A 576,716-nucleotide genomic window follows, 5' to 3' on the forward strand; every position below is an offset into this window, starting at 1 on the left:
AACTTGAGGGAACCAGTCTTGTTAGCTTGTCTGGCATGGGAGAATCGTTAGTGGTGACGTCTCTCTCTCATCAGCCTAGCTAGTTTACCTTACCCGTTTGTCTCGGGTTCAACACTCATACACTATTCATTGACATATCACATCACTCCAGCCCAACTTCTGCCTGGAACAAACCTTACTGTTTTTTAGTGCAACTTTTCTTTGTGGCCTTTCTGTTTCTGCAATGTAAATGGCTAAATAGGCTATGTAGGATCACTATATTGAAGAACAATTCAAACCCTCACAGTTTGGTTTGTCTTTTCATCAGGAACCATTGGGAGGTGGTTTGAGGACAAGGAAAGCGTGTCATTATCTTGTATGGTATGTGTAAACCTTATCTATTGCATTTTTTTAAAATCAGATTTCTGAAGAGTTGTGCATCTCCTGTGTATAACCTAGTCTCGGTTTAGTCTACAAGCATTCGTTGTTTTTGGTTTGAATTGTAAATGATGGCCAACAGATCTAAATTGGCTTTTACTGCAGTTGTAATTCCTATGGTCAAATGTGTTCTGTTAAAATATTTAGGTAGTTTAAAAATTATATTTTGTTATATTATTGAGAATGTTTTTCAAATAATTAATGTTATAAAATTGCAGTTGTTTTCAGCCACTGGATAATCAAGCTTAACCAACTCCATGTGACCCAAAAACCCAACGTATTTCAACATAAACGATCACATACAGAACAATGTGAAAGGAATTATTTCATGGTTAATTTCATAATAGGTTTCTGTTCAGTTATCTTTGAGAAAACCTCTTCAGATCATTTACATTAATTTACAGAGCCCAGCAAGAGTTACAGAGTTTGTTAGTTGTATAGTCTCAGCAGAGTTGTGGTCAGTTGCTTTATTCAGAATGACTTGTGTTGCGCAGTATGACTTTAATTGCGTACCAGTTAGAATACAGGAATTATTTTTTTAAATGGTGAGGTATGCCTTATCTTGTTTTTACTGGGCTCTTTGCTGCCATATGCTGCCTCATTCAGTTTTGTTTCAAATGTTTTGTTTTTGAAAATTACTTTTTCTTTTGAGCAAAGCCAAGGTGAATAAAAGTGGAATGATAGAAAACATCTCGACTTGTGATTAGATTATATGTTGTGTGTTTTTCTGTTCTAATATGCACGTTTAATTATTGTGAGTGTTTTGTGCACAAGGTGTGTGAAATGTATCCGTAGTTAATTGAGGATTAAGGTCTTACCAAGTAAATTATTAATTTCCTTACAATTAAGTCAAATAAGGGTGTGGTGGAAGAGATGAAAACAGTCTTTAATGAAACACTGTTTGCTCATAAGGGTCCCTGTCCACCCTCACATTTGACTTTGACTTGGGCCCACACAGAGCTCTGGTCAAAAGCAGTGGACTGTTTAGGGTTAGGCTTTAATCTTAAATCTTAAAAAAAAAAAGAAAAAAGAAAAAAATTATACTACACAATCAATAACCTCCCAAAATGTAACCTTACATTTCTTTATTCACAGAGCAAGAAAAAGGACAGTTCAGCAGCATGAAGAAGTCACGTGGACATAAGTCGGATCATGGAAAAGGAGGAGGTAGAGTATAGTACAACACACACAGTACTGCAACCACCTCAATTGTTCTGTTAAAACACCGGACGGAAATGTAATTTTATACAACCTTTTCCTAATCTCTCTTGGACTAAATAACTGTGTTCATTTATTTTTTACATTGTTTCAATAATTTGTGAACAGTAACGTACATAACCAATGAGATATTTAAAAGGGGACACAAACAACCTAAAAGGGCTGTGGTTGTCGAGCTTAGCTATCATCATCCTGTCAGGCTGTTCTGACAGGTGTGGCCTACTTGACTGTGATTGTCCAGGCGACGAAGCAGCCATCTTGGAGACAGAGGACCTGGACTTCACGGGAGGTATGGGAGGAAAGGGGGTCCCGGACCCCGATACCATCTCCCTGGCCTCAGTCACAGCCGTCACCACTAATGTGTCCAACAAGAGGTGAGCACAGGGCGCAGTTCCTTGGCCATTCGGTGTACACTTAATGTATAGCCCTAGTTAGATTACATAGAAGCAAACTGTGTTGGATTGAAGGCTGGTGTTTTAATGACACAGTTTACAATGTAGTATCCTGTGGTTCATATAATTCTGAAATGTAAGTCTGCATTGATTTAATCGGACTGAAACATCTTCCTAATGTGTGTCTAACACCAGATCTAAACCAGACATAAAAATGGAACCTAGCGCCGGTCGACCAATGGATTACCAAGTAAATGACAATATATGTTCATAATGTCAAGCAGTTAACAGCATATGTTGGAATGTATTGTAATCCCGAGAGTTTTATACGATTGTACTGTTTCACCAGGTTAGTGTTACCGTCATAGAGGCACGGCAGCTGGTAGGGCTCAACATGGATCCAGTGGTCTGTGTGGAGATTGGAGACGATAAGAAATACACTCAGATGAAGGAGTCCACAAACTGCCCTTACTACAATGAGGTAACCAACTCGCTCTGGACGATGATATCAGCGTTTACAGAATTGTAATTTACTGTGTCAACAACACAACACAACTACTGTGTAGTTTCAGTGAAAGGCTGTGTAGTTTGCAACTTCATTACCCTCATGCATTTCTTTGAAGTCTCACATCTCTTTCAGTACTTTGTCTTCGACTTCCACGTCCCGCCCGATGTTTTGTTTGACAAGATCCTGAAGGTGTCGGTGAGTAGCCTTAGTAGGATATATATAATATCACAGACATTATTCACGTCCCTACCTAAAGTACATTAATGGATGTGCCCAATATTTACAAAATGTTTCCTGTAATTCAACTCAGATCATGTATTATCAACGCATTCTTCACTCTGGTCCTCCACCCATCAGGTAATCCACTCCAAGAACCTGCTGCGTAGTGGAACCCTGGTTGGCTCTTTCAAACTGGATGTAGGCACTGTCTACTCACAACCAGGTTAGAGAGAACTGGAGAGAAAACTCAGTAGCTACTAATGACCTACTGTATATCAATACTCTTATCTACGGGTACTGACCCACATATGTATGAATAATCCAAAATAAATGTTTTCCGACAGAACACCAGTTTTTCCACAAATGGGCCCTTCTGTCTGACCCTGATGACATCACGGCCGGGTGCAAAGGTTATGTTAAATGTGACATTGCTGTTGTGGGGAAAGGGGACAACATCAAGACTCCACACAAGTCTACCGAAACAGATGAAGACGATATAGAAGGGTAAACAATGATGACTGTGTAAAGCAGTAACTGTAGTCGTTTTGGATAGTAGTTAAAGCTGCACTAATCTAAGATCTAATGTGTCCTACGAAGGCCCTCCCGTCCCACACGGTTAGGGTTGGTCTTGTAGTTAAAGGCTGCTGGTTCAAGGTGTGCATTCATGGGGGGGGGGAATGCATTGCTTCCTCTGTTTAACAGGCTATTTAAGATAGATGATCATGTGACCAGAGTTCACCTTTAACCCTACTTGTTCCTGGATGTCACTTTGGATAGAGAGGTTTATTAAATGCTAAAAGATGAATGTGTTCTCTTTCATTGTGTGCTTCCAGTAATCTGCTGATACCTGAGGGGGTTCCCGCGGAACGCCAGTGGGCTCGCTACTACGTGAAAGTTTACAAAGCCGAGGGCCTTCCCAAGATGAACACCAGCATCATGGCTAACGTCAAGAAGGCTTTCATAGGCGAGAACAAGGACCTTGTGGACCCTTATGTACAAGTTCTGTTCGCTGGCCAGAAAGTAAGTAATAATATTGTTGTATTACGTTATGCTAATCTATCCTCTGCTACTCTGTCAGGCCTACTCCATGGTATATCCAATGGGCACAAGTTGTTTCATTGTACTGTCTACCTGGACTGCCTTGTGATCCCAGGGAAAAACATCTATCCAGAAGAGCAGCTATGAACCGATCTGGAATGAGCAGATCATCTTCACTGAGATGTTTCCACCGCTATGTAAACGCATGAAGGTCCAGATCCGAGACTCGGACAAAGTGAACGACGTGGCCCTCGGGACGCACTTCATTGACCTGAGAAAGATTGCCAATGATGGAGACAAAGGTGCTTCTGTGCAAAAATGTCCAAAATTGTCTGTGCTAGCACAGTTCATATTAGATTGCCATTCACCTAACACTCTCTTCCCTGCCAGGCTTCCTTCCCACGCTGGGTCCTGCTTGGGTGAACATGTATGGCTCGACGCGTAGCTACACCATCATGGACGAGCACCAGGATCTGAACGAGGGTCTGGGAGAGGGGGTGTCCTTCAGGGCCCGTCTGCTAATTAGCCTGGGGGTGGAGATCTTAGACACCTCCTCTCCTGAGATCATGAGCTCCACAGAGGTCCAGGTGGAGGGCGTGCCCAAGATCTCAGAGGTGGGTCTCACACATGCACGTTATGTAAATATGCACTTCCACTTGCATTTTAACACACATTTAATGTCATACATAATGTCATAATGTCATACCCTTGTGGGCAACCCATTCATTCATTACCTTGTAACCGAACCTAGCTATATCCCTAAACATAACCTCTCAACCTAACCATGAAGTCTCTCTCTCTCTGTTTCTTTCTCTCTCTCAGGTGAGTGCTCTAGCAGACACATTGTCCTATTGTCACAGTTAAATTATAGATCAACTTTGTATGGCTGTTCGCTGGTGCTACATTATTAACTGTTTCCACTGATAGTGGTCTTCTCATGTGTTCAGACAATGGAGTTCACTGAGCTTTTGTTTATAAAAAGACTGATATCCAGATAGATCATGTCTGAACTTTTTCTGTAACTAAATATACTAAAGTGGAAAACAAATGGATAATTTTTCTGATATATCTTTTTTTTTAACTGTCTACACCTTCATAATGGGGGAAACTGTAATTGGATTTAACCAATCCTATTCCAAATAATTTACAATGGTAATTCGCATTTTAACTGAAGTGATTTTGATTAGCGCTAAATAAAAGTAGTTATTTCTAAAATATTTCCTTGAAGCTTTCTTAAGAACTTGCAAATCAGGATGCCCTTCCTAAATGTATGACCCTGGAATGAGAAAGCTGTCAATCATGGTGGTGGCAGCATCGTGATATAGGTCTGCTTCTCTTTAGTGGAGACAGAAGCTCTGGTAAGGATAGAGGGGACAGTGAATCATGTGATATTTTATCACAAACCCTGCTGCTCTCTGACAGAAAGCTGAAAGCTTAAGAAGAATTTCACCTTACACTGGCAAATTGCAGGAATGGCTTGCAATAAGAAAGATTAATGTCCTGGAATGGCTCATTTGGAGCCCATACCTCAAGCCTAGAAAATCTTTATACTGACATAAAAAGGGCTATGTTTGGGATATCCACACACAACTTGACTGAGATTGAAGTGTCCTTCAAAGAAGATTGGGATGAAATTGCAAAATATAAATAGGCTTCCAAATAGATTCCAAATAGGCTTACTGCTAAAATCCAAGCAAAACGTTTTACCAGAAAGCACAATATTAGTTTTTTTGTGTGTGAAATATTATCAATTTGTTTTTCACTTTGATACTGTTGGCTACAATATTTAATTGAAGTTGAAAAAGGACTGAAATAATTTGTTTCGTTTTTTGCCTTTAGGTGAGCTGCATTTAAATAAGGTGTACACTTTTGTTATTCACTGAATCTGCCCTTAAAGTCAAATTAAAATGAAAGCCATTATATAAGTGGAGTCCAGAACCTTTTTGCAAATTTAAGTTATATCTGTTTAATGTGTCTCTTTCTTGCCACGCAGAGTGCCACAGGAAAAGTAGAAGAGTTTTTCCTCTTCGGGGCATTCCTGGAAGCCACTATGATTGACAGGAAGATCGGGGACAAACCAATCAACTTTGAGGTTACAATAGGTATCTGGCTTGAACACTCATCATGATTTATGCAAAGATAAGCCATGCATTTTAAATCAGAATTCAGATCTTAATCAAAATCTGGCCAATCGCGTCAAATTTGAATACATGTTATACCATAGCAGCTGGAAAGCATGTATGATGTGGAAGGCAGGTTTCTTGGGTAAGGAAGTAAATCATGGGTTTCTTTTTCTGAAGTTATCTGGATGGCCCCTTTTTTTAACCTTGGATTTTGTCTAATCTGGCTCCAGGCAACCAATCCTTGAGGATCTATCATCATATGTTATGGTATTTTTATGTTATTATATTATTTAACCAGGTAACTATGGCAGCGAGATTGACAATGTGGGAAAGCCCTCGCCAAGTGGAGGGAAGAAGAGTGGTGGAGACGGAGATGAGGAGGAGTCGGAGCTAATCCATGGCTCTAGTGATGAAGAGGCTGGAGATGATGATAATGACCTGGTCTCAGTGTCGGCCACCCCGCCCATGAAACCGGTCATTACAGACAGGTCAGATCCCGACGGACTCTTTAGCTGAGTACTACAGCGGTGAAAGCTGGTTGAAATAACAAACAGGCTCACGGATATAAAATGTGTATGTAAAAAAATAAGATGAAATAAGATTTTCCTGTGAAAATGTAAGGGTGGTGAATATACTAATAATAAAGATATTTTAAAGGGCTATTTTTATTTTTATTTTTATTTATTGTAGTTCTCACGGGGTTTAATTGTCAGTCTTGTCATGCTTTTCAGAAACTACTTTCACCTCCCTTACTTTGAGAGGAAGCCATGTATTTACATTAAAAGTCGGTGGCAGGACCAGAGAAGAAGACTGTACAATGCCAACATTATGGACAACATCGCTGATAAACTGGTGGGTCGACGAATCCCTCCTGAATACATAGAACAGTTAAAAAAACGACTGCAACATTATAATGGATATCAACAACCTTATTGAAGCGGTGTGGCAACATTTCTGTAATGACGTGTCAACAGGAGGAGGGTCTAAACGATGTACAGGAGATCATAAAGACAGAGAAGACCTATCCTGAACGGCGACTTAGAGGTGTCCTGGAGGATCTCAGCAACGGATGCAGGTCTTTGAACACAATTCAGCCGAAACCCTGACAAGCTGGCTGTCTACTTCAACTATGATTAGGGTGCTAATCGTAGTTGACAAAATATATATTAATTTATATATTTTTTTCCCCCCAGTCAATTTCTGACTCTTGCTAACAAGGACCAGAACCAGCCTGGGAGGACCAAATTGGACAAAGAGAGACTCAAGTCATGCATGAGGGAATTGGTACAGGACCCATAAAGGATAGTGATATTCGGTGCATAATGAGTAGCATTTGTCTTGTGTTTGTGGACCAAAAGCTGTTATTGTCTCATTGCGCGTGCCTACAGGAGAGTATGGGTCAGCAGGCTAAGACCATCAGAACGCAGGTGAAGAAGAATACAGTGAGGGATAAGATCAAGCTGGTCCAGAACTTCCTCCAGAAGCTCAGATTCCTAGCTGACGACGTAAGTCCCAAAAGGGGCCACACGAGGCCATACATTCAGGAGTTACTCAGTCACTGTTGATTCCATTCTGGATTTCTTTGATTGTCTTTTCTTGTATCATTGCTATCAATTTGTTTTTTTATTGTATATATTTGTGCAGAATACATTTGCAGATTGAACCCTAAATGTTTGTGTATGTACGTATGTACAGTACAAATTGTATATACAAAACTCAGCTACACTCAGCTTTGTCATATTGATTGCTTAGTTCAACAATTTTTCCAATTGGAACAAACACATTTGTTGTTTAAATTGAATCCTGTCTAATTGCAGCCGCAGCACAGCGTCCCAGACATCTACATCTGGATGATGAGCAACAACAAACGCATTGCCTATGCCCGTGTCCCCTCAAAAGACATCCTGTACTCCGGGGTGGAAGAGGAGACTGGGAAGGACTGTGGCAAAGTCAAAACCATCTTCTTCAAGGTCTGCATAGTTCCTCTACCTCAAGAAAACTGAAGGATGAATATTGCTTCTCCCAGTGTTTCTTTTTTTTCTTCTTGAGATTCAGTACTTGTTATTTGTTTTCTACCCTGCCATCCTCCTATTCAGTTTTCACTTGTTCTGGACCACCACCGGTGTCACACGGTCGTCTAATTTTGTTTTCACGTCTTTGCCTCGTCCCAGCTGCCTGGTAAGAAGGGCTTTGGGGCAGCCGGCTGGACTGTACAGGCTAAGACTGAGATATACCTGTGGCTGGGTCTGAACCGTCAGAGGAAGGACTTCCTGTCAGGCCTGCCCAATGGCTTCGAAGAGAACAAGATGCTCAAAGGACCTGGCTCGCAATCTGCTCCACCCATCAGCCTCACATACATGAGTAAGTGAGACATGTGGTGTCCAATCCAGCACACACTGAATATGACATCAATACACAGACACCACAATAATCTCCCTGTATATTAATGATATAGGGAGGTCCCATACATGTCCAGTTCAGACATACAGCACCCATAAACATAATCAGATTGGAATGGATACGTTCCTTGGACTGGTCATCCCTTGTTTTGTGCTTATACAATCAACTCCTCATTGGTTGTTGCCATTCCAGAAATGGTTTTCTGTGAACACCAGGTTATTTTAGCCCACCAGGAACCATTCACTTAAAAGTAGTTTTTCTAGGCATTTTAATTCTGTGCACATGGTGTATCACTATGCATATAGGGAAATCAAGATGCTTTTTTTTCTTTACCCCTCCACAGTGAAGCAGATTTTCCAGCTGAGGGGTCCATTTGTACCAGGCTCGCAGCCTGTTGCAGCCGACCGCAGCGGCCTCTCGGACCCCTTTGCCAGGGTCTTCTTCTCCTCACACAGCCAGGTCACAGAGGTCAGCCCATTGTTTTTCCGTTTTTTCATGAAGAAAATAATATAGTATTGAAATATCTGTCATCTTTGAACAGCAGTGAAGTTTGGTCCCGTGATTGAAAATGGTGTGTAAGAGTAACTTGGTACAGAATGGTGAATGAGAGTAACAAAATGGTGGACAGTGAAACAGTTAATAAGTCTATAACTGTCACTCTCCGCCTAGGTGCTGAATGAGACACTGTGTCCCACCTGGGACCAGCTGATGGTTTTCGACAATGTTGAACTGTTTGGAGAGGTCGGAGAACTGAGGGACGACCCTCCAATCATTGTCATAGAAATATACGACCAGGACACGGTGGTGAGCATGATGCCTGGTTGAAACCCACCTCACAACAGATCAATCCTAACAGATTATATGAGAATCTTTGTCCATTGATCATCTTGCTATATATACAGTTGTGTAGATATCCAGACCACTCCTTCCTTGTTGCTCAAGTCCTTTACGTACCATAAGTAACAAGTCATTCAAATACAAATGCAACAGTACTCTGTGCTTTGTTAGCATCATGGTAAAAGAATGTGGTACCTTATGTGGATTTGACATAATCTATATGAATAATATTTGAAAGAATGCACATATATGTTGACTGATTATCATGTGTCTATTCCTGAACATAAACACCATTTGTTTGGATGAACTTCGCTCGGGATAAGTAGAGTTTGAATTAAATTCTGACTGAAGGCTTGAAACGGTTGACCAGTCTACATGTGTCAAACTCAATCCACAGAGGGCAGGGTGTCTGTGGGTTTTGCTCCTTGATCACTGATTGGCTAGGAACTCTCCTCACCTGGTTGTCTAGGTCTTGATTGGAAACATTAAAAGTCTGTGTGTGCAATTCAACCCTACTCTTTTAGTGCCCACTTTGGTCATGTCTGTAAAATTTAATTGTTTCACCTTAATAACATCTCTCGCTTCAGCTCGCCTAAGAACATCTCTCACCTTTCGTGATGCAGAATAACTTATCCCTTAATTAATTTAAATGTAGTTTATTATGGGAATACGATACATAGGGGGCCTGCCAGCCAAGTCATTCATAAAGCTAATTCAAAACAGTGCTGCAAGGATCCTGGATATGTCTGCCCACGTCACCCATCTCCTTGCTTACCTCCATTGGCTTCCTGTCCCTCAAGTAATTCACTATAATATGATTCTCTACAAAGCCCACAAGGGCATCAGACCTGCTTACCTATCAGATCCTACAGTACGAATCTCTACCCACACCAACTTACCCCAACCCACCCCTCCCCCCACCGCGGTCCAACCATGCCAAAATGCTATATGTATTTTATTTTTATTATTTTTATTGTAATTATTTATTACATTTGTATGTACTTTGAGATTTACAAAAGCGCTTTAAAAATGCAAAAAACTATTAACATTACAAAGGAGAAATCAACAGACACCCAACCCTCCATGGAATGAGTTTGATACCCCTGGATAATCTGCCATACACATCGCCCTACGGCAGCGCTTTCCAACCCTGATCCTGGAAAGTTACCCTCCTGTAGGTTTTTGCTCCAACCCCACTTGTAACTAACCTGATTCGTCAACTAGTTAATTACTACAATCAGGTGTGCTAGACCAGAGTTAGCGTGAACACTTGCAGGATGGTATCTATCCACGAACTGGGCTAGCCCAAGGCATACAAGAGGTATATCAATCAGCTGGAATGACTTGTCCACTGGAAAACAGCCTGATCCCTCTTGCATTCCTTCAATGGAAGCTTTTTGTTTATGTGGTACGGTGGTAACATTTTGGTGTTTTGTTTTAGCCTGGTCCCAGACCTGTTTGTGTGCATAGTTCACCCCTATGGTCGAGTTGGGACAAAAGAGCCAACAGATCTGCAACCAGGCTATTTGTTTTTTGTTGTTCCGTTGTTTTCTGAAGCTTTGAAGCATGTGCATTGATGAGCCATGCTTCAGTGTTGGGTACAGCTCAAGCCACATTTAACATAACATATTGATGAAAGATGTTCCATGAAGATTCCCAATTGCAATTCTTAGAATACAGTTTTTTTTAAATACAAAATGTTTCAACTGAAATGTGAACAACAGCACAATATCCTCAGTTTTGAATGGTACAGTATCCCAAAGTTACCATTCTTTCAAATATTTAAACCGTAATTCATATTGGTGGACGTGATATGGAACTTCCGCTACCACAGAAGGTTCTGGACTGCAATGTAATTATCTGCCATTCCTCCCTGGGATGCTACCATGTGACTCCAGGGCAAGGCAGAGTTCATGGGCAGGACCTTTGCCAAGCCCATAACCAAGATGGCTGACGAACACTATGGACCTCCACGATTCCCTCCCCAACTAGAGTACTACCAAATCTACAGGGGGAACTGTGCTGCCGGAGAGCTGCTGGCAGCCTTTGAATTGCTGCAGGTGAGCCTGGCCAATAAATCAACCTCCGACACTATTTGTCCCAGAGTAGAGGGAAATTGGTTGTGGGGAAAAATTGCTGTAGAAGTTGAAACCTGACATTCTAGTGAAGCTTTGAAGGTGGTGTATTCTGAGATTTCCGTTGTTTTACATGCGGACAAATCCAGATTTCTGCCGGTGTTTCATCAACTGGAGTCAAAGGACCCTGCACTGTGTATGTCCGTAACATGTGCTGGTGTTTCAGATTGGCCCTAATGGCAAAGCTGACCTGCCACCCATCGAAGGTCCTACAGACATTGACCGTGGTCCCATCCTACCCGTCCCTCTGGGCATCAGACCAGTCCTCAGCAAATACAGGATTGAGGTGGGACTCCTTTTGGCCTTATAAATGTGTACTGCTTATGCATGTGGTATGTGTGGATTATCATGTGTTATGATGTTCTTATGTAGGTATCCTTTAAATAAAGTGTTACTTTAAATTGTTCCTTTACTCAGGTGCTGTTCTGGGGTCTACGGGACCTAAAGAGGGTCAACCTGGCTGCAGTGGACAGGCCTCGTGTAGATATAGAATGTGCCGGCAAAGGGGTCCAGTCTTCCCTCATCCAAAATTACAAGAAAAATCCCAATTTCAGCACCCTGGTAAAGATGTTTGAGGTGGTAAGTTCTCTTTAAAATTGCATTAAATACCGAAATAACTGAATTACGGCACTTTTCCACGACGTCGTGTGTGACGTCATCATGAATACGAAGTCCTTACGACAGAGAACGATACAGCCGAGGACATGTTACAAATGCTGTGTGCCACAATGACTGTGTTCTCCAGGATCTGCCGGAAAACGAGCTGCTCCACCCTCCCCTGAACATCAGGGTGGTGGACTGCAGAGCGTTCGGACGCTACACCCTGGTGGGGAACCATGCTGTCACTTCCTTGCGCAAGTTCATCTACCGAGCAGCTGACAAGAACGGCAACGACTGGAACGTTCATGGTAGACACACACACACACACACACACGGGTTGCTTCGCCATGATGCTTTGCAAAGGTCGGAAGGAATCCCCGTTTTTTAGAAATGGTACTAATGCAGTCTTCTTGCCTCGCAGAGGAGATCATTGTCAACATGGAGCCAGAGCCTACCGTCAAAAAAATGGAGACCATGGTCAAGCTGGAGTCTGTAAGATTTCAAACTTATAAATTAACATTCACTTTTTAAATGAACTCCTGAGTTCAAATCTGCTTGATGAAAATTTGATGTGTTTTCTTTCCCAGGGGTCCGATGCAGTGGTCAAAATTGAGGTATGTGTTATAGTGTAGATCTAGAAAGGCCTCCAGTTCTCACCGTAGAAAGCATGTTTGAAGTATTTACAAGTGACTGTTTATTTGCTGAACTTGCACAATACAGTGAATGTGTTGAAAGTGCTAGGACAACCTGCCCGCTAGCATTTAACCGTTGATTTTGTAGGAGGATGAGAAGGGGGGGAAGAAGAAGAAGAGGAAGAAGGGAGGAGAGGAGGTGGAAGAGGAGGAGCTGGATGAAAGCATGTTGGATTGGTGGTCCAAATACTTTGCCTCCATTGAAACTCTGATGGAGGTGAGCCCATCCACCTGAATTGACTTACTATTTGCTGATGTAAAGAATTTTAAACGTTGTTAACATCTGATGGCCACATTTCCAATCTAAAATTCACTCGGTGTAATATTTCTTTAAATCTAGATTCTCAAGGCTCAGGAGGCAGCTATGGCTGACGCGGAGGAGAAAGAGGAGCACGATAATGCTGCTGACGGAGGTAACCAAGAGTCCTAAACACCTTCAAAACGTCCTGCACTGCAGGAGAGTTCTCCTGGTTATGACAACATTACATCTAACTCCTCTCATAACCTCTGACTTTTGTCTCATAGTTCTCATTGCATTATTTTACATCAACATGAATCCAGATCTCTCCTGCTCTCAAATGAATGCCAATTAGAAAAATAGGAACAATATTAGGAGTTACACATAGTGTTATTTTTTTTTAAATAACATGGTATTTAATTACAAATAAATAAATGTATTTTATAACAAATGCACTTTTATGCAGAGATTGTGTGCATGTTGATGTGTGTAGATGTGATGTCTGTTTCTCCGGTATTCATGGTATAAACTAAATACTAAAACTGACTGGTTTGACAAGTTTCATGTGGAGTTCATAGCCTGAGCGCCGTGCTGTGCACCACCTATCCCTCCTGACCCCTCACCCCCCTCATCCCTCATCCCTCATCCCAAACCTACACGCAGAGATCAAACCTGACGAATCTACTGTCAAAGGAAAGAGAGGGAAGGCAAAGAAGGACAAGAAAAAGGCAGGACTTGGAGATATGCCAGAGAAGAAAAAAAAGAAGATTGACGAGTTGAAGGTATGTGACCATTCAACAACGCCTAAGCAAGCCAAACTGGTTGAATGTATGTCAAAAGCAACCCGAATCGTAATTGCAATAAAAGTTATCATAACACGCACGTGTACATCAGGGGTCCCTAGTAGAAAGTGTTGCAAACACCTGTTTTACTGTATGATTTTTTACATTTATTTCCTCATTAGGTGTACCCAAAAGAGCTGGAGAATGAGTTTGATTACTTTGAAGACTGGCTTCACTCCTTCAACCTGTTTAGAGGGAAGGCTGGTGATGACGAAGACCAGAATGTGGCTGATGAAGACAGAATTATTGGCAAATTCAAAGTAAATGTTTTGCCAACATCAGTGAGAAAGAAGTAGTCTTCTCACGCTGTATATGTAGATAGCAGACTGATTCCACCATTTTCATTACTATAAACCCAATCCCAAACCTAAAATATTGTATAATCCCAAACTTAACACTATGTGTATTTTAGGGTTATTTCATATCAGTTTCAGATGAGATACTGTTAACTCTGTGTGTATGTGTGTCCAGGGCTCTCTGTGCATGTATAAAGTCCCGGTAGCAGACGAGATACAGAGGGAGATGGGCTTCGATTCTAACATGGGCATGTTCCAAAACATTCCAACGAATGATCCAATCAACATCCTCGTCCGAGTCTATATCATCAGGGTTTGTATACTGCTCTCAGTTGTGTACTGTATTTCCTTTTGGCTACCGACACAACGCTGTACTGTACACAGTATGCCAAAGGCCTGGATTAAACCCAAAGCGGGTTAAAGGCACTGAGGCTTATACAGACAATGTTCACAGAGATTAGCATCCACAGTAAATGCTCCAGATGTCGACTTAGTTGGACCGTGCTTTTAAAAGCCGCAATTCCTGTAACCCACTTTCGGGTTTAAACCTGGCCTTAAAGGCCTAGAAATCTGAATGAATCCCAAACTGCCCTGTGTTTATGAACGTTTAATATCTTGATAAAAAAAATGTATAACAGAATCTCTCTTTGTGATATTTTCCTGCAGGCTACTGACCTTCATCCAGCAGATATCAATGGAAAAGCAGATCCTTACATCGCTATTAAACTGGGCAAGTCAGATATCAAAGACAAAGAAAACTATATTTCCAAACAACTCAACCCTATCTTTGGCAAGTGAGTGGAAAAGCTCTAAAACAGCACTTTGTCCATCCCCAATAATAAAAGTTATAATAAAGGGATTTATTCTTAAAACAGTCTTATTTAGAATACCAATAGTGTAGAAGCTAGCCAAGTAACTTACTTTTTATGACTTGCATTGGTGAAGTTATGACTTGGGCATTAAATAGGCTTTTGAGATGTAAAATAAGTTTGAACATGTTAATAATAATCTTATCAGATCCTTTGACATCGAGGCCACATTTCCCATGGACTCCACGCTGACAGTGTCAATCTACGACTGGGACTTAGTGGGCACAGACGACCTCATTGGAGAGACCAAACTGGATCTGGAAAACCGCTACTACACCAAGCACAGAGCAACATGTGGCATTCCGTCTAAATATTCCATGTAAGTGGCTGGCCTAGCTCCCTATAGCCTTATGCATTTCCAGTACATATCATTAATACTGGTATATCGGTAGTATCATACCTTTTCTTATTAAAATGTATTATACCAAGGTCTCACATGAAAAAAATTATATTAATATCTCATTCGGACTCTCATCTATGAACTACCCTAAATCAATACCCATTTGTATTTTTTTACTGTTATTTTACCAGGTAAGAATAATTTCCTTATAAAAAGACCAATCTAAGGCAATGAAAAAAAGGAGTATGGGAGGGGTTTCAAAGCCATTTCCAAGCAATTTAAAGTATTCCACAGTGTGACAAATAACTGGCAATCTACTGTAAAAATGTCAGGTTGTCCCACCAAATTCAATCTAAGAGCTAACCGGAAGATGCTTCTAGAAGTTCCTAAGATCCCCAGGGCGACATCAGGGGTCCTTTAGGTCTCTCTTTCCACAATCAATGTTAAAGTGCATGAGTCAGTTGTCAGAAAGATAATATACAAACTCGGCCTACATTGAAGGTTAGGTAAGAAGAAGCTTCTTAGCTGCAGTGCCTGTAAACAGAAAAACCTGTCAACAGTAAAGCATGGAGGTGGTGGCATCATGGTTTGGGGCTTCTTTGCTGCCACAGAGCCTGGCCAAATTGCCATAATTTGGCCAGGCTCTGTGGTCAACCATGAATTCCATTCTTATTGTCCCAGAGAATTCTTGAGAAGAATGTAAAGTTATCTGTCAAAAATCTGAAGCTAAAATGAACTTCGATCTTGCAACAAGACAATAATCCAAACCACTCAAGCAAAGTTACAACAGAATGTCTCAAAAAGAAGATAAGGAGGGTTATGGAATTGTCAAGTCAAAGCCCAGATCTCAAACCTATCAAAATACTGAGGAGGGACTTGAATCGGCATGCAGGAAATCCCTTGAACATGACACAGTTATTGGAGTACTGTAAAGTAGGGGTGGGATTCCTTCCAATCGATGTAAGAGACTAATAGACAGTTACAAGAAACAGCTATATGAATCCACAAAAGTAATTTTGGCTATTATACACCAGATATTATATTAAAGCTAGGGATGTACTTATTTTTTACGCATTATGAAAATGCATTTCAGTTGATTTTTGATCGATAAATGATTGCCAACTGTGATATTTCAGTGTCATTTTTCCAATTAGTTTACCTTTATCTGTCAGTCGCGTTGAATTAAAGATTACATATCCATATTTCGACAAAAGACAACTTTCCCTGGGGGTGTACACGTTTTCACAACTCTATTGTTTCACATGAACTTTGCGGGATTTGTTTTTTCCTGTAGCCACGGCTACAATGTGTGGCGGGACCCCCTGAAACCGACCCAGGTCCTGGCGAAGCTGTGCAAGGATGGCAAGCTGGACGGGCCACACTATGGTCCCGGAGGGCGGGTCAAGGTGGCCAACCATGTCTTCTTTGGCCCAACCGAGATCGAAGATGAAAATGGTACGTTGTAGAGCACAACAACAGAACCAACAGAAATGCTTCTTTAGGTTGCTATGTTGGTTACTCCCAACCCAGTCAATCTGCCTGAAATTCCCTCTCATGTACACTTCATCATTTGTTCATTGGATCTTTCGGAGGTAGGTCAACCAGGTGTTACTCAGTTTACTAAATTAGGTTTACAACTTCTGTAGAACCGAATGTCTGTTTGGGTTGGTCAGGTGTCATTGGTCTTGTCCGGGTCAGTTGTTAGAGCAAGGCACTTTAAACGCATTTATTATGGTTTTGATTCCCTGTTTGACCCATAAATAAAATGTAGGCATGTATGAATGTAAGTCCCTTTGGTGGAAAGTGCCTGCTAAACAGCATATATAAATCATGTTTAGGTCTGAAGAAGCAGACGGATGAGCACCTGGCCCTGACAGTACTGAATCACTGGGAGGACATTCCCAGGGTGGGCTGTAAACTCATTCCAGAACATGTGGAGACCAGGCCACTCCTAAACCCAGACAAGCCAGGGATCGAACAGGTGAGACAAGGTTGCCTTTGAGGCTGTATTTCCTACTGGCTTGACTGCTGGATTCAAAGTTTTCTAACATGACATCAGAAAATAAATAACAGGAACAATGCATACTTCTGATCCTTATTTCTGTAAAAAGCTGAAGGATGATTCTGGAAAATGTAACCACACTGAAATTCATAGATAAAATGATGGACCATCCATCCCTTTTAGACAGTGGAGTTGAGTTGAGTGTCAACCCATGTTGCTCTGTGTGTTTCTCTATAGGGAAGGATTGAGATGTGGGTGGACATGTTCCCCAAAGACATGCCTGCACCTGGACCGGCCATTGATATTTCACCCAGGAAACCGAAGAAGTATGTTTAGAGTAGTTTATCGCAATGTGCTTTTTAAAATAGTTAGTTAAAACAATGGTGCAATTGTTACTGTAGGCTGGGGCTTCATTCTTGATTCACGTTACATTCTTGATTCACGTTACATTCTTGATTCACGTTACCCGGTTTATAAGTAAGCAATAAGGCACGAGGGGGGTGTATATGGCCAGGATTCAAACCACCTGGTTAATAAGACTGAATATATCACATAATAATATCACTTACAATGTTATTTCAGAAATAGACATATCACAAAAATACTGATGTTACACTGCGTTGTTTGGTTGGTGGCAGGTTTGAATTGAGGGTAATTATCTGGAGCACAGATGAAGTCATTCTAGAGGATGATGACATCTTCACTGGAGAAAAGTCCAGTGATATCTTCGTGCGGGGGTAAATAATGTTTCTTTTGAAGCAATATATGTTTGTATATGTATAAGTCGTCTTGTACTAAATATTTGAAACATTTCTGCTCCTTTCTTTCTCCTCCTTCAACAACCATTCAAAAGCTGGCTGAAGGGCCAGCAAGAGGACAAGCAGGACACGGATGTCCACTACCACTCCCTGACAGGCGAGGGCCTCTTCAACTGGCGCTTCATCTACCCCTTTGACTACCTACAGGCAGAGGAGAAGATCGTCCTCTCTAAGAAGGAGTCTATGTTTGCCTGGGATGAGACTGAATATAAGATCCCTGCTCGTCTCAACCTACAAGTCTGGGATGCCGATCACTTCTCTGCAGACGACTTCTTAGGTGGAGTGATTTAATTTACCCATTCTGAACATTTCCCATGATGATCTTCTGTGCCATAGATGCTGGTCTTTTCGTGAATATAAGGTTTCAGACAAGGGTTATATAACCATGTAATATTTCAAATGAAATAGTTGACTTTTTTTCTATTCGACTGGAACAAGGGAACCACAGTCGTGTCATAATGACAGCAACAGAGAATCTTAATTCAAATCAAGTAAATATGGTGGTTATTTGCTCCTTTTCCTAGGGGCCATTGAGCTGGACTTGAACCGTTTCCCCCGAGGAGCGAAGACAGCCAAACAGTGCTCCATCAACATGATACTGAACGAACAGGACGTCCCAATGGTGTCCATCTTCAAACAAAGGCGGATCAAGGGCTGGTGGCCCTTCCTGGCCAGAGATGAGAACGACGAGTTGGAACTCACGGTACAAACAGTAGAATGGACTGGACTACGGGGTTACAGTGCCAAAAAACTGGCTGATGTAAATATTCTGTGTGAGCTGTACATACCCTAATGTTTTGGCTGTGACTTTGTTCGTCTCTTTGAAGGGGAAAGTGGAAGCGGAGCTACAGCTGGTGACTGCAGAAGAGGCTGAGAAGAGTCCAGTTGGTGAAGGACGCAATGAACCTGAGCCTCTGGAGAAACCAAAGTAAGAACATCGTTTACCCTTTGCCATGATCAACTTTTACCAATCACCAACCATTTAAACCTTTTAATGGGGATTTTGCAGTGGAGCAGGGAAGTGGCAGGCACGTTAGGTTAAGCTAAAACAACGCTCATTGCTGACACGCGCCATAACAAAGCTGTGCCTTTAAATAAAACACATACAATTAATGGCATAAAGAAAGGGTTTTTTTATTAAATTAATTTGACCAAGTACCGGATTTGACCAGGTGTCGACTCATCATACTTTACAAGGTAAGCTATTAAAATACCCTTTCTTTATCCTAGGTTTGTGTACATTTGTTCACATATTAACAGGAAACAAGCCTTATATCATATATTAATTTACTAAACCTCCCTGTCTCTGTTTGATTGCCTTTATTGTAGTCCAACCAGCCAACCTTCTTTCTCTCTCCCCAGCCGTCCAGACACTGCCTTCCTTTGGTTCCTCATGCCTTTCAAGGCCATCAAAAACCTTGTATGCAACCAGTATTTCTGGCTCACCATCAAGTTAGTGGTGGCCCTGCTGTTGGTCCTCATACTGGGTCTCTTCATCTACAGCATGCCTGGCTACATGGTCAAGAAACTACTGGGCGCCTGACAAGTGGAAAATCCTAAAAGCAATATTTTGGCAATTTAACCTTTTTTTGATATTTGTTTCCTTCCCACAAAGGTCAGTGGTTTTGTTAAATTAGCCACTACAAATCATCTGAACTGTCCCTTAAAAACAATTATACTCAACACTGTATTCAAAACCTTCAGTAACAAGCATCTCCTATTTTTATGGACTTCTATTTTTATGGACTGTATGTTTTTACTATTTCACACTTGTCAAAATGGTAGCAAAATTGGGATCAATTATTAATAAACATTAACAAAAATATGATTTACTAAATAAACATTAACAAGATATATGATTTACTATGTACCATATTTACATCCTTTTCAAGGACTGAAGACATACAGTAGATAACATTTTAAAGTGATGGTGTTGCAGAAAACCTGAATCTATGTAGAAACATTTTGGGGGTTTTCGCGATTGTGTTTTTGTTCTTGCTTGAAGTCATATGTTTCAGCTTTGTTTGCCCGGACTAAGTTTTCTGTGACTGTTTACATGAAAGTGTATTTGTGTTGTATCAGTGTGCTGCATGTAGTTCAGAATGTATCTGGTTTTTGTGAATAAACTGACAAGAAAACACACTGATACGTTTTCGTCTTTAGTACTCCATACATTTTAATCTCAATACAATGGTATCCTATAAAATCTTAATGTTTTTAGAATGTATGTTAAGGAAGTATGAAGTATTTTTATTTCACAGTTGGCAAGTTTGGCAAGAAAATAAATTCTTATTACGCTAATATTATGGTTCAACTCATTTCAACTCACTTAAAATGTTTTATGTTTAATCTGCATCATTAGATAATAGGTAAGACATTATTAGGGTGCCATACATTCTTATGACAGGCCATACAATACATTATATCTTAATGTACTGAAAACCGCTCTACTAATCGCTGCAGTCTAACCAGCCAACCTTCTTTCTCTCTCCCCAGCCGTCCAGACACTACCTTCCTTTGGTTCCTCATGCCTTTCAAGGCCATCAAAAACCTTGTATGCAACCAGTACTTCTGGCTCACCATCAAGTTAGTGGTGGCCCTGCTGTTGGTCCTCATACTGGGTCTCTTCATCTACAGCATGCCTGGCTACATGGTCAAGAAACTACTGGGCGTCTGAAAGAGAGAGTTATTTCCTTCATTCAAAACATATAGGCAAATACTTGTTGTCGCTGTAGTGCCTTTGTCTTCATTGGAGTGCCTTGTTTGGTGAAAAGTGTTGTACAGTGTAATGCAGTGACACTCAATTTGAACAACTTGAACATTATGTTTTAGCGAGTGTTGTGCGAAAATGTTTTATATGATAGGTCGTTTGGTTAAAATCCTACACATCAGACCTGGGTTAAAATACTATTTTAAATAATGTAATAATGAATACTTAATCTTGATAAGGCGTGCCTGGCATCAAAATAATATTCCAACTGTATAACTGATAAGGCGTGCCTGGCATCAAAATAGTGTTCCAACTGTAAACCCAATCTATATGGTGCTTAAGGCAGGCTAGTAGCTCATATAGTATTTAATAGATTTCATAGTATTTTGAACACAAATCCGCTGTACTGAGTATGCACTAGCGTATTATAGTCTTTTTATTGGGGTATTATTGGTGCGCTTTCGTGGGCAAACCAAGTGGTGCGGTGGATACTGATAAATTGCATGACGTCCCACACAGTACGCTTCTATTCATCCAGCCAATTATATCGGTTTCATATTGGTCTACTTCTAACGGTTAGATGTGATAATTTAACTTTTTAAACAACTTCGCTATATGCAGGACTATGTTAGTTTCACTTTCAAGCCTTTTTTAAACAGAATTATGTGAATTGATATTACTGCATTCCTTCATAGAGACTTTTCTCTTTTTCTAATGTTTGATTTAAGTGTATTATATCTATTATGTACGGATATTTTAATTGTATCCCACTTCACCACTAAAGTAATTCACCTCTAATTGTGATTGTCATCGTCTGTGCCAAAGTCTCTTTATAACAGGTAATATTCAATTGATTGTGTAAACGTGTTATTGTGATATAGAACCTTGTATGTAACGAATATGACGTTGTAGTATATTTTTGGCGACTCATAATAATCGCTGATATTACGAATGTTTTCTTTGCCGATGTGTAATTTCTAAAGGAATAAGTAATATCGTATTTACTAAACACCCGCTTTACACCCACTTCCATTTCAAGAAAATGATTGGAGGATGCGGGCATCGATCCCGCTACCTCTCGCATGCTAAGCGAGCGCTCTACCATTTGAGCTAATCCCCCGGTTGAGCAGTAGCGATTGTGTAATGGTATAAAATCGTTTTATATATACCTTGGGAGGCGGTGGAGGTGGTTAATATTTGTATTGCATTAAGGAATACGATGATTCGAGATTCATATTCAAAATATGGATATTATTACTACAAGCATTCTCTAAATTAATGTCGACGATACTTGAAGGAAATAAATAGAAGACCAAAGTTGGTTTTTCACTGATGCAGCGCTACTGCCCTCTAGAGTCGCTAAATTGAAACGTCCTGTCGCTTGTGGATTATTTACTTTGGCCCAAACAGGCAGGCCAGGGGACTATCACACCATTGTCCATTGAATTGTAACCAAACATTATGATTAACCACGGTGTCAATGTTTATTTCACAATCGTTTATTGACTTAATAAAACTCATAGAGATGAGAGTTATGCAAACACTGGTACACAGTCAACGCGCTAGAGAGAATGTAGGTCAAATTCCATTGCAGGTGGCTGTTTGCATTGCAAAGGCAGTACAGGGGGTACGGACGTTTTATCCCTTATGATGCTCATGACGACCAGCATCATTTTGAACTGGTCATAGACCCCTAACTAACTTAGTGTCCAAAATTACACCCCATTACATATATAGTGCAATCATTTCGAAACATAGTCCACTATATAGGCAAATGGGTTGCTGTTTGGTATGCATACTCTGATTTCACTGTTCTCTGAACTCAACTTGCAACTCGAGACCACAGCTGAGCAATATATTATAGCAAACCAAAAGTATAAACACAGCAAAATTAGCAGCAGAAATATACAGTATATGATCAAATCAAAGTAAATCGTTGTTTCTGAGGCTCGTTTAAAGCTGAGATCCACATGGGGAAACTGGCTGCAAGTAGTTTTTTTGTATGATGAAACCAAGGACAGCAACATCTCAAAAGAAGTTTCATCATATTGGTAGAGAAATATGCAGTACATACTCTGCCATTTTAATGTGCAATGATGTCAGATGTAGAAAAAAAACAGTGTCTGTTATTTAAAGTACTTGTGTCTTGTGTTATCACAGTTTAACTTTATTTCACCATTGTGGATTCAGCTTTAAATAACAAATGTTTATAGTAAAATGAAAATACACATGGCTGCCATTATGTCAGCCTACATGGTAGCCCAGGTATTGTTAATACCAAATTAAGTTCAGACTCATTAAACAATATAAATAGCATGGCATATGACCAGACACTTCTGACTGAAGACAAAATCTCCACATAAAATAGTTGACAAATACATTGCCCATTCACTGTCAATTTGTAACATTCTAATGCTCTGATACAGCTAATAAAGAATGAGTACAGTCAAAGAGCATCATTCGTGTTCTACAGTATGCCCTAAATTATAATTTTTATACCACTTTTGTTGTGTTCTATCTTCTGCTACATGCCATCCACTAAAATAAAACCCTTTTTAAGCCTTTTCACCGCCATCAGCACAAAGTACATATCTGTGTAATTTACATACATTTTGCACCAATTTTAAAAGTTAAAATTAATAAATAAGAAGCACAGAGAAACTGAATATTATTGTTGCCAGAAGCCATTTTGTTAGACAGTCTACCGTGTGACTCTGGTGGCAACAAGTAACCTGTTATTCCGTAACATGCAAAAGGTGCTTTCTATAGTCTGCAATAGAACCAAACGAGGTTTAGAAAAAAGCATGAGTCAAACCAAAAGACAAACAAACAATTGCTTTAGGACAACCACCTTATTTCAAAACCGTTCCTTTTTTTGTAATATACACTGTAATAATTGTGGACGCCTAACACCCCCAGTTATATCGCCTAGGTTTGGGTCGTTCTCTTATGTTATACTATGTACCATGCTGGAACGACTAGGATATGTTCTGTTATCATTGATGCTACTGTGTCATTGCGGAGGGGACTGGGATGGGTAGCTTATGACACTGGGGTTTTGTGGTGTATGTACAGTAGATAGCCAGGAGAGGCGGAAGAGACAGACATATATACATATGAAGAGAGAGGAAAGTTTGAAAAGAGAAATAGAAAGACGACAGAGGAGTATCTCAGGCGTGCAGAGAAAAGTAAATGAAGAGGGAGAAATAAGCGCGAAAGAGTGAGTGTGGATGGACAGAATGGGTTTAGAGGAAGGAGAGGGTAAGTACAGACAGAATGTGAAGGAGTCTCAATATTCATCCTGGTCTAAGTGGGCTTGTTCGTCAATCTCATCGTCATCTGGTGCAGCAAAGCCATCCTGAAACACAGAACACAGATCAGCTTGTCAGTTTTAGAATGTTATGGAGACCATCGCCCACAGACTTACATTATAATGAGTTCATATTTAACAGGTAGAAAAGTAAAGTAATCTTTATTCAGTTTCAGAATTTCGGGCCAATCGTGCATATGAACACGTTTAATTAGTGAATATACTATATGGGTGTGTGACAAGTACCTCAGTTGCGTAGAGAATGTCCATGATTCTGGATAGGTGCGGATTGGAGTCGCTCTCATGTTCCTGGCAGATAAGCTCAATGTCTCTCAGCTTACTGAAGTAGAAATCTCTCTCCTTCTCTAGTCCGTCCACCGTCAACTTCAGCTCCATCAACTGCACCAAGAGAAGAAAGAGTGGTTTCAAGCAATGAATATGTCAGTGCAGTACTACTACACACATAATTGTATATAGTACAATAATATACATAATATACTTCAATTATACTTACATCTTGCCATTTCAATGTGCACCAAATATCAGAATAGACTATATACAGCTCCGGAAAAAATTAAGAGACCACTTCACCTTTTTCTTTCCTTTCCAAAAAAGACAAAAAGGAAGGTTTTGAGCAAGGAACAGGAGGGTTAAAATTAAGAGACCACTGCAAATTGAACACTTCTGTTCCTCACTCAAAACTTTCCTTTTCAACTTTTTTGTAAAGGAAAGAAAAAGGTACAGTTGCTTCTTAATTTTACCGGAGCTGTATATATGTGTATATATAGTACAATAATATACTTATTATACTTCAAGTATACTTACATTTTGCCTTTTCAATATGCACCAAATATCACTTTAAAATCCTCCTCTTAATTGGTTATGTCACAACTGAGTCAGAAATTTAGAGACAAACTCTTGTGAACTTACAGATAAACACAGACACAATGTAACATACCCTCACACACTTTAACACACACACAGATTCTACAAAATGTAGTTAGTTGTAGTGTAGTATTACAAACCACTGAGACCTTTTGAGATAACTTGATTTGTACATACGTCGATTTGTATTGAACCCTGTCAACACAACAGTAGTAAGGCCTTTGGGTTTACAGCTCCTTACCCTCCCTGGGACTCTACCTGTTGATTGAGCTCCATGAGCTCTGCGTCGCTGCCCCCGTTCCGTGCCAAGGCCGGGCCCTTTCTCACATTCACCGTGTTGTTCAGCACTCTCTGAGGCGTGGGCATGATCTTGGGCACCGTGGGCGACATCCTCTGTGGGCCTGGAATGGTCAAGTTGCGTCAGCACGCCTTATAAAGTGGGATGTCTGTTATGAGCCGGGATTCAATCAAAGACTCACTATAGAGCAGCGCATACTTTTCAAGATACTTAAGTACTTCATAGTAAATAAAATCACTGCAGAACCATAATCCACAAACACTCACTGTTTGTCGCTGCATGCGATCAAAGCCATGGATAGTTGGATACTACTTGAGATTTATTCCTCATGTTGTTAGCATAGCAGAATGGTGTGGCCTTTGTGTAACACACACTTATGCTTACATTTTAAGCTTAATGCCAAGAGACAGCTGCACAGAAATGCTGCTTTTACAAGTCATAAAACATACATGGTTAATACAAGTGTCCTGAATGATGGGATATCAATCACTCATTGTAGTATAACTGGAAACATTGTATTTATAGATAGAAAATAATGTACTTGTATTCAAGTCTGCTGAAGGCACTGTGGAGATGAAAAGAATCCCAACAGTGACTTGCAGATCTACTTGTGATTGACTGTTTCTAGAATGCAAGCCTTTGTTATGACCATTGAAGAGCTGTCATCCAGCAGATTGTGCCCACACACACACACACACAAACAAACACACACACACACACACACTGATTGCTTGCAGAGCGCAGTGCGTATTTTGAGCCATCCAAAGCTCAGTCAGCGAGACAAACCCATTCAGAAGACACAGAATTGTTCCGTTGGGTTACCTGGAGGGCCATGAGTTTTCTTTGGTCTGTGGTAAAAGTGATCACCTGGATTCGGGGCAGGAGCCATGTCTTGCCCCTGTCTGGCTTGCAGAGGATCATACTCCTTCCCGTCATAATTGGCGTCGAAGAACTTCTTGAACCACTGAACAAACTCAAAGTTGTCCTGAAACTTTCCTTTCACCAGCTTTTCCACCGGTATTATCTGAAGAAATAAGAATACACGCTTTTTGATAAATATCTCATAAAAAAAAGATCTTTCCAGGGAATAAACATAAGGGCAAATATGAAAGATAAAATAGACTTCTTTGTTGACAATAAACAGATAATAGTCTGACTTTGTCCACTCCCATCCTTTTGAAGGCCGCTTGGAGAACCTTGAAGTTGTGTATGTACTCATGTTCCAGCTTGGCTTGGAACTTAACCTTCTTTAGCAGGACACAGCCTGGGAACAGCATGTCCATGAACTGACAGTACGCAGCACCTAGAAGGTAGGAAGAGAAGTTGCACGCGGTTGCATAAGAAAACACCTTTAAAACGTAACCTTTAATCATCTGAATGCATTTGTGAAGTTCATTCCATTTAGTCTTTGGTCTTTATAACCAAATTACAACCAGCATGACATTATCACCGGGGTGAGTAAATGACTCATGGATTATGTTAATTGGGCGACAAATTGAAAAATCATGGGCTAGGTGAACTAAGCAGACTACTTTGGATGAGGGAAAATACACGGACCAGTGATGAAACATACCTGAGCATAGCTGTTCAATCTTGGTGTAGTTGAGATGCAGAGAATCATTGAGCCACGCCAACATGTCATGTCGGCTCAGGGTGTCACAAGAGACAGATGTGGCATGCACATTCACTGCCATCCTCTCCACCTGAAGAAAACCCCACAGCATTTCAGCAAAAACCATTGCTGTTTTTCAGTATTGCAAAACACTGAGGTCATTTTTTTTTTTTAAATAGACATGAAATTAAAGAATATTTTTTTAATTCAAGGAATTCCCATGCCATTACAGAGATGAGGACGGTTCCATACAGGGTCACAGATAACAGGGCATCATAACAGGGCTTTGGTCCAAAGCTTGCTTTGAGAGGGTATAAAGCTACCCGGCCAACAGGTATTTGGGTGCACCATTCTATCACTTATAATACAGGAAGGTAAATATTACATCACGTATGTCTACGGTTCACATGAATATCATGCTTTCTGATCAAGGTACATGTTGATGAGTCATTGTATTTTTAACTTGCCATCTTTTGTCGTAGCAACAATCTTCTCAGATTAAATAGAATATCCTGATGCTTGAAACCGCACAGACAGAAAGGACACCGACATTCTACCATTTTAGGAGTATACTGTATGGCATTTAAACTTAGGCTATGTTATTTCTAGCAACATATTAAATGCTGAAACAATATCACTTATTAATAATCAAATCAAACTTCATGAAAAGAGCATATTTCTCATATTAAAATATATTCCAATTTGATTAAAAGTAAAAAGTGTAACAACAGTAGGCTAAATCAACAATAAAGGACATATATTTAAACTTTATTCAAACTTCAGCATAAACAAATGCAATAAAATAGTTAAAAATAATGAAATGGACAAGCATGGTTTAAACAAGCAAAAAGCACTCTTTAAAAGGAACGGCACTGATAATACCAATTAGAAGTGAAAACAATTTTGACCCAGGATATGCGGCTAGCGCAGTGGAATATGTACTTTCCTGATTAAAGAAATATATGTCTTAGCGAGGCTATTGTCACCTTTCCAGAAATAAGAGCCTAATCATCGAGTTGGGTGAATACAGGTAATATTTGGCATATTTCAATTTCATTTAAATAGTTTAGTGCAAATGAAAAATATGTCTGTTTGCTAACGGCTCTAGATCTTTCCTATCCCTGATCTTGCTTTCAGCCTCAACATTGCATCGTGATATAAAACCACCACTACCTGTAAAAATCCCACGGGGCGCACTGTTATATAGCCTATAATTGTAGCCGATAACGGACAGTTGGCCTACTCCACCTGCTTGATTCTTTTTATGTGAAGGCTGGAGCATTCATAAAAGGGTTAGGCTTATAATCAGGTTTATCAATACAAAGGTCATTACTGTACTTTAAAAAAAGCCCAGTTACATTGCAGCCATAAACACCTCCAGCCCTATCGTTCAATGGACTACATTTTATTCTCGACTCTATGCTATTCTATTCTAGGCCTAGCAGAACGGTGACGATCAGATATTATAATACTGTTCACAAGAAAATATTAACGTATTTGCTATTCACAAGTAGTTACATCGTAAATTGACAACAATAAATGCGTCCTTTTTACATTTGGTTTAAAGAAACCAAAACCCTGCAATGTTAGTTGCTATCCAAGCGGCCGGGCCCCCTCTGCAGGCCTCTCGGAACAGAACAGACACACGGAATGGGAGCACTGTCACTGTAAGCTAAATATCTTTACTGAATGGACAAGAGACCACAGATTTTCTCCTGTATATGCTAAATACACACATTAAATGTCTAATGTCCCATGGGAAATGCAGCTATACATGTATTACTCACAGTATTCCGATAGCTTTCTTTTCCTGTTGTTATTTCGCTGGCAGTATTCCTATGCTTCACAATCCTCCGTTGTCGTTGTTGCCAGAGCTCCTGCGCGGTGCAGTGGTTAGTAACGGGCCGCCCCCACCACTACCGACGCTCCGTCTGCAACAATCCATGAGGTAATGCGCAAGCGCCCGACTCCATGCTGTTAGAGACGCGTCTGACTATAGTAATATAAATAGGACTTGCCCTATTACAGGGAGTAGACTCGCTAGCCTACATGTGCTTAGGCCGCCATACGGCTTTCCTAAAGACTGGGGTTATTGAGTTCGTTTTATTTTCCAGAGATAAACCCTATAATATTTTGTTAATACAATCTTTTTTTAACATTTGTTACCAGAGAAGTACGCTAAGAATAGATTCTTATTTACAGCAACAACCTGCCAGGAATTGTGGTTAACTGTCTCATGGACAGAAGAGCAGGATTGTTCACCTTGTTGGATTGGGGATTAGAAACAACAACATTTGGCCCCTGTTCTTGACCACTAGGCAACCCTGCTGCCCCCAAAACTGTTTACAAAAGGGTTTCTCATTTTTAGATTTCGTTCCAGATAGAACCCTTTTTGGACTTCCATATAGAACCGCAAATAGGGTTCCACCTGGAAACAGTAAAGTTTTACTGGAGCCAGACATTTTTTTTGAAACCTTTTTTTTTTTTAAATACGCAAGCAGTTGTACATGAATGGCTATTTATTATATTGAATTTGTCAAATTCAGTATAGGCTACATGGCTATTATTTGCGTTATTTTTAATGAAACACAATTTAGACAACATGACATTTCAGTGTGGTTTATTTGCACTCAATCATGTGATAAAGAGCTGCAAGAACATAGGATAAAACCAAACCTCAGTGAAAACACAGTAGGCTATTCAGCACCAGTAAGGACCTCTTACATTGCAGTTTAGTATTGTGTGGTTCGAACTATGGTATAACAAAAAAAATATTCAAAGTATACTCTTAACAAATAAAAATCCATTTATACGTTCTCTGTAGCTTACAATGGACATTTTGAAACAGAAAAATCATCAGTGCATTTTTATACACTCTTGAATAAGCCTACTATCCAGTAATATAATGGCAGTGCACTGAATGACATTAGGACATAAAAACACTGACATTTTCATTATGATACCCAAGATTCAGTCAAATTATAGAACATATATCTTATCCAACAGTGTGTCATTTATCAATATAGAGCCCTACTTTAAATCTAAAATTCCAATCTGGGAAACCCAAAAGGTATGAAAACCTGTCAAAAATGTTTCAGTGCCAGATGTAAATACCAGAATTCATCATTGTTGTAACAAAAAAAGGAAAATGAAAAAAAAGTGGTATGTGCTCAGTAGTTAGCTTCAATATCCTATGAGGAATCAACATAATGCAAGCGTTAAGATTATGATCCCCAGTGGCTGTTGATATGGTAAATGTGAGACTTCTCTGGTGAGAACAAGGCATTTCAGAGTAGAGCTAGCTCGTTGCTAACCGAGAAAAGTAAAGTAATATCATATCGCCACATGAACAAGGAATGCTGCTAAATATTAGTAATATCAGTGCTTCAGATATAAAGGTTCTATACCACAACATACAAACAGTAAACACAGCATTAGTCTATTCACATTGATGGGAGATGAGATGAGCAGGAAGAAAGATAGTTACACTACACTAAAATGGAAACAGGAATATAGATATAAACTCAGCAATTACGTAGCCTACGCATTTAGGTATTCATGACTCATGATTCTACTTTTGACAGTGCTCTAAAATGGAATTACATCTTTTTGAATAACATTGTAACATAACATGTTTAACAAACAATAAATCACATTTAAAGTACCAGCTTGAGTTTGACTTGAGTTTTCATCAAAAACAGTCAGACGAATACAAAATGTAGAGGAAAACCTAACAGAAAATAGGTGATTCAGCCCCAAATCACAAGATATCCACCTTATTTCATGTTAAGTGCATGAAGATACTGTGTAGTAAATAACTAATCACATGAATTAATGACTGTTCACTATCAGTAGAAAAAGTTGTTTTGTCACACATAAAATCATGTAAGGAAAAGGCAGCTGAGTAGTACATGATACAAGTGCAATATTGTAGTTAAACAGTGAGGTAAACCAATCATTATTTCAACACCCCCATCCTAAGACTATTAGTGTATAATGACATACAGCACTTTTCCTAACATACATCCATTTATCCAAAACAGTAAACTAGCAACTTGGTAGCCACTGTGCAAATTTAGTCAACACTTTTTTTTTTTATTGTTAAATGCTTAACTTAAGTAATGCCTAATATTGTTCAAGTTTCGACCATACAGGCATATTACCAGACATTTAAAAATGACATCAATGTCACTAAATGTAAATGTTACTCAGACCCTGTCATCATATATACACTAAATTTGTGTGTCGGTTTCTCAAATAAAATGTGAGGTTTTCTTTCCTGTCTATGTTTTCTGGGTGAACGGAACAAGCAGTTGTCTTGGTTGGCTTTGAACTTCCCTTCAGGAATGAGAAGTTCGGTGACTGTTCCAGAAATCACTAGTCTTCCCCACAGTTACCAGATGCCACTTGATCGACCACCTGGTGGTGCCAGAATCCTTGCGGAGGATCTCTTTGGGATTTTGTCATCCACCTGGGCACCTAAAGAGATTTATATTAAAAAGATAGGACATGAATTACATAAAGCATAACACAAAGTGCACAAATAAATCAGTCCAATTTACTTAATGTATATATCAAGCTGTAGATGCAGAAATGCATTACAATTAATTCATAATGATAATGATTATTATATAATCCCAAATGGTTAGGCAATGCAAATTATGCCCTGTGCATATCGGACTCTGTAATGTAGGATATTAGACATTTTGAACATTGACACTGAGTTGACATAGGCATGTAGTGGCATATTGGGTGTCTGAATGGTACCAGAGAGACTGAAGCTGGATTCATGTAGATCTCTTTGTCCTCCATGTCGGGTGTTCGGCCGTGTTGGAGTGTCCCCGTCACTTGGACCATTGTCCTTTTTCCCAGAATGCATCACTGCTATGTCTCCTTCGTAGGGCTCACGCTCCACAGCCTTTAAGGCCTGGCACTGAGGAGTTACACCCACACCCAGATAAGTACACCGTTGAAATGAAAAAAAATAATACTAACTATTGAATTCAATAAACATTATAATAATAAATATATATATATATATTTTATAACTAACCAACTGTCAGTTAAGCTGTCAAGGCTTTGGACAATACCTTCTCCCTCTGTACCATCTTCTTGTAGAGGTAATCAGGGAAGGTTCTGAGAGGATAGAACTTCCCGGAACCTTCGGAACATGTAAACACTCCATTTTCATACACCAAACGACCACGGCTGATGGTAACCAGGGGTACCCCATGGCAACGGAGACCCTCATACAGGTTGTAGTCTCCGCCCTGTACCTGGGTATCCACGGAGATCGTCCTAGACACAGAGGAACACTATTGTTATGGGTTTTCGTTTGGTTCAGTAACAGCTCTGGATAGTCCTTAAATGCCCTTTCTTCAGGAGGTTCAAGAAGATCTTGTAAATATCAGTGTAAATGGCCTAAGCAGCTTTAGATAAAAGTATTTGCTAGGTGGAATATATTTAGGTGTATTATAACTGCTTTATCAAGGGTAAACTGTGTCATCCCCTTCAGGGCGAGGGGTCAATGTTTTAGCAGGGCGTCTGAGTAGATGGTGTGAGTAGTAGGTGGCCTTCCATACTTGGTCCCTTCTGGGTCCCAGACCACAAGGTCAGCGTCTGCACCCGGGATGATCCTCCCCTTCCTCGGGTACAGGTTGTAGATCTTAGCCGCGTTGGAGCTGGTCACTGCAACAAAGCGGTTCTCGTCCATTTTGCCTCCGACCTAACAGCAAGTGATCGAAAGGTTCCACGACAGATGCAGAGACAGAGGCAGCAATTCTGTGATCAATATGTTGAGAACCCGGATCTAACAGCATGCTGCGTCTACACTTCCAGGGAACGTGCAAAATCAATGTTGTGACAGACGTATGACTATGCATCATGGTGCCATGGTAACAGAAAAGGTTACAGAATTCACACCAGCAGATTGACTCCATCTTTATGTCTATGTCTGGCATGTTTGCTTTGCTTCTAGTCAGCCTTGCCTATAAAGAGTTTCTGATTTATTTCTGAGTTTCTACGTTTGCTTACCACTCCTCGCTCCCAGATGACACTCATGCGGTCCTGGATGCCCGGGACTCCGTGGGGGATCTTTGTGAAGTCGTCCTTGCCCATTGCCCTCTGTTTCGTGGTGAAGGGACGATGATCAGACACGACTACATTTAAGGTGTCACTGATCAAGGCAGAAGAGAGAGGAGGAGTGGTCAGAAGAAATATTAAAACAATGCAAATATGTAGTGCTTATGTCAATGTTACAGTTTAAGGCCAGAAAGAAAAAAAGGAAGGGTTGGGGGCACATTTAGTTGAAATGTCATAATGAAATTAAATGTCAACCTCTGAATTAAAATATCAATGAGAGAGATCTTTGGGTGTGGAGGGGATGTCTTGGATGACACGCCTCTTCAATATTGCGTGGAAGTCGGGGAAAGTGCCTAAGGAGTGGTGGACCGGGGTGGTGGTTCCCCTGTTCAAAAAGGGGGACCAGAGGGTGTGTGCCAATTACAGGGGTATCACACTTCTCAGCCTCCCTGGGAAAGTCTACTCAAAGGTACTGGAAAGGACGGTTCGGCAGATAGTCGAACCTCAGATTGAAGAGGAACAATGCGGATTCCGTCCTGGTCGCGGAACAACCGACCAGCTCTTCACTCTTGCAAGGATCCTGGAGGGGGCCTGGGAATATGCCCATCCTGTCTACATGTGTTTTGTGGATCTGGAGAAGGCGTATGACTGGGTCCCCCGGGAGATACTGTGGGAGGTGCTGCGGGAGTATGGGGTGAGGAGGTCCCTTTTGAGGGCTATCCAATCCCTGTACGTCCAAAGTGAGAGCTGTGTTTGGGTTCTCGGTAGTAAGTTGGACTCGTTCCAGGTGGGGGTTGGCCTCCGCCAGGGCTGCGCTTTGTCACCAATCCTGTTTGTAACTTTTATGGACAGGATATCGAGGCATAGTCAGGGTGGGGAGGGGTTGCAGTTTGGTGGGCTGGGGATCTCATCGCTGCTTTTTGCGGATGATGTGGTCCTGATAGCATCAACTGTCTGTGACCTTCAGCACTCACTGGACCGGTTCGCAGCCGAGTGCGAAGCAGTTGGGATGAGGATTAGCACCTCTAAATCTGAGGCCATGGTTCTCAGCAGGAAACCGATGGAGTGCCTTCTCCGGGTAGGGAATGAGGTGTTACCCCAAGTTAAGGAGTTCAAGTATCTCGGGGTCTTGTTCGCGAGTGAGGGGACAATGGAGCGGGAGATTCGGAGCAGCGGGGGTGGTATTGCATTCACTTTACCGCACCGTTGTGACGAAAAGAGAGCTGAGCCGGAAGGCAAAGCTCTCGATATACCGGTCAACTTTCCTTCCTACCCTCACCTATGGTCATGAAGGCTGGGTCATGACCAAAAGAACAAGAACGCGAGTACAAGCGGCTGAAATGGGTTTTCTCAGAAGGGTGGCTGGCTTCTCCCTTAGGGATAGGGTGAGAAGCTCAGCCATCCGTGAGGAACTCGGAGTAGAGCCGCTGCTCCTTTGCGTCGAAAGGAGCCAGTTGAGGTGGTTCGGGCATCTGGTAAGGATGCCCCCAGGATGTCTCCCAAGGGAGGTGTTCCAGGCACGCCCAGCTGGGAGGAGACCTCGGGGTAGGCCCAGGACCAGGTGGAGAGATTATATTTCGACACTGGCCTGGGAACGCCTCGGGATCCCCCAGTCAGAGCTGGCAAATGTGGCTCGGGAAAGGGAAGTTCGGGGTCCTCTGCTGGAGCTGCTGCCCCCGCGACCCGATACGGATCAGCGGATGAAGATGAGATGATGATGAGATGAGATGAGAGAGATCTGTTAAGACTCGGCCTGAACCCAAAACAAATGCTGATTTCAGATCTGAGCACAGTGACAGAATTCAACAAGCAACTTCCCAGACATTCAGAGGAAAACGGGTTCCCTGTAAAGACCACAGACGTTTCATTAGCTGAACTAAAACGGTGACTTTTCCAGTGCTTATGTTCAGGCGTAACCTCTGCGTGGCACCGCGCGTGTGTTCTCTTACTTCCCCAGCAGGCTCATCAGGTAGTTGGGGGTGTTGGGGTCCAAGCGTAGAGGGGGCACTGTGACGTAAGCCGCAGCGTGGGCCCAGTCCTGGTGGTAATACTGCAGACCGTTGAGGACCGCGTGCGCCGTGGTGGTCTCGCCCTGCACCACCTTACCTGCAGACACACCGTACACACGAGACCATACAAAGACAAGAACGTGTCGGGTTGGAAAGTTACCGCATTCCAACAGACAGACAAACAGACAGAGAGACAGACAGACAGGCAGACAGGCAGAGAGACAGGGGTGGGGTTCCAAAATCATTTGTATAGAAGGTTGTAAATCAGGGTTTTTGCTTGAACCTTACCCTGCATTTTGGCTGTAGCTAGCACATCTCCTGCCGACATGCTGGACACGTTGACCAGGTAGATAGGACAGTGGGCCTGATGTGGAACAACACATTTCAAATGAGTTTCATTGCCTTTCGCGGCCTGTGCCCAATCCATTTTAAACTGGAAAGTATTTGCTTGGTAATAAAAGCGTAATGAAATGTTTAGTCATAAAATGCAACTCACTCTATTGGCAATGGTGATAGCCCGATGAGTGGCCTCTGCTTCCAGCTGCGAGAAAGAAAGAACAAGTGAATATTGTGGGAAGTAAAGGGCTCCTAAATGTAAGAGGAATTTGGTTAGGAATTTGCCAGGTATCGGACAAGACTTCTTATCGGTGCATCCCTAGAAATTAAGTCAGGTTTTTTTTGTTGAAAGTTGAATGTGGAAGGGCTGATATAAAGTACATTAAGCAGCATCTAAAATGCTTCGCTGAATAACGCTAATTCTAAAAATCAGTAGGTGTACTACAACTCATTAACGTATTCCATCAATAGCTGTGTCTATGGAGCCACTTCAGAGTGATAACAAAGAGGTCGCTGATTACAGGTGTAGAGAGCTGTTCTTACCTCTTCTGGTCTGCTGATCTCAATGCCCTCTGGGCCGCTGATGCCTAAGTCCAATGCCTCTTTGGCACCCTAGAAAACACAAAGAAGGTTGACTCCGGTTCCATTTGGTGTTTCACTCACATAAAGATTTTGCACAATTAATTAGTCCGCTAATTCATTTGTCGCAACGACAACGTCCTTTCTAGTAATTCTAACTCTAACCCTCACCAAAACGTCTAGCAATGTGAACAAGAGTTTATATTAGGAAAATGTACGTAAATCACTCCTCGATTAATTACATATGCTAACGTTTGGTTGTCTTTGGTGCTAGTGAATACAAACAGTTCCCACCACAAAACAGCCCTTGCAACTTTGGTATAAATTAATCTGCCTGATGTGGTGTCAGACAGTCCTTTGACCAGTGCCAGTCACACTGTTTGCAAACTGTTAGTGTTGGCGACATTCTAACAGCTGGTTGGATACGTACAGATTCTCAAAGGAGTCAAGGAAATAAGGCTGAATGTTTTTTTTCTCTGATGAAATACATGATGGAAGGAAGGTCATTGGTATACATGTACATAATGAACCAGAGTCTCACCTCTGCCACCAGTTCTCCATTCTCAGCGTGGACACGGGCCACAGCCCCGATGTCTTTGCAGTTCTGCAGCGCCTGGAACAGCTCAGAGTCCCTCAGCATGAACAAGTCCTTATAGGCCATGAACATCTGGAATGAGTTGATCCCTTTGTCTCTCACCAGGCTCTCCATCTCAGCGCGTACCTACAGGTGGCAGGTCTGAGGTTAGAGTTCACTTAAACAACATGAACTGGGACTGAGTCATACATTTTTCCACAAATTGAACCAAATTGTTCTTGGATGCATTGTAGTATTTATCAACATACAATATATACATATACATAAACAGATTTATTTTTAACAGTTTTAGCAACTAAGGTACATGTTTAACCAGGCTACTGCAGAACAGAGTGGCTCTACTTGATTTATAAGGCTAGCTAAAGTATGAAGGTATAACACTGTTGTTAAACGGTTCATGTTGCAAGGTGTTTTGCAGCGGGTTACATTTTCTGCAACAGAATCCGACTAATGGATGCATCCCAGATATGAAGGGGTGGTGGCAGTACCTTGGGCCCCCACCAGGTGACCCCCATATGCAGGGCATAATCACAGCAGGCTTTACTGTCAGCCAGGGAGCGAGTCTTCTCATAGGCCTCCAGCAGAGACTCGTTCTTCTCTGGTAACACATGCCCTATGACCATGGTAGTACCTCCTGCCAGGGCCGCCTGTAGACACATAAAAACAGAAGTAGGTCGGAGCCCCGTGGTGCGGTGGCCCAAACATACAGAACCAGGGTTCAATTCCCATCTCCACCCTTCACATTTTCCCCTTCATAATCTGTTTCCCCACTGATTCAAATGTGTCTAAATAAAAGCAAAGAATGTGCCAACAAATAAATATCGAAATATGAGGATAAGAATTATACACAGATCAACATGGTGGTTGCCCAGTGGCTTGCTTTAGACAAACAAATTAATATGTATGCACTACAGTTAAAATGTCACAATATACACAGTATATATCATATATATGATATACTATATAGTATTAAAAAGTAAATGAGATCAGGGAAGACAAACATTCAAGCTACAGTAATCTCAAAAACCTGCTTCAACTTTTAGTACCAATTTAAATTAAAGGAAGGGTAAGGGTACCACATTAAATTAAAGGAATTATTCTTGAAAGAATTAGAAAATAGTTAATAAGTAGGAACACAATGGAGACAAGTCAGGAGCAGAACATTAAAAAGCCAACATAACTTTGGTTTAAAACCAACAATAAACACTGTCCATTATCTTTAATGTTTATTTAATGTGTGTTTATACTGTGGGATGCTGAAGACATAAATCTATCAGTAGCTATATTAGAAAATAGGACAGGGAGTGGGAGGTTAGCCATTTTTTAATAAAGCAGGTATATAATAAAGAGATATTACAGCCATAATGATGGTCAGCCTGCGAATGTATACAAAGCAGTCAGTACTTTCAAATAAGAACCATCAATCAGCTGTCCAGGACTCCACGTCGAAAGCAGAGGCAGACATAGATGGGAAAGACTGAATTGCAGGGCTATCATAACAATGAAACACGTGACATATTGTTCCAGAGAATGTAGCTCTACAATCATTTCCCATACCCATCAATGTATCAGTTATTACATCAAGGTTGATGGCGACGTTAAAACCAATACTTTTTCAGTATTTTAAGAATATATTAAATATTCAAAAAATACCAACAGTGTTAATCTGTTAGGGTGTAGACTAGTGCACGCTCCAAATAGCATACTTTAGTCAGCTGACCCTGGAGACAGTGTTGTAGTCTGGTAGCTGTAGGATTGTGGGCGTGTCCAGCATGTTTGAGAACGATTGTCTTGGCACACAATGGCCTGAGTGAAAAGGGTTTGCAGCAGCCGACGGTAGCCATGGAAACAGAAACCGATCTGCATTTGTCTCAGTACTCTAGTCGGACAGCATGTCGGGAGGAGGGGAGGGCAGAGAATAGTGCCTGTGTCACCAGGACCTGCCATCCCCAGTTCAGCAGAAAGACAACATCCCCAGGGCTAGCGTGTCCTCTGTAGCTAAAACACCGCTACGCTCGGGGGTTAGAAAATAAAGATTGATGAGTCACGTCGGCCCTGAGGTGATCTGGGATAGCCCCAGTCCAAGTCTGCTGTCTGCCCCAACAATCTCTCCACCTCTCTCTCTTTGTCTCTACCCCTCCACCATTTCCTCACTCTCCTTCTATCTTGCAGTTTACATTAAAAATTTTAAGAATGTATTAGCACTGGAAACATTTTTTATTTTATTGCTCAAATCAAGCTGAACATAAGCTAATAATTAGGTTTGTTGTTATAATCTGCAAATATAAATATAGTATGAATGGGAAATTAAATAAACAAATATTGGCATTTGCTCACCCCTCCCCCTCTCCAGTCTGTACAGTGTCCTCCTAAATATACCACTATTGAATACTAGTGTAGAAAATTGGATAGAAAGTAACACAATTCTCTGTTCCGGTTTGTTCAATGCCCTGCTATCAGCCTGAACGATGAGGGAGCAGGCTGCCACAGCTTCATCAGCTTGCTGAAACATTATAGGAATCATTCATGGGGGCCATGTGCAATAAAATAAAGATTACTCAGAATGAAGGTAAATAACACTGAATACATAACAGTTAGCATCCTGATATTTCTACTGTCTTTGTCTAAATGAGAGCAGTATCTCTGAATCTGAACCGCGCCCAGTTTAAAAGCAGTTCATAGAAAATGTCCTCTACCAACCTGAATCTCTAATCAACCCTTTAGCTCTTAGTTCCTTTTGTAGATCAAGGAGAATTTCTAATTAACTGGCAGTATGGTAATAAACTTGTCTTTTTGGCCTTAGGCCCTTGTGCTAGACCTGTCCAAATCTATCCAAACAGGATGTGGGGCTAGGGGCTAGGGGTCGATTCGGGATTCAGGGTCTGTCTCCTCCTTACGTCTGAAGTTACTTTTTCACACTGCAAGCAAGCCTGGGAGAATAGGTTTGTTTAGTTGCATTGTAACATGAAGATTCATTGGGTTATAGGGAGAAGGAAAAGGGTCCATACTGCATCAGTTGATACATAGCAATAATGAATCCATCTTTAATCACTGAAGAAGACCGTACTGTCTCTACCTATTGCTGCTTATTATAATTTAGTTAATCTTTCAGTTCAGGTCCTTGTAGCAGTGAACTAGGACTCAAAGCAATCACACTCATATTGCAGTTTTCACACTGTAACACTTTTTATACCATGGTCAAATTAGCTCACAAACTGCACTTGAATATGGTATTAAAAGCTACAACTACTACCAGGGCAACCCCACAGTCAGGTACACCGAGGCTGATACCTTAAATGAAGAGAATGTGTAGCCACTGCTATGGCAGGTTTGAACAAAACCCTGTACTAGCCTAGCAGAAGTGTAAGTGATTTCCAAATGTCAATACAATACTGTAACACATTTACATGCACGTTCTTCAGCAGAGTTATCCATAGCAACTTATATTTGTGAGTGAAAACCTATTTCGCAGTGTCTCCCTGTAGGAAACAAACCCAAAACCTGGTGTTGCATCAGCCATGTTCTCACCAAGTCAACTACACAGGGGGGCATAATGACATCATTGCAACCAGTCTTTCCTAGTGGGAATGTCAGTGTTGTAACAGTACTTGGTTATCCATGTGTAGTCTTGCTGCCAGTGTCAACCAAAACATACATCTAAGCACAGCTGTGCCAGAGTCCTTAAGCAGAAGACCCTTTTCTCAATGACTCACTGAGTAATACAGCCCTCTTAGCAACTTGTCACAAGTGTTCAGTGGTCAGAACCCCCCCCCCTAAATACCTAAGAGCAAGTAGCAGCTAAGTGTCAAATCTCCAATGGTTACTGAGGGTTTTGCCCACATCACTAGTTTCACCGAACCTCTTAAACTGCTGAAAGCCAGTCACACACCTTAGTGCCGCTGTAGTAGTCGTCCGCGGTGGTGGCGTTCATGAAACTCTGATGCAGGTGCACGCTGGTATCGATCCCACCAGGGATGACCAGTTTCCCTGACGCATCGATCACCTTGGCTCCCCCTGGGATCATCAGGCCCTCCCCGACCTGTTGGATGACGCCGTTCTCTATGAAAACGTCTGCCTCCTGAGTGACATCATCGTTCACCACCTAAATGAAACGAATATGGACCCATCAGTCGCTGGACAGATTCATGTTTCCAGGCCAAAAAGAAGTGCACACGTTTTAACTGGCAGTATTTGCATTTCACGATACCAGACAAGTTTTGTCCGCCACCAACTCCAACTCCAACAACAGCAACATCCAACAGGTCAACGGACCTACCTTGCCACCTTTGATCAAGATCCTTGTTGTCGCTGAAGTGGAAGACATGATGGCTCTGGAAAAGAGGTAGAGATGTGAAAGATTAACAAGACCGTAATGCATTTCTTGCTTGCGGTTCTTTAAGACACAGCCTCAAAATTAATATTGCAAAAAAATGTCACCTCTGCATTTTTTCTCTGGGCAAAAGGCACGCAGTCGAGTAATCACTTTTCACTCTCATGGAGAATGGTATAAGTTCCTGAGCAGCAACACCACAAAACTAAACATACAGCTATGTTACAGAACTGATAGCTGTCGCTGTCATTACATTCAGATATAAGGAGGGAGGGACACAGCGAAGAACACAGATGAATCGCTGTGTCCTGAAACAATATAACACAATAAATATTGTCCTCAGTTTGGCATCGTCAGGCTCCGGTGACATCATCAAAATGTTCCAAAGCTGTGTCTGTCACTGGGTATGACCCACCATCCCTTAGCTCAGCTCTCTGCCCATACAGCTGTCACACACGTTTTTCCCCCTGCTTTTTGTCCATCACAGAATTGTTGTTCTTTATTTTCAAAACCAAATATAACACCAAAACTGAACCTCCAACAGTGAACATAAATATTGAGGAGGTGCACTATGGTACAATTCAGAGGGATCTCTTATTTTAATCAGAACATGAAAAATATTGCACAGCAAACTGTCCCTCTTTGTGTGCGTGTGTGTGTGTGTGTGTGTGTGTGTGTGTATGGTGTCTGACACTGTGGGTGTGTCTTCTATGTTCAGAGGGGGTCCAAGCAGCCTGTGCACCATGCCTACGTCGACGTGTGTGGGTGTGTGGGTGCGGCACCCAGCAAGTTTACCGCATGCTCCCTACTCTCATGGCTCGAGATTTGGAGCTGAGATCTTTATAAAACCATAGCTGGGTGGTATCTTGCATATGCATGCTCAGATAAAAATCCATTGCAATTATAGAGACAGTCCGCTGTCTAAAATATAACATTTTGTTCATATTTTTACGATGGGGGAGGGAGGGCCATTTGCACCGACCATTTTCTCCATGACTTCTTTTGACCCACATCTGACTGTGGTGGCCTTTACTGGATATACTAGAAAAAAATAACGCTAAAGGCTTACTTAACAAAATGAGTAATGTCATGGTGCGTCACGGATAGGCTAGTGCGGGAATTCTAAGCAATAGACAGCCTTGTGTTCTCTAGCCTAAGCGCCGGACAAACCCAAATCGAGTTTCATAAACCTCGAAATTAGAATAGCTAATTATACAGGATAGGTCTGTAGTCAGTACATTTCGAAAATGTGTCATGTAGTTTGAAACATTCTGAAAAGATGCGCCCATAAATAATAGCCATTCATATGTGTACATGTGTTATAACGTCTCCAATTACAGACGTACAAATAAATACAAAATATACAACAAATTTACCACATATAGGCCTAATACCAAGTAAATAGAAGATCAAAATGATAAATTGCACATCCTATTGTTCCAGTTGACACAAAGAAACAGCATCTTTCATCCCTGAAAATTAATAAAGAATTGTCTCCTGGTCTGGAAAAAGGTTTCCAAAAACCCTCCCATAACAACGGAACAAGGCATAATAGACTCTCCTCCATCCCAATGCCGAAAGATAATGTTGCACATGCAATCTAGAAATCGATTGGCCGAATTCATAACCCAGTGTAAGTGGATAGCTATAGCACTTAGCACTTGTGTTGTGTGCCATATGCCGAACCGGTACACTATATAATCTAATTTCAACTACCCAATAAGCCATTGACATAAAAATTATCAGTAGGCTATGACATAATCAGAAATGTTAAACTATTTCTATGGTCGGTGTGTATGACAAAGAAAGTATCCACATAAAGCAAGCATCACGTTTAGGTAAGAACGATTCAAAGGCTACATCCGCAGAGCTGGTGCCCCGTATCAAATCCTGTCTCTAAAATAAATATGCTAAGGCTGCATATCGCTTCACATACCTCTCCTACAGGCCTACGGCTCCAATACGCTTTTTGGTTAATTTCTGATACGCTTAAACCGCACACCAATCCGTTGAATGAGACGAACGATTGCGATAGACGAACAGATGCTTACTACGAATTCAGCCTGCTCAAGCTCGGGTCGCAGCATCCAAGCCCAAGAGACGTGCAGACGCTTCCAATCACGGTTCGGGATGGCACAGTCGATCACCAAAGGAACCAATTACTTTCCACTTGGAGGGGGCTGTACCATTAAAGCAGGAAGTGGGTGTGTGAACTGTGATTATTGGGGAAAGAAAGGTAATACTACGGTAGGGAGGGCCGTTAGGCAATTAGGCACTGCCTGTAAACAACACAGTATTTCTAAATCCTGGATCAAGTGTACTGTTTAGATTGATGTTTTATGCAATCCATACGCAAACACGTTGATTATAATGTACAATTCAAACACCAAGACTGTTATAAAAAGTAGCGGTCAAGCAAATGCAGCGTGGAGTGAGCAAAAGCAGAGCTAAACTATTACGTTTGCTATTAAATTAAGTCCTGAGATTTTCTAGTAATTTTACAACTTTTTAAAGCATTTTGAAGTAAAGCAATACGTTAGTATAGATGTGCAACTGTGATTCCTCTACTACATTGTGTTCAATAAGGAACCCATAGATATGATACGATTTTGTATGGTTTAACTTGGGACGTACAAGTGAAAAATAACAGGAGCTATCATATTTTTGCACAAAAACAATACATTTATTCAAGTGTTCTCCAGCACAAGTACATAAGGAGCCATTTTCTTCTTTCCGGCCACTAAACATAAGTATTGGGTTAATGGGGGAGAATGACTGCTACATTTGCTGTACGCACTGATCATATTAAAGAAGGCCATAAAAAACAATTAATATGACACAAAAAAAGTCACAAAGACTGAGCGCCAATTTACAGTATCACTGGATTATAGAAGTGACCTGTCTGAAACAGTGAAATGGTGAAACGTCATGGGAAACATCCCAATTGGTACCGTATATATTGCACTAATCTGGACCAGTCTTATGGGTCCTGGTCAAAAGCAGTGCACTATGAAAGGTATAGGGTGCCATTTGGAACACATCATTTGCCAATAATAACAAAAGAATCCATCAAAACGTCAATTGAAAAACATACTACGGCATGGAATGTAGGGTTAAGAAGCAATGTGAATACCAGGTTTTAAGCATACATTAAGCATTATGCTACAGTAAAAGTTATTACCGAAATGTTTTTTCTTTTATAGTTATTTCCCATTATGGAGTACATGTTTTCCCACAGATAAGCACCAATCAACTACAGCAATGTCTAATCTAAAACAATATAGGAAACTCAGCATTATTTATTATTCATTATTTTTTCAAGTACAAAGTTAAAATGCCTTTGTTATATGCAACATATGAGAGAGTGAAATTATGGTACTCTTCCATCATTACTACAAGGAACTTAAAAACAGTCATTGTCAAGACAAGTTTTATTTCTCTTCCAAACAAATATATTTTTCTTGATTAGATAAAATGTTTAGCACCGTCAGAAACACCTACAATCTGTCTTTATAGTTCTTATAAAAAGCAAAAAACAAAAGCAAAAAACAAACAAACGAAAACAACCAACAACAACAACCAACGCTACGTAGGGCTGTGCAGTGAAGTAGAGACCATTTCATCTTAAAGCTGTCATTATTAGGCCACTGTTCACATGACACATTTCAACTGGATTCACTCAGGACTCACTCAGAACATCGAAAAACAAAACAAAAATTAAAAAAATTAACAGTACTAAAAGGCAAGACTTGGAGTCTACCCACCTCTAATGCTTCATAGCTTATTTTGATTCAATTTTGACAGTTTTACTTGATTTCATTTTTTATTTTTTTACCTAAGTATTTTTTCTAATTCCATGATATATATTAGCAAAGAATTATATTTGTACATCTCATAGGTAATTAAAAAGATGAAAACAAACCCAAAACAGCAACAGGAAAACTCTATGTACAAAATGTACAAGGGGCATGGTAATTTACTATAGGGAAGTGGAATAAACAAGCGTCAACATAATGCAAAGGATTCCTGTGAACACATTTTGTGAAGTTCAAATAAAAGGGTCGCAAGGATACAATAAGGTCACTTAAGAACTGAATCATATATGAAACTACATTTGAAGAAGTTTAAAAATTAACTTGTATTGATTACTTAGAGGACATTGGTAAATCCTAATCTATGCTATTTTTAGTTGAGTTCTGACAAAGTCATTTCAGAATCACCACATTCAAGGTCACAATGATTCAGAGAATCAGAGATTTCAGATTCGGAATGTAATCCAGGTTTGGGTAATAAATGTTTTAATATTTATTTATTTATTTCTGTCTGTCTCGTTCTAACTATTTGGGGTCAACAAGGGTACACAGCAGAGGACATTGCGCACATATGGTATAACAACATAGTTCCTTAACTTTTTTTAAATCCTACAATCCTAATAGAAATAGACACATTATTTTTTATCCAGAGGATGACGTACTGAATCACTGTTTTAAACAGAAGACAATATAGGTATGGGGTACATTAATCATTTTCAATGAATCTACTGTACATTGAGTAGGATCAATAAATCATTTCCATGGATACATGGCTTGAACATCATTCTAAGAATCCATTCTTTCACTTCTATTGGCACAGCCCTACTGTATAGAAAATGTATTGTATTACACCATGGTAGAAGAGTTCACATCATAAGAACAAAACATTTCACGAGAAAAAAAATCCAAAACATTTTGAAATACTAAAGAAAAAAAAAAGAAAGTATACATATAAAAAGTGCTTTATAATGTTGGTAAAACAGCACAAAATTGCTATAAAAAGGTAGAAGAACGTTGTGAAGCCGCACCATGTTTTTGAAGATTTTCACCTGACAGTATCTAGTTTGCAGGGGTGAGAAGGGAAGGAGAGAGTCTTGCTTGTGGAAACACCAGCCCAGCCTCCCCCTCGCCCCTCGTCCCACCCACCATGCTCACTAACAGTTGTACAGTAATATGACATTGGTCAGGATGAAACTAGAAAAAAATAGTTCACCACAGACTTTGATCTCAAGGTATTATTATGTTTGTAACGACAGAAAACATCACTGCCCATGTAGCTAGCTTTATTTTCTGTTTGTGCAGAGTCCAACACAGGCAGGCATGGTGGCCTGACATTATATATCATGGCTTGAAAAATGACTGAAAAAGCACCAGTAGAATTGTTATTTATAAAATCTGTAAAACATAGAAAAGAGGAGGACGTGGCATATTATTCTGCAGTTGTATGTCCACACAACCTCTTTTTTTGTTAACTTGACGTCATTTAGAGCATGTAACTTTAAAATGCAAAAACATCACACTGAAACAAGCACTTTCCAGGCAATGGTTTTATGGGATTCCCATTCTGTCTAAAGTGTTGTGCCCCTGCCACATGGACTGTGATGTTTCCTATGGTCTCGAAGCACCATGGTAATGTAACCATTTTACAGTAGTACCTTTACCTTCAGTTAACTCTGTATAGAAACTGTAAACAAAGAGGTATATGTGATCTGGTGTTTTGGATTCATTAAGACACAGCTTTCTGTGACACAAAAGAAAATGACCCTTATTCACTTTAGCTCTGTGAGGCTCAGTAGCTGGAGGAATCAAAACAAAACATGGCTGTACTATCAGTGGATTACTTTACCCACTTCTGATATTGGCCAGTATAAAAATCATGCCTACACTGCCAACATCATTCACATGTACTGTACATACAGTATCACAAACTTCCTATTGTTCAGATATTTTCCAATCAACAAATCCTTGTCTTTTTTTCTAAAAGTCGCACAGATCATAGTTTAGTCTTTCTCAGTGCCTTAGGAAGAAAGCCTTGTCTCAAGTATAGCTTGCACAAATAAATCAATAAAAACTAAAAACAGGGTAACACTGCTAAGGGGTAAAATAACATATACAAATTAAATAGAATAAGAAGTACATTTCAAAATACAAGAAATAATGTGAAATATCTAATTGGATGATGTTTTAGCTTGCCTGAGAAACTATACCAGGAAGCAGTATAACTTCAACACTTGTTTCTAGTCACAACATCAGTTATACGTTTGTGTTTTGTTGAGCCAAGTCTTGCCACTGTTAAACGCAGGCAAAGTATTCTTTGAGTGGTGCAAACAAGTGCCGGATGACAGGTACACTCCACGACCTTCCTAGAAGCCTTTGCCTGGCCAGCCGACTCATGTTGGAAACGTCTGTGTAATGGACAGGAAAGCCAAACACGCTGGGGGAGGAGACAGACACCAGCCAGCCAGCCACAAAAGGGACAGACACAGAAAGGCAGAGGAAGAAAGCCTTGAAAATGAGTACAATCAAAACAGGCCCTATATATAAGAGATCGACGTTTACACTTCATGACACACTTTGTAAGATTATATTTTGGGAGTAATTTAAATAATAATGAGGTATCAGATTAAGGAAACATTTCTATAAAAATCTTTAAATTACATATGCTGGTGTGATCAAATAATTTCAATCAATTTCAATTCAATCAGCTGATACAACCAATTCATTAAAATACATTTTAATCCAATCTACTGGTAAGATCATTTTATTTGAAAGGTAATCAGTTCTTACCGCTCCATCTCAGTGCACCAGAGAATGTCCTCCTTCTCGTTCATGAAGACGGGGAAGTGCTGATCTTTACCCTGCTTAATGGAATTAGAGCGAGTAGTGATGGTCCTCACTTTGCCAAACTGAGGGAAAACCAGACAGTTCACACACTAAGTGCTGTGTATGCAGGTATTCTGCGCGGCCTGAATCATCCACATGACCAAACATTTCATTTGAGTTCAGAGGGTACTCACACTTTCCTCACATGGTTTGACTGGGAGTACTTTAAACGTAAGTTCATTCAAATTCAATCACATATGCCAACTCCACGTTCAGCTATATGGATAATGATAACGTTTCTGTTGTTTCATTCGACAATATAAATAGTATTCGCAATTATTGCCGTCATTGAGCCAATTTGCACTGCCCTCTGAAGGACTCCCGGGGACGGTCGGTATGCCGCGAGCAAGACTCCTTAGCCCCTACTGGGATAACTTGATCAATGCCATAACAGCCAAACTTGAGCTGCTGTAAGAAATCCGACAAGTAGAACTGACCTTGGCTGTTCGACCATGCTCCAGACACTCCTGGAGGTCCAGTTTGTCAGTGCACATGGCTGTCAATGGTCTGCAGAGGAAAATGGAGGGAACGTTTAGGGACGTGTGAAAATAAGAGTCAGACCAACAGACAGAGGTAGAGTGAGGTGGAGTGAGCGAGGAAGAAAGTGAGCATAAGAGTGAGACAAAGAGAGAGTGAGCAAGAAAGGAAATAAAGCTTCTTTGGTTTCGGGCGTTTGACTGGTTCAGGAACTAGCTCAGATGTGCGTTGCTTTGGGCGATACGCTGGCTGTTGCGTCCCTCACCGTTCTCTCACCAACCTGTTCATGCCAGGCAGGTTGCCCCAGAAGTAGCGGGCGCGGTGGGCAGCAGACACCTCCTTGGCATCGATCATCACCGGGTTGCACTGGTAAGGGAGGAACAGGAGGAGTGTTAAAACCTATTCACTCCTCCAATCCTGACCTGACCGGGGAGGATCGTATAAGGAGAGTGTAATACCACACTCAGTTAATGTCTTAAACAGTTTCAATTGTTCCTTGGTAACCTAACCATTATACTGACAGCATGCACTGTGAATTATCTCCACAAGGTGGCATACCATATAACAGTTTCACACAATTGCAAACACAGTAAGACTGGTTCTATGAACAAAACACACAAAACCCTTTTTCTAAATTCCAGAACGGAAACCATTTATCCAACCCATAAGTACTATTCACCAGTTTTGACACGTCTGTTTCATTCAAGCTTTTTTCAAAACCCGACACAGTACTCTCTTTGTAAGGCACAATTTACACTAATTTTTATGTAGAAAACACAAGCGTTCAATATTCCAAATTCAAATCCATTTTTAACACTGTCATTTTAACACTCTCTGTACCCAGATGTGGAGGTACAAACACTAACGAGCATAATGGTTTAACACGCAATCAGGATGTTGACATGAATAAAAAGGGTCACTGTTAAACTCATCTGTGTTTTGGAACAATGGATGACCACATCAGAGGGGAAAGGTAGAGGAAGAGGAAGAATGAAAGAGTTAGATGAGAGGAAGAACCAGAACAATGATCTATAAAGACATTTGTGATTTGACCATGTTCTTGTACATGGTATGACAATAATGGAAACTGGACAAAGAGTAAAGCCAAACTTGAGCTGTTAAATGTGTACATATTAGCAGACATTAGTACACTTCAGCATTTTATCTTGATATACTGTTATTCACAGTCTGTAATATCATGCAAAGCGCACAATTTATAGGGGAAATTCTGGAATACCTTATGGTTATGGATTGTACCTGTTTGTAATAGTGTTTTAAATTCCTCTGTGCAATGTTCAATGGGTATTTAGTACTGTCATTGTATTTATGCTTTTGTGTTGCATCTCAGATCAACATTTTGTTCATATTGTATACTACAAGCAAAAACCAAACAAAAACAAGTTAATGTCTACACATTCAGAAAGTTACCTACTGTAACAAGGATTGAAATATTTATTCCAGTTGGTTCATCAATACTAAGCTAAGGAGTGAGGATTACTAAGGAGTGAATGTTACAGTATTGTCCCACAGTTTAAACATTTTTTTTGTTTTTATAACTCCCATAAGTTAGAATCTCTACACTTTTGGACATTTGTGTGACCAGACCTTTGTAATTCTGGAAATTTGTCATCCAGTAATATTACCTGAGCCACCCCTGTATCATCCAGTAATATTACATGAGCACCCCTGTATCATCCAGTAATATTACATGAGCCACACCTGTATCATCCACTAATATTACATGAGCCACCCCTGTATCTTCCAGTAATATTACATGAGCCACCCCTGTATCATCCAGCAATATTACATGAGCCACCCCTGTATCATCCAATAATATTACATGAGCCACCCCTGTATCATCCAGTAATATTACATGAGCCAGCCCTGTATCATCCAGTAATATTACATGAGCCAGCCCTGTATGAACTTTGTAAATAAACAAACCTCAAGAAAGCGAGAGATGTCTCTCTTGTCACTGACGCCCATGGCCACCACGTTCTCAAAGAGCCAGAAGAACGGCCGGTTGTCGCCATCTTTGGGCCGGGCCTCGTGCAGCAGGCGGTAGAATTCAAAGAAAAGCCGACCAGTGCCCTCTACAGGGAGACAGGCAGAGAAGGATGGCAATTAAAATTTCAGCTACGGGACATGCAGTAGATCTTCCCCATTGTTAACTGTTGTTGCCTACCATAAAGACCTTTCCTAGCGGGGTTGACAATAGAGAGGTCGTTGCATGGGCTTCCACCAATCACCAAGTCAAAGGGGCCCCACTCCTGTAACTGTGCCAAGGGACAAAGATAACAGGAAACACAATGAGAGCCAAAAGAACCATGGGGTATAATAAACACACAGACAACAATTGGGGTTTTTGGGGTTTCAACCAGCGTTCCATGTTTTACCATTGAAGTGTTTTCATAAGTTCACCTTACAATCCTTCTGAACGGGGATGTCCTCACTGAGACGGTGGTTGAGGCACAGGTGTGGAGCTGGGCTTTTAGGGTGACTCAGTGCTCACACAGGGAGGGTACTCACGTGTTTGCGTGTGACGTTCCTCACATCGCCCACATACATGATGCGTCCCTGGTGCCTGACAATGCCCACTGTGATGGAGTCCTCGCACACCTCCGACGCCACGTAGCGCTCCACCTGGATACCCAGTTCCTTCAGCACCAGCAGACCTAAAGGCCAGAGGTCAAAGGGGCACAATGTCAAACGGTAGCAAGTTTTTTACTCAATAACCGGCTGCCAGTCTTTCTTTCAGTCTAACCAACAGTCAGTCTGGTAAATGCAGTCAGGAGTTATGAGGGCCAGTCCCAGTGAAACCTGAGACTGACAGTGTTTTTTACAGACTGAGACAGAGGAGTTCAGAGTGCTTTGGAGTGCTTTGTATCAAGGGGGGAACAAGAGGGGAAAAGGTAAAAAGGTAAAAAGGGGGAGGAGAGGAGGGGAAGAAGAAAAGGAGAGGAGAAAAAAAATGAAAGGAGGGAGATTCCAGTCCAACCTGTGGCTATGCCGTCGAACAGTGACAGGACGCGAATGGGTTGTCTCTTCTCTGCCATCACAGGAGGGTAAAGCTTTGGTGGTTCCTATGAAAATCACAGACAGAGAGAGAAGAGAGAGGGACAGAAGGGAGAAAGAGCGCAGTGAGAGAGAAAACAGAGGGAGAGAAACCGTGGTTCAGTATTTACCCCGAGTGAGCCTGGAATGAATTCAGCTGGCCGGGATCCTTTGGCTCTTGCAGGGGAACCCATGAACTGTGTCAGAATGAAATACAGACTCATCGTGGCTCTAAACATCTCAGCCAGCTTAACACATAGTATGGAAATACGACTCACAAAATCTTGGTCGTGATTGTTAGCGAAGAAGTGCTGCAGACGGCAGGGCCAGTCAGTGCGGCGCTCCAGCAGGCCAAACACCCCCTTCTGGCCCTTCTCGCACATGTAGCAACTCCACGGGTCCTCCTTTATAGCTATCTGCGCCGCGCCTGGGCCCACCAGCAGGTCCACACACTCCACACAGAAACACCTGAAGGAGGGCCAGGGGTGCTGTTTACCGGCAATGTCAACCACACGCGCCTAAATCGCTCCGGTCGCCATGCGCCGGCGTGCCTGGCGGGTCGGGCGTCGACGCGCGTCAGTTACGGGGAACACGCGCATGGACTCACCTGCAGCAGTTGTTGTTCCCGCACATGAGCACCTCTCGGCCCCCGCAGCAGATGGTGCAGTAGGACTGGTAGCCGTCGTCGTCGTACTGATACGCACATTCTAGAAAGCAGTTCTGGCACACAACAGCCAAAGAGAAATTACATGATGTTTTGGCCGTGATAAGGACTTTCGCCCTGCACGTTGACTCTTTCGGTGTCAACGCCACTAGATACGAGAAAGAAGAAACCTCACTCGATAGATTCATGTTTCAGTTTGACTGGCTCGCACGAAACGCTGGCTGTGCTTGTTGGGCTTGTAAAGGCCTCATCGCTGGCACAAGTGTCCTTTGTCGAAGTGATTCTTTAAGCCTTTCCTGTAATCTGTGTTTGTGTTTTGGTAACAAAATGATTTAAAACATTAAGCAGGGCTTTAAGCAGAGCTGGAGCTTAGAGAGGAGCTAGACCTGTATGTATTTAGAGTATCGGAGTAGGGGTACTTATCTAGATTTAAGTTCTCTTGACCATGTAATCTTTCTGCCTGGTTGACCCTGTCCTTGGTTATCTTCGTACGGGCCACAGTGTCATTTTTCTGGTGTCCTGTTGAATCTTAGAAGAACCTGAGCTCTTTGGCCAAACCCCAGGACTACCTGGCCTGACTACTTCTAGCTGTCCCTGTCCAAAGTCCTCCTGGTTGTGTTGCAGTTCTAGCTGCTGCCTGATGATTCCTCCTGACACAGCCCACCTGGTTATCTCTGTCCTTGTCCACTTGGTTGTGCCACTGATCTGGATTCTGCCTTCAAGTCTCTGGAAACTGTCCACCTGTATTAACTGACCCGCTGGTCATCAAAACATGCTAAATAGTCTTGCAGCCCAGAAAAGTCATGTTCACCCAGCCCAACCAGAACAGTACTGGCCACCCCTTAGAGTATGGATGCTCTCAAGGTTTCTTCCTAGGTTCCAACTCCAATAGGGAGCTTTTCTTGCCACTGTGAATCAAGTCTTGTTGTTACTTGCTCTTTGGGGTTAATAGTGATTTAAAAGACCAAACAGCAGCTTGAGACTCTCTACAGTAGCGAATGCATACTTTTTCCAAATAGCCCCCCCAGCTAGCCCTGGCTCCGACACTAAGCCCCGAATCCTTAAGTTATCACTAAATCCTACAGCCCCTGACTCCATGGTCAACAGTTAGCCCTGACTCCATGGTCAACAGTTAGCCCTGACTCCATGGTCAACAGTTAGCCCTGACTCCATGGTCAACAGTTAGCCCTGACTCCACGGTCAACAGTTAGCCCTGACTCCACGGTCAACAGTTAGCCCTGACTCCATGGTCAACAGTTAGCCCTGACTCCACGGTCAACAGTTAGCCCTGACTCCATGGTCAAAGCTAGCCCTCACTCTGACAAGCTATCCCTGACTATTTTGCACCAATGGCCTCTTCATCCCTCCTTACCTTACAGCTTTGGCACATTCCTCCGGCGAAGAGTGGGTGTTCACGAGAAACATTCAAACTTCCACAGGATATGCAGATGTCTGTGGAGAAAGACATCATTTAATACAGTGTTTATAAACATTTGCCCTTCACTAAATCACTGGTACTAGGCGAGCCCAACGCACACACCCATAGAGGCCAGCTACTGGAGGTCTAAAGAAACCCACTGCCATGCATCCAGCCTGGGATTCAATAGGCATATTTGAACAGCTGTGAAAGGAATGCACATTTCATAAGGAAAGCCAATATGCTTTGAGGAATCATATAAAAGAGTCACTTTCTTCTATTCAGGTCTAACTACACGACCCGGGCTGAATGAACAGAAAAACCACTTACCTTCTATGCTTCTGCACTTCTGTCTAACTTCATACACAAGTCTTTCTGAAAATAGAATGGAAAAACAAAACAGGGTTTTATAATTATTTAATTATTATAAAAAGCAATGACTAAAATGGCAGACTAATATGACAGGCATTTATTTTCCTTTTTAATAATCCCTATTTAGACTACCTCTTCAATCATGTGAAGCCTTGTCCAATTACAGTAGACCTGTTGTCCAAAGAAGACTAAAATAGCCGCAAAAATGAACACTGCTGCAAACAGATAATATTTGCATATTACATTTTCAAGATACATAGCATATATATATATATATATACATTATTTAAAAAACTGATCTGCAGACATACGCCCGCCAATCCTTCCCTCAACATACGCTTTTAAGGTGGGACTTCCTCCAAAATACTGTATTATTACTAGAGGAAGACTGAAAATGCATTTATAACACCTCCGGTTCAGCAACGAAAGCAAGTTCTACAAAACATTTACCAGCCACATAACATCTAACACCTTCACCCATTAACAGAACTCAACATGTTAACTCTTAAGTACTAAGCACCTGTCTACCCTGTGTCTCTCTCACACAGACACACAAACAGCCTCAACCGATACTCCCTGAGGGGGAGGGACACATAGGTCATGACCCCAATTAAACCTAATAAAAAGAGACTCTTTACCTCTCGTCCCCTCGTCAATCATCTCCTTGACCTTGGGTTTCTCCGCTGCTGTGCTTTTGCGAGGCTTTTTGGCTGGAGGGGGAGTGTATGCTGCAGCCTCTGGCTCCACCCACACATCAGGGTACACCTCCTTATATGGGTTACGTTCCTCTGGTGGGCGGGGCATAACAGTAAAACAATGCACACCTCAAAAACCTGACTAAACATGATTGATGTTGAAGGGCTGCCGTGTTCACATCTTAAAAACATTCCACTACTGTTGTGCCCTTGAGCAAGGCCCTTGACCCCACAGCATGGCCATGTACTTGTCTAAACTGTGAGCTGCCTTTCAGATGTTTGCTGCACTATAACAATGTACTGTATGAGCCTACACATTGTATAATTAGAAAGATTATACTATGTTGTTAGTTCCTCTAGCCCCCGTCTTAAAGCTCAGGGGATTTCCAGTGTTGTCATTACAAATAACTGGTAAAAAAAAACTGAAATTACCTTCTGGTGGCTCAAGGCCCTTAGGCCCTGTAGGCTGGAAGCCCGTCATGGCCCACTCTATCATCTGTTTGTTCTGCAGATCCACAGACTTTGACGTTTCTGTCTCATCACTCTCTAGACAGGCTGTGAAGGCTCTGCCTGCTCGAGCGCTGGCCATCTGCAGAGGCACAATACCTGTCAGCATCACTTCATCTGTAGAGTTTAGGTCAACCCGCCTTTCGTTCCAGACCCAAATTAAACCAGGTTTTCTCAATCAAGACCCCAATATTTGGTATTATGTTAAACAAGGGACACAAAAAACAACAACAAAAAACAAGGGAAACACATTCACTCCTTTTCGCTGTCAATATTTTAGGGCTTACCCAATTTAGTTGCCTGGAGGCGCTTGGTTGACCACAATGTTTGTTGGCGACCAGTTGAAACTATCATTGTCCTTCCAAGACACCGGTCTTATTTGCACTTCTGTCTGTCAGTGGACTAATTAATCATTGAGTAGGCCACAGGTCAGTCAAAGTCTAGCACTCTAGGCCATCCGTTTGTTGTGAGTGTAATACTGAATTTAAAAAATAATTGAATAGGCTTTCCACCAAAAATATATTTTCTATGTGCTGTTCAAAACCAACAAGATGTGTGCCATGACCATTGGTGTGGATATAAAGATTTGTGACCAGAAAGCACTTGTTGCAGTTTGGGCTGACAAAACCAGATTAGACCTGTTTATAACGTACATATAGAACGGTTTATCAATCTACTATACATGCACCTGTGCCAGAACAACAACTGTCTATTCGAGTTCATGGACCCTTTTCATAGTCGCTAATTCTATGAAGAATCTTCCCTTCTAGATAAGCTATGGGGAAATAATACTGTGAAGAAAGGAGGCTTACTCAATGTGTTTTTTTCACCTGAAACTTCAATGTATAATTCTGCTGGTTTTTGACAGATATGGTATCTGTAGGTAATATTAGTTGATTAGCATGACTGAGTTCACCAAAAAACGTGGATTCAAAACATAATCGATGTTTCTGGCAGCCTATTCACAGATTACATCTGAACAGCCATGATGTCTGTTAGCACGTGACATAAACAGAAACTCCAAAGCGTAACAACACTACAATAATTCCATATTACTCATTGCCTTGAGGAAGACTTGGCAAGCTCACTTATAGATCCCATAAAATATCTGAATAATTGTGACCCATCAGTTGAGAACAACTGGTATATACTATGTATAGATATTGATAAAGAAATAGATACTGTGTCTAGAATTGCTAGAAACAATACCTTGAGTTATTTTGGAGTATTTCGTGCCACTTTTAAGAGACAGAGTGGTGAGTGTGAGCTATAAAATTGCTTGAAGTTTATTACAGTCAAATTAAAACCAGATTTCAATTTAGTTGCAGTTGTGAACTCGTATTACACAACACAGTAGCTGTGTTTTTACTGTGATGTGACATGAGTGAATGAATACTGAGAATGAAACATAATGAAAGCTAGCCCATCACTGACCTGAAGCACTTCGTAGATGGCTTTCTTATACATAGGCTGCTTGTTGTAGGTGGGTTGATGGAAGGCGTTAGAAAAAGAACTCAAAGGCAAAAGTTTCTCTACACACACCTGGAGGAACACAGTAAGACGGATGAGCAACTGAACATATCCCTTTCCTTTTTTAAAAAGCAGTTTAAATAGGTTGTGTTCAGTAAGCACAGTGTATCAAAACAGGAATCCAAAAATGTTTGGGAAAATTACATTCAATCATTTGAATCTCTTATTCAGACTTTGTGTTAGTCTGTTCATCTTAAGATAGCTAGCTGAGACTAGAAAATATCACAATCATATCAACTACATTTTCCCTTACCAAAGGATTTGTTAGTAAAGCCAGTGCTAGTAGGAAAAGACAAGTGCCTTTAGAGTTATTAAAGATACTCTTCAAAGAGATACGGTTTAAGGTAACTTGGAGTACACACATTTCCTCATCTGTGTGGCGCCAACAGAATATGTCGTCTTCCCCTTTTTTTTTTACTCACCACAGAGAACTTTCCATCACCAAACCACATGACCCATCGTGTGCCTTCAGCAGCTCGGCTGCGTCCAGTTATCCACCAGGAGACGATACGACCAGGCCACCAGGAGAACCCCCTCAGTTTCCCCCACACCAGTTCTCCGATGCCGAAACCGCGTCCGTCCTACAGGACAGCGTAATCAGAAACCAGGAAATAACAACACAGAGAAAACTCTGTCGGAACATACGTACACAGTGCATTCTAACAAATATATGTTTATGAAGTTAGTGTCTGGACGAATAAGCATTTGGTCCGGCTGAGCATTTGGTCAGTCTTTACCTCGTACTCTGGCTCAGAATCTGCAGTCTTGGGGGAAGTCTTGTCCCCTCCTGCCATGTCGACAGGTTCGGGTGTGGTGGCCACTGTCGGGGATGCTGGGTCTGTGGGCTGCTGCTGTTGCTGTGGAAGCTGTTGTGGTGGTTGATGTTGTTGATGTTGTTGTGGTTGATGTTGTTGTGGTTGTTGGGGTTGTTGTTGTGGTTGGGGTTGTTGTTGTTGGGGTGGTTGTTGTTGCTTCTGCTGCTGTTGCTGGTTGTGTGTGATGACAGACACCTCTTCCTTGTGTTGTGGTCCAGGCTCCATCTCCTCATGGTCTTCCATTGCATTCAGATCGGACACCAGTTGGGCTTTCTTCTCTGCCTGAAATACCAGAGAACGTAGACAAACGAGAGGTCAGTCCTCTCTGCCTGAAATACCAGAGAACGTAGACAAGGAGAGGTCAGTCCTCTCTGCCTGAAATACCAGAGAACGTAGACAAGGAGAGGTCAGTCCTCTCTGCCTGAAATACCAGAGAACGTAGACAAGGAGAGGTCAGTCCTCTCTGCCTGAAATACCAGAGAACGTAGACAAAGAGAGGTCAGTCCTCTCTGCCTGAAACGCCACCGACCACTAACAAGTAAATCAAATATCATTCAATTTAGAAGAGTTAGGATGGTTCACTATGTGTGCACGGATAATCATATATATACAGTAATTAGATATATCTATTAACTAAAATCTAGAGTTTTATAGTTTAGCTAGCGGGGTGTCTGCATACCTTTTTGTATACATGGAAAAGTGAGAATCAAATCCAGAACTCTGACATTGTAAATGTACACATACTAATCTACCTGAGCAGGTCGCCACATCAAAAAATAAATATGAATTCCAAATGCCTGTTTTGTGAAGAGTTGTCAAGTTCATTAGTCATCATCGCCCAATAACCCATGTAATGAAATACATTTCTTGATGTGTTTTACATCCCATTGTAGTAAACAAACAAAAGCTAAGTCACATTTTCCCACAGGACTAAACACAGGGATGTCAACCAGCAGTAGGATAAGCGTGTTTGACACATTTTAGAAGTGAGTTGGGCTCAATGGGAGTAGGGTTTCAATGTCAACATGAGTCAAGAAAAAGTAGCCTAAATTAGGCCTACCTCATATTTACACAAGTATAGTCTAGAGAATAAATATAGCAAGTAATTACAGCCATGAACTACTAGATAAATAAGAACAGAGCTCTCTTAAAATAAAGACCCTTTGACCTCGATGGGACAACAAAGATTCAACGAAGACAAGTAAATAAAAATCTCTATAAAACCAGTGTAAACATAATTTTCTCCATAAAAGTCTACTCTGTTTAAAGCAAACAAAAACAGGTTTCCTTTGATAGAAGCAGACTTCACCTCAAAAATGCACGCTAGCCTGCGTAAAAGAATAGATCTCACTTTAGTGTCCAGCACTGGTGGCTGTTAACACAATAGAAAAAACAGGCCATTTCCTGTGGTGTCGAGTCACTGTTATCAATTCACCCGGACCAAACTCAAACTCATCTCTCAGCGACAGAGTTTCTGTGGGTTCTGGTGGCTCCAACCGGCAGCAGTTCACAGGGTTTGTGGTACCTGACACTGAACTATTAGGTCAATCAAACGGAGGACAGGCGAGCCAGGCCTAGCTAGGACTTAAGCCTCTCACAGTAAATCCCTGACAGCTGCACTCTGCCTCTCGCTCTGCCTCTATCGGGTTCGATCTCTGCCGGTTTCTCCCTTTCCATCTACCTTTCTCGCTCTATCTCCCTCTCTCTTTCTCTATATCCCCCTTTCTCTCTAAGGCTGTCTATCGCTTTCTCACTCCCTCTTACTGTTTCTGTCTCTCTTTTTGCCGCTCTCATTCACACATAATTTCTCTCTCTCTCTTACACACACTAACTACAGCCAGCCCTGGGACGCTGATTCGTGTGAGAGAAACCTGAGAAAGACGTTGGACCCGAGCGATGGAATGAGTGCAGCTGTGAATGGGCTTCACGTATGTGTGTTTCTGTGCGTGAGTGCTAGTGTTTGTGTGTGCGCGTGTGTGCATGTAGAAATCCTAAGCCCCAGTCTCCGCGGCCCTCCCTCCCTTCATACAGTAGGCCCTAGGGGGGAGAGCTGGTGCTAGAGCAGAAACATGTGCTGCTCAATCAAAGAGGCTACGCTCCAGTTTATAAATATGAATCTGCTGTGAGGGCAGGCGTAGTGGACGACGGCATGGTTCAAAGCCCTCCTTCACCATGTGTGATACTCCGTTTATATTCTACATGTTAGTTCTGAGCTGTTGTTTCGAATCAAGAGTTTGAATATTTGTTATATTTTATCAATTTCATTTGGTCCGGTCAGTTTCATGTTACCAAATGTGTAAAGTCCTGAACAAAACCATGTGTTCACGCAAGTCATTTATGTTAACCTAACATAGCTGGCGTAAAAGAAACTTAATGAACCACATCTGCCACATGCTGGTGTTGATAAGAAGCCGACAAAATCTGACAGGGGAGATTCTCTTCTGCCCTGTTCAACCAATCAGGTAAAGAGATGAGATGGAGTGTTACCTTGTTAATGTCCAAAAGCAGTGATTTCTGTCAGAGGCTCTCTATTTCCAATTCCCCACAAAAACGTGAAATTCTGTTTGTTGGGCACCTCGCAAACAGTCAATTCAGATATGAACATCAAGGAGCAGAACCTTTGTCACAAACTTATTATTTTTGTTCATGTCTACCAATAGCATGCAGGAAAAAAACACACAATAGCTACTCTGCTGTACTGTGAGTAGCATATATTCAGTACTAGCCCCAGTCTCCTTTATATGCATTCACTGGTAGACACAGAATATTTTAGAGATTTGACGTTTCATCAAATACTTGCAGTTAAACAATCAACAATAATAATACGCACCTCAGGGTCTCAACCGCAGTGGACCGTGACCACTGGTTTTCGAGCGACAAATTGATCCACACCTCTCTATGATCTTCTTACAGTAATAGTTTGACTACGTTTTATAGCGCTGTCTAAGAACAGAGGAAGTGCCAAGAGTGTTGATGCCAAAAAAAGCCAAATCTGTTAAGTGCAAGTGTTGATTGTGTATTGTGTACAGTGTGCCTCAACCAAGGAAACTCCTAATCCCTGACTGGAAAAAGAAAAGAATCTAAACCTAACAGAGTTCGATGGGTTCAGACTTGTTAGTGTAACAGTCCGTCTGTTAGGACTACAATCCAGCAGGAGACCATAGAGCCTAAGGACGTCTACGGGACCATGACACAACCTCTGGATGTACGGAGGTCCAAACGACTCATGTTTGTTAGCAAGGCCCGGCGTGGTAAAAATTCTACATGTTAGTTCTGAGCTGTTGTTTCGAATCAGAGTTCGTTTTTTGTATTTCCACACTATAAATTCCCCCTTTCCGTGTAAGAGCTAGTTTAAAAGAATGCATGGAATCTCAGCCTGTTCAGGTGGAATGGAACTTATCTCTTACTGTGTGATGTCACAAAGCTGATTTGACTATTACAGCTGTGCACGAACATATCATCACATTTAATTCCTAATGCCCACGTGATGAGACCTTTAACAGCCAAAAGAGGCTCAGGTGAATAGGGAGGCTTTTTTCTCATTAAATACACACTAAATACGCAAAAACACATACTTATTGGATATTGATTTTAACATTTAATTACAAAGACTGCATGGGAACTTAACGTATAGATTCTACAAAAGTTAGGAAAATCTTGTAGCTGTAAAGTTACTACTGTACAATAGTGGACATTTTGGTAAGTTTGGGGGAGTAACTGCTGTCTCCGGGGTGCAGCTAGTCTATTGGGTTACTTATCTTCAGAATCAATGGAAAACTGACTCTACAAAATGCTGGTGAGGGAGGAGTAGAGTACAGTGGCTACAAGAACCAGATATTTGTCTCTGGCCTTTTTCCCAGTTGTAAATGCCCCCCTTTTGGGGGCCTCTCTCTCGTGTGAGTGCAGCTACACCAGGACGGCAGCCTGCAAGACAGGCTCTTTAGATCCACAGGAGGAAAAAAAAGAAAAAGCAAAGGAGGTAGCTTAGAGAGGGAGAGACAATGCAGTCTTTATGGTTTACACATGCTGCCTTCCACTGACAACTTCAGAAAAACCAGCTAGCAGCACTTCTAGGCTATGTCAGAGATAATCACAGAAAATTACACCATGCACGGATACTAAAAATAAAACCACTATAAAGAGGGCGAGTTGCTACGTTCTGTACAAAGTAGTAAAATATTGATTACTATGTACAGCTTTGTAAGTCTAAAAATAGCCAACAACCTAGGTTTGAAATAGGTCTATTTGCATGTTTTTGAGAGGAGCTGGCTAGTAGTATCTGGCAACCTCCAGTAACTGGACGCTAAGCTAACAACAGACAACCTTCAACTTCCTCCAAACTGCACACAGAGACATTTGAATATTATCCATAAGATTGTGTGACTGGGTAAGTAGGAAGAAATGATTCATTCCCTAAATCCTGAAGCATTCTATAGCGATGGAAAAGCCCTCCTTTCCTCTGACTGACTTCCTGACTGTAGCAAAGTGTTGAGAAGTACACAATAGAAGGGAGAAGTGTCCCGTGTTTGTAGTTCAGTATACCCCAGGGTGAATAAGGGCAGATGGTGTACAGAGTCTGGTGAAAACAACTGCTTCTAATGGTCGCCCACAAGGGGTCTCCATGCTTATGGTCTTGTTTAAGCCACAAACAACATCACAGACACCACTGGCCTGGTTTGACAGAATTTGAGCAAATGATTTGTCTTGTCATAGGGATCCAGTATTTACAGTAATTACACTGAAAAGGCATTTAAGGCTACGCCCCTCACCCCATTTGACCTTAACTCATGACAAGTGGTTCATTGGTCCCGCTTTTCACAAGAAACAAATTAGCATTGTGAAAGCATTAGGTGGATTTTTGTTACTGTGTTAAAAACTCTTAAAATACTTCTACTATTGAACCGAATGAATGATCTGCAAGACACGTGATATGTTGCATAGATGGAAATTGCAATATTCTTTGAATTCGTACAAATAAGTATTCTTGTGGTTGTCATCGAGCAAATTTGGCACACATGGTCAGGGATTTGAGTTTTGCTAACCCACGCAATCTCAGACACAACTGTCACAATATTGAACAAACCTTGGTGAATGATGCGCCCCTTGAGTGGTGCATCATGTGTGTGGGGCAACATCTCTAATGTTGCCTTGTTCATAGACCGGGTCTAATAGAGTTTCAACTCATACCAATAGTTGTGTTTTTCTTACTTATGCAAAGGACTATGATATGACTGTTGTATTTGAACTGTCATTATACAGGTATACATTTAGATTCATTTCTGCTATCACAGAATAAATAATACTCATCGGTTATACAGCACAGAATAAATTCTTATGTCTAGTGTCACCACATTAAATAACAATTATAGTGTTATAAGGTAAGATAAAAGGACTGACCAACTCTCTCACATAAAGTCATTTAACATCACGGCACCACAGGGACATTTTCATGTGGAATTATACTGTGAGTTAGAGCAGAACATGGTTTCCCAACACCCTCAGATGTTTCAACTACTTGCTATCACATTAAAGCACATTACATTGTATTTGTCAAATGCTTTGTAAACCACAGTTATAGACTTTCATTGAAATTCTTCAAATTTGCAGGAATGCATATGGAAGTTATTAAACATTTTAAGATAGAACATAGAAACACATGGAAAGAAATAAAAGTTTGCACGACAAACAAGATCTTGGCTATTTCTAGGAAGTAACAGCACAAAATCAATGGGCCAGTGAAAAAAGTAATGCAGGTTAACGTATACATAGGCAGGGCAGTGTAGGGCTAGTGGGTAGATTATTAACAGAAGCAGCAGTGGTGTATGTGTTAAGTGTATGTTTGCGTATGTGTGGTGCCAGTAAAAATGTGTTCATGTATGAACATGTTTAATACCTAACTTTAAAAACGGCTTAATCATAAACCGGCACACCTGATTTAATTAGTCAACTAATCATCAAAGCCTCAACAAAAAAAAGAAGGTATGCCAGCTTAGGGTTAAAACCAACATGTGTCTGTTGACTGGAGGGTGGGGAAAGCCTGGTCTACATAATAACCAACTATCACAACAACCCAGCTCCCCACAGGAAGAAATCAATGGAGATTCCCAGAGATATGTGCGGTTATACTAGTGTTAACAGTATCACCACTCAACAAATGGGATCCAGAAAGCTCCTTTCAGGCAGGATATTAAGTCTAAAATGCCTTAACACACAGATCAACACGCCGTGTGTACTGCAGCAATGTGGCAATGGCATTCATTAGCCCTAATCTTCGCCATAATGCCAGACACACACAGGGGGTCACACAGAAAGACGCCATCTGGTCCCTATTGTGTTTGGTCCTTTTTGGAGACAATTAGGAATATTACAGGGTCAGTCATGAATACCGAAACATAGTTCTCTACGAATCCACAAGTGGCATTGTTAAATCAGCCTCCCGAGGAGCTCACTGAATGACTTTCAAAATGACTTGAAAAGCTTTTAATCATCTTAGAAGGAGTTTCCGGTAAGTCATTGATACCTGTTAATATGAAGTATTAATGACTTGATATATGTACCAAAATGAACGTTCACATACAAGTCAAGCGGTCTACTGAATACCATGGTTTACAACAAAGGTGATAAGAAATGTTGAAAGGTAACATAACCACTGATAACACATGCAAAGGCCTAGTAGTGAACTGTCTCCAAGTTCAACCAGTTCAGTTACTCAATCTGTACAATCCAAACTTCCCAGCAGCAAACTATTTATCAAGATAACGTATGAATATGCATAACTACTCAAATCGGTTGCAGATGTGTGGTTATGTACAGAAAATGGAATGTACTGATTGTGTAAGCATGTATCTAAATATGAAAATAAAAAACAAAATAAAAAAGGTTTTTACTAACACTATTCCTCTAATATGTACAGTAAGAACTCTTAGATTTTGCCAACACTGTTAAACAGGAAACACTTTCTGCACAATCATCCCTTGGGATAGCCTTCTTCACGTCTCCAAAAACTTTTTTCAGGCATGAGCACTTTCTCAGCACTGCTCTCACTTTCCTTTTTTAAAGAGACGGTTTCCCTTTAAGCTGCACAGAGACAGCAGATGGTCTGTAGCAACTCTAGTGGAAATACCTGAAGTCAGCATATTCCCCTCGCTGTACGAGGGCTAATCTCTCATGCACACTATCCACCACTGTGTTAGCAAACAAATAATGCAATGCACATACCCATACACGCCAACGCAAGACCCTTTTAATCCAAAGTGGGGCTACAATTTTTTACCCCCCACTCCTGGGGTAGAGGAGATCGTTCCCAAAAAAAAGAGAAAGAAGCATGAACATTTCTTTGTCTGGGAATTCAGGGTCAGGTGACTGCCGACAGGAATTCTGGTTGGCTAGAGAGGACTTGCAAAATGTTGGCAGAGAGCCAAGAGGCTGTCTTGCAAGCAGAGCTGGATATTTGCTGCAAACCTCATCTTCACCCATATATCCATAGCACAGAGTTCATTTCCATAGCTGGGGCTGGGGGAGGGGTTGGAAGACGAATGGGAGGGGCTAAGAGGAAGGAGAGAAATGTCCACTGTAAGACAAGGCACATAAAAACAGAGATCTCTCTTTTCTCTCTCACTCTCACTGAGGAAGCGGAAGAAAACAGCAGAAAGGGATTCTTCCCCTTTAAGCTAACCCTTTCAGTTCAGAAAGCTCCTCTCCTCCGCCTCCTCCTCCGTCAGCTCTAGCGACACGGTGAACCTGATGCCCTGGCCCCAGCAGAACAACACAGTCTCACCAGCCAGCTTATTTACCTTCTCTGTTCAGTCCAAAGCCTAGGGCAGCAAAGCCATCAAAACAAATCCATCTTAGGCAAATTAGATTGCAAACAAAGCAAATAAAACGTCCTCAATAACAAAACACTACGTCTTCTTACGCATGTTTATTTATGTGCAACGTCCTCTTGCGTCATCCTGCGTTGTTTTGTTTTTTTAAACTCTAGTAGAAAATCTGCTTCTCACTATTTGGGAAATGTGAGCTTGCCTAGCCTCCGGTGGCTGCTTCTCTGGTTCTTTACGACATTTCACTCGCGAGACCCCAGCATGTCCTGCTAATTTGGCAATATTTCCCCCTACCAGACACTTTTATGGGTTCTCACCAAGCCTGCTCCAATGGCAGGGTTGAGGACTGGAAGGGGGATGGAATGGTAGGCCCCATCCTGTTGCCATGGACACAGCCACTTATTATGTAACAGTCAAAGTCTCACTAGACGTGGACATTCTGACCTTACTATCAGGAGTAGTGCTAATAGATGTTAATAAGGAGGGCGACAGAGAGGGAGGGAGGAAGGAAGAAGCGGAGAGAGGAAGGGAGATAGGGAGGGGGAGAGAAATGGAGGGGGAGAGAGGAAGGGAGATAGGGAGGGGGAGAGAAATGGAGGGGGAGAGAGGAAGGGAGATAGGGAGGGGGAGAGAAATGGAGGGGGAGAGGGGAAGGGAGATAGGGAGGGGGAGAGAAATGGAGGGGGAGAGAGGAAGGGAGATAGGGAGGGGGAGATAAATGGAGGGGGAGAGGGGAAGGGAGGTAAGCATTTAACATGATTTATGACTTTGTTTTGGAGGGCGAAAAAATATCAATTATCAAAACTAAAATCACACAATTTAAATAACAAGCAGTGTACATTATGTCAGAGTGAATAAGTAGGAGTTGGTAGGTGTCCAATTTAGGAGGCATCCTGTTTTCATGAGCTACCAATGAAGAAACATGCATGGGTGTACAATTGGCAGGCAACATAAACTATAATGGCTTCCACAACAGGCAAACATTAGTCTAAGTAATTACTGCTCTCCTTAGATTGGACTCCAACATGTGAGTAAGATTTTCAGAGTAAGTGTGTTAAATAGCAAATAAGTTGAACTGAAGTTTGGTTTCATGTGGAGGCTAGCTCAGTCTGACTGGTGTAAGTCCATGACTAGAACGTGACTTTGGTCTGGATAGTGGGAACTAATCCAAAGACACAAAGAAGCAGAGTGAACAAGAAGAATCAGTGGTAATTTATCACTCAACAACAATAGTGCTCTGAAGTAAGCCCTACAAAGACACAAAGACAGGAAGGAAACTAACTCAAGAGGAGACTCCAACCCCCTACAAACCCCAATGAAAGAAATGGTACCTCTATGAAAATATCAAATGACCCATCAAATACACTTGGTTGTGAAAGAACCCAACAAATCCTGGTCCACTTGGCTGTGAATGCCCTTGTCTATTGACAGAGCGACCTCTCTGGACTTTCTCTGAGCAAGTTTGAATAACTGGACGGCTGGGAACAAATCAGGGACAGAAACTAATGATTCAAATATAGCGAGGGAGCCCTTAAGCCCAGAAATAACCCCACACTGGTCTCACCTGAGACACAAATCAGGCTCCCGAGAGTCTGACCCTGCCTGAGACAGTGGCGAGCCAGCAAGCCGGTGGTGGTAAAGTACTCACCTCCATCTTCCACTTGGCCAGCCACTCCTCCCTGGTCCTCTTGCTAATGTAATAAGGGTCACCGGCTTGGAAGGTAACCCTGGGCATCGGCCTCTGACGCAGACTGACGGAGCCGCGCAGCCTGCCAGTCCCTGGGCCTCGGACTCCCTGTTTAAAGGGATACAAAGAAGAATTGAAGGAATTACCCTAATGCACTGGTTTTGTTGCTCTGCTAAAGCTTTGCAGTTGGTTGTTGAGGGAGGAAGATGACACAAGCAAGCAGTTTGATGGTTTCACCGCTGGCTAGTGCTTGTCGCTGGCTAGTCAGAGAAGCAATATTTGCCCTTTTGGGTTGTGGGGTTTGAGGGGCGGCGTGCGGTGTCTGCTCCGGAAAGAGATGATGACTCATTCACAAAACTGCAGCTCAATGCAGGCTACGTGTGATTGGTCAAACAGAACGGAGCGCTATCTGTCTCTCCTACAGTAGAGCCCTGGCAACCCGCTACTGTCTCAACCAATCACAGCCCGGCCTGACAAGCCTGCTGATCCCATTTGTCTAACGCAAAGTCCTTCCGTGTCAGATTGGACACCAAGTGTATTTGATATTTCAGATCCATCCTTTGTTAGGTACCACTTCTTTCACAAGTCCAAGGGTTCATGATATTCACAGTTACCCAACACATGGGCCAACCAAAAGGTGCCCAGACATGTAAACCGTGTAAACAAAGGTTTAATGTTACCATTGGCTGGAGGGAGTGTCTTTCCACCACTGATAAATCCATGCACACAGGTCAGGAGAAGTGTGGGGAGTAGGCAAACAGAAAAAAGGCTGAACCATTGACTTGACTGATGAATTCACACAGCACAGCAGAATGAACGCAGTGGAAGACTTACCTCATTCTTGATCGCATCGCCTCCATCCTCCTCCTTCAGCTCCACATCTAGAAGGAAATACAGCGAGTCAAAAAGGAGAAATCATTCAGTAGGACACTGCTTCTCAACTGGTTTACCTTGCTTAACTGAACCCAAACCGAACCAGAAATGCAAGGGTATATTGAGAGCGAATCCACTTTTTTAATGTCAATAATTCTATATTGCTCATATTCTTGAGTTGAAGTATATGCTCTCCCTCGTTTCAGATCACAAAATCTGCTCAACAGCATTGCGAGTACATGTAGCTATACTGAAAATATGGAGATTAAAGAGGAAAAAAATATCAGATAATGTTTATCAAATTGTATGTTCTTGATCAAGTCTGAAAACTTTCCATATGATATATGTTTAAGTTAAGACACTTTTTAGAAAACTACACTGTAGCTTCAAAACCTCCTGTGACCAAATTTGGGTCATGAAAAAACCACCAGCTGAATCGCATTTAATGCAACTATGAGAAAAAAACTTCAAAGGGGGAAAATATGTCAGCTACATAGGACCAATCGCCTAAATCATTCAAAAGAGTCAACCTGTTGGCTAGCCACAACTGAAAGAAAGCCTGCTACCATAGTCTTCATCGACTTGGCTTAGCATCTAGAGATAAACACAGGGATAACTAATGCAAGAGCAATGATCACCTTAAACATTCATAAGAATTCGATCTTACCTCCAACAAGTCACCTGAAGGATTTATACTCACAACACTCAGACACCTTAGCCCTCTAGTATCAATGCCTGCCAGCTTGCTTCGAAGGCTATTGACCTCATGGCCCCAATGTTTTAGAGAAATTAAACAGAATTTTAGTTGTTTTAAGTCAATATCCATGACCTCTATGGATTACTTTCATTCTTTTGGATTCAGACACCTAGACCAAACAGTAATCTGTTAGTTGCAAGGTAGAAAACAAGGATATAATAAACCTGTCATTCCCCACAAATTATACACCATCCCCTTAGGCCAATCTGTTATATATATGTACATTCTGGATCTCTACAACAAGACGCATCATATTGCGTGGCTTGAGACTGATATCCCTGAGTGTGTGTACCAAATGTCATCACTCATGGTCAAACTTTGGCTTCAATTATGTTGAGCTTGGGGCTCTGAGTTGGTCAATCTTATACTGCGAATGTTCCATCTGCAGACTTCCAGTCCAAGTAAGTCTTAATCATCTTTGCAGTGTTTGGAGTCAGGATTGGGCTGAAAGCCAATCATGAAAAGATAGCCATATCTTGAAAGACTTGTAGATGACTCTGTCAGCACTTCACTTGCTCAGCATCAACAGCTTTTTAGGCCTTACACTGCATTTTCTCTCTTCAACTTCCCAATTTTCTTCTAATTTCTTCATGTCATTCTCACAAAACAAAAAAACTATTTGTACTTTTTTTTACATTGTATTATATGTTTATTTGTATTTATTAAACTGAAAAACATGGCACTTGGCCATCTTTGCCCTAAGAGTTTTGTGCTCATTTGGCATCAGATAAGTTCTGTTTCAAGTGTTTGATGCCTTTGATTAAATTTAACATGTCAGACCCTGTCATTTTCACATGCAAATATGTGAGATAATGGATCTATATAACACATTACATTACTTTAGGTCAAACAAGCTGAGGGACTGGACTTGTTATAGCGCCACCATCAGGTGAATCAGTGAAATTAAAACTTGATGCATTCAAGGTTGTGTAAACAGCAACTCTACCTACATGCATTGGGAAAGTGCAACAGGAGTAGGTACTGTTTATGCATTAGGTTAATTTGAATATGGAGTAGATATCTCCATGTTGGAGAGATTTAAAGCAGATGTGACTAGAAGGATTTCCAATCCTTGATAACAACTATTGAGCTCTTACATAATCTTTAATTGAAATAGTCACTAGTAACTAAAGAACAAGTCCTGGTAGCTTGAATATAATGACTAATAAGTTAAAAGGAATAAATGTTTAAATGGCTTGCCATAGAAGATAGTTAAAACCCCACACAGTGCCAAAATGACGGAGAACAGACCTACAGACCTACCCCTGTGCAGGTGCTGCAGTCAGGTAGAAAGATGAAGGCTAGAAGAAGTTGAGCCAACAAAGTGGTTTTGTTAGGTGGCGAAAGGCTGCCACAGGCATGACGTGGTGCTGAGAGGCCAGGTTTGCTTTGGCAAACACCTAACACACTGTGACTTTACATCCTCCAGATGAAGAGGAAAGGAGTAGGGGTCGATCCACAGCTGGCTGCTATTACCATAGCTCCTCCCAACCTCTGGTCACTGAGCAGAAAAAAACACAATAGCCAAGTCACTGCTTCTCTTGTGTGACTTTAAGCCCACATAGAATCTCTGCCCTGCGATTTCCACACACTTGACAGAATCGAGCTTGCGTGGAAATGTGCTTACACCAATTGCTGTGCGATGATCCGTGCCCTTTCCGTTATGTGTACTCTACCCCCATTGCAATTGTGCACAGCTTTCTGCAACACTGTTTCCGATTACGTTTATGTAATCTAGTAATAGTAATAGTGGATGGCTGTCTTCCTCTGCCTCTCAGCAGTTTCATTCACTGCAACATCGTTCAAACACTGCATACAAATGTCTGTAACATTAACGTTCCTGTCTGACGGAATGTGTTTCCTATTGACACCTCACCCCAAAGCAATATGTATTGTATTTCCGGACTGAGCTTAAAAATAGCTCTGCTTGTGTGCTTGCTTCTGTGAACGTGCACATTAGGGCCAGAAAACCCTACCCATCCATACACCTGGTCTTGAAGTACAAAACCACAATGTCGTTGGTGGTGTGAGAAAACTGTACATGAAACAAACGGGCATGCTTCCTGTAGGCTAAAATGTTCAACAAAACAACTTATTTCCACCAGCCTCCAGTACAAAATCTTAAACTCCCCTTTTCCACAAATGGAATAATATCTAACTTCTGAAAGCAGATATATCAAATGACGCTCCATTCTCATGAAGTCTACTAGTTCTACTCAGAGCCATCTGGACCCTGGTAATAAGTAGTGAAGGTGCAGGGAGTAGACCGTCGCTTGGGACACAGTCTTTGGAGTTTTCCCACGTTGCTGCCGTTCAATGAGTTCCTGATTCTTTCCTGGGTTCAGACACTATTCAAAAACGTCCTGATATGCTCAGCGTTTCCTCCAGCCTGTCCACCTGGGAGGGGCTAGAACTTCTAAGAATGTTATATGGGTTCCATTAGACCAGGCAAACTCAATGAAGCCCAGATTAAGTGTTTGGTTGGATAACGGATAGTTTTTGAACCCAGGTCTGCTGTAAGTACAAAGGCGTTTTAGCCATTCCTGAGAAGCATTGTTTTCCTGCCCAGCGGAGCAGAGTAGGGGTTAGCCAAGGAGCATGGATGCTACCCAACTGAAACACTAGAAGACTCAGTAGGCCACCATGGTTCACGATTCAATAGAGTTTGGAACTACAATAGCAAGAAGCTGAGGCAGGGGGAAGGTCTGAACCAAAGTCCAAGCCAAAGACAACGCTAACCAAACAATGACATGTCTTTAAAGCCACGATCCCTCTGGGTGCATTTCTGGAACAGGGCTGACATGGTACACCTCAAACAACAACACTTGTTTTCCTATCAGCCCTCAGTGTCCACTGAAGATGTAAACCAGTACAGCATGTCACCGCTAACAGAACGACACAGCATTGATAAGCACAGAAGGGCTCCATATTATTAGAGTAGTCTGAAAGAACATGGCATCCCAGTCTAAGCCGGCACATTACAGACATAGGAGCTGTATCATCCACACCCATTACAACACATGAATTTAGAGAGGACCAGGGTAGCGTTCTGATATGTGGGTCCCAAATGGCACCTATTCCCAAATGGGGACCTATGGGCCCTGTCAATTGTAGTGCACTATTTAGGAAATAGAGTGAGGTTTGTAAAGCGGTCAGTGTTTTCTGCTTTAACTGACCCGGGGCTGAAGTGCCCTACACTCCCACTACACCCTACACACAATGGGGCACAGAGACCTCTTCAGCATGGTCTCATTGGAACTCTGTCTGTACCGTACCTCCCCCTTTCTCTCACTCCTTTTTTCTGTCTGTCTCTCTCTATGTCACAATCTCTACGTAATTCCCTCTCTTTCTTCCCTGTCCACCCTCTCTCTGTTTTCTCAGTGTCACTATCACTCTTTCTTGTCTCTCTTTCCTTTTCCCCTCTCTGTCTATACAAGTATACTAGGGTGGAATATTTTCCCGAAAATATACTAATCATGCTTCCTGAGGAATATGGAAGAAATTGCCTTCAAATCGGAAGTGCCATTTAAAACTGTAATACCACCCAAAATAAATCAGACATCCTATTATTGAACATATGGATCTAAACTTGTATAAGTTACATGCAATTAAGTCAAGGATCTGTCAGTGTCGCTACAGTATTTTGGATATCTAGAGTAACTCAGAGCCTCTTATGATATTCATCTAACTATTAAAATATAATAAGGTTATATGCAACATGTATCTATTTTTAATAGATAACATTAGTTTTAGCCTACCTTTGGCTGACAGATGCAGCTTTGACCTTTTCTCTTTTACAATTGTTTCTGTCAATACGATTACCCACTTATTGTGAGGATTTGAGGGAATTTTCTGATTCCACTATTCACTCATTTTGGGGAGAATCAATATCATAGTGTTGCATTTTAGCAATCTAAATTTGCATGGTTGCTAAATATTTATTAATGTTGCGAAATGTGAGCCTTCTGGTTACACAAATAGAAGCTATAGGGCTGAATAAAATGTAATAAATAGCCATGAACAGTTCCATCATTGCTTTATGGATTAGGGTTTACTGTATCATTGATTTACTGTAGGTTTAGGGTTAGGGCCAAAACTGGAATTCATAAAATCAGCTAGCTCAACCAGTAGCTTAAAAGTTGGATCCAACTTCAGTTGTGAATTTTAATGAGTGTAGTTCCAGTATAAAAAATGTGGGTGCTTTGAATTGATGGCGACTTGGTATAAGTATCTGGTCACTGCACACAGCATTGAACATGATTAACAATCATGCAAACAGAGAAGCGATATTTAGGATATAGGACTAGCATATATAACAGTTCCATTTTACATAATGCTGTTCATAAAAATAATTTATTATAATTTACAGATTTACCAACAGTCTCTGAAAAGGGGGAAAGGGGGTGAGTTTAGGGGGAAATCCCGGTAATTCTCGGCATAACCCTGCACTATACCTCTCTTTTCCATGTCTCTTTCCCTCCCTGTCTCTCTCTACGTCTCACTGCTTCCTCAATGGCAGTAGGTGACACCCAGCCAGTGAAGGAGGCAGCAGCCGGGCAGAGTGGAGGTTGCTTTACATTGTGACGGCTACCAAGGTCAGGGAGTTTGTGTTGAGAAGAGAGAGGAGAGTTGGCTGGGGTCTGGGGTCCTAACTGACACCTTCGTATACAGTGTGTCTGAGGTCCTAACTCACACCTTTGTATACAGTGTGTCTGGGGTCCTAACTGACACATTTGTATACAGTGTGTCTGGGGTCCTAACTGACACATTCATATACAGTGTGTCTGGGGTCCTAACTCAAACCTTCGTATACAGTGTGTCTGGGGTCCTAACTGACACCTTCGTATACAGTGTGTCTGGGGTCCTAACTCAAACCTTCGTATACAGTGTGTCTGGGGTCCTAACTGACCTTTGTATACAGTGTGTCTGGGGTTCTAACTGACACCTTTGTATACAGTGTGTTTGAGGTCCTAACTCACACCTTCATATACAGTGTGTCTGGGGTCCTAACTCACACCTTCGTATACAGTGTGTCTGAGGTCCTAACTCACACCTTCCTATACAGTGTGTCTGTGGTCCTAACTCACACCTTCGTATGCAGTGTGTCTGGGGTCCTAACTCACACCTTCGTATACAGTGTGTCTGGGGTCCTAACTCACACCTTCGTATACAGTGTGTCTGGGGTCCTAACTCACACCTTCGTATACAGTGTGTCTGGGAGTGATGGGCATTTTGTCTCTTTTCACTGAGCCGGCTCGTTCAGCTCAGCTCACCAAAAAGAGTTGGCTCTTTTGGCTCCCAAATGGCTCTTTTAAAAACATTTCAAGTCACACAGTTTTTGATAGTTAGATTATGATTGGTGTTAAAACAATTCTAATTAAATTATTAAATGAAATCATAAACTACCTTAACCACAATGTATTTAAAATGCATTGGTTTGTCATGAAAAATTATGATATTAAACATTTGCATTTAAAGTATAATATTTTTATGTATATAAACAAAGTGCATATAAATCTAACCATTCAAAACGAATACAATCAGAACAGCATAATTCCAATGCTTTTGGACCTGTGATTTGTGTGACCGGGTGTCCCATAGAACTTGGACTTTGGGGAGCAGTTTTGCACTGTATGGTCATTTTAAGCTGATTTGATGATATTCTACTGTATGCACAAAACACACTCATTCAGGTCTATTCATCTAATAGACCGCTGATTCATAACAAACCCATCAGTGAAAATGAGTGTCGGTGAGTGAACTTTCCTCCATGATTTTCTACGGTGTGTAATTGGTTATGGAAGCATTTTGCCCAGCTGCTTAATTTAGATAAGTGTCTAACAGCCTGTACAAATTCTGTCCGTGATTGTAGGTGTTATTTACGAAAACAAATTAATTGAAACATTATTGAAGACTGATATCAGCCTGCATGTTCGGGCCTTAGTACTTTTAAACTACAACAACTTTGCCTATTTTGTGCCAAATATCACTTTTGTTTTGCTGTTTTGAACATCCCTTGATTACCTACTAAATATTAGCATGTAATTTGATGCATTTCTTTATTATTTAAGTTTAAACAAATGACTAATGACAATTAAACCAAGGATCTCTGTCCGAGATGCTAAAACATGCGTCAAAATAGATACGATGAAAGGTGTGCATTGGTGTGGTTTACACACGGTGTGGCTATAAACGTGGAATTACTGGAGTGTGAGCAGACAGAACGAATGTGTGTGCTTGAGCATTTAGCCCTATATTATTATTATTTAGTTCTTTGAATTAGTTAACTCTATTCATTTAAATCGTTTGATTATTCGTATCTTAACTTAAAAAATATTTGTATTCATAGATTTGGCTCTTCTGATATGCGAGCCGGCTCCCAGGGTTCACCAACAAGAGCCGGCTCTTAGAGCCGACCAGTTTGCGAACGACCCATCACAAGTGTCTGGGGTCCTAACTCACAACTTTGTATTCAGTATATCTGGGGTCCTAACTCACACCTTTGTATTCAGTATATCTGGGGTCCTAACTCACACCTTTGTATTCAGTATATCTGGGGTCCTAACTCACACCTTCGTATACAGTGTGTCTGGGGTTCTAACTCACACCTTTGTATTCAGTATATCTGGGGTCCTAACTCACACCTTTGTATTCAGTATATCTGGGGTCCTAACTCACACCTTTGTATTCAGTATATCTGGGGTCCTAACTCACACCTTCGTATACAGTGTGTCTGGGGTTCTAACTCACACCTTTGTATTCAGTATATCTGGGGTCCTAACTCACACCTTTGTATTCAGTATATCTGGGGTCCTAACTCACACCTTTGTATTCAGTATATCTGGGGTCCTAACTCACACCTTCGTATACAGTGTGTCTGGGGTTCTAACTCACATCTTCGTATTCAGTGTGTCTGAGTTCCTAACTCACATATTCTAGCTCTCATATTCCTAGAGCTCAGGCTTCCTCCTCTTATTTCTACCTCTTCTTCTTCATCATCTTACTCCTTCCCCCTCTTCCACCCTCCCTCATTTCTCCTCCTGCTTTCCTTTTTCCTCTGCCTCCTCTCTGCAGTCCTTCCTGTGCTGTGTCCTCCAGATGGATGGCAGAATGCCAGAACCCCTCCCTCCATTCACGCTGCTATCCATCCATCCTTCCTTCCATCCTTCCTTTCCTCCTTCTATCCACCCACCGATCCATCCATCAATCCATTCACCATACTAACAAAAGTAAAATACTTTTACCTCATCGTCCTCTGTTGACTGTGTGAATTAATTCACGACTGTCACTGTATAATTACATGTGTTCATTTAAAGTGGAATCTTATTTGAGTGAATTAGCTCCAGCAGTGTTTTCCAATCTAGTTCAACATGCAATCCCTCCACCAAACATCCAGATCAGGTGGAGTTTTAGGGAACAGTTTGGGGTTAATTTAAAAAGGCAGGGCTGTGTGTTTGTGTGGTTCGAATCTGGACCAGAAGTCCTCAGGAAAGTTATGCATGAAACATGTACCATTATTTGGACATTTTGCTGGTCCCCACAAGGACAAAGTCAATATATGGTTCAGGGGTTAGGTTTAGGGTCAAATTTACAATCAGGGGTTATTTTTAGAATAGAGGTTATCTTTGTGTTCAGGAATTATGGGTTTAGGGTTAGGCTTTAGCACCAGGTTAATCTTAGGCATAAAAGTTAGGTAATTGAGGTTAAGGATAGGAAACATAGATTGTTTTCAAGTCCCCACAAGGACAAAAATACAAGGCTACGTGTGTGTGTGTGAGGTTTGTAGAGATTGCAGTGTGTAAGTGGCTCTGCTCTGGGCTCCGTGCCATCCACCTGGCGTGTCCCCGACAGACACACACAGACACACACCCACAGAGCATTAGGAGCAGCAGCAACAACACAGCAGAAATACACCAGACCTACTGTCTCCCTGGTCCCGGCCTGAGCACTGCTCAAAGCTACTCTACCGATCACCACACACTCATACAACAGGGCAGGCGTTGGGAGAAGAAGGCAGTCTGCTCACTCTTTGTCGCAAAATTCAATTCACGTGTAGTATTTCCTTTAAATGTTTGAAACTTTTTTCATTATGCGTTTAGTCTTTCTACCCCCCCCCCTCCCCACCTTGCTCGCTCTCTCACTCCATCTCTATTTATATACAACATATCCTGTGGGCTACATCAAAGCCTCAGTTACTGCCCTGCTCATCAAGGTCACAGGACAGCAGCATCTCACCGAGAGAGGGGAGCGGGGACGAGGAGGGGCGGGAGAGTTTTAAAGGGACGCGGCTGTCATAGACAGGCTACACCTCTGAGGGGGGAGGAATTGAGAAGGGGAGGCAGGAGAAGAGGAGTAGCCATGGAGGTGATCAGGATCTTCATTAGAACCCAAGGTGAGAAAACCAGGAGAAACCAGGAAGCTACTAGCCCGGTTTTGCTAAGTGTGCCTCAAGTAACACGACTAGCAGGCAGCTAACTGATGAGCCTGTGTTTCCACATCAAGACGCCCAGTCAGCCGGACTTCTCTCCCTCTCTTTAGATGTATTACAACATATTAAATGTTCTGAAATATTCATACACACTGAACTCATCCGAACAATGGTTCAAAATGGCTACAGAAACATCTCACATCCGCGGTTCATTTTCCTTCCCTTGGCATCGCTCGTCAGTTGGGCCAGTGCAGAGCTGGCTGTGCCAAGAAAGTAGTGAGATCTAAGATATTAATGGAAGCAAGCAGGAGACGGGACTCACATTTCGTTGGGCGCTCCAGTTTCCGCCGGCCTCGTTTCTTGCGCGGCAGACTTGGCAGACTCTCCTCTTTGTCTTTCTCCGAGTCGTCCTGCTCGTCCCGGCTCGGCTCCCTGCTCAGTAGAAACCCGTTCTCCGGGGGGCTCAGGCTCGGACCCAAGAGGGTCGGGGGTCCGGGGGGCCCGTCCTCAACCTGGCTGAAAGGGGCGCTGGGGGCACCAGGGGTGCCTAGTAACCCGTTCTTCTCTGGAGCTTTCCGGTCCTGCTTGGGGCAGCTGCGGGGGTCTGCCTGGGTCCTGTCTCTGTCTGCGTGCCCGCCGCTCACCAGGCCGTTGTGCAGCACAGACGCAGGCTGCTTCTCTCTGGCCGCCGGCACCCCTGGGCGACTGGTGCCTCCACCTCCTCCCACACTCTCCTTCACAGAAACACTGCCCTCCACCTGCAGGGAAAGGAAACACATTCAGAGCATTTGGAAGACTACTGGGTCAATGTTAACATTGCCAATCCCTTCAATTTCTACAAATTCCCGCTGGTAGTAATACATTATTTAGGACTGTGTTCTGTGCTATTCTTTCTAATAAATGATATTCCGGTCCTGTTAGCCTTGCTCCTATTGTCATTGTAGATCACCTGAGTTAATACAGACACATTGACCTAATAACCTTTTGTTGGTTACTGAATTATCCAGTGGGGAAAGGGTTACAGTCAGAAGCCCTGTAAACTCAACTGGCTGTGAATTCGTTGAGCGCTGTAAGTCATTTGAAGAGTTTTTCCGCTGCATTACAGCAGCAGGGAAATATGAGAGGAATGTTGGCTTTTTGTCAAAGGAAGGAAATCTTTCATTTTGATTGGATACTTCATTGACGTGGGTCTAGCCCCTGGAAACGTGTTTACCACCCTCTTCCAACAGCAGAACAGAGACTCCCAAACCCAGTGACCCCTTAGAAGAGCCAAACCAGATAATCTAGCTGGGATTATCTGGGTCAGATTTCACTACATAAATCTATGTATCTATTATATCTGTAGAGGCAAGCCTTTTTTAAAATACAAATAAATGTAGATACAACACCAGTCAAAAGTTTGGACACACCAAGTGAGTGGGTAAATGTGTCCAAACTTTTGACTGCTACGGTGTGTGTATATATATATATATAAACAAAAATTAATCTTGTTTCCAAATGTAGAAGTATAGGAGATTTGAGATAGCAGGGGGAGAGATGGTCTTTCCAACAGATAACTGCCTAAAAGGTGCATCAAAATGTGTTTTTAAGATCATTTCATTACTTGATCCGAGCAGAAGAATGAAGACTATGTCTAGTCTGATGAGGCTGCCTATTTACCAATACTGACTATATCATTCTGAATTACTTGTCACCTCAGAGAGACAGTGTGAGAGAAAGAGAAAAGTGAGACAAAGTGGGAGAGAAAGAGAGAAGAGACAGTGTGAGAAAAAGAAACCATGCAAGCCTAGTTCTGCCGGCCCACAACAGATATAGTTGCCATCTCGAGATTCGAACACCGTTCGCCCATGTGAAAGATTGTGTCGTCAACCACTACACCACGGGGCTGTTCTTGTCTATACTGAAACCCAGCATCTGTATATCCTGAACAAATCCTATTTTTGCCACTGGCCGTTTTAATATTTAATTGGCCATTCGTAAATGACACTGATACAGTTAAAGTGACTAACGTTTCTTACTAAGTTTACCTCCACCACAAATAGCGCCTATGTATGCTGTTTGCCACTGGCGAGTCTGCCAAAGCTATTTCATTACATGGCATAAGGACTTCTTTTTCGCTTTCATGGCAAAACAACATACTTTTTCCTTTCATTCGTGAATGACATTTATACAGTAACTATCAATAAAGGCAACGATAACTAACTTTTTCATCAAGTGAAAAGACGAGAGAATCGTGGAATCAACCAGAAATAATTAATACATGTTGTTGCTCTTAATAGATCAGGTCTTGCACATGAGAGACACTGTCTTTAACCACTACGCCACGGCATTACACGTTTCAGCAGTCGCTAGACTCCATTGAGGATTGTGTTAAACTGACTAACGTGTCTTATTAAGTTTACCTCCACCATAGTGTCTATGAACTGTATTGCTTTTACCACTGTCCGTTTTAACAGCTTATTAGCCAGTAATAGGCTTAATCATAAGAATTTAGCACTTGCTAGCGAGACTGAAGATTAATTATTCCATACCAGAAACAGTCGCAATATAACCGTGTACAGTTTCAATTAAGGCTTACTATAATGTAGATATTAACGGTTTTAGCCAGCAAAGTTTTCGTCTATATGTAATAATTCATCCTGCGTACATTGCTTCGCCTGCGAGGAGATACAAACTCGGGACCTATAGTTCACAAGACCGATTCTCTAACCACTACGCTATTTAACAAGGGGTAGTCACTCAGTCAGTCAGTCAGAAAGAGACATTCGCTCTTTTTAGCCGACTCCGCTTAGGTGGTCCGGCAAAAAATGGGAGAAATACAGTTTGAGAGAAAAAGAAAGGGAGGGAGGAATAGAGAAAGACAGTGTTAGAGACAGACAGAAGACAGAGAGAGAAAGAGAGAGAGAGCGAGAGTAAGACAGTGTGAGAGACAGAGAGAGAAAGAGAGAGAAAGGGGGAGAGTAAGACAGTGTGAGAGACAGACAGATGACAGAGAGAGAGAAAGAGAGAGTAAGACAGTGTGAGAGACAGACAGATGACAGAGAGAGAGAGAGAGTAAGACAGTGTGAGAGACAGACAGATGACAGAGAGAGAGAAAAAGAGAGAGAGAGAAAGACAGTGGGACAATATTACATATTCTGTCAGCACCAGGGTGTTATGAAACATCACCCAGTGACCTTTGCCCCAGTGACCAACAACTGGCCCCTGCCAAAGGTCACATAGGGCATGGACGACAGCCAGTGAACGAAGACAGACATGGAATGTCAGTAAGGTCAGCCAGTTGATGGTGTTAACTATCACAACACCAAGATCAACACCATCCTATTAGAGACAACACAGGGAAGTGTGCAGAATGAAGTATGTGTCACCGTCAGTCTTTACATTAACAATAAATTACAGAGGATGTTGGGTAATGTTGCCAACTGTATGTTTTTACTTTGAATCAGCCAATTCATTAACAAGCCATACATATTTCCTAAGTCTCCAGATTTGGTCAAACGCTCGTAGATGTCACTTTGTATTTGTTGTCAGTTCAAGTGAGGTACACTCTGACTAGAGACTAATTGACTCAAGGCTTAAGGTCCCGTCAACAGTGATGCAAGGGAAAACATTCCCAATTATAGCTTTGTGATTCAGCCTTCTTTCGGCACAGCTGTGAGAACACTCACTGAGGCACAATGACATGCTGGGCGATGGAGATCCCGTTGCATTGACTGCTCAAAACCTCCAACCTCATTTCAAATGCCAGGCTAGTGTATCATGTTTCTAAAACGAGCGAGCAACGAAAAATTGGATCCCATTGCACGGGGGGCGCTTTGTATGAAAAGCCCAAGATGGAGCCAACATTCAGTGTTGTTGTCCTTATAAAAACTGCATGCGGTTTTACAGCAGCAAGTGCAATAGAATACCACAGCAACCGTTAATTGAAACAGCATGAAACAAATGAAAGCTGCTACATCTCTCAGAAAACCTGATCAGAAGTGAAACAAATGAATAGGAAAAATACTTGTATGATCGTTAGTGGGGGGTGAATAGGAACGACAGAATACTTAATTTAGCGACAAAAAGACTGTTCAAGAACATGTCTGGGATCATTTTAAAAACCAGAGCTTCACCTGCTACGACCCCCTTTTCCAAAAAAGTAGTGACGCTGAGTAAAATGCTAATAAAAACAGAATGCAATGATGTGCACATTATTTATCCCTATATTCAATAGAAAATAGTACAAATACAACATATCAAATGTTGAAACTGAGACATTTTATTGTTTTTGGAAAAATACATGCCCATTTTGAATTTGATGCCAGCAACACATTTCAAAAAAGTTGGGACAGGGGCAAATTTACCACTGTGTTGCATCACCTATTCTTTTAATAATTCTCTGAAAGCTGCTCAACAGTTGGGGGTCTCCTTTGTCATATTTGTCATTTCATAAAGCGCCAAATGTTTACAATGGGTGACAGCACCCAGACTCTTTTACTACGGAGCCAAGCTGTTGTAATAAGAGCTGAATGTGGTTTGACACTGTCTTGCTAAAATAAGCAGGGCCTTCCCTGAAAAAGACGTAATCTGGATTACAGCATATGTTGCTCCAAAACCTGTATATATTGTTCAGCATTAATGCTGCCTTCACAGATGTGCAGGTCACCCATGCCAAGTGCACTAATGCACCCCCATACCATCACGTACGCTGGCTTTTGAACTGTGGGCTGATAACAAGCCGGATGGTCTCCCTTCTCTTTAGCCCGCAGGACACGGTATCCATGATTCCCCCAAAAAAATCACATTTTGATTTGTCAGACCAAAGGACAGTTTTCCACTTCACCTTAGTCTATCTTAAATGGGCTTGGGCTCAGAGAAGGCGGAAGCATTTCTAGATCTTGTTTATATATGGTTTCTTCTTTGCATGGTAGAGTTTTAACTTGCATTTGTGGATGCAGCGATGTACTGTATTCACAGACAATGGTTTTCGGAAGTGTTCCTGAGCCCATGCAGTGATGTCCACTACAGAATCGTTTTTAATGCAGTGCCGCCTGAGGGCCTGAAGATCACAGCCATCTAATATTGTTTTTTGGCCTTGTCCTTTGCATACAGAGATTTCTCTGTATTCTCTGAATCATTTAATTATATTATGTACCGTAGATGATGAGATGCCCAAATTCTTTGACATTTTAGGTTGCGTTATTCTTAAATTGTTGCACTATTTGCATACACAGTCTTTACTTCTGAAAGACTCCTCCTCTCTGGGATTGCAAGACCTATTGCCAATTAACCTAATTAGTTGTGAGATGTTCCACCAGTTTATTTTAGCATTACATAATCTTCCAAGTCTTTTGTTGCCCCTGTCCTAGCTTTTCTGAAAAGTGTTGCTGGCATCAAATACAAAGTGGGCATATATTTTTCATAAACAATAACATTTCTCAGTTTCAACATGTGACATGCTGTCTTTGTACTATTTTCTATTGAATATAGGGTTTAAATGATTTGCAAATCATTGCATTCTGTTTTTCTTTACATTTCAGTGTCCCAACCTTTTTGGAAACGGTGTTGTACAATAAATGCGCACTCATAATGTGCCTGGTCTTTGACACTGTTTGCTGGTGGGTGGATGGTAGTGACAACCCAATAGTGATATTAGAATTAGAAATGATCTGTTGTGGTCCAGGGTGGCCCAATTGTCAGATAAGCAGCTATCTGTCTACATAAACTGCTGCAGCATGGGTTCAAATCTGACCAGCTGTCTGTCCAAATACACTGCTGCAACATGGGTTCAAATCTGACCAGCTGTTCTGCAAAAACTCTCTCCTCCATACTTCACCACTTTCCTGTCAAAACAAGCATACGAATGCCTGGAAAAATCTAAATAAGAGAATAAAATGATATGATATACTTACAGGAACTGGCTTGCGTTTTCTTCCGGCAGGCCGGCCGACTTTGCAGGTGGTGTTGCTTTTAGCTGGCTTTTCCTCTGGTATCAGCTCCTTGTTGAGTATTGTGCTGTCACTCTGTCAAACAAGCACACATGTACAACATTATCAATTTATCTCCGTCAAACAAGCCTTCTGTCAAGCAACCGCACAATGTACACCGTGAATCAGGTAAAATCAAAGTAGAGTCAGATAAAGTAGAGTTGCAGAAGACTCAGATAAACTTACAATCACACATATTCAATGTAAGATTCAGCTAGAATAAAGATAGGACATGGTTGAATGACAGTAGAATCATAAACCAACCTTATTCAAAATGTCACAACTTTCACCTAGCTGTGAACTGTTAACATTCACGAAGCGAATTACAAGAAAACGCATTGTACAAATTGCCCAAAGGATTAGACAGCTGTTAAGGTGTGTAATGTGATTTGACAACAGCGTAACTTTCTACTGTATACAGTACGCATTTAATTTGTTGAACTGTTAAGGGATTTCCCATTGGTCTCCATTCTGTGCCTCTCTGGGATGGAGAGAGACAAAGGGACAGATGGGATTTGAATGACATGTCTCTTTGAGTGTGTCTGAAGTGAGAACTCTAGCTTCAGCTACTAGCACTTATGCTGACCTCATGGGTACACACTCCCCAATGACACGTTACAAAGACACTGAGCGTGCGTGTGTTTGAGCGTGTGTGTCTTGTGTACATGAGTGCATGCATAGCCCCCTCCAGCAAATTCCCTTATTAATAAAACCAAATCTTCCCTCTGCGACACAGCCCTCAATCCATTTGGACCCAGCATCCCTGAGGTTAACTGGAACAATGATGACACTGATGTAATTGCTCTGGGCTTCTCAGGATGCTGAACCGTTTCTGTCTTTCAGATCATAACAAATAAGGTGATGTTGACCAGGCGGATCTGATCCTGGATCAGCATTCTGACTCAGACCTTTCGTGAATACAGGCCATGGGTTTAAAAAATTGACTGAATGTGTGCGGATTTAATGTCATACTGACTGTCGTTTTTGGGATATGAAGGGAGACCAGCTCGAACAATTAATTGAAGCGGACCAAATTCTGCTTAGCAACCAGCTAATGGCATCACGAGGTGGAAATGTAATCAGCTCCTGAAAGCTGCTGATTACATACCCTGGGCTTTGGGGATGGATGGAAAACAGTCCATCTAGACACACTACTTCTAGTAACTGGAAGAGCTAGTGCTTGAAAAGCCATTGACCTGACAACCTTGTTTTAGTAAATGAGTTAGAGGACACCTGGGTTTATTTTGAATTTGAATCACAAAGGGAACAGGGAGTCATTTGGGGTTCCCCATCACATAAGGAACTGCATGGGCTTTCCCATTGCTGATGTTTAAAAGGACAAAGCTATCCCAAACCCTCTTTGTTATCAATTCACAAAAAACACCAAAAGCTGAATGAAGGTAATCGCACGGTGGAATTCTGGAATGAAGAATGTCTTTCTGTAGCCCTAAGTGATGTTTGGTAGCCTTCTGCTTTATTATCGAGATACCCAAAATATTTCAGGAAACAGAGCGTACCGCTATAAAACGTCACTGAAAGAAGTGAAAAACAGCAAATCCACTAATCAATAATGATATAAAATACAATGACTACTCGTCACCACCTTGCGTGCACCCCATGACACCCTTTTGCATACCACCGCCACTGTTTATGTCGGCTGTCGGTTATTTAAAGCGATGGCTGTTGCTTAGCAACAGGACACCGTTGGGCAGCGATAGCAGAGCAGCAAGGAGAGAGGAAGAGGGAAGGGAGAGGAATACTGGAGGATAAATGTCCCAGTGCACAGACACGTTGAGCGGTTTTCGGCAGCGCCCGCCCGGCTGACTGGCAGGCTGGCTCAGCATACATCAGCCAACGCCCCTACGTCACGCTAACAAAAACCAGCGGGCACCATTCTAACAGGCACAATCTGCACATGATAGAGACGGAGACATCACGCACAGTCATGCCACTGTCTCTCGAAATAGACATGAATTGTGAATACCCGCAATTGTTGTATTTTCTTAATTCTGTGTCACCAGGCATCATGTAGTGTTTCCTCGTTGTTTGTGAATCGGTCACCCACATACCTGTACACTGGATGACACTGGAACATCCATATCTCTACGGCAACATCTCAATACGAGTCACCACACGCATTGTCCATGTTGACAAATAAGCATCCAGAATACAGGGGTGCCTGTACATTCATTTTTCAATAAGTTGGTTAACCAAAAAGAGATGACAAAGCTACATAGACATTAGTTAGACAGATGACCAATAGACACGGGTCACAAATGAATCATGTTTCTCTGTGCTAAAGAGGTGATCGGTGATATTGCGGGTATATTTAATCAATAGAGCATGACCTCCACTGCTGGATAGAGTTGGGGGGCAAAAAGATCAATGAAATGTATTTATAAAGCCCCATTTGCATCAGCAATTATCACTGTTGCTTATTTGGGAAATAGGTGGCTATACTTGTACAACACCGAACTTAAAATCTTGTATATTTTGGTCATTCTGTCCATGACAGATCCATAGTGGGTAATGTACAGTTATCCAGGCAATACATTTCATGATCTGTGGTATAACCCTGTGGCATATATATTAACTCTACCATATGAAACCTTACCTACACTGGCAACATCTGATGGATGTATTCTGCATACATAGAAATTATGTAGAAATGAATATGGAAATGGTGCATTTCATCTGGGACTAAAGTGAAAATATGTGGAGTCACTTGAATGCAAAATACACAGGAACGTGTCTTCCCAATCACTCCATCAACCAATCAAATCAATTACAATGCGATTTAGGTTAATAATGCAAAAGAGACCTCAATACTACAATCCCTGTTTAACAGGGGTACATTATTATAAAATGGTAATGAACAGTTAATAGTTAGTAATAAATAGTAATAAAATGTTAGTGCTTTACGACAGGAGTTATAATCTACAGTTTGTCTCTTACCATCCTGTTTCCAGGTGCACCACAGGTGTAGTCTGAGCTTTTGAATGCAGCTGTGTTTTGGGCAGAAACAGTGTTGGACGGCATCGCCAAGAGTGCAAATCGTACAGATGATATTTTCAATGGAAATCAGAAGCTTCAAAATATAAGAAATAAAATCAAAGGAACAAAAAAGGTGATCCTTCGGTGATCCTTCCCTGCAAAATTAAGAACAAATTGATTCTTAGATCCGTAATGAAATGGAAAATACAAAATACAGATTGGATATGTCAAGGATATTGTATTACACATTTGGTTTTGCATTAAGTTGAACATAATTCTAGTCTGCAATATTGAATTTAATAAATCACTGTCTAGCTACTATTACTGCAGTGATCTGACAGAAAGGACTATCAGTGACAAATTGTCAAAATAATCTCCTAGGCATTGTCTTTACTTATACATTTTAAGCATGCTGAGTTGGCTTCACTTTTCTCTAGTCTGTCCAGCTTCTGTCACACACAATATAACGTGTATAGGACTATACACCTTCAATAAACTATTATGAATATGCATATAATAGTATACATGTGGATTAGATTTCATTAAAGCCTTCTTTTCAAACCAGATTTTTCAGCTTTGCGCAGACTGATGGCTATATGGAAGGCCTAGCCTAAACCCACTAATATCTTTGTACACAAGTGAGATCCATATGTACAGCTTCATACACTATTGGTGTTGAAGGTCAATGTTATATTTTACCGAGGTCTACACAAATACTCTTGTTTTAAGTTAAAGTTCTTTCGTGATTTGGTCATTGCCCACGTTTTAACTTGCTAGTAACATACTAAGCTACACTACGGATTACTGCCGGGGGTAAAGTGCTCGAGCCACACTTTCACCCACGCGCATAGACAGACACTTTCTGACACTGTTTTGCATTAACACAAAATTAATAAATTAACAACTTAAAATAGCTAATATCATTTTAAACACATTGTGTATATGACACAATTATTACATGTGTTATTGCATGTTTCAATTTGTTCGTGGGAAAACAAATGCTGCGGAAGATGATCATGTAGCTACATAACGTGTTACTTATAAAATACAAAAAAAATGTGTGGGCTTACAATGTTACGGCCGACTGTTCCATTGTCAGCACAAATCAGAAATATGATACATTATAACATTTTAATGTAATAAATAACTAAATCAATTCACATTTGAGATGCCGGTCACTTGCATTTGTCATTTAAAGGCTTAAAATGACAACGTTTAACACGTATTTGCAGGGGAAATCAGCATATGTAACCCGTTGGGACTGTATCCCGTTTAGGCCACAACCATAAGAAGAATAAAAAACCCGTTATTTTCAGACAGGCGGGTATTCAACAATCGACGTGTCTACAAATACGCGGTCACCAAGTTCAAGTGCATATCGCAACGTCTAATCACGTCTAAGTCAGTTACCACATCTGCAAAAGCACAAAAATGCTGGCTGTTTTCCCTCACCACCACCATCGAGTGCAGCCAGCCTACTCTCATGACTGTCTGTTCCGATAAAGGTTACCCTATACAGAGGGTTTGGATGATAACGGGCAATGGTTTTAAACGAGTGAATCACGGTGTTCATTACCCGTTTTGCCAAGTCCCAGGCCTGACCCTTTTTGTTTTCGCTTGCTCCCGGATCCTCCTTCTTCTTCTCTCCCCGTCCTCCACCTCCCCAACCGGCCAGCACTCCGCCAGATGCTCCGCTAACACTGCAGGGGCCAGCGGACTGATCGTGTCTCCACTAGGTCCTAAAGGAAGTGGAGTAACGACTACTGCTTTACTATCAATTAGGTCTATTTTTTTTAAACAAAATTATTAACAATACATCGTTTTCACCCCAAATGCAGTTCAATATAATGTTTGTGTATCAAATACTCAATTAGGCCTAGTTCAGTTTTTTTTTTTTTTAAATGCATGCATCAGATCCGTCCACAATGCTGGCAATATACGTAAAGACACCAGACAGGCCTCAGGCATTTAGGCTACACGCCTATTTATTTTAAACTGGTGACTTTAGGACTAAATGTTTACTCCTGGTCACTGGACAAGACGTGAACATGAACAAAAACAAATCTAAATCTAATAACATGACCAATATCACAGTATAACAAACAATAATTATTTTGTCAATAATGACTTAACACCAATACCGTGCTTAGTGGGTTGACAATAAATATAGATGCAGTAATTACAATTCTTCATGCTTATGTGCGTATAATGTACACTCACCAGCCACTTCAATTGGTAGGCCTAACCTGCTCATTAACGCAAATAGCCAAACGGCGGTTAGCATGCAGACGTGGTCAAGAGGTTTAGTTGTTGTTTGAACAAACTTTAGAATGAAGAAAAAACAAGACATAAGCGACTATGACCGTAGAATGATTCTGAGTACGAGACATGGTGATTCCAGCATTTCAGAAACAGCCGACGTCCTGGGATTTTCAGTTACTATGGTCCCTAAAGTGTACAGAAAATGGTGCATTGAACAAAAAACATCCAGTGTGTGGAAGCTCTGAGGGCGAAAACACCTTGTTAATGCGAGAGGTTAAAGGACAAAATAGTCATAAAATAACCGCGCTTTATTCCAGTGGTATGCAGAACTGCGTCTTTGAACGCACAGCGTATCGAACTTGAAGTGGATGGAGACGAAAGGGTTTCCTACTGTACCCGGATACGAGGTGCACTTAAATAGCCGGTGAGTGTGTCATAACATATTATTTCAATACATGCCCACTCCACTAAACAGAGACACACGTTCTGTCTGTTGGTTGAGGAGCATGTCAGTAAGTCAGTGTGGGGCTGTCAGATGTAGTACTCTTGATAGCAGAAGATCTTTAGGTGGGACGAGAGAGGAAGGGGAGGCAGGGACGAAAGAAGCGGAAAGGAAGGGGGGGGTGTTGTTGTTACGTTCTTACAACATTGTACATAATACAGTCAAATTATACATTTCTAGTGCCTTCGGAAACATCTGTGTGAATTATGTTTATTGGAATTATTTAAAATTCTCCCACTTTTGTTCTGTTTCCATTACCTCGTATTTTCCACTTGCTTTGACACCATAAACAAACGTTTGCCACTCCAATAAAGGCCCAATAAATTGAACACTGAAATTAAAAAAGGGGTGCACAGAAGAGATGTAGATAATGAGGCAAGAGGGGGGCAGCTTGTGAATGTTGCTGAATGAGCTGAAAGCATGGCTGAAGCCAGTAGCTTGTGACATTACACCTTTGTAAACTGTTTTAGTGATCTGGTTCAATCAAGGACACCGGCATGATGACACAGCCCTCCAAGAAAAGAGAGAACAAGAGCCAGTTCCATTCTCAGTGACCCCCTTGCAGAAGGTCAACACACACCTTACCTGGAAAAGAATCCTTGTCTACAGACACCCAAGTCCTTTTCTGACCTTTGTCTTGTCTTCTCTCTTGGAGTGGTCGGGTCTGGAGAAGGTCAATGATGTCTTCTTTGTTATCAATACAGCTCTTCACTTTGAAGCATCACGCTCCAAGGAGTAAGTGAAGATGAGCGAGTGAGATATTTTTGGTGATTGGACGTCCTAGAGGATTTTACTTCCGAGGGAGAGTGGTAATCTTTTCAGATTGGAGGGAGCTGTTTCCCAGGAAGAATATTTGACATTTCAACCACTCAATTACTTGAACAACAACAAACTACAGACTATATATATAAAAAAATATATGACAATTAATTTTTTTCCCAGGCCACCCTCACTGCACAGTACAAACAATAACATCCAGTAAATAATTATTGAAAAAGGCATCACTTCAAAACATATCAAGCTTTTCAATCTTTTAATATAGTTCACTATTTCTTCATTTTATTTACAAAAGACAGTGGTCATGTGACATAAAACCATGTTTTTTAAATTAACACGAGAAACAAATGTTTTCCAGAAGCGTAACAGTACCTGACACAGAAATAGATAAATAACATTAAAAGAATGTTTGGGGTTTGTCATCTTGCACGTTTTCTTTCGGCAAAAAATAAAATGATCAAAAAGTGCTGTATATACCTTTCTATCACCTGTGTTAGCTAGAAGCAAATCATTCTAGAACAGTTGGTATGTCTAGAACAGTTGATAGCTCTAGAACTATTAATAGCTATAAAACAATTGGTAGCTCTAGAGAGGTGTGCAATTCTAGAATTGTTGGAATCTCCACAATGGTGGATAGCTCTAGAACAGTTGGTGGTTCTATAACTGTTGATACTGTTGCTCCAGAATGTGTGAGGATTTAACATTTTAAGGAAGACCATGTAGATGTGGATGGTCTTGATTATATCATGATAAAACATGAACATCAACAACAACAATAACATATAGAATGTTGGTATACCTTTATGATGACACACAAAGTCTGCAAACATTTTGGCACAAATGTAAACGCTGAACAAAAGTCTACTTTCCTCCTCAACAACACCAAATAAATACTTATTTCCACAAGTTCACAGACTGAGACTAAAACTCCTACTTAAAAGGCTGATTGATATTCATATATCTGCATGAATGAGTTTTTACTTTATACAGCACTTTATACAGAACATCTAGGCACAAACTCAAATTATAACATTGCATTCCTATCCGTGGATTGAAGAGGGAATACAATTACTCACTTTTCAAAAGGTTCTATATCAGCACTTCAATTTCCTTTAGATCATTGTTATATGGAAGAAATAGTGTTAAACCTTCAGTATATAAGACTGAATTGGTATTTGTAACTTATTGGTTCTTGTTTTACAATATGGTGCTGTACTTTATCTTGGTCACTCTTTTATATATTATAGTCTTATTCTTTATTTAGGCAACTAAATGATAATGTGCAAGGCAGGTGCTCACTTGAATGAGATTTATTTACTTGATTTAATCATAATCAATGATTAAATTCCACTAGCAAACTAAAAGAAAACCCAGAAGTATGACGTTGTGTGAAATAATTAACCAAATAAAACGTCACAGAACATCGAATACAAAGGAGACACATTTTACTTGTTCTATTTCTTGACACAGTGTAATAGGCTAATAAGACCTTAGCTTGTAGGATAGGTTGTCTTAACCTCGTCTATCCACTTTTTGTACAGATTCCGTACAGTTCATTGCTTAACCTTTGTTTGATGCCATTTTGTATAAGTATTATCATTCAAAAGTTATTGGTATGTCATTGTCATGACGTGAACCAAACCAAATCTTACTCTTTACTGTCTGGCAATTTTTTGTGTCTAAGCCATTTTTTTTAATCTTGTTATTCTTTTTCAGTGCTTGGTTTCAAAGATAAACAGAAACCCTGAACAACAACCAGTTCCATCTATCAAAATACGTGATTGCTTTATTGGACTTGATATCCTTCTGGTTCAAGTAAGTATAGTTTCCACTTCAGCTCGTTTTCTAAGCCTGTAGCTACTGTATAGTGTCTCCTATCAGAAATAAGACACTAACTCAGTAAAACATCAAAAACAACATGTTCAGTCAAACAAAGTACTTAGCAACTGCATCATATTTCTCTCACTGAAGACATTCAACATTCTTCCCCAGCACCAGACTTACTGTCTGCTTATCCCCACTTGCCTTGTGTCCTAATTATCTGTACTTTCTACAGAACTTTGCACTTCTTCACTTGATACATTTCAGTGATGGGAAAGGTATAAGAAATAGGGTGGTCTAGCAAAGGCTCAAATCAATCCAATGCCTCTAAATGCCAGAGTGCGCACTCCTTCAGGCAAAAACCCGCAAACAATCTGAAGCAGATTATTGAGACGGCTTCCTCCAGACTCTTTTATGATCACAGCCTCTGACCTACGACCCATAAAGAAGCAGGTCTGGAGCCCATTAGGGCCTATGCTACAGACTTGTTTAACTACAAGGAGGATGCTTCCAGACAGGCCAAAGGGTGCTGAGCCATTACATTCTGTCTACTTGGATGGTCCCTGAGCACCTATTTGTTAACACGCCCATGAATGTGTTCCAGTCCTCGTTTTCCTCTGACCAAATAAAGCTATCAAAACAACTGTTACCTGTCTACAATTTGTTTTCTGTACCTCGTCACCTACTTTCAGTTGGATATATGGATATGATGTGATCAAACATGAAAATAATTTAACAAAATGGCACAACTGAATAATATTCATTTCAAATAACAAACTGAGGTGTGCTTCCTCTCTTCGCACGGACAATAAATTCTGTTCCCACTGAGTAACTACTTCATAGATTTGGCAGGAGGCACCATGCAGTTTTAAATGCTCTTTAAGATGCATTTACTAGCTTCTCTCGTTTAGTAAATTTTTTATTAGAAACAAAACAATGATTTCATTTCTTTCAAACAAAGGGGCATATCCCTGACCCAAAGAAACATTGAAAACAATAGCCTTCATAGGCTCCCTTTAACCGAACAAACAAACAGCCCTTGTATTTTTGCAAGGGTGTCTCACAGCACAGTGAGTAAATAGTAGCAGCAGTATTTGAATGATCGTATCTCAAATGGAACCCTCCTGTCCTAGATGCGATCAATGTGAATTATGAGAGATGACAACTTGCATGTCTACAGATCCCAGCAGTCTACATAACCAAGTGTTTCTCAATTTTGTACCAGTGACCAAACAAGGACCATCTACGGTCTTTCCACCAACAAAGATTGCTTTGATTAAAACAAGCACTCTGAGAACCAACATATTCTGTCAGCTCACTATCCGAGGGATGGAAACAGCAACATCCCCAGGGAAAAGTATTAGCTAGCGGACCGTGGTTTGGGAAACATGGATTAACCCACTAAGAGCTGTCATAACTTGATAACTGCCTACCTATCGTACACACAGTCCAACTCAGGACGCTGCAACTTCATGCAAGACCTCGAATGAAAACATACTAGCTAGAGTTCTCTAATCATACAAAAGCAATGACGGCCAGGGAACATCTCATCATCATGAAAGTAAGCTGCTTTAGGGTTGATGTCAGTGCTGTGTTCCCAAAGTCGCGTATAGTGTTTACAGTATAATACAGACAGTGTACGTTTTCCAAATGGTATCCTATTCCCTATGCAGTGCACAGCCTTTAGCACGCTACTATTAACCAGGCCTATAGGGACTAGGGTTCCATTTTGGAGGCACCCAGAACAATCTGTTATTAAGATCAGTCGACAGAAAGCCCAGCAAGGTCGACCATTAGACCTTTGCCCATCACAGTCATGATGAGAGGAATTGATAATTACATCATTATTACAGCTTTACATTTTTTTATACAGAACGACATAAATAGACACCTCTTGCTTTCCCCCCCACAATGAGGTGTAAAGAAACATGTTTAATAATTCACATAGTGAAATCCTGTTTGATAACAGCATGCATTACTCTACGTGCTAATGCCTGATTGAAGGGTTTGGTTGGTGTGGCTGATTCTCATTCTGATTCATCTTCTCCAGTTGTGTCCAGTCTGACCTACAGTATAGATGAGGTGGGGTTTGGAGTGGTACTTGCTCCCTCAGTGATGCTTTAGCACTCCCACAGTGCCTGAACACAGACAGACGGATAACAAGGACGCATTTGACATTTTATTCATGTGATTGTGATGATATCATGCAGACAGTATCCCGACTACAGGAATATTCATACATACTTTTTCCACTCTTTTCATTCTGCCTCAGCTAGAAAGCAAAGTGAGAAATGATCAGTTATTTGCAGTAACATAAAAATAGAATATACAATGACATATTCTCCTTTGGAATGGAGATTTACAAGAATCTTTCCCTTCTAATTTCATTAAGTCCCATTTGCATTTATGGCCTCCAACAATTCCACAGCAACTCCTAGCCACAAGGACACAGCTGGACTGCAAGACACTGACATTAACCACTGCGCCACTCGGAGTACCCAATATTATTACAATTTTGGGGTGAGGGTTTCAAAGAAATGCTTAATGGTAAAGGCAAGTGTAATGAGAAAATATAAATCCCATTTTTACTCACCCCTATCGCCATGGCCTCCGTTTCTCATGTTGTTGTCCTCTTTCTCGGCAGCATCATCTACTTTATGACGGAGACCCAAAGAATATTACATATTATAATATTTGTCCTAGAGATACCCACCAATCACAAGCAGCCACGAAGTCAAGTGCCATTCAACTAACCTGAGTGGAGTTCTTTGACCAGTGATGACATGGTGTTTGTGATTGAATCAGCGGCGACCAGCAAGTCGTTACGAAGGTTTCTAGGTACACCTAAAAGACAGAAGATGCCTTAAAGATGGAGTCTGGGATTTCTGGCAACTGGGTGTAAAAGTAGAATCGTCTAGCCATAAAAGGTCCCTGAAAACGGTGGACTACGTTACATGTGTGACCATTTGTGCCCCATGTCATCAAAATTAAACTTGTAATTTCATGACTAATTGAGTTAGAATACTGGTTCTACCAATAGATGATGCACATATTAACAACATGGAACATATGGGGCATTTTGACCTTTTTTTTTATTTAGTCACGGACCATTTCTTAAAAATGATTAACAACCGACATGAGACTCTATGGGTATGATACCTGTTCATGGGTACCATGGGTACGATACCTGTTCTAATTGCGCTGGAAACTGGTTTATAATAGATATAATGCACCTCTGAAGTTTGTGGAATATCGCCAATTTACCACAGCTAAGGGTTTCATCCACACACTTTTCAATGTGTCGTGTCTAAAAACAACTCTTAGCTGTGTAGTATTGGACATACCCCAGCAAGTGAAACAGGTTGAAATTAAAGTATATCATGACACTTTTCAAACCAAACCAGACATAATTTTAAGGCAGATATCCAGGATGTACCCTGAGCGAAAGCCTCCAGCACGTCGCCCCCAACCCCAGCCAGGCAGTCCTGGGGTGTGTGGGTGGGGGTGGACCCAGCTGAGGTGGAGCGTATGGGCATGGGCATGGAGCAGCCAGCCCCGTGGCTGGGGGAGGAGTGGGGCGAACCACCAGTTTGAGCCTGACAAACAAGAAAGGAGAAGCATTACCATCAGTGAAAATGTGTATATCTTGGCATTTATTTACTTCTATATTTTTACCAGTGTACTCGAGGTGCTCTGTTTGAACAACAAATGTGTTGTACTTGTCCCACTTAGTTATCTTAGGAGAAACGTTGCTGTGGATAAAAGTGTCTGCTAAATGTCTAACCGAGCATCTGGCAGACTGACAGATTTAATATGTGTGATGTGAATGTGTATGTAATCCCTTTCACACTCAGCATCTAGATTATTAGGTACTGGTACCGGGTCTGACCCCCCTCTGTTTCCAGAACAGTCAGAATTCTTTGGGGCATGGATTCTACAAGGTGTGGGAAACGTTCCACAGGGATGTGGGTCCATGCTGATGTAATGGCATTGAGCAGGACACTCAAGTAAACTAAACTCCCGGTCCTGTTCCTGGATTCAATCGGAGACAATACATGACACGTGAAAATCATCCATTCCTCTGCTGGAAGTATCCGTGCGACAAAGGGTAGCCGCCAAGGAATGCACCTCGTCAGCAACAAGGTTTAGATACGTGGTGGCGTTCATATGTTGCTGAAATAGTATCGAGGGTCCTAACGTGGGCCAGGACGTGGGCCAGGTAGTGTGCCAGGACGTGTGCCAGGTCATGGGCCAGGTAGTGTGTTGCTCTGGATGTGTGTTAGGACGTGGGCCAGGTAGTGTGTTGCTCTGGATGTGTGTTAGGACGTGGGCCAGGTAGTGTGTTGCTCTGGATGTGTGTTAGGACGTGGGCCAGGTAGTGTGTTGCTCTGGATGTGTGTTAGGACGTGGGCCAGGTAGTGTGTTGCTCTGGATGTTTGTTAGGACGTGGGCCAGGTAGTGTGTTGCTCTGGATGTGTGTTAGGACGTGGGCCAGGTAGTGTGTTGCTCTGGATGTGTGTTAGGACGTGGGCCAGGTTGTGTGTTGCTCTGGATGTGTGTTAGGACGTGGGCCAGGTAGTGTGTTGCTCTGGATGTGTGTCATTTTGTGGGCCAGGTAGTGTGTTGCTCTGGATGTGTGTTAGGACGTGGGCCAGGTAGTGTGTTGCTCTGGATGTGTGTTAGGACGTGGGCCAGGTAGTGTGTTGCTCTGGATGTGTGTTAGGACGTGGGCCAGGTAGTGTGTTGCTCTGGATGTGTGTTAGGACGTGGGCCAGGTAGTGTGTTGCTCTGGATGTGTGTTAGGACGTGGGCCAGGTAGTGTGTTGCTCTGGATGTGTGTTAGGACGTGGGCCAGGTAGTGTGTTGCTCTGGATGTGTGTTAGGACGTGGGCCAGGTAGTGTGTTGCTCTGGATGTGTGTCATTTTGTGGGCCAGGTAGTGTGTTGCTCTGGATGTGTGTTAGGACGTGGGCCAGGTAGTGTGTTGCTCTGGATGTGTGTTAGGACGTGGGCCAGGTAGTGTGTTGCTCTGGATGTGTGTTAGGACGTGGGCCAGGTAGTGTGTTGCTCTGGATGTGTGTTAGGACGTGGGCCAGGTTGTGTGTTGCTCTGGATGTGTGTTAGGACGTGGGCCAGGTAGTGTGTTGCTCTGGATGTGTGTCATTTTGTGGGCCAGGTAGTGTGTTGCTCTGGATGTGTGTTAGGACGTGGGCCAGGTAGTGTGTTGCTCTGGATGTGTGTTAGGACGTGGGCCAGGTAGTGTGTTGCTCTGGATGTGTGTTAGGACGTGGGCCAGGTAGTGTGTTGCTCTGGATGTGTGTCATTTTGTGGGCCAGGTAGTGTGTTGCTCTGGATGTGTGTTAGGACGTGGGCCAGGTAGTGTGTTGCTCTGGATGTGTGTTAGGACGTGGGCCAGGTAGTGTGGCAGGATGTGTGCCAGGACGTGGGCCAGTGTTGGTGATCATGGCCCCACCAAGGCCACTTTGAGCTGACACGAGGTGTTGCTCTGCTGCAGTGGCCCAACCTTGACAAGACCTGAAGACTTGTGCTCTTCTGGATACTGTTCTGTACTCCCTCACGGTGCTACACCACTCTCCTTATCACTGTGCCTATTGGTGGTCCACCTGCCTGCTTCCACAATACCAGACATTCTCCTTCAACTCACAACTCACGAAGTCCGACCGCTGAAGATGGCCACACACATTTCAGACTACAGTATATCCCCCAGCACTGGAGCACCGCAAGGACGCATGCTCTTACCCCTCTTCTAATGTAGGCCCCTTGAGTTGCCCATTCAAATGTTCCATGGAACGGTAGCTGAATGGCGCACACCTGACACGCCTGATGAACGTGTTACTGAGTGTACGTGGCCAAAGGAAAATGTCCATCCAGGATAGACAGTACATTCTATTCTAGGAACCTCGCAGTGTCGAAGCATATCGTCACACTTTTAAGTTTGTTTAACCAGTAACAGAGGCTTAGACCATCACCTGTTATATTTAGCGTCGCTAAGACAAAACACACACTCACACACAGACACACATATGCACCTACACACCCTGTCTATTACAGCACCTCTACTGCTCTGAAAGCTAATGAGAACCATGTGTGAGCCGGTCTGCCTGTCTGTCTGCCCGCCTGTCTGCCTGTCTGTCTGTCTGTCTGCCTGTCTGTCTGCCTGCGGGACTAAAGAGGGGACTGTGCTGTGCTGCCTGGGTACTATGATGCCTGGAGAAAGGGGCACTGTGTCTCTCCCGGGGTGGGAGGTAGGAAGAGGATAGGAGGGGTTGGTACAAAGCCCAGGGCCAGACCTGGGTTCAAGCACTACTCCAGTCCTTTCGGAAATGTTGTCTGTGCTTGATTGAGCCTGCCTAGCAGAAAGGAACCAGACAGACTGTGCCTGGAAACAGTGCCTCAACTGGCACTCCGTGCGCCACACTGAAGCTATCTAAAAGATTCTTAGCAGGGTTTCCTTTGAACCCAGGCTTGCCTTGGTCCGGGGCTGTATGGCTCCTTGCCAGGCTGGAGATGGTTAGCCAGACGGCACTCACATTAGAGGGAAGGTTGTTAGCTTTGATTAAAGGAACGGGTCTCAGACGTTTGTTTGGCTAAGAAAGATGGTGGAGTTCTCGTTTTTCATGGAACCTAATAACCTAGCAAACTATATAGGATTTTACCTCTTATAAAGTGACACATAATCGTAGCCGGCTAGGATTTTTCCTTACTGGATGCTCAACCTCCATTAATAAAAGGATTTGAGCTAGTTGCATAGCATGTTCTTCTTTAATAGAGTAACAAGTTATCTGTTATTGAAATCTGTATTTATTTACTTAGGTAATGTGTCAAATGTCTGTAGGAAAAGTGTGCTGCTTCACGCCCATGTAGAGACAATGTGTGGCGGAAATCCACAGTCGGTGCAATTGCGCAACACAGAAAAGGACGATACTTGAAGTTCTTTGAAACAGTATCTGAGATGTATCAACACACCCATTCAGGCAGGGATTGCAACTATAGTGAGTGACTGAGTGAGTGGGTCTGGTCGGGTGTACAGCTCAGACTGCTGCTGTATCGTAATTTGATCATCTTGCGGTTGCATACACTTTCCTGCACGGCAGAGGGAATGCAGAAGTCTAGTGTGCAGAAGGGTTCAAAGGCTTCTAAAGTTAGCAATTTCCCCCATCAATACGTCCTAGTTTGGCCGGATAGAAGATGCAACAACCCACGCAAAAATATTTCCATGAATTATGATCAACATAACGATGCACGTTTCTTGCTGCTGCAGGATTATATTCCTGCTACTGAAACAAATGAAGGTGTGGCGTCTGTGTGCATTCATGTATAATTAATTGAACGGAGAAACACTAACCTGTTTCTGCTCTTCGTCCTATCAGCCAGCCAATGGTGAACAGTGATAGAAGGCATTAGCAGTGAGGGTAGAGGAAAGGAGTGACCGAGGAGGATGAAAAGAAAGGACAGAGTCAGGAGCTTCAGAATCGGGACAGAACGACAAGCTTATTCGTTTAAAAGTAAACAGTGGATCTTGAGGGACACGGGTGATTAGCACACAGTCCTCTAAAATACTCATGGCCGGCGTCAAACCAGCACTTGGTGAAATAAATATCAATAAGGATACTGTACAGCTGTGATGCAAAACCCCAGCAGCAGCCTCTAAAAGACAGCAAAGCAACCCAACTCTGATGCATTGTGTCGGCTGACGGACAACCCCCAGCGTGTTGGACTGTCGGAGTACCTTGAGTAACCTCATCAGGCCCTCTAGCTGGACCATTAGTTCCCGTCTGCTCTCCTGCAGGGCCGACATGCGCCTCTCCAGCTCGTCTTTGCGGTGCCTGTTGTCCCACAATCACACACAAACACCTGGCTGTCACCTCCTCCTGCCTCCCAAAAGACTTGCAGCGTCACGCAGTCTCCTCTCAGGTGCCGACTGAGCGGCGCTGAAGTGAGACGTTGCGTTTTTTTTAACAAGTGCGTTATCGGCGACGTTTTTAAGGAGATTAGTAAGAAGGACTAGGTCGTATGAGGGCCAAAATAGGTTCCTAATGGAATCCTTTCCCAGGAATAATCACAGTCCTTCACTTTGAGCCTGGTCAGCCTCCGGGTAGCAGCTAGAGACAACTGAACCAGAGACAGAAGAGGGAAGCATAAGACATTCCACTCCCTCATCTTTTCTAGTTGAATGGAAGTCATTAAACTAAGCAGACCAGACCCAGCTGCTATCGCAATAGTGTCCAAAGGACAGCAACGTTGTTACGATTGGACCGAAAACAGAATGTTTTTTTTATGGTAAACGTGGTGAATGAATATCTTAATTGAATACAAATCTCTGATTGAACACCCCACTAACTCAATGTTATGACCATTGAACCATTGGTGCCTGAACTCCCCCTGGTGGTCAAGTAGGGTGTTATTTATAACAACATTTCCAACCTGACATAGTAATTCAAAGATCGCCCATTAAATGGGCTTGACGAGAAGGTCGACAACTATTTCTGTCAGGTTCTCTTTTGTGCTGGTTAGCCAATCTAGGATGGGAGGAGATGGAGTTTTGCCTTGTTAACACGCAAAAGCGGAAGTCTCTCTGTAACAGGCTGTCTCTTACCATTACCCCTAAAACACAGAACTTCCTGTGGCAGGCGTGTTGCGGAAGGTGATGACATCCAAAGGTTATTTTGGACTGAAAACACTGTCTTGTCCATCTGCCCACCCACACATTCAAATCACACAAACATAGGTAACGATATGTACATATAGGATAAGCCTGTTGAACACCCCTGTACTATAGTATATAGTAGATATAGGAGTACCTCAGGAGCCTTAGTTCGGCCAGTAGTGTTGGGTTCTGCTGGGCTTTCTCTGGCGTGGGCTGGGAGGCCTGCTCATGCTCCAGACGCAGCCTCTGGATCTCCTGAAGGATCTCTCTGAGGGACCAAAAGACACAACAAAATGGAGATTTAAAATCTGCATTTTTCAAAGCATGCCCTGGAGACTCAGACTTCAGCGGATTTACCTTTTTATCCCCACAACATTCCGATATAAACGTGCAACACTTTAAATGACCTGATGAACTAAACGTTAAGTAATGAGTTGTATTATGTATTCACTGAGTGACAATCAAATACATTCCCACCTGTTTTTGTTCTCTAGCTCTGCAATTAGCTGCCTCTGTTGTTTGTTGGCATCGAAGTTGAAACTCAGATCTGTTGGAGGACATTGCTGAAAGACAAAATGACTATTAAAAACAGACTGAACAAAGTCGAGAGAATGAAAGAGAGTAATACATCAAACCTGATTTACTGGCCACAATCCAAAGTAATAGGCATGGGGGCTGTTTTTTTTTTTTGCCAAACTGAGATGTAATTTATAATAATCTTTCAGTCTGATGAATGTACTATACGGGGGATAATTGTTATCTTAGTCTCTGGTGACCAACTTCATGATATTATTTGATATGATTTAGAATCTGTCTTCATGGACATTCTGCTCTTACACAAAGTGTTACATCATAAGAAGAGGCTAAATACAGGCTGAAAGGATGCTACCCTTGGGTGACCTACAAGTCACACAGACACAGACACACACACACACACACACACACGCAGTCTGGCCTAGCTACTCACTGTGGAGTTGCCAGCCTCGGCTGCCAGCCGGGCTGCATAGCGGGCAATGAGACGATGCTCTTCGTCAAGCCTGCTGGGACTCTCTAAGACACTGGAGGGAAGGATGAAGCAATACATTATCATTTCCATACAACATTTTCATATGGAATAATAATGGCACGGATGGAATAGCTTATGAAGTCACTGCGTGATCATTCTCAGAAGTGGACAAGGTCATCATAATTCTTCAGGGGCCACAGTGGGGATGCCAATAAAGCTACTTGACACTGTACTTTATGTCAGATTCCATCGCTGCTGCTCATTCCAAAATCATTTCCCCGAAAATGTCTTTGGTTGTCATCGCGACACGTGGTCAGAACAAATGACTGGATGTAGGCTGTCTCCTTTCTGAGTGGCCTGCGATGAGGAGTAAAGGATAGACCTCCCCCCTCCCCGTCTTTCACTCCAAGTCTCACTCTTTTTCTTTCTCTCCCTTTCTCCCCGTTTCTGTCACTCTGTTTGACTGACAGGGAGATTAGTAGTGACTATGACACTCCAATCTAGATGGAAATGAATTCAGACCCTACAGCAGCATCTGTCAAACCTCAGCTATACTGTAGCTTTATATCCAGTCTCCAAACGTCTCCAGATTGGGTTTCCAAGAGGTCGGTCCCAATTGAGACCAAACTCTGACTTCAACTGCATGGTTTCTACAGTGCCCTGATACAGACCGCTGTGTCAAGGAATGGCATGTTTGAAAATTACTGAAATAGATAGAAGGCCGTTCTATCATTTTAGCTTTGCATCAATGGAGTTTTTGAGTCTGGCAAAACAGCCTTAGAAGTTTAAATTTAGTCGGAGAGGTCAGTTCTGTTAGAAACCAGCTCAGTCCTAGCAGCTGCCTCTGGTGCACATGTACTGCTGCAGTTTGTGTTCGAATCGAGACATGCTGAACTTCTAGCAAAAACCCTCTCCTCCACCTTTCCAAAGAATGCATAAAAAATACACAAAAAAAGAAACCAGATGATGACTTCATATCCTGCATCTGAAATGTAGATTGAGTCCTTTGAGGTCCTGGGATCCAAGGACTACATCTGTGTACATCAGTGGAAAGAAGAACAAAGATGACCCATGTGTGTCAATTGGAGCTCAGGTGTCAGCAGTTTTGTCCCGGTACCAGACGACACTGACCAGACAATATAGACAATATATAGACTACAGCCTGGTCCCAGATTGCTTTGTTTTGGTTTTCGTCAGCCAAGTTAAAATCAGCTTCTGCCAAGCATATGGCATACAGAATAAGCCCAACACATTGGATATTGTTGGGGTCCTGCTCTGTGACAAACTCTGCGCTGCTTTGAGCTCTCAGAAGACTAATAGTTTTCCATTCACGTTGGACAATCAAATACAATAGCAATTTGTAAAATACAATTTGTAGAATGTGGTATGTTACACAGTCCCATGGCTAATCACAGGGTTAAACCAATATAACTTTCACTTCCACACTAAAATGTGTTTCAATCCTAAACTTACGACTGTATCCAGTTGACAACTCTTTCTATTAACTTTACTCTGCATACAAGTTCTGATTATGTAATCAATCAATGTCATTGTCAATAATCAGTTAAACCAAATGTAAATCCATCTTCAGCAACTACAATGTCGGCCATGCTGAAATCAGTGAGCTGACTACGTATCGTCTCCGTCTGTTTGTTGGTATGTATGGCACACGCTATAAATAAGACACAGCTGCATGGATCCTAAACATTAGTGTATGGTGCATTGGTCTTTTTCTACCCTTCCAGTTCCGTGATGTCAAGTTCAAGTACAGCCTTTCCTCTTGGGAGAGTGGAAGATCAAGAAATGCCCTCTGTTGCGCATCACACATTTATCCCGTTTCTTATCTGGTATCTTATCACACTGCTTGCAGTGGCAGAATTTTGTTTTGTGGAGTTTTGTGCATGGAGAAAAGCACATTCTTTGAGTTTGTAGACCCCCAGCTTGCCACAAAAAGTCACTAAGAGCACACCAGGCTACACTGTCCCAAATCCTACCAATACACCTGGGTCCTATCCCAAAAGCCAATTTGATTCACCCTCTGTAAACTGTACAATGACTGGCATTCAGGAACTCCATGTGAGTACAGCATCTTGCCATACATTTCTGAAATGTACAAAATGACACTGATTGGTCAGATGATGGCACTATAACAAGCAATTTAAAAAGAAAACTTGTCATCCGTCATAGAATGACACCGAATGCCATTTCAGAATTCAATAACATCGAATGACCAATCTGCCTGAATAGAGATAAAGTATATGTAGATACATGTTGTATCCACAGACAAATGTCGCTCTGTGTGATATTTTCAGTTCAGTCCCTAAAGCTAAATGGACGCTATTGACAAATATACTGTACTTTAATGTGGGTATGGTCTGGCACATAAATGCATATAAATCTGTCAAGGATATTCTTACAATAACAGCAATTGGGACACTCTGCAAACACTGTCAAAACACAACATATCCAAGAACATTCATTTCAAAAACACGTTGCATTATTTGATTTTCCTTCTCTTTGGTTCTGCATAAGTATTAGGTTATAAATAGTGAAGTGACGTTTGGACAGTCGCTGGATTGATCCTCAGAAGAGCAGTGCGGAGCGATGTGTCTGTGCAAATCAGACGGTGGGAGAAGATGTCAGCCCAGCAAATACACAGAAAGGAACGATTTGGGTGCAGTTGGGCCACCACATAGAGAATCTCCAATAAACAGAAATCAGCATTCAAAATATCAGATCTCTAAAAGGCAAGAAAGAGTTGTCCATTGGAATCTTTAATGATATCTTAAAAGGTGCAATAATGTTTCATTTGGAAATAAAACTGGTATTGTAGGTATTGTAGAACGGTAGAACTATTGTTAATCTGAGATATCTCGGTTTCTTGTGTTTCCATAAGACAAATGGTGAATATACTTAAAGCCTAAACGTTTCTGTAGCTAAGCGAAAGTGAGCTAAAGCAGAGCCCCAATATTCAGCTGAAGTGACATCTCTGACTCCCAGGCCCTTCAGATGAGAGGAAGCCAATTAAGCTGAACAAAGCTATAATTACATGGTTTAATATTTACAAACCAAATGTGACAGTGTGTCACCTTACACAGTTAGACGCTAGGCTAGGAGGCCCTGAGAGGAAACAGGCTGGCATGCTGCTTAGCAAACTCACGCAAAAATGCAAACACACACACCCACACACACCATCCCTCTGCCTGGTTGGGATTAGATAATGAGGGAGAAAACCCCACCTTATCCCCTTCATCCACGATGACAATGAATCTACAGCCTAAATGCCTGGTTCAAATTTAAATTTAGCCTAAACTTCAGAATAGATTTCTCTGTTCCGTTCATTGCCCTCAGCGATGTAAGAGCCTAACATCAAACCGAACGATCTATGATTCACAGACTAAAAGGTCAAGACAAAGGTGTTCAGGGTTCCTTTGAAACTTGTCAAAGTGAAATCACTGGATCATTGCTTTTCTCAGACCGAACTGCTCTGCAGACAGTGCTTGCTCTCTCTCTCTCTTTCACACACACACACACACACGCACATAGTCCACCATCCATCTCCTATTGACCTCTCTCGTCTAAATGCACACAGCGTCATCTAGCTAGCGACTAGCAACTGCCTCGGGTGACCATAGCCCAGCAAGTCAGCTTCCCTTAGTCTGCCTGCAGAAACAAATCTAGACATTGTGTGAGTGCGTGTGGGTTCATGTGTGTGCGCGTGCGTGCGAATGTGCAATCTCCTAGAGGAGAATGTGTTCTGAATCTTGCCTCTCAAACGCCCGGAGCAGCTGCCAATGCCTGACCACATTACAGTACGGACACACACACATGATCAAACTCCTGTAATCTGTCCTACCGGAATGACAGCGCCAACGCAATCCAACCGCTGTATACACGTCACTTCAATCAACTGATAAGGGGTTTATCACCAGGGCTGGTAAAGTGCTAAACAAATGAGTTGTCTAAGGAGCGATTCCAGGGACAGACAGGGACTGGTGGAGCAGTTTGTCAACAACCGCGGTTAAGCAGGGTAAATATTTCTGCAAGGACTTCAGGAAATGTGTTAGGTATGAAAAATATGGGGGCATACAAGAAAAGCTTTTTCTGAGGCACTTACCTTTTATTAGGAGTGGGTGCCCCAGAGGACATGAGCATTGTGTTGTTCATGTTGTTGGCCACTGGCTTCGGCTGACTACAGTAAAACACAAGATTACACCACTTCAATGCTACACTGTGGAATGGATGAACACACGGACTATGGGGTGGCAGAGAGGACATGTGTATTACATTACTGTAGGAATCATGAATCTGCAATATAAGCGTTATCACACAAAGCAACTGTATAGAACGATTGCTAGTGTAAAATATAATGTTACAGGATTTAATTATTTCACCGAAGGAGGCGCATATATATATATATATATATGTACGCTGCTTACTGGGAAGAGCCTTGGGTTCCGGCACCACATGGTGTGAAAGAGGACATTTGCATGAAAATGTAAATTACTTTAAGGCTCATGAATAATTGATCTGGTCTGAAGGCTAGAATCAGATGCCTTTTTTTTAATTATCAATATCATATAGGTGTTTTATGCACACGATTGCTACCACTTGGGCTGTACATGAGTCAATTAATTGTGGTCTATAAAATAGAATAATAAACTTGGCATTTTGATACGAATACTATTAGCTTCAAGCTAATTACAAATGCATTAAAAGCAATAAGAAGCAATATGTTGTTGGTCAGGAACAGGGGAAAAAAGATGACATTGCAATAGAGAAGATAATTTGGAAGTGTAAACAAAAGACTACAAAGTCCATCAGGTATTCATACTGTATACAGCCTGTGGACCTGTGGTGGATGGCTGGCTGGCTGGCTGGATGGCTGTTGCGTTTGAAATGACATCCTAATCGGTATGTAGTCCCCTCTTTTTAATCTGAAATAGAATACTATTATATAGGGAATAGTATGTAGTTAATAATAAATATTCCACTGCTTGGAGCAAAGAACTAATGCAACAATGAATCGAACACTGAAACATCTGCGTATTTCCAGTCTTTCATTTTCACCATTTAAGCATATGAAAAAAAAACAGTTGCAAAGTCAATTCTTCAATTTCTCACCATGTCTTAATCTAGATAGCCATTCCACTTGGGTCAACTCGGGTATTACAGCAGTTGTTTTCATACTCCCGATATGTATCTCTATATCTCTCTTCATATCTCTTTCTCTCTCATCCATTAGCTATCAGTACAACATCCGTCTTTGTTGCTTTAATCAGCTACAAGCTTTAAATGATTTAAACAAGCTTAAGAACTGACATCCAAGTAGCATTTTGCATACTGTTTGTTTCCCTGAATATGTACACAAAAAGTCCAAACTATGTTAATGAGCTATTTGTATGAAAAGTATTTGATATTCTATATTTATATTTACAAGGATTTCTTCCTAAACTTAGCATTACTATGCGTATGCACAACCCAATATTCATTCCACAATCAATTACTATCAGCTCTATGAACACTAGGGAATAACCATTACAGCACTGCATTAGTATTCATCATAGTACACATTATTCACTCAAAGTACTACTCGTGAGTAAGTAAGCACTCAGGGGGTCAGCACCAAATTAGCATAATTATGAAAATTCAATATGAGATCCCACCTGGAGTCAAGCTTTTACTTTGTAAACACACTATGGAATACAATTAGTTTCAAACCTCCACATGCAAATCCAAATCCCAAAAATGAAATGCTGATTCTGTTCAGGTAAGGAAAAGCAGAGAGGACACTGATGTGCTTGAAAGTGAAAGATTAATGTACTACAGTGTGTACCTCGCCAAATTTAAAATATATAAAATCTATTAACAAATATTAAATAATATGTATTTTAAATATAAAGCATATTTCTAGTCTTGTCATAGGCTGACAAACAACTAAAATCTCCATTCAAATCTTTCTGAGTAACTCCACCAGTGCAAAACAGCAGCATGCATGTTCAGCCTAGAGATAATTCTATATAATCACTTATTGAAAACCAAGATCAGAGGTTCTGAGTTGTCACTCACCTCCAGAGGCTAGACTGAACCTGTCCAGCTAGTGGCCAAATGCATCCAACTATCCAAGCACTGCTGTCGCCAGCTGCCTATCCTGGTTTGCTCTGCTCTGAACTGAGCCAGCAGCATCTCAATGCACTACACTGCTGCTGTCTCCAAGGAGACCCAGCAGTCACATGACTGTATGACGATGTAGTCAGACTCTCTCTCACACACACACACACACAGAGACACACAAGGTCCAACTAGATTTGGCCTCTGTTTTTAAACCAACCTCTTCATGGTGGAGAGGTGCGTGAGCTGTCATGATGGGTGCTCAGGTAACAACTAGGGTATATATCCTCACACAGGGACAGAATTACTGATTTGTCACCTTCCCAGTAATTCCCTGGAATACAATCCAACAACGTTTTAGTTACAAATCCGAAGCTCTAACCACCAGTCTACCAGACAGACAGACATATAATGTTTAATGGACTTTTCAGGATCCTTGTTGTATTTAGAAACATCCTGTATTTTCTCAAACCGAAAACCTAACAGTCAACAACACTAACATTAACTCCTAAACCTAACCTTGACTCAAAACACATAAGGCTACAACATTCTGAAGAATTTTCATTTGCTTTTCACAAATGAGTACACACAGTCATGAATAGGGAAACACATTTTGCTTTTCATCCTAACCTCTTGATTATTTTCTACTGTATTTTCACTGTTTCCCTCTGCGATAGAAGTGCAGGAGTGCATTCTAAAATAAATATATTTACATATCTGTGCATCTCCTTGGCCCTGCCACCACAAACACAGGGCTTGTTATGTAACAGGGAATTATACATACAGTATTGTAGCATCCTTTGAGAAATAAACATAAAAGTTTTCTGTAGTCTCCATACATAAATTACTTATATTTTGGGAAAAATGCTGTGGTATTAACAGAAGCGTTTGAGAAAACAATTGTATTGAACTGACCTGCTTTCATTCCTTTTTTTTACTTTTTATTCACTATCTACAACCCTCTCTCATCGCAACAACTTTCAACAGATTCAGGAAAATTGAAGATCATGCAATGTCTTCCTCCGAGTCCACAGGGCCAAACTTTTCTCCTTCTCATTTAACCACACGACAATTGGGAGCATACTCACCTGATGACCTCAGTTAGCGTTGAGCCTGAGGAAGTCGCCAGAGCATAATGAGACCAGGAAATGCCAAACCCACACAATTTGCATCCCACATGGGGCTTCCAAGTAGCACGTCAACCAGCGTCACACAAAGAAGACTCAACCCTAGTGATGGTCAGCTCGGTGCTATAAAAGAGCTCCTTCAGCCACTCGGCCACCTGGGAAGCCCGGAAGGATGTTTTTCCACAGTGTTTGAGGTCAGCAGTTCTTTGTGCTGTGTAAGTGTGTTTCACTAACGCAATTAAATGCCTTAACTCACTAACATTAATGTGACCGACCACCGGCCCCTGGCCTTCAGGGTGATAAGTTGAACTTCCCACCAGAGCTGTCTCTCGTCCTCTCTTTCTCCATCTCTCACTGTCTCCTTCTGTCTCTGTCAATATCTCTCTCTATTTCAATCTCCCTCGCTCTCTCTATCTCCGTCTCTCTTACTCTGGTCTTTCACTCTGTCTCACCACACAGATGTCATGATGTCATCAAAGACCTTCGGCGTTGGTCACGTTCTGAAATGGCACCCCGCCCGCACCCCCACCCCCACCCCCACCCCCACCCCCACCACACCAGAGCCGCAGTAGCACACGTGTTCCAAATGCCTCTTCTCTAGATAGTGCACTTCTTTCGACCAGGGTCCATGTAATGTGGAGCACTGGTTTCATTTCCTGCATTCATTATGAGTGGGCACGGGTTCTCAATGTCTCACAACAAATTCAGATTAAACTAACTCTGGTTATGAGTGCCTGCTAAATTAGTCAACATTAAATGTAAAATTAGGAATATATAAACTGTATATCTAGGCATTCAAAGATCTAGGTTCTGTAATGTGCTAGCCTTGCCACAACTAGTGTGTCTAAATCTAATTACTATGGAAGACATCAACACCATGTGATTTTTTTGTGTTTGGCCTCTGGCATCAAAGACAGGGTAGATTAGAATGTTCTTTCATCGTGTCCCTAGCATTCATATCAGTTTTGCTTCTATTTCTGCCTGGTGAGATCTCTATTTCATTCTAAAGCCGAATTCTGTAAGAAGGAAATGCTTCGGGGTATAATATATTTAACCTGCCGGCCGCTACTTCCCGGCAATGCACTCGTTTTCTCCATCTGTCAATATTCCTGTGATAAAATCCCATTGATCACATCACGCTAACAGCAAAATGAATTACTGAGCTATTTCCTATATCACAATGTCAGTGATAGGATTTGTATCGACTACGAGAACGGGCAGAGGAACCACAGGAGACATTCTGACATTCCACAGTCGATCCTTTAAAGCTGAGTCATGGTTGGATGGTGGAAATATTCACAACTACGGTGAGAATGGTCTGGTCACTAATAAGTCACATTTTAGTGCAGCGCAGTGATAAAAAATGCTTACCTACGTTGGCTGATGACGCAAACACGAAGAATAGTGATTTTCAATTCACAAATCCACTGTGGCAGACAGTCCATCACGAAATCATAACTCAGCTTCCCTTCATGTATAAATCCAATGTAAACTCCCTGTCACTCTGAGAGAATCCTAAACTCACAGTTTATATAGCCAGCTAAGGGGCTATCACGCCATGCCAAGTATCTCACACACACTATCTGTCCCACAAGGGTCTCACTGCCCCTGTGGCATTAAGCCCTTATCACTGACATTAGCCTACACTTCAGTCACCTATTTATGCTTCACATACCCCCATTATGTCTGTCAATGTCTGTTGAGGTCAATTCAAACACCATCATCCTAATTTCACTGTTTCATTTCTGTTGGGGCCAATTCCGACCCTGCATCCCCTCTCAGAATAAATGTGCCCACGACCTTAATGGCAACTCTCGATTTCTTCATAGGGAACTACCTTAGTTAATTGCCCATAGGAATCTCTGTAGTCAATGCAATGCACTTCAATATGGTGCCATTTAGAACACACTTAGGTCTTTGTGTAAGGCCGCAGCAAAAGAGGCTGCATTTCTCTCCTGTGTTCCAAATGTATTCCAGACGGATTACCGGAAATATTGCTGGAAGGAAAAGCATGTTTTAATGGCATCAGATTTCAAATTGGAACATGAAAATTTAGGAAGCTGAAGCCATGTGCAAAACAAACAGACAGGTTTATCCTCGGTTCAGAGCAGATACATGTATGGTTATGTGAGGAAAAATAATTGTACGAAAGTCAGATTTTATAATTCTGTGCTTTATTATGACCCCCTGCTGATTTCAGGGTGCTTGTTTTGGAGGAACCCAGATTCATTCCAGGAAGGGGTGGGGATGGGGAGGGGACAGGCAGGGATGGATGGAGGGAGGTAGAAGAAAGGTGGAGCTCTGTGAAAAATATTTCAGCTGGACTTTGACTCCACAGCAGCAACAAAGTGGCCCACTTCCAGTCGCCTGGTCCCAGATCTGTTGGTGCTGTCATGCCAAACAGGTCATGTCTCAGGAGTAAGCAGTAGCCTCCATTACCTTGCCTTATAACCTCCTCTGAGCTAATAACCATTAAATGGCATCCAAGAGAAAGCATGAGAAGGCACTTTGTCCATTAACCATTCAGAATGCCCATTGGCGCTTTGCTCCATATAGAGATCTACTAAAGAAACATACATAAGCTAGGACCCAGCCTGTTCAACCAAACAGTGCTAGTAAGGGCAAATTCACAGAGGGCTTAAAGACAAATGTAGGTACTCTTCCTTTCACTACACTTTGCTGAATCTTGTCTAGATGTTTGTTATTAACCAGCTTTATTAGACATGGTTGAATAAGGAGCTCAACCCTCCATGGTGACTGGAGATTGAACTGTCGTCATGACAGGACACTGAATGTGCCACCTTTCATTGGAAAGCTCTTAGATGGAAATGGGGTCTTATCATTGAACATACATCTTTCTGAGAGTGTTGATATGCACTCATCATCATGAGCCACAAACCCTCATGGCAAAACAAACTGCTTAATATAAATACAATGGGGAGAACAAGTATTTGATACGCTGCCGGTTTTCCCACTTACAAAGCATGTAGAAGTTGGTCATTTTTATCATAGGTACTCTTCAACTGTGAGTGACGGAATCAAAAAATCCAGAAAATCACATTGAATGATATTTAAGTAATTAATTTGCATTTTATTGCATGACATAAGTATTTGATACATCAGAAAAGCAGAACTTAATATTTGGTACAGAAACCTTTGTTTGCAATTACAGAGATCATACGTTTCCTGTAGTTCTTGACCAGGTTTGCACACACTGCAGCAGGGATTTTGGCCCACTCCTCCATACAGACCTTCTCCAGATCCTTCAGTTTTTGGGCTGTCGCTGGGCAATACGGACTTTCAGCTCCCTCCAAAGATTTTCTATTGGGTTCAAGTCTGGAGTCTGGAGACTGGCTAGGCCACTCCAGGACCTTGAGATGCTTCTTAAGGAGCCACCCCTGGCTGTGTGTTTCGGTCATTGTCATGCTGGAAGACCCAGCCATGACCCATCTTCAATGCTTTTACTGAGGGAAGGAGGTTGTTGGCCAAGATCTCGCAATACATGGCCCCATCCATCCTCTCCTCAATATGGTGCAGTCGTCCTGTCCCCTTTGCAGAAAAGCATCCCCAAAGAATGATGTTTCCACCTCCATGCTTCACGTTTGGGATGGTGTTCTTGGGGTTGTACTAATCCTTCTTCTTCCTCCAAACACGGCGAGTGGAGTTTAGACCAAAAAGCTCTATTTCTGTCTCATCAGACCACATGACCTTCACCCATTCCTCCTCTGGATCATCCAGATGGTCATTGGCAAACTTCAGACGGGCCTGGACATGCGCTGGCTTGAGCAGGGGGACCTTGCATGCGCTGCAGGACTTTAATCCATGACGGCATAGTGTGTTACTAATGGTTTACTTTGAGATTGTGGTCCCAGCTCTCTTCAGGTCATTGACCAGGTCCTGCCGTGTAGTTCTAGGTTGATCCCTTACCTTTCTCATGATCATTGATGCCCCAAGAGGTGAGATCTTGCATGGAGCCCCAGACCGAGGGAGATTGACCGCCATCTTAAAACTTCTTCCATTTTCTAATATTTGCGCCAACAGTTGTTGCCTTCTCACCAAGCATCTTGCCCATTGTCCTGTAGCCCATCCCAGCCTTGTGCCTGCCTAAAATGTTATCCCTGATGTCCTTACACAGCTCCCTGGCCTTGGCCATTGTGGAGAGGTTGGAGTCTGTTTGATTGAGTGTGTGGACAGATGTATTTTATACAGGTAACGAGTTCAAACAGGTGCAGTTAATACAGGTAATGAGTGGAGAACAAGAGGGCTTCTTGAAGAAAAACTAACAGGTCTGTGAGAGATGGAATTCTTACTGGTTGGTAGGTGATCAAATACTTATGTCATGCAAATTCTACATGCTTTGTAAGTGGGAAAACCTGCAAAATCTGCAGTGTATCGAATACTTGTTCTCCCCACTGTATACAGGTGCTGGTCATATAATTACATTATTTCAGTAATTCCATTCAAAAAGTGAAACTTGTATAATGTAAACATTCATTCCACACAGACTGATATATTTCAAGTGTTTATTCCTTTTAATTTTGATGATTATAACTGAAAACGAATGAAAACCCCAAATTCAGCATCTCAGAAAATGTGAACATTGTGAAAAGGTTCAATATTGAAGACACCTGGCACCACACTCTAATTAACTCAAAACACCTGCAAAGGCCTTTAAATGGTCTCTCAGTCTAGTTCTGTAGGCTACACAATCATGGGGAAGACTGCTGACTTGACAGCTGTCCAAAAGACGACCATTGACACCTTGCACAAGGAGGGCAAGACACAAAAGGTCATTGCTAAAGAGGCTGGCTGTTCACAGAGCTCTGTGTCCAAGCACATTAATAGAGAGGCGAAGGGAAGGAAAAGATGTGGTAGAAAAAAGTGTACCAGCAATAGTGATAACCGCACCCTGGAGAGGATTGTGAAAGATTCACAAAGAGTGGACTGCAGCTGGAGTCAGTGCTTCAAGAACCACCATGCACAGACGTATGAGAGACATGGGTTTCAGCTGTCGCATTCTTTGTGTCAAGCCACTCCTGAACAAGACACAGCGTCAAAAGCGTCTCGCCTGGGCTAAAGACAAAAAGGACTGGACTGCTGCTGAGTGGTCCAAAGTTATGTTCTCTGATGAAAGTAAATGTTGCATTTCCTTTGGAAATCAAGGTCCCAGAGTCTGGAGGAAGAGAGAAGAGGCACAGAATCCATGTTGCTTGAAGTCCAGTGTAAAGTTTCCACAGTCAGTGATGGTTTGGGGTGCCATGTCATCTGCTGGTGTTGGTCCACTGTGTTTTCTGAGGTCCAAGGTCAACGCAGCTGTCTACCAGGAAGTTTTAGAGCACTTCATGCTTCCTGCTGCTGACCAACTTTATGTAGATGCAGATTTCATTTTCCAAAAGGGCTTGGCACCTGCACACAGTGCCAAAGCTACCAGTACCTGGTTTAAGGACCATGGTATCCTTGTTCTTAATTGGCCGGCAAACTTGCCTGACCTTAACCCTATAGAAAATCTTTGGGGTATTGTGAAGAGGAAGATGCAATACGCCAGACCCAACAATGCAGAAGAGCTGAAGGCCAATATCAGAGCAACCTGGGCTCTCATAACACCTGAGCAGTGCCACAGACTGATCGACTTCATGCCACGCCACATTGCTGCAGTAATTCAGGCAAAAGGAGCCCCAACTAAGTATTGAGTGCTGTACATGCTCATACTTTTCATGCTCATACTTTTCAGTTGGCCAACATTTCTAAAAATATTTTTTTTTGTATTGGTCTTAAGTAATATTCTAATACTGAATTTGGGATTTTCATTAGTTGTCAGTTATAATCATCACAATTAAAATAAATAAACATTTAAAATATATCGGTCTGTGTATAATGAATGAATATAAAAAAGTACTTTTTTAATGGAATTACTGAAATAAATCAACTTTTTGATGATATTCTAATCATATGACCAGCTCCTGTATGTATATATACACAGACGGGTGACAGATTAAAGGAAAAACCAACATAACGTGTCTCACTAAGGTGTTGGGCCACCACAAGCCACCAGAACAGCTTCAATGTGCACTGGCATCAATTCTACGAGTCTGGAACTCTAATGGTGGGACGTAACACCATTCTTCCTAAAGACAATCAGTTGTTTTGATAATGGTGATAAAGAGCGCTGTCTAAACTCGTCGGCCAAACATCTCCCATAGGCGTTCATCTGAGCAGTGATCTGGTGTCTTTGAAGGCCATAGCGTAGGACTCATTTTCATACTCATCCAAGCATTCAGTGAATACAGATGTAACTTTACTCACTTTTCCTATTGCAACACTAGCCAGTGGAGCAGTCTCTGTGACTGAAGCTCCTGCCATCCGTGCCACAATAATGAACCCTCTTTCCAAGTCACTTAGATCCTTTCTTCTTGCATTTTTCCCCCTCTAAAATCGAGGTCAACTGAACCTGCTCAGCATTTTTCTACCTGCCACAGACCATGCTCAGTTGTATCATGTCATTTAGTATCATTCTGTACACCTGAATTGAAGCAATGTTATATTCCTCCCCTCATCTACTCAGGTTTCCCCTTTAATATGTCACCCGTCTGTGTATATATACAGTATATAAAGTATATATTGTTGTGCCTTATGTTTCGCACCAACGGCACCAAAGAAGAAGGCTGCCCCGCCCCGGCCAAGCTTTAAACCATTGTGACCTCATCAGGTCCCATAAAGAGGCTCCCATAGAGCAAGCCAGGGAATAGTCGGAATAGAAGCCATGGGAGATGCAGTGGGAGAGGAGGAAGAGGAGGTTGGAGATGCAAGAAGGGGGGACTCCATGCCAAGCTGCCCTCACATTGGCATGGCCACAATGGCGTGCAAACCAGGGAGGGCAAGAAATAAACAAGCAATAGATACATTTTGTTTGCATTCATTTTCAATTAAATAAAGTACACATTTCTTTTGTTCGTTTGTTAAAATTTACAATCCCCCCAAATACTTTTCTGGACAAAATGGTGATATACCCCTGATATAGCCTTTAATACGCAGGCACTCGGTTGTTAAGGATTTAATTTATTAAATGAATAATTTTCTTAAGCCTTTAAACCATTAGTCACTGACCCCCAGTTGAGTTAGAGGGAGGCCTGCAGTACTTTCAGCTCCTTGCTCATGGATCAGTTTTCATAAAGCATCTTAGTCGGACTGCTTATCTAGGATCATAGTAAATACGAGGGTATCCCAAATCAGTATACACTGTAAGAGCTGGAAATACGTTGTAAATATGGACCCGGGAACATTTGGAGTCCAGAGAAATGTATTAGGCAGTAAAAGCAAGAAATCAACCCGGGACACATGCAGCATGTTTCTTCTTCACATTTTTCTGATGACTACTTTTTACTATCAACAATAACTGACATTCAGGCTTGGTCTTAAAATCATGATAACAACAGACTGATAAAATAGATTAATCTAACTTTAAGCAGGGTTTTTCCTGGCTCAACATTTTGCAACCGGACGCCCCTCTGTGATATCTGGATACACACTTGACAGCTATTATAGTGTTAAATCTGCCCTGTTGTCCATGTCCACTTGATCAGCTTATGCACACTACAATGTCCTCCCTAACAGCAACCAATATATAAGCAATATTTTTAGTCTTTAAATATTAACATGTTACATATTTTACATGTAGGTTTTTACCCTGATGTGTTTATTTGTTCTCCTCTGCCTGTCGATGACTTGTAGACATTTTATTGGATTTAAGTGCATTCAGCCTATAGTTTCTGCTTGGCTGTTTGCCTACAGTAAGCCCCCAAACACATTGGTTCCACAATGCTTCTAGCATACAGAGCATATCATTCCCTCTTCATTATGTCTGGGCCATCCAAAAATATTTTGCCATTGAGCATCAAAACTATGTTTATTAGAAGATTTAGGAAACACATAAAACAGGAAACCAGACAAGCCTAGTTCAGCCGGCCCGCAATAGAAAGTGTTGCCATCTCAAGGTTCGAACCATGGTCACCCACATGAAAGGCTGTGTAGTTAACCACTACACCACGGAGCCGTACATACACTCAATAGTTAATTAGCAATTTGTGAATGACATTGATATAGTTAACCTGACTAATGTTACTTACTGAGTTTACCTCCACCACAAATAGCGGCTATGTATTGCGTTTGCCACTGGCCGTTTTAACAGCATATTAGCCAGTAATAACCTTTACCGGTATCTACTAACTTACTGGAATAGTCATAAGAATTGAGCAATTGCTAGCAAGTCTGCCAAAGCTATTTCATTTCATGACATAAGAACATATTTCTTTCTTTCATGGGAAAACAACATACTTTTTTCTTTCATTTATGAATGACATTTACACAATAACTATCAATAAAGGCTACGATAACTAACCTTTTCATCAAGTGAAAAGACGAGAGAAACGTGGGATCTACCAGAAATAATGAATACATGTTGTTGCTCTTAATAGATTCACACTCAGGTCTTCCACATGAGAGACACTGTCTTTAACCACTACGCCACGGCATTACACGTTTCAGGAGTCACTAGACTCCATTGAGGATTGTGTTAAACTGACTAACGTGTCTTATTAAGTTTACCTCCACCATAGTGTCTATGAACTGTATTGCTTTTGCCACTGGCCGTTTTAACAGCTGATTAGCCAGTAATAGGCTTGCTAGTATCTACTAACTTCCTAGGAATAATCATAAGAATTGAGCAATCGCTAGCGAGACTGAAGATGAACTATTCCATACCAGAAACAGTCGCAATATAACCGTGTACATGGAATTCGAGAGTGTTTGTCTATCCTGACCCAAAATGCATGCACGGATGAGTACTTCGAAAATCCACACAATATAACTGTAAACTGTTTGATTTCAGGCTTACTATAATGTAGATACTAACAGTTTTAGCAAGCAAAGTTTTCGCCAATATAGAATAATTCTTAATGCGTACTTCGCTTCGCCTTTAAAGAGATACAAACTCGTGACTTATAGTTCACAAGACCGCTTCTCTAACCACTACGCTATTTAACAAGGGTCAGTCAGACAGTCACTCAGTCAGAGACATTCGCTCTTCTTAGCCGGCTCCACTTATGCGGTCCGGCAAAGATATGAAATCACTCATCAAGCTTAATACTTAATTACAATAAATATTATTGTTGTCTATACAATGTTCTTGTTATTTTGACATGCATTAAAAATGCCTTGTCCCGTTGATTTTCTCCATCCTTGCCTTTCTCTCGATTTCCTTCAGCTGTACTTAGCTGGCTATGCTGCTGGTTCTGATCCAGCGTCTTGACGTTTATACATTTATATTGCGACTGACTTAAATATGTTAATTGTATATTTTTAGATGCTATATTGCATATATAATGTCAATGGGAGTCATTGTTCCGGGAAGGCAGGAAACTAAGTGCAAAGCGAGTAATTATTTTAGCATGGGTGCACAGGGTAACACCCTCTTATTATAACAATAAACGAAAACAACAAAAGGAGAGGCAAACCGCAAACTGAGTATTTAACTACAACACAAATAGCAAACTCCAAACAATGATGCACAAACTGATGGTCTAAAAGGGCCAATTAAACAGGGTCCCCAATTAGAGGCAATGTGGAGCAGCTACTACTAACTGGGGCCAACCAAGACAGCGGCACAAAGAGGCCTAGAGGCACCTCTGCAGTGGCCCCCAGGCACAGAGGGATGCCTAGAGGCCCCCAGCCAGGACCTGATATTGGGGACAGTAGCCTACATACTCTAATCTAGTCGTCTTTTCACCAGTAGGACACAGAAGCGAGCAGCAATGATTGGGGCTGATCCCTCTCTCCCCTCTGGTTTATCAGGACCAAAACAAGAACAGTTTATTTCCTACAGCAGTAGGCCTCCTGAACATGCCCCCGGAACCAGATTGAATATTGCCCGCACCCCACATACACACACAACCCTTAACTGGACAAACTTATAACCCCTTGCACCTTACATATATTCTTTAGTTATTTTGTACTAATTAATAATGCACAGTCTACTATTCTTGTGCTCAGTCCACTGTTCTTATTTATTCCTTTTGTATAAATTATTGCACCCACAGGCAGAACATATTCCTTGTTTATTTTTTAAACTTACTTGTCTCTTTCTGATTCTGATCTTCGTCTGTCTTGCGAACTCTAGGCTACTGAAAAAAAAACGTGATTCTGCTAGAAGTCATCTGAAATGTTATACGGATTAGATCTAGTTTAGGCATTATTGAGTTTTATTGAAATATGTTGACATGCTTGGGTGTAAAAGAAAACTAGGATCCACTTGTTTTTATGTCATTACTCCTCTCCGCGATGTCAGGAAATGTTAGGTCCCATATGCAAGGACGCCAGATCTTTGACAGTAAACCAAGATATCTGCTACTCCACTCATATGCTATTTTCTCTATACATCCTTATCTGTAAATCGACCCGAGCCCAACTGTTTGGGAACCCTACCCATCTGGCAACACTGCCAATATGAAAAAGGTTTCCTCTTAGTCACATTCACTGTAGTATTTCGCTGGTAGGCTATTTAGCGAATTAGTTCAAAATGATGTTTTACCATGCCGACACACAGGCAGTGCGAGATACTGGGAAGACGGTTGCCTTTGAGATCTATATGCATCAAAATCCCTGCTGTATGGTAATGCAGTACATTAGTGTCAAATAATAAGAGATATAATTTACAAATAACAATCAATCAATCAAATGTATTTAGAAAGCCCTTTTTACATCAGCAGATGCCACAAAGTGCTTTTACAGAAACACCCGGCCTTAAACCCCAAGGAGCAAACAACAGTAGTGTTGAATTTCAGTGACTAGGAAAAACTACCTAAGAAGGCCAACATTTTGGAAGAAACCTATAGAGGACCCAGGCTCAGAGGGGTGACCAGTCCTCTTCTGGCTGTGCCGGGTGAGATATTAAGAGTCCAATTGTAATAATTAATAAATGCATGTGGGCTAAATCCAGAGTCTATTTAAATTTAGACTAGGTCAGAAGCATGACCAAGGATGAACAATAAAAAAAGGCTTTTGGTTTCTACTGAAATCTCATTCACAGCTTATATAACTTGTGAGATCAGCTCAATGGACAACAACATCTACAGTAGAACTGTCTTAATCCCAGATTATATTAAAGTACTTCAAGGAACTCTGGTCTCATGTCTCTGAAATTCATTATGGAACATGTTATCTCTGGGGCCAGAAGGTGGTCTAGTGGTCAAGAGCGTTGGGCCAGTAAACGAATGGTCGCTGGTATACATGTTGATACGACTCCGTGAAAAAGTCATTCTGTCCCTGAGAAAGACAGTTAACCCTAACTACAGTTCACTTTAGATTACTATGAGAAATATATAATATTACTGATTTAGAAAACAAACTAAAGCAACATATTTTGTGTTTAGGTTTTTTAAGTGAATGTTATAAGAATGGCATGGCGCGCTGACAGCAACCTGGCCCTCAACACAAAGAAATCCAAGGAGCTCATTGTGGATTACAGGAAGTCTAAAGGCTGCAGTCAAACCCCAGGTCTCATCGATGGCACTGAGGTGGAGCGTGTGACCAGCTTCAAAGTCCTGGGTGTCCACATCTCTGTGGACCTCTCCTGGACCCTCAACAACTCAACCATGGTCAAAAAGGCACAGCAGTCCCTGTACTTTTTGAGAAGGATCTTTTTGAGAAGCCTTTAGACCATTAATAAGTTACTGATCCCCAGTTGAGTTAGAGGGAGGCCTTCCAAGATCCTTGCGAACTTCTACCGCTGCACAATCGAGAGCATTCTGACTAACCTCACAGTGTAGTTTGGAAGATTCTCAGTCGCTGACCAATAGGCCCTGCAACAGGTGATTGAAAACCACCCAGCGCATCACTGGTGCCCAGCTCCCAACCACCATAGACCTCCAGCGCAACTGGTGTCTGCACAGGGCACGTGGAATCATCAGGGACCCCTCACATCCAGGCCACAAAATGTTTGTCCTGCTACCATCAGGCAGGCGGTACAGGTCTCTTCATTCCTGCACCATCAGGCTCAGGAACAGTTTCTTTCCATCTACTGTAACCCTGCTGAACTCTGCACCCAACACTAACCATACCCACCCGCCCACCACTTAGTACTGACTCTCGGGGACCTTGTTGCACTACTCTCTTTGACGTTTTCAGTTGTTACATGCACATGTCTACCTCGGGAACCCCATTGCACATTTAGTATTGCCATTTGTACATGCATGTGACTTCACTGCACATCTATACATCCCACTTGTAACATAAATTATACTTAATACCTGTAAATGTCCTCTGACTCTGACACTGCTTTGCACAGGCTGATAATGACGTTTTCAGTTGCTACATGTTCTTGTCTACCTCGGGAACATCACTGCTGCTATCCCTGCATTTCAGTTGCACATGCATGCACCTTCAATTTGCCTTTATTGCACATTTAGAATTGCCATTTGTACTTTTAAAAACATCTGCTTTCATTGCAAATTAATACATCCCACCTGTAACATACATTATACTTAATACTTGTAAATGTTTTGCCCTCCTCTATTTGCACTTCTGGTTAGATGCTAACTGCATTAAATTGTACTGTACTTGTATTGTTCAATGACAATAAAGTTGAATCTAATCTAATCTAAATAATATAATCAGGATGATTGTAACAGTAAGAAGAATTTGGGGTGGAAATGTGGTAAAAAAAAAGATTTGCAAAACCATAATAACCAAAAAAACTAGGTATTACAGACTTCAGAATGATAGTTGATTTTTTTGCAAATGAATCATGTTTTTATAACTACTAATGCTAATTTCCTACAGACATGTTAGAACTGATTTAGTAAGAATCATACACCTACACACCAGCTTTCTCACTAATGGACATAGCCATGTAATCCAATTGAGAGACTCAAAATGCACCATGAAATTAAATCAGGGTTGAGCTCAAAAATCAAACTAAAGGTTCTAAAATCAGAAAATTAACATACTGTCACAAATGTGAAAAAAGCTGACATGGACAGCATCTCTGTTTCAGTTCATTGGGAAATACAAACATTGATGACCCATTTTTAATTGAACTGGAATTTGTTTTGGACTCTGTGAAGGGACTACCTTCAATTCAAATAGAGCATAACCATAATAGTGAGGGATTAATAGTGAGCTTTACATTGTCTGCTGTGCACTTGCAGAGCTAAGTATATACCAGGAACAGATGGATTCTCTTTAGTAAGGCCAATTTTATGGATTTTCTTAAGGCGAATATGCACCATCTCTGTCCAGAGGTGGGAACAGTATCTAGCGTACTTACACAGTGTGGGCCATGCTGTCCTGGGCTTTCTCTGACTGCTCAGGGAACACGGGGTGAGGTGGTTCGCCAATAGGGACACAGCCCAGAGATTTACTGATGGCGTGGCTCAGCTTTTTAGCCGGAGACTTCTGTGAGAAAGGCACCAATAAGACAGTTGACATTATATTCTGCAGAAATTAAATTAATTCAATTTAATTTGTTAAAATAAGTTTCAAAAAAACATTAAATCTCTTTCACAATATCTAAAGAGTTCTGTTCATTTGAAAACAAGCCCTATCTCCTGGTAATGCATGCAGGTACCTATAGGATTGTCCACACACAAAGAAATTATCAATCATGGTATATGGTGAGATTAAACTATTATAACTTCTCTTTGGTATGTATGAGTGTGACTGTGACAAATAGGCACTTCCTCAACTGTCTGAAAAATCTGTCTTCCCCTTGCCTCCTCCAATTTATCAAACAGACCGGATGAAAGTCGGCCTCATGAGATTCCCCCATGCTGGTCTTCACCTGGCAAGTCTTTTTTTCCAGTCAGTGCAGATAAACGGAAAGGAATGAGTAGAGGGTAGATTTAAAAAATAGTTTGAGATGGAGCCTTTGTGGTTGCCATGCCTACCCAAGAGGAGTGCTCCTTCATTTGATGCTGGTTGCTATGTGGACCGTTGGCATGGCCACGCCAGAAGCAGCTCTGACAGAGTTGGTAACCATGGCACTGTTGGCACCGGTAACGGAACCCCATCATACTTTCACTCCGGCAATAGGAACATTCCACAGGATGGAAGACTAGAGGTTTATGTGTGGATAGAGAGACAAAGCATATTAAATGACGTATTGTAATGACTTATTTGGGCGGCTGAAACTTTGAATTCTGAAAGCTGTGGTAAATGACACCATATACAGGTGCATCTCAATAAATTAGAATATTGTGGAAAAGTTCATGTTTTACCATAATTCAAATAAAGAAGTGGCACCATCATATATTTAATAGTCATTACACATAAAGTGAAACATTTCAAGCCTTTTTTGTTTCAATCTTGATGATTACGGCTTATAGCTCATGGAAATCAAAGATCCAGAATCTCGAAATATTAGAATAAATAATTTACAATACATAAATGTCGACCTGACAAGAGCTGTAATCAGCTAATTAACTCCCTGAGCCTTCAAGACACACAACCACAATCATGGGGAAGAATGCTGACTTGACCAAATTTTTTTTACTTTTCCAAGTTTTTGTAATTTCTTTTAGATGCACCTATACCTAGAGAATGACAACACATTGGTCCTTTTTTTTTTTGCATTATCAATGGGTATTATAATAGCATTAGGGCCACTCTGCAGATGGGTAGTAAATTGCCAGTAAAGGCTGCATCCATGCGATCTGAGTTCCCTTAGCCATAGAATATGGGCTATATACCACACCCCCTCATGCTTATCTACTTAATAATACTAGAGACTATTACAGCACTCATATGCTTATAACAGCATTATACCCACAGGGTTATGTTTTACCAAATTTCTCTATTAGAATGACTATTACTGGTGAGTGGTCGTTTTACAACATCTCTCAATCAAAATGCTTTGATAAGAATGACTATTACTGGTGAGTGGTCGTTTTACAACATCTCTCAATCAAAATGCTTTGATAAGAATGACTATTACTGGTGAGTGGTCGTTTTACAACATCTCTCAATCAAAATGCTTTGATAAGAATGACTATTACTGGTGAGTGGTCGTTTTACAACATCTCTCAATCAAAATGCTTTGATAAGAATGACTATTACTGGTGAGTGGTCGTTTTACAACATCTCTCAATCAAAATGCTTTGATAAGAATGACTATTACTGGTGAGTGGTCGTTTTACAACATCTCTCAATCAAAATGCTTTGATAAGAATGACTATTACTGGTGAGTGGTCGTTTTACAACATCTCTCAATCAAAGCCAAAAAGAAAAGTAATATTGAGAAACTGTTACCATTTTCAACATTAGCAAGTCGGTGCATGAGAGGTAGCCAGACCAGGCACTGAGGGGGAGGATCTGCCATTAAAATGTCCAAAAACGTGTTCAGCAAGATCTTCTTCTAGATACAAACCAAGATGCATTCAGTTATAAAGACAGGATGTTCAAGATACAAACACAACAAGATGGATTCAGACAGAATCTTGACAAACCAACTTTCATTCAGTTAAACAGAGACACCACAACAAAATGCATTAATTTAAAAGAACAGAGTGGGACAATAAACATAATTCTCAACTAAGTGGGTATGGTTAATTAGCCTAAACACCTTGTCAAACAGAATGCAAGAAGTAATTATTCTGGTAGTTAGAATGGGACCCTATTCCTTAAGTGGTACCCTACAATTGACCAGGGCCAACCGAGCACTATAAAGGCAGTAGAGTGCCATTTGAAATACATGACATAGTGAATGAAATAGAAAGTACTGAAAAAACCTGAACTGCCAGTTGTTCCAACCTACCTGCTGAGGGAAGCATGTCCGGACAGAGTGTTCCGTGTATCCAAACGATGGGCCCTCGAACACCGCTGTGGGCAGCTTCAGAACCTCCCTCAAAAACTGGTCAAACTTAGGAAAGGCCATTACACCATTGGAGTCAGAGATTTGAGAGAAGATATCTGGGAGAAAGAGAGAATGTGGATGGAAAGGGGTGAATACATCAGAGGGGTGAGAACATCTCTACATGCGTACCAATGCCATGTGGATTTTCTAGAATGTATTCATAAAGCTATGGGTGATATAAATTCTCGACACTTTCATCACATTTTTTGGTTTTAATCCAAATGCAGCCATGACATGACAGTTTTTCTCAATCGTTTTGGCTCATTTCTCAATTGAGTATACTTTTTTTCAAAACAATAAGTTTAAATCTCTGAACAATTAGTTTCTTGCTCACACTAGATTAGAATTTCTCATTCATTCAAGCAAATTGCACGTGTTTTGGCACGTGTGCGAAAGAGTAAGTACAATTGTCTACAATAGGCACATACTTACATGCACATGGCTTGCTGATGAAAACAGATGAGTTGATTCTCAGTGAAATTGTCATACTCTTCACAACTTCTAAACTTTCTTTCATTGTGTGAGCCATCACATGCAAAATGATCCATTCAATTATCAACATTTGTCAGACATACAGGTATGTTCCATAAATACTTTTGACATTAAATGTTTGTGATATCTGCTATATTTGCAAAAGACCTGCCAGGTGACATAGTGGTGACATAGTGGTGACTTAGTAATGAAATTGGAATCGCCAGGAGACTTTTCCCCCGGTGCATCGCAAGGGAAAACATCAGATGTGATGTGGATGAAAATCTCTTGCCAGACCAACAAGAAGATGGGAACTTGTGGTTTTACACACCGTGAGGATTCATTGGACTTTTCATTGATGCAGTTTTTTTGTTGTTATGGATGTCATTTTCTGGCAAATTTTCTGCTTACTATATATGACTTTATATGACAGAAATATGTAAAAATGTACATGCAAAAGTGAATTTTCTGTTTACATGTAACACATCACCAAATTTACAGTAGAGTAAACACACAAATGTGCATATCCTTTTTCTGTGTACTCCAGAATTGTACAGTATTCACGTTTACCAGTAAACCTTTACCACTGTTGAAACAGGTATCTAAAAAGCTCAGTGTGATACACACCAGCATTCAGCTAGACAAAAAAGTAGAACAAAACTGAACTCTACATATAAGAAAATGTTTCCAGGGTTGACTGCCATGGTGAAAAAACATCTAAGCATTTTGACCAGTATGGCTCACACAATGAGTTATTACTGACACAATAACTAGGTTTTGAAGCATGAATTAAATGTTTTGGGTGAGTTACTACATTTTGCAGACATGCAATAGAGTTGTGATGTCCCATAAAACAGTTGTGACTTACAATTGTACTTACAGTTTAGAGAATGTTAAGACTGTTTAAAAGAATTTGCCAAAGCGATTGAGAAAAACAGTAAAACCATAATATGACTCAACAGCACCTCTGTGTGTACCATTTATGCAACTGCAGCTAGGGTCAAATAGGAGATTATTGAATTTAAGGTCTTTCCTTATTTCTGATGAAAAGGTTGAACTATTATAGAAAATAATACACTATCCTTCTATCTGTAAATTATGCCATTTAGCTAAGTACAAGGAGACAGACTTACAACGTAGTTTATCCACTATTTTCCCTCCACACATGGTTGCCAACATGGACTTCATCGAGAAAACGGTCAGTTTCCCATGGCCTTCACTAAAAACACAAAAAAAAAACATAATTCAGGAACATTTTTAACAAATAGCAACAAATTCTCAATTGAAAAACTCATTGTTGTTATTCTGATGAGGCTGAAGCATAATCCCTTACAACAAACCAAATACTTTTTTTCTATTATCGGCTTTAGCTTGCTGGTCACAATATGGCACACATACATCTTGACCTTGAACATGTTCTCTGAAGGCCCAAAATCCTTTGAAAGGGAGAGCTCTGAGTATAGTCCAGCCTATTGATTTGTTAAGTCCAGGTGAACACAAAGGAACATTCAACTGACTCAATTACAATATTACAGATGTGGGCCAAAATGCAAAACATAATTGGATAGTACAACATATTAAAATATATTTTTTTTAAATCTATTGCATACAAGGGTCCATGTACTATACAAATACATGTGTCACTGATCAATCCCATGATGCACAGCTGGTAGATCATAGTTCTTCCAAAATCAGGATTGTGGGCTTGATTCCTAAGGAGGGCCAGTAAGACAAAGTATTTTTTTTAACAAATAAGTCTGACTACAGAAAATATTCAATGTAAAAATGCAAAGGTACATAAATGTAAGTTCTTGTCTATACTGTATGCGGAATCCTATTGTCTGCATGTATCTTACGTCTGATGTATTGTACCTATCGTACGTAGCCACCATGAAGTTGAGAAGCAGGCCAATGGACTGCTCTACATTGATTTGGTGTGTGGTGGGCAGCCGCTTGTTAAGCTGGTAATAGATGGAGGACAGGATGGTCTCCAGTCTAGACACATTAATCTCCGCGTTGTGGTCCAGCGTGTTCAGACCACTGTCACGGAACGCCTCGATCATGTTCCACACATCCACCAGGTGAACTAAGACAAGGGGACATCAGCAGGGGAGGAGGAACGAGACATTTATATTAGGACTGTAGCTTCAACAACAACTCATGAAATCAGGTGCGTAAGGATTCCAGTCCAGTGTGATAAAAACCATGACGGCATCAAATACGCTTCAGACGACACATACTGCATCTTTTTAACAACTTTCCCCATTCCGCTGGGGCCTTATTCAGAAATTGGATATCACAAAATTAGGGTGAAAAATGGGGTAAGTTAATACACTGAACAAAATTATAAATGCAACACTTTTGTTTTTGCCCCCATTTATCATGAGCTGAACTCAAAGATCTAAGACTTTCTCTATGTACACAAAAGGCCTATTTCTCTCAAATATTGTTCACAAATCAGTCTAAATCTGTGTTAGTGAGCACTTCTCCTTGGCAGATTAGGCAGATTAGACAGCATGATTATTGCACAGGTGTGCCTTAGGCTGGCCACAATAAAAGGCCATTCTAAAATGTGCAGTTTTACTGTATTGGGCGGGGGGGGTCCGAAAACCAGTCAGTATCTGGTGTGACCACCATTTGCCTCACCCAGTGCAACACATCTCTTTCGCATAGAGTTGATCAGGTTGTTGATTGTGGCCTGTGGAATGTTGGTCCACTCCTCTTCAATGGCAGGACCTGGAACACGCTATCGTATACGCCGATCCAGAGCATCCAAAACATGCTCAATGGGTGACATGTCCTGTGAGTATGCTGGCCACGCAAGAACTGAGATGTCAGTTTCCAGGAATTGTGTACAGATCCTTGCAACATGGGGCCATGCATTATCATGCTGTAACATGAGGTGATGGTCGTGGATGAATGGCACAACAATGGGCCTCAGGATCTCCCCAGGGTATCTCTGTGCATTAAAAATGCCATCAATAAAATGCACCTGTGTTTGTTGCCCATAACACACGCCTGCCCATTCCATAACCCCACCGCCACCTTGGACCACTCAATCCACAACGTTGACATCAGCAAACCGCTCACACACCGGAATTCATCCGTGAAGCGAACACCTCTCCAAAGTGCGAGATGCCATCGAATGTGAGCATTTGCCCACTCAAGTCGGTTACGACGACGAGACCCCGATGAGGACGACGAGCATGCAGATGAGCTTCCCTGGGAAAGTCTTTGGTTATGCAAACCGATTGTTGCAGAAGCTGTCCAGGTGGCTGGTCTCAGATGATCTTGGAGGTGAAGTGGCTGGATGTGGTTACACGTGGTCTGCGGTTGTGAGGCTGATTGGATGTACTGCCAAATTCTTGGAAACACCTTTGGAGACGGCTTGTGGTAGAGAAATTAACATTAAATTCATGGGCAACAGCTCTGGTGGACATTCCTGCAGTCAGTATGCCAATTGCACACTCCCTCAAAACCTGCAACATCTGTGGCATTGGGCTGTGTGATGAAACTGCACATTTTAGAGTGGCCTTTTATTGTGGCCACCCTAAGGCATACCTGTGCAATAATCATGCTGTCTAATCAGCATCTTGATATGCCACACCTGTGAGGTGAATGGATTATCTCAGCAAAGGAGAAGTGCTCACTAACACAGATCTTAAACAGATTTGTGAACAATATTTGAGAGAAATAGGCCTTTTGTGTACATAGAGAAAGTCTTAGATATTTGAGTTCAGCTCATGATAAATGGGGGCAAAAACAAAAGTGTTGCGTTTATAATTTTGTTCAGTGTATATACGGCTCCGGAAAGAATTAAGAGACCACTGCACCTTTATATTTCCTTTCCAAAAAAGTTGAAAAGGAAGGTTTTGAGTGATATATATATATATAAACTTAACACGCCAGAGTACTTTTACTTTGTACTTTTTATACCTCTGATATATACACACTATATAAGAGGTGTAAAAAGTAAAAGGAAAGTAAAAGTACTCAGCTGTGTTTACCGGTTATGGGAAGTTTGGAAGAGTTAATGACCAGGTGAACAGAGTTCATATCTAACCAGTGACCTTAATTGATAATTTACACACATCCTCTGTATTTCATTGATCATTGATTGTTAGTTTTGAACTGCCTTTACCAGGTTTCCCTAAAGTGGTGAACACAATGATTCCAACTTTCCAATGATTCGGCATCCATAATAGCATAACTGCAAGTAAAGTCATAGGCTCAGACAATCAAAGAAATTTGATTGAGAACTTAAAATGCAGAAGAGATCAGCACTGTAAGTGTCTTATGCTCTTCCGATGCCTATCTTAGATCCCAATCATTTTCTTTTTTAAAAGGAGAGTGGAAAGTCACTCTCCTTCCTATTGTTATTTTTTAAAAGACATTTACTGTCAGTAGCAATCAGGCGAAATGGAGACACGGAGCTGAAGAGTGGAGGTGGGTATTGAACCCTGGTCTCCGGCACCGCATAGATCCCAATCATTTTCCTGACATCGCATCCCCAGGAATTGTGGGTCCTTGTGTAACAAAGGTGGTGCTACGACGACGCACGCCGCTTTTATTCTGTTGCTAGGCTACAGCTGGAGCAGGACGGCAAAAACTTCTGCTAACTTCCTGTAAAGGGCTTGCTCAAGGTAGGTCACAATGGCCCTCATTTATCATTATTGCGTAGAAACGGGCGTATATGTTGGCGTAAGATTTTGCTTACACTCCTCTCATCGCCTGATTTATGAAACTGTGCGTACCTTTAAAATCCAGGTGTACGCAATACCTTCCCTTGATAAATGCCGCGGCTGAAAACGATCGTCATTAGAATAACACGCCCCTATATATTCAAGTCTCCGCTTCCCCCACGCCCTCATTTTACGCCATGGACACACGGAAGACGGCAAAAAAGAGAAACTTCTCTGACGTGGAGATTGAGACAATCACCAGGGAGGTAGAAAGAAATAAAATTGTTTCATTTGGCAGTTTAAAAAGCGGAATAAAAGATGATGATGTGATGTGGAGTACCATTCATTCACATTAATAACTGCATGACAATTTGTAATATTCGTCTTATTATTTTATGATATTCATCAATGACGTTTATTGTTATTTAGAAGAAGAATGTCGTCTCCACTCCACTCCATCTTCTACCGCTTATCCGGGGCCGGGTCGCGGGGGCAGCAGTCTAAGCAGGGATGCCCAGACTTCCCTCTCCCCAGACACTTCCTCTAGCTCTTCCGGGGGGACACCGAGGCGTTCCCAGGCCAGCCGGGAGACATAGTCCCTCCAGCGTGTCCTAGGTCTTCCCCGGGGTCTCCTCCCGGTGGGATGGGACCGGAACACCTTCCCAGGAAGGCGTTCCGGAGGCATCCGAAAAAGATGCCCAAGCCACCTCAGCTGACCCCTCTCGATGTGGAGGAGCAACGGCTCTACTCTGAGCTCCTCCCGGGTGACCGAGCTTCTCACCCTATCTCTAAGGGATCGCCCAGCCACCCTGCGGAGAAAACTCATTTCGGCCGCCTGTATCCGGGATCTTGTCCTTTCGGTCATGACCCAAAGCTCATGACCATAGGTGAGAGTAGGAACGTAGATTGACTGGTAAATCGAGAGCTTCGCCTTGCGGCTCAGCTCTTTCTTCACCACGACAGACCGATACATCGACTGCATTACTGCAGAAGCTGCACCGATCCGTCTGTCAATCTCCCGTTCCATCCTTCCCTCACTCGTGAACAAGACCCCTAGATACTTAAACTCCTCCACTTGAGGCAGGCACTCTCCACCAACCTGAAGTGGGCAAGCCACCCTTTTCCGACTGAGGACCATGGCCTCGGATTTGGAGGTACTGATTTTCATCCCCACCGCTTCACACTCGGCTGCAAACCGTCCCAGTGCATGCTGAAGGTCCTGGTTAGAAGGGGCCAACACGACAACATCATCTGCAAAGAGCAGAGACGAAATCGTGTGGTCCCCAAACCTGACACCCTCCGGCCCCTGGCTGCGCCTAGAAATTCTGTCCATAAAAATTACAAACAGAACCGGTGACAAAGGGCAGCCCTGCCGGAGTCCAACATGCACTGGGAACAAGTCTGACTTACTGCCGGCAATGCGGACCAAGCTCCTGCTTCGGTTGTATAGGGACCTGACAGCCCTTAGCAAAGGACCCAGGACCCCATATTCCCCAAGCACCCTCCACAAGATGCCGCGAGGGACACAGTCGAATGCCTTCTCCAAATCCACAAAACACATGTGGATTGGTTGGGCAAACTCCCATGAACCCTCCAACACCCCGTAGAGGGTATAGAGCTGGTCCAGTGTTCCACGGCCCGGACGAAAACCACACTGTTCCTCCTGAATCCGAGGTTCTACTATCGGCCGTATTCTCCTCTCCAGAACCCTGGCATAGACTTTCCCGGGGAGGCTGAGAAGTGTGATCCCCCTATAGTTGGAACACACCCTCCGGTCCCCCTTCTTAAAAAGAGGGACCACCACCCCGGTCTGCCATCCCAGAGGCACTGTCCCCGACCGCCACGCGATGTTGCACAGGCGTGTCAACCAAGACAGCCCCACAACATCCAGAGACTTGAGGTACTCAGGGCGGATCTCATCCACCCCCGGTGCCTTGCCACCGAGGAGTTTCTTGACCACCTCTGTGACTTCAGCCCGGGTGATGGACGAGTCCACCACTGAGCCCTCATCCTCTGCTTCCTCAATGGAAGACATGTCAGCGGGATTGAGGAGATCCTCGAAGTACTCCTTCCACCGCCCGACGACATCCTCAGTTGAGGTCAACAGCTGCCCACCTCTACTGTAAACAGCGTTGGTAGGGCACTGTTTCCCTCTCCTGAGGCGCCGGATGGTTTGCCAGAATCTCTTCGAGGCCAGCCGATAGTCCTTCTCCATGGCCTCACCGAACTCCTCCCAGGCCCGAGTTTTTGCCTCCACAACCACCCGGGCTGCAGCCCGCTTGGCCTGTCGGTACCCGTCAGCTGCCTCAGGAGTCCCACAAGCCAACCAGGCCTGATAGGACTCCTTCTTCAGCTTGACGGCATCCCTTACTTCCGGTGTCCACCACCGGGTTCGGGGATTGCCGCCTCGACAGGCACCGGAGACCTTACGGCCACAGCTCCGAGCGGCCGCTTCGACAATGGCGGTGGAGAACATGGTCCACTCGGACTCAATATCTCCAACCTCCCTCGGGATCCAGTCGAAGCTCTGCCGGAGGTGGGAGTTAAAGATCTCTCTGACAGGAGACTCGGCCAGACGTTCCCAGCAGACCCTTACAGTACGCTTGGGCCTGCCGAGTCTGTCCAGCTTCCTCCCCCACCATCGGATCCAACTCACCACCAGGTGGTGATCAGTTGACAGCTCCGCCCCTCTCTTCACCCGAGTGTCCAAGACATACGGCCGCAGGTCAGATGAGACGACAACAAAGTCGATCATCGACCTGCGGCCTAGGGTGTCCTGGTGCCACGTGCACTGATGGACACCCTTATGCTTGAACATGGTGTTCGTTATGGACAAACTGTGACTAGCACAGAAGTCCAATAACTGAACACCACTCGGGTTCAGATCAGGGGGGCCGTTCCTCCCAATCACGCCCCTCCAGGTGTCACTGTCGTTGCCCACGTGGGCGTTGAAGTCCCCCAGTAGAACAATAGAGTCCCCAGTCGGAGCACTTTCCAGCACCCCTCCCAGAGACTCCAAGAAGGTCGGGTACTCTGCACTGCGGTTCGGCCCGTAGGCACAAACAACAGTGAGAGACCTATCCCCGACCCGTAGGCGCAGGGAAACGACCCTCTCGTTCACCGGGGTAAACTCCAACACATGGCGGCAGAGCTGGGGAGCTATGAGCAAACCCACACCAGCCCGCCGCCTCTCACCATGGGCAACTCCAGAGTGGTGAAGAGTCCATCCTCTCTCAAGGAGTGTGGTTCCAGAGCCCAAGCCGTGCGTAGAGGTGATCCCGACTACCTCTAATCGGAACCTCTCAACCTCACGCACTAACTCAGGCTCCTTCCCCGCCAGCGAGGTGACATTCCACGTCCCTAGAGCCAGTTTCTGTGTCCAGAGATCGGGTTGTCTAGGCCCCTGCCTTCGACTGCCGCCCGATCCTCTTCGCACCGGCCCCTTATGGTCCCTCCTGTGGGTGGTGAGCCCACGGGAGGGCGGCCCCACGTCACCCGTTCGGGCTGAGCCCGGCCGGGCCCCATGGGGGAAGGCCCGGCCACCAGGCGCTCGCATTCGAGCCCCAACCCCGGGCCTGGCTCCGGGGTGGGGCCCCGGCTGCGCCATACCGGGCGACGTCACGGTACTCAAAATTTTATTCTTCATTAAGGGGTTTTGAACCGCTCTTAGTCTGACCCGTCGCCTAAGACCTGTTTGCCTTGGGAGACCCTACCAGGGGCATATAGCCCCAGACAACATAGCTCCTAGGGTCACTCGGGTACTCAAACCCCTCCACCACGTTAAGGTGGCAGTTCTTGGAGGGGTAAGAATGTCGTTATTATTATTATTTCTATTATTGTCTAAAAGAAGAAGAATGTCATTTTTATTATTTTGTCAGTCTGAATTATATTTTGGTAATTCAAAGCCTTTTATTACTGAACCCAGTCCATGCGCAACTGCCGGGCCTAACCCTGAAACGTCATGTAAAGCGCACAGGCTCGCATCTGAAGGAATACATATAAGTCAAATCCTTTGGTAAAGTCACACAAATGAAACCTTGAAGTCCATGTTGCACAAAAATAAACACTGAAGTTTGTAATTATGTTGTTGTTGTTTTTTTACAGTAGGTCATAATATATCACATCTTTTAGTTTGTCAGTGCGTTAGGATTTTCTTTTCTGCGCTATTAAGGTTTCATTTCTCTCCGCCATGTCCATGTGCAATATGTTGTTGTCATCCATCCACCAAAGATCACTCCAAATATAACTATTAATACCGTTTTATTTTCAGTTTACATCTCAATGCACTGGCATAACATCAGTGCACGAGGGAACAGCAGCAGGGTCTGAGTATACGGCTACACATTTTTTACTTGAGACAGGTCAAAATAAAAGTCCCGTCTCTTCACACATGCGCACAATTAACTCTTGCACAATTTTGGGCAACAGTCAGTATCATAATTAAACAACATAATATAACATAAATGATGAGAACATATAACTCAACATGCGCATTTCCGCACTAACTCAAAACGTGCGTACACCACCTCCTGAGCTGGCGTAGGATTTGAGAGTGCCGTACGCCAACGTCCATATTGATAAATCTCAAAGTCACCGTGGTTTTGGGTGTACGCCAGGTGTACGCTGGAAATTTGGTGTACGTACTTTTGATAAATGAGGGCCAATGTGACCAAAAATGTGTAATGTGAGAAGACCAGTGGCAGACTTCAGGATGACAACATCATGCACACAATTTGCATCACCTAATGCATTCCAAGCCTCAGTGGACAAAAGCTAATTATTCTCAGTAGAAATAACATTCTGTGTCAGGCAGTACATACGGTTGCATCTCTTCTGCACAAATCTCAGCTTGCAGGCCGTCCTGTAGGTCGAAAGTCTGATGACGTCAAAGTTTTGTGCCCCTGGTAAAGGAAAAAATTTAAATGTATTAACAAACTTTAACCTGATACAAGACCAATGGGGAGAAGGGCATCAGATACTATGAAGTGGCTGTCTGTGAATGGCTTTGCTAAGACCTTGAGTATGAATGAATAGTAATGGCTTGGCTCTGGAGGTATTCACTTAAGTCAGTTCATTTAGAGGAGAAGGGGGTGGGACACATGGTTTACTGTGTAGAGTGAGTGGTTTGGCACAGACAGAGTGAACAGCGGAGTGTGAATGAATAGTAATGGTTTGGCTCTAGAGATGTCTCTCTGTCAGTCACTCACTCATCTCCATGAAGAGCTGCCTCTTCTCCACCATGGCCTTGCCTCGTTTACTGCCCTCCTCGATCATTCTGAGGAAAACAATACCACAGGCACACATTGTCTCCTCCAATATGTCACCACATCATCATTGCATACAATAGGTTATCAGCCTTTACGGTCCTTCTTCATAATTCCCGGCAAAAGATGTTGCAAGCAATAGGTCTAAGTCACTAAATGATTTTATGTATTATCAGGCTCATGTAAAACATTGTAACGGATTCAATTATGTACACCCAGCAAGCACATGATGTCCTAAGAACCCTGTGTTTCTTAGAGCTTGGTGTGAACATGATTAAAATCCATAAAACCTTCTCATAATATTCTGGTTAGTTCTGTGGATTTGGAACTTTCTCAGCAAATTTAAGAAACATGCTGAATAAAAAGCTATATTGTTGGTATTTTATTAAATTACCCGAAAGTAAACTAAATGTTTAAAAATGGTTAACACATAATTATATTTTTGGTAATGTTCTAGGAACATTGTCCCACTGGTATTTCATTAGGAAGGTTTTTTAATATTTCAAAAATGTACTGTTATATTCAGAACTAAACAGGTTTATTACAGGTTTCTTCATAGTGCCAATGAAAGTCATGTTCTCAAATACTCATGTTCATAAAATGTTAAGAAACAACTTTCTGTAAGAGATTATTTCAGATGAAAGATACAAATACTAAAGGTCTTCACCTGTTGCTGGCTGAATATTAAATACAGTGAATCATTAGCCGCTGCCTGGCCTGTGAAGAGAGGAAACATCAGTCTATTAGCCAGTTGGTTGGCTCTTTCATTTCCTGTGTCTCTGCTATGCCTTAGAAGTAGTTGAAAATAAGACATCCTTCCAGAGCAAATGGGTTTGAATTTTCAATTAGTCATTAAGGACTTGATGAACTCTACAAAAAATTCTTACATTCAATAAAACGATGTGTACTTTCCCTGTCTGGCACAAGGGAACACTTGAGTGCTTGTGCTCTGCCTCTTTGAATGGGTCCCAAAGGGCACTCTGTTCCCTTAAGTCAGGGCTCCAGTCAAAAGAATTGCAGTACATAGGGAATAGGGTGCCATTTGGGAAACACCCTGTCTGAACACTACAAATGATAATTCTCCATGACATCGGCACTCAGCTAAGACTGCATCCTGTGGACTAATGACACCCATGGCCAGCCAGGGGATGCAGACAGAGACACCTAATGATGATGGACACAGAACACATTATAGCTGTTCAAGGGCTGGTTCCCCAAACTCGGTTGAACACTGGGAATGGCAAGATAGGCTTGGATGCTCCTGGACCTGGGTTCAAATACTATTTCAAATAGTAAGAATTTTCACAGAGTCTCTAACTGGCCTGGGGTGTCAGGTGAAGGGGTCTTGCACTGTTGGAACGTTTCCATTGGTTCCATTAAGCTAGACAAGCTCAATCAGCAGTGAAAGTATTTGAAGGTATTTAGAACAGTTTTGACCAAGGTCTGCTTGGCTGGCCATGGTTCTATTTAAGCAATAAGGCATGGGGGGGGGGTGTTAAATGGCCAATATACCACGCCTAAGAGCTGTTTTCATTCACAACACATTGCTGAGTGCCTGGATAAAGCACTTAGCCATTGTATATTGCCAATATATCAACAATCCCTGAGAGGTCTAATTGCCATTAGGAACAAGTTACCAGCGTAATTATTACAGTAAAACGTGATGTGATATCATACTCGTAGTACACGGTCTCAAACACTGCAGCTTTCAGCCAATTGCCTTTCTGGGTTAAAACAAACTGGTTCTTAATGAAACTGTATCCTGTCACATTGTTGTCCACTGTGGCCACATGGTGACTGACCAGTGACTGGATCAGTTAACCAGCTATGCATAAACAGTCACTGTCTGCTTTCCCAATGGCACCTCATTCCCTTGACAGTGCACTTCTTTTGACCAGTCCTTGGAACTTATAGGAGGCAGTAGTGTGCCATTTGTTATGTAGACATTGAAGCCACCCAAGCCAAGGTTGAATCATCAGGAACTCAAGTTGACATGGCCATGTTATGGCCTCCATCTTCCATCTTTTTATTTCTCTCTCTTTACTGGTGTGGATGAAAAGTGAGGACAAACCCAGGATATGGGTCTGATGGTTTCCTTACTAATAACTTTCTAAGACACTGAGGTATTTATTTGCAGTGTGATCATTTACTGTTGTTTTGATACAATAATGTTTAGTTTTTTCATGTAACAAACCTTTAAATATTAATTTAAAGGTTTGTTAAATGACTATAACATAAAATACTGAGTATGACATAAAATATAGGTTATGACTTAAAATATAATAGAGTAGTAGATAGGAGGAGATTTGTAGAAAACACAAGCTGGGCTCAAAAGCCTTCTATCAGGTCCTGAATAAGGAAGTGGTGACAAAATCCAATTACTTCATAATAAGTAAAAAACTACAGATATCCTAAAACAGAATGTACAGTAAAAAGGCCATCAGAGTTTGATTGTTCTCTTGTGGACAGATGTAGTCTGACATAACAGCAAGTATTGGTTCTGTGTTGCTGACATTATAGTTTGATAAGTCACAAAAAGGCTATTTAAATTGCATTGGTAGACACTGAAAGTCAATTACCTAAATGCACTTTATATGGTGGATAGCGAATAACTTCTGAGTACACTGGTGAAAAGCCTGCGTGTGCATATTCATGGAATTTAATAAACAGATGTAGGTTTAGGCTAAACCAGAATGAGCTTCCAAGATACAATGAGGGTAAAACAGAGACCTGACATATGCAGTGGTGATGATGATGAGGACAATGAACATTATGATGATGATCATAATCAAATCATCAAAGGCCAAATAGCCATAGCAATTTCATCTGCATTTTTTGGCCGATACGCGTTTTTTATAGGTCAACCTTAACAAAACGCTTATAAAAGGGATGATAGTAGGCCTATTGCCAAGCATTATGTCATTCCCCGGGTTCCTTTTGGGAATGACTGAACTCAAGCGCATCAGCATCTATGGCAAAAACACTAATAACTACCTACAACGGTGTCGTCGAGTAAAGCAGTGATTCTTCAACATATTCACATAGATACTGGAAAACATAATTTTTTTGTTAATATGACGATTATTTAAGAAAGCTATATTCACCGCACCTTGCCGAGTAGGCTACAGGAAGCTATAATGACAACATCTTTCTACGTGAGTCAACAGAAGGACTCGGCCACTGCAGTGGCAGCTATAGGGCAAGAACGGTTCAACATAATGCACTTCTGTTTCCGTAGAGATGCTGAAACGCTCGGGTGACGGACCGTTTAGCTTTACAATACTTTATGCGTCTTTCATCAACCGCACAACCGAGGCGGCCATATTGCTGTTTTAACACCCTATTTACCTAGTTTCCGCAATATTAATGGTGTCGTGCTATGCATCTTAAAGGAATATTCATATTGTAATGCAATGTGATAATTTCTCCTAAACATGGTCTTATATATCTATAGTGTCCAAATGTAGATGTGCATGCATTGTGTGGGCTATTATGATACATATATGCCTTACCAGTAGGAAAATCACGCAGGTTGCGTTTATGCCATCAGCAGCATCAGATGAAGAGGACAAGTACCCACGATATTTCCTCCGTAAATCATCACCACGCTTAGTCTCACCTTTGACAAATTTCAAACGCTTTCTGTCCAATTTCGTTCGTTATTGCTGTCCGAGCAATGCCAAACGATTCAGATTATCCATTGTTACATTTCCAGTGCGTTTCTTGTTTCTTAGCGTACGACTCAAAACTGGTGTCTCATAAAAATGTACTAGTGCCCCGCTCTTTCTTCAGCATCATCACCGACCAAACAGCAGAAGACAGCAAATCGCAGGCAAGCAACATAAAGCTGCGCGCGCATTACACAGCTCGCACTGGAGGAAAGCGTAGAGGCTGGCAAGCGTAGCCAAATGCACTGCTGGAGGCGGCTACGGTGTATACCACTCACGATTCACGACCCAGGCTTGTTTTTATATTTTAGGAGTAGTAATTAAATAATATTAGATAGTCTGCAAGTGTTCCACAACATTCTAAACAGTTATAGAAAGAATAGGACTGGCCACCTCCCGTAAACCGGCTTCAGTCGTACACATTGCCTTTGTTGGGGTTTTTTCCTGGCCAACGCTCTTCAACATCAGCACGGCTTGGCTGAGTAGGCCGAGGGTATACGTATAACTGCTGATTTGAGGAGGGCTTTATAAAATACATTTGACAGATACGCTATATTTGATAGATAATACATATTTTATAAATACTTATAAGCCGCATACTTACCCATTATCAATAATGTAATGGATACATCTGCCTTGATTTGTGGTTTGGAGTGTGATGTGATGTAGTAGGCTTAAGTTGTACTAGTATTAAATGCACATGAAGTTACAGCCAGATGAGAATTGTTCACCTCCTTGAGCCAGGTTCATTTTCATGTTTCCTCCTAGGTTCTGATCCTATAAGATTTTCCTGGCTTCTGTGCTCCTGCACAAGGGCATAGGGATTTGCTTTTAGTATTGGAATGGTCAGGAACACTCTTTTCTAGGATTAAATTACACTTCTGTAATATTGGCGGGGTCAGGACACTAACCCTCCACAATCTACACCTCTGCCCCTGCATCAGCTTTGCTCTTTTTGGTTTAAGGAGATATAAAGCATTTTGTGAGATGTTGATTTAAAATATTTTTTTATGTAATGACACTGAATTTGATTTACATAAAGTCACACAATTATTTTTTTCCCCATTGTTATTTATTTATAATATATTGTTTGATAAAATACACTTTTGTTTACAAGTGCTGATAACTATTTTACATTCACCTGCATTTTAAAATGGACACTTTCCAATCTGAAAACAGCAAAGATGACACAGACAGTGGGCAATGCACCCTTCACATGATAAACATACATATTCAAACCATTTGTGATTGCCTGATGACACTTAAGACACTTGTTTTTTCTATCATCAGCCTTACATTTTTGTCCTAAGATTTAAAAATGGATCCAATCATTATATCTCTCTGAATTTAGACTATTGATTTGTTTGAAAATTAATTCAATGTTTGAGAAACACAGACAAAGGAGAAGCTACTGAGTCCATATTTTAACAAGGGCTGTTAGAGTTCATCAGTTAGCTAGAGTTTATTTTAGTGCTTGTGTAATTTTAGAGCCAATTTTGTTATTGCGATAATTCGCATTGTGTAAATGTGTTAAAAATACACAAAAAACATCCAGAATACATCTATACAGCTAAAATCTACAATGCCATGTAAAAAAACAAGTTTGCATTGGGGTTAAATAAAGTGTGCTTTCTATACCTAATTTTGCTGTTACTTTCGACAAAATCAAGACTGCAATATTCTGTGAATTGTCTTCTATGAAAACATTTTACTATAGAACACTTTCAGAATCTGTAATAATCGCAATTAGTTGCAGCAAAGTTTGCAAGTTAATGCAATAACATTCTTTTTTAGGTGTCCCAGGCCAAATTTTGAACCTCCCTCAAACTTACAGGATGTCAGCTGCTTGTTTTCTAAAACGTGGGAAAAACTTTTTCATCCTGGCAATCCATCAACATCAAACTGACACATTTTTACATTTTAGTTACTTAGCACAGTTACTCTTATCCAGAGTGAGTCAGTTAGTTCCACTGACGAATCAGTCAATTTAACTAAATTAAATTACATAAAACAATTATATTAATTCTCAAAACTACAGTTTGGTAAACCAAATAAAAATGAAATACATATTTATTTTAAATAGAAATTAGAACATTTTATGGATCAAATTCATAAAATATTTGAAATGACACTGGAGAATCATAACTTGGTGAATATATCCTTAGAATAAAAAGATTAATTATATTATCTGATTCTGGACAAATTGGTTGGGTGTCAAATGCATCCCATTCCCTTTATAGTGCACAACTCTTGACCACACTAAAGGGCCCTGATCAAACCTAGTACATCATTATAGGGAAAAGGTTGCATTTTGTAACACAAATCTTGGGAACGTTTGAAAATCATGAACAAAACACATCAACTAATCTTCACAAACACACACACAGCCTGGATCCAATCCACCAACCAGTTAAAAACATATATGAGCTTACAGGCATACATTTCCCCCAAATAAGCACATAATGTTGAAAATATGTTTAAGACATAAAACAATTGCCCTTATATTATTAAGCAAAGTCATTACAAGAGCATACAGTTCAGAGGGATAAAATATTCCAGACAGGACATGTACTTAGATTTCCATAAAAATACATAGGTCATACAGACCAGAATCAGAAAGCCTGGGATTCTTTACATTACAAAAGTCATTGTGTATGAAGTGGTCTGTCCACTCTTGAACAAATGCATGAAAAAAAGGGACAGCCAATATATATAATTCTTGTAAATACCCTGTTGTTTTTGAAAAATGATTTGTAAATATAATTTTTATATTAAAATATATGACTTAAAATATATTACTTTGTTTAACTAGTCAGACATTTTAAAACGAGATCTGATCCTTTACTCTTCATAAGGTGACTTTGGCATGTTACCACGAAATGATATCTATAAAATATATTGGTACACATACATTTTCAGTTTTAGATTAGTTCTAAAATATGATCTATATTTTTATTTTATAATTCCAATGTGATGTTCATTTATTGTATATGTAGTAAATTGTACCCCTACCTCCCTATCCATCTGTACATGGAACCTATACAACTTTGATTGGTTTCATGATAGTACAGCATTTAGCGTTTAAAGTGTTATTTGTGTTATTTCTTTTAGAGATATAAACTATTTTGCAATAAAAACGTCATGTTGGATATGCTTAAGCAAGGTACATAAAGCTAAGCTAGAGAATTAATTTCTAAATCTAGCAACCCAAAAGAAAATGTATACAAAAACAGAAATGGTCATTTTTCTCCCTTCTTTCTCAGTGTTTTAGATGTACATCACAGCTAACATTGGTAGTTACCCTGTTGTGAACAAACAGAAAACTAATCAGTATTAAAACAAAAGCGTCATAAGACAGAATATCTACAAGCCGAGGCTTAAGGAGGAGGCTATGACAGATTACGGTGTCGGAAAAACGTCACACGATAAACTGAGTTGACAAATACCTTTTTGTAGCCTGCTCCCAGATGTGTTTCTGCTGCATACCTAACTCTTATCCTCATTGTCATACAACAACACAAACAGATTTAGTAGCAGGCTACTCAGCTACTCCTCAATGGGTTCATTACCATGGTTAGAGTGCAACTAAACACTAAATAAACTGTCGAGTACACACAGAGTAGAGCACTGTCATTCAAGTCCTTTGCCAGTAACTTTTAGTATGTAAAAACGCTATGTGCAATTATTATGTGACATAATATATTGTATAATCCAAATAATTTGAAATATCTACTATCATTGAATATAACTGTACGAATGTTTCTAGTATTAACTATATACATGATTGATTGCAACCTTTCAAATCTATATAAATCAGTATATTTGTAATCCCTTACCTACACACAAGGCCTAGCAGGTCTCTAAATAAAAATGTGAATCCCTTCTTCACCTTTGAAAATGTCTCCACAACTAGGAGTGGCAGTCTGTAACATAATAACATTGTTATTACGTTCTACAAAAATAGGAACATTCATTTTTTTTCTACCTTTTTTCAAATCTAAACTATCTTTACAAAAATATAGCACAATAACATATCCAAGTGCAAAATATTGCCAAGATTCAATATTTCTCTCAGGTCTGAAAGAAGGTGCAGATTTGACTTCAACGGAACAAGACAAAATCACTACTATGAATTGCACAAAACAAACCACTCTTCGTCAGATGGATTAGATGAAACAATCGAATTCATTAGGGTCGTCCAGTGTTAATGCTTTGCATCCTCAGGGAAAGCCACTTAACAATTTGAAATTGAACATCGAAATCAGTTCACTTCCTGAATGTAAACTGAACTGACCCCAAGCCTGCTGGTAAGCGCTACTCGTTGACAAAACCTGATGCTGATTCGTAACTTGGTGCTATAATAACAATTTGAAATGAATCATTTCCACATTTATGACCATTACCGTTGGTTTCATCGTACCACCAGACATGAGACACAGAGTTTGGAAGGGCCGATGCAATCATCATGGCAGAAGGCCCCACAGCCTTTACACATGATCATAGCTTTGAGTCGGCAATAGCATTTCGACTGAACATCCTCTATAACGGATCCTTCGAGAAAGCCCTGCTCTGGAGACCTGTCCCCCTGGCTGTCCAGTGGGTGACCTGCAGGTATGGTGGTGACGGTCACAGAGAAAGACATGACACTGCCGGTGCCGCTCCCGCCGTCGCCGCCGGATACGGAGGAGGTGGTGCTGGACGCGCTGCCGGAAGCAGCTGTGGTACTGTGGTTCAGACTCAGAGCCTGAGGAACAGACATGCTGATGGTGCCACCGTAGTAGGACCCCACCAAAGAACCCTGATGATCTGCGGGAGGTCTCTGGGTTTGAAAGGCAGGCTGACGCTGGTGAGTACTGTGATGGATGGGGTCCACGGTCCCCAGACACGGGGATACAGATATCCCATATGGCTCAGAACGACCACCCTGTTTAGTATTGCAAAGTTCTGGGCGCTTCCTGTGCTGTGTTTGTGTAGAAGGGTTGGTTTCTTTGGCGCTTGCAGAAGTGCCACTGTCTTTCTCTATGCTGGCTGAACTGCTGTCATCCCACTCCAGTAGACAGCCCCCCTCCGATGGCGACTCAGACTTGACCCTGCAGTGTTGAAAGCCCAGCGCTTCATCCAGCTTTGTGATTGAAAAGCCCTGCTGTTCCAATTTGACTTCAGCGGTGTTAGAATAACAAAGAGGCTTCGTCTCCACTGACTCCACCCCTCCGTTAGCCAGCTCCTCCCCCTCGGTGTGCTCTCTTTTCAGATTGGCCAATGGGTTCAGGGAGGTGTTAGCACTAGCTACTGGGTTGAAGCGTCTGCTGCTCTCCGAGCCTCGTCCGTAGGTTGAGATATTGAGGAGGTAGTGCCCTGACATGGCGGGCCTGGACATCCTCTTCCGTCCGGGGAATCCAGAGGGGAACCGGGGGCAGTCCCCACACTCCCCCTGGTGCCCTAGGTGACATGCTCCCAACTGGGCAGGCTGAGTACCGCCTGGTACCCTATATGGCTGGTTCTGTTGTTGCTGGGTGGCCCTGTGCATCAGAGTCTGGAGGATCTGCTCCTGGGTATCTTTGTTAAGCGTTTCCCTTTTATGACGGCGGAGCTCGGCAAAAATACCTGCTCTTGTTCCAGCTACGGTGGACTGGCCTGTGGAACCAGGCTGGTCAGGTCTGTAGTCATCCAGACCACCAGAGTGTAGGTAGTGGCTCTGGCTCTCACCGTTGGCTGCTCCTGCTGTGCTGTGGGACCTAGTCTTCCCTTTGTCATCGTTGGAGGATTTGGCCTGGCCCAGCGATTTGGGAAGGATCTGGTCCATAGGGACCTCTTTTCCCTGGAGGAGAGAGGTGACCAGGGGGTTGTTGGCAGGGATGAAGTGGCTAACCCTGGCTGCCATGGAGTTCCCTGACACACCGGACACATCCTGGCTGTTCACACCACATACGGACGAAGTGCAGCTAGAGGCTGATGGTGAAACGGATGTGTGAGGCGTGTTCTGAATGTTGCCTTGTTGAGTGCCCAACACAAAGCCTGAGTTTATGTGACCAGCGGAGTATCCTCTTTGGTGGTCATCCTGGAGAGAGGCTCTGCCAATTTTGGAGATTCTCTGGGACAGGCTAAGGTCAAGAAGCCCAGAGGAGCCTGACGATTGGACAGAACAGGACTGGGCTGGTGTGGAGACTGTGTCAGGTGATTGACAGGGTGTGCTGCTCGCTGGCCGGCAGGCGGTTGACTGAGACTGGGCGAAGGACAAGGGGCTGGAGTGGAAGGCCTGGGCTGAAGCTCTATGGCTCGCCTGCTCTTCGCTGCCTCCTCCTGGTCCTGGGCCTGGTACTGCACCTTTAGAGGATGAGATGGCTGCAGCAGCTGCGGCTGCACGCTGAGCCCGGGCCAGCTGGGCTTTAGCCTTGATGTCTGCCAAAGTGCGAGCACCAGTGCGGCCGGAGCTGGGGCCAGGGCTAAGGGGGACAGGGAGAGGGGTCCTGGGGGAAACCTGGGTTGGAGATGCAGGGACTGACAGGATCCGCGACACAGGTATCTAAAAAAAAAAAAAAAAAAAAAAAACAGTGAACAGGAGATAATGCAAGATTAGACAGTTGCAGGCCTGTGGCCTATGTTGTTCTAGCAGTCTTAAAATAGGTTTGAATCCAGACCACTGTTCTGTTTGCATAACCTCTCTCCTCTACCCTTTGCCAGTTTCCTGTATAATAAAGCAAGTCCTGAAAATAGTGTGAAATGCCTGTAAAAATGTGTAGTAGGCCTTCTTGGTAGCAGTAGACTCATCAGGCCTCAAAGTATTCTTACCTGATATTCACCAAATACATTTCAGTAGAAATATGCTAAACTCCAAAACATTTTAGTGTTTACCTTAAGAGGAGGCACTCTCTGTGCAGTGGTTCCTGAAGCTGATGGAGGGGTTACAACGGACACTGCTGGTGGAGTGACACGGGGCCTTTTCTCCGGAGTGAGATCTACTTCCTGTTCACTGGATGAGGACTTCCTTTTCAACGGCTCCGGGGACGGCGTGGTGGATATAGGTGTGGATGCAGGAGTTGATACGGGGGTGGAAACAGGGGTGGGAACAGGAGTAGAAACAGGGGTGGGAACAGGTGTAGAAACAGGAGTAGAAATAGGGGTAGGAACAGGTGTAGAAACAGGAGTAGAAATAGGGGTAGGAACAGGAGTAAGAACAGGAGTGGGAACAGAATTAGGAACAAGAACAGGAGTAGGAAAAGTAGAAATTGGAATAGAAACAGGAGTGGAAACAGGAGTGGAAACAGGAGTGACTAAGGCTCCTCTCTCTGGTGTGACCTCAAAATCTTCCTTCCTCTCGCTACTGTCGTTGTCCACGTCCAGAGGTTCCGACTCTGGAAGATCCGTCTGCAGTGATGATCTGAGCTTCCTCTGGGGACAGACCTCCGGGTGACCCGTCTGTGCAGGGGATTCTGGGATCTCAGGAGACTGGGGGATAACTAATTGGGCTTCTTTCAACTCCTGCTCCCGCTCCTCATTCTGCTTCTCCCCAGGTGGAGTATCCGCAGACGTGGGGTCCATTACATCCTGTCTCCGAACCACAGGCGCCTCCATTGGCGTTATGGACAGGGACAAACCTCTGCTACGAGTCCTGTGTCTGGGGTACTCCATCTCCAGTGTCCTCTGTACAACTGGTGGGAGAACGGGCGGGGCTCCTACTGGTTCCCCCTGGACCGGATCTACTTCTGGCCTTGGCTTGGGACGCTCTATGGGTTTCGATGTAGTTTCTACTGGCTTACACGTGGAGTTTATTGGCAGTGAGGATGAGCGGAGCCTCCTCTCTGAGGAGCGCGTTTGGCAGCTGTTCTCTGGGACCTTTGGGTCTTGCTGTGCTTGGCCAGCAGGACGTAGCTGTGACGGAGGAGGAGACTGGGGTTTCAGGTCCAGACTGAAACCAGACTCAAGGAGCTCTTTGGATTCCTCTAAACTGAGTCCAGAGCTGGGTAGGAAGAAAGGAAGGAATACAGAGAGAAATCCGACAACTAATTAAAGGGCACATCTGAAGTATTAGCAAGCAAAAGCAAAAAAACTATTAAAGGATTGACCATAAAATTACTTATATTTTCGAGACTCTAGCAATGAGAAAATATTACTTACTTTTCACCATAATAGCTCTCAAAGAAGCTTTCCTTCCAATGCTCAACCTTCTTCTCTTTCTCAATCTCCTGGCGCATTCTCAGCTGCAGCTCAGGAGTGAACTCACCTGCATAGATTAGAAAATACAAATATACATATACTTTTTGTTTAAGATCACTTAAATCTACTTTAAGGTCTACTCTAATTAAATATCTATGATACATCATATTTAATGAGACATTTAAACAGAGACATCTTATCCATGTTCAATTATCAAGTAGATGCACAGTAGCCTGGTCCCAGGTGTGTTTGTGCTTTCCTGCTAATGACTATTGTTATGACACCAGGCCACAGGCACTGACCTTCTGCCAGTCGTTCCTTCCAGGACTGAGCTGCTGATGTGAAGAACTCATTGTTCAAGGCAGAACTGGTGACCTTCAACATACCGTCCATACAGGCCTAGGAACACCGACACAGATGGCTTGTGTGTTATCACCTTCATCACCACACACTACAGAGTGATCGTCATAATCACATCAAACTGTGGCGCAATTATGACTACCATAAGCCTCATCATACAAGCTGTAATCATCTTCTTCATTCTCTGCCTCCTCATTGTCAGCAGTACATGAAATGAGATGAGAGACTGACCATGCCGTTATTTCCTGCAAATTTATTGTGGACAGTGTGAAGCAATGAATGGCAGGTTGAGTGCCTAAAGGTTTTAATTGTCTCTTGCACTAGGGAGCTAATAATGACAAGTAGAGCCCCACCTGTTGGTCGACCTCAGGCAACAGTGTAAGAAGCCTCTGTTGGCACTCTGTGGGCAGGACAGAGAAGGTGTGTTTGTTGATCAGGGCACGCAGGTTGGTATTAACCAGGATAGAGTCTGGTGTCTCAACATCTATCTCCACACACTTGGTACGCTTCAGCTGCCCTAGGAAAACAAAAGAACCAGAGTAGATGAATCTACTATATATCATCTAAAAGAACCAGAGTAGATGAATCTACTATATATCGTCTAAAAGAACCAGAGTAGATGAATCTACTATATATCATCTAAAAGAACCAGAGTAGATGAATCTACTATATACCGTCTAAAAGAACCAGAGTAGATTAATCTACTATATGCCGTCTAAAAGAACCAGAGTAGATTAATCTACTATATATCGTCTAAAAAAACCAGAGTAGATGAATCTACAATATACCGTCTAAAAGAACCAGAGAAGATTAATCTACTATATACCGTCTAAAAGAACCAGAGTAGATTAATCTACTACATATAGTCTAAAAGAATTAGAGTAGATGAATCTACTACATATAGTCTAAAAGAATCAGAGTAGATGAATCTACTGAACATCATCTAAAAGTATCAGAGTAGATGAATCCTCTATATACCTTCTAAAAGAACCAGAGTAGTTTAATCTACATTATATCATCTAAAAGAACCAGAGAAAATGCAGAGACGTGGTCCTATACAGAGATCCCATCTGTGTTTGTCTATTGCCAACTCCTATGGTTCTTATTATTATGTTTGGCATGTCAACAACCACAGGAGTTGGCTGGACAGCAGCAATAGATCTGAGTTCAGGCCAACATACTGACACATATAATAACACTAGATAATGAGCTTGATGAGTTTAATAAAGATGTGAAAGACAGTAATTCGATCTAGCTGTGGCAGTATATGAATTTGCCATCTTTCTGCAGCAGTGTGTGAATGGGTCATTATGCCCTTTATATGAAGTGTGGAATCCAGGAAGTATTCCTGCAGCACTGAAAAAATGCAGATCAGAATAAACGTCTGAACTAATAATGTTATTTACAGTGCATTAAGAAAATATTGGGACCCCTTAACGTTTTCAAAATGTTTAACACATTTTGTGTTTCTGAGCTCTACGGACAATTTCTTCAACCTCATGGCTTGCCGTGTATAGACAGGTGTGTGCCTTTCCAAATTGTGTCCAGTCAATTGAATTTACCACAGGTGGAGTTCAAACTACAGGTGGACTCCATGTCCAATGAGATGTTTTTAGAAACACCTCAGCAACAATTAATGGAAACAAGATGTACCTTCCCTGAATTTCAAGTGGCATAGCAAAGGGTCAGAATACTTATGTCAAAACGATCATTCTTTTATTTTTGTATCTTTGCTAAAACATTATAAAAACATATTTTTGGAATATTATGGGGAGATTGGTGAGGGAAAAAAATAATTTGATACATTTTAGAGTAAGGCTGAAACATAACAAAATGTGGAAAAAGTTAAATGTTTTTTCCAAATTAGATTCAACTTTATTGTAATTGAACAAGTACAGTACAACAAAATGCAATTAGCATCTAACAAGAAGTGCAAAAGTGACATACAGAATTGCAATATATAGACAGGCAATGCAGGCAAATGCAATACAAATGGCAATTCTAAATGTGCAATGAAGGTAAGTAGAGGAGGGCAAGAAATGTACAAGTATTACACAATTACAAGTTTTCCCAATTAGTCTGACACATTTCTAAACACACTTATGTTGGTGAAACAGGTCAACATTCACTGCATAATGAAGTATTGCATTTTATTCTAGCAAAGCATTTATTTAAAATAAATACTAACATCAAAACTACAAGTGTGTTGTCTGTTGAGTTGATAATAAATTGAGCTGTAGATACACAAATAAATGAATTAAAATACATGTTTTCCATGAAGTTCTTCAATGAGGAGTTCAGTTGTAGAACAAAGTTTTTGCCCTAAAAAAATTATTATAATGTACACAAAATGCCAGGTTCTTGTGATGTAAAAGAAGGTCATCAAATCATGTCAGAACCTTTTCCGCCTTTAATGTGACCTATAACGTGAACAATTCAATTGAAAAACAAACTGAAATCTTTGAGGGGGAAAAATAAATAATAAAAAACTCACAATAACCTGGTTGCATAAGTGTGCACATCCTTAAACTAATACTTTGTTGAAGCACCTTTTTGATTTTATTACAGCACTCTTTTTGGTTAGGAGTCTATTTGCATCTTGAAATGGTAATATTTGCCCACTCTTCTTTGCAAAAGCGCTCCAAATCTGTCAGATTGCGAGGCAATCTCCTGTGCACAGCCCTCTTCAGATCACCCCACAGATGTTCAATTGGAATCAGGTCTGGACTCTGGCTGGGCCATTACAAAACGTTAATCTTCTTCTGGTGAAGTCATGCTTTTGTGGATTTGGATGTGTGCTTTGGGTCGTTGTCGTGCTGAAAGGTGAACTTCCTCTTCATCTTCATCATTCTAATGGACGAAAATTGCTTGGAATTTGGAACTATTCCTAATTCCCTCCACCCTGACTAAGGCTCCAGTTCCAGCTGAAGAAAAACAGACCCAAAGCATGATGCTGCCACCACCAAGGTTCACTGTGGGTATGGTGTTCTTTGAGTGATGTGCAGGGTTGTTTTTGCGCCAAACATACCTTTTGGAATTATGGCCAAAAAGTTAAACCTTGGTTCCATCAGACCATAACACATTTTCCCATGGGAGACTTGATGCTTGTTTTTTCAAACTTCACCCGAGCTTGGATGTTTTTCATTGTAAGAAAAGGCTTCCGTCTTGCCACCCTATCCCATAGCCCATTCATATGAAGAATACAGGAGATTGTTGTCACATGTAGCACACAGCCAGTACTTTGCCAGAAATTCCTGTAGTTCCTTTAATGTTGCTGTAGGCCTCTTGGAAGCCTCCCAGACCAGTTTTCTTCTCGTCTTTTCATAAATTGTTGAGGTACGTCCAGTTCTTGGTAATGTCTCTGTTGTGCCATATTTTCTCCACTTGATGATGACTGTCTTCACTGTGTTCCATGGTATAACTAATGCTTTGGAAATAATTTTTTACCATTCTCCTGACAGATATCTTTCAACAATGCGATCCCTCTGATGCTTTGGAAGCTCTATGGCTTTTGCTCTGAGATAAAACCAAGAAAATGTCACGAAAATCCTACTAGAACAGCTGAACTTCATTTGTGTTTAATCAGAGTCACTTTAAATCATGGCAGGTGTGTAATGACTTTAACATGAGTTTGAATGTGATTGGTTAATTCTGAACACAGCCACATCCCCAGTTATATTAGGGTGTGCACACTTATGCAACCAGGTTATTGTAAGGTTTTTATTTTTCATTTTTCCCCCTCAAAGATATCTGTTTGTTTTTCAATTGAATTGTTCACATTATAGGTCATATTAAAAGTGATAAAGGTTCTGACAAGATTTATCTTTGTCTCATTCCTTACTTGGTTGTAAGGGTTGTGATCATATACTTTCCACCTCTATTGGATTCAGGAAAGGAGAATATGGTAGAAGGAACACCATCCTGAAATGCAGGTGATGCTTTTTGCAGCACTATGCAGAGAGATTCTTGAATCTTTTCACATATATATGGAGAAGTATATGGACACACACATAATATCCAGGAAAAAATATCTTTGTATTTACAGTAGAAGTGCAGTAATTGGCTTGCACGTACTTGAAATCGCAACTTTTTCATTCTAATGGAGTTCCTCTCACAGGGCACTTTGTATACCGGTTTCATTCGGATGGCATTTCTCCCTAGAACACGCTCAATTGGAGACTGAATTGGTGAATATTGTGGAATAGTCAATTGTCCGGTATTATTCTTTGCTGAATTTCTTTGAGGGGGAATGTGTTGTTCTGGACCACCATGTCAACAATGGCATACTCTTGTTCAATTGAAAATAGTCTTTTTCGTCCACCTGAATGTTCTCCAACTTAAATTCTGAATAATGTTTGGACAAGGAAGAATATTTCCAGTACAAAAGAACTAGAACTATGTAAAACAAGGCTACATAGACTCTCACTGTAGAAGTAGAATGGTGTAGTTACTTGAGGTTTTTCCCATTGAAATGTGCGGATAATTGAAGCCACTGTGGATCTGTTTATGTTGGGCTGAACTCTCTTCTCTGCCCAGCTTCTCTCAAGGAGAGACCATGATTTATGACATGATCAATAAGGGTGGCTCTGATTTCATTTGAAACATGTCTGTACCCGATCCGTCTACCTCTCCTCCCTCCTCTCATACATTGCCCTCCTCTTCCTCTCTGTACATGTCTTCTTATATTTTCTTCTCTTGTTCTTTCCACTATACCATTGCCCTACAATCTACCCATCTCTTCTCCCTCTACTCCTCGTCCTACATCTTCAACTCTTCTCGCTTCTTATCCTACATCCTCTGCTCTTCTTGCTTCTTCTCCTACATTCTCATCTCTTCTTGCTTCTTCTCCTACATCCTCAGCTCTTCTTGCTTCTTCTCCTACATCGTCAGCTCTTCTTGCTTCTTCTCCTACATTCTCATCTCTTCTTGCTTCTTCTCCTACATCCTCAGCTCTTCTTGCTTCTTCTCCTACATCGTCAGCTCTTCTTGCTTCTTCTCCTACATCATCAACTCTTATTGCTCCATCTCCTCCTCCTATACCCCCTACTCCTTTCCTGTCATCTCATTCTACCTACTTAACTGTTCCTCTCCCTCTGCCCTGTTCTTGTGTTGTGTGTATTTATTAACTCATCAGATATCAATTTGGGGCTGATTGGAAACAAACCATTTGCAACTGAGAATTTAACAAATAACAGAGTTTTGTTTGTTGTGTTTGGAAAATGGCACACAAATGTTTGTGATTTTTGTTAAGATCATTAAAAAAGAGCTGCAATTGTTTTTTTCCTGATATATTAAAGTTTTAGTTGGCTGAATCACTTTGAAAACATTGGAGAATTTTTGTGCACAGTGTTTTGATAAAATGCTGCATGTGATTTTTAACTTATATTAAATTAAGGAAAATCTACAATCTGTTTAGGACAATTACAAAGTGTTCAGATCACTGTGTTAACTGTTTTGAGAGCAGTTGCCTGAGTTTGGAGAAACGTGTCAAATTGACTGAGAAAAACTAAGTATAATGTATGTTACAAGTGGGATGGATAGTTGTGCGACGATGCAAATGCAAGTACAAATGGCAATTCTAAACGTGCAATCATGGCAAATTGTGCAATTGAGGCAAATCTAGGGACAGCAGCAATGAGGTTCCCGAGGTAAACAACTGAAAGTGTCCTTATAATACTTCACAAAGCAGTGTCAGAGTCCAGTAGTACAAAGGGCGTAGTGCAACAAGGTCCCTGAGAGGACGGGGGGGGGTATGGTTAGTGATGGGTCACAGCAGGGTTACAGTAGAAGGAATTAAACTGTTCCTGAGCCTGCTGGTGCGGGAACCAAGACACCTGTAATGCCTGCCTTATGGTAGCAGGGCAAACAGCCTGTGGCTGTGAGGGGTCCCTCATGATGCTATATGCCTATGCAGACACCACTTTTCACCACCCATTTCAGGGCCGTCCAGTCAGCCACGGAGCATCCACCAAACCACACCGTGGCACAGTACGTCAGAATGCTCTCGATTGTGCAGCGGTAGAGGTTAACAAGGATCTTGGAGGACATACAGGCCTTCTTCTGCCTCCTCAAAAAGTACAGGCGCTGCTGCGCCTTTTTGACCAGGGTTGAGGTGATGAGGGTCCAGGAGAAGTCCTCGGAGATGTGTTTCAGGAATTTGAAGCTTGACACATGCTCCACATCAGTGCCATCAATGAGAACTCGTGTTTGACTGCAGCTTATAGACTTCCTGTAATCCACAAAGAGCTCCTTGGTTTTCTTTGCGTTGAGGGCCATGCCGCCAATGCCGCCAGGCACTTGACCTCCTCCCTGTAGGCTGACTTGTCAGTGTCACAGATCAGGCCTACCACCATGGTGGCGTCTGTGAACTTGACGATGGTGTTGGAACTGTGTACAGGAACTCAGTCATGGGTGAAGAGGGAGTACAGGAGGGGGCTCAGTACACAGCCTTGTGGAACACCAGTGTTAAGTATCAGGGTGGAGGAGGTGAAGTTGTCTAACCTACAGACTGGGGTCTGTTGGTTAGGAAGTCCAAAGTCCAGTTTCAGAGAGAGTGGCTGATCCCTAGTTCATGGAGTTTGTTGACCAGCCTAAAGGGGATGACCGTGTTGAATGTAGAGCTCAAGTCTCTGAATAGCTTTCTCACATAGGTGTCGGTTTTGTCCAAATGGGTCAGGGCAGAGTGTAAAGCTGTGGAGATGGCGTCCTCTGTAGACCTGTTCAGCCAGTAGGCAAACTGGTAGGGAACCAGTGTTGGGGGGAGGCAGGACTTAAGGTGGGCCACAACTAGTCTTTCGAAGCAATTCATGAACGTGGGGGTAAGTGCGACAGGTCAGAAGTCATTCAGGCTAGACGCAGTGAACTGCTTCGGCAATGGCACAATGGTTGCATTGTAAGTAATCAAACCCTTTGCTGTTTCTTGGTCTGACCATTACAGACTACTTTTAGCTCTGAATGCCAGGGGCTACTGTATGTCTGGCGAAAACAATGTACCACTCATCACCATGTTGGTGGGAGCATCAGGCACTTCTCAGTGGCAGGGACCAGGAAACTGGTCAGGATTGAGGGAAAGATTAATAGAGCAGGTCCATGATGAAAACCTCAAAGCTGAGATTGCAGCTAAAGGCTCATGATTCAGTACCAAGTACACAATAAGGATATATTTCAGTCTTTTATTTTTAATAAATTGACACTGATTCCTCAAAATAAGCTTTTGCTTTGGGGTGTTGTCTATAAATCTATGGCAAAAAAATAAGCCATGCAAGGACATACTATAAATATGAAATCTATAGTAAATTACATATAAAAAAACAAGAACATATGGAGAAAGTGAAGGGGTCTGAATGCTTTGCAAAGGTCGTCTTGATATCTATGGGTGGTACTTACGTGCACTTACGAGTCGATTGGACCTTTGGGACATCTTTCTGGTACCAGCAGCGGGACAGGAGTCTGTTTGGACAGACAGGAACATTAACTTCCTTTATTTGAACACAATTCAGCTCAATACAATGCATATAAATTTAGCATAACCCACTTTATTTATAGTCAGCCCCAAAATGATAGGAAAATGTAATAAAGAAAATCAAAACGGTGTATAAAATAAGCTAATAAGCTATACTTCATGCTAAAAAATGTAGACTACATAATGTTATACTATACAATAGCGCAGGATTCTAATTTTTTTGTAACAATAAACAAATATTATTCTCCAAAATGTAGGTGTGAAATTGATTGGCACCTCCAAGGATTCTCACAAAATCAAACAAAATTAAATCTGCATTACTGTTCTACTTAAAATCCATCTGAGTCTTAAATTTAATTGGGGCCTTGCATAGCGTCCTGTTTCATTGGAATTAAAAAATTAGGAAACATGCCTGAAAGATTTATTTGTTATAAAACACAATGGGAAGGGGGGAAAAATAACTCACAAATGGAAAGAGATAAATGATGGTTGACTGTAATAAATCAGGAAAGCTGTATAATATCTATTTGACTAAATATATAAAATAGACAAAATATACCATTTACCACTATTAGGGCAATAATTACAGCGGTAAACTGCCTGCTATTTTGATTCCAAACACTGTGAGGAAAATGGTTCATGGGGGAAAGAAGACTCCAAGGGCCACAATTGAAGTGTTAAAGAACTTGGTTGCATCTTTAGGTCACCAAGATGACCACCAAGATGGATGCCACCTCCATGCCTATCGCATATTTAAAAGCTTTATTGAGAAATCCATTTGGAGTTTGTTAAACACCATTCACACTTAGATTGGAACCCACGTGCTACGGTCAAATTAAACCAAAATCATAAGATTCGGTACGAAGTAATGGTCTAAGAACCCTTCCAAAGTGTTCTCCATTATCATAGATTTCTTTTTTTTTAAATGCTTAGCGCCTATATCCTTGCAAAAGGAAGGTGCACAAAATACTGAAAACAGAGAGGAGCCACTCGCTTTTACGCCGAATTGATTAGGATTTTATAATTTAAGAAATGTGTCCTTCTGTCCGATTCGTTCCTTGAATCATTAAGGAAGTACAATATATTAAACATGTTGCAAAATGACAATGGAGCCCATTACCTGTGTTTTTTGCTGGGACGTGTCAGCGGAGCAGGCCAAGAAGAGCGAATGTCTCTTACTGAGTTACTGACTGACTAACCATTGTTGAATAGTGTAGTGCAGGGGTGTCCAAACTGTTCCACGGAGGGCCGAGTGTCTGCAGGTTTTGGGTTTTTCCTATAAATTGGTTCCCAGTTCACACCTAAACAACCAGGTGAGGGTAGAAACTAACCAATTAGTAACCTAATTAGTCAATCAAGTACAAGGTGAGAGCGAAAACATGCAGACACTCGGCCCTCCGTGGAACTGTTTGGACACCCCTGGTGTAGTGGTTAGAGATGCAGACTTTCACGCAAGCGACAGGGGATTGATCCTTGCCAGGTTCCTAACTAATTAGGCATTAGGATTTGTTCATATTGTTCTCATTTTCCATTTACATAGCGTAGTTCACATGGTGTAGTGGTTAGCTATTCAAATGTTTTCAAAAGAAACTAACCAGTCATGGAGTGATTCAAGTCATTGTTTTTATTATAGGTACTGTATAGCAATTAGCTAGTCATCCCAAACAATTTAAGCATTAGGATTTCTTCAGGATTTACTAAAACTGTGTGTTATATTGCGATGGACGAACTACACCGGCGACAAACATATTGCTCTCGTTTACGATTTACATAGCGTAGTTCAAATGGTGTAGTGGTTAGCTATTCAACTGTCTATTTGTTTTCTAAAGAAACGAACTAGCCATGGAGTGATTTGAGTTGTTGTTTTCATTATAGGTACTGTATCGCTATTAGTTAGCCATCCCAAACATTGCGTAGTGGTTAGAGATGCGGACTGTCATGGGGGCGACCGGGGTTCGGTCCTCGCCACGGACCAAACGCATTAGGATTTGTTCATATTGCTTTCGTTTTCGATTTACAAAGAGTAGTCTCAGTGGTTAGCTACTCAACTGTCTATTTGTTTTCGAAAGAAACAAACAAGCCATGGAGTGATATGAGTCATTGTTTTTATTATAGCTACTATATAGCTATTAGGTAGCCATCTAAAGTAATCACTTTCTAATTTAACATGTTGAATGTAGTGTAGCGATTCTGTTATACGTGTAGTTGGTTTGGATGTTAACTAAGGCAGAGAACTGTGGAGTCTCAACTAATTGGTTTAACAATGCAAGTAAACAGACACCACATCTTTACACATGTATCACTGGCACCCACATCCACTGTTTAAATAGCGTAGTGGTTAAAGACCCAGTCTGTCACATAGTAAACCATGGATTGAATCCAGCTTTGGCAAGATTCATCCCTTCTAATGGCATGCCAGCAGAACTAGGCTTGCCTGGTTCCTTTTCTTTTTCTTTTATACCAACTGTTTTGCTCATCTTTTTCAAGAGCTACAATAATTTTGGAGGTGACTATTTCCATTATTGTAAAAAACTAAAAAGGCATGCAGAACATTCACTAATTAAGACTTTAACCACTATGCTTTGTGTTTAAAAAGGTAGAGACTAATGAGATGGTGGGATGACCATCAATCATCATTGGTTGTGAGTGTTTGTGATTCCTATGTACCTCCACCAATGACGTGTGTAACAAACTAAATATATAACTTTATACTGTCCATATCTGCCACCTACCAGTCTTAGTGGCGATGGTGTCAGCCATGTCCTTGACAGACTTGAGGAGCAGTCTGGGGCTCGTGGTGGTGGGCAAGCCCCCCTGTCTCCGCTGGTTCCTCTGCTGCTGCTGCTTCAAGGCCTAGGGCCCAGAGAACACGGAGGAAGACATTAGGGAAGGAACAGGGAACAGATTATTTACCGGTGTAAAACTAAACTTCATGGACTGTCTTATACTGCCCATCTGCATGGCATTTTTGGACTTCTGAATATTCAAATGGGTGGACACAACCCGTAGATGTATCTCTCAGCCTGACTAGAAACAGCATTAACTAACAATGTTACAGTCCAACAGGCAAATATTTTTAAGACTAATCAGTTTACCAGACATTATTCTTTTTAATTCTCTTTCCAATAAATAACCTTTTAAAATAGAGTGTATAACGGGTAGGAAGGTACACCTACCATCTACTCTACAAGCTTCAGCATGCCAATAAATGTTCCCTTGACTAGGATTTCTTTATGCCGAATAAACACATAAAACTGTTCTCAGATACAAGCAGAAAATCTGCAGCAGTGAGATTGCTTGAATTAAAATCTGTACAAATCAACCAAAATCTAATTACAAGGATGTGTCCCAATTCTGAAATAGCACCCTATTCCTTAAATAGTGCTCTTATTTTGACCAGGGCTCACATAAGCCTCTAATTAAAGGCAGTGTATTATATAGGTAACAAAGTATAAGACAGACCCAGGGGAAAATAGAATGCTGTGAATTTCAGAATGCTGTGAATTTCAGAGAAAATTAGTACAACTCCCATCGCACGTTGTCTTTTTAAATAACATAGAAAATATATTTGACAAAGGACTAATTCAATTTAACTAGCACAGAGACTCTCAACTTTGACAAAAGTGTCTTTGGCCAAATCTGATCAAATATATCTATTTTGGGAGGGAAAGACTCACTGGGACACTTTTGTACAGCAGGCCTGCGCACAAAAATATTTAACTTTTTGGTTATACAGGTTTGTCTATTAAGCATCAGACACTGTAGCCTACCTGCTTGAGGGCTTTCTTGCTGTGTTTCTGTGAGGGAGAGATTAGCTTGCTGCTGGGCACAGAGGGAGATGAACAGCGTGGCTGAGGAGACGATGGGTCAGATGGCAGTTTGGAGGGCACTGAGGAAAAAATACCATACCGACTTAGACAGCCAATTACAGATCATTACGCTCTTAAACCAACGTTTACATCCCAAATGCTGTTAACATCAACATGAGAAGTTGTATGCTGATATTAGTTTTTATCTTTAAGATAATTGTGCCAAAGCAGATAAGTAGTTTAGCCCTTGTACATTATATGCAAATGAGTTGTCTAAAGACGTTTTTATTAAAACATACAAAAAAAAACTAGGCAGAGATGTGCAATGCATTTTACAAAACAAACAGTTTACTTTTCAACCGCCAGAAAAACCTGATAGAAGCAAAATTAATCTAAACAACTTATGTACTGGTTATTTCCTGTTTTTTTTTTCACAAGGTTTGCATTTAATATTCCACTTACCTAATCTGTAACCCTTTGAACTGTGCTTATGTTCTTTTGATAGCATTTGCTCTGATGGAACTTTTTGCATTGATATTAAGAACAATAGAAATATAAAAACAAGAAAAATAAATATATGTTCAGTGCTTTAACAGATATCCTGTAACTCTGTTTCAACGGTTCCTTCATTCGATTGTGTGTGTATGAGGAAGTGGTCACAGATCTGACTCAAAATATATGTAAAAAACAATTTCCTGTTATAACAGTTGCTTAAACGTTGAAGGAACGGCATGAAATAATAACAAAAATGGACGAAAATGTATCTCCTTCGACAGTGTTACTAAAACTGTCTGATGTACAGGAATATTTATCAAAAGATACAGGTAAATAAAACAGGCTGCGAAAACAAATATTTGCTGTTTATTCTCTTGGTCTGTCATTCAAAATATACACAAAAATCTAATCTTTACTTGAAGTGAAATGTTTGAAAATAATAAATTACAAATAAATTACAAATATTTCTCTCCAAAATGTTTGCAACCATTATTTGCACCCCTAGAAGAAAGTATATTCCCATTCATATTTTACATTTTTAAGTTCACCTGAGTGATTAGGAACATTTAAGCAGTAATTCACAACTTCCTGTCTCACTGGGGTATAAATATGAGGTGACACATAGTCCAAATTACCATAGACATCTGTCACAATGGGAAAAACCCAAGAATACAGTAATGATGAGCCACAAAAGGTTGTTGAGCTGCACAAATCAGGAAATGGCTATTAGAAAATAGCTCAATGTTTTAAGAAACTGGAGAGCTTAACAATTGGCCTGGAAGGGGACATGTGAATATATTGACCTGACACACAGGCAGGAGGATGATTCAAGTGGCCAAAGAATTTCCAAGAATGACAGTTGGATCTTGGGGTCAAAAAGTCAAAAAGATTACGATCAGTCATAGGCACACGTTGTTTAGTAGGGTTGCCATAAAAAAGCCTTTGCTGTCATCAAACAACAAACTTGCGTTTGATGACAGCAAACATTACTGGAACTTTCCGTGGGACCGGCTTCTAAGGTCCAAATTACAGCTTCTTGGAAAAAAAGACCAGAGGGTGGATTTGGCATAGGGGTGAGAACAAATAGTCCAATTGTCGACATTTCGAGGATGGCATTTATGGACAAGGAAAACAAATTTTAGAAAGTAAAAAAAAAAATCTGTACTACCGATTGACTCACTTGGCGGCAGTAATAAAGGGTTATGTATTATAGACTAAACAAATCTGGTTAAGGGCCAAGTACAGGAAATTATCCCAGCTAATGAAAGCATACCTGTGCATCCTGGCAACATCTGTACTTACAAAGCATGTAGAGGTCTGTCATTTTTACCATAGGTACACTTCATCTGTGAGAGCCTGAATCCAGAAAATCACATTGTATAATTTTTTTATAATTAATTAGCATTTTATTGCATGACATAAGTATTTGATCGCCTACCAACCAGTAAGAATTCCGGCTCTCACAGACTTGTTAGTATTTCTTTAAGAAGCCCTCCTGTTCTCCACTCATTACCTGTATGAATTGCACCTGTTTAAACTCGTTACCTGTATAAAAGACATCTGTCCACACAATCAAACAGACTCCAACCTCTCCACAATGGCCAAGACCAGAGAGCTGTGTAAGGACATCAGGGATAAAATTGTAGACCTGCACAAGGCTGGGATGGGCTACAGAACAATAGGCAAGCAGCTTGGTGAGAAGGCAACAACTGTTCAAGATTCAAGATGATGGTCAATCTCCCTCGGTCTGGGGCTCCATGCAAGATCTCACCTCATGGGGCATCAATGATCATGAGGAAGGTGAGGGACCAGCCCAGAACTACACGGCAGGACCTGGTCAATGACCTGAAGAGAGCTGGGACCACAGTCTCAAAGAAAACCATTAGTAACACACTACGCCGTCATGGATTAAAATCCTGCAGCACACGCAAGGTCCCCGTGCTCAAGCCAGCGCATGTCCAGGCCCGTCTGAAGTTTGCCAATGACCATCTGGATGTTCCAGAGGAGGAATGGAAGAAGGTCATGTGGTCTGATGAGCTTTTTTTTTTTTTTTTAAATAGAGCTTTTTGGTCTAAACTCCACTCGTCGTGTTTGGAGGAAGAAGAAGGATGACTACAACCCCAAGAACACCATCCCAACCGTGAAGCATGGAGGTGGAAACATCATTCTTTGAGGATGGTTTTCTGCAAAGGGGACAGGACGACTGCACCGTATTGAGGGGAGGATGGATGGGGCCATGTATCGCGAGATCTTGGCCAACAACCTCCTTCCCTCAGTAAGAGCATTGAAGATGGGTCGTGGCTGGGTCTTCCAGCAAGACAACAACCCGAAAAACACAGCCAGGGAAACTGAGTTGCTCCGTAAGAAGCATCTCAAGGTCTTGGAGTGGCCTAGCCAGTCTCCAGACCTGAACTCAATAGAAAATCTTTGGAGGGAGCTGAAAGTCTGTTTTGCCCTGAAACCTGAAGGATCTGGAGAAGGTCTGTATGGAGGACTGGGCCAAAATCCCTGCTACAGTGTGTGCAAACCTGGTCAAGAACTACAGGAAACGTATGATCTCTGTAATGGCAAACAAAGGTTTTGGCTAGATGGTTTAAAACATTTTGTATTTTGTTGTTATGGCCAAGAAACATTGACACAAAGATGTTAGGTAATGAAAGGCAATTCATACCAGAGTTGGTGACTCAAGTCGCAGACTAGGACTCAAGTCACACTTAAGTCACCAGTAAATTGACTTGTAACTTGCGTTTTTTTCCACAGACTTAAGACTTGACTTGGACTTGTAGTCACCGGACTCGTGACTCGGAAGGTAAATATAGAATAGCTAACACTAAGGAAAAAAACACTTTGTTCTTGTCTGGTAGCTCAAGCGATTACATTTGAAAGTAACTTAGGTAATGTTAGCGATAGTACATCTGTTCCATTTGTAATAGCATTTGGCAACAAAGATTGTTTTACATTCAGTGAGAAGCCTAATGATGGTTTGCTTTCGTTTCTAACCTTTGCCAGCAAATTAGTTACAGTAGTTAATATCTAGCCAACACATATAACCAGACAGAACACAAACAACTGTTCGCTCATGGCTAACCTATAGTCAGACAACTTGGCTAATGCCAGATTGAACAGTAGAAAGAATTGGCCGGCCCCCGCCTCAAAATGATCATACTTCAATTAAACATTAAATGTTATCTTTAAGTAATAGTGCACAAGATTATCAACTGCTGATCTAAAATAGCCCATAAAATAATAGTAATCCCCAAAAAGAACACAAAGGACTTGCTTTGGCTTAATAAACTATATCTATAGCCTATAGTGCTTCAAATACTAGAGAATTTACTTAGATTTGCATGCAGTGACTTGAGACTTGCATGCAGTGATTGAGACTTGCATGCAGTGATTGAGACTTGCCTTACCGTAGACTTGTCTGAAGTGACTTAAAGACATGTCGGATTCATACATATCTCTGCGCTAATTCATGGGAGAGAATGCACGTTTTTACAATGTTTACAGTTAATTTGCTATTTTAATTATTGGAAAAGTTTGTAAGAATCATTTGAAATAAATTACTTATAAAATACTAACGACTTGACAGGCCTATGCATTAGGTTTTTTTGTTGCTGTTATGGTATTTCTGAAAGTATATCAAGCCTAACTGCTTATACAAAAACGTTACTGAGGTTGTAAACCAAATGTTTTTTATTAAACGTTGAATTTATTGCATTATTTTTTTTTATTTAGTACCTCTCTTGTTGGCATGGGTGGGTGGGGTCGACTATTCGATAAAAAAAGTTGAAGTATTATCGATAGTGAAAATATTTGTCATGCACATCCTTGTGTGACATAGACAGAAAGATAGCCATGCAGAAAAGTACATCATCCCCCCTGTGAAGTATAGTTGTGGATATTTGATGTTGTGGGTCTGTTTTTCTTCCAAAGGCCCTGGACAACTTGTTAGTATACCTGGTATCATGGACTCCATCAAATACCAACAGATATTAAATGAAAACCTGACTGCTTCTGCCAGAAATTTTAACTTGGCCATGTAGGATATTCCAGCAGGACAGTGATCCAAAGCACAGCTTAAAATCAACAATTTTTTTTTACTGACCACAGAATCAAAGTTTTGCCATGGCCATCCCAGTCCCCTGACCTAAACCCTGTAGAAAACCGGTGGGATGAGGTAAATAGGAAGAGTCCACAAGCATGGACCTCGGAATCTGAAGGATCTGGAGAAACCCTATATGGAGGGTTGGTCTCAGATCCCATACCATGTGTTCTGTAACCTCATTAACCTTATAGGAAAAGATTCAGAGCTGTTATCTTGGCAAAGGGAGGTCGCCAATATTAGTGGAAGGCACTGTATGCAGATGCACACTCAATACAACCACAATGAAAACAACACACTACCTCACACTAACTGAACTTGAGCAGAAAAGGCAACTAAATATAAAGTGTAAACGTCCCCAAATAAGTATCAGTACCTTATTTATAATGGAAAAGGGTGACGAAAAAATATTCAAAATAATATTCAAAATATCCTAATTTCCTAATTAAAAAGAGAGTGATGTAATAAACACTATGATGTGAAAGAGTAGCATACCTGTCTTCCGCCAGCCTCCCCTCCTGCCCGTCTGTCTGTCAGTGTTGTTGTTCTCTGAGCTCCTCTGGGAATCAGACAGGTTATCACTACTGTCCTCCTCAGACCCCTCCTCAGACAGCTCCTTCACCACATCCCCAATGTCCTTCTGCTCACAGACACACAACAAACATATATACGTTATGAGACAGTTATTTACAAACAACACACAGTTGTGTTCATAAGTTTGCATACCCTGGCAGAAATTGTGAAACTTTGGCATTGATTTTGAAAATATGTCCAATCATGCAAAAAAAAAGCATTTAAGGATAGTGATCATATGAAGCCATTTATTATCACATAGTAGTTTGTCTCCTTTTTAAATCATAATGATAACAGAAATCACCCAAATGGCCCTGATCAAAAGTTGACATACCCTTGTATGTTTGGCCTTGTTACAGACACACAAGGTGACACACACAGGTGAAAATGGCAATTAAAGGTGAATTTACCACACCCGTGACATTTTAAATTGCATTTAGTGTCAATGAGTTTGTTAGCTCTCACATGGATACACTGAACAGGTTAAGAACTGTCAAAAGACATGCGTAACAAGGTAATGGAACTTTATAAAGATGGAAAAGGATATACAAATATATCCAAAGCCTTGCAAATGCCATTCAGTACTATTCAATCACTTATTAAGAAGCTGAAAATGTGGGGATCTCTTGACACCAAGCCAAGGTCTACATGGTCAAGTTGCCAGAAAAAAGCCTTTACTACGCCAACGCCACAAAAAAGCCTGGTTACAATATGCCCGACAACCCCTTGACACGCCTCACAGCTTCTGGCAGAATGTAATTTGGAGTGACGAGACCAAAATAGAGCTTTATGGTCACAACTATAAGCGCAATGTTTGGAGAGAGGTCAACAAGGCCTATTGTGAACAGAATACCATACCCCCGGTGAAGCATGGTGGTGGCACACTGATGTTTTGGGGGTGTGTGAGCTCTAAAAGCATTGGGGAATCTTGTGAAAATTGATGGCAAGATGAATGCAGCATGTTATCAGAAAATACTGGAAGACAATCTGCATTCTTCTGCACGAAAGCTGTGCATGGGACGCTCTTGGACTTTCCAGCACGACAATAACCCTAAGCACAAGGTCAAGTTGACCCTCCAGTGGTTACAGCAGAAAAAGGTGAAGGTTCTGGAGCGGCCATCACAGTCTCCTGACCTTAATAACACGGAGCCACTCTGGGGAGATCTCAAACGTGCGGTTCATGCAAGATGACCAAAGACTTTGCATGACCTGGAGGCTTTTTGCCAAGACGAATGAGCAGATATACCACCTACAAGCATTTCGGGGTAACAAAAGACTGCATTCTGTCATTGATGCTAAAGGGGACCATACACAGTATTAAGAAATAAATGTATGCAGTCTTTTGAACAAAGGTCAGTTTATTTTTGTTTATTTGTTGCCATGTTTTGTTTTATGATTGTGCCATTCTGTTATGACCCACAGTTGAATGTGAATACCTTAAGAAATTAAAGACGTGTTTTGCCTGCGCACTCATGTTTTCTTTACAAATGGTACATATATTACCAATTCCCCAAGGTTATACAAACGTTTGAGCACAACTGTACAGGACATTGGCTAAACAATAGGAAGACATATTATATATCGTACACACCAAGATAAAACATGCAATCATAATGTGGATGGCTTTGAATCCCTTCTAACAATGAGAACAATAAACTTTTCTTCTTGTGAATTTCCTATGGTATGGGTCTGTATGAGTCACATTGCTCTGCTTTTCATTTTCCTTCCAAAGAGAAGCAGTGACATCATATAGGAATTTACCAGTTCATAGTTTTATAGCTTTTAATGATGTGGCGCTGACTAATCTTTTTGTTAAACATTTAAGGCATATCTGAAAAATCCACATCCATCTCAAAGAGAAATGTCAGCCTTCATTGGTTTGGTGTGTTAAATTGACAATTTGGAGCTGACCTTCAGTGTGTAGACTCCCATTCGTCCAGGTACTTTGTAGAAGATCCCTTCTTCACCGCGAGAGTTGGTGTGGAGCATAGCATTGAGACAGGCCAGCGGGGAAGTACCACTAGATAAAAGGACACGAGGGAAGCACATCCAGTTACATCCAATGAAGCAGAAAGCTGACGGATCACTGGAGGGAGGAAACAGCCAAGCCTCATTCACACCACAGAGCTGCCCTGAACTGTACTGTGCTTGTCCTGACATCCTTCACAGCATAGTTTCGACAGCTAGGGTGGACGCGTAGCCAGGCCAAGCTTACCAACACAACACAGCTTGGACAGGCCTGGCAAGGCTCAGTTTGGTCTTATTGTGAATCAGGACCGGTGTACTGGGTTCAGAGTATGACAGCTTCTGCTAAAATGACTGTGCTGGGTTGTCTGAAATAACAATACCTGACATGCAATAACCTGTTAATAACATGTAGACCTAATAAGTTGTTGTTAATAACATGCAATAGGAAAAACAACACATTTCAGTGAGTTTGTTAGGAAGGATGGTGGGGCAAAACTAGCTTTGTCTTACCTTCTGGATGACAAGAGTGACAAAATGAAACAAAAAAGAAATTAAATCATTAGAATTATGTGAATGTAATAATTACCACCAAGAAGAAATGTAAAAAGAAAAGAGAAAGCACATGAGCAACAAATCAGAAACAAGAACGTTATGCTTTGCTCTCAATACATACTTCTACGTAGTATCAGGCCCTCCTTCACTCAACGCAATCAAATAATTTATAATATAAATAGATAAACTGATCCTACCTCAGCACTCAGAGACAAGATATTTGATGAATCTGAATATCTAAAACAGATATTTTGATTAATCTAAAACCGTTAAAACCGTGATGGGGACTAACATAGGGACCAGAAGGAATTCAATGTGGGACATTTACCTGAAAAAGTCAGAGAACACATACGACAGGCAATTTATTTACCTGATTTCTTTCAGTCTCTCCCTCTGGATCACCTGTAGAATCTCTTTGTGGCTCATGGGTGTATTGGGGTATTTTTCCAATACCTATGAGAATGGGTCAAAGGGATGCAGTTCAAGCCTAATCAAGTGTTATACATGCCTAATACCAACAGTGATTGTAAAACCACAGATCCAAGCCTAAAGAAAATAACATCCAGTCCTAGATTAGTGAGGTGTTCTAGGGTATTGCGGTCATAGCTCTGACTAAAAGTAGGAGTCAATTTGGGATAAGTCCTACATTTTTAATCACAATGAATAGAATTACATAGACAGGGAGGACAAGATCCTAGAGGTAAGTTTTTAGCACATTAGTGGTGTTTGGTTTGGACATTAAGCTAAGCCCTGGGACTAAACCTGTTGATAGCGCCTTCCAAATGATGTACTACTGTATGTGTCAAGAATGGATGACTTGGTGGAAATAATACAGACCTCAATGACCTCACAAAAGCATGATTCACTTCCTTTGTGTGTGTTTGTGTAAACGAGAAACCCAAGCAAGCTGAGATCATAACACCACCCACCACCATCTGATAGATCTTCTGTTGTTAGCCTAAATTATGACCATGAAGACATAGCAACCTATGCAACAAAGGTTTTCATAAGAATAGTAGGCTAACTTCTGTTTGCTACATATATGTCAGAGTATCTTGTTTACACAATGTACTGTAGCTTAAAATGTAACATCAATGATTTGCTAACACGTAACTAATTTAAGCAGTCTACTAGTACTGATGACCAACAGTGACCAGGTGGCTAAATCAACTTTAATCAAACTGTTTATAAACACTACTGATGTGCTAGTTATTTAATAACTAACTACGTTAGCTTAGCATTAGCAAAGTACTATAGCAAACGGGCTACTATTTTAGCCGTCGTTCATTGGTCCTTATTTAACATTAAAAATAATGTCCATTGACATACGTCGATAAGATCTAATCTGCAGAGTTAGACACTTGACAGTGGATATGTTTCAGTGTGTATTTCATCACTTCAAAGCAAGCTTTCAAACTGAGTTGTAGACCTAGCATAGCTTGCTAACTGGCTAGCTCTCAGCTCACGAAACACTTTGGCGTTTACTTCGGAACTCAGACATGTCATGCGCAATGATAACACGTCTGCGGTTCTGTCTCTTCATCAATTTCCATAGGAAACTTCAGCAAGTAAAGCAAGGTACATGTAAATATTGATAAATTGATTAGCTGTAAGTGAAGCCACAAGACTGTCAAGGCAATCTTGATGGACTTCTAGTGCTTAGCTAGCCGACAAGCAGGCCTTGTGTTGCATACGCAACATTTCGTCTGCACCAGCGGGTCATGAACTCATAAACACAGTTGTACAAGTGGTAGCGAAGGGAAAACAAGCAAAAAAACGTAGAATACAACGACAGTAAATACCGTTTTAGCAGCTTCTGCCCAGGTCCTCCCCTTCTTTTTCTTCTGTCTCTCCCTCATAGCGGCCGTCTTGTGTAGATTAGTGTTGAATTTGACAACGTTTCAGTGTTACGTTGAAATGTTGCTTTAGTTACCGTGTAAGACCCGCCGCTTCTGCCATATTGGGATTTTACTGTAAGGAGTATGTCATGTGATCCAGAGAGACGTCATCTTTTTACTGTACAAATGACAGCTGTCAATGGCAAAAACTAGACTTTTGATAGAAAGATAATTGTTTTTCTTTTGTTATAATAATTATAATTATACCATTAATTGGGTGTACTTACATTTTAAAAAAAAGTGCTAAGCTTATAATAGAAAATGTTCAAGTAAATCCTACAAATCCTCTTTAAATTACATAAATTATACATATTCTCTTCCCCCCACAACAATGATGCTCATACAAGTTATGTAACAGTTCATACCATTTATTTTGATGTTTCAGTACATCAAAAGCTAAACATTAACTTTAGTCACTATCAGCATAAGCAATAATGATAGCGAAAAATTAAATTAAGATCTCAGCTTTGCAATCCTTTCCACAAAGGCGTATGTGAATCTTTCAGTTACAGACATATTGAGTGTGGTGAAATAATATACTATGAAACTGTTGTTTGCATAATGTAAGACAGCAAGGCATATATGATATACACTGGAATGTTATAGAATCTAGAATCAGGGGCTCCCTGGAATGGCACCTTCCAGTGGAGTGTAGTTGGCAGATGAGGGTCTCTGGGTGTTAGGGGAACACTGGGTCTGGGGACCTTGGGTTATGGAACTGGAAGATGAAGATGATGAAACACATGAAGAGGATGAGCGTGGTGCCTGGTACCTGGGAAATAAGAAGATGGCTTACTGTACATGCTGTAGGGCTGGCAACTTAAGTATCCTCCTTTCATATCAGTTGTTTATCTGAAACAAAAAATTAGCTAAATCTGCTGTAAAAGCAATAATAGTTGAACATCTGTTCTATTTTGTGAAAACATAAATTCAATTTGGGCATTTATATTTCAAATTTATGGTGATTTATAGTAAAGTAGGTAGGAATAATTATGTACTATCTCACCAGGACTGTAACTCACCAGGATCGTGACTTCCGGACCCTTCCTGATGCAGTGGTTCTGTCCCTGAAGGGGACGTTGATTAGCAGGTCTCTCCTTGGGCTACCAGGACCTCCAAAGGCCTGTTCCAGGTGTGCTCCATTAAGGTTTAGGGTGTACATGGTGGGTGGGCTCATATCTAGCTCCAGGAGCATTACATTCTCAGCCTACATGAATAAGGAATTAGAGATATAGGATATTGAACAGTGGAAATATTCTTCAATTAAGGTCAATGGCCCTTAATTATGAACAGAGTGGATTACTTTAAGCATTAACTGGCAATAACAACTGATTTCGTATTTTCCATCTAACACGTGTAATAGATGCAGAGGACATTCAGTGTCTGAAGGTGACCAAAATTATCTCAACTCAAACACTAGGTATGGTCCCGCTGGTCTTCCAACTCTAACATTATACAACAGCCATTCCTGGACCTGACTCCAGATAATAAACACCTGTGAACAGTACTCGAAGATATGATCCAATGATGTTTCCTCACAATACAGTCTGTACAGTCCAGAATGATATCCCCCTATATTGAGAATATGTTTCATAGAGAATATTCCATTTATTTAATTAAATGCATTATCCATTTATTATAATTGAAATGTCCAGTTTGCAATGAAGTCCTTGCCTTGTTGGCACAACTCCATGTCAGGTGCTCCAACACCTTCAATTTGTTTAAATTCCTTTTTCTTTTCGTCACTGGCTCCTTAAAGATGGTGTGGATCAATTAGTTGCAGTTAGTTGGTATTTCCATATGAGTGACATAATTTTAACCATCCTATATACAATGTCATTAATGAACATTCTATCTTTCTTATGAAAAAAATGTCCAACATAGGTTTAGCCTTTATGACTACATTGATGGTTAGCCATATTATTTCATGTAGTGTTTGTTCTGCCCCCTCTGGAGGATGAAGTCTGAACTGTACCCAAGTCTGCATGGCTTTATTTAAGGCTTCAAACAGGGTTCCATTTTCAATCCACCTGCACTAGACTTCATTTCAGTCTCATGTGCCCTATTTCAAAAATCTGGCATCAACCTACCCGATATCTACATGGGGCTCCTGTTGTGGCTGCCATCTGTGCGTACTGGCTGATAGGTCTCTTGTATCCCACCACAGATGTGGGCCTTCGTTTCAACTGATGAGCTGACTTCCTGTAATAAGACACAGGAGCAAAGACCCGTTTGGAAGCTATATTTTGGAAACAACTGCCTTGTGAAACATTAATTTTACACCAGTTAACAATTGTAATTAGAGTTATATTTAGAGTATTATGCTGCTTGACAATTATAGACTACCAAAAATGTTATGTAAAAAACTATTCTGTCTTAAATGGGGAGGGAGTAAAACATGGTAAACTAAATCCCACTTTCAGATCTATAAACAGGAAACCTGCATATTCAAAGATCCTGTAACCAAAATGCTTGTATCAGTCCTATGTGAGTGGTTCTCTACTTTTTTTCAGATTAATAAACACGTCCCTTGTTGAACATATACCAAATTTGAATATAAAAAAACGGTCATGGTTTCACACCTAACCACCCCTCCCAATGTTACAGTTACCCACTGATAAGCTTAACAGAGATATACACAGTATACCTTCAAGAACATGGTAAATATGGGTGTGTTTATAATTGTTCGTACATACAGTGTCGTAATAACATGGCTTCTTCTTGTAATCTTGTCATATATTACATATGTGAACTGACTTACCCTTCTGAAGTCCCAAATGGCATAAACCTCCACTGGTCTTCCTCACTGTCAAAATGAAGCCGGTTCATAATCTTGTTCTTTTCTTCAGGAGGGATGAAATTCTCAATTAAGAGATACCTGCAGGTAAAATGTGATAAATATTGTGGAAAAAGTGTGTGTGTGTGTGTGTGTTTGTACATGCTAGGATTTGAGCGTATACATTAGTAATACTCACTTGAACTTGAGTTCTCTAGTGAGTTCATTCTGTGTCTGCTCAAGCTCCTGCCTGGTTACTACATGCTCATCAATGACATCCCCAATCTCAGCCTTCACTAACTGCAGCTTGGCATACAACTGGAGCAACGAGTAACAAACACAGAAGTAGAACACATTAACTCCATTATATTCATTTCCTTATCAAAACATCCAGAAATGAGAGAAAACATTTTATATCAAAACACTGTCTCAAATAAGTTTTAATTACAGAAGATGTTGTCATAATGATCCTGAATTGACTTTAGAAATATAGAGACAATGGTTGGTCGTCCATTTTACCCTTTTGAGCTTCTTGGTCTTGAGATCCACCTCCTGCTGCAGGGAGGAGAAGGTCTCTCTCAGCTCTCCTGTCTCCTCATCCTGAGCCATCACCTGTTGTTGTATCTCTCTCTCACGTCTTATCTGAATACAAATACAAATGGTTAATTTATGCATAGATGATACAGCTGGGCCTAGTCTACACACAAACAATCAACATTTAGAGATGTCAGAAGCATAGCCACCATTCATGGTGTTAACCAATGTCTAAGAAACAGTATGTGGCTGTGTGGAAACAAAACATGTCAACATGCCACGGCTAACAGTTCAGCTTGCTCCACTGACAGTCCTGTCTCACACAGGGCTCGAACCAAAGGCCCTCTGATAGCAAACACATGTAACTGCGCTCCTTAACAACGTTCAAACCATTTGAGGTTTGACCAGTGCAGAAGGTACCAATTTTTTGTGTCTTCAGTGACCTGAGGTCCATTGTTTACCATATCAATGAATATCACATGTAAAACAAAGCTTCAGAATGTAGGTAAACCCATTGACACACGTTATTTGCTGGACACTAACATGCTATTTTTTTAGGCTTAAAGCATTCATATTATTCTAACTATATAATAGATATACTATGAAAATCCACCTTTGAAATTAAGAATATCTCTTCCCGCATACTACAGGGATAGCCTAGAATGGTGTGCCTTCTTAATGAATCCATCTATAAAATGAACAAAGCCTATTGTTTTTTTTAGATTACTTCTTACCTGCTCTGCAATCTCCTGCCTTTTTAATTCCAGCATCTTCTGTTGCTCGTTGGTGTGGTCAATAATGTTCTTTCCCCCAGCCAATATTTTGCTCTCCATTGCCTGTTAAGGGACAGAAATGACCATATGTATTATTGATTATTGGAAAGGCAGATGATTTGTTGCTCGTATTAAATGCAATAAAAAAATTGAATAACTGTCTCATATACAAGGGTAAATTAGATATTTGTCACCTTATACTTCTCAATAATCTTTTCCATAGCTTCCTGTTCCTTCTGCATGTCTTCCATCATCCTTTCCTTTTCCATCTGTTCCTTCTCCCCAAATGCCTTCCACTTCTCTCTGGCCCCTGGGCTGCTATGGGCACTGGTGGGAACAGATTTTTTCGGGCTGTCCTCCACAGAACTAAATCTATGTATTGCTATGTTGCCGGAAACAGACTTTTTAGGACTTTCCCCCACAGAGCTGAATCTATGTATGGGTATTCTGGAGGTAACAGCTTTTTTGGGACTGCCGTCCACAGAGTCACCTATGGAGTTGAGTGTGCTTGATATCCCTACACTTATCTCCTCCTCTTTCATTTTGTTTTCCTCATCTTCCTTCATATAGTATTCCGCATTCCGCTTCCATTCGGCTTCCAGAGCCTTCCACAGTTCTGCATCCCTTTCTCGGTGGGCAACATCCTCTACAATCATACTTTTAGTCAGTCTCCTGCTATTCCTCCTTCTCCTCCTCTCCTTCGCCATCATCCCTCGCTCTTCAAGCTGGGCTTTCAGGCGGGCGATCTCCTCCTGAAACTCTCTCAGCAGAGCATCCTTCGGATCTTCGTTGATCTTGGGTTTGTTCTTTATGTTTTTGGCCCTGTTTGCGTACCTCAGTGTTGTCAGGGACTCTTCATAGTGCTTAGACGACGGTCCCAGAGTCGCTATCATGACCGTCTTTGCGTTGCCCCCCAGCGAATCCTGGAGAAGACGGGTGAGTTTAGAGTCCCTGTAAGGTATGTGTGTGCTCTTCCCATCCACTAAAGCAGATATGACATTACCCAGTGCAGAAAGGGACAGGTTGATTTTGGTGGCCTCCTTCAGGCGCTCCCCTTTGGCACCGGTCTTGCTCTGACGTTCACTGCCAGCCAGGTCAACCATGTTCAGCTTCCCAACCCGTATGTGGTCCTCTCCATCTGCACCTTTCTCACTGCACTCCACCGTGATCATGAAGATAGCATGGGACCGCGAGCTGCGTTCGTTCATATTAGTGAACCCCACAGACCTGGACTGGTCTCCTATCATCATGACATGTTCAATCTCCATGACATTCTTAGTCACAACTGAGGAAAGATCTTTGACATAGACCCCTGAATCTGGGTTTTCTTTGAGGTCTAGTTTCTTGTTGTTGTCTTTACATAACAGGTCCCGAATCTCCTCCCGATAAATCTCTAGATAGGATGCCCTCACCAAATATTGCTGGTTCTGAGACCTGGAGATCTGAGTAAAAATGTGGTTAAACGAATTTGGGATGATCCCTCTCTCATTGTCTGTAGGCATACCTAACATAGTGTATGTTTTACCTGTTCCAGTCTGTCCATAAGCAAATATTGTTCCGTTAAATCCTTGTAACACTGAGTCTACAAGGGGTCTGACTGTATCATCATATATATCTCCCTGTTTCGACTCAGAGTCATAGACAGCATCAAAGGTGAACGATTTCATGAGTTCTTCAGGTGACGCCCTCGGATTCCTTAGTGTGATCTGCCCCAGTTTTGTATTAACCTCCAGTATGTTATCGTTGTTCGTCTCCTCTCTCATGAATGGGCGGCATCGCACCACCACCTTCACTGTCTCACTCTGTTTTTGTCTCGACATATTTATTCCTTCTCGCACCGTAACGATTAAAAGAGTTCTCTTCACAGTACAATTAAAATCCACCGTAGGCATCTAATCACGCACCAACATGACTCATCTTCGGGGTCTTTCTAGCAGCATCCTCCGCTGAGCGCTATCCAGGTAGGCAAAACCCTGTCATTCGCACTAAACGATAACGTTCTGTACTCCCACATAACTAATCACATGGCCCACGTCCTTCTTTCGAATCTGGTTAACATCATCCTTGATTCTGACGAGAACTGATCCACCCCTCAGCACTAGGCGACACGGTACAAAGGATGCTGCGCCACCACTAAAAAAAATACCGCCGTCAGCCACCCCAGCGTCCCCGGTACACACCCTTTCCACCGCTGCAGACAATAGGAACAAGACATGTGACCACCACAACGAATTGGATAAAAGCTATATCTTGTAACTGTGTTGCCCAATTATTAGCGACAAAATAGGCCTAATACAAGCATTAACCAATTAGCACATTATGATTTGATTTAATGTACAAAAATAATAATCATTTTATTTCAACATCATCGTTTATTAATTTACTAGCTCTTTATACATCAACGCCCGAACTATGTAAAAAGAAAACATGCTCATTTACCAAATTAGTAGACATTCAATAAAACATGAACAAAGATCAGTCACTTATAAAGGCTAAAATGGCACCCTATTCCCTAATTTGCAGTGTACAGAACAGGGTGCCATTTGGTGTTGGCATGGATTTCATTTACATTCTGAGAAGACTTGGATTACCTATTAGGTCTAGCACCTGCCTCAGATGGACACTTCAGATGGACACAGAATATGGCCAAAAAGGGAACAGTGAAAATATGTATACAAAAACACACAAACCAACCAAACCAAAAAAAAAAGATTCTGTTAGTCATTAATTCTGAAATCTCTGTATTTCGTTCTTTAATTTGTGACAGGCCCCCCTTCTCATGATTTCTCTGACGCAACCCAAACTTTAAGCTCGGTGCTTATTTCACAGAAAAATATATAAGGCATATGCACATTCTATTGGCAATCTGCTGTTAAGTGCTAGCAGCACATGGTGTTGGGGAAAAGTCACTTGTGGAACCTCTTGTTGCTGTCCTTGGCGTGGTCCAAAAGAAGCTGACAGGGGGTGAATTGGTTGCCATAAACGTGTTCAAACCTCCTCATCTTTTCCACTAGTTTGTCAGCACCAAAGGTATCCACAAACCGGAAAGGACCTGAGCAGAGTGGGATTTAACGAAAGGTTAAAACAACATTTGTAGTTTTCAATCTTTCAAAACAAATGGCTTTTCCATTTTATATTAGGCTTTTGTCAACAGAACAGTCTTCAATACTGACAATGGATGAATTGATTAAACAGGTAAAAAAAGATTGTTCTACAAAATGCTTGGTGGCCACCAGAATATCCCCTATTGATCTCTCGTTGCACCATCAATATGCACTAAAAAAAATATATCTTAGTAACATTTACAGTTGTGCTCATACATTAACATACCCATTGCAAAAATTGGGAAATCTTGGCACTGATTTTGAAATTCTGACTGATCATGCAAAAAAAAAAATATTTAAGGATAGTGATCATATGAAGCCATTTATTATCACAGTTGTTTGGCACATTTTTAAATCATAATGATAACAGAAATCAACCAAATGGCCCTGACAAAAGTTTACATACCCTTGTATGTTTGGCCTTATTACAGAGACACAAGGTGACACACACAGGTGAAAATGGCAATGAAATGTGTATTTCCCACACCTGTGGCTTTTTAAATTGCAATTAGTGTCTGTGTATAAATAGTCAGTGAGTTTGTTAGCGCTCATGTGGATGCAGTGAGCAGGCTAGATTCTGAGCCATGGGGAGCAGAAAAGAACTGTCAAAAGACCTACGTAATTGAACTTTATAAAGATGAAAAAGGACATGAAATAATATCCAAAGCCTTGCAAATGTCAGTCAGTACTGTTCAATCACTTATTAAGTGGAACATTTGGGGATCTCTTGATACCAAGCCAAGGTCAGGTAGACCAAGAAAGATTTCAGCCCAAACTGACAGATGAATTGTTCAGGATATGAAGAAAAACCCAAAGGTAACCTCAGGAGAAATACAAATGCTCTGGAAAAAGACGGTGTGGTTGTTACAATGAGCACAATACGATGATACCTGAACAAAAATTTGCTGCATGGTCGAATTGCCCGAAAGAAGCCTTTACTGTGCCAATGCCGCAAAAAAGCCTGGTTACAATATGCCCGACAACACCTTGACACACCTTCTGGCACACTGTAACTTGGAGTGACAAGATCAAAATGGAGCTTTGTCACAACCATAAGCGCATTGTTTGGAGAGGGGTCAACAAGGCCTGAAGTGAACAGAATACCATCCCCACTGTGAAGCATGGTGGTGGCTCACTGATGCATTAGGGTTGTGTGAGCTCTAAAGGCCCGGGGAAAAATTGATGGCAAGATGAATGTAGCATGTCATCAGAAAATACTGGCAGACAATTTGCATTCTTCTGCATGAAAGCTGCGCATGGGACGCTCTTGGATTTTCCAAAACAACAATGACCCTAAGCACAAGGCCAAGTTGACCCAGTGATTACAGCAAAAAAAGGTAAAGGTTCTGGAGTGGCCATCACAGTCTCCTGACCTTAATATCATTGAGCCACTCTGGGGTGATCTCAAACGTGCCGTTCATGCAAGACAACCAAAGACTATGCATGACCTGGAGGCAGTTTGCCAAGACAAATGGGCAGCTATACCACCTGCAATAATTTGGGGCCTCATAGACAACTATAACAAAAGACTGTACACTGTCACTGATGCTAAAGGGGGCAATACACATTATTAAGAACTAAGGGTGTGCAGACTTTTGAACAGGGGTCAGTTAATTTGTTTTCTTTATGTTTTGTTTTATGATTGTGCCATTCTATTATGACTTACAGTTCAATTTGAATCCAATAAGAAATAAAAGACGTGTTTTGCCGGCTCACTCATGTTTACTTTACAAATGGTACATATATTACCAATTCCCCAAGGGTATGGAAACTTTTGAGCACAACTGTATTATAATACAAATGCATTGTCCATACAGTGTTTGCTGTACAATGTAAACGGTCTTCTGCTCTGCCCAACCCCCTACACCCAGACAGCACAAACTGTAGAGACAAGCAGTGCAACCCACCTATAATTTGTTGGTTTAAAGATGTTGTTCAGGGGCCAGTAGGTAGGAAAATGTATTGGGGATGTGCACTCAGCAGTCCTTTATTGGCCATCTATTACTCTCATTTCACAATTTGTCTTTAAAATGTCACAGTACCATTCATTACCAAGACCAAAGGGAAATATCCTTGCACTCTAAAATGTTATGCTTGTCTGGAGCTACAAAGAAATGTGTGTACTGTTGGGAGTACTCAAGGACTGGAGTTGGGAAGCACTCATATAGTTTATCATATTAATCTAAATGTAATAAAATGGCAAACAGTCATCCAAGAAGAAATGTTGGAACAATAGGTCTATGAATTCCATGTTCTTGTAATAAGCATTTTACATTCCTTTGGCTTAGGGTTTTCCATTCTCCCGACTGATAAGTTATATCCTTTGGGAGCGGAAATTGAGAATCTACACGAGTTGCATCTGTCAGCTACAGAGGTCCAATTCATTTATTGGTTTAATCAAAGCGGTTTATGATGACCAAGCAAAATGTAGCATCCAGATGCATGTAATCTCCAATCAGTATTGTTTCGGGACATTTAAAAACAAAAACTGTACAGCAGTTTATAGTAGGTCATGAGTTCTATACCCAATGGGTTCAGAAACTAAAGAATTGCACACAGAACAAAACAGACCCAAATGAAACCGACCAAAACACAAAGCAGTAGGAATCAAACCCAGAACCTGAGTCCAGTTCCACGGCTGATTTTCATTCCTGTCTCATGTCTAAATAGCCCCGGCACGGAGAGAACACCCACCTCCAAGGCAGGGAGGGAATCCTAGTCCGAACACAGCTCCTATGTCTCCCTCCACAGGGCCATTCAAAATCCCCTCCTGCAGGCACATCACCGCCTCATTGACGAACCGGGAGACCAGACGGAACTGCACATCAGAGTCAGAAGATCTGGACAAACAAAATGGAAATTGGGGTTCGTGGGACACCAAGACATCGAACAGTGAACAGGTATGCAGTCGTTGTGTTACTTACACTGAAGGGTTAGCTGCCAATTTGTATTTCTCCAGAAGGTCTTCAAGATCAGGGTTGACATCTTTGCTTTTGAGTCCTGGTGTATATACGTAGCAGCCCTTCCCTGATTTACGGCCTGTCAATGAAAAGGTAAATACAGTAAAGCGAGGATTACCATGCATTTCCAATCCTTTATTTTTGTAATTATTCCTCAGGTCCTCCTCTCGTGTGTCCTCCTCAGATCAGTGAAGGACAAGACCCAAAGTCCCTTCGCTGTGCCTTGCGTTTTGAGGACGCTTTCAAGGTGACAGAATGAAGGGCGGCAGGGCTGCTACATCAAAGCTGAACATTTACCTTTGAATCCTTTCTCCACCATGGTCTTCAGAACCTCAACGTTTCCGCCTCCAAACCTCGATCCGAACGCCTTGCCCAGGTCCTCTGCCACATGGGCGGCAACATCAATTCCCACTTCGTCAGCCAGCGTGGCAGCGCCCACCGGGAACCCAAAGCCTGTGGTCAGGGCATCCAGTTTCTTTGGGTCAACGCCCTCCTGAGGTTACACACAGCACAGATGACATACAGGTTTATTGGTGGCATGAAAAACCCACATGACCCAAAGTCAATACAGCATCCTAGACAACGTGGCAGATATTGCAGGGGTGCGAGCATCTGTACTGACCTGTAATACTCTCACAGCCTCTGCCAACATGGGAGCCAAACACCTGGTGGTATAGAACCCGGGCCCATCCTACAAATAGAGAATATTAATTACAGGCCATTAAAAAGCACTACGTCTTTTTATTTACCGGCATTATCATGATGGTTGTCAACATGCTTAGGAACGGTCATGTGTAGCTCAGTCGGAAGAGCAAGGAGCTCGCCACGCCAGGGTTGTGACCAGGGTGCAGGGGGGGCAGGAAGTGAGCACTAAGCAAAGAGGTTGACTCACTCCGACAACGATGATGACTTTGCCCTGCTTCAGGCCGACGGCTACAGCGGAGGCCGTGGTGTCCTTGGAGGTCTTGTCTGTGGTGATGATCTCCAACAGCTGCATCTTGTCCACTGGAGAGAAGTAGTGCATCCCGATCACCTTCAATAGAACATACAGTACTGTAAACTCAGCGGACATGTATCCATTCTAACAGAATTGACTCGGTGGCCTTGTGATTAGAGGGTATGCCCAGAGATTGGAGGGTACCAACAACAAAATAGGACCTGAAATCTGTTAGGTGGCTTTTTAAGGAGATGTATTCAAGGTTAAACCCTGTGACAGAGTAGCTTCCTGACTAGAATACTGTCTAGGGGGTGTATTTGTACATCAACCTGCTTCACGCTACAGAAATAGGCCAGTTCCCACGCCTATGAGCCACTCAGGTGAAGCAATAGCTCCAGTGCTTGCCTACTTTATACACTTTTGTCACATTACCAACCCCAACCAGTCAAAACATTTGGTGTCAGAGGTCATTTAGGACATAAAAAAGTCTAACAATGGTTTGAATCTGGATTGAAGGACCAAGAAGGGACAGCATTCTTTTTTAAATGAGGAATGACATACCTTCTCTGGTCTCTTGCTAGCAGCGGCAATGTCTTTAATGGGGAGGGCAGATGTGTTGGTAGCGAAGATACAGTGAGGGGAAATCACCTGCAAACAAGCAAAACATACATTTCAAACAGTCCTCTTCCCTAATTTCCAATTTCACATGTGTTTTCATTTATTAGTGATCAATAATTTCATTAAATTTTATATGAATTAATTAGTAGTGGTAATAATATGGTCACATGTAGCTCAGGATGTAGAGCATAGCACTTTGAACACCAGGGTTGTGGGTTAAATTCCTGCCAGGCGCCAGGTCAACAAAAACTACAAAAATGCATTTACTAAAGAAAGTTGTTTGGGATAAGGGTCACTGCAAAATGACTTCAGGGCAAATGGCAAATGCTTAAATTGGAGTCATTGAGGTGTTATTATCCAGAGATTTAGATGGGCAGTTGGGGTAAGGGCCTTGCTCCAAGGCAAAATGCCATATTGAACACAACAAGAATCTTAATCTGTAGTACTTACAGCTTCCACCTCCTTAATGACTTTGTGTTTGATGTTGAGGTCTTCAAACACAGCTTCTATGACCATGTCAACCTTCTCAAAGCCTTTGTAGTCCAACTGGCCTGTCAGACTGGACAGTATGGAGTCCCTCTCAAATGATGTAATGGTCTTTTTTTTTGTTTTATCATTAAAGCTGGTGGGGAAAAATTAGGATGGATTCAATAAAGTACCCAGAACCAAATATTGTATGTGCAAGCTATATTGGGGCTGGGTCAACAACATTTATTTAGTTACTTCACAGAACAATGGTAGCTATGATACAATTTGCTTATAGCTACACAGACAAAAACAAACCTAGTCCTAGACAAAAATGTCCAATGAAGAATCTCCAAGAACATGTTTCCAAGGCGTGAAACCAGTCTGCACATTGAGCCAATATGCCAGACAGCTGGGACATTGTTCACAAGATGTAGAATGGACAGCATGTAGGAAACGTCCTACTACCCTGTGGTTAAACCACCCAGTATGGACCTGCTGCCCTGTGGTTAAACCACCCAGTATGGACCTGCTGCCTTGTGGTTAACACACATTTTATAGACCTACTGCCCTGTGGTTAACCCACCCTTTGTAGACCTGCTGCTGTCCCCTGCTCAGCCCATCCACCATGGTGTCCTTCAATATGGTGTTAATGCCTTTGTCCACTGTCACCTGAGCAATCCCAGCACCCATCAGACCTGCTCCCAAGATGGCTAGGTTCCTGGTTAGTCAGTGAGAAAGAAGTGTGTTGTTAAACATCAGAATGGGCTTATCCATCAAGGATTCAAATGATTGGTACAACAACCCCATTTCCAAAATAGCTGAGACGCTACATAAAATCAAAATGCAATCATGTCCAAATAATTTCTCTCTGTATTTAAATGAAAATAGTACAAATACAACATATCAAATGTTGAAAATTTGAAATTCTATTGCTTTTGAAACAAGAAACCAGGCAACCTGTTGTTCCGGTGCCCGCATCTCTAACCACTACGCTATTTAACAAGGGGTAGTCAGTCACTCAGGGACGGACAGACTCAGTAAGAGACATACTTCTAGGCCGGCTCCGCTTACGCTGTCCAGCAGAAATACATGCCCATTTTGAATTTGATGCATGTTTCAAAAAAGTTGGATAGAGGCCTGTTCACCAATGTGTTGCATCACCTCTTTTAACAACACTCTGTAAGTGTTTGGGAATTGAGGAGAACAATTGCCATTGTTTTGAAAATGAAATGTATTCTCATTCTTGCTTGATATAGGATTGCAGCTGCTCAACAGTTCAGGGTCTCCCTTGTCGTATTTTTCGTTTCATAATGCGCCAAATGGTTTTCAAAAGGAGACTGGGTCTGGAGGTCTGGACTGCCAGCAGGCAAGTTTAGCACCTGGATGCTTTTACTATGGAGCCATGCTGCTGCAATACGTGCAGAATGTGCTTTGGCAATATTTTGCTGAAATAAACAATGCCTTCCATTAAACAGACATTGGCTGGATGGCAGCATTTGTTGCTCCAAAACCTGTATATATTGTTCAGCATTGATGGTGTCTTCACAGAAGTCACCTATGCCAAGTTCACTAATGCACTCCCATACCATCACGGATGCTGGCTTTTGAACTGTGCGCTGATTACAAGCCTGATGGTCCCTCTTCTCTTTAGCCCAGAGGATGCGGCATCCATGATTACCAAACATATTTTAAAATGTTTATGTCAGACGACACAACAGTTTTCCACTTTGCCTCAGTGAGCTTGGGCCCAGAGAAGACAGCTGTGTTTCTGGATCTTGTTTATATATGGTTTCTTCTTAGCACGGTAGAGATTTAACTACTAGGGCTAATCCTTTGGCTGATTAATCGGCGCCGATAGGACGTTTTACAAACTATTGCTATCGGCAGAACTCGGCTCCAATGGTGAAACAGTGTTCAGAGCTGATCTGACAAATAAGCGACTGAAATGGTTTTTATCTATTAAATAATGTTGAAAAATTAGGCTACATTATGGTGCATTGCAAAACAATTCTAAACTAGGTTTAAACATACTGAAATTTAGAAGTAAACGATTTTCAGTAAATCATCTGCGCCTATAACTTTACACAGAGCTGTCAAATGCTCTTCTGCACCCATGGCCAAGACATCCTATGGACATAATTGACATGGTATTTATTGAGACGTTTCTAACATTGGCTTCAAAATCCCTTATTCAGATTGTAAACCTGATTTGGTAATCCAAATATTGTGCAAAAACATATGTCCGGTAGCGGTTCTATATGGCCAGATTTCTGGAATTTTAAAGGCCATATTGGCAGTAAAAAAAGGCTAACAAACTCTAATATAGCTCCCACCCGGAGTTATTTTGCATACTAGAATCAGTCTGATGTTCAGTTCCAGATGTATGTTTATTTACTTTGACTTAGATGTTCTGTTCCAGTTATCCTGTTTCTAATAAAGTCAATGATTATTCATTTCTGACACTGTGCGGGGTGGTATCGGACAATTCATTGGCTACCACCTTTTTCCAGCTACAAACAATAGTTATTTTGGCCTTTAAAAATCCATTATCGGTCGACCTCTAGTTTTAACTAGTAGAGTTTTAACTTGCATTTGTGGATGCAGCGACATATTGTGTTCACAGACAACGGTTTTCGCAAGTGTTCCTCAGCACAAGCAGTTATGTCCACTACCAAATTGTGTGTTTTGAATGCAATACCGCCTGAGGGCCGGAAAATCACGACCATTCAATATTGGTTTTCAGCCTTGTCCCTTGTGTACAGCGATCTCTCTAGACTCTCAGAATCTTTTAATGATATTACGTTGATATTCTTAAAAAAATTATATTCTTAAATTGTTGCACTATTTGCCCATGCAGTCTTTCAGAGTGGCGAACCCTTCCCCATCTTTACTTCTGAAAGACTCATCCTCTCTGGGATGCCCTTTTTATACCCAATCGTGTTCCTGCCCTGTTGCCAATTCACCTAATTAGTTGTGAGATGTTCCATACTAATGTTTTTTAAGCATTACACAAATTCTCCAGTCTTTTGTTGCCCCGGTCTCAGCTTTTTTGAAACATGTTGCTGGCATCAAATTCAAAGTGGGCATATATTTTTCACAAAACAATTAAATTTCTCGGTTTTCAATATTTGATATGTTGTCTTTGTACCATTTTCTATTGAATATAGGGTTTAAAAGATTTGCACATCATTGCATTCTGTTTTCCATTACATTTAACCCAGCGTCCCAACTTTTTGGGAAACGGGGTTGTACTCCAGTTAACATGTTACTGTAAAACAGTATGTCATTCTTAAACAACATATTACAATATCTGTTCAGTGAATGAACATGGCATTAGCCAATTCGTCAGTTTAGGGTCAAAGGTCATCACATACTTGACAGGTCTCTCAGGCACTCCAAAGCGGTTCTTCTTGCATGCCACTTGGCCATGGTAGAGGCCTATTAATGCATTCGATTCAGAGGTCATTGCCAGTTTGCCAAAGTTCTGTAACATAAGAATCAGAATTGTAAAGCAGCAAAATGGAGGAATCCAAAATCCATACAAACCACTCAACTTACTGAGAAGCATATTACATTTTATTATTATATTCATAATGAATGTATAGTATATTCCCTCACCTGTGCTTCCGCCAAATAGCCTGAATCTGGGCCCTGCTCCAAGCCAGCCTTCACAGTCTGAGAGCAATGTTAAGACGATGCAAGTGGTTAGAATCGAAGCCAAGAGTTCAATCATGGAGCAGCACATCTGCTTTCAAAACCTGCAGCCACTTCATATCCTTCTCACTAAAAATCATCTTCATCATTACTCGTAAAGCTGAACGAATATGTACATAAGACGTCCTCCTACCTCAATGATTTTCAGGGGGGCAGGGTACAGTCCCTTGCTCATCTTCATGACTTTGCCTGTGACAGTCTTGTAGATCTGTTGCCGCACAAACTCAATGCCCAAAACGTAGTCTTGGGCCTCTGCAAAAACAAAGGACAAGAACAGAAATAGAAGCATCCAGACTGTAGGTTGTATGCATGAAATCAGGACAGTAAAACAGTTAAAATACACAAGGTAAGGGCAGGAATAAAACATAAGATGCCTACATTTAAACCTGCCTTAGTTTAATGTAGAGTACATTTTATTATTCCTTCAACATAAAGTACCTATGTACTTGGTTTTATCCAGGGTGGATGTTTATTTTTGTGCTGTATTTTGTCAAGGGCAGTGGGTAGAGAGCAGTGTGCCACTGCAGCTGTAGACAAGCCCTGGAGGCAGCAACCTGGACCTTCTGTACCAGTTGATAGTATTTACTCTAATGTCTCTTCCAGTGACAGGAAGATTGCAAACCCCTGATCTACACCAACACATACTTTGCATCAAGCCTTTCTTCCTGGTAAGAGCAATCTTCTTGTTGACAATATCTTTTGCACACTGAATGGCAACCTCCTCCAGGTACTCAATCGTCCGCTCCTCTGGACTCTTCAATCCAGGTCCTGGAATATCAAAGGGGCAACAGTATAGAGGCCTTCAGTCCAAGTACCTGACATGTAAACACTTTTCACATACAGTAATCTGTGCAAAGATGTACTTAATACTGGTATGCTCTTTTAAATAACTTTTATTGATTTTAATATTGATTAATACAGGGATTACAATACCTAGTGGGTCTACCAGCTGATGGACCAGACCCATTTTCTTGGCTTTGTCTGCCCGGATGTTTTTTCCTGTCAGCATCATGTCAAAGGCACCAGGAATACCTACCTGAAGAATACAAACAGTATATTTATAATACTATGACAACATTGTTTTCCTTCCTTTTGAAAAGAATATAAAAAATAAAGAGAAACACTGCTTTGATGGGCACAAGCATTGCTGCAAAGGTGATCTAAGTAAGTGGCCTTACAAATAAGTAAGTGGTGATCTACAAGTGGCCTTACAAATAAGTCTTAAATTGTAAATTAATTTCTTTTTTTTTTTTAAGATGCTCTAACCATTAGGCTGACCCAACAACCTAATATCACTGAAATACTATTCTCTATGTTGGTCAGCTGTGGTTTACAGAGTTCAAGGCTATGATTTTGTGAGACACTGACCATCTTGGGAAGTCTCTGTGTTCCACCAGCCCCAGGGAGAAGGCCAAGCATCACCTCAGGTGTTCCCAGCACAGTCTTCTTGCTCTTAGTAGCAACTCTATACTGGCAGGCAATGGCAAACTAAATATAAACAAAATATAATTAAAGGTAGATCAGTTCATGGGGAGCAATTGTACTACTGATCAAACCTAAATTGGTCTTCCTGATTGTTTATAGTGTAATGGCAGTCAATCTCATTCTAATCACCTCCAAGCCTCCTCCTAAGCAGGACCCATTGATGGCCGCAACAATGGGTTTGGGGGAATTCTCAATCCTCTCAAACATCTTCTGCCCCTCCTGAGAAAGCTTGGTCACTTCCTCCGCAGTCTTACAGGCCTGGATCATGCTACCAAAGAGATGGAGGCAGGATCTGAATACATGTGGCTTAAGTTGCAGTGCAAGAGTTGAAGAAGAAGCATCCAAGAGTATATTTGACTCCCACAAGAGAAAACAAGACTTAATACTTTAAGTTGTCAGAGTATCTACTAAGTCAGAATTTTTCAACCTTTTTAATTTCAAGAACCCTAAAAAGTATTAATTCATATTTTTATACGTAAATCTCAGCAATTCTAAATATAAGCATGGCTAAGTATGTTTTGGTTGGGGTCCAACTGCCACAGGATATTATTATTAGTTTGAGGCACTCTGAAGCACATGCCCATCAGTATTAAGGCACCGACTGCCACTGGTGTACAAAGAAAGGAAAGTTATATTTAATAAGTAATGTTATTTGCATATTAAAAGAAACAATTGTTTATCATTTGAGGGGTATGAGAAAGAGGTGGACTAAAAGATTTTACAAAAACTTGAACTACAATTGGACAATTATTTTGTCTGTTTACCAAAATGTATTCAAGTTAAAGTTAAATAATGAATATGGGCTTAAAGTGCAGTCTCTCAGGTTTAATTTGAGGGTATTCACATCCAAATTGGAGGAAGGGTTTTATTATGTAGACCCCTCTTTTTTAAGGGACCAAAAGCAATCAGACAATTGACTCAAAAGCTGTTTCATGGACAGGTGTGGGCTATTCCTTCATTATTTCCTCATCAATTAAGCAGGTAAGCGGTCTGGAGTTGATTTCAGGAGCGGCATTCGCAACTAGAAGCGGTTGCTGTGAACCCACAACATGCAGATCAATGCAAGTGAAACAGGCCATCCTTAGGCCGGAAAAATTAGACCTACCACACCACATCATCTGTAATAAAAATGGTTGCAATTCCTACATGTTTCATACAATATTTTTGTTTGTGGTGGCGTGCAGAGCCAAAATTGTGTCAGTTTCCAAAAATGTCCAGACCTAACTTTATAAAACCCAGTATAACATTTCTTGTAGATATTGTAATTTCTTTCACTGACCCTCTGTCATCCACAGACACATTTAAATACCCATTTGCTGAATGACTCAAATGTAAACATTTTAATTTAAACACTTTAAACTTACATTGCACATGGTGCTGAAGAACCTAACTTTAGACTAAAACGCAACCCTGTAGGCCTAGATTGTTAACTGCTCAGATATCTAGACCTATAGAAACACCCAGCACATTAGAAGTAGGCAGCCTTCTACTTAGAATGTAAAATACAAACACCATACAACCCAGGTGGAACCAAAGCTAACATTTTCATCTATTGATAATATAATGTAAAAAGTGTATTTAGTGAGACAGACTTAATGTCAGCTCCTGCGATGAAGCAACCAGGCTTGGAGGAGATGAGGACAGCACTTTGGACTGCATTGTTGGCCAAGACCTCATTAAATACTTCTGTCATCTCCGTTTGCATCTGGACTGACAGTGTGTTGACCTGTAAAAACATCAAGACAACACATACATAACTTTTTATACTCATGCTAAATTTGCAGTGTAATCCGGTAAAAAAATTCTCCTAAATACAATCAGTTCATATTTATATTTACTTTAGAATTTGGGTCATTCATCCGAATAACTGCAACATCCTCCTTAACTTCGTAGTTGACAAAGGATCGGACTGAGAAGTGGGAATACATCACACACAACTTACAAATTGTGTTTTATAATAAAGTTCTGAATAACAACAATTTTGTCATTCATCTTACCTGAAACGACAGGGGCAACTGAAAAGGTACGAGATGAGATATCTAAATAAAAATACAAAATAAGCGCAGGTCAGGAAAATCACATTTGCTGTAAAGGTAGTACGCACCTACTATACATTAAGTGAAACAATCAGAAAACACTAACTATGTATGATGAACTACACTTTATCTATTCTAGGCCTCGAAGCTGCAACATAACTAAACGTGTACATGACAAACGTCATGTGAAGGGAAATGTCTGGTCTGATTACTTACACTACGGTTTTGACCTCGACAACAGAACGCCTGTGAACTCTCACCTAGATTTTCTGTCCAGCTACATTTCTACAATGTGAACTAGTTAAATAATTGTTTGAAGACAAATGGAAGCATTTACGGATGTACTGTAATGTCAAATATGTTTCTACATATCTACTTGGAGTTTAATTTTGTGTTCATAGCTAGTCAACTAAGCTAGCAAGCTAAGCTAAAGTTAACCACTGGCACTACGCTGTATGTGAAGTCCCCCTAGCAGGTAATTCGTTCACTTGGTGAAAGTTTGCAACACGAAATATAGCTTGTCTAACAATGAATTAAAAATGTGTAGTTAAATAAAATCCTGTGTACATACACGTACGTGTATACTGTTACTATCAAAGCTAACATATTACATTCCTAACTAATATATAACCAGTGTTAGCGTTTAACGTTAGCTGGTATTGGCTAGCGAATGAATTATGGCTAACGTTAGAACGTTAGCTCCATTCATTGCTGCACCACTAGCATAGCTAGCACTAACTAGTTAGCTATCATGTATCAGTCATTAGAGACGTGCCGGTTTTTCTAAATGTGCCTGAACCTTCTAAAAACTCAGACTTGGACAACAATTCGACACACAACTGTACCTGACATGACGTTGTATCTCCTTGCTGTAACTCGGGAGAGTGCACCCAGAGCTCGAAGACTAGCCATTTTAGGAGGTCAAGTACACAGAAACAAGCGCTGACTGCAGACAGTCACACAACCGGAACTCATGTAGGAGCATTGGTGTCTAGGGAGGTCCCTCTTTTGCCAGACAGGCAGGTGAAAATACAGTACATACTTTTATATATTCCAAATAGGTTATATTTTTGTGTGTATCCAAACACGAAAAGTTTGAAAATAAAACCTTCCATAAGTATATTCACTGTAGAGGTAGCTGATAAGTCATGTGAAAAAGTAAGTACAAACCCTACAAACCCATTTAGGCAGATGTATATCTCCTATTTGTGCTTAAGACATCTGTCAAAATTTGAAGCTGAACCGAAAACGTTGATCTTGCAACAGAATCGAAAACACAGAAGTAATGCTACAATAGAATGGCTCATGAAAAAGAAATGGAAGGTTATAAAATGGTCGAGTCAAAGCCCAGATCTTATTCCCATCGAAACCCTGTGAGTGAACTTGAAGCAGGACATGCAGGAAACATTTTCAAATGATTATAGATGGTTTCTTTGAATTTGAGTTTGAATATTTTCCCTTTCTCTTTACTGGATGGGAATGCACTGGAACCAATATAAGGCCTGTGCTGGACCTATGTTGATATGGCTCTTTACAAATGTGATGACAGGGGACAAGCCCTGTAGAGTTTTACAAATTATTCAATTTTGTCTTTATTTTCAATGGGACACTATGTGTGATCTTTAAGCTTAGACATACAATCCTATTCACAGATAAGTAAAACAGTTGAAATCCATTTAAAGGGTTTAATGTCATACCCATTGCTGCTCATGGAATTAGGTGTTTATGTATGTGTCAGTGGGTTTCTGTGTGGTGGGGGAGAGGCAAAACCAGTGAACAGGGAACATTGTACAGTATCGGAGTCTTTACAGCTGGTCTTTGTTTGTTATGTGAGTACAGTATTTGTTTCCACAATTCTGAGTGTTGCATTGTCAAGTTCTTTACAAAGCCTATGCACAGTTCTGACTAACGCTTTAGTTATGACATATGCAGCTGAAGCGGTCAGGCTATAGCATTTGTAATTGCTTTTTTAATCAGCTTGCAAAAGGCAGTATATCTAGACACCTCAAACTCAGCTCCGGACCTCGTAGGGTAAAAGTTGAATACCCCTGATGTAGACACTAGGAAAGAAATGTAGTTGTATGAGTATCACTTAGGATAACCATGCTGTGACATACATTATAGTATGAAGTTAAATTATTAAACAGGTAGTTCATATCCTGAATGCTGGTTGACTAAATCCCATGGCATATGGGACTATATACCACAGGTATGACATTGCATAACGGTTCTACTTGCAGCTGTGGTATATATACATAATTGGTATTAGTGTATTGGCCATATACCACACCTCATTGTGCTTTATTGGTTTAATGTAAATACGCTCTTGGCTAAATATTGTATGACACTGTATACCATAAAATATTTGTATTTTTGTAACTGCATTGGTAACTGGTTTATAATAGCAGTAAAGCACCTTTGGATTAGTGGTATTTTACCTATGTTCCACAGGTAAGGGTTGAATCCAAGCACTTTGCCTTGTGTTGTGCCTAAGAAAATCTTACTGACCATATGATACTAACGTTTCAGTTTCAAAATGCTTGCAACATGTTTGAGTCATTATCACACTGAGGATTCTGCTTCTGTGTAAATGTCAACCTTAGCACTCTGTGTGGCCGTTCGCTTGATAGCAGCCGAGTTTAACTGTCGTATTAAGGGTGATGGTTGTTCTGTTGAGTAATACGAAAAGGAAACAAACTTTTCTCCAACAGTCCTTCCCAGTGCTGATCGGTCAAAGCTACAACAGCACAGCTTCGGGGCACACTGTTTCCGACAGGAGAGTTCACAGACATAAACATTAGATTCAGATTGAATGGTAACAAACTCTGGTTGTACAGTGGTGGCATGGATCCCTTCATCATGGAAGAGGGATTTGATTTTTTTGGCCATGCCCATATAAGCAACAGGGTCTAGGCATTTGATGTGTGCGGTGGCGATAATCCTGCTCCCTGCCAGCTGCCAGATGTGTAGGTCGTGGACAGCCAAGACACCATCCAGGTTCCTCAGCTTCCAAAGCAGCCGGGTTATGTTGACCTGTTTGGGAACAGTCTGCAATAGGATGAGGGCAGATTCCTTTAGGAGAGGGAATTTGATACAATGCAAGATGGCTGCCATTATGATGGAAAGGGTGGGGTCCAGGTAGAGCACCCAGCAAGGCCCAGCGATGTGCTTGCTAGTCTGTGTACTACTACTAAACATGGTAACCAGTGATGTGTTGATATGTTGTGGGTGGTGGATAGAGTGGTCTGGGTTGTGGTTGTAACATGGGTTCACACAGATCTCCCCAGCCTGACAAGGCTGCCACACATACATGAAGATAGACCAGAACAATTACAGAGCCTAAAGTGTCACCCAGCACATGCAGGAAGACACCCTGCATTTTGAGCTGTAAAGCAGATTCATGATGGTTGTCATTCAACTCCCCCAGGAACATGTGGGATTCAAGTTTCTCCACATTTGGGATTTCTGTGGAGTACAAAATATGAAAATGACAATAATAAAAATATAACATTGGATTTAAAGCACCATTCCAAAAAGCATGACAATATACAATACTGTACATTAAGGAAAGGAAAATAAAAAAGACATTTGGTTGGCTACTACTGTAGCTTGTTTACATTTAAAGGGACAATATGTAAGACTTTTACTGCACCACTAGCATAAAAACTAGCAAAAAGGACCAGTAGACATCTCCAGTTAATGTTTTAATTTAATATTTCAAATAATCTTTTTCTACAAAACGTATCCAAGTGACTGACATACTCTCCATTTAAACTTGCTTGCCGGTCCATCAGGTTGCATTGTCTTGTAATCTCCTCATGCTCAATTTATAGACACTCGTAGGACGATCCTTCCCACCCTAAACCGTCCTGCACTAGCTGGTACTATACTGGTGTCAGTTGATAAGGGAAGATGAGGAGGAGACAAGTCATTTTATTGTTTCTACACAGTGCCTATTCAAGACTTTGAATTTGGGATAGCCTTAACCTATGAAACAAACTTTTTATCTTAAACGATTCTTAAGATAATTAAATTATGGAAATGACATTAATTAAAATAGTTTAGTTGATACATGTTTAAGAGTTTTGGATAACCTAAACATCTGAAACAAGGTTGGTTTGGTGCCTCTGTCTTCTAGAGATGATGTTAGATGTTAAGGGTATTTATGCATATTATGTTAATTAATATAGTCGTAGTTACTACACCTTATGTTGGGATAGCCTAAGCTTGTGATTAAAAAGGTTGTTTGTTCACTGTGGCTTGAAGATATATGGTTTTGGGGTTAATTAATTAATTTGGGACAGCCTAAACATGTGAAACAATGCTGGTTTTAAGAAAATTAAACGTAAACAGTAGCAACAATTAGAATACAAGCAACTCAAGTTGGAACAGACTGAACATATCAACACCAGCACTGTTTTTGCCCTAGCACTCACACACCTGATTCAAATTAAAGATTTGATGATATGTTGATTACATCCAGTGGCGTTGGACCGGGGGAAAATAGGTACTAAGCACATAGGGCACTAACATGTAGAGGGGCCCTCGAAACTGAATCTTGAATAAAGAGGGGAGCGACCCTCAGAGACTGCCTATGTACAGGGCCCAGAATTTTGTGCTATACCCCAGATTACATCAATCAAGTGTGTAAGGGGTAGGGCAACATTTAATCAGGCATGTGAGTGCTAGGGCAAAAGCGTGTACCCGTTGGGTATCCCCAGGACCAGGATTGGGAAACACTTTTGTAGGAGAACAAGTGCCAAATTTCCAACAATTTCGAACAATTTCCATGTAAGTCAATAGACAAACATTTTGCATTCTTATGAATAGGGAGCTCATTTAAATATTGTATCAAAACGACCTTTTAAACATTGCGAGTTAGTTTGGTGTCAACTGTTTAAATCGTTCAGGCTGTAGATCTGTCCGAATAAATAGTAGTTACCAAACTGGCAAGCCCACAACAGAATTCAAAGAAATAAAGCTACTTAGTAAGTAGACAAAGCAAAATCTTTGTCATATGACACTGGGAGGGGAATTGTACTGCAATAGACTGGTAAACCGGTTTAACATTAACTAATTTGTTTATCTTCTTAGTTCATTTAAATAACCAAATTTTCTTTACAAAAATGTGTTAATCTACAAAAAAGTAAATCGATTTGCAGTTTTTTTCCACAACTCTTGATGTCAACATTCATGTCTTTACTAAACTTAAGAAAATTAGTAACATCAGCTATAATGATTCCGCTACACTACAAAAGTAACGGTGATCAGCAGACAGCAGACCTTGATGTTCTTCTGCTCTGCGTTCACTTGTCTTCAGACTACAATCAATTAGGATCGGACGCATTGTGTCATCTTCACCGGATTCTTTCCCTAATAATCTCTCGGATTTATGAAGTGTGTTAATTACAATAGAACTTCCATGCGAGTGGCCCTGTCCACTGTGACCATGTCCTGCGTGTCTGTGGAAAAACAAAAGACCCAGCAAATTCACAAAAATTCCCATAGATCCAACTCCAACAACCACCTGGAGACTCTCAATCTCGTGAGGCGTTGTGAACCGCTCGATGGCTTCAACTATGATGGAAAAGCACAGGGCAGCCAGGAACACTGTGTTGACCAGAGCACCCATCACTTCGGCTCTAACCCATCCGAATGTATTTGTATTCGTTGCTTGAGTTGTCTCAGAGAAGCGCATAGCAATCAGGGCCACAACCAGAGTTATGACATCCGAGAGCATATGAAAAGAGTCTGACAACATTGACAGGGAGGCAGTCACACGGCTGACCGCAACCTCAACAATGAAAAAAGCAGAAGTCATGGACAACATGCAAAGCAGTCGAAGACGATTTTGTTCCCAAGCCATTTGAACTGCAGCAATGTAACGGTGTACAACTATGTCTCTATACATCCTAACTCGGTCTATGAGCAAGTGGCAACAAACTCGTTGACCACCAGCGAGCTCAGCAAGCACCTTGGACAGCTACCAAAACCTGCTATTGCAAAACCTGCGGTTGTAATTTACGGAGGGCGGCAAGATTCTTTTCCCGGTGCAACTCGTTGAGAAAATGTCAATCAAGTTAATGGAAAAAATATTTTAATTGAGATTACATTTGTACTGTAGACAGTGTTGTTTGCAGTGAACTAAAGCACAATGAGAGAGAAATAATCAATTCATTGTGATAAAAGCATTTCGATGACATGAAAGGTTATTTTAGAATAATTCTATAACAAATAACAGGCTACTCTGTAGAGGCGGATTGCCGTTCTTTAAAATCAGCATTCCATATCTTCACCACAAGGTGGTGGCCTAAGGCAACATGTATTATAGTATGTCTACAGTCAGTGCCAGTTTATATTCTGGGAGTTGAGATTGGTATTTTGCAGAAGCCTGATGTTGGACATATTTCATAGCCTAATCAGTCTTAACTGATTAATCATTCTATGTCTTGTCCGACATATGGAGCAGAGAATCTCCAAATGACTGATTCCACAAAGGCATATCAGACTTCCTGGTTTCTTTCAGCAGGTCTACATAAACATGTTGTACTGCTATTCAATTCCTCTATCTATCCTAATAATAAAAATCGAAAAGCTCTATTTTATAGATCAGCTGTGCTGGCAAATTCTCAGCCCCCGTCTCGTGATCCCCCTCATCTGTCAAGTAACTAACCAATAACCGGGCCGGAAGGAGGGCCTCTCTGTCATGGATCGCAAAATGGACGAATCAGATGTTTAAACTCCACATAGCAACACCAATCACAGCTGAACGGGGGCTTGGTCGTGAAGGTGTAGTAGTGGTGATTCCCCACCACCACCTCCCCTTCCCCCAATCTTGTGGACTCATTTTTGTCTTGCTTGGGAAGATGTCCAGATTTTTTTCCCAAAGCTAGATGGTGAACACAACATTGCAGCCACATAAGGCTAGCTAGATACATGTGATTCTGTAATTACAAACTATCTTAGATAGTAAGCTATGACGCTGCTGATTGACTAGCTAGCAAGTTCATTTTTTGGGGATCATTTGGAATACCATGCCATCTTCGATGGAAGGCTCTTCTAAGGAAGATGATCTGTTTACTGTAAAACATGAGCTGAAAAATGGTACGTTGTTCTGTGCTTCAACTATATTTTTAACGTGTGTTACGTAGTTAGGTACCTTATGCCAGCTTCACTCAACGTTTGCTACGTACAGTAGTACATTTGTTGATATAGCTAGTTAGTGATTAGCTAGCTACGGTAACAACCCACAATTGGAAGGTTAGTTAATGAAATGACAACCACTAACGAGTTACATTACTCTGCCACTGGGGTTTGCAAGTGCAGCCAGACAAGTCCTAAAAAGGCAGGGAAAAACTAGTTATCGTAAGCCGTACAACTTGCTAAGCTAACTTCACCGTCGTCATGCATGATTTTGGCGGCTGTTTAAAATGGCTCATTTAAACAGCCAGCATTCAAACAAGTCGACAAGTAGAAAACACCAACCAGCTAAACGCTAATTTTAAGTAGAATAATGGAGAGCCCCGGACAGACGAGGGTTTGATAATGTCTAGTTTTACTGTTAAGTAGCTAGTTAGCCACAGTATTAATGGTTAGCTAGATAACTTGACTTGAAGTCAATTCTTTGGCGTCAGTTATAAGGGTAAAATAAGGTGATCTTCCCATCATGAACTTCACTGTATTCTAATATTGTAGTTGTGCTGCAGTCATTATTGCTTGGTATGGCTGGGCATGACATAACTGGCTGTCAGGATCTAGTACCTTGAGTTGATATCTGTCATCTGTCACTTGTCAGTTTTTCAGTGTTAGAGGAAATATTTTCTTCTCAAAATGTTTGATGTGCTGGCCTTTGTTTGACAGCGTTAAACAAGTATTATTAACTATTATCCAACACCCATAACATTTTAATTATTCTTGCTTCCACTTAAATTCACTGAGCACTGAATATAGCATAAGACTGATTAGGCTAGTGATTGGCACCACACTACCAAAGCATCCATTTTATTCTTTCTCTTTCTCTCACGCGCACACACACAACTCTCTCAAATTACACAAGAGAAATGGAGGATGTGTGCGGTTAGTTTTTCCTGAAACACATGGAGTAACCCAGGACCCTTTCCATATAACCAAAAGAAGCTGCAATCACCAACTTGAAGTGCATAGAAGTCCATTGAAAAGTGTGCCTTCATTACTGTGTCACGCTATACTAGAGCGTCTGCAAAATCACTTACAAGTAATTATATGTTTTAGCTTTTTAGTTTATTATCAGACAGAGAGGCTGTGGGAATTGTATGGGAGAGAGTCTGGAACAATTGTTCTCAGTAAAACTTAGTAAAATGCAACTTCCCCCAGGCCTTTGTAGGCTACTGTCTAGTTAGAATATAACACTGCAAATAATATCAGAATAAGTTTCATCATTCAGGGGGATCTGTGAAGGCATTGAAAGTAATAGCACAGTATAGTTCTAGTTCCTACGCTTCACCTGCATTAAAGGTGCACTTGGAACACACCACTTCTCGAAAAGTGATCTCACCTTGTCTAAAGTTGACCTCCTCCACTCTCAGACATATCACCACCAATCACAGTCCCAACCGAAATTATGTTCAGGTGTCCAAAGGGTCATTTGTGGAGGTGGGTGCTTTGCTCTGGCTTTTTCAGTTCGGTAAACTCAATTGTCAATTTTATTACGTCTAACCAGTGATTGGTTTGCAAAGTGGGACTTTTCCCCTGGAAAGAAATTTCAAATAACTGATATTGTGACTTTAATTGCTCTGTTTGTTGCTGAAAATGAGTATTCTCTCTGTCAAACCTACCTGTTAAAATGTGTAAAAAAAACAAAACAAGAACTGCATATTGTTACCCTCTTCTGGGCTTCTATCCACCAACCTTTAAGTTACTGGTCAGATGCTTTAACCACAAGGCCACTCTGCCACCCTAAAGGTTTAGGGTAACGTGTTTCCCCAGATCTCTTTCTGCTACAATATTAGAGCCCGGCCGATATGGGATCTTTGTACCCGATACAGATTGGGATTTATTTTTTTTAGTGGAAATATTTACCAATACCGAATATATCTGGTGATTCTTCTATTATTATAGCTGAAATGAACAATATACCTTGTCTGCTTGGATTGTGCATAAAACCAGCCTACAAAGATATTCAAAAAGTAGATTTCTTAAATGAAATTAAATAATTAATTAAACTGAGCAATAAATGCCTCACCTATGGGTTTTACATCAGAATTTAGATATTAGCTCAAACTTGTATATTTCATATGGGCTGGTATCCAAATTGTTGCAAGAGCACATTTTTCACTAGCTGGCCATGGGTTGGGGGAAAAAAGCAATGATTGATAGGTGGTTCAGGCTCCAACATGCTACATTTTGAGAGCCATTCGCAACCACAATCGTGAAGGCATGAAAATGTTTTAAAGAGCAGCAGTGTGATTCACATTATCAACATTGTAAAAGGCCAAGTGACCCCCAACATTGAATTGTTAAAACCTCAGTATCCATAGTAAGCACATACATGCAAACATGAACATGGGCACATTAATGTGGCAAAGTATTTTCTGTGCGAAAGTGGCCTGTGAGAAGGGCTATAAGCGGTGCATTTTCAAAACAAAAATACTGAACTAAACTGCGGTTTACATCTGCATTTTTAGAGGAAAATGTCAGCATCCAATCTCAATTTGATGTAGTTTCTCTGGAGTCTAGAATCAAGAGGTATGATATGTTTTCTACTCAAATATTGTAAAATGTAATGATATATGAAGGCCATGTGATGTTACAGCTAATTTCAGGCATGAAGAAGCTACCCAAACAACCTATTAATCAGAATTCTGGCGATGTTGCATTGGTCGTAGATTGCCAAACTGTATTTATATGGATAGGCTATGTAAACATAGACACAATTTTACCAGGCGAATGGAACAGGTGCTAGAACAGGTGCTTTCAGGTCACTAATCTGGATATGAATTCCGGCTGTTGCACTGTATACAGCTACAGTTCCTAATGTTTTGCTTAAGTTAAGTTAGTACTGGACCAGGAAAACATGATAGGTGAAAAGTCCTGTTCCTGTTCAATAAAAGGGATGAAATACTGGAGAATATATTATATAAGTATTGGAAAGTACTCTTTATCCCTAGAGGTGTGTGGTATGTGGCGTTCTATCCTATTCCTCCAGTGTTGCCTTTGACTTCATGCACCTTCACCAATTATCTTTTAGTTGTGTTGGATTCTGCCTTGTTTGGCATGCATTTAAAAGTGAAGAATCTGTCTGTGTCGTACTGTTACCATGGATTTGCCCTCTATTTCCTCTAGAGAGGACAGGAGGGTGGTTACATTAATGCCAAAAATCTGTCCACAGTCCCCTTTTATCAAAGCAGTTCCAAAGCAGCACAGCCGTCCAGTGACAGGCAAGGGCTTATTAGAGCTTATCAGGCGACTGCTATGTTCAGCCTCCCTTTTCTGTCCCTTTTCTCTATCCTATCTCTCTGTCCCTTCTCTCTGTCCTATCTCTCATGTTTCCTGGCTGTGTCCGTCTTGCTGCCTCAATCTATCTGTCTGTCTGTCTTCAAATTGCAGCTGCCTATTAATGCTTTTGCCCATTGCATTAGTTATTAGTAACTGTTGTTGATCTCTGCTTTAAAAAGGGATGAATGCTTGCGTCTTTAATATTTGATGCCCCGGTTCTTGATGGGAGTTCAGCTTGGTCGGTACAGATGCCATAGCCAGCTGGAATGCACAGAAACTAGTGATCATGCAGAAAGCCAGGAATATTAAATAAAGTGTGTTGTCAAAAATAAAACTTGCGAGAATGTCTCAAAATAAATAATCGTCTGGCTGAAAATACTCTTGTTTTTGCTCAAGGGTGTTTCTGTTCTGTGTTAGATTGGAATCATTGCTCTAGGTCTGGCTACCCTGTCCTTTTGTATGTTGTTAATAGTTTTACAGTAACCTTTTAATGTTTATTTTAAGGAATGGGCTGGACTGGGGGAGAGGAAGTCAGGTTAGTGGGCTGGATTCTAACCCATTCCAACCCATGCCAACTCATGTGTTCCTTGGGCCTGTGGCTTGGTCCACTACACCCCCTTAGGCCACACGAGAACTTTTTAATGGCCGAAGTGCATTGCACGTTCTTCTCTTGTGATGTGTGGCTTCCCAGGTTACCGTTGACTCAGCACTGAGCGCTTGCTTGATCACTATAAATCTTTTGATCATGTGTTTGTACACATCTTCGACATCGTGTTGACTTTAACTGTCCGTAAACACAAGGAATTATGGCAACAGGCTGATAAGTGGATTTTGAGTGTTTGTGCCGTTTGGTTTTCGTTGCATTTTTTTTGTCGTCTTATCGCTGTCTATGCCACATGGAAATAGAACTGTCCCAGTTCCCAGTCGTTTGTAGGAGGTGGACATACGTTGAATCAGTCAGCATTTACATACCAATGCACTTTAGCCATTAAAACATGATGTTCATGTCCACCTAGCAACTCGATTGTGTTTAGAAATGAACAAGGGTCTGACTGTAAGAATGCCAAACTCGGTGAAATCTGTGAATAAACTGTGAAATTCCACTTGGCCCTTGGTGTGGCCGTTTGGCCTGGCTGTCAGGCATGGGTGTTATGCAATCTGCACCTCTTCCCTCAGAGTTGACAGGGTGGTAGACTGACTGACATGCATTGCTCTGGGGCTTGTAATCCAGCCAGCCAGTCAGCTTGTCAGTCAGCCTCGTCTTCAGAGGTGGTGACTGAGAGAGAGCAAGGATGGAGTTGATAAAAGTGTTGTGCAATAGTAATCTATTCTTTATCTTTTTAGCCTGCCTTGTGTTGCACAATGAATGAATGAATGAGTGAAAGGGAGGGAGGTAGATGTGAGACAGAGGTGTTAGAGTGTCAGTAGAGCGACTGAGATAGAGGTTGAGGGAAAGATTAAATCTGCCATTGCTGTTCTCATGGTTCAGAGGCAGAACTCTTTTGTAGTCTTTCTCTTCCTTTCTCTCTTTCTGGAGTGCAAGACGACATGATTGTGTTCACTAGCATGCTTGGAGACGTGCACTGGCATGCTTAAATCGAACAGCCTAACCTAGGCCAGCTTTCTCCCATATTACCCAAGTCTTTGCAGCTGTGTTTGCAAAGCTACTAGGCTAGCACACCTTCTACTCTTGTTTGCATAGCTTATTTGTCAGGGATTGACATTAAGGGTTGGCCCTATTACCAGGTCCAGGGGTTTGAGCAGTTTGCCGTGGGCCTGCTCCATAATTGCCCTAGTGGATTTTTTGCTGACAACATACATAGTTTTTATAATTTCAGTTGTCTGATCTTTCTGGTTCCTCCTCTGTGTGTAGCTAGAATAGAATCCTCTTTTGAGCATTTGTAGTCTTTGTGCAGAATAAGGAAATACTCATGACTTGGCCAATGGGTAAGTTAAATGGAGACATGGATTTGGTTCAGTCAGACATTCTAATTGTTTAATGAGCCCTCTCAGGCAGACATTTGATGACCAGCACTCCCCAGCTAGCTAATTCATGCTTGTGGCGAGAAGCTTCAAAGCGAAGTTAAAACTTTCTGGAGATGTATAAAATAATTATGCTGTTCACTTCTTTTGTTTATGTAGAGGTTATATCAATATAATAAATTAATAAATGCAATTTACGCTACTGGTCTGATTACTGATTGACTACAGCTACCTTTTTATACTTAATGTATTTTATAAAGACTTTTTACATCCGCAGTTGTCAAGAAGTTCTTACAAAGACGGCCAGCCTAAAACCACAAGAAACAACAGGATATTGAAGCACAGTGGCTAAAAATATTTTTTTCACAAGTCTTTTAGTGTTGTGCCCGTTGTGTCCTGACTAGAGGGCAACATTATGCAACACATTGGAAATCCTGTGTAAGTACTTAATGTTAGTTTAAACTTTGTAGCAAATGTTAATTATGCCTTATTTTGTGGCATTCTATTTTCTATGGGTCCACGAAGTATACAAATATACACAGGTGGAAAGTGCCATTGTCTGTAATTGCGTATGTGGATTTCAATCATTGCCTCTGGCCTTCCACTATACCAGATAGGTTTGTTTTACAGTAATACTTGCATAGCAGCTTTTTCAAAGCCAAATGCATCTCGTTTCCTATTTATAATATGTCTGGCTGATTTAAATAGTTTTGTCAGACAGGGATGTTTGGCAACAGACTAAATTCTTTTGATTGAGCTATGTAGGGTGTCCTCGTCACTAAACCAATATTATGGCTTTATGTTCTATTAATCCACCGACTTTCCAGAAACCAAATAATTTCTGTGTTCCAGGGACGTCATCAGACTTTCAAATGTAGATTGTTCTCGGCTGCTGTTTTACCCTGCAATATTCAAACTAGGCTTGCACTGTTGAAACAATGCCAGTTGGCGGACGTTGTGCACGTTTCATTGACACCATCCCTGCTGCATTAATGTCAGCTCTTCGAATTCTGCGGGATCACAAAAAAAACGGCCTCTGTGCAATCAGCCTTAATAATGGATGCGTTAATGCCAGCAGCAGTAGAATGAAAGATGTTAACCTAACCTGTTTGGCAAATCAATGTCTATAGCTTTACTTTTAGCGGTAGTCATTTTTTAGATTGTAATATAATTTGGATATAAATATACATTTGACAGCCTTGGTTGGAACCCAAGAAGACACCTAAAAATATCAGCATATACTGTCTCTAAATGCCTAGCCTGCTGTAAATGCTGCTTTTGTTTCTGTAATGACTGAAATCCTGACATCATGTCAGAGCTTTTTTCACCTTTCAATACATTTTTTTAACCAAAACCAAGTTAAAAATCATTTCTTATTTTACAGGTTTTCATTGGCTGTTTTAAAGAATAAATAAACTGTAATCCATTCATCTTGGCAAATTGGACTACTTTCAGATTGGAATCATCTTCACTCCACCAAAACGAAACATATAAAATCTTGGTCACATACTTAGTGAGAATTGCTCCTTTGCCAAGGTAATCCATCTAACCTATCTGACAGGTGACTTCAAGAAGCTGATTAAACAGCATGGTCATTACAAAGGTGCAGAGGACAATAAAAGGCCACCTATATGCAGTTTTGTCACATAACACAATGCCACAGTTGTCATGTTTTTAGGTGGCGTCTAATTAGCACGTAAACTGCAGGAATGTCTGCCAGAGTTGTTGCCAAGTAATTGCATTTCTCTACCAAAAGAGACCACCAACATTTAGACCATTTCTTTCAACCTCCCTCAGAATCACTGCCCACTGACGGGTTACCATACCAGCCTTCACCTGGGGATGGTTGGACATGCCAGCCACCCAGAGAGCTGATGAACCTGTGGGTTTGCTCAACCCAATAATACTTAGGGAATCTTATATTCGTACATGTTGTCTTCACCAAGGTCTTGACCTCACTGCAGTTTGGTGTCGTAACGAATTTCAGTGGTCAAATACTCATGAAATATCCATCGATTTGGGAGAGTTTATTTAAAATGTCCTTGTAAAAACTGTCTGCGTCTCAGTAAAACCTTTGACATTGTAACATTTTGTAATTTCAAGTTGGCAACAATCTCGTTTAATGTCGATCCCCGTGCTCCTCTGTCATGAATTACATGCACTACGCCCACTTTGGCCACACATACTAATGCACACATGACTGAAATCATCTGCTTATGTTATTAGTATATTATATTTATTGGCTTAGCTGCACTTGGCAGCGCCTCTTTCTGTTTCAGAGTTACTTCGGATAGATTCCTGAGTTGTAACAGTAAAAAAAAGCTGTTTTCTGCTTATTCATAAATATAATGGGCAAATGACATTCTTGTGCCGTAGGGTTTTGCTGAAGCATAGATTTGAATTTGGCGCAGTACTCTTTCAGCAAAAACTGCACTCTATCTTTCCCGCTATTTCTATCAAAGCATGAATGCCAGAAAATATACCTCATAGATTAAACCTAATAAAAATATAGACAGTCTACGTAACATTCAAATGAAAGAAGGAGCTTTTATTTGCATTTTTCTCCATGCTTAAAAACGTGTTTGTCACTGACCCAGCTACTAGGGTATACATGATTTATTCGTAAGTCCCAAAATAGATGCATGGCAATTAAGGATTCTTAATTGGTTTCTGGTGGTGCGTGACATTGCCACGATGCCGATGTTACCACTGTTTCCAGTGTAGCTGAAGTGTGATTTGTGTTCCTAGGGGTGAGGTGGTTTGTTTGTTTGTAAGGATTTCTGTAAGTCACTGTCATCTGTTTTGTTGTTTTCACAGCCAACCTGACTGGCCATGTTGAAAGGGTGGGCATGGAGAACTTCGAGCTGCTGAAGGTGCTGGGTACTGGTGGTAAGGGACCGTTTTAACGCCCCCAAATGGCCCCAGAGCCTGTACCTTGGATATTACATGTGTTTTTGGGTAGCTCCAAGTCCTATGGTCTGCCCTGAGGCCAGGTTGAATACCCATTCAAACCCAGGGAATTTCTCTTCCATTACTACTGGCTACTGAAGTTTTACTGTTAATCTTTCTAAAATGCTAAATATGGTATACTCTTAATTTCCATTAATAGGTATTTTGGTAAAGTAGCAGAAAAACAACAATCCCACCTGTTTGGAAAAAATGACCAGAACTGGCGAATAAATTGTCACTTAGATGCATTATTCTCAACAGTCAACATGGAGGTGTTTCCATTCAACTTTCATCTTTTTCTACTTTTCTTCCCTCCCCCACCCGTATCAGCCTATGGCAAGGTGTTCCTGGTGCGTAAAGTGAGTGGTCACGATGCAGGGAAACTGTATGCCATGAAGGTGCTGAAGAAGGCCACAATAGTACAGAAGGCCAAGACAGCAGAACACACACGCACAGAGAGACAGGTTCTGGAGCACATCAGGCAGTCGCCGTTCCTCGTCACCCTCCACTATGCCTTCCAGACAGACACCAAGCTGCACCTCATACTGGGTCTGGATATCTGGCTTTAACTTTCTCTCTCTTTTTTTGTAATTTTTCTTTCTGTTTCTCTTGATGCTTTTGTTCAATTCCTTATTCTCTCTCTTACTTCCTTGCCCTCTCTTCATGGAAAGCTATTTTTAAATGAAGACTTGAATGCAAGGCAACTGTAAACATGTCATCCCCCACAAATGGTTTAGCAAATTGACATTGCGTGTGACTAATGGATTTCAGTTAATTACTATAGTGCAGCCCTTGGGCCAATCAGTGTCATTTTGTAAATGCCAGCTCTTTATGGCAAGCAGCATCATTCACCCATGTTTATTATAAATTGGGGCAGTGGTGTCTGAGATTTTGCGTGGTTTAAATAAGTCTCAGATGCAACAAATTGGATCACACTATCAAACAAATCAAGATAGGGATATAAATGTGTTTATTATAGCTCCACTGTCTGGTTATGAATATTTTGTGTTTTGACAGTGTTTGCGATGTGTGTGCCAAATTTTGTTACAAGGTATACCAGGGATGATCACTGACTGATGTTTCCGTGCCAGACCGTGTCCATGCACATTGGTACTATTGACGAATGCACATGTTATTTTTTTACAAAACTAAGAGAGATTTTGTTGAGACCTCTGTCTTTAGATGATGCCTTTCATGTTTAGTGCAGGTCTTTTATTCAGTCCCAGAGGATTTCTGTTTGAAATGTCGATCGGAAAGTTACAAATGGTTGAAAATGTATCATGGCTGACCTATTGGGTACCTGAGAAAAAGTGCTGCTTGTGAGGGGAGGGGCCTATGTTCCAACTTGTATGACTTTAGGTCATGTGCAGGGGTGGGGGTCACCTTGCAAAGTCTGCATTTCTAAAAGCTTGTAATAGCCCTGCCATCTGTCCTATCAGTGTAAACGGAATCACTGTGCCCTCACAGATTTCAGAGGGGGGACAATGAAGTAGATGAACTATGAATATCAAGTACCATAATGACAGATTGTTACAGAATAAATTAAACCTCTTTTAGGGAGACTTTTGAATTCTGAAATTATACCACCTATCTTGACATAAACAACAACCTTATGTGTGCATACTGTACCTGCTTCATTATTCTGACAGATTATGTGAATGGTGGGGAGCTTTTCACACACCTGGTGCAGAGGGTTCGCTTCACAGAACAGGAGGTGGCTCTGTACAGTGGAGAGATAGTTCTGGCCCTGGAGCACCTACACCAGGTTAGTTATCTGTACACCTCTTGACACCTCTGTCCTCAGCTTGATTTAGGTGTAGCAAAGGGTGCAGTTTACTGGAAATCATTCAACGTTGTCTTGTCTCAGTTGAGGTTTTAAGGTAAAGCATAGGCTGAGCATTTTCCTGGACTAAAAAGCTATTTAGGAAACAATGAGGCAGAGACAGTAAGGCATCATCACATTCAAAATATGTCTTCCTTTTACACAGTAAGTCACGCGGATCCACTGCTATGAGCACTGTTTATGAATTAAATTGCACCGGGATTACTTTTATGAAAGTTACTGGGAACCCCAACCCTTTGAGCTATAAAGTTACGTAGAATGGTTATTCATTGAGGGACATGGGTGTTTTTGTTCAAAGTAGTCTTATAAAAACAGTCAAGGCCGAACACTTGAGGCTACAAAATAATAGATTCAGTTGATTCTCTAGAACTTGCAAGTGTTTGTGGTTTTGCTCTATGATGCAAACACACACATCCATCTAAAGATAAGCCTGGCAGTGTAGCTGTTAAAATGGTGAAGTGCATGTGGGAGCTAATCAAGATGCTGAATAATTCATAGGTAGTGGTCTAAATGGAAAAAAAAAATCCAGCGTTTTATTTCTCTCAGATATAGCTTAAGTAGGGCTGCACGATTTGGATAAAATATTGGATCATAATTTCTTTGACAAATATTGCGATTACGGTTATTTTCAAACATGGGTGTAAACGGCGTAGATAATCTCACCTTAAAATAGAGATCATAGCCTACATAATGTGCTGTTTAACTGAATAAAAATCCAGTTAAAGTTCAGTGTTTTCTGTTCTACACTTACTATCAATCTGAAGGTGCAGCCTGTGTCCAACCACTCGTTGAACTGCTCATTTAATGCACTGGCGTTTGTGCCGTTACCGTAGCTGGTTAGGCACCATTTCTCAACCCCTGAGGTATATTGTCTCCCATATTAAGTGGCCTATGTTTGTAGGCACCGACGCTGAAGGCAAAACCAGTTATTACCATGCTGTGGTATAAGTGGGACCTGAGCTGGACTTGGGATAAAATATGTGCTGGAACTGACAAATCGCACATGAGACTGTGTTCCTCAAAATGTGTTAATTAAAAAGGAACCAGAATGCTGTTTGACTAAAATGTCTTAGCTAGCAGTAGCAGTGTTAACTCAAACCATCAGGGATTTAAACAAAATGAGTCCAGATTAGAGGTGTCGTGATATGCCTGTATTAACGATAACTGTGATATTATATATTTTTTTATATTGATATCATGTTAATAATACACATGATATCGTATTCACTAGGCGAAAATAGCTGATTCATGTCACGTATAAAGAGACTGCATGGGCTTAAACTACGAGGCTGGACCTACACCCTGGCGTTTGAATGAACCCATTTACCCAACCAGAACTCCCGGTACTGACTCGCAAAACATGCCGTTTTTGTCGTGTATTCACTTGAATTTGAACAATGTGGGCCCATGGCCTCGAGTAAAGCTCATCTTATTCACCTTTTTTTGGAGCTGAAAATCGCAGAGGTTGGCGATTTGGGTATAGGCCATGTCAGTATCGCAATTTCGGTTATCATTTGATTTATTATGCAGCCCTAGGTATAGGACAGAGGGGGGAAATTATAAAGATAGATTTTTTTGAAGTTTCGATTCAAAGACCAATATCATAGTAATTTAAAATCTAGTTTATTCAAACATTTTGATAACTATGTAGGTCCTAATACTCAAAATAAAGAACAAAGACCTGTGAGATTTTTAATTGATATTCTCCATGCTTTTTAGTCCAGAGCTATGCCTAACCTATGTCTGGGAACCTGGCCTTAAAGAGCCACACCAGTCACATGATCATCCATCTGAAATCTCTTTCCGGAGACAAGGTGAGGTCACTTTTAGACAAGGTCATATCACCTTAGAACAGTGTTTTTTGGGAGTTTCATTAGAGTGATAATGCACCTGGAGTTCACCTTTAAAATTCTTCCTGGGTCGTTTGCTGGCTGAACAGTGTGATTTTGGAGTTTCGATGGGGTGATCATGCTACTGGAGTGCACCTTTAAAATTCTTCCTGGATCATTTGCTGGCTGCTGATTCCACATTGTTGTAGTAGAGAAGCATTGCTAATTCTCAATGTTTTTCAGCTCGGGATAGTCTACAGAGACCTGAAGCTAGAAAATATCCTCATGGACTCCTGTGGTCACATAGTGCTCACAGACTTTGGCCTCAGCAAGGAGTTTGATGAGGTATGCATGCGTTACAGATAAACACATTTCATGTCCAGTTTCAACTATGAAGACCTCCCTTCCTTTTTGAAATTCTGACAATATGGGCTTTGATTGGTAGATGGGTAATAATAAGAACTTGTAGTGTTTCTTTAAGCATGGTGAATTATGTATTAAAACCACCCAGACAAAAGAAACAATCCCTCTAAAATTAGCAGCAGGACAGTAATGACACAGCTCTTGGTTGGTGATTGATAAAAGGGCAACAATTGTTGAGCTCATGTGTTGCTATGGTAGAACTTCAGGATCTACCAAGTTGTGGTGACCTACAATAACTATTAATGTAATACTGAAAAAGAGATGTCAAATTTGGACAAATCCAAAATAACCCATTACATAGTGATTGTCTCTTTATGTTTGAGTGCTGCATTATGGTATGGGTATGCTTGATATTGGCAATGTCTGGGGAGTATTTAAGATGAAAGAAATGGTTGTAGATAAGCCCAGACAATATCCTAGAAGAAAGCCTGTTAATTTAGTTTTACACCAGAGTTACTTACCAAGAACTCAGTTATAATACTCATTTAGAGAATGATTCATTATTAGTCTGCTGCCAGATGTGTGTCTAACATATTGACTTAGGGCTGTGAAAACGTATCTAATCAAAGACTCACAGTTTTGTTTTTAATTGATATAATAAACGCACAAGATCAATCCCACTTCATTACCCAAAACAAATTGTGAATATTTTTTTCCAGAGGTGAATACTTATGCAATCCTTTTTATACTTACCACTGGTGACCCGCCCCACCTAAAGTTGACAGAGGAATATGAGCAACTCCTGCAACCTGAAACGTTTGCCCTCCCCTAACCCACCTTCCCCATTGGAATAATGTCTGTCATTGTAAGGTGCCTAGGTCGCTACCTTTTATAGTTTCAAACATGTTTGTAAAAATGTCCACAAAAGACCCAGGGCGGATGCTTTTTTTCTAGGAATGGATACGTGGTTATGCTACTCAGGACTAGGCCAGGCAGTCTATGCATCAGGTGCGTCTCTCTGTCCGGATGTTTGAGGCAGTGGTTCTATTTTATGCCCATGCCACTTGAGAAGATTTTAACGTGCAGCCAGTGGTTATGCTGTCTGTGACACTTCCCCATAAAGTGGACTACTTTTGTACAGAGCCCATTTGACTAGTCAAATGTAATAAGCTATAAAGAATATGGTACCATTTTATATGCAGCCATTCTGAATGAGGGTTTTGTCCACATTCATTCTGTATGGTCATTCTCTACTGTATACAGTCCCTGTGTGTGGATCAATATTACAGAATAAATGTCTGTGTGTAATGTGTTTGTACAGTAGGTCATGTTTAGTACCGTTGGTAGAGGATGGCTTTTCAGTTCTGTGGTGCTTAATCTCTTCTCCTTAACAACAATTCTCTTTTCTTCCTGAAGCGCCAAGCCTTTCAAGCATCACGTTCTGTCAATCATAGGGGGTTTGAAAATGTTAGTGATTAGAAACGAGGGTAAAACCTCAGGCTAACTACTGGAACAAGTTCCTTTTGGGTTGTTGTTTGAAGCTGGGACTTTTGTCTTGATTCCTCCTACTTTCCTGTTGTTACCCAGTTATTTCAGCACTGTACTTCAAATATCCTGTATTTTACCTGTTACTTAATATGTAGTTTCACCACAATTTCAGTGTTACTTTGGGGCCATGGCAAAGCTCTCTTCTTACCATGCAATTTACCAGTACTTTCTTCCCTTTTTTTCCCCTTCACCATTGTTTCAGTTTAACTTCCTGTGTTGTTTCAGTGGAACCACCATGCTTTCCTACTTCACTGTTTCCTGGAACTGTATTGGAAGTATTAAGCCCTGTAACAAAAAACTCATGTCGTTTCTTTGGCTCCTATTATTTCCCAGGCAGAGAGGGCTTACTCTATCTGTGGCACCATAGAGTACATGGCTCCAGAGATCGTAGAGGGAGGAGCGGCTGGCCATGACATGGTAATTTATTACCCTCAATGGGCTTGTTATTACCACTGTTTGACAAAGCCAAATGCGCAAGCTGAACAGGTAATTTCAAGTCTAGCTTGCTAATAACTGGGTGTAGTCTTCCGTGTGCCACTGAAAACCGCCTCAGGTGTTTTTGGTGCCGTCCCAAGCTGCATACTTAAGACAACATGCTACCATTAAGGCAGCTTGGAATACCGTCTTTGTCACACGGTACGTGCATGGGCTGTATGTGAATGCAGCAGTATACATGGGCTGTACTGTATACACCAATTAGCCATAACATTATGACCACCTGCCTAATATTGTGTAGGTCCTCATTTTGCTGCCAAAACAGCCCTGACCCTGTGAATGTATACAGCTCTGGAAAAAAGAGACCACTGCACCTTTTTCTTTCCTTTCTAAAAAAAAGGAAAACCACACTCAAAACCTCCCTTTTTGACATTTTTGGAAAGGAAAGAAGGTGTAGTGGTCTCTTAATTTTTTCCCGGAGCTGTATGTATGTAGCTGTGTACATGGGCTGTACTTAATAATCCCAAACGTTGATTATCTGGGGGGTATCTGACTGTATTCCAGGCAGTAGACTGGTGGAGCCTCGGGGTGTTGATGTACGAACTTATGACGGGTGGTTCACCATTCACCGTCGATGGAGACCAGAACTCCCACACAGATATCGCCAAGTAAGCATCGTTGCATAACCCAACCTGTACCGCCAGGCCTGTAACTGGTCTCGCTCCCAACATCCATCATTTGTGCGTAAAATGCAACAAAAAAAAACTGATTGATGTGCAAATCATTCGTCCCTATATTTAATAGAAAATTGTGAAAAGACAACATTTCAAATGTCGAAACTGTGAAATGTTATTGTTTATGGTGAAATGCCATCCAATCCCCCATACCGTCATGGATGCTGGCTTTTGAACTGTGCTCTGATAAGAACGGTCCCTCTCCTCTTTAGCCCAGAGGACGCGGCATCCATGATTCCCAAAACTAATTTTACATTTTGATTTGTCAGACCACAGGACAGTTTTCCACTTTGCCTCAGTCCATCTTAAATTAGCTCGGGCCCAGAGAAGGCGTTGACTGTTCTGGATCTTGTTTATATCTGGTTTCTTTTTTGCATGGTAGAGTTTTAACTTGATGTACTGTGTTCACAGAAAATGTTTTGAGCCCATCATGTCTGTTTTTAATGCAGTGGCATCTAAGGGCCCGTAGATCATAGCCATCCACTATTGGTTTTCGGCCTTGTCCCTTGCATACAGAGGTTTCTCCAGATTCTCTGAATCTTATGATGATGTTATTTTCAGCTATAACATTTGATATGTTGTCTTTGTACTATTTTCTCTTGAATATAGGGTTTAAATTATTTGCACATCAATGCATTCTGGTTTTATTTGCATTTTACACAGCTTCCCAACTTTTTTGGGAAAAAGGTTGTACATTTTAATTGGCCTGATATATGTATTACTGCAATAACATGAATTAAAATCGCGTAATCCTATTAAACTCTGACCTCTGTCACCTTTCAGGAGGATCTCTAAGAAGGATCCCCCATTCCCAAAAGACATGGGCTCTCTCGCCAAAGACCTAATCCAGCGCCTGCTCATCAAAGACCCAAAGAAGAGACTGGGCTCTGGGCCTGATGGAGCTGACAATGTCAAGAAACATCCATTCTACCAGGTAGCAGAGAGATTATGCTGTGTAAACTGGAGGGAATGTCCTGAATCTGTCCAGTAGCTCCTCTACAGCACAGACAGATCTGGGACCAGGGTATCACCTAACTGCAGTACAGCTGAAACCGATGTCAGACCAGGCTATAACCAACACCTATTCAGGACAACTGATATTGGACTAGGCTTACTCCTGTAAATATAAATGTTTTTGATTGCATTTCCTCCCCTTTCAGAAGCTCAACTGGGAGGACCTGGCAGCCAAGAGGGTGCCTGCCCCGTTCAAGCCGGTGATCAGGGATGAGCTGGATGTCAGCAACTTTGCGGAGGAGTTCACAGAGATGGACCCGACCTACTCCCCTGCCGCTCTTCCTCAGAACTGTGACCGCATCTTTCAGGTGGGACAGAGGGGGTTTGAGGAAGATCCTTCTACCTGTTTGACAATGCATCTGTCAGGTGGGACAGAGGGGGTTTGAGGAAGATCCTTCTACCTGTCTGACAATGCATCTGTCAGGTGGGACAGAGGGGGTTTGAGGAAGATCCTTCTACCTGTCTGACAATGCATCTGTCAGGTGGGACAGAGGGGGTTTGAGGAAGATCCTTCTACCTGTCTGAAAAATGCATCTGTCAGGTGGGACAGAGGGGGTTTGAGGAAGATCCTTTCACCTGTCTGACAATGCATCTGTCAGGTGGGAAGAAAAGCGTTCCATCAAAGCCCTTTTAAATATGGCCTACGCTTCTTTGACTAACTATGTTTTCTGCATTGTCTGTTATGGTTTATGACATGAATTACTGTTTTACAATGTAAACGTTGATATGCATTAAATGGCATAACATTGCTTGTGTGTGTGTGTGTGTGTGTGTGTGTGTGTGTGTGTGTGTGTGTGTGTGTGTGTGTGTGTGTTGAAGCTAGCTTTCACTCTTCAGCATTTGACATCTTTAGTAATCCCCAATAACTTGCTTAACGTCAGTGCAATCCTGCATGTGTGTATATTGATATTCAAATTGACTAAATGCATATAATCATGACCATGTGCAGTCTGTACAGGCCTAACAGATGAATGACTATTTATGTTATAGCTTTGAACCATAATGTGGCCCAGAGCCCCTATTCGTAAAACATCCGAGCACGAGTCCTGATCTCGGATCACTTTTTCCTTTTATATCCTAATTATATGGACAGAAGGACCTGATCCTAGATATGCAGCCCTGAGACGCTTTATGAATACAGCTGGATGCCGGCTTGTGGTCCCCTGTCTGATTGATGTGGTATATTGCGTGAAATCCCAGCTGTGATTGCCGTGCCTCCTGGCTTCCAGAGCCTGGCTGATCAATAGGGCCCATTAAAGGGGCTTCTCTCTTTTTCTCTGATGGAATGAAAGGTTACAGTTCCAGAGAATCACCATGTCTGCCTCAATTACACCTTAAACGTATGATTGCTAACTTAATCTAGGCTCGGCTTGTTTTATTTCACGCCCGCAGCCAGCCTTGCACGTCTACTGGAATTTGTAGGCTGGTCTTTATCATTTGCAGACAGGCCTTTGCAATTGCGTTAGATGGAGATAGTGGCTGCTATCACAACTTTTAACTCTGGGGTCTGCTCTCCCGCCTCGCCTCACAAAACAAAATTAAATTGCTTTAGAGCTCCGATGAGATGTAATTTCACAGCAGGGAGCAATCAAATATTGAAGCCTAGCAATTTGGGCATTCTCATGCGTCAATTCCCCATTTATCCAGCCTTCCGTCCATCCATGGCTCTTACTCTTCAGGCATGCTACGCAGCTGTTTGCGTGTGCACTCTTGCGCACGTGTGCGCATGAGCCCTGGGCCCTTCACAGATGTAACCAGGCAGCACATCCCAACCCTGTCATAGATGACAGTTTTTTTGTTTTTTTTTACAGTGAGCACAGATGGACAACCAACAAAGGACATCCATTTTCACGCTTACATCACAGTAATCACTGGATTGACAGGTTGTGACTGGTTCTCAGCTTAAACATTGCGTGCCTTTTCCGTCTAATTGAGAATACGACTCGGAAGAAACATGAAACACATCTGTCGTTTGTAACCAAGAGTTCTGTACATTGTGCTTCTCTACCGTTTATTTTGTGCAGAGGGTCCATCGGTCCTCCAGTTCATGCTGAATCTTTACCGTCTCCAACTGTTCTCGTGTGTGTGTTCTCTGTACAGGGCTACTCGTTCATGGCCCCCTCCATCCTGTTCAAGAGGAACGCCGTGATGGATGACCCGTTACAGCTATATAGGGGTTCTGGATCACAGAGACCAGGGTCGGCCGCTGTGGCCAGCTGTGCCATGATGAAGGTACACCTGTGTGTGAGAGGGCTTGCCAGGATGTATTTTGCAGTTTTGGATTGGGGTCAGAGCTTTACATCCACACACTAGAACAATTTCACTAATATAAAAGTCAACATTAACATTCTTTTGTGTATTTGACCACTGCAAACATTTACAGTATATTCATCTCGAGCAGTTTTAGTACTTCAAGAAGATTCTTGATTGTCTTTTCTGTTTCATCTTTTGCTCAGATATGAATACACAGTTTCTGGAGTTGGGGGCAGTATGGTTGTGAAAACAGTATTGTTTGTGATTTGACTAAAAAGAGCTCTCTTTAGGACTCTACATTCTATATGAACTATGAGATGGACCTGAAAGACAATGCTTTGGGGGAGGGCAGCTTCTCCATCTGTAGGCAGTGCATCCACAAGAAGACAGGGCAGAAGTATGCTGTGAAGATAGTCAGCAAGAGGTATTGTATCTTAGTCTTACCTGGTCCCACTGTCCAAATCCTTACAGACTACACCGTGTTTAGAGTTTGACTAATGTGCTTCCTGTCTGGATGTCCTTGCAGAGACACCGGCGGTTCACGTTGTATGGTTCATTTTCAATAAAACCTGTGAAGATGTCTTGTGAAAACAGACCGGATTTTAACACCCCAGCACAGTCCAAAGTTCCATACACATTATCCTGTATGCAAAACAAGTGTCCATTTCACTGCTCTTTTTTACTAGTTTACAATCTGTTGGAGGCCCTCTCAGATTGTGAGACCAGAAGCATTGGGAGATTAAAGCTCCTAAAACCTGGCCACTTCATGTTGAAGGGTCGTTGTCATGCCAGACTGGACTAGGCGCAGACTAGCTCTGCCTTCCGCTTACTAATGTGTGTTTATTATTTGCTGGCTAGCTAACTAGATAGGGAAATCAACATTTAACACGCACAAATATTAATACAATCAAATGTACCCCTTTGGTAAACGACTTCAGTGTGTTCACCGTAATCTGTATGTTCTTTTACTGAAAACTTAATGATATTGTTTTTACTCTGATTTCTTGCAGTTTTCAAAACAAAATGTAATTGAATTTTTTTTTTTTTTGAAAGTGTACAAACCTTCTTTACTCTGTTTATTGTGCATTGCCTAACTGTGTGAAATCAATTCCTGGCAAGGCCAGGGCCACAGAATTCACAGGAGACCGCTATGTGATTATTACACTAGCTGGCTGAAGTCGATTCTGACAGTTCCCTGACAAGAATTAGCTATAGTGGTGAAACTTATTTTAGTATTGCCACTATCTGACAGGTGCAACACCTTCTGATGACACTTTCCTTCCTTCTTGTCATGAACCCCTCTAGGATGGAGGCCCAGACCCAGAAAGAGATTGCAGCTCTGAAGCTCTGTGACGGCCACCCCAACATTGTGAAGTGTCATGAGATCTACCATGACCAGGTAAGGGTTATTCCGGAAACCCTAGTCAGTCAAGTTCATTTAGATCAACTCTCTTTTCATTTGAACTTTTAGTGATATCGATTATTTTCATTGAGATCAAATCTCTTTTTACAAGTGCTGATATCACATGCAAATGAAAAGCCATCCGAAATAGACGCTATTTGACAGAGTGGACAAGTGGCAAAAAGACGGACAGCCTTATTAAGTCAGAGAAGTGGGACATGGAAGATGAATGTGGAAGCTGGGTTCCTCCTGGGATGTTCTTCATATCCCTCTGGTCTCTCCTTCCTATTGTCCCATAATAAACACTATGCCCTTACTGTTGAGATAGTTGTATCTATTTTAATCAAGTTCAGCAGCTGAACCACATATAGGAGGCGTCTCCACTAGATATAGGCCTAGATTCATTTTCTACCTACATAAAACGTTTATTTTATGTCCGTATCTGGGCCTCAGATCTCATTAAGGATTTGAGATTAGTGAATAAAAAAAATACACACAATTGTGCGTCCGTGCGTGCGTGCGTGCGTGTGCGCGTGTGTGTGTGTGTGTGTGTGTGTGTGAGATATGGGGCAGGTTCATTAGCTGGGGCTCTTCAGGCCTTGGAGCACCACTTTAGATATGATGAGCTCTGCTGGGTTGCTAGTGACTGTACCTCAGAGAGGCCTGTGTCCCAAATGGAGCCATACTCCTGATATAGTGCACTACCACTGACCAGTGCTGTGAATACAAGTATTGCAATTAAATGGGTATAGGATGCAATTTGGGAAGCAGGCAGAGAGAGGGCCTGTGACCTAGATCAAAGCTGAGCCTCCTAGCTGCCCCCCGCCCCCACCCCCCCACCTCTCTCAATCAGTGGTCCATCTCTCCCCACTTCTCCCCAAGTGCCCTTGCACCCTCTGCTTTATCCAGGATGCAGACCACCTGCACGGAAAGCGGCCACTTTTTGGGAAGAAGGACGCAGAATTGGGATGCAGCCCCAGCTTCCCCTGCTGCCCCCCACCTCTCCCTGTCTTTGTTCCCCTGCTCAGACTACTAATGAGAGAGTCTACTCTGCCCATCCAGGGCTGCAGTGGAAGCCAGACACAGGGACATTATTCCCCTGCCACTTTATCATGGTCCTTTCACTTCAGCCACTCTGTTAGGGTTTCATCTCTCAATCAATCAGAGAGCTGTATTGTTATTAAGATGCGTTTCATTTGATACAATATGGAAAAGTGGATTCAGCGTTTTTACCTTATTAGAATTTTTTTAACGCATCAAACAGTTCCAGAAGTCGTATAACAAAGTTGCTTCAAAGCTGGACGCATTTCGGCCACCTGTTACTCAATACGGAGGACAAGTTCATGTTGCACAATCGTTTTCTGTTTGTTTTATTACTGTTGTCATCACTTATTTTAAAGATCAAATTGTGCAAGACAAGAAAACAGTAATATGTTATAAAATCGAATAAGTGAAAGGCTTGCCCTTGATCCTTATTTTCTGATTGTTCAATCAACATCAACATTCATTATCAGAGTAGGTGTTAGTTGCAGCGCTGCATCACACACAAGCGGTGCATACATGTGGTAAACACATCAGTAAGGCTCTCTGGAAACCTTATCCATAACGGTGTGTGTGTGTGTATTGCGTTTCTCCGCTCCAGCTGCATACCTACCTGGTGCTGGAGCTGCTTGGCGGCGGGGAGCTGCTGGAGAGGATTCGGAGGAAGCAGCACTTCAGTGAGACTGAGGCCAGCCGCATCATGAGGAGACTGGTATCTGCTGTCAGCCACATGCACGATGTCGGAGTGGTGCACAGGGACCTCAAGCCAGAGGTACCCCTCCAACTGTCTCGTAGTAGGAAGAAACTAGAACAAACACAGCTGAAACTGACGCTCTCCCTCCCATTACTAGGCCCTTAACTCCCATTATTAGGCCCCTCCCACCCAGTATTAGGCTCCTCCCTTCCGTCATTAGGCTCCTCCTCCCTGTCATTCAATTACCACTGGTCATGTAGGTGCTGTTATCAACAGCAGATTCCCCTTTCCTTCTCACCCCCTTTCAGAACCTGCTTTTCACAGACGAGAGTGAGAACTCCGAGATTAAGATCATAGACTTTGGTTTTGCCCGGCTGAAGCCCCCAGACAACCAGCTGCTGAAGACGCCGTGTTTCACCCTGGCCTACGCCGCGCCGGAGATCCTCAAATATGACGGCTACGACGAGTCCTGTGACCTATGGAGCCTTGGGGTTATCCTGGTGAGTGGGGGCATCGAGGTACCCTTGGGATCCTCAAATACCACGGCTTCCCTTAGGTCCATTGTGTTACGAGATGGACGTTGGCGAATCATGGAAGGCTTTTCAACATTGGTCCCTCGGAATAGAGAATGCTGCCCAACTTGTAAATCCCACCATAGCGTCTATACCAATAGGGTCACTTATGACCTCTGCAAAAGTCCCTGCAGTTTTATTTTGACGTGTCAAAATTCTGTGTGACTAGGCTGTTGACATGTGCAACTAATGTCATGTTGTCACCTTGCTGTGGTTGTGTGTTCTGAGGTGAGGGCCTGTCTCGGTGTGGCCATGTGTAATTGACGTGCTGTTCTGATTCTGTGGTCCTCCTGACACATTCAGATAATCACACCCAGATAAAGACCTGCAAGCACTGCAGCCACGGTATATGTCTGCAGAGAGCTGCCATTCTTTTTAATGGTCATTTCATTAGGTGATTTTTCTATATATTGTGCGTGCATGCATGCATGTGTGTGTGTGTGTGTGCGCGCCTCTATAGATGTATAAAGGAACATATAAAAACAGATTCATGTCAGTGAGTGCATTGTCCACTTAGCATACATCACGTGTGACACCTGTGGCCCACCAGCCAGCTGCGCGTACCCTAATCTCATCCCCAGACCCCAGTCCAGGCTCAATTTGCAGAGACATGACAGGAGAGAACAGGCTGCTGAACAAGATTGCCTATCTTTTCAATTCACCTGATGGAACCATGAGCACATGACTGTGGCGTTGGTTTGGCTGAGTGCCGTGGAGGACAAACGGAGCACAGTGTCTGTTCCCAAAAGTAATGAGACCGCCCCACACCCAAACGACTTCATCACAGATTTACTGTGGATTGGATTTAATTAGATCAACCATGTGCCTTTTGAAATACGTATTACTTGGCTGTTTTTAGGTTGGTTAGGAAATTAGATTTACTCATGCTACATAGCCAGCTGAAATGACTGTTCAGGCTCAGATGGTGCGGTAGGCTCTTCGTATCAATGGCACGGGAGGAACAGACAAATGGATAAGTTACTGAGCATGCCGAAGGCATCAAATGATTCTCAATAAACTTCGCATTTATACAGAATGCCCAGTCATTACAATTCTAAACTGTATTTCAAATTTTTTTTTATCTGTTTTTCTGTTGTTTCTTAAATAGTTTGCGGCCTTACGTTTTGGGAGCGAGTTGGTGTGTGTGTGTTTCTCTGTGTGTTTGTGTGAGAGGATGTGTGTGAGGAAAGGAAGTGCAGTGGCGTACAAAACCTGAACTAAAGGTTTTGTAGTGTTTTCTTCTACTGCTACAATAATATGCAGATAACTGATTTTATTCCTGCCATATCGCAGATAGGCCTTTGGTTTGGAGTAAATCCACTGTAATTTAATGGGTTTCTTTGATAGGTTTACTAAGGACAGGTTATGGCCAGGCAGAACGTGTTGAGAAAAGCAACAATTAGCGCGGCTCCGTCCACATATGCAGCTCCTCGCCAAAGACCAGGGTTCAATACCCATCTTCGCCCTTCACCTGTTTGTCTCCATCACCTGTCTTTCTCTGATTACTAAAAGGCTAGAAAAAATCTAAACATTTACAGAAGTTACTGTGGTGTGCTTGCTAGCTTGTTTACATTAAAAAGGTTTTCGGTTTTGAAGTTGGCCTGACCAAACCATGTGAAACAATGATGGTTTTGTCACTCTAGTTTAGACAGTTCAAGGGATACAGTTTTAGGGTTAATTAATATTAATTATGCAAATGACAGTAATTTGGATAGCCATACTTGATAAATGTTTAATTTTACATTTCGGTAACCGAGACATGTGAAACAAATTTGGTTTGTTCTCTAGCTTGAAAGATTTAATAGATACCGTTAGAAGTTAAATAACTCTAATTCTGCTAATTCCGGTGAATAATGTAGTAATACTCAATACAAGTTGAAGAAGAATACGTTAGGATAGCTCCAAGGGTAAAACAAGTTATGTTTGGTCTTTCTCGTTTAAACAGTTCAGGAGTCCCCAGTGTCTATCTTCCAAATATTACTGGGCTTTGCGAAGTGAGTCCCTAGTTTTAATCCTCATATGACTTCTTCCTGTTACTACTGGGATTTGCGTAGGAGGAAACCCCAGTTACAGTCTTTGTTGTTTTTCTAAACATTCAGTTGAATTTCTTCTGAATTTCAAATGAAGACTTTAAAGGTGGTATTATAGCTTGATTGGCCAATACACACGGCCATGTGGCTGTCATTTATAACCATGGTAATTTATGCATGTTTTTTGGGCTGGTCTGAAACCTAATTAAACCCACAAGCAAGACACTTCTGATATTTGAGCTTTAGTTTGATGTTGATAAGCTGAATAGTGGGCTAAAGTAATCAGATAATAATTCTGTGAAAGAAATCTAGTCGTGCTTCGCCTGTTAAGGAAAGTGACTGTCCCTTATAAAAAGGATATGCAGAGCACTAATGGCAATAAGTTGTGACACTTGTTGTGGCTAACATCTTACTAACATTTTGGCATTGCGAAATGAATTCTACAGGATACCCTGCTTTTTCCTGCTCATCAAACAACAATACATTTTAGAAATATATAGCATTCAAGAGGAGTTTAACCATCTCTTGGATTTTTCTGCTTTAAAACAAGCTTACATTTCCGCAGACCTCAGCCTTGGCTTGTAAAAAAATGTAATGACAAACTGTAGCTTTAAGGTTGTTCTGTGGCCATGTGAGACACAGACATTGCTTCCCGCCAGCGGAAATGTCAGTCTAATTCAATGGCCCTCTGAAGAGAATAAGAATTTAGAAGAGAGGTAGAGAGCAAGAGGGAGGGAGAAAGAGAGGAGGGATGGATGGATGAATGGAGAGAGCCAGATGAGGAATAGCATAAGACTGAGTGGAATTTAGGAGAGGGAGCTAATTACTCTGCTTGGCCTCTCAAGCGGTGCAGCCTCAGCACTGTCTGTCTGTCCTTCAATCTCTTTCTCACTGTCGCTTTGTCTGTCGCTCTGTCTTTCTGTCTCTCTCGCTGTGTCTCTGTCTTTCAGTCTCTTACTCGCTGTCTGTCTCCTTTTGTTTTTTCTCTCTCTGTCTCTCTTTGTGTGGGTCGCCCCCTGGGGGTTGAGTAAAGTAGCTTACTGTGGCTTTTACTGAGCTGTGACGTGATGCTTCCTGACAGGCCAGGCTCTGTACAGCAGTATGCCCTGGAAGCATGGCAAGCCAAGGAGAGACGACACACCACAGAAATGTACTGGCAAAACATCTATTAAGGAGTTAGAAACCAGGCCAGACGCTTAATCAGGCTTAGAACAGGTGAGAATACATCCAGTCAATGACTTAATGAGCTCAGGCCCGGTTTAAAGTTAATCTGTTGACATCCATGGACAACACGTACACACAATATCAATATATACAGGACTTTGCAAAAGTCTTAGGGAGCTTGTTTAAAGCTATTTATCTGGACAGTAAGGGTTTATTTGCTCTTAAAAAACACAATATGAGACTACAATACCTAAAAAATAAACAATAAACAAAACGACATTGTTTTTGTTTTGTCCAAAAGGTAATTGATATTTTGTGAGAAAGCAAGAAGAAATTTGAAGAAACAGAGCAAGTTGAAAATAAAGTTTAAAGTAAAATTAAGACCCAAAAATGTCTATCTGATTGACAGTACTTCAAGGTCAATTAGTTGAGGGACAGAAGGATATCCAATAAAGTGCATGCTTAACATCTGGCAATCAAGTATGTACTTTGATGGGAAAAAGAAGTCTAAGTAGAAATGGCCTTTAAGGGTATGTTACAGCTAAGAAACAATTATTGTGGAAAGACAACTAGAAGAAGAGATTGGAGTAAACAAAAGACAAAGCATGAAGTGGCGACCAGTGGCTTATGAGCCAAAGTCTTATGAAGCGATTAATATAATTAATTTTGGAAACAACTTTTTTTTTTTAAAGGTTAAATGAAAATGACACAATGGTCTACCAAAGCAAATTACTTCAATTTGCATTCCACAAAAATGACTGACTTTAATAAAGCAATACGTTTTTGTGACTTTTTATTGTAATGACAGTTCTTTGTGTTTTAGTATTTTTTTGAACAAACACTAGTGCTCTGATAAATATTTGTAATTGTAATCTTTCAGAGTGGCATAAGACTTTGGCATCGGTACTCGTTTAATGAAATAAAAAAATTGTTTTTTTATATTGCAGTACACCATGCTGTCGGGCCAAGTGCCATTTCAGTGCCAGGGGAAGAGTTTAACCCACACTAGCGCAGAGGAGATCATGAAGAAGATCAAACAGGGGGACTTCTCCTTTGAAGGAGAGGCCTGGCGGAGTGTTTCACAGCAGGCCAAGGACCTTATACAAGGTAAGCAGGGGATATGATGGATGTGCACCTGTTGGTTATTTTTTATGATAACCTCGGGTTCTCAGTTGGTGTTGTAGCCCAAATCAGCGTCAAAATACAATGCTGGGAAGTTTGGTAAAAAGAGGTGACTCAGCAAAGACCTGCTGAATAGTTCAAACGCATTAGAAAGCATTTCAATATTTCAATAAAGTTCAATATTTCAATGAAAGAACTTTTTTATGGACCTACATATTTTAGAGACCAGATAAATCTTGCAAAGTTAATTTAACAAAGTTAATATTTCAGAATCCTACAAATTATTTAAGATAAGTTAAATATTTCAGGCCGGCAAAATATTTTCATGAACCTATATTTCAAACTTGGAAAATGTGTATATATTTTTTTAAATACTAATCTATTGTTACAATACCGTTATCACAATATCACATCGAAAATGACGCAGAATGTGATATTCTGTTTTTGTTGAGAGATCCGTCTGTTGGCTGTGACCCATCACACTTTTAGTTGTGTTGGATTTAGAGCCCCCTTGAAAACACTATATAATGGTCATGTTTCATTGGTCAGTTGTCCTGTCACATGCAAGTGTCAGCGCATGGGTCCACTACATACCCTATGGAGCATACTTCGACAGCGTGGGAGTGAGATAGAGACAGCGAAACGAGTCAGAGTAGCGAAAGAAAATTAAGGACAGAAAGAAAGAGAGAGAGCGAAGCGAGTCAAAGGAGCAGAAAAGTTAGATGTGTGGCTCAGGGAGACAACGAAAAACTGAGATTGTAGTGGAAATGTTAGTGGCCAAAACATTACGTGATAGACTTTAACTGTAATTTTGATCCACGCCACAAACAGCATTACAAAAATAAATATACAGTGGGGAGAACAAGTATTTGATACACTGCCGATTTTGCAGGTTTTCACACTTACAAAGCATATACAGTGGGGCAAAAAAGTATTTAGTCAGCCACCAATTGTGCAAGTTCTCCCACTTAAAAAGATGAGAGGCCTGTAATTTTCATCATAGGTACACTTCAACTATGAGAGACAAAATGAGAAAACAAAATCCAGAAAATCACATTGTAGGATTTTTAATGAATTTATTGGTAAATTCCTCTAAGTATTTGGTCACCTACAAACAAGCAAGATTTCTGGCTCTCACAGACTGGTAACAACTTCTTTAAGAGGCTCCTCTGTCCTCCGCTCGTTACCTGTATTAATGGCACCTGTTTGAACTTGTTATCAGTATAAAAGACACCTGTCCATAACCTCAAACAGTCACGCTCCAAACTCCACTATGACCAAGACCAAAGAACTGTCAAAGGACACCAGAAACCAAAATTGTAGACCTGCACCAGGCTGGGAAGACTGAATCTGCAATAGGTAAGCAGCTTGGTGTGTAGAAATCAACTGTGGGAGCAATTATAAGAAAATGGAAGACATACAAGACCACTGATAATCTCCCTCGATCCGGGGCTCCACGCAAGATCTCACCCCGTGGGGTCAAAATGATGACAAGAACGGTCAGTAAAAATCCTAGAACCACAGAGGGGGGACCTAGTGAATGACCTGCAGAGAGCTGGGACCAAAGTAACAAAGGCTACCATCAGTAACACACTACCCCACCAGGGACTCAAATCCTGCAGTGCCAGACGTGTCCCCCTGCTTAAGCCAGTACATGCCTGTCTGAGGTTTGCTAGAGAGCATTTGGATGGTCCAGAAGAGGATTGGGAGAATGTCATATGGTCAGATAAAACCAAAATATAACTTTGGTAAAAACTCAACTCGTCGTGTTTGGAGGAGAAAGAATGCTGAGTTGCATCCAAAGAACACCATACCTACTGTGAAGCATGGGGGTGGAAACATCATGCTTTGGGGCTGTTTTTCTGCAAAGGGACCAGGATGACTGATCCATGTAAAGGAAAGAATGAATGGGGCTATGTATCGTGAGATTTTGAGTGAAAACTTCCTTCCATCAGCAAGGGCATTGAAGATTAAACGTGGCTGGGTCTTTCAGCATGACAATGATCCCAAACACACTGCCTGGGCAACGAAGGAGTGGCTTCATAAGAAGCATTACAAGGTTCTGGAGTTGCCTAGCCAGTCACCAGATCTCAACCCCATAGAAAATCTTTGGAGGGAGTTGAAAGTCCGTGTTGCCCAGCGACAGCCCCAAAACATCACTGCTCTAGAGGAGATCTGCATGGAGGAATGGGCCAAAATACCAGCAACAGTGTGTGAAAACCTTGTGAAAACGTTAGACCTCTGTCATTGCCAACAAAGGGTATATAACAAAGTATTGAGATTAACTTTTGTTATTGACCAAATACTTATTTTCCATCATAATTTACCAATAAATTCATAAAAAATCCTACAATGTGATTTTTTGAATTTTTTCACCTCATTTTGTCTCTCATAGTTGAAATATACCTATGATGAAAATTACAGGCCTCATCTTTTTGAGTGGGAGAACTTGCACAATTGGTGGCTGACTAAATACTTTTTTACCCCACTGTAGAAGTCTGTACTCTTCAACTGTGAGTCACGGAATCTAAAACAAAAATCCAGAAAATCACATTGTATGATTTTTAAGTAATTAATTAGCATTTTATTGCATGACATAAGTATTTGTTACATCAGAAAAGCAGAACTTAATATTTGGTACAGAAACCTTTGTTTGCAATTACAGAGATCGTACATTTCTTGTAGTTCTTGACCAGGTTTGCACACACTGCAGGAGGAATTTTGGCCCACTCTTCCATACAGACCTTCTCCAGATCCTTCAGGTTTCGGGCTGTCGCTGGGCAATACGGACTTTCAGCTCCCTCCAAAGGTTTTCTATTGGGTTCAGGTCTGGAGACTGGCTAGGCCACCCCAGGACCTTGAGATGCTTCTCACTCCTTAGTTTCCCTGGCTGTGTGTTTCGGGTCGTTGTCATGCTGGAAGACCCAGCCACGACCCATCTTCAATGCTCTTACTGAGGGAAGGAGGTTGTTGGCCAATATCTTACGATACCTGGCCCCATCCATCCTCCCCTCAATACGGTGCAGTCGTCCTGTCCCCTTTGCTGAAAAGCATCCCCAAAGAATGATGTTTCCACCTCCATGCTTCACGTTTGGGATGGTGTTCTTGGTGTTGTACTTATCTTTCTTCTTCCTCCAAACACGGTGAGTGGAGTTTAGTTTAATTTTTGTCTCATCAGTCCACATGACCTTCTCCTATTCCTCCTCTGGATCATCCAGATGGTCATTGGCAAACTCCAGACGGGCCTGGACATGTGCTGGCTTGAGCAGGGGGACCTTGTGTGCGCTGCAGGATTTTAATCTGTGACGGCGTAGTGTGTTACTAATGGTTTTCATTGAGACTGTGGTCTTCAGGTCTTTGACCAGGTCCTGCCGTGTAGTTCTGGGCTGATCCCTCACCTTCCTCATGATCATTGATGCCCCACAAGGTGAGATTTGTTGCCTTCTCACCAAGCTGCTTGCATGTTGTCCTGTAGCCCATCCCAGCCTTGTGCAGGTCTACAATTTTATCCCTGATGTCCTTACACAGCTCTCTGGTCTTGTCCATTGTGGAGAGGTTGGAGTCTGTTTTCTTGAATGTGTGGACAGGTGTCTTTTATACAGGTAACAAGTTCAAACAGGTGCAGTTAATACAGGTAATGAGTGGAGAACGGGAGGGCTTCTTAAAGAAAAACTAACAGGTCTGTGAGAGCCAGAATTCTTACTGGTTGGTAGGTGATCAAATACTTATGTCATGCAATAAAATGCTAATTAATTATTTAAAAATCATACAATGTGATTTTCTGGATTTTTGTCTCTCACCGTTGAAGTGTACCTATGATAAAAATGACAGACCTCTACATGCTTTGTAAATAGGAAAACCTGCAAAATTGGCAGTGTATCAAATACTTGTTCTCCCCACTGTAAACATTTTGGCATTAAATTGAGTCTGGAGTTAAGAAGACTGCGCAATAAAGAATGAATGAGTGTCCAGTATTAGCTACTGTATAGATGTAATGCTTCTAAAATACCCTTGTGTATCATATTGTTTGTAGAAAGCAATGGCACGCGTACAAATATTATTACAGTGACAAGTCCTTTTCTGACTATGTCCATCAGGTTTAGCCATTATTAGGCAGATGAAAACACATGGGTAGGTCTGTAGCTATCTTTGTCTAACCACCTCCACAACAAGATCCACAGGTCTGCAGAGACGGATTGTATCTAAAAATAGTTTGTTGCAATCTTTAAAAAAGTATTTGCGTAAGTCTTTTTTTGTAACTGAGCAGTGTCCTCTAGTACAGCTCTGTTCTCAGGAAAAGGCTGCTTAACGTTGTGCCACATTTTGGATTTGCTTTTTTCTCCCTTTTGTTGTGTGTGATTTGTTTGTGTAACATCAGTGTTATTCATATTTTAGGGTTGGTGTTAAAACGTAGAAGTGGGAGGTTCTCCAGGAACAGGGTTGGTGTTAACACGTAGAGGTGGGAGGGTCTCTAGGTACAGGGTTAGTGTTAAAACGTAAATGTGGTGGGAGGGTCTCCAGGAACAGGGTTGGTCTGGTCTAATCAGACCTTCTGTGTTGAAATGTAACAGTATTAGCCTAATCTTTGTCATTGTCCTGGTGGGGTTCCTACAGAGCTTCTGACCGTGGACCCTGACAAGCGGATCAAGATGTGTGGTCTGAGGTACAACGCCTGGCTCCAAGATGACAGCCAGCTTTCTTCCAACCCGCTGATGACACCTGACATCCTGGGTTCTTCCACCACTGTGTCTGTACACACCTATGTCAAGGCTACATTCAATGTGAGCATTCAATATTCAGTCATGACAGGACGGCCAAAGGTACGGGCATGGTAGGAGTCTAGAGAGGGTTTGGGTGAAAGGAGTCCGGGGCAATATCTCCTATTCTGTTCTTCAAAGAAAGGATTGTGAGCAGGTAGAAATACATTATTAAAGGCATTGTTTCTTTTGCAGTGAGGCACTTTGTAGACATATATAGTCCTACTTGTCGATTTTATATTGTGCATCTGTGTCCAGTATGAAAGAAGTTTGACATAGTTTGCGAAGAAGTTATTAGCTTAGGACAAGGACTTGAAGCATAAAGAAATAGTTGGCAATGAATTGGTGGAAGGTACCTTAAAACATCAAAAAAATCAAAATTTATTTATAAAGCGCTTTTTACAACAGCAGTTGTCACAAAGTGCTTTACAGAGACACCCGGCCTTAAACCCCAAGGAGCAAACAACAGTAGTGTTGAATTTCAGTGGCTAGGAAAAACTCCCTAAGATACTTTTACATGATGTCCACAAGTTCATCTAACCCAGAGGAACGTAAAGCTCTTCATTACCAAATTCTGGAATTACTCTCTTAATTGTATTTATTTTTTTATGTGAAAAGGTTCCACATTTTTTGTGAAAGGTTTTTCTTTTATTGTTTTGATGTGGTCTCGTACTCTGCACTTCCAGGCATTCAACAAGTGTAAGAGGGAGGGTTTCCGTCTGCAGACTGTGGACAAGGCCCCGCTGGCCAAGAGGAGGAAGATGAAGAAGACGAGCACCAGCACAGAGACCAGGAGCAGCTCAGGGGAGAGCAGCCACTCCTCTTCCTCCTCTTCCCAGTCCCACCAGGACGTCCAGTCCTCCTGCCTCCAGGAGCAGACAGGGTTAGACGTCCACCCTCCACTGCAGCCCTCCTCCAGCCCTGCCCCCACCCCGCTGGCCCTGGGCTCAGACAGCGAGCGAGCTCCGGAGCCTCCTCAGCTTCCAGCTTTCAGCTTCTCAGAGTGACAGGCGGCCGGCGTATTATAGGCCGTGGGTCAGAGCAAGACTTGCTCCACGTTGATTTGTAGATCAGTTTTTCTGTGCGGTCGATCTCAAACATGCACTGAGGGAGAGAGAGGGAGAGAGGAAGGGGGACGGGGTGCGAGTCCTGTCAGACCGATAGATGGACAGACCCTCTCTCTCCCTCTCCTCCTCCCATGGCAGCTCGCAGTCAATCCCCCTATCAGTCAAATGCATGGACAAACAAGCGCACGCACTTCAAACCAAGCATGCAGCAGAAGGACCCACCTCTCGATCGTCACTAGCAATAGACACACACACACACGTGAAAAGGGCTGCCCTACAAATCGAGGGGCTGGACAGTGGAGAGACCCTCCTACAGCATTGGTTCTTTGTTTCCCCATGTCTGTCTGTCTGTCTGTCTGTGAGGTAAGTGATAATCCCTCTTGTGTGTGTTTGTTTACACGGTGGTGCATTGCATTTGCACAAGTACTGCAGCTTATAAAAGGTTCAAAGAAGAGCACATTTTGCAGTATTTACATACGACAATAACGCAGACTGAAATGATTGGATTTGTCTTTATTTCCTGTTAACTTATTGAGCGTTCAGAAGTTTTAGCGATGCTTAGTCCTAGGACCTGTGGAGCCCTTGATCTAGAACTGTTGGGAACATTTCGATTGCAGGTTGATGTATTGTCACAGGAAACAGTAGACATTCATTACTGCTTTATTTTCTCAACAAGATTCTAATTCAGCTGCCTGTTGACCTGCTGGCGTCAGTGAGCTTTTGTGTATTGGGTTTTCATCCAACACGTGTGGGCTCTGAATGGTGTGCCTTCAACCGTATAATGAAATTGTCATCAGATCATTGAAGATGCATGTTTCACCCCAGGGCCACCGTGGTTCCCCAGCTATTCTGTGTGCGTCCCCCCCATAGCACTCACACCATTCTTCAGGCAGTAGCTAGAAAACAGTAGGTCGATTTGATTGGAGGTTAGAGATCCTTATATACGTCAATGTTTCTTCAATGAGGCTAAGGTGTTATTGTGCCAAAAAACCTCTGTATTTTCTACATAAGCCTCGCTCCCTTGTGTATGCGACAGACTACTGCGAACAGTGGTCTGGTGGTGTTGTTTTTTCTTCCCTCCCAAAACGTGGGTTAATCTCTTATTATCTTTCGTGCTGTTTGTCGCTGTCGTTCTCTCTGCACGTCAGCGTCTGTGATGGTGTTTGGTTCCAGGTTTCAGCACTCCCACTCTGTGGACCTCTGGTCCTGTCGGTTTGCTGAGAGCCCTTCTCTACTTGATTTTCCTCCTCTGCTTCCGCCTGAAAGCGTTCCATATTTAGATACAAAGCTTTTTATGAACTTGGGAACGAACACTTGTAGTTACTGTGAGATCTTTGGGAGTTGTTTTCTTTCTGTTCAAGTATGCAAACAAGTTTGTCGACGTGACTAGTGATAGTTAATGTCTCAGTGTCCAGATGTGGGGCGTTTGTTTTTTAGACTACACAGCAGTGGGAGTGTTCGGTTAACTTTTTCAGTAGAGGGCTTCATATGAACCCTGTTCAAGCTGAAACTATGCATGATATTATCGCTCTATCATTAATTTCATGCTGTCCACTCTAAAAAAGGTCAGAGCCTTTAGCTTGATATGTTAACAGGGAACACTGTCTACAGACAAACACACCAACCGCCAACAACATTACTTTTTCACTTCTCACTTCCATGGACTGCAAAGGCTGAACCCTTGAAGCTAAACAGTACAAAGCTCTTCTGCGCCTGACTGATTCCCCCCTCGCTGCTCGTCTCCTGCCTCAGTGAAGCCCGAGTCTTTTGTTTGGGTCTATTTATAGACTAGAACACCGCCCCAGAGAGGAAGCAGGGGATGACAGGAGGAGGGGGGCAGGGAGAGGAGGAATGGAGAAGATGGGGAGGGAGGGGCAAAGGGGAGGAGATGAGGAGTCAGAACACAGCCGCAGAGGAGGGTGCAGGGGACAGGAAGCGAGGGAGAGGAGGAGGGGAAGAAGGGATGTGTTCTATATTGAAGTCCCCGCTGGGAGCTGGGAGTCTAGTGTGATGTACAGTATATGTGCTCTGTTCCAGAAAGAAAACGCTCAACTCTGCATCGCTCTTTCCTGTTGTTTTAGGTCAGACTCGTTTTAAAGAACGTTTTTGTGCCGCTCGTTGAGCTGCAATGTGCATCCTCAGTTGTAGAAGGCTGTTTTAATCCAAACCAACCTCGCTTGGCTGGTTCCGGTAACCTGTAGCCAGGTGTCCTATGCATGGTCAGACCTGAGTGCTAATGAGCCATTGGTCCATGGGCTCTGTTCTCCTTTCTCCCTCCACATCCAATTTTACTGATTGTGGAGATGCATCCCACACATTTTCTGGGGTGTGGTTTTCTGGAACTTGTCTTTGTGAATAGTACCGTACCACTCTTCGAAACGCCTAAATATCCAAGTTTTTAACATGCAAATCAGCTTTAATATCAACCTTTGCACTTTTGATTAATCTTTTTTTTGCCCTTGTGATTATTCTTTGTTGTTTTTTTTGATAGAGGTTCAACAGATCTCTGAGTAGACCAGGGATTTCCTGACCCTCTCCTCTGGCCCACAGATGTTTTACTTTTTTTAATGTAACCCTAAACTGGCATACCTTAATCAATTAGTCAAGTGCTTGACATTTAGTTGAGTAATTGAATTAGGTGTGCCACGTTAATTCTTAGCTTATAAATAGAGCTGACCAGCCCTATTTGCTGACCAGCCCTTTTTGGGTGGATAACAATTTTGGGACAAATCTCAAAGTAAACCTGAAACCGCTTTTCTCTTGTCATGCTGCCACAGGCTCAGTCATCTTTTTGCATCACTGATATGTAAAAAGACTATTTGTAGGTTCTGTGAAGACTGACGATGAGACCCTTGTCCCTTGCTAGCCAACTTCTGCTTATTTAATCACGTCAAATAAATGAAACAAATGAGAGTGGTTGCTGCTTTGCTGTTTGTTAAACATTTTCTTTTGGCATTTACTTGGATGTATCCGTGACTACTATCATGTTGATGTGTGAATGAAAGTATCTCGACTACACAGCGCCCACCGACTAAAGAGTGGAAATAGGTTCACTGAGACGCTTGTTGAGCGGCCTCTTTAGGCAACCATCCAAAAAATGCAGAAGAACCACTGTAAATGAGCAGATGTGTTCGTTCCTTCTATGCAAATTATATTAGCGATGTATCTGTGGAATAAAGAGCTGTTGGAGGGGGTTAGGAAACCCTGTTGTAGCTTGAGGTTCACGGTAGGTCGTTTCCCTCAATTTGGAATGGGTCTAACCATACATCTAAAGAATGACATTACTGCTTAATCTTTTAGTTACTACAACGACACATGTAGCCTAGCCGTCACTGTGAAAACCATGTGTTTGGTCCATTGACATGCATGGTGTGGTCACTGTGAACAACATGTGTTTGGTCCATTGACATGCATGGTGTGGTCACTGTGAACAACATGTGTTTGGTCCATTGACATGCATGGTGTGGTCACTTTGAACAACATGTTTGGTCCATTGATGTGTATGGTGTGGTCACTGTGAAAACTGTGTTTTTGGTCCATTGATATGCATGGTGTGTCAGTGTGAACACCATGTTTTTGGTCCTTTGATGTGCATGGTGTGTCAGTGTGAACACCATGTTTTTGGTCCTTTGATGTGCATGGTGTGGTGAGTGTAAACAACCCCATGATCATCTCTGAGATAAGGCATTAATTTATGAACTAAATCACATAACTGTCTTTTTGCCATGAGAAACCGATCTCTGTATGTTTCCATGTAACATTATGATTGGAATGTGAGCTATTTTTTCCTGTCTGTCCAATCCGATTTTTCTCCTGTTAAGTGATTCATTGTGAATGCATCCTTACTTGGAAAATACTTGGTTTTACTGAGATGTGTAGTTTGTGTTTTTGTTTGAATGGCAGTTTCTTAGTTATTTGTCTAATTCTAATGTCAAGGACAAGGGACCTTTTTGTTTTTATACTTCATAAATAAGGAATCATGCTCATTGCTTTGAATAACTTTATGGAATAAATGTATTTATTTTTTATTTATTTTTGTGTATGAAATGAAAAGGCAATTCATTTTTGTATTTTTATTTTAAAGTAAATAAAAAATATAATTTATGTAAAATGGAAAGATCATTAATGGACATTGTTTCTCATCAGAGGCGCTGTGGTTTGATTAATATTTCCAAGGGCAGCCAAAAGAGGGCAGTGTTGACCAGCTCCTGGCTCCGCTGAACCCGTGCTGAAGGACAGCCATTCATAGAGATCCTATTTAATTCTATGTTGACAGCCCTGAACCTAACCCTCTTCTCTGTAGCTCATTTGCCACTCACTGTGCAACATTATTAGCTACTATATATTGAACATTTAACCTTAGAAAAAATGATTTTTGAAAACATTTATGGAATATGTTATTTCTTTACCATACTGTTATGGGGGAGGGCAGGGTGTCTAGCTGGGCTAGAAATTTAAGGTTATTTAAGATGGAATCATAGTAGTTAGGTGTTATGTGCAAAACAATAAATAATGAACCAAAATTACAGTTGTATTTTCTGGGGGTTTGTGTCCTAATGCTGTAAATACTGTAAGTACGCTAAGCCATATGATTCTAAACGGTATATTTAAATATATACAGTACCACTCTAAAGTTTGGACACCTACAATTGAAACATTTTAAATTCCGCAAATTAACCTTTAACAATGCACAACTGTTTATTAAAATGCCTTCCAGGTTACTACCTCTCGAGGCGGGTTAAGAGAATGCCAAGAGTGTGCAAAGCGGTCATCAAGGGCGGCTACTTTGAATTATCTACAATATGAAATGTATTTTGAACTATTAAATACTTTTTGGTATCTACATGATTCCCTTCCATAATTTTGATGTCTTCAATGTTATTCTACGATGTGGAAAATAGTCAAACTAAAAAAATACCCTTGTATGAGTAGATGTGTCCAAACTTTTGACTGGTACTGTATGTATCAGTCAACTGCACCTATAATGCAGTGGGTTGTCGTGAATTGGGATATTTACCGATGGGAAATTACATTGAGTATTCATAAGAAATGTATTTCTTTTTTTAAAGCAGTGTTTCAAAATATTAATTTCATGATGTTCTTTTTAATGTATTGTGTGTGTTTGTATGGGAAATAAGGCGAATGTCTTTGTTTATGAGCCTTGTATTGGATGGTTTTGGGTGGAAATGAGTTGAATCAACTCCCATTTTATCAGAGGAACAGTGGAAAGGGGACTGTTCAGTTTTGGAAATAAACCCTGCTGGTATTGGTTGTTTGTGTTTGCAGATTTAGCTTGTCAGGTGGTTTGTTTTACTATCTGTGTAAAAAAAAAAAAAAAAAGTTAAGGGCTTTAAGGTTTTGGAATCATTTATAGAGAAAAAAATATAATGCTGATATTTGTTTGTCACGTTAAATAAAGTTTGTAAGTTCACAAAGTCTTGTTGGGAGGATTTTATGCTCATGTACAGCTAAAGGTGACTTCTATAATTAAACTTATAATTGTAAAATGTTTTATTAGATAATGTAAGGAATAGATGCCTTCATCCTTTACTTCAGTACTGATGCATGCACATACTCAGTGGGTGAAAGCAAAGCAAGTTATATACTGCAATTTCCTGCCACAGCTCCGTTTAGGAACTGCAGTGCCCTGTCCGTTGTGGCTTTCAGTGGTATTCTCCACTGTGTGAGTTGTTATGGCTGCGTCAGTCATTCACATCTTAGTGCCAGACCTAGGTTCAAATACATGCTTAATTTATATTTTACACTCCTTTCAAATACACAGCTCTAAACAAATACTTGTTTAAATGGTTATTGTTTTCTTTTTTTAATCCCAAATCTTCCAAATTTGATTCAAGTATATATTTTGAATTATGTTTATTATGAGTGTATATAAGTATTTTGAAGTACTTACTAAACTATTTTATGTAAATAACTTTAAAAAATATGTTTAAATGTTTGTGTGGCAATTGGTAGATTTAAAATAGTGGACAGGAGACCGGTCTGGTCATGGCCAATAGGAGTATTACTGGTGGAACATTGCAGAATTTGTCACCCAAAGTAGCAGGTGTGATATGTTGAAATGACCATGTCCTGAATACAGTCTCACTTTTCTAAATACAGTTTCAACCTGAATTATTTGGTCAGGAATTCTTTTTAAAAAATGATGTTGTTTCCTCCAGTATATTGATATTTTCATACATTAAGTTGTAATTTTGAGATGCAGACAGATAGTGGAGTGGACTGGCTGAGGGCAGGGACTCTGCACTGTCCTTAGGCAGGACTGTGGGAAAGGATAGCGACTGAGGTGTCCTTGTGGCAGGATTGTGGGAGAGGATAGGGCCTGAGGTGTCCTTGGGGCAGGATTGTGGGAGAGGATAGGGCCTGAGGGGTCCTTGGGGCAGGATTGTGGGATAGGATAGGGACTGAGGGGTCCTTAGGGCAGGATTGTGGGAGAGGATAGGGCCTGAGGGGTCCTTGGGGCAGGATTGTGGGAGAGGATAGGGACTGAGGTGTCCTTGGGGCAGGATTGTGGGAGAGGATAGGGACTGAGGTGTCCTTGGGGCAGGATTGTGGGAGAGGATAGGGACTGAGGGGTCCTTGTGGCAGGACTGTGGGTGAGGATGGGGCCTGAGGTGTCCTTGGGGCAGGACTGTGGGAGAGGATAGGGACTGAGGGGTCCTTGGGGCAGGACTGTGGTAGAGGATATGGACTGAGGTGTCCTTGGGGCAGGACTGTGGGAGAGGATAGGGACTGAGGGGTCCTTGGGGCAGGACTGTGGTAGAGGAGGATATGGACTGAGGTATCCTTGGGGCAGGACTGTGGGAGAAGATAGGGACTGAGGTGTCTGACAGGGCAGGACTGTCTGGGGGACAAATAAGACCGTGGCAGCCGTATGATGGAGTGCTTTGGGGTGGGTTGTGCTGTGTTTTGTGGGATGTGGGGGTTTTGACTGCCGAGGGGTGAAGTGGCTTTGGATCCCGGAAAGGGCCTGAAACCCTGGATGCCGTATCCTTTTGTTGCCCACCAGTTTTGACTGTCCCTCCCTGTGCCAGCATGGTGATGGGGATACTTCTATTCTCTTTAGAGTCTCGGACACCCCTCCCTTTTTCTGCTCTTACCCCCCCAGTCCCCCCCCCCAGTCCCCTTCCCAAAGCTATGTGCCGCATTCCTGGAGGCCACCAGTGAAGCAGCTTTAGATGGAGGGTTGCTGGTGCCTGGGTGGCCCCTTGTGCCCCGGCCTCTGGGGGAGGAGACAATGTCTTATTAATTGACTGGGCGTCTTGTTCTGTGGACAGGGAAGGAATTAGGAGAGGAGGGAGGAAGGGAGGACGGCCCCCAGTCTAGATGTGGGAACTGGTGGACATTCATTGGATACTTTTCCACATTTCTGTTTCCATTCATGTCGCAGGGCCAGGGACGATCATGTCGGGAAAAAATACACTACAACCATACTGTTTAAAATTTCCATCAGGATTGAATTGAAATTTCTCCTCACGTGCTATGTTCATCTTTCGTCTTAAGCGTTAATATTCATGTGAAAGTGGGCGGTCCACCCACAGATTGAAAAGACCTGCAGATGGCCATCCATCCATCTCTCAATGGAGAGTAACTCGCTGGGCAGGTTTGATGGAGTGGGACGTGGGGGGAGGGAGGGTTGCCAGTGCAGTGTCTCCTCATGTGGTCCCCCCCAGGTGTCTTAACCCTAATCCCATTACATGTGTCACCATTAGGCCTAATGGAGGAGACCATTGTCCCCATTCCTCCCTATAGCCCTTCCTATCAGCCCAAACACCTTGAGTCGCTAAACTCTGACCCCCTCCCCATCATGTTCTGAACACTTCCCACACAACAGGGGGTCTCCATGCCAACGCCGGGCTCCCACATTCGCACTTGTCAGAACCACGCTGGGACAAATGCCGCGTCACTTTCCACTTAAACATCATGCCTGGGCTTTAACAGGTTTGGTTCTACTGCAATTTTGTACATCTCTGCTACCAAGTCCCACCGAGTCCCTCTTTGCTGAGATGAGTATGGTACAGATGTGATGCCTGATTAAATCTTGTCGCTACAACGGTGGCTCTGAGAGGGAGTACGCCCGGTACGCATGTGTGTTTCAGGCGACATGACGCTAATGCTGCGTCCTTCATGTCTCTTCCGTCACAGACACAGAGCCACTGGGACGTCATCACGCTGGAGGAGGCTGATTGAGCTGACCTCCGGTCTGACCCCAATGACCCTCAGCTTCCTGTTCTTTATGGAGCCTGCACAATACCCTACCCTACTAGGATTTAAAAACAGACGCACACACACACACAATGACCACAGAGTTCTATGAAGGAAAAGGGCGTAGAGAGCCAGAAGCTGAGTACCCTGTTGCAGTTTACTCTAGTCTGCCCAATGGGAGTAAAGGGAAAAGTGGTGTCCACTGTTCGCCTGCCACACAGGGACTCCACAGAGCAGCCACTGTGCTTTTTCAAGTGAGGGATCTTCTCTTTGAAAGACAAAAAAAAAAAAAAAAAAAAGAGAGAATGCGATTGTGTTCCTGTGTGCCGTCTGTGTGTGATGGAATGGCTACAGAAGGTGAATAGCTACTTTAAGGCCAAGAAATAATGCTTGGTGTGTCAGTTGTGTTTTGGTCTGTTGCCCTGGGATCCCTTACCAATCCTTCTGAACACTTACGATTCCCTGTGAACACCTGTGGAACCATTTGTACTGTACCTGAGGGCTTGTCTGATCAGCTGCTACTGGAACTTTCCTTTCACCCATACACTCATGTTTCTCTATCACCCTCAATCTCTACCATCATGTGCTTGTCCGTGCCTGTGTATTTGTGCGCATGCATGTATGCTTGTGTGTCCTTTATCTCTGGGCAAATATGTGCAGAATGCCACTAGTCTGAAGTGCTCGCTGGTTACTATGACAATGGTTCTATGCTCCAGTTGGGAACAATCACCTGTCTTTCTTTCATTTCTTTCAATTTTCTCATGGTATTGATGTTAATACGCTTTGGCCTTGATAGTTTCTTCCTAGGTGTTGACCTTTCTAGGGTTTTTTCCCCAGTCAAAATGCTTTGAACCGATTTTTACTTGATCACTGGGGTTCTATGCTTGGTAGCAATTTCTGGTGCTTATTTGAAAAGGACTTAACATGCATTGGATTGATGAATTCATCCGGGGCCAAGGGGTGAAAAGTCTCCTAATAGATTCTGAATGTACAGTAACTTCCAAAACATTTAGAACCTTTGAGAGAATATGAGAACGAAACAAAAGAAGAAAAAAAAAGTATGGTTGTTGACCTTCATTGACCTTCAAAACAAGCCAAATACCTAAATATAGCACTTAAAATATATAGTTTAATCCATTAATTCAGTAATTCAAATGTTACACCTCAAGTATGACAGTGGTAAACCTGCCTGGTAGAGGACCCAGGTACGTCTGTCCCCCCATGCACAAATATTTATGCATACTTATATACCCACAGTGGTCTTAGGGTTTACCAACTTATATACCCACAGTGGTCTTAGGGTTTACCAACTTATATACCCACAGTGGTCTTAGGGTTTACCAACTTATATACCCACAGTGGTCTTAGGGTTTACCAACTTATATACCCACAGTGGTCTTAGGGTTTACCAACTTATATACCCACAGTGGTCTTAGGGTTTACCAACTTATATACCCACAGTGTTCTGAGGGTTTACCAACTTACAGTGGGGAGAACAATTATTTAATACACAGCTGATTTTGCAGGTTTTCCCACTTACAAAGCATTTATCATAGGTACTGTTCAACTGTGTCAGAATCCAGAAAATCACATTGTATGATTTTTAAGTAATTCATTTGCATTTGCATGACATAAGTATTTGATATATCAGAAAAGCAGAACTTAATATTTGGTACGGAAACCTTTGTTTGCAATTACAGAGATCATACGTTTCCTGTAGTTCTTGACCAGGTTTGCACACACTGCAGCAGGGATTTTGGCCCAGTCCTCCATACAGACCTTCTCCAGATCCTTCAGGTTTCGGGGCTGTCGCTGGGCAATACGGACTTTCAGCTCCCTCCAAAGATTTTCTATTGGGTTCAGGTCTGGAGACTGGCTAGGCCACTCCAGGACCTTGAGATGCTTCATACGGAGCCACTCCTTAGTTGCCCTGGCTGTGGGTTTAGGGTCGTTGTCATGCTGGAAGACCCAGCCACGGCCCATCTTCAATGGTCTTACTGAGATCTCGCGATACATGGCCCCATCCATCCCCCCCTCAATACGGTGCAGTCGTCCTGTCCCCTTTGCAGAAAAGCATCCCCAAGGAATGATGTTTCCACCTCCATGCTTCATGGTTGGGATGGTGTTCTTGGGGTTGTAGTCATCCTTCTTCTTCCTCCAAACACGATGAGTGGAGTTTAAACCAAAAAGCTCTATTTTTGTCTCATCAGACCACATGACCTTCTCCCATTCCTCCTCTGGATCATTAATCAATCAATGGTCATTGGCAAACTTCAGACAGGCTTGGACATGCGCTGGCTTGAGCAGGGAGACCCTGCATGCACTGCAGGATTTTAATCCATGACGGCGTAGTGTGTTACTAATGGTTTTCTTTGAGACTGTGTTCCCAGCTCTCTTCAGGTCATTGACCAGGTCCTGCCGTGTAGTTCTGGGCTGATCCCTCACCTTCCTCATGATCACTGATGCCCCACGAGATGAGATCTTGCATGGAGCCCCAGACTGAGGGAGATTGACCGTCATCTTGAACTTCTTCCATTTTCTAATAATTGCACCAACAGTTGTTGCCTCTCACCAAGCTGCTTGCCTATTGTTCTGTAGCCCATCCCAGCGTTGTGCAGGTCTACAATTTTATCCCTGATGTCCTTACACAGCTCTCTGGTCTTGGCCATTGAGGAGAGGTTGGAGTCTGTTTGATTGTGTGGACAGGAGTCTTTTATACAGGTAACAAGTTCAAACAGGTGCAGTTAATACAGGTAATGAGTGGAGAACGGGAGGGCTTCTTAAAGAAAAACTAACAGGTCTGTGAGAGCCGGAATTCTTACTGGTTGGTAGGTGATCAAATACTTATGTCATGCAATAAAATGCTAATTAATTATTACAAAAATCATACAATGTGATTTTCTGGATTTTTGTTTTAGATTCCGTTTCTCTCACATTTGAAGTGTACCTATGATAAAAATGACAGACCTCTACATGCTTTATAAGTAGGGAAACCTGCAAAATCGGCAGTGTATCAAATACTTGTTCTCCCCACTGTATCAACAGTGTTTTGGCTTGACCTATTTATTGACCCACCCTTTTCAGGGTTTACCATCTTATCACACCACTGTTCAGGGCTTATAACCTTGTTTACTCATGGTGTTCAGGGTTAATAACCTTGTTAACTCATGGTGTTCAGGGTTGGAAATAAATAAATATCAAATGTTTTATAATAGCAAGCAAATCTTGTATCATTGCTTTTTTTCATGAATTACCCAAATGCTTCCTAATAAAAAATATTTGAAACCAAAGTATTATAAGGTGGCTGACTGAAGCAAAATCCTCCCTTCAAAACCAAATATATGATACTTGATGTGATTTTCCTGGTAGTTGTTGTTTACCCTACTAGTTCTGCTGGAATTATTACCCATATCCTCCTCTGGCTCTGTATCCCTATCCCTAGATAAACTGATAATCAGTTATTCAACAAAGGTGAATCATGGTGGACAGACTCAACCCAACACAGTTGAACCATGGTGGACAGACCCAACCCAACACAGGTGAACCATGGTGGACAGACCCAACCCAACACAGGTGAACCATGGTGGACAGACCCAACCCAACCAACCATGGTGGACAGACCCAACCCAACACAGGTGAACCATGGTGGACAGACCATACCCAACACAGGTGAACCATGGTGGACAAACCCAACCCAACACAGGTGAACCATGGTAGACAGACCCAACCCAACCAACCATGGTGGACAGACCCAACCCAACACAGGTGAACTATGGTGGACAAACCCAACCCAACACAGGTGAACCATGGTGGACAGACCCAACCCAACACAGGTGAATCATGGTGGACAGACCCAACCCAACACAGGTGAACCATGGTAGACAGACCCAACCCAACACAGGTGAATCATGGTGGTCAGACCCAACCCAACACAGGTGAACCATGGTAGACAGACCCAACCCAACACAGGTGAATCATGGTGGTCAGACCCAACCCAACACAGGTGAACCATGGTGGACAAACCCAACCCAACACAGGTGAACCATGGTGGACAGACCCAACCCAACACAGGTGAACCATGGTGGACAGACCCAACCCAACACAGGTGAACCAATCTCACTGTCCTTTCTTTCCTTCTTTCTCTCCTTAACATGTTTGCTTAAGCTGTAGTTTGTGAAATTAGTGTATATACTTTTCATTTTTTTTGCATTAATTTGAGCACAAATATGTTTTTTTTAGCAACAATGATCTTGATTACTTTCTTTAATAAACCTCTTGAACAGATGGTGCATTTGGCCTACATGTGCATTTACATGAAAATTGTTAGCAAATTGGGTCCAGAAAACCTTACCAAAAGAAAAAAGATTTAAAAGATTAAATAGCCTATAGAGTCACTGACACATTTACACCACGTTTTGTATGCATATGAGATCGTCCAACAAGAATAAAAACAGATAAAAGAAGCAGGATGATTTCATGGTGCCAGATAAACCATAGGCTACAATATTGGATACATTTTTGTTGGACCAGCCTGTAACAGATAATGTATAACAGTAGCTGTAGTTGGCAGTACTTGTGGCTTTTTGTCTTCACTTACAATACTACTTACAGACAATGTTGCTTTTCAGCTTCTTATACCATATTATAAGATTTGCGTTAAGACAGAACACAGATGTATTAAAATGACACTCTACAGATTACACGTATATAGTTATATAGAGAAGGTAAATCATACAAACATACATACAAATGCCCAGGGAGGTGTGAAAATATAGAAAAAAGTTAACTTTCCACCAGGTTTACAGGTGAGATTATAATGGGAATTTTCCATTTAACACTTCCTGTTATAATCTCACCTGTAACCCTGATGCATCCTCTGCCTCGCCTCCTACCTCTCTGCTGCTGGCACCTTCCCCTGCCTCGCTTGCCTCTCTGCTGCTGGCATCTTCCCTGCCTCACCTGCTTCTCTGCTGCTGGCACCTTCCCCTGCCTCGGCTGCCTCTCTGCTGCTGCCACCTTCGCTGCCTCGCCTGCCTCTCTGATGCTGACACCTTCCCTGCCTCTCCTGCCTCTCTGCTACTAAAATAACGTCTAATATCCATTCTCACCACCTAAAGTAAAAGTGAAATGATTGACAATATAAAACTACTTGCAGACATAAAACACCTTTCGTGTACTTTATGTAATATAAACATTACGTTGGACTGTTTTTCCATGCAGTTAGACATCAATTGGTAAGTTCATTGCATGTTTGTTTAGTAGGTGTTTGCGAGTAAGCCTCATCATGGTTCAAAACCTACTACTACCTAGCCAGAAATGTTTAATTTGATTCCCTACAGTTCGAGAAAATTCAATCTTACTTGCTGCAGATCAGACTCTCTTGGACGAGTGACTGTGTAATGTTAAAATAAACTGACCACAGAGACTCAAGGGAGGAAAGATTGGATATTGCGGAAAGCTTGCTGATTTTGATGCAGCTGTCAACCAGACCTGCTAGCCTAACACTTTGTTTCACTTACGCAAGTTATGAATTATATTTCTAAGAAAACATTGTGCGATGTTGTGAATTATAATACATATATTTTTTTTTTGGTAGGGATAATTCATGCTTCCGTGGCTTTGGTAGGGACATATCCCTAGCGTCCCTATATAAAACTATGCACTCTACCCCTTCCCTCCCTCTATCTCTTCTCCCCTTGCCTTTCTCCATCTCTCTCCTATTGCATGCTTGTGGGTGTCAGATCCAGCCCTAATCCCCTGTACTGGGCCGGTCGAATCATTATAGACTCTGATCTGGAGTCAGTGAAAGGAGGAATTAGCCTGGAACACAATCCCCATGACCCCCAGTGACCCTGGGACAAAGGCTCAGCTGCTGGAGGTCCGACTCTGTAAAGCCCTCAATATGGCCTAGACAAAACTGTTACAATGAACCTCACAAAGGAAACACAGGGGGAGGCTGCAGTCTGTCTGTGTCTGTCTTTTTGTCAGTCTGTCTGTGTCTGTCTTTTTGTCAGTCTTGTCTGTTCGTCTGTCTGTGTTTTGGTGGAAACGTCCCACAGTGTATTTCTCTTCTGAGTGTGTTGCAGAATGATGTTGATAGATTTAGCTAAAGACATGATATACAGCATTCATTTGTGCACTTCAGTGAGCTTCGACAGATTCCCTGATGTGTCACCCTCTTAAAACCAAACCCTACAGGATATTCTGGGGGTTTCTATTTAGTTCCCCCTCCTCTCCTCTCCTCTCCCCCTCCTCTCCTCTCTCCCACCTCCCCTCTGGCTTCACCCTGAGAGCTAATAGGTTTCCCAAGAGCCCCCTGGTGTCTTCATGTTAAGCAGCTCTTTGTGTGGTGTGGAGGAGGAAAGACCCCTGGCCGGCAAATACACATTAACACACAGGCACTCTCACTTTCTAACCCTCTTTTTCCCACTCTGGGGCTCTGTTTCTCTCTCCACTTGCACACACACAAACACACACACTTGGGTACCTCTATCCCCGTGGGGACCAGAAATCAGACAGAACCCATGTTCCCTAAACTTAACCTAACCTTTACTTGACCTTAATAACCTCAAATGTTTTTGCCTGAACTTAACCTATCTCTTATACCTAACTCTAGTGCCTAAACTGTAAACTGAATTCTATCAACAGCCCTAACTATATGTTTGACCCCAAACCTAATCTCAAAGCCAGACAGTGACTTTGTCCTTAGGGGGACTGGCAGAAGGTCCTAATGAGGATAGTTTGTTTCATGTTTTCCAATCCTTGTGAGGACTTCAGTTAAGCCAAACCACATGCGCACATACACACACTACTGTACTTTAGAGTGCGGCATTACGGGCTAGCAGAGCTATCATATCACTTACCAGAGGGTGTGTGGGGAGTTGGGTGGGTGTTTGAGCCACAGGTCCTTCTCCTAACCCAGCCCTTACATTAGCCCCTCCGTGGAAAGAGGGTGGAATAGGTAAATAGGGAAGACCATTCATGTTTCCTTTTTCCCAGAGAGTGCTGCAAACCATATATTAGCCTCTGGGCTCTCAGAGGGCACCCTACAGACACTGGCTGCATTTCTGCTATAATGCATAGGGGGCAAGTTCCATATAGACGTTAAAGAAGAGCCACATTCCTGATTTACCTGCATCCATTCTCACTTTGTCTTCCATCTTCCTATCTCCTCTCCCCCTCCCCTCTTGTCTCTCTCTTGGCTCTCCCTTTCCAATTAGCAGTCTTCCAGCTGTGTACCTGTCGGTTCTATTTGTGGAGAGATTGAATCATTCCCAGGCTTTTTCCTGCTCCTTTCTTCTCTCTTCAACCCCTTCTATCCCCACTCCTTCCTCCTTCAGCCAGACTCAGATCTTTCTGATCTCCACACACAATGAATTGAAATGAAAGTATGTGGACATTTGTTAGGTTTCTGAATGTAAGATGCCCAACCCCTTCATAGGAACCTATTTCTTCATCATGAATATGCATGGAGAGTAGAGTCTCAAGAATTTGAAGGTTATTGTATGGATATCATGATCACTCCATGTCTAAATGCGTCTTGTTTTGGTGTGTATTTGTTTTAGGGGATTTGTTTTCTTTAGACCAGTGTTTCCCAAACTTGGTCCTGGGGATTTGAAGGGTTGCACATTTTTGTCCTAGCACTCTCATACCTGATTCAAAGGAAATACTTGGTGATAAGTGGATTTTGTCAGCGTGTAAGTGTTAGGGCAACATTCTAAATCAGTTGTGAGAGTGCTAGGGCAAAAACAAAAACGTATGGTCCCTAGGACCAGGATTGGGAAACACTGCTTTAGACATGCATTTTCTATTCAGCATCTGACAAGCAGACTGTTGTTTCCACTTTCTACCAGCAGGTGGAATACTTGCATAAGAATGTTCCCAGCCAAGCTGTCAGACTTTTTCTTCCTCTTTCTTCCTGTCACCATTGCAGTCTCAATCTCTGTCTCTCCTTCTCTATACTATCATTCATCATTATTCACATCTTAAGCCTAGCGGACTCTATCAGACCGTCTCTGCTCCCTAGCTAAGAGATACGTTTCTTCTGTATTTCAGCAACCAGTCTGAGGTTGAAGCCCAGTGGTTGAAAAACCTGTTTGAAGTATGTGTCAACCTCTATGTATGTATATCATCTAGTGTCTTCAGTGTCTGTTCACCTGTTTTTGGCAGCAGCAACCTACTCACAAAGAGAATATCTGTAGGTGGTACAAAGCCTAAATAAATCCCGGGCTCAGATAGCTGGTGAGAAACAACAGTCCCAGAATATCAGCAATATCTGCAAATCCACTTCCTGCTTCTGCAGTGTTCTATCGCCTTGTTTTTTCACTCATTCACTCACGTCATTTCATTCCTCACATTTTCCCCTCCACACCCGGTGCCCCTCCCTCCGGCCAGCCCTCCTTCTTTTCTGACCGTCTCTCTTGATGACCTGCGGTTTAGAAAAGTAGCTGTGGTTAAAAGGTTTGGCAAGGTGCTCCACATGGGCATGAGTCTTTGCCCAACCTCATGTGTCAGGCTTGTTTGAGGGGCTACACTTGACCTCCCGTTCTCTCTCAAGGAGAGAGAGAGGTTGAGGGAGGGAGGGAGGGAGGGAGGGAGAGATACACTGGAGATGGATGGTGCTGCCTAAGATTTTCAGAGCGTAGAGGAGGACAACGGACAGGTTTGGCTGTTCTCTGGGATTTGCTGTCTGTCTCTCTCCACTCACATTGCTGTACAGTACTGCATAGACATCAGTTTCTGTGTAGAGGGCCAGAGAAAAAAGCAACAATCATAATGAAAATGTTTTGTTGGTTTGATTGTCCTTGGATTTGTTAGGGCAGTGTTCTCTAAATCTGTGTCAAAAGAATAAATAATTTGTTATTCTTTTGACACAGATTTAGAGAACACTGCCCTAACAATTTTATTTTTTTTATCTCATGAACTAGTTTGAACAGAGAGGGATAAGCTATTTTACTAACACAATATAACTTTCTAAGGGGTACTAACTATTTTGAACGTGTATGCAATCTTCTGCATGTAGCTGCTTCGTTCATCTTATGATATTAAGGATTTTATGTAGCTTTTCTCTGTAAACACTAACTGACAGTCATCTTTGTTCTGGGCTTTGTTCATACAATATTGGTTAACATCGTCCTTTATATTCTATTCTTCGGTCACTCCCCTGTCTTCTACCTATCTCCTTCGGTTGCTCTTCTGTCCTCCAACACTTGGTTTGCCACCGTCCCAAATACTGCCTTATTCCCAACAGTGTGTAATCCTGTGCACTACATAGGAATCAGGGTGACATTTTGGACTGTTATGTCATTTTCACTTTTCTGTCCGTTCGCCCTTCAGTTTCTTCTGTAAGTAAAATGAAACAGCAATAAAAAATGATTAGGGGGAAAGGATATCTCAGAAAGAACCCTTGGCCTCTCAAAAGGTCCGTGAAAAGAAAGACGGCAGGCCTTACTATTGGTGCTTTGGAACTTCTGAATCATCCTTCCAACTCGCTCTTTCATTCCATTCTCTAGTCCTCACCAACTCTTGAGATGATAACTCTGATTGTGATTTGTATCTTCAAAGCGTGGTTAGGCAGGAGCACTGGAGTGATGCGGGCGAAGTGGCCAACCCAAATGGCACCCTAATCCCTACACAGTGCACTACTCTTGACCAACACTGGTCAGAAGAAGTGCACTATGTAGGGAATAGGTTGTCATTCGGGCCACAATCTAGGTGTTTAGGAAGAGAAAAAGACAATACAATTAAATGATTAACGCTCAGCGGGGCCACCCACAATTAAAACGATTATAGAAATTAAACTGACATTATGTCACAGCGGAGAACTGATGATACCCGCCTTGGCTCGACAGCAGCTTTTTTAAAAGCAATTTTCATAATTCCAATAATTGAAATTACGGCATATTCATCTGTTTAAGCGGGTGAGGAGGGCTAAGAGTGGGCTACTAATGAAATGTAATCATTAGCATCCAAACAAAGTAATTGGTGAGTTCCTTATTCAAGGAGATAAAACACAATCACCCTCTGTCACACGCACACACACAATCATCCCTGTCACACGCGCACGTACACACACAATCATCCCTGTCACCGTCAGAAGGACAAGAATGTAAAGATGAGACCAACACTGGTCTTGTACACTGAGTTTGTGCTTAAGTGTGTTTGCTATTCATCTGAAAACAGCACTGATTGCCTTAATTAAAGACCTTACTGTACCCTCTGATTTTGTTTCTAGATACTTTGAGTTGGGGGTGGCGGGTTTGATGCGATGAGCTATGGGAGAGAATGTGGGGGGGACATGAACTCTGACGATGTGAAATTCTGTGGATATTCCAAACCTTTTGGGGGAAACCTCGTGCAGGGTGAAGTGAGCTCGGCGTGTGTGACCATTTCCAACCGGTTCCATTAGGAAGAGGGAGCGAGGGACAAGTGGAGAAAGAAGGATTTTCTGAGAGGGTGAAGAGGAATTGAGGTTGAAGAGGTTGGATGGAGAACAAGACAGGGAAAGACAGGCGCATGGAACGTCTCGAGAAAGAGTGCCCCCCTTGCCTGGCAAGCCTTCCTTTTGGCATGCCCCCTCCACATCTCTCTCTTTGCTTTCTCTCTCCCTAAATAGAGCTGTGCGGTGTGGCTTTATCTGGCCGTGCATCCCTGCCCATCCCTCCCCCTTCCTCTTGGCATGTCTCTCCGTGTCAGCTCAGGTCCAGACTGACTAGCTTCATTAAGCCTTCCCAGACGGGAGTCAAGGACATAATGCACAAGGCCACCGCCTGACACCCACACAAAAAGACAGAGAGAAAATGGACCCAAACCTTTTCCACCTTCCCTCTGCTCTGTCTCCCCCTCCCCATTAACACTTTCCCCTGATCCGTCTTCTTCACCTCCTTCAGTTCCAACTTCATTCCTCCCCTGTTTGCCTCCTCTTCATGGGGTCTTGTACTCTCTCCTTTAGGAGTTGCATGGTTCGGCTGTTGTTCTCTGACAACTGGTACAGCGAGCCATTTTACCGGGGGGGGGGGGGGGGGGGGGGGGCTTAGCACACACGGACCCTTCTCTTTCCTCTTTCCCCTAAGGCGCTGCTGCTTATTAACAGTTTTAAAAGCTTTGTCCCTGGACCTTCTAACCACGTCATTCTGTAGGCTTGCTGCATATCTACCCACGGTTGTCCGTCTCTGAAGATCTATGCGTTAGGTTCCTGCCATCTATCTTTGCATGCGATTTTCTTTCCACATTCTCTCCCTCCATTTCTTTACTTCTCTTTATCTTTTTATCTTTTTCCTTAGCAAATGGGAAAACTGTCCTTGGCTGGATTCAGTTTTTTTTTCCTCCAAAAATAATCAATTTTCTTTTGTACACACTAGATGTGACCCTGTGACAGGCAGTAAGTGTCCCCTACCTGATACAGGGTCGTGTTCAGTGTACTGATGGCCACAGGCTATTATAAGTCTGGCTTTCTCTCTCTCTCATGCACGCACACACACGCACGCACACACACACACACACACAGAGCCTCTTAGCTTTGTGGGAACAGTACTGAGGTCTCAGACATGTGGCGAATAACGTGGACAGCTAGTTGGTCTAGCTGTCTAGAGTGTAATTAAGGTTTAGGACAGGAGGCTGTTTGTTGAGTAAAAGTGTAAGTCGTCTTCTGGCATGGGTGAGAGGCAGGGATGATCATTGAAGAAATTAACTAAAGTCCCAAGATCTTAGTCTAACCTCAGGCGCTGGTAACATTACCAAGTCACGTGCAATTGTAAATATATACTTTTTTAACGCAAGGTCCCACGACTCGAGATCACAAGAAGTAGTTAAAAGACAGCTGAGTTTGAGAGCCCTGTTCCAGTCCAATAAAACCGGAGGAAGAATAACGTAAGTGACATAACAGACATCAAACAATAAATAAGAGAAGGCCTCAAACTCTCTGTTCATATCTACCTGGCTGTCTCTCTCAATACTGTGTGATTAAACCTGATTTTCGCTTGTTGCTGCTCATCCACCTGATACCACCACCACAAAAGTCTTCAAAGAGCAAAAATGAACAAAGAATGAAACAGAAAGAGAAAGGAAGGGATGGAAGAATGCATTTTGATTAGCGTTAGGTTTACTGTTCATGGAAGAATCATGCTGGAAGTGGAAGCCATTGTGTGTGAATGGGAGAATGGTATATCGACCAGAGACATGGGGGGGGGTGGGGGGGCATGCACACTGACATTTCTTAATCAAATACGGCAATCAGGAGACTAACCAACAGAACAGTACCCCATTACATTACAATCCCTTTAATTCATAATCAAAAACAGGGGGAAATGAGATGGAGAAATGGAGAAAGATAGAGAGAGAGAGGGAGAGAGAAATTGCGAGGGGCAGAAATGCAGGTCATTACATCTCTTCTTACTGGCCCGATGAGAATTAATCAGGAGCCATTAGACTGTATTTACTCAGCACAGCAGGGGCTTGGATCAGACTCTCTCTCTCTGTTTCTCTCCCAATGTCTGTTTCTAGGGAATATGGATGGATACCTGTGATATGCACCTCTTTGTAAGTACATAGCAGAAGTAAGAGCAGTTGTATTACCTCTAATGTGTGTGTACTGGTTTACTGGATACATTTAAAGACTACTTTATGCTACCAGACATTGGAGTAAAGTACAGGGTTAGTGTCTTGAGGGCTCTATGCGATCGGCATGAAAAAGGTTTAGCATTGCAGCGTGATTGAAATCTAAAAGTGATGTTGGAGCGGGGACTGCATGTACGGTAAACGTTATGTCATGCAACCCTGTTTCCAAAAGAGTTGGGACGCTGTGTAAAATGCAAATAAAAACAGAACACAATCATTTATCCCTATATTGAATGGTGAATAGTACAAAGACAACAAATCAAATGTTGTCTTTGTACCATTTGTTGTCTTTGTACCATCAATGAAACTGAGAATGAAACTTGAATTTGATGCCTGCAACGCGTTGCTAAAATGTTGGGACAGGGGCATGTTTACCACTGTGTTGCATCACCTCTTCATTTAACAATATCCTGTAAGAGTTTGGGAACTGAGGGACCAATTGCTGTAGTTTTGAAAGTGAAATGTATACCCATTCTTGCTTGATGTAGGATTTCAGCTGCTAAACAAGTCGTGGTCTCCTTTGTCGTATTTTTCATTTCATAATGTACCAACTGTTTTCAATAGGGAACAGGTCCGGACTGCAGTTAGGCCAGTTTAGCACCCAGGCTATTTTACTACTGAGCCATGCTGTTGTAATATGTGCACAATGTGGTTTAGCATTGGATTGCTGAAATAAGCAAGGCCTTCCCTGAAAAAGACATCTGGATGGCAGCATATGTTGCACTAAAACCTGTAGATATTGTCCAGCATTAATGGTGCCTTCACAGATGTGCAAGTCACCCATGCCATGTGCACTAATGCACCCTCGTACCATCACGGATGCTGGCTTTTGAACTGTGTGCTGATAACAAGCTGGATGGTCCCTCTCTGCTTTAGTCTGGAGGACAAATTTTGATTTGTCAGACCACAGGATAATTTTCCACTTCACAGTTTTCTATTCAGTTTTCCACTTCACAGTGTTCTATTCTTAAATTGTTGCACTATTTGCATGTGCAGTCTTTCACGGAATGGTGAACCCTTCCCCATCTTTACTTCTCAAAGACTCATCCTCTCTGTGATGCTCTTTTTTTATACCCAATCATGTTTCTGATCTGTAGCCTAATTAGTTGTGAAATGTTCCACCAGGTTTATTTTTGCATTGCACAACTTTTTTAGTCTTTTTTTTGCCCCTGTCCCAGCTTTTTTGAAACATGTTGCTGGTATAATATTCAAAGTGGAGATAACATTTCTCAGTTTCAACATCTGATGTGTTTTTGTACTATTTTCTATTGAATATAGAGTTTTAATGATTTTCACATCATTGCATTCGGTTTTTCTTTACATTTTAAACAGCGTCCCAACTTTTTTGGAAACGGGGTTGCAAATGACCTTGACATTTCAGTCAAGCGAACAGCTACGTTTCAGAGATACAGATTAAGTAGAGTCCTAAATGTGCTTCTTCTCTTCGGGCCCAAACCAGTCTGTTCTCTCCACTGTTGACTCAGCCTAAAGGGAAAACATCTTCCTCCCCCCCTCCTCTCCTAATGCACTTCACCCATAATTCACCTCTCTTCAACAATATTACAGGAAGGGTCACCATCATCTGTCTGCATCTGCTGCTGAAGGGCAGGTCTATCAATTGTGCACTTAATGTAGTGAGTCCAGTTGTGCAGAAATGTTTTACTTTTTTCTCTCTCCCTGGTTTTGTGTCCAATTCTTCAATATGCTGTCATCTCATTGTGGCAATACCCAGTAAGCTCAGGAGAGTTGAAGAGTTGGACACGTGTCCCCTGAAGCCTATTCAGTGAGTCCATTCTGCTGCTTGTAACACTACTCCCTCAACCAGGAAGTTTGCCAGAAAGTACGCTGTTGAAGGAGAATGCTTCTCCAGTTAACGACACCCAAGATTGCAGATGTGTGAACCTATGTGTCTCTAGAGCATGACCAGGCAATGCAATTTGCCCAGCCTTTTGGGAGAATCCCGGGCACCGTCAGTATTTCACTACCAGGATAGAAACCTGGGTCGCTATCGTACAGCTGTCCTTTAATGCTTTTCCTTCTAGACTGCTGCACTACTCAGGAGCCCTCCCCCCAACAGACACTTTTGCTAGTTAAAGACCCATTCCCAGGTTCCCTCTCTGATCACAGTAAATTATAAAAATGGTTCCTGAATCATGCACTGAAAGAGATTGCTGCATAATGGGTCTACAGATTCCAGTTGAACCGACGGTTGATAGTGTATTTATTCAGTGCCCAGTCAGGTACAGGTCACTAATATAATAGGGCCAACATTTGCGCAGAGCTCTGTAACCAGCAGCATGATCTCCAGGTAGACCTGACTGGCCGGCCGGTACTTCAAAACCCCCAGTGCTGTCTGCCCGGTCTGACCACGCCATTACAGCACAAAACCTCTTTAAACAACTGATAGCCACACAAAGAGGGTCACAGCATACTTTCTACGGGCGATATGAGAAAACAGTTAACGATGTTTACTCAAGATTATCTGCTTTCAACACCAAAGGAGTCTGGATAGATTCAGAGAACCAAGAGGGAGAGAAGCTGGAAGAGAAGAAAAAGAAAGCTTGAAAGAAAGATAAAAAGAAAAAAGGGGCAATTCAGAACTTTGGTCAATTAGTTAGTTGACTTTGTTGTTTGTCTGGGTGTGACTGACATGGCAGGAAAGTGGACAGAGGAATGTTATGGATGGAAGGGAATACTTTATTCAGTTTAAATCTAGGTTTGTGTGTGTCATTGTATTAGACCATCATACATGATCACTAAAGAAAAGGTCAGAACATTGACTGAATTAAAGACAAAGTTCCTGTGATACTGGCGATATCATTCAATGTAAATGTTGCTTTTGTCGGCTCATTGGGAATATTACCTTTAATGGGTAGGTAGCATTTAATGTATGCATTTGTAACATATGGATTTGAATTACTATATGTATGAAGTAGCAATGAAGATGCACAAGTTAATACATGAAACCAAAGTCGGAATAACATGTGAAGTGTTCCTGGCCAACAAAGCGTTTACCAATCTTGCTGAGGTTATCATGTTGAATCACACAGTTGCTGATCTAATTGTCTTAACATCCCTTGTAGAATGTTATGGCCATTAAAACTATTTAATGTAACAAGCCTTACTGACACATGCATTTTGATGAACATAGTCAAATGTGCGATTTGGCAGTTCATGTGCTTATGAAAGCATTGCCTTCACTACCATTCAAAGGTTTGGGGTCACTTAGAAATTTCCATGACAACATAAATTTTAATGAATTTGAATAGGAAATATAACAAAGTGTAGAGGAAATATAGTAATTGAAAAATAATGATTTTTAATTGAAATAATAATTGTGTCCTTGAAACTTCGCACTTCACTGATCACAGGGTATGGCATGGCATTGCAAAATGGAATGATGGACTTCCTTCTTCAGGACTCCTTTACCCTGTACACATTTCCCACTGTACCTCGACCAAAGCCCCCCCAGAGCAGCACATTGCGTCCCCCATGCTTGACAGATGGCGTCAAGGATTCCTCCAGCATCTTTTCATTTGGTCTGCATCTGACGAGTGCTCAAACTTAGATTTGTCTGTCCATAACACTTTTTTCCAATCTTCCTCTGTCCAGTGTCTGTGTTCATTCACCCATCTTTATGTTTTCTTTTTATTGGCCAGTCTGAGATATGGCTTTAACTTTGCAACTCTGCCTAGAAGGCCAGCAACCTGGAGTCGCCTCTTCACTGTTGACATTGAGACTTGTGTTTTGCGGGTACTATTTAATGAAGTTGCCATTTGAGGACCTGTGAGGCGTCTGTTTCTCAAAGTAAGGTATTTTTCCTCTTGCTCAGTTTTGCAACGGGGCCTCCCACTCCTCTTTCTCTTCTGGTTTGAGTTTGCGCTGTCCTGTGAAGGTCATAGTACACAACATTGTACGAGATCTTCAGTTTCTTGGCAGTTTCTCCCGTGGAAAAGCCTTAATTTCTCAGAACAAGAACAGACTGACGAGTTTCAGAAGAAAGTTCTTTGTGTCTGGACATTTTGAGCCTGTTATCGATCACACAATTGCTGATGCCCCAGATACTCAACTAGTTTAACAAAGCCCAGTTGTATTGCTTCTTTAACCAGCACAACAGTTTTCAGCTGTGCTAACATAATTGCAAAAAGGTTTTGTAATAATCAATTAGCCTTTTAAAATAAGGTGACCACGTTTTCAAACCCCCAAACCGGGACCCTTAAGTGTACAGCACATTAATGCAAGTGTACATGCATGCACTTATGCAGGCATGGTGGGCAGCATGCATGCTTGTGGTTGCTTTGTTTAGTAGATCCCTGCAGTTGTTTGTGTGGCTCTGACACATATGTGGAAGCATTACAGTATTATTACTATTATTTTAATTGTGGTGAATATTGCGACAATTTGGTTGTAAAAAAAAACGGGAGTGTTTTACAGATATTTGTCAGGACCCGGGACACCCAGCTTGAAACCGGGACAATCCCGGGCAAACTGGGACATCTGGTCACCCTATTTTAAAATGATAAACTTGGACTAGCAAACACAATGAATGTGCCACTGTGTTTCTGATAATAGGCCTCTGTACGTCTATGTAGATATTCCATTAAAAATCTGTGGTTTCCAGCTACAATAGAAGCAGCTGATTTCCAACATGAACAATGCCTACACTGCACTGTGATAAATTTTATTTATTGAAAAATAATTTAAAAATAATAACCTTTTCTTTAAAAAAAAACCTGACCGCAAAAGAACATTGGTGTATATGAATATAATATATATATTTTAAAATTTTTGTTTGGTCTTCACTCTGCCTATTCAGCCCAGATCCCAACAAACATGTCACATTTCCACCTTGCGACAATTCTATAGGATGTTTGGACATAACAAAAGGCCATTACTACCTACTCTGGAGGAGGCTGTCATCAGAGTTGTCCATGTTAAGATGAAAGATCAGAAACATGCAGATCATAAAGGCCTATTGCTCTCCTCGACACAGAACAAAAAGTATTAGCAAAGACTCCGGCCAACAGACAGCCCTTTGGTGGGCAGACTACTTCAACTGGATGTTTATTTTTTATCTTAGATAAGAGCAAAGTGTACTGTCCGAGGTCACCTAATGTGGAACTTGCTGTTATATCTCTGGATGTGGAAAAAGCATCCATCTTTTTGTGGTTCAACAGGAATGTAACATTGGGCAGGGATTTATAAAATGGATCATCTAACTTCTACACAGACTCACAAACCAGTCCCTATCACATGTATCCTCTAAAGAGGGACAAGACCAGGATATGCTACAGGATGCAAACTGTAAGGTCTAATATAGCAATATATGGTTAAAATACTAATGAAAATCTGAATAAAATGTACAAATACAAAAATTACATTGACTGAATATAGAATACATTTGAATTAGAGTGAGCTGATGCAAAACTCCTCTTGGTAAGGACATTTCCCATTTAAATCTTTGACAAATGTACTGCAACTACTCCAGGATTGACATTATGAGTTAATATCGTTTTCTATTCAACGTAAATCTCCCCTTTAATGGATAAATTCAAAACAAACATTATATTGGATAAACCTCAAGATATCCATACTGGGAAGATTTATACATATATTTTCTAATTTTAAGTAAATACATACATTTGTGTACAACAAGGATATTTTATGTCTGTACTGCTAATACTGAAAATAATGTAGTGCATGAATTGTCCATGAGTATATTAAGTTGCTAATTGAAAGATGTTCCCACATAAAGCTTCTCTAAATACAAGTTTGTCTTACAATACAATGCATGTTTTGTGTCGGCCAGTGTCTCTCAAGTGGCTATTTCTCTGTCAACCCTGAATTTACACTCCTGGTTCAGTTTATCAATGATTAATTGACTGAATCAGGTGTGTTAGTTTAGGGTTAAAACAAAAACATGAAATGTCTTAGGGTCTCGAGGAGCAGTTTGAGAAACCCTGGTGTAGGTAGTGTAAAAAGAGTTATTTCACCCTGGCTTACACAATTGTCAAAGTGATGAAAGACAGATCATTATTGAAAGTACACTCAGCTTTCTGAAAGAAAGTTGTGTATAAGGGATAAACAGGGATTTGATTTGAAAGAGGTTTTCAACCAAAACTGTTGTACAGGATCTAACAAGTATTTGTAAAAAAAAAAAAAAATGTCAACATTGGAGCGATATGGAGAGGTAGTATTGTTCCTGTGAGAATGGAGAAATATTTTGCAGAGCAAAAAGAATGTTGAACTGCTCTGTGAGCAGGTGGGATTTTCGACGCGTAACTCTGCTCACATACTCTGGTATCTGTTCTCCACTGATGGATAAAAAAAAGTTATCAAGCATTTACAGGCAAACAATACAATTCAGTATGACTCAAGTAGTCTAAGCATAAGGTAAAATTAAGTAATAACTATTACTACTGTAGCTGTGGGTTCTCCCCACAGAATTTGACGCTCTTAATATTATTAATAAGCCTGAGGAAGCTACTGGCTGTAAACATGTAGAATCTTACTGATACATAAACAAAACTGTAGACAGGCAACGAGTTCAGGTAGCAAAAAACACTTTTTTGAAAAAAAGACCTAAACCACACCACAGATGAACGTCAACCGTGTCAATATTGTGCGCATCATTTTGAAATGGTAAATTCACATCAGGAACGCCACTACTGCAAACATTGCTTTTGTTTGTTTAGCTATATAGTTGATTCATTGTCAGACAACAGGACAGTTTTCCACTTCGCCTCAGTCCATCTTAAATGATCTTGGGCCCAGAGAAGGCGGCATAATTTCTGGATGTTTTTTATATATTGTTTCTTATTTGCAAGATAGAGTTTTAACTTTGTTGTTGCAGCGATGTACTGTGTTCACATACAATAGTTTTCAGAAGTATTCCTGAGCAGTGATGTCCACTGCAGAATCATGTCTGTTTTTAATAAACTGATGTTTGGCTTTGTCCCTTGGGTACAGAGATTTATCCAGATTCTCTGAATCAAACTATTTGCAATTTTTTGAGAAAGTAGTCTCAAATTGTTGCTCCATTTGCCCGCAAAGTCTATAACAGAGTGGTGAACCCCTCTCCATCCTCACTTCTGACAGACTCATCCTCTCTGGAATGATCTTTTAATGCCCAATCAATATATTTTTCAAGAAACAATAAAATGTCACAGTTTGAACATTAAATATGTTGTCTTTGTACTATTTTCTACTGAATACAGTGGGGAGAACAAATATTTGATACACTGCCGATTTTGCAAGTTTTCCCACTTACAAAATATGTAGAAGTCTATAATTTTTATCATAGGTACTCTTCAACTGTGAGTTACGGAATCTAAAACAAAATCACATTGTATGATTTTTAAGTAATTCATTTGCATTTTATTGCATGACATAAGTATTTGATACATCAGAAAAGCAGAACTTAATATTTGGTACAGAAACCTTTGTTTGCAATTACAGCCATCATATGTTTCCTGTAGTTCTTGACCAGGTTTGCACACACTGCAGCAGGGATTTTGGCCCACTCCTCCATACAGACCTTCTCCAGATCCTTCAGGTTTCGGGGCTGTCGCTGGGCAATACAGACTTTCAGCTCCCTCCAAAAATGTTCTATTGGGTTTAGGTCTGGAGACTGGGTAGGCCACTCCAGGACCTTGAGATGCTTCTTACGGAGCCACTCCTTAGTTGCCCTGGCTGTGTGTTTCGGGTTGTTGCCACTCCTTAGTTGCCCTGGCTGTGTGTTTCAGGTCGTTGTCATGCTGGAAGACCCAGCCACGACCCATCTTCAATGCTCTTACTGAGGGAAGGCGGTTGTTGGCAAAGATCTCGCGATACATGGCCCCATCCATCCTCCCCTCAATATGGTGCAGTCGTCCTGTCCCCTTTGCAGAAAAGCATCCCCAAAGAATGATGTTTCCACCTCCATGCTTCACGGTTGGGATGGTGTTCTTGGGGTTGTACTAATCCTTTTTCTTCCTCCAAACACAGCGAGTGGAGTTTAGACCAAAAAGCTACATTTTTGTCTCATCAGACCTCATGACCTTCTCCCATTCCTCCTCTGGATCATCCAGATGGTCATTGGCAAACTTCAGATGGGCCTGGACATGCGCTGGCTTGAGCAGGGGGACCCTGCGTGCACTGCAGGATTTTAATCCCTGACGGCGTAGTGTGTTACTAATGGTTTTCTTTTAGACTGTGGGGTCAGCTCTCTTCAGGTCATTGACCAGGTCCTGCTGTGTAGTTCTGGGCTGATCCCTCACCTTCCTCATGATCATTGATGCCCCACGAGGTGAGATCTTGCATGGAGCCCCAGACCGAGGGAGATTGACTGTCATCTTGAACTTCTTCCATTTTCTAATAACTGCGCCAACAGTTGCACAGTTTTGCATTCTGTTTTTTATTTACATTTTATGCAACGTCCCAATGTTTTTGGAAACAAGGTTGTACTTAAAAAAAATCTGAAAACATGGGCGAAAAAATTATGTTTGCACTGTATTTGTTTTTTCAGGAGGACATATGCACTGAAATCTCAAAGAATTACTTGGAATACAATCATACCTCTTCAATCAAGTTCAGATATTCTCGTACAATTCCATATTTAGTTATACAGTATATTATTTTGAGTCCCAATTTCCAGCTGTAGTTACTACCAATAAACTCTTTTGATAAGCAATTGCTTGCTACGGTTAGGGTTAGATATGGAAGGATTAAGGTTAGGGTTAGGATAAAGGCTAAGATTAGGGTAGGGGTTAGGTTTAGTAGATAGTTAAATGTTGCATTTTTTCTTTATCTTTTGCAGAGAACACCAGATCGTAACACTATTTTCCAGCAGGAAATGGAATCAAGGTGTGTCTGCTTGGACACATAACAAAGCTAGCTAACGTTAGCTTTTTGGCTCAGCAAAGTCTTTGGAGAAACCTTCCTAAAACGTATCTGCGCTCATCCAAATAAAATAAGAATAATTGTTTCTCTGTCATCATCAATCTAGTAAAATAGCTTTCATTGACTATCTAGCCAATTAGCTAAATTAGGTATCTAATGCAACCTTACTTGTCAAGTAGAAAGGTAGCCAACTCTGCATCACTGTTCATACAAACTTAAGCTCTTGTCATCTAATAAAGGCCAAATCCAAATGTATGCTAATTTTCACTCTGTGCTTTGTCTGATGCTCACGTTGCTTCCATATTTTAGATTCGGGAGCGTTCAGGGTAAGCAACATGAACCAAAACAAAGCTTGCCATTGGCCTTCACCTCACACCTTCAAGGAAGCGCACACCTACGAACGTCCTGACTTTCTATGTTTTTCTTGCAACCATTGCAATGGGGATAGTGTCAGTCCTGACACTCTGCCTGAGACTAATTTTACCTTAACTGATGATATGTAAGGGTTATTATTGGATATTTTAAATGGAAAATACTGCATAAGGCACCTTTAATATTTAAAATATTTTTTTCTACAAAATTGTGGGCAGGATTGTATTCGATGCCCCTTTAAAGCAATGGCACTTTGCTTGGTAACCTTAATTATGACATCATATTATGACTGCAATGTAATGAGCCCCAGACTGACATTTGTAGCTAAAAACAAACAAACAGATTTCAGTTTCAGTTGTCAGGCATAACAAGGATAACGTAAAGATTCATAAATACACTTGTGTGCAGTATAATTACATGATATTGGAGGCTTGGAATAAAGTTTATATACACTGTCCGAGAAAAACTCCCACTGAGCTGACAAAAAACATGTAATATGAATTGGCGAATGGTGACAAATGGAAAGATTTGCTGGGTTGCCCAGCTAAAACAGTTTTGTTTGTTTGTGCCGGCTATAACTCACAGTCCACTGAGTACTATACTAACAAACACATTGCTGTGGTGTATGATTCTATAGTGGTTGTGGGAGTTTGAGAGTGCACGCTGTTGCTGAGGGTTTCTGCTTTTCTTGGCAGTGAGCAGGAATGTATGTGGGTAGGAAGGGTCATGATGGGCAGAACGTGTGAAAAAAGCAAGATGTGGAGATGTTGGGAGGCTGGAGAACTTGGTAATTCCGTTCATCATGTGAACCGCAACAGGAGTCTTGACGAGTGTGGAATCATTCTTGACTCTCTGTGTGACGTGCATTTGTTGCATCTCACCATGTCTCCGTCGAGCCTTGCAAGGAGGACCACTCCTTCATCGAGACCTCGCAGCCCGTCACCAACAGTATCGATGGGGTGTGCACTTTGCTATCATCCCATATTAAATATTCAAATTGTATTTAGAGTAAGAATACGTATTTAAGAAAATTAATTTTACTGAGGTTTTCGGTCCTAGATTAATTGAATTTGAAATGAAATTGATCCCAATCCAGTCAAAACATTTAGGGGTTGGACATGGTAGAGGACACGTGAACATCCAGAACTTGACTTCGGAGGTTTCTGGTATCCCAATGTGTGTTCCCTTTTCTCTCAATACTGATTTAAATCGTCTCACAGCCACACAGATGAGACAAGACAGAGAAGTAGCTAGCCTCTCATTCTACAGATCCAGCAGCTACACACATTCCCTATAACTGCTGCTGATTTCTCCTGTGTTAAAACATGTACTTTTCTCATTTGCTCACCGAGCACTCATCACACCACCAATTAGCATGGGGCTGTGACCTCAGAGGCAGACACACAAAACAACCCACCCTGAGACAGAGGTAGCTACGGCTATCGCTACGCATCTGCCAAGGTTCCCAGACAGCTGCTTATTTCACACTGATATGTTCTACATTCAGCCATTCAAATCATCATAGCTATACATTTTGCATCTGCCTGAGGTGAAATATAATATAGGTGTATTACGCTCTGGCATTGAGTGTGTTATTATAGTTAGATTTTAGAGACAGGATGTATTTTGTCTTTGTTGTCATCATTATCTCTTTTGTACTCCCTTTGGCCGCCTAATTTCTTCAAGCTCTAGTCTAGGAGCTAAACCTGCTGTAGCAATCTTCAAGCAATGTCTTTATTGACATTTATCATTGTGCCCATACCTGTGATGGGGTCACCAAGAACAGTGAGTTAATTTGACCATTACATACATGTCAATAAAACTGCTGTAAAATTAAGAAATTAACAAATCTACATTAGGAGGCTACTACTAGCATCAACACTACTGTCTCCATTGTTATGTAATACCTGATTTCTCCATCAGGGGGTGGGGTCACACCAAAGTGCCAGCACCATCCTGTGTCCTCATCCAAAAGACAGCTGTGCATCTAGTAGAGCTTGGGAATGGGCTGATCTACGAAGGCAAGTAGCACTGTCCATCATCACCATATGTGTTTTGAAGTGATAGTGGCCACTAAAGCCTCCATATTACAAACATAACACAAAGTACACTGTTCTTCCTCTTTATAGATCCCTGCTGCTCGTTCTGCTCAGGGAGAGCTGCCAGAAGGGGCTGCTGTAGCATTGTTCCATAGAACCTCAAGAGGGTCAGAGGTCAAGAATATGACCAAACACAACAATGGAGGTCTGAGATGAGACTCAGGACGATCTATCAGCAATAGCATAGAATGTTCATCTCTGTCTATGTTGTGTGTTCTCACTTTCTAGATCATCCATTTTCCACAAAATGCACTTTAAATTTGAATGAGCTGATGTAATCTATGTCTATATATGCAAGCGTGTGCGTGTGTGTGTGTGTGTGTGTGTGTGTGTGTGCGTGCGTGCGTGTGTGTGTGTGTGTGTGTGTGTGTGTGTGTGTGTGTGTGTGTGTGTGTGTGTGTGTGTGTGTGTGTGTGTGTGTGTAAAGCACATGTCTCTCCAGCCTCTGTGTTCCCTACCAAGCAGCTCCTGGCCTCCTCCTTTCATTGCTAAGAAACCCTCTTTTCTGTGCTAGTAATCAGAGCTGAGGCTCCGGGAGGCCAGCCAAGCCTCTCATCGTCCTCATCCGTACAGGGCTGCTCTGCTGTGTTCGCTCTCCTCTCATCCACAGACGAGGTAATTAACCATCATACTGCAGATGGGATCAATTTTTACCCTCCCTCTGGTCTCTCGACTCCCTTTCTCTCCTGGTTCTCCGTTCCCGGTCTCTCTCACTCTTTCTCTAGCTTTGACACCCCCCCCCCTTTTTGCTCTCTTTTTCCATCTCTCCTGCTTCTCCAACAACCTTCTACGCTCTCTCGCACACGCACGCACACACACGGACACACACACACACACAGACCCATAATTGCACTGGAACTGTGCCAGCCAGCCTCAGACTAACAGGGCCCTCGCCTTCCCCACTCCTCCCTCTGCTCTTACCCTCCCCTATCTCTTTGCTCTTCTCCGCGCCCCCCATTCCTCTCTCCTTCCTCCCCCCTCTCCTTCCTCCCCCCTCTCCTCCACCTCAGTCTCTTGTCTCATCTGCTCAATACCTTATTAGTAACAGGATCTGTGGAGAGCCATAGCGGATTAAGTAAAGAGATGTGAGATTGATTTCTGCCTCCGCAGATCAAATTGAAGTTTTTGTGGGATCTTTGTGTCCATGTTTTTGCATGTGTGCATTTGTAAATATTATATAGCTATATATAAATTCATACAAAGAGAAAAACGAAGGCATATGCATGTCATAGGTACGTTTGTGTGTGGGTGTTTTGAAGTGTATATACAGATGAGGGTGTGCAAATTAGTTATGTGAAACTCCCACGTGAGCCTCTGGTCTGTCCTTCACAACCAAATAATTTCCCTTATTTCAATAGCCTCTCTTCACTTTATTGTAGAGGAAAATACAATTTTGATTCTAATCTAGCAGACCAATGATTACAAAAAATTACTTGTTGTCACTTGGCCTCTAGCTTGTCACTGTCAAATAGCCTTGCCTTGGTCATGTATGGTGCACAGCTTGTGTGTGTGTGTGTGGGGGCATGTTTTACTCACCTTCTGGGATCCAAAAGTAAACAGAAGTTCAATAAAACATAAAACATTTACCATGTGGGGAACTGTCCACAAGGAAAAATTTGATTATCTGGCATAGAGGTTAGGTGTAGTGTGAAAATTCCAACTAGGGTTAGGCATGAGGGCTAGGTTAAGTTTAGGTCATAAGGTTACGTTTTCTAAGGTAAGATTAATGTTAGGGAACATGGATGTTTTGTTTTTGCATCCCCACAAGGTTAATAATACTGGATGTGTATGTGCAGCTTTGATCAGTTTGGCTCCGGCATCGTCATCTTTGTCAGAGGCTTCACAGTGGCACCCGCTTGGCTGGGAGATTAACATCTACTTCAATGATAGCAGGTGAATTTGTTGTGGGGGAGGGAAGGAGAGGAGATAGATAGGTGTGTGTGTGTGTTGTCTTCTCAAGATTGTGCCTGCCTGCCCGTCTGCCGTTCCGTCTGTAATCACAGGCCTCCGTCTACATGGCACATCTCAAGAGGTGGTGTCAGCTGTGCTCCTCTCTGTGTCTTAATAGCGGGGGGTGGGGGTGGGGTTGGTGCGGGGGGGGGGGTCTATACAGCTCCCTCTCACACAAGGAGGCACACGTCCTAAAAGGCACCCCACTCTTCAGTGCACTTTTGACCAAGGCTCATAGTGCTTGGATTAAAAGTAGAGCACTTCAGAGGAAACAGAGGGGCATTTGGGATGCCCACAGAGCGGTGTTTGATCTTTCGGTACTAGACCAAGGGAAGAGGGAGAGGTGACTCCTCAGTAATAAAATGGTGACCTGTAAACTATCGCCATTTTCCTTCCGTAAAAGTGTGTGGCTTTTTGCTTTCCCAGATATCAGACCTGATGATAGTGTTTGGGTCAATGTGTTGTGTGAGTCTGCGGGTCCAGATTACAACGGGTGACACTGTAGTTTTACGTATGATTTATTGATGGTTTTCTGGATTGGCCTGATAGGTATTGGATTCACCAGGAATTATAAATGTGTTATGCATTTTGGGGTTGTGTGTAAGGGTTTGTACCACAGTGGGACAGTCATCGGTTTTCAAAAACAAAGTGAAATATTTTGTAAAATGTTTCCCTATACTCTACTTTTGTATCTAAAAAGATAAACCAACAAGCTTTGGTGTTGATTTCTAGTACATTAAAACAGACAAACTCAAACTAATAAGATCTTGGCGTGTGAACAGGTGCACAGCGTTAGTGTATGTATTGCTGCTGTTGTGTGTTCTGTGGTAAGATGGTGTGTGTGAACGTTGTATAGCAAGTGGCTGGTCAGAATACATCCCTCTCTTTAAAGGCCCAGCTGTCCACCCAGCCTATCCCGACCAGGCCGCTGTAACAGCCGTCTCAGAGAGTGAGACCTCATTGTAGTGTGATTTCCTCCTCTCGTGGCAGATGGAGTGTTTTTGTGGCAGCGAAAGCGAGGCGAGGCGAGCGCGGCGAAGGCCACTGTGATTGCCTCTTGGACAGCGGTGTCAGTTGAGGATAATGCTGCCCTCCCAGGAACAGGGCAGGACCAACACAATCCAATTTCTTTTGCTTCGACCAAAATGGAATACTGTAATTTGTCAGAGACAAACCTGGGTTGTGTGGGGTTGGCAGTCGCTATCCATTCACAAACAGAGTAAAATATTGATGGATAAACCAGGGTAAAAAAAAAAACATTATGGAGAGAAATTCTGAGAAAAGACATGGGTCATCAGCCTCACCCTCACGCCCAACAAAATACTAACAACTATCTATCACACACCAAAATAATCTATGACCATCAATATTTGGCAGACACAACCATGGCTGTCTGAATGCTAAGCAGCCTGACATCTACAGCATCAGGAAACTAACCCTTCAGAAAAAAAATAACATTGTCAAGAATAAGGAACGAGACGGCGTTCAAATGCACACCTGTAACTACCATGAACAGCTCTGGTGTAATCTGAACAGAAATGTCTGGTTACATGGACATGTTGAACATCCCTCACCACGCCCTACTTAACCGCAAACACACAGTCAGAGTCTTAAAATATGTTGGTGCCACAGGCTCTGAGGTTTGAATGGAATGGTTTGATCAAGGCTAGCAATCTGTCAAAACACAGTCAGTGCACTTCAGAAACGACAGATGTAAGACGCATGCTCACGTTAGAGATTGACAGTAAGCAGGGGAGGAAAGGAAGAACGGGGCAAGCGAGTAAGGAGAGGGAGAGAAATTCCCCCTGCACTTATATCAGGAGAGGCTGCACGTCTTTACATTGAGATCAATGTTCTTTTATTTAAAAGGACTCCATAGGCGCAACCTCAGCTGTGTTGGGTGGACAGCAGCAGGTAACCAGATCTGTGGAATCACAACGACCCTTCAGCAAAGTGTGCTGTCGGCCCACCTGAATGAGGGCGACTAGCTGGCTGGCTGTCCTCACCGTTCCGAAGGGTTAAAAGCATCGTGTGAAAAAGAGGAGATAAGAATGATTGGAGAGCACTGCCTTCTTGTGAGTCAATATTCCTCGAGTCAAAGGCCGAGGACTCACTGACCGACCTACTTCCTCCACTCACCGTCATTCCCTCTCTGACCGTTTTCTGATTCCTGAGGACCGATGTTTGTGCCGTCGTTGGGGACCTTTCCGTCCAGCGCGCACACCGCTATGGCCCGTCCCACAATGCGGTCGTGAGTTCAGTGTAGAGCGGTGGAATAAACGTCGGGGACCACCGCGACTCCTATGTGCAGTAGCGTACGCGTGAAAGAGTTGCTGTCCCGGCGGGGGGTTGTGGAGGGGTGGGAGGGGGGTTAGGCGGTGTATAGGCCAATGCATGGGGAAGGGGTGGGGGCGGGTTGGTCGGGGCCAAGTGTCTCATCAGCATCCTGCTCAGGTGCTGGGCCCACGCACTAACTATGCCCTGATTTGATTGCCTGAATTCGGCTCCCGCTGATCCATCCTGGCAATACCACAGGCACACGGTTAACTCCAGACAGACCTGGCACTGCAAGCAGGCAGACATGGCCAAGAGACTGCCCCTTCCTCTCTGGTCCCTCCCTCTCTTCTCCAGCGGCTCTGGTCGGGTCAGAGGTGGAACAACTTCCCTGTAGGTGTGCAAGACGTATGACAACACAGTGCCGTTCGCACACCAAGGCTGTGCTACGTTTGGGCAATGGTTGTGTTTACGTAGCTATAATGTCAAGGGCATGTATAACCTGGTTGCACACTTTTGCTACCAGGTTATTGAGTTGATTTAATTTAATTTTTTTTAATCAAAGATTTCAGTTTGTTTTTCAATTGAATTATATGTCACATTAAAAGTGGAAAAAGTTCTGACATGATTTCTCTTTGTCTCGTTCTTTTACATCACAGGAACCTGGCATGTGGGGTGTGTAGACTTTTTACATCCACTGTACATGTCAGGCAGTTTGTCGTTTCACACTGCTGCAGGCCATTATCATGTGAACCCTAGACGTTTTGAGGCATGCGAAGTATGAACACGTTCACAACATTCACCGAAATCATAGGTGGTTATCTTTTTGCTCTGATTATGGCTTTAGGGAGGAAAATGGGTCAATTTCCATTCAAAATATACACTTTTGACTTCCGCTGCAGCCGCGGGGGCTGTAAAAATAATGCTGGAGCATCAATTATGGCTAATACTTTTTTTTCCAGAAATAACGTAAGTGATCATTTTTGCACAAACATGCATATAAACAATTGATTTCTGAAAACTACACTTAAAATAAGGAATGAGTTACCTAGAATTGAGTGGCTCGAACAATGGTTATTTCATAATCAATCGTCTTTCTTTGTCATTTGTCAGTGGCAGCTGTATATATATATATCTCCCCCACCCAATACTTTTTTTCTTAATCAACCAAAAGCCCTAATATTCAAATAAATCCACATAGTGATGAAACAGAACTGTACATAACGTTGTAGTTATGGGGCCTCGTTCCCCCTTCAGACATCACTGTGGGACGTGGTTCCTTCAGCCCGGTTCCTGATCAACAGGGTTAACTTTAAAAGTCCCCTGTGGCGCACTTCTCACTCTGTGATAATAGTTCTGAGCTCGTAATGAACGCCAGCCTGGTAACCAACAGGTGGTCCTTTTAAAGACTCAGATCCTCCAGCACTCAGGACAGCAAAAAAAAAAATATCTGCCATGGCAAATGTGTCAGAATCTAATGTTCTGCAGAATGAAAAGGCTGTTTTCTATCCTTTGTCCCTGGCCAGAGATCCAGCCTTGTTCGTCATTGTTAAGGACACAAACGAGCAACAGTCTTTTTTGACATGAAGCCAAGGGGATGAATGAAGACTGGAGCTGACTAGTCACAGGAAAGAGCTTTCTCTCTGGAGGGCCCAAGCCCATTAAGAGTTGGGGAGTTATGAATGGATATGAATCACTCCTCACTGGCCTTGATATAATGCAGGGGGACCCTGCCACAAGACACAGATAAACCTCCCTGGCTTTTAATAAGGTTCCCAGAGAGACTTAATCACATAACTAGCAACAGTCAGGGAAAGAGACAGAGAGAGCAAGAGATTGACAGACAGCCAGAGAGAGGGCCTGAAGGAGCCCAGAGTTGGTGTGGAAGTGGCTCTTTAGTCTCCTAGAAGGCCGTTCTGAGCTCAACCTATCCATGGGGTAATAGGCTAATTACAGATACTAATGTTGTTGACATGTCGACTTTTATCATCTTGAACCAAACACAGTGGTACAATTAACATTCATGCATGTTATTCAATTTATAAATTGTAGGACAATTTGACTGTTATGGCTCCTAAGGTTGACACAGGAATTTTCATTCCTATCATTTCTTGTCCTTTAAATACAACCCTGTTTCCTAAAAAGTTGGGATGCTGTGTGAAATGTGAAGAATTAAATAGAATTCAATGATGTGTAAATCATATAAACCCTGTATTCAATAGAAAATAGTACAAAGACAACATGGGAAATGTTGAAACTTTAAAGGTTATGTAAAAATATATGCCCACTTTGAATTTGATGCCAGCAAAACATTCCAAAAAGGCTAGGACAGGGGCAACAAAAAACTGGAAAAGTTGCATAATGCTAAAATAAACCTGGTGGAACATCTCACAACTAATTATGGTAATTGGCAATAGGTCAATAACATGATTTGGTATAAAAAGAGCATCCCAGAGAGGATGAGTGTTTCAGAAGTAAAGATGAGCAGGTGTTCACCACTCTGAAGGACTGCACAGGCAAATAATGTAACAATTTAACATTTCTCAATGTAAAAATGCAAGTTTGGGGATCTCATCATCTACGGTACACAATATCATATTATTAAAAGATTCAGAGAATATGGAGAAATCTCTGTATGCAAAGGACAAGGCCAAAAACCAATACTGGATGGCCGTGATCTTGGGGCCCTCAGATGGCACTGCATTAAAACCAGACACGATTCTGTAGTGGACATCACTGCATGGTTTCCCGGAACACACCTGAAAACCATTGTCTGTGAACACAGTAGGGGAGACCGGGTATGGTTGTAACACGGGTCAGTTGTAACACTTCCAATTTCTCTAATCAGGAACAAGTTAGAAATCATCTGATTCACTCTGCACATGCTCAATTTAATCCTTATTTCACATGTGAAGAAGTAGCACCCTGTGGCAGACACAACCTTTTTTAAAAGGAAAAAACTAATTTTGAGGTAAGAAAGTTTTTTTTTTTACCTCATAGATTTTTGTGATAGTATTGCTAGCTATGTAATTAAATTCTTCAAACTTAAATCATGTTCATTATGTGTCTATCTAGATATCTTTCATGCAAGTTGTTAGTGATAATGTTTTACCTGTTAGCTGTAAGGTAAGCTAGTTCATGACTATAGGTGTCTGGATTAGTTGTAACCACAATTAAGATGTTACAAGCTACTATATGCAACATTTTTGTTGTAGGCCTATATATGACGGTATCAAACAAGCACAAACTAATATTCAGTATTGCTAATTATGTTCAAATGTCTCACTACTATGTCTGACAGTAACTAACATGCTTCATTCACACACACACACACACAAACACACACACCAATCATGTTAAAAAGTAATTCAGGTTTTGAAATAAAAGGCTTTCAATATAATTTATGTATAATGTTACAACTCACCCAGGATACGTTACAACTGACCCAGTGTATAGGGTGAATTGTAACATTTCACTCCTTGTGTTTGAGACTAAACCATGCATTTTTGTTTGTGTTACAGATATAACAGCTATGCCAACTAATAGCAGATGCATGTAAGTAGTAGTAGTAGTAAAAGTATCCAATTTTGAATGGACTGGCTTAAAAGAGCTTCAGGATACAGACAGAAATGTCCAAAATGTTACAACTATCCCTGGTCTCCCCTACGTCGCTGCATGCACAAATGCAAGTTAAAACTCTATCATGCAAAGAAGGGACCATATATAATAAACAAGATCAAGAAATACTGCCGCTTTCTCTGGGCCCGAGCTCATTTAAGATGGACCGAGGCAAAGTGGAAAAATATCCTGAGGTCTGACAAATTAAAATGTGTAATTATTTTTGGGAATCATGAATGCTGCATCCTCTGGTCTAAAGAGGAGAGGGACCATCCTACTTCTTATCTGTGCACAGTTCAAAAGCCAGCATCTGTGATGGTGCATTAGTGGACATGGTGTGGGTGACTTGCACATCTTTGAAGGCACCATTAATGCTGAACAATATATAAAGGTTTTGGAGCAACATATGCTGCCATCCAGGCAACATCTTTTTCGGGGAAGGCCTTGCTTATTTCAGCAAGACAACGCTAAACCACATTCTACATGTATTACAACAGCATGGCTCCGTAGTAAAATTGTCCAGCTGCTAAACTGGCCTGTCTGCAGTCCAGACCTGTCACCCACTGAAAATATTTGGTGCATTATGAAACAAAAAATACAACAAAGGAGAACCTGAACTGTTGAGTAGCTGAAATCCTATATCAAACAAGAATGGTAAAACATTTCACTTTCACAACTACAGCAGTTGGTCTCCTTAGTTCCAAAACACTTTCAGAGTATTGGTAAAAGTAGAGGTGGTGCAACACAGTGTCCCACATTTTCTAAATCAGCATGTATTTTTCCAGAAACAATAACATTTCTCACTTTCAACATTTGATATGTTGTTTTAGTGCTATTTTCAATTAAATATAGGGATGAATGATTTGCCTATAATTGCATTCTGTTTTTCTTCCCTGCTATTTTGGAAATGGGGTTGGATATTTTCCTGTACTGCCCTGATCCTGCAAACACCAGATAACTGCAAAACATTCCTGTCCAGATAAAGATCACACTTGTCCTATCCTCCTTTTCAATTGGAAAAATAAGTTACATTGTATTCAAATACACATAGTACAGTTTTCTTTTAAAATTACAGGTCCCAATCACCAAAACAGTTACAAACAGCCTACATAGCAAACGCAACAATTCTGTAGAAGAAAATAACTTTCAGTCTACTATTTTAGTTGCAGTGGAGACTGAGAATGTTGGCGAAACCAAGGAATGTTGACAAACTTTCAATCACATACAAATTCTCAGCAATGATATATCTATATGAATCGACAATTACACCACCAAATCATCTGCTGTACACAATTTCCATTCATTCAAGAGCAACATAGTATAATGGGGCATGTTGACTGCAGACGGTTATGAAAAAATGCACATTCACTGAACGCATTTCAAAATGTACATTAAATTATAGATCACCCCCACCCTTGTTGAATTTATTTGAGGGGTATGAAAAAAACAATTGTCCTCTCATTGTTAATATTTGTCTAACTGGGCTTTTGACTCAAAACATTTTAGTTTCAGAGTAAAAGGCACCGGTCTCCCATACACGATGAGATGGATCATTGTAAAACACTTTTCGTTATTTAAAATATCTTCTAATGACAGTTTACTACAGTTTAACTAGCTAGCTAAACCAATTTAGAAAACAAAACTTTTAATTGCATTTTTAACCTTCATTTTCAACATTCAGATTATTAGCTACTTGGTGCAGCAGCATGTCCTCATTTCAGCTTTTAGTTTTGTCCTTCTAATTCCATCTACAATTGATTAGCAACATATCGCCTAATGCTACGTAGGTTCTAACGTTAATTCAGTCTAGTCCCGCTTTGATGAAATTGTAACTGGAAGAAATACACGTGTACGTACAAGCTCATTTATGAATGTTTCTAATTGTTTTAACGAAAAGCCTGTTAAATATGTATATTTAAACATTAGAGGAATTTATCCGTTTTTCACATCGCGAAAATATGTAGAAAGTTCAGATTTTACTTGACTGCTCAGTTACAAAATGCCCGTACTGAGACCAATACCAGTAAACCAATTAAACTTCTAGTTCGATGTCTGCAAATCACGTTTTCCGTTAAGAAATAAAGGACTAAGTCAGCTCGAGAGGGAGCTCGCCATCCAACAAACTATAGGTAAATATATAAATGTAATGTATAAGAATAGAAAATATCTATAAAAGTAATGATTGCTGTACTGTCTGTTCCTCTGGACTGTTATTCCTGTCCTGACACATGACTAAAATTTCACTTTTTCTTCACAAATGTGATAATTAGAGGGAAAGATCTGAATTGGGCTGCCTTTTTAAAATGCATCCCCCTGCATGATGACTATAATGGGGAACTGAGTCCCATTTGGGCCATAACACAACAGGCTCCTAATAAAAACCATTTGTCCACAATCCATAAGCCATTTGTTACATTCAGACTAATCAGATCTCATTAACCCCTCTAAGGATTTTGGATCTAAGACAAAAGTACCACAGCAACCCCCCTGTTCCTATTGTCACAGGTCTCAAGTGTCTCCCTTAGAGTCCTATGGGCCTGGAGGTCTAGATATGAGAGAGAATGACAGACAGGGAGAGCAGAACAAGGATGGAACACCTGAAAAGGACTGAAATAAAAAGGTTTCCCATTTCCACAGTAAGAATGGAATATTATGTGACTGCACAGGACAGGAACCAAAGAACGTGTTCCTTTTGTGCTCGGAGTCCTCTCAATCAATCAACGTCAGAACCCCACTCACGAGTTCATAGAATGCTGAAGTACCATTTACTGACAGAAAATTAGGGTTTGAAAAAATGTGAGAAAGTTTTTCTACGGTCTAACAGATTATTTGAATTCCATGAGAAATGTTACAAATCCTATAGCTTTATAGTACCCAACTGTTGCAAGACGTAGATTTATTTTGCTGATGAAATGACTATCAATAGTCCTTCTACTGTAAATCAGGTATTTAACCCATCTAGTTGTATCATTGTTAATCTAGGTTTCACACAAATGTTTTGACTACACAGAGCAATTCCCTTAACTTCAGGGTGTTTTGCTTCACAGACAGATCTAGTAATCATGTAATTTGCTATAATGATGGCCATCATGGTGATCATCAGCCTCACAGCAAAGCAGACAGTTTAACCAAGTCCACTCTGACACAACCCAATTGTACACACGCACGCAGTGGTAAACAAGCGCAACTGCATACGCTTGTTTACATATGCCAACACACACACACACACACACACACACACACACACACACACACACACACACACACACACACACACACACACACACACACACACCATCCAAACTTCTGTCGGCAGATACACAAACAGCACTGCTGAAATCTAACTACAAACAACTGTACTTTAAATGTGATGTTGAGAAGTTCACAGAGCAGTACACAGCATGCAGGGTTTAAAGTGGCCCCCCGCCAAATAATTTCCTGGATTCCCACTGACACACTTTAACATGAATTACCTGAGTTAAATTTAAACCTCTTCAGTTGTGTACCATTTAGACAAGGGAAATGAATTGTGATCTGATTAGCTATGTGTATTCCTTACTAAAACGGTTCCTGTGCTGTGTGTGTGTTTGTGTGATTAAAGCCATGAACTAAAGTCATCATGAACAGGTTTTCCAAATGGAAGAATTTACATTTATTTACAAAATTGTCATATTACACTTTACAACACATCTGTGAAAGGAGGGGGGTAACCACATCACTGTTTGTCCGCTGTGACAGTCTGTTTCCAGAAAAATAGTATTCATGTGTATGGACTAAATACACACATCCAGATTCTTACACATTCAGATTCTTACACATTCAATATACAAGTCATCAAATATAGAGATCTACACAATGTTGAATATTCCTGCAGTTTCAACAGAGGGTTGAAAAACTTTGGGTATTCTAGCGCAAACGTATAACATGGCAAATCATTTTTGGGTTAATTTAAGTCAGACATAACAGAAATGAAACAGCATTCAAAAGTGTGTGGGAGGATATCTACATCTATGGTAAAGTGGTGAATATTTTTGCACATGGTGTGTGTGGGCGTGTATACGCCTGTCATAGGCGAAAGAATGAGGGTCAGAGAGGACACTCAGTGTCGTATGCTACCGGCCCAAACTCCCCCATCCTCTTCAACAGGGCTGCTTTGACCGCACTGATCTTTCCTTCAAGCTCCGACAGAGTGCAGGCCTGCCAACATGGGAGTTAAGAACAATCACAGTCAACCCCCTCCATACACAGACAATTATATTTAAAGACCTGCACAGCCAAATCAGTGTAAATGTAAACTGGCAGAGGATAGGAAGCAGAGAAACACTGATGTTAACTTGAATATAATGGAAAAAAATAAAGGTATGACAACTCACCTGAGACATTGAGGTCTTTGGTCGCTTGTGCAGGTAACTCTGAAAGGAAACAAGGATGACAATTTAGCTTGTGAGAGTATAGACAAGTAGTTTAGTGTGAAAAAGTATCCACTCAGCACTGAGTCGCTCTGCATAAGGGCATCTGCTAACTTACTACTGTAAATATAAAGGTTAACCATTGGCAATATTCCTGCCAAGCAAATTGACACAGACAGATTTTCCCATCCATTAAATTATGACAAATAACCATTTTGTATTAAAAAAAGAAAAGCTTTATCTAAAAGAAAACAAAACCACACTTCAAAATCAATCCAAAGTATAATAGCACCTAAACATTTGAGTACATGAATCACAATTTACCTGAAGAATTCAAATAGTTATTCAGCAATTTCAGAAGTAGGAGACTAAATGAAATCATAGACACCATCCAATCATAAAACGATGTTAATGCACTGCAGCAGTCTTCCATGAAACGGAGTACTATCAGTCTGAAGATTTGGGTACAGGGTTGAGCCGCTGTTGAGGAGAGAAATGCTCTCCTATCCTGACCCACATCCCCCGTTGCTTTTTCAAGGAGTTAATTGGACTAGACGGGTCTCTGGAGGCTGCTGCTCTAACCATTAGCAACTAAACCAGCACCTCAGGTCGCTGCTCTGTCCTTTTTAATATGGTGTGTTACCTCAAACGTAACCTCTAGCCAAGGGCCACTTAATAATAATAAGAAGAACTGATTAGATTTATACAACACCTTTCTACCAATAAAGGTACTCAAAGTGCTTTACATACTTAGGGAATAGCTAAGTATTCGACCACCATATCTCTGAATTAATATTTTATATTGGTAGCAGTGATGACCCTAAAAAAACATAAGGCAAATATAAACAGAATGCATTGATGTGCAAATTATTTATCCCTATATTTAACTGGAAATAGTTTAACGACAACATGTACAATTTTGAACCTGAGAAATGTTATCGTTTTTGGAAAAAGACATACCCAGTTTGAATCTGGACTGCAAATTCAAACTGGGTATACATACCCAGATTTAATCTGGACTGCAGGCAGGTCAGTTTAGCACCTAGACTATTTTACTATAGAGCCATACTGTTGTAATATGTGCTGAATGTGGTTTAGCATTGTCTTGCTGAAATAAGCAAGGCATTCCCTAAAAAAAGACAATCTGGATGGCAGCATATGTTGCTCCAAAACCTGTATATATTATTCATCATTAATAGCTCTTTCACAGATCACAAATCACCCATGCCATGTGCACTAATGCACCCCCATACCATCACAGATGTTGGCTTTTGAACTGTGTGCAGATTACAAGCCGGATGCTCCCTCTCCCTCTGCCTGGAGGACACTGTTCCCATGATTCCCAAAAAGAGTTTCAACTTGCATTTGTGGATGCAGCGATGTACTTTGTTCACCGACAATGGTTTTTGGTAGTGTTCATGAGCCTATGCAGTGTTGTCCACGACAGAATCATGTCTGTTTTTAATACAGTGCCCCAAAGATCTTGGCCATCCAATATTGGTTTTTAGCCTTGTCCCTGGCATACAGAGATTTCTCCAGGTTCTCTGAAACTTTTAATGATATTGTGTACCATAGATGATGAGATCCCCAACATTTTTATGTTGAGAAAAGTTATTCTTAAATTGTTCTACTATGTGCCTGCACAGTCTTTCACAGAGTGAACACTTCCCGATCTGTACTTCTGAAAGGGTCATCCTCTCTATTTTATACCCAATCATGTTACTGACCTGTTCACAAATCATGTTACTGGCCATTTCACCTAAATAGTTGAGATGTTCTGTTTTTATTTTGCATTACACAACTTTTCCAGTCTTTTGTTGCCCTTGTCCCAGCTTTTTTTAAACGTGTTGCTGGCATTAAATCAAACTCATTAAATCAAACTCAGTTTCAACGTTTGATATATTGTCTTTGTACTATTTTCTATTGAATATAGGGTTAAAATGATCTGCACATCATTGCATTATGTTTACTTACATTTTACACAGTGTTCCAAAAAAGTGTTTAAATTGATTCAAATATAGCCTACTAATTTATCTACTTACTTTTAAATTATGAAAGTTCCCTTTTACTTTCTGTAACATTAAATACTTGCATACAGAATCGAAGCAAAGTGAACAGGTTTGTAGGGCTATATGAAATGGGTAAAAAAAGTGAGATGTCCTTATGGGTACCAAATATCTTGACACTTCAAATATTACTAAGAATTATTTTTTTATCTCCAGCCAATATTATGAGTAAGAAATTATGTTTCCCCATATATCTTTAGCAGAAACAATAGCTCATTACCTGTTTGTTTAATGCATTCTTTCTGGTAATTTATATTAACAGTGCCAATCATTTTGGAGGCAAATACAGGTGTTATGACAGGGTGGGAACCAAAATGTTGGCCAGTGTTTCCCAGGAGAACATAATTACATCTGAATCTATGTTGCATCTATGTTACAAAGATTTTAGAATACACTACCTGATGCAGAACATGCCAGAAAAAACATGAAAATACAAAACATTAATATATAAGAACAGATCAATTACCAATGAATATTTGTTCAAACCTGTGAGGGCCTTTGTTGTCATTAGTCCTAGTTGTCATTAGATTGTCATCATATTTGCTGCTGGGCTACATTTCCTCATATGGTTTAAGTCTCACAAACTCCATGAAAAACTCAGAAATGTTTCCTTGTATAAATATTTCCCAGATTTTCATGAAACCCTGAAAAATCTTTACAGTCAGAGGGGATAGACTACACTGTCCCGAGGATGCTCTGCAAATTCACTGGAATGGGTATTTGCTATTAGTTTACCGTATTTAGATGCAATGTGGAACACCACATCAATCTAGTTTTGAAGGAATCTCTGTATGTGCACGATGCCAAGAGAAGTAACAGTGTAGATGAGACTGGGGGAACTGTGTGTGCACGCGCACACACCTGCGTGCGTATGTGTGCACGCACTCTGCATTGCCTACTTGAGTTATAGCCAGTGGGTGGGTCTTGGTGAACACTGGCCAAGGAATGTTATTGAATGCATGCAGCTGGAAGGGAGTGAGAGCCTTGCAGAGGTCTTGTTTGAGCAGAATAGAGCAAAGTGTTGCTGGAAATATTCTAATCAAAGATTTGGCCCTATCCACCACCACCATGTGTAGCACCAACCAAGGTAAGACACGACAGCCATTTTGTGCCACTTTACATCTTTGTGTTTTAAGGATTGAAGATGAAATTAAAGGGCACTACTGAGTCATCTTCTCCCCTCCTCTTCTGTTGAAAACCTCTTCAGCGTGTACTCCCAAACTATTCGCAGAAATTGCTTAAACAGTGGCACTTGGAATAAAAAAAAAAAAAAGATCAGCTCAGTTTATTCAAAGACACTCTTAACCTCCCACTCTCTGTGCGCACGCACGCACACACACATACATACAGCAGCTCACCAAACCAAGAGAAGGGAGTTCTAAGAGGCATGCAACTCAAGCACTCTTACTCAGCTAACTTTGATAGGCTACAATCTGACATGGATGATATATTCTGAACTGAAGAGGGTAAAAGGAGGAAGAAATGCCCCATGTTTGATAATCATGGCATGAGAGAACTCTCCAACTCGCTATGGAGAAATACTAACAGGCAAAGACACTAACAGGCAGACGCACAAACACACGTTTTTACCCTGGTGCCTCTGAACTTCATTATTTAAAATCAGCAGATGTATTAAATTGCTTCTCCCATAACAAACACCATACTTACAGACTGGAAGTACTCTGGTGAAAGACCCTCTAACTCCAAAATACGATCTTCCAACTTCTTTAACCGATGGTACACACTTAAAGGAACAGGACCCTCTGGAAAAGAAACAAAAGTTTGGAAAATCTTATAAAGTAGTGTGTGCAGCACAAACCTTGAACTTGTAAATGTTTATCTAACAAGTTGTTCTGACTTGTAATGTTGATTATGGGAAACATTTCCCAATAAGGAACCATCAAAAGCCTACATTAGGGAAATTAATATAACGTTTGAGTAAAAAGCAGACATGCAACTATAACAAAATGGTTGGTCTTCATTAATCTGCTCACCTGTTGGGAGTTTAAGGTGCGTCTCTATGTTATGCAGGCGTTCTTCTATGGCTGGATTCCCACAGTCTCTAGACACCATGGGCCGCTGCTGCTCCCCCATCGTACCTCCTGCCCCTCCCCGCGTCTGTGGCCCGTAGGTGTTGACCACGCGAGTCACTGCAGGCAAGGAATAGAGTGGGAAATAATCCATTAAAACCCATTCCCATTCTCACAAGAATATTAAATACCAATAAACATTATAAAATACAGTTGAAGTCGGAAGTTTAAGTACACCATAGCCAAATGCATTTAAACTCAGTTGTTGATAATTCCTGATATTCAATCCAAGTAAAGAATGATTTATTTCAACTTTTATTTCTTTCATCACATTCGCAGTGTGTCACATACACTCAATTTGTATTTGATAGCATTTAAGTTGTTAAGCTTGGGTCAAAACATTTTGGGTAGCTTTCCACGAGTGTCTCACAATAAATTGGGTGAACTCGGGGCCATTCCTATTGACAGAATAGTTGTAACTGAGTCAAGCTTGCTCGCACATGCCTTTTCGGTTCTGCCCACAAGTTTCTATAGGAGTGAGGTCAGGGCCTTGTGATGGCCACTCCAATTCCCTGACTTTGTTGTCCTTAAGCCATTTTGCCATTGTCCTTTTGGAAGACCCATTCGCGACCAAACATTTACTTCCTGATCGTTTTCTTGAGATGTTGCTTCAATATATTCACAAAATGTTCCTCATGTGCACTTCACAAAATGGATGGCATCCAGTCCCTCTGGCAGCAAAGCAGCCACAAAACATGATGCTGCCATTCTCATACTTCAGGGTTTGGATGGTGGTCTTCGGCTTGCAAGAGTCCCCCTTTTTCCTCCAAACATACTGATGGTCATTACAGCCAAACAGTTGAATTACTGCTTCATCAGACCAGAGAACATTTCTCCAAAAAGTATGATCTCTGCGCCCATGTGCAGTTGTAAACCATAGTCGGGCTTTTTTGTAGTTGTTTTGGAGCAGTGGATTCTTCCTTGCTGAGTGGCCTTTCAAGTTATATCAATATAGGTTATGTTACTGTGGATATAGATACTCTTGTACCCGTTTCCTCCAGCATCACTTTCCGCACCAAAGTATGCTCCTCTCTATGCTCATGAGTGGTATGATGGCTGCATGGTCTCATGATGTTTATACTTGCATAGTATAGTTAGTACAGAATCAGGTGTTTGGGAATTGCACTCAAAGATGAACCAGACTTGTGGAGGTCTACAATGTTTTCTGAGGTCTTGGCTGATTTCTTTTTCCCATGATGTCAAGCAAAGAGGCACTGAATTTGAATGTAAGCCTTGAAATACATCCACAGGTACACCTCCATTTGACTCAAATGGTGTCAATTAGCCTACCAGAAGCTTCTAAAGCCATGACATAATATTCTGGATTTTTCCAAGCGGTTTAACGGCACTTAGTGTATCAATTAGTGTGTCAACTTAGTGTATGCATACTTCTGACCCACATTAAATCTGTGGAGTGGTTGAAGGATGAGCTTTAATGTCTTCAACCTAAGTGTATTTAACTTACGAAAACTGTACATGTTCACACTTCAAGCAGAATGTTCTGACCTTTGACATGACTTTTGAAGCCTGGATAGGGTGTGAATACTGCATCTGTTCTGGCACAGCTGTCTTCTACATCGAGCAAAACAAAACAACATTAATTGTTGCACATATACAGTATATTTACATAAACAGAACTGTAGAGGGAATATATACTAGCTCTACCTTTCTGCTGTTTGTTGAAAATGCCTACATTGTTTTAAATGTTTTATTAGAAGCCACACAATGAAAGAAAGTAAACAAACAGACAGAAATATATTGTTGGGTGGTATGGTGCACATTCGTAACCATTCAGTACATTATGGGAACCTCTTTTCATTTCGCATGTTTACCCTGATTGACTACATTTATATATAATCGAAAAGTTGATCAGAAATATAGTGTAGACATTGTTAATGACTACTGTGCCTGGAAACTGGATTTTCAATGAAATATCTACGTAGGCGTACAGAGGCCCATTGTCAGCAACCATCACTCCGGTGTTCCAATGGCATGGTGTTTGCTAATCCAACTTAAAAGAGTATATGATCATTAAAAAACTTTTTTCATTAGAAAACCATAGTACTCGCAAAACACCAGTCTCAATGTAAACACTGAAGAGGCGACTCCATTGCAAATAAACAGCCATATCTCAGACGGGCAAATAAAAAGAAAAGTTTAAGATGGCCAAAAGAATCTAGACACTGGACAGAGGAAGAACTCTGCCTAGTAGGCCAGCATATTACACACACACACACACACACACACACACACACACAAACACAGTTGAATGCCTCATGAATAAATCTGTCAGAGCTGGAGAAAAAAAAAGGATTAGGCTACTCTGTTTAAACAAAGAGTATTTGTGCATTAGTATTTAATATAATCATTTTGAGTGCTTTTCTAACTGTTGTTTTGTGAGCCAAAATCAAGAAGTATCTAGTTCCCCAATGACAAGTGACGATATCTATTAACCAACATAGAATCCTGTAGTTCCGTTTAAATCCCCAGTCTGGCACGTTTTTGGCTAAAACGATAATGGACAGTGAGTTGACGTGCCAGCACCCTAAGGAGCTCCAGCCATGTTAAGACCATTCCTCTCCTATTTTAGCGAACATGCAGCTCCTTATACGATTGCATAGCATATTGTAAAACACTGTTCAGCCTGACCTCTGGAAATCACAGAGAGAGAATGATCTCCCAAACATTGGCAATCTGTGTGGGGTCATACAGCATCCAACTTTCTCAGAAACACACTCAATAGTTTTACCTTGATTGCAGTCGATCACGTTGCAGAACTCCCTCACATTGTTTTCATTGATCTCCAGCTGTTTGCGCTCTATAAATGCAGATATCCTCCTATCAATCTATAGAAGTATAAAAATAGGACTTAAGAGAAATAATTTGTTCATTTCAGTTCATTTGATAGTAATAAGTTAAAAGCAAGCAAAGGTCAAACACATGAAATGTATTCAAAACAAAGAAATCTCAATAGCTTTGCACTTATCACAAAAAAAAGACAAATGTACTAGAATATAGTACTTATTTGCCTACCAAAATAAATACACTATAAAATACAACAGGCCCCAGCCTCCTCTTGTCCTTCATCCACATGCAATCTCTCTAGAGTAATGAGCTTCCACTTCATAATCTATCAAGGGTCTGGCCCTCTCTCAAAGCCCTCCTGCAACCACATCACAGTCAGTGACTGAACACACACACACACACACACACACACACACACCTTGACTGCAGTCCTCTGAAGGAGCCCTTACACTGGGCTAAACTGGGTTATCAGGTTCCGATCAAGCATTTCATTTACTACTGTGTTATTGCAGCGCTCAAAACTCTGTGCAATTACAAAATTACAAAGCCAAATAATTTGCTTTGGCAGAGAACAGAACTGAAAATACTACAGTGTACTGTGGCCTCAGCACAACAAAGCCAAATAGGAGTTACGGTCACCTCGGATTTGTTGGCTCTGATCTGAACACTGTGGTCATCTGTGTGCGACATGATGTCATAAACCTGCGACTCGCCCTCCTCTACCCCCGGCTGGGTCGGGGGAGCTGCAGGAGGAACAGCCTCAGTGTCTAAGGTCATCTCATCAGAAGGAGCTGCGGTCACAGTTTGATGCTTTTTGCCCTCTGACAGGTAACTCTTTGATGCGGAGGACTGATCCTCTTCAGTCACCATTGCCCTCAGGTTGTCAGATAACGACTTAAAGGAAAAACAGAGTACAAATGTCATCACGTGGAACGGATAGTTGAGGTCTCTATCAACATAATTAAAAAGGGTATAAATGTGTCACGTTGGCACTTGCATCCGTCCCTTCAGATGTCACATGGGACAGGTTTTTGGAAAATTGCGTCTATTTGGGCACCGGCCGACAGACTGTTGACAGACTGCATTGTTTTATACCTGTAATTTGGAGATGTGCTCCTGAAGACAAGTGAACATGTGATGAGCAGGTTGAATAGACGTCATGTCCACTGCATCTATGCTGGCGCTGATTCTCAGAGCAGCTTCACCCAATTTCAGCTTAAAATTAGGAATGTTTCAGAATAATTAAAATCACACACACATATATATGCTTCAATTTCAGAAGTTACTTGACAGAGTACACTGCTCAAAACTCACTATGAGTCCTTGTAGTCAACCCAAAATGGTAGCTGTAGTCAAGCCATAAACTCTTATTTTAAGGGCCAAAAGAACATAAACAACATGAATAGTTAATATCAAAGTAGTGGTGTTGTTTATAAAAACTCTCCATGAAGCTGTTGTGAATGAAAATTGTGTCATTGCTACCTTTTTAAAAAAAACATCAAAAGCCAGTCATCAAAAGACAAATTTGGTAACAGAATTATTAATGGCTACATAACCATGTTTTCCCCAAAACAAACTAAACTGTTTAGCTATGAAATGACATCTTGAATTTAAAAACACTGATTATATGTAAGTGAACAACTGTCAGTGAAGCAGATTGTCTCCAGGTAAAAAGTTGAATCAGGTGTCCCTAAATTGTTACAGAATAGTGTTCTACTATAGCATCCAAATTTGGGAAGCATAGAAATCTATTAAATCAAGTCCAACGCGGACTAACCAAATTGAAACTCTGAAAGTCTGGTTAATTGGTGCTCATTGAGGATGCCGGTTATAATCAATATAATGAGCGTAGGCGGTGGGTGTCAGAAAAAGCCAGGAGAGGGGATATTAATAAGAGAAAGGGTAACGAGGGTATTAATGGAAGGTTGACCCATTTTTTAGGTCTGGCTTGGACCACCACACAGGAAAAAAAAAGGGGAAAAAAGTCAGTAAAAGGAAAAACAGTAGCTAGGGAACGAACCTACAGCGGTCCGAAAAGATGAGTTCCAATTGTAGCTATTTGAAGTGCAGTCATTCGTTTTTTCCCTATTCATAAAATACACTGATATTAGTAAAGCATACCAAACTGTCAGGTCTACCACAGGTACTGTGAACTTTCATAATTCACCCGTTTCAACAGTTAACAATTAGAAAATATCTAACCGGGATTCTACATTATACTCGCGTTACCTACTGTTTGTTTTGTTTAGTTTTTTTGTGAAAAATATGGTTATCCGAAAGCTAATCCATCAAAATCTTAAATTAAAAGCGCTAACATAACTAACCGTAAACAAATATAATTGTAATGTTTTTTTTTTCACGTCACGAGGGTCCATTTAGACATATTCTATTTGGCTGTTGAGGACTAACGTGTTACACCTGTTAAATATCAATGCAGCACATTTAATGTGGGATTGCATGTAACCTCATATTTTGTCTGGACGAGATTGGACTGCATGCGACAAGTGGTATTTTTAAGAGACATGCTGCACATCTAACTTGCAGTGGTCAAAACTGCTGAATAATTTATTTAAAGCATAAGCTATCCTACAAACCTTACTCCCGAAGTCCGTGAGAAGATTCAAAAGAAAGTAAATATTGTCCCTGTAGCTTGATATTTCCATGCTAGACGATGGGTTGAAAACATGTTCCCTTTGTTTATTGCCCACACCGTTTTTCTCATCCAACTTCATTGAGTCCGCCATTGCATTTCCTCGTCTCATGTTCAGTGCTCACTGATTGGTTAACAACAGTCCGTTCACTACCGGAAGTTGTACTACATCCGAGTAAACCGAGCAAATGGGACAAAATGATCACAAAACGTTCTGCTTTAGTATAAAGCCCAACTGATTAAATACAAGTATTGTTCACTAGATTTGTACAAAAAGCATCCTCACTATATAATGTCTTATATATATTATTTGGATTGACTGACTGACGTATATACATACACACACATACATATATTTTACTATCACGTTATGGACCAACAATTTAGTAAAATTTAAAATAACAATTTAAACTTATCCTAACCCTAATGCTTAAACCTAACTCTTAATGCTTACCCTAAATCTAATTCTAACCCTAACCCAAAATGTTACCCTAATCAAATAAAGCTTCTTGTCAAAGTGAGGACTGGCCAAACATCTGCGTATCTTTCCTGGTTTTACTCTAAAATTGATAGATAGTAAAACAGGAATGTTTTACAAGCATGTCTGATACCATCTATGAGACAAGAGTAGCAGTTTATCGTGATCGTAATGCCAGACATGCTTCATAAATGGGTTGGCAAAAGTAGTCAGAAGTGTCATTGAATGATAAATATATGCATGAAATAATGCCAAAGGATCTTTTGATATTGCATGCATGGCATTGAAATGCGCACAAGTTGAAAAAACACATGCGACACCCCACTCTACAACCTAGTTTGGGAAACAAATTGCAGCAGTGCAGATTGTATTCCTTTGGAATTGATGGACTTCTGCCGAGATGGTTTTGGCTTGATGCCATGTCTGGTTTGGTTGCCATGTTTATGACTAAAGGTTTCAGTGTTCTGGCTCCTTAAAGCTCTGCAGTAAGTTGTGGCTGTTTTTTCAAACACCAATTAACTCAATCCACCAGCATCTTCTCCCTAAATCAAAAAAGGCTGCTGCTACCATTCCACAAGCCCCTCCTTGACATGGTTGTTCATTATGTCTTTGAGTGACAGCAGGAATATTACAAAGAGAGAGAAACAGTGTCAATCATTAATGAATACTTTGCTATTGGCCTATTGCCAAGCTTATGTTTTTATCCCGAACTATAGAGATACATGACCAACCATGACCTCTGCAATCAGGGTTCAGGGCCAAGCACAGCACTGTGACAGCCCTAGTAAAGGTAATCAGCAATCGCGGACTCACACCACTAGAACATACTCATCCTCCTTGATTTCTGTCACTCCATTCTTCTTGAACCAGTCTTAGGCATTACCGGCACTCCACTCCATTAGTTCCAATCCTACCTGACCGATCGGGAGAAGTATGTGACTCCAAATCCCCAAGGTGTTCCCCAAGGTTCGGTCCTTGGGCCCCTGCTCTTCAGATCCTTGGGCCCCTGCTCTGTTGCCATGCAGATGACACTGAGATATACATCATTACTATGCCAACCTTCCCCCCTCCATTTATGATCAACTATCTTTAATACATCAGCCACCGGATGACCTCAAGCTCACTTAAAGGTGCCCTATGCAGCATTTCCCATGTAAAATATCCGATAATAACCCTTACATACCATCAGTTATACAACAGTCTCTGGCAGAGTGTCAGGACTGACACTATCCCCAGTGCCATGGTTGCAAGTAAAACGTAAAAGACCGGGACGTTCGTAGGCATGTACTTCCTTGAAGGTGTGTGAGGTGAAGCTTTGTTTGGGTTCATGTAGCCTACACTGAACACTCTAGAAACAACAATATACGGAAGCAATGCGAGCATAAGACAAACAAGGGTACATTTTGCATTTAATGGTGAGAGCTGAAGTTGATGATGCAGAGTTGGCTACCTTTCTACTTGATAAGTAGGTTACATCACCTCATTTAACTAGTTGGCTAGTCAAGGAAATCTATGTTTAAGTTACTAGATTGATGATCTACTAAGAAATAATTGTACTACTTACAAAATAATTCGATGTTTTTGTTTATTCTAATTGTATGAGCGCAGATAAGTTTTAGGAAGTTTTCTCCAAAGTATTTGGTCGAGACAACAAGCTAACGAGCTATGTTGGCTATGTTGTGTCCGAGCAGACACTCCTTGATTCCATTTCTTGATGGAAAATAGTGTTACAACCTGGTGTTCTGTGCAAAATCTTAAGAAAAATTATGCATTGTGGGTTGTTTGACTAAACCTTATGCATAAGCAAATATTGCTCAGAAGAAGCAATAATATTGCCTTTTAGCTAGATGTAGCCTTGTGCAAACTGGTTGAAGTGCACATATTATTGTCCCAGCTAGCGCTCGCTTGTACAATGATTTCATTGTTCACTAGATAGCCATCAATGAGTCTCTGAAATGTGGCAATGCATCTAACATAACGCAATAGATAGCCCAGATGACATTTTGATTGGTTTAGGTGTTTACTTTGTTTATTCTGTTTTCTGTAGTTATGGAAAGGGCCTATCAACTTTAACCCGATTTGAAACTAAAGTCTGTTTTCATTGTTCCAGCTTCGACGGTTGGAGGTGACACTGCTTCAAACCGGTCAGTATGCTCATAGTTAGTAATGACAATGTCAGATCCTAATGGATTTATAGAACCGATATACAACTAACTGCCGATAGGTGGCGTTAAGTTGCATAGGGCACTTTTACACTCAAAAGCAATAAAACTGCAGAGATGTCGGTTGCACCCAAAGCTCTACTAAGACAGTTGAGTGGCCTAGTGCTGTCCATAGACTGCTGTTCCATTTGCCTATCCTCTGGGTGTCCTCCTGGACCCGACTCTCTTATCTGAACCCACATTAAATCCATCGATAAATCCTCCTTCTTTCACCTTCGAAACATCTCCCGACTACGTTCATCATTCTCAGATTCAGTAGCTGAGATAAACGCATTTGTTCCCAATTACCTTCAAGATCCTGCTCCTCACCTTCAAGGCTCTTCACGGCTTTCCTCCATCTTACCTTTGCCAGCTCCTCCTCATAGAGTCATGCGTCGTGTATGTAGTGAGGGCCAGTATGCCAGAGTATGAAAGACAGATACATTGATAAGTGTAAGGGAAAGTGAAAGGGGTGCTGATAACAAAGTGTGCTGGTCAATTATTCCCTATGTTTTTAATCGCACTACAATTTTTATCAATATTGAGGGTAATTTAATTGTATCTGCAAATGTCTTTATTTACTCTATTTTTCTTATTGGCGTGAGGGTACAGGTTTAAACTTTATTTTGAGAGTCCAAATTTCTATTTGTCAATGTTCTTTAGATAGTAATACTATCAACATTGTTTATCAACAATCTTCAACCATCTGTTGATAAACAACTTCATGCTAAGGTTAGGGTTATGTTTAGATGTTTTAGGATAAGGTTAAGGTTATGATACATTTTAAAGTTAGGTTAAGGGTTAGTACTGTAGATAGTTAGTTAACATTACTGATAGTAAGTAAATAATCTGCAGAGCATTTACGGACACAATTTTAGGACTCTCAAAATAAAGTTTTACCAGGAACAGACAAGTAAGCATTTGACTGAAAGGATCCACATATTTTGTATAGGGTTCATATGACAAATAAAACCTCAAACTTGATAGTAGTTTATAATGGACTAGTACCAGTCTTGAACTGAAAGGAAATAAAAATAGCTGAACCAATCCTAGTGCAGAGCCAGTCGGAGAACTAAAAAAAAAAAATACACTGAAACTGCATCCTAACCGACTAGGTACTCAGACCTTAAGTCCTAAATCTAAAATTAACAACTAACATGTGTCCCACAGTGGCAAGGACCTGTTCATCAAGTTCTTATTGTGCATTTAAGTATTTCCAGGCAAATAAAATTGCCATTCTGTTTAACAGAACCCTACTGGCCCAGCTAAGTGGTAGTGCACTATATCAGGAATAGGGTGCCATTTGGTACACCGTTGATATGAAATAGCACTAACACACTAGTGTTACCTGGCTGAATAGTCCAACCAGTTTGAGAAAAAGTGAATGACGTGGGGTACCCAAATTATATTGTCCTCTGTTTTACAATTCAGACACAAAGAGAAAGACTGGTCACTCAATTATAAAAACACTGTCCATCAAACTGCCGTGAAGGTGTGTGTGTGTGTGTGTGTATGTGTGGCTGTGTGTGTATGAGTCACACAAGGGATGGGAATTTGCCTGGCCTGGGCCACAATGGTGTATTTCTCTGTGTTGAGTGACTGTGGGAAAATCTCCTTCCTCTATTCAGGTCGACATTTTTCCCCTCTTTTCATATAATGAGAGAGAGAGTCTGATGAAGGGAGGCAACAACAGAAAAAGAACAATTAACAGCAATAAGAAAGCATGAGCACTCAGAGCTAAACCTCGTAATGTCCCAGTGGAGGGGTTAATCATTTTAGGAAGGGGTTCAGAGACAAGCCTTTCACTTTAATTCATTTCTAGGGGGCTTTTTTCTCTCCTTGCAGCAGGAAGGGAACTGTAACACTTGACATCTTTTGACATGCTGAGCAGTGTTTGTATGTTCCCACGCCGAGAAGAGCTAGAAAATTAAATACTGCTCATTTTATTTGTCTGACTGACTGACCACATATGTATGATTGACTAAGAATTTCTTAATGCAAACATTTCCTTATGTAAAATACATATATTTTTATACATGTCATTTGTAATATGATTTTTCACTCCGCAACTACTGTGGTAGAATTCTGCTGCAAAACACCATAAACAACCATTGAAATAATATGAAACAATCTTTGCACAAAGATTCACTTCAGGCTCCAGATATATTGTATTAAAGGTGCTAAACAAAACTGGATAACTTATTAGCTGTCAGTAATGGCTTTCATTTTACCTTTACTCAGAAGTGAAATTGGGGCTTTCCCAGGTTTAAGGAGTTACTGTTAGACTAGGGAGGAACCTGACATGTGGTGGTGGAGGGGAGATGGGGTCTGAAGAGGGATTGAGGCTGTCTCTTGCTGTTCTACCATCAGCCACCTGCAGTACAGTAAAAAGGTTTATTTAGCCCGACTGTCCTGTCTCCACTAGCAGATGATTTTGACAGAGTGAGGACAGAGAAAATAAAATACAGAAACTGAGTGAGAGAAAGTGTGAGAGAAAGAGGTGGGCAAGGGTCAAAAAAAGAGAGGGACAAGTGGAGCTGGTTTCTGAAATTTTATATTTTTGATGAGGATATCAGGCTGAAAAATTTCTTCCTGCTTTGGTTTGGTTGCAGTATTCAGTGCATACCTGAACTGAAGATATCAGGGATATTTCCCACTTCAAGCAGCTCTCTGCAACATTTTATTTCATTTACTTTCGTTTCTTTTATCTTTTACGATTTTCCTTCCAGTCATGAAGAAAAAAAGAAACAAACTGACCAACAAGTCCATAATGTCAAAGTGCAAAATTGAATAAATTCTTTACAAATATAACACAGAAAACAACTAGTTGCATAAATATTCACCCCCTTTGCAATGACACATCTGAATGATCTGTGGTGAAACCAACTGTCTTCAGAAGTCATGTGATTTGCTGAATGTCCTCCTGTGTACAATTAAGGTGTTGTCAGGTCAAATATACCTGTCTCTGGGAGCTTACAGAGTTTGTTTGAACAATTCCTAACAGAAACGACATTATGTACAATTAAATCAAATCCAAAGTAAGGTTCTTCCAAAGCACAAATCTAGGGTACATTTTCAAGGCATTGAATATTCAGTACAATAAAGTCCATTATAAAAAAGGTACAAGAAAACGGCTGTGGATTTGTTCAAAACAGAGTATCCAGGTGAGAAAGGTACTAGTTAGCAAGGCCATGAAGATGCTGAGCTGGGAGACATTGTGCATACTGCAACAATAGGCTGGGTGCTTCACTAAAATGGCATTTATTGAAGAGTGACAAAATAAAAGCAAATGTATAAGACTTACATCAAATCTTGGCTACCATTCACCAGAAGGCATGTGGGAGAATATGAAAACAAGTCGAAGACAATTCTCTGGTCTGACGAGACCCAAATAGAGCTTTTTGGCCTCAGTGATAAGCGTTATATTTGGCGCAGCACAACATCTTGAGAGCATCATCCCTACCGTGAAGCATTGTGGTGGCAGTATCATGCTATGGGAATGTTTCTCTGCTTCATGGTCTGGAAATCTTATAAAGATGGATGGCAAAATAGATGCAGCAAAGTACAGAGAAATCTTCTAAGAAAACCTGCTGAAGTCTGAAAGACATGTGGGACACTGGAGACGATAAATATTTCAGCATGACACTGACCCCAAAAATAAAGTCAAAGTCATTCTAAAGTAGCATAAAAACAAAAAGTTCAATGCCCAGTCGAAGCCTGGACCTCAATCCAATTGAGAATTATCTGGAAAGAGTTAGAGATATCTGTTCACCAAGACTCCCCATTCAACAATTAAATTGACAGAGCTTGAGCAATTTTGCAAAGAAGAGTGTAATGTCCAGATGTACAAAACTGCTAGAGAATTACCCAAATAAACTCATGGCTGTAATTATTTATTTTTCACTGTGACATTTTTGTGTTGATTAGTGGCAACAACTCCTGATTAAATCCATTTTGATTTGATGCTGTAAAACAATTACGTTTGGAAAAGTCCCAGGGGGTGGATACTCATGAGAGCGACTGTAACAACTACAAGTTATACCAATATAATAAATACAGAAACATTTTAAATGTGTTAGTTAAAATGAATACTATATTTGTTTCTAGTCTGCAGATGCTCATTACCAGTGAAGTTTCTTAACATGGACTTGACTGACAAAACCGTGGATATAACTGTAAATACACAGAAAGCCTTTTATGGGTTATTTTGTGATTCTGCAGTGAGGCTATAAAACAAATTGCAAAACAGATAATCCAATTTGATAAAATACCTTTTTGTCATAAAAGGGGGTGCTGACAATGGTTGAGAGCGTGGTGGCATTCATCAAATATCGACCGGAAGGGAAGACGGCCGTAGCGAGTCCCTGCTAGTGACGCGCGTTATGTCCGACAAGTGACATTCCCTGAAGTAACGCAAGTGTTCCGGACAAAGAGGACGTCCGCATCGGTGGCGGGCAGAATTTCGGAATCTCATCAGGGGGCTCGAACGCTTTGATTGGTTGGGTGTGTGTGTGTGTGTGTGTGTGTGTGTGTGTGTGTGTATACAGTATATATTGTACAGTATATACTCATTTATACCTATGAGACTTTTAATCATGATATTTCTGCCCTTTTAACGGATCTAATTAAATAAATAAAAAGTACAAAATACACTTCAACAATCCGACTGTTATAAAAGCAAGTGCAACTTTAAATACCATTAGCGTTTACATTATTTCCAGCTAAATGAAACAATTGGAATGAAAAAGAAAATGTCACTTCTGAATTGCGTTGATTAAATGAAACACTGAGACAGCTATCTCCTATTATAGCATTTAAAAGGTCTGAAGTTCCACTTCATGCTGTTGAGAGCAAAGTAGCCTATGCACAGAGTGATGAGGAGAATACTCATTAGGCTTTTATGGCAGTCAGTTACTGTGCTGTTATGTTCTTAACCACTGGTGACTGTGTCACTAAACAGTAGCAGTAGAGTGCAGACTAAGCACAGACTATTCCATTTTCAATTGCACCTCATATCGTAAAGATCTGGTTTCACATGCACATTGAAATTCAAGAGCCTGATGCTCAGTCTGATGCTAAGGGTCAGTGCTGGTCAAACCCTGCTTGGGAGACTACATTGGACAGCCTACAGGGGGCGCTCTTCCCTCTGGTCTAAATATCAAATCCCAAAGCCCCAGAGCAATGAAGGGGGCATTGCTCTGTGTATGGTGCCGTCATTTGGATGGGATGTTTTGCTGACTCGTTCTGGTCTCTAATGATCCTACTGATCGCAAGATTATTGGTGTTAACCCAGGTGTTATGGACACATTTTCAAACTACCAATAAATAGCTTTCTAATTCATCCCTCCCTTGTAACAAATCAGTCAACTTACCTGATTGAAAAGCCCTTGGAAAAACTATTAATTAATACATTTTAATTAATTCAGGAAGTCATTAGATATTCCAAAAGCTTTTCACTTAGAAAATAAGAATTTCAGTTTGACTTAATTATAAATGCAATGAACTTAAAACTAAACACGGTCTAAAGCATTCAAAATAAGTTTGCAGTTCTAAATAACAGAAGTTAGAAAAGGAAAAGCCCATTCTCTTCCATCTCAGCAATTGAAACCCTGCTCCTAGGAGTTCGAAACGGGGAGCAGAATTGACATGTTGTGAATCGGAGGATTGTTCCAATCACTCTGCAGCATGCCTTCCACTGAGAGAAAGAGCATGTTGTTGTCTTGGTATAAAATTCTCTATGAAATATGAACACTCCAGTCTGAAATATTGTCTGTCTTCATGACACCAATGGAAATAAGGCTTTGATGAGGATATTTGTATAAGGACTTTGAAGTAGAATTATAGAAAAAGTCAACAAATTATTGATATTTCTAGTGGTGGACACTAGATTTTTTACATTTTTCATGGAATCAGCTTGTTCTGTAATCTACCTTTACAAAGTAAGCTAAACATTGGAAATGTGGGGAATTTATAGATGGTTAGAGTATTGAGGAATTTGCTGCCAATCCACCTCATTTCTCTCTCTCTTTCACTTAGTAAGTGGCCTTGCAGCTCTTCTTCCCAGTCCCCCTCCCGCCCCCTCCCGTTTTAAATCTCCCCCTTCTCCCTCTCCACCTCCCCTCCCTGCCCCCACTTTGAGACGACTGCACCTGTCACCTGGGGGCCCCTGCTTGCTTCTGCTGCCTAGCCTCCGCTACACTCAGGATCCATTTACATAACCTCATTTAGCAGTTCACAAATCAGGGCCATTAGGAACAGCTAACAGGAACCAAGGGTTCTAATTTAGCTTGCCTCTCACAGTGGGGAAATTGGACGGCTCAGGCCTACAAATAAAGAGCCAGGGTCTTGGCTTTGATTGTTGATTGTGATGGTAAATGTAGCAATGATTAGAACAGATTTTCTCTTTTATTGATTTTTTTTTTCTGGCAAAGCGCAGCATGCGATTGGTTCTGGTGTGGGGGGGCAGGGGATTAGCTAGAGGGGGGTTGAGTTGGGGGCAAGGGCGAGGAAATCTGTTAAGGGGGGAGCAGAATGTGCAGTAGACTTCTATAAAGGCATGCAAAAGACAAGCTATTGTTTTCCAGGGGCTTTACTTTACCAAGCATGAAAGCAATAAATACAACTTTGAAGATGGTGGGATGCTTTTAGATCTCTTAGCTATTTCTCAAGCCTAACTACATAATACCATACTGTTTAATTTTTTTTACATACAGTATAAGTCAATGTATAGTACAACAAAAACATAAAAACACATTCCAGGGGTCCAGCAAAGAGCGATGTAACTGGCCAACACCGTCTGGGTTTTGTTGGTTAGTAATTGGATATGTTTCCTTGATCCAATAAGGGCGTAAAAGGGTAGAAGTAAAAGGATAGACAGTACATTCCATCCGATGCATAAAGATACCCGTCTTGAGTTGACCAAGTAGTGTGATAACCGGAACAGTATGATAAGAACCAGAACAGTACTGGATATGCTTCAGAAGACCTATATCTCAACATTGACTGTTCTGAGTCTGCTGGAAGGTGTGTGGATGAAGCAGCGTGTTAATCAAAAATTGGATACTGGGAATAATGGATTTTTTTTTAAAACATACAACATTTTCAAACATGAATTGCTGTGTAAAAAGTATAGTTGAGGCCTGTGATGAGGCCCTTTATATATCCCCACTTAGATGAACTTAGGGTCACCATTTGTATGTGTCCAGTCTGGCCTAAAGAAACACCAATGAAAGAAACTAAACACACCACATTCCTAATTATTTCAATATACTTATTATTCCTCCACCTTGTGCACATGTTCTACAAAGAAAATTCACATGGAACCGTTTGTAGAAATCCTGTGAAGCAGTTCTTTAAGCCGTAACTGCTTTAAGTTACCATCTAGTGGCAATGTGACAGCAATAAACAAACTCAGTGTCAATGAATCCCAAAAGTCAAGAGCAGTACAATTATTTTCAATCTGTATTCAATTTGGCAAAGATGGGGCTCATACGAGGGTGGTTGAATGATTCAAATTTTGTTCACTGCTTAACCAGGAGCTGTCTGTGGTGGTTCACTTTATGGGCCATTTTGAAGGGCCATTCTCAATTAGAAAACAAATCAGAGCTCTTCTCGTAGCCTAGCTTTAGGGGCCATTTTGAAGGGCCATTTTCAATTAGTCAACAAATCAGAGCTCTTCTCAGTAGCCTAGCCTTGTGCCTAGTTGTCACATATGTTTGCACTTCAAACTGGAATATGAAAGTGAGCTGGAGGCACTGCATGCAAGATGTATTTTCTGCTAGTAGAGACTTGGTTGTCTGAGACTGGTGCTGAATGTGATGAGTATCAGTAAATCCATGTCTGGGATTGTGGAAGCAAAAACGACACCAAAAATGCACAGGTGAATCAACAGGAGGGGTTTGGTCAAGGTCAAACACTGTATGACGTTAAAGGCTGTGCATCTGTGAGATGTATGATTCACTAGTGCCCCTACATGTCCAGTCTGATCCAGTTGCTCCAAATATCGTTTGAGCTGTTTCACTTGAAGCTAATTTATGACAAGTGCTCAGAGCAGGTTCGTGGGGGTGGGGATTTAGTAGAATGGTGCTTGAGAATGCTATAGCAACCGCATGGTCGAGTTAGACCTCTGGTATAACCACGGTATAGTGGCAGAGTTAAAATAACCCTGATCACACACTAATATATAATATATATTTAGGCTATATATACGTATATATATATATATATATATATATATATATATATATACGTATATATAGCCTATGTGTTTGTGTGTGTGTGTGTAATATAAAGATATTTGATTTGCACCCAAATCTATCTGCACACACACGCACACACATTTATATGAAGCTTTCTATCAAAACTTTGGACACACCCATTCACTTGTCCAAACTTTTGTCTGGCACCGTAAATATACACGCATATACCTAGGCTATATATACACGCTCATATAGCCTATTAATGGATAGTATCGTAGCAAATAGGACTACGTTTTGAACTTTTATAAAATCCTCCCCAAAAAAAACTTTTATACAACACCCCCCATCCCCTTTTGAGACTTAAGTTGAGAACTCAATGCATCGCCAATCCATACTCCATCGTGTTCATGCAGTCCTGTTAAAACTTTCGGCTAAACAACTGTTGTTGCTCTGGCAAGGCAGACGAATTACATTTAATGAACATGTAATTGCTACAGATAGACTGAACGGTTTCAAAGCAAACACAGACAGAGGATTCTAATTGATTAGCATTTTCCCTTTTGGCGCTTGCCTCTGTCCAGCGAACACTAAACCCTCATTGTCCGCAAGCTTCTATTGATTACGCTGTGTGTGTATCCCTCCGCATGTGTTTTCCCTCATTAACGGATAACGGGGTCCTGATTACTCCCATCCCTGGGTTTAATGTTGCTTAATGTCTACTTTGTTCCCGTGTCATGTCTAAGGGCAGCAGGGATAATGAACTGGTGGGTGGGCCGTGATGGGTCCGCGTTGGAAGATGTTGGGTATTTAGGAAGATCAGTGAGAGGTTAGAATATCAGAACCTCTCCGAACCTTGGAGACAGACTGGGACGCAGCATGTGGCCTGCTTGGCCCGCAGCCCAACTATTCAAATTTCAGCGCAAAAAATAAAGACCACGTTGCATGTCGATGGAGCTTGCACTTGGCTGCATTAAATTAAACAGTTAAATACAAAGTTTGAATATTCCGAGTGCATTAGGCTACTTCGAACATGCTTCTTTGACCATAGGCTGTAAAACTTGAACGTGTTGTGTAATAGAGCAATACTCAACACACACAATCCCCAGACGTCCAGCTCTCTTGATAGGCCTAGGCTGTATCCTATACCACCATCAATTTCCGTTCCTCTTTAGCTTATTATTGACCTATAAAAAACAAATGGAACAGTGTTCACTGCTTTCAACTGCCGGGCGGGAAATACAAAACAAAGGAGACCTAGTTGCATGAACCGAATTGCATGTTAGCTAATTGTTAATTTAAGCGTCTCGCAGCGGCTAATTATGTCGACACAGCCAAGTCCATTTGCATGATGGACTATCGCCACCTGCCTCGGTGTGAGGCGGACCGCTGCCAGGGCAAACTATATAATTACAGAACAGCGGAGGGGCAATTTTTTGACTGCCGTGCCTTTTGTCTCGCATGAATTCGTAGTAATGACATATTTCATTAGGGGGCAAATGGCACCCCTCCCCTTTGGTTCTAGAACAAACAGAATGTCCAACGCCTTCGAACATCTCAACAGGTCCTACAGACTGCGCACCCAATACACAGCCCCTGACTACCCCCAGTATTTTTCATTAGGCTGTAGTTATTTGATTTCTTTCGGGGTGAGTTAAATAGACTTTGCTCAGACCGACCCGTGTATTGGTCTAACATATACTTAGAGGGATTCTTTTTAGTCTGAACTCATCATGCTGTCATGTCATGGTAATTCCGAGGTTATTATGGAATAAGGTGTCTTGATTTGATTGCTTGTTATTTTGGCTTGTTATCATTAGTCTATTATTATAGAAACGTTTTTACCTCGTTGTGTTCATCCAATTTGAAAACACCCCCTTAGTGGTCTACATCATTTTAGGTCTATTTTCAGAAGGCCTGAACAGAAAAGGTCGTAAAATGGACTTAACATAAATTATGTGGTTCAGTTTTTTCTGAGCCACTGTCTCCTTATTTATAAGCTATACAATCCAAAAAGACGCACTTGCTAACCATAATGTGTAATAACGTAATTTGAAAATGACAATGCCAGATTTATGACAATGCTTTTGGTATTTGCGATTTGCTAAGTGTTCTTATATCCGGGGAAGATTTTCTGAAGGAATTCCAATAGGCCGATTTCCATACTAGGGTTTGTCCAAAGGGATGATATCAAAAGGAGAAACAGTCAAAACAAAGTTTCTCTAACTTCAATCAGTTGGGTAAATGAGGCGCAAAATTGCCTAATGGCATCTTTTCTGCTTGTATGGTGTGGTTGGTTCATTATTGCTGTATTAAAAGCCTAATACCGCCAGTTGTCTGTTAGGCTGTAGGCAGAGAAATGTAAGCCTCCTTTGCATCTCCTATAAATACATTTATTCAGTTCAGTAAACCCGTTGTCAAAGCAGACTGAAGCTCAGTAGGTGGCTTGAAATGTCCACCAATTAAATTCCGTTTTGTTTAACCTTTTTGCCTTTTGAAAAATAGCCGCAGCCATTTTGGTGGATAGCGGTGTAGTATTTTTATGTGCCACGCGCGCAGGCAATCAGTCTATATTAAAAGGTGCCGGGGGGTGGGGGGGGGGTTCGTCAGTGAGACAGGGGAAAGACACGATTACACGCCACTTAGTAAAGACCTCGTGTTAACACGGTTAGTAATGACTCGGTGGTTACGAAAGGACTCCCGCTGATACAGTAGACTACAAGACCAAGCATGGCAACTCGTCCCTAGCCTGTTGAAGCGAATTGTTAAAAAAAAAGAAAAAAAGCATTCCCACGCCAAGCCGTCAATTTGTAGGCTACGTCATCAAAGCTATGCCAAACGGATTTTCCCAAAGTAAACAAATGTAATACAAACATAATTGACAAACATACTTCCACCACCCTACCCTACACCACACCATACTACCATTTTAATGTCATTCAAAACTCGGCAGACCTAATTATGTGAGCTCTTTCCAGAGGAGGAAGTGAAATGGGAGAGGGGCCCTTCCTGCTTCTCTGCGTTCACAGAGCAGATTTCAGGTTAGCTACGCCAGGATGGCGAGCCACGGAGAAATGTGGCTAATTAACGTAGGCTGTCAATGAAAGCCTGTGATTGATATTCTGCGCATGTCTAGAGCTTCATTGACAGCCGCGCGGGCCTGACCTGGGCCTGGTGAAGAGCGGTAGGCCTGGTGCCTTATTGTAAAGAAGCACGAAAGGACGATTTATCTTTGAATGTGCAAAGAACAAAAACATAATTACATTCGCGGGAGCACTTTTGGCGATCCGTATCAACGGAAGTATTAAGTATGAACATTTAAATTGTATTCTTAGAATATAGACTAACAGTATTTAGAGTCCTATCACCTATATGCTACGTATATAGGCTAAAGGCTAATGTATTCCATTGTTCAGGAAATCGAGCGCTACTTTCCAACAAAGATCCACGAAATCAAGAAAATTATAATTTGGGTACATTTTAATAGGCGTTTGAAAATAAACCCTGAATTTTCTGTGGAATAATGCATTTTCTCAAATATACAACAAAAAGCGAAACACATGCGACATTTCTGCAATTGACGTCTCCTCTCCTTCTCTTCCTCGTCCTGTAAGAATGCTGACTGATTGCAGTGAGAGTTGGCTATAGCATTTAAAAGAATAATGTTCAGAGAAGAAACAAAACCAAATGAAAAACGAAGGTATTTTGTTCCTCTGTGAAGGAAAATACTCCATTCAGTGGAGCTCTGAATGCGCTCTGCGCTGCATTTCATTGCTACAACAATTATGCTGAAAAGGTCAAGTATTATACAGCTGTATTCAGCTTTGCGTGACAAAACTCCGTCACGAATGGCACCCTATTTTGCTGCCTAGTGCACGACTTGTAGCCAGCCCGGTTCAAAAGTAGTGAACTCTATAGGGAAGTGGGTGTCAGTTGTGACACAGTATTTCACTTTGCGAAATTATTCTCGAATAAGCTGAATGGCTTATTCGCACAATGGCTTCAATAACCAGATAAACGCAGGACAATTAAAGATTTCTTGCAACCAGTTTGACAATTGGATTTACCAAAGAAGAGGTGATTTCATTTAGGTTGCAGTGTAATTGTCATGTTTGTCATTATCAGTTGGCATAACCAAGGACGGCTTTCTTGGTGTGATTTTGAAGAAGCAAAACTAGTCCGTACTCAGTTACTGTATTTTGTCAAATCCAAATAGAATATAATCCCATAATAGAGCAGTGCTACAAGACGCAATAAACAGAGATTCTAGGCAGATAATTTTGCTGATAAATCCGGTTTAAAAATCGTGTTTTACTCAATTTAATAAAACTCTTAATCTCGACCAGCTTTACCATAACAATGTGTGTTGTTTCTTGCATGAGAGACACCTGCATTCTGAAGTGAGGCGCCGGGTCATTGTAAAGTGCTCATCGCATTTCAGCACCGCGGACAGCGCCAACCCAAATATTCCCGATCAACACTGCTCCTATTCCAGATGTAGAACCGTTGGTGATAACATTTAATACATCCGAGTATAAGAATCCTCATTATTTATGATGTATTTAAAAAACAAGAAGGCCTATGATGTTTAAATTGTCTTCAAAAACAAAATCGCCAGCTAGCTTGCAAGACTCATCAAAGTTCGCAGAGGCTATTTAGATTTGCTACATCTTAAACAATCATGACAGACATTATTAATGATGTTGGCCGGATGGTATGTCTGAATAAACAGGGCCCAAATCACAGTTGTTATTGACATTGATTAATCTAACTAAATCGGAATCGGAAAAATATATCATGTTAAAGAGATGGAAACACTTTTCGGGAAGAGTGAAAAGTATATTTTTTGAATGCCAGTAACATGTAACATTTGTAAACATGTTGTTAAGAAGTTTTAACACGTAACTATAATTTGAGGAGCAAACCTGTAATGCGCGTGTGGGATACTTGTGGGGTTTTCCATGGTAATTAGAATTAGACCCCCTTGATTACAAAAAAGATTCATTGATCACAAGCCAAAAAACGAATCTGAAATTCTGACATTCTGTTTCCTGTTCTTCAAATACAATGTTATCAACTAAGGTGGTCTTATGACTATACAGTGCACTGTAATGAGAGTACCACACCGGTCCTATAGTTTTTTTTAAATGGCAACTTATTGCATTTTGAATTAAAGTGAATGAGGGAAACAACCCCCTAACTAAAATATGATTGCGTTGGGATTAGGAACTAATTGCTTTTCGGTTGTTGGAGGCCTGGGGACGATAAAGCCAGGAGGACCTGCCGGAGTTATACAATGTCTGTCTAAAGACAAGTCTGAAAGAGAGCGATGAGAGCACACACGCTTCCAACAAGTCATTCTGAACAGCTACACGTCCAAGACAAAGACCACACACCGCGCCACAGACATGTTAATAATGTAAGCCTGAGCCTCTCAGAGCTCTTTTTGAACAAAACCACGCGAAGGAATACCTAATAGAACGCTTGCAATAATTGAATGATGCAAATACCTTTGAAAATGTAGCCTACCAAATTCTCACTGTACGTTATAGTATAAGGTCGCCTACAGATCACAATAAAGGTTAGCAGAAAGAGGATTTCATGTATTTAGCAGTTAAAGTAATGGAAATGTCGGGATTTACCTCATATAACAGTAATTGTGAAATATTCAGCCTCTAAATGAACGGTGCAAAAGGTCAGGCAATTTTCATTCCCATTCTGTGAGCGGCGTTAACAGGGTCAAATCATTTAAGTGCTCCACAGTGATCACTCAATATATTTCTAGGCCTATATCAAATAATTATGTTTTGAAATGGACAATGAATTGGCATGTATTGGCTACTCAACACAATTGTAAGCAATAAAGTTGCGTACTAACGTAATGTTAAACAGCCTATATCATGCTGGTTGCAGATGTATGGAATAAACAAGCAAGCAAGCAAAAAAAAAAGTTATCTATGTATGCTTTTAACGGACGTCGGCATCGCCATAGAACAAACATACCGATAAGAGTGTTGGTGGCTAGAGTGTTTTTTTAAATAATTAAAAAGTTTATATTTTCTTCCACAAAGAAAGGGTTTGACATAGCAGGTGCGCAAAAAAGAACAATGTAGAAAGTTTATATTAAACATAAAATGTTACCACCACTGAGCACATCGGACTGTACAGTATAGGTAGGCTAATATTGAAAGTAATCGACGGAAAGCTCTATTGATTTTATAACCCACTTTAATTGAAAGTTTTGGAGCGCCATTACAATCAATGTCTCATTTAACTCATTGCACTGCCGCGTTTGACGTATAGGCTCGCGATACACTGGACGTAATTACCTTGCCTATTTCTGATTCCTGATTCGAATTACAGTAAAATGTTTGTCTATTTGAGAAGTTTTTAAATCTCTAAAACGAAGCTCAAATGCTTATTCAAAACATTAGCGAGATAAAGTAGAAAAAGTGAAGATAAAATATTAATAGGTTTTGCTTAGGGCCTCAGTAACTTAGCCAATAGATATATCAATGACCTGGGGTTACAGCCAGTGGTGCATCGTTTGTAATGGGAGACTACTCCTTCTAAGGTCTCGCTCAAAAACTCCATTGCGACAACCCGCGTGCTTTTAACAATAGCTTGCGGTAGCCTAACGCTGCAACCTGTGTCATTAAATCCTTCTCAAAATAAATAAGCTATGAAACTAATATTGCCTTCAGGTCAAATGCACATTATTGAAAATATCCTTGCACAACACTACATTGGAAGTTTTACCATGAATTGTATGTTAGTAGGCTGTAGATGTAGGATACTTGCTTAGTCGTGTAACTCCTACGCGAGCTCATTAAACGCAACAAATGAGCTACTATTGCCTAGTATAGCCTAAACTAGAAAAAAAGTATTGGGGGGGGGGGGGGGGGTTATATTGGTCTATATTTTGCAAAATCTTTAATTTGCATATCGAACTAAAATGATTGGGCCAGCCTCTTAATAATTTTAAATGGACGTCAAATAAATTAACTTACAACATATTACCTTGAAGATCATATAGTTAATAGGCTATGTTATAACTCGTGAAATTAAAATAATATAGTGCAATTGCAATCGGCCACATGGAATAGTGTCCTAATGTAGTTCAAATGTAATATCTAGAGATTACTATATGAGATTGTTCATTAATAGGCCCGTTAAATAAATGCTTAATCATAAACTTAATAAATACTAATAATACAGCTAAAGTGCAAGACAACACACAGCTAGTCCTTCAACACAATTAATTTGAAATGTACTATTAGTTCTAAATTTTACAATAAACGTGTACTATATTCTGGAGTAGGCTATGTTATTTTCTTCTTGCACTCTGCATGCAAAAGATACTAACGTGTCTGGGTTTACAGAATAATATTAGTCCCCATCCTTCATACGAGAAAATAGTTGCATAGCATTTAGGCTCGGGTCACTCTTGTACATGTCAGTATAGAATTGTGCACAAAAAATAAGGAAGATATGATCTTGATTAAAAAATGTATTGTGATCAAGACGTGTATGGATTAGGAACAATGGAGTAAACTATGAACTTTTTGGTGCAAAGCCTATAGGTTCAAATTAACTATCAACCCTATCAAAACGTAAACAAAGGTGGTGGTGGGGGTGGGCAACCTATTTTCCTTTCAATCCCGGTTGACTGATTGATTATTGATAAAAGTGCATCTGATAAGAAACGATTTGTCTTGCACAGTTATTTGAGAAGAATACATTTGTTTGAGCAGGGATTTGGTCGATAAGGCGTCCATTGAGTAAGCGCGTGTTTGATCTCGACTGTTAAAAAGAACACCTCGAGACCTCACCTAACTGACTCACCTAACTGACTCACCCAATCCAGAAACAGAAACACAGGCGCACCGCCGGGAATACAAGAACGTTAAAACGCCGATGGCACACAAAGGCCTGTGCTGAGTTTGCTCAACGTGATCCAAGTGAGATACTGTGTTCACAATTAGCCAATAGTTTTTGAGAGACGCAGCGTGTTAGAAGAAGTGCAAGAGAGGACATTGTGTATTATTCACATTAGCTATAACAAACATGACCAAAAAGCCTGGAACTGGGGTCGAGATTGAGTCCGGTCAAAAAACAGGTTTTCATAGCATTGCTTAAAACACATTATTGTGTGCGGTTAGTTAAGACAGGAAAATATTTTAGTATAAATTAAGGCCAACTAAATTGACAACTTATAGACACCATTACATTTATACTGCTACCACTACTAATAATGACAATAATTATTCGTTTTCTGAAGTAATTTGTCAAGGTGTCTTTGCATTCTTCTCTGAAACAATATAGAAATCAATTTCAATGAATTTATCTTAATTATTTTATTTCCATAATTTATTAATAGGACTGTTTGGTTGTATTTAAGTCAAATATCTATATAAGTTACAGGTAAACAAAACGTACAAATACTGATGGAACTCAAAGAACCAACAACAAACCATCAAAAGCGATAAAAACTTTGTACAACATATTGCTAAAAACTATATATTCAATTGAAACATTATACAGAAATATACAAGCTACGTTTTACATTAAATTCTATTATAAACCAGAGCCTTCTGTGAAAAAGTTGAAAAGCACCCACAGTTTTTCAATGACCTACACGCAGGAGTAGGCCTATGACCTTTTGATGCGAGCCTGGCTTTCTAGGCCTAAACCTTCTCATTATAATTTACATAAATAAAAATCCACCTTCAAAGCGAGTGTTGAACTCGCATATCCTTGAAACTTCGTCTCTCGGGTGTCTTTCTTCTCCTTTTGCTGTCAGACTCAGCATATCCAATATGTTTTCTCTTTTCTTTTCCAAAATAGTAAATTACATTTTAGAAGAACAGCGTGAACCAAATGCACCGAATGGTATTGTTTGAAAATGTACACAAAGTACAGTTTGTTTGTCTGTGGAGCGATTTTGAAAGCAAATGCTTCGACAGCAGTGTTGTATGTTCGTTTGTGTTCATAGTTTGTCTTGCTGTCACCATGTCCTTCCATATAATAGAGCAGAACACTGCAGGGCGGTCCCGTACTCAGCGCTCGAGTTCAGCTGAGAAAGACTAGCAACCTGGGTCTGAATAGATGGTGGGCTGGCCGAATGATGTGCTAGGTCTGGAGAGTGACCTGCACTAACCACCTGCTGAACCTGGTGTTGGCTTAGGCCTGACCCGTTACTGGACATGATCATTACATTTGCCCCTTGCTGGTGGTGGGTCTGGACAGTAGTGGTTGGAGTATGGGCACTCCCTTGGCACGGCTTGCCGTCTTTCACCAACACCGGCACCGCCACCCGCCGAGGGGACTGCTGCTGACAGGAACTACTCTCCTGTTGCATCTGCTGCTGAGACACTTTGTCCTTGGCTTGCCTCTTCATTTTATACCGGTGGTTCTGGAACCAGATTTTAACCTGGGTCGGAGTGAGGTGGATCATGCTTGCCAGGTGTTCTCTCTCTGGCGCGGATAGGTACTTCTGTTGTTTGAATCGCCGTTCAAGCTCGTAGACCTGAGCTTGAGAGAACAACACGCGCCTCTTCCTTCTTGGGGTGCTCGAGAGCGGGCCCATGCCTTTGCCCACGTCCGCGAGGGATCCAAGGCTGCCCATACTGCCCATACTGCCCATACTGCCCATGTTCATGCCCGAGGAAGAACCCATGAAGCGGGAGACTGAAAGCAGAAATAGGCCAGTGAGATAGGCTAATCATGAAAATAACTGCGAGAAAAAATAAATTAAGCAAAAATATATATTTTAACTCTGGAATAATAGTACAACATTTTAATTAATTGAATATAAAATCTGTAAGCCTTTAAACTTTTCATGTAAATCATAGGTGTCTCCTTTTAAAGTGTGTCCTACTGAAATATTACCCAGCCATAATGTGTAGCTTATTTGAACTGAATTATATATTCTATGCAAGTGTTTGTACTGATTGCAATAATTTAGCCGACATTGCAATCGAATGAATAATAGGCAAATAATTTATTCGAACACCCCCCAGATGACAGGTGCATGACATCTTCTGTAGAATGTAGAGACCAGCAACAGGTGTCAGTGTTATTTTAGAAAACCGAGTGACAATTTTAACTAAATCAGAATAGCATCCACATTGGCTTGGAGAACCAATTTATAAAGAACTAAATTATAAACTAACGAAATAATATTGGAATAATAAACCGAACACTGGGTCATTAAATTGGGTGACTCCATGAAACAGAATCAGGGGCTCGTTCATGCAAAAACTATCTGGAAACAATACCAATAAGTTTGAGAAATGCCATGACTAATTTGAGTGCAGACCAGCGCATATGACTCTATTGTAGACACTTTTTTTCTGATGATATGTTATCAAAAGCTGTACCCTCATCTTTTCGATTTCATGCAGACAAAAATAAAAGGTACACTTACTGGTGGAGAATCGCGGGTCGGTGTTGGCTCCGTACCAACCAGTGGCGGTGGCGCTGCCTCTCATGCCGTCCTGGTAAGGTGGCAGGTCGCTCATGTTCCCCAGATTGCCGTTACAGTAACCCCCCATCGCGGTGTGTGAAAGCTGGGACACCCCAGCAGCCGTCATGTGGTACGCCGCAGACACTGTCCCATTATGGCCCATGTGGTGCTGCTGCATCGCCGCCTGAGACACCTGCGGCTGCCGGTACGACGCAAGAGGCGCCCCCAAGTTGTTGTTCTCCATACTTACTTTCTTGTAGCTCTCCTCAAGAGGACTCAAGATATCGGAAACAGAAAAAGGAGTCGTATGCTTAGGGCTCATCGACATTGTTCTGGGGCTAGTGGAGAGGGGAGAAATTAGAAGGCTAGGCAATCTCTCCTTCTGTTTTTTTTGGACCAAAGCCCCTCTCTTACACTCTGGTTCCTGTTGACTCAACGTCGATCCTTGCTGAACACGTACTGTACGGCAGGAGAGTCTGCTGAAGTCCGCCTTAATTGCATTGAGTGGGAGCTGAGCTGAGCTGGGCTGATCTTGGTGCTGCTGGCTTTCGTTTGTTTTAGCAGGGTGCCAGGTTTAAGCCTAGCATCAGAGGCGGGGCATCGCGAACTAGGGCAATAATACAAAGCAGCTATATCCTCCTCTCCTTGCACCCGCGTTTCACCCAAAGGCATTATTTGACTTACGTATTGGCCAAGCTACAGTGCGAGCTAAATGAAAGTACATGTATACTATATAATGCTATAATAAATGCGGCTTAGTAAAAGCATGTTGGTAATAAACAGTTCGCGTTATGTTATCGTTGACAAACATGCAGCTCTATGATGGCAGCAGTGGACACATGGCAAGCACCACAATGCACTTTATTAACTGTAGTGATGTTTACGAGGACCTCTTGATGAAAGGGGCCTAGACGACTTGAGAGTCTCCGAGCTGGAGAACCCACTCTGGCTACTTCCTAAAGGGCGCCCTATTCACTAGCCTGCTTCTTTTGAGAATATTTAACTGCGTCTGTAGTGTACTATATTGGGAATAGTGTGCCATTTCAGACAGCCCCTGTTCTCTGAGAAAAGCTTGAGTTTAACTAGTGACTTTTAATGGGCGTAAGAGGCTTTCTGGTTGATTGCAGACGTGTTTGCATTATGCTCGCATCGTACTCAAACATGCAAAAGTGCACTTGCTCTCTGCGACAAGGCAGGAAAAAAGACGTATAAGTAAATAAATACACATCCGCGTGTTAAGTGGCAGCGCGTGAATGATTAATCCCTTTTATATTTGATAGCATTGGTTGTGCGCGAGCAGAGAGAGAGAGAAATGTGAGAGCAGCGTGTCGCCCAAAAGCAAAATTCAGATGCTCCAATCGTCTCAGATCAGGAACCCATGGACCCAGTCAAAAGAAAATGCGTTTCAGGAGATGCTCTCAGGTAAAGTTAACGGCCTTCAAGTACCTGTACTCTCCTTATGCTGCAGTAGGCAAGAAGAACAACAACACGCCAGGTAGCACTCCTCAGTGAGCCTCCTCAAGAAGCCATTATGGTTAAACTCAATCAGGTTTCATTGCGTAAAAGTGAAATACGGGTGGTTTCCCTTCGCTTTTCCAATGATTATATGTTACACCACGAGCCAGGCTGCAATCCTGACGTTACGAAGTGTTCTATATTCTTGCGCGAAATAGAATTTTCACAAACAGTTTTCATGTCAAATGAAGGAATATTTGCTCTAGGCTTAGCTCTGTTTTTCACGCGTAAAGTATTTTGTTCGGTATTAAATATATATCAAAATGTGTAGGTATTTGTCGCTTAAACTTTTCTGTTATTGAGGACATTGCACACTTTATGGGCGGAATATAAAAGCAACAATAATAGTAATACAAATCAAAATAATAATGTTTATAATAATAGAATAGTTCCTCAAACTATGCAAATTCGTTTTATTATTTTTAACTATCATCCTATTTGTAAAAAGTTTTGGCATGCTTTTTTTTGCCGTTTCCCCATGTAATCAAGACATTTAACGTAAATGTCTTATCTCTCTTTTTTTTACCAGTTGTATTTTTATTATCTACTTATTTCATAATCATAATTTACTTCAGGCAAATTGTGTTTTTCTTTATGTAATTCATCACTATAACATATAAAACAAGCAGTATGTACTGTATCTCTTGACACTCAACAATTTATAATAGTCACTGAAACCACGAACTATAAATAATAAAAACTATTATAGTGATTATGATGTGACATGCGGTTATTTTTGGTTATTTTAGGCAAGTTTTGGTCAAATGTCAGGAGGTAACATTTTAGTTAGGATATCAATAATAGGCTATATTTATAGTCAAGGGATTTTCGGTGTAATCTTTCTCTTCCATTGGGCTTTTCACAGTCGGAGGGCATGATGTTGTGTAGATGTATGCAAGCCTTTATGCTGTTTTGGAAGTCAGTTTTTAAGAAAACTTTTTAGTGGAAAGCCAAAAATCGAACGTTCCAGATGACCTGTTATATATGTAATTTCCTAGATATTTAGGGACTGGCAAATGCTAAAATTGTTAGATTTTTTTTAGAGTGCTTTCAGTACTCTGCACTGAATATGCAGTGTACATTGGAAATAAATATCGGTCTTTATAAATGATAAGAAAACAGTATTCGATTTAATGTCTATTCTTTGAATGCAGGCTAGAACAGTCCTCTTTTAGAGCCTATATATGATATATTTGTTCTGAAAAAGCTATATTTTGGACTGAAGAAAGACAGCAAGACAGCGTCTTCTGGTGGTATTGATGGGAAACACGTGTTGAATAGATATACTGTATGTCAGTCTGGTATGTGTTTTTAAATAGTGTGAACTTTTGTAGTTTTTTTAAATACTCTTTGAAATAAACCAAAGTGGTACGAATCAATGTGCCACTGTTGGTTGCAGTGAACGATAACCACGTTGTAAATATCATATCACAATAACACAACATGCTAAAACATAGGGGATACAAGGTTTATTACGCATTTTGAGTCTGCCTTTGTCAGACGATTCTAAACTCTTAAACAGATACGTGCGTAATACCACAATTACTTGCAAACCGCTCTTTGAGATCAAAGCATAAAGAACAAATTACGCAAGCAAAGATTATTGCTAAAATGGACCATAACAAGCAAAAACAGTTTCCACGGCAACGGCACACATAAGTTACCTACAAGTAAACAATTTATTCATCAAATACATCTCAATATCAACATATCCCCAATGGCCGTATAGAGCACAACATACAAGCATTTGTGCATTTACAGTAGTTCACTTTTTAACCATTATTATTCACTGGAGGTCAAGGATAAACACTTTTGAAAAGAAACCGTCTCATATGCCTTTGGGGTGCTTCCCGAAATTATTACTCAATGACAGGTGAGCGCATCTTACAGCATAATGCAGCTGCTTCAGGCCGACAATGTAATTACTTGCAATTAGCATCATAACGCGTTTCCTTTGGGATATAGGCCTTTTTTTTACTGTTGAATTTCAAAAGGATTTCATAATTATCTAAATTAATCAAGATCTTTGTTCTGGAACAGGGTAATTATGGTCAATTAAGATTAATTAGTCAAAATGCTCGCTAATTCTTCCGGAATAAAGAGGAGACTTTGAAGTGGTGCACAGCCTTTGTTAAATGTTCACATAGTTGTTTGGGAGCTGATCGATCATGGGGTGTCATGGATACTTCTACACTGAAAAGGAATATCAAGAAGGAGAATAGCATAGGCTATGCATATACCGATATATTAATTTTGAAATTGTGTAACAGGATTATGATCCAGTAGTGGAAAGATCAACATAAACCTATTGCCCCCCGCACTCCAAGTTTATATAACCTGCCCTGAAGTCACAAATTAGTGTTCTTTATATATAAATAACAGGTCCTGGACAGGTCCTAACCGGCTTCATTACTAAAAAGCTTACTAAAAAGTTTTTATGAAGTGTGACTCTCCGTATCCTTTGTTCCAATAATGGGTATTAAGACTCATGAGACTAGTGTGGATAGTAAATGCATAAGAGGGGGTAACTCAGCGATACACAGCACAGAGTCAATTTAAGTCGAGGGTACATTAACCAAAAAGTGTTGGACGTCATTATCACTGCTATACATGCATGTGGTGACTGGTGGATTGAGAAATAAATACCATGTGTTTTCCTGCCATCTAGCGGAGGAATTGCAGACCCACACGAAATTAAAGACTTCGAAGTTGTTCAAGTGACGTGCTGTGAAAATAATGCCAAATCAACAAAATTCGTTGATATCTTTGCAATATTGAATCAACATCAAAATGTTCCATTTCTACATTGAGATCACATACAATTTATGGTAAATGGCTGTCTGACAATGTATAACTAACTGACAATGCATAATTTTTATTTTCCTTAAGCAACTTAACAGTCTACCACAATCTGACATTTTGAATTAAATTGGTAATTCTTAACAGCTCAGGTAGAGCAACAGCAAGACAACCCCAAAAAAGGAAATGGTTTTGCAGGTGGTGGTCACAGATAACTGCTCTCCTCTTGTGCTTCCTGACTGATTCTTCACTAGTTTTGCTAGTGTCCTTGTCACTACTACATCCATACATGCCATCGCAAGAAAGTTTGCGGTGTCTCCCAGTACAGTCTCAAGAGCATGGAGGAAATACTAGGAGACAGGCTGTTACACCAGGAGAGCTGGTCAGGGTCGTAGAAGGGCATCAATGCAGCAGCATAACCGGTAGTTGCTCCTTAATGCGAAGAGGAACAGAGGAAGCACTGCCAGAGGTCTACAAAATGACCTACAAAACTATCAGAAACAGACTCCAAGAGGGTGACATGAGGGCCTGATGTCCTCTAGTGGGACCTGTGCTCACAGCCCATCACCATGCAGCTAGATTGGCATTTGCCAGAGAACACCAGAATTGGCAGGTCTGCCATTGGCGCTCCATTCTCTTTACAGATGAGAGCAGGTTCACACTAAGCAGGTGACAGACGTGAAAGAGTCTGGAAACGCTGTGGTGAACGTTGTGCTGCCTGCAACATCATCCAGCATGACTGCTTTGTCAGCAATGGTCTGTGCAGGCATATCCTTGGAGGGTGGCACAGACCTCCACGTGCTAGCCAACGGTACCCTGACTGCTGTTAGGTACCAGGATGAAATCCACAGACCCATCATCAGACCTTATGCTGGTGCAATGGGCCCTGGGTTCCTCCTGGTACAGGACAATGCCTGGCCTCATGTGGCCATTCCTGGATGATAAAGGCATTGATTGCCATTGACTGGCCCTCACATTCCCCAGACCTGAATCCAATTGAGAACTTCTGGGACTTCATGCATCCGATGCCGCCAAATATCGCCACAGACTGTCCAGGAGCTCACTGATGCCCTGATCCAGGTCTGGGAGGAGATCCCCCAGGACACTCTCTGCTGTCTCAGCAGGAACACACCCAGACAGGCAGGTGGGGTCCATACACACTTCTGAATTATACGAGTTGCCGTTATGAAATTCATGCAATTTGGAACGAATATTTAAATTGTTTACTTTGATTTTTGGTGTTCGTTTGAATCCAGCCCTCAATCCGGTTGGAGATTTTGGTTTCCATTGACTGTTGTTACCTAATTTTATTTTCAAAGAATGACACAATGCACAGTAAAGATTTTGATCATTCATCGAGACCCTATGTGGGATTTAAGTGTTCCCTTAATTTTTTGGAGCAGTGTAGTCCTATGTGGAAAAAATTACGAAATTCCCTTTAATGAGTTGGTTTGTCCGACATTTTGACTGGTACTGTAAATACAACATTTATTGGTATACTGAAATAATTAACATACATGAGGAAACCAATTATGTAATCGTTGTCACGTGTCATCACAGAGCGGTTATTATCTGTTCATAAGTGTATATAATCAATTGATACGACACTCAATCTTTAAACTATAATTGTGAGGTAAATCGTATTTACAAAGGGAAATTAAATATTGTCTCCTATCTCACCTGGAGTATAACTGTATATTTATGTTATAAAAAAACATTTGTGACAAATTTGTGACATTCAAAAATGGGAAATATAGATTTTTGAGTGAGCCATTATCTTGCTATCCGTCCAGAAGGTACTTTCTCCCGGCTCGCATCTAGCGAATCATCACTCATCGCCTGTCTCTCCTGCTTAACGTTAGTCACCCAGCTCGCATCCGGTTCAACATTACTCATGGCCGGTCCGTCCGGGTCAACATCACGCTCAACACCACTCAGCGCCCGCCCATCTTGCTCAACATCCACACGATGGCTCCCCTAGCGATGACATCCGGGTGCTTTTTTCAGTTATCAACATGGGGAAGGTCAGAGGACGCACAAAGTAAATGAGCTACAGTAAATGCCTGAAAATGCACATTTCCACTATTGGGTCAATAATTATTAAGTATACTTGAGCTGCCATGATCTGAATGGGGGGGGGGGGGGGGTGTTGGTAAAATTAAAGTAAAGTTAAGCAAAGATCACCGCTAAATCACAACTAAACATCACATTCATGCCAACAATGGACTGTATAATAAATGATATCCCTTAAGCTGGCATCTTTGACTTCATCCTCTGATCCACTGTGGGTAAGAGCTGTTTTCCACTGTCACATGGCCCTTATGACCCTCTAATGCTCTCTGATGAAAGGCATTGGGGTTCCCAAATAAAACAGTGAATTTCCAGAACAACAAGCAACAATAGCTTCAATGCTGGTGCTTGTAGGAACAAAGACCAAATTGTACATTTAATTTTTGATAGTAAATGATTACAAAACATGTATTTTGAATAAAAGTCAATATACTGAAAATAATAGAAATTATATGAAAACCTGACCGGCCAAAGTTAACATCCTATTGAATATGTTGACAATCGCAGCTGTATTCCTTCGAAAGCAATTTGAATCAAATGTAATCCAGAAATTGAAAGTTTAGTCAAGAAAGAGTAAGACTGGATGCATGCAGAATTTCAAACAAACCAAGCATCCTATTCAGAGAGGTCGTTCTTCTACAACCCATGTCAGAAAACCAATAGCAACCTCATCCTAAAAGCCAGTCTTTGTTACCCTTAAAACCTCACAATGTTTTAAAACGCCATTGTGCGGTTAAACCTCATAAATTTGTCGCGGGCACTGATTAAACATCACGAGAATTGAAACACTAAGGATTTTGTCTAGGTCCCTTTTGGAGCACAGACAATGGTCCATTCAGCAGGAGACAACCACACAAAACGAGCGTTAAAGGGGAGATGCAGCGCGCGGAGGGGTTCAGCCAGTCCCCTCCATATGTGATACAAGGTGGTCGGAGCGCTGAGGACAATAGACCAGGTGACAGGGACGATGCGCTACTGGGTCGGAGGACGAGCAAACAACATCATAAGGGCAGTGAAAACGGGAAAACGAGGCCATGGCACCAGAATAGCACCGCATCTTCAATTCCAGGCGGCCCTCAGACATATTTCACTTCTATTAATGGAACTGGACAAGGAGGAGGGAGAATTAAGTGAACTGTTTTACCCCACACAGAGTCCAAGTCAGGGATCTTTGACGACTTACAATATAGATTCTACAATGTTACATTTAAATCTGATATTTCGGTGTATTTGTCCTATCAAAAGAGATTTAACTATTTTCAAGGAGCAAATATTAAGGAACCAACTCTTATGATTCCTCATGAGTAGGTACAGTTAATGGGCCCATACTAAATTGATATCTAAATGTAATATACCAATAACCAGTGGTGAAAGAAATGTGCAACACATGAATTGCCACATAACTTGTTATTTCTATTATCTTTTAGTGTATATATATAAGGCCATGGCAGTGCAGCCCAGAACTAGACCTACAGATCTACTTCGGTTTCATTGTTAATCAAAACACCGTTTTGTAACATTTGTAACATTATACTTGTTTTAATATAACGCCGAAGTTTGAGCGTTTTGTTTCAAGAGAGCGCGAGAGCTCTAAAAGAATAGAAAGGGAAGGGGGTGAACGGAATAGGCGAATGTTTGCCATGTTTTGTTATGCTCAGTGAAAACAAGTCTTTACTGTGATATTGCATTTGTTCAGCTTTAGAGTTCTAAACTGTATACATGATAAAAGCTTACATTTTCTTGGTTCGTTCCATACAAGTTTCCTTTACTAAGCCTTTCTCTCCATTTTACTAACATAATTACATTACAAGACGCACTGGTAAGATGCAATTTGGTTTTACCTGTAGGTTATGACTAAATAGTTTGAATTGTTACAAAAGTTTAACTTTTTACATTAAATAAAAGCTCACAATGGCGCGTATTCCTTCATCTTACTACGCATTTCAGTCATTTCTATTAAAACAATCTGACACACTCAACTCAAGGCATCTAGGCCTATGTAGTTCTATCGAAGCTGTATTAGCCAGTTTGTGTAAACATTTCTGTCCATTGATACTCAGTATAAAGCTGTACCGTAGCTTCGTTATTCTGTTGTTAGGTTGCATAAACAGATTGGGAAAATTGACAATTTGTCCAAATCTATAAGAGAATATTTATTAATAATTCTATAAAAGCACAAAACATTCACCCCAAATCTTATTACATTCAACTTTCCAGACAAAAGTGATCCATTGAATTTCCCTCATACTATTGAAAAATTCATTGGTGTATTTATAACAATAACAGAAAACACTTATTACATGTAGAAAAAACTAAACATGAGCAAGTAACCTTTCCAATTGGATGAACAAAACTTTATGAATGGAATGTCCTTAGGCATACCACCAGTTTACCATATTCTAATAACGACTTTAATCCTGTCAGAATATTACGCAATACATTTAATAAAATATAAAAAATAAAATATGTGCAAAATAATTTTCATATACAATTATTAGTCAGAGTTTAACACTTAAGTACGTCGAAAAATAAGGGAATTCTAAAAACAGTCTATGTGGGTTTAAGTTTGTATCTACGAATAGTCCCTTTGGTTAATATTTTAAAGAACAGAACTGAACTGAGTCGTTCAGAAAGTCTCTCCAAGCGAAGGTATGTCTGGATGCTGCTGGGCTAGCGAAGTGCTGGTATCGGGTAGACAGAGCGAAAGGTGTCGGATGCTGGTTAGACTGGTACGCCAAACTGAAGGGTGTACCCGGGGATGTGGTCGGTCCAAGGCAGCCTCCTTTATCTGTATCAATGATACAGGCCTGATAAGGTTTGCCATCCCGAACTAGGATGGGAACTACAACTCTGCGCAACATTGGCGTTTGCAGTATGTCTTGTGACGCGACCTCTGCTCGTGACCTCTTCATTTTGTACCTGTGGTTTTGGAACCAGATTTTGACCTGTGTTGGCGTCAGGCTAAGTAGGTGCGCGAGCTGTTCGCGCTCTGGGGCAGAAAGATAACGCTGCTGACGAAAGCACCTTTCCAGTTCGAAGGTCTGGGCTTTGGAGAAGAGAACGCGGCGCTTCTTCTTCTCCGCCTGAGAGTCCAGAGAACACTTGTCCGATTTTGTACAGTGTGCAGAGGTTTCTGGACTGCCTTCATCTGAAGCTGAGAAATAATAAAAAAAAATATTTATTTCACAAATAGACCAATAAACACTGTACACTCACGAAAGTACAGAGTTTAAATACCAGAATGATTCCAAAGATTTAAGATTTAAGGTTAATAAGCAATTTTGGGATATTTGGAAATAAAAGGGAAAAATCAAAACATATTCAATCACAGGATTTAGGACTAAGCTTCATTTTATAATTATCCATCAAATTATTAAATGGTTTAATTATTTACGAACCAAAATAATCTCATAAAACAACAATGTTACAAACCACAAATTACTTTCCAATGAAAGCAAGGCAAAAAAAATTCTGGGACTCACAGAGAGAGCTTCGGTCGCTGTCCATCCAGGATGAGTAAGGGGAGCTTGAGCGTGAGTCTATTGGAGATGTCTGCGCAGTGTCAGGCTCATGCTCAGGCAAATCCAGGATGCTCCTTACGGAAAAACTGAACTTGGCACCAACAGCCATTGCGTCCAGGAAAAAAACAGATTTCCTTCCGTAAAATCGATCCAAAATATATGAACGATGGAGAGGTTGCCGTTGTCGTAGGAGTAAAATCGATGTATCCACTCAAGGGACGCGCGCTCTTTCAGAATCAAGAAAGACGTAGAACACCCTGCCTGTGTGTGGTTGTGTGGCAATGCAGTGTTTATATAAACAGTACTCCACGCCGCTTATATATCCTCCTCAGGACGCTAAGTACCTGAATGATTCAAGTGCTGTTATCCAATGATGGTAGGTATGAACGCACAGAAGAATAACAATGGCCGAAGGAAACACTCGTCATCATTACAGATTCGTCCCGTATCGTGAAAAGTGGTGACCAGATAATAGGAATTGTTGCAGCTGAATCACGTCTTGGGTGGCAAGTGACAACAGAGTCCACCCCGTTCCTCCCCCCGCCAAAATAACATGTCCAATATTTGCATACAAAGCAATTAGTGTGAGATGCCCAAGAGTTGGTTTAACTAATTTATTTATGACTGTCTTGTGTATAGCCTACCCATTATATATTTAATGGAATTACAGGAACAATCATGTTATGTTCCCCCCCAAAAATAGTAAAACATAAATAAAAATTAAACAAAAGAGTCGTTTTTCTTTTAGGTCTATATATTGCAGTGAACCAATTTATTTTCGGATGCCAAGACAATCTTTAACACGCTCTACTTGGATACGTCCAATGAAAAGCGATTTGTCGCTCACCAACGTTAAAAATATTAATACATAAAATAGGCTACAAATATTTCATAAATGCATATCAAAATGTAATTAGGAATTGATAAAAAATATCAGATATCACCAGAATATAATTCGTATTACCGAGGCATCTGTTAGAGCTCTAAAGGTAAGACGTGGCATTACAAGTAAACAAATGCATGGTTGATTATTTGTGTTAGTTTTGAGACGTGTGTTTAACTACTACTTCAGACTGAAGAGAACGTTCTAATATTGGCTTTCGGCCGGCACTTCAGGGACGTGCTCAAGGAACAGCCAGGTCAGTGTAGTTCCATCCAGTTCCCATGCCGTGCTAGAGACGGTCTCCTTTACTGTTTGTACCGCTCTGCGCGCCTTGCCTTGGTGACAGAGCCTGCCCTAGCGAGGAGAGTGGACATGCCTCAGGCTCCCATCCCTAGTCGTCCTGGGTGGTCGGCCGATGGGGAACACAAATACATGCCAACCAGAGGCGGAGAACAAAGGAGAGAAATGTAGCCCCGCGTCCGAGACCCGTTGGAAGCATTTGTTCCAGTCAAGATTTTGCATTTGTTCAGTCCTGCAATAATACGGTGATTGACGCCCCGACACAATGTCCTTTAACTTTCTAGGATAAATCCGAGCTTGTTCCTTGTTGTCATGGTTTTCAATGCTGTTGAATGGGATGCGGGAAGTACTATCTACTGCTGCTCTACGTCACACACAGCCAAGTCTTTAGCGAACAGAAATATTAGTTATGCGTTTCCAAACGAATTAAAAAGCCTTTTATTTTCTATTACCCAAACGGAGTCGCTGACCTCGATAACTCGGATAATATGGTGTTTAAAATATAGTGACATTTCATTTCGCTTTTAATCTTAACACAGAAAGACATCGCTTCTTAACGCACAAATATCTAAAAAACAGCACTGACAACGCGTAATGTAGACTTATAGGGCAACAACAAACCGTGACTAACAACATAAATATGTTTATTTTTAGATATAATTTTAAAATCGTATTATGAGTAGGCTACTACAAGCCACAGTTTCAACAAAATAATACAAAACTGGAAGTCAACAAGGACTTCAGTGAAGTGCTCCTCGAATAATGTAGACAAACACTACAGCGAAGGCACAACAACGAACAGATTAATGTAGGCCTATGCAAGCAGTCCTACTACCGTGGCTGAAGTGGACACTTTTTCAGAGGACTCTTCATTTAAGTGCAAAACCTTGTAAGGCAAGGAAAAGTCATGTTCAGATAGCGGGAATGTTTCTGTGCACAATGACCTCGCCACCCCCTTAATCTATTACACCCACAGATTCAAGCAACAAGGGAAGGAAAGTCCACTCTGGGACCTCAGAGAGCTCTTCAGTCCAAATATTGACTTTGGTTGTAGGACTCTTGGTTAGTTCCAAATCTTCCCAATATAATCTACATTCCCACTGGACCTGAAATGTTTTTTATTTAAATTTTTTAAGAAAAATGATAATGGTGAATGGAGGTCAGGTTACTATTATCAATATCCTAAATTGTTAGAATAAATTGCGCTATTTAATTGCCTTGAAAGTCTTATATGAGTCTTATGCGAGAATGACACGTTTTTAAATACCTTTTCAACTACATTTGATGGTTTCTACATTTTAGTCATATAGCAGACGATAGCATTCAGAGTAAGAAACACTGCATTAATCTTAAAGATAGGGACCACCTCCAAGTAGGTACATTTTACTCAATCACAAAGCTATTTTAAAAGTCAGTTCAAGTAGGGGGAACAAGTAAAATGCAAGGATCTAGATCTCGAAAGGCAAAGAGGCAGGGTTGACACTTTCTTTCACAAATAAAGGCAGTTAAGGCATAGGGTGACATGGGATAAGATGCTTCTCTTTTAAAAAAAACCCCACAAAATTACATTTGTTTTCCATTTTCTGTGACTTAAACTAGATTGGAGAAACAGAAATATCCTTGGTTTTTATCAGCAATTAAGTAATTACATCAAATTGATAAGTTGATACAATTTTTTGTCATTTGTAATGGTGGAGATAAAATCAAATGAAGTCAGATATAAATGTTATGGACATACAGTTGTGCTCATAAGTTTTCATTCCATGGCAGAAATTGTGAAATCTTGGCATTAATTCTGAAAATATGACTTTTATTTAAGGATAGTGATCATATGAAGCCATTCATTATACAGTGTAAACAGTCTATTCTTGCATAAGATTGGCGTTTAACCAATCTTTTATGCAAGAATTTAATATAACTAATTTTCATCATTACATACACCCCCCTTAAATTTTTATAATTGTGGAAGAATATGAAAGTAAAAATACACAAAATGCAGAGAAATGTGTTTTCTAAAGAAAATATAAATTTGTCCTCATAAATTGTCATACTCTGGTAGAATTGTGACATTTTGGCATTGATTTTGAAAATATCACTGATCATTCAAAAAACGGTATTTGATTTAAGGATAATGAGCATATGAAGCCATTTCTTATCACATAGTTGTTTGGCTCTTTTTTAAATCATAATGATAACAGAAATCACCCAAATGACCCTGATCGAAAGTTGACATACCCTTGAATGTTTGGCCTTGTTACAAACACACAAGGTGACACACACAGGGGAAAATGGCAATTAAAGGTGAATTTACCACACCTGTGGCTTTTGAAATTGCAATTAGTGTCTGTGTATAAATAGTCAATGAGTTTGTTAGCTCTCACATGGATGCACTGAGCAGGCTAGATACTGAACCATGGGGAGCAGAAAATAACTGTCAAAAGTTGTCAAACCTGTGTAACAAGGTAATGGAACTTTATAGAGATGGAAATGGATATAAAAAGATATCAAAAGCCTTGCAAATGCCAATCAGTACTGTTCAATCACTTATTAAGAAGTGGAAAATTCTGTGATCTCTTGATACCAAGCCAAGGTCAGGTAGACCAAGAAAGATTTCAGCCAAAACTGCCAGAAGAATTGTTCGGGATACAATGAAAAACCCACAGGTATCCTCAGATGAAATACAGGCTGCTCGGGAAAAATGGTGTGGTTGTTTCAAGGAGTACAATATGACGATACTTGAATTTTTTTTTGCTGCATGGTCGAGTTGCCAGAAAGAAGCCTTTACTGCACCAATGTCATAAAAAGCCTGGTTACAATATGCCCGACAACACCTTGACACGCCTCACAGCTTCTGGCACACTGTAATTTGGAGTGATGAGACCAAAATAGAGCTTTATGGTCACAACCATAAGCGTTATGTTTGGAGAGGGGTCAACAAGGCTTATAGTGAACAGAATACCATCCCCAATGTGAAGCATGGTGGTGGCTCACTGATGTTTTGGGGTTGTGTGAGCTCTAAAGGTATAGAGAATCTTGTGAATATTGATGGCAAGATGAATGCAGCATCTTTGCCAAGATGAATGGGCAGCTACACCACCTGCAAGAATTCCTGGGCCTCATAGACAACTATTACAAAAGACTACATGGTGTCATTGATGCTAAAGGGGCCAATACACAGTATTAACCACTAAGGGAACGCAGACTTTTGAACAGGGTTCAATACATTTTTTTCTTTGTTGCCATGTTTTGTTTCATGATTGTGCCATTCTGTTATGACCTACAGTTGAATGTGAATCCCATTAGAAATAAAAGACATGTGTTTTGCCTGTTTACTCATGTTTTCTTTACAAATGGTACATATATTATAAATTCTCCAAGGGTATGTAAACTATTGAGCCCAACTGTATAGAAGAGGGCTGCAGTCCTCGTTACAGCCTCAGCATCCTCTGATGACATTTCGAGATTCACGTTTACCGTTTGACTGCTACCAGTGCCTGAGCTTAGTTTGTCTATTGGTCACCTTTTACCGTTTGACTGCAACCAATGTAGTAACATGTTAGGTCAGTAGTTCTCCAATGGGGCTAGACCCCCCAGCCCCTGCAAGGTTGATAATTTGTTTCTAGGTGAAATACAGACATTTTCGATCTCATTTTCCCAAGTCAAAAGGAGTATAATTATGTTTATTATTTAGCAACCACTTAAATTGTAATTTGGTACACTAAATTTAAATAGTACTTCTATAGTGATATGTATACTTAATTGTATACTTAATTTTCCAATCAAATATTGGAAATATGTTAGTAAACATAATATGTACATCTAATTTATTATAAATATTACACTTTAATATTTCACCAGAGTATTATAAAAATATGAATAGCCTACAGTATTAAAAACGAATTAAAATTATTTGGTCATGTCTCTAAAGACAGCTGGTATTTAAAATGCTGACATTCAAATGCCAATGAGTTTTGTTTAACTGTAAATAATGGAGTGTAAGGAAAAAGGAAAAGATAAAATGGAAATCATGTGCAGGTGAGGTAACACATTGTTACAGGTCTGTGAAACCCTGTGATCATAATCTTCCATTGGACAGAATAGAGGGTCAACTTAACCTAGAAGTTGGGTCATCTTACCCTGCCAGCTGAGCAAAATGCTCCAAGAATTTCATTAAATAACAATACTGTAGCCATTGGATTTCCTTTACAGTTTGTTACCCCTGACCATGACTATTTCCACATACAATGTTTTTTTCCTTTCTTTGCTTTTTCGTTTCAGCAACTACATATTGGGGGGCGTCAGTCCTCAAGAGGGCGTCCCCCATGTTACCTAAAGCGTTAGACAACTTCCAACAGGGGCGTGGATTGTTGGCTTCTGTGGTCTCATGCCGCCCTCTGGAGGAATGAAAGTCACATTGATGAAATCTCTCAATGTGTAAGAAAAAAGAATCACTGGTTTAAAAGACAAAATAAGCGACAACTGACACCACCATCCCCAAGCAACCTGCTGCACACCTAAACCTAATATTAAAAATGAGGAATGTTGTGCTACACTGAACAGGAAAGTGGGGAAAGGTTAAGGGGAGAGTTTTTCCTGAAAGAGCAGTAGGTTGGACTCCAACCCCTGGCATAGCAGCATATGAGCATGCAAGGCTGCGACGTAGACCGCTGCACTACCCCAGGCCTTGTGACATCACATTTAGAATACAGATTCTTTTGTTAAGGCTTTACTGTGGAAAAACTGAGGTGAGAGGTTTTGCTGACATCAGTGGGCCAGATTCCAACAGGGGGACACTGCCAACCGGTACTCAATCCCAGGTCCAGCAACTGTCAAGCCACCACCATAAACACAATGGCAATAACGAGGTAACTAAATTATGGGTTACGGTCACTACATTACCCCCTTGCCATAGGAAAGTGTCCCTCCCACACTTCTCTATACCAAGTCCATATGGTCTACATGCCAACCCAATAATGTGCCTTATTGAGCAAGACTTGAAACATACAGACATATTTTTGCTAGTGGCATAGACCTGTCTGTCCCATTCTCCAAATCACTCACTCATCACAGAGTAGGGTTGTGGATGAATGGTGGATTTATTATCCACAGAACGTTTCTTTGAATCTGTGGTGGATTTCCTGCAGAGTTCTAAATTTAAATTATTTGAACATTTTTATGACTGTATTTAATCCCAAGACCGTTTAACTCAACTCACCCACAGACATTCTCTCTGAATCTGTGGTTGATTTTCAACCTGATTATCGCTCAAAAGCAGTCACTGACGAACCAGGGTCTGTGGGTATCACTCAGCCACAAAGAACTGAGCTTGTGTCTGCCAAAATGAGGGTTGGTAGAATTATTAGACCTCCCAAAAGGCTTTTTTGACTCCGGAGGTGTGGGCCAAGACCTCATGTCCTCCTAAGCTTAAACAGGGGAGATTCTTTTTAGATCTACAAGCATTTACAGTGGAGAAGGAGAACTTAGTGGAGAAAGAACTGACCCTACTCCCCCGGCACAATAATATAGCAGCATAAGACCTTGGGGCTGAGACAGGGGGGTCCAGTGACACTGTGGCCCTATTCGGGGAAGACCCCAGACAGGGCCCAACAGGCAGGAAATCAATCCACCCACATTGCCAAGCATCAACCAAAGGGACAGCCACCAACTGCAACCACCCTGAAATTAGGGCCGGGTATTGCCAGCAGAGTTTAACCCAATTGCACAATGGGCGCATCCAGGACTCATACAGTTAGGTCCAGAAAAAACACTTACACAAGTTTTGTTATTTTGTCTGTTTACCAAAATATATTCAAGTTACAGTTAAATAATGAATATGGGCTTGAAGTGCAGTCTCTCAACTTTAATTTGAGGGTATTCACATCCAAATTGGAGGAAGGGATTAGGAATTACAGCTCTTTAAAATGTAGGCCCTCTTTTTCAAGGGAATTGGACAGTTGACTCAAAAGCTGTTTCGTGGACAAGTGTGGGCTATTGCTTCATTATTTCTTCATCAGTTAAGCAGGTAGGAGTTGATAAAAATGTCTGGAGTTATCATTATCTAAGTCTACCATAAAGAGAAGACTTCACAAGAGCAAATACAGAGGGTTCACCACAAGGTGCAAACCATTCATGAGCCTCAAGAATATAAAGGCCAGATTTTGCCAAAAAACATCTAAAAAAGCCAGCACAGTTCTGGAACAGCATTCTTTGGCCAGATGAAACTAAGATTAACCTGTACCAGAATGATGGGAAGAAACAATGATTTTTTCAAGGCAAAGTAGTGGAATAGTCTGCAATGGCCTAGTCAATCACCTGATCTCAACCCGATCAAGCATATATTTCACTTGCTGAAGACAACACTTAAGGGAGAAAGTCCCACGAACAAACAACAACTGAAGAAAGCTGAATTAAAGGCCTGGTAAAGCATCACAAAGGAGGAAACCCAACGTTTGGTAATGTCCATGTGTTCCAGACTTCAAGCAGTCATTGTCTGCAAAGGATTCGCTACAAAGTATTAAACATGAACATTTTATTTATGATTGTGTTCATTTGTCCAATTACATTTGAGCCCCTGAAATAAGGGGACTGTGTATGAAAATGCTTGCCATTCCTAAACATTTCATATGATAATTTTGTGTAACCCCTTGAGTTAAAGCTGAAAGTCTGCACTTCAATTGCATCTTGTTTGTTTCATTTCAAATCCATTGTTGTGGTGTACAGAGACAGAATTATGAAAATTATGTCAGTGTCCAAATGATTCTGGACCTAACTGTATAATTATTCTGGTGGCCAACACTGTGTTGATGTTGTTGGATAAGGGAGGTCCAGGAGAGTAACAAAGGCTATGATTGGGGAAATCTGGATCCTCCTAGCCTGAGTGATGGCCCACGCAGTAATCCTGGTCTACCAGACTCAAAGAAACATTCTGGAGGCTTACCGAATGTTTCCACTATTCCCGGACTTATAGCGCAGGAACCGTAGGTCAGCCAGAGGTGAGGGTGGATTCGATAGAGGACATCCAGCAGAGTAATCCAGGATCTGAATGGGGAAAATACTCCTAGCCCGACCGGCGGCCCCCAGAAATTACTCTTCTTCCCTGACTCAAAGAAAGATTCAGACCCTCCCGGCTACTCTGACTCATAGTGCAGCAGGGCGGCCACTGGAATAATCCCGGTTTACCAGACTCACAGAATGATTCCCCTATTCCTGGAGGTGTGGGTGGTGTCGTTGGATAGGGGAGACCCAGGAGAGTTCCACAGGCTTTGGATGGTGTAAATCGGATACACCCAGCCGTGGCCCTGGAAGTGGACAAAGTGCTCTGAGCAACATAGCCTACTCTTCTCAACAGTGGGATTGAGTCATTGATCTCGGAGGCATTGCTCAGGAACCGTTAGGTGGCCCAAGGTTTGGGTGGTTGTGTTGGATAGGTGAGATCCAGAAGAGTTCCTATGTTTAGTATAATGTCATGTAACAAATGTATTTCAGATAATTAATAACCCAATCCCACGTGTGCTTGTTCACATTATACTAAATCTAGTCGTTGAGGTGGGTGTCTTATTCTCTGAGGATAGCAATCCATGAGCAACTTTGGACTTTGATCTGCTACTAGATACATCAGGTAAGCTTTCAGTCACGACAGAGCCCTCCACTCTGTGGAGGTTTTGAAATTGTTTTTTGTTTGGATACATTTTTTCTCAGGTAGGTTAGGGGTATGATGTCAGTTTCTCCCTAACCCTACATTAGAGGTCCTGTTCTGCTGGTAATTTTTCCAGGTCGCCATTTGTCCGCACTGTAGTCTTCTACAAGGACATCTTGGCCTAAGCTAAAATTTCTGGTCAATTTGCATTTCAAGTGTCTGAATTGCTTGTATTGGATACTGTCCGAACATCATGGTCCATGCGGGATCTCAAGTTTCTTTTGAAGAACAATCATCACTGGTGTCTGGTTTGTGGTCAAATGCACAGTGTTCCTGTACATAAAGAAGAAATTGTCTATCCTTTGTTGTAGTGTAATGTCTTCCTTGTCTATGGCTTTGATGGATCTTTTGAAGGTTTGCACCATTCATTCGGCTAATCCATTTGTGCTAGGATGATGTGGCGCAGATGTAAAGTGCTTGATGACGTTTTTCTTCATGAACAATCTGATTTCTTCAGATGTGAACTGTGGTCCATTATCACTTACGATCTGTTCTGGCAGGCCATTTCTAGAAAACACGGTTCTCTGAGTAATCACTTCAGGTCATTTTGAAAAAACATTGACTGCAAGAACATCAGGAACAGAACCCATAAATGGCCCAGTAAAGTCAATATGTACTCGTTGCCATGATGATGAGGGCCATTCCCATGTGAGTATAGGTGCTGGTGTGGGTGCATTTTGAGTCTTCTGACATCCAGACATTTTTTTGGCCAACTCCTCAATCTGTTTATCAATCTCTGGCCACCCCACGTAACTGCAGGCGAAGCTTTTCATCTTTACAGTTCCTAGACGTCCCTCATGTGAAGCCTCAAGGACTCTAGTGTGAAGCTTTGAGGAATCACCATACATCCACACATTTAAGTTCCCTGACATACAGACAGCTGTACCCTTCTGGTTGAGAATGCTGAATACACAGAATTTCCACACTGTGGCCATCTTGTTACAGCAATTTCATACACCTTCAACAGTGTTGGGTCATGTCTGATTTCTTTTTGATTCGGTGCATTGGTCACTGGAAGCTGGCTGACTAATGTAAAGTGCTGTGTCTCCACCAGCGGTAGACCTGATAAGCCGTCAGCGTTTCCATGTTGGTTGCCACATTTGAATTGAATGTCATACTTGAGAGCTCCTAGGAAGAGTGCCCACCAAGGTGCATCCGGGTGTCCGCACCTTGGCTGGTTAATGGAAACCTTAAAGTCTCCACAGATACTGACACTGATGATTTTTACTTTCTTTATGACCGGAACTATGGATGTAGCCCACTCACTCCATTCCCCCTGGGATAGAATTCCAGAGTCTTCTAAGTCTTGAAGTTCTTTTTCCACTTCAGAACGAATTGCTTATGTAACGGTGCAGGCTTTATAGAATTTTAGGGACACCTTTTTATTCATGTAAAATTTGGCTTTTATGCCCTTCAATTCCCCCATTTGTTTTTTAAAAACTTTCTGTGAGTCTGTAAGTAGCTATTTCAATATAACAGTGGTGTTTGCAGATGCCGACAGATTCAAAGCATTGATCGAATGCCAATCAAGTTGGATTTTTCTCACCCGTTCACGACCAAGCAGAGCTGGTCCTCTATTAGCCAGTACATACAGGTCCAGCTGATGTTTCTTGCCTTTAAGTAACGTTCACATTTAGTTTCCCCTACTAGAGTCACCTTTTTGCCTGTATGTTTTAAGCATCACAGTTGTCTTTTGTAATGGGAGTTTTGCAAACAAGTTCTTGTAGTCTGTGGCTGAGATCCCTAAGCAGATCCTGTGTCAAGCTTCATTTTAAATTTCACTCCTGACATCTCCCCTGTTTAAACTTAGGAGGTCTTGGACCACACCTCAGGAGTACCAGGTTTGAAAGACTCATTGCTGTCCCTGTCTAAAGTCCTCCTGTTTGTGTTGCTGATCAAGACGATACCTGATGATTTCAGCTGCCACTCTTACATATTACAACTTGTACTCTTAACATTCACCCAGCACAGCCAGAAGAGGACTGGTCACCCTTCTGAGTCTGGTTGCTCTCAAGGTCTCTTCCTAAATTTCTGATTTCTTAGGGAGTTTTTCCTAGCCCTGGAAATTCAACACTGTTGTTGTTTGCTCCTTGGGGTTTCCGGCTGGGTGTTTTATAAAAGCACTTTGTGACAACTGCTGTTGTAAAAAGGGCTTTAGAAATACATCTGATTGGTTGATTGGATGCAGGGAATATTCCGGGAGCCGCAGTTCAGGTTAGCAGTATCTGATTAGTATCCCCATTCAAAGTTTGGGTTACTCTCCTGGGTCTGATTACTCAGGAAGCATCATGCGGGCCTCCAGAATATTTCAAAGCCTGGGTTACTCTCCTGGATTTCCCAGAATTCTACACTTTAGCTACTAGGGTATTAAACAATGGGTCAGGAGATGGCGTATAACCAATCTTATGCAAGAATTTAATATAACAAATTTTCATCATTGCATACACCCCCTTTAAATGTCTATAACTGTGGAAGAATATGAAAGTAAAAATACACAAAACTCAGGGAAATGTCTTTTCTAAAGAAAGTATAAATTTGTCCTCATAAATTTTCATACCCTGGCAGAAATGGTGAGATTTTGGCATTGATTTTGAAAATATCACTGATCATTCAAAAAACGGTATTTGATTTAAGGATAGTGAGCATATGAAGCCATTTCTTATCACATAGTTGTTTGGCTCCTTTTTAAATCCTAATGATAACAGAAATCACCCAAATGACCCTGATCAAAAGTTTACATACCCTTCAATGTTTGGCCTTGTTAAAGACACACTAGTGGTGACACATTAGTGAAAATGGCAATTAAAATTGAATTTCCCACACCTGTGGCTTTTTAAATTGCAATTAGTGTCTGTGTATGAATAGTCAATTCATTTGTTAGCTCTCATGTGGATGCATTGTGCAGGCTAGATACTGAGCCATGGGGAGCAGAAAAGAACTGTCAAAAGATCTGCGTAACAAGGTAATGGAACTTTATGAATATGGAAATGGATATAAAAAGATATCCAAACCTTGCCAGTCAGTACTGTTCAATCACTTATTAAGAAATGGAAAATTCTGGGACCTCTTGATACCAAGCCAAAGTCAGGTAGAGCAAGAAAGATTTCAGCCAAAACTGCCAGAAGAATTGTTCGGGATACAATGAAAAACCCACAGGTAACCTCAGGAGAAATACAGGCTGCTCTGGAAAAATACGGTGTGGTAGTTTCAAGGAGCACAATATGATGGTACTTGAACAAAAATGAGCTGCATGGTTGAATTGCCAGAAAGAAGCCTTTACTGCGCCAATGCCACAAAAAAGCCAGGTTACAATATACCCGACAGCACCTTGACACACCTCACAGCTTCTGGCACACAGTAATTTGGAGTGACGAGACCAAAATAGAGCTTTATGGTCACAACCATAAGCGCTATGTTTGGAGAGGGGTCAACAAGGCCTATAGTGAACAGAATACCATCCCCACTGTGAAGCATGGTGGTGGCTCACTGATGTTTTGGGGGTGTAGGTGCAAAGTCCTAGGTTCACTTATAGTAGCAGGAAAAAATTATTCTTACTCGTCACAGAAGTTAGTCAAAAATCCGTAAACAAGTGAGAGTTTATTCAAAACATCATCATCATCTTCCGCTTATCCGGGGCCGGGTCGCGGGGGCAGCAATCTAAGCAGAAATGCCCAGACTTCCCTCTCCCTAGACACTTCCTCCAGCTCTTCCGGGGGGACACCGAGGCATTCCCAGGCCAGCCGGGAGACATAGTCCCTCCAGCGTGTACTAGGTCTTCCCCGGGGTCTCCTCCCAGTGGGATGGGCCCGGAACACCTTCCCAGGAAGGCGTTCCGGAGGCATCCGAAACAGATGCCCAAGCCACCTCAGCTGACCCCTCTCGATGTGGAGGAGCAGCGGCTCTACTCTGAGCTCCTCCCGGGTGACCGAGCTTCTCACCCTATCTCTAAGGGATCGCCCAGCCACCCTGCGGAGAAAGCTCATTTCGGCTGCCTGTATCCGGGATCTTGTCCTTTCGGTCATGACTCAAAGCTCATGACCATTGGTGAGAGTAGGAACGTAGATTGACCGGTAGATCAAGAGCTTCGCCTTGCGGCTCAGCTCTTTCTTCACCACGACAGACCGATACATCGACCGCATTACTGCAGAAGCTGCACCGATCCGTCTGTCAATCTCCCGTTCCATCCTTCCCTCACTCGTGAACAAGACCCCTAGATACTTAAACTCCTCCACTTGAGGCAGGCACTCTCCACCAACCTGAAGTGGGCAAGCCACCCTTTTCCGATTGAGGACCATGGCCTCGGATTTCGAGGTACTGATTCTCATCCCCACCGCTTCACACTCGGCTGCAAACCGTCCCAGTGCATGCTGAAGGTCCTGGTTTGAAGGGGCCAACACGACAACATCATCCGCAAAGAGCAGAGACGAAATCGTGTGGTCCCCAAACCTGACACCCTCCGGCCCCTGGCTGCGCCTAGAAATTCTGTCCATAAAAATTACGAACAGAACCTGCGACAAAGGGCAGCCCTGCCGGAGTCCAACATGCACTGGGAACAAGTCTGACTTACTGCCGGCAATGCGGACCAAGCTCCTGCTTCGGTCGTACAGGGACCTGACAGCCCTTAGCAAAGGACCCAGGACCCCATATTCCCAAAGCACCCTCCACAGGATGCCGCGAGGGACACAGTCGAATGCCTTCTCCAAATCCACAAAACACATGTGGACTGGTTGGGCAAAATCCCATGAACCCTCCAGCACCCCGTAGAGGGTATAGAGCTGGTCCAGTGTTCCACGGCCCGGACGAAAACCACACTGATCCTCCTGAATCCGAGGTTCTACTATCGGCCGTATTCTCCTCTCCAGTACCCTGGCATAGACTTTCCCGGGGAGGCTGAGAAGTGTGATCCCCCTAGGGTTGGAACACACCCTCCGGTCCCCCTTCTTAAAAAGAGGGACCACCACCCCGGTCTGCCATCCCAGAGGCACTGTCCCCGACCGCCACGCGATGTTGCACAGGCGTGTCAACCAAGACAGCCCCACAACATCCAGAGACTTGAGGTACTCAGGGCGGATCTCATCCACCCCCGGTGCCTTGCCACCAAGGAGTTTCTTGACTACCTCTGTGACTTCAGACCGGGTGATGGACGAGTCCACCGCTGAGCCCTCATCCTCTGCTTCCTCAATGGAAGACGTGACGGCGGGATTGAGGAGATCCTCGAAGTACTCCTTCCACCACCCGACGACATCCCCAGTTGAGGTCAACAGCTGCCCACCTCTACTGTAAACAGCGTTGGTAGGGCACTGTTTCCCTCTCCTGAGGCGCCGGACGGTTTGCCAGAATCTCTTCAAAGCCAGCCGATAGTCCTTCTCCACGGCCTCACTGAACTCCTCCCAGGCCCAAGTTTTCTGCCTCCACAACCACCCGGGCTGCAGTCTGCTAGGCCTGCCGGTACCCGTCAGCTGCCTCAGGAGTCCCACAAGCCAACCAGGTCTGATAGGACTCCTTCTTCAGCTTTACGGCATCCTTTACTTCCAGGTGTCCACCACCAGGTTCGGGGATTGTCGCCTCGACAGGCACCGGAGACCTTACGGCCACAGCTCCGAGCGGCCGCTTCGACAATGGCGGTGGAGAACATGGTCCACTCGGACTCAATATCTCCAGCCTCCCTCGGGATCCAGTCGAAGCTCTGCCGGAGGTGGGAGTTATAGATCCCTCTGACAGGAGACTCGGCCAGACGTTCCCAGCAGACCCTTACAGTACGCTTGGGACACTGAAGAGAGGGGCGGAGCTGTCCACTGATCACCACCTGGTGGTGAGTCTGTCCAGCTTCCTCCCCCGCCATCGGATCCAACTCACCACCAGGTGGTGATCAGTGGACAGCTCCGCCCCTCTCTTCAGTGTCCAAGACATACGGCCGCAGGTCAGATGAAATGACAACAATATCCATCATCGACCTGCGGCCTAGGGTGTCCTGGTGTCACGTGCACTGATGGACACCCTTATGCTTGAACATGGTGTTCGTTATGGACAAACTGTGAATAGCACAGAAGTCCAATAACTGAACACCGCTCGGGTTCAGCTCAGGGGGGCCGTTCTACAGATGTCAATGTCGTTGCCCACATGGGCGTTGAAGTCCCCAAGTAGAACGATAGAGTCCCCAGTCGGAGCACTTTCCAGCACCCCTCCCAGAGACTCCAAGAAGGTCGGGTACTCTGCACTGACGTTCGGCCTGTAGGCACAAACAACAGTGAGAGACCTATCCCCAACCCGTAGGCGCAGGGAAACTACCCTCTCGTTCACCAGGGTAAACTCATGGCACATGGCGGCAGAGCTGGGGAGCTATAAGCAAACCCACACCAGCCCGCCACCTCTCACCATGGGCAACTCCAGAGTGGTGAAGAGTGCATCCTCTCTCAAGGAGTGTGGTTCCAGAGCCCAAGCCATGCGTAGAGGTGATCCCGACTACCTCTAGTCGGAACCTCTCAACACCACGCACAATCTCAGGCTCCTTCCCTGCCAGCGAGGTGACGTTCCACGTCCCTGGAGTTAGTTTCCGTGTCCAGGGATTCGGGTTGTCTAGGCCCCCACCTTCGACTGCCGCCCGATCCTCTCTGCACCGGCCCCTTATGGTCCCTCCTGTGGGTGGTGAGCCCACGGGAAGGCGGTCCCACGTCGCTCCTTCGGGCTGAGCCCGGCCAGGCCCCTTGGGGAAAGGCCCGGCCACCAGGCACTCGCGTACGAGCCCCAACCCCGGGCCTGGCTCTAGGGTGTTTAAATCCTGTTGGCTCCTGTAACTTATCTTAAGAGTTCACTTGTTAAACCTTTAACTTGTGTTTCTTTACACGCTTAAAATAAGTTTTTCCATAATGACAGACCAAACGGTAAGAAAACTGTTTCTTCCTTTTCCTAAGCACCAACTTCAAGTTTAACCTTCCCTACACGAGTGGGCGTAACCATTAAAGAAACAGAACAGAGATTATACATCGGAAAACATAAAAAATAATACTGAAATATATCAGAATTGCCTATCAAAGAAAGATATTAATATGATACATAGTTAGTTCTGGCAAATCAACACTTCAAGCAATCAATACTAAATAAACAAACTATTGAAATATTAAATTGGCTCTTACAGGGGGGTGTGAGCTCTAAAGGCATGGGGAACATTGATGGCAAGATACATGCAGCATGTTATCAGAAAATACTGGCAGACAATTTGCATTCTTCTACATGAAAGCTGCGCATGGGACACTTGGACTTTCCAGCATGACAGTGCTGGCACAAGGCCAAGTTGACCCTCCAGTGGTTACAGCAGAAGAAGGTTAAAGTTCTGGAGTGGCCATCAGTCCTCTGACCTTAATATTATTGAGCCACTCTGGGGAGATCTCAAACATGCGGTTCATGCCAGATGACCAAAAGACTTTGCATGACCTAGAGATGAATGGGCAGCTATACCACCTGCAAGAATTTGGGGCCTCATAGACAACTATAACAAAAGACTGCACACTGTCATTGATGCTAAAGTGGGCAATACACAGTATTAAGAACTAAGGGTATGCAGACATTTTTTTTCTTTGTTGCCATGTTTGTTTTATCATTGTGCCATTCTGTTATGACCTACAGCTGAATGTGAATCCTATAAGAAATAAAAGACATTTCTTTACAAATGGTACATAAACTCAGCATAAAAAGAAACGTCCCTTTTTCAGGACTGTGTATTTCAACAATAATGTTGTAAAAATCCAAATAACTTTACAGATCTTCATTGTAAAGGGTTTAAACTATGTTTTCCATGCATGTTCAATGAACCATAATCAATTAATTAACATGCACCTGTGGAATGGTCGTTAAGACCTTACCAGCTTACAGAGAGTAGGCATTTAAGGTCACAGTTGTAAAAACGCAGGACACTAAAGAGACTTGTCTACCAACTGTGAAAAACACCCAAAGAAAGATGCCCAGGGTCCCTGCTCATCTGCGTGAATGTGCATTAGGCATGCTGCAGGGAGACATGAGGACTGCTGATGTGGCCAGGGCAATGAATTGCCATGTCCGCACTGTGAGACGCCTAAGACGGCGCTACAGGGAGACAGGAAGGACAGTGGAAGACCACGTGTAACAACACCTGCACAGGATCGATACATCCGAATATCACACCTGCGTGACAGGTACAGGATGGCCACAACTACTGCCCGAGTCACACCAGGAACATAAAATCCCTCCATCAGTGCTCAGACTGTCCGCAATAGGACAAATCTGGTCCAGTCCATGAGGAGGAGATGCACTGCAGTACTTCAAGCAGCTGGTGGCCACACCAGATACTGACTGGTACTTTTGATTTTGAGCCTCCCTTCATTCAGGGACACATTTTTAGTTTATGTCTTATGGTGTTGACACTTTTAGTGTTCATACAAATATTTACACACATTAAGTTTACTGAAAGTAAAAACAGTTGAAAGTCAGAGGACGTTTCTTTTTTTGCTGAGTTTATATTACCAATTCTCCAAGGGTATACAAACTTTCGAGCACAACTGTAATCCTTTTGTTTCTGCGATGCTGTACAATTCAAGACAGGCCAATTCTCCCTTTACTGACTCTGCGTCAGTTTCACACAGTCAGTTTCTTGTTCACACTTTGTGTAGATGTGGTGCCACGTGTCTGAATTAGACTTTTCAATAAGACCACACTTGTGACATTTTCTACAGTCTTGTTGTTTAAACCAACATTCATCAGCATAATGCGATGGTTTGCTACAGCGAAACCATGCCTCTCTTAGAGTTTCTAAATTACATCTTGTTTGTTGCACATTCAGCACTGCTCTGCTGTAATTCTGATGCCTCCCTTGCAGCAGTGTTCATTGATATTGCAATGTTCAATGCGGTATCCAATGTCAGTTCTCTTTCTCAAAGTATGCGTTTTTGGTGCGTTTTTACTATGCATGCCACACACAAGCATGTTTCTCGATGCGTCTGATTGTCAATTCGGAGCTGGACTATGTTCAGAATCTGTGCAGCTATGTCTTCTAATATGCTCTCACATTTGGACTGATTGCGTGTGTGGAACCTAAGTCTTTCTGCAATAACCAACGGTTCTGGATGCAAGTGAAGAAACCTGAGTGAACGTTTTTCTTGTATGCCAGGGACATTGCTAGGCCCATTTTAGGATATTAATTAGCCCCCCTAAATAAATAAATATCTCAATATATATATATATATATATATATATATATATATATATATATATATATATATATATATATATATATATATATATATATATATATATATATATATATATATATATATATATATATATATATAATCGTGTTCATTTGGCAGCATGTTCAGTTGATTATGATGCTTTGATGCTTTGAACTCGCTCATCTGAAGCTAGCTGTCTCCTGTAAACAGTAGCTAACGTTGCAGTTGCAGATATTCAATTGCATGACAGACCAGGTGTCAAGTAATATCAAAGTGATCAGTCTTTTTTTTGTTTTGTTTTTTACTGGAAGGCAAGAAAGCTAGCTACACATTTCTAGTAGACATTTCAGAGAAGACTAAGGTCTGTCATTTGTAATACCAATAAAAATACAGTATAATGTAATTCAACAAAATAATAAGCTGGCTGATAATAGGGGTCGTATTTTTACTGAAAATATGAATATTTTCATATTCTACTGAAAATATGGATTTCCCATTAATGACATGCCAGCTAACATTTGTATGTCACTAATAATCATCGGGAAGACAGTTGCAGAACTGCGTGTTTCACAGATTCATGTTTGTTTGGGTTTGAAGTTAACATATTGCAACATATTCTGTTCAGAGGAAGGGAGATCGGGTTGTTAAATGTTTCTTCTTTTAATTATGATCAATTGTTTAATGACTTTATTCCGAGATGAATGGGCTAATGACTAAATCTGTTTTTTAAATGTTTCAGAATGATTCCGATAAATCTCGCTTAGAATCAGAATATAATGTATGTAGAATTTTTGATCGAAATGGGGTTGTCGGACTAAAGAGTTTGGGAAACCCTGGTCTAACACAAACTATGAGACGGGTATACTTTTAGCCAACCCTGACAAATGACCTTATTTTAACAGATTTTAAATCCATTGTTACTCTAAAAATACATGATGAAAAGATTTTGGGGGCTAGCGCCCAGACCCCCCAAAACGAGGTTAAGCCCCCCATATCCATGATTTTCTAGTGACGTCCCTGCTGGGAACATAATGTTTGTGCATTGCACAATGTAGTACACTAAGTCTTATATTAACGCTACGTATCCACGCCTCCAATCTTATAGGCTGACATCTCTACAATATGGAACCAACAAAATGGATCCAATAAAGAAACGCTCGTTTTGAACCTTTATACATGCATCCCATTACTAAATATGTAATATGTTACCCCATGGCAGGAACAACACCGATACAGGCCTATAGCCTCTGGATGAATAGGCTGTGAATAAAAATTGAAAGGAAAAAGATTTTGAACTGATGTTGAACGTCCGCATCTTTTCGCCACGCGTTTCCATTGGTTTTGGGGTAGTTCCATGTTCCGTTAACATCTTTAACCTTTTCACGCGTGAGTTTCAAATATGCCTTAACGGCCCCCCAGAGTGAGTTTTTTTGCGCGTGAGTTCAGCACTCACTCAGAGTTCCAGAATTTGATTGTGACGTCACAAAAGATTTAATCTGCAGCTTCCCAAAAACACCACGCTGCTTACTAGTTATGCATCTAATTTTTTATTTAAATTATATTAACAAACTTCTACAGGTAGTAAGGTTAAAAATGTATATTGAATAATTATGAACCAATCTTAAAAATGCTGTCCTATTTCTAAAGATCGCGGCGAGAAAGATACTGAAACGCTTCACTTGTATCAATAAAACACGCAATCTATCAGGCAATAGGTGGTGTAAATAGTTTTACGTAATTATTCAGAAGCTCTCAAAAAATTATAGATTCCGATTCTTGCATTTAGTAATGGACAAATGCGATCAGTGAAAAGGTAGATTTTTGAAGATTAGGAGCTTTTTTCTCAACAAAAGTAGTGCTGTAATACTGTTTTAGTTTGTGCCATCGGTTTGCTACTAGATCTGCCAATTGAACTATTGTGCGTGAACCCTACCAAAACAAACTGACTGGATTAACCCCATGTTAGCTACATGCATTGAGTGGCGTTCAGACGGTTGACATGAAGTCACTTTGCCAGGTAAGGAACACTAAATACATTGCATTGCAAGCTTCTCTTTTTGACTCAAATTCAAAGAGCTGCAAAGAGCTGGTTTATGTGTAACTGTAGCTAGCTAGCAAACGTCAGCTAACCGCTAGCAAACGTCAGCTAACCGCTAGCAAACGTCAGCTAACTGCTAGCAAACGTCAGCTAACCGCTAGCAAACGTCAGCTAACCGCTAGCAAACGTCAGCTAACCGCTAGCTAACAAAGTTTGACCTGTAATGCAGTGCAGCTAAAATGAAGATCATAGTTTTCCCAGGATGGCAAATCTGTCCGAAAGACTGGCAAATGTAAAATGACCATCAGGTCTTAGAGTTACTCACCTTTCTTTATCTTTGATTGATAAAAAGCATAGCAGCACCCTCAACAGGTAACGTAACTTGAAAGTTTTTACACAATGATTTTGACAGGTTGTCAGCTCTTTCAGGAAATGGTTAGATGCTCTATAGTAGTCGCTAATATAATTCGTTTTTTGCGTATTATGTTTATTGTAGAAAATCTAACTTCTAGTGTTGGCTACCTGTTGGTACGTAAGTAACACTTTTTTATGCTTGCTACCTGGTTAATAACATAGTGTGGTCTTGAAACAATTACAATCAGGAAATGAAGTTATAAACGCTGTTTGAGCTAAATGTGAGTAAATAACAGCGCGGTCTGACCAGCCATTGTTACGTCACTCGTACCTAGGCGTTCTAATGATGCGTTCTAAACAATACGTTCTAATCACACCGGTGTGATCGTACGCTTCAGGGACCACTCTAGACTGATCACACCGGTGTGATCGTACGCGTCAAAGGGTTAATCAGATCCAATAGTCGCCTCATGATCAACGATTGTGACGTTTAGAATCCAATTGAAAATAAATACACTGGTGCGGTGATTCGAGCCCATTATCGATATGGATTGCAACGAAGAACTACTGGAGATTGGTGCCCCTAGGCCCACCGTGAAATCAATGCCTAACACTGGAATAGTTTACTTCCTACAATATTCGTTTTTTTACTTTACCGGCCTTCTTTCTGGACTAAAGGATGTAAGTAGTCTACAAAATACGTTTATTTAAACACGAAGGAACCATGAATTAAACCATGAATCTGCAGTCTATAATTTGTGATCGTAGTTTGCTGTTCTGTGAAGAGGTCAGGGGCTTAGCCACTCAGCCAGGCAAACTAAGTGAAATAATCCTTTTTGAATATATCATTTTAAAGATAGGTTTTCCCTGTTTGTGCTCAGGGTGAGAATGTAGCATGCCTAGTTCATTACCTACTGTAGGGTCAGTGGTTCCATTTGATATTCATTAATCCACGTTGGGATGGATGGTGCCTCCTCATTGACTGACAGCAATCTCCTTTGAGTCATCCAATCTGATGTGAATTGGTGTTGTAATGTTTGTGTTTGTTTGTCCAGTGTCTCTTTACTCTACCTGGCCGCTTACAATGGCAGCCTTGTGCAAGCAACGGAGTTCAATGGGAGCTCATTATGGCAGTGGCTTCAGTGCTGATGATAATGAGGATCGTCCAGGTGGTAGTATTTTAACGTTACTACAGTTTTCACCCTTGCTTCAAAGTCTTAATGATTTATTTTAAATATGGAAAAGCACTAGCAAATATTTTCCGTAATGTAACGATGCAATCCTTGTTAAAACATTGTTTTCATTGCCTTATTGTATTACAAAGAGTAGAAGATACTTATGTAAGTTATTTTTAACTGTTTACCTCAGCTATGAAGACAGGTGCATTTGTATATTCCATAAGCCAATACTTATTTCATACTGTGACCAAGTGACTGAGAAAGACATGGCTGATAGAATATCCCAGCTGTTCGAGGAGAAGTGTAACACCCTGGAAGAGTTGTCTGATATGAAACGACTGGTACGTTTTAGAACCTATCCAAGTTAGACCTGGGACATTCTGAATATATCACCTTCTGTCATGATCCCACTGTATGTTTTCAATCTCTTTGTGTTCAGTTAGGAGAATGCGAAACAAGGGCTGAAATGCAGTTAGCGAACCTTCAGTCATCACAGCAGGAATGTCAGGAACTGAAGGTTAGCACTCAGATTCTGCTGTAGTCCTTTTAGGTGGCACCAATGCACTAAACCGCATGGCTAAAATACCACAGCTAATAAATTTGACATTGACTATAGAAAATAATAATGATTTTGGTCTAATAATAAAGACACATATGGTTAACATTACATTTCCTCTGTCAACAGATGGGATTGATAAACAATGAGAATGAGCGTGGCGCTCTCAAGGAACATTACTGTGGAGATGCCATGGACACTAGTGTTACCAACACTAAACCCACTAGTGAGTCACCCATCCTCAGTTTAAAGACCAAATAGGCCTATAAATCAGAATTAGAGACAGAGACTAGGAGCATATTAGGTTATCCTCAACGAAATTTATTGGTACGTTATTTAAATCAAGACCTTTGTTGCAGATGTGAAGAATGAAGAAAAAAACGGGCAATAAGAGGTGGAATGCTGTCTTAGTAAGTTGGTGTTGAGACAGTGTTTCTTAGGTATTTAGTGCAGTTATTCAGTGAATAACACACAACTGTAAATAGTATATTTTACAATGGATGTGTTTGCTGTCCTTTGCAATTCCTTAAAAATGCTTTTCTACAGATCAGATAAAAACGTCTGAAAGAGAAGAACAGTGTTTTAAATTGTAAACTCCAGGCTGCCAACCAAACATGAGCAGACCCTTACAAAACTGTAAGTGGATAATATTGTGATCTTGATGATGTTAGGATAATTATGGTATAATTCACATCCTTCGCAGAGGGAAATTAGGCAATATGCAGTTTTACAGGTTTTGTGGTGGTGTTTGATAATGTGACTATGTATGTGTAAAAGCTATTTAAACTGTTGACAGCTCTATTTTGAATTGATTGGTTAAACAATTCCTAAATTGGTAATAAACAAATTGGAAGAGCACCCAGTGTCTGCCCTATCGGTCCAGTCAAAGACTTCTCCTGTGTGAGACCCATGATCTATTCCTGCTGGATACAAAAGGACACTGCAAACTTAGAATATCAAATTGGAAATTCTGGGAAACTAAAAGTCAGGTGAAAGATACTTGCAAAATGTAAAAAAACATATTCACATACGACAAATTATTTTTACATATTTGTTTCAACAGTTTTGTATGTGTGTTGTGGAGGACATGTAAAACTGTGTTGGTCACAGCTCTGAAGAAGATGGAGGAGCACCTTCAATCTCAACAACTAAATCTCAACGACCTGTGCTGCTGAACATGCGCTGGCTGTTGAGAAGCAGTTGGGGAAAATACTCGGCCAGATGTGAGTACAACAGCCAGTTAATTCCACTGAAATGACATGGCTGCACTCATTCATAATATCCCTTTTCTCCTCTGTAGTTGAGTGCTGTGTTAGGATCTGTTCTCATACAGATGTTGAGGATAGTCATCTAACTACTGTGATTTGCTAGGATATTTGACCTGACCAACCCAGACAAGGACATTTCCCCGAACAAGAAGCCCTATGTGGCCCAAACCTCCGCCCTGAATACCTTCAAGGCCTTGCCCTCCCAGGATCTGTGTGGTATGAACATGTCTTTGACAGTAAATCTTCAAATATATTGTTGTTATAGACCAAGTAACGAAAGTTGCTTCGCTACCCTCTATTTTTTTTTTAAATGTTATGCCTTCAGGCCGACCAACCAAGACCATGAACGCTTCCAACCACGACCAACACCTGATGGAGGTGTTAGCAACAGCCACCGATCTAACCTCTTCAGTGGACAAAACACCTGCCGCAACGACAAATGAGAAAACATTGAAGAATGAGAAAAGTACTGGACAAGACCCAGCATCTCTGTGCTTTTCCAAGCCTGCCACCCATCAGAACCGTAAGAGCACATGTCTGCCTTTGGCACTTGCTCTCCTGCAACATGTCATATCTGGAGATCTCACTGTTGTCTTTGTCTGACCCCTGCAGGCCGACGGTGGTGTTGCTTCCTGTTCAGGAGGTTGTTCCAGATGAGCAAGTTTTTCCCGCAGTCTTAAACCAAAAACCTGTGGTCAATGCCTGTTCTGGAACTCCTGAGGTGCGCCACCTTGTTGTCGACTCGCCTTATTGGCTGTCTCTCGTGCCTTTCTATAGACATCCTGCAATGAGAGCATCGCACTGGACCATTTCATTTAATACAATTTTAATCCTCGCAAATCATGATGTTCTTCTGTTTCCTTATTTCAAATGAGTATAGTCTTGTGGGAAATGACCCATCCTTACTTCTTTAGACTGCAATCTTTAATACTAAGATGTCATAATGCCCATCATGACAAGGCCGATACGTTGGCCTAGCTAACTCTAGTAACACACAGGATAATAACATTGCGCCTGTACAAATCACAAGAACATAACTGCATTGCAGTATAATTTTTATGTGCATAGATGGCAGTCTTCTTGAAGAGTCAAGTGTTTTCCATAGACTAGACAGTGTATGTGGTTACCATTGACAGTAAGGTTTTCCCCGTTTTTTTTCCACAGACAGATCAAGTGATGCTGCTAATAAACTCCCAATGGCCCATGGTAGTTGATGTCCTTTAGCTACACTGAATGTAGTCCTTCTAATAATAATTGCCTACTCTAACATTTCCCATGGCACACAAATGTGGAACTTCAACGCACCGTGTTCCAAATCAATGATCTCAGCTTTGATGTGTGTCTAATAGTGTAAATGTAGATGTCTAGTAGTTCCTTTCAACGTAACACAGAGACTTAAAAATGTGTCCACATGTTAATCAGATTCTGGGGAAGTAGATGAAGTTGGCATTGAGCTTTAACGCCGAAACACTGAACACAACCTTTGAAATGTTCTGTGTTTTACTTTCACACTTACAAATGGTACCTAAATTAGGAAGGATTTAGCCCACCGAAAATATGAATTACCCCCCCAATAATTCAATATATCCGTCAGTATGTTTTCTCTGTGATTTCTTTTTGGCACCATGTTCAGTTGTTTGATGCTTTGAACGTAACTCGCTCATGTGAAGTGAGCTGTCTTCTGTTAATAGTATTAATTATGATCAATTCTCTAATGACTTTATTCTGAGTTGAATGGGCTAATGACTAAATCTGTTTTTTAAATGTTTCAGAATGATTCCGAGAAATCTCGCTTAGAAACAGAATATGACCCAGCCTTCTTGACCATAGGTGAGGGTAGGAACGAAAATTCACCGGTACATCGCGAGCTTTGCCTTTCGGGTCAGCTCTCTTTTCGTCACAACGGTGCGGTAAAGCGAATGCAATACCGCCCCCCCGCTCCGATTCTCCGGCCAATTTCCCGCTCCGTTGTCCCCTCACTCGCGAACATGACCCCGAAATACTTGAACTCCTTTACTTGGGGTAACGCCTCATTCCCTACCCGGGGGAGGCACTCAATGCATAATCACTTATATTTAGACTAATAACAAATTACTATGTGGTTGTAAACTTCCACATATAATAGGTCCATAAAGAATAAAAAGTATGGCATTGATCATCTTACCTTCAAATATAGAGATATGACTCCAGATTCCAATCTTTGGGTTTTTACTCCACCAAATTGTTAATTGAATCTCAGAGAAAAGAGAATGTCAGAGAACTGACCAATAATCCTCAATCTCATATTCTTCTCACACACACACACACACACTAAAACACAGTCCAAATGTAAGCTCCACAGGTACAGCAGGGATGCAGTGATACAGTGGGCCCACGTTTTGGTAGGTATCGTGGTTTGTGGGTCACGGTAACAGTACGGTTTCGGTATGAATGACACATCATGCTAGAAGTGTTTCCACTCAAGTAGCTGACAAATGTACTTTGTTCATGGTCTTACCCTTGTCATCGTATTGAACACAGAATCCAAAATGTTCCCACCCAGTGGATTTGAAAGACGGCGGTGCCTCTTCAAATTTGCTTCTCTCTGTCTTCGCTCGTCATTGGCACATTGGAGCTGAGAGAATTTTTGTTTTTAGTTTTCCCTATATTCCTGGGACACCTTTAGGGAGGTTTCCTATTGAGATGTCATTGGGAATCATCCATTGGTTGTTTATAGGGTAGGGGGATTGCCACATTGAGACATTGCTGTGAAGTAAAGTTTGTCAGCCTTCAGGAGCCCCTACCAGCCTGGGGCCCCAAGCACTTGCCTGCCTTTCCCTTTCCCAAGCTGCATGTCTGGTTCTGTGGATCTGGAGTCCTTGAGAGGCCTACAAGCCACAGTGTCTCGCATTCCCTTTTGAAATTTGATTTAGGAGTGGTGAGTTTCTGATGATGCTTCAGCACAGCTGGGATCAGGCAGATTTGTCTTTATGAAGGACGCATGAATCAAGCCAAGTACAATGTTATCCTGGAAGAACACTTCTGCTCTGACAATGTTCCCCAACTCTGCGAATTGTTTTTTCCAGCAGGACAATGCTCCATGCCACACAGCCAGATCAATCAAGGTGTGGATGGAGGACCACCAGAGCAAGACCCTGTCATGGCCAGCCCAATCTCCAGACCTGAACCCCATTGAAAACCTCTGGAAATTGATCAAGAGGAAGATGGATGGTCACAAGCCATCAAACAAAGCCAAGCTACTTGAATTGTTGTGCAAGGAGTGGCATAAAGTTACCCAACAGCAATGTGACAGACTGGTGAAGACCATGCCAAGATGCATGAAAGCTGTGATTAAAATCAGAGTTATTCCACCAAAGTTAAAACATTAGTATTTTGATGTTGAAAATGAATATGAATTTGAAAACAATGAAAACAATGCATATTTTATTTGGTTATTTTGACCAGTTATTTTCACAAATAAATACTCTAAATGACAATATTTTTATTTGGAATTTGGGAGTAATGTTGTCAGTTGTTTATAGAATAAAACAAAACTGTTCATTTTACTCAAACACATACCTATGAATAGTAAAACCAGAGAAACAGATAATTTTGCAGTGGTCTCTTAATTTTTCCAGAGCTGTATGAACAAGCTAAAAAAAAAAGCTTTTTGGACTACATGCACAAGTGGTAAGTTTAGCATTGAAACAAGGATGTTCATGCAGAAAATACATTTACACCTAATCTACAAAATGATGGTGGAGTTCTGAAGATAAGGGGCTGTTTTTAAGCTTTCACTGGTCCTGGGGCCCTTGTGAAAGTCAGTGGCCTAATGAAATGTGCAAAGTACTAGTAACCTGGTTGCCTCTGCAAGGAAGCTTCAATCTCACACATTGCCACTGTAAATCTTCTTGCTTCCTCTGTCCTTGGGAAAATCTACATTTATTCCATCTTTGCCAATGTCTTTTGATTAAGAGAGGAGAAGAATAGATTTCAGGAATGAGGAACATCACGGAGCAAAATGTTGCCATCTGTCAAAATTATTTTGATGACATGGTGATGGAGGCAACATTGTTTTATACTTAAAGGGGCCCTTTGCATAATCCTGCCTCAAACATTTAAAAGACTGAATTTAAACAATAACACGACTTTCCCTTCCTCTTCCCCTTGCCAAACAAGAACAAAAGTATTAGCTAGTCTAGAGTGGTTCAGGGTGGTGAGTGGGGGATAGTGCTACAAGTGTCTGAAGAGAGTAGGAGAAGACAAACCGTTGTCAATGCAAACCGTTGAACGGTCTGCCGAGTAAGTTTAAAAATATATTGAACAATGAACAAATCCCTAGTGTAATGAGCAAACAGTACAAAACAGTAAATAGCCCCTGTTTAAAGTCATAACACCGTATGTAGCAGAAGCAAAAGTGTACTGGTATTTGAATTGAATTATAACAACATTTTAAAATAATTTTTGTGTACCTTTCTATGCATTTTTGCATTTATACAAACTCATTATTGCCCTCTGTTGGTGGTGGTTGGTACTGCGTTTGGGTAAAGTTTATTGTGAACAGATATTTCGAAATTGGTAAGTATATGTTCAACTTCAATCCTTTCTTCGATATAAAATGCTACAAAATATTTGAAAGTATAATGCAAGTGCATTAAATGTAACATGGATGCTTGTACTAGCGGGTTCTCTAGTTAAGCTAGGCATAAAGCACTTGCTAGCTGTGGAGTGTTCATGTAGCTAACGATACAGCAAAAAACAGCCCTTCGAGACTTTTCTAGCCGCTGATGTTTATAACTCAACACCTGAACAGGGCTGGGGCTCATATACTGTGACTATGCAGTGTTTTGATTTATATTGCTATGTATGTTGTGTGTTTTACATAGTGGAAATATATTCGTTTTTTCATTGTAATTTTTTAAAATTTTCATTGCCTGTTGCAAAAAAGATCAGTGGGCTACATGTGAACCCGAGTAGAACTTTTAAAGCAAATTCGCTTTCTTCTTGTTTGTTACTGCCTACAGTTTGACACAACTCAAACAGGGTCATCGGTCTATGATGTTTGAAGTCTCAGCCCACTGAATATTTTCCAATGTTGGATGGCATGTCCTCTTTACCTCTCTGTGGTCTCAGTTTTTAATATCCACCACTAGGTGGCGCAACATCATTGTTGAATATAATTCCAGTACAGAATTCCCTCGCCTATATAGTGGGTCGGTGGCAGGAAAACCATGTGGAGGTAATGCCATGAATCTTAAAATCTCATTTGTCAACTGATGGTGCAAAAACACATTTGATGTGGCCTGCACTTTAACAGAGTAATGAAACAAAACAGTGCACGTTTCCTCAAACGCGGCGGTCGGTTTGTTACTATTCTGTATAGGTAGTTGGCTATTCAGGTCAACAGCCCAAAGTATGAAGTATGAGGTTTGGTCAAATGTATTTTCTTATTCCGATACCAACGTAATAAAATGATAAATGTAAGGTACCTCTGAAAACTTGCATGGAAATCAATTGATTTTGTCTCCTAAATAGATGGTATTTCTTCTGATGTTGAGCTTTGATCAGGATGTACAGTATGGTAGGGTATCTCACGTATGCACAGGTGTGTTTGGTCCAGTTGCGTCCAGTTGTAGGTTTCAACACAATAGACGCATATAACACTCATTTCAATGTGGTGAGAAATAGATTCTCAGATTTTCCAATCTCTTTGATTGGCCAAACTGCTCCAAATTAGTCCGGAATGTAATATTTAATGTTAATGAAAACCAGGTGCCAGACGACCAGATGTCAAAGTGATGGATGCTTAAAAGTGTCGTAAATATTGTTTCTTTTGTCCTTCTCACGTGAAATCCAGCCCTGGCCCTCTGAAACACGACTACATACGTCGTTAACCTGCGGTCGTCCTCATTACAGCCACACTAAAGTTCCAGGGCCACTCAACCTTTCCGAACCTTTCAGAAGTGTTAACCTGTAAAGGACTTTAATGGTGTCAATTCCATTTGGATGAGAGAGGGTGGAGTCGTCAATGGGACGCTTTAATAAGGTCCGATAAACATAAGATGGGAATAATAAATATATAAATAATATAGCAGCCTAGGATATAACTAATATTTAATACATATGCGAGAATGAAAGTTATTGAAACTTCAATATCTGCAAAAGGTATAAATATCAGAAACACTGTCCTTTCTCAAGAGCATATTTAGGGGTGAAAACTAAATGGAGTTCATAAACAGTCATTATATCTAGTGGGGAACTGTAATGGGCCTATAAGGCCTATAATCATCACTAACTAATTTGCAATTCCTACAGATTTGTCAGAATCTCAAGAAACTGGAAATATAATTAGCACCCATAGCAACGCAAAAATCAAGTGACATATACCCCATATCCCCGCTGTGATTAGACAGGTAGCGGTTGCAAAATCAGCGGCCCAGTGGCCCAGTCCAAGTGAACTAAAACGTCAGAGGTAATGCTTCATAAAAACCTACAATACATAGCCAGAACTATTTAGTCGTTGTCTTCAATATGTATAGAAGGTACAAGTGCAGTGTGCCAATGCTGTGACATTAGTTAACCCGCAATGACACTGGGTGTGATCGAACCGTGAAGGTAATGGCTAACGGGCAAACCATGAATAATATTTAAATGAATAACAGTAGCAATTAATAGTCGCCGCATGTATAGTTGCTGCTTAACCTATTACAGGCACTTATTTGGATGTATCAAATATAATGGAAACAAACGAATAATAAATTTGAATTATTGTATAATTATTAATTCACATAAATTGTAATCACAATCTCTGTTACCAAAATAATACATATTTTAATGGTCTTCTAAATTCAATTAAAGATTACGGCCTACAGTAGCTTGTATATACTAATCTGAAAGATTCCCTATATTATTAAGAAATCTTCATTAGTCATAAGACATAGTAATAAGAAACTTCCATAGTAAAATACGTTTGTAAGGTGACTAGTGCGTCAATTGAACACATTTTAGGTATTGTCAAAATAGGACTTATTAAAATATTTATCTTAAAACTCTTCAATGCCATATTTTGCTAACTGTCCAATTTTCACAATACTCACCCTATATCAAGTAATTCCTATACTATCCACATTATGATCTCTTACTGTTCCAATTGCAATTTTAAAGCTCATCTGGCAGCATGAGACTTTGGGACAATTTCAGAATCAGTAACCAAGCCATCATTCGGATTTGATTTGACTTGATCTATTCGATCATAGGGAATTATTACTTTGGAAATTACAGTCGTTACATTCTGAACCAAACAAAATATTGGTCTACCGCGAGCAGTTTTATTTTGATTGTGACCCCTTTCGTTCTCCCTAAATATCTGAAATCATTTGATATTGAAGTCTTACTTGCGGTATACTATTTTGTGTATATTTTAAGTTTTGAAAATGAACGAAAATATTATAGCAAAAGTCTAATCGTTGATATAAAGACATTTATAAACATTTGCATTTACTATTGTGCATCATATAGAAAAATCATATTTATGACTACATGTTGAATATATAGGCCTACTACCTGTGACAATTCATCCATTAATCTCATAATTTTGTCCTATCCCGTCAAACCTACATATTAAAATACTGGGCCTACTGTACCTTATACATGCAGTCTACAGTAGACTGTTCTTGAGCAAGTTATAAGCCCATGAGCACGTTATAACAAAGCGAAAGGAGCTTACTTAAAGTAACGGGATATTTAGCACAGTTCTTTAGATGCTGTAATAATGACTGTCACACGATTTTAATTATGATAGTGTTATTTGGCGAAGCTGCACAATTAGAATCCGGAATCGATTCGTTTAACAACGATTAGTAGTCTAAGGTTGAATGTCCCCAGACGGAAAAATAAGAGAAACCTAATTAGCTACTGATACCGACCCCCTGTAAAGTAATCGCCGAAAGAGGAATACTTCTGAATGTTAGGAGGAAAGTGTTTAGTACACACCATTAACTTTTCAAACAATCTTTAAATCAGTTCAGCTGGAATTTCAGTTTACATTTAGTTTAGGGGATTGTTTTTCTTAAACCAAGGAGTCATAGCCTATGTATCAACTAAAGATTATATACACTATCAATTTAAGAAAACATTTATAAAATGTTAATACGCAAAACGCATTTCATCGCCAAGCAAAGCTGCTTTCTAATTATTACTCAGTTATGACGCACTCATCTTTCAGTCTGTTATAATTCAAGACATTATAATATTATGAAATCCAATTCAACAATCAGCAATGCAGTAGGTATTGTATTGGTATACAATATAAGAAATAAAAAGTAAAATGTAAGTTGAAGAAACGTGTGGAATGTTATTTCTTATCATTATGAATAAGTAGTAGGCCTATATCGTTTACTAATACACAGATGTATTTTGTTATCAGTATGCAAAAACAGCACAATGATTAAGGTAGTGTGTTCAGCTCATGATATGGAAATAAACTGTATTTGGATTAGTATAGGCTAGGCCCTTGGACACACGACGTGCGTGGCTCATCTTTAATCAATCTAGACAATGCAGCGACTTCAAAACCGAACTGGGGCCAACAACGAGAACGGACTGGTTTCTCCTCTGAGCAGATTATATCTGACTATACTCCAGACGAGATGAATCCCCACTGCTTTATACATTTTACATTTGGAATTTAGCAGATCCTCTTATCCAGCGCGACTTGCAAGCTTGAATGCATACATTCTAATTATTATTCAAATGTATGCACCCCCCTCCCAACCCCTGTGGGAAACGAACCCACAATCCTGCCGTTGCAAGCGCAATGCTCTACCAACTGACCGTCCTGATATAAAACCAAGACACACTTAGGACAAAAGCTAGCCCAGTCATGAACTGATAAGACAGAATGACCGTTAAATCGGCGATTTTATTTTTAAATGAATTCCATAAGCTTGCCCTTAAAGGAATCTGATTATTCTATTACGTACACATGGCATTGTCTTAGAAATGTTTCGCCAGGGATATACATTATAATCGGGCAACGCCTGGAAGTCACGCTTGAAAAACTTAGCATGGTGATAGTGATGTCATGTGAAGCGATTACTATGTTTAAATATTCAGAAGAGTTGTACATTTAATGTGGGTTAATGTGGGGAGAATAACTTGAGATACCCAATCTGCCCTGGTGGGGGGCGCTACTGATGCTACATACGTCTCTTTCTCTAGGACGGTTACATGCTACAGCATTGCGGTAGTCAACAATAATGTTCCTTTTCCGTTACGGCACTTTTTTAATTTTTTGTATTATTTTTTTGAAAATAGACAATAAAATATAAACATGGGTGTTGGGAACAGAAAAGTATTGTTTGGGCCCAGTTAGGTAACGTCAATGTTGGCCTATAGTCATCTCGTGAGGGAAATTTAAATATAGGCCTGCTCTGGTGACAATGCAATCTAAAACACTGTGGAATAATAGCCTGGATGTTCGCTCGGAATAACAAACTCACATAGTTGGATATTCTACAATGGTTGTTCCTTCTTGGAAAAAAGTCTCCCCTGTAACAACCTGCACGTGCTTTTTTGATATACGGAGAGGGCCATAGAGTCTGCCTTGTAAGTGAGAATTATAATAACGTATATGCTATTACAGTTAAATAATGGTCTAGGGTGCTTTCGCTCATGCATGGGAATTAAACACGACATACAGTGCTATAGACCCCTGGTTGGGTTTACCGTACTCCAGTCATTATGTGCGTTATAGGGGCACATTAGACTATATCTAAGCCAGTCCTAAGCAAGCGGCATAATTTGGCCATCTAACAAGTTGAGAAATAAATGTCCTACTCCTCAAATGGCTGATAAGATCTACGACATGTAACGTTTGTGTCTCTTCTAAATATATTATAGTTCAAGCTTATAATATTGGTATTAGTCTGTCAGCAGCTGATCAGTGCAATTTACACGATGTTTATGCCGATACTTAAAAATAGATGCACTCATATACATGCACATTGTAATTATCAAATACTGAAAGACATATTGACCTACCCCTTATATGAATAAATATATTGAATATTCAATACGTGTTGGAACATACACAATTCTACATGTAGCCAAAATAACAGCAAGCACGATGAGACACATCATTTGATTCTGATTCTGGATTTGGTTCGTGAAACTTCAAAATAAAGATTTCCGCATGGATTACAAGCGTGCAGCTGAATGGTCAGAAACGAAAATATTAAAAATGGGTTATTCTATCAATTGTCCCGACTCTTGTTGGTCCTAGGCATTCTCCTAACCCAGATATTGGCGTGTGGGGTATCAGTGAGGGAGCGATACGCTGATTTGCAGTCGAGACCAATCCACACTTCTAATCCTTTTTACTCAATTATATGAGTAAAAAGGGATTAGTAAAAAGACATTACATGCTTTAAGTGCATTTACTTCAAATAGGTCTTCTTTGCTAAGTACCCTACCATAAGCGCAGAATCGACAATATCCGGTGGAGAGTTTAGTTACATTTTTACTCAAGCCTTTTGGAATGACAGGAAACACTACAAAGGTTTGCCACTCATTAGTCAACTGTGTAGTAAATATCGGATAAAAGTAGGTGATTTAAAATATTCCAACACAGATTACAACGGTGTCATGTATGTCAACGTCATCGACAAATTGCTATGGAAGTAATCCTCTCAGGTGAAATGTATCTTTTTTAGGTAGGCTATTTATGAAATTATGAATGCATATATGTTTGTGAATTGAAATGGATGGTGTGAATTAAAATCCTTGTTTAAAGGAGAATGCAGAGAAAACATGAAATAGCCAAAAGTTACAAAATACCACAGGGCTAGTTTTTTTTTCTTCACAATTTCTATTTTTATTTGGTGAAGTCCTACCACTTAATTGCCTATAACAACAATATAGTAATACTACTATTAATATAATAATAAATACCATATAACGAATAAACAGCACTTTATACAAATCATATATTATTTGGCGATATATTAATAGGTATAACAATAATAGGCAAAAACAGACAATACCTCCAACATTTGCAACAAAAACAACAATACCGTTGCCTGTGATGATAGTCATTATTAGCCCTGTGGACAGTCTAAAGACCCGTGATAAGACAATCTATATCCACGTTACATTCCTCTACACACCTCTTAAACAGTTAACTGTCAATGCCCAATTATCCCATCAGATTTACTTCTCACGGCGATACGATTAAGTCTGACAAAATATGTGGATAGAAAGACGAATGGTGGTTTGGGGCCTAAAGTTCCATCCCACCTATTCCTATTAGAAGGTTAAGAACGAAGGCTCGCAGATTCCCTCCAGGCCTGGAGTTGGCCTCAACGCACGCCTCTCTCTCGGGAATTCGCACCTGAAGCTAGGTCTGCTCGGGATCCAAACTCTAGTTTTTAATACGTAAATATGTTGCTTGTATTATATTAGTATATATTCTATAACATATTCATATTAAATTAGTAATGTAGGCCCTGTGTCTAAATGCTTTGCAACCGTCACATGAATCTGCAAGTATCTACAATACTAATTGCAGAGCGGAGACCTATGATCCCTCGGACATGACCCGTTGTTATTTCAGTCATCGGAAGCACCTCAATGGAAACAAGTTGAGCACGTTTTCCAATGGTAAACATTATCCTTAACGCATTAGTGGCTGCCATGGGAGCGGGGGCCAGGGGAATCGGCACGGCCCGCACAAATAGACTACATCAGGAACACCCAAAGAGCAGCTGGAAAATGAGCTACACAGTCTTCAGAGTTCAGTGATCAGTAATCTAGAAACTTTCGATGTTAGAACAGAGAGCACTGGAAGACAATAGGAAGACCATGGTTAGAGACTCTGCAACCTTGATTTACGTGGCGCATAAAATAAGCTTCAGCTGAAAGTGTATAGGCTAGGCCACTGTCGATCACCTAAAATCTATTCCTTAGGTGCGGAGCAAACCAATATTTCGGCTGTGAAGTGACCCTTGGAAATAAGAGAAAACGAATTTCTTGGACACAGGTCAAAAATCCTATTATCGTGCAAACAAAGCGGTCGATTACGCGTGAAGTGATATGCTTGTCAGATCTTGAAAATACACATTTCTTTCGGCACAGCTAGGTATGATGAGGAAAATACATTTAAAAATCAAGGCCTAAGCTATACATTACTAACATAAGTTAAAAATTACATGGACATTATACGGTAACGTTGTAATGGCCAATCAGTTTATTGGTTTGCTAATATGGAATGGGTAATAGTCAAACCAACTATGATATACTCAAAGTTACACCCTGCTCATGTTATCAATTTGTTTTTGTTTGTTGTATTTATAAGTCAACGTCTATGACAAAATATGAATTGGGCCATTGGGCACCACTCCATGACGTGAAACTATGTTTTAATGCCCTATGTTATGAAGACACACTTTATGCTATACATCTGAACTGAGGGAAAATAAATAGACGGCAATCTTTTTCTGATTAATAATTTTGTATTCATACCACTTGGTTTTGTCACTATACAGGCAAGCAAAATCCAAGTGTTCCTGATTTGGGATAATTTTTTGGTGACTAATCCTGTACCATAATTCATTGTTGTGCAGGATTCAATAAGATTATGATTCACAATAAATATGATGTTGTAACTTACCACTCCAATGTAGTGCAATTCAGAACTAAAATTCGTGTTGGTATGTGTAGTTCCTAAACTTCCTATGGAAGAGAGGGGGTTACAGTTCTGCAAGAGCACATGTCATGTCAAAATTTCAGACCAATAGGAAAGCTTCTATGTACAAACTCCAACTTCCATTGGAAGACCGTGCGTTGCGGAAAAGAAAAGTTTTGGAAGTCCGGCCCATGATATGTCTGGATTGAAATGTAAGCCTGTCTCCTTAGCCATTAGGAAACACATCGCAGATTTGTCCTTCTCGCTACTGTCGTTCAGTTGTTGCAGTACGGTGGCGGTAAGAACGAGGATTTGCGCTCCCCTAGACTGGTTTCCGGACGTTAGCGAAACTGGACTCGGAACTGGACGGAAGGCGTAACTCCGAGATCCCAATAATTATTTGTGGACTAAACGCAATGGGTAAGTTTACATGAAAAAAAAGGGTTTACTTTGATGGAGTTAGTATATAAAAGTCACTCGTACCCGGATGTTCCTTCTTCGTTCAAGGGTTAAATTTTGCCTAAATTATAATGACTCAATTATATGTGTATGGTGAATGTGGCAATAGTATGGCTTCACTGTTTTGCGCTTCAGTTATTTTTTTACGATGCGATTTTCCAGTTAAGATTATCAGTAGCGAGTTAGTAAACCCTGTAGCGAAGCTGTGCGTAAACTAGACCATTTGTACTGCAAATGTAACGTGAAATTCAAATACAACGATAAAATAACGTAGCCGTATGTTATGTGCAAGCGCCAAGGGTTGAACGTGTTTTTATTTTAATCATGCGCTCACTGGTGTTTTACGCATTTGTACATTATAACGGCATACTTTCTGTAGAAATCCCTATAGACCACCATTTTAGACTTTTTCATTTGCTGTAGACATAATAACTCCGCAGTGGGGTTAAAACTAAGTTTCAGACCGCAATAAGTCGAATAGGGCATGACTAACAACACTAGTCGTAGGCCCTGTTGTGATTACAACCAATACAAGTTGTCTAACTTAACTTTCATTTTGTTGTCTCTGTATATTTTTCCATGACACCAGAGCCAGCCTTTGGAGAGGTGAACCAGCTCGGCGGAGTTTTTGTCAATGGCAGACCGCTACCGAACGCCATCCGGCTGCGGATAGTAGAGCTCGCCCAGCTGGGCATCAGGCCTTGTGACATTAGCAGACAGCTCCGCGTCTCACATGGCTGCGTCAGCAAGATATTGGCGCGGTACAACGAGACTGGCTCTATACTCCCGGGAGCGATTGGAGGCAGCAAGCCCAGGGTCACCACGCCAACAGTCGTCAAGCACATACGGACATACAAGCAGAGAGACCCGGGTATTTTTGCCTGGGAAATCCGGGATAGGCTATTGGCTGATGGAGTTTGTGACAAGTTCAATCTACCATCTGTGAGCTCCATCAGTCGGATCCTCCGCAACAAGATTGGGAATCTGTCCCAGCAGAGCCAGTATGAGTCAACCAAGCAGTCGTCTCACCCACCACCACAAGCGACACTTCCATACAACCACATATACTCGTATCCGACCCCCATCGGAGGCTCTGGGACCAAAGTACCGACTCAACCAGGCATGCCTACCCTACCCGGACACATGGCTATGCACAGGATATGGCCCTCTTCGCACTCGGTAACAGATATTCTGGGGATTCGGTCGATAACAGAGCAACAAAGTAAGCATGATTTTTACTTTGGTACGTGGGCAAACAAATAGGAAAAAGGATGGGCAAGGGTTTATGGATGTGTGTGTATTTTGTGTGTGTATTAGTATGTTAGGCCTAGTGGCAAGGTAAGCAGATGTTTCGATACATACATGTCTGTATATGGACTATTTTACGTATTACTAAAATCTAGTGAAAAACGTTCTTCATAAAATAGGGGCTATTCTGGGACAAAATTTAAAAATAAATTGTAAAGTTAGTTGGGCCTTTTCCAGTATTACCGAGTGCCCAGCTTGGTGAGTGCCTAGCCTGCATGGGTTACATTTAGTTACTAGTTCAAACGGTTGCATTAAAACAGATGGTTGAAGGAAGGCTTGCACTAATAATTAAGGGGCGGATGTGGAATATTAGCGGGATAACGAAGGGAAGGCGCAGTAGTGCATGAGATGAACTCAAATCAACATGAGGTGTTCAAGGCTTTGCCATGCCATGTCTTACAACCAGATATTTTGTTATTGCGTGCCTTACTACAAAAACACTCCCTTGAAATGCAGTTTCACACACTATTAGCCAGCCATGCCTCAGTAGACTACACCGGGCCACCTTGAACTGGGCTACTGTAGGTGTGTGTTGTTGTGTGAAGACCCTATCCACGTTTGCAGAACCAGCTTTTTGTTAGGCTCCTTACAGTCATTGGATAGTTCATTTTCACGGTGTAATACAAAAAAAATAAGTTTGTTTGGGGAAAGTTTAATGTAAATATGACCTCCATCAATCATGATACATGGATGTTGTGAATACCACTTTTGTGTAAGCAAGATGGCAGTCGACAACCTATGTGTGCTTGTCATAACCGTGTCTCTGTTTGAACCGTATCGGGTCTTGTCCTGTAGCTAGAAACAAGGCGTCTATATAGAACTTGTATAGACGCCTTTCGATTTGGGAGGCTGCGGTCATTCCATGTTGGCTATTATCTTAACTCAGACAATCTAAACAACAAGGCTTCACCGCTCAAACGTAGCTCATATCTTCAAGTTGAACAAGAAATCCGGGGGAGGAATGTGTTTTCAAAGGATTTCTTTATAAACAATTTATGCATTTGCAAATTATTAGCAGATGTTTGCGGCAGGTTTTGAAAGCCGAAATAAATATAATGTACACTGAATGACTTGAAGCCTTTTAGCGCCACAATCACTTCGACAGCCCCACAGGATTTCATTAGAAATCTCCTACGAAGGTATAGCTGAGGTAGTTCTATTGGGTTATACTACAACAAGATGGGAATACATATAGTAGGCCTATACTGAGACGAAGAGCGTTTAAAAATAAAACGAAAACCTTACCCCAAGCGTAAAACTATGCATTCATTATTTGAACAGCATTTAAGTTATATCAAACGGCGTTGATAATCTAAGAGCCCTGCCCGTCTCTGTCTGTCTGTCCGTATGTATGTCTCTCTCCCTCTCCATCTTCCTCTCTCTCTCTCTCTCTCACACACACACACACACACACACACACTCACACTCAGCATTAGGCTATTTTTAAAAAAGCAAGAGAGCTAAACACTAGACCCTGAACAAATATTTTACAAATTTCTACTTACCAAATAGACAACTACACGTAAAACCTGATTTGTTGAAAGAAAATAAAGGGGTCGAAAAAAAAAAACATCCACTCAATGGTCTTCTCAAGTTACAACACTGGTGGGCTTGCTTTTCCAGTTCTAAACGTTGGAAACAGTGTATAATATAATATCCATCACGCACAAATGGGAAACGGTTCAAGTAAATCTAATTTGTCCCCACAGGAAGACGGGCTTGGTTAAATGTTCCTGACCATTACACGAAAGAATCGCCTTACTGCATTCCTTTTAGCAATGAGCTGCTTCAGTTTGATCAGTAAGGCGCGCGCGCACACACACGCACACACAGAGGTATTATTTTGATTCGACCGTAGAGAAGACAATAGCTACGTCGTCATAACTGATATTTGTTCACAGAGGCGAAAACGTTTTTTAGAAAACACAGGCGGCAACGTGTAGAGTATTATGCGTATCACAAATGATGATCGCGCAGCCAATTCAAAAGGCTTATTTTTCCAGGATTACTTTTTGTTAGGGTTTTGCTAAAAAGCTGCGTGAGGTGCGATAAATGGCCAGATATACAGAGTGCTAGAGTGAAAGGTCTCTTCGGTTCATCTCCTCTGACTTCCCTCTCTGTCTCTGTCTGTTTTGCCCCATGCAGTTAGTGACAGTTCGCCCTTTCCCAGTGCCAAACTAGAAGAATGGAGCGCTATAAACAGGACTAATTTTCCGCCGTCAGCAAGCTCTACACTAGTCAATGGCTTGCAGGATAAACCACGGCATTCTATAGAACCAGAAGCAAAATACACACAGGTAAAAGGAAACGCCTCCTTGTTGTAAAATTGCATCCTCATTTATCTCTAACCTAATTTCTGTTAATCTCTATACAAGTCTAGCACAGTATGATGAGCTTCAATTTTAGTGTTTCACAATTATTTTATAATCAATACCTAATGGGCGTAGGCGGCCTAAGCAAAACACAGAGGGTCTTGGCCAAGGCGGTTATTTATTCTGCTACATTAGGTCTTGGGCCACAATGCTATTACGTGTTGTAGTTTTGCATCAATGATTTGCATATATCATTGATTCAGATCTGTGACAAATTAACCATGCACCAGTAACCTCACAACCCATCAATTCCCATGTATGTGGTTAGGTATAGCTCGTTGACAACTTGGCATATATCATGTAGACTAGTCAACAGCTCAATCGCTGTCATTAGCATTGCCGGCCAAATGTAAAGATTTGAATACACGTTTATTGTAGTACCCTTTAAATAAAACGTTGTATTGGCCTATATACATTAATTAACCATATTTGGGAAATGTAATGATTAAATTATTTATTTATTTAATTATTACAATAATTAATAATCTCGTAGAAAAGGCATTTATCTTATAAGGTTTAAGGGATAAAATCCGGTTGAATATACATTTCAAGTAGTCAAATTTTCAAACAGCAAACTTGACCCGAGAAGTCAGGTCGTCCTACTCTGACGTTGATTTACGTCATCGGACACGATTCTTCGAGTTTCTTTTTTTTTTTTTTTGGCGAAAAGAGAAAATCCATTGCACGAACCAAAGTCAGACTGACTGACTCGTAACATAAAAACAGGCCAGCTATTAGTTTAAAGATTATTTAAAATGTTTTTATTAAAATGTTAGTGTTATGGCTATATATGCTTACAAGTAAAATTAGGACTTCCTAATTGCATTTGTTCCATATTGTCTTAGCCAACGTGCTAAAGTAAGTAATATTAGGCCTAATGTAAATTAATAATAAGAATAAAGTCTAAATAAAACGTGATTATCCCTAGACAATTTATATACTTTGGCCAGTAGACTATATATAATAGGCTACATTTATGTTAACAATTATCCGCCAATAATGACTTGCACACTGATCTAACAGAAGCTGAAAGGCATTGCTGCAAATTGTGGGCAAATTCCATCGAAGCTTAACCCACTAATAGGCCTATAGTAAAATAACAGATTAGATTTGAGTGTGTATACACTGTTTAATTCCAAATGTTTCATGAAGATCATCTCAACTGACTCCGTTAGACTGGTGTAAGAAAAGATGCTGCATTTTATGTTGCAAAATAATATATTGCAACTGTTGCAAGCAACGGGTGAGGTGAAGGCCTGGGCGAGAGGACAGAGAGCCGGTGTGCATGTGGGATATAGTGTGTGTGAGAAAGTTAAGGCATGCAAAGAGGTTAAGACTTGCACAGTTAGTATAATATATCGTCGAAGCTCCTTAGGTCCTTGTGAATAGATAAAACATATTCCTGAAGCAAAAAACTGAACATTTTGAGAGAAAAAACAAACAATTGATCTATATTCAAGTATGGGTGTTATCAATTTCGTACTGTTTGCTTTTTGGACACGCAGCATCGAAAAACCCTTTGAAACAAGCAGACATAAATAGTTTGATGATACATAGAGATCTTAATCCATTCTACACGCTACAGAAGAAATATGATGCATGATAACACACGTAGTGACATAGCTCTCTGGGATAATACACAATTTAGGTCAGTTTCTAAAATATATTTAGACCTAGACTTGTATAATTAGCTATTGATCTATTCAAAGATTTTTTTTTCAGATTTACTGTACCTAAATTCGAAGGTCTCCATTACATAGCCTTTTAATTTTGTAATGTTTTATCAACTCCGTTCAAAACCATCATGACAGTATACCTATAATCCGATAAATGTAAAAATATTTGGATTTTAATTTGTGGAACAATTTGGATTGTAATTTGTAAGGGTGTTACATATAGATCTTAATAGCTAATTAACTGAATTCTTTCAGAATGGTGCATGTTCTGTAGAGCCATATTTTCAAAGCACAGATTGCATGCACTTTCGAACTCTCTACAAACATACTATACTATTATATAACACTCTCACATTCCTTCAGTAACCGAGAAGTTTTGTGACTAAGAAATCAGTGGGGATTTAAAAAAAAAAAGCAGATTATATCCAAATTCAATATATTTGCTGAAAGAATGACTCCCCAATCCCCCCGCAAACAACAACATTGAAAAGAAACAAGTCCCTCAAAATAAAAGGTCAATGAACCATGTACATGTAAATACGAACGAAATACATTTTGTATTGAAAAGAATCAAGCATTTAAAATTATCGAAAAAATGAATGAAATCAAGATGTAGGCCTACCATACAGCCTGAAACATAATTGGCTTCTAGCTATAGTACCCGCTTGCTTTAGGTTCTCTTAACTGTACTTGAGCTGTCCCAGTCCTGCGCCTACGGGTATAGGGGTGGAGGCTATCATGTCACTCTTTGGAAGAAGAATTAGATCATTAAATTTCGATTTAAGGTAACGACACGAAAATACATAAACAGCGCCAGCGGCTCGGATGTGATGTTTAAATGGCTTTCTTCCGCTCCTTTACTCTAGAGCCTATAGATTCCATCAGACATAACATAACGTAACATTGAACATTACGTTTCATTTACAAATGACAAATACCTAGTTTTGACTGTATTTTTTGTCATTTTTCCATATACAGTTAAGCTATTATTACAACATTTGATGGATTTCAACACAATAAACAACACAAAAAACATATAACGAATAAAGTGATACTCACTGGTTATGCAGCATTAGTTTTCTTATTTCATTAAGAATGTAGCGCAGTATTCAATTAATGTATTCCTTCAGTGGCCCGCTTATAACCGTTTACATTAGGTGTTAGATCATTCCTGTAGTAGCTTAAGTTTGGACTGGTGTTATGTATGGACATGATAACTAAAAAACAAATTATCCACAATTTTTTTTTTTACAAAAAATAGAATATATATGCAAGCCAGGTTTTTTGTATTTTTGAAGAATGTCCTTAGATTGAATATTACGAATAAAGAAGAACAACAAACAAAAAGTAGACTATACATTAAGCAATCCGTGTAGAATAACCGCATATGATAGACTGAATGTAGCCAGTTCAAACAAACCTTCATGCATGTAATGTCTGTATTTATTGATTTGTTATCGCATAACGGGATATTTTTTAATATAATTGTATGTGGTACATGTGCTTGTTCCTTAACTATTTTATTCGTTTTAATTGTTAAAGACATTTTTGAAGCATGGGCCTTTAGAGGCATTTTTGTAGAAGAATGATGCACTAACTGTAAAGTAAAATTGCATTATTTAAATTGGCTAACGAAATTTTACTTTGACAATTAAAAACATGAATTAATACTTAAAAACGAAAAAATAATTATGTAAGTGCCATTTCACGCAGTCGATCTCGTTCTAAAGAAAAACACCACGGGTTGGTACAGGAAATCGTATAGGGCATAACTGGTCTCCCCTCTTCAGCAGAAACCATTATGATTCTCAGTAAGCATATAGACCACCCACTGATAAAATATCTGACAAATAATGCTGAAACAATTTGGTAAATGATTCAAGTTTTGTTTTGTCACTGTGCCAAACAGTTACTCATGCTTAACCTTCTACACATTTCTTTCCCCGTCCATTCCTTTATTTCATTCCATATAGGCAATTATTTTAACCTCTATTGTATTCTGCTCCATTCACTCTCTCTCTTCCTATCTTACCTAATGTTTACTCCAGATCCGAACTCAACCCTAACCTCACCTCTCTGCCCTATATGCCACATATGTGACTTTCCTCTGCTCCTCTTCATCACTCTACCTACCAAGCTAATCTCCCTCTTCTTTCTCTCTCTCTCTCCCTCTCTCTCTCTCTCTGGAACATTCTCTTGTCCTTTCACAGTGATCTGCCATACCGGTCTCACCCACAAAACTAGAATTACATTCTCTGTCTATTGTCTGACAATTCTCCCCCCTCCCCCTTGTTCTCTCACTCCTCTCCCAAATAGACGCAGAGTGGCTTGCACACAGTGAACAGTTCTGTCACAGCGCCCAGCATCCCAGTTTACCCCCCTCCCACCCAAGTGTCGCCCTACATGGGGTACAGCGCCACCACGTCGGCCTATGTGACCGGTCCCACATGGCAGCCGCACAGTGGCAGTGCTCTCTCTCACCACAGCTGTGACAACATCGCCGCCCCACTGGCCTTCAAGGGTATGACAGCCCATCACCGCGAAGCCATTCACCCCCACGCCGTCAGCGCCTCAGCACTGTAGAGAACAGACCCGCGGGGGGACGGATGAAGAGACCAAGGACCGAAGGAGAGAGGGAGCAGGACAGATTTGTCCTTCTGGTGTCAGCTAATCAAAATCACCTCTTCTGTATTTATGAAGGACCTAAACTAGGACCCATAACCACAAAAACACTTCCATACCAGAGACATGGCAACGAGAACTAACGTCAACACGGTTTAACACTGCCCCACTATCGACAGACATGACTGCGCGGTCTGTGGCTTCAAAGGGACTGACTGGCGGTTTGTCATACTTCCATTGCGGGTATTGTGCCATCTTCATCAAGAGATTGCCTCTTAAAACCTTGTCTGCACACTTCTCTGCAAATGTTATTAGGGGCAGAGGCGGAAGTATGACAATCACGACCACAAGAAAAAAGTTTGCATTAAAGTGTTTCAGGGTGATATAAATTGATATTTTTTTGGATGTTTGTATTTTGCTTTTTTTGTTATAATTTTGATAAAAGCAACGGTCTTAATGTTGAACCTCGTTTTTGAAATTATCAACTCAAATACATGCAGAGCTTCGGAGATGTTATCCTAAAGTTTATTTATTAGACGGACTAAGGAAGGCCTATACGGTTAAACGAAGTGCAATTACTAAAGGCCACCGTGGAGATTGAATTGGGTTCCGATTTTTCGGAATTGTAGCAGTTGTTTTAAATAGCTCCTTAACATTAACCGTACATTTTTACCGAAAAAAAAATCTCCAGACTTTTAAGTCATACGCATCTTTGTATGGAAATGAACCAGTATGTGAGAAATATATGCCACAATTTAATACATGTTCAACATTAAATATATTTTACGTAAATATAACGGTTTTAATTCGTCAGTGCATTAGGCTATTTTGTGGCCATAACTCGAGGGTCACAACGGGTGAAAATCTACAGTATTTACAAAAAACTCTCAAAACACTCTCTGCCTGTTCCTACTTGTTGCCAAATACTATTCGCTTGCAGTTATGGGAGGACACTGCATGTTGCGCGCACAACTCCAATACAGGCTCGTGCATAGGGATATCATAATTTCGTGTAAGACAGTCTTATAAAAAATTGGGAAAAACAGGACTTGGAATTCGACTAGGAAAAACGTTGCAAAATCTTTAAATCAATCGTCCTCATTAACTGCCCAAACTTAAGGGGAATCAAGAAAACAATGATCTGTTTTATTTTGCCTCAGAATGGACAGGCTAAATTCCAATTAAGCTTATGTTGAATTAGCCTCTTTTGACCATATTCATTTCATACTCCCGAATTATATCTAGGCTATTTTAAAATGCCCAACTTCTGATATAAATTACCTTGTGACCGATAAGATGTATGTATACGTGTGTCTGTGTTGAAGCAGCAAGCCGACTGCACTCCAACTTGGAGACAAGCAGTGTCAAAGCCAGACTGATTTGCCTGTGGTCTCTGAGGTCACCAGCCACCTGACCTAGAGTGTGTACACTCATTAAGTCCTGAGCAAACAGCACCAAGCTGAGGTTGTACTGCCAAAAGGTGTGTGAGACAGTGTGCTTGCCTGAAAGGATATACACTCACGTGTGAGCTTGATGACACAGGGCAGCTATTTTACATACTACCATTTATTAATATATTAAATGGGCAAGACTGAGGTTTCAAAAGGTGTGTGTGTGTGTGTCAGTGTGTAAGAGAAGTGTGTAACCTGGCAGATATTTTCCATTGTACTTCATTAATACATTAAATATGGGCCGCTAAGGAAAGTGGATTGGTGCTTGGGTCCCCACCAACCCAGCCCTCCTATGTTACAGCGTAAACAGCCTTTCCGTGTGTGTGACAGTGTAAACATTCCTCCCAGTGCTTTTGCAGGTTGGACTGATTTGACTTGGAAAGCACTCTCCCCTGCATCCAGTGGTCACGGACCGTTGCATCGGAGATCCTAGTGTTGTTTTTGACCGTATGTGAACCACATCACAGAGCGAGGTTGGGGATTGGGACTCAGCTCAGAGGGTCCGGTTTGGTTTTGTTTGACCCTTTTCCCAAAACATAACCATTAACTTAACAACTTGAAATGAATACGTACACCTAGCCCTAGTGTGAACTTTAAATGTAACCATGTCGAACGAATTCCCGAACTTACCAGTAGACAGGTTCGCAGTTTGACTGAGTGGCCAAGTTCTGTTTTTATTTCACAGAGTCAAGGTCAAAATGCCTCAAGTCCACTCTAGCCAGAGACATTCATCCACCTTGTAAAGAAGTCCAATCCTGTAGTGAATTTGTAATATGTTGTTACATGATCAGAGTCCGAAAGGTATAAAGACTCTCAAGAGTTGTGTGTGTGTGTGTTCGGGAGCTCTACCTGAGAATCCTTTTAAACCATAACCAAACAACAGGAAGAAGTAGCGAGTCATGGTGCTCTACCTTAGGACGGGAGGTGTGACACGCTACATTGGTCCGAGCACACACACTCCCCAGAGTCAACTAAAACAAAGGAAACATGATATTCTTAACAACTAAAACACACATCGTTGTTGGACCAAGTACATTTGCTTTGGCTCATACAAACAAAAGGAATACTATAGCTGCGTTAAACATACACAACATGTGGCTGTGCAGAGATACGACACAGTGATAACATGCGACTTCCCAGCGGAGACAGCGGTTCAATTCCCACTGTCTCCATTATCTCCTGTTGTTTCCAAACAGCCAATAAATCATGACAGAATATGGGGAAGGACTGATACTTCACAATCCCTGACTAAATAAGAACAGATCATTGCTTTTATAATCATTTGGGGGAGGGGAGGGGGTTAGTGTAATTTAGGTCAAATGTTATGGAAGTTCCAACAGGGCAATACTGCTGTCCAACAAAATTAAGTAGTGAAGGGAACCGTGTGTTGTTAATTAATGATGTTGAGCCTGCCTCCGTATGTCATATCTTTACACCACACAATCAGACAAGCTCCAACTAGAATAACGTTGATCAGGGTGCTACAAACATTACTACTGAAATACACAGGCTAAAAAGATGTTACCTAAAGACACACACACACACACACACACACACACACACACACACACACACACACACACACACACACACACACACACACACACACACACACACACACACACACACACACACACACACACACAGATGATCTACTAAAGATACACTGAACAGGGTGCACCAACACACACACACACACACCAATACAGGAATACATGGGGAAAGACGTGTTCATTTTAGAGGAAGATGACAAGATACAGATTGTTTTCTATATGTCCTAAAACAGCACATTTTTAAGCACAGGTGAGCAAAACTAGAAACCAGCAAATCCATTCTGGAGAACCAACACTGGGGTGTGTGTGTCTGCATAATGGTGTAAGAATGACTGGTTGGGGTGTGTGCTGTGTGTGTTGGAGGGGGTAGAGGGGGATCTGTATTGCATTTTTTAACCACGTCTTCACAGAACACTGTCAGTGTAACAAATACAGATCCTACATGCCGTCAGTAAATTCATTCTCTATCCACGTTGGCCAGGCAGGAGAGACCATGATGCACCTTCCTTCAAGTTGTGACAAGGCTACTTTATGTCTGGTCATGACTGCACGTCTGCCGAAGTGCTGCTACAGCTAGTTGGTTCCAGCCATGTCACTTTGGGATAGGAAGGAATGTGTTGACGTGGGGCTGAGAAACATGGAACACGGAGGCCAGAGAGCATGGCGATATTCCCACATATGTTTAGTACAGAGGAAGGTGTAACAGAACACGCGTGGTGGGTTAGTGGTGAGGGGGTTACCCTGTTGCTAAGCTACCAAAGTGCAAGGAGCTCAGAGTGGAGACCCAGACAAACAGTCGACAGACGCTCTGCTACCACGTCGACAGGTTCGCCGTTTACACTTCCAATCCGTCCACAGCCTTCAGCAGTCAGCCTATCACCGAGCGGTTGCTGAGGGCCTTTGGCCCGGGGCAGGATCGGTGGCCCTTCTGTTTAGTTAGAGGGCCACTCATGCGTTTATGATGAGCGGCAAAAAGAAACCCGAGTGGCTGTCACCTACTGCCAGCCTAGGGAAAGGCATAGGGAGGAGGAAGAGAGAGGGAGGGAGGGAGTGGTGGAGGGGAGTGTAGAAGAACCAGGTGTGATTTCCAGAACAGGGACCACCGCCCTGACCCAACGGTGAGTGTGTTTTTTGTGTTTATACATACAGGTGATATAGAGCGGAACCAGAGAGTGTGTAGGAGACTCCATTGACTGCTCAAATATTTGAATATCTCCAGGTTGTTGTTTTTTTGTTAAGTTAGCCTGCGCCAGTGAATCAGCCATTCCCCAGAGGCCCCGGAGCGAGGTGACGTGACAGTACACTCTTGGCTAACGCACACCGCGTGTGACAGGAATACACACACACTCAAATGTACACACGAAAACGCATCCCTCGTCCGCTCACTCACACGCAGGCACACACCGATCCCGACCCCTTTCACAAATGCACGCTTGTACACACACAGTCGACACGTTTGATTCGTTTTAATCTGCTGCTGCAAAAAAAGCATGTGATTTCATAGGCACAAAAGATTATCCATTAAAAAGACATTAAAAAAGCACAAAATATTTCAGGCACATTGCTTTTAAAAACCTTTCCGTCTCTATCCTTTTTTATGGTGATTTGTAAATTTTAGTGTATAAAAATTCCAGCTTTTTAATTCATTCCATGATATTTGAAATCTCCTGTTAGTTAAAAGACTGTGGGTGTGGCTTGAGGGTCCTGGTGCTTGTTTTTGATGCTTGTGTGTGTGTGTGTGTGTGTGAGATCGGGATGTTTGGGGGTTGAATACTGTTTGGCTGCGAGTGAGTATAGTGGACTCCAAACGTTCCTTATGATGTACAGGTTACATGGTCAGCCTTCAGCAGAAGCTGTGCATTACGGTTGTATTCCTGTTTTTCAATGGTTGTAGAAATAGGATGACCAAAGACTGGCTCAGTCGGTTGGAGGTCAGAGTCAGAGAGGCTTGTTGGGGCTTTACCCTGAGACTGTGGGCCTCTTAAGGCAGTTGGCTGATGAACTTCAGTGGGCTGCCTGGTGGGCACATTAAGACAGGCCGGCAGGCCTCTTCTCACCAGTTCTGATTTAACCACCCAGATACGTATTCATACACCAGCAGCATTACGGCTCCACCTAAACACCACAGGAGAACACGATGGTGAATAGAGATGAGTACAACACCACAAAACTCATATTCGCATTTACATTTTAGCCCTTGAGAAGACACTCAACTTCAGAGAAATTAGTTATATGTTGTTTTTATAGACCGTTTTTCAGAGAAATAACTATATCGTTATTGATTATTACCGTTATCGTTATAATGAAAGACATCTAAAACTTAAATTGGTCATAGCATTCACTATGTTCCCTAATGATTTTCATTGCAAAAAAAATAATATATATATATCTCAGTCTGTAATGACTAAACACTTCGGGAAGAAAGTGAATTCAATGGATTGAGTTACATCACCTGGTCCAAGCCTCATTATTTTGGGGATCAACCCTTTGTATAAAGCCAGGAATCTGGAGAAATATCAGAAGGAAGTAATATGACATATTAAAAAATAAAAACAATTTAAAAATGACTAATATTAAAATAATACTGGTGACACATTATCTGGCTGGGAAACAGATGTCTACTGGTATACTGCATGTGTGTGTGTGTGTGTGTGTGTGTGTGTGTGTGTGTGAGTGTTTGTGTTCCGATAACCCTGACTTGTGTGGTTCCCCACTGTGAAGCTTCTTTTCTCTGTCCCTGGGACCCAGACGTCTTGTCATATACTGTGACCCCCCGGCCCTGGTGTGTGGGTGTGTGGGTGTGTGTGCTCACGCGCAAGCACGTGTTAGAGCAATTATGAGTGTTGGCATTATTGGGTCTTGTCCTGTTTCATTCTCCCTCCCAGACTGGGTGGTGGGGGGGGGGGGGGGGTGGGGGGTACTCTTAGCCATTGGCGTTCAGTCTTGAGAGTGCACCCCACTACCTGCCCTAATCCTAATGCCTTCAAGGTGACCGTTGCCGGCATTGCCCCGTCAGGACCCCGTCCTACTACTCGCCCCCAGCCCCGCCGCGGATGGCGTTAATAAGGCTCGACCCACTTCCTCCCTGCCCCTCTGTCTGATTAGATTGACCCGCGGAGCGCCGCGCGGCTCGTTAGGACAGACTTAACGACGTCTCCCATAGGGACCACTAATTAGCTGCGACTGTGTTGTGTTAGAACATGGGACTGGACGGAGTGGGCGGAGGGGGTCTGACAGGGGGCACCCCCCTCGCTTTCTCTCTGCACCCCGGTGAAGGTCGAAAGGAGTGAGTTAGTGGCACTCCCACAGAAGCAGCACAAGCATCCCCTCCAGCACTCCCTCCACCCCCAGGCAACAATGTCACTAACAGCAGCCTACCAGGGGCAAAAAGAGGGAACCAATTAAGGGCCACTGCCACCGCCAACGTCTGTGCGTCACTGCGCCAGCCTGCACTGTCTCTCCCTATTGCGGTGGCCATGACTGCTCCAGACGACAGCTACCCTAATAGGGTTCAGCACTCCGTACACACCCTTCCTCCTGGTACACCAGGCCCATGGTCTGAAAGCAGGTCCGGTACTTGATCTCTCCCGGTGTGGGCTGGGGAGCCTGGATACGGCTCTTAGCCACGTCGAAGGGAATGTTGACACAGGAAGAGATGGTACCTGAGGCTAGGCCGATGGCAAACTTCCTCAGGAATTCCAGGGTTGGGTCCTGACAGGACAAAAGAGGGAGATTGCACGATATTAATTCGGTCGCCAATTGAACAGAGGGTCTGGAGAAAATATGCCTTTCAACCCGACCCCTGGGAAGATGGTGCAGGACAGCCAGATACGCTTTACAGGAAACAAATATTTTGCTATGCATGATGCTGAACAGCAAAACCTGAGAGATAGTGATATATCTGCTGATGTAGTGTAGTAGTGAAATCCAACATGAGAGTTGGATAAAGACACAAAAACCAAACCAAAAGATCATAGGACCATGTCTGTGTTGAAAGTATGTGTTTGAGAGTGAGAACGCAAGCACAAACACGAGCAACAGAAGACAGCACGCGGACTCGGATTCCTACTTGTGCATTTGATTGCAAAGCAAAGCTGGCATGAAAGCCCTGATAATTTTCTGGTAGCGGGGGGGATGGGGGGGGGCAGATTAGTGCTTCCTGACTGTAGTTTCCACCACTCTGATTGGCTGAGCTGAAGCACATGTCGGTTCGGGGGGTTCGCTCGGAAAGGGAGAGGATTTATAAACAGGGTTCATACAGGCAGACTACAGAGAGGTAGAGGCATATGGGGACAATTTAGACTAATTGGGCAGTGACTCTTTCTGCAGCACAGGGGTATAACTGGTACAGTACTACAGAGAGGGAAAGAAGTCCTAGTCGGCACAGAAAACACTGAGGCTTAATTAAGTCTATGGATACATATGCAGATTCCAGTAAGAGCCGGACCTTTCTCTTGTCAAAGACCTGAGCCCAGCTAATCTAAGAGGGTTTTCTCCCTTAAGTATGGAAGGGCTTCAAGTGGAATTAACATGTTCACTAGTCATTTTAGTTTTACAATATCGTTATTTATATTTCACAGCGAATATAATAGGAGAGGCTTGGATAACCAGGCAGGTGGAGATTACACATTCATTTCCAAGGTAAAGCATTATGCCAGAATAAATCCACAAGCTCACACATTCATTCCTGATAGCGTTGTATTTGCAATTTGGCATTCAAATGCACATGAACGTGGCACAGCGTATTTGACTGCCGACACGAATGGCTTGCTACGTTCAAAGGCTTTCAGAGCGATCAGTCATCAGTGCAGGCTGGCATGGGCTTTGTCCTGTAGCTAAACTAAGGTTTAAGCTTCACCTAAAACAGGCTCAACACCATCCCACCTTTCCAGGTAGGTTTTCTGCACATAACAAGAAATTATCATACGCTGAGCTTCCAGCTGAAGCTTACATCCACTTCAGGTCCATTGTGCTTGTATCTAAAAAATAGAAGCTTAAAATAACTTCCAAGCTATTTCTCTTTTCTTCCTTCTAAGACTTTGCTGATAACTACTTTATAGACTAAAATGGAATTAGCACTGGATTATGCCGCTTTCCCACCTAGCTGTCTTAAGATGAACGCACTAACTGTCAGTCACTCTATACTGTAAGAGTGTCTGCTAAAAGATTTATAAAACAAAATGAAATTCCATCTATTCAGTTGAGTCAGTAGAACATTTCCTACAAAGAGTAATGACTGGTTTTCTCTTGGAGCCAAAGACAACCAGACCACAACCTTTTTTGCTGTGTCATTATCCCTCTATGCCCACTTGAATACAGTTCACGCATGATAATAACTATCCATAACTGTCCATAAGCTCCATCCATAAATGCCAGAATTATAAAGGGCGGGAGGGAATACAGAGTAAACCCTTCAGTAATACGGCTTCCACATCAACTCCACTGTATAATCAACTTCCTCCTGAAATAATAATATACATTGTCTGCTTTCAATTAGTCCATGGGAGTTAATCTATTATGCGTTTCAAATTGCACCTTATTCCCTAAATAGTGCACTTCTTTGGACCGTAGACCTAAGAGCCATTTGGGACACAAATCGAAAGCTGCCTCCAGTTTACACACAGGGAACTGGCTGGCGTATGGTAACGTTTCCATTCAACAAAATTAACTTTTGTTTGGGAATCAGGCCCTCTCTGCCGGATGTGTAATGCGAAACTTTGAGGATGTTAGAGAGAGCTAACGGGAGGTATTAGCGGCACTGATCTACTCTAGCCTACTCCTCAGGTTTTTTCCGTCCCCTCGCTTGCCCCACTGGCTGCGGTAGTTAGGCAAACCAATCTTAGATGTCATAAGCTTGGTATTGTTAAAGGGCCGTTTTCTTAGTGCTTGAGAGCTACTTACACTGTCTATAAGACAGTAACTATGGAAGGTCTCTAATGATCTATAGGCATACAATTACAATCTACTGAAAGAGGAAATCCTTTGGTGGCTGGTCAATTTGGTGGGAAAACTGATTTTAGGTTACATAACTAGATGCAAGGTTACATAGATAGAAGGTTACATAACTAGATGGAGTTACTGGTTGTTTTTATGTTGGAGGGGATGGCTGGGGGCTGGATTTATAACGTATTTATAACTTATAATGGGGGCTAAATTTAAAGCTAATAATTTTATTTACACTGCAATTGACTAGAACCAAACAACAAAGAGACTAACCAAAACTTTAGACAGGCCTTTTCTTACTGAACAAAAAAGGAAAAAAAACACATTTAGTTCCACCTTAATGATCGAATAAAGAAAGTCTTAAGTGGTTGGTAGTTATTGTGTAGGGCCTGAACGTTGTGAAAAACCAACAGAGATGTAGGCCAGGACAGCAACAAAAGACAGGGATATTCAAGTTAATCTCCTGGTACCTGTCTGGCAGGAATGGCGTCCTTGACGTTGAAGTAGAATCCAAAGTAGATCATGTTAAAGACGCCGTGGCGCCCCAGTGTCGACGTTAACCCTTTATTCAGACCTCGGAGGCCAAAGCCATCTGCGTTGATGATGTTCCGTGCTTGGGCAAACGTAGAGGGCTGCTGTATGGCCGGGAATGAAAGAAGACAGTCAATGAAAGAAAAAACTGAACATGGATGAATGCAGAATGGGGAAGAGAAAAAAAAGCAGCATGTGTTAACGCCTGACAATAACACACAGTCATGTAAAAAAGTAGACCCCCTAGAAAGTATTTTTTCCCCTCTGTCTTTCTTTATTTTTATTTTTTAACATATTGTGACATGTGGATGTGTAATCTTCATCTCACAAATAACGGTAACCTAATTTAATGAATGATACTGAATGATGGTACTTTGCAATCATTTATTTATCAAAAAATCAACAGAAATGCAATTCCATAGTGCAGAAAAAGTATGTCCATCCTTAGTATGAAGGTAGTAGGAAATTCCAAATTTGGCCCCAGTCCCAGCTTCTGTGTCTGATGTTGAACCCTTTGGCTGAACTAATTACACCGTTTGGTGTAATTGTCTATATGTTCCTTACATCAGGTAGGAGGAATCTTTTCCTCGTGGGTTGTGGAGCATTATACTGTTGCAAGATCTAGATTTGGTTCAGTTTCAGCTTTAAGACAGAGAACCTCACAAAATCCTCAAGAATGTTCTGGTACAAGTCCATTATGACACTGATGAACCCAGGTTTTTGCAGCTCACCACTTTGAAAGAATCTCTGTTGGCTTGCAGGCTGACTTTGACCACTTCAAAAGGGTTGACCACCAAGGCTTCAGTTAGGCCTGACCCTAGTCCCGCAACGGACAGAGCCTGAGGGGTGAGGAAAGGACAGATGGGGGGGGGGGCAATTAGAGGGAGAGAAAAGGACAGAGTGAATTTTAAAACAGAGAAAGACAGCTAAATGTAATGTATCCGTAATGTGTAGGTAAGGTATAGGGCGTGTCTGTTTACGAGGTTTAAACATACCTTATGGCATGGGGCAGTGTGGATTAACAGGGTGAGTGGTGTAGTGTGTTTAAGACTACTAACACTACAAACAGAGCTTCGCGGTTGATAAACATACAGCTTTACAGAAACACATTTCCCAACCATATCTTTCTCTTGACATAGGACATCTCTCTCTGCATTGCAGCGACAGTTAGTTCCAAGCACGAACAATGCAGATCAGAGGGAGAGAAAGAATACAATGAATGTGAGCGCAAAGGGGAGGCGGATGTCTTGGACGCTGAAGGCGGATGAGAGGGATGTGAACTGGGCGATGGATGAGTATGGAGTAAAGGGATTGTTCTTGAAGTAAATATTGTTTGTATGCAAAGTGTGCGTGTGTGTTCAGGGCAGGCAGCTGAACCGTTTCGGGATGACTGATGAGTAACGGTGGTTATACCAGCGTTGTGGGGAGACTGATGTGACAAGACGTTTGTCCGTCTGGGAGGACTGGTCCCGACTGGCCACGGATACACACATGGGCACACGCAGGCACACACATCCGCGGGTACATTCACACACACACACACACACACACGTGTGGTCCATTCCGGCACAGGCGCGGGTGGACACACACACACACACACACACGCACACAATTTTGGTGTTTACTATCCTTGTGGGAACCCATAAACTATTCCCGTTTAAGATCCTGTTTTCCCTAACTTCAAATGTCTAGCCTTAACCCTGACCCGAGCTCGTAACACTAATCCCAGTTTTTTTACTTTTACCCTACACTTAACCCATGACGACTATAGAGGATGGTCAGTTGGCAATGACGAATGAATTCCTCAGAATAACGAATCCTCCAAAAGGGTTGTGTGGAGGGCTGTCATTATCAAATCAGTTGGAATGTAACAACAACCTTAGTTTGGAACAAAACAGAGGTTTCTCTCAGCCGTCGTGGATGGCGAGATGCTGGTGAGACGCCTTAAAATGGACAGCGCACTGTACTGCTTGCCACCCAACAACTGGCTCATCTCCCCTATCTTGTTAACAGAGTGCTCCATCTGCTCAAGTCATGTAGGCCCCTCTTGGCCATCACTCCATGCGTTGGTGGCAAAAATGACATAAAAACATATTTTTGTTTTGGCTCGGTACTCCAGCACATTGGGTTGAAATTAAATTATGCCGTTACCAAGAGGTTATAGTGCAGATGGCCAACTTTAATTTGAGGGTATTTATGTCCATAAACCGTGGACCAAAATTAATTGGACACGATCTTAAATAATATCTAAGGGTAACTGTCCAAAACTTTCACTGTCACTCTCGTTTTGGACTTCACTGTAATAGGCTCTTGTTACCGACCCTGAACTGCTGGTGTTAATGCTTACAAAGCACCACCTCATTAATCACAAACCTACATTATTTAGAGACACTCCCAAACCAAAGTTATTTTCACCATACACTACCCATCTAATACTAAATCCTGCGTTGCATATTTCCCGAGCAATGCCTGCTAACCTATGTGATATCTATGGCTTTGATAAATCAGCTTGAAAAAAAATTGTGCCCAAAATATGCACACACCTGAATGAGCTGTGGCGCAACCAATTGTCTTTAAAAGTCTCTTAATTAGTTAAATGGAGTTCATCTGTGTGCAATAACAGTGTTTCACATGATTTCAGATCAATCAATTGTAGGATATAAGAATATTTCCTAGGCATTGAGTGTCCCCCAAAGCACAGTATAGCCCCATTATTAAGGAATGGAAAGAAAAATGGCACAACTGTGAACATGTCTTCAAAAACATATTATCCGGACGAGAAGGGAGCTAGTCAGTGAGGCTACCAAGAGAATTATGGCAACTGTGATGGAGTTACATTCTTCCATGGCTGAGCTGGGAGACACTGTGCGTACTGTAAAAACGGCCGGTTGCTTTACAAAAGTGGCCTTCAAGGTAGAGTCACATCAAATCTCAGCTAGACCTTTTCCATTAGGAATGTCGGAGACCCTGAGTTCAAGTGGAAGAACATTCACAAGGTGGAGGAAGCGTCATACTACAGGGATGGTTGTAATCCAGAGGGACTGGAAGACTGGTCGTGTTTGATGGAAGGATGAACACAGCAAAATGGAGATAGATCCTTGAAAAAACCCTGATCCAGGGCACACAGGACTCTGAACCTCAGCCTGGGGTCACGATTCATCTATCAGAACGACAACAACCCAACGCACAAAGCATATAGTCCGAAAATTGCTGTGTCCAGATGTGAAAAGCTTATCCAAACAGAGTGTCATTTGTGTTTTGTATTTGTAATTAATTTATAACACTACATTTGTTTGTGTTGATCAGGAGCAAAAACTAAATTAAAATGTTGGTTTCATGTTATAACACAAAATGTTGAAGAGTCCAAGGGGGTGAATACTTTTGAGAGCCACTGTAAACACAAGGATCTTGCCTGTAAGGGCTATTGCGGCTTGTGCAATCTGGCTTAGGCCAAGGAAATTGTAGAAATACATGCTTTTTCTGACATTATTTTGCTATGTAAACAGGAAAGTTTGCATATTTCTATGTTGTTGTTTCATTGGGGATCTGCACAAAGCCAACGCACTAGCTTGTCTGACCGAGAAAACAACAACATCTGTATACCAACCATACACAGGTAAACCGTTTTCTGTAATTATATTTTCAACCATGCACTTGAAATGTTTTCCATATAGGAACCTTAAAAGTCAGTGTCACATCCTAGCATGGCTCCTTATTGCCCACACCTGTTTTCCCTCATCACGGACCCTATACAAGTGTGTGCTTCCTCAATGTATTCTGTCGGCCATATTAGTTTTACCCATGTTTAACATTGTTTTCTTTTCTCGTCTTGTGATTTAGTTTCAGTTTTGTCATGTTTTAGTTCCTTTATAAAATGTTGTCCGTTCTCCCTGCGCTTGTGTCCTGCCTCACCTTACTTCAATGTTACACACAGCAGTAATCAGTTACTCAGACCTAAAATTATTCATTTTATAGTTGAGGAAGGTCTAATGTTCCCAAAAGGCTTTGAGAAGCTGGACACTGATTACCTGTGTCATGCAGTTTATTTGAACTGTCCCTGGTTGACCCCAGTTTAAGATTTTGTCTTGTGGTTCTGTGCATTCTTCTCAGTCCCTCCATGTTATGAGGAGAAAAATTCATAAATACCCAGACACTCCAGCTTTTCCAAAATCCTCACAGTTTGGATGAATTTAAGAATCCCAATCTACGACAGAGGAAGGTGCAAGAGAGCAGTAAGTGCCAAAGATGGAACCAAATGAAATGGCCAAGAGTATGTCACAAGGGACGGGAGTCATCCGGCCAAGCATTGGCAAGCCGTTTAACTAGACTCAGGTGGTGTGAGATTGAAGCAGGCCATACATTACATGAATATAAAAATCATAACATTTACAGGGGGACTCTAATTTTCTAATTCCTGCATAATCATCTTGAAGTTTTTGACAGTCCTGTGCTCACAAGATTTTGCTGAAACTGTGATCTGTCTGGAGACACCTCCCTGTCTTGTGTCTGGAGACACCTCCCTGTCTTGTGTCTGGAGACACCTCCCTGTCTTGTGTTTGGAGACACCTCCCTGCGTTCTGATAGAAAGGTGTCAGAACACACAGTGCATCACAATTCGTTACGTATGGGGCTGCGTAGCCACAGACCAGTCAGGGTGCCCATGCCGACCCGTGACCACAGCCGAAATCGGCTTCAATGGGCACGTGTGTCACGTCCTGGCTATACCCCTAGCCATCTCTGCACTGGGCTGGGGCCATAGTCAGGACAGAAGGTGGTGCCTATAGCCACCTCTAATCCTTCTTGGTCTCCCCAATTAGAGGCAGGTGTAGATCGTTGCCTCCAATTGGGGATCCTATTTATGTTCTGTGTGTGGCCATTTTGGTTTTGTTTGGATGCCCTACGTCACTGGTTGCTGCTTTTGGTTTGTTTCTGTTTCATTAAAACCATGGATTACCTTCCGTCCTTTTGTCTCTGCGCCTGTGTCTTACCAACACAACCGTGACAACGTGAGCATCAGAACTGGACCACGGAGCTAGGGAAGAAGGTAGCCTGGTCTGATGAATCCGATTTTCTTGTACATCACATCATGTGACTGACATGTATCGTGGCCCGCCTGCTACTCTGCCTTCAGCAGAACAGAGGACAGGTTGCAAGTCACATTGTAGGCACCCCACAAGATCAGGAGAACGTGTGACCAGTAAACTCACTCCACTAGATCAGGAGAACGCTCAGCCTGTAATCTCACCACGCTAGATCAGGAGAACGTGTGACCAGTAAACTCACTCCGCTAGATCAGGAGAACGCTCAACCTGTAATCTCACTCCGCTAGATCAGGAGAACGCTCAACCTGTAATCTCACCACGCTAGATCAGGAGAACGTGTGACCCTTAATCTTACTTCTTTTACATGCCCACTTTATGTAACCTACGCCTGGGTCGGAGGGTGCAGCTTTAGGATTTACCAACAAACACAGATATTTTGGATGCTTAAATTGTGTATAGTCAGTCATTAGAGGGGATAGTACAGTACTCTGAAGGCATGATGGGGTCCATGAAAGAAAAAGCAGATCTATACTTTTTTAGTTCTTAGAGTATCTGCCAACTTGCAGGACAGGTGTTTCATTAAGATGGGACGGAACACAAAGCTCCACTGCTCGCTTTGAAAGTAAGGAGCAAAACATTCTATTGCCCCAATTCTGCGCATAAATGGAAACAGATCTGCACACATAACTTGATCTACAAATACAGATTCAACAATTCTAACACAGATGTGGAGTTACCAATCATTATGTGTTAATGCAAATATTGGTTTACAAATAAATGTCAAGCAGTGTTCCTTGGGGGATAGTGAATTCCATTTGGTCATACATTTTTATTTACGTTTCCACAAAAACAAATATCATAAAACTCACAAAATGTTTATGTAGTGAATTACAATTGTGAATACAGTTTTTTAATGCTTCATTATACGCATTCGTGAGTTTTACGCTGTGAATTTACAGATCACGGTTCACTTTTTTGAATTGTAGGCAGTGAATACAAACATGTAGAAAGTATTCACAAACACCCTGACTACTATGATGTTCTATCACCATACTGGCAGTGTTGCAGGAAGAGACAAAGAGGAGAAAAGTTGGTGCTGTGGTAGTGCAATTAATATATTTAGTTCATAATAGAGGCCTACATATGTTAGACTTATACTTTGTGGGTAAATAAGAAAGGGTAGTAAAACATTTCTGGTCTGGCGTCACTGTCCAATTTATGATCATTTTTGTGATACCCAGTTATTTATGTAACAGATATATATATTTTCTATTTACAGTATGCACCGATCTGCCATAACATTATAACCACTGACTGGTGAAGTGAATAACACTGATAATCTCGTTATCATGGCACCTGTCAGTGGGTGGGATATATTAGGCAGCAAGTGAACATTCTGTCCTCAAAGATGATGTGTTAGAAGCAGGAAAAATGGGCAAGCGTAGGAATCTGAGCGACTTTGACGAAGGCCAAATTGTGATGGCTTGACGACTGGGTCAGTGCATCTCCAAAACTGCAGCCCTTGTGGGGTGTTCCCGGTCTGCAGTGGTCAGTACCTATCAAAACTGGTCCAAGGAAGGAAAAGCGGTGAACCGGAGACAAGGTTATGGGCGACCAAGGCTCATTGATGCACGTGGGGAGCGAAGGCTGACCCGTGTGGTCCGATCCAACAGGCAAGCTACATAGCTCGAATTGCTGAATTGCTGTTACTGATAGAAAGGTGTCAGAACACACAGTGCATCGCAGTTTGTTGCGTATGGAGCTGCGTAGCCGCAGATCAGTCAGGGTGCACATGCTGACTCCTGTCCACTGCCTTAAGCGTCTACCATGGGCACGTGAGCATCAGAACTGGACCACGGAGCAATGCTTTTTTTTTTTTTTACATCACGTGGATGGCTGGGTGTGTGTGCGTCGCTTACCTGGAAAACATGACACCAGGATGCACTATGGGAAGGAGGCAAGCCAGCGGAGGCAGTGTGATTCTTTGGGGAATGTTCTGCTGGGAAACCTTGGGTTCTGCCATTCATGTGGATGTTACCTTGACACGTAACCACCTAGCTAAGCATTGTTGCAGACCACCGGCACCCTTTCAAGACATTGGTATTCCCTGATTAGCATTGGCCTTTTTCAGCAGGATAATGCGCCCTGCCACAAAGCAAAAATGGTTCAGGAATGGTTTGAAGAATATAAAAATGAGTTCATAGTGTTGACTAGGCCTCCAAATTCCTCAGATTTCAATCCAATTGAACATCTGTGGGATGTGCTGGACAAACAGGTCTGATCCATGGAGGCCCCACCTCGCAACTTACAGGGCTTAAAGGATCTGCAGCTAAAGACTTGGTGCCAGATACCACAGCACACCTTCAGAGGTCTAGTGGAGTCCATTCCTCAATGGGTCAAGCCTGTTTTGGCAGCAAAAGGGGGACCTACACAATATAGGCAGGCGGTCATAATGTTATGGCTGATCGGTGTACCCCCAAACATTTGTCATCATACTATCATATCATCTCAGTGAAACTCAACAGTGTGAAAAATTTAAAATGAATAAAACTATTGATCAAACGTAGACATTTAGTGTAATACTGAGGTTGAAACGCTAAACCAGGTCAGCCCAACCCTGTTCCTGGAGACTCTAATTTGGCAACACCTGATTCTGATAATTAGCTGGATGAAGAGCTTAGCCGGGTTAGACACAAATGGGGTTCTTTGCTCTCCATGTAGAGAGACTGCAGCATATTCCAAATACAAACGCCATACCTTGAATCATCTCTACACTTTTAGTTAGCCATCTTGTGAATGAGGTGATGCAACAACACACCTGGCCAAGAAACAAATGATAAGCCAAATGTAAAATTACTTTTTGCTTCCTAAAATGGGAGGACTAAGTATGAAAGGGCAATAAATAACCGCAAATTAAAGCTAACAGTTGTGCCACTGTCCAAATATCACATACTGCAATATATATAATATAACCCAAATAGCCTTCTGCAGGGGGTAATTTTCCCCGTTTAACTATCCTTGCTGGGATTTTTGCAAACACAAATTCACTAAAAGTGAAACTGTAGGGAAACTTCTAGAGGAGGGAGAAAAAAGAGGTTAAACAGGGAAGAGAAGCAGAGGCTGGAGGAGCCCAGTGAGATTGAAGGATGGTGAGGAGCCGGGGAGGGGAAAGAGGTAAATGGGTGTGATTGATGGGACAGGTATACTATTATTCTTGGCTAGCTGTGCAAACATGCTGGGGATGTTACTCAGTGACGTACAGGTACAGGCTAGGACACAGCTAGTCCATCAATCTCAAAGACAGTGCACCTGACACATGCACACAAATGTGCGTGTGCACTAAGGTAGCCCATCCATCATGGAGGAATCAATCTTGGCACATTTGTCTGTTTAAATTTAGACGTGACACTTACCCATTTTATACCAAGCCTTTGCTTTCTCCATGTGAATGGAAACTGAAAGCCATGTGGGCAACAAAACTCACATTTAATTCTGGCAACCATTTTAGGAATGAATTTGCGAAAATTCAGAAGCACTACACTTAGCCATTAGCTAACAAACACACATTGTTAGTCAACAGTAGCTAGCTACAACTGTTCACTAACCTACAATCCAACAAGGCTGTAAACTCGTGTGAACAGTTAACATCAAATAATGTAATAATACATGTTAGTAGCCAGAATGATAATACATGATATTACCAAAGTAATGTTAATGAGTTTCCCAATAAATTCATGACATTTAAATTCATGACATGTTTGCTTCCAAAGACCATTATTAGCAACAAAAGTTAATGATTAACACAAATACTTTGAAGAAGCTGCACTGCTAATTTATAATACATGAATTGATTGGCATTGCAGTCAAGTTGACATGTTATGCTATATTTATCCTTTTAAATCAGGCCTTACTTGGAGGCCAGATGAGGCCAGACAAGATTGCAAGGTGCGGCCTCGCGAGACTATGCTATATTTAGCAAAGCTAGACTAGCTAGTTAACTCTGCATCTGCTGACATGAACAAACTTATGGTTGTAGACATGCTGAATAAAGCAGTCCCCCTTAAATTAATAAATCATTCTGTTTTATATCTAAATGTTTCTCAAGGATGCAACTTTTGATCAACTGACACAGAAGTCTGCAGGCATAGCTTGCAAAAACAGGCAGGTGGCAGCTAGCGTCTTGAAAATGAAAAATTTTTGTTCAAGGAAAAATACAGCAATTTATATTAGAAATGTATAGGCTCAGTGACATCTTCAACACTGTCTGCAATGAGAAGATGTTTAGTCAGGGTAAATCAGTCACGCAGGCAGGCAGTCAGTATATATAACCATAGTCCTGGACTTAAGTGATCGGGCTGTATTTGCTTTGCATAGAGTGCAAAAGCCCAGAACATATTTGAGTGTATATGCGCTCACTGTGTACATGTATCTGATGTGTGTTCAGTGGTTATTGAGAGTGTGTGTAACTCACCAGGCCAGTGGAGAGACCGGTGAAACTCAACAGCTTCTTGTACTGTTCAAAGGTGAAGAACTACAGGTAGAGGAGAGGAGAGAAATTATTTGTCAGCCTAGAGGGAGAACTTAGACATATTTGCCTGTACAGTGCCTTTGGAAATAATTTACACTTGATTAAATATTATTTCTTTGCCATCAAGGTTCACCAAATACCTGATAAAAACAAAACAAAAACATGTTTTTAGAAATGTGTACCAATTTATTGAAAATAAAAAATGTGTTCATGTGTATATGTATTTAGAACTTGACTGGAGTCCACCTGTGGCAAATTCAATTGATTGGACATGATTTAATCATATAAGGTCCCACACTTTACAGTGCAGGTTAGAAAAACCAAGCAATGAAGTTCTAGAAACTCTTCGTAAACATCAGAGATCTTGTGTCAAGGCAAAGATATGGGAAAAGTTATAAAGAAAATAGCTAAAGCATTGAAGTTCCAAGGAGCACAGTGGGTTTCTGTGATACGGAAGAAGTTTGGAACCACCAAGACTCTTCTTTTCAACAAAACTGGCTGCCCATGACCAAGGAACCAAGAACCCAATGCCCACTGTAAAAAGTTTTAGTTTCTCTGCAGAGATGGGGGAATCGGCCAGAAAGGCAACCATATCTGCAGCACTCCAATCAGGCCTTCATGGGAGAGATGCTAGACGGAAACCACTCGTGTGAAAGGCACATGACCTGCTGCCTAAAGGACTTTGAGACCAAAATGTAACTATTCGGTCTGAATGCCAACAACTACGTCTGTCACAGGCAACATACAGCTCATCACCGAGTTAATGCCAAACCTACTGAGAAGCATGTTGGTGGGAGCATGTTGGTGGGAGCATCATGATATAGCGATGCATCTCAAAGGCAGGATCTGGGATGGAAGGATGAATGGAGCAAAATACAGAGGTCGTTGAAGGCAACCTAATCCAGAGCTCACAGCACCTGAGACTAGAGCAAATATACATTTTTCAGCATGACAATGACATGAAGCACACAGCCAAGACAACGCTGGAGTGGCACTGGGATAAATCTCTGAACGTCTTTGAGTGGCCCAGCTAAAGCCTGAACCCAGCTGAACATCTGTGGGGAAACCTGAAGACTGCAGGGCACCGACGGCCTCCTCCAACCTGACAGAGCTTGAGAGGATCTGCAAGAAATACTCATGTACATAAGATATTTCAGGATTTTACTTTCCATATATTTCTAAAAACACGTTTTTGCTTTGTCATTATTGGGTATTGTGAATAAATTGATGGCCAACAAATGTATTTAAATCAATTATAAATTAAGCACAGAACATGTATTCTTACCAATGACTTTATGATGCACACAAACTCAAACAAAATTTGAACAGATATAACTCAAGTGACTGTGCTTTGAACAAGGACACCGAATCAAAGGATTAAGGCAAACAAAATCATGCAGTGGCCATATCATCTGCTGTTTAAATCACTCTAATTTCCCCTCCAGACATTTCTCCTATCGCCCGGCCAACTGCAGCTCTAGCTTAGAAAGCCATTAGACGTTCTCATCGTTACAGTGAGAGTGTTTAAGTTCACACACACCCACACACGCCCTCATCTCATTACAGGGAGCCTTGATGTCAAGCCAGCCACGAAAGGCCTGGGTCCTGTTCATTAAGGCAACCATGTTACAAATATTTTGCATCAGAAAACGATTCCCTCCCTTTTTCATCTGTGCCTTCCGGAAAACACATCCCACGTCGTTTGCCCTGACTGAGACAGAGACTCTGCTGTGTGTGTGTGTGTGTGGGTGTGTGTGTGTGTCCCTTCACCACCATACTTCACTAGGCCTAGAGGCAGACACAACTCATATCAGAGGAGGCTAGTGTAAATCATACTAGGTCAATATTGGTGGGGCTCTAGAGTCAACACCACCAGCAGGAGGACAAACACTCAGTCTCATGTTTATTCACAGAGGAAGGTGACGTTGGCCCTAGATTCTGATCTTGGGTCAGTTTGGCATATTCCCTCAATAGTGGTTACGGTTTGTTTCAGAGAAGAGGAAGCTAATCCCAGATCTTTTCATGGGTGAAAGTTCCCTGTATGCAAACCCTCTGCTTTATACTCCACATATTTATGACTTCATACAGAAGATGTAAAAGACGAGTTAGACCGGACCATTGTAAGAATACAACAACATCTGGCATTCACCAGAAACGCCTCTTGGCTAGTCCAACCCTGCACTTGGGACGTTGTTCATACAGTAGCGCTACAGACCTCTAGCAGGGGCAGGTCCCGCACAACATGGAAGAAAACTTTCTAAACCAGAGTGAAGCTGAGGTAAAACTAAATTCTGTATCCCACTGCAAAATGTTTTTCTCCGACGTGTCGGATCATCACACTGGTGATTTACTCACAGCTACGGTGGGCATGTGTGGCATTGTGTTACGACCAATAGTGCTGACGTTCTGATGAAGCGTGTAGGGGGGACACGTCACCTGACTCAAGACCACGCACGTTTGGACCAACGGAACACCTCCAGTGCCTCACCTTAACCGCTCTCTTAGGGGTCTCGGCCAGAATCGGAGGAAGGATCCCTTTGTAGAAGCCGTATATACTGCAGAGAGAAAAACGCCCATCGTTAGACAAGATGACATAACATGACCCAACAGGACACGCTGGCACAAAATAAACACAGCATCGAGGCTTCACCTTTCCCTGACCTTGACCTGATAATGGTTACTATACATTTCTTAGTCATACTAGTTGATAATGATCCAAGCACTGCTTTTAATCTTGTTGATGTGCTGTACAGCATGTGGGAAACTCTCACGTATGTTCTTCATTTCTGCAAAGAAAGCACAAAGTGTTCTACAAACATTTCAGAAGTGCATGCATTAGCAGTTACTCCACACCTGTCCCAGTGCGGCAAATGCTAATGGGAGAAAATAGCCTGGCATTCCGATGAAAACACTGAATGTATTTAAAAATATTCTAACTAGTTACTGTCCTTGGTTACTGTCTGGCTAACACTGCATACACTGGCAGAAGCACCCCACAGACCTTCCCTTTCATTACAAAATGTTGCTTTAAGGATACTGACTGCCTCAAGCCAACTAAAACAGGTAGAACAGGTCTACATCTTTAAACCTAAGTACAACAGTTTACATGGTCCTTACCCACCTGCATGTATGGGACAGATTTGGATTACTAACTTTTGGTTATGTAGTCAGATATTTAATGGTACAGTATGATGCACCATTCAAAAATGCTGTATGATCTCTGGTGAGAAAGATGTTAAAAACACAAAATAATGTTAAAGAGGGCATGTGACACGGTCTGGGATGTCCTTTTCTCATTAAATGTTTGATCTGCAGTTGTTATATCAATTTTAGGACTGAAATCGACAATATACGTTTTTGATTCTTAAACAATATAACTCCTAACCGGCTCATGTCAGACCCCTGACAGGAACAGCCGTCATTTCACTGTATTGCTGCATCACTGCGAGACGAGGGTTTTAATCCTGCTTGTTAATTAGCCCAGGGTCTCTGCTTGTGGGGGCTCGGGTGCCTGAGAGCTCAATGAGGAAAGAAGGCCGGGGAGGGCGTACTTTCCAGCGTGTAAAGATTCCAGTCCAGTCGAACTGACTGTTCCAAGTCTGTGGGGAGTTACTGTAATGAAGGTGGGCCTTAATCATGCATTAGATATCTCAAAATTAGGGTAAAATACCTGGTAAAAATAAAAACTAATTAGCTTGCTTTATGAGCTTAGTCCAACTGTCGTGCACCACCGTGACCCAAAATATAACCTTGTTTTACTTGAATGTTTATAAACATTGCAAATATAAACAAACACTGTTTAGCCTCAAAACATGATTAAAAGGATCATTTTTCAAGTTATGTCTGGTCAGTCAATTGCTGCTTATATACATTTGAGAGTGGCTACATTTCTTCAGGCCCATCCCTCAACTTTTCACCAAAACAGAGGTGGGTTGCCAAAGTTTGTTATTGTTTCAACTGCGGATTGTCCCTTTAGGGGAACTATTACAGTATTACTGTACTGAAGGGACAACAGAAGACAGCTAAAATGTTCAATGCCAGTTTAGGTTAGCTAAACGTGACCTTAGATCAGTCAGTTTTCTGATAAACAAATAAATGATCTTGTTATCTAACGTGAATCTGACACCAGCCCTGAAGGCCATCCTTACCTGTTGCTTTGCTGGGAGAAAAACTGGTTCATTAAAACAGGCTATAGACTCGCTTTGGAAACAATCATATCTTTGGTTTGCAGTTAAATTAATCTGTTTCCTGGAATGGAAATTAAAGTTCCACCGAAGACAAAGCACTTTGAAAGTCATATTTGCCTGTCCGATTACTTGTTATTGATGATAAACCGCGTGCACATTTGCATTGCTAAACGACACTCACGTTCTTGGAGTAGCTCTATATGTCTTTCCAAATGAGACAGTAGTTGGTGCAGGGTTACAAAATCGGGTTAACTGCCTGGAAATGTCCACATGTTCCATGCATCCATTCATGCAGCTGCTACAACCATAATACTTAAGCCCTAATTATGACTTCCATGGTACTGCGTAATTACTACGCTGTAAACAGTCAAGTGAAGACACTCGTGGTGATGGAAGAGTGATTTTGTAATTTGATGACATGCTTTTCATAATTAAGCCGTGGGTCAGCGAGGGACTTTTTGGGTCAAAGTAGACCGCCCTCTGCTAAGGGACCATTGCGGGCTAATCGCTAGAATCTGAAGCCATAATATTGACACCTGTAGCAAGTCAGCTGATAACATCTTTGTTTGCTGTTTTCAGCGATGTGTTTCCACAATAGACCAGCAGTCCACCAACTACCCTGTCCTCCCTGTTAGCATGTATACATGTGTTCTATATCAATATACCCTACACCTTTAGTCTCACTATACTTTTTGGGAACCAAAATGTATTCCTGTTCAAAATCCTATATCCTCTAACCCTCATCTCTTATTTTTAACATATACATTACAGTTGGGGCATGTCATGCTTTTCTTTAAGTCTAGTTCCAACCTAGAACCTAACCCCAAGACTAAAATAGCTTCTTCAAATGTTCCCTCTGTCAGGTTCCATGTCCATCTATCCGTCTGCCTGCATGTCTGCCTGCATGTCTGCCTGCATGTCTGCCTGCATGTCTGCCTGCATGTCTGCCTGCATGTCTGCCTGCATGTCTGCCTGCATGTCTGCCTGCATGTCTGCCTGCATGTCTGCCTGCATGTCTGCCTGCATGTCTGCCTGCATGTCTGTCTAAGTTAGCAAAACAGTTGGTTGCTTGGTAGGGTGGTTTGAAAACATACAAAGCAGAAAGATGCTTTATAACTAAATATTTTAAAGGGCTGTTATTCATTATTAGTCCTGATCATTATGATATGACTAAATGACATTAACAGGCGGGTAAACATACGGCATAGTTCTAATGATTTACACTCGCCCTCTGTATTAAAATGTTACCAATTCTTTCCCATAGACAGAAGGACGGAAATCCCTATTCTGTCCTGTTTGTCCATGCAAATGTCAAGCCACAGATTTCCCGGGTGTGGTCAGTCAACATAGCCATCAAGTGAGAAAAAAGGACAGACATTTGTTACAGACAAACTCAAAGGCCATGTGACCAAGGTTCATTTGAATCCTGAATTTGATTTTAAATGTAAAGTACACACTAAGTCCCTTTTTAGGCTTTCCTAAACAAATACCCACCCTCAGCTTGTGAGGATACCGTGGGCCCAGCTGGCCAGGTTGTGTGTGTGTGTGGGTGTGTGTGTGTGTGGGTGTGCGTGCGCACGCGTGGGTGGGACTGCCAGCACACAGTCTGTAATTTGTCTGTTTCCCATAAAACGTTAACCTTTAAGTTTCGTTAAATTGCGTAATGGGACAATACATTGACAGACGTGGTTAACAAGATAAGACTGCTTCTCCACGGAACTGAAATGTGTTAGTGTGATAAATCTTGACAAGACTGTTTCTGGTCTAGATATGCAAGAGTAATGTGTTGAGTAATGTTTCACCTGCTGTACAATGGGAAACGTGAAGGGTCACCTGCAGGCCACTATTCCCCTCCTTAAGATCCAGTACACAACCTCCATGCTTCATCTGCAAATATTGCTGTTTCCCTAGTGAATGTTTTGACCTTGACAGTGCCAAGGGAAAGCCAGCTGAGCTCAGACAGGACAAGGTCAGGTTTCATCACAAGGCGGTAGCCAGTACATTACTCTAGAAGTCATCAAAAGCTAATCTGATGCATCAAACAAACCAGCAACGGTAGATATGAATAGACTGGATTGCACAAAGCAGGGTTCAAATTGTAGGATTGCTTCAGTCTGCCTTAAGTGCCCTGATGTGTGGAGTTACATTTTATTGGGTTACATGCACAACGCCAGTCAAGTTAAAGAGAACACGGCAACAGCAGCATTTTGTCATCCACTTGAATCAGTCAATGCCCTCCAGGGCCAATCGATGCAGTTCCGTAACTGCTTCATCTAAAGGACAAGACCTATCATTCACAGAAGATTAGCCCAACCGGTGCCAGTGTTGAGATACATTTTAGGGTTTACCAATACATATTTCCCTGGGCATGTGTACCAAATGGCATAACTGAAGTCAAGCAGGTCAAAAGATATTAACATGTGCCTGTTATAGCCCCACTAGGTAGAGGGTATAATAGTTTTGTTTTACATACAAATCAGAGTTATATTGCGTGGAGTGATATTTAAATGTCCATAAATGTGGCATGTCAAGTTTCTTCATTTGATGCTGGAAGAGTGGCATTAAGGTTTGCTCTAAGTCCGTTACAGCAAACCTTATGGATTCCTGAGAAAGCCCTTGCGAGTAGTCCTGGTGAAGAGAGGGACATATGCATACAATTTCTTAAGGTAAAACAAAGTGAATGGTAAAATTAGCTAATATTGCATTTTCAATTCCGGGCCACAATCAGAACAATCAGTGTCATTCTCTAAATACTGGACATAAGGCAACAATAACCCAAATTTGGTCAACAATTGGGCCAGTGATGTGGGTCATATTGTGGATGTGAATTACAAACCTACGGAGGCAGTCACTGTCCCCTCCCCAATTTCAGAATGGGGGACAATAAAGAGCTGAAGGAAACAGGAAGTTTATTTCGTGGGGGAATGAAACCTGAGGGGAGTTAGAGTGAATGACTAAGAGTATATCGGGGTTTCTGGAGGTAGTTAACCCAGACAACTTCAAAAGACCCTCCTGCAGGGTGACAGCTATGAACCTATCTGAGGGCTGAGAATTTACTAGTTGAAGGACTGTTTTAATCTGAAGTCTGAGAATATACTGGTTGAAGGCCTGTTTTAATCGGAAGGCTGAGAATATACTGGTTGAAGGGCTGTTTTAATCTGAAGGCTGAGAATATACTGGTTGCAGGGCTGTTTTAATCGGAAGGCTGAGAATATACTGTCTGACACTGAAAGGGAGAAAGAGTTATATGCTGTACATAGCTAATATTATAACATTTGTAATGTCTATAATTCTATATCTTTTGTATATATAATGTGTACTGATTGTTTATTTCACTTTCGTTTATGTTTTACGGCTTCCTATTTTGTAGTTGGAAATTCCAATAAAGCAACTTTCAAATCATTTGAAAAAAAAATGAATAGGGAGAGAAAGGGCGACAGAGAAATGGCCTTTATAATGAGAAGGCTGAAAATATGCTGGTTGGCTGGTTTTCTCCAGAGACAAGCACTCAGCAGATGCATGGAGCATAATCAGACACAGAAAGTTGAATGCAGAGGAGGCATTTTGGTGTTCTAACTTTTAAAACCGGGGGACCCCATAACATGCAACTTCCTCTTCATCTTGACAACATCCGTTACATATTCATTATCATGATCATATTGACAACTGAGTTGCAGATTGTATACTTACTGTCAGAAACACACAAATATACCAATAGATACAGGCAGACAAAGAGACAGATAGGCAGTGTGTGAGCATTGCTTAGACCTGGCCTGAACTAACACGAGAAGTTTATTTTGAATAATAATTCCTCAACAGTGGAGCCTGGCGGTATTTGTATAAATTATAACTAAGTGGTTAGGCCTGGAGGTGATTTTGCTACTGGAGAGTGATTACAGACTTAGCTAACAGAAACACTGATTATTGGTCTATTGAGGATAGAGAAAATAGCTGCTGTCTATAGAGACTTCATTAATATAATAACAGATGGCTGCAGAAGATGAGCACTGGAAATAGCACATTATAAACAGGGTGTTTTGAACACTGAAAGCTGTAGTATATCGGACCCTATCCCAGAGGATCCCACAGGTATGCATTTACACTGTTTACTTTTGACTTACCTAACTGTTTTGTTATATATAAAGGGACCTCAGGGTTTTATGATATATGCCCTCTACAGCCCTTAGCTGTGCTATATTGGCCATTAACACCATGCCTTATTTTTTCAACATACTCTATATGAAAGTATCAGTGCTGTCCCCACAGACCAGTCTCCCATGGAGACAAGGTGAAGCTTTTTTTTTGTTAACTTAGCCAACACTCTTACTTAAAGCCATTTACAAACAGTGATTGCAGACATTTAGTACTTTCACAATTAAGTTCAGTTAGACATCCCCCAGAGCATGGACCCCAGCAACGACCGATTGACAAAGTCATGGCCAGACATCCCCCAGAGCGTGGACCCCAGCAATGGACCCCTGCCTCCACCTTGTTTTACTGATGATGTGGTATGCTTTGGATCGCAAGCCATTCCAGGCCTTCTCCATACTTTTTTCTTCCCATCATTCTGGTACAGGTTGATCTTAGTTATCATTTGAATGCTGTTCCAGAACTGGTAGTCTAATCTGGCCATTATATTCTTGAGACTTATGAATGGTTTGCACCTTGTGGTATTTGCTCTTTTGAAGTATTCTCTTACTGGTAGACTTGGATAATGATATGGCTACCTCCTGGAGAGTGTTCTTCACTTGGCTGGATGTTGTGAAGGGGATTTTCTTTACCATGCAAAGGATCCTACAATCATCCACCACTGTTGTCTTCTGTGGATATCCAGTACTTTTTGTGTTGCAGAGCTCATCAGTGCCTCATTTTTTTCTCAGAATGTACCAATCTGTTGATTTGACCACTCCTAATGTTCCTGCTATCTCTCTGATGTATTTTTTTTTCACTTGCATTGAGAGCTCCTTTGACCGCATGTTGTGGGTTCACAGCAACAGCTTCCAAATGTCAATGCCACACCTAGAATCAACTCCAGACCTTTTACCTACTATACTGATGAAGAAATAATGAAGGAATAGCTCACACCTGTCCATGAAACAGCTTTTGAGTCAACTGTCCAATTACTTTTGTTCCCTTGTAAATGAGGGGGCTACATGTTAAAGAGCTGTAATTCCTAAACCCTTCCTCCAATTTAGATGGGAATACCCTCAATCTTTCTGATTGAGAGGGGATCAAATACCTATTTCACTCATTAAACTGCAAATCAATGTATAACATTTCTGGATTTTGTTGTTGTTATTCTGTCCATCACTGTTCAAATAAACCTACCATAAAAATTATAGACTGATAATTTCTTTATCAGTGGATAAACGTACGAAATCAGCAGGGGATCAAATACTTTTTTCCCCTCACTGTACATGTTCTGTTTCTAAATGTGAATTATCTAAAACATTTCAAAACAGATGTAGTCATTGTTTACCTCTGAATTAAGTCAATGAACGATAATGGTCTATACTTTTAAAAACACCATTTAATAACCGTAGAATCCATCTTCTGAACACAACGCGTTGAAGGCTTCAAACCCAAATGAACATGTTTCTGTGAAACACACAAGTGCTTGGTGGTAATGGAATAATTTAAAATAGCAAAGTCACCTAATGCCTAACTGGAGACTGCTTCAGATAAACGAGTGATGTTCAATGTGTGAAACGCAACCAAACATGCTGCCAAATGAACACGCTTATATACAATTTCTATACAATTTGTGGTGGAAACTTGAAAGTAGAAACGACATACTGGGCCAACAGGCCCTCAAGCGTTTCTTTCGGAGCAGCGGAGGCGGCTGGCGTCAATTTGACACTCGTAGATGTATCATGGGCTTAACGAGCAGTGCTGCAGCAAGTAGGAGCAAAAGACATGGACTCACCCAGATGTTCACCATTGATAACACTGTACAGTGTTGTTATGTATCCCAGGGGCATTCACGTTGACTAATTGGCATGTCATTATTCTACATTATTCATTACTCACCCATTAGATTAACCTGCATCCCTTGTATTCCCATAACTGGCAACGCTAAAAGGTTTGGCCAATCAGCAGCTAAAGAACACCAACTTGCATAGATTGTGTTTCTTTAATAAATGAAATATTTGTTTAATTTTGACTCATTTGGTTCTCCATGCAATTCATGTTGTTCTGATGCCTAATTAAATATTAATCTCCCAAAAACTGCAAGACTTAATAAAAAAGCTTTGTTTTATTCTATATTCACCAGTTTTTTTACATTTCTTAACTGTATTTCCTTCAAATCTAAAAGCTGCTTCCAGGATAAGTAGCTTAATGAAGGCTATTTAATGTCCTGTTTAGGTAGCTTCTGTACATTTTATTGTGGTTGCTGAATGGGGAGGCTGCGGTCAAGCCAGTTAAGAACCAGTTTTTCCTGATAAGAGATATGTTCCTTGGAACAGAAGTGTTCTCTTAGTGGTCTCTTAATTTGAACCCTTCTGTTCCTCACTCAAAACTTTCCTTTTCAGCTTTTTTGGAAAGGAAAGAAAAAGGTGCAGTGGTCTCTTCATTTTTTCCCGGAACTGTATAGTTAATGTAAAGCAATTGCAATGTATTGATATCTAGATTGCAATTTCTATTGGGGATATGTAATCACTCTGCTTTGAGACAGGCATGTGGACTACCAATTCTGAATTAAGTTCCAAAATGGATGGGAAATGTTAGCTAAGCTGTGGTAAGTGCGCTTGATCATTAGTTTTGTTTGCTCATTTTCAGCTTTTTTGGAAAGGAAAGAAAAAGGTACAGTGGTCTCTCCATTTTTCCCGGAGCTGTTTTTAATGATCACTGCACAGATGACAGAACAACACAGCTTAACACAATTTATTATATACCAAAAAAATAAATTACCATAATGCTGGATGCTTCTCTCCTTAACCAAATTAAATTTGATTAAGGATGCACTGGGGCAAACTGTATCACCTAATGCAAACTTCAGCTTTTAACAACAGAGCTCATCATGTTGCCAGCCGAGCCAACACCCACCCTATACCCAGGAGCACTGGTGTCTGGGGGGAGTGAACTTCCATGTAGACAGCTGCCAAGGACTGGGGTGTGACAATTCTTATGAAATGACAAGACAGAACAGTATTTGAGTACGTCATTGTTGGCATTTAGTCTGTTTGTCTTTGTAATGAAAATACAACAGGTTACCCAGAAGTTCACCCACGTCATCCGCACCCAAACAAGCTGCTATGCTAACACCTGTACACATAAGAACACTCCAATGCTTGTACCCAGACATTTACACACACACACACCTCAACACCATATATGTTAGGCAGCCACTTGTAGTGACTAGACACACACACACACACACACACGCTGGGCTCTCACAGCACGTTCCCTCACACCTCTTAGCAGATAAATTTTATATCCACTATAAAGCTGTCGTCTGTCCATAAACAGGTTGAGTGGTACACACTCTGACCAGGCTCTGCACACTGTCACTGTCTCACAGCCCTGTCACAGGACCAGTTCAACGGAGAGGTGGAGGAAATCTGGCTCCTTCATTCTGTGTCTTCGATGGGATTGACAGAGTTTTTCTTAGGGAACATGACCATAAAGGCTCAAGGATACACAATATTCACTAATGCCGCAATTACAAAAAATATTGAAATCCAAATGCAGATTGAAAACAGACTGAAAACTGATCATTCCTTATTTTACTTGTGTCCCATCAGCAGAATTGTTCTCTTCACCATTTGACACAAGAACACACCTGTTTCAGGGGCCTCACATCCCTGAACTAAAAACAGAAAGATTAGGTACATTTTGCTATATATGAACATTTTCTTGTAACTCTACCGGCTGCCAGTACACCTACCCTTCGTTGCGGAAGATGGTTTTGAAACAGTCAGCGAGACTCTTGTAGCTTTGGGGATCACTGGCGCCTCTTTGGATCTGAAACCTGACAGACAACATTGTTTGATTAGAACTGACATTTTTCCTTTACACATCTGAACCAATATGGAGAGTCTACAGAGTTGAGCTGAATGCATGGGAAATGTGTTGTAAACGTTTTGTGTTTTAGCCCACTGAGGATAAGGGACAGAGCTGCACTTTGAGAACTCTCAATTTGTAATGTTGATTAAAGGGACGTCACGGATCAACATGACTCAAAGGCGCATGATAATTATCATGGCACATTTCTGTTCATTTCTTCTCCATCCTCTTCACCACAAGTCCCTCCTGCCCAAGGCACAAGTCTAACATTTACTTAACCTAGCATACACCCACTTAGCCTCTCAACTCCTCACAACCTGGCTTTATGAAGCAAGCGCTAAACACTACTAACGTATTAGTAACACGCTAGTAAGAAGCTTTGGAACAGCTCTTTGGTTACTTGTATAAAGGTTTAATATGATACAAGCAGTTGATGGGATTTTCTGTTGTACTAAACGTGCTGCTAACTTCCTAATAAAGACTCCTGGGCTCCGTGTTAAATCTTTAACATGATACTGAACTGGTGGAGGGGATGGGTTGGGGTGTTGGGTGAGTAGGGACCCTAATAGTTTGGGGAACTGGCACTGGGGTTGTGCGGTTGACTGTGGGGCCACGAAGGGCACTGGTGTGTTCCAAAACATCAGCGAAGAAAATACTAGGTTCTTTGAAGGTATTTTACAACTGAACTAAGAGTCTATATGCCCCTTGGGCTGCCTCCCTATCCAATGAAGCCAGAGACAGACAGAATCAACCAATTGAAACGTTTTGAGCCTATGATCATTACCGTTGTTGACAGCATCATCGTGACCAACTCAAAGACATCCTGGAAGGACAGTTGGAAAGAGACCGTGTGAATGTCTGAGGTGAAAGAAATGGGATAGAAGAAAAGGAGAAAGGAGGGGAGACAAACTCTCTCCTCACATGCCTCTGACCAACAAGTCACGAGGTCAGCAGTAAGTCGTCCAGGCGGGTGTCTGGTGTGGCCATAAAGGGCTCCTAACGGGGAGGGGTGAGTAGAGGTTTTGGGGGGGGGGCATAGAGGGATTAGGGGAGGCCGGAGGACAGGGAAGGAAGAGGTGGCTGCCGAAGGGGAAAGACGGGTGAGGTTTAGTGGGGTGAGCAGACCTTTCATATCGCCAACACATTAACGTCTTACAGGGGGTGTCCCCAAAATCCTATTTGGTGGATTCCCCAATAGCTAGTAACCCGTGGCTGAGCCCCAGTTAAACCAAAGCAATAAAGAGACGACCAACACCATATTAAAAAGGAGAAGAACAGAAAGGAGTGGAAGAAGAGGGGAACTGTGAGGGGTTGGGGGGGTGGGGGTACTGGGGTGCACTGAGGTGGGGGCATAGATGATTTAAGACCATTGGGGCTTGTAAACAAATTCAAATCGAGCTTAATTAAAGGCATGTGAGTCCAGGGTCAAGGCTCGAGATGGCCCTGTCCCTTAATAGTAGCCAAAAACCACTCCCCTTTTAAGAGATTCAGAAATAGAGACAAAGAGAGAGAGAGAGTTTGTGAACCAATATTCATTTGTTTATTTACTTTCACCTGCCATTTATACTGTTTGCACAAGATAAACTGTACAGGTCGGAAATGTTTGCACTTATGACTGTCGCTCTGGATAAGGGCGTCAACTAAATGATTAAAATGTAGAAATGTGAATGTGCATGACCACTCTATAACATTTTAAATATTTATATCATTTTGAAACATTTGTGTGCTAATGTAAGCCTTTGTGTGTACATCATTTAGTAGATTTTTCTTTTTATTCTTATTTTACACATGCTTCGGCAATTTAAACAAGTTTCCCATGCCAATAAAGGCGCTTCCAATTGAATGGCGAGACAAAGAGATGGAGAGATATCACTGTACATGGACTATAACATACAATTCAAAATGTCTTTATCCTTTTAAAAACCAGCTGTTAATATTCACTTCAAATTGCACATTTGTTTATTTTCTACATTTCTTCCACATTTATTTTCACTTGGTTTGGCAGAGTAATCAAACATTTACCATGCTAATAAAGGCCTTAAAATGGAAATTGAAATGAGAGCTGGAGAGAGCAGGGTGGATGTGGCAGGGCCATGGTCCAGTCCCAGCCCCCTGACTTCACTCCTAACCCTGGGGTCAGCTCATTTCCTCATGGCCCTTCTCTACCCTGCCATAAAAGTAGGACAAAACAGCAAGCAGGGCCTAGGGAGGGAGATTACCAGAGAGGAGTCCAAGGAAAAAGTGTAGAGGAAGAGGAGTGGGAAGCGCAGAGGAAGAGGATAAGAGTGGAACAATATGAAGTCTTCAGGGGTCTTTCTGTGGGACGGCGGGAGTGAATCCTGACTAAGTGTTGTGTTGAAGCAGAGCAGTGTCGCTTGGTAAAGAAGTGAATGGCCTCTGTGATGCACTCTGCTCTGGCGGATCACCCTGACCCTTTGATCTTGGAGCAGGCAGCGGCCGTCCTGCTACTGTAAATCCGGCAGACAGACAGGCGGACAGGACAGGAACTTTAGGAAAGCCCAAGGGTTTCTTTAAAATATTACGCGACCCCCTCTCCATCCCTGTTTTCATCACTTTCTCCCAAGGCCAGAAACTGGTCAGATATGCTCTGAGGCGATGACTTGTGAGTTCATTGACAGTTCCACCTCCTTTTCTTTGACAGTTGTCAACCCGCCGCCTTCCCCCTCAGGTTTACAGGCCGTGAGAGCTGCACCATAAGGCTAGCCAGGCGAGGAGTGAGAAATTGAAGGCCAGTGCAGGTTGGTGCTTTTGTTAGGCTAAAGACTGGACAAACATTAAGGGGTAAATGATCCCCTCCACCCCAACCACCTGACCCCAACCTCTTCCTATAAAAGGCTCAGATCTTAGATCCTAGAGGTGGCAGTAAATGAGGGTTTGGTAGTGGTGCGCGGGTGTGCCGCGGCCCCGGTCTCTGTGCTTTTATAGAGAGGAGCAGCAGTATTTCAGGGCCAAACACAGCACCAGGGGCCAGAGGCCACGTCCCCTAATGCTCCCCAGAGGTAATGGGGACCGGGTCTCAGGGACCAAAACACACATGCGCATGTTTGCGCACAAGCACTCATACACACACATAACACATACATACGCGCACACACAGTTATGATGGTTAAAATGGACTGCCAATGGGAAGGTGCGAGGGTTATTGGATCAAAAGGCAAAGGGGCAGGCCACTCTTTCAAAACATTCAGGCTTGTTAAATTGTGCTCTGTATTCCATATTCGAAAGGAGAGGGGAGAAGGGAGAGGAGAAGAGAACATTCAGTGAATCTCTCCCACAAACATTACAGTTGTGACAGCTCAAAATGTTCATTGTAAATAACACATACTATGGAGCTATCATATAAATACTTCCAAAGTCCTGAAATAAACATGTTGCTATATATATATATATATATATATATATATATATTACATCTCAACTTCATTAGCTTAGCATCAGACGGGGGTAGTTTGTAAGATGTGGACAGGCCTCTGTAGAGCTAGTACCAAAGTCCCAGTCCCTGTTGATTTACACCTCCCTGCATCACTGAGCGTAACGTGACCTGACAGACAGAACAGGGGGAAAAACTGAGCTGGGGAAAAGAGCAAATCAGCAGTGAAAAAATGTTAGAGGAAGAAAGACAGAACGAGAGAGAGACAGAGACGACAGAAAGAGGGAGAGAGGGGAAAAGACCGACACAGGGGTGGGAGAGAAAGAGAAAAAAGATAGAAAGAGTCGGACAGATTCAGACTTTCAGTTATCTGTCATCTAAGATCTAGAGGGCATAAGAGAAGCCAGAAGGCATCATTAAAATGAAATCTATATTTTACAGCCAGACAGTTAATTTTAATGAGCAGGATCATAAAGACGGCAGAAGTCCATAGCATTGGTACGTGAGGTTAAGAGGAGAGCAGCCTTCCAAACTAACTGATCCAACCTGGCACTCAGAGCAGGGACCAATCAGATCCCAATTTAGGGAGGACCAATGGTTCGTCAGAACACAGAGGGAAAGACACAAACAAAATGGCTCCTCTCTAACATCCGCTAAGAGATTGTCCAGATAAATCACTGGCTTACAGTACTGACCAAATGGCTTATCACAGACCTAGTTTACGACACAAATACACACAAATATAGTGCTATCTTTAATGGATACCCACTGGCTCAACGGAATGCAGAGTTATCTTCTCATTCCAAAGTTTGACAATAATTTACAGAGCACATTCAATTGATGAAAAGGAAATAACAGGGAAAGGTAATAAGACTAAATCCCAGTAAATAAAACACATCCTTTCCTTGACTGTTGGAGGAAGAGAAAAGGAGAACAGGAGGAGGCAGTGAGGCAGGTCAATAAAGCTGAAGGAAAAAGATGAAGAAGCCAAGGTGAAAAATGAGTAGAAGAGGAGGACAAGGGAAGTGATAAACTCCTGGCGCTTGTGACCCGGCAGGACTCCAGGTTGTGGTCTGGGCCAGGCCAGGTTGGATTTCACCTGCACGACAGGCTCGCTGGCCAGAGAGAGTGTGTGTGTGTGTGAGCGTGTGTGTGCAAGCGTCCATGCCTGGGCGTGTGAGCAGCTAACCGTAACTGGGGTAATGAGGGCATCAGTGTGGCTGGCAGACGGAAGGTAGGCCATCACATATTGATGACAAGGACTCAGCCATGACGTCTCTGTGAAATGATTAACTGACCTTGTCTCTTACTGGGGCTCCTTCAGTTCTCACACAGACAAACAGGACTGCCAGGATCCCCACTGAGAAGCGAGCTTGTTGCCTGGCTGGGACACAGATGTCCAGTTCATACTGCGCGTGAGCGTGTGTGTTCAGATAACCCTTCCCCACTGCGAAGCTTCTTCTCGCTCTCTCTCTCTCTGGGACCCAGATGTCTTGTCATATACTGTGAGCCATCGGCCCTGTGTGTGTGTGTGTGTATGTGTGCACGTGTGTGTGCGCACGTGTGTGTCTGCGCACATGTGAGTGAACGTGTGTGCGTGTGTGTGCGCAGGTGCGTGCATGTGTGTGTGTGCGCGCTTGTGTGAGTTTCCTTGTCATTCACTGTGACCCATCAGTCTTAGGATCAGAGCAGGGCAGGACATTCATTAAGCTACCTGCTGACAGACCTGTCGACCGGGCGAAGGAAGGGGTCAATTTGGCTAGTTACACAGCGTCTCCAACAGGTATAAGAGGAGCTCGCCACCCATTTGTGACTAAAGGTAAAGGTACGCACAATTGTGCGCAAGTTGTCATCAACAAATCTCACAAGTACTTACTGTATCCGCCCAGCGTCTATCTAATCAACGCAACACTGACATTGCCCCAATCCTGTTTAAACACAACTTAGTGCATGATACTATACACCAATTCATTTCCAGTGTGTTGCCCCTGTCTCTCAGGCCTAGACGTTTGATTACTCCAAGTCAAGCCAGTGGCAGTCATGAGTTGAAAGAGCTCCGTTGAGATTTCCCCCAAAACCTTCTGAAAACTTAACTGGCCAAAGTACTCCATGAGTGTGTCATTTGCATCTCTTATTTGTTTTACGTGTGAAATGGCAGCAGCAGTAGGCCACAGAAAAATCCTAGACGGGCACATTCCTCTCTGGCTAAATATGCTATTACCTACTGAACATTTCACACAACATTTAAATGAATTCTTTGACGCCTTAATCCCTTAATCCAGAGTGATTTACAGATAATGCATCCGTGTTAAAACTAGTTGGGACAACTACATTAACATTACAGTCCTAGTACTGAATGACTACTAAGTACAGGTTGAGCGAGCTGGAGGAGAAGGCGAGAACAGTTGAATACAAGCCAGGGGAGCTCAGGACATTCAGGGACAGCCCAGAACATCCCACTCCAGGCTCAAGGACAAAAAAGTAAGCCCCACTTTGAAGAAAGGAAAAGCTACATGTCTTCGGAGAGTTCTCTGACAATGGGTGACTTGGCAGTAAACCATGTCCCCCCACCACACAATTTTTTTTTTTATTCAGACAGAAGCCAACAACGCACCTTGACAAAACCAGAGCCTCTACAATACTAGTTCTCTCCTCCTCGTCCATGCCTCAGCAGCCCCAACCTAGGTCTGTGTTAATGAGGGGGAGAAGAAATGTGAGGGAGGTTCTAGATGCCACCAGGAGTCCCCGAGATGCTGAAACAAATGAGGTTTCATCAAGCCCTTTATGGCCCCTCTAAAACGGCTCATTTCAGACGCACAGGGGGATAGTTTCAGTATTTAAACTTTCAAGCCTTGGTAACATAATGCGTTGGGGTGTTAGTGACACTGACATGTCGCGGCTGAGTTCCTGTTTTATGCCAGAACATGACGACTAGGGAAGGCAAGATGTGTTGAAGGGAGACTGGAATGGTCTATTGTAGACCGAACTGGTCTATGGGAGCCTGAACTGGTCTTTTGTAGAATGGAGACAGTCTATTATAGTCTATAGGAGACCGGTGTGGTCTATAGGAGATCGGAGTGGTCTATAAAAGACTGAACTAGGTCTATAAGAGACCAGACTCATCTATAAGAGACCAGAGAGGTCTATAGGAGATCGGAGTGGTCTATAAAAGACTGAACTAGGTCTATAGGAGACCAGACTCATCTATAAGAGGTCTATAGCAGACCGAAGTGGTCTATAGGAGACCGGAGTGGCATATAGGTGACCGGAGTGGCATATAGGTGACCGGAGTGGTCTTTAGGAGACCAAAGTAGTCTTTAGGAGACCAAAGTAATCTTTAGGAGACCAAAGTGGTCTATAAGAGACCAGACTTGTCTATAGGAAACAGGACCTCTCTATACGAGACAGTACAGGTCTATGACAGACAGTACAGGTCTATGACAGACAGTACAGGTCTATGACAGACAGTACAGGCCTATAGGAGACAGGGCTGGTCTATAGGAGACAGGGCTGGTCTATAGGAGACAGGGCTGGTCTATAGGAGACAGGGCTGGTCTATAGGAGACAGGGCTGGTCTATAGGAAACAGGGCTGGTCTATAGGAGACAGGGCTGGTCTATAGGAGACAGGGCTGGTCTATAGGAGACGGGATGGGTCAGTAGGAATATGGACAGAAGAGACTGGCCCAAAGGATATTGGACTGTTTTGTAGGAGTTTGGATTGCTCTTTAGGATACTTGACTGGTCATTAGGAGACTGGTATAAAGGTGACTGGACTGGTCCATAGGAGACTGGTCTAAAGGAGACTGGACTAGTCTAAAGGAGACTGGTCTGGTCTAAAGGAGACTGGCCTGGTCTAAAGGAGACTGGCCTGGTCTAAAGGAGACTGGACTAGTTTAAAGGAGACTGGACTAGTCTAAAGGAGACTGGACTAGTCTAAAGGAGACTGGACTAGTCTAAAGGAGACTGGTATAAAGGAGACTGGTATAAATGAGACTGGCCTGGTCTAAAGGAGACTGGCCTGGTCTAAAGGAGACTGGTCTGGTCTAAAGGAGACTGGCCTGGTCTAATGGAGACTGGCCTGGTCTAATGGAGACTGGCCTGGTCTAATGGAGACTGGCATGGTCTAATGGAGACTGGCATGGTCTAATGGAGACTGGCATGGTCTAAAGGAGACTGGACTAGTCTAAAGGAGACTGGACTAGTCTAAAGGAGACTGGTATAAAGGAGACTGGCCTGGTCTGAAGGAGACAGGACTAGTCTAAATGAGACTGGACTAGTCTAAAGGAGACTGGACTAGTCTAAAGGAGACTGGACTAGTCTAAAGGAGACTGGACTAGTCTAAAGGAGACTGGACTAGTCTAAAGGAGACTGGACTGGTATAAAGGAGACTGGTCTAAAGGAGAATGGACTAGTTTAAAGGAGACTGGACTAGTTTAAAGGAGACTGGACTAGTCTAAAGGAGACTGGACTAGTCTAAAGGAGACTGGACTAGTCTAAAGGAGACTGGACTAGTCTAAAGGAGACTGGACTAGTCTAAAGGAGACTGGACTGGTATAAAGGAGACTGGTATAAAGGAGACTGGCCTGGTCTAAAGGAGACTGGACTAGTTTAAAGGAGACTGGACTAGTTTAAAGGAGACTGGACTAGTCTAAATGAGACTGGACTAGTCTAAAGGAGACTGGACTAGTCTAAAGGAGACTGGACTGGTATAAAGGAGACTGGTATAAAGGAGACTGGCCTGGTCTAAAGGAGACTGGACTAGTTTAAAGGAGACTGGACTAGTTTAAAGGAGACTGGACTAGTCTAAAGGAGACTGGACTAGTCTAAAGGAGACTGGACTAGTCTAAAGGAGACTGGCCTGGTCTAAAGGAGACTCGTCTAAAGGAGACTGGCCTGGTCTAAAGGAGACTGGTATAAAGGAGACTGGCCTGTTCTAAAAGAGACTGGCCTGGTCTAAAGGTGACTGGTATAAAGGAGACTGGCCTGGTCAAAAGGAGACTGGCCTGGTCTAAAGGAGACTGACCTGGTCTAAAGGAGACTGACCTGGTCTAAAGGAGACTGACCTGGTCTAAAGGAGACTGGCATGGTCTAATGGAGACTGGCATGGTCTAAAGGTGACTGGTATAAAGGAGACTGGCCTGGTCTAAAGGAGAAGTGTGTCAGGATGGTATGGATGTGGTGTTGCAGTCAAGGGACATGGAATAATAGCAGACAGGAGGCACCATTCAGAAAGTAAACTAGGTGATCTGGTGACAGGCCAGAGATCTGCACACAGTCAGCGGGGAGTCCCTTGGATGGTCATTCAGGGGTTTCTCAGGGGAGAATGATGCAGGGTTGGGAGCTTTAGGAGGGGACTTAACTGCTGCTGACCTGCCTGTTCTTTTACAAGGGAAGGATCAGCTATCAGCCCCTCTGAGCTTTGTGGCCTGCTGTTTGAGCACTGTCAGGGATTCCTCCAGGAGGGCAGTAGGGGTCACACAGCAGCCAGGGGTTAGAAGGAATAGAAGGAGAAGAAGGGGGAGGAGGAGGAAAGGAGAAATTCCAGGAGATATTGTTTCAAATGTTATCTAACCAGATTTCACCTATTGGATAGGATTAAATATATAGAAATAGACTAATTAGGGCAAATGGGGACTCCTATTCATTCTCTTTCAATGAATCCTCTCCCATCTGATAGCCGTAAACCAGACAGATAGCCTAAGGCCAGTTCATCAAAGGTTATCTCAGAGAGGGGGAAATGAGGAGCGATAAGACCATGTCTAAACATACACACACACATACAAACACTAACAAACGTTACTTAAAGTCCAGGACATCATCCATCAAAAGCCCTCGTGCAATCCAGCCCTAAAGCAGAAACACACTTCCAACCCTGCCAGGATCAAATGGAGGCTGGGTTGTCATGGACAATGACGACAGGCAAAGCAAAGAGTAACCTCGGGTTGCTCTAATCAGGGACCAGAAATGTGTCTCTGAAGGACTCGTGTGCGCTTGGGGATGAGTTCCGTGTTAGAATTAGGGGTTAGGTTTGGATGTACTTCTATTTGCACTTCTGGTTAGATGCATTTCATTGTACTGTACTTGTACTGTTCAATGACAAAGTTGAATCTAAACTAACTTGAGTGTAATCTAATGTAGGGATACAGTTTGTTTTTTATGGTATGGTTAATATGTGTTTTAGGGTTATGCTATAAATCAGTGGCTCCCAACCTTTTTCAGTTACTGTACCCCCAAAAAGAATTTGCACTGCTTGGAATACCCCTGAAGTACCCCCTCATGTTCATTTCACTAGTAAGTCTATGGTGTCAGGAGTGTTTTCAAGTACCCCCTGTGGAAAGGCCAAGTACCCCCAGGGGTCCTAGTACCCCTGGTTGGGAACCACTGCTATAAATTATAAAAATGTTGGTCTTAATATTTACAGGAAGTCTACAGATTGCGTGTGTATGCGAGTAAAGAGAATTATTGCAGATGCCTAATAATCTAGAAAAAGATGAAAGGGTTTGTAATCTAGGTTTGATGAAGCTGAGTTTGAGGGGCTAAACATCTGTCATGAAAAAAACTGGAGGAGGAACCAAACCTGGAATATGAGACTGCGCTGGACAGGGCATATATGAGATTTGATTAGTTGAACCTTAATTTTCCCTTTTTCGAAGTGTTGAGTTGTTGGCTACATAGTAAAGAAGTCTGTGTCACGGTCGACAGGCAGGACACAAGGCACAGAGCTGTAATACATCGTTTTAATGTTGTTCTTTGCAAAACAGAACAGAAAACAACATAAGGAGAGGCAGACGGCAGACTGCAAACTAAAGCACATAACACAAACACAACTGGCGCAAACAATGATCCACAAACCAAAAGGCAAACCAGGGTGACTTAAATAGAGTCCCCAATTAGAGGCAATGTAGGGCAGCTGCCTCTAATTGGGGACAATCCAAGCGGCAGCGCAGAGATGCCTAGTGGCACCTATGTGGTCAGGCCCTGACTGTGACCCCCGGGCACATAGAGATGGCAAGAGGCCCCCAGCCTCTGACAGTGTGTGGACTGTAAAAAGGAATCATTTGAGCAATAAGGCACAAGAAGCAGTGATTTGTGTCTTTTTTTCTACAACTGGTTGGCCAAATAAAACATTGTGATTGGTTGAAATGTGTTCCTAGGAAAAGGTATATAGACCATATTTTCTCTTGTTTTGCCTTTGCAATTGGTTTGCAACAACAGGTACATATGCTGTCCAGTCAAATAGTAGTTTCAATTTGGAAAATTGGGTGGGTTTAGCAACCACATCTTAGCATACTAAGATGACCAGCAGAGCAGCAAACTGAGTACCCTGGCCAACTTAACTATACTGGCATAAAGAAATCTTGATACTGGGGTAGGACAATTCCATGTCAGCTGATGCAGCGCTGAGCCAATGGCCACTCGGGTTCCCTGGCTGAACTGGCTGCACTTCATGTGCTTTCTCAAACGCAAGCAGAAAGGGAGTGATGTCACTTTTCTTTGTGCGTTGACTTTCTGATAGCTTGCAAGGTGCAAATGTTCACAGGAAGTTAAATTCATGGAAGTCGGTTTTTAATCTCCCCAAAAATGTATGGATTTGAATAATCAATGCGTGCCATGCAGACACAAGACCATTTACCTATATGAAAGGTATAATTAAAAACATTTTGATTTGCTAGACGATAATGGTAATATACAGCTCCGGAAAAATTAAGAGACCACTGCACCTCCTTCTTTCCTTTCCAAAACAGTTGAAAAAGCAAGTTTTGAGTGAGAAACAAAGGCGTTCAATTTGCAGTGGTCTCTTAATTCTAACCCTTCTGTTCCTCACTAAAAACCTTTCTTTTCAATTTTTTTGGGAAAGGAAAAAAGGTGCAGTGGTCTCTTAATCGTTTCCAGAGCATTTTTCTCATAAAGAATATGACAAGGTTATCAGGCCTATTACAAAGGTGCTATTTCTGATAAAGGCTCCAATATATTAAAGCCACAATTTTTAATGTAGAGGACTAGATGTCCATTTTATCCCAAAAAATGATAGTCATGCAGGCTGGCTAACGTTGTGTTCACCTTATAGTTAGAAGTCTTTACAGTGTGCACTGCTCAGCTGCTTTCACACAACCATAATTTGTATATCAAAAGTGACACTGGTCTTCCGAGTTCAGACAGGATTAAATAAAATAAAAACATTCTGAAACAAGGTCAAATGAGTGAATAAAATAGATAATTAAAACAGCAAGGTGAACATGAAATTAACACAGGGAATCAGTGATCATTTTAAGATGATGCTTGGCAATGTGGGTGGATTGATTTCCTGCCTGTTCGGCACTGTCCGGGGCCTCCCCCAGATAGGGCCACAGTGTCGCCGGACCCCCGTCTCAGTCCCAAGATTTTAAGCAGCTATATTATTGTGCTGGGGGAGTAGAGTCAGTTCTCCTTCTCCACTAAGTTCTCCTTCTCCACTATAAATCCTTGTTGATATGAGGAATGCATTTTCTGAATTTTCCCAGTATCCTCCCGTTTTAAACTTCTGCGGAGTACCTGGCTTGGGGGACCCGTTGCTGTCCCTGTCCAGAGTCCTCCTGGTTGTGTTGCAGATTGAGACAATGCCAGACAATTTCAGCTGCCACTGTGGTAACACCTCCCCCTGCCCTGTGTTGTCCCTGTCCTTGTCCATCAGGTCATGCTTCCAACCTGGACTAAGTTTAAATAGACTCTAGCAGCCCACATGCATTTATTAATTATTACAATTATAATATTATCACCCCTCTGAGCCTGTGTCCTCCCTAGGTTTCTTCCTAAATGTTGGCATTCTTAGGGAGTTTTTCCTAGCCACTGAAATTCAACAATTCTGTTGTTTGCTCCTAGGGGTTTAAGGCCAGGTGTTTTGTAAAAGCACTTGGTGACATCTGCTTATGTAAAAATGGCTTTATAAATACATTTGATTGGATTGATACAGCACAGCTTGGAACGATGCTCAGACTTCAAGGATATAAGAAGCAGTTTCCTGAAAGGCCATGCTAAGTGCCTGGATACAGCCCAAAGCTGTGGTATATTGGCCATACAACAGAGAGGACCTGAATACAACCTTATCAGTGGTATATTGGCGGTACGCTACAGAGTACCTGGATACAGCCTTTAGCAGTGATATATTGGCCATAAACCACAGAGTACCTGGATACAGCCCTTAGCAGTGGTATATTGGCCATAAACCACAGAGTACCTGGATACAGCCTTTAGCAGTGGTATATTGTCCATAAACCACAGAGTACCCGGATACAGCCTTTAGCAGTGGTATATTGGCCATAAACCACACAGTACCAGGATACAGCCCTTAGCAGTGGTATATAGGCCATAAATCACAGAGTACCTGGATACAGCCCTTAGCAGTGGTATATTGGCCATAAACCACAGAGTACCTGGATACAGTCCTTAGCAGTGGTATATTGGCCATAAACCACAGAGTACCTGGATACAGCCTTTAGCAATGGTATATTGGCCATAAACCACACAGTACCAGGATACAGCCCTTAGCAGTGGTATATTGGCCATAAACCACACAGTACCAGGATACAGCCCTTAGCAGTGGTAAATTGGCCATAAACCACAGAGTACCTGGATACAGCCCTTAGCAGTGGTATATTGGCCATAAACCACAGAGTACCTGGACACAGCCCTTAGCAGTGGTATATTGGCCATAAAACACAGTACCTGGATACAGCCCATAGAGTGGTAAATTGGCCATAAACCACAGAGTACCTGGATACAGCCCTTAGCAGTGGTATATTGGCCATAAACCAGAGTACCTAGATACAGCCCTTAGCTGTGGTATATTGGCCATAAACCAGAGTACCTAGATACAGCCCTTAGCTGTGGTATATTGGCCATAAACCAGAGTACCTGGATACAGCCCATAGAGTGGTAAATTGGCCATAAACCACAGAGTACCTGGATACAGCCCTTAGCAGTGGTATTTTGGCCATAAACCAGAGTACCTGGATACAGCCCTTAGCTGTGGTATATTGGTCATAAACCACAGAGTACCTGGATACAGCGATTAGCTGAGGCATATTGGCCGTACACCAGACATCCTTGTGCCTTATTGCTTATTTAGGTAATAGGACAGAGAAAGTGAGGCATACATACAAAACCCAGAAGAGTGGTGATCACACAGAGAACGGGTTGAGTACTGTGGGCTGGATAGAATGGGAGAGTGTGTTAGTGTAGATAAATGTAGAGGACAGGCCTAGAATGTAACAGGATGCCAACATGAAGGGATCGGTCGGCCCTTAAGTCCTCTCCTACGTGTGTGTGTGTGTGTGAGAATGTATACACACATTGGTGTGTGTCTTTCTCTCCCTGTGAGTGTGTGTTTAGTCCCCTCTAATGAGGGTATAGCGTCCCAGCCTAGCGGCCTGGTTGATCAGAGTCAGATGGCCTGGCCCCAGAGCACACTCCCCTCCACCCCACACACTGCCCTCCCCCTACCCAGAATGCCGCCCGACACCCTTTGTTACCTCCAAGTGAGCTGAGACCAGCCCATGAACCATGTAACTAGGTGCTTTCCAGGTTAATGGGATGGGGGTGGGGTGTGGGGTGGGGTGGGGGGGTAACTGCCAGTGCAACTGTCTCAGCGGAGTAAGAACACACGAACCAACACACTGAGATGCGTACAGACAGAGAGACATGCGAGCGAACAAACGCACCACATTCCTTGTCCTTCCCACACAGCATTCTGGAGCAGTGACAGGAAGGGGTTAGGGACGCGGTAGTCAACAACATTTACACAGCCGCGTGTTTACACAAAATGTGCCATGCGCATTAGGTGAAGTCTCTGCGTCCTAAAATCATATAACACGTCCATAAAGAAAATGTTGCCCATAAGTTGTGCGGCTAGGTGATAAGCGCTGCTGGGCTGTCTCTAAAACACCTCTGTGGGCTGTCGGAGCCACACACATAAGATACGTCTGTGTGTTAAATACATTATGCCAGAAAACACTGGGAGAGACAAAACAAGACCAAAGCAATTTATTATCACATAGTTGTTGGCACCTTTGTAAATCTTTGGCATACCCTTGAATGGTTGGCCTTGTTACAGACACACAAGGTGACACACACAGTTGAAAATGGCAATTGAAAGTACATTTCCCACACCTGTGGCTTTTTAAATTGCAGTTAGTGTCTGTGTATAAACAGTCAATGAGTTTGTTTGCTCTCATGTGGATGCAGTGAGCAGGCTAGATACTGAGCCATGGGGAGCAGAAATGAACTGTCAAAAGACCTGCGTAACAAGGTAATGGAACTTTATAAAGATGGGAAAGGATATAAAAAGATATCCAAAGCCTTGCAAATGCCAGTCAGTGCTGTTCAATCACCTATTAAGAAGTGGAAAATTCAGGGATCTCTTGGCACCAAGCCAAGCTTCTGAACCGCCGTTTTTAAATTTTCAGGATGAAAGCAACCTGACGCTCACTGTATCCCTCTGCCAGTAAAGCCAGAATCGAACCTTCCTTTTCCTCACTCAAAGCTGTTCTTTTCAATTCTTTTGTCATGCTGAATAGTAATTATTTTATTCAAATTACATTTGAGGTACTACTTGCATTGTTTTTGCCATCCAGCTGGTCCTGTTGCACGAGGATAGTGATGACCACAGCAGGGGTTTTTATACCTTTCTTCATTAAATTAATTTTGGTAATCACCTAATCAGTACCTCATTAAGTAAAATGAGGTGTGCCTGTATTGGAATTTAACAGACACTGGAATGGAAAGGCTGCCATACATATAGAGATGCTGATTTAAGAATAATTAGGAGTGGTCTCTTAATATATATATTAATTCCAGAGCGTATGTTTGTGTAAGTGTATGTATGTATGTATATATATATATATACACACACACACACATATACAGTGGGGAGAACAAGTATTTGATACACTGCCGATTTTGCAGATTTTCCTACTTACAAAGCATGTAGAGGTCTGTAATTCTTATCATAGGTACACTTCAACGGTGAGAGTTGAAATCACATTGTATGATTTTTTTAATAATTAATTTGCATTTTAATTGCATGACATAAGTATTTGATCACCTAACAACCAGTAAGAATTCCGGCTCTCACAGACCTGTTCGTTTTTCTTTAAGAAGCCCTCCTGTTCTCCACTCATTACCTGTATTAACTGCACCTGTTTGAACTTGTTACCTGTATAAAAGACACCTGTCCACACAATCAAACAGACTCCAACCTCTCCACAATGGCCAAGACCAGAGAGCTGTGTAAGGACATCAGGGATAAAATTGTGGACCTGCACAAGGCTGGGATGGACTACAGGACAGTAGGCAAGCAGCTTGGTGAGAAGGCAACAACTGTTGGCGCAATTATTAGAAAATGGAAGAAGTTCAAGATGACGGTCAATCTTCCTTGGTCTGGGGCTCCATGCAAGATCTCACCTCGTGGGGCATCAATGATCATGAGGAAGGTGAGGGATCAGCCCAGACCTACACGCCAGGACCTGGTCAATGATCTGAAGAGAGCTGGGACCACAGTCTCAAAGAAGACCATCAGTAACACACTACGCCGTCATGGATTAAAACCCTGCAGCGCACGCAAGATCCCCCTGCTCCACTCGCTGTGTTTGGAGGAAGAAGAAGGATGAGTACAACCCCAAGAACACCATTCCAACCGTGAAGCATGGAGGTGGAAACATCATTCTTTGGGGATGCTTTTCTGCAAAGGGGACAGGACGACTGCACCGTATTGAGGGGAGGATGGAAGTGGCCATGTATCGCAAGATCTTTGCCAACAACCTCCTTCTCTCAGTAAGAGCATTGAAGATGGGTCGTGGCTGAGTCTTCCAGCATGACCACGACCTGAAACACACAGCCAGGGCAACTAAGGAGTGGCTCCGTAAGAAGCATATCAATGTTCTGGAGTGGCCTAGCCAGTCTCCAGACCTGAACCCAATAGAAAACCTTTGGAGGGAGCTGAAAGTCTGTATTGCCCAGTGACAGCCCCAAAACCTGAGGGATCTGGAGAAGGTCTGTATGGAGGAGTGGGCCAAAATCCTTGCTGCAGTGTGTGCAAACCTGGTCAAGAAATACAGGAAACGTATGATCTCTGTAATTGCAAACAAAGTTTTCCGTACCAAACATTAAGTTCTGCTTTTCTGATGTATCAAATACTTATGTCATGCAATAAAATGCAAATTAATTACTTAATCATACAATGTGATTTTCTGGATTTTTGTTTTAGATTCTGTCATTCACAGTTGAAGAGTACCTATGATAAAAATTACAGACTTCTACATGCTTTGTAATTGGGAAACACTGCCGATTTTGCAGGTTATCAAATACTTGTTGTCCCCACTGTACACACATATATATATATATATATATACACACACAGCAAAAAAATATATAAAAGAACACATATCACACATCAGGTCTTGATAAAGAAATATATAAAAAATCTTTACTGCACATTGTGTAATTCGTTGATGAGAAAATGATGTAAAAAGGGTCAACAGAAACCAAAATCATCAACCGTTTGAGGGCTGGATTCAAACTCACACTGAAAATTGAAGTAAATAATTGAAATCACAGGCTGTTCCAACTTGTGTGAATTTCATCACGGCAACTCATAATGTGACTCAGTAGAATGTGTGGCACCCACGCACTCCCAATAATGTCTGGGCAGGTCTGACAATGGGTCTGAGGATTTCATCCCGATACCTAACAGCAGTCAGGGTACCGTTGCCTAGCGTGTGGATGTCTATGTGACCCTCCAGGGATATGCCTCCCCAGACCATCACTGACCCACCGCCAAACCGGTCTTGCTGGATGATGTTGCAGGCAGCATAATGTTCACCACGGCGCCTCCAGACACTTTCACATCTGTCACATGTGCTCTGTGGGAACCTGCTGTCATCTGTGAAGAGAATGGTCCGCCAAGGGGGACCTGCCAATTCTGGTTTTCTCTGGCGAATGCCAATCAAGTTGCACGGTGCGGGGCTGTGAGCACAGGTCCCACTAGAGGACGTCGGGTCCCATTTTGTAGGGCTCCGGCAGTGCTCCTCCTGATCCTCCTCGCAGCAGATACTGGTCCTGCTGCTGGGTTGATGCCCTTTTAAGGCTCTGTGCAGCTCTCCTTGTGTAAAGGCCTGTCTCCCGGTATCTCCTCCATGCTCTTGAGACTGTACTGGGAGACACAGCAAACCTTCTTGCGACGACACATATGGACGTGTCATCCTGGAAGAGCTGGACTACCTGTGCAACCTGAATGGGCTGCAGGTATCGTCGTGCTACCAGTAATGACAAGGATAGTAGAAAAACGCAAAACTAGAGAAGAATCAGTCAGGGAGGATAAAGAGAGAGCAATTCTCTGTGGCCACCACCAGCAAAACTATTCCCTCTTCGGAGTTTGTCTTGATGTTGCCTCTCCAGTGCATCTGTTTCAATTTCACATTCAATTTCACCAAAACAGGTGACATTGATACACAATTGCTTATGCTTTCCAACTGGACAGATTGATATCCCTAAAGTTTAATTGACTTGATGTTATACTGTAATGATTATATGTTCCCTTAATTTTTTCAAGCAGTGTATATCTTTATATACACAATAATTATTTTGGATTTCGTAGTTTTATCATTAAGCAAGCAACATCATAAAATCTACTCATGTCAACTACAAAACCCACAATGCAAGGCTTTCTCTGAAACTTCTCCCTCTGCTTACGACTAGATGGGATTGGGCCCTAATTTGGGAAAAGGAGTAAACATGAATTCTCAGGTACACAGCATATTTTGTGAGGTTTCCCCTTCAGAAGAGAAAGTCCATTAAAAAGCCCTTTGATTTTTCATGTGAAAAAAAAGCTTGGAAAAAAAAGAAATGTACTTTAGTTGCCTCAAGTCCAAATTGGGGCAGTGGACATTAAAGACAGGAGTTAACCAGCCAGAGCCTAATAAGAGCCATGCCTGGCCTAGTGGAGAGAGAAGAAAGTGTGAGAGAGGAGATAGAATGGTAAGAGTGCGAGAAGAGTGGAGGTGTGTGTGTGTCTGTGTATGCACGCGTGCATGTGCACGTGTGTATAGACATTGTCAGTCACCAGTCAGCCCAGCAGAGTCAGTCTCCAAGTCTCCAGCCTGCTAATAGAATTCAGCTCCTGCTTTTCTTTCCTAATTAGCTAGCCGGTATGTGTGTATCAGCTTGTGTGTGTGAGACAGCGGGGGTTTAGTCATGTGTAGTGCGTTCTTCAACAGCCAGGAATCTCCTGAAGTTTAAAGAGGCCCATTCAATAAGATTTCCATATTTCTGACCTTGGCTTTGAGTTCCAGTGCAACAATAGAAATATTGGTCTGTTTATTCCATTAACTGAAGAAGACTGTTCAGAGACCTCTCAAATAAGGACACCCCCAAAAAGTTGGACAACAGCTGGAAAAGACAAAAGGAAATCCCTTTGAAAACAAGATATGGACAAAGCTAAACACATGGGAAAATATTATGAATCCTTTGAATGTGAATAACGGAGCAGATGTTCATGATACACGTTTTGCTAAGCAGCACAACTAGATTGATCAACCCCAAAGCGCTTCAAATTGATGGGGCCGGCGGAGCCATGGAAACGCATACAGAAAGCAAATCAATAATGTGTCAATAAAGCTGTCATTTTTTACTGGTGCCTTTAGCACTTTTTAAAGGAAGAGCATTACAAAGAAAACAGTGCTTGCACTTTTAACCCGAAGACCTGTTTGTGAAGCCAGTCTGTGGTCAGCCCCTACCTGCTGGAACCTCTCCATACCCTCAGCACGGGCCTGTAAATCACACTGCAGGGTCCCACAGTATCACATATCTACCAATACAGCACAACCAGTCCAGTCTCCTAGTGTGTGTGTGATCCTGGTTTTACTATACATGTGGGGACAAGTCCACACAAAGACAGCAACACCTGACAATCTGGTCCCACAAAGTTGTAAAGCTGGTCCCTACAAGTAAAAATGGTTTTGGGTAAAATGTACAATTGGGTTAGTGCTAGAATTGGGGTTGGTTTTAGGTTTAGAGGTTAGATATAGGTTGAGGAATAAAGGTTAGGCGTAGGTTAACGTTAGGTGATAGAGAAAATAGGGAATCCATTTTCTAGTCCCTACAAGGGCAGCAAACATTCAAATGTTTGTGTATTCCTCCAACACCCCCTCCTTTCAGCCCTGCCTTTCTTCCCCTCCATTCCATGGCATCCTCTGCACCCTCAAAGTGTAATTCTCACTTTGTGAAACTGCAAGGCCTCAAAAAGTTGACTTCCTAAGAAACAACTGCTGTAAATGACGGAACAGCAGTCCAATTTGCGGGGGCCGGGGAGGGGGTTGGCGGTTGGGTGTAGGGAGGGGTTGAGGCCTTCTCAGTGGTCTTGGCTGAGCCTGTGAAAGACTATAAAGGTTTAGTAGCGGCCCACGACCTGTTTATGGATGGACGGCTAAGCTGCTGCAATTTGAGGGGTCGTGATCACACTCCTCTCTCTACCCAAACAGCCTTTCGCGCTGCTCCCGTTAAATGAGACACGAGAGTGAGAGAGAAAGAATGAGAATGAGAGGGAAAGGGAGGGAGAGAAACAGATGAAAAAAAAAAATCCTTAAAGTCAACGCTCGGCTTAAGATTTATATTCTTTGTTTTGTTGTTTTTCCAACAGCCATCCACACGCCATTAAAAAAAAATAGATTAATGAAATAATGAGGTAAAAATGTGAGTGATTTGCTAACATAAAAAACCAACTGCTCAAACACTGTGGAGTGGAATTGGTAAATGATGCATTTCATTTTCCACAAAATGGCTTTGGGCTTTGGCATGGGGATGCTGCCCACCAGCATGTGAATGCAGAACTGGCCCGGCCAGGCTTACTGAGCAGTAGGGAAAAAGCCCTGATACACTGTAAAACCACAGAGCATGTGACACGTTTATAACTTAAACATATGTGTTTAAAGCTGAAACATCAAGCATGTAGACACGCCAATAAGTGTTTTCATCCTGAACACAGCAGTTTAAAATTGAAGATTAAACAAGATTGTGTGTTTTACCCAGTCAGTTCTCCAAAAGGGAAAACACCAGTCAAGTAAGTGTTCAGATTTTAAACTGTACATAGACAGTACAGATGCACTTCTTAAAGACCTTTTTTCAAATATTGGCGTAGCCCATTTTCCCCTGGCTCATTGAGATTGAGCCTATGCTATATCTTGCTCTGGGCCACCCCCTCCGTGGGCTGGGGGCAAGAAGCTACGCAGGGAGGCTCTGTCAGGCTAAAAACAGAATGGGTGTGTGTCTTTATAATGCATGGATAATTATGTGGTCATTAAAGGTTTACTTTTAAATGAAACAATCAAACTCAAAAAGTTAATAAATGCAACAACCATGTCACAAATCACAGTCAATGCTGGGAAATACAGCTCTACATCCAGCACTGTTAAAACAACACAGCCAGTGTTTTATTTATTAAGCAATGTGTCCTGATGTTCACAATCTATACACTGTGATGCATTTTCATTGTAATTCTTAGTTCATGGATGCATTTAGGAACTTTAGGAGAAAATTGTTAACTTATGTGTTTAGATCCTAATCACACTTGCTTTTGCAGAGTATAAAATGGTGTCAGAAAGAAAGGCCCAAGAGCCATTACTGAGCCCTGCGAAGTGGATTTAAGTCAGATGTTAAATTAGATTTCCCCCCTTCCCATGAAAATGCACTTGGTATTACTCGTAGTGGAGTTATAGTGTGTGCTATACGTGGATTTGTGATAGGGACACGTACCTGGTCTTCACCACATCTAGAGGATGCATCAGTAATATTTCCACCAAACCTGAACAAAACAGAACCAAAAAGCAATGTCAAGTCCTAAATATAACTCTTCACTTTATTGCTCTTTATCGATTTACTGAATTACTGTCCACAGTACAGCGTTTTCATTTGGCCACTAGCTTGATACGCTATTGGAATGACTATTAAGGCAATCATAGCCTCCCGTTGTTGATATGAACTGAAATAACTTTTTTTGTCCAAATCAGGTGGATATCTATCACAACTGCAAACGCTTAGCCCAGATAATACTCCAGTCACTTTCCATCTACCAGAACTCAACAACAATACCTTATTGACTCATTTTGACAAGACAATGTATGTTTACTGTATGTTTTAGAAAATACACATAGGTTCCCTCACCTAAATTATAGCTCGGTGAACTTGAAACTACCCATCTTTGTTTTTTGTTTTGTAATGGTATGTCTGTCATGAGCGAAAAACAAAACAACAGTCCGTGTTAAAAATTCTCCACGCTCCAGCACTGAGGGCATTCAGCCTCAATCAGCCATTACACTTCAGAGTCTTTGTTCTCACTGCATATCTCTCCCTCAGTCTGCTATTGAGTAAAATGGTTTCCCTCACATATTCTCCCAGTGTGTACACAGCTGCTCGCCAATACGGCTTCATTCTAATTTTGCTCCATTAAATATATTGTCTATAAACAAGACAGTGTCTCCTTGGGGTTTTTCCAGGAAGCCAATTATCACGAGAGAGAAATACCACAGAGAGAGAAATTACTGTCCACAGTACAGCGTTTTCATTTGGCCACTAGCTTGATACGCTATTGGAATGACTATTAAGGCAATCATAGCCTCCCGTTGTTGATATGAACTGAAATAACTTTTTTTGTCCAAATCAGGTGGATATCTATCACAACTGCAAACGCTTAGCCCAGATAATACTCCAGTCACTTTCCTTTCACAGACAGAAGCTCCCAGTTACACTTAGCCAAAGATGTGTTACAGTCAATTGTGTTGTTTTGAAAGCTGAGCGCAATTGGATCTTCTCTCATCCAGGAAACCATGATGACGTGATGATCAAACGTCCCAACCTGTCTGTCTGCCTGCCTGCACGCTAAGCCTTTTCAAACACAAGAGTGCTGGGAAAGAACATGCCACGACAGGTGACCAACAAAAAGCAGCGTTCACCCATTCCCTTTCTCGCACCCACGTGCACGCACGCACGCACGCATGCATGCACACACATCATTAGTATCCGCATTAGGATCCTGATGATAAGTGGAAAACCAAACATAGAAACGCACAAACAATCAGATAGATTACTGGATGTCAAGAGCCTATTTTGCATCCCAAATGACAGCCTAATACCTACACTGTGCTACTTTATTTTTTTGAGAACTGCCTATGGGCCCTGGTAGAAAGTAGTGAGCTATATAGGGAATGTGGTGCCATTTGGAACGAGGAAACATTCTGACACACAACACCATTAGGAAAAGGTTTATCATGAATTAATCACTGACTGACCGTGTGGCTTCAGGGGACTGGAGATCACGTTCTCATGGACTTTAGCATGTTTTCTCACTCATAGTTTCAACTCTAGAAAATAGAGGAAACAGAAGAGGGCTGAGAGAGAAACCCACAGCAATCGTCTTCCCTTTGGATGGTGAGGAATAGATCCAAAGCAGGACCATCAAGCTAATGCTAAACCATCTCAGAGATCTGTGTTTCAGGGGACTCCTATGCTACAGCACACCGCTTTCAAACCACCTTCACCATACAGTGCCCTTCTTTGCCCATTATTAAAGATGAGCAAAAAGGTTAGAAAAATTTAATTGCAATTTATCAGTTTGATCTTACACTCAAGTATAGAATGTTGAACCTTTAATGGAGGTAAAATTCTTCAAAGAACAAACTAACTTAATTAAGAGATAAAAAAACGACCCTAACAGCCACCCACGCATTCAGTATTTTGTTCATCCTCCCCTTGCCACAACAACAGTCTTGTTTTATTGTTTGATGAGGTGTGAGAATGCATAGCAAGGGATCAGAGACCATTCATCCATGCAGAAACCCTCCAAATCCTTGGTCATTGCTTGGGGACTCTCCATATTCATTGGGGTCAGGGGAGGACGGCCATTGCAAAAGCGTTATTCTGTGGTCAGTGAGACATATGTGTGGATCAGGAGGAATGCTTCGAATCACTTTCTGACTGGAGGACACAACAATGACACAGTGTTAGCATTGTGGCACTGGCACACAAATTTTGCTCAAAAATCAGAAGGAGAGTGAAAATGCACTCAATAATTCAAGTAATTTTTTTTTTGGAAAAGAGGGTCAGCTCCCTTACTTTGACATAAGGCCTCCATGGAATAAGCTCTTATCTCTCCCCATAGATGGATTAGCCAAGCTAGGCATGACTGCTATAAGCTGTAGGCTGTATGTATGTGTGCTACCAGCGTTTGTATATGACATCTAAGTCTCACAGTTTGGGGATCATGAGATTCCTGAAGAGCATGTGGGAGAGAAGGGCTCTAGTGTTGCGAGCCAACAGAGTAAAGGCAACGGGCCGGACTGAAAACAAACAGGCCTAGCCTCATCAGACATTACCCAATGCAGACTGTTCTGGAAAGCCAACCTCAACCTCGGCCCCGTTTGTTTTATCCCCCCTGCCTGCGTCGGCTCTTCCCTGTGTTCCTGAAGCGTGTGTGGGGAGAAGTGTGAAGAGCGGGGGATGAGTGCAAAGTGTTCCCGCTGACCGTGTGAGGGGTGTCAGTGACACTGCTAGTCTACGGTCGGCAGGACGCGCTGACAGATGAAGGAAACCCCAATGATGCACTGTGGCCCTGAGGAGCAGGAGAGCCTTCAAGCCTCCTCCTGATTGGTGTTTAGAGAGCTGGGTTGCATTGTGGGAAGAGCAACCGCAGGAAAAACGGGGTTGATGATAGCAAGAAGATGTATCAAATTAGCGGCCAAAACAACAACTAGACCACAAGATTTTCCTTTTTGGTTCTGGGTTCTAGGATCAATGCATGCACAAACCGTGCATTAGAAGAACATGGGAGTGTCACTGGATAAAAGCGTCAACGCATTTTATTTATTCAATTTTCTTTTATATCCCTATGTCATCTTATCTCTCCATCTCTCTGTGACAGCAGCAGCAATGCTCCTGGTCATGGTGTTGGGAAGAAATGTCTGGTTGGTGGTTGGAACTCTGTTCCACCTCAGTAGGTCAAATATCGGTGAAATTCCACAATGTTTTAAATATTGTTTTAGTCTTTTTAGTCATTTATCAGACACTTTTCAAGAAAGACTCACAACTGGTGCTTTCATACAAGATATATAACTCCATTTCACCTGGGGTAGTGAGTAGTAACCTTACATTTGGGACATTCCCTCTCAAACTCACTCCATCAACATTCCCAGGCCTGCAGAGCAGTGGTCCTTATTTTAATTATTTTCAATTAACAGTCTTCTTCATTCAGTACCCTGTACTTGTGTGTACTTTAGTATGTACAGTGGCTTCAGAAAGTATTCTGATGCCTTCACTTCCTCCACATTTTATTTTAATAAAGAGTTAATTTATATTTTAAAAAACTGCCATCAATCTAAACACAATACCCCAAAATATATAAGTGCCTTTGGCAGCGACCACAGTTTAGTCGTCTTGGGTCTATCTCTACTGGCTTTGTACCTGGATTTGTACACCTCTACTGGCTTTGTACACTTCCATTCTTCCTCCCAGATCCAAGCACTGTCAAATTGTATTGGGCATGTCAGTGTCACTGTTCAGTGGGGTTCTAGTCCAGGCTTTGGCTGGGCCACTCAAGGACATTCACAGACTTGTCCCGAAGACCCTATAGCAATGTCTTGGCTGTTTTTTTAGGGTTGTTGTCGTGGTGAATGAGGAATCCTTGCACCAGTCTGAGGTCCTGTGTGCTCTGGATCAGGTTTTCTTTAGGGGCCTCTCTATTTTGCTCTGTTTATTCTTCCCTCAACATTCTTCCCTTCCCACACATACACACATGGTCACACACATGGTCACACACATGGTCACACACATGGTCACACACATGGTCACACACACACACACACACACACACACACACACACACACACACACACACACACACACACACACACACACACACACACACACACACACACACACACACACACACACACACACACACACAGGTACATATATTCTACAACAAATGTTTTGTCATTCATTGTATTCAGGCTGTGGCAGACCAGAAAATGAAACCGGTTTTCTATTTTTAAACGTTATTCCACTTCCAATAAGCTGTTTATATTGCTCAACTGCATAGGTTTGTCTATATACCTCAACAAGTTAAGAAAGCATTTTACAGTCCTTATTTATTATGTCTATAAGAAGCATGACAAACACTTCCTTATACAATTTATTATTGGTTTACCTTCAATTAATTATTTTGAGTAGCCATATTATTTGCTGTAATATTTGTTCTGGCTCTTATGAAGGATGGAATTGGAATTGTAACCAACTCTGTATGGATTAATTTGAAAGTGAATGTTTTAAACAGTGCTTCATTGTCTATCTATGTAAAATGCTAAGTTTTATAACTTGCAATATGGCAAAGAGCCACCCTTTCAAAATTGGCTGAGCCTCTCTTATTAGCCTGCTTGACACCAGATATAGTTTCTGTATAATAGACAAATAAGTAAAGATAAGACATTTTAGCAAAGACAGTGCTAGTAGGCAACTGGTTTTATCAAAGTATTTGAAAAGGTATAGTTTCAGATGAGATCATGGGGAAGCTGCTCAGCTTCCACATCGGGAGGCCTTTGTTTTTATGATAAATGTACATAACGACTGTAATTTCAAATGACACACATTTCACTTGACAACACCTTTCTTTTTTATTTCTAATTTCAATTTCGAGCACCCTGTGCTTAAGGCACACGGAATGTTGGCATTGTGTTAGGTTGGGGCATGCCGTCATACCGTTAGAAGGAATCTATCGGCGCAAATGAGTACAAGGGAAACAAAATCAAAAGGGCATTCAAAGGAAGTACTAGATCATTCCATCTGGTCATGTTAGAATGAATGACATACTGACACCAGGCAGGAGACAGGATTCATAGGGATTATGGTATTATGGGTCTACACTAAAGAATAACATAATCCTGATATTGTCACCCTCAATAAGATCAGCAATAAAGTAGGTATTACACTGGTGGTAATGAACTACTACTTAATGATTCCGACAGGAATGTACTTCGTCAATTATTCAAGTGAATCAACCAAAATCATACATTTTCTGAAATTATACCTTTTATTAAGAGTCAAACTTATTGCAGTGTTTCCCCCTTATTGTAATAACAGTGGAAGGCCGCCGCTGATAATTGGGATGCGCCGCCACAGATTTCTTTCCCCAAGCTGAGCGCAATTTACCACTGCGCAAAGTTTACTGTCACACGAGCATCAGAGCAACAACGTCCTACACGAAGTATCGAGCTAGCGAGTGAGGTCAGAGAAAATTAACTGGTTGTCTGCGCACGTTTGTGTTGAACTGTCTGTAAGTGCATTTGAAATTGATATAAAGAAGGTGAGAAATGGTTGCAGCTTAAGTAAGTTATTTAGAGAAAATATCTAATATGAAAAAATCATATTATGATGTCAGTATTGTTGTTAATTTGCTTTTGCTCATTAGCTTTGGAGAGGGATTGTGTAATAATTCCAACCACACTATATTTCCCATCCACCCACTGAAATGTACAAGGGACACTTCAGTGCCGCAGTCAATGCATTGAACGAAATACAATTCATAAATGTACAAATATAATGTGAAATCATTGGTCACTGTGTACTACATCCAGCAAAACTATTTTGTACCCCCTCTTTAAACCCCAATGCAACACACTAAACTGTACATGGACTTCATATTACCTCATTAGTTAGTAGCTAGTGGCTTTTTAGGAGTCTGGGAGGTGATTCATGAACAGTTTTAATGAATGGTTAGTTGAGAGTGAGTAGTTAGGTTATTATTAGAGAATGACGTTAAGACAGTATTGTCAAATTATGTTAAGAAAATAAAGTTGTCAAGTAAGAAAGACTGGTGTACAGAGAAGACATTTTAGCATTTCACGCATCAAGCCTTTTGTGTCGTTGATGCTGGCTGTCGGTCCGCAACCCCCCTTCTGTTGGGAAATAAGTTGGGGAAACACTGTATTGGCACTTTTTTCAGTACTTTGTGCACCCTCCCCATGCAAGAATAATGGTACTAAGCCGTTTCTTAAAACTGTTTTAAGGTTTTAGAACAAATCTGAATAGATCTAAGGCTTTCAGATTCAACTCTAACCTTATACACTCACCTAAAGGATTATTAGGAACACCTGTTCAATTTCTCATTAATGCAATTATCTAATCAACCAATCACATGGCAGTTGCTTCAATGCATTTAGGGGTGTGGTCCTGGTCAAGACAATCTCCTGAACTCCAAACTGAATGTCAGAATGGGAAAGAAAGGTGATTTAAGCAATTTTGAGCGTGGCATGGTTGTTGGTGCCAGACGGGCCGGTCTGAGTATTTCACAATCTGCTTAGTTACTGGGATTATCACGCACAAAAATGTCTAGGGTTTACATAGAATGGTGTGAAAAGGGAAAAACATCCAGTATGCGGCAGTCCTGTGGGCGAAAATGCATTGTTGATGCTAGAGGTCAGAGGAGAATGGGCCGACTGATTCAAGCTGATAGAAGAGCAACTTTGACTGAAATAACCACTCGTTACAACCGAGGTATGCAGCAAAGCATTTGTGAAGCCACAACACGCACAACCTTGAGGCGGATGGGCTACAACAGCAGAAGACCCCACCGGGTACCACGCATCTCCACTACAAATAGGAAAAAGAGGCTACAATTTGCACGAGCTCACCAAAATTGGACAGTTGAAGACTGGAAGAATGTTGCCTGGTCTGATGAGTCTCGATTTCTGTTGAGACCTTCAGATGGTCAAAATTTGGCGTAAACAGAATGAAAACATGGATCCATCATGCCTTGTTACCACTGTGCAGGCTGGTGGTGGTGGTGTAATGGTGTGGGGTATGTTTTCTTGGCACACTTTAGGCCCCTTAGTGCCAACTGGGCATCGTTTAAATGCCACAACCTACCTGAGCATTGTTTCTGACCATGTCCATCTCTTTATGACCACCATGTACCCATCCTCTGATGGCTACTTCCAGCAGGATAATGCACCATGTCACAAAGCTCGAATCATTTCAAATTGATTTCTTGAACATGACAATGAGTTCACTGTACTGAAATGGCCCCCACAGTCACCAGATCTCAACCCAATAGAGCATCTTAGGGATGTGGTGGAACGGGAGCTTCATGCCCTGGATGTGCATCCCACAAATCTCCATCAACTGCAAGATGCTATCCTATCAATATGGGCCAACATTTCTAAAGAATGCTTTCAGCACCTTGTTGAATCAATGCCACGTAGAATTAAGGCAGTTCTGAAGGCGAAAGGGGGTCAAACACAGTATTAGTAAGGTGTTCCTAATAATCCTTTAGGTGAGTGTATTTTCAATGGGATTAAAATCCGGAGACTGAGACGGCCAATGCATTTTTTTGATGTTGCGGTCAATCCACCAATTATTATTGGATTTTAACCTGTGCTTAATGTTAATGACTCACAGTATTCACTTTTGGACAAGTTTCAGACAAGTAGCAGGAGGCAACCGGGAAGCAACCCAGGAATCGTGGAAGCCCAACAGAGTAATCTAAGATCTACCACCATATTTGACAGTAGGTATCGGGTTCTTTTCTACTCATTCAATGTTATTTCAATGCCAAACTGACTACTGGTGTGAATGGCCAAAGAGCTCTATTTTCATGTTAGCTGAACAGAGCACTCGTTCGTCACAGTGCCAAAGCTGTCTAACATATCCACGTGTTTACATTTACACTACTAGCGCTCTAGTAGTCCATTTGGTGGCCATCAATGTACATGTACTGCTGCAGCATGGGTTTCAATCCAGCCCTGTGTCCTTTCAGCAAAAACATTACTACAATAAAGCAAAATGACTACAATTATTAAAAGTAATTTATCCATAATGGAGTACCAATGAACAGAATAGACCTTGAATCTCAAATGCGTAAAGAATAGATCAAATACTTTACAGTATATGTAGCTGTTCGAACTTGCATGCCTGTCTTCATAAACCATTAGTTCCAAGAACCTCAAAGCCACCCAGACAAACTCAAGTAAACAATGTATTTCCCAAGTATTCCAATCAACAGTAACAGACTAGAGGCTGCAGATTGTGTACAAACCTATCCAGACCCCTCTGCTATGTCCTGGCTATGTTAACGAGCATCAACGTGGGCTACCTTTCAATTCGACATTCCAGGTTGCCTGATAACTCTACTTACAAAAAAAAAAAAACATACATCACGCAGATAATTATCAGCGTTGGTTTTGGCTCCAGGAGGCAGGCACTGACAGTTTGCTCCCACGCAGAAGTGAGAAAGAAAAACACTGTTATGCCAAGGAGCCCGGCAGACAGCGATTGCTCAACGTGAACATACAGATGTCATCTATCACATAATGGTTGAGAGAAGGTCACAGCCACATCCATTTGGAATTCCCCTGTGAAACTGACACCCACTGTACAAGGGACATTCTTCAGTGCACAGGAGCCTTCACAACTGCTACGTGATTAGTCCAAATTATTCAGGGGATTCGTACTCATTTTCGAATAGCTGGCATCCTCAAGGGACTATTTCTCTGCAACAGTTAACAAAATGAATTTCTAGCCATGTCAATCCTTAAGGTGTGAGGCACACTGACACAGAGAAAATCATTTCATTTCTACTGAGTCGCACGGCATGTCAGACATGTATGTTCATCTATCTGATATGCCCTGATGAATCTGTAGCTAAACCCTTAGCTGATAGCTGATACCTGCATGGCTTCCTGTCCACCATTAATACATTTCACAACACGTGACATGTGGAATGCAAAACAAACTGCCATAGCTCTCATCCATTTTTCATTTAGGTGGAACGGAGCACATCTGATGATCCATCAACACATTGGTGACGTTTAGTTGCATGAGGGTTACGACACAAGAAACTGGGGGCAGAGCGAGGTATGTTTGGTATGCATTGTATGGGCTGTGAGAACACACTATTTTGCAGTTAATCCCTCGCGAACAGTAGCACACTTAAGACTCAAGGGGCACTTGAAGAAGCAAATACATTGCACCTTTTATCAGTCAATGAGGAAATAGGAAGCACCCATTTTTACTGTAACAAACTTGTTTAAATGATATATCCACGGGGACCACCTACGTCACTTTTGGGTTCCATTCAGTCTGATTTTGTTGTGTCCTTTGTCTTTAGGACCAAGCATTCTGTACTGTATCACATTACGTTGCAGTAAGTGTTAAGCCAACAACAATGCCGCTGGCATCACCAGAACTCATAATAATGTTAGCTAGCAGCTACTAACGTAACTTATCAACAGCTAGCTAATGGGCGTAATATATTTCACTTTGTGTACTCTGCACTGTTAGCACCATCCCTTCATAGGAGGTGCTGGCTTAGCTGACATTAGCAAGCTTAGGAAATCGTGTGTGCTGACAAACGTTAATACTAAAAACGTATACTTGTTTAATAATATAATAATATTTAATACTATATGTTTTTAGTCCAGCTCTATTTAATACTGTGTGTTTTTAGTCCAGCTCTATTTAATACTGTGTGTTTTTAGTCCAGCTCTATTTAATACTGTGTGTTTTTAGTCCAGCTCTATTTAATACTGTGTGTTTTTAGTCCCGTTACATACTTCTCTGTTATAGCCAACTGCATTTTAACTGTTGTTCTTTAGCACACCTGACCAGAAAACTGGGCAGTATTCCAGGCTGAAAGAAAATAGGATCTGTAGCACCTGTCTATTTCAGGAAGATGTCAAGATAGCAGAGAAAAGCAATACCATATACAGTCACTTTAGCTACCACTGAGTCTTAATGTTTGACTATGACTGCTGGCCATCCAGGATAACATCCAACAGTTTAGTTTCCTTAACTTGATCAATTGCCACTTCACTCAAAAATAGATTTACTACATTTTTTTGTAGGGTTAAGCGAGTGATTTCTCCCCAATTGCTCACCAATGTTTTCGTTAATTGTGATATTTAGGACGAGCCAATTGCTGGTTATCCATTCTAAAATTAACTGGAGCTTTATGTCAAGGATGTAATTTAGTGTCATGGCCGATGAGTATACTGTTGAGTTAGCAATGTACATAGACAAACAGGCTATATTAAAGGCCAGGGAAGGTCATTAGGTAAAACAGAAAACAATGATGGCCTGAGCCTGCTGCCCTGTAGTACACCACAATCAACCGAATTTGCTTTAAACAGGGTGCCAGATTCTGTGTTATTTTAGATTAAAAAAAAACTAAATCCATGATATGGCAGAGGATGTAAATACTTAGCACATAGGCTTTGGCAGCAAAATGTTCTGATCAATAATATAAAAAGCATGCACTAAAGTCTACCAAATGGCTCCCAGAACCTTTTAATGTCATTTGTTTATAGCCAAGTATCGGGCATGGGTCAGTGCCTAGCATCTTTGGTGCCCTTCCCTACAAGCATGTTGAAAGTCTGTTATTTTCCATAACATAGCATTTGGTCAAAAGTTTGCTTAGCACTTGTAACTGGGCTTTTGGTTGACTCTGTTCCAACCATTAAAATGTGCTTTGCTATTCTTGGGCAGCAGAATAACCTTTGCCTACCTCCAGGCTTAAGGGCACACCCTGTGTACTTTACTTAAATAGAAGTGGCAAGAAATAGGAGTCACCATGTGTACCACTAATAAATTCAATAGTTTAAATTCTAAGTTGCAGGTACCAGGTGGTTTGTCATTATTCATAGATAGCAAAGAAATTATTTTGACTAAATTTGCGTAATTCACAACCACATTTGTCTTTCATTATTGTTCCTCTATGCAACAATATGAAAGCTCTGCGTTCTTGTCAATAAAAAGTCATTCATGTGGTTGGCAACATTGAAGAGGTTTATTATGAACAATCCATCTGCATTAAGAATGTTTTTTGGTTGGAATTTATAGATACTCCAGAACTTTTTACAATTATTTTTATATAATTTATCTTTGTTCCTTCTGTAAGTTAAATGTATTTACTCATGTGATTTCTGAACTTACTGTGTCTGTTGTATTGCCCAATGTATTTGATATTCCCTTGGCCACATGCCTTTCAGCAATACAGACATGTTCGTCATCAATTTATGGGGATCTGGCAATTCTAAAAGTGAGTTTCTCCATGGATGTATGCTAGTGAGTAACGGAAAAGGCAAGTTCATAAATAAGATGCAAACCACTGGCAAGCATCAAGAACATGTTGGCCAGTTTTCTTAAGATAAAAAAAAAGTGTTTTGGCCAGATGAGATGAAGATGAACCTGTACCACAGTGATGGAAATAGGAAAGTGCTCATGAGCCAAAGCATACCATGTCACACTACGAGACATGACAGAGGTAGTGTTATCGCTTGGGCCCCTAAAAAGCACTCACTTGTCTTACAAATTGATGATGTGAATACTGATGGCAGCAGCATAATTAATTCTGATGTGTACAGAAAGTGCCTCAGAATCTATTAGACAATACTTTACCTTGCAAGAGGAAATTGACCCAAACATACCTCTAAAGTAACCAAGGTGTTCTTCACAGCCAAAAAGGGGAATATTCTTGATTGGCCAAGTCAATCCGCCAACCCAAACACATTGATCACGGCTGGCAGAAATGCCCCAAAATGCCCCAAAACAAAGAGGAACTTAAGATGGCTACAGTACAGGTCTGGCAGTACAGGCCACTTCATTTTACGTTAAGTTGTCCAATTACTTTAGGTTCCCTAAAATGGAGGGACTAAAAAGCTATGTCATTCCTACATGGTCCACGGCTTATGGACGTAAATACCCTCAAATTAAAACTGACAGTCTACAATTTAACCTCATAGTCATTCCTTAATTTCAAATCCCGATTTTTTTTAAATGTGTCACTGTCCAAATACTTATGGACTGCACACCACATTCAAAGAAATGTAACATACTGTGTTTATGCATCTTGATATGGGTGAATAATTACTTATCGGCTGACTCTCTGAGGCAGGTACACAAGTCAGTCTGAATGGGAAATATACATAAATGTGAAATATAGGGACTACATTCACACTTGATTGGATCGCTGTAGGACCAATAAACTGAGTGGAATTGGCCCACAATTTAACAGCAAAACACAGAGAATCAAGCCTGTTTTAACAACAAACAGCAGACACACCAATTCAAATATAATCTTATTAAAGTGAAATTGTGAATGTAAAGCATTTTCAGGGGGGCATTCACCAATCCAATAAATCCATATATCATATGTCCTAAATAGCATTCTCTTTCAAATAAAGTAGAATACTTCTCACCAAGCACAACACTGAATCAAAGTGGTTGTCATTTGGGCCACATCAATAATCACCTCATTTGGGGTGGAATGGAGGGGAATATGTGGCAGGGAAATGTGTATTTCATGGGTAAAGTACTCATACACTGGTGCATATTAAAACGCAATTAAAGGCTTTAGTGGAGGAAAGTAAGTTCATTAATGCAGAAACAAGCCAGCCAGTAATATCAATGATTTACGATTCCTCATTCAGAGCTCCTTTCGTGTCAGGGAGTCTACGGACATGTTCCAAATGACACGTACTCTCATCATATTGCACTACTTTAGACCGCGGCCGTGGTAGGGCACTATGGAAGGGATACGGTGCCATTTGGAACACGCTCAATCATTCTATTCTCAGTCTATTTGAGAAAGAGAGAAAAAATAATAACCAGGAAGGGTTTCAAGCCCTTAAAACAAATACTGGCATTAAGGTACTGATTATGAAGGAATTTACATATAAAAAACAAGAGTTCTTCTAATGGTTCATTCAGGACCATCTGGGAGAAGGGAAGAGCCCCAAAAACACCACACACACACACACGCACACACACGCACGCGCACACACACACGCGCACGCACACACACACACACACACACGTGTGTGTTTGTGCTATATTAAAGAGGAGGGGTATATAGAGAGAGAACACCACATGTGGAGGATACAGCTATTAATCACTGAAATCCCCCAATCAGGCTTCCTGTCTCTGGGAGCGGAGCACAGCATCCTCCCTCCCAGTTAACCACCCGGGCACGCGCACACACACACACACACACACACACACACACGCACACACAATCCTTAGTCAACTCCCTAAGCAGTCCCTAATTCTGCTCTTGAGAAAGCTCAAAGATCAACTAGAAAAACAAGCGGGGCCTTCTCCAATGACAGCGGGGGATTTTATTGAGGGCCCCTGTCGAGAGCTGAGCCTGCGCGGCATCTTCACCCTACTCTGCAAACACACACGCATTCCTGAGGCTTGCCCAGCCAGCACAGCTCCGTGTGTCTGTCTCTACGGCTGCTCCTGGGGCCGCCGCGCCATCTGTTATCACCTCTCTGTGGCCTGGGAGAGTGGCAGAGTGGTTTCAACGGTCACTGGGAGGGAGGGATGAGAGGGGTATGAATCAAAATGAGATGAAAGGAGTGAAGGAGCTAGGTGAGAAGCGAGGAGAGAAAAAAATATGAAGACCGGTAACCCTCTCCCTCTTTACCCTTGTCAACTAAGACAGGACAGAAGCTAGGATCATGTCCTGTCGAGACAAATATCTTACATCTGTCATGTCTAGTCAAACACACAATCATCTGGCTAGTTACCAGCTAAGTGAAATATAAGATTACAGGATGTGCGTTTCTACGCATCAAAACTTTGGCCAGTTTCAAATGTATTTAATGGGAGCCTGGTAACTAAGCCAGATGGGATTATCAATAACCTCTCTGATGTGAATATGAGGATAGGGCAAAAATGACTGTCAAATGGTTAATCTGAAAGCACGGTTTGATATGTTGGGGTCTGACACTGTTGCTAACAGTAATCTTGTGACTGTCAGTTGTCACCGGTGTCCCGAGACGCCCCTCCTAGGCACAGCGGTTGGATACACACTTCCCCTGGTGTTAGTTCATCTGTGTCGTAGGTGCATGGATGGTGTCGGCGCTCCTCCATCAAAATGCAAAGGGTGGAGCCTCTGCCAACCAGTTGTACAGAAGCGGATGAGAGAGGAGCAGAAGAAAGGGAGGACGACAAACCAACGCAAAGCCCTGTTGTAACTGATGTTTGACAGGACATGCTCGGTGTCATTCAACGCGCAGAACTTTTAAACAAATCATCTCCTACTACACAGGGGCAACTGTCATGATTCCACATACTATCGATCACTGCCATTTGCGCTGCTGGTTTACACTAACAAAGTGGATTTCGAGAGAGGGAGGGAGGGAGGGAGGGGGTGGGGACACGGTGAGCTCCAGGTGAACCCCATCACGTTCACACATTCGCCAGCCTGTTCAGTCTCTCAACTCCCCTGAGCTCCATCTTTCAAACTGCCTCCAGAGCATTGAGAACATCCCATTTCAATAACCCTTTCTACTGTCTTGTCTAGATTGCTATTCAGCTGTCAAGCAGGATTATACATGTACTGGTAAATTAAATAATGTTGGTTTACAGGAGTAGTTGTTTTATTGCATGAAGGCTGTGTCAATTACATGTAGACCATACTTATTACATGTATGCCGTAATAATTACACATAGATCACACTAATTATATGTAGGCAGTAATAATAATGTAGGCTGTTATATGTATTTCATTTGGTAGAGCCTCTATCCTAGCCTCCAAGGGAAGCTGGTTACACCATTGAGGTGCTGTGTGGACCGGGAACTGCCTCAAAAGGAGCAGGATAGCCAAGAGCCCAGAGGTTTGACCATTGTCTGAACTTAGGGAGGAGAAGCTCCTCTTGTTGTTCCGTAAGCAAGAGCCATAGCCTTGTATTCTGAATGAGTTGCAGACATTTGGTTGCACAAGCCAGGTGCCCCACCAAAAGTGAGTTGCAATAATCCAGACGTGAAACGACAAGTGCCTGGACTGTGTGGCTTCCTGTGTGAGGTAAGGTCGTACTCTACGAATGTTGTAGAGCAAGAACCTGCAGGAGCGAGCCACAGCTTTGAAGTTAGCAGATAATGACTGCGTGTCGTCGAGGGTCACGCTAAGGTCCTTTGCACTCTGAGGAGGATACTGTGTTGTTGTCAACCATAATGAGTGGACAGGCCTTCCAAGGCTGACAACAACACAAATGATGAGTGGACAGGCCTTCCTGCAAAAGAGCAGCTCAGTCTTGTCAAGTTAAACCTTTAGATGAATGGACCGATATTCTTAAATTTATAAAAAATTACATGTTGGCTACAGAAATTACAAGTAGATCATACTAATTACATGTAGGCTGTAATGACTGTATATATACCCAACCAGTATCATGTAGGCTGGATTAATTACACCTAAATCATACTAATTACATGAAGCCTGTAATAATTACATGTAAACCATACTAATTACATGTAGGCTGTAATAACTATATGTATACCATACTAATATCATGAAGCCTGTAATAATTACATTTAAAACATACTAATTACATGTAGGCTGTAATAACGATACGTATACCACACTAATATCATGTAGGCTGGATTAATTACATCTAAACCATACTAATTACATGTAGGCTGTAATAATTACAATCAAACCATACTAATGACATGTAGACCGTAATAACTATATGTATACCACACTAATATAAGGTAGGCAATAATAAGTAAATCTAAACCATACTAATTCCATGTAGACCAAACTAATTACATGGTGTATGTAATAATTCCATGTAGACCATACTAATTACATGGTGTATGTAATAATTCCATGTAGACCATACTAATTACATGTGAAATGGAGCAAGAGGTAGGCTACTGAATGGTTCAAATGAAGCGGAAACCATCCATTCCATCACAGTCAATGAAGTACTATTGATCTGGTCAACTATGCTGATAAGATAAGCCTGTATAATCAGTAAACAGCTCCTCACCAAACACATTACTTGTCATCCAGGAAACCCCTATAAGGGAGAACCTTGATGACACACAGGATAATGACAGCACTTTTCGGGATTGTGGCTCTTTTGAGGATTAAATACCAGACATTCACAGATAGTATATGATTGAACAACGGGAAACCCTAAAACAATGGTCCCCTGGTTCATCAACAAGATGTGTGAACATACAGAGGGTCCACCAACACACTTCCCATTCATAATTCAATAGAATGTTCCACCTACACATTTCACATTCATAATTCAATAGAATGTTCCACCTACACATTTCACATTCATAATTCTATACAATGTTCCACCAACACATTTCACATTCAGAATTCTATAGAATGTTCCATCTCCACATTTTCCATTCAGAATTGTGTAGAATCCTCCACCTCCACATTTTGCATTCAGAGTTCTATACAATGATCAGGGGACAATGACAGTGGTCATGCTTTAACTATTATTATTGTGATATTTTACTACCTGTGCCATTCTAAATTATATGTCCATCTATGTGCCAGCAAAAACCAATTGTGTGGTCCGAAATCCATTTCATTTGAATCTTGTGTGTGTGTGTGTGTGCGTGTGTGTGTGTGTGTGTGTGTGTGTGTGTGTGTGTGTGTGTGTGTGTGTGTGTGTGTGTGTGTGAGAGAGAGAGACAGGGATTCCACCGTGTCATGACTGTCCCCTAGTGGACAGATAGCAGGATGAGGCATATTGGTAAAGAGTTGACAGGAGAGAAAGAGGGAGAAAGAGACTGAATCCACCGAGACAAGGCCCCTTTTAAAGAGACTATTGAAGAATACAACTACACAGAGAAAAAACAGAGACCATTTTTCCTTCTTACCCTTTGGTCGGTTCTCTCTGTGCGGCCAACTGACTGGAAAAACAGCTTATTGGGCCGAGAAAGGAGAACGAAACTCAGAAACTCACCTGAGTCCATAAAAACTGATAGCGGGTGTGATTACAGGAAGGGTTAGAGAGGTTTGGATCGGACACCAGTAATGGAGCTTTAGTCAGGCAGTAAATCTTTTCATTAGCTGTTAACATTCCTGTTTGTCTTAGGACACAGTGGTTGAGGAGGCCGACACTATACGTCTGTCCGACGGACAGACAGGCAGCTTTTCTCACCAACTTCTCGAAATGCATTGCCAGAGAATAATCAAAAGCCAAACCTCCTTAAATTCCCTTTCAGAAGTACGCAAGCGTCTGGAATCCAAGGAACCGAGAAGAGACTATTGAGAAAAAGCCAGAATCTCCCTCCCTGAAATCAGAGGGCCTAATCTGGATAACCTGACCCTCTGCAACAGGGTCTGCTTTAAATGACGGACGTTTGGCATTGAGAGGAACTACGTCATTGCCTTATCCGCTTGAATAACAGAAAATAGTAGCTAGCAAGCTGGAGATCACAGAGGTTATTTTTAATGACTGCATTTGGCAAGTGGCTAGTTTGCATTGACTATATACACTAGAAACACTGCAAAAGTTTAGCCCGTAAACGTTGGTTTCGAATTGCTTCGCTCTGGCATGTCTGCCTCGCAATTTCGTCGAAGGGAGCTGACCGCCTAAAGAAGACCCTCCCCTTATCGAAATTGCCAAAAGAGTCGGTCATTGAAACCGGACCTAAATCACGGCTGAGGTTTGGGAGAGATGCAGCGGGCCCTTGGGGGGCAGGGCCGGAGGTGCTGGTGGTATGAGGGATTACTCACAGGGCTCCCCTTCTAAATTCAGCATGAGAGTCGGAGGCAGGAAGCCATTACTGAAGTGTAAACGCACTCAGCCATCACTGGCCAAACACGGTCCCAGCATGTTTCGCCACTCAGAACCACCACCACCGCGGCCACCACCCGAACCCCCGATCCCAACCCCCCGAAAACCTCACCTCACATACAAACACAGAAGAAAGGCTTGAGGGAGAGAGGGAGACAGTGAAAGAAACGAGATAGAGAGGAAGAGAGAGTCATCCCGGGTGTCTGGTTCCAAACATTACATAAGCGGTGTGTGTGTGTGTGTGTGTGTGTTTGTGTGTGCTGGCGGTTTTGGCCTGATGAGTGTGTGATTATGTTACACCCGGCGGCAGTTTGATGCAATAATGATGCAATCAGCAGAGAGGCTATGTGCCGCACGTGATTTATAGGCATTATTTAAATCAAGGGAATTCATTGTCCCGGCCTGATGACAGTGGCGGTTTCAGGGAGATGGTGTGTGGGTGTGAGTGCGTCTTGATCTACCTATGTTTTGCGCTTGTGTGTGTGTGTGTGTGTGTGTGTGTGTGGGCGTGCACTTAGGCACTCGTGTGATGGCTGGTGTTTTGGCAGATGGCTCCGCGCCACATCTCTCTGTCAGCACGGCAAGGGAAGCGATACCACGGTTTACTTCAGAAATCAGACCGAACAACATCTAAAAACCAATCCACAGACTAACGCTCGCACACCTAAACAAGACCGCCAGACATCCTGTACGCAGGCACTGAAAGTTGCACCGTAATTGATTTACTGTATATCCATATACCAATCTACCCTACATGAACACAAAAACGGCAGTTCCAGTATTACACCATGAGGTTCAGCTGAGCTGGTCATGATGCCGTTGCTAATGGTATTCTGCAGCACGTAACAATGAGCTAGCAACTGCATATTCCAGCTGAAGGGTCGGGATCTCTACAGTATTCTGGATTCTCTCCAACTGAACCAACCACGGATCACTAGGCTCTTTCATCCTGTCATTTGTCAAGACCATCTGAAGTACCTCGCAACTGTCAGGTTTAAATTGCTCTTGCAAAAAAGGTTATTTCCACTCTGAACAGAAGGGGAAAGAATGCAGAAGGAACAGGTTGCGTTCACATGAAACAGGCCAGGATGGGACAGAGGAAATCAGTGTTCTCTGGGCACATTGCTGGTGCCAGCAGGAATGCTACCTGACCTCTATGAATACCTGGAGTAACAGCAAAACAAAAAGGTTTTCAATAGAGTATAATGCTTGATTGAGATCACAGAATAGTAGATGCAATTTAGCACATGGTGCATTTGATTTGGCCTCCAACTTTTCCAAACAAAGAAATTGTGTTAGCGAAATGTCATTGTTGGACATAAAAGATGTGAAAATCATTGAAAAATCCACTCAGAGCCAATTTAGTTTGGGAAATCTAAATGAATGTAGAAGTATTCCTAGATTGTATTTGACTGTAATGGAGGTTTGAAATTATGTTTGTCAAATACCAGATCGGTTTGAAATGATCCTGACCATCAGCAAGAACATTTCTTTGACCGGCTGGGGTCTATGATGGGAGGTGGGTGAGTGCCTGAGCCGGGGGGGGGGGCAGAGCAGGCAGACAGCGGGGAGATTGTGGTGGCGATGGAAAGAGGTGTGGGTGGCGGGTTGGTGTCAGGGTGAGACGGCGTCTAGGTGCGCCGGTGACGGGAGTGTCCAGCGCATGTTTCGAGTGGCTTCTCTGCTATGATGGATGTAACCGATGAACTTTTGACATGTCTTTAACCAGTTTATGTTCAACATGTGTGCCTCTGTTACGCTCTCCCTTCCTACAGTCCCAGCAGGGTGCTGGCTGGGATGGCTCACTCTGCATGGTTGGGACCAAGCACATGTGCATTTCTCGATAAATGTGATAAGTGTGTGTGTGTGTGTCTCCCAGCGGGTGTCTATCCGTCCATCCGTGCGCGTGCGTGTCTGTGCGCGTGCGTGTCTGTAAGCGTGCGTGTCTAGATGAGGGGAGCAGGCGGGGTGAGGGGACGCGATCTGGGAGGTTAGGTGTAATGACTCACCGGGGACACATTAACTTCCTGTCCGTCAGAGTTCCATCGGGAAGGGACTGATTTACAGCCTGCATCCCACCGCCACACACACGCTGAGACAACACCACCGCTGTGTGGCTACGGCTGAATGTGTGTGTGTTTGGTGTCCATGAGGGTGTGGGAGAGGGAGACATACAGGGAGAGAGAGAGAGAGAGAGAGAGAGAGAGAGTGGGAAGAGTGGGAGAGAGAGTAAGAGCCCCGTCCTTACAGTCCAGATGATTGAAAGATGTAGAAGATCCAGTGCAAGATGTCACTTTGAAACAAAACCAGGATTCATCTAATGCCGATTATAAGCACCTGTGGTATGAGTGCCAGTCTGGTCTACACGCCAGCCCTCCCTGTTCTCCCTCCTCTTCCTGAGACTCTGCTTTCCCTTTTCCTCCAGGACAGGAGAACTCACCTAAAACCCCCCAACTCATGAGCCCCCTGTCCCCACCCTACCCACCCCCTTCTCCCTGAAATAGAACGTCTTGAAGGAAAAGCAATGCCTCAACACTCAATCATTGTGACTTGACAGGTTTTAGAGAGCTTCTCGTTATCTGGTCAGAATTCCTAAGCTTGAGCGGCAACATGCTAACTGTAAAAAAATTACAAATTTAATTAAAAATTAAAACTTGAGATGAGATTTAGAGAAAGGCTACTTCAACCCAACAACCAGCAAATGCATTTCTGGTCTTCTACATTAGTCTCAGAACAGAAGCATTTCGGCTGTAAGGAAATCAGCTTTTCACCGTCTTATTCACGGAATGTGCTCGACGGAAAAAGTGTGATTAAACTTTCCAGCTGAAAAGGGACTTGGACTGTGGCCCTCTGTGAAAACGAAGCGCGCATGAATACATTATGCTAACGAGGCCAGCTAACGAGGCCAGCTAACGAGCTATCGCCGCTGATAGGCACGCAGACTGATGAGAGGAAATGTGAGTGTGATTAATGTGGGCTTATTGAGCAGCGCACAACGGTCCCTCGCGCAAGTTGACCCAGTCGTCTAGCATCAGGCTCAAAGGTCTGTGTGTGTGTGTGTGTGTGTCCCTTTCCCTCAGCCAAGGCACACCGCGCTCGACACTTCATAGTAAATGACCAACAGACCAGCCCAGGAGACACACACAGATTGGACCTGCATAAATCTAAAAAGCAAAGTGCAAATGAGAACCATGCCCAGGACCTCTAACGCCTGGTACAGTGTGGGGGTCTCTCTTATTTGAAGTTATATTCGTATCAGACACTGGGCGGGTTCGCACACAATCGCACGCACATATACGCCAGCAGACAGAGTGAAAGGCTGGGCCAGAGGATTGTGGCTGTCTGTGATCCCCCGATGCTACAAAACTAGCAGACTGTTTCCCGAGCTACAGTCGTTCAATTCCCCCGAGAGGCTGTGTGTGTGTGTGTGTTGGGGGGGGGGGGTTGTTTATGTTTGTGTGCACACTGGCAGTTCCTCACCCTCAACCGTCTAGCATAAAAGAGATGGTTATAGAGGAAGAGAGAGTGGGAGAATCCAAAAGAGGGGGGTTGATGGAAAGGGGGAGATCACTGCTGAGCTGATGAGAACAGCCCACAGGGCCTCCTACCTGTACAGCGTCTCTTCCCCCCTCCGTCCCTCCTCTCTCTTTCTAAATGTTTACTTTGGACCAACCTGACCACCAACTGGTTGCAATTGACCCTCTGCAGGGACGAGTTAGAGAGAGAGAGAACATGAGACTTTCTCTTCTGGGAAAAAGTGGGAGGAAAGCCACACACAGACACACACCGCCTGCCTCTTTCTCTCCCTCACACACACACACACACACACACACACACACACAGACACAGACACACACTCCGACTCAAACAAACAACATTCGTACACAAGGACACCAACTTAAACACCAAGACACCAAAACGGACATACGCAAGAACATAGAAAACGGCACATTGTTCACCACAGCAAAAAAGGCAAATCCCCACATCCTATGCGGTGGATGAGAGTTGGACGTGCCTCATAAAACCACATCAGGGTGCATGGAAACCTAAAAGGAGCTGGAGACTGTGATCCGAAACGGGGAGGAAACATTGTGGCGATCGAAGTAGGTCAGAAACAGTGACTTCAGTCTTCGGATGGCAGAGCACAGATCCCCAGTCAAAGTCTTTGCTACATAGACCACCTGCCACAGGTGGTAGAACTCACTGCCACAGCAGTCCTGGTAACAGTCACAGCAGGGTTGTGTGTGTGTGTGTGTGTGTGTGGTACGGCTACTGCTGCTCTAGGCCAGGTGCTCCAGCCAGTAGAGAGGAGACTGACACAGAGGTCTGCTTTTACTACACACAACCTGAAGACACAGTCAACATTACCACACACAACCCGAAGACACAGTCGACACTACCACACACAACCCGAAGACACAGTCGACACTACCACACACAACCCGAAGACACAGTCGACACTACCACACACAACCCGAAGACACAGTCGACACTACCACACACAACCCGAAGACACAGTCGACACTACCACACACAACCCGAAGACACAGTCGACATTACCACACACAACCCGAAGACACAGTCGACACTACCACACACAACCCGAAGACACAGTCGACACTACCACACACAACCCGAAGACACAGTCGACACTACCACACACAACCCGAAGACACAGTCGACATTACCACACACAACCCGAAGACACAGTCGACACTACCACACACAACCCGAAGACACAGTCGACACTACCACACACAACCCGAAGACACAGTCGACACTACCACACACAACCTGAAGACACAGTCGACACTACCACACACAACCTGAAGATACAGTCGACAATACCACATACAACCCGAAGATAGTCAACATTACCACACACAGCCCGAAGATAGTCAACACTACCACACACAACTTGAAGATAGTCAACACTACCACACACAACCCGAAGACACAGTCAACACTACCACACACAGCCCGAAGACACAGTCGACAATACCACACACAACCCGAAGATAGTCAACATTACCACACACAGCCCGAAGATAGTCAACACTACCACACACAACCCGAAGACACAGTCGACACTACCACACACAACCTGAAGATACAGTCGACAATACCACACACAACCCGAAGATAGTCAACATTACCACACACAGCCCGAAGATAGTCAACGCTACCACACACAACTTGAAGATAGTCAACGCTACCACACACAACTTGAAGATAGTCAACACTACCACACACAACCCGAAGACACAGTCAACACTACCACACACAACCCGAAGACAGTCAACACTACCACACACAACCCGAAGACAGTCAACACTACCACACACAACCCGAAGACAGTCAACACTACAGTACAGACACAAAGGCAATTGTGTTTTACGAATGTAGCTGATATTCATAAATTTATTTTCATCTTAAGTATATTCCAATATAACAAATGCTCGATCACACCAGTTGTGGAGGAAAAGTACTACACATTTAAAAGTATGACACATTTGCACACGTTGGTGACTAACACATATAGGAATATATAGCTGTGGCGATGCTTCTTCTGCTAAAAGCTTGTGGCCTGGTAACTGATGCTTGCCGTAAATTGTATTTAGCAGGTTTTTGAAGATGGGCTGTAGAAACTATATATTTGGCAATAGAATGCCACTGCATCTGTTATCAGCACTTATTTTACTCTTACTGTGACTTCACTGCTTGTCCTGTGTTTCACACTCCTCCCATTTGACTACATGATCCTGCCTCGGGGGCTGGAAGAGGTTCGTTGTGCTACAAAATTTCCCAGCATCTGTGTTATGACAGTTATGACAGAACAGTGGTTTGTTCAACATTGTATTGAAACAAAACCACCTCCATATAACAGAGCAAACACCGATGCTTTTTCTGGGGATTATTTCGTTTTTACATTTCACTGTTATCCATTTTTAGATGGACAGCAGCTTTAGGCTATTTCCTCAGTAACTGGATCAAGTTAACTTGATTTATCATCAAACCCGACAATCATCCTACTCGTCCACCTCCATACTCTCTACCTGTCTGAGAGGACGACGAGAGTAAAAGAACGATGAAGGAGCCAGGGAGCGGGGGAGGATGACAAAGGTTAGAGGGGGTTTGAATAAGTGGAGAGAAGAAAATGAAGCACAGAGGAAGGATGATGGACAAAGAGAGGATGATGAAGGAGAGAGGGGATGATGGAGTGATAGAGGATGCATGGTTCTGGCTCCGGACCCGGTAGACTAAATAAATGCTTCTAATCCTCCTAAACTGACCCATATGAGTATTACAGCCCTGATTCTCAGCACTACTTCTCAGGGAATGGAACTCATTTCTGGACTAAAACATTAGTGGGGAGCCGGTGCCTGGTGCAGCCAGCCTAGGTTTAACTCACGCATGCACTTGCGTGCACGCACACAGGCCAAATGAAGGGGTGAATGGTTAGGCTCCTGCTTTAAATTTGTAGTTGTCGGGCGACAGAGCTGTGCTGCTGTGCCTTCTCAGGCGTGATACAGTGAACTTGGCCTTGGGCTTCATGTCCATACTAACAGACACTCGCTCGCACACGTGCGTTCGCTCAAAGGGGTACCGGCAGTCATTTGATTTAGCCAGGCCACCCCCTTCATTTACATTTCCCGGGGCATTTTTCATCGTAAGCGTGTTCTGTCATCAATATTTCGGGAAGGGAGATTGAGGGTTAGCATGGCTAGCGATGCATCAAAGGCCTTGGCCCACCACCATTATATACAGCCCAGGACTGTGTGCGTGCGCGCGTGTTGGGGGGGTGGGGGGGGGGGGGGTGGGGGGAGGTGTTGGCGGGAGAGGCTAAATTGGCATTTGACCCCAGGGCAGTCATTAGTCAACATTGTCACACGATGCCCGAACACGAATTACTGAATTACAAGTGCGGATGTGAGAATGTGTGGGTTTGTCCCAGCCAGAAGGGCCGCGATCCGAACGGGGGAGGTGAGCCGTCACAGGCTGGGAGGGTCTGGTCACATGGGCTCGGCTGTTAGACGCTCAACCAGACCCGGCTGGGTTACCTGCCGACCACTGAGACGAATGAACAGACCGACCGGGCCAGAGAAGCAGGTGAGAAATCCAGATGTCAAGTGAATTCTTCGGTGTGAGTGAGAGCGTGTGACTGAGGTGAAGCGCTCCAGTTGGGAGGGTCGCTTTGCCAGACACAGGAAACATATTAACACGGACCACAGTTTACTCTCCTCACCACAGGCTGGCCCGTGGGGACGCGGCCGCTGAGAGCACAGGCAACGGGGTCCTCAAACACACGTCTTAACTTAGCAATCGGCAGGAGGACGTCCCCGTCACACATCGGGACGTTTCACCCAAAGAACTAAACCTTCACCTGAAACCTAATCCTAAATCGGAATCCTAAACTCCCGCAGAAACTTTTTACCAAAAATGTCCATGCTAAAGCAAAAAAACTATGAAAGAAAACACCCCCCAAAAAATGTCATGTCAGTTTGAGGATGACCCCCGCCCCCGCCCCCCGAGTGCTGTGTTGAATGTCAACACAGCACTCAGAGGGATGAACGTCAACCTGACCACACAAGATCCTACTGGTTGACAGCTGGTACTCAGCAGGCACAAAGGAACGGTTTATTTACTTTATACTAAAATCGGGATTTTGCAAGGCAACACAGGCAGGAAGGCCTACCTAGAGCCAGCTAGGATTAATCACTGGAAAGCTAAGGGAAAAGCGACAAGCGAGCTGGCTGCCGCATGCGGTGTGAGCCAAGACGTGAGGATGAGTTGGAGGAAAGAAAACATGAACATATTATGACATTACATGTGGCTGGAAGTAATTCCGTTGTCCTGTTATAGTATCCAATCCATTGACAGAGTCGGGAGAGGGCAGGTGATGGATTTAAGTCCTTATTTCATAACGCAGATGTTCCACCAAAAACACTTTTTTGTAACAATGGAACAGAAACTACACACACACACACACACACACACACACACACACACACACAGAAAGCTGTGCTCGTAGGACTCCTCACACTATAAAGCCTGCTAAAGCGCTGCACTCATCACAAGTCAGCACTAAGCACCAGAGGTCAAAGTGATGATGACAGAAGAGAAGGCTGAAAAGGCTGTCATTGCACCTCTGTCAGCTCCTAAAGGATTTAAAACATAGGAGTTAGCAGGAGAGTCTAAATCCAAACGCAGACCTCGGATCAAGTATTTTTCAGTAGGGGCAATTCTTCTTTATTCTAAAACCACTGACGGGGAAATGACAGCTAAGTCTCTCCCCCTCCGTATCTCTCCCTATGTCTCTCCCGGTCTCTCTCTCTCAGTCTCTCTCCCTCTCCCTCTGTCTCTCCCTCTCCCATGGCTGGGAGCTTGTAATTTGTTGCAGGCAGTGAGACTGGGCGGCCAGAGACTTTGCAGTCTTATCTAGACAGGGGATCACCAGCAAATCATATCAAAGAGGCTGCTTCTCAAATGCCATTCTATCCCCTATATAGTGCACTACATCTGACCTTTGCCCATAGTGGTCCCATCAAAAGTAGTGCCCTCCAGGAATAGGATGCCGTTTAAGACGAGCCGAGGGAAGAGAAGTCCTGTTTAAATATAGCCATAATTAGTACAATCATTTCTTGCTGTCTTTCTCATCCACCTCCCCTAATTCCTCCCTGGAACCCTCCATCCCCTTCTCGGATCTCCTCTTTTTTTTTTTCTTTGTCTGAAACATTTTTTCTCCCCAGCGTTTCCTCTTCCCGTATCCAGTTAAGCCTGGCTCGTGGTGTGGGCTCAGACTCTGAGTGTACAGTATGTCTGCGTGTGTGTCTGTGTATATGTGTGTATGTGTGTGTGTGTGTGTGTCTGTGTATGTATTTGTGTGGCAAGAGCAAGCAGTGTGGGCTGGGGGCTGACAGTTGCATGACAAGGAATGTTTCCCTTTGTAAGAGCTTACTTCCTCCTGGTGCAGTTTTAGCCTAATTGAAACGTTTCCTATTGAGCTCAATCAAGAGGGCAATTACCTAATTATTCGCTTATGCCTAACTCAGCTCCGTAAGAAATGGAGAGTTAGGGGGGTGGGGGGGTGGGGGGGTGGGGGGCTGTGACGGCGAGGAGCGAAGGAGAGAAAGAGAAAAGGCAAGAAAGAGAAAGGGGGAAAACACAGAGGGTCAATAAAGAGAGAGTAAAATGAATGCCAACTGGTTGATAAAGTTAATATTTCCATCCAATTTACTCCTTCGGACATGTATTTACTTAGAAAGCAAATACTTTGATGATACATTTTTAAAAAAACATAACTTACAGTAGCTAGTACTTTTATATAAAAAAAAAAAAATTTGCCCATTTTTTATTTATTCAGCTGAACATCTGTGTTAATCAGTTGGGGTCACTGAACAATGAGAAGGGCCTTGTTAAACCAACCTGATCCATCCACATCTCCCACTGCAGAGTTACAAACAGCAGGACTGACCAGTCAAACAGAGAAAGCACTGTAACCTCCCTTCAAACCAGTCAAACAAACCCACAAATCGAGAGAGAGTGAGAAATAGAGATAGAATAGAAAAAGTATGATTAAAAAGAGCAGAGCGTGAACGAGGTGGTGCTCTGAGAAAGCCTACAGTTTTTTTATGAGCTCATAAGGAAAAGTATTATCAAAGAGAGGAAGGGGGAAATGAATAGAGGAAGGACTGGGATAGAGGTAACCGGGGGTACGAGAGGGAGACATTAAAGAGATGGAATGGTCTGTCCCAGCTCCCAACACCCCACACCGCTCCGCCAGCCTCCAACACATTTAATAATGAGACAGCTAATAAAAGGAACACATAGCAAGTGTTTGTCTGTGTGCTGTGTCTGTGGTTGTCCGTCTGCCCAGATGTGTTGGTCCGGGACATTGTCGAACACCTTTCCTCCATTCCTTTGTGATATTTCAAATACACTTCGCCCAAGTCACATTTTGAACCATAATAAACACAAGTGGCGTGTTTTCAAAGGCCACCCATAAATCACCACACAAATAACCATCGTTGTGTGAAAACCCCTCTCAGCTCTGAACAAAATATTCCAGTGGCGCTGTTCAATAACAGACTTGAGTCAAGTCTTCAGCGCTGTAGCATATACATTTTCGAAAGTGAACTCTATCCCTTGTCTCTCGTCTCCTGGTCCCACCTCCACCTCCCTCTCAGTCTCTCTCTCCACAGCTTCGACAAGTGTTGGCTGGTGGGCTCTTAAATCAATCATTTAAATATATGGATAAATCAGTGAGCTGTCGTGGTTTAAGCACACATGCCGTAGCTTAATTCACCCGAGCAGGCCAGCGCAGCGGCCATATTTCAGCCAACATGTGCACCACTGTTGTCTAAACATGCACTGTGAGGCAGGCCGCATAGGAGGCTTCTGGCTGGAGGTCATGGAAAGCACTTACAAAGTGTGTGTGTGTGTGTGTGAGAGTGTGTATATATATATGTGCATGTGTGTGAGAGTGTAAGGGAGAGTGCATAAACAGTACATGCAGTTGGAGATACACATTCGTTCACACACACACACACACACACACACACACACACACACACGCACGGTCAGTGAGGAAGGGAAGGCATCACAGGCCCTGTTTTGAGGTCATGGAAATCAGTTATAATGCTGCCTTTCACCAGGGAAACAGAGAGGAGCAGGGGGGTCACACAGGGTCTGCCACACACACACACACAGACACAAACTGGTCTTTATGGTCCATAGAGGGATGAAAAATGGAGTCTCGCTATGCTATGCTCTCACAGACTGGGTGGGCTCAGTTGGTCAGCTGGACTCTGCTGGCCAGAGCATCAGGGAGTTCTGCTAAAGCACTAAATACACACACACAACCATAATAATTCACATCAAAGAAAACAGTGCATTGTACTGTACATATGGTAATGGACTCTAAGGCTTGTCGTACATCGCACAGCAATTGAAATCTTTAGATTCTGGAAGGATCTAACAAGATGCAAATTGCCTGCATAATCTTGTCACACTGAAGTCTGTGACTGGTGTTCTCACAACACCCCAGCTGTCATGACTCCTCCCCGTCTTGAGATTTCCAGATGTTTCAAAGCTCGCCTCCTCCTCTGTTGTTCAAGCCCAGCGACAGGACACATTGCTCAAGTTGGAGTCACATCGTGGCACCCGACTTACTAGACAAGATCCAACATTTCTGACATGTAAAACAAAACAAAAAAAAAAATGTAATAAGACAAATGGGAACTTAGAAACTGATTTTGAGAATTCAAGACCACTAATCACACACCTCCGCTCACCAGTGGCATCGTAAGACCTGGGCGTACAGGGCTATAGCCCCGGTTGTTAAATTGACCAAAAATAATAATAATAAAATGAATTGCCCCTGATCTATTCATCTATAATTCCGATCACGTATTATGACAAAGTAGACGTGTAGGCCGCTAGCATGTACATCCACATTTTCCTCATGTACATTCAAAACCCTGAACTTTCTGTCCCGGGCGGGTGGGGGGGGCTAAGCTCCGAATGTATGGTGATCCAAGCCATTCCTCAGCCATGTGTCTCATAATGACCAACAAGTCATTATGAGACACATGACTTGTTGGTCAGAGATTATTATTCCAATTGGACTCTTAATATCTCACCCGGCACAGCCAGAAGAGGACTGGTCACCCCTCTGAGCCGGGGTCCTCTCTAGGTTTCTTCCTAAAATTCGACCTTCTTAGGGAGTTTTTCCTAGCCACTGAAATTCAACACTACTGTTGTTTGCTCCTTGGGGTTTAAGGCCGGGTGTCTCTGTAAAGCACTTTGTGACAACTGCTGTTGTAAAAAGCGCTTTATAAATTAATATTGATTGATTGATTGATTGAGATTACAGCGTTGGGATTTACTTGAAATCCCTGAAAGTTGTTGTAGATTTAGAATTGCAACCAGTTTACAGTTTCAAATCATATAACGTATGGCCAGCTCGCAACTTCAACATGAAAGAAACAGTCACGGAAACAATCAAAACAAATGCCTTTCAGCCCTGCATCCCAGCTTCCACCATCAAGTCTTTTAGGCAATACAAGGACAGAATCTGCTAAGAGTGCATTTTGCTTTGCTGATGATATTTTGGAACTAATGACAGAACATCTGAACAATTTGTATTCAGAATGGTAATGTTAATTCACAGACAGACATTGAACACAAATTGCTTGAAAGAAAGAGCGATATAAATCTTAATTTTATTTAAATATTTTTTGTTGTACGCACATGAAAAGAACCATACAAGACATTTTACAAAGAATAGAGTGTTTTTTTCCTCCATTTTCCTGAGAATATTCTTTTATACAAATGTTGGAAACACACCAAAGGCGCGTTCTCCCTTCCTTTCACCCCTGTTCATCTGGTCAAAGATCTGAGAGGATGCCCAAGATTCCCCGTAGCCATGCACTTGGGGGCGCAGGGCAGAACATTGCTGTTATGGCCACTCTGCAGTTTGCCATTTGTTTTCTAATAACCTAGTCTGTGTACCATCTTGAATTGCATAAGACAATGGAGTTTGTCAGGTATGAACGTTCTGCAAGCTACCCTCCCAATCCGCTACTGACATTTCTGCACCAGATTCCATTTTGCCTTGATGGCATCTGCTCAGGGTGGGATGACGTAAAGGAATGCATCATAAGGGACATTCTGAGACCCACGTCAGTCATATAGCGCATGAATGCAGGAACACACCCTGGAACATCTTTCTATTCTTGTTCTTCCCGTGCCTTTCTTCTATTTCGTGACTTCCATAATGCATCAGCCCGGCACATGGAGGACGGGTCGATCCTGGTCGACCACACCGCCACTGTAGGACCTTCCTGAAACAGGTGGGATTCAACTCCATGGCAGCCATCCCTATAAGGAATAGTGGTTCTGTGCTGTGATCGAATTCCCTTTCCGGATCCAACCCATCTACATCCAAGCCAGGTAGGAGGGTCATTCTTCAAATGAGTCAAAAATATAATGTCTAGTTCAAATGTGTGAACGTGGAGGGAAAAGCAGAACGAGTACAGATTTGGGCTGATAAGAGTGACACAATTATAACTGGTGTTGAACAGGCATGACAACCCACCAGTTAACGTAACAAAATGTGTTTCCGCCACAAGTCCCGGCCAAACGACATGGAACACTGCTGTCACTCAAACCACCTAGTGTGTTCTCAAGCCGAGTGGTGGTCCGCAGGCTGATGATGGGTTGAGATCTCAGCCAGGCTGGCTCCTCTTGTAGGAGGCACTCTACGACACAGTCCAAGTGCAAAAAAAGAACACTATTCCCCAGGACCTCCACAAAGATGACAGTGTCCAGTGATTGAGGTCCAGGCTGCATCTCAGTGTGTTCTGTCAGGAACGGCCAAACAGGAACACAGCTTTCACTGTTAGCATCCTAGCGTCTGTTTCTATATTATCCTAGCGTCTGTTATCCTAGAGTCTGTTTCTAGATTATCCTAGTGGCTGTTATCCTAGAGTCTGTTTCTAGATTATCCTAGCGGCTATTATCCTATAGTCTGTTTCTAGATTATCCTAGCGGCTGTTATCCTAGCGTCTGTTGTCCTAGCGTATGTTTCTAGATGCGTTTAGCTCGGCAATAGCGCCCCAAATCCCTCCACATAAGACGTGAACAGTTGGACAGGGCATCGGATAGACTGGTTCCTGCCACGTTTCTCCAGTATGACAGCATCATATTTAAGGGCTTTTCTGCCCCTAGTTGGCTTATGACTGGACATCTCCACACAAAAAGACGGTTCATACATTAATTCCAATTACATTTTAGCTTGAAGAGGGGTGATTTCTTTTTTTGTAGTACTGGTAAAGAATACCAGAGCCACACCCCAGTGAGACCGACCCAGCGCACAATGTTAGCGGAAGTCCTAAGAAACATATCTGTTGATGTGACCTCTGATTCAAGGACCAAATCAATTATTAAATGTTTAGTTAGATGGTTCCTCATCCCAGAATACAGCAAACAGAATATGTAATCTATGGTTTAGTTCTTTAAACAGCCATTATGAACATGAGCTAACTTTAGCCTCTGATAGCTTTAGAGAGTGATAGAGAAAGAGAGAGAAACAGACAGAGAAAAACCGAAACAGAGACGCACAGAGAGAAAGGATTCGGTGAAGATCCAGGTGGTCCGTGCCTCTGAGACTGTGGTATTCTGGGTACAGCAATGACGTTGTGTGTGTGTGTGTGTGTGTGCTGTTTTCTGAATAGTAAGTCGGTGGAGAACCTGAGACCATGTAAATGTGATCACCAGGACTCCGGGTCTGATTGGGATGCCGGCCGCCTGTGATTAAATATAATTACAAAAACACTTTTCCAAATGCCCCGGCAGTTTAAGGAAAAAACGGGAAGGAAGAATTTACAACATATTCCCCTTTCTGACGGAGAGGCTACACTGTGTTGGTGTGTCCTTCCCGTTTGTGTGGGCGTGCGAGTGTGTGCGAGAGACAAAAAGATAGCATCTCTATTTAAATGTGTGAGAAAAAGATTAGTTCCCTCTAGTTGCTTAGTTGTGTTTCTATTTCTCTAAAATGAGGCTGGGTGATGGGTGCAAAGGGGGGACCAGGCAGATGAAATAGCCTAACGCGAGGCCAGACAAGCAGGGTTCAGGCTCAGCCAGTCAGCCCTGCAGTCAGGCCGTCATACGCGCATGATTGATGTCTGAGTCTGAAGGCTTAAGTCAACACGCAGTGAGCACGTCTAGGCGGAGCTCACCCTAACCCAAGGCCTACACCTACACCTACACACACACACACACACACACACACACACACACACACACACACACACACACACACACACACACACACACACACACACACACACACACACACACACACACACACACACACACACACACACACACACACACACCCTTTACGCAGCACCCATTTAAGGGTCAGGTGCTTGAAATACACAGTCAGTGTGAAAGCAGCTTTAACTACCACCATTATCTTATCAAAGCTGAAAGTCAACCGTCACAGACAAGCTAAGCAGACCTTACTGGAAATTAAGGCCAACTACGATATTCAGAGTGTATGCTAGCAATGTGGGGTGAGTATGTGTGTGTGTGTTAGGGCTAGACAATTATAATAAACAACAGAACACCTTCTGTACACAGGGAAGAATCTACCACATGGCAAAAGATGACACTGGAGATAGCATATTCAATAATGCGGTATATGGTCTTCCATAAGAGGCATTCTATATGGACAAGAACTACTCACAAACCACATTTCGAGATTGTATTATTCAGGAGCAGCCATGAGTGGAGTCTGACGACATAATCATTTGACTGTGTGGTGTTTTTGTGGGGTGGGTGTGTGGTGTGTGTCTGGGGATGGGTGTGTGGTGTGTGTCTGGGGGTGGGTGTGTGGTGCGTGTTCCACTCTCCATTAGTGAGAGAGTCTGTGTGTGAGGGAGGATTTGGGCTGTTCCGGGCCAGTAGCTAGGGGAGCAGGTCATTCCCTCATTTATCTTTGTGCCGTTCTACTTCAACACCTCCTCACAAACACCCTGCCACTCCCTCCACCCTAACCCCTACTCTATAATACGCCCCCCCGCCCCCGCGTCCCTCCCACATCCCAGGCTTACACAGTGGAAATAGCTATTGACAATTTGAAATGTTACCATAGAATAGTTTAAATGGATGGAGGAAAATAACAAACAGGAGTTCTATATGCCATCTGTTTTCAGACCTTCCCAGATGTTAAAACATGAAAAGGTATAAAGGCATGATTGTACAAATATATATAACACAGTCAGAAGAACATAGATCAATGACTTTACTGAGACCTTATGAATAATGAAACCCAGTGTAGAACAAATCCCAGTGTAAAACAAAACCTAATGCAGAATGAAACCCAATTTAGAATGAGAGAAAAAAAGAAATAGAATGAAAGGAAAGAATGAGAGATAAAACGAGATGGCAGAAAGAGAGGGAGGAGAGACACGTTCATCAGGGTATTTTGTCTTCCCTCTAAATGAATGGCAGATGGTCTGAGGTAGAACAGAACAGCAGCAAGATTGCTCTACACGTCCTGCATTGCCTGAACACACGCACACGCATGCATGCGCACACACACGCGCACACACTTACAGATGTTTGTCTTATGTACAATATTGCCACAATCTCCATGTGATTAGGAGCAGGCTTGGCCACCAAGCAGGCGGTGACTGGAGAGGAGATAAGCAGTGTTGTGGCGTTTGAGGGCAGTGGAGGAGGATGAGGGCACAGAGGGTGAAACTGAGCTGGCCTGTTATCCTGGAGGTCTTGGCTGAGCTGGTCTGGTATCCAGGAGGTCTTGGCTGAGCTGGTCTGGTATCCTGGAGGTCTTGGCTGAGCTGGTCTGACATCCTGGAGGTCTTGGTTGAGCTGGCCTGACATCCTGGAGGTCTTGGTTGAGCTGGCCTGACATCCTGGAGGTCTTGGTTGAGCTGGCCTGACATCCTGGAGGTCTTGGTTGAGCTGGCCTGGCATCCTGGAGGTCTTGGCTGAGCTGGCCTGGCATCCTGGAGGTCTTGGCTGAGCTGGCCTGGCATCCTGGAGGTCTTGGCTGAGCTGGCCTGGCATCCTGGAGGTCTTGGCTAAGTGGCCTGGCGTCCTGGTGGTCTTGGCTGAGCTGGCCTGGCGTCCTGGAGGTCTTGGCTGAGCTGGCCTGGCATCCTGGAGGTCTTGGCTGAGCTGGCCTGGCATCCTGGAGGTCTTGGCTGAGCTGGCCTGGCATCCTGGATGTCTCGGCTGAGCTGGCCTGGCGTCCTGGATGTCTCAGCTGAGCTGGCCTGACATCCTGGAGGACTTGGCTGAGCTGGCCTGACATCCTGGAGGACTTGGCTGAGCTGACCTGGCATCCTGGAGATCTTGGCTGAGCTGACCTGACATCCTGGAGGACTTGGCTGAGCTGACCTGGCATCCTGGAGATCTTGGCTGAGCTGACCTGGCATCCTGGAAGTCTTGGCTGAGCTGGCCTGACATCCTGGAGGACTTGGCTGTGATGTAGAGACCAACAAAGCGCCTGGTTACTGGGTTAAGTCCCAGACCACATATCTCCCTGCCACTCTGAAATTCTGCATGTGGGGACAGTCCCGCTGCAGTTAGAATGAACACCCAGTCGCACCAATGCACCAGGATCCGGGACCGCGTTCCTCATGATCTTCATTACTGACCAACAAGTCATCCTCTACCCTCCCTCCCACCTCCTCGGACAGCATGCCTCCCAGCTGCAGAAGAACACTGCTCTGATTGCCTCTGATTTGGGTTAAGAGATTATTGCCCCACTGCGGTTAAGTTGGAGGAGCAGGGCGTACCAGGGGAGAACCCAACCCACTGCCAACGGCTGCCTGGAAACTAGAAAGCCTGGAATATAGACAGCCTGGAATATAGACAGCCTGGAATATAAACAGCCTGTAAACTAGACAGCCTGGAAACCAAACAGCCTGGAACCCAGACAGCCTGGAAACCAGACAGCCTGGAAACTAAAAACATTTACATTTGACATGTTAGTGATTAACCATAGCATATGCACTTATCCCGAGTGACTTACAGGAGCAATTAGGTTTAGGTGCCTAGCTTAAGGGCACACTAACATATTTTTCACGATGTTGCCTGGGGATTCCAACCTGCAATCTTTCGATTACACACACACACATTTACAGACAAATAGTAAGTGTTGTATTTTACACCCAGACATGCTAATTCGTGAAAATAAATATATCTATTACGTTAAAAAAAACAATTGAACGAACATGCTGAAAACCCCCCAGATTCAGTGTGTATCTCAGTGTCAGAAGGCGTTCAACCAGCATCACAGGAGGAGAGTCAGAAAGGGAGGGAAAAGAGAAAGCAGCTATTTACGAGGCCGAGTTAAAACTGCTGTGCACTCTGTAATTTTTCCTGGTTTACAGCGGTCTGGGGTGGACAAAAACGCGCGTTATGTTGTTCCTCACCTCACATCAAGCCATTAGATTTACAGCAGCGGATCGCAGTGCTCTACTGGGCTTAACTGATCCTCTGGAGCTCGGTCTCCTTCCACAGGCAACCTACAGGAAAGATTTGTTAAGGAGGATTCTAAGAATCATCCCACTCTGACCCCGCCGCATTGAGAAGTCAAATAGGTTGAATACAAGGCCATCCCTAAGGTCCCTTCAGCGTCTAAGCTAGGCCTAGACATGGTCATATAAAGCAGATATATGGGGGACAAACGTGACTTTTGCCCGCTGGTTGTAAAAGTGGCGCTATCGAGGCAAAAGGGTCCCAGAAAATTGTGACCTACTTTATGCCAGGTATTGGCTGACTTGTGCCCCATGTCATGAAAAACACTCACTTTCAATCTGGAAATTTCATGGCTAACTGAGCTGTGACAATGATTCTACTTACAGATTAGGCACAACATATTACACAGTCGGCTCCAAAATGGGAGTATAGTTTTTTCCTTTTTCATTAGTGAAAACGCATACGTCCCAGACTGCATCTTTATATCAAATGAAGAGAAATTTTACGTAATGGAGAGAAATTCAGGACACAGCTGGGCTGTAAAAGGTATAAAGTCAAATCCTTGTGAGTGTAATAGCAGTGAGCTCTAGTGCAGTGCAGGTGTATAGCCTCGGCTCCTCACAAAGCTCCATCTGACATGATTCAATTTGTCCTGGATGTTTTACATTATCATGTGACCTGTGCGCTTGGGTTCCCTGCAGGGCTGCGGATTCATACTTAACTCATTCAGACGGCCTTCCTTTCATGTGCTACAGCTCTCTCTCAGTGTAGTGTAGCTGGCAGCAGTGTGTGTGTGTCTTACTGTAACCGCTCTGAGCCATATGTATTCGGAAACAGGGCCGCAGCTGTTTAATGATTATCTCTAATGTATCTCCATTGTATATCTCTGGTGATTATGTCTGAATGCAGAGCGATAGGGGCCATCTGATCCGTCAACATGGAACTGAACTGAAACTGCTGACAGTCCCGTGTTACAATATTATCACTGTTATTTTCAAGGATGATGGGAAATGATTAGAAGCTGAAGGGACGTTTTGAGAGCCGTTTAAAGAAGGAACCAACCGACATACAATGGTATATGTATTCTAATGTTTCGCCACTAACCAAGCGTCCCGAACGACACCAGGGTGTGTTCTTAAAACAAGGGCAGTGAAAAAGTCAGCTGTGGGGGTGGTGGGGTGGAGAGGGGGTAGGGAACACCCAGAGACCACCGGGGCAATTCTCTCCCCCCCCCCCCCCCATGTTTGTATAACTTTCACGGTTTGGGTTGGGTTCTCCAGGACCATCTTTCACCCTGTTTCCCCCCGTATCACACCCTGAAACACATGCTAGAGGGGAGGATGAGGCTTCCTCTTCAGACCTCCACAGACCACCGTAGACCCCCCCCCACGCCCCCCTGGACAGCACTGTCCTGCAGAGTCTTGACCCCTCCAGACCATCTGACCACGAACTCTATATGGCCACGCTGACCCCACGATAGGTCATAGGACATCCGGATGAACCCAAACTCAGGACTGGGATGGGGCGTACCCATGGGAGTACTCCTGGTCGGGGGAGGCCAGAGGGGGAGACGGACGGTCTGTCTGGCTGGGTGGCATGGGCATCTGGTGGTCTAATGTTGCCTGTGGCCTCTGGTACCGGGGTTCCCAGCCAGGATTGGGCCATGTTGTTCCAACGTCTCTGGTGACATCACCCCGTCCTCACCCCCGCACACTGGCCCTCACTGTCTGCCTCCCAGCCCCACACACACACGCGGTACGTGGGACTTTCTGACTGGGCAGTATTTAGCCTCTGATGTAATGAGCCACAGACTGGGAGACGGACATGTGCTTTTCACGGTGGATGGGGTCAAAGGTAAAGCCCCCGCTTGACCGCCTGCCGGGCCGGGTTAACAAGACTCCCCATACCCATCACATTTCTCCCACTCAGCCAACCCATCTTTCTCACTCTCTGTCTGCCATCTCTTGCTCTCACTTGTTAATTGGCACAATACAGAGTACAGTCAAGCAGCGGCGCAGCCAGCCCCATCCCAGCCTCTTCCCACAAAGTGCAGTGTGCCTTGGCTGTCCAATCACACACAATCTCTCTTCAGAGCCTCCAGAGTGAATGAGGAAAATATACACCGGGCCATTTTCCCCCTCTAGATGGAAAATGGAGGGATGAACGGAGGAGTGTTTTATGACCCCTGTTCTCCATCCACCAGTTAAATTCACACCAGCAGTCTGTTTTCCAGAGGCAGCCTGGCTTGGGGCATCACCGACGGCACGGCCAATCATAACAATGGACTGCATGGAGCAGTGTGGAAGAGAGCAGCCTAATCCAAACAAAGTGTGTGTGTGTGTGTTTGTTTTTCTGAACAGACAGAGTGTGAGGAGGCTTTATCCTGTATTCAGGAGCCCTGTATGTCCAAGTGTATTTTTTATTTTTTTTATTGTTACCTCACAGAGGGAAATAATGTTAGGAGTGCGCTGAAGGAGAATACATCCCCCAGCTTAAAACCACGACCAAGCTCACAGTCACCAGCCCGGACTCTAGGAGTGGGTGGAGCACAACGACGCACAGCAGCCCGGTCAGGCATCGACCCGTACACTGAGAGCAGTCCGGGCCAACCTGCACCGCATCAGGATGGACCCACGGGCGTCGCCGCTTTCGGTAGACCCCCACCGTTCCAACTCCAGGCTGCCAGGACCAAGCTGATGTCATTCTGAACATGTGCGTCACTCCATCATGTCGCCATGACATTGCCTACAGGTGATCGGTGATCTTTAGTGGAGAACCACTTTCTGGCTCATCACACTTAGTACCATTGGTTTGCATAATAACAACTGGAATAGTATACAGACACAGTATACAGTATACACAATACTGTACTTCAAAATGAACCTGTACAAGGCGAATGTAGACACTAATCCAGTCTATGGCAGTCTATTTTTTGTGGATACTTAATGAAATCAGTATTCTTTGTGGGGCTTTCAATTGAGAAAAAATATCCAGTACATAAATACTCACAGATGGTTGATATACAATACACATCTTTTATTCTAAAAATAGCAGTGCAATGCATGAGATGTATTGCTGTATTTTTAATTAACAGCAGTTTCTAAATATCAAGCAAAAATGTCTTCAGTCACATAAATAACACGTTCCAAAACAAGCATACAAAATGTGGTGAATGAATAAGCATTTAAAGCTAATATATGGTTAAGTAGCACATTATTTTCCATCACACACAACAGGTAAGGATATCAATATGCCAATGAAAGAGAGAAACACAATATAGATAATGTAAAATCTTGATGAATGATCGCTTTGCAAAAAAACTTTCAACATAAGCCCACTAGAGTTGGATGAAGCACAAAAACCTTCCCATAAAACATTCTGGGGGCTTCATTGGCTATCCAAGTCAAAGTCCACTGAACATGAAACTGAATTTTAATGTCTGCTCTATAGACACTCTGTTTCTATTCTCCTCACTGAGAATGAGTAAGAAATAAACACTTGCCCGCAGTGAGAAATAAACACCAGTAAACTTATTTCAACAGTGTTAAAATAATGCTTCCTTTAATTAAATGATATTGCCAAAGTGTGGCTCTGTTTATTGACCTGTCGAAGGCTTTTGATACAGTTGATCATTCCATTTTGTGAAAGACATTGACCTTGTTGGGCTTGGCTGTAGACACCTGCTTGTGGTTTCAGAATTACCTCAGTGATATAACCCAGGCCATTTAACGGATAGGTCTGAATTTAATTTTGTAATAGTTCAAACAGCAGTTCCCCAGGGTTCTTTTGGTTCTATTACTAAGCTTTAGTGTCCTTTGTTGTTCACTTTGTGTATAAATGATTTCTGTAACTCTGTAAGAAACTGTCATTTTCATGCTGATGACAGTACTGTACACTGCTGCCCTGTCTGTTGCTCAGGCATTTGCCTCCTCACAATCTGATTTCCAACAGCTTCGAAATTCCCATTAAGTTCTTAAGTTGGTGCTAAATTCAAGTAAAACTAAATGTATACTATTCTCTATGTTCCAAAATCCCCATGTAGATGATTTAAACATTATTACCCAGGACAGTTGAGTTCTATAACATGTTCCCTCCTACAATTACTTGGGATTTGTTTAGATGAAAATCTCTCTTTCAAAACACATTATGGACTTGGTTAAGAAGAAACTGATTGGAATTGGTTTATTTAACAGAAACAAAATCATGTCGCTCTTCTCAGCCTAGAATGAAAATTGTACAAGTCACTTTTATGTCAGTAAAAGATTACGGTGATGTGCAATACATGCATGTATCAGCTTCAGCACTAAAACCTCTAGATGCAGTCTATCATGCAGCCTTGCGTTTTATTACTGCTATGAACTTTCACACACATCATTGTCTTTTATACACTTCAGCTGGCTGGGACTCTCCGGTTTCCAGAGGGCTAGACAGTGGTTGACGTTTGTATATAAGGATTTAATGCAAAATATTCCAGACTATCTTAAATCAAAAATAAATTGGAAAATCAGCAGTAATCAAACACGCTCTAAGGACCAGTGAGTCTTTGAGATACCGTGGGTTCATTCAGAGTTAAGGTCAAATGCTTTTGTCTACGGAGCCACTTGGTCATAGGATGTTTTTATAGACTAACCTCGTTAGATGTTTTGGTGCCTACAGGGCAATTCAAATGCTTGGTCAGTGACCTTTTTGGAACTCAATGTGAACGTTCTTAATAATTGTGTTTTTGATATTTTTATGCTTTTGTTTTACTGTTGTATGTTCGCATTTGCTATAACAAAGGGCTATGCTGAGACCTTATGTCGGTCTCAGTCTGACACTATAAAAAAGGTTAAATAAACGAAATGTGCAATTGAAAAAATATGTATGAATAATGTACTTCGGCATTATATTGTACTTGTTGATCGTTATAGATTGTTTTTTTTATTATCCTGCTTCATTAAATGAAATTCAGCCTCCAGGACTCAGAAAAAGGTTCTGTGACCACTGGACATGACTGTCTAGCTCCTTTCAGACCTGACATGTCACCCTCAGTGTTAACCAAAGTGAGCACACGGGTGGCATTATAGTGGATTCTAGTACTGGAACTCCATATTCAAGCACCACAGCGTGCCAAACCACCAAAACTGTGCCTTTCCTGTACCTTTAGAATCAAATTAAGGAAAGAAACGGAATTCTCTGCTGATTTATGTTTCATGTGCAACGCATGTGTCTTCTAAGCCCAAAGGATGACAACAACCCTGTGTACACGTGTACACACACACACACACACACACACACACACACACAAATGAAGCACGCAAGTTCACGTATGCATATCCACTCACAGGCACAAACACACAAACACTGTCCTATGACTGTGAGGTCCTGTCTGTTGTGTCTGTGTGTGTGTGTGTGTGTGTGTGTGTGTGTGTGTGTGTGTGGGGGGGGGGGGGGGGGGGGGGATACACATCGTGTGAGTGATTCATATGCCACACTGTATTAGTGCAGAACAAGGACTGAGCAGACACAGCATACCAAGCTGAGTTCTCACAGCCGAATACTTTTTCTTATGCTCTTAGCTCTTATGAATCAAAGCAATAAGGGTGATTTGCAAAACTAAATCAGAAACAAGTGTGGCCTGTCATTGCCAGTCTAAACGCATCACTATTATGATGGCCCTTTTCAATTCAGTTTGCATTTAAAGTCTGTAGTATTTAAATCCGCCTTTTAAACGGAAAGTAAGATGAACCCTATGATAGGATGACAAGGCCTGTACTCGATGTTAGCTCAATGGCCACAGAAGACGATATAGTCTGACGTGCATTACTTGAAAACACGATAACTTCTAATAAAAAAGCAAACAATTACTAGAAAAACTTTTTGTCATTATTTTGATTCAGTTGCCAGAGTTTTTTCAAAATGGTATACCTAGCCAGCTACTGGTTAGCCTTGAAGGTCAGTATAGATGGTTCAACAGCTCCACATGCATTGCAAATCCATCACCCAGGTTCATTACACATTCGGACTTCAGCAGCTGTAGCAATTGTTATACAATTTGTCAATTCCGTTGAACTGGAGTCAGAGTCAAGGAAGAGTTGACCGTCAGCAGGAGTCAGAGTTGACCGTCAGCAGGAGTCAGAGTTGACCTTCAGCAGGAGTCAGAGTTGACCGTCAGCAGGAGTCAGAGTTGACCGTCAGCAGGAGTCAGAGTTGACCGTCAGCAGGAGTCAGAGTTGACCGTAAGCAGGAGTCAGAGTTGACCGTAAGCAGGAGTCAGAGTTGACCGTAAGCAGGAGTCAGAGTTGACCGTCAGCAGGAGTCAGAGTTGACCGTCAGCAGGAGTCAGAGTTGACCGTCAGCAGGAGTCAGAGTTGACCGTCAGCAGGAGTCAGAGTTGACCGTCAGCAGGAGTCAGAGTCGACTCACAGCTCCCTGGAGTCGTTCACCCGACACTGTGGCGTCTGTAGAACGTTGACAACACCTTGAGTGACGGAGGTGCAAACTGAGAATTCACGTTAAAACACAGCTTCAGCGCAACATAAAACGAACATATGGGGGACACTACAGAGGATTTTCATTTGTGGGAAACCCTTTAATGTCTTCAAGGAACCCACTGGGCCTGCAAAGAACCATGGGAACTTATAAGGGTTCACAGTTTAAGGAACCCCTAAACCCTAGCGCTCTAGAATGTCTGCCACATTACTGATGTAGTACGAAAGTAGAACATGAAAGATTGTGAAGGCTATAAGTAATGGTCTCCCGATGTAAGCCATAGGCTGACATCTGTGCTGTTGTCCCACCCACTGCCTGTTGCAATGTTATCTACGACCCCAGATTGAATGTCTGTCTCCGCCATCAAAGCCACATCAGAACAACTTCAACACTGCTTCTCGCCACGACGACCCGTGTTCCATCAGGTTGCCATGTGCAACAGGGGACAGTGCTGAGCTCCACCACACTGGGACTGATCTAGAAATGTATTCAAACAGAAGTATTCAACCTCAATGAATCCGAAAAACAGAATAAACTTGATTCCCTACGCCTCCCATTCTTCCCTTTCTTTTTTGTAGCTCGGGGAGATGCTATCGTTTCAGCCACAGACTAGATTTCTTGGGTGACTTCAAAGCTTGTTCGCTAAGTGTTTAGAAGAATGCGATGGAAACAGGAAAATAATGTTCTGATTTCTGTAAACTTTACGCCATCTGCTTTTGTTTAGCTCCGGTGCTGTGTTAGGAGAGAGGCAACTCGGCTCCGCAGCGCTTTAGCTTTGGGACATTTTTTCCCACAGATTAAACAGCACCTCACACGCTGTGCACGACAGAGAGGCAGAGAGAGAGGCAGAGAGAGAGGGAGAGAGAGAGGGAGAGAGAGAGGGAGGTAGAGAGAGAGAGAGAGAGAGAGAGAGAGTGGCAGAGAGAGAGAGAGAAAAGGGAGGGTTGGAGAGAAAGTTACAGAGAGATAGAAAGAAAGAGTGATTGGAAATATACTCCCCACTGAGAAAAAAACAACATAAAAAGGAAATCCCTTTAATAGCAGCGGGGATACTTTTAATAGGCAAATTTAATAAAAAGTTTCCCAAACACAGATTGTCTAGTGCTGGACTAAAGAATATTTGTGAATGGAAATTCTTCACGGAGCTTGCCATTTGGTCCAGGCTACTTAATCTGTGTGTGGGAAACCGTCCCTATAAAAAGGATATGTTTCTAGTAGAAAGTAGGGAGTGTGCTAAAAGAAGCCCACAAGGGCGACACTTACAGACTAATATCAATGGCACCACACGAGCTCCCAGACCAATACAAACCCTGTGTACATATATACACAACACGCCAAGCCCTTTAGGCGGGCCCAATAACTCCATCACAATCTCCCCTCTGCTAGCATGACAAGACCGCCATGCACGCACACGCACACACACACACACACACACACACACGACTGGACCGCCATGTATACACAGAGCATCTGAGTGGTCGGCTGGCACCGCGGCCTCAGGGCTCCCTGCTCTTTCCCCTCCTAACTCAATCATACTCAAGTTTCACTCTCGCCCATCTGAGCCTAACTCACTTCCTCTCCCCATCTTTTTCCTCGTCCGCCCACCACGCACACTCCTCAAGCCACCCCCCCCCCCCCCCCCACCCACCGCCCCACCCGCCATCCTCCCATCACTCCACGGAAAGCAGGCGAAATCAGCACCCACCCAGACACAGAGCACTGAGGGCAGGGGACGCCGCGCATTGTCCACTGGAGGACTGAATCTGGCTATCATTAATCTCCAAAGGTATGTGAGGATTTGGGGCGTGACATTTAAAACAGGCTACCATCAGGCTGACGTACAGCGCTTTTTGGTAGACAAATGCTAACATTAGCGGATGCCAGTACAAGTCACCCAAAGCAGGAACCTTCCGGAGGGCTGCAGAGCCCCAGTGAAGGACTAAGCTACTGATCCTGAACAAGGCAGCAAGTGAGGGGACTCCAATCCTGGTCAAGTGACAGTGTGGGCTCTGCCTGTGAGACTGAACATATGTTGGAGTCCACTCAGAATCTGCCTCCCTAACCGTGTTCTGGTCTCTGTAAAATGACTTCACATTCAGCCTGGGCCGTTACGGCGAGGCCATTTTGTTTACTGCCTTGCCGTATTGTACGTGCTTAAAAGGTTAACAACTAGCAGATGCAACGCAGGTTGCGCCGCAGCTAAGAGGGCTGGACCCTGTGAGGGTGCTGCTGACAAGGTTCTGCCTGGGTTCACGTCATATTGGGAAATCATTCAAAACACAGTTGTCCGGGCTTGGTCGAGCTTGGCCGGCAAGAAAAAGAACCGACACGGTAATTGCATGAAGTCAAAGCCCACATAAATCTGGCACGGGACGTAGGCAACGAAGGAAAAGAAAAGCTACAAAATTTATCAAATATCTGAAATCTGATTTGAACCCGGGCGTGGTGAAGCGCGAGGCGTCGGGCGTGTTGTGGTGTCAGTGGTTTAAGGGGTTCAACCCTGTGTGTAGGCTCTGTTCGTTGGGCTTCAAAAGCAAACCGCAACAAATCTTGCCCACCTCTACTGTACTACTAAGAGCAGACCCCTGTGTAAGACTGTGTGTGTGTGTGGAGGGGGGGGGGGGGTTAGGTGGTCCTGGAGGTTACGGTGCATCAGTTCAATGCATAGCTGCTGGCACAATTTCCAGGTCTTAGCATTTGTGTAAGTCATTTCCTCCCCCCCACCCCCCCCCACCCCCGACCCCCACTAGTTCCTGCTGCAGGAAAAACAGCAAATGAGGGAAAATAAACAGGGAGGGAAAGCAGCGAAAACAAATTAAGGTGAGCGACACTGAGTGGATGGGGACACCCTCTCTAGGCACCAAGCAGTCCCAAATCAAACCGCAGGCCCCGCCCCTTCAGATAGGCTGATCAAGTAAGATGATGGGAATTCCCTTTGGCCACTGATAAGCCTGGAGGAAGGGCAGCTATGTTGCATACACCAATATCGTGTCTACTCATCATGGCCATTTGTATCATGATAGATATTCTATAGGGCTGTCAAACAGAAATGTCAAGTTTAAAATGATGGGTTAATAAGGGTGACTGTAGAATGGAACATTTAACAGCTAAATCTTAATAGTGGTAGATTCAAAGGTCATACTTTTTTTTTTTACTGTGGTGCAAATATGTAAAAAGCTGTACTTACGGTTGGATATCGCAAGAGGATGCCGTTTAGAGCTAACCTCATTTTACAAGTTTTTATTACTTCAACAGTTTATACATTATTTATCAGCCATTTCTTTCCCTCAGATGCATACAAAACAACATAGAGACATAAGCTTTGCAAAGTCCTCTGTGCACTCAGAAAGCACAAGACAGCAATGTATGATGAGGGGATGTGCTGTTGTGTCAAACTGTCAGTGATGAGACAGGGACTCGAGAAGGGGTTTAAAGGTCAGCTCATTTTCGTGTCGACAGTAAATGAATGAACACAAAATGTCATGCTCAGTTGGACGCAGGTCATGTCTCACCCAAATGACTGAACCCCCCCCCCCCCACCTCGTATTTATTAGTGCATTCTCTAGTGTTACTGTAGACATCGCAACCAATAATACATCTGCAAGTTAGGTTTGAGGGGTCAATTCAATTTCTGTGTTTTGTCCTCAAAAAGCATTGAAGAGAATGTTGACTGGAATTGAAATGGAACGGACCCCAACCAGGCTTCCCAGTGAATAAGACTCCTCCAGTTCAGACGTTTATCTCCTGCTGTTGATGCTCGGCCTGGCCCCAGTACAATGATGAATGGCCACAAGCTCCATTCAATTACGCCCAGAGTGCGAAGAGTCAGAGACAATGGAAACTGGCCTGGGCTGGGCGGCATTGAGCGGGCCGGGTCGTGGGCTGTCCTGGGCGAAGGCAGGCCCCCTTCTTACATTCTTCGCGACAATTTAGGCTAATTAGCATCAACTCCTGCTCCATCCATCATCCTCCTCCAGAAACATAAACAAAGTGTCAGCTCTAGCGTAACAAACAGATCGCCCAGCTACTTAACACAAATTATTCTTACATGAAACGCCGCTTCTCAGGCAACCTTCCCCCCCTTAGGCCATCTGGGGGGGGGGGGGGGGCGCGCGAATGGAGAGAGAGAGCTATTAAAATGAAAGACATATGTTTTAGTCAAGTTCAACTCCCCAGACTAGCTGTGGCTGACGCGGTGACAGTTTCTCCCCCGTCAGTGGAAGGAGTGGTGGGGAGGGTGTGTGTGTGTGTGTGTGTGTGTGTGTGTGGCGTGTGTGTGTGTGTGGCGTGGGGGGGGGGGTTGATGGATTGCACCCAGCTTTAATAAAATGAAATAAAACCGTCCAGGTAAAATGAACAAAGTGCCTGAGTTAAGTCCCCAGATGCCACAGCTTGGTTTAGACAGAACCCCCCCCCCTCATTGATAGCCATGAGTGAGTTAATTTAAGTATTAGAGAAGAATCAGTGCTGTCTGCCAAAGCTCCTGTCAATGATTTATTGGCTTTTGGAAGATACCTCCTGAAAGAAGACATACAGGCTTGAAAAAGGGAAGAACAGCTTGTCAATCTAGTCTTAATGACAATCAACAATTGACACTAAGACATTTTAAGTAAACCCAGAACTGCACCCCAAAAAGACATTCAAATAACTCCCATTTAAAGAACTCTTTGATCACATGTAAGAGGTTTCTTTCCATTCCAAGTAAAAGGGCCCGTTGACACACCCAGGAAATGCTCAGACAAAATGTAAAACATCCTAACGCTGTTTAAGAGTCGACATTCAAGACTTTGTGGTTTCATTAAAACACAATTCGACACATTCCTTTCAATCGTATCTGAAGTCATAGAAGTAATGGGGCCTAACAGATAAACAAATGGAAACTAATTAACACTAATGAATTTCGAGTACATAACAAGTCTAGTCTTCCTAGTTTGAATGCAATGCTGCATTGTACACTGTCAGAAGTCCAGCTGAATCTGCATGGCTGAACTGCGTCCCTAAGGGAAGCAGTGAATCCATCCACCCACATTCACACAACACTGGACGGACCGGGTTCAATTTGTCAATTTTCTATTTCCTTTTTGATGTGATGCAGCGTGTGAAATACTTGGCTAATTAGCGAGGAAGTTTGGCAGAGGAGGCTTGTTGTTTTTAGAGGGCCGATGGCAAACCTCACTCACTCCCTCCAACCAGCGGGGCAAGGCAACAAGGAACTGTGGAAACTCACAGTGACAAATAAACCATCGGAAACCCCTCCTCTCCCCTCCTCTGCTCCAAATGGCACACTACTGCCTACAGAGCTCACTACTTTTGTATGCCAATGTGTTTGTTCCCCAAAATGTAGAGAATACATTCCCATTAGGGACATTCACAAACCCCCACTCCCTCCTCTCAACAGCTCAACAACACAGCTCAACAAAATTACAAAATGGAGCTGGATCGAAGAGCGTGGCTGCTCATTTTTCTTTTCTTCCTTGACAGTATTTATTGCTTATTCAAAATGAAACAAGGGGGAAAGAACACCAGAACCGGTACAACCTGGGTTCAAGTACTATTTGAAGTTGCAGCAGGGCAGGACAAATTGAGTTTGCATGTCGCAGTGGAACCAATAGAAAAGCCCAAAGATTTCTAATAGTGACTGAACCCAGTTATGGAACCAGTGGATATAGGAATGGAGTTCAGACAGGCATGGAGCCTTTAGCGCCTCACAAATGCTACCCTGCTTCAAACGTGACACACTACTTTTGACCAGGTTCTATGGGCCCTAAACAACAGTAGTGCACTGGATAGGGAACAAGGTGTCATTTGGGAAGCTGCTTGTGGCAGATCAGCGGGCCGAGGTTCCTAGCCACGGTGAGGGTGGAAGTGGTAATGAAGTTCACTGCCTCCCAACCTAAACCTCAGGATGATGTAACCCACCGTTTGCTCATTAGCCATGCCTGGAGCCGAGCCAACACTAATTCTCATTCATTCGTGAATAAAGCAAATAGGAGCTCATTTTTTCTTGCTCGTTTTATACTGAAGAGAAATTACAGTTCCCCAAGATCAACTGCAATGTGAAATAATAAAAATACACATGGGGGGAAAAAAACTCTCTGCTCTCTGTCCCAAATATTAGCCTACTATAGTACAGGAACCAGAGGACCCAGGTCTAGGGTCCTTAGTAGTGTACCGTTTATGAACAACAGGATTCCATTTTGGACTCCTCACATGGGAAGGATTAATAAATGAATAGGTTTTGTCATTTAGTCAGCTTGTGGCTTCACATGAAATGACGCTTGATTCACCCACACGTAAAACAACACCCGCGTTCACCTCCCTCCCCCAGTCCCGTCTCTGTCTCCCACCTTCTTTCCCACAGAGCTACATTTCTCTTGCACAGTTCTATCCTGATGGGTATCACGCAAAACAAATGAGGCTCCTGAACACCTCCGTGGCTAATACTGCACGGTCAAATGGCAATTTCCTATTTAACGCACTACTGTTGAGCAGGACGCCTGTTAAACACGGTCCCCTGGACAGGCAGTGAGGAGCCATTGAGGAGGTCATCCCTGACTGAGCAGGAAACCCCTAATCCTCCTTGTGTTCGTCCCACTCTCACTTTATTCCTGAACAGCTCTTCCAAACTCTCTCTCCTCGGTTTCTCTGTCCTTTCCGGTAATCTCTGTAAACAGCCACGTTTATGTTCTTCATATTTTGCTGTATTTATTTCTTGTTACTGAGAAATACTTTGTGTAAAGTCCTCACGTTAATACCCTGTCTTTCATTTTGTATTTTATGCTATTTTCCTCCACAAGCATTTTGGGGAACATGCATCAGTATTAGTATTAGTTGACAACGCCTGTTAACCACAACAAGAGGCAATAAAATGTAACAAAATAATTGAATCTGATCTCTCCCTCGCTCAGTTTGGGTTGGATGTATCAGGGAGCAGAGTGGAAGAACATAAGGTCGAACATGGACAAAGCCTCACTAGGAAGAGAGAATGGTGTATTCCATGCTGATGTGGAGTATAAGCCTACATGAAAAACGTCAATGAAATAACTTTGATGACTCTTTCAGTGATGTATTAAGCAAACTATGTAAATGACAGTAAATCCCTACAAAATGTCCGTGGCTGAGGAGTGAGTGTGTGTTTGCGGCGGGGGGGGGGGGGGGTCCTCTCAGATGACATTACTGAGGAACTGGAGGGAGATTCAGGTGCTGCTCATCTGGCAGAACTTTCAGAGGCAGACTTCCAGGGAAAGAAAACAAACGCTGTTCCGCTTCCCCACAAATGGCTCCCCGCGAGCAGGCAAGGTTGGCAGGATGGAGGGGCTGGGCTGGAGGGTTTGAGAAAAGGGGTTCAGCCCTGTACCCCAGGACAAGGATGTTTGGGTTACAAAATTCAGCTACTTCCTCTAATTGACCTTGTACCCTTTCCACTTATTTATAAAAACACACATCTAAGTTATCGAAGTGAAATAAAGATGAAAAAATAAAGATTAAATAATAATGACAACCATCATAATCATATTCATCAAATATTGGTAATATTATTTCTTTCAATATAAGATAACAATACAAAATTAACAATTATATTACAAATACATATTTTAAAATAATATTTTAAAATAATATTTTAAAATATGTATTTAAAATATTTATATTAACTTTGGCATTATTAATATAAAAATATAATATTCTGGTCAGAATAGAATAATTGTATTGCTACAAATAAATACCGGCAGAACTTTTAGAATACCACTGAAGTTGTGCACATTTTGCTATAGATACCAAACAACTGAGTACATAAATAATCTGTAACCAGGTGGAGGCAGTGGGGGGCGGGGGGGGGGGGGGGTTACTAAACAAAACATTTCCTCAAGTAATCAAAACAAAAACAGACCACAGAACAGGGCAATGGCCTGTGTAGAATCACAGGGAGACATTTCCTTTAAGAATAGCCATGCCATCAAAGTCATTTTCCAAAATCATAACGGACAAACAAGCATGGCTCGAGTGTGTGAGCGCATTATATGTCTTTGTGCGTCTGTGTGTGTGTCTATGTCAGTCTGCATTGGTGCGGGTAAGACCTGATAAATTGGGGGCCGGTGCAGATTGTCCCCGGGGCCCCATATGTTGAGGCCCTGGCAGCCCGGTGGGCAGGGAGAGCCATTATGAAAGGCACCCCAGTGAACACGACTATGCTGGGATCCTCTGAAAACCTCGTCCTGGGAGGTAGGCAGTCGCAGGCCGGTCGGAAAATACTAATGTAGCAAAGGAAGACATTCATTCTGTAAGTTATCCCCTCCCGCACGCATGTACACACACACACACACGCGCCCGCACACACACACCATTCGGACCATTCCTTGTAAGAGATGGTCATATTTTCCCCCCTTTTCAAAACACGAACATAAATACGTCGGCCTGGCCTAACACAACCATCTGACTTAACGCGTCCAAAATGGCACCTCTACTCCCTTCGTAGTGCACTCGGGGGGCCCTGTTCCGAATTAGCGCACTAGAAAGGGAACAGGACGCCATTCTGGCCGTGACCACAGTGGAAACAGCGCCTCACCGACCTGTGTGTTCCATCCAGCCAAAGACTTCTGGGGGATTCTTCCTATGGAGAAAGCATCTGGTCACGGATCTCATCATCATAGAGAAGAGAAGGCCAGATGAGCTACGAGAGGTCCGGTAGTACGGCCCATTGCGTGCACACACACACAACACACACACAGACACACACACAGGAGCATTAAGCGGCTGGTCAGCTCCTCTATCAAAGCACTGATTACTTAACCTTTCAATCCAAGCCCACTCCTCCCCTTCATCCTCCTCTCTCCCCCCCCCTCCCCCCTCCCCCATTACTCTCCCTCTCTTCCCTCCCTGGTAACAGAAGCAGACGAAGATCCGTCTGGAAGTTGGTGTAAAACCCGGTCGTTTTTCCCGTGGACCCGGGTCGCCTCAACCACTGGGACGAGAGGAGGACGGCCAACAACGCGCGACTGTCGCGGCAGGGAACGGGCTCCACCTTTCAGCCCTTCGACGCTGTCCGACGACTCGCGGCGACGCACCGCATGCGGTTACCGCGGCCAGACGGCAGACAATGTGAAAGCTGTTGAACCGCTGACCTCGCACGTGCACCTCCAACTCCGGCTCCGGGGGCTCTTTGGTCCCACCGTGAAAGCAAGAGAAGGCAGCAACACTCGTAGCATTCAGCTGGAGCCCTTCTCTCTGTAATGAAGTGCCACTGTGTGGATGGGATCCAAGGGGGTACTTGACTGTCGTCTTTATGGAGGACACGGGGTGACGCCTCCGTAATGGAGCTGCAACCTGGGACCCAAGCTCCCTGCAATGATTTATACACGATCCACGTTTCATACGACAACTATCAGCTGTAATACACTTTCAGAGGATATAGAAAAGTGAATTCACACTAGGAATTGGTGGCTTTAGAAAATACACACTATGGAAATACCACCATTGGAGTGGAGGCCTCCAGCCAAAACTCAATTCAGTGTCATACCCTGAAAGGTTGAATCACAGTAAAAATAAATGCCTTAATATAGAAATCGGATGCAAACCAAGAAAATAAAGGATTTAGACATGAGCACGGCTCTTCGGACATGGAAAGAGAATTTTGGAAAGTTACTGGTGTTAGTGAATCGTCAGCTTGAGCTAAATTAAGCTAAAAGTCAACAAAAAAACCAAAGACCAGTAATTAGTTGCCCCGTTCTGTAATGATTTCCTCTTAACCTTTCAAAGTCAACGCTCTCAGTTCTTTTTCAACACCTACAGCCCTAAAGTCTGAATACTGCCTTCGACTTAGTGGTAACTAAACTTGCACGAGTTCATTTTCCATTGCAAAATATTTCAGGACGTTTTGCTACAGTATTCCCTGCTTGCCGTGGCCAAAAGGTGAGTCAGCCCAATCAGACTGACAGTAGCTGTAAACAATAGCCGAGTACAGTTGAGTCAGTTGACCGAAGTGCCCCGAGGGTCAGCGTTCAGCCCTACAGGACACTAAACATCGAGGAGGGGCAAACCACAGCCGTGACAGAACCCGCTCGTTTCCAAGATCCAACAACAGTTTTCTATCTTTATTTCCAGGCCATAATTGTCTTTATTTCAAACATAATAAAAGAGGAATGGTTGCGTTTCTCTTTTCTGCCCGCTACGTCCACTTACACGAAAGTGACATCCGTGCCCTCCTTGATTTCCCTGCATGGCGCTCGGCCCTTTTGAACGGATAATGCAACAGACTCCAAACAAGTTTAGTTTTGTTTGTCATTATCAAATGTTACCGCTTTCCCTGCCAGCGTCCGCCTCCTAAACCGGTGTCATCCTCTGGCTGCTCAACATCACACATAATCTAATGTGTCTATACATTTGAGCTTCCCTAATCAAAGACTTGTCTCAATACGCTCTCAAACATACAAACACACACACACACACACACACAAGCGCACACGACAACCAGGCACACAGGATATTTCCTGTATGCAGTAAAGACACAAATTGGTTGAGGAGCACAACAAATCACATTATGATTACTGTACCGGTCTAAACACTCATCATGTTGATACAGTTAACAACTAGGGCAAGTGTGTGTGTGTGTGTGTGTGTTACTGTAAAACCTATGTTCTCCCAGTTTACAGCTCATCTAGAATAACACACTCACACATACGCCCACGGCCATGTAATTCAAGGGTTCTTTAGGGCTTTTTTTGTTTTTGTTTTTTTGACAGTACTTATTATGTTTATTTATATTTCTGCACTTGTAGAAGAAACCCAAGGTTTGTAATTATCTGAACTTTTGATTTTTGTATCAAATTTGGTTTAGGCCATGGTTTGTCTTCAGCATATTGAATCATGTAACATCAAACAAATCTGTTTCAGGCAATCATGTGCCATAAACATTTTATCTAAATCAAACCAATCACTGAGAACACAAAGTAATGGTCTTTAGAAGCTTGGCAGTTACGGTGTTGGTATCCGAGCAGGCAAGGTTGGAAAATATGTGTGTGCCCTTGAGCAAGGCACCCAACCCCCCCCCCTCCACACTCTTCCAGTCTCAGGGGGAGTGGTATTTGCAGAAACAAATCACACCAACAAAGTCACGCAGCATATGTCAGGCTGGGGATTTTGTAAAAGCCCTTAGTGACAACTGCTGATGTAAAAAGGGCTTCATAAATAAATGTGATAGACTGAACTTGAAACAGGACAGATAGAAGCACTCATTTGACCTTCTCCTGGTTACTACTGCACCACAGAGGCTACAATTGTCCATTTCTAGTTTCCAAGGCATGTGCTTTAGGACCATTCAGTAATGCTGGACAGAGTGCATGGATTAGGAGGTTGAGCCTCTAAAGAGGACGGTTCTGCTTTATTAGAAGAAAACCATGTTGAAACGGACACATCCGGGTGAAGGGCGCCGTGCTCAGAGCGCCACTCGTGTCCCAGAACATACATTTGCCAATTTTTTTCCCCATTGTGACTTTAATTAGCGGGTTCAGACCGGGTCGCTTCTGACTGGACACAGGACAGGAGTGGTCTGTCTAAAATACTGAGCTTTTTATACACGTCAACGTAGGCTGGAGAGCCGGAGCACAGTTGTGTACACACTAAAGAGGCGAGGAGCATGGGCGCACAAACACACTCGCGCAGGCAAACACACACACACACACACTTTGTTCCAGGGTCACTTTCGCCCTGCCCCTTGACTACTTACCCTAAGTGCTCAATTAAGCATAGCTTGTTTAGCTGATTTCCTTCCCAGTTCTGTTATTGTTACCATGTGCTCTATGTATGCCTTCACTTTTCTATTCCGGAGGAATTCGCTGAGGCCGTCTGACTGTTTTCTTTATATCTGTCCTCTTTCCTCTTCTGCAGTTTCTCCCCGACGGTATAGTCTACATCAGAAGATGCCCGGCTTCTTCATGCCACTGAGTGCAGATGTCATCGGTGGCATGACGCGCATTAAGTGGCGACGTTCCCAGGTGAGGATAGTGAAGCGGCATCGCGCTGGCCCAGCCAAGCGATGGTTAACGCTGTTTCGTGGAATGAGAATTTTACCTAGCGCTGCGTGTCATGGAATGGGAGACAAAAGAAGTTTGTCATCGTAAATAGCGGCCACCTAGATTGGCTGCAGTGGCCTTGTTGTAAAGATTGTTCCTTGGTAAATTAAACCAGCGATAGTCCAGGGACAGCCTCCCATGTCGAACAATCATAATTATCCTGCTGATTCTGCTCCTAGCATAACACTGCAATTATCCTTCATACTGCGCACAGCAACCCAACATGCATGATGGATGGCCTGTGTGTGTGTGTGTGTGTGTTTACTGCGATCATGAACTGTTCAGCAATCACAACGGAAAAGTTTCCTCCTAAACAGCGTGGCCTCCCACTTAGTGAGTGAGCTGGTTTCATAAATCAAGTTATTAAGATAACGTCAGCAGAAGGTCTATGGGTCCTACATTACAGCACTAAATCTCCACAGGACCTCCCAACATTTCACTCCACACAAAAGTGATGCTAAATAGAGCCTTGATATCCATCTAATGCCTAGAAGACTGAACTTACCAATTCACAAAAATAAGAATGACTTAAAATTACTTACTTTTTGACTAAGTCAAATCCATTTCACCATGTCAAACACTTCAAGCCATTTGTAGTCCAGCAGAAATGTAATATTGGAGATGGTTTAATGAAATCAACCCTACACTTGCATAAAAACTCAGGCACAAAAATTGCCAATCAGTACCACATTGGTTTAACCTGCACAGAGGAACAAGACGGGGCACATCGTCGCTGATCGTTTTTTTTTTTTTTTTGCTTAAGATGTTGAGATTTTCCAAAGCCACCAGACCACACACAGAAATCCCCCTTAGACCTCTTGATGCGACACTCCCCTGAACCTGAATCTTCCTGCCATACTAAGCTTGATCATTCTGTTGGCTGTCTGGCAAAAGAGCTGATTGGAAGAACAGTATTAATCCCTGAACTGATGTATCCTTGTACCCTTTTTAGTTAGAAATTCTTACTTAAGGTTGTCTTAATTAAATGTATCTAGGGACTGAAGTCACAAATATAGTCCGAAATAATTAAAAGGAACTTTCTCCCTCTCATGAACAAACTTAAAAATCAATACATTAAATGGAAAACCCAATTTTATTTCTTGAGAAGAGTCAATGCTATTACGATTTTCCTCTGTTGTCAATCCATTTATCTGAGACTATAAAACACATAGGACAGGAGGTAAAAGCATCTTTGTAAATAAAAATTGGAGCGAGCGGTCCGCTAAGAAAATGTTTTGTATTACTGCTAAGAAAATGTTTCGTCCGCAAACGCACGTCTCCGAGCTAACACGTTTTCGCTAGATGATGTCGTCCAGTTGGTTTAGACATGAGCGTGAGGACTGCCACTCCTATTTCAACAGCACGGTGATTCAGAAGTCAATTATTCTCATAATCCTGTTAAATGTAGCAACATCCATATTTGGAAGCAGCTTAATACACACTTGGACTGACTTTTGATCGCTAGTGAGAGGTGGGGACCCACACCATAGGAGATTTATACTTTCAAGGGACTTTGGATTCCTTTGATCAACTGGAGGAAAAACTATAATCTTCCTAGAAACAACATAGATATCTGCAGATTAGAGACTATGTACGTAAACACCTCCCCGCATTTGAAAATGCTAAACCCTCTATGTTTGATATGTGCTTCAAAAGGTGTCAGACATCAAGTGAAGTTATATCCCATCTTTATGACGCATTTCAATCAGTCAACCTGCCCTTCCGCAGAGTCTTTCAAGGTAAAATGTGAGGAAGAGCAGGGCACTGAAATACCAGGCAGATTTAGAAAACGGCTCGGAATACATTCATACCTGTTCCAGCAATTTCAGAAACCGTCTCACACAACTCAAGATGTCACAGGAATTACAGTAATTAAAAACCAAGCTATATAAGAGTTTCCCTGATACCTGTCCAGCGTGTGACGAAGGTCCAACGGCAGAGTGATCATTACTACACCCTGTTTAGCCCAGTGTCCCAATCTGCACAAATTGGTCTGGAATCTTTGGGATAAACACAATTTCAAATACAACATTAACATTTTAACTAAAAACAGACATTGAATAATACAAAAACGAGGTGTGTTTGTAAATGACCTACATTGGAAATAATGTGGCAGGCTCACCCGCTCCTTCTTGGATAATTCCGCTTGTCATTTTAAATGATATCAAAATGCCCTCCAGGTGTCCTGGCCTGACCAGAGTGCGGATACTTATTTTGGTCGTTGTCTGTATTTTTCTTGCTCAATGTATGTGTTTAGCCTACTTAGTTTCTTGTTTGTTTTGTTGGATGTAAAAAAATGTTTTTACTGCTTTTGTAAATATCCGTGCTGCTTTTAATGAAACCTATTTCAGAAGTTCAAAAAGACTAACTACAAATCGTGTCAGTTACAGAATTCCCCAACCAATATCGTCAGCATGTGTCACATCTCAGATGGCCTGGGTTGGAATCTCCACTTTCAGACAGCTCTGCCCATTACAGTGGGATCTTGTGTGTTAGACCTCAAGGACCCATCACATCTATTTTGGGAGCAGGGTCCATGCTACATTTATTCCCATTACACTTCATGCCTGGTTGCAGTCAACTGATTTCTACTGACGTTAGGATCCTTCACATCTCTTGACAGCCGTAATTAGGTGGACGAGGACAATAAATCTATTTGTGTGTGTGTGTGTGTGTGTGTGTGTGGGGTGGGTGTGGTTCAAATGTTTTAATTGACTTTTTCCCCTATCCTAGAATCTAAATGAGGGAGCTTCAGTCAATTAGCCAAGGGTACACAGAGCTCTCACAGGCACACATACACACAGGCTCTCAACCAAATGGAACCGCATGGCACCCTAAGAAGTCCCCTACTTCAAACAAGGCCTGTGGGAATCTGGTCAAAAGTAGTGAACTGCATAGGAAATACAGCACCATTTGGGACACAATGTCCCCTCAGAGTGAGTGAAATCCAAAACCGGTGTCGAACTGAAAAATCCATATTTCAATTTACAGCATTCTCCAAAGAAAAATGTTGCTTTAGTACGTATGAAATGAATTCACACTATGTGGTGCTAATTAGACAAGTCTGCGATGTGCCTCAGCAACATACACACACACAGTGTCAACAACTCCAACGCAAGCACACCAAAACTCAGAGGGGAAAAGACGGACAGAAAATATCACACCACCTTCAACAGTGTCATGCTTCATTTTCACCCAGCCATCCACAACCAGATCGACATCTGTCGGTCAAGAAAAACAGGCGCTGAAATGGAAATAACTTCCTCCCTGTGTGGAAACACCATCCGCCAGCCTTCTCGACAGTGTGTGTGTGCGTGCGTTCATGTGTGTGTGTTCAGGTTGAAGGATGCACCTCTCCCTGTCCTCTCAGTCTGAGACACTGAGTCTAGTGATGGGGGTTGACTTAGAGAGAAGGGGCAGAGTTGCACCCCATCCAAGACCAACATTAATTCAAACATGAGGTCATCTAAACATCTGTCTGCAGCATGTCCGCCGGGGAGTTCAATCAAAGCGCCCGCTAAAACATTTACAATTGTTTCTGGAAATAAATATTAGGCCTATTTCGGCTCTGATTGTGGCAGCCAATCCAATTGCAAAACCGGGTCTCGTCGGGAAATGGAAGGAAACGGAACTCCCATTTCAAACTCCCATCTCTTCCTCCTCGCTGAATGATCCTGATAAACCCGTCACTTAGTCTGTTGGATTGGATTTATTTGATTTCCTCTCTTTTTCTCCCCCTTTCTTCTTTATTTAAGCTAAGTGGAATTTATTTGTTCACTGCAGCCTCATTATAGACTCACAATTTAAAACCAATTTAAGATGGAGAAATGGGAGTTTGTTTTAAACAAGGTTCTGACAGCCTACTCTCCAGAAATTGTTGGGGAGTGTATCTAATCATACATCATACTTAGCGTCTGCCTAGTATCGACACACACCATTTGCTAGGAGAGGATTGGTTTACCGAGCCACTAAGGCATATTGCAAATGTTATGATGGTACAATGTCAAATCTGGCGGAATAATAAACAATCAATAGTAGAATATATTGAAATATGAGTAGTAGTTAGTGAAATAGTCATTTCTGGGGGAATCTTGGAGGCAACACATCTGCCTCATTTTTAACGTCAATATTTGATATATTATTATCAGCATTTTGCCTATTACATTCTGCATGAGTATTAGCCTACTTCACGTCATAGTAATACAGTCAATTTTATTCTGCAACATATATAAGTGTATACAAGTACAGAATTATGTACTTATATAAGTACAGAATGCACATTTGCACAAATGTATAGCTATACAAAAGATCAGCTGAAGTATCAATTTTGTAAGTCAAACTCAGGTTTTAGGAATCAGCAGAAAATTGTACTGTACTGTCCTGTTGTGAAGTGAAAGAGTAGGTTATTGCTGCCCCCATGTGGTAACAATATCGAACTGAAACTAGTTAACCCCGTATACACTCACCTAAAGGGTTACTAGGAACACCATACTAACTGTGTTTGACCCCCTTTCGCCTTCAGAACTGCCTTAATTCTACGTAGCATTGATTCAACAAGGTGCTGAAAGCATTCTTTAGAAATGTTGGCCCATATTGATAGGATAGCATCTTGCAGTTGATGGAAATCGTGGGATGCACATCCAGGGCACGAAGCTCCCGTTCCACCACATCCCAAAGATGCTCTAGTGACTGTGGGGGCCATTTCAGTACAGTGAACTCATTGTCATGTTCAAGAAACCAATTTGAAATGATTCGAGCTTTGTGACATGGTGCATTATCCTGCTGGAAGTAGCCATCAGAGGATGGGTACATGGTGGTCATAAAGGGATGGACATGGTCAGAAACCATGCTCAGGTCGGCCGTGGCATTTAAACAATGCCCAATTGGCACTAGGGGCCTAAAGTGTGCCAAGAAAACATTCCCCACACCATTACACCACCACCAGCCTGCACAGTGGTAACAAGGCATGATGGATCCATGTTCTCATTCTGTTTATGCCAAATTCTGACTCTACCATCTGAATGTCTCAACAGAAATCGAGACTCATCAGACCAGGCAACATTCTTCCAGTCTTCAACTGTCCAATTTTGGTGAGCTCGTGCAAATTGTAGCCTCTTTTTCCTATTTGTAGTAGAGATGATTGGTACCCGCCTCAAGGTTATGCGTGTTGTGGCTTCACAAATGCTTTGCTGCATACCTCGGTTGTAACGAGTGGTTATTTCAGTCAAAGTTGCTCTTCTATCAGCTTGAATCAGTCGGCCCATTCTCCTCTGACCTCTAGCATCAACAAGGCATTTTCGCCCACAGGACTGCCGCATACTACATATTTTTCCCTTTTCACACCATTCTTTGTAAACGCTAGAAATGGTTGTGCATGAAAATCCCAGTAACTGAGCAGATTGTGAAATACTCAGACCGGCCCGTCTGGCACCAACAACCATGCCACGCTCATAATTGCTTAAATCACCTTTCTTTCCCATTCTGACATTCAGTTTGGAGTTCAGGAGATTGTCTTGACCAGGACCACACCCCTAAATGCATTGAAGCAACTGCCATGTGATTGGTTGATTAGATAATTGCATTAATGAGAAATTAATAATCCTAATAATCCTTTAGGTGAGTGTAGATGAAGGGAAAATACATTGCCTTAAAACAATATCTAGGGTGTTTTCTGCCTACGTACTGTGTGTGCTTTGTGGTGTTTAAGACATAATTATGCATGACAGTAGTATTTTGAGATATTTTGTTCTAGGAAAGTTCAACCAATGTCTGATCTAAAAATGAATCATGAGACATGTTTGAAGCAGTGATTGTGGCTTTTGTGTTTTGCTGATTGCTCGATCACACTAACGGTGGTGAGACATAGTTGTCCTTGTTTAATAGCCATTTTGCTGGTCTCAAAAAATGTCCTATTGGCCACAACATTGGAGGATAGCCAGGTTGACTCCTTTTGTCTGACTTTGTTAAGACTCCAACCTGATTGGAGCCCCATTCCCACTCTCTAAGGTGGACTTCTCAAAACTGTAGCAGACCTTGTTTTTACAGATTTGGGTGCAGATGCCAGCAAGCTAATCTTTTTGAGATTGTGACAAGAATACTGCTGCTGATCATTAAAAATCACTACAAAATTGTTTTCATGTCTGGATATTGTGGTGTGCTTTAAACCAGTGAGGTGCGGAATCTCTCATAAATGTTTGCATCGCATATGAGTGTATGTGCCATCAAAGATCATTCTTCCATACAGAAACTCTCCAGAATCCTTGGTCCTTGCTTATGGACTCCCCTCTTCAGCTCACCCCACAGATTTTCAATGGGATTTACATCAGGGGACTGTGAACCATTTTCATGTGGATTTGGATGTATGCTTTGGATGGTTGCCCAGTCGGAAGATCCAACAACAACCCAGTTTTAGCCCTGTGGGCAGAGGCTGCCAGGTTTTGAGCCGTAAAATCTCCTGGTACTTGAAGAGGTTCATGTTGCCATGTATCCTAATAGGCCTTGCTTTTGTAGATTTTTACCTAGGGTGCCAATAATTGTGGAGGGCACTGTAGGTAAAATGAGCAATGGCAAAATTTCCATTTGAAAAAGAATAACAACGAATATCTACAATTTATTACCTAGAAATGTTATCTCTAGAATCTCCATAGACGGCTTGTATGTTTACTGCACATGCCAATAAGTTGTCTTTAGAGGAGATGTTAAAGGTCAACTTTAAAACTGACATTTCTCACACAAAATGTATATGGCATGTACCAAAATCGATTGTGTTTTTGCTTTTACAGAAAATGTGATGTGATTTTTATATAGAAAAGTTTGTTTCACAAAATTCTATCAAATCACATAAGACCGGGGAGAGCAATATAACCAGATATTGCAGCACTCGTGCTAGCTCGAACATGCTCTCCCTGAGGGAGTGAGTTGTGTGTATAAAGACACAGTCCAACAATAACTTCAAGCGATTTATGAAAATATTCATCAACTTGAGGCAGATATTCCCCTTTAAAGGCTAACTGCCTCAAAATAAAATTCAATTCTGGAAAGAAGTCAGAAACACATCATGTTCATGTCAAAATTGACTTCAAAGTGTAAATTGCAGTCATCAGGTCAGTCAGGTCCAGAGTAGAATTTTTTGGGGGGATTTTTATTAAATCTGTTATATATCAGGTTTGGGTTTTGATTTCCACAATGTGCCCACTAACACAGTACAAAAACGTACAGTCATCTATCCATCCAACAGAATGTGAAACTGCTCACCATGACTTTATATTATAATAAGTCCCATTGATTTTACTACATGCCAAGGTTAGATTTATACTTAAAAATATATGACAATTGTGTGCTAAATATAGAACACTGGCTGTATTTTTCAGCATTTTTTAAAAGTTATCTTGAAAACTTGATTCCAGACATGAAAGCAATTTTATGACTACAATGGGGAGAACAAGTATTTGATAACCTGCAAAATCGGCAGTGTTTCATACTTACAAAGCATGTAGACGTCTGTAATTTTTATCATAGGTACACTTCAACTGTGTATGATTTTTAAATAATGAATTTGCATTTTATTGCGTGACATAAGTATTTGATCACCTACCAACCAGTAAGAATTCCGGCTCTCACAGACCTGTTAGTTTTTCTTTAAGAAGCCATCCTGTTCTCCACTCATTACCTGTATTAACTGCACCTGTTTGAACTCGTTACCTGTATAAAAGACACCTGTCCACACAATCAATCAAACAGACTCCAACCTCTCCACAATGGCCAAGACCAGAGAGCTGTGTAAGGACATCAGGGATAAAATTGTAGACCTGCACAAGGCTGGGATGGGCTACAGGACAATAGGCAAGCAGCTTGGTGAGAAGGCAACAACTGTTGGCACAATTATTATAAAATGGAAGAAGTTCAAGATGACGGTCAATCTCCCTTGGTCTGGGGCTCCATGCAAGATCTCACCTTGTGGGGCATCAATGATCATGAGGAAGGTGAGGGATCAGCCCAGAACTACACGGCAGGACCTGGTCAATGACCTGAAGAGAGCTTGGACCACAGTCTCAAAGAAAACCATTAGTAACACACTACGCCGTCATGGATTAAAATCCTGCAGCGCACGCAAGGTCCCCTTGCTCAAGCCAACGCATGTCCAGGCCCGTCTGAAGTTTGCCAATGACTATCTGGATGCATTGAAGATGGTCTTCCAGCATGACAATGACCCGAAACACACAGCCAAGTAAGAAGCATCTCAAGGTCCTGGAGTGGCCAAGGCAGTCTCCAGACCTGAAACCAAATAGAAAATCTTTGGAGGGAGCTGAAAGTCTGTATTGCCCAGCAACAGCCCCGAAACCTGAAGGATCTGGAGAAGGTCTGTATGGAGGAGTTCAAACCTGGTCAAGAACTACAGGAAACGTATGATCTCTGTAATTGCAAACAAAGGTTTCTATAACAAATATTAAGTTCTGCTTTTCTGATGTATCAAATACTTATGTCATGCAATAAAATGCAAATGAATTACTTAAAAATCATACAATGTGATTTTCTGGATTTTTGTTTTAGATTCTGTCACTCACAGCTGAAGAGAACCTATGATAAAAATGACAGATCAAATACTTGTTCTCCTCGCTGTATATAAACAACAGACTAATAAAACAGGTACCAAAAGATCTTTGTGAGTGAAATGACTTTTTCAATCCTGCATTGTTTAACCCCAGGCCATAAGCCTGTTAAACTGCCAATTCTTTTAAGGGAAATTAAGTAGCTACAAGCAGCAACACAGACAGTGACATAAGTGTCACTAAACTATGCTTTCATAGAGTATCTGAGCATGGGAAGGCATTTGCTTCACACTACAGGGAAGTTCACCCAAGCACTTTAACATTTCAACTATCAACTATTCACTTTCTACACATCATTGCTGAGACAACTATCAAGTCCATCTATCAGTTAACTGCACTGCCTACCTAATGGAGAAAAATTACATTATCCACCTCTAGAGAAAGTATTACAAAATGTACAATTCTTCATTGTTTAAGGAAGTGATTACCGGCATTGTTTTCAGAATAGTTCAGTGCCCATCCACAGCTGGGGCTTTAGGTCTTTTGTGTCCCAGTACAAGAATACAATGATCCTTTGCAAAAATGAAGCGAATTGACAACATTTAACTAAACGTTCAATATTAAGTAGATAGGCTTATAGTTTAAATATCTGGTCATTTCTCATAAAGGACAGCAAACCATTTTGCATGCCGTGTGGTAATTGTCAGACATGGAGTGTCATTCCCCAGCTGGCAAACTGTTTTCTGGACTAGCTGTCAAAAAAACTGCCTTTTTTGTATTCCTTAGGTATGTCTTAGCTTTCATATATGCATTTTCAAATAATTGAGCAAAAAAAAAAAAGGAATTAAAAAAGGAACAATAAAAATGTCATGGCCTTAATTATTCAGTAAATATTTGTATCCACAAACTCCAACTATACATTACAAACTGAAAAGAGGCTGAGCTGTTGGAGAGTTGACCTTACCCTGAAAAGGGCAAAAATATCTGAACCGGGTCCGCTCCGGACTCTACCGACAGCCAAGAATATCAAAGTCTACGCACATGCAGATTGTAAAGAACACCAAAGCCAAGATGGATTTACTTAATTTATAGTATCCACAGCTCCCAAACACACACTACTCCTCCTGCTCTGTGACCGGGCCGTGTCACACATAAATTAACACCAGCCTCTGCTCTAACCTCGTTAACAGGGGAGTCAAGACGCTAACGACACCCTCAGGAGACAGGCACATGTGCTTGGGCGTGCACACACACACACCTAAGGAAGGTGAATATGTGACCCGCGGAGGTGATTCTACCCGAGGAGCAACGATGCAGTGCCCAGGGCCCAGACACGGCTCTACAAAGGCCATAAATTGGACGGGGTATAGAGCTTCAAGTTTCTCTGTGTCCACGTCACTAAGGAATTAACATGGTCCGCACATCCAGACAGTTGTCACATCCTAAGTGTGAGGAAACATCTTCACACTTAAGATGAGGGCGAGAAGATTTGACACAGATCCTCAGAAGGTTCTGCAGCTGTATGGCCTGGTATGGCCACACAAAAAGCTCCACAGCCAAGTTCATCACCAGGGCCAAGCTCCCAGTCATCCACGAGTTCTACACCAGGTGGTGTCAGAGCCAGCCAAGCCATTGAGTATTCTCTATACCAGCCACCAGTGACTCAAGTCTGTAACTGACAAGATCCTGCATTGTTTAACCCCAGGCCGTAAGCCTGTTAAACTGCCAAATTAGTATCAAACGGCAATTTACAACCAATGATACCAATACTCAACTTTTCCTTGACACGTCCGACCGAATGGCGCAGCAGCCTCGGGAGGAGGTACACTTCTCCTTTAAACAAACATTCCCACAAGCACACTGATGCTTCACACACCCTTTTACACTCATCATGTACCACTACACAATGAAAAGTGATAACCAAGCTATTGAAATATGTATCATCGTTTATATATTCCTTGTGTTACTATTACATATGCAAATTTCTTCCATTTAATTCCACCTCTTAGTTCATTTTAACTCAGCCTATTAGGAAAAGGTCCAGTAAGAAACTTCAGGCTGGCCACAATAAAAGGCCACTCTAAAATGTGCAGTTCCATCACACAGCACAATGCCACAGATGTTGCATGTTTTGAGGGAGCGTGCAATTGGCATACTGACTGCAGGAATGTCCACCAGAGCTGTTGCCTGTGAATTTTATGTTCATTTCAATTTGCAGAACCAAAGAATTTCTGTACAAACGCTTCCGTCTCAGGGAAGCTCATCAGCATGCTCGCCGTCCTCATCGCGGTCTCGACCTGATTGCAGTTCGTCATCATAAACGACATGAGTGGGCAAATCATCACATTCAATGGCGTCTGGTTCACGGTCTTCATGGGTAAATCCCGGTTTTCACTGTACAGGGCAGATGGCAGACAGTGTGTATGGCATCGTGTGGGTGAGCGGTTTCCTGATGTCAACGTTGTGGATCGAGTGGCCCATGGTGGCGGTGGGGTTATGGTATGGGCAGGCTTGTGTTATGGACAACAAACACAAGCCCACAACAGTGAAACTGCAAATTTTAGTGTAGATTATCAGTGGTCTTGTATGTCTTCCATTTTCTTATAATTGCTACCACAGTTGATTTCTTCACACCAAGCTGCTTACCTATTGCAGATTCAGTTTTCCCAGCCTGGTGCTGGTCTACAATTTTGTTTCTGGTGTCCTTTGACAGCTCTTTGGTCTTGGCCATAGTGGAGTTTGGAGTGTGACTGTTTGAGGTTGTGGATAGGTGTCTTTTATACTGATAACAAGTTCAAACAGGTGCCATTAATACAGGTAACGAGTGGAGGACAGAGGAGCCTCTTAAAGAAGAAGTTACAGGTCTGTGAGAGCCAGAAATCTTGCTTGTTTGTAGGTGACCAAATACTTATTTTCCCGAGGAATTTACCAATAAATTCATAAAAAATCCTACAATGTGATTTTCTGGATTTATTTTTCTAATTTTGTCTCTCATAGTTGAAGTGTACCTATAATGAAAATGACAGGCCTCTCTCATCTTTTTAAGTGGGAGAACTTGTACAATTGGTGGTACTTGCACAATTGGTGGTACACTGTACACGAGAGCAGCTTCGAAATGTGGACCAGAACAGGCTCCCCGGTTGGCAACTTATCTGGCATCAAACTATTAGATCATTGTTGGTTGGTACATATATTTCATATTTTAATATTGTGACATCTTATAGAAAATGAAATACAGCAATTTAACATTATCCATAACATTTGACTGGTGTGTTGTTACAGTTGTTTACATTTGTCCCTGGTTAGCGTCCGGTCGAGATCAGTGGCCTCTGGGCATTCGGCCAGATAGATTTCAGGATTTTTCATTCTTTAGTGTTTATCAAAATAAACACCCTTGTTTTGCCTAGAACCAATTCTTTGAGACATGACAAAAGTGAACTAAAGCAGGACAAAACTGCATCCAGTGGCACATGAAGTCAATGGTCTCCACAAAGCCTAAAAAACAGACAGCAATATACCAGGGAACAATGCACAAAGCCCTAATAGGCAACAGGAAGTAGTTTGCAAATTGTTTCGGGTATCTTCACTCTTCATTTTGAATCCACATTTTATCCAACAATTCTAAACTACACTTAAAGAACAGCAGATCGCCAATGATTGAATTCTGGAGGCGTGGACTAGCAGTCTGTTCTGCAGCAGCCAACGTGGTAATAGGAACCCGGAACCAATACGGACGGGACATTTTTTAAGAAGACTCATAAAGAAGAAACCATCCGGTACAGATATATTTTAAAGTTAATCAAAAACCGTATTCAACTTATTAACTTATGCCTCAAATAAAACATATTCACATAAACAAAGTCATTATTTCTGAGATTTTGTTTAATGCAGACCTCTCGGAATGTGTAGCCTATTTCATTAAGCGCTCAGCTGCCTATATGCATTTGAATTATCCAACCCATTTCAGGTCATGTATTTGATAGACAACAATTGGTGTTAAAGAAGTTAGTCTCACCTGCTGATCCACCGGCAATGATCTGGTGAGAGGCCTCGCGTAATAAACCTTGCTTTTTGGGGGATGTCATCCTGTCCGGCTAGTGTACAGGCTCGTCTGCAAAAGTACATATCATGAGTTCACTGCGAAATAGCTAGATAGTTAAACGCAATACACAATGCTACAGTATGTGCATTCCAATGTCTCAAATTGAGTGAGAGAAAATGTGTTAAATATCACCTAACGTGGCCTATATTTGCTATTATCTGCGAGTGAACAGCGGGATCAAAAACGTCGATACACAGGCAACTGGAATGGGAGAGGCTATTCAAAGTCCGAGTTACCTGCTAAGTGAACGAAACGTGAGAAGACTGTCAATTTTCTCTGGAGTATTGGCCACGCACTCGCTCAGAAAGCCGTGGTAGATACGAGCACAACACCAATGTCTTTCCCAGTTGTGTAGACCTACAGTTTCAGCTAGATAAGAGTTGTAGTGACACCGCTGCCGTTGTAAGGAAATATCTCCTCGTCCGTTTATTTTTAGCCTTTTGACAATAAGGTTACTGTGGTGGTTCGTTCCATGGTATTGATTATTTTAAAAGCTTAAAGGGGGAAACTCACGTTTCAAAACGTTTCAGTTATTGTATATAAATGAGTTTCATGCAATAATTTTAAAGCCCCAGTTGAATTAAAAACGAGGTACTTGATTTTCCCACACATTTTGGTTGAAATTACACTCTGACATTGTAAAATAATAATAGAATTAAGACTGCATTTCAGGCCATTTGGAGTGGTAGTATTGGCCAATTTAGCCTACAAATAATGTAAATGTATATTAACTATATATAAAGATGTCAAACAAATGTGTGTGTGTGTGTGTGTGTGTATATATATATATATATACACACATAGATTTATAAAAAAGTATTGCATTGGGACTTTATTTACTGTTGAGATGTAAGGCCTATTTCTGCTCCTGTCTAAAAGTTATAAAAGCTGTTACTGTATAACCCTTTTGGTGAATATAATTGGGCTATAATTTGCAAGTTGTAAAACTCCAAAAAAGTTATTGAATTCACAATACAGATATTATTTGTAATCCTAAGAATTTCCCAAACCTCAAACAAACAGCCATCATTATCTGCCATTCTTTCAACAGAGCATTTATATGAAGTCGGTCAGACCAAGTAACATCATAGCTACCAAATCCCATATCCAGAAGATCTTGAAGAGAAACAACAGAGATACGCGTTTTCTTATTTTTATTATGGTTGTTTTGTGTGCAAAATATTAGCAAAACAAAAATAAATTTAGAAGCCTATTTCATTGCAGCAGATTCACTTATTAGTCTATGAATGCAAGATCAGTTTCTTATATTGAGAATAATTTCCCTTGTAACTGGAAATTCACATAACAGAAACACTTGAATAGGTAGTGTTCGCCTACCATTTATTTCATTTTTTAACACATTGCATTACAGCTAAGCCCAGCCCATTTTCTATCCTGTATATTCTGTCTCATTGACCTAACATCCCTAATTCACAAATCATACAGCATTGCAAGGCATACAACTGTCTAACTGACCATAATTTCTAAATCTAACAGTTTTGCAAAACATAATTTCAATCATACAAAAAAGCCACAATATATTGCTATTGAAATAAATAACTAATAGGAAAATGACCAAAACAGTGGTTTGATCCAATACAATTCAAGTCACATATAACATTTCAATAGCTCTAATTCTACCAGTTCATGTTCATGTAGCTGGACCTCTCTATGTAATCATTCCAACCATGTTGAGTTCCCATTATCTTCCAATGTATTGTCAACAAGCTTGGGGACAATTCCAATTAGTCAATTCTCAAAGTGGCATTCCCTTTTCAACAGTTTTAATTGAAAGGCCTTTATGGATGATGGAATAAAAATGTCTGCTTACTTCAATTGAAATGCAACTGACCCCAAGACTAGTTGTCATGCCTGGTGGTCAAAGGAGCACAAGCCATGAAATGTGTTCATACATCTTATTTTTCTCTATAATCTTAGAAAATATTGATGCTCTGCACCTAACAATGAAAAGTATGACATTGAAATGCTTTTAAAACATTGCTTGGTCAACATGGTGCCATCACACCTTCCATAAGTCACAGAGGGTGGTTCTCCTCAGGCTCGGTCCTGGGATTTTCTTTTAAAGTCAGACATATTGTGCAATTGCAAAAATCAAGTACAATTTAATGTATTGAACATTACACTTATTCTGTCCTAAGTTCATGTTAAATAACATTTGTCCAACCCACAAAATTTGTGGTATTCACTAACAATGAAGAGCTTAATGAGCCTCAAGTACCAATCGAGTCAGTAAATAAAATCTGTATTGTAAAGTAAGTAGGTAGTGAAGAGCAAGAAGAAATCAAAAGGCCTGAAGGATTTAGAGAGAAAATAAAACAATGGTAATTTTTACAAGTAACGCACATAAGGCAAAATGTCCTCCGTACCACAACTCCCAATACCCTGTAGTTTCTCAGTCCTGGGTTTTGTTTTCCGTTAAGTACACTGTCGCATCAATAGAAAAAAGAGCAATTCTTATTCAAGTCAGTTTTCTTCCACTTAGTGCTTAATGAACATGACCCTGTTGATCCAAAAATGCACTGGTACTGGGGGTTGGTTGCTGCTTGCTGTATTCACAGTAGAGTTGGTCCCTTTGTTGTGTAGGTCATGGAGGGAAAGTGTCTGCTATCCACGTCCCATGTCTTCCCAGTCCCAGCCCCACACGGCCCCAGGGGGGAGCAAGGTCCTGGGGAATGGTGTTGGGCAGCGGGGAGGCTTGGGGTCCAGTAATTAATATAGCTGGCCATCAACAGAGTCAACTCCAGGATCTGGGAAGAGAGACAGTGGAGAGAGGAGGTTAAAATGTCAGGGAAAGAGAGGAGAAGGGAGGGGAAGGAGACTGCTTGGGTAATTGCTTTAACATACATACTGAATTTAACTTAAATAACCTTCAAACAATCCACCTTTAGTGATGTATACAGTGGAACGTTATTAGACTCTCTTCTTAGGACTGGATTTAACTGAGGGCTGGCGGCTTAAGCCAAAACCACCTTTTAAAGTCAACTCAATTCGCAGGTAATCCAGCCACAGTAACTGTCTAACCTGAGTTTAGTGTGAGCTTTCCTCTGACTGGAAATTGGCAGTGCTGTTGTGGTCTGTAAATCGTGATAATTATCCACTAATCATTCTAAATGACCAGTAACACTTGGCCTGAGGTATTGAGCCTTATCTCTAAAAATTAAATTAAATAGAATAGGTTATATTTCGGTGGGCTTAACATGGATTAAATTGGGAAAATCCACCTCTAAACAATATTTGCGGTGTTATTTCAGTCTCCCCAAATTATTAAGAGCTGTTGGAGGTGTTTCGAGTATAAATATGCAACACAGCAGCATTTTTGAAATTTAGCCCCAGGGACAGTTGAATGGATGACACTGTGTGCTTCTCTGATTGATCACGTTAATGGCAGATATGGTTGCCCATGAATTCTGAATATTGTCGTTCAATTACAACCAGGAAATATAGATGCCTGTTTACACCAGTGAAATGTAAAAATGTCTGAATTAACATTTGTGTTGCCTTAGGAAATTTTGAATGCACATTATATGCTAATACCATATTAACAGATAGGTAGGTGAATAGAGCAGTAGGGAAATGCCACTTTAACCATAGTAAAGCCTAGAGAGAACATACCTTGGGCTTAGCCATAGCGAAGACTAGCTTCTCCACACTCTTCTTCCCGCCACCCTGCTCTTTGTTCTGGCTAACAACCACCATCAGGTCATCACGGCAACCGCCAAAGGTGATCACTGATTGGTAGGAGTATGTGGCCAGAAGGTGCTGTAAATTCCAAGGAAGGGATTCATTATTTCATTCTTTGTGTAAAAATTATATTATTTAGGTCTCATAAATCAGTCTTTCTTGGACCAATAACACGTTCCCTCTTTTTTGGTATTTGGTTTGATGACAAGTTTAAAACCCAAACTGAAGATCAAGATTGGATTTCTTTACAGACATAGAAAAATTAATAATCCAAGCCATTTCTATGTCTGTTTTGGATTCTTGCATCATTGCATTTCGTTTAAATAGGTGGGATGGACCTCGGTATGTTAGACAAGAGAAGCATTCTCTGATGTTGATTTACAAATCAGTCTTACAAAAATCCACAGCATATCTCACATCACTTATCCAAGTTAAAACAACTATATCACAGGAATACAGAATTGGTTAGTACTTGATGGACCAAGCATAACTTCTGAACTAAGTACACTGGATTTACTTTCTTTGCCCCACAGAAGTGGAATAATCTGCAAAATAAACTCATCCTTGAATGTCTTGTGGCCTTGAATGCATATAGAACACTGCCAAGGTTTTTTGTGATGTACAATTATATTAGTTTTTTCTTCGTGAAACGAGTGCTTCTAGATATTAGACGTTTTATTTCATGTTAATTGTTTAAAAGTTGTTTTTAATAAAGCAAATTGGGGGAGTCAATTGACATACAGGGATTACTAAAAACAAAATCATGAAGACTGCATTGGGGCTTTAGGTTACCTATGTCATATTTCTTCCAGATACAAGTTACAGGATCCTTCCATTGGCAATTGGTTTATTGTTATTTTTTTCACAAGAACTAAGAACAGGGAGCACAAAAGCCAAACCAGAAATGACATGGAGGAATAAGGGCTGGATAATCACAGTGTTTGAGGTCTAACTGGGTTCATATCTCCATCAGCGTTTGGATCTCTGGGTAGACCGAGTCCTGGGTTCAGATACCAATTCAAATCTTTTAGTTCCCTGCAGAACCAGATGGGTGGGATTTGGCCTTTTAAGTATTTTGTGTTGGTTACATTATCTATGCAAAGTCAGTCAATCACAGCGTGTTATTAACAATTATTTAAAATAGTAGTTGAATAAAACCCAGCTCTGGTCAAATTATAAGCCTGCCGTTTCGGTTTCCCTGTTTGGATCTGGTGTTTCGAATGCTGCAGCAGAAAGTCATTCCAGACCAGTAGATACAACAGGTCTACGCCTCCACCGTCTGGCCTCAACAAGATTGGTTAAGACAGAAAAAACATTTTAACCTTTAGTTTAATTGCTTTGAATCTAAGACTATGCCTGATTAAAAAAAAAAAATTAAAGGACAGAATAACAAAGCAATGAAAGTTTGGTTGGATTCTAAGAGGTTGTGGTCTTTTCATGAATGTAATTCTGAAGTCGAAACCGGATCATTTTATATTTAGCAGCTGGCTTTTTGGACCTCGCTTCACCAGCTGTAAGAAAATAATTTTGACACCTGCCCTCTTGTGGTCACTTAAGTGCCAATAGTACCACTCATCTGAATTATAACTTGAACCATAGTAAATGGCTGACACACACATACCATGGTTTGGTCAAGCACACACAATCCTTCCTCATTGACAGCTAGCCAGACCTGTGACTGCTCTACACACGAGGGAGGAACAGGCTGTAGAAAGAGATAGGGGAGAGGTATGTCCATTTGTATAGATATCATTATTAATATAGATATATCAGTATTACTAAAGATTTCTATGGAAGTGAGGAAAACATTCTGAAACAATAGGCCTTCCATCACAGCAAAAAGGACATTAACATTAATATTATTTCAATACTTGATTAATAAAAGCACATTGAAATAAATAATATAGAAATATTTGATGAATAAAAGGACATTCAACTAAATAAATATGACAGTGGAATAGAAATATTCAGGGAAACTGTTGTTTAGTCTATAGCACAACCAGCTCACCTTAGCACTGAAGAGCTTGGCACCGAACAACGGCCACTTCCTGGCAACGGTCAGGTAGATCCGGACACACTCTGAGGCGCTACAGCCACGCAGGACTGACCACTTTGTGGCCAGACGGTCTGACAGATCTCTGAGGAGAGTTGAAGAAGTAATGAGTTTCTGCGTCTGTCTTTTTATGGGTAGAATAAGGCATGCACATAGGCAGCATTACCGAAGCTGGTCCATGTTACAGTCTTGCTTATAACGTTTGGGATAGAAGCGCTCTAGGGCCTGTAGGAGGATCTGTTGGGTTTTGAGCTGAGGGGAGGAACTGCTGCTGGGGGAGGAGGGGGAAGGGGCCCGACGGTCCAGGTCACCGTGCTCCACCTTGGAAGGGAGGAAGGATAGCTAACCGTCATTACCCCGCCGTATCAAGACTGAGACTGACTCCACCCAACATCGGCCTACTTCCCCGGAACGACAATGCCCACACATAGCCTAACCACACCCACACTGACCTGAGCCATGAGGGCAGCCACTTCCAGAGCCAGCTCCTTGTTGACAGGGAAGTGACCCTGGTGGACCTCGTCATTGACTTGGTAGGCCAGTAGGAGGCGCTCACGTTCCGTCTCCCCTTTAGCCTGGGCCCGGAAACACAGCCTGTCAACGGACACAATACAACAGATCATGTTGGGGCATGTTGTTCCGGATTCCCAATTAAGGAACCCCAGACAATTCAATCTATGATGCAATAATACTTCAATTAAATTACTTGTCAGGTTTTCTCATGAAACGAAAATGGGCTACCTGCTCTTGTATGTCAGACGGACAATACGCGTCCCCTCGTATTTCCCAGGATGCAGTTCTTTCAGGGCCTGTTCCCACTTGGAGATTACATCACAGATCTGTTGGCAGATATAAAATATCATTTAACTGAATTTGACCAGAAGTGATGGGACTTTTTCCTGTCCCTGTGTTCAGTCCAGAAACTTGGGGCAAGCACCAGCAACTTCTTAACCAGGTAATAAAATGCCCCTCTCTACATCCCACTCCGGCTGTTCTCTGAGCGAGGTATCCAAAGCGCTGACCTTGACGGAGGGCTGTAGACAGTGCTCCAGGTCTTTCCCAGAGGGGTCGTCGGTGAACAGGGCAAAGCCGGAGAGGTGTGGTTTCCTCATGCCTACCCTCTGGTTCAAGGTGTTGAGGAACTCCTCCACTGTGGTGGAGCCATCGAAGCCCACCACCTATGAGGCCGAAAGGGGATGTATAAGACACGGCCTGGTAGACAGGTGTCTGTGTGTGCACAGTTAGTGGGAACCCAAAATCCTCTCAATGATTATTATTGATTACTATTGGATTAAGGGTTGGGGTTAGATTTTTAGGATTTCGGGTGAGGTTAGGTTAAGGGTTAAAGTAAGGATTAGGGTTAAGGAAATGTTTTACTTTGTTTCAGAATAATTGTTAGGGTCCCCAGAATGGTAAAACAATTACAGCATGTGTAGAGAAACTACTAAACCCCACTTCTTAGAAGACAGTACTGTTAGGAAGGGCTTACTGAAACATTAGCGTGTGACCAGGTAATATGTTATCTGGTGAGTGTGTTGCCTGATAAATCATAGTGTTACCTGGTAAACGACCATGTTACTTGATAAGTGAGTGTGTTACCTGGTAAGTGAGCATGTTACCTGGTAAATTTGTGTGTTACCTGGTAAGTGATTGAGTAACCTGGTAATTGAGCATGTTACCTGGTAAATGAGGATGTTACCTGGTTGTGTGTTACCTGGTAGGTGAGCGTGTTACCTGGTAAGTGTTATTCATGAAGTGGACAGGAATGCTGAAGGGTAATGAGTGGTGATAGGGATTCCTCAGTAGGATGGATAGAATCTCCATACGTGACGGTTTGGCCTCCCGCTCTCCGTTCTGAAGGGTACGCTCTACAGACCTCTGACAGTACACCACATACTTCCCCACCTCACTCCTACACCCACACAGACACACATGGCACCAAGAACTATTACTGATGCTAGCTTATCAACTGGTGTGTGTGTGGGTCTGTACATGCGAGTTACCTGGGGTATGTGTGGTGCAGTAGGTACTGTCTGTGTGTGTGTGTGTGTGTGTGTGTGTGTGTATGCGTGTACCTGGGGTCTGCATGGAGCTGCAGATATTGTCTGAGGTACCACAGGAAGTGTTGCTGAGGCAGAAAGAGAGCCACACACACTGACAACAGCTGCCAGCACTGCAGAGGGGGGAGAACACAGCATCACCACAGCTCATTCAACACTGACCGTAGGGAACAAACGGTCTAAACCCCTGCCCAGGAGCAGACCCTCATATCAAAGGCACTGCTTAACGTATGGACACGTTAGTTGTTTGTGTCAAATAGTCACTTTTTTGGAACGCCAGGCTAAGTGGATTCGACAGACCAGACCGCGGTTTGGGGTTTCACAAGTCCATGGGAGAAGTGAAAATTCCTCCTTAGTTGTAAATGTAAATCTTAGACTCTGAGACGTGTCAGTCACGCGGTCTTAGTAATGACAATTTCTATTTTCTACAACTTCTCCCACTGACTGGTGAAACCACAAACCGCAGTTTGGTCTGTTGAGTCTGCATGATCTGCAGGCCCAACTGTCTCGCTATGGTGTGTCTCTGGGTTTAAACCTACGTGGTTTTGGCAGGATCATTGGCTGATTCCTCCTGATGACACTGTTGGTATCTTGACCAACCAGGTTATCAGAAGGGTTCAGCCAATTGTAAAGAAAAAAGAAACGACTTCAGAATGGAAAATGCCTCAAAGGTGCTGCTCACACACTAACAAATGCCATAATGGGAACAAAAAAAAATATCCTTTGTCTATCCTTCTCTATGTGCCCAAAATGGGAGCTATAAAGGAATGCTTTCTCTATCAATCTATCTGTCATTCATCTATGTGGGTAATGTACCTGAGTTAAGGAGTAGTTGTGTGGAGTGCGTTGGTTGGTCTGCTTTATCAACTGACAGTACATCTCGTTCTGGAGCTCTGGGTGCGTTAGGCACACCTGCAATGCATTCTGGGCCAGGGATACGTGATAGTCGATGGAGGGAGACTCCACCAGCACGTTGATGAATAGCTGACAGGACTGTAGAAGGGGAACAGTAGGTTAGAAAATGTTTTACTTGCGATGACTGTGATAATGTTGAGATGTAGTGTCATCAGCATGCTTGAAGGAAACCAGTTAAACCAAGATAAGGATCAATTGCCTTATCTATGGCATAATGAATGTTCATAATTTTTTTTGATCAAGGATTGGCCACATCTGAACCCATTGTAGTGGATCTGGAAGACATGACTTGTCAGTGTTGTACCACCAGCCACCAGCAGGTGGCGGAAAACACTAACTAAAACAAAGCACCCCTCAAGCGGCACACTTGTGTGATAAAACTCGCCGGAACATGTTCGGTGTTCCTTACTTGGAGACTGATAGATCCTAACGCAACCATGTCAGGATGTAGCTGTCAAACAAACCTGTCATGGCATGGCTGGAGGGGAAACGAGAGAATGTTCACAGTCGGGATCAAGGCACTGTTTAAATGAATACTGTGAAAAAGGCTCCCTGACAGAGCCTTTCACTAAACCCGGTCGTGCTGGATCACACTTCAAAGACAAGGGCCCGAAAAAAGATAGCTCATCTGAGGCAGCCCAGTAGGACTCGGAAAGCTGACGTGAGCCACAATACAGTGGAGAATGGCAGGTTTAAAGTATTTGACAGAGACTATGAAGGCCGGTTCCATTCATCCTTTTCTTTACACGTCTTACGCCAATCGGACAAAAAGCGTCCCAAAACGAGACGCTGAGGGAGCGCTCGCTCATTGAAGCATAAAGGGAAGGGCTGGGATGGACCTGGAGGCCCAACTGGAATAGGAGCAACAAGATCCACAGGGGTCAAGGTCCTCCTCCTCTGGATCCAGTCCATCGCCTCCTGTTCCCGTCCAGCTCCCTCCTCCCACATCTACTGAGCTCCCATCCACAAAGACAGTGTGACCTGACCTCCCAACGAGGACACGGTCAAGGATCTGAAGAAGGGTTCCCTTCAATTGGCCCCAGTACCTCTCTTCCACAATTCTAATGAGCTAGAGGCCCCTACCAGCAGGCTTTGATCTCTAGTCGGGTAGAGGGACATGGAGAGGATCCAAAAGGAGGCCGGGCGATGCACAGAAAACAAACCAAGAGACAAACAGACAGACAACCAGACAGGCAGGCAGACAGTGGGACGTCGGTCAGAGCAGGATGCCGCCAAGACCGGATAGAAAAGGGGTACAATTAGTAGAGAGACAAAAACACATAGGACTAGATAGGGGAGTGGAGGGAGAGCAAGAGAAAGAGGACTGACCTTGAAGAGTTTGAGTGCTTCAGTCTGCAGAGCTTCAGAGGGTAAGGTAGTCAAAGGCCAACGCAGGCCCTCCTTAGAGAAACACAGGGCTTCACTCCTCCACAACGCTGAGTCTGAGAAAACACACACACACATGTACAAAGATACACACACACACGCGCACAAATACACAAATATACACACACATTGGGTTCCAGACTCCAGTGGTAAAACAGCTGACCAAGAACGGCACTACCATAAACAGACAAACTAGAGCCCTGTTATAAACACTGTCTGCAGACTGCTGACTGGATGAAGAGGAATCAGTACACAGTCCTCCGGCTTGAAAAGAACATTAAAGGGTTCCTGACTATATCTGGATCCGCGGCATCTGAGGATCAGTTAGACATGTGGTCGTGACCTTAACAGTATTACTGTTGTTGCTAACTCATCTTCTCATTTGCCATATTGGTGGTTTGTGATGTCAGATAGACAGGCAGATAAACTGGACGCCTGACTGACTGACTGACTGACTGACTGAAAGACGGACTGAACCAACTGATTGCCAGACTGACTGAACCAACTGATTGCCAGACAGACTGACTGACTGACTGACTGAAAGACTGACTGAACCAACTGATTGCCAGACTGACTGAACCAACTGATTGCCAGACTGACTGACTGACTTTGTGATGGTACATGTCTTACCTGGGTCTCCCTCTACGTCTAAGAGGTTCCCAACCAGCTGTTCATATTCTGTGCCCACCTTAAAGCTGGCACTGCTGCCGGCCGCCACCGTCAAGTGGTACAACCAGGTGTCCTGGAAACGATGGAATGGGAAATAGGAGATGGAGAAGTGAGAATTATGGAGGTATACCGCTAACATTTGCTTGTGGGTTGTAATTTAGATTTGAATATTGTTTTTTTCCCAACTGAACTGCATGTTGTGAGTTTGTAATGTATAATTGTACATATTACTGACACTTAGCTAGAAAAATGTAATTGGTGAGCTTTAGGTCTTTAGGGTTAGCATTGTGGATTAGGGTTATAGGGACTCTGCCTTCTGTGGCTTGGTGCTTATGAGCAGGAAGGTGAAGGGTATATGGGTAGTGTAGTTTTAGAGTGTAGTACTGTACCTTCTCGTGCTTGGCGCCTAAGCGCAGGTAGTTATAGGGTACATTGTTAGCATTGTATCAGAATGCAGTACTGTACCTTCTCTTGTTTGGTGCCTATGAGAAGGTAGTTGGGGCTCTGCTCTCTGGGGTGGACCACTAGAGTACAGTGGGATGACAAGAAGCCACGCCCACCCGCCTCGTAATCCTCGTCTGAGTCACATGACCTGTCCACCTCCTCCACTACGGCCTCGCGCATACGCAGCTGGCCTAGGGGGAGCTGGGACGTGACACATACAACACACACAGGAAACATACACACAAATGCACATTTAGGACATACACACACATATTTACGACATAAACACTTACACACACATTTAGGACATACACACACATATTTACGACATAAACACTTACACACACATTTAGGACATACACCGATCAGCCATAACATCATGACCACCTGCCTAATATTGTGTAGGTCCCCCTTTTGCAGCCAAAATAGCCCTGGCCCATCGAGGCACGGACTCCACTAGAACTCTAAAAGTGTGCTGCCACCAAGATGTTAGCAGCAGAACCTTTAAGTTGCGAAGTAGGGCGTCCATGGATCGGACCTGTTTGTCCTGCACATCCCATAGATGCTCGGATTGGATTGAGATCTGGGGAATTTGGAGGCCAAGTCATCACTTTGAACTCATTGTTTTGTTCCTCAAACCATTCATGAACCATTTTTGCTTTGTGGCAGGGTGGATTATCCTGCTGAAAGAGGCTAATGCCATCAGGGAATACCATGAAAGGGTGCACATGGTCTGTAACAATGCTTAGGTAAGTGGTACATGTCAAAGTAACATCCACATGAATGGCAGGACCCAAGGTTTCCCAGCAGAACATTGCCCAAAGCATCACACTGCCTCTGCTGGCATGCCTCCTTCACATAGTGCATCCTGGTGCCATGTGTTCTCCAGGTAAGCAACACACATGCACCTGGCCATCCATGTGATGTAAAAGGAAACATGATTGATCAGACCAGGCCACCTTCTCCCATTGCTCCATGGTCCAGTTCTGATGCACACATGTCCATTGTAGGCGCTTTCGGCAGTGGACAGGGGTCAGCATGGGCACCCTGACTGGTCTGTGGCTACACAGCCCCTTATGCAAAAATCTGCAATGCACTGTGTGTTCTGACACCTTTCTGTCAGTACCAGCATTAACGTTTTCAGCTACAGTGGGGAGAACAAGTATTTGATACACTGACAATTTTTTTGGTTTTCCCACTTACAAAGCATGTAGAAGTCTGTAATTTTTATCATAGGTACTCTTCAACTGAGAGTGACAGAATCTAAAACAAAAATCCAGAAGTAATTAATTTGCATTTTATTGCATGACATATGTATTTAATACTTCAGAAAAGCAGAAATGTATATTTGGTACAGAAACCTTTGTACGTTTCCTGTAGTTCTTGACCAGGTTTGCACACACTGCAGCAGGGATTTTGGCCCAGTCCTCCATACAGACCTTCTCCAGATCCTTCAGGTTTCGGGGCTGTCGCTGGGCAATACAGACTTTCAGCTCCTTCCAAAGATGTTCTATTGGGTTCAGGTCTGGAGACTGGCTAGGCCACTCCAGGACTTTGAGATGCTTCTTACGGAGCCACTCCTTAGTTGCCCTGGCTGTATGTTTCGGGTCGTTGTCATGCTGGAAGACCCAGACACGACCCATCTTCAATGCTCTTACTGAGGGAAGGATGTTGTTGGACAAGATCTCGCGATACATGGCCCCATCCATCCTCCCCTCAATACGGTGCAGGCGTCCTGTCCCCTTTGCAGAAAAGCATCCCCAAAGAATGATGTTTCCACCTCCATGCTTCACGGTTGGGATGGTGTTCTTGGGGTTATACTCATCCTTCTTCTTCCTCCAAACACGGCAAGTGGAGTTTAGACCAAAAAGCTCTATTTTTGTCTCATCAGACCACATGACCTTCTCCCATTCCTCCTCTGGATCATCCAGATGGTCATTGGCAAACTTCAGACGGGGCTGGACATGCGCTGGCTTGAGCAGGGGGACCTTGCGTGCCCTGCAGGATTTTAATCCATGACAGCATAGTATGCTACGTGCATAAGTGAGCCTTGGCTGCCCATGACCCTATCGCCGGTTCACCGCTTTTGCTTCCTTGGACCACTTTCGATAGGTACTGACCACTGCAGACCGGGAACACCCCACAAGGGCTGCAGTTTTGGAGATCATCTGACCCAGTGGTCTAGCCATCACAATTTGGCCCTTGTCAAAGTCACTCAGAACCATATGCGTGCCCATTTTTCCTGCTTCTAACACATCAACTTTGAGGACAGAATGTTCACTTGCTGCCTAATACATCCCACCCACTGACAGGTGCCATGATAACGAGATTATCAGTGTTATTCACTTCTCCTGTCAGTGGTCATAATGTTATGGCTGACCGGTGTATAATCACATGATGTTCACAGCAACAAAAGGAGGACACATGAGGAGAGGATTAGGAGGAGAGGAGTAAGCACCTTGTCATCCTGGTTCCTGAAATAATAGAACACCTTGCCAACCAAAGAGCACCACACCAGCTTCGAGTGGCCATGCTTCACCTATAGGAAGAAGATGGAGAGAATGAAAGAGATAGAGGGAAAGGCAAGAAAGAGGTAATTGAGAAACAGACAGAAAAAGACAGAGAGTCTGATAAGTATAAATGCAGTAGACTCAACCCCACTCAGAATGTGCAGCAATGGCACCCCCATATAGAAAATATTTTTAAAACATTTGGGGGCTCAGAAAATGCTTTCAGGGAAAACCATCACAGGACACACTTCCTACATAATATGAGTGACTGGAGGTGTTTCAGACAATTTTTTTAACTATGCAGTGGGAAAATTCAACAACCAGCAAATGTAGATGTCCCGTTTCTAGCAGTGAAATGCAGAAACACTTGTTCTTGAATTGCATTAGGAAATTCACAATTTTGATGGCACCTATGATCATTAAATAGCATAATAACAGATGGGTAAAAATAGCAGCAGTGACAATTCCCTTTAACTCACCAAAAATGAAGCTAATTCAGGATACTTGTTACCAAGCATTCCCACAAATAAAATAAGAGATTTTGTCAATGTTATGAAGACGTATTCCAATGTTGTGATGTTTCGATATTGATAATTTCAGATGTAAATTTTTGGGCTTATATGTGCTCAATTTGGAGTGTACAAATGACTTTTTTCAATGATTATAAATACCAACAACTATGACAACAGCTTGAACATTCCACCACGACCCAAAGCCCAGCTGTACATCTCTTCGTCAAGGTCAAAGATCAAATAAAAAGCAATGGGTAGTGAGTAAACTAACAGCACATCACCTATAACTCTGAGGTACATTACATCACTGTGGCCAGATCAAAGCTACTGTCAGTCAGACACTGCCCCCCCCCCCACCTCTGATTTTAGCTTATCCCTGGCCTGGTGTTAACCCTGACTAGTCAAGGGTGCTGACCCAAGTCATGTTCCAACTTGAATTTCCCTTAAGTGAAAACCTTCTATCAAACTGAGACCGCTCCCTTGTCTTACAGCAGAAAGAATGGTCAATGTCCTAACATGAAACCTAGTTCATATAATACATCTCTTGCCTTAGTAATGACAAGGCTTGTCTTTCTACTGAAAAGTTTAAACTCTGTTTGAGGGAGAATCGGCCTTATCAAGGCTCTATCGGGAATCACTGATCTACATTGCGTGCATCCCAATGAATCAGTCAGTATGCGACCAAGTTCGGCCGTTCAGCATCTCCATACCCTTCATCTAAGCCTCGCCCCCAACCCAGTGACCTCTGACCTTAGTGAGCCAGCCCCTCACGGTGGGTTTGGTGGCAGTGTTCTCCACGGTAACAGGGCTGCTGGCCTGGACGTTGAGTATGTTCTGTAGAACTCGTATCCACTCTTCCAAGATGTTGGGAGAGTCAGCCGTAAGGTAGAACGTTTTCTTCTCCGTTATCAACTGGAAAAGGTGGAAACGTCACAGAGATCCATTATGGAGTGAAATAAATAAAAGTGAGCCACACAAACACAAGGCAGTCGTAGATAGGGTCTCAGAGTCTGGAGAGTTGAGGAAGAACATTCCATTCTCTATCAGGTTCTACATGAAGATGTCTTTGCTGTCCTTTTTTGCCCCGTTTGGTGTTGCTGTTGGGGACTGTGTGTGTGTTCTTGGTGTTGTGGAGAAGTGGAGAAGGGAGGCCCTGTGTTTCTCTAAGGAGGCCCTGTGTTTCTCTAAGGAGGGCCTGTGTTGGCCTCTGACCACCATACCCTCTGAAGCTCTGCAGACTGAAGCACTCGAACTCTTCAATACGCGCGCGTGTGTTAATTGTGTTACAAGTCACGTTCACTAGCAAAATAATCTGACGTAGCTGAATTCTAGTTCCAGCAGAATCAGCCATGCTTCCCTGACACTCACCTGAAATGTCTGTGCTCCTTCTCCACGAGCAATTCTGCAGGAGGAGTTCAGCTCCATCTGACCCTGAGGCTTCCGAATCACATCACTCTGTCGTACGCACGCACGCACAAGCACGCACGCACACAAACAATAAAGCATCAAGATAAAAACTATACATGAACCATATCCATCTTCAAAACCTCCTCAATCTGTAACTAAACTACTAAAAATTGTCTTGGGAAAGCGTGAGATCTATAAGAAGTCTTATAATTGACATCAAGTGCTGATCCAAACTCAGAATACCAGTTATACTGATCAAGTGAGTGCCATAAAGTGACAGCACTCACAGGCGACTTGTAGTACAGAATTTCTCCGTTCCGCAGAATGAACCAGCGTCTCTTCCAGGCTTTAATCTGACTGCCCATCTTGAGCAGATAGCCTGACTTCTCTAGCATCTCCTACAGGGGACACAGACAACAACTCGGTCAGTGACTCGACAACGAGGCATAAGACTATGTTATTTTAGCTTATTGATAGATCCTTTTAGACTGATAACCCAGCATTACCGATGTTAGAATCCTGGCTGCCATATCCTATCAAAACTGACATTAGTATTCCTCCTTGTAGTTTACTATACTGTATTGTACTGTACTCGGACTGGTTGCTCACAGGCTCTCGCAGACTCTCGCAGGAGTACGAGGAGGTTCTCTGGACTTTGTGTTCCGGCTCGGAGTAGTCGGAGTCCAGGGAATAAGCGTCCGGAGGGATGGCGTAGTCACTTTCAGAGCTGATGGATGACATGGACACACCTGGAGGGGCCAACGTTAAGAGGTCACACGGACAGTCACTGTCCGATCCTGGACCAGTGTTTCTGAAATGGGCCTCAGGAGGTTGCTGTTTCCATATATATGTATTATATGTGTTCAAAACTAAGTACACATCCTGGAGTTTTTTTTCTCCATACATTTGGAAACATGGATATTTGAGCTAAATTCCAAACACGTCATTTGATTAACACAACCCTATCGAATGATTAAGCCCCCCAAAAATTATATTAAAACCATTTATGCAATTAAAAGAAACAGAAATGCAATTGCCCTATGCTGAAAAAGTGAGTACACCCCTAACTTGGGTGGGTCCAGCCTTCATCGTCGAATGGAGAAAAGTCTAGACCACTGGCAATCTACACCAGATTCTTTCAGAGCTGACTGAGAAATGCTCATAGATGTCTCTATGAACCTCAGGGTGACATCCAGGGATCTACAGGCCTCTCATGTCACAATCAATTTAATATTGCATGAGTCAACTGACAGAAAGAGGCTGCACAAACTTGGGGTACATGGGAGGTGAGGAAGAAAGAAGACTCTGCTCTGCTCTCAAAAAATAATATCTAGACTTGGCCTGAACTGGACTTGAAGCAGACCGTGCATGCAAGAAAGCCATAAGAAATGACACACAAATGGCTACATTAAGGTATTTCAGCCAACTGTTATTTCAGCCAAGTTTACTTATTTTTTCATCTTTTTTATTTTTATTGATTTTGTTGATTTTTGATGAATGAATGATTCCAAAGTACATTACACTGACATTTGTTAAATTATGTTACATTTCTCTGTCTACGCTGAAGTGAAGTTTACACATCCACATATTACGTTTCACATGACTGTATATTAAGCTAGCTTGGCACTCATGATGTGTTGGATGTTAGCGTATTAGCTTTAGACTCTGTAGCTATGTTCCTTGGACCAACAAACTATAGTTGTTCCTCTGCTTACTTTGGACTGCAGACTAAATCAGTTTGAGCTAACTATACAAAGGATAGAAACACTGATATTGCGCCTTTTACCCCTCTTGACGGCCCGTGGGCTCCCAGGAGTGCTGCCCTTCCTGTCGGGGACCAGGGTGGAGGTCCTGAGGCTGGCTAGAGAGCTGCTGTCGTCCTCCGAACCAGAGTCTTCATCAGGCAGGGGCCCACTGCTGATCTGGGTGGCTTTCTGCCGACACACAGACAGGACACATTTGGACATTGCTCTGCACATGTCACTGGGAGTTTGATATGTTATTGACAGCTTGCCAAAAGCTAATGTGGAGCAGTGTTAAAACACTGGGGGTATACAGAGTTGTTGAAAACTAGGTTTAACCCTGCACCATTCATTTGACTGGTGTCACAGCATGAAAACTGTAAATATTACCTCTGTTACTAAGTGGGGCATTTAAAATATTCATTCCCAAAGCCTAAGAGTTGATTTATAGCTATTTTTATCTCAGTCAAGTTGTCTTCAGAGGGGGTCCAGGATGAATTCAAAACCAAAAGGGTTCCCCGCCCCCAAAAATGTGAAAACAGTTCATACCCCTTTGAGAGTGGTGTACACAGGCACGCTGATGTTCTTGTAAATCAGGTGAGTGAACGGTCCTGCAGCTGGGTACTGCGGTAAGCTGGATCCTGACGAAAAAATGAGACACTGAGAAAATGCATGGTGATAATTATAGCCCGTCTAACTGTGAGCAGGTCCTACCCTTTCATCACAGCCTTTTAAAAAGCAGGGTTTCTGTTCTTACACGTCTCTTTAGGAGAGCTCCTAAAATCTTCCCAGAGGGCACCTGCACAGGTGTTCCTTAGGTCCCTCAGGTGAGAGAAATGACATCAAAAGGAGCGCTGACAGGTCCCATGCTGTGTACAAAGAGTTCTCTAACACAGCCAGAGTGGTGACTTACCTCGACTAGGACCTCTGGTTCCTGCCATTGTCTCTGACACTCTCATCCCCGACTTGGCCACAGCATAGATATGGCTCTCCTGTACAGAACATGGATCATTTTAAAAGCAGGAGATAGTGTCTGTGTTTTACAGATCTGCAATTCACCACAGATAACAATAAAAATATTATTTCAAACAAATAGACGTCTAAACAACATTATTGCTATTTTTTATGTTCTAAAACATTTTAGAAATAATGAATCATGTCAGGGTATCTATGTCACAATACTCTTACTGCTACCAACCATTCCACAGGAACACACGCAACACGTGCAATCCCATAGCAAGAAGCACTCCACCTCCAGCCCTCTCTCGGACTTACCCAGGACGGGAAGCGATGTAGAGGAGGAGTGGGGGGTTTCAGGACCTCAGGGTCCAACAGTTCCAGCTCTTCACCCAACCTGACAAAAGGCACGTCTTCAAGGGGAGGATTGTCTGCCTCTGCCCCCTCCACCACCCCCTCCATACCATCAGACAGACCATCATCTATATCGGTCTCCACCACCACATGTCCACAGGCGGGGGGGGGCGCAGGGCTCTGGCGGACAAAGGACGTTCACATGTTCTCATGTACTCTTTATTTCAGCAGGTTAAGTTGAGCGAATCTCATTTTCAGCAGCGATCGAGGGATGAAAACAAACCCAACACATTCTCCGAATTGAAATACATGGCATGCGTGTCCCCCTTCTCACAGTTACTTGGTCAGCCGCGGACATCAGAGGCCACCACACTCTTTTCGTCCCCCGAAAACATAGTTAAGCACGCCCCCCCCTTCGTTTACCTGGGGTCCGGAGGTCGTCATGATGTTGACGGGGACATCCAGGTGATGCAACCTGTCCACACCCCCGGGGTGGGGCTGGCTGTAGTGTTTCTTCACCAGCTGGATGCTGTCGCGGGGGGTGAGGGGCGTTCGCACCTGTCGGTTCACAAATCAACGTCAGGCGGCTGACTGCATTTTCGACTGACCGATTGATGAGGTTCAAGCGCCGCTAAGTTCACTGACTGATTACATCCCGCCGCATATCAAGCATCGCACGCAATCAAAAGAACGATGGTTCGTCAGGAGACACACGAAACACAAGCAAGAGATAGACCGGCGTAATGAAAGGCAATCTGGGCCACTGTTTAGGAAGACAGACCTTCACACACCTTGGGTAGGGTCATGCTGGTCCCAGTAGGGGAAGGTAGGGCCAGTGGCTGAGACACTGTCTGGAAGGGGTGGGAGTTAGAAGGAGAACGGCAGAGGAGGGGGCTTTTTGGGGCAGAGTTACACGCGACTGGTTTGCTGGGACTCTTGCAGGCCGTTTCGTAGGCAGAGGAAGAGGAGGACGAGGACGAGGAGGAGGAGCGGAGACGCTGGGAACGGAACTTGCTGTTGAGCTCGTCCGAGGAATGGTTTCTGGGGAGAGCGCCATCTAGCGGTTGGTCCTGACCTCCAGCGGTTGTAACGGGACTACCCGGCCCTGCCCCAGCCTCCCTCCTCCTTCTGTCTATAGACGTTTGGTCCGACGAGCTTCCTGTCACAGTGTCGTGACCTGTCGTGTCCACTCTGTCACCTCGAGCCTTACAGGGCTGCTCTGAACCTGTCAGTCTTCCCCAGCCTGTCTCACCCAGGGCAGGGGGGGTCCCAGGACAGCTGGGGGGATGCAGAGGGCTGGATGGTACCTGGTGGGTGTCTGTAGATGGAGAGGCAGGAGGATGCTCTAGAAGAGCTACTGGGAAAGAGGGCAAAATATAGTCGTTTGAAAGACACAACAGGAGCTTAAAAAAAACACTGACTGTTTTGCTTTTTTTATTTATTTTTGTCCACATGTTTGTGTGAATATTTGAAGAAGAAAGACAAAACAGTAGCTTTTGAATAGGTCACAACATGTACTGTAGAATACAGTCTAGCGACAGGGTGATTAACCTAATGTTGTAAAAGGAGCTGGTAATTCTGAGTCCACAAGCAAGTGGAAGTCCTGGGTGCGTAGGAAGAATATGGTGGACCTTTTGTTGTGTAGCTCAGCACCTGTGGTGGAAAAAGGATCACCTTGGAGCTTGTCCTGCAGCGTCATAATCTGTTCCGTCTGCTTCAGGTTGGACATCTTCAGCTGCTGGTTCTCTGTCTCCATCTAAAAAAAAGCACAGGAGTTCAAATTTCATAGCTTAGTGTTCATGACGTCATTGCTCCTTAGCTATATTTGTGTTGCACTTGAAATAATGCTAATGAACTATTTATCTGGTTGGTCCCTACCAGTAGAGATACTACGATGCAGGGTTTCTTCGGCAAAAAAGGAAAAACACTAAGTGGACTAAGACAAGACTCGATTTTCTTCAAAACCCACAAAATATTGTTTGTCCAAAATAAAGAACTCTATCAGTGGGGGAAAATTGTTCCCCAACATCAGGACGGTTTTCCTCTCAAATTTCAGTCTACTTCATGTTTACGTTCCTTTTTATCCTTTACTCAGCACAATGGTGACAACCATACTGTACGCACATTTGGGATTTGATTACCTCTCGTAGCTTAAAAGTAACCCAATCTTTGATTTTAGCAGCCTTTTCCTCAATTGTCTTAGCCTCCTGCGCTCTGACTAAGATCTGTAGGACAAGAAAACAGGGTTTAGGATTAGTTAGAGGTTCAGCGGAACCTACTAGAAACATAAAGGACATGGAACATGTTTCATTCAGAATGGCACAGTTTACCTTCTCTAGCGCATTGAATTGAATCAGTACCCGTTGGGTCCAAATAGTATTGGTCAAAGGTAAGTAAGAGCATAGAAAACCATTAGGAAATAACCTTATATCTTCCATACCTGTTTTTCCAGCTGCACCTCCAGTCTCTTAATCACAGCATCTTTTTCCTGCACCTGATTGGTCAGTTCCTGGTACCTTCTGTACAATAGGTTCTCTGATTCACTGGGTTGTATGTTAGCAGATTTCAGCTTCTCTTCCATGACATGGACCTGTAAAATAGTAATTACACACTTAAAAGATTGACAGGAATAAAAAGTGTCTTTCCCTGACCATCAGTAGGAAGAAATGACAAAGGCAGTATGGGAAGATGAGCTTCAACGGTTATACAGAGGATAGTGCCAAAACTACAGCAATGAGAGATTGAGAGGCAGGGAGATGTGTAATTAAGGGTCTGTTTGTTGCCTATGGGAGTGTTATGAACATCTGCTTTGACTGGTTGAGGTGAGCCTGACTTAACAGCTGCTAATACTATTTGAGGCTGCTGAGGTTCCTCCAGTAGTTACAGCCATGGTTGGTGTACTGAACTCTACCTGTTTTTCAGCTGTGTCAATGTACGGAAACTCTACCTGTTTTTCAGCTGTGTTGGTGTACTGAAACTGTACCTGTTTTTCAGCTGTGTCGGTGTACTGAAACTGTACCTGTTTTTCAGCTGTGTCGGTGTACTGAAACTGTACCTGTTTTTCAGCTGTGTCGGTGTACTGAAACTGTGCCGTTTTTTCAGCTGTGTCGGTGTACTGAAACTGTGCCGTTTTTTCAGCTGTGTCGGTGTACTGAAACTGTGCCGGTTTTTCAGCTGTATCAGTGTACTGAACTCTACCTGTTTTTCAGCTGTGTCGTTGTACTGAAACTGTGCCGTTTTTCAGCTGTGTCAGGGTGTACTGAAACTGTACCGTTTTTCAGCTGTGTCGTTGTACTGAAACTGTGACGGTTTTTCAGCTGTGTCGGTGTACTGAAACTGTACCTGTTTTTCAGCACTCTCGGCCCGCTGGTCAGACTCTGTCACCCTCTGTTCCAGCTCCTGCATCTAGGCGACAATAAGGTTGCCATGGTTACTCTGTTCTACGGGTCAGCTGTCTCAGTATGAGGTTGAGGGGGGTCACGGGAAAACCCAGTGTGTGTGTGGGTGGGTGTGTGTCTGGCTGTCTGTGAGAGAATGTTTCCACTGCCCTCCTTTTGAGAACTGATTATGAGCTTCCCCAGTTACAATTGCTACTTTTAATTAAACTCCAGCTCGAGTACTTACACAAACTCAGCAACTCAGAGGTGCCTTCAGCCACAGGTTCAGACAAGACAAACTGTTAGATGTATAGACCACACACACACACACTACATACTATTCCCACACCACGGTAGTTGTTAAACTTCACCCCCCTCGCAGGGTATTTGAAAGGTGAGTGGGAGAGGGGCTGCAGGGGGAGGGGAGAGAAAGGAGAAGGATAGGGGAATAAGGAACCTTGGTTTGTCAACCTTGTGAGAGCCATTCCTTGAATCCTATTGAAGTTAGACATTCCTCTCCGCAGCATGAAATCACATTGAATCATAAGACCTTGAGAGTGAACAGGCAGGTCATCCAAAGCCTGTCAGAAAACCGCCGAAAACTAAGAGGAACAAGTCTAGGGTGTATTTATTTCACCTTTATTTTACCAGGTAGGTTATTTTGAAAACCAATTCTGATTTGCAATGACATACTGGCCAGAGCAATGACAGTGCAAGACAATGCAAAATTAACTCAAAGGAAAATAGATACAATGGAAGTCAGATCAATTATGACACCAATACATGACACCATGTGTGGTGATACAGATACAGACAGGATAAGGTGCTTAGAAGGTACAGTGAACAAATAGCAGCTCAGACAATTGTTGAAGGAGTGTGATTGAGTGACGAGAGTCTCAGGCCCTTTGCAGTCCATATCAGCCAACGGCTGCAGACAATTGAAAAGTTATTTGAAAAGTATAGTATAGTACAGCGTGTCTGGCAGTACTGAGAGATTGGGGGAGAAGGGGGTGACGTTGTTGTGTTCTGTTGCGTGTGTTTGTGTTAGTTGTTCTGTGATGGGACACACTGAGGACCAATCGGTGGGGAGATCAGATGGTATCTCATTCGTAGAGGACTGGTACTTCAGAGCTAGGTCTAGATATGGCTGACGGAACTCTGAATCAGCTCCACTGGGACTGGAACGTTTTTTTAATATTACAACAAAAAGAGGAACCACATGCTTCCCTCAAAAATCACTGCATTTACGATACAACAGCATAACGTCTAGTAAATATATATTTTGGGGGGGTTCTTAAATTTCCGTTTCCATTAAAACTATGTAGCAAACATTCCTAAAGCTCCCGAATGGTAATAATAATGGACAATAATAACAATAATGGACAATAACAAAAACATTCTATACATAATATCTATAGTTTATCTTCCACTGAAAAATATAATTTTTGTTTTCTGCAGTGTTCCTGACATTGCGCACGTGTTTGTTTGTGTGTGTGAGTGTGTGTGTGTGAGTGTGCACCTAAGTCCAAAGATTAGCGAAACACAAAGAATGCCTTTTTTCCATGCCCTTTTGTAACTGAGTTACCGGTCAACCAGAGCATTCTCATCGAAGCTCTCAATAGAAGACCCTTCACACAGAACACACAATGGGGTTCACCTTCAAACTCCAACCAAAGGAACGCTTTTTCCCCATCATGCTCTATGTTTATATGTTCTAGAGCCGTTGGCACTTCCACAGGCTTGCAGAGCAACAAAGGTGCTAAAGCTACTGTTCGTGCACGCATCCACTAACAGGTTTGTCAGGATTCAGTTTTTGTCGCTTCATTTTTATTCATTTATAATCTACTTACAGTCATTTTACCAAGCAAGTAGACTAAGAACACATTCCTATTTACAGCAGTGACTTAGGAAATAGTTGCAGAGAGATGGTTGGTATGAGGGCCAGATTGGACATCTGACCATGACACCAGTGTTAACACCCCTACTCCTAGGACATCTACCATAGGAAATTAAAGCCTGCTCTGAGGCTTTGGGATTTTATATTTAGACCAAACACCACCTCCAGCAACATCTCGCCTATAATCGAGAACCTACCTGCTCAGCCTCAGAGACAAACCAGCAGTGCTGCTGGCTTCTTAAGATCTCTTCTGATGGTCTTTGTTGTTCTAAATAACTACCATGCACTCGTTCTGTCAGAATCAAACAGAACACTGTGCTTTCATCCCCCTGAAGTAGTCCCAGACTCTGACTAAGCTAGGATACAGTTGGCTTGTTGAGTTCTGGGGTGGATTATGGGATTAGTAGTTCTGTGATTACCAACTATGAAATAGAATGCTACAACCAGTGCACTTCACACTTCAGACTAGGGCTTATAATGCTCTGGAAAAGAATTGTGTATGATCAGTCACTCACCTTGATTGACCAGGTCAATTGGAGAGCAAGGGGGGAAGAGAGGAAAGGAGGGGGCAGAGGTCAGGAGTTACGGATTAGTGGTTGAGTGACCTCTGACCTCAAAAGCCTGTAGAAAGAGTCCAGAGGCATGCACAACGTCTCCACATTTACCTTGCAGTCATAAAGAACCATATGGTTAGCTTATAGTTAGCTTAGTTACAAGTGTCTCTGCAATCCTTTAAGGAGGCCAAAATAACTACTAGGGGTCATAGGCGGTACTCATAAAAGCGACTGAACATTGAAGTAGCTGACACACAGAAGATGGAGGAGGTCACAGTTTACAGGTCAAAAGTGAAGGAGCTGGAATCAACCTGAGACATGGGATTAAGACATGAGCCATTCTGCGAAGGCTGGCACGGTACTGTGTGTGTGTGTGTGTTAAGCCCTCCTGGTCACCACAGGGATAAACAGATCAGCACTGCTGTGAAGCCATTGACCAGGCACCAAACCTGGTCAATTATCTCAACTGTTGTTCACTTTAAACAACTTCAGAATCAGCTCACTGCCATATTTCACTTCTCATATTTCGTCAAGCTCCTCCATTGTAAAGGCATATACTGTAGTCTAAGATTCATATATTAATATAAATGTTTTTGTTGAGGAGGTTATTAAGATATTACTGGCCTACAACTTCCTTCTTAAAATAGAGTCTGGAGAGGTGAAGCTAGATTATTTTTTCATTTAGAAAGCAGGGAGTGGAAGCAAATGCGTTATTGTGGAGATTTGGTAGAGTTATGGGATGACAGCTCCCTCCAGGAGGGGCTGATAGTATCTAGAATGGGCTGATAGTATCCAGGGTGCGCGGCAGACAGACATAACTGACAGACAGGATAACAGATCGGGTCATCTCATCCAGATACAGCTAATAGGGCCGTTATACACAACAGGGCTGTTGACATACTCTCAATACAATGCTACCTCAACCCAATCTGACGATGTGAACAGGACGAAACACACATGGCAGTTAGGAGCACGGGACAGTTTGTCATACACTCTTTATGCGCGTTATATCTCACTTCTAGACTGCCGGTTTTGTTATTCTGTCTTAATACTTAATTCGCAAAACCACGCTAATTGGTAACCCTAAATTCCTACCCCCATCTACCTCAGAGTTCCAGATGGGACTAGCTATAATCATTAACACTTTGTGATATGGCTGTTGGTGGTTAGTGAGAGCCCAAGTTACTGTTACTGATGGTTTAGTGAAAAGCTGTGGCTCAATGATTAATTGGAAAACCAGAGGTAAAAGGTTACAAAAGGAGAGATGGGCAAAGAGAAAGAGGGGTGGGAGAGAGGGGCAGAAATAAAAAGGGAGAAAGCTCAGTGAGAGCGTTTTTGGTTGGAGAAAAAAGCTTTGTATGGTTGTACAGTGCACGTGTTTGTTCCAGCACTGTAAAACAAATCTTTTCATTAAGGTCAAGAGAATTGGGGCTTGATAAGATTGCTCAGCCTCAGGGTTAACAGAATATCTTTTCAAAGGACCAATCGAGTTGAGGATGAGTTTAGGCATCAAAGAAACTAGCCCAACAAATCATGTTTATATTTACAGTAGCCTTTGCCTTCTACGTACTTCCTTTCAGGGTGACCCCATTGACCTGTGTCACATGATACAGCTTGTTTCCACTTACACGTTCGAAAACAGATACACAAGTCATAGCTATTTATTAATATGCAAAAAAGATGTTTGCCTGTCTCTGTGGCACAGTAATAGCGTATATAGACTGTGTGTGTGTGTGTGTGTGTGTGTGTGTGTGTGTGTGCGCAAGTCTGAACAACCTACTGGGTTCCAGGAGAAGCCCAGGTCTTATCTAAGGTCCTGTGTTTTCCCAATAAACATCCGCCAGACTGACCTACAGCACCATAGGAGAATAAGGGGTGACACTTAGAATGAACTACCGTGACAGTCCTCCCGGCCAAAACAATAAAAAAACGATTGGTTTTATTAGTGTAGTAGTGCTATAAATCTGCACATGGGAAAACTAGCAAGAAGCAAGAAGCTGTCCCTGAATAAAGTTAGTTTCATATGGCTGACATTTGGTTGCCTAATAACAACGTTACTCTGGAAATTATTAGAACGTTTCAAAGGGAGCAAGACATTCTGACGACGTCAAAGGAAAAGTTATTTAATGTAAAATAAACATTCTAAGAACTATCCCTCGTAAATGTTGCCGTACCGTTCCTGGAATCAGTTTATAAGGAACTTTCTCAGAACACTAACTGTAAAGAAACTGGAGACATTTTATTTTTTGGTAGAGAAAGCCTTTTTCAATGCACGCACGCACGCAAACACGCACACCTGTATTTTCACTCAGGCACTCATTCACACGAGTCAGTAGTTTCCTGGCTTTCATGCAGGGCCGTCTGCCAAAGAAAAGACAGTTAACCGTTTGTTGCACCACAGAGGTCAATGCACCATGACAGAGTTGAGGAGGAGAACAGGGAGGACACAAAGGAGGAGGGGGAGAGGAGGAGGAAGCTTTTAGCTGTTCACTCACAGGTAGTCTCTTTTTGTTTCAGTGTGCCAACTGGCTAAAGAGGAAAATCATGTTCCTAAACCAGAGGACTAAATCGGCGCAGAAAGCAGTGATCGCGGTATTGCCGGTTCCTTTCCTGTGTGTGTCTGCTGGCCGTATAATGGCGAACAAACTGTGCATTTGGACGCAGTACAAATCTTTCATGCACATCAAATCAATGTCAGGTCAAAACATGCTCTGTTGGTGGAATACAGAATCCAGTACTTCGTCATGTGACGATGAACCTTAAATTTAAGCAATATGTTGCTTTTTCCTTAAGGCGTAGGCAGAAGCAAAGGCACATGATGTTGAGGCCCACAAGTGGTGGAAGAGCCTCTTAGCCGAGGCTCTTCCCTTGGACTAGGGTTACCGACCAGGCTCCAGGATCACTACCCTCCTGTAGGTTCTATCCAAACCCAAGGTAGCACATCTGATTCTAATTATCAGCTAAATGAGAAGCTAAATTGAGATAGCCACAACTGGACTGTAGAGCTCAAGAAAAAGGGTTGTGCAACCTTGTTGGAGATATGACTACATTACCCATAACCCCCCACTCACCTTCTCGGCCAGCAGCTCTCGGATCTTCCCTGCCTGCAGACGGAACCTCAGCAGCTGCATCTCCAAGGCAACACAACGCTTCTGCCAATCCACGCTTCCCACCCCTCCAACAGAACTTGCACCTGTGCCGCCACTCTCCAAGACATCCGCCATCTTGACTGAACCGGCAGATAAACAGACTTCGTAGACTGGTAAGCGACAGGCTGACGTAGAACCTGCAGAAGAACAAAGTGATTAACACACTCACTAGTCTGACCAGCTTAAAACACAACAAAAACAAATGCACATTAAAAAGTGACAAAGAGGCACTGGCCACATCAGTACATCCAAGAGGCCACAGTAGTGAATCAGCAGGCAGCTACAATACACACGTCACTTCCCCAACGTTATTTTCCTCAGAGAATTCCAGTGAAACCGCTCTAAGGAGGGGATATTGTGTTTCACCTTGCAACTCATCCTCAGTTCACTTCCCATGACTCAGAGGGGCAACGGGGGAAAAGCAAACACTCTGTGATGACTTTGCGATGACAAGGCTCAATAAAAGCTTCCTTTTGAACCTCTAAACGTCTCCTGGTTTGTACACAAACAGTACGCCAAGGTCTTTTTCTCTGAACTAATGCAGAAAAGCATACCTACTAACTCAGTTACACCCCCCAAGGGTCAGTCCCCACCAATGTCTGTATGTGCTGCCGATTCCTGGCCTAGCATGGCCCCCAGTCCAGCTCTCCTCAGCTCAGCCAGGCCAGGCAATCCCTTCTTAATTACCGGGCAGGAGTGAAACAGGATCCAGGCTGGCACAACATTGTCTTTCTGCATGACAGTCCCATCACGGATATGGAGGCTGGAGGGGGGGCTGTGCTTCTGTGAGCCAGCCTAGCAAAGAATGTTTGACAGCGAGTGAATAGGGAGGACTCTGAATGTGGGAGCCTTGGCACCTGGGTTTCTGTTACCTCAGATAACAGGATCAGAGATTAAAAAGCATGTATTCAGGGGGAAGCAGGGGATGATTATCGTAGTCCTAGCAAAACGTCTTGATTTCATGTAAAAGATTCTTTGTGACGTTTGGTAAACAGACAGACCGGACGGATGGATGGAAAAACAGGCATCCATCCAGTCTGGCAGTCAACCCAGCAGACAGACAGACCGGCAGGCAGATAGAGAGCTAAATAGACAGTTAGCCTGCCTGCCAGGCAGATAAACCGACAACCAGTCAGTCAGCGACTAAAACTGAGCCATGTCTCTTTCTACTCACTACAATTAGCCTGCTTATAAATACAGGCCTAGCACCGGCTAGCAGGCTAATTAAAGAAGCCATACATCTAGAGGTTCCAACCACAAGGCCCAGATCCTGGACCAGCTCGGGACGTCTCTCTCTGGAGTTTGAGGTTTAGGAGAACCAGCCAGGCATAGAGAAATCAGGGAGCATGAGGGAAAAGAGGTCAGCCCAAACCCAGTTAGCCTACAGCAGCCCTGTTACAATAGGCCCAAATGAAGAAAAGCCTGGTGTTTTTGGGCTATCCCAGACCAGGGCAACCATAGCAGGCTCTGCTACGTTAGTCCGAAATAGTCCAAAGCCATCGTGTTACTTAAGTCCTGCCCAGTCCTACCAGTATACAAGACAACAGAGTGTCAACAAATCATTTGCTGGTTAAACAACTTCAGCAAGGCCATGCTAATACCTCCAGGAACACTCTGACATTCTCTACCTAGGCCTTCGCTCCCTGGACTATTTGCTTGTTAATTATTTGGCTCACGGCCATGCTAATTCCCCCAGTAACAATTAGACCTTCCATTGGTAGGCCTTCCATTGGTAGGCCTTTCCTCACTGGTCCTTCCCTCACTGGAAATACTTAGATCGAAACGCCGCTGCAAGCATGTGTAATGAATGCTATCTCACTGGCTAAAATTGACGTGTTATGAATGCTATCTCACTGTCTAAAATTGACATGTTATGAATGCTATCTCACTGGCTAAAATTGACGTGTTATGAATGCTATCTCACTGGCTAAAAGTTGACAGGTGTCATGAATGCCACCTCACTGGCTAAAAGTTGACATGTGCTTTGAATGCTACCTCACTGGCTAAAAGTTGACATGTGCTTTGAATGCTACCTCACTGGCTAAAAGTTGACATGTGCTTTGAATGCTACCTCACTGGCTGAAAGTTGACGTGTCATGAATGCTACCTCACTGGCTAAAAGTTGACATGTCATGAATGCTACCTCATTGGCTAAAAGTTGACATGTCATGAACACCACCTCACTGGCTAAAAGTTTACATGTGCTTTGAATGCTACCTCACTGGCTAAAAGTTGACATGTGATTGAATGATACCTCACTGGCTAAAAGTTGACATGTGATTGAATGATACCTCACTGGCTAAAAGTTGACATGTGTTTGAATGCTACCTCACTGGCTAAAAATGTCGGACAATGTGGTTTCCCCATGTCCAGTTAGGTAATGAAAGCCCCTCCGGTCTAACATTGCTGAGCCATGACTGTCTCCGTCCTCTTAAACTCTGATGGAGCTGAGTAGGGGAGTGAGAGTAAGACTGTGTGTGTGAGCATGCAGATGTGGGGGCGTAGGCGTAGGTCTCTGGTGTATAGCGAACTCTCTAGCCGATCGTACACTCAACCGCTACCTCTTCAATCACCAACCATTTCAAACACACACTCCCCAGCCAGCCATAACTCGTCAACACTAGTGAGCGCATACACAAACACTGACACCCACATCCACACGCGCATTCTGTCTCCCCTCTCTCTTTCTCTCCCACTCTCTGAAACACACATATTGCAGAGCACACATTTGAGCTGGGGTGATGTAAGCGATTAGATGATTAGTGACCACTGATTGGATGACATCATCTCAGTACACATATCAGACCCACATAACCACAATGACTCATATCAGAGAAGACCATGCTTTTACATTTAGGTCAATGAGAATGTAACAGAGAAAAACAGACAGATTAAAGAGAGAGTGGCCTATATGATCAAGGACTGGTTGAGGACAGGTTCCATTAGACATGTTGAACCAGTATTCAGGGCAGAATACCCAAATCTACACCAAAACATCGTTGGCCACTATATTACTATATTTCCACCTCATACCGAAGTTGCTCTACTGGACTGAGTGATTGTGCAGGGCACTGGAGCAAATGGCCATGTTTGTGGAACCAGCTTGAGATGATGCTTGCTTTGTAAGATGGCACATTATCGTGCAGGAAGTATGCGTTTGAAAACAGACAGGCATGTAGTCTGAAAGCCATAAAGGGATGGACATGGTCAGTGACAATCCTTAGGTACGCTCAGGCGTTCAAACTGCTCAGTTGGTTTGAAACGGCCTGAGGCGCGCCAAGAAAACATTCCCTGCAACATTACACAACCAGCCTGTACCTTCAACACAAGGCAGGATGGATTCATGTGGTTTACTCCAAATTCTGACCCTACCCACTGAATGATGCAGCTAAAATCCAGATTCATCAGACCAGGGATGTTTTTTTCATTCTTCAATCGGACTTTTTGGTGATTTAAAACACACTGCAGCCTCATGTGAGGAACCCAGCGTGGTCTTCTGCCGCTGTACCCCGTCCACTTCAATGTTCCATTCCTTTTTTGTTCAGAGATGCCCTCTCCGCACCACTATTGAAAAGAGTGGTTATTTGAGTATTTGTGGCCTTTGCCAGCCTTAACGAGTCATTTTCCTCTGACCTCACTCATTAACAAAGTGTTTTCACCAACAGAAGCGCTGCTTTTTTTTTTATCGCACCATTCTCTGTAAACTCGAGAAACACGTGAAAACCCCAGGCGGTCAGTAGATTTTGAAATTATGGAACCACCACGTCTGGCACCAACAATCAAACCACGGTCAAAGTCACTTAGACCCAGCATCCCCATTCTAATGTTTAGTCAGACAATTAAACCTCCTAACCACGTCTGCATGCTTTATATATCAAGTGGTAGCCACATGATTGAGGTGTTTATGCAATATGCACAATGAGTACATACAAAGACTTACAGCTGATGTACACATTCATACAGTATCAGTAACTGAGGACCACAGCGCAGGGATGTACACTGGTGGTATTTTATAGTTGTGATGGACCTGTATTGCTCGCCTGCCTTAGGACAGTTTTTTAAACCGTGGGTGGCAGTTAATGACCGTTTCTGTATATCTTCCAATGGGATGAATGTTAACCCTGCAGCGGGCAGCCGCAGACCTAAACCAGAGAGTGATGGTCAGGATTGACTGAGAAATTTTTCTTTTTTCTTTCAGCTGCTGTTGTACATCCTCTGCAGCACCTCCTTTCTGTGATGTTGTCCTCCCACTTAAAATGGTGGGAGATGATGGTTCCAAGGTATTTAAATGTTTCATCCAGTTCCTCAATCTCAAGGAGGAAAGGTGTGTGTGGGGGGGTTCTAGGTTATTTTATCAAGAACAGACCCCCTCCCGCCTGTCACAGTGTAGAAGCCGATTTACAGATGAGTATATGCCTTTATGAATATACAGTCTATCTAAAGATATATATTGAGACAGAAAACACTGTTTTATAATAGGTGTCATGACTTTGTTAAGTGCACTTAACACTTGTATCTCAATGACAAATAGCTTCCTTATGTACTTACTAGCATGAAAATAAATAGCTTCCTGGTACATAACTATGTACAGTGGATATAAAAGGTCTACACAACCCAATTAAAATGCCAGGTTCTTGTGATGTAAAAGAAGTAGACAAAGATAAATCATGTCAGAACTTTTTCCACCTTTAATGTGACTTATAACGTGAACAATTCAATTGAAAAACAAACTGAAATCTTTGAGGGAAAAAAATTTATAAAAATAAAACTCACAATAACCTGGTTGCATAAGTGTGCACACCCTTAAACTTATACTTTGTTGAAGCACCTTTTGATTTTATTACAGCACTCAGTCTTTTTGGGTAGGAGTCTATTAGCATGGCATATCTGGACGTTGCAATATTTGCCCACACTGCTTTGCAAAAGCGCTCCAAATCCGTCAGATTGCGAGGACATCTCCTGTGCACAGCCCTCTTCAGATCACCCCACAGATGTTCAATTGGATTCAGGTCTGGGCTCTGGCTGGGCCATTCCAAAACATGAATCTTCTTCTGGTGAAGCCATGCTTTTGTGGATTTGGATGTGTGCTTTGGGTTGTTGTAGTGCTGAAAGGTGAACTTCCTCTTTATCTTCAGCTTTCTAACGGACGCCTGAAGGTCCTGTGCCAAAACTGCCTGGTATTTGGAACTGTTCATAATTCCCTCCACCATGAATAAGGCCCAAGTTCCAGCTTCAGAAAAACAGCCCCAAAGCATGATGCTGCCACCACCTGTGGGTATGGTGTTCTATGGGTGATGTGCAGTGTTGTTTTTGCGCCAAACATACCTTTTGCAATTATGGCCAAAAAGTTCAACCTTGGTTTCATCAGACCATAAAACATGTTCCCACATGCTTTTGGGGCAATTGATGTTTGTTTTTGCAAACTTTTCTTTGTAGGAAAAGGCTTCCGTCTTGCCACCCTACCCCATAGCCCATTCATATGAAACATACGGGAGATTGTTGTCACATGTAGCACACAGCCAGTACTTGACAGAAATTCCTGCAGTTCCTATAATGTTGCTGTAGGCATCTTGGAAGCCTCCCTGACCAGTTATCTTCTTGTCTTTTCATCAATTTTGGAGGGACATCCAGTTCTTGGTAATGTCTCTGTTGTGCCATATTTTCTCCACTTGATGATGACTGTCTTCACTATGTTTCATGGTATATCTAATGCTTTGGAAATTATTTTGTACCCTTCTCCTGACATATCTTTCAACAATGAGACCCCTCTGATGCTTTGGAAGCTCTCTGCAGACAGTGGCTTTTGCTCTGAGATGCAACTAAGAAAATGTCAGGAAAATCCTACTAGAACCACTGACCTGTATTTGTGATTAATCAGAGTCACTTTAAATGATGGCAGGTATGTAATGACTTCTACTTAACATGAGTGTGAATGTGATTGGTTACACAGCCACATCCCAAGTTATGAGAGGGTGTGCCAACTTATGAAATCAGGTTATTGTAAGGTTTTTATTTTTCATTTTTCCCCCTCGAAGATTTGAGTTTGTTTTTCAAATGAATTGTTCACATTATAGGTCAAATTAAGAGTGGAAACATTTCTGACATGATTTATCTTTGTCTCATTCTTTTACATCACCAAAACCTGGCATTTTAACAGGGGTGTTTAGACTTTTTATATCCACTGTAGGTTACACCTGGAGTAACACCTCTGTCATGTAAACTTTGTTTAGGTGTCTTTTGGTGTTTAAGAAATACCCTTTGTTACACACAAAACTCAACAGTGTGTTTCAGCTATGTATTTAAAGGTTAGCATGACCAAGGGCTTCTGTTAGAGTCAGTAGGAGCCCTTTATATGTGTCTTCCTCTCCTGTGTCTAATTGTCCTCCCCTACCGCCTCTTCTCTCCTTCCTCTTCCTCTCCCCCTACCGCTGTAGGAAGCTAAGTGTGCAAGCCTGGTCCTCTAATAACAGGTTCTCTGTAAACTGACCACACTCTTCTCTGCTGTAAATACAGACCAGAACATTCCTCTGTGCTGAGGTGTAAACATCACCTCCTGCGCTGTCCTCTCTCATCGCTACACAAACACAAAAACACATCCACAAACACACAAATGCATGAGCACGCTCACAAAGGCACACAAACACACAAGAACACACACACACAAAGGCAATACAGTTTGGTGTTGTAGAAAAAAAATTAGTACAAATAATGCTTAATTCACTGGACAGTAAAGTAGAGACATACAGGAGCACATGCCATGACAACCTCAACATGAGCTGTTGGGTGCTGAATGGGACCGAATTAGTGCTTGTCCTGCATGGGCTGTAGCCCACCTAGTTCAATGTGTGTTCAAAAGCATTTTGGGAAAAAAAACAGGTCAGATATCAAATGCCATCGTGGTTTATTAGGCCTGTCATAACTAAGACCTATGATTTACAACTTAGATGCTACTGTACTCTCCACGGACCCCACATCAATAGTGCTGTTTGCCACAGCTGAATTCCCAACGCTCAACAGAAGGCATTTAGTAGCTACAGAAGTGGCAATACAGAATAAATATGATAGACCTCTGCCCTGGTGGTAGTGGTCTGTTTTAGTATGTTTTTATCAACATTACTATAGATGCAAATGTGATTCAGACGGTTGGCCAGCTGGCAAGCTGGCATACACACAAAATATGGATGCCTGCACTCCACACACACACACACACACACAAACTTAACTATCTACATGGGGACAACTGACTACCCTAAAAAATTCTACTTTTACTAACCCTAAACCTTACATTAAACCTAACCTTAATCCTAGCCTAAACCTAACCCAAATTACATAGAATTATACCTATACACAATCTAGCCCCCTGCCTAACATTAACCCCAATTCTAACACAAATCACAACTGAAACAATTCCCCCTAAACTAAACACTCTACTTTTGAGATCCAAGGCAAATAACAGCCCTGATTCAGCTGACATGGCATGGCAAGATGAAGAGGTCAAAATCGCACCCACATCTGGTGTTGCATTATTCATTTTTGCTGGTTTATTGTCCAAAAATGGTCACAATGCACAGGTGGACTAGAAACATAATTGAAAACGTCTACGGAATATCTCCAATTTGTCTAAATTCTAAACGCTTGCAACACTGAATTCGTATTGCATTTCTTTTTTATACGATTATAAAACTAACAGCAGACTCGTGATTCATGTGATGGTTGAAAGCAGAAAACTAGACTATAGCCTACAATCGGAAAAGAAAAAATACATCTGCGTTCCTGCTTATAGCGGAACTCTTTCAAATACCTCTTACCTTGTGACTTTGTAGTCGGCTTTTTCTCTTTCCTCGCGTAGTAAACGTTCCCCGGTAAATCACATCACGACTCCACGCAGCTATTCTCATTCACTTTCCAACAATCCCAACTGTTCCACTTCGTTCAACGTTTCATGCTGAAGTACTGTCCGCTACTGCTGCGGTTGGCCTTGTCTCTTCTGAAAGAGAGTTCAGGGGACAGTGCCACCGCGCTGTGGATCTCCAGTCCAGGTTCATCCATTATGCCTTTAAAGGACCAAAAGTAGGATCAGATTTCGCAGGGAGTCAAGCCCCCTTGTGTCGGAACTATGGTAAGGACCCACACAGGATATTACATCAGAGGTCAAATAGAATGGATAGTTGTTTATTACTAGTCTATAGTATAAACACAAAATGAGAATAAACAACTTATATTAACGAAATATTTCACATAATCATATTTTACTTGATATAAGTACAGCCTATGTTTAGCCTGTACTAAATAATATCTTAATTCTCTATTGTAAACATTTATTTTCTATGCGTTATTGTATTTATTCAGAAGCAATTTGCTCTCTCTCTAAACCTATACTGGAAAGCAGTGTGTGAGACCATTAATGAATAATTTGCCCGGCTGTAAAAGTTTTGTGAGGGGATAATTAGGCTGGTTTCAGACTAGATTTTCTACCACCTAAACGCTAGGACATTCTAACTCAGCAACCATTATACTCCTAGATCTACGCTGTGTCAGTGGTCTCAGAAATATCAGAATTGAGATACTCAATTATTTATAACAAAATGCAGTCCCATGAGCAATGTTGAAAAGTTGTATTACCAGTAAGATACCCAAGTTTACATCAGTGTAAAAAGTAATGCTAGCTCAAAATAATGCTGGCTTGGTTTCTTCATCTGAATTTGTTTTCATTTTAGGTAGGATGTACGGCACATACAGTCCTCTGGGACCAGGCAATATTTCAACTGCAATGTGTCTGAGTGTTGCATTTTGTGTGTGACACATTCAAATAAATCATTAACGGTTTTGGTGTCAGAGGTGGAATACACAAATGCCAGAAGCTGCACAATTCTAATAGACCAGTAAAAAACAGGAAGACACACACACACATGCAAACACGCACACCCCCCACACCGAAAAGTCTGATGTTTTATAGGTTTACGTCCTACAGTAAAGAGTGATGAGGTCATTCCCAGCTGCACTCTGCTGTAGCTAGAAACACATGACATACAGTACAAGCGAATACTTTGATCTATCAGGTACATGGAGTCCTTGTGTTGCAGAGCTAATGTACCGTACTGTACTATATCTGATGTACTGTCTGTAACTGTTATTTATGTTATATAAAGGACATTTTGATTGCTTCTTCAATCAGCACAACAGTTTTCAGCAGTGCTAACATAATCACAAAAGGGATTTCTAATGATTTATCAGCCTTTTAAAATGATTAACTTGGATTAGCAAACACAACGTGCCAATGCAACACAGGAGTGATGGTTGCTGATAATGGGCCTCTGTACACCTATTTGGATATTCCATTAGAAATCAGCTGTTTCCAGTTACAATAGTTATTTACAACATTAACAATGTCTACACTGTATTTCTGATAATATTTGATGTTTTTTTAATGGACAAAAAAGGTGCTTTTCTTTTAAAAACAAGGACATTTCTAAGTGACCCCAATCATTTGAACGGTAGTGTATACTGTAACTGTAATGTACTGTATCTACTGTACTAACACTAGATACAGTACATTTAACTGTAATGTACTGTATCTACCGAGCCGCTTGTAACTATACTGTACCTACTGTACTATCTGGATCTGCTACGTGACGGTGCTCTACCTGTAATGCAGAGGCGTCCCTAGGATCACAATACATTCAGGGTTAATTTGAGATCCAGGGCTATTCATAAAAGATCCAGGGCTATTCATAAAAGTACTATCTGTAAGCAGAGTTGGGGAGTAACGGATTACAAAAAACAGTAACTCTAATAATTTACGTTAACACCAACTAAAATATTGTAATGTGATTACAGATACTTTTGAAAAAAGATATTACTTTTGGATTGCTTCAATTCGAAAAAGTATATTTGCGCGAAATAAATATGACATGTTGCATGTTTGATATTTTTATGTAATGTTTTAAAAACATCGTTATTTGAACCAAAATAACAATCGCGCACCTCAGTTGTTGGGTGTGATCATCATGCACAAAGGTGGGAGCGCATAACCAGATTAGTGACCGACGAAGCGCTAATTAAGCATATAAAATGTGATTTAGTTATCCACTCGATACATCTTTCTCAGAACAATGACAGGCGATAGGCCTACCTGGTGTTATATATTTTTGAAGTTTCAAGGTCTATTTGTCAAACGCACCGAACAAACAGCCTGGAAGAGTTTCTATTTGTTTGATAGCTGTAACATTCAAAATAAAACATTATAAGGAATTTATCACGACATTTGCAAATCATCATCCACTTTGCCAAATTATGATGATTTGCATTTGATGCAGCCACCTCAACTCCGTCCATACAGGTAGGCCTAGTGATCCTGCTTTTGCTTTGCATCTCAGAAAATTGTGGTTTCAGTTGCGTTTTGAAAATCCATCGCTGGTGGCCCTAATAATCACAGGTTAAGTTCATGCTGTAAAATGTACAGGTGCTGGTCATAAAATTAGAATATAATCAAAAAGTTGATTTATTTCAGTAATTCCATTAAAAAGGTGAAACTTGTATAATGTATACATTTGTTCCACACAGACTGATATATTTCAAGTGTTTATTTCTTTTAATTTTGATGATTATAACTGACAACTAATGAAAACCCCAAATTCAGTATCTCAGAAAATTAGAATATTGTGAAAAGGTTCAATATTGAATACACCTGGTGCCACACTAATTAACCCAAAACACCTGCAAAGGCCTTTAAATTGTCTTTCAGTCTAGTTCTGTAGGCAACACAATTATGGGGAAGACTGCTGACTTGACAGCTCTCCAAAAGACGACCATTGACACCTTGCACAAGGAGGGCAAGACACAAAAGGTCATAGCTAAAGAGGCTGGCAGAGCTCTGTGTCCAAGCACATTAATAGAGAGGCGAAAGGAAGGAAATAATGTGGTAGAAAAAAGTCTACAAGCAATAGGGATAACCACACCCTGGAGAGGATTGTGAAACAAAACCCATTGAAAAATGTGGGGGAGATTCACAAAGAGTGGACTGCAGCTGGAGTCAGTGCTTCAAGAACCACCACGCACAGACATATGCAAGACATGGGTTTCAGCAGTCGCATTCCTTGTGTCAAGCCACTCTTGAACAAGACGCACTTCTTCTGGACTGCTGCTGAGTTATGTTCTCTGATGAAAGTAAATGTTGGATTTCCTTTGGAAATCAAGGTCCCAGAGTCTGGAGGAAGAGAGGAGAGGCACAGAATCCACGTTGCTTGAAGTCCAGTGTAAAGTTTCCACAGTCAGTGATGGTTTGGGGTGCCATGTCATCTGCTGGTGTTGGTCCACTGTGTTTTCTGAGGTCCAAGGTCAATGCAGCCGTCTACCAGGAAGTTTTAGAGAACTTCATGCTTCCTGCTGCTGACCAACTTTACGGAGATGCAGATTTCATTTTCCAACAGGAATTGGCACCTGCACACAGTGCCAAAGCTACCAGTACCTGGTTTAAGGACCATGGTATCCCTGTTCTTAATTGGCCAGCAAACTCGCCTGACCTTAACCCTATAGAAAATCCAAACCCAACAATGCAGAAGAGCTGAAGGCCACTATCAGAGCAACCTGGGCTCTCATAACACCTGAGCAGTGCTACAGACTGATCGACTCCATGCCACGCCGCATTGCTGCAGTAATGCAGGCAAAAGGATCCCCAACTAAGTATTGTGTGCTGTACATGCTCATACTTTTCATGTTCATACTTTTCAGTTGGCCAACATTTCAAAAGATCCTTTTTTGTATTGGTCTTAAGTAATATTCACATTTTCTGAGATACTGAATTTGGGATTTTCGTTAGTTGTCAGTTATAATCATCACAATTAAAAGAAATAAACATTTGAAATATACCAGTCTGTGTGTAATGAATGAATATAATATACAAGTTTCACTTTTTGAATGGAATTACTGAAATAAATCAACTTTTTGATGATATTCTAATTTCATGACCAGCACCTGTATGTGCGGGTGTTCAAGATTGCAAACATGCATTTGCGTGCCTGGGGCATTTGCAACGTTTTGACAACATTTGTTGTTGTGGAGCAAACTACTGCAGATTTAGTGTACCAAAATGTATGCAAATTCCGTTTTTGGCCAGCTAATTAAACTCTAACATTGATTAACCCCTTAAAATGTGTTAATTTGGTTATAGGCTATTCCTGTTTGTTTTCTAATGCCTCTTAAAATTTAAGTAATCTAAAAGTAGGGTTGCATGATATTGGAAATAACTGACATTGCGATATTTAGTTTTTCAGCGATATATATTGCGATATGAAAAAATACAGGATGTCTTTAGAAAGAGGCTATCAACCTGACAGTGTATATCCTTCAGTCTTCCCCAGCCCCATCCTCTACAATTAAAATGTATGAAACTCATGAACATTTTTACATTTTAGAACAGGTTGCTAGGTAACAATATGTAACAGTAATAGTATAGCAATAGCAACAGTAGTAAAATAGAATGCGCAATTGGGCATAACTTACCAACTGCAAGATGCGGTCTGTGGCCTTCACCATGTTCGCGGCATTGTCTGTTGTTATACAGACTAGACGACTTTCATCTAGGCCCCAGTCAGCTAAAGCTTCTCTCATCCCTGTTTCAATGTTCTCACGTGTATGATCCTCTGGGAAAATGTAGCTTGCAAACAACGACTTTTCAGGTGGAAGTCCTCATTAATAAAGTGTACGGTCAGACTTATGTAAGGCTCCGTTGTCCGGCTGGACCAAAAGTATGTTGTTGCTGTATAATATTCCACTTGTGACAGCTCTTTTTTAACTTGTGGCTTGCATTTCTCATACAGCTCTGGGATGGCAACTTGAGAAAAATAGTTGCGTGATGGCATTACAATACATACCGCTTGTCAAGCAAACGGTTCATGTTTTTAAAACCCTCTTTGGTGACTGTGTAAATTGGTACCATGTCTTTGGCGACGTGAAATGTTATTGAATCTGTGATTTCTCTCTGTCGTTTGGAACCTTTCTCGTATGGTGTAATACTGGCAAATGCATCCGAAATAGATTTTTGCTTTGGACGGCATTGAGATGCTTTGCACTCGTCATACAAAGCTTTGTGGTGAGATTTGTGGTAAGATTTGTGGTGCTTAAATGATCTAACAAATTGGTCATGTTGTGGCAACAATTGCAAGGCACTCTCGACAAAGTACCTGTTTTTGGTCAACATCATCCTGTCTGTAGCCGAAATATTTCCATGTAATTGACGATGCATTTCTTTTTGCAACCAAATTCAAAAAATGTTGCCTGTTCCTCGCTCATCATTTCGTCACGCGCAAGCAGAGCCTGCATGTCAACTGTGCAGCAACGAACAGTGTTTAAAATAATAATAATAAAAATAAACTGTGTATCCTGTAACCCATAAATCAGAGTAAATTACCTTATATCAGACATATGTAATGCTAGTCTTCCATTTGAAAAACAATATATATTGTAGACTGATATATGTTTACCTTACTAAATCACACGGTCTGCCATGTGACTATTGCGGATGCGTACATCGCGATGTCTATGCTGAAACAATAAATCATGCAGCCCTGTTTAATTCAAAGTCATCGGATTACGTTACTGAGTTTGAGTAATCAAAATGTTAAGTTACTGATTACAAATGTGGACAGGTAACTTGTAACTGTAATGGATTACATTTAAAAAGTAACCTACCAAAACCTGTCTGTAAGTGTTATGTAACTGTAAAGTTCTGTAATTACTGCACTATCTGAATGTTATTTTACCATACTGTATCTGTAATGTACTGTATGTACTGTCCTGTCTGTAACTGCTATGTAATCATACTGTGTAATGTTCGTGCTGCTGTGTTCTGTCCTGTGTAACTGTACTGTTTTCAACTCCTGCGCTCTCCGTTCTGCTAGTCCAAACACTGCTTACTCTTCCCAGCATCCATACACAAGCTTGTCAGTCTTTTTCTCTCAACCATCTTTCTAATTCTGTCTGTCGGTCTCAACCATCTCTCTCATTCTGTCTGTCGGTCTCAACCATCTTTCTCATTCTGTCTGTCGGTCTCAACCATCTCTCCCATTCTGTATGTCCCTCTCAACCATCTTGCAGTATTTTTCTTCCTCTCACCCCCTGTCTTTGTATATCTCAAACAAAGTTGATTCAACCACTTTCTGCCCAGCAATGACTGAAGCAGGACTGAAGCAGGACCTGTAATCCCTTCACACTTCGAGGCAGAACCAGCTGTAGGCCAGAAGTGGCTATGACACCCATTACAAAACACAGAAAGATTATGATTGATTACTTCACAGCCCCTAACCTTGTCTCAACGTGTCGATACTACACTGGTTCTTCTATGTCACCATTTCATGTGAGGTCTAGTTGTTTGTGGTCTGGGGAGCTGTTGTTAGTTAGGCCAAGGCATAGGTCTGTTTTTCCCTCCTCTGGTGTGATGTGAGCTGTTCCCTGGAACCATAGACCAAGAACATAATGGAAACTCACTATGAAAAGAAACCAAATCCCATTTTAATGATAGAATGACAGTGGATGACACAGCTAAAGATGAGAAAGGAACAGAAAGGAGAGAGAGAAAGAGACAAAAGCAGAGATAAAAACAAAGAACAACTGAAGCAGAGGAAGAGAACAGCTTCATTTAGTGAATAAACAGACAATATTCAAGAGTTTTACAGGGGGAAGAAACACTTTTTAGAACATATTTCCTACAGTAAAACAAGGCCATTAGTTTACTTCTTCTCCTTCTGTTCAGCTCTGCCCCCCTCCCTCTTCTTTTCCTTGTAACTCTTTGGGTGGTCTGTTTGGATGTGGTGTTGCGCTGGAGCTGACAAAGCCCACACCTATGGCTGAAGACCAGTTAACTCTACCGTGGATGACGGCACTGCATGGGAAACAAGACAACAACACCCGTTCTCATCGTACACTTTCTACCACACACAATGTAATATTTATATATAACATATATTCCATATTCAATATTCACATCCTGTGATTTAATATTTCTTGTCCCGTCCTGTTTGATCCATATTACACAAGACCCACACCACAATATCACACACATTACACACAATCCACAACTCATGATTGAATATTGCCCATTTGTAACAAGGCTATAATGGTGAGTGGTTTGGTTGGCTGTGTTCATATTTTCAACATCTACTCATCTTTCCACCAGCCTGGAAAGTTCTTCATGGTCTGGTGAGTATGAGAGAGATATAAGCCAGCACATGGTGGCAGTGGTTTTGATGCAGATGTGTGTGTATGTATGTGTGTGTGTAAGTGTGTGCGTGTGTGTGTGTGTGCGTGTATATGTGTGTGTGTGTGTGCGTGCGTGTGGCAGTGGCTTTGAATGCAGACGGTGTGAGTGTGGCTAGACAGTGATCTTTAAATCACTGGGCTGAAGGATTGATGGCTGTTTATCTATTGCACTTCACTCAAACACTCATTTCAGGAGAGCCTGTATTTTAAACAGTTTGTGTGCGTGCGGATGTGTGTTTGTGTGTTTGTTTGTGTGAGTCCACTTGGCGTTGTTCCTGGCGTTCTTGATGATTACAGTACAGTGAATATCTAATGTACAATGCATGCCCTCATCTTGTGGACTCTCTATGTGAGGACGACTGACCATAAGATCCCCATGCAGCAATCACGTTTACACCGCGGGTCTGGCCTCAGTTCCTGTGTGTGTGTGTACGTGTGTGTGTGTGTGTGTACGTGTGTGTGTGTGTACGTGTGTACGTGTGTGCACGTTTACGTCAACCTCAACCATCTATTGGTGATCCAGGGACCACTGGCCACAATTGTTGAGTAGCGTTTTCCATTCTGCCTGGACCTGTGAAACTAGCCACGTTCACTGGAGGATGTTACAAAGCCCCAAACATACTGACAGACAGACAGGCAACGTACAGTGGGACTGTTAAAGTAGTGGGGTACCATAGCATCAGCTCTGAAGGTCTTTGCTGTTTAAAGTGTGATGCCACTTCAATTCACATACAATCATCCAAATGAACTAAATTCATGCAGATACTTACTGTGCTTAAAAGGAATATTTCAGAATTTTGGCAATGGACCCCTTTCACTACTTTCCCAGGGTGAAATGAACTAATGAATACCATTTTTATGTCTATATCTGAAGTTTGAAGGAAATTAGCTCAAGTGCAATTGCAAACCAGCGTTAGCCAGTGCAATGACTGGAAACATAGGGGATTAGCACAACAGCCACCACCACGTAACTTTCAGTTATTATGCTAATTAGTGTTTTATGCTAATTAGTGTTGGTTCAGAAAAATACATCCTTTTTGATACTGGATGCAGAGACATACAAATTATATCCACTATTGTTCAGATGATTCTAGATAAATATCAAATCCCAAATATATACAGTATCCCTTTAAATTACTTTATATATACCTTGCTATGAAGAAGTATTTGCTGACTTTCTAATAACATATATTATTTCATATTTGTCAAACTGAATGGTTTCAGAACTGCATTCAAAATGTAATAAAAGACAAAGAGAACTGAAGTAAACCCAAAATATGCTGTTGAAATTGTAATTGTTTTCATTTAAGGAAAACAGTTATCCAACACCAATTTGCTCTGTGTGAAAAAGTGTTTGCCCCCTGAACTTAATAACAGCATGTGCCACCCTTAGCAACAACAACTGCAACCAAAGGCTTCCTATAAATGGATTTCAGTCACATAGCTATGGAGGAATCTTGGCCCACTATTTGCAGAGTTGCTGTAATTCAGCGACATTGGAGGGTTCTTGAGAATGAACTGCTCGTTTACGGTCTTGCCACAGCAAATTGATGGGGTTCAAGTCAGGACTTTGACTAGGCCACTTCCAAAACCTTCATTTTTTTCCTTTTGAGACATTCTAAGGTGAACTTCCTCTTGTATTTAGGATCACTGTCCTGCTGCATAACCCAATCAGACTTCAGCTTTAGATCAGGGATGTTCTCCATTCTTCAGAATTCTCTAGTAGAGAGCAAAATTCCTGGTTCCTTCGGTGATGACAAGTCTTCCAGGCACTGAGGCAGCGTCCCCATACCGTCGCTCTACCACCACCATGTTTGACTGTTGGGATGATGTTCATATTGTGAAATACCGTTTGCTTTACACCAGACATGACAGGATCTCGGTCTTCAAAAATGTCCTAACTTTGACTCGTCTGTCAACAGATTGTCATCCCAACTGGCATGGAGATCATCAATGTGCTTTTTTTTTTGCAAATGTGAGACAAGCACTAATGTTTATATTAGTAAGCAGTGGTTGGTGACATGCAGTTTTCCCACGAATTCCATTTTTGCGTTGGCATCATGAACGCTGACCTCAGCTGAGACTAGAGAGGCCTGCCGTTCCTTAAATGGCCCTAGGTGTTATGGGCCTTCCGATGGGGTGAGTTGTTGCTGCAGCCTTGGAGGAGTTTTGGTGGGCCAGCCACTCCTGGGAAGATTCACCAAGTGTTTCTTGATCTTGCCTAGACATGAGTCCTCAAATTCTAGGTGTTTTTAAGGTGATAAATAGGCTGACTTTATTATGGATTTTAGTTAGCCATTGAAATTGAGATCAGAATCCATAATCCCCCGAGAATTATAACGTAGCGAACTTTAGTAAAATGTATTTGCTAAAACGGAATAAAATTGGCGGAATGAGTTCTTTGCTCACACGTGTCAGAGTTAGTGATGCCCGTAACAAAAAAAGACGATGCCCGTCGCGTCCTGGAAATGGACAGGCACATGTCAACTGGAAAGGGCAATATATAGCAAAGGGTCACCTGTTCTGCACAGGTTGAGGCTTACCTGTGCACGTGCCTGTGGCAAGGACTGACACTCTGTCAGTCTCTTGTCTTTAGTGCCAAAGGCAATTATTTTAGTTTTATCTTTTATCTATTATTTAGATCAAGAACGTTTTTCCAATTTGGAGATATTGGCTCTTGCTGTGTTTTGCTGGCGTCCCAGAGCATAGACATGGCCTAGTAACACTTTCCAGGCTGATACATCTCAACAACTTTTTTTCTTATTTCTAGGAGAATTAAACCAGCAGCACACCACAGCATGGTGTGCTGCTGGTTGAGACATGTAGCCTACTTCACATTGATGGTGAGGTTCTGTATATATCATAGTTAGATTGAACTGGGCTGGCAGTAATCAAGCCTGGGTGTGTCTGCTCTACTTGACTCCAATGATCAGTTAAATTTAGTTAATTAATGGGTTGATTGAATAACTAAGAGAGCAATCACTTTTTCACACAGGGCCAATTCGTGTTGGATAACTTTTTTCCATCAAAAAATGTAATTATGATTTACACACTGAATAATGTGTTTACTTGGGTTCTCTTCATCTTATATTACTTATTTTTTTATGAAGATCTGAAACCATTCATTGTGTAAAACTTGCAACATTTGAGGAAATCAGGAAGGGGGCAAATACTTTTCACTGCACTGTGCTCAGTTCTAAAGGGAAGAAATAGGCTTCTCATTGTTCCTCTGCTGTCACCTCCAAGTCATTGGGTTATCTACAGACTGTCAGAGCAGAGTTAAGGAGGTGAGTGAAAACGTCCGCTGCACATATCAGATCGTAGTCACCAGATCTCAATCACTCGCAGAAAAATAGACAAAACCAACCGTGTGCGCATGTGCCTGCGTGTATGTGTGTGTGTGTGCTTGTGTGTGTTTGGATAAATCAGATGGGAGTGTGCACTGCGGACAGATGAGATCTGTCTCTACACAACACACTGTCTGTTGACATTGTGAAATACCACAGGGAAATCAACTGAAAGAAGAGAAACGGAGAGACGGACAGACAGATAGACAGACAGAGGTAGATAGGGGAGACAAGACATGGGGAAGTGATAGTGGGGGAAACAGAGATAGTTGGGTGGCGTAGGGAATGAGTGTTGTGTGTGCGTGTGTGTGCCATCCTTGTTTTACTGTACTTGTGGAGAGAAGTTGTCCATACAAGGTTTTCTATCTCTGGCTTAGGGGCTAAGTTTAGGGTAAAACCTTCAATCAGGGTTAATGTTACACTGTTTCAGACAAACAGTGCTGCCTCAGTAACGTGTCACACCTGATAGCATTTCAGACAATGAAAGAGAGTGATTATATTAACATTTTAACTGCCTACTAACACTAACCGTAACTCTTACCCTAAACCTTCTTCTAAACCTAAACGTAACCTTAGCAAGCAGTTGCTTATCAACAGTTAGTTTTCAAATATTTGTTGATAGTATTGCTATCTATACAGTAGAAAATCTACAGATGTTCTACAGCCAAAATGTACTTCTTTAAGAAACAGCATTCTGCACACGAGCTACAGACAGACAGGGTATGCTAATGCAGATCTAGACTGTTTGACTGACAGTTCTGGTTGCCTAGTTATGGACCGTTGTCCCGTTTCAGACCCAACATTTCGTTACAGACTTTGAAAATGCTAGCATGGTGGTGGTTTGATTCCATCTACAGAGAAGACTTCTTCCCTGCATTCAAAATGCCATGTTTTGCCCAGATAGAAAACCATGCCGGAAGAAAATCACTTCAGAGGCACCCCAGTCCAAATGTCTGAAAATTATTTTATATTTGGAGAAACTTTTAGGTCCAGGAATTATGGATTGGGATTATGTGTTAGGTGTAGTTTAAGTTGAGTCATTATTGAGGTCATGGTTAGTGTTAGGTTGAGGTTAAGGGTAGGATTAGAAAAAGCAGGATTTTGTTTTAAAGGCAATGAACTTTGGTGTCCTCTATTTGTCCGTGTGTGTGTGTGTGTGTCTGTGTGTATCTGTGTGTGTGTCTGTCTATCTGTCTGTGTTTGTGTGTCTGTGAGTCACTGCAGTATGTACAGCCCTCTGATCAGGATGACCAGATAGAGATAAACAGAGACAGAGAAACAGAGAGCGTGATAGAAACAGACACGAGAGGCAAAGAGTGAGAGACATTTCCCACAGATAATACAACCACCAAGAATTTAAGAGAACACTGATAAAGTCCCATATCTGTTGGGCAAAATAATGCAATCACAGCAGCAAGATATGCAACCTTTTTCCATGAGAAAAGGGAAACCAGTGGAGCACAAACAATATTGCAAACATAACCACAGTTTGTGTGAGGTGTGAGTGCATAAAACGGAGAGGCAAAATGAATACAGCAAAACGTCTTCTTTTAATGACAGCACCAAAAGGCAGCACCACACGGTCAAACAATTAGACGAAATATCCCGTGAGGTGTGGGTGAAAACCAGGAACTAAAATAGACATCATAATGACTAACTCAAAACAGGTGTGTGTGTCTGTGTGTGTGTGTGTGTGTGTGTGTGTGTCTGTGTGTGTGTGTGTGTGTGTGTGTGGGTGTGTGTGTGTGTGTCTGTGTGTGTGTCTGTCTGTGTGTGTGTGTGTGTGTCTGTGTGTGTGTGTGTGGGTGTGTGTGTGTGTGGGTGGGTGGGTGTGTGTGTGTGTGCGTGTGTGTGTGTGGGTGGGTGTTTACCGGCGTGGTGGAGCACCAGAGAGGGGGAGAGCATGGAGCGTCACGCGGGGCAACCATCACAGTTTGTCTATTTAACAAACAATATTTTTTTACCAGTAATTTACAATCCATTTACAGAGATACAGGGCTATAGATAGATAATAATATAATATTTTAAGTTTGTTTCAATTGTAATTATTTTCACTAGTTTTGGCAATATATATATATATATATATATATATATATATATATATTAAATTAAATAAAGCCCTAAACATTCAATTGAGCGAGAGAATGAGAGTTCTGAAGAGTCATATGATAAAAACCTGAAGGCCAATACAAGCTCTGTCACTGACTTTGAAAGGGAAATACCACCACAGTGTCTACTGCATCATGTAGATTGTCTGTCCTGTATTTTTTTTCTTACCAGTCATCATTCGATTGCAGGTTGTCTTCACTCTTACACAATGTCTTTGTCCAATGACTGATGTAATTGAAGCTAACTGCCTGACTGGATAAACCAAACAGATGCTATTCATTGCCATGTTGCTCCACCAAAGTGGTTCAGGAGGGCTCATGAGACCACCTCAGAGATGCTAAATCCAGCACAGACTTTAAAAAGGCATGGGCAGATGTTTTCTTTTGTAGGCTACTTCATTATTTTAGCAATTTTTTAGTGTATTTTATTTTATGTACCTATGTGGTTAGATCTGACATTAATAGGCCTACCTGTATTTTGTTTCATAAAGATGCTTGAAGTTGGTTTTGATTGATGACCGTTATTATTTTAATCAGTCGGACTTATCTAGATTGTGACAAAGAAATGCTAGATTTGAGATGTCAATCACATCCAAACTCTTATCAAGACCCACACTAAACACAGCTGCACTACGTGTGACCAAGCAAAGCCACAGTGCTGGGCACATTTTCAAGCACCTATCACACAGGAGGTGTTTATGTACAAAAACAATAAACAGTCAGCTACAGGTTCTCTCTCTCACAACACAGTTGGCAAAGGACGCTGGAGGTTTTTCTGTCTAAATGATACTCAAGGATCTCGTTTGACAACAGAGACGGTTCCACCGCTCAACCACCCTCACCCCTGTTAGCCTTGTTCAAAATCCCTCCAAAGACTCTGAAAGAAACCTGTCCGGTCTACTCATTTGTAGCCACAGCAATGTATTCGACGGTTGGTTAACCACACTGTAACTATGTCATCATATAAACAATTCCAATGGGGTCGGAATTAGTCAATGACTGTATCTCTAACAGAAGACGAGTGTCCCCTCACATTTAACATGGTCCGGATGGCTTGGCCCTGTTCATTTCCGTCCTGCCTTTCTGTGGCAGCTGCTCACCTGCCATAGAAATATGCCAATGTCTTCAGTCTGTTTGGAACCAGAAAACCTCAGCGACCATCAGCTATGCAAAAGCAACTGGACTAACCGGACACCTGGACTCGTCAATGTCAGGCTCGTCAATGACAAGAAATACCTGGAGTCACATTCTGGGACAATCCGCCCCATCCACCACTTCTACTCATCACTGGCCTCCCTGTCCAAGATGTAAATTGGCGGTGTGCATGTCTTACTTTTGGATTATACAGTTCATTTAGAAATGTAGAAAAAAAATTAAAACGGTGGTGGGGTATTTCATGAGAGGAAAGTAGATAGATACGAAGGGCAAAGAAACTTAACCAAACCAGGGTTTGAACCCCAATCAGGAGGGGTCATGTGATCTGTAGTCAGGAACTAAGACCGCCACTGTCCAGGACTAGAGCCACTGCCTGCTGTCTCAGAGCCAGCTCAATGTGAGGAGAACAAGGGACGAGAGGAGGACACATACCATGTCGATGTCATACACTTTGACTGTGTTACAGAAAGAGAAAGAGCTCAGAAGAAACCAAGAAATAAGAAGAGAGGGGCGACAGGATAAAAGAGAGAGGAGATGATTTGAGAGGAGGAGAAAGAGAGGTGGAGAGAGAGAAAAGGAAAGAGAGAAAGATGGGCTAAGCTGGATTGCATGCTGTTAAACAGACGGCTTTGTGGGGTTTAGGGCTGGAGGGGGGCAGTGATGATTATACCAGACAGAAACCGAGGCAGAGGAAACGCACTAGAAAACTACAGTTCAACACACAGATTTACGGAGTTAACCAAACTCATACACATTCATTCAATGGCGTCTTGGAACTGAATGCATGGTTTTGTGAAGCAATATTTCCAAACAGCAATAAATAGATCTAAGTTTGACGATACTGTACATGTCGGGACCAGAAGTCCCCACAAAGATCATTAAAACCTAACACATTGGCCCCAACATAGGTTTAACCAGGTATAAAACGTATAATTAGTCTTAGAATTAGGGTTACTTTACAGTTTAGACATTTCAGGTTAGGGTTAGATTCTAGGGCTATGTTAGATTTAACATGGACATATTTTTACGCTCAAGGTAAGGGTGAGATTAGGGTTAGAGTTAGGATAACGGTTAGCATTAGGTTTAGGGCAAGACGTTATGGATATGTTTGTTGTGTGTGTCTGTATGGACACTCTCTGGCCTTCCTCAGTCCCTGGACTGTGTTGTAATGAATGGGTGTTTCCCTCAGTTTGTAATTTAGCCAAAGTTAAACCCTGGCACTGGGAAAACCATTGGAACCGTCCTGCCCTGCTGGTTAGAATCTACTGTCAGATTTGGGAACTTTATATGAACTTTATAAACCATTTATGAAACAGTTTATAAAGCATGACCGACCATTAATCAACCACAGTTGCTGATTAAGGTAGAGCCCTAAAATATGTTATAAATATGTTATATGTTAGAAAGATTATTCATAGATATTTAAATCTAAAGTTTGTACTACTAAGTATATATTTTATAAACACTTATAAATGACATGTTAATTATTTGTTATTCTCTAAAAGCTAAGAATATTAGCAGAGAAAACATGCATTAGTTATACAAGTAAAACATTTTTATAAACTTAAAAAATGGAATATCGGTTAGTTCCTTAAAAGGAATTGTCAGCAACCCTCAGACAGACTGTACTGGCTTATCCTGCCTAGATTAGCTAATTAGGAAATGTGACAGGAAAGACCATTGGCTTTCTATTTAGGAATGAAGATGAATACATTAAGTAAACTCTCAGATAACCTTTTAGAAAAGGTTTTTGGGATCTTAATATAAAATGTTTTCTGCCATTTCACTGTGAGATTAGATATTACAGTTATATTTTAAGACTCTTGTTTAAGACTTGTCTTCAAACCTTTCTGGGACAATTCTTGATGGAGAGTTGAGGAAAGATGAGAATTATGCATTAATATGTCAAGATTGCATTTGCCTTGACGAGCATGTGTCAGAAGTAGGCAGGGGTGAAAGTCAAAACAATCCTTCACTCCCTCATTCCAACCATGCACACATCCATCATTTAAGGGCTATCAATGATACTATACCATACCCAACGTAACTTCACAGTTTTAGAAGCATACTGCCCCCTGCTGGTGACTGAATGAACTGAACTAACCAAAATAGATGACCCTTTTTTGAGGACCGGAGTAGAACAGTTCTGCCCAATGTCATCTACAGGGAAGGAACAAGTGTATACAACACAACAAAATGTTTTATAATATAATTAATGGAACTTGAAGTTTTTGACTTTAGCCACTGATCATCTGCCTGCAGGCCACATCAGTGTCTCTGTTACAGTGCTAAAGCCAACACCTTGTTGTGTTATAAATGCAATGGCTATTGATCATTTACATACACCCGTAGGTATGTTTTAGTCTTTTATACTGTCTTTTTACCCCTCTTTTCTCATTTTCTACAATTTCTTATATTCATGACCCTGTCTCACCCAAAAAAAAAACTCAAAATGAGTTAAAGATTGTGCGAAAACCTCCACCTCGGCATCTGCCCAAAACCATTCTGCTCTTCGAACCAGGAAGTAAAGTAGGGAAGTATGTAATGTTGGCCAGTTTGTATTGGTGTATTTAAATGGGATTTTGTCTGCTAATTGCACAGCCAAACTTTGAAGCAGCCCCCCCCCCCCCAACTTCATGACAGGGATGGCTACTGTGTTGATTTGAAATATACCAGTCCTGTCATATTCCTGAAAATCCTGCAGTGACTAACTGACATCCAGTGTCTACAGCTGCTGTTGACATGTGTTGAGCGGCTTTCAAACTGTTACTTTCGAATATTCTGGTTTAACGTTTTCGGAGGCAGATATAACAATAGGGTCAATATCACAGCGTCTGTAAAAGTTACACATGTCTAAATCAGTTACACATGTCTTCCAGACTTTGACCCCCCCTCAGTTCCCAGAATAAATCCTTGCTTTATTTGTCCATGAGCAGATGCTTGAGAATCTGAAACACACTGGCACTGAAGTTTTCCCTTTTGTGTTCTTCTCTTTCGTTTTTGTTTCTCCTTAATCTACTCATTCACCAGTTCTTCCTCAAGCTCAAACAAACGAGAGCCCCCCCCCGACACCCCCCACCCCCCTCTAAATGTAGTTCAGACTGAGCAAAAGAGAGCCAGAAGTGCCTCCAACTATAAGAAAACTGTTACTGAGACAGTCTTTGAAAGGGCCCATTCAAACAGTTGACATGACAGCCAGCGTCCTCTTCAAGTGCGAGCATCAAACTGCCCCCTGCAAGGGGTGGAAAGGTCACGACCCCTGTATCGACCCCTCTGGTGCATTTTCGCATCCTAAAAAGAAAGGGAAGAAACGAAGAATATCCTCTGCCCCCCCCTCACCCAGCTCCACTCCCTTCACCCCCTCTCGAACGCCAGGTTTCATTGAGTAACGGACACCGTGATCAAAGAGGGATTCCCGGCTCTGCCCTCCTTGCCTGCGTCTCATTCGGTTGAAGGGAACAGTGTGTCCTGGTGCTTGCACGCCCGGCCGTAATAACGGCTAAATACGTCCTGGAGCCCTGTGCTGTGTCACTGGTTTTGCGCGTTAAAGAGAGACCGTGCTCCGGTGCCCTGACCAGATAGCAGGTGGTGGTGAGGGTGTAGGGACCCTACCCGACGGCCAGCTCTGCCTCTCCTCCTCTCTCTCCGTTGTCCTCCTCCTCAGCTGTTCTGCGTTCACAGTTTTCTGTCGTCATTCCCCACGGCAGCTGTGGCCTACTCGGTGTAATGGACAGGGGGACAGGGTGGTCTGGCGTACGCTAACAAACGCACGTGCGCCCACTACTCATCTCCCTCCATCTGAACAGGGATTTCCTCACCGCGCCTTATTCGGCACCACACGTCTCTCGTCAGTTACCAGTGGGAACCCCATAACACAGAAGATGGGACCAAGTGTGACAGATCAACTAAAAGACACAGAATCCAAAAGGATTCTCCAGGTTTCACATCCGGAGCGCAGAGGTGTATTTGTGAGTCCATTTGAGAAGGGAGAGGACTGTGAGCCTACCAATAACCCCCAGACCTCTGAATCTGTAATGAGATCTTCGAGACCAGCAGAGAGAATGACAGGTTCAGGGAAAGATGGGTCTCAGGAGGAAACATCCGACCTCACACATTCCTGGAGCATTGCTGTTCCATCTAGCTATCGTAAGATGAATGCAGTTATTGAAGGTCACTCTGGAGAAAAGGGTCACATCCCATTTATCTAATCTCCAGTGGGTTTGAGGTAAGGAAGCAATCAGGAACATGCAAGCAAGGTTCTCTCAGTGCTATCAGGGTTTAGACGGGTGTAGTAATGGTCCTATCCAGCAGGGGATGCTGGTGGTCTTTAAGTCTCTCCCTCTTCTCAATTCAATTTAACTCAGGCGCTCTATTGGCATGGAAACATTTGTTGATATTTGTATACAAGTGTAAAATAATAATAAATATAATAATTATAATGACTAACACAAGTAAGAGAATTTCAAATAATTTCATACACATTTCAGATGTTATATTATTAGGTATATTTATAGTGTATAACAATGTGCAAATACTTGCAGTATGAATGATAAAGGAAAATGTCTGAATTTGTGCTCCACTTGTTGCCAATTTGTTATCAACAGTTCAGTATTTTCCCTTACAGGTATTGTAGTTGTAATATTAGATTTTTTTTGTTAACAGTGTGATCTGTTGGAAATTAGTTTTAATGTGACCATACATTTAGTAAAGAATTATGAAGTGCAGAACTGTTTCCACATAATTTTGTAGGAAGTGCAGCTCTGTTTCCACCTCAATGTATAAACAGTGTGAGGCTGTCTTCATAGCAAGGCTCCACCCTAAGCCCAATCCCAAATTGATGCCCTACACACAATGCACTTGTGGAGATCTGAAAAAGATGTTTTGTCCAAGCAGTTAACCCTAATTGCTCCCAGGTTGTTGCTGTAAATAAGAATGTGTTTTCAGACATACATCGAAACAACAACAGCAACAAAAAAACGGTGAAGGTTTTGTGTACTGGGGTCAAATATTCTGCCACTGTGCACTCTCTGTATAGGGCAACATTGCTTTACACTTTGCTTCTTTCTTGTGGGTTGATTCCTTCCAGTGTGTTAAACAGTTGATTTTGTTTTGTCATGTTTTGTTTGGGTCAAACTCTATTGTCCATTTCTGTTAATCTCTATATCACATACACACACTGGTAACTCTATTGAAGAGGAAAACGTCACTAGGTCTCACATGTACAGTATGGATGAGAATGCCTTTATTCCACTCCAGTACTTTCTGGTGCTGTTTTAACAGCTCAAGTCCCAGTGCATACTAGGAAAACTAAATGAATGCAAAACCAGAGAGGAAGAAGCTAAATAAGAGGATTAACTCAGCTCAAAATACGTCTAGAATAAGCCCAATACGTATCATGTAGCCCTTCCTTTCCGCCTTTGGGACAAGGACTCCTATTGTTAGAGTGGAGACACAAGCATCTTGTCATTATATATAGATGTCTAATAAAACTAACATAAGAGAATGTGGCACAAGGCTTATTTAGCAGGATGCAACTTTTTGGAATGCTCAGATAGAAATAATCAAATACAGTGTGTTAAACATCATGGAGTGTATAAACCCAAACATTGTAGGCCTTTCTGAATGGTGTCTAGATTACCCACAGGCCTCTATTCCCTCCCTGTCACATTGGTATTCCGGGCCCCAGCAATGCAGGTTGTGTCCGAGAAAAAAGAGAGGAGAGAGCGAGAGAGAGAGCGAGAGAGAGAGCGAGAGAGAGAGAGAGACAAAGAGAGAAGGAAGGAAGGAGAAAGAATCAGAGTAAGGACTCAAGGCAGTTAAACATGTCCCTCCCTCTCCCCCTCCTCTAAGTGAATGAAAGAGTGAACAAGATCAGGTTGTAATTACAGTAATGAATGATTCTGCTCTACCTTTCCGCCCGCATAATGTGTTTTCACTCGTCTCCCCCTGTTCTGCTGCGTGTGTGTGTTTGTGTCTGTGTGTCAAACCCTTTCATTCCTAGTTCATGTAAATGTGTGCTATCTGGTCATTTATATTGGCTTTTCTGTTAGGAAATCCTCTGTTTGTGTGTGAGCATCTCTGTATGATCCTGGTTTTACTGTGAGTGTGGTGATCAGGAGTTAAAACAAAGATAGCAAAAGCTGACAATCGGTTGCCACAAGGTTATTTTTAGCCAGTCCCAAAAAGGATAGAGGACATTCATGGCTCAGGGGTTCATGATAAATCTAAACAACTGAGGTTAGTGTTAGAATTGGGATTCGTTTTAGGTTTGTTAATTAGGGGTTAGAGTTAGGTGTTAGGTTAAGTTTAGTCATAAAAGATATTGCGCTAAAGGTGACGGTTAGGTTAAAGTTAAGGTAATGGTTAGGAGAGGAAGGAAAATTGGGAATCCCTTTTGTGGGTCCCAGAAGGATCCAAAACAAACATGTCTGTGTGGGGGTGTCTTTCTCTTTCTTCTAAAACCACCTCATTTGATGTGCTCCTCCTGTATGTATGTGTGGATGTGAATGATTAACATGTTGAGGCTAATTAAAATAATTCTGGGGCATGCATAATGCATCTACATTCTAACAACACCATGTCTATAACTACACCATGTCTACAATCAAACAACATTATGCAACTACAGTCTATCAACACCATGTCTACAGTCTAACAACATCCTGACTACAGTCTAACAACACCATGCATCTACAGTCTAACAACATCCTGACTACAGTCTACCATCACCATGCATCTACAGTCTAACAACATCCTGACTACAGTCTAACAACACCATCCCCACAGTCTAACAACACCATGCCTACAGTCTAGCAACACCATCCCTACAGTCTAACAACATCCTGACTACAGTCTAACAACACCATGCATCTACAGTCTAACAACATCCTGACTACAGTCTAACAACACCATGCATCTACAGTCTAACAACATCCTGACTACAGTCTACCATCACCATGCATCTACAGTCTAACAACATCCTGACTACAGTCTAACAACACCATCCCCACAGTCTAACAACACCATGCCTACAGTCTAGCAACACCATGCATCTACAGTCTAATAACATCCTGACTACAGTCTAACAACACAATGCATCTACAGTCTAACAACACCATGCCTACAGTCTAACAACACCATCCCTACAGTCTAACAACACAATGCATCTACAGTCTAAAAACATCCTGACTACAGTCTTACAACACCATGCATATACAGTCTAACAACATCGTAACTACAGTCTAACAACACCATTCATCTACAGTCTAACAACATCGTAACTACAGTCTAACAACACCATCCCTAAAGTCTAACAACACAATGCATTTACAGTCTAACAACACCATGTCTACAGTCTAACAACAACAGAAATGAATAGTCTAACAACACCGTGTCTACAGTCTGATAACACCAAGAATCTACAGTTTAACAATACCATGCATCCACAGTCTAACAACACAATGCATCTACAGTCATACAACACCATGTCTAATGTCTGACAACACCATGTGCAGTATAACAAAACATCTTCCTTCACACTATATTATCTCATTCTCAGGTTCTCTCTTTTCCTTTCTATACCCCACGTTCTTCTCTCTTCCTCTCACTCTCTTTGTTTCCCTTTTTTCTCTCCCTCTTCTTCCTCATTCTCCATGTCCTCCTTCCCTTCTTTCTCCAGAGGTGTTGAACGGTACCAGTCAGACAAAGTGTTTCAGGACTCGCTCTCTCAAACACACACACACACACACTAAAACACACATGCACTTAAACACCTAAACTCTTGAGGTCAGGAGCTGAAGGCCACCCTCAACCCCCCAGTAATAACAGAGAGGCAGGCGGAATGAGAGCTGATATGAAACCCAATGAGGCTGACCTCCGATTCTACACCAAAGTTCACTGAGAGTTGAGCCACAGACGAGTTGTCCCTTAGAGCTAGGGGTAGGGCTGAGGGGACGTCAGCTTCCCACAGACGAAGCTCCAGCATGCGACTGCACACTGCAGCCCTGAAACACTGCAAGGCCAAGAGAGGGCGAGCCAGAAAGAGAGGGGAATGAATAAAGAGAATAGAAGCTTCAGATGTATGTGTGAGCATTGAAGCATTTCAAATCACGAAAAACCCTCTATTAGTGTGTTTAGAATGCAAAGGAAAAAAGAAAAGACACTTAAAATATGGACACAAAAATTCCCCTCGATTAATGAAAGTGACGAGTTGAACAGAGATCGACGAGTTGAACAGCGATCACAGCACACTCTCTTTAATGTGAGGGATCCATTTCATGTGTACGGGAAGGCAATGCCGGGTGATAGTTCCTCATTAAGAATGGTCATTAAAGTATGGGGCTGGTCTGTTTTTTGTAAAGGAAAGGTTTGCTAAACTCAGGGTGAGAGAAACAGAGCAACATATAGGGCCTGTAGGTCTGTGGCCCCAGGCCTCTATTACGCCCCCTTCATTGTGAGAAGGACCAGAAGCAGGCTTTTAAATGATGTTTAAATGAAACACCCTGGGTAATGGAGGTAATGGAAGGAGTGTTTCTGCTTAAAACACAGAGGCAGTGAGAATATGCTGGTGAGTGCATTATATATGCAGCAGGCTTCCAGAGTCCTGTTCCCCCAACACCTTACCCCCACAAATCTCACCCCCACATATCCCGCCACCCCCCCCCCCCCATCCCCACCCACCACACCCACCCTCATCACCATCTCCGTTTTCCCACCTCCCCCAGCCCAGATCTTCAGCGACCCAGGGAGAACGTGTAATCTGGCCTCCTTCGGGATAGCAACAGGCTTCGGAGAAAATAAATCTGCCTCAGTTCATTGTGAGTTCAGCCAAGCCACAGTGCCGAGCTGAGATTCTGTCTCTGTGTCTTTCACCCTCTTCCACTCTCTTTCTCTCCATTTCTTCTTTATCTGCGTGTTTTCCCGTCCATCTCTATGTCTCTCTCTCATTCTGCCTTCCTATAACTCTGTCGCACCACTTCAAAATAACCTGGCCCCAGCGTGACATCATTGTTTGGGTAGGGTCGGTTATGAAGGGACTGCCACACAGCCGTGTCTGCTTTGGAGGAAAGGCTGTCCCCCCAGTTTCACCGTGCTCCCTATATATTGCACGTCTTTTGCCATGAAAGCGGTGAATGGGATGACAGGCCCATTGACTCAGGCTGTCTGGACAACAGCATCACGCTCTCTCTACATGTGCTTCAAAACATCAGACGGTGAGCTGACATCATATTAACCACCCTTACTGATCGCAACCACAGAACAATGTTCTCATGATTGATAATGAAACAAGTTGGCTGTAAAAACAACACTGACAGTCATTATGACTCAGTTAATGGGCAATCATGAGTTGGCTCTTACATTTCTGGACCTATAAATAAATCATATTTTTAGGTTTCCAAAAAGCTAGAAACCTATTGTTTTCCAAGGTATTATTATTTTTCCTTAGATTACCCAAATTACTCAAAGTACATGGTAAGTAAAAGCCTATATATATATATATATATATATATATATATATATATATATATATATATATATATATATATATATATATATATATACACATACATATATATATACATATATGTCTGTCTATGATATAGATCTAACTATAGTTTCAAAGCTTAGCAGTTTTAAAATATGGGGACTCTAAAGGCAAATTGTGTACTGTGTATAATAATGTTCAGAGGATTCTGTTGTCAGTTATGTACTGTGTATAATAATGTTCAGAGGATTTTGTAGTCAGGTGTGTACTGTGTATAATAATGTTGAGAGGATTCTGTAGTCAGGTGTGTACTGTGTATAATAATGTTCAGAGGATTCTGTAGTCAGGTGTGTACTGTGTATAATAATGTTGAGAGGATTCTGTAGTCAGGTGTGTACTGTGTATAATAATGTTGAGAGGATTCTGTAGTCAGGTGTGTACTGTGTATAATAATGTTCAGAGGATTCTGTAGTCAGGTGTGTACTGTGTATAATAATGTTCAGAGGATTCTGTAGTCAGGTGTGTACTGTGTATAATAATGTTGAGAGGATTCTGTAGTCAGGTGTGTACTGTGTATAATAATGTTCAGAGGATTCTGTAGTCAGGTGTGTACTGTGTATAATAATGTTCAGAGGATTCTGTAGTCAGGTGTGTACTGTGTATAATAATGTTGAGAGGATTCTGTAGTCAGGTGTGTACTGTGTATAATAATGTTCAGAGGATTCTGTAGTCAGGTGTGTACTGTGTATAATAATGTTGAGAGGATTCTGTAGTCAGGTGTGTACTGTGTATAATAATGTTCAGAGGATTCTGTAGTCAGGTGTGTACTGTGTATAATAATGTTCAGAGGATTCTGTAGTCAGGTGTGTACTGTGTATAATAATGTTCAGAGGATTCTGTAGTCAGGTGTGTACTGTGTATAATAATGTTCAGAGGATTCTGTAGTCAGGTGTGTACTGTGTATAATAATGTTGAGAGGATTCTGTAGTCAGGTGTGTACTGTGTATAATAATGTTCAGAGGATTCTGTAGTCAGGTGTGTACTGTGTATAATAATGTTCAGAGGATTCTGTAGTCAGGTGTGTACTGTATATAATAATGTTCAGAGGATTCTGTAGTCAGGTGTGTACTGTGTATAATAATGTTGAGAGGATTCTGTAGTCAGGTGTGTACTGTGTATAATAATGTTCAGAGGATTCTGTAGTCAGGTGTGTACTGTGTATAATAATGTTGAGAGGATTCTGTAGTCAGGTGTGTACTGTGTATAATAATGTTCAGAGGATTCTGTAGTCAGGTGTGTACTGTGTATAATAATGTTCAGAGGATTCTGTAGTCAGGTGTGTACTGTGTATAATAATGTTGAGAGGATTCTGTAGTCAGGTGTGTACTGTGTATAATAATGTTCAGAGGATTCTGTAGTCAGGTGTGTACTGTGTATAATAATGTTCAGAGGATTCTGTAGTCAGGTGTGTACTGTATATAATAATGTTCAGAGGATTCTGTAGTCAGGTGTGTACTGTATATAATAATGTTCAGAGGGTTCTGTAGTCAGGTGTGTACTGTGTATAATAATGTTCAGAGGATCCACTGACTGGTTACACTGGGTCAGCATTTGCAGTGCCTATTAATGGACTCATGGCTTGGAAATGGTCAGATGGTTTGATAATCACTTCCAAGCCATGAGCCCTTTAACTGGCCCTGTAAATGAGATCTGACATGAAACCCAAAGTGGGTGGAGGAAGTCAAAACAAAAGGAAGACAAAAGGAGAGCAGATATACAGAATATGCGAGACATGGCGGGACCTCCATTGAGCCCATGTCTTTAAGAACATTTAGTCAAGGTGGTGTAGCTGGCCCAGAGTTGACTGTAAATGTGGACGGCAGCAAAAAGGGATGTCTGTAGGGACGAAGGGTAAGTAGGTTTTTGTTGTTAGAGTTCAGGTGGGCTCCGTGCCTCAGCAAACGAAGGATAGGAAGGGTGCTCATCAACAATGACAGAAATCAACCAAAGTGCTTGCCACAGAAAAATGCCAGAAAGGCCTAGTTCCAGGCAAGGTGAACTTGGAGCCCTCAACAAAACAGGCAGGAATCAATCTCTTTGACAATCTTTTAATCCTTGATAGTATATATGAACAAAAAGTGACTGATGTTTCTCTAAAGAGGAAGCCAGCTGGGTGTTGAAACTTTAGTCACTTCTTGTTCATGTATACTATCATGGATTAAAAGATCGTCAAAGAGATTCCTGGCTGTTTTGTTGAGTGCTCCAACTACTCCTTGCCTCGGACTAGGACTTTGTGTTAGTTTTCCGTGGCAAGTACTTTTGTAGGTTTTTGTTGTTGTTGGCTATTTGTGGGCCGTCGATGTAGGAAATCAGGTTATTAGCTCTGTCTATTCATTTCAGATGGGAAAATTGTCTCCAGACCAATTTATCAACGTTCTACAGAAACAGGAACTGGGAGTAGGCTTTGTTATTTTCCAACCACAGATTCCCTCTTTAAGCTTTTACATACAACAACTTTCATAGCGGTTGTTTTACTGACTTTAATCCAATGAACTCATCAGAGGTTGCTCTGGATAAGTGTCTGTTTAACAACCAAAATGTGTTTACCCTAGTGTGTAAAACACTGCTGTCTCATGTGTTGACAGTGTGTTGACCCTGCTAAGCTCACTCTGCTATTGGCCCCTTGTTTATCAGACACAGATGAAGTGATAATGTAAGAGGTGAGAAGGAGAGATGGAGACAGAGCTTCGGGTGGAGGCCTGGGGAGTGAAGACACGATGAAGACTTCCAGACCTCTGGAATGAAGATGGATGTGTGGACACAGCATTGCTGCCTGGGACAAACTGTACCATCGTCTATCATGACCTATTCACCTCTGACCCATGACAGTCCATATACACACACACACACACACACACACATACACACACAGACACATAGCCCAGGGCCAGCTGAAAGAGCCCTAGCCAAATTATTATTTTTTTGAGCTTTCTTCCCCATAGAACGCTCTGTTATAAAACCCTCTAAATAATCACAAATAGCTCCATCCAAATGTTCCACTATCCCACTGGATATAGCATTACAACCCAACAAACTTAGTGAACATGCTTTGGTGAGAAGTCTCACGTTTTGGGAACTCCATACCCAAAAACATTTACAGTACAGTTCATGTACTTATACATTTCAGTGTGTTGTACAGACCACGCCCCTCCCCCCTCATCGACCAATCTTCACACAGCGCTCCCCAACACCTGAGAGATGTTTCTGTCGTGATCACTACTGGTGATGTAACTCTGCCCTTTCAAACCCCCTGCAAATGTGTCCCGAAGCACAACTGTGTGGCAGTTGGTGGCAGTGTGTGTTCTAGCACATTCCCTGAGCTAAACTGGTCACATCCACAACAGCCATAGGGGAAAGACAGCTATTAACACTATTTTACATTACATTATAGTCAAAAGATAACAGACAGAGTGGATGGGAGTTGAACTATTTTAATTACTTAATAAAAAGGTGAGTTTTCAGATGATTTTGAAGACAGGTAGAAATTGCTGTCAAGCCCCCCAAGTGAAGCTTGTTCCACCATTGAGGTGCCAGGGCAGAGGAAATGACTGAGTGAATAGGGAACTGCCCCAAAGTGGAAGCAATCCTACCTGGCAGGCTACTACTACCATGTGAGATGGAGAGGATCTGTGTTTGCCACCCACTGCATGAACACTGGTTGGCCTGCAGCCAAAACTGGGCTAAGCAACATCTTGTCCACACTGGTTCAAGACCCAAGGAAAGAACGCACTGAGACTGGGTAAGACAGATCAGCACTCAGTTCTTCCAGTTAACGAAGTGTGCAGCCAACACCCTGAGACCCAAGCACCAGGTCTTCCTCGACCACCATGAAAAAGGTGCAAGGTGACAGGGAGAGACCAAAAGGGAGATCTAGAAACGTGTAGACTACTACCTCTATGTTGAATATCAATGTGACAAGGCCCAAACCCCATGTTCACATAAAAGTAAAGTCTTTCAGATCGAAGAATGTAAACCACTTATGATAACAACTTGCAGACATTCGAAATTTGCAGACATTAAAATACCCATTGAGGGCCCATGATTCTATAATGTGACAAAAAACATTAGATGGCTACTCTGGCAGTATCTCATCAGTTTCGATGACCAAGATGCCCCCAGTCTAAAACATAATCCAATTGGACTGGACAGATTCAACATCTTCTGGCTTTCACAATTCCATGACATCAGACCATTTTCTTCCTATTCTGCCTGTAACCACCCACTTCGAAAAAGCCGTAGTCAAGGGGATGGAAGCAGCATTATGCGAACTTCCAACTTTTGGACTCTAACTGGGTGTAGTTGGTGACACTAATTACATAAACTGAGATGAAGAAGGGCAGCAGAAGCTTGAACTGAGCCAAAAAACACCTAAAATGTTGTGAGGACTATTGGGAGTGATATGAAAGCTATAACCAAGGACATGATCTAGAAAAGTGTTTCTTGAACCTCTACAGGGGGCACACAGCTTTTCTGTGTGTTAGACGTATCACAGAGCTCTCACACAGATCAGCTTTTCAGCTAAGCTCTATAAACGCATAGCTTATTCACTATAGCTAGTTTAAAGTATTAGGGGGTCGCTAGGTGAGGTTTGAGAACCCCTGGTCTAGAATACAAACCTGATTAGAAAGCATTGTGTGCTTGTTCCTACTCATAGACACCAGCAGTGCTTTGAAGGAAAAGCTAACATAACAATTTCAGCAACAGAGTCCATCAGGTTAAGTATGTTTCTCTATAATAGAAAAGAAGCTAAAGCTGGCATTAATACATTCCAATGTGTTTTAGAAAAGCGTAGTTCAATGAAGAACAGAAAGCTCTGAGATCAAGGGCCTAGCTGTGATAATATCACCTGGAAAGTGGGGCTTTCAATGGGATCTCATTTGCCTTGAAATGGGATTGTAGAGTATGTTCACATATGGATGTGATAAAAGCATGTAGCCTCACAGTGTGTGGTGCCGGTTGATCGACTGAAAGGGAACTGTGACCCGTTTTATGTTCTACGTGAGTCAAATGTGATAATAGCCAGTTTCCTATGTTGTGAATGGGTGCTGTTCTTACAAGGACGTTAATACCTTTCTAGACACTACAAACTTGGCAGTCTGATAGCCAATGAGGTGAAACAAGGTGAAGCATTCTCGTCTAAGGGGAGGCTGGTTTAGTTTTGAAGACGATGTGTTCCAAATAAACCTGAAGTTTTTGAGGGGGGATGCAGGGAATTGCTCATTCAGAAAGTGCGCTGCTCGTACAGTATGACCTCTATATGGAGCAGTCCTTTGTCTTAAGTACATGACTGAAAATGATCAGTGCAAACCTCTGGTATATGGGCCATGTTCACAGGCTGACAGTGTGTGGCCTTCAAGAGGCAGGCCGACATAAGTCAAGGGAACAGTAGCTAGCAAGATACTGCTCCGTGTCAGCGATCATGGGCAGCCTTGCAGTGTGTTGTTGGAAGTATTATCTGTACTCCTAGATGTTCCCACATACTGAATCCTTCTTAAATTGTACATTTGATTTGTGTGACTCAAATAAAGTATTTAAAATGTGTGGGTTTTTAGCTTTTTGTTAAGGCCAACGGGCAACCGGGGTCCTTCATTTTATACTGGGAGTGGTAGGAGTGTTAGATTACACTAAGTCTTTAATTATATGGTCCCTTGTCACACACACATACAAAAAAATACACTGACACACACACACACACACACACACAGCCCCACCCATACCCCAACCCAAACCCAGTCGACTCAAGACAAACCCCATTCATCCTAAATAGCTCATTACGAAGAGATCAATAGGCCCAATGAGAAGATTCAAAGCCAGGGGACTCAATCCTGATACAAGGCCTGAATAAAAAGCCCTTTTTCAACCTCACAGCAACAGCCCCGGGGTGAAGGGTCAGCCGAGTTCAGGGGTGGTTGACCCTGGTGGGCGGGGTGGCTGAGTTGTCCGGCTGGGCCTGAGAGGGGGACCGCTGCTGGTGGGCCAGCTGAACAAACACACCAGGTCAGAACAAGGCAAGGCTTCAGAGTTCCAGTCCAACCATCGACCGACCCAGGCCTTGCCTGCATGGAAACCTATAGGTTTAAACATTAGCATGGGACAGTGAGTGACTTTCTTCTCCAGAGACACTGCAGAGGCTGGAGGTATTTCCCTTCCCCCTTCCTAAGCCTGTTTAGTTCTTCTGTTTCCCCCCAATGTCTTTTAATCCACAGATTCCAAACGATTTCAATCCAATAACTTCTCTGTCTTACTCCTAGTTTTAACACAGCCTTTTTTGACTAGGGCAGTTCTTCATCCCCCTTGTCCTCATCTTCTTCCTCTTGTAATTGGGAATAAGAGAAAATAATAATATAAACACTCACAGTTCGTTCTATGGCAATGCAAATAAATGATGGTTTGGCGGGGATGACTGAAGGAAGTCATGTGTTTGTGTTCCTCAGTGACGCCAAACCCAACATGGCCTGTCCTTGATCTACTGTACCAAGCTGGTCAATCACTGTGTGATCTGGCAATTATGTTAGCTCCACTTCTTGCAAAACAGGAGCACTGATACAGCAAATGCACACACACACACACACGCACACACACACACAACCACATACATGCACACACATGCATGAATGCACGCACGCACTCACGCACACAAACACACACACAGGGAGCCTTGTTCTGGGCAGGGGGGGGGGCACATGCTCTGTTAATGAGTAATATAGATGAAAGGTTGGGTCTCCTCACAGGAAAATAAACTGAACCAGTGGTGCCGTTGTTAGACTTTGTTAGATGGCTGACCTCTCCTCTTTCTCACTGGGCACATTGTCCCTCGACAGATCCCGTCTGACAACCTGCCAATCATCACCCCAGATATGCCCTGTCCTGATCTGTCAAACAATCACTAACATGTGTGGGTAGCCAAGAGGGCAAGCACCGACCTTGGGCCCCAAGGCCTGTCACATAAGGCCCCAGTATATAATTCTCTGTGGAGAAATGCTAACCAAATACTTTGTTTTGAAGTTCACATTATATAATATTATTATTATATTTTAATACTTTTTTGTACATCAATAAAATAGCCTATTTTTATTAAGGTGTAAAAGGGAAATTATAATGTTCTAATTGCTAATGTCAGCAATAAATATTTGTGTCAAGCCGCAACACAATACAACCTCTCCTCAACACAATCTAGAATTTGATTTTTCCTATTTTATTTCTTTAAAAAATCTATTATTAAAATATCACAAGTTCCAGCATTCATAGCAATCTTAGATATCGCCTCCCTAAAAAATTGGCAACCCCATTTCCAAAAATGTTGGGACGCTGTGTAAAATGTAAAGAAAAACAGAATACAACGATGTGCAAATTGTAATGGTCTCGGGGCAGGACGCCACTTGCAGATCTACAGAACAATGATTTAATAACGTGACTTGGACAGGCAAAAAAACTACTAAAAAGCCGGAACACAAGAACAAGGCAGGCAGGCAGAAACACACACAACGGCAGGCAAGACATACAATAACTCGACAAGGGCTGAACAGAACTGTGAAGACTAAGAAGGGAGCTAACGAGGGCAAATTGCAAGCAGAACCTCATACAAATCATTTAAACCTTATATCCAATAGAAAATAGTACAAAGACAAGATATCAAATGTTGAAAATGAGAAATGTTATTGTTTCTGGAAAAATATATGCCCTCTTTAAATTTGATGCCAGCATCACGTTTTCAAAAAAGCTGGGACAGGTGTGACAAAAGCCTGGAAAAGTTGTGTACAGCTAAAATCAAAACCTGGTGGAACACCTCGCATCCAATCCGGAAACAGGTCAACAGGTCAACAGGTCAGTAACATGATTGGTTATTAAAAGGTAATTCCAGAGAGGATGAGTCTTTAAGAAGTAATGATGGGGAGGGGTTCACCACTCTGTGAAACACTAAACTGGCAAATAGTGCAACAATTTAAGAATAATGTTTCTCATCGTAAAATTGCAAAGAGTTTGGGGATCTCATCATCTATGGTACCTAATATATTTAAAAGATGTAGAAAATCCAGATGAAATCTCTGTATTCAAGGGACAAGGCCGAAAACCAATATTGGATGGCCGTGATCTTCGGGCACTCGGGTGGCACTGCATTACAAAAATACATTATTCTGTAGTGGGCATCACTGCACGGGCTCAGGAACACTTCTGCACATATTACAACAGCATGGCTCTGTAGAAAAAGAGTCTGAGTGCTAAACTGGCCTACCACCAGTCCAGACCTGTCACCCATTGAAAACATTTGGTGCATTATGAAACATGTTTTGGAAACGGGGTTGTATGAAGTTTTTTCAACAATAACTTTGATCGTCCCCTTGTGGTGTTCTGTGCCTGGCTGTAGTTATTACAAAAAATTAAATATAGAGCTGGTTTGTTCAATGATAAATTCCTGTTAACAAGCAAATTAATGCTGTTTGACCTTTTGCCTAGCAGATTGCGTACAGGCAACTAAAAGCACTGATATTTTGTACCTACTGAGTAGGCTACACCTTCACGGTTGTCATGCTATAGTAGGCAAAAACACAAACATTAACACACGTTTACCAGTCCAAAGCCCATTCCCATGCTCCTTCTGGCCAATTATGTGTGAAACAAATCTCACTGCCCTAGAAAACTTCAATCATGATACAAACAACCTAAGGATCCCCCAGTCTGAAATGCTGCTTTAATAACAGGATAACATTTAGATTCAACTAATCATTAAATACAATAGATACACTTTATATACAAAGTATATTTTGTATATATAAAGTATATGAAGTAGATAGCATTAAGACAGTATGCTAACAACTTTGTAAAACAAGAAACTGTCAGGGAGCATAGCTAGCTAACATCAGCTAAGCTAGCGAACATCAGCTGAGCTCGTTGACATAGCTGAGCCAGCCACTCAAACTTCTTATGAGACAAGGGAATTTGGCCTGCTGCTAACCAGTGCAGCATGGACTATATAACATAACATTTATATGTTCTAGCAAAATATAACATAACTTTTATATGTTCTACCAAAATATAACGACCTACTGTTGCTGAGACAAACTTATTTTGGGGCAATATATTTACATTACTTAATGAAACAGGCTAAGCAAGTAATTTGTGTCAGAAAAGGTACTAGCTGGCTAACTTATGTCAGTAATGCCATTAGCTCCTCTGGTGACTGTCTATCGGTGTGTCCTGTTTACACAGGGCCAGAAGTGCCCTTTAGTTCTGAACCTAGATCTCTTTTCACATTAAATATACACATGCCTGGGCAATGAACGCTGCATTAATCAATGGGTAGGTATTTCTTTAGGAAGCTTGCAGATTAGCTCATAATGTAATACGTGAGAAATGTATCACCTTTACATTGTTTGTTTTTTGTTATTGCCAGTGCAAATCAAGCAAAATGTATTGTAAATCTCAATGAAACTTGCATAGAGTGAAAAGGCCCGTAGAGAAAACTGAAGCCACTTGCTATGGTTTTCATTATGTAGCACTGGTATTCCCCATATTTCGGTTGTGTGTGAAGTGTCAAAGCTTGTACTGCTAACTCTACATTGTTTGGAAACAAAGGACAGGGAGAGGATGTAGGAGGTGTTAGTGATACACGGTGGCTGCGAGCGTCTCCTGTTTCAATCAGCTCCCCTGGAGGAGAAAGGAAGGAGGAGGGAGAGAGGGAAAGGCTGTCCGGGGTGGGTGGCTGATGGTGTGTGTGTGTGTGTGGCCACAACAGAGCACGCTGCAGTGTGTTCACGTGTCATGGGTCTTGTAACGGCACCCGTGTGGATCTGCAACAAGCGCCCTGTGCTTCTCTCTGTCTCCATTTGTCTCTGTCTGTCTCGTTTACTGTATGTGTTCCCCAGACATGCTGAGGCCCGTATTTGCTCTTCACAGGGCAGCTTACAGGAGCATGTACTCTTCCCTTCTCACCTCTATATGTATCGCCGCCCAGCTTTCTCTGATCCTCGTCTGTCACAGCAGCCACACCCCTAAAGCCTGAAGGGCTGTGAAGGGGAGGGGAGCGAGGAGGGTGGGGAGGGGACCAGTCTTGTCCAATACCACTCTTTACCCATGACATAAACACGGCTGACAAATGGGTCTCAGTATCACATGTCACAGAAGACGATTTATAAGGTAACGAGACAATGAGACACAGAAAGCCCCTATCTACGCCTAACCCTAAACCAGAGAAGCCCCTATCTGCCATTATAACCCCTATCTATGAGAACACTCCTACACTGTAGGGCGTCTGGTTTCCTCAGCCATGGAGGAAACAATTTCCTCTCAAATCCTCTCAGTCTTCTCATCTGTGGAGTGTAGATTATAGGGTATATGTGTGTGTGTGTGTGCTGCTGACGTTGTCTGTCTTCAATCAAGGATCTGTGCTGTGAGCTCACTTAGCATGTAATCCAGGTAAACCGCGAGCATCTGATTCACAAACACACACACACGCATGACTGCGAAAGGAACGTACAGAGGAAGTTAAAAAGAGTCAATGCTCCACATTAAGACAGGAAGATAAGAGTGAGAGGGCGCTGGCTCGGCCAGGATGGAGCAAGAGTAGCCAATTGTTCATGTTATCCTGTTTCAGAGTGTCTGCTGAAAAGCTTTCTCAGGAAACACATGGCCTCTGTCCAGTGCATCTCTGGAAAGCTTGAAATGACCAAAGGCGAGAGTAGCTCTAGTGAGTTTCTCACTGGCCAAAGGCAGTGGACACTCATGTAGCTATGGTGTGAATTTTTCATTCAGCAGCTATTACATTCTCCGGCCTCCTCCCCCTCTGAAGACTATCCAGTTAGCCTACTAGCACAACAACGCTCAATACCAGCGCATCAGGAAACACTAACCAGCTGGGTCTCAGTAGAGAGAAAAACTAATGAGATCAGAGAGAAGAAAGGAAAGAAAAGCAGGGATGGAAGAGAAGAAAAAGCAGGAGAAGAAAAGAAAAGATTAGTGCGCTGCCGGAATACAACTTCTCCAAAGCTGGGTGAGGTATTGGCAGAGGGCCAGCAGGGAGAAACAATGCAGTTCAGAGCGGGTCCAGGCTTCTATACAGGCTCAGTGGAGCATCAGTCTATTGGTGGAGAGGGTAGGGGAGACAGGGGGAGGACTATATACTCTAAAGCCCTGTTCAGAGAAGATGGGCAGAGGGGCACTGGGGTTGAAGGGTACTGGGACAACAGAATAATAACTCCACTCCCAGGCGTTCAGAGCCCAGAGAAGGCCGTATATAGGGCTGTCAGCCTGCTCTGCTCCTGCATAGCTACAACATTGGCCTGGAAACAATAGGTAACATGGGCACATGACTACCCCCCCCCCCCACCCCAATATTAACAACACAATGGAGCTACAGTAACAAAGCCGTGGTCAAATTTGTGCTTGTCCCAAAAAAATTCAGAAGCTTCCAGCACCGCTGTCCATCCACTCCTTCCCTGAACACTTCCCACCCCATAGATTCAACCATGCTACCTTCGAATGACAAATGCCTTGTTTGGTGCAGTCTGACCAAACTGGATGGATGCGTCTCCAGGCCTTTTAATGATGGCAGACGGAGGAGAACACCGCAGCCCCATCTCTCCCTGTCACACTCCCTCCCCCGGTCTAGCTCTCCAATTCTGTTAAATTCACTTCATCCTTTTTTTAATTTCCTTTATTGACGCTCTGCTCGTGCCCTCTGCAGCACGCCGGCGGAAGGTCAGGCTCAAACTGAAAAACAGAAAACAAGGAAAGAGACAAGAAAAGGGGGTGGAGAAGGACAAGAGGGAGGAGCGCACCCCTCAAAGATCAAAGGCCCTCTCCCATTGTGAGGCAGCACAATGCAAGCTGTAGCAGGGAGTGGGTGGTGGGAGGTGTCTGAACCCCCCGCTGGCCAACCGACAGCCTGTGGGAGGGGCTCAATGAGGGGAAGGGTGGGGGTGTGTTCAGTACAGTAGAGTTATGTCTGAACCAAACTCCTGCAGACCCCACCACTCAGAAGATTCACGAGAACACAGGACCTGACTGACACTCAACACTTTCTTTTCCATTTATGGACATAAAATCTGTTCCAGAGCTTGATTGCGCTAAATGTCTTTGCATGTGCCTACTCATCTTTTTGTTTTCCTTCCTCTTATTTCAATTCCTCTTCTTTTCTTCCGCGTTGTGGTGTAAAACAAACATGCCACCCCGTTGTGTTAAAAAGATGTGACATTCAATATCCTCCCTTTCTCACAATGAGAGCACTAGAGGCATAAGGTGGGCTGGTTCCACCCCCTCATACCCAAGCTGCAGAATGGGAAAATTAAGGTCAAAAATGCTAAAACAAATAAGAAAGAGAAACTTTCATAAAATTCCCCCAAGATCCCCCACTGAGTAAAGAGTTGGCTGTTCCGGCTGTTTCTCTTGAATGAGGTTGACCCGCAGGCCAATCATCAAGATTTAAAGAGATGAAGTTATATCTTTACATTCTTTTTGTCTTCTACAGTTTCATTGCCCTGTCCTCAGCCAAATTCTATGAAGCTTTGTCCTGTCTTCCTCCCTCTCTCCCCCGTTCCTCTCTGACTGTCTCCCTTTCTCCCTCGCTCCTCCCTGCCCGTCTCCCTCTCGTCCTTATCCCCCTAAGCCGGAGGGGCTTAGCCTCTGGGGCTGATAGGCAGTGGAGAGGGGAGAGGAGTTGACGGGCACTTTCATGGTTGAGCTAGGAACCATTAGCCTACATGAGGTCTCTCTCTCTCTCCTTCTCGCTCTCTGTTTTCCTCTCCACTATTAATCTGCTGTGACAGGTTCACTGTTTACCAAATCCACCAAGGATCCTGGGGGATGACTGCCCGGCGCCACTCTGTTCCATTAACCTTTGACCTCTGTCCTAACGCAGAGCAGCGCTACAGGTACTGCCGCTCGAGACAGGCCAGGCGGTCAGACCAACGGGTTGGACACCTGTCCCTGTGAGACCCGTGGACTCTAGCTGACACGGAGAGTTGGAGAGACTCCATCTGGACCCCTGAAAGGCCTAACCAACAAAGTTAACCTGGCTAAGACGGGTATCATGGAAAATCAGTACATCTGAACTCGGTGCTGACATCATCTGAATGGGCTGAATTAGTCCCACACATGGTATAAATAGTAAGAGAATCAGGTTGCAGCTGAGCAGCACCTGTATGTGTTGGCAGATTATGCTGCCGTAGATGTCTGTGAAACCTGCTCATTGACACGTTATGGGGAAGAGGAATGTACATTTTCTGGAGCAGCAGCTGTACGTGGAGCGATCCGGTAAAAGTTTCCAGTTTGTTATCTGGTGTATCACAAAGGACCTCAATCTAAACAAGTCCCATCTGAATGTTCATCTTGGTAAGATATTTTTCCTGTGTTGAAACCAAGTCGTTCTAATGGCAGTACAGCTGCCCATCTCCAGCCTGCGGGGACGGGATAGGGCCATAGGTTTACAGTCTAGACCACACTGGGTTGGTCTGTGAGAGTGCACGTAGGGCTACAGCGAAACGAAACAGATCTGTGAGATTACACGTACTGTAGACCTTCTCAGTCATGGGGAGTGACATAAGTGCTCGTCCCTCATTCAACAGCACACATGCCTGCTTCCCCTCCCCCACACCCGCCTGACCTTTAACCCTGATGACAACATGCTGTCATCACCATCACTCCCGCCCTGGATAAATACTAGGTTCATGGTAGGTAGAGCGGACAGTGAGTTTGTGTGTCCGGCAAACACACACGCACGCACACCACTTTAAGCCAACTATGTTCTTATATTCTGCTGATTTTCTGGAAAGAAAGCAGGCTGACGACAGCTATCTGTTGACAAAAAGATACATTTGAACTTGACAAGATGACGCAAGTAGTGTCCAGCAGTTGACCCAGTTTTTCACTATATTTAGGTATGCTCCACCACAAGAAAAGAACGCTGGGCACATGAAGGGGACAACACAAAAGAGACTTGTCTTCTCCAAGACATCTTCATGAGCTAACCACAGACAAAAAAAGCAAACACGTCGAGCCTCTCAGCACCAGCTAAGGGACATACAGTCCACCAAGCCACGGAGGTGCTTTCCTCAATGTGTTCTGAACACTTACATCTCCAGTAGTGGCTTCATAAGAGGCTGTTAGCATGAACAATATGTACATTCAAAAGGCTTCCACACGCGCGCGCACACACACACACACACACACAGACACAAATAAAACACACGCTCCTTCTGCATCTCCTCAGCCAGCCGCTTTCCACAAATCATATACAAAACTTTATGACTTTTTCCACAAATTACACAAATAAAGAGAAGCAGAGAAACAAGGCTCCTTGCCAACTTTCACTTCTCACCGCTTAGCTATATTGTACAGTCCTAGGGTGTGTGTTGTGTCTGTGTTATTCTTCAGTCCCAGGGGTAAGGCCCCATAGCCAGCTGGATCTGATTGATGGGGAGTTAAGTTCTTGAGTCAGTGAGGAGAGAACGTGACAGAGCTGGACTTGCATGGGGCCCTACATGGTCTAGGCTGAACTTTGAGGACTGACAGACACATACGCACGCACGCACGCAGGATAGGACAACTGTTTACAATATATTTAGTCCATGAACAAGGAAGATGACATGTGTTAAACGCAAACTGTCGCACTGTTGAAAAGCCGACGTGGTCTGACTCATAGATGTCAGGGTGGGTTTCTGCTGCTGGGGCAAAATGCTATGCTAAAATAGAAAGAAACAGGGAACTGCATTGTGAAAGCACTTTTCTAACCATTAGAAGCCTTTCACAATCAGAGATGAATGTCAGGGTGATTTGGATGTGTCCAGTAATGGTGAAAGAGACCAAATGGATAGTGATTGATTTTTTTTAACTAAGAGCACAATAGGATCCTATACTCCAATATCTTTAAGGGGTTCTTGAAACTAAACCTATGGGAGAACCAGTAACTTGTACGGGTTCCACCACAGTTTCAAGAGAAAACAGCTATATCTAGCTGTACCCCATACCAGGAGGAGTCTGAACACCTATATCAGCTCAATAGTTAGATCAGATTCAACTTTATTGTCATTGAACTGTACAGTACAACAAAATCCAGTTAGCATCTAACCAGAATTGCAAATAGAAGAGGGAAGAAATGTATTAAGTATAATGTATGTTACAAGTGGGATGTATAGAAGTATAGAAGTGGTATGTTTATGTATAGATGTGCAATGCGAATGCAAGTACAAATGACAATTTTAAATGTGCAATGAGGGCAAATAGTCTGTACCAAGGGAGAGTCTGACCACACATATCAGCCTGATAATCTGTAACAGGAGGGAATGACCACAAATATCAGGCTGATAATCTGTACCAGGAGGGAATGACCACATATATCAGGCTGATAATCTGTACCAGGAGGGAATGACCACATATATCAGGCTGATAATCTGTACCAGGAGGGAATGACCACATATATCAGGCTGATAATCTGTACCAGGAGGGAATGACCACCTGGATCAGCCTGATAATCTGTACCAGGAGGGAATGACCACCTGGATCGGCCTGATAATCTGTACCAGCAGGGAATGACCACCTGGATCGGCCTGATAATCTGTACCAGGAGGGAATGACCACCTGTATCAGACTGATAATCTGTACCAGCAGGGAATGACCACCTATACCAGCCTGATAACCTGTACCAGGAGGGAATGACCACCTGTATCAGCCTGATAACCTGTACCAGGAGGGAATGACCACCTGTATCAGCCTGATAACCTGTACCAGGAGGGAATGACCACCTATATCATCCTGATAATCTGTACCAGGAGGGAATGACCACCTATATCATCCTGATAAACTGTACCAGACAATGTTAACAAGGTGAAACATGTGTCAATGTGCACTTGTGCATTGAATGCCTCCTGTAAGCTCTTGTATCAGCCCTATAAACAGCCCTATAAACACTACCATGTGGGATAATCAACTGACTGACTGACTGATTGACTCACCATGAAGCCTGGATCCAACAGAGATGTCTGTGACAGTGAGTAACCAATGCAATATTAGGTTGTCATCAACATGGACAAACACAATCACATCCTGGACAACATCTGCCTAGTGTTGTTTTGTTATGGGCTGTCAGTAAAGCTGAGGAATGAGCCTTGATGGGAGGATAGAAAAGCATTCTTCTGCCCATCCGTCTGCAATTACATAACCCTTGGTCTTGTCTGTTTAGTCTATTTAGCAAAACTTCTCCGGTGGCTGAATCTCCTGGTATAGGACAGGAAACACTCAGGCCAGAGCTAGCCAAAACTTGTCACTCTGATGATTGTCAACTGGTTTTAAGTTTTTGTCTCATAGTCTGTATGTCCATCCTATCAACAAAGAGCAGGGAGGAAATGTGGGTAGAGAACAAGAGATGGGGGAGAAGAGAGAGAGAACGAGGTGTTTAAAGAACATATTGAAATGCTGAAACCCAGAGACCACTGGCCAACATTGCGCCAACATCACATAAAAAGCCCCATTAAATCACGACACAGTTTTTACACAAAGCATTAGCTACACAAACATCATTCATCCATACCACTTCAAACCCATGCCAAAACATCACAGAACAACTGCACCGCACAAATACACGACAAGACCCAGCCAAGACCACGATCGTTACAAGTAAATGTAGCAGAATCACACAATGTTATGCTACCAGAAATGTTCTGACAAACATATACAGAAATTGGATTAAAGGGAATGTTTCTGTATGTTTGGAAGACATACAGATGCCTACGTTTGTGAGGTATGCCGGTGTATTTTGTAGAGAGACACTCTAGAAAGAAGATAAAGTGCATGGCAGGTGCAGTGATCACGTAGCAGCTCAGCGTTTAAGAGTTTTGCCATCCTTGTCAGTGTATTATCCCTGTGTATTATCTAAAAGTAATTTAGCAATGTTTATATGACCACCTTTCATACACAGAAACATTTACTCCAACATTTGCATCATATGCATTATATACAGACATAGTGGTGGACAGGAATTCTGAGAGGTCCGTTTACCATGGTCATTTGTTGCCTAGTTAATACTGTGTATTATTATGACTTAGCTTGCTAGCCAGTTATGCAAGAATGAGGAAGCAAACTTTTAAACTCTATTAGCTAATGAGACCCTGGCTGAATAACTAGTCTGGCCTGCTGAATAACTAGTACTTCTGATCTGGCCTGCTGAATAACTAGTACTCCTGATCTGGTCTGCTGAATAACTAATACTTCTGATCTGGTCTGCTGAATAATTAGTACTTCTTATCTGGTCTGCTGGATAACAAGTACTTCTGATCTGGTCTGCTGAATAACTAGTACTTCTGATCTGGTCTGCTGAATAATTAGTACTTCTGATCTGGTCTGCTGAATAACAAGTACTTCTGATCTGGTCTGCTGGATAACAAGTCCTTCTGATCTAGTCTGCTGGATAACTAGTATTTCTGATCTGGTCTGCTGGATAACTAGTACTTCTGATGTATTATTACACTGCTTTGTGTTAACTATGCTTTTTGGAAGTAAGCACGAAGAAAGATGAGTTTACCGGCAGAACGTCTGCCAGTAAACAGCCAGACCATACAATAAACAATAAAGTATACTTAACCTATTAAGACTACAACACAAGAGAATTTGGAGAAACTGAAAGTGTCTGAATTATTTCTGAAGGCATTGTTTATTCATGATAGATACACATGGTAAGCATCATCCAGAGAGCATAGGGGCATTATCAGCAGGGATTTCAGGGCCCTTGCAAATACAGTTGTGACATTAGTTTTCATACCCTGGCAAAAATTGTGAACTTTAGGCATTGATTTTGAAAATATGACTGATCATGCAAAAAATCTGCATGATCATATGAAGCCATTCATTATCACATAGTTGTTGGCTCCTTTTTAAATCATAAAGATAACAGAAATCACCCAAATGGCCCTGATCAAATGTTTACATACCCTTGAATGTTTGGCCTTGTTACAGACACACAAGGTGACACACACAGGTGAAAATGACAATTAAAGGTGAACTTACCACACCTGTGGCTTTTTAAATAGCAATTAGTGTCTGTGTATAAATAGTCAGTGAGTTTGTTAGCTCTCACGTGGATGCACTAAGCAGGCTAGATACTGAACCATGGGGAGCAGAAAAAAAAACTGTCAAAAGACCTGCGTAACAAGGTAATGGAACTTTATTAAGATGGAAAAGGATATAAAAAGATACTCAAAGCCATGCAAATGCCAGTCACTACTGTTCAATCACTTATTAAGAAGTGAAAAATTCAGGGATCTCTTGATACCAAGCCAAGGTCAGGTAGACCAAGAAAGATTTCAGCCAAGATTGATAAAAAGAAAAACCCAAAGGTAACCTCAGGAGAAATACAGGCTGCTCTGGAAAAAGACAGTGTGGTTTTTTGAAGGAGCACAATATGACGATACTTGAACAAAAATGAGCTGCATGGTCGAGTTGCCAGAAAGAAGCCTTTACTGCGCCGATGCTACAAAAAAGCCCAGTTACAATATGCCTGACAACACCTTGACACGCCTCACTGCTTCTGGTAAACTGTAATTTTTGAGTGATGAGAACAAAATAGAGCTTTGTGGTCACAACCATAAGCGTTATGTTTGGAGAGGGGTCAACAAGGCCAATATTGAACAGAATACCATCCCCACTGTGAAGCATGGTGGTGGCTCACTGATGTTTTGGGGGGTGTGAGCTCTAAAGGCACAGGGAATCTTGTGATAAAACTGATGGCCAGATGAATGCAGTATGTTATAAGAAAAAACTGGCAAGCAATTTGCATTTTTTTGCACAAAGCTGCGCTCTTGGATTTTCCAACACAACAATGACCCTAAGCACAAGGCCAAGTTGACCCTCCAGTGGTTACAGCAGAAAAAGGTTAAAGTTCTGGAGTGGCCATCACAGTCTCCTGACCTTAATATCATTGAGCCACTCTGGGGAGATCTCAAACGTGCAGTACATGCAAGACGACCCAAGACTTTGCATGACCTGGAGGCAGTTTGCCAAGACAAACGGGCAGCTATACTACCCGCAATAATTTGGGACCTCATAGACAACTATTCCAAAAGACTGCACACTGTCATTGGTGCTAAAGGGGGCAATACACAGTATTAAGAACTAAGGGTATGCAGACTTTTGAACAGGGGTCAGTTCATTTTTATCTTTGTTAACATGTTTTGTTTTATGATTGTGCCATTCTGTTATGACCTACAGTTGAATGTGAATCCCATAAGAAATAAAAGCCTGCTCACTCATGCTTTCTTTACAAATGGTACATATATTATCAATTCTCAAAGGGTATGCAAACATTTGAGCACAACTGTAGATTTGCCTTCTGTGAGGGTAAAACATTTATCAGAAATAGGTAAACCAGATGCATGGTAACTAGAACCTAAAAGGGTTCTCCAGCTTTCTCTATTGGAGAACCCTTTGATTAACTATTTGTGGTTCATATGAAACCATTTCCGGATCAGTCTGATTTATATGCTGAGTTATCCTTTTGGATCCAAAGAAAACTCTCTCTAGTTTTTCTATATAGTTGGATATACAAGTATGAAAAAAAACGCACATTAAAATATTTTCGATGAAAAAAAATAACTGTATCAACTAAAGCGGGAAATGTGGTGTGCCATAAGAGACCAAAGACGTACTTAAACTTCTTTATATTGGAGTGATATGGGCCTCCCAGGTGACTGACAGAGAGACAATTTGCACCTCCAACTCATTACCAATCACCCTATAATCACTTTAAAACCTTGGAGTAACTGAGATTTGTCCTCTTTATAAAAAGCTTTTGGAGACGGGGGTGTTACAAATTGGGCTAAATGTTACGTTAAGGAAAAATCTCTGTACAGCCAGCTCGTAATCATCCAGTGAAGGACTGGTATATTGTTGAATTAGAAAACAGTGATCAGAGACCAGCCTGCTTCACAGCAGATGTTGATGCTGGGGTAGAGCCATCTTCACATTCCGAACCTGATAAAATTGATAAAAACATGGACACAGTTAGACTGAGAGTGTGTACACACACCTGTACACAGGAACACAAATGCCTGATTTCCATTGATAAAAAACACCAGTGTCCAAACCAAATGTTGCTGAGGTCTGTTCCAACTGGTTCCAATAATGTCTGCTTTCTGGAATACCCCACACCATATTACATTCTTGAAGAAAAAAAAGCTATTTATATACAGTGGATATAAAAAGTCTACACACCCCAGTTAAAATGGAAGGTTTTTGTGATGTAAAAGAATGAGACAAAGATAAATCATGTTAGAACTTTTTCCACTTTTAATGTGACCTACAATGTGAACAATTCAGTTGAAAAACAAACTGAAATCTTTGAGGAAGAAAAAAAAGGAAAAAAACTTACAATAGCCTGGTTGCATAAGTGTGCACACCCTCTTATAACTGGGGATGTGGCCTTGTTCAGAATTAACCAATCACATTCAAACTCATGTTAAATAGACATAATTACACACCTGTCATCATTTAAAGTGACTCCGATTAATCACAAATAAAGTTCAGCTGTTCTAGTAGGATTTTCCTGACATCTCAGCAAAAGCCATGGTCCGCAGAGAGCTTCCAAAGCATCAGAGGGATCTCATTGTTGAAAGATATCAGTCAGGAGAAGGGTACAAAATTATTTCCAAGGAATTAGATATACCATGGAACACAGTAAAGACAGTCATCATCAAATGGAGAAAATATGGCACAACAGAGACATTACCAAGAACGTCCCTCCAAAATTTATGAAAAGACGAGAAGAAAACTAGTCAGGGAGACCTACAGCAACATTAAAGGAACTGCAGCAATTTCTGTAAAGTACTGGCTATGTGCTACATGTGACAACAATCTCCCGTATTCTTCATATGAATGGGCTATGGGGTAGGGTGGCAAGACGGAAGCCTTTTCTTACAAAGAAAAACATCCAAGCCAGGCGGAAGTTTGCAAAAACCAACATCAAGTCCCCCAAAAGCACTTGGGAAAATGTGTTATGGTCTGGTGAAACAGAGGTTGAATGTTTTTGACATAATTCCAAAAGGTATGTTTGGCGCAAAAACAACACTGCACATCACCCAAAGAACACCATACCCACAGTGAAGCATGGTGGTGGCAGCATGTTTTTCTGAAGCTGGAACTGGGGCCTTAGTCAGGGTGGAGGGAATTATGAACAGTTCTAAATACCAGGCAATTTTGGCACAAAACCTTCAGGCTTCCGTTAAAAAGCTGATGATTGAGAGGAAGTTCACCTTTCAGCTTGACAACGACCCAAACCACACATGCAAATTCACAAAAGCATGGCTTCACCAGAAGAAGATTTATGTTTTGGAATGGCCCAGCCAGAGCCCAGACCTGAATCCAATTGAACATCTGTAGGGTGATCTGAAGAGGGCTGTGCCAGATTTGGAGCGCTTTTGCAAAGAAGAGTGAGCAAATATTGCCACATCAAGATGTGCCATGCTAATAGACTCCTATCCAAAAAGACTGAGTGCTGTAATAAAATCAAAAGGTGCCTTAAAGTATTAGTTTAAGGGTGTGTACACTTTGGCAACCAGGTTATTGTGAGTTTTTATTTTTCCCCCTCAAAGACTTTCAATTAAATTTTTCACGTAAAAGGTGGAAAAAGTTGTCATGATTTATCTTTGTCTCATTCTTTTACATCACAAGAACCTGGCATTTTAACTGGGGTGTGTACACTTTTTATATCCACTATATACCATCCATTTAAAAGTAACATACTTAGGTAAGATGAAACATGAAACTGATTGGTTTGAAATATTTTGGAAACAAACGTTGTTGAGAGTGAAACATTTCACACTGAAATGGAATAATCATGGTATCAGTGCAGACCAATCTACTGCTCATAAACACACTATTGCCCCTGACATTTCTGTTTTATAGTCTCCTAAATCTGCATGTTGCTCTGTGCTTGAAGTTTGTCTGTGTTAGCTACATCATGATCATCTGGAAGAAAATTACTAATTGGATAAACACAAAGATTTGATGAACTTGGCAAACAAAATTGTATACCACATTGCTAGCAGACATACGTAGTCAGGACATGAATAACCATATAGTAACTAAACCTGGAATGGAAATGCAATACACACATTTGGCTAACTCACGGCTAGTTGAGTAGCAATTTGTTTACTTTAACACTTGAATGGCTATCATAATAAATAAATAAAATGTTAAGCTCTTTTCATAAATAGCTAGCTTATAACAAACTGCTTGAAGAATGCACAGAACATCCCACATTTCTGCATGGAGATGAAAAACATCCACCTCAGAAACTGTAAATTCATTCATGTTGTTGAGCTATATTTTTTTTTTTATCACTGAAAGATAAAAAAGAAGGTTATTAAAAGTTCAGTCCTCCCTACCCACCCGGTTCTCAACGTCCTTAGTGTCAAACTAAAAATGTTTAGGCTACAACAACAATGGCCCAAATAAAATCAAATAACATTTACAAAATATGTTACCTCGGGAAGGTAGCGTTTGTTTTTTTATCTCTGATGAAGTCACAAAATAAAACGTGTCAATAAACATTTTAGAATGCTACCCCAAAACCTTGAACTGACATAAGCATGAAACAGTGGTAGCACACCAGTGTTGTGTAAGGCACTAGCAGAAATGCAGCGAACGTCTCTCTCTTTTAACTACTTTAGAAAGAGAAAGACTGAAAGAGACAGAAAGGGAAGCAAGAGAGAGGAAGCAAAAGAAAGAAAAATACCAAGAGGAACAGAGGGGAGAGAGGAAGAGTGAGAGAGGGGAGTGAGAGAGGGGAGTGACGGAAAGAAATAAAGTGATAGATTATGTTCAGTGATAAGGGGAAACAGACACCACAACTGGGAAGCAGAACATCTGGACCGGGGTGTTGCCAGAGTCAGAGGTGCTATGCTACACTCTGATATCCTATCAGGGACCTGTTGTCCTCCTGAGGTCAATCCCCAGTCAATAGCTCACTGCATATGCAGCTTGACCTGCTAATAGCTCTCTGTTAAGGAACTCCAAGGAGGATGGGTAAGGAGAGATGGCGAGAGAGAACAATTAGCAACAGTAAATATACTACACCTAGCATTACCCTACCAGGAATCATACAATATCTCCCGTACCCTATACCCTACCTGGAATCATACAGTATCTTTTGTACCCTATACCTTACCAGGAATCATACAGTATCTACTGTACCCTATACCTTACCAGGAATAATACAGTATCTACTGTACCCTATACCTTACCAGGAATCATACAGTATCTACTGTACCCTATACTTTACCAGGAATCATACAGTATCTCCTGTTCCCTATACCTTACCAGGAATCATACAGTATCTACTGTACCCTATACCTTACCAGGAATCATACAGTATCTCCTGTTCCCTATACCTTACCAGGAATCATACAGTATCTACTGTACCCTATACCCTACCAGAATCATACAGTATCTACTGTACCCTATACCCTACCAGGAATCATACAGTATCTACTGTACCCTATACCTTACCAGGAATCATACAGTATCTACTGTACCCTATACCTTACCAGGAATAATACAGTATCTACTGTACCCTATACCCTACCAGGAATCATACAGTATCTACTGTACCCTATACCCTACCAGGAATCATACAGTATCTCTTGTACCCTATACCTTACCAGGAATCATACAGTACATCTTGTACCCTATACCTTACCAGGAATCATACAGTATCTACTGTACCCTATACCCTACCAGGAATCATACAGTATATCTTGTACCCTATACCTTACCAGGAATCATACAGTATCTACTGTACCCTATACCCTACCAGGAATCATACAGTATCTCTTGTACCCTATACCTTACCAGGAATCATACAGTATCTCTTGTACCCTATACCTTACCAGGAATCATACAGTATCTACTGTACCCTATACCCTACCAGGAATCATACAGTATCTCTTGTACCCTATACCCTACCAGGAATCATACAGTATCTCTTGTACCCTATACCCTACCAGGAATCATACAGTATCTCCTGTTCCCTATTACCTACCTGGAATCAAACAGTATGTCCTGTGCCCAAAATGATTGTCAATGTTATACTTCATTCTCATAATGCACCAATTATTCTAGAAAACTTTTGCAATTCAAAAAATCTTTCAGTATTCAGATATGTATGTTCTTTGGTTTGCAGTTGAACAAAACCCCCCAAAAATAAAAACTATGTAAATCGTAGCTCATTACTGCAATGAGCATGGAGAAAGGAAAGAAAAGCAGAGAATGATTTTAACCATGCAAAGACAATTTAAAGGCTACAAGTCCATCTCCGGAGGCCTTGATATTCCTGTTTCCCCCATACATGTTATATAGACATTGAAGGCCCACGCCACTGTGGCTTGGATGTGGCCTGGATGTGGCTGCAGGAGGAAACGTGGTAGAAGACTCCAGCAAATAAATGTCGAAATGGTGGAGAAAGCACCTCGATCAACTGTGACACAGATTCAAGCTTCAAACACGAGGTACGAAGTTTCAACTCGCACTGTCCATTGCCAACTCAGTGAAATGGGGCTGTATGGTAGGAGACCAAGGTTGAGCAAGAGATGTTAGAAAGCCAGACTGCGACGTCCCGAAAGACACCTTCTCAGCAGCAGAGACGGGGAGGCTGGTGATGTTTGAGGGAAGGATGGACAGAGTGAAATACAGAGAGGGGCTTGAAATAAACCTGGTCACAGCACACAGAATATCAGACTGGGGCAAAAATCTATCTTTCACCATGACAGCAACCCAAAGCACACAGCCAAGACAACACTGGAGTGGCTTTGGGACAAGACTGTTAATGTCCTTGAATGGCCCAGCTAAAGCCTGATCTTGAACCCCATTAAACAAATGTGGTAAGATTGCAGTTCAACAATGTTCCCCATCCAATCTGATGGAGTTTGAGAGGATCTTCAATGAAGAATGCGATAGTCTGCCCAAATCCAGTTGTGTTGATAGCTGATGGAAGCATTTCCAAGACTTGAACCTGTGATCGCTGCCAAAGGTGCTGGTAAAATGTACAGAAATTAAAGGATCTGAATACTCATGTACATGAGAGATGTAATTTTTTTCATTTTCTGCAAATGGGCACACATTCCTAATAACGTGTTTTCTCTGTCATTATGTGATTGTTGGCAAAAAAAATATTGAATCAATCATAAATAAAAAGTGTGAAAAAAGTGAAGGGGTCTGAATACTTCCTGAAGTGTAGCTGTTGATTTAAATCCTGCACCAGTGTAGATCCTGCAGCTTATCGGGTTATTTTCCTTACATTCTATATCCTACCTAGTATCATGTATCCTACACCTCATAGAAATCTGCCTCTTATATTCTACACTTGATCTTAACTGGCGTTATTTATTCGACAGATCATCCAAATTGGCCTCATATTCTACTCCTCATCCAGATTGGCCTCATATATTTCTACACCTCATCCAAACTGGCCACATTTATTCTACACCTCATCCGTATCTGGCATCATCATGCACTCCGTTAGCCAGTCAGCGTCAGAATAAAATGCATTATGACCATAGAAGTTATAGAAGGCAGATGTTAGTGAAATGCTTCAAATATGCCCTGTGTGTGTTATGTGTGAGTTTGTTGTTGTTTGTTTGTGCTTCATAGCCAAAACATTTACACACATCACTTAAAATGAGCACATGTTGAGCTGAGCTGCGTGAGAAGCAACACGTTAACACCCACTCATTATAGCTCGTCTAGATCTTCGCAATAATACAGTTATATAAAAGACAAAACTTCACTAGGGATTTTTTTTTGGCAGTGCCCATGCTGACCCCTGACCACTGTCAAAAGGGCCTAAAATGGACATTTAAGCATCAGAACTGGACCACGGAGTAATGGAAGAAGGTGGCCTGGTCTGATGAATCACATTTCCTTTTACATCACGTGCATGGCCGGGTGCATGTTCATCACTTACCTGGAGAACACATGGCACCTGGATGCACTATGGGAAGAAGGCAAGCCAGCGGAGGCAGTGTGATTCTTTGGGCAATGTTCTGCTGGGAAACCGTGGGTTCTGCCATTCATGTGGATGTTACCTTGACACGTACCACCTACCTAAGCATTGTTGCAGACCATATGCACCCTTTCATGACAACGGTGTTCCCTGATGGCATTGGCCTCTTTCAGCAGGATAATGCGCCCTGCCACAAAACAAAAATGGTTCAGGAATAGTTTTTGGAAAAGAACAGGTGTTGACTTGGCCTCCAAATTCCCCAGATCTCAATCCAATCGAGCATCTGTGGGATGTGCTGGACAAACAGGTCCGATCCATGGAGGCCCCACCACGTAACTTACAGGACTTAAAGGATCTGCTGCTAACGTCTTTGATGCCAGATACCACAGCACACCTTCAGAGGTCTAGTGGAGTCCATGCCTCCACAGGTCAGGGCTGTTTTGGCGGCAAAAGTGGACCACACAATATTAGGCAGGTGGTCATAATGTTATGGCAGATTGGTGTATGTTCATCATTAAGTCTGTGTTTACCAGACCAATAGCCTTCTTGGAAACTGTCTGATTCTGTTAACCAATACCAATAAACTACCACAAGATTAGAGGTGTTGTCTACTAATATTGAATGACATTGTTTGTATTTGTAAGTCTAACATCTTTTTGACATATGTATGGCATTATTCCTGGAAAAGGATTCAGAGATGTTTACATGCTCCCCTTTTATAACAACAAATGTGTACACTCTTCTTGGCCACACATGCATGTTATATTTATAGATATTGCTACAGACTGGGATTCTGAGGGATGGGAGGGTCTTGAGGCAGGTTCGTATACTTAATGCGTCAGACGGTTGAATCACTTCTTGGTGAAACCTTCGATAAATCAGAAATGAGCCACTCCGTCCTCCACTCCACTCTTGCCCCTACATTTGCGCATTCACCCGTGCCTCTGCCACGGGTGAGTGTCCCCAAAGCTGAGGGAACGAAGATTTGCTAACATGTAGGGGCTTATTAAACCTTTTGGTTACCAGTTTGAACAAGTCTCCAGTTCGAAAGCTAGTGAAATGGAATTTCAGAAGACACCATGTTATTTTTAAGCTTGGGCAATTTCACAAAAAATTATTGATAGGCCTGCCCAATAATATGACATGTGCATTTATTCCCATCTGATTTTCAGATCCGAAACTAAATATATCCTAAATTAAACGTTTCATTTTTGTTTATATTTATTTCCTCTTTAACGATAGGAGGGATTTTATGCTTCTTTTATTAAGTAAAAGTGGACTTGTGTCCTGACTTTGATATGTTAATTAAACCCTAGCCACTCTGTGGACGTTATATTGTGTGTGCCAGAGTAATATTGATGTATGTTATTTAAGTGAATGCTGTTTGAGGTAGCATGAGAGTAAACTTTGGTTTAACACATTCTTAATCGCATCTGCAGCCCGAACGATAAAGCATTGAACTTCCTTAAGTCAGCAAACGTAATGTAATGTATGAAAACGTGAAAAGCACTAGCTCTCTAGGTTTGCTGATAAAAACAAATTAATCAGCATTTTTGTTGACATCCTTTTTGGACAGCTTATACAGTGGGGAGAACAAGCATTTGATTCACTGCCGATTTTGCAGGTTTTCCCACTTACAAAGCATGTAGATGTCTAAAACAAAAATCCGGAAAATCCCATTTTATGATTTTTAAGTAATTAATTTGCATTTTATTGCATGACATAAGTATTTGATACATCAGAAAAACAGAACTTAATATTTGGTACAGAAACCTTTGTTTGCAATTACAGAGATCATACGTTTCCTGTAGTTCTTGACTAGGTTCGCACACACTGCTGCAGGGATTTTGGCCCACTCCTCCATATAGACCTTCTCCAGATCCTTCAGGTTTCGGGGCTGTCGCTGGGAAATACGGACTTTCAGCTCCTTCCAAAGATTTTCTATTGGGTTCAGGTCTGGAGACAGGACCTTGAGATGCTTCTTACGGAGCCGCTCCTTAGTTGCCCTGGCTGTGTGTTTCAGGACGTTGTCATGCTGGAAGACCCAGCTCTTACTGAGGGAAGGAAGTTGTTGGCCAAGATCTCGCGATACATGGCCCCATCCATCCTCCCCTCAATACGGTGCAGTCGTCCTGTCCCCTTTGCAGAAAAGCATCCCCAAAGAATGATGTTTCCACCTCCATGCTTCACGGTTGGGATGGTGTTCTTGGGGTTGTACTCATCCTTCTTCTTACTCCAAACACAGCGAGTGGAGTTTAGACCAAAAAGCTCTATTTTTGTCTCATCAGACCACATGACCTTCTCCCATTCCTCCTCTGGATCATCCAGATGGTCATTGGCAAACTTCAGACGAGTCTGATTGAGTGTGTGGACAGGTGTCTTTTATACAGGTAAAAAGTTAAAACAGGTGCAGTTAATACAGGTAATGAGTGGAGAACAGGAGGGCTTCTTAAAGAAAAACTAACAGGTCTGTGAGAGCCGGAATTCTTACTGGTTGGTAGGTGATCGAATACTTATGTCATACAATAAAATGCAAATTAATTATTTAAAAATCATACAATGTGATTTTCTGGATTTTTTTTTTAGATTCCGTCTCTCACTGTTGAAGTGTACCTATGATAAAAATTACAGACCTCTACATGCTTTGTAAGTAGGAAAACCTGCAAAAAATCGGCAGTGTATCAAATATGTATTCTCCCCACTGTAGATATAAATGTGTCTTCAAATAATTAATGCTAAGGCCAAATGTCCTGGTTTTAGGCTTTATATAATGAGTATAATAATATCCAACCTGATCTTGAGGATGTACTTTCCATTTTGTGCTTGCCATTTAACAGGACTTGGTAGAATTGAAGTGAGACACCTCTGAAGCAGATCTCACCAGGCCATTCTGTCTTTTGCCACATCCCTTGCTCCCATGACCTTGGAGGAGAACACATTCACCAGCTAACAACCACAGCCTACCACAAGGAGTAGCTGGGGCATATCAAAGCAAGGAAACCATAGCCTGACCCCAATTCAGTGATGAGGCAATTTGCACTGCCACATGTGAGGGTATTTCTGATACACTACCAGAATTTCAACTGTATTAACGTTGCTCACTGCGAGGCAGTGACTCTACCACTGTGTCAACCAGGGAGTCCTCCATTCATTCTTTTATGCTGTGTTGATTAACAACAAACTCTGTTCAACCGTAGCCTGGCGACCGGTCCGGCACGCTCTCCAACCTGAAGAGCAGCACGTATAAAGGAAACGACTGGGGTCGAGAGAAATCAGATCCATCTATGGGGAATAGACCAGAAATAAACCCCTCTGTTCTTCCATATCAGGCCTTGTATAAATAAGATTTCACCGCAGGCATACTGCACCATGGGAAATAGCCAATCCATTTCTGTAAACTTCAGCCAACAGAGTTCTGGCAGGCCAGAGTTAGCTCTCAGGAGGAGCGATGAGGGAAGGTGGAGAGGGGGTGGAAAGAGGAGGAGGGGACAGTGGGTAGAAGGAGGGGGGGTGGAAAGAGGAGGAGGGGACAGTGGATAGAAGGGAGAGGGGGTGGAAAGAGGAGGAGGGGACAGTGGGTAGAAGGAGAGGGGGTGGAAAGAGGAGGAGGGGACAGTGGGTAGAAGGGAGAAGGGGTGGAAAGAGGAGGAGGGGACAGTGGGTAGAAGGAGGGGGGGTGGAAAGAGGAGGAGGGGACAGTGGATAGAAGGGAGAGGGGGTGGAAAGAGGAGGAGGGGACAGTGGGTAGAAGGAGAGGGGGTGGAAAGAGGAGGAGGGGACAGTGGGTAGAAGGGAGAAGGGGTGGAAAGAGGAGGAGGGGACAGTGGGTAGAAGGAGGGGGGGTGGAAAGAGGAGGAGGGGACAGTGGGTAGAAGGGAGAGGGGGTGGAAAGAGGAGGAGGGAACAGTGGGTAGAAGGAGAGGGGGTGGAAAGAGGAGGAGGGGACAGTGGGTAGAAGGAGAGGGGGTGGAAAGAGGAGGAGGGGACAGTGGGTAGAAGGAGAGGGGGTGGAAAGAGGAGGAGGGGACAGTGGGTAGAAGGAGAGGGGGTGGAAAGAGGAGGAGGGGACAGTGGGTAGAAGGAGAGGGGGTGGAAAGAGGAGGAGGGGACAGTGGGTAGAAGGGAGAAGGGGTGGAAAGAGGAGGAGGGGACAGTGGGTAGAAGGAGGGGGGGTGGAAAGAGGAGGAGGGGACAGTGGGTAGAAGGAGAGGGGGTGGAAAGAGGAGGAGGGGACAGTGGGTAGAAGGGAGAGGGGGTGGAAAGAGGAGGAGGGGACAGTGGGTAGAAGGGAGAGGGGGTGGAAAGAGGAGGAGGGGACAGTGGGTAGAAGGAGGGGGGGTGGAAAGAGGAGGAGGGGACAGTGGATAGAAGGAGAGGGGGTGGAAAGAGGAGGAGGGGACAGTGGGTAGAAGGAGAGGGGGTGGAAAGAGGAGGAGGGGACAGTGGGTAGAAGGGAGAGGGGGTGGAAAGAGGAGGAGGGGACAGTGGGTAGAAGGGAGAGGGGGTGGAAAGAGGAGGAGGGGACAGTGGGTAGAAGGGAGAGGGGGTGGAAAGAGGAGGAGGGGACAGTGGGTAGAAGGAGGGGGGGTGGAAAGAGGAGGAGGGGACAGTGGGTAGAAGGGAGAGGGGGTGGAAAGAGGAGGAGGGGACAGTAGGTAGAAGGAGAGGGGGTGGAAAGAGGAGGAGGGGACAGTGGGTAGAAGGGAGAGGTGGTGGAAAGAGGAGGAGGGGACAGTGGGTAGAAGGAGAGGGGGTGGAAAGAGGAGGAGGGGACAGTGGGTAGAAGGGAGAGGTGGGGATGTGGACAAGAGACGGGTGAGGGGGGTCTTGTTCTAAATGAGGGGAGGTTCTGCACCAAAAAAGAATAAATGAATCACTTTTCAGAAAGGATTATACGTTTGTCCACACACAGCCTCCTTCTCCTCTCCTCCTCCCCCCAATGAAAATAAACACATCCTGGCAGAAATAACTTAGTTTAGGCCCCACTAAAGGAAATGATCCAGGCTTGTTGGTATAATTTGGGACATTATTTTCTTAACATTTGCAATAAAGTGATCTCCAGCCCATTCAACATCCTTCTCTGCTGACTCTCTTCGGGTTTGGCATACCTTTAAGTTTGCTGTCAAACACATTTAATCTCCAAGAAACAATTAACAAATAATGCAACATGTAATAGTATGTTACATATATGATCACATACATGATTCTCTAAATGATAAAAAAGTGTTATTCAGTTAAATATAATATAATTAATCCCTGTGACACTCTGGGGAAAAAAAAGACTATAAAATATTAATAGGAATTTATAACATACACTATATGCTATATAAGGTTAAACGCAGTAAAGATGACTTTTCAATAAAAAAAGAAACGATCAGAAACAACATTAATTTCATCATATATTTCAGTCTTATTTAATTTATACTTGTTATCAGTACAGTAAACGTTAGCATATTATTTGTTTTAGCTGTATTCGCCTTTTCCCCTCACAAAAGCACTATTTTTTTCTACCTCATCCAAACCTCTTGTATACTATAGCAGAAGAATGTGTCAGGAGCTGATACGGTTCACCACAAACGCAACATATATCCACTGATTTTGCTGGGATTTTATTTAGCGATTTTGCTGCCATCTTCACTTAGCTAGCTACTGATACACTGAAAGCATTAATCTCGTGAGCACCTGTATAAGCCCACCAAAGCAAGGAATTTGATTGGGTTAACATTTTTAGACGTTCCTGACAAAAATGTTTTTTCCCACCCCTTTGCTAGAAAAGTCCTATATGTATTCCCCAGACCTAACGACATTCTAGGCCTGGTTTAAGAGGCTAGACCAAACCTAATTCATAAGTGAATATTGCTCGGAAGAAGCAATTATTTTTCAAAGTGCGCACAATATTGTTCCAGCTAGCATGATTATGGTTTCAAGTTCACTATATAGCCATCAATGAGTCTATGAAATATGACAATGCATCTAACGCAATAGTTAGCCCAGATTACATTTTGCTTGGTTTAGCTGTTTACTTTGTTTATTCTGTGTTCTGTGGGCCCTTTTAGAAAGGGCCCATCAACTTTAAACCCATTTGAAACAAAAGCCTGTGTTTATTGTTCCAGCATCGATTGTTGGAGGTGGCACTGCTTCAGATCGTTCAGTATGCTTGTAGTTAGTAATGGTGGTGTCAGATCCTAATAGAGTTATAGAACTGATATTCAACTCACTGCCGATAGTTGGTGTCAAAATGCCGTTTAAGTTGCATAGTGCACCTTTAACACTGGATTCAAAAATCATAAAGGTCTTTCATTGCCCTTCATTTGAACCATGCTAACATTAATTGTTTTACAGTGAAGATATCATAGATTAGCGATTTGCATGTTTGGATAGGTGCACTATGTTATGTAGGTATACCCCAAAATGTCTCCTTCAGTGTAGATATCGCCAAGCTGCTCTCTTTACTTACTCAACCAAGACATTTACAGGTGCTGGTCATAAAATTATTTCAGTAATTCCATTCAAAAGGTGAAACTTGTATATTATATTCATTCATTACACACAGACTGATATATTTAAAATGTTTATTTCTTTTAATTGTGCTGATTATAACTGACAACTAATGAAAATCCCAAATTCAGTATCTCAGAAAATTTTAATATTAATTAAGACCAATACAAAAAAAATATTTTTAGAAATGTTGGCCAACTGAAAAGTATGAACATGAAAAGTATGAGCATGCACAGCACTCAATACTTAGTTGGGGCTCATTTTGCATGAATTACTGCAGCAATGCGGCGTGGCATGGAGTCGATCAGTCTGTGGCACTGCTCAGGTGTTATGAGAGCCCAGGTTGCTCTGAAAGTGGCCTTCAGCTCCTCTGCATTGTTGGGTCTGGCGTATCGCATCTTCCTCTTCACAATACACCATAGATTTTCTACAGGGTTAAGGTCAGGCGAGTTTGCTGGCCAATTAAGAACAGAGATACCATGGTCCTTAAACCAGGTACTGGTAGCTTTGGCACTGTGTGCAGGTTCCAAGTCCTGTTGGAAAATGAAATCTGCATCTCCATAAAGTTGGTCAGCAACAGGAAGCATGAAGTGCTCTAAAACTTCCTGGTAGACAGCTGCGTTGACCTTGGACCTCAGAAAACACAGTGGACCAACACCAGCAGATGACATGGCACCCCAAACCATCACTGACTGTGGAAACTTTACACTGGACTTCCAGCAACGTGGATTCTGTGACTCTCCTCTCTTCCTCCAGACTCTGGGACCTTGATTTCCAAAGGAAATGCAAAATGTACTTTAATCAGAGAACATAACTCCGCAGCAGTCCAGTCCTTTTTGTCTTTAGCCCAGGCGAGACGCTTCTGACGCTGTGTCTTGTTCATGAGTGGCTTGACACAAGGAATGCGACAGCTGAAACCCATGTCTTGTATACGTCTGTGCGTGGTGGTTCTTGAAGCACTGACTCCAGCTGCAGTCCACTCTTTGTGAATCTCCCCCACATTTTTCAATGGGTTTTGTTTCACAATCCTCTCCAGGGTGCGGTTATCCCTATTGCTTGTACACTTTTTCTACCACATCTTTTCCGTCCCTTCACCTCCCTATTAATGTGCTTGGACACAGAGCTCTGCCAGCCTCTTTAGCTATGACCTTTTGTGTCTTGCCCTCCTTGTGCAAGGTGTCAATGGTCGTCTTTTGGACAGCTGTCAAGTCAGCAGTCTTCCCCATGATTGTGTTGCCTACAGAACTTGACTGAGAGACCATTTAAAGGCCTTTGCAGGTGTTTTGAGTTAATTAGCTGATTAGAGTGTGGCACCAGGTGTCTTCAATATTGAACCTTTTCACAATATTCTAATTTGGGGTTTTCATTAGTTGTCAGTTATAATAATCAAAATTAAAAGAATTAACACTTGAAATATATCAGTCTGTGTGGAATGAATGCATACATTATACAAGTTTAACTTTTTGAATGGAATTACTGAAATAGATAAACTTTTTGATGATGTTCTAATTTTATGACCAGCACCTGTAGTCCAGCTAAGTCTGGAAGGGAACGCATTCCCTGCCCTACCACAAGGAGTCACTAGAGTGCGACGAGACAAGGCAGCCCTATCTAGCCTTCATCCAGTCACCCCAGGCAGTGGACACATGAAACACAACACAGCTATTCACTGCCCAAAGCCGCACCTCACCACATTTCAGACGAACGCAAACCATCATTAAAGATTTGAATTTCTTGAGCTTTATGGAGAATTTGAAAAAATGTGAAAGCCCACCGTTAAATGTTCCGAAACACATTAGTGTTACTTTTAGACTCTGATAGACGCTTATATCAGGCTGTTGCCTGGGGGTTTAAAGAGCCTTTAAACAGCCTGGCTAGTTGTTTTTTCCAAAGCTCGATTTGGTCTTTTTCTGTTTTCATTAACAGTGTCCCAGAGGAATAGATGAGGACTATTTAAATCTGCAACACTTAGCCCTGCCAGCTATTCCCGTAATATGATGTAACCTACGCAGACTATCATCTGGGATCAGTCCACAGCCTACGCTGTGGGGAGTGGCAATTCTCTAGGCATGGGTCTGAGTGGTCCGGATGGAATTTGCTTCCCGGTCCTGCAAAAAGCTTTCGGTATCTCATTGTGATGTCTTTCCCTTACTGTGAAAGGCCCATTTAGATTCACTCTGTTGTGCACATACATAGCATTGTTGTTCTGCATTAACTGGCACATTTACATTCAAGTAATTTAACAGATGCTTTTACCCAGAGCTACTTCACAGTACTGAGGGCGCACATTTACACTGATGGTATCCCAAATGTCTTAAGGACTACTGTAATGTCTTTCGGCTTGATTTGAGCTATTCACCATGATGTGTGTTATGTTCTGTGGAACCTGTACTTTCCATACCCATTTTTTTAATCAGGAAAAAAGGCCCTTGTTACAGTAAATAAAGCATGTCAAACATTCACAGAAGACTTTGTCTGTCCTGTTGTGTAGGCCACAGACTCATTCCAGTGTGGGCATGCATGGGTTAATATGAACGACTGCTCTGAAATGTGTGGGTTTACATAAAAGACTGTACGAGCTGTGCTTGCAAGTGCAAATTATGCACAATACGTAGGCCACAAATAAGACACATCAAAGCATGGAGAACATCTCACCTCCCCTGCTTGTTCCACACACAGAAACAGCCGTCAGTTCTCCGGGTTCAACAGATAGGAACTGTGGGTGAGACAAACTGACATGCAGATAAGACAAATAGACAGACAGATGAGACAGATAGACAGAGATGAGAAAGAGAGACAGACAGAAGAGAAACAGAGACAGACAGATCAGACAGGCAGACAAGACAGAAACCTAGACAGCCAGATGAGACAGACAGACAGACTTGACCAACAAATGAGACAGACCAACTAGAGCGATAGATGTGACAGACAGACCGGGCTGACAGATGAGACAGACAGACAGACAGACAAGGCCTACAGGGAGAAGGACATGACAGAAACAATTTACGTAAACATCCTGGCCCACATTATGTTTCTAAATCATTTGTTGGGGAGTATTTTCACACGTGAATGAGACAGCTGTGAGGTGACGGTGAGGCACAGAACAAACTGTCTTCTAACTTAGGGACAGGGCTGACATATCTTAGCACAGGAGAATTACTGCTAGACAACAGGCTCTGCACCCAGCCATATCTCAATACTTGCGTTAGCATGCCCACACACACAACCACACACACTCACACACGCAAGAGCAAAGTGCGTCTCCTGACTAACGACCTAGTTATAGACTGCAATGGAGAGGGAAAGTCTTTGATATGATTAGCTACAGTGGTTGAGCTACTGAAACAGGTTAGTTTTGTTATTTCACTTCACTGTAACAAATAAAACCTCCTGTTTGATGTTTCCTGGGTCAGTAGGCTTGTCCGTGCTTAGACAGTCGTTACCAGGTGGAATATTTCTGTGATTTTACTTGCCACGGAAAATTACCTAGCTAATTTAAGATTGTGGTCCTTGTTTCATGTCTTAAATGGGTCTGAGGATATTTGGGGGGCTTCTTCTTTCCATACTGATGTGATGGAGCATGAAGTGACATCACTTCCTGATTGATGCCTCAAGGCAGCCACAGGAAACTGAGAGTGATGCTTGTTGACTGTTGTTGTGTTCAACGTACAGAGCAAGAAGCCGTTCATTAGGTTCAGTTAAAGGAGTCATCCACCCAAAACCACACACTCGTGATACAGATTGTCAAATGATGGAAATGCCCCAACAACAATATGTTGTGCTGTTTTGCGTAGTTATAAAGAGGTAGGAAGCAAGATGTAAAGGTTGCTGAAGCAATCGTTTCAGAATGAAGGTGACAAACTGTATACAGTTGTAAAAATGAAAATGAAATGTCCCTTCCGGAATAAAAAAAATGACACAATATGCCAATTTCCTAGAAGCCAATTTAGAACATTTGGAAAAATTATTAGATTAGTGATTTTATTGGACTCTACGATGTAGAAGTATTATTATTCAATGGGGAGAGGGGACAAGAAAATAGGTTTTGTTTTTGATTTAAAAAAATAAAGCATGCCGAATTCAGTTATTAGTTGATCCAATCTGTTGCCAAGTATTACCACAAATAAAAATAGTATACATTATGTAGTAGGGGATTGGGGATGATTTTTATTTCCAACCCAATTTGGTCATTATTAAGCTTGGCTGCCTAACCTCCTCCCCTTCAAAAACTGTTCTGTTGTTGAATTTAGTTGACTCTCCCTGTTTTACAGGACTCATTGTGTCAATAATATATACATTTCTGGTTTTCCTGACACTCCTTCGAGGCATAGAACGGAATATAGAATAGAATATCTAAAAACTCAAACAACACATTTACTTCTGGGACTCGTCTAGGTCCATGGGAATATAATATAACGCCTGACCAGATAATCCAGTATGAAAAGACCAGTCTAGTCATAGCATTAGTCATAGAGGGATCTAAATAGATAAGATGATAAACTTTAATGACCTGACATGCACTTTCAGAAACAAAAGGCTTCAAAAGGGTTCTTCAGATATCTCAGTAGGTCAAACCCATGCATGGTTCCTGGTAGTTCTTGTCCTTGGTTGAACCCACAGATGGCTTTACGTGGAACCAGACAAAGACTTGAAATGAAAGTAGGAGCGAAAGAAGAGATTAAGGGACCTTTTTCTATTGCTACAATCATAAATGTATATTGATTGCTCATTCCTTTAATGATCTCTGTGTGCTTTACGTAAATGTATCACATCATAGCCAGTCATGATTTGGACAATCACTCAATGAGACGCTCCTGTTGGGGACCTACGCCGGTAATAAAGTAACAGTGCACTTCGCACCTGCAATTTGACCAGTGGAAAGAGGCTTCGGTTACAACAGCAGAAAAGTGTAATGTCATTAGGCTTTTGTCAAAAGCACCACTAAAGTTGTAGCCTTGAACTGATGTGTCCGCTGACGTCCACGTGCGTCTCTCTCTGGGACACGCATCTCCTGTCAAAATGTCCTCGAATGGCAGCACATTGCAGGGTACATGGCACTTTGAAGCCATTTTAAAAAATAATGGCGTACTTGACTATAGTTCTCTTGTCAGTTTTCTGTGGTACACCCTACCGGCCTACTGGGTTTTGTGCCTCTCCAATGCAGAGAATGCAGAAAGTAGCCCGTGTCTACTGGGGCTGGGCTGCGTCTTCGTCGTCACACACTCCGTTCCCACAGAGAGTCACACAAGCACAGGCTGTTGATGCCGTCCAGAGGCTGTTTCCAAAGCCGGGTGCACCGTAGGCCCAGAGGACAGTGACACCGGGCCAATGGGAAGAGAGGCCACATGTTGTGAAACTCTGTGTATTTATACTGAACCCTCAACCTCTACAGAAGAGCCATGTAGGTTCACAGACGGGATGAGTCAACACGGTGGTTCTGACACGCACACGCACACACACGCACGCACACACGCACGCACACATCTAATAGGAGAAAGTGCCTTGGTTTGGAAAGTACCAAGAAACCACCTCCCACAGGGGGGAAATTATACAGGTCTCTATTCTAATTGATCTTTGCTGACCTTATATTATATTATCAAATGTTTTCTAGGTCAAGCTTTAACCTCACATTTAATACCAGTGTAATGATATAGCTGCCAGCCACAGGCAAGGTCGTTTTTTCAGTTTGTTTGTGTGTATTTGTGTCTCTGTGTCTGTTGATCTCACGTGCATATTGAATATGTGACAGAATATGTCCAAAACTAAAGAAAGTAAATAAAGTAACAAAACATCTAAGTTCCAGTGATGGACAGTTCTCCACGCTGGTTCTCTGGAACCCAGGAACAGCCTTCAAAGAGGACCATGCAGGGTCAGTCTGCCCTCTTCTTGAGAGCACAGCCAGGCCACATGAGGACACAGCGGGCAAGATGTCAAGAGACAAAGTCTGGACTGGATGACCCTGACAGGCTAAAGGGTAGGCTAATAGAGGTTCTAGGCCCAAGAGAGGTGTTTGTTCCAGCTCCCTCTCTTACTCAAATACACACAGGACATTATGTCGACAAGCGGCTAGGGGACAACGTAACAGCGAACCCAGCCGTGATAAGGTGCTAGGAAGAGGAAGTGGGCAGAAAGGGGAGTTCTCTCAGACTTAAAATAAAAAGCTAGAGGGAGAGAGACACAGAAACATTCTACTGTGGTTTTATCAGTCTATAAGGGTATCTCCCAGAACCAACTGTCTTCAATTGATGTAGTTTCTGCACAATTTAGCAAAGCGCTGGATCTCAAACCATATCAAGGTGTTTATAACTCGGTATCAATCTTACTTGAAGAGCTGGTTGAAACGTGGGAATATATGAATATGTGAGGAATTATACTTTTAGCTCATCAGTGCGGACTGACAACTTTATCATCTTCTTTCATAACACGATCCCTTTTCATACTCTGTCACTGTAGCGCCCCCAATTATCAACCACTGTTTCTTCTCCCAGAAGAACTTCAATTCCCAGCCACCATGTCATCCAGGTTGCCCTCTCCTTATGGATGGTTGAAACACAGATGAACAAAACTCTCTAACTCATTTCCCAACAACTGGAACACATCTGTTTGTGATTAACTATATTTGTTTACTCTCAAAGTGTTTACTATTCTACTCTCAGTGATAGAATGTTTACAGGAAAAGCATCCTCCTTATTTACCAGAATGGACAGCGAACATTTGGGATCCATGGGTGAAACGACAACGAGATGAACAGCAATAACCTCCGTCTGGCGTGGCACATCTTGAGACGTCACGACACCATAAACAGGAAGAAATCGTCATCCGTACACTCTGTAGTATACCAGTTCTCAACAATACAGCAACACACACAACTGTCATGAATGTCACGTGTAGTAACCTGACCCAGTTCACCAGCTGAATGTTTTTTTGACATTGTTTAGAAATGTTTTGCACCCGTATCAACAGTGAACAATGAACATAATCTGTATGTAGTGACTGACCTACTGAGGGGCAACACTATCCCCCTATGTGGACCGGACCATTCTGACTGACCTACTGAGGGGCAACACTACCCCCCCATGTGGACCGGACCATTCTGACTGACCTACTGAGGGACAACACAACCCCCCCCCTCCCATGTGGACCGGACCATTCTGACTGATCCTACTGAGGGGCAACACCACCCCCCCCATGTGGACCAAACCATTCTGACTGACCTACTGAGGGGCAACAACCTCCCCCCCCATGTGGACCGGACCATTCAGTAGACATACTGTTGAGCCACCTGCACTTCGGTATTGAGTTTGGACCAAAACACCAGGGGGATAAACCACCTGTCCCTTCTTTATACCTTGCCAAACTCAGAAAGGAGAGAGTGGCTGGAGCCATATCCCTCATTTAATCTTCACACACACACACACACACACACACACACAAGAAAAAAATATTTGACTGATGAAATAGAAGCCTCTACTAAATACACCCCACTCCGCCCGGCTTTTCCCTCTCTCTTGTCTCCTGCCCCGGCCCTCCTCCTCTCTCGCCCCCGACCTCCCCCTCTTCCTCCCCCTCTTCCTCCTCTTCCTCCCCGGTCCGCTGGGCCCTCACGCTGACAGCTGGCTCTGATTATGGCAGTGAAAAATGGGGCAGTCACGCCAGCAATCTCCCCCCTCCAGCATTCCTGCAGCATGACTCCGCAACTTTCTCCCTGTTGGCGCTGTCTCCGACTCTTTCCCTCTAGCTCCCCACTCTACTTTCTCGCATCACCTCTGTCCCTCTCTCTCATAAGTCTGTTTCCTCTCTCTTGTACTCCCCCTTTCTTTTTTAGATTATGTGTGCCTTTTTTATACCCTCCCCCTTTTTTGCTGTAAGTGTAAATAGGAGAGTTAAATATATATATATATATATATATATATATATATATATATATATATACAAAGGTACACTCCTGATCTGTCTCACACACACACACACATACACACACACACACACAAACACATATATATATATATATATATATATATATATATATATATAGGGAGAATCAAGAAACGTGTTTATGTGTGTGTTTGTGTGTGTGTGAATGTGTGAGAGAGAGAGAGAGATGGATTAGCTATCTGAGCTGTTAGTGTGTGTGCTGTCTGTGGTCATAATTAAGATGTGTGTATAAGAGTGTGTGTTCACTGTGAGACAGATCTGGAGTAAATGACAAACTGGTTCAAGAAATAGAGCTGTTGAAATCAATTTAAATTTATTTTTTTCACATATGCAAACAACAGGTGTCATTTATTTTTACAAATTAAGAAAAATAAGTAAAACAAATTGTGAGGGGTGAATAAAAATGTAGTCATTTTATTACACAAGAAAAGTGCAACACATGCTTGCAATGTGTGAAGTTCAACCCCCTGTTTTTGCAAGAAGATTTTGCATTGTACTCAACAATATCTGCCAAAGCTGCTAAATGACAAATGAACAAGATTACTCAAAGCAACTAATCAGACATGAAATAAGCTTAGGAATTCTTAGTATTTGTCCAACCAACTTATTTACACAGCGATTCTAATTACACTGGATTTTGTTTAGTAATTTGGAATAAGTAAGGCATTATTTTAATTAAATATAGATATAGATGTAATCTAATCTAAATTTTGTTCAAATTACATCCAGTTATTAACAGTGTGTGAAGTTTGTTACCAAATTTGTTTTTATGTAGATTCAACATTTATATGTTTTGATATGTAAATGCATTAGTTGATAATTATGCTTTATTTTGACAATGAATTGGAGAGCACTTGGCTGGATTCTAACCCATGCTATAGCAGGACTACCCAAGGCCACAAAATCTCTAATATTACAGCTATTTTTCTTTTCCTGGACTTTCTTTTTCTTTGGACTTTTCTTACTCAAAAACATAGAAAACTACATCCACTCAGTAATATTAAGTGTAATTTGACCCCCTTTCGCCTTCAGAACTACCTTAATTCTACGTGGCATTGATGCTGAAAGCATTCTTTAGAAATGTTGGCCCATATTGATAGGATAGCATCTTGCAGTTGATGGAGATTTGTGGGATGCACATCCAGGGCACAAAGCTCCCGTTCCACTACATCCCAAAGATGCTCTATTGGGTTGAGATCTGGTGACTGTGGGGGCCATTTCAGTACATTGAACTCATTGTCATGTTCAAGAAACCAATTTGAAATGATTCGAGCTTTGTGACATGGTGCATTATCCTGCTGGAAGTAGCCATCAGAGGATGGGTACATGGTGGTCATAAAGGGATGGGCATGGTCAGAAACAATGCTCAGGTAGGCCGTGGCATTTAAACGATGCCCAGTTGGCACTAAGGGGCCTAAAGTGTGCCAAGAAAATATCCCCCACACCATTACACCACCACCACCAGCCTGCACAGTGGTAACAAGGCATGATGGATCCATGATCTCATTCAGTTTACGCCAAATTCTGACTTTACCATCTGAATGTCTCAACAGAAATCGAGACTCATCAGACCAGGCAACATTCTTCAAGTCTTCAACTGTCCAATTTTGGTGAGCTCGTGCAAATTGTAGCCTCTTTTTCCTATTTGTAGTGGAGATGAGTGGTACCCGGTGGGGTCTTCTGCTGTTGTAGCCCATCTGCCTCAAGGTTGTGCGTGTTGTGGCTTCACAAATGCTTTGCTGCATACCTCGGTTGTAACGAGTGGTTATTTCAGTCAAAGTTGCTCTTCTCTCAGCTTGAATCAGTCGGCCCATTCTCCTCTGACCTCTAGCATCAACAAGGCATTTTCACCCACAGGACTACCGCATACTGGATGTTTTTCCCTTTTCACACCATTCTTTGTAAACCCTAGAAATAATAACAATAACAATAACAATAACCATGCCACACTCAAAATTGCTTAAATCACCTTTCTTTCCCATTCTGACATTCAGTTTGGAGTTCAGAAGATTGTCTTGACCAGGACCACACCCCTAAATGCATTGAAGCAACTGCCATGTGATTGGTTGATTAGATA

At 42.0% G+C, this 576,716-nt stretch overlaps 16 protein-coding genes and 2 long non-coding RNA genes across 47 annotated transcripts; 5 read left to right on the top strand and 13 right to left on the bottom strand.

Moving 5' to 3' along the window:
- The first annotated feature begins 310 nt into the window (after positions 1 to 310).
- On the top strand, positions 311 to 19,773 carry LOC105015449 (otoferlin). Its single transcript, XM_034297512.1, has 42 exons — positions 311 to 360; positions 1,513 to 1,584; positions 1,877 to 2,009; positions 2,223 to 2,277; positions 2,377 to 2,508; positions 2,668 to 2,730; positions 2,893 to 2,977; positions 3,099 to 3,258; positions 3,588 to 3,774; positions 3,908 to 4,094; positions 4,183 to 4,406; positions 5,786 to 5,894; positions 6,214 to 6,403; positions 6,647 to 6,767; positions 6,890 to 6,990; positions 7,109 to 7,199; positions 7,304 to 7,420; positions 7,733 to 7,885; positions 8,087 to 8,276; positions 8,659 to 8,783; positions 8,985 to 9,119; positions 11,051 to 11,212; positions 11,454 to 11,573; positions 11,705 to 11,866; positions 12,033 to 12,195; positions 12,309 to 12,379; positions 12,475 to 12,507; positions 12,668 to 12,796; positions 12,920 to 12,992; positions 13,481 to 13,599; positions 13,782 to 13,919; positions 14,131 to 14,268; positions 14,622 to 14,749; positions 14,973 to 15,143; positions 16,459 to 16,619; positions 17,003 to 17,145; positions 17,404 to 17,492; positions 17,805 to 17,903; positions 18,020 to 18,261; positions 18,509 to 18,687; positions 18,812 to 18,912; positions 19,347 to 19,773. Exons 2-42 carry the CDS (start codon positions 1,539 to 1,541, stop codon positions 19,525 to 19,527), a joined length of 5,406 nt encoding a protein of 1,801 aa, XP_034153403.1. The 5' UTR covers positions 311 to 360; positions 1,513 to 1,538; the 3' UTR covers positions 19,528 to 19,773.
- Positions 19,774 to 22,171: 2,398 nt separating this feature from the next.
- mapre3a (microtubule-associated protein, RP/EB family, member 3a) lies at positions 22,172 to 28,716 on the bottom strand. 2 transcript variants are annotated; one of them, XM_010878482.4, is made up of 7 exons: positions 28,587 to 28,716; positions 26,761 to 26,890; positions 26,345 to 26,490; positions 26,055 to 26,211; positions 25,148 to 25,290; positions 24,251 to 24,403; positions 22,172 to 24,052 (listed from the first exon to the last, which is right to left on the bottom strand). In XM_010878482.4, exons 2-7 carry the CDS (start codon positions 26,879 to 26,881, stop codon positions 23,984 to 23,986), a joined length of 789 nt encoding a protein of 262 aa, XP_010876784.1. In that variant the 5' UTR covers positions 26,882 to 26,890; positions 28,587 to 28,716; the 3' UTR covers positions 22,172 to 23,983. The 2 variants fall into 2 exon arrangements, with proteins under 2 accessions (XP_010876784.1, XP_010876783.1); XM_010878481.4 differs by having other exon boundaries at positions 26,010 to 26,211.
- A 686-nt stretch (positions 28,717 to 29,402) lies between these two features.
- dpysl5a (dihydropyrimidinase like 5a) lies at positions 29,403 to 42,829 on the bottom strand. Of its 3 annotated transcripts, none has more exons than XM_010878480.4 (14): positions 42,781 to 42,829; positions 40,676 to 40,730; positions 40,289 to 40,501; positions 36,888 to 37,046; positions 36,346 to 36,525; positions 35,769 to 35,837; positions 35,386 to 35,430; positions 35,178 to 35,253; positions 34,830 to 34,986; positions 32,833 to 32,974; positions 32,382 to 32,524; positions 31,890 to 32,097; positions 31,567 to 31,732; positions 29,403 to 31,278 (listed from the first exon to the last, which is right to left on the bottom strand). In XM_010878480.4, exons 2-14 carry the CDS (start codon positions 40,721 to 40,723, stop codon positions 31,193 to 31,195), a joined length of 1,692 nt encoding a protein of 563 aa, XP_010876782.1. In that variant the 5' UTR covers positions 40,724 to 40,730; positions 42,781 to 42,829; the 3' UTR covers positions 29,403 to 31,192. The 3 variants fall into 3 exon arrangements, with proteins under 3 accessions (XP_010876782.1, XP_010876780.1, XP_010876779.1); XM_010878478.3 differs by lacking the exon at positions 42,781 to 42,829 and adding an exon at positions 42,666 to 42,774; XM_010878477.3 differs by lacking the exon at positions 42,781 to 42,829 and adding an exon at positions 40,837 to 40,964.
- Positions 42,830 to 43,390: 561 nt separating this feature from the next.
- dnmt3ab (DNA (cytosine-5-)-methyltransferase 3 alpha b) lies at positions 43,391 to 88,118 on the bottom strand. Of its 6 annotated transcripts, none has more exons than XM_020053977.3 (24): positions 87,704 to 88,118; positions 87,060 to 87,222; positions 85,445 to 85,638; positions 82,415 to 82,525; positions 76,843 to 77,278; positions 67,297 to 67,343; positions 66,424 to 66,570; positions 56,878 to 57,237; positions 56,563 to 56,721; positions 56,045 to 56,152; positions 54,536 to 54,692; positions 54,047 to 54,196; positions 53,367 to 53,411; positions 52,992 to 53,071; positions 51,563 to 51,675; positions 51,234 to 51,423; positions 50,900 to 50,984; positions 50,431 to 50,576; positions 50,087 to 50,177; positions 49,846 to 49,994; positions 48,182 to 48,267; positions 47,862 to 47,931; positions 47,329 to 47,399; positions 43,391 to 46,975 (listed from the first exon to the last, which is right to left on the bottom strand). In XM_020053977.3, exons 3-24 carry the CDS (start codon positions 85,526 to 85,528, stop codon positions 46,834 to 46,836), a joined length of 3,027 nt encoding a protein of 1,008 aa, XP_019909536.2. In that variant the 5' UTR covers positions 85,529 to 85,638; positions 87,060 to 87,222; positions 87,704 to 88,118; the 3' UTR covers positions 43,391 to 46,833. The 6 variants fall into 6 exon arrangements, with proteins under 6 accessions (XP_019909536.2, XP_019909534.2, XP_019909535.2 ...); XM_020053975.3 differs by having other exon boundaries at positions 47,329 to 47,447; XM_020053976.3 differs by having other exon boundaries at positions 48,167 to 48,267.
- A 1,147-nt stretch (positions 88,119 to 89,265) lies between these two features.
- dtnbb (dystrobrevin, beta b) lies at positions 89,266 to 137,881 on the bottom strand. 9 transcript variants are annotated; one of them, XM_034297466.1, is made up of 21 exons: positions 137,694 to 137,881; positions 134,742 to 134,791; positions 134,018 to 134,085; positions 133,631 to 133,711; positions 126,001 to 126,214; positions 125,262 to 125,347; positions 123,559 to 123,713; positions 123,054 to 123,159; positions 121,694 to 121,860; positions 121,075 to 121,202; positions 104,636 to 104,710; positions 100,480 to 100,570; positions 99,990 to 100,075; positions 99,667 to 99,789; positions 98,595 to 98,691; positions 98,211 to 98,228; positions 94,282 to 94,441; positions 93,600 to 93,689; positions 93,439 to 93,498; positions 93,090 to 93,117; positions 89,266 to 92,983 (listed from the first exon to the last, which is right to left on the bottom strand). In XM_034297466.1, exons 3-20 carry the CDS (start codon positions 134,082 to 134,084, stop codon positions 93,104 to 93,106), a joined length of 1,818 nt encoding a protein of 605 aa, XP_034153357.1. In that variant the 5' UTR covers position 134,085; positions 134,742 to 134,791; positions 137,694 to 137,881; the 3' UTR covers positions 89,266 to 92,983; positions 93,090 to 93,103. The 9 variants fall into 9 exon arrangements, with proteins under 9 accessions (XP_034153357.1, XP_019909548.1, XP_019909549.1 ...); XM_020053989.3 differs by having other exon boundaries at positions 123,054 to 123,156; positions 137,587 to 137,881; XM_020053990.3 differs by having other exon boundaries at positions 121,075 to 121,199; positions 137,587 to 137,881.
- On the top strand, positions 94,539 to 96,353 carry LOC114840973. The gene is made up of 3 exons (XR_004576865.1): positions 94,539 to 96,140; positions 96,181 to 96,265; positions 96,343 to 96,353. It is a non-coding gene; the product is annotated as an uncharacterized LOC114840973 (long non-coding RNA).
- Positions 137,882 to 138,804: 923 nt separating the features above from the next.
- On the bottom strand, positions 138,805 to 167,210 carry asxl2 (ASXL transcriptional regulator 2). 4 transcript variants are annotated; one of them, XM_010898625.5, is made up of 13 exons: positions 167,023 to 167,210; positions 165,591 to 165,673; positions 165,179 to 165,181; positions 164,612 to 164,720; positions 162,623 to 162,767; positions 157,489 to 157,607; positions 156,451 to 156,571; positions 153,643 to 153,705; positions 146,610 to 146,773; positions 146,199 to 146,295; positions 145,858 to 145,963; positions 144,595 to 145,699; positions 138,805 to 144,265 (listed from the first exon to the last, which is right to left on the bottom strand). In XM_010898625.5, exons 1-13 carry the CDS (start codon positions 167,077 to 167,079, stop codon positions 142,154 to 142,156), a joined length of 4,284 nt encoding a protein of 1,427 aa, XP_010896927.3. In that variant the 5' UTR covers positions 167,080 to 167,210; the 3' UTR covers positions 138,805 to 142,153. The 4 variants fall into 4 exon arrangements, with proteins under 4 accessions (XP_010896927.3, XP_010896928.3, XP_010896929.3 ...); XM_010898626.5 differs by lacking the exon at positions 165,179 to 165,181; XM_010898627.5 differs by lacking the exons at positions 162,623 to 162,767; positions 164,612 to 164,720; positions 165,179 to 165,181; positions 165,591 to 165,673; positions 167,023 to 167,210 and adding an exon at positions 157,990 to 158,176.
- A 263-nt stretch (positions 167,211 to 167,473) lies between these two features.
- On the bottom strand, positions 167,474 to 173,380 carry kif3cb (kinesin family member 3Cb). Its single transcript, XM_010898624.4, has 8 exons — positions 171,396 to 173,380; positions 171,163 to 171,264; positions 170,414 to 170,536; positions 170,094 to 170,212; positions 169,880 to 169,996; positions 169,209 to 169,320; positions 168,141 to 168,325; positions 167,474 to 167,890 (listed from the first exon to the last, which is right to left on the bottom strand). The coding sequence occupies exons 1-8, from the start codon at positions 173,091 to 173,093 to the stop codon at positions 167,734 to 167,736; spliced, it is 2,613 nt and encodes an 870-aa protein (XP_010896926.3). The 5' UTR covers positions 173,094 to 173,380; the 3' UTR covers positions 167,474 to 167,733.
- Positions 173,381 to 173,558: 178 nt separating this feature from the next.
- Positions 173,559 to 187,520, bottom strand: hadhab (hydroxyacyl-CoA dehydrogenase trifunctional multienzyme complex subunit alpha b). Its single transcript, XM_010898623.3, has 20 exons — positions 187,369 to 187,520; positions 186,485 to 186,526; positions 186,326 to 186,396; positions 186,080 to 186,213; positions 184,617 to 184,755; positions 184,371 to 184,490; positions 183,936 to 184,038; positions 183,648 to 183,770; positions 183,136 to 183,254; positions 182,907 to 182,963; positions 182,663 to 182,772; positions 179,872 to 180,006; positions 179,271 to 179,442; positions 178,764 to 178,850; positions 178,158 to 178,298; positions 177,888 to 177,956; positions 177,563 to 177,758; positions 177,230 to 177,344; positions 177,000 to 177,145; positions 173,559 to 174,253 (listed from the first exon to the last, which is right to left on the bottom strand). The coding sequence occupies exons 1-20, from the start codon at positions 187,433 to 187,435 to the stop codon at positions 174,108 to 174,110; spliced, it is 2,292 nt and encodes a 763-aa protein (XP_010896925.2). The 5' UTR covers positions 187,436 to 187,520; the 3' UTR covers positions 173,559 to 174,107.
- A 1,565-nt stretch (positions 187,521 to 189,085) lies between these two features.
- slc30a1b (solute carrier family 30 member 1b) lies at positions 189,086 to 192,389 on the bottom strand. The gene is given in 3 exon segments (XM_034297439.1): positions 189,086 to 189,842; positions 189,844 to 189,988; positions 191,807 to 192,389. Coding segments are annotated over 3 exon segments (1,485 nt in total).
- A 973-nt stretch (positions 192,390 to 193,362) lies between these two features.
- Positions 193,363 to 231,233, top strand: rps6ka5 (ribosomal protein S6 kinase, polypeptide 5). 2 transcript variants are annotated; one of them, XM_010898622.4, is made up of 17 exons: positions 193,363 to 193,627; positions 201,797 to 201,868; positions 202,259 to 202,477; positions 203,578 to 203,693; positions 205,844 to 205,945; positions 207,845 to 207,928; positions 208,511 to 208,614; positions 209,464 to 209,614; positions 209,841 to 210,002; positions 211,795 to 211,926; positions 212,238 to 212,371; positions 213,253 to 213,346; positions 214,992 to 215,162; positions 215,393 to 215,584; positions 219,798 to 219,957; positions 224,587 to 224,753; positions 225,416 to 231,233. In XM_010898622.4, the coding sequence occupies exons 1-17, from the start codon at positions 193,558 to 193,560 to the stop codon at positions 225,734 to 225,736; spliced, it is 2,451 nt and encodes an 816-aa protein (XP_010896924.2). In that variant the 5' UTR covers positions 193,363 to 193,557; the 3' UTR covers positions 225,737 to 231,233. The 2 variants fall into 2 exon arrangements, with proteins under 2 accessions (XP_010896924.2, XP_019909883.2); XM_020054324.2 differs by lacking the exon at positions 202,259 to 202,477.
- Positions 231,234 to 258,026: 26,793 nt separating this feature from the next.
- On the top strand, positions 258,027 to 261,888 carry LOC105026861. Its single transcript, XR_829233.2, has 3 exons — positions 258,027 to 258,130; positions 258,500 to 258,600; positions 261,805 to 261,888. It is a non-coding gene; the product is annotated as an uncharacterized LOC105026861 (long non-coding RNA).
- Positions 261,889 to 269,532: 7,644 nt separating this feature from the next.
- mbip (MAP3K12 binding inhibitory protein 1) lies at positions 269,533 to 280,035 on the bottom strand. The gene is made up of 9 exons (XM_010898620.5): positions 279,792 to 280,035; positions 278,293 to 278,412; positions 277,837 to 278,091; positions 277,142 to 277,238; positions 275,899 to 275,964; positions 274,297 to 274,452; positions 273,971 to 274,065; positions 270,201 to 270,239; positions 269,533 to 270,024 (listed from the first exon to the last, which is right to left on the bottom strand). Exons 1-9 carry the CDS (start codon positions 279,957 to 279,959, stop codon positions 269,914 to 269,916), a joined length of 1,107 nt encoding a protein of 368 aa, XP_010896922.2. The 5' UTR covers positions 279,960 to 280,035; the 3' UTR covers positions 269,533 to 269,913.
- Positions 280,036 to 299,173: 19,138 nt separating this feature from the next.
- On the bottom strand, positions 299,174 to 301,721 carry nkx2.1 (NK2 homeobox 1). Its single transcript, XM_010898619.2, has 2 exons — positions 301,151 to 301,721; positions 299,174 to 300,411 (listed from the first exon to the last, which is right to left on the bottom strand). Exons 1-2 carry the CDS (start codon positions 301,515 to 301,517, stop codon positions 299,729 to 299,731), a joined length of 1,050 nt encoding a protein of 349 aa, XP_010896921.1. The 5' UTR covers positions 301,518 to 301,721; the 3' UTR covers positions 299,174 to 299,728.
- Positions 301,722 to 310,133: 8,412 nt separating this feature from the next.
- On the bottom strand, positions 310,134 to 311,314 carry nkx2.9 (NK2 transcription factor related, locus 9 (Drosophila)). Its single transcript, XM_010898637.3, has 2 exons — positions 311,056 to 311,314; positions 310,134 to 310,727 (listed from the first exon to the last, which is right to left on the bottom strand). Exons 1-2 carry the CDS (start codon positions 311,201 to 311,203, stop codon positions 310,165 to 310,167), a joined length of 711 nt encoding a protein of 236 aa, XP_010896939.2. The 5' UTR covers positions 311,204 to 311,314; the 3' UTR covers positions 310,134 to 310,164.
- Positions 311,315 to 347,455: 36,141 nt separating this feature from the next.
- On the top strand, positions 347,456 to 356,074 carry pax9 (paired box 9). The gene is made up of 4 exons (XM_010898618.3): positions 347,456 to 347,648; positions 348,277 to 348,909; positions 351,141 to 351,292; positions 355,360 to 356,074. Exons 1-4 carry the CDS (start codon positions 347,645 to 347,647, stop codon positions 355,624 to 355,626), a joined length of 1,056 nt encoding a protein of 351 aa, XP_010896920.2. The 5' UTR covers positions 347,456 to 347,644; the 3' UTR covers positions 355,627 to 356,074.
- Positions 356,075 to 360,133: 4,059 nt separating this feature from the next.
- On the bottom strand, positions 360,134 to 475,479 carry slc25a21 (solute carrier family 25 member 21). Of its 4 annotated transcripts, none has more exons than XM_010898614.3 (11): positions 475,368 to 475,479; positions 475,045 to 475,140; positions 408,081 to 408,129; positions 386,789 to 386,872; positions 377,202 to 377,268; positions 374,657 to 374,716; positions 365,875 to 365,982; positions 365,083 to 365,247; positions 362,199 to 362,380; positions 361,122 to 361,174; positions 360,134 to 360,784 (listed from the first exon to the last, which is right to left on the bottom strand). In XM_010898614.3, the coding sequence occupies exons 2-11, from the start codon at positions 475,112 to 475,114 to the stop codon at positions 360,723 to 360,725; spliced, it is 900 nt and encodes a 299-aa protein (XP_010896916.2). In that variant the 5' UTR covers positions 475,115 to 475,140; positions 475,368 to 475,479; the 3' UTR covers positions 360,134 to 360,722. The 4 variants fall into 4 exon arrangements, with proteins under 4 accessions (XP_010896916.2, XP_010896917.2, XP_012992785.2 ...); XM_010898615.3 differs by lacking the exon at positions 475,368 to 475,479 and adding an exon at positions 475,264 to 475,348; XM_013137331.4 differs by lacking the exons at positions 475,045 to 475,140; positions 475,368 to 475,479 and adding an exon at positions 463,023 to 463,105.
- A 966-nt stretch (positions 475,480 to 476,445) lies between these two features.
- plekhh1 (pleckstrin homology domain containing, family H (with MyTH4 domain) member 1) lies at positions 476,446 to 510,909 on the bottom strand. Of its 7 annotated transcripts, none has more exons than XM_034297481.1 (31): positions 510,628 to 510,909; positions 502,742 to 502,956; positions 497,185 to 497,241; positions 496,283 to 496,432; positions 495,984 to 496,067; positions 495,496 to 495,598; positions 494,634 to 495,199; positions 494,266 to 494,400; positions 493,807 to 494,022; positions 493,445 to 493,523; positions 493,081 to 493,172; positions 492,576 to 492,723; positions 491,399 to 491,538; positions 491,077 to 491,187; positions 490,751 to 490,837; positions 490,133 to 490,294; positions 488,819 to 488,899; positions 486,382 to 486,561; positions 485,878 to 485,989; positions 485,191 to 485,303; positions 483,763 to 483,939; positions 482,962 to 483,059; positions 482,621 to 482,798; positions 481,909 to 482,064; positions 481,628 to 481,725; positions 481,339 to 481,480; positions 481,053 to 481,207; positions 480,842 to 480,971; positions 480,455 to 480,538; positions 478,765 to 478,911; positions 476,446 to 477,899 (listed from the first exon to the last, which is right to left on the bottom strand). In XM_034297481.1, the coding sequence occupies exons 2-31, from the start codon at positions 502,892 to 502,894 to the stop codon at positions 477,705 to 477,707; spliced, it is 4,329 nt and encodes a 1,442-aa protein (XP_034153372.1). In that variant the 5' UTR covers positions 502,895 to 502,956; positions 510,628 to 510,909; the 3' UTR covers positions 476,446 to 477,704. The 7 variants fall into 7 exon arrangements, with proteins under 7 accessions (XP_034153372.1, XP_010896913.2, XP_010896912.2 ...); XM_010898611.4 differs by having other exon boundaries at positions 494,634 to 495,196; positions 495,517 to 495,598; positions 497,185 to 497,247; XM_010898610.4 differs by having other exon boundaries at positions 495,517 to 495,598; positions 497,185 to 497,247.
- Positions 510,910 to 576,716: the final 65,807 nt, after the last annotated feature.

This window comes from Esox lucius, chromosome 15 (assembly GCF_011004845.1).
Source record: "Esox lucius isolate fEsoLuc1 chromosome 15, fEsoLuc1.pri, whole genome shotgun sequence".
Taxonomy (NCBI): domain Eukaryota; kingdom Metazoa; phylum Chordata; class Actinopteri; order Esociformes; family Esocidae; genus Esox; species Esox lucius.

Bases quoted from the DNA above. Each gene is read 5' to 3' on its own strand.
- LOC105015449 (XM_034297512.1), top strand. From the start codon at position 1,539: ATGAAGAAGTCACGTGGACATAAGTCGGATCATGGAAAAGGAGGAG. The intron at 3,775-3,907 runs GTAAGTAATAAT...TTGTGATCCCAG, and splicing joins TTCTGTTCGCTGGCCAGAAA to GGAAAAACATCTATCCAGAA. The intron at 12,993-13,480 runs GTAACCAAGAGT...ACCTACACGCAG, and splicing joins CGATAATGCTGCTGACGGAG to AGATCAAACCTGACGAATCT.
- mapre3a (XM_010878481.4), bottom strand. From the start codon at position 26,881: ATGGCAGTGAATGTGCATGCCACATCTGTCTCTTGTGACACCCTGAGC. The intron at 26,491-26,760 runs GTATGTTTCATC...CCTACCTTCTAG, and splicing joins GATTGAACAGCTATGCTCAG to GTGCTGCGTACTGTCAGTTC. The intron at 24,404-25,147 runs GTAGAGTCCCAG...CTCTTGGTGCAG, and splicing joins TCATGGAGCTCAATCAACAG to TTGATGGAGCTGAAGTTGAC.
- dpysl5a (XM_010878477.3), bottom strand. From the start codon at position 40,895: ATGAGAGTGAAAAGTGATTACTCGACTGCGTGCCTTTTGCCCAGAGAA. The intron at 35,431-35,768 runs GTAAGAACAGCT...TCTTTCTCGCAG, and splicing joins AGATCAGCAGACCAGAAGAG to CTGGAAGCAGAGGCCACTCA. The intron at 32,975-34,829 runs GTAAGAGAACAC...TGCCTTGATCAG, and splicing joins CTGATGAGCCTGCTGGGGAA to TGACACCTTAAATGTAGTCG.
- dnmt3ab (XM_020053974.3), bottom strand. From the start codon at position 85,528: ATGCCGTCCAACACTGTTTCTGCCCAAAACACAGCTGCATTCAAAAGC. The intron at 57,238-66,423 runs GTGAGTACTTTA...CTGGTATTTCAG, and splicing joins TGGCCAAGTGGAAGATGGAG to GCAGAGAAGAAAGCCCAACT. The intron at 53,412-54,046 runs GTAAAGAGTCTC...TTCTATTTTCAG, and splicing joins GATTGACGAGGGGACGAGAG to AAAGACTTGTGTATGAAGTT.
- dtnbb (XM_034297466.1), bottom strand. From the start codon at position 134,084: ATGATCGAGGAGGGCAGTAAACGAGGCAAGGCCATGGTGGAGAAGAGG. The intron at 126,215-133,630 runs GTATGTACTGCC...CCCTTGTCTTAG, and splicing joins TGTGCAGAAGAGATGCAACC to TTCACCTGGTGGATGTGTGG. The intron at 121,203-121,693 runs GTAGGCATGGCA...CCTTTCTCACAG, and splicing joins TGAAGGAGCACTCCTCTTGG to AAGTCTCCGGCTAAAAAGCT.
- asxl2 (XM_010898625.5), bottom strand. From the start codon at position 167,079: ATGAGGGAGAGACAGAAGAAAAAGAAGGGGAGGACCTGGGCAGAAGCT. The intron at 165,674-167,022 runs GTATTTACTGTC...CCATTCTCATAG, and splicing joins GGGCAGAAGCTGCTAAAACG to GTATTGGAAAAATACCCCAA. The intron at 146,296-146,609 runs GTGGGGCTCTAC...CGGTGTTCCTAG, and splicing joins TGCCTGAGGTCGACCAACAG to GCCTGTATGGACGGTATGTT.
- kif3cb (XM_010898624.4), bottom strand. From the start codon at position 173,093: ATGCCTACGGTGGATTTTAATTGTACTGTGAAGAGAACTCTTTTAATC. The intron at 171,265-171,395 runs GTGACAAATATC...GTCCCTTAACAG, and splicing joins AGATTATTGAGAAGTATAAG to GCAATGGAGAGCAAAATATT. The intron at 168,326-169,208 runs GTAGGTTGATGC...TTATTCATGTAG, and splicing joins GAGCCCCATGTAGATATCGG to GCTGAGAATGTAATGCTCCT.
- hadhab (XM_010898623.3), bottom strand. From the start codon at position 187,435: ATGGCTAGTCTTCGAGCTCTGGGTGCACTCTCCCGAGTTACAGCAAGG. The intron at 182,964-183,135 runs GTAGGAGGACGT...CATTGCTCTCAG, and splicing joins CCCCCCTGAAAATCATTGAG to ACTGTGAAGGCTGGCTTGGA. The intron at 180,007-182,662 runs GTATGTGATGAC...CTGACTAACCAG, and splicing joins GTGCCTGAGAGACCTGTCAA to GAACCTAGCCATCTTGGGAG.
- rps6ka5 (XM_010898622.4), top strand. From the start codon at position 193,558: ATGCCATCTTCGATGGAAGGCTCTTCTAAGGAAGATGATCTGTTTACT. The intron at 215,585-219,797 runs GTGAGTGGGGGC...TTTATATTGCAG, and splicing joins GGAGCCTTGGGGTTATCCTG to TACACCATGCTGTCGGGCCA. The intron at 219,958-224,586 runs GTAAGCAGGGGA...GGGTTCCTACAG, and splicing joins GGCCAAGGACCTTATACAAG to AGCTTCTGACCGTGGACCCT.
- mbip (XM_010898620.5), bottom strand. From the start codon at position 279,959: ATGAGACGAGGAAATGCAATGGCGGACTCAATGAAGTTGGATGAGAAA. The intron at 278,413-279,791 runs GTTTGTAGGATA...CCTAATTTTAAG, and splicing joins TCACGGACTTCGGGAGTAAG to CTGAAATTGGGTGAAGCTGC. The intron at 274,453-275,898 runs GTCAGAACATTC...CCTTGCCTGCAG, and splicing joins CTTCAAAAGTCATGTCAAAG to TGACTCGCGTGGTCAACACC.
- nkx2.1 (XM_010898619.2), bottom strand. From the start codon at position 301,517: ATGTCGATGAGCCCTAAGCATACGACTCCTTTTTCTGTTTCCGATATC. The intron at 300,412-301,150 runs GTAAGTGTACCT...TTCTGCTTTCAG, and splicing joins CGACCCGCGATTCTCCACCA to TCTCCCGCTTCATGGGTTCT.
- nkx2.9 (XM_010898637.3), bottom strand. From the start codon at position 311,203: ATGGCTGTTGGTGCCAAGTTCAGTTTTTCCGTAAGGAGCATCCTGGAT. The intron at 310,728-311,055 runs GTGAGTCCCAGA...ATTATTTCTCAG, and splicing joins CAGCGACCGAAGCTCTCTCT to CTTCAGATGAAGGCAGTCCA.
- pax9 (XM_010898618.3), top strand. The intron at 348,910-351,140 runs GTAAGCATGATT...TGCCCCATGCAG, and splicing joins GTCGATAACAGAGCAACAAA to TTAGTGACAGTTCGCCCTTT. The intron at 351,293-355,359 runs GTAAAAGGAAAC...TCTCCCAAATAG, and splicing joins CAGAAGCAAAATACACACAG to ACGCAGAGTGGCTTGCACAC.
- slc25a21 (XM_010898614.3), bottom strand. From the start codon at position 475,114: ATGACATCCCCCAAAAAGCAAGGTTTATTACGCGAGGCCTCTCACCAG. The intron at 386,873-408,080 runs GTACGTGTCCCT...GTTGTCTGTCAG, and splicing joins CTAGATGTGGTGAAGACCAG to GTTTCAGATCCAAAGAGGCG. The intron at 362,381-365,082 runs GTACCAGGAGAT...TTGTCCTGTCAG, and splicing joins ACGCCATTCCTGCCAGACAG to GACCCAACCCTGGAATTCCT.
- plekhh1 (XM_010898608.4), bottom strand. From the start codon at position 502,894: ATGGCGGATGTCTTGGAGAGTGGCGGCACAGGTGCAAGTTCTGTTGGA. The intron at 482,065-482,620 runs GTAACACGCTCA...TCGGCCTCATAG, and splicing joins TCATGAATAACACTTACCAG to GTGGTGGGCTTCGATGGCTC. The intron at 478,912-480,454 runs GTATGTGTGTGT...TGGAATTTACAG, and splicing joins GTGTGCTTGACCAAACCATG to CACCTTCTGGCCACATACTC.